At 45.7% G+C, this 501,760-nt stretch overlaps 2 long non-coding RNA genes and 1 other non-coding gene across 6 annotated transcripts; all 3 read left to right on the top strand.

The window, feature by feature from the left end:
- Nucleotides 1-37,957: 37,957 nt before the first annotated feature.
- Nucleotides 37,958-38,532, top strand: LOC146396418 (uncharacterized). Its single transcript, XR_014827755.1, has 2 exons — nucleotides 37,958-38,111; nucleotides 38,405-38,532. It is a non-coding gene; the product is annotated as an uncharacterized LOC146396418 (long non-coding RNA).
- A 55,531-nt stretch (nucleotides 38,533-94,063) lies between these two features.
- LOC102166756 (uncharacterized) lies at nucleotides 94,064-377,577 on the top strand. 4 transcript variants are annotated; one of them, XR_014826892.1, is made up of 5 exons: nucleotides 94,064-94,201; nucleotides 94,822-94,906; nucleotides 156,362-156,451; nucleotides 245,753-245,807; nucleotides 377,453-377,577. It is a non-coding gene; the product is annotated as an uncharacterized LOC102166756 (long non-coding RNA). The 4 variants fall into 4 exon arrangements; XR_014826893.1 differs by lacking the exon at nucleotides 377,453-377,577 and adding an exon at nucleotides 246,489-246,610; XR_299385.4 differs by lacking the exons at nucleotides 245,753-245,807; nucleotides 377,453-377,577 and adding an exon at nucleotides 160,020-160,171.
- On the top strand, nucleotides 329,152-329,280 carry LOC146396417 (small nucleolar RNA SNORA25). Its single transcript, XR_014828613.1, has one exon. It is a non-coding gene; the product is annotated as a small nucleolar RNA SNORA25 (small nucleolar RNA).
- Nucleotides 377,578-501,760: the final 124,183 nt, after the last annotated feature.

The raw sequence follows: 501,760 nt of genomic DNA, 5'->3' as shown, positions 1-501,760 counted from the left end.
TGCCTGGTTATTCCCCCCTCATCCCCTCCCTCCTTCCCCATCATCGCCAGTGCCTGGTGGTCCCAAACTGGGAGAGAATGAGAGCAGCCGTGGGGATGGAGGAGGGGAGGTGACCCGACATCCACAGCACTTCTCTCAGATGTTTTTGTTTTAAGGCTGCCTGTGTGGCCCTGTGAGGTGGCACTGTTGGTCTTATGTAGAGTAGTTAGTGTCTTCCAGCTGGGATGCCTTTTTTTTTTTTTTAAGGTATGTGGTTTCAAAGGCACGGACCTGGCCTCCTGGGTCCCAGCAGAGAAGGAAGACAATTGTGGTCCATCCCTCCTTCTCTTCATTTACCACCCAGGCTCTACAAGACACGAGGCCTGTCGTATTCTCTTGGAGAGGTTGTCCCCAGAGAAGGCTAGGGGGATGCCTGCCGGCCGAGTGTGTATGTGTGCGTGTGTGGAACGGGGGGCTTGCGACTGTTCAGGGGCATGAATGAGGATGCACACAGCTGGAGGGAGGTGGGAAGATTGCCGGGAGAAGGGGTGTTCCCACCGTGAGCTTGACCTTCAGGGTTGCATGGGATCCCATCCTGCTCCTGGGAGATGAGATGCTCCTGTCTCCTAATCCTGGGTTCCCCAGTGGCTACACATGCACTCAGAGCACTGGTCCGTGGTGGTGATCAGGGCAGTGTGCTGTGGTCCAGCCTTGAGAGGAGGGCAGTGAGCCAGCCTGCCCTCTTCCCCAGCCCCCACTGGCTTTACTGTGGGTAGAGCAGTACTGTGGCCATGGAGTTCACTTGAGCATCCATGTTCTTGGCACACAGCAAAGTCTGGTTAGCTTAGAAGCCTTGGGGGAAGATGGCCACAGAATCAACGGAAGGTGGGAGAACCAGGGAGGGTGAGGCAGGAACCAAATGACATTGGAAGGGACAGAAGGCAGAAGCTGCATGGTCAGCAGGCTGCTGCCTCTATGATGGACAATAACCAGCCACCATCTAACAGCACAGATGGGCCTTGTGCCTAGCTCCTGCCCTATTTGGGTGGGCAAGAAGGCTATCCCTAATGGAAGATGAGAAGTTAGCTTGCATTAAGAAGGGGAGATAACTTCCCCAAGGAAATGGAGGGGCCATTTTGAAGGAGGAATAGAGGTTGGGCAGCTTTACTCTGCCTTAAAACATCTCTCCATCCAGCTTATCTTATAGCTGACATTTTACCGTTAAACATTCATTCCTTTGGCTGAGATGATTTCTGTTCTCCATGGTCCTCTCAAAATCTGTAAATAAAAATAGGGAGAATAAAGTTTTGCTATCTTAAGGCCAATTAGCTTAATGATTTGTATACATCTTAGTAACCTGGAGATGTTTGGATCTTGACATTGGGATTAGGCTTAGGGGACAGATAAGGGAGAAGAAGCAGAGAAGGAATAAGATTGATGGGAGTTCCCGTCGTGGCGCAGTGGTTAGCGAATCCAACTAGGAACCATGAGGTTGCGGGTTCGGTCCCTGCCCTTGCTCAGTGGGTTAACGATCCAGCGTTGCCGTGAGCTGTGGTGTAGGTCGCAGACGCGGCTCGGATCCCGCGTTGCTGTGGCTCTGGCGTAGGCCGGTGGCTACAGCTCAGATTAGACCCCTAGCCTGGGAACCTCCATATGCCGCGGGAGCGGCCCAAGAAATAGCAACAACAACAAAAAGACAAAAAAGACCAAAAAAAAAAAAAAAAAAAAAAAAAAAAGAAGATTGATGGGCGCCACCAGGGATCTGCTAATTTTATTTTGGGGTGAGTCACATCAAGTATAGGCCCTCTGTGCCTTTACCCCAGAGTCAGCAAAGTCTGTAAAAAGAGCTTTTATTTTTTTGCTTTTTAGGGCCACCTCATGGTATAAGAGTCACATCAGAGCTGTAGCCACCGGCCCGCATCGCAACACCAGGTCTGAGCTGTGTCTGTGACCTACGCCACAGCTTACAGCAATGCCATATCCTTAACCCACTGAGCGAGGCCAGGGTTCAAACCACAACCTCATGGGTCCTAGTCAGATTGGTTTCCACTGTGCCATGATGGGAACTCGCATCCGCTGGACCTTCTTGATGCCAGGCAGCTCCAGGGCTAGACAAAGGATACATCTAGGGGGTAGGCAGACCTCGATTTGAATTCCAAAGCTGCCGCTTCCCAAGCAGGTGCAACCGGAGCCTCAGTTTCTCATCTGTAAAATGGGGACAGCAGTCCCTCCCTCTTAGGAATGGTGTTGGGATTAAGTGGGATCCCCCGCCAAGCACCTGGCCCTCAGCCACACCCTTCCCTTCGCCTGGAGACCATGTTAGCGTGGGCCTCCCTGGATCCTCAGCACCTGCCTGGCTGGCCAGGGCTTTTTCTCTTGGCAGCACTGAGGTCTGTCCTGGGAGTTTCTCCCTCCTCCTTTCTGTGTCCTGAGGACTGTTCACGATTCCCTGTGGCGGACATAAGAAATGACCACCATCAGGCCCTGAGACCGCACTCCTGAGATTGCCAAATGGAGTTAAGCGGGCAGGAAGGCTGGGAATGGGAAGAAAGGAAAACATCCTCCTGTTTGTAAAGCAGAGTTGATTTGATCTGTGGGTCTCCGGGGACAGTGGCTAAGGAATATCCAAATGTCAGACTCTCTGGAGTCTGTCTGAGAGGCCTTGCCCCATCCACACAGGAAGCAAAAGATGTGCTGTTACTGTCGGCGGGCTGCTCAAAGCCCAGAACAGGATGGGCTGGCCGTGGGAGCTGAGGGAGGTGGTCTGGCCAGGGGTCCCCAGTGGGGCCCAAGGCAGGACCAGAGCAGCTGAGCCCCCAGGGGTTCTTTAGAACTTCTTGCAGACAGGGAGCCCCAGACTCCTAACCTCAGCTTTTGGGAATGCGTTCAGAGTCACCTTGTCCTTTTGTGAGCAGAACCGGGTCCCCTGCGACTTCCCTCTAGGTAAAAGGGCTGGTGATGAGGAGAGAGCCTGACGACATCTTCAAGTACATATTTTCTCCTCCGGAAGTCTGGGGTGGACTGAAGAGAGTGTTGGGGGACCCGGCTTCAAACTCTGCCTTGAATACCCATCAGCTAGCCACCTGAAGTCACAGAATTTCCCTGAGCTTCAGAAATGTTGCTGTAGATCGGGAATCAGCAAATATTTTTCTGCAAAGGGCCAGGGAATAAATGTGATAGGCCTTGTGGGCCAGGCCATCTCGCTTGCAGCTACGCGCTCGGCCATTGTAGCTTGAGAACAGAGGGGGTTCTCAAATGTAAGTGATGGGGCCTGGTTGTGTTCCAATAAGACCAGTCTTACAAAAACAGGCTCAGGCTGGGGTTGACCCCCGAGCTTCTGTGTGCCACCCCCTGCCTTGGTTCCGGATGGTCTCTGAGACCTGACTCTCAATCTCAGCTCCCTGACCACAGGACCACAGAGCTTTGGTGGCAGGGAGTAAAGACAGGCTGAAATATTGCAGGTTGGAGGAAGAGAGAGGGCAGGTCACCACTGAGACAGGGAGGTGAAGGTGGACAAGCTGGTGGAAGGGAACGTGAGGAAGAGAGGCCCTACCCTGGGCAGGGGAGTCAAGGCTGGAAACCAGGTAACTATACAGTTGTGGTCTGGCGGCGGGGGCCGCACAGATGATTTTGAAGTTGTGTCTGTAGAGGAGCATCTGGCTGGGAGGCATATGGGGTTGAAGTGCAGCTGCTCTCACTTCATCCATGTGTGCATCCACCTGGGCCTTGGCCCTGAGGAGGGGGTGCCATTGCCTGGTTTATGGGAAGGTGCCTGTAGGAGCTGGAGCAGGACCTGTGGTGCTGAGCAAGGGAAGTTGCTGCTCCAGGGCTGGGAGGGGAGACGTTCATGCGAGAAAGCAGAGAAGACCCGGCATGGCTGCGGGGGGGCCCCCCTGAGAGCCCATGTGTGCCTATTGGCAAGTCACTTAACCCGGCTGGGTCCCCGCTCTCCTGGTCTATAAAGGGAATGGTCAGAGGCACTGCTTTTCCAGGTTCCCCGTCCACAATAGGATTCTGTGATTCCATGACTGCTGGCTATTTGTGAACTCACCAGCCCCATACAGAATAACTTGGAAGGGGACAGAATTCATCTCTCTTTCAAGAAACACTGCCAGCCCTCTTGGCTGCTCCACTTTTTCACCAAGCATCTTATGCAGAACTGTGGACTGCTGCCTTGGGGCTCAGCCTGGGTGTGGCTCACGGAGGCGTCCCTCATGCTTTCCCCCAGGCCTTCTCCTCCTGTGACAGTGTTTCCTGCCAAGTCCACACCCATCGGCCACCTGGAGCACCCACCGAGCCCTCCCGGGCCTCCCTCCCTGGGGAGGGCGCTCTTGAGTCATGACCTTGACCTGGGTCCTGCTGGGCAGTCAGAGGTCACAGGGTCTCCTCCCCTGGGACCACCCAGGCAGAAGTGACTAATTCCAACTAAGGTCCCCACAGGAGGGATACTGCCACAGCGAGTGTGATTCTGTTTGATTTTTCTCGAGCCCTCACAGTGCACTGACCTCTCTCCTCGCCTCCCCCACCTACCCGAGTGTGGGAGGTTAACTTACAATAAAGGCCGCCGCTCTCACTCTGTTTCAAAACCACAGTCCAGCCTGGTTGGCCAAACAAATCCTTGTGGGATGACACTGCTGGCCTGGTCCATCCTTCACTTTTATCCTCAGTGGAAGATGAAAGGCCTGCTTTTCAGGGGCCCTGGCCACCTGAAATCACTCTTCATTCTCACGGTATTCGAGAGCTGGGTGAGTGTGAGGCCACAGTGACACAAAGGACGAAAGGACCTGCCTCCCCGGAAGTGTCTTTGGAGAATTTCTCCCTGGGGGTGGGGGTGGGGGTGGGGGCAGGGTTGCTGAAATAACCTTCTCTCCCAGATGGAGGCGATTTGACTTTATTGATGGTTGGAACTGGTCCAGAGATGCTGTCACCCAGGGGTGGCGGTGACCTCTCACCAGCCCCTCAAATGCTCCCAGACCCAAGCATCTCTCTGTCCAGCCCCAGGGCAGCTGTGGAGGGGCCAGGCCTAGAGAAAGGACAGTCTGGGGAGCAGCCATACTGCTGGGTCCCTGCCAGAGGTGGGGATGTGGCTGGCTGAGCTGGTGCTGTGGGCCTCATTCCCCTCTGGGTGTCAGCTGGCCGTACTTCCTCTGCTGCACCCAACCACCTGCCCGGAGTCTGCCGGGGAAACGAGCTCCCCTCAGAGAGCAGGCTGGGCCTTCTTCCCCAAGCACCTGGGAGACACTGGCCTGGCCCCATCCTTGGCATCTCTGTGTGGACTCAGGAATTCACAGCCTCAGAATGAGATGCGACAGCTCAGAATAGTGGGAGGGCTCCGGGGTACTCCCTCGGTCTAAATGGTCGTCCCATTATTGATCACGGGACTGGTTTCCGGTGGGAGATGGGTCCTCTGGGGGATCCCCTAAGGTTCTGTTCATCGTCTGCAGGAACTCTGACTTCCTCCCCTGGGGGCTGCTCTCCCGGAGATTCTGCCACCCCCACCCCCACCGCCTTCTCCTCTCCTCCCTCCTCCCTCTTGGTTGGGCCAGGGCTGTGGCCTCAGCCACCGTTCCTCACTATTGAAGCCACTCCAGAGCCTCCACCTTGGGGCAGGTAGGTGTGAGGGCTTGGTGGCAGGTGTGGGCTCTGGGTACGGCTCTGGCCACGCCTTGAGGTGAGCCGGCTCTCGGTGGCCCTGTCCTCTTTGGCCTTCAGCTTGGTACACACTTGGAATCACGACTGTTCTCTTCCGGGTCCCCTGCCTTTTATGCTCCTCCTCTTGAGCCGTCTTCTGCCTGGCGGGCTTCCTTCGGGTGCAGGCGTTTTGCTGGGCGTTGGCAGGCCCTGGAGAAGTAAGACTTTCTCCCTCTGGGTCCTCTGTGTCGTGTCAGGCTGCTCTTGCTCTCTGTGGCCGGACCCATCCAAGCAGCATCTTGGGGGGCCGTCGGCCTAACGTCTCTGAGCTGGCCGCCCTTTGGCCCTGTCACGGTCCTCACATCTGTATTCTCCCCACTGTCCAGCCCAGCCCTTTGGCCGCATCCTCTCACCTCCAGGGGGAGCGGAGTTGAGAGCAGAAACTGTGAGGTTCACATCATTATGTGAGGCAGCTCCCTGTTTTGCCCCAATATTGCCATTTCCCCCCCAGCTTTAGCCTCTTCAATTTCAAGGTGCATTTTCTCACAACCCCCCATCAGCCCGGGACCAAATTCCTCTCATGTGAATGAATTGGGGACTTAAAGGAGACTCATCTACATGAATAAAAAGTCTAAACTATCGAAACTTGCTTCACGAAGGGAGTTTCATCTCTGAAGCAGGCGAGGGCCCTTGTACTGGCCTGTGAGGATGGCGGGTCTGGCCTCGCGGCCTTTCTCATCTCTTCTCTAACTGCTCGCTCCCACCCACTCTGCTCCAGCCACAGCGGCCTCCTACTGTTCTCTGAACACATCCGGCTCCCACCTGGGAGTCTCCGCAGCGGGGGTTCCCTCTGCCTAGGATGCTCCTCCAGGAGTCGCTAAGGCTGCCTCCCTCCCTCCCTTTCAGGGTCCCACTCAGATGTCTGCTAATTAATGAGACCCACCTGTCCAGGGCACCCCTCCCTGCCCCCTACTTCAGGACTTCCCATCTCAAACACCCTCTTTCCCAAAGCACTTATCACCTTTTCACAGATTAAAACACACACATGTTCGTGTGTGTGTGTGTGTGTGTGTGCAAGAGCGTGGGGTGTTTGTTGGGTACATGTATAAGCCCCAAGAGGGCAGGAATTCATCTGTTGTTTTTTCAGCACCTTGTGTCCTTAGCACCTAAAACAGTGCCTGACAGAAAGGCACTTCAGCAAGTGTTTGTTGATTGACAGAAAGAAAGTAGATTCAGAGTTTCAGCGGATTCCAGGAGAGTGTGCAGGTGTAACATTGCCAAAAAAAAAAAAATAGGGCACAGAAATCTCAAATTAGTGGGTCAAAGCAGAAGCCCAGAGAGTGCTGATCTGGGACACCTTTTCCCGACTGTTGAAACAAGTCCAAAGCCCACATTGTATGCCGGGCCACACACGTCTTCAGCAGGAAGTTCTGAGGCTAGAACTCTGGACATTACTTCCTAGACTGATCTTCCTTTGGTTTCTTCCCTTAGAAGGGTATATACATACCCTGAAATCTCATTTAAAAGAATAAATTTGCTCAGCAAACTCTCTTCTGGTGGGTAAAACAAAGGGAACTTTCGGTCGAGCCGTCAAAGCACCGTGGATTTTAGCTTGGTTGGAACTGACGAGGGTGTTGATGGGAACCCTGTGGGGGAGAGCGTCTTGGTAGCCGGTGGAGACCCGGACATCTGTTTAAATGAGTTCAGCCAAGTTCCTCCGTGGGAAACTTATCTTAGAATCAGGCCGACTGTCATCTGGATTTCTGCATCCTGTCCCTTTAAATAACTGCGTGTCCTGGTTTACCCAGCCTCACCCTTCTAGTTTAAAAAAAAGAAAAGAAAAAAAGACATTCCAGTGCAAAAAAGCCTGGCCTCTGCAAGTCCGTTTCTGATTTTGCACCAAGAGTGCATGCTTGCTCTGCACGGCGGCCAGATGTCTTGGTAAATAGGCTAAGAAGTCAGGAAGGAGAAATTCACTAGGGCATGAGCCTGAAGGTGGAAGGGTTAAGGAGAAGCCTGGGTAGAGAGGGAGGAAGGGGATCAGGGGGTTTATTTCCTAAACGGGAGCTCCTGATAATAAAAGGGGAACATCCAGTCTTGCTTGTGCGGGGATGTGATTGAGAAAGGCTGTTGGCGCAGGGACCAGGAGCTTGTTAGAAGTCACCAGGCCATTATAACTGAGATCAACAGCTGCCTCACAAAATGGGGAGGAATTAGACCTAATCTCAGGAGGCCGATAAAATCAAGAGATTCCAGTGTGCTTAGGTGAACAAACACAACTTCAGGAAAAGTCTATTCGGTGATTGGCCTCTGTAGGCTACCGGCCACCGGCGATGGAGAGTGAGGAGCACCAGGAGGGGGCCAGGGCCAGGAGTCAGAGGCCAAAGTTCCTCCACCTCCCTCTGGTCAGGGCTCACAAAGATGCTGACTTTTAGTTAGACAACCAACTACAGTCCTCCGCTCTACCAGCTGAGCTATCGAAGGGACGGCTAGATGCTGACTTTTAAAGACAAACGAAGAAGGTAATATGAGAAAAGAAAAAAAAAAAATATATATATATATATATGGTCACTTTGCTCTACAGTAGAAATTAACACAAAATTGTAAATCAGCTACACTTTAATTTTAAAAAATTAAAAAAAAAATAAAGACAAACAGAAAGGGAGGGACCAGAAATGGCCAGCCCTGCGTCTTAAGTTTGCTAAATTTTCTGACAATCTTGGACTTAAGAGAATGCTTAGTGGAGCTCAGTGGATCAGCCCCATCAGTTTCAGGACTGTGAGGTCACACGTGTTTTCTCTTTCTGATGCTCTCATTCTGCAGTGGGGGAGGCCCAAGGTACATGTACACGAGTGGATATATATACATACACACACACACACACAGACACACACACACATACACACATATATACACACACACATATATATTTGGGAATATATATGTGTGTGTGTATATATATGTGCACATGTGGAGGCTGCTTATTGGCAGAACGTAAGGGGTGGGTGTTTTATTGACTCATACAATTCTCTCAACCGAACCCTGAGCTCCTCAGTGGGAAGTGACTAACTAGCAAACCACAGGAAGTGGACAGAGAAATGACTGGACCATATGAGCACAGCCTCTTCAGCCTCATCCTGCATTCATCCTGCTGCTTGTGGTCTCAGGAGACCATGGGGACCACACTGGTCTTGGCAGTGGCTGGGGGGAAGCCCACGCAGCCAGTGGGTCCTGCTGTCTGTCCGCCTGTCTGCCTGTCTGCCTGTCTGCCTATCTTCCCGTCCAGAGCCATTTCCCTTAATGGCCCCTGCAAGGGCATTCTTCCTGCGATCCTTTGCAAATAAGTGAGGGATTTTGCTAAGTCCCTGATTTGTCTTTTAAGAACGTCATTAGCTCTTTGCACATGACCTCAGAGAGCAATCAGGAGCAGTGGGCCTGGGAACAGAGAAACAACTACCGAGGATGCTGGTGATGGATTTCTTCTCTCAGTTTTCCTGGCTTCCCTGTACTGGGTGAAGATTGCTCCTGATAAAAGATAGATGGGATTTGGGGGGCACTTCATCCCTTTGGACAGGGTCCAGGGTGTGTTCTTTCTTTGGGCAATTCTATGCCTGGCCCTCAGGGCTGCAAGAAGTGGCCATGTCCTTGAGACGGAGGGCAGGCAAAGGGCAGAGCCCTCTGAACAAGCTCCTCACGGGTCAGAAGTAGCCATCAGTGGGGGTGTTTGTCTGGCTGCTCGGCCAGGATGAGCAAGGCTGGGAGGAAAAGGTGGGAAGGAGAAGACATCAGGTGGCAGTCAGGAAAGCAAGGCTGCAGTCCCATTTCCGATCCAGGTCACTTGCATCTGTCAGCCTCAGTTTTCTCTTCTGTTGGGTGAGTGGTTTGGACCAGGTGATCAGGAAATCTAGAATGTGTGGAATGGATGAGAGCTGTGGGTGCCAGCTTGAGAAGACAGTTGTCTCTTTCATTCTTTTTTTTAAAAATTATAGTTGATTTGCAGTGTTCTGTCAATTTCTGCTGCATAGCACACTGACCCAGGCATACATACATATGCATACTTTTTCTCATATTATCTTCTATCATGTTTTATCACAAGTGGTTGGTTATAGTTCCCTGTGCTATACAGAGGGACCACATTGCTTATCCATTCAATGTTTTTTCTTTCTTTTTTTTTTGCTTTTTAGGGCTGCACCCACTGCATATGGAAGTTACCAGGCTAGGAGTCGAATCTGAGCTATAGCTGCCTGCCACAGCCACAGCCACAGCAATGCAGGATCCAAGCCGCATCTGTGACCTACACCACAGCTCACAGCAACGCCGGATCCTTAACCCACTGAGCAAGGGCAGGGAGTGAACCCTCATCCTCATGGATACTAGTTGGGTTCGTTTCCACTACACCACAACAGGAACTCCTGCTTACCCGTTCTAAATGCAAGAGTTTGCATCTACTAATCCCAAACTCCCGGTCCATCCTACTCCCTCTCCCTCCCCTCTCACCCTTGGCAACCACAAATCTGGAATCCAAGAGAGGACGGTTGGCTGTCTCAACCGGAGCCACTCAGTTTCCCAGCCTTCAACTCTAAGCTCCAGTGGTGTGACCTTGGGAAGCCTTAACCTCTAGGTGGCTCATTTCATACCCTGTAAAGGGGGTTATGTGACTCTGAAGGGTTATGCTACTTTGAAGAGTTGGGAGTACCGGATGAAATACCTAATGCAGGGCCCGCTACACAGCAGGCTCTTGAAAAACAGGTTCCCTTCTCAATTCCTTGAATGCCCTCTTCCACTTTCTTCTCGCTCCGTTGTTGCACCATGTCTGAGAACTGGAAAGCCATCCATGGCGACTGCCTTAATTGATTCCCCGTGTGTTCCCGGGGATCATTCTGGCATCCTACTCTCAGCTCTCTTGGTGCATCACTGTAAGTCACAGTCGCTTGATGGAGGTTTGTGTTGTCTAAAGACTCACTCTGGAAGACACTGCCCATTGTAGGCGACATCCTTGAAATATGGATCTACACGAGTTAGACTTGAATACGAGGAAATGAAGTCTCCCTTGATGTTAGGCTGCTGTGGAACAGAACCTATTTCCCCTTTTTAGCTTCAGTTGCCAGAAAACTCAATTAAATTGTGAGCTTAGGAGCTATAATGTCTGAAATATTACACTAGCCAACCTCTCTCACAGATCCTTCCAGAAAACCTTTGTCTGACTCTCCAAGTCCGGGAAAGGGACCTGCTTCAGCACTCCTGGTGTTCTTGCCTTTCCCCAGCAGAACACCAGCAGGCTGATTGTCTCATTCCCTTTTTTCAACACACACACACACACACAGGCATGCACGCACCCATGCATGTACACACGCATGCGTGTGCACGCCTTTAAGTTCCTTGAGGTCAAAGAGTGTGCCTTTCAGCTCAGCACATCTCACACAGGATATGGATCTGGAACGTACAAGATACCCAATACATAAATGCTTGAATGAATGAACAAATAATTAAAAAGAATGTTTTAGTTCAAATGTCATATCAAATCATCTTCCCTTTCTACTCTCTGGGGTTCAGTCTTTTACAATTATTACACACCCTTTTTATTTTTTAATTTTTAATTTTTTTTCTTTCTAGGGCTGCATCTGCAGCCTATGGAGGTTCCCAGGCTAGGGGCTGAATCGGAGATACAGCTGCCGGCCACAGCCACAGCCACAGCAACGCCAGATCCAAGCCACATCTTTGACCTACACCACAGCACATGGCAACACTGGATCCTTAACCCACTGAGCAAGGCCAGGGATGGAACCCGTGTCCTCATGGATGCTAGTTAGGTTTGTTAATTGCTGACAGGTACTACTACACCCTTTTAAAAAATAAACACAACTTTGGAATTATATGGGGAAGGGGGACAGAAATAAATGAACAAATAAATACATTTCTCTCTCTCTCTCTCTTTTTTTAGGGCCACACCCACGGCATATGGAAGTTCCCAGGCAAGGGGTCGAATCGAAGGTACAGCTGCCAGCCTACACCACAGCCACACCAGCAACCTACACCACAGCTCATGGCAAAGCCAGATCCCTGGCCCACTGAGCAAGGCTAGGGATCGAACCCGCATCCTCATGGATACTAGTCCAATTTGTTTCCGCTGAGCCATAGTAGGAACTCCACTACAGAGAAACTTCTACAAAGTGTTATTTGCCAGCCTCACCTTGTGCTCAGGAACACAGATCTTGGAGTGATGCAGAAGGTGCATTTTCTAGCTCTGTCACTTAACAGCTGTGTGAACTTGGGCAAGCTGCTTTGCCTCTAACCTTCCGTTGCCTTTTTGTGTTTGTTTTTGGCCACATCCATGGCATGTGGAAGTTCCCTGGCCAGGGATCAAACTCAAGCCAAGGCAGTGACAACAGTGGATCCTTAACCGCTAGGCAGGCCATCAGGGAACTGCCCAAACTTCCATTGTCTTATTTATTTAAATGGAGGTGATAGAATTTCCCTAGTGGAATAGAGGAAGATTCTATAAGACCACCTAAGTAAAGTGTGTAACAGAGCCCTTGGCCAGTAGAAGTACTCAGCACACTACCTTGGCCCATTGGAAGTACTCAGCACATTCTGATGATGAGTGGAGGAAAGTCTCCAGTACCATGATGTGATGTGCCCCAAATGTCCTGCCTACTAACTTGACCTTCAGCCCCTTCAGCCGGGAAACTTGCCTGATGCTCCTCTTGTGAAATCTTGACCACCTGGCTCAGGGCTGGGCTCAATGACTCTTGTAAATCCCCGAATACACTTCTGACACCACTGGAAAAACTGTCCAGGCAAATATCAGTCTGGTCCCATGTGTCCTGTAGCACAAAGTTTTGGGAGGGAACTTGGAGGCCAGGAGGCTTCTCATTTTATGGTGTGAGCAACTGGGGTCTAGGTGGGTGGTGGGTGGCCAGGGTGGCCAGGACCCTGGGCTCCTGCTATCAGGCAAGAATACCTTCCCTGTCATCATGTCACCTGATGTCACCTGACATCAGGCAAGAACACATTCCCCGTCACCATAGGTGGAGGTCCTTGCTGGGGATGGACTGAGCCTGGCCTGGGGGGCACATGGCTTGGGGTGCTGTCCTGAAGCTGCTGGAGTTTCCCGTGGTGCAGGCCTGGGGCTGTGTATTTCCAAAGTGCTGTATCACAGCCATGCTCTCATTTCGTCCTCACGGGAACGATGCGAAGTAGGCTGGCAGGGGTTTTCATCTGGATTCTTTGAGAAGAGCTTGAGGGCCAGAGAGGTTCAGTGACGGGGGGATCCCCTGGCCAGTGACTAGGAGGTGGAGTGTAGCCTGGGACCCTGGTCCTGAGCTCTTTGCCCAGTGCCTGGTGGAAACGCCACCCAAGGCGGTGTCCAGCAGTTGGCACCATCCCTGAAGGCTGCTCTGAAGAAGGTCAGAGCCTGAATCCCAACCAGTCCAGCCTGTGGGCACTCAGAGGGCCTGGCCTTTTGGCGAGGCCACTTTTGCCCGTGGCTTACGCGGGGTGATGACATAGAGAAAAACCGGGGGTGGGGGTGGGATAACTCTGAGGGCCTTGATTCATCTTGGGGGCTGGGTTCAAAGCCAAAGGTTCCGACGGCATGGCCAAAGACAGCATTAATACTGTGGTAGGGTGGGGGCAGGGCACGTGTGTCCTGAAGGCTCTGACGTTTGCCTCCGCATCTGTGTCATGTCTACACGCCTCCACTCAGGGCGGCCACCCGGACACACGCACAGACTGGCATTTTGCAACTTGCCAAACGCGAATCCCAGCATAAAATTAAATTCACATTTAAGGGTCTCTAAAGCATGGCCTATTCGTTCAGCAGCTTTTTACGAAGCCCTCACTGATTTATAATCTACGCGGGGACTCCCTCCTCGAGGCTGAGAGCTGGGTGTTAACCCTTAGGTAGAAGACACCCACCTCCTGGTCAAAGACAAAGGAATCCTGCGGTTTCGGTTGAGGCTGCGCTGAGGCGGCCTCAGGGAGGCAGGTGGGAGGTGATCTGCCTGCCACCCTCCCCTCTGCCCTGATGACCTAACTTCTTCCCCTGATCTGTGGAAACCCCTGAGGACCCAGAGCCTGAGATACAATACAAGAAAAAATGCATTCATTCAACACTGTTTATCCAGAGCTGGCTACATGCAGACCACGGGGAGCCCAAGGGGAAGCTGCCTGAAAAACTGCCCCATGGGTCAGCTAGCAGCATGGGCGTCCCCTCCTGATGCCCATAAACTCTTGTCCCCTGTCCCCTGCCCACCCCTTCTCAGGGGAGTGAAGAAAGACTTGGCAGCCCCTCTCCCACATGCCCTGGGAAGATGCCCAGCCTCGGCCTGGCTCTCTGGGCCTGGCAGGCTGTTTCCCCCAGGTTTTCAATTAAGCCCGTTCTAGGGAGGAAAATCCTTTCCCCCTCCTCGGGCAAGGCAAGCAACTTTCTCTGCGGTCTCCTTCTGGAGAATGACTTGGGCCTTCGGGGGTGTTTCTTCTGCTTCTGTTGGGGAGCATTTGTGCTAATTATTTGCCATCTCAGTTACATAACCAGGGCTTTGTCAGCGCTTTTCCAAAGGGACCGTCTGTGGAGTTGGGATTTGCTGTACAGTAAGCATTTCTGACGAATGCTGCGGAAAGCCCCCGGTGCTATAATTGTGCTTCTGTCCTGCTGGGCTCCGCGTGCCGCCGGGACAGCAACCCGGACTTCAGAGCCGTTGTGGTGAGCCCCAGGTTTCTCCGTCACTGCGGCAGCTGCTCCGAAGGACACTTCATCTGGGAAACTCTGAGTCCATCTGTGCTGGTGGGACCAGCACACCTAGCTGTGGCCTCAGCTGGAGCAGGAGCATTTATTGGAAGGGGTAAAAAGAGCATCGTCTATAGCAAATGTGAGCCCGAGCCCAGTCCTGGATCCTCTTGTTTGGTGTTAAGCTCAAGTTTCCAATTTCATTAACCCAAATCTCATGAATGTCCATAATAGTGGCCAACATGAAGTTCCTCTTTGGAATTTTACATGTGTTATCTTCCTAAAGCCTAATACTAGCCCTATGAGGAGAGGCTATTTGCTCCATTTTACAGGCATGGAAACTGAGACTAACAAGAGGGTTTTTTTGTTTGTTTGTTTTGTCTTTTGTCTATTTAGGGCTGCACCTGCAGCATATGGAGATTCTCAGGGTAGGGGTTGAATCAGAGCTGTAGCTGAGGATCCGAGCCTCGTCTGTCACCTACACCACAGCTCACAGCAATGCCGGATCCTTAACCCACTGAGCGAGGCCACGGATCGAACCCACATCCTCATGGATACTAGTCAGGCTCATTAACCATTGAGCCACGATGGGAACTCCTAACAAAGGTTTAGCACTTGTTTGTGGTTACTTGGTTGTGGTAAGTGGTGGTGGAGGAAGGCTGGGATTTGAACCCAGGGCCTCCTACGTATTGCTTTGTTAGCTGGACCATTTTTACAAACATGTAGTTTTCTATATGTCCAGCCCTGAAATGCAAAGGAAGTCCTTGCCCTGGAGAAGCTCAGAGTCTAATGGGGAGGCCTTATCTGAAGTGTACCACTGGGTGGAGCCTAGGGAAAGGGGCTCAAGTAGAGGGTGACCAGTGCACACAGCACAGGCGGGTGGGTAGCATGGGAGACTCTTGGCTCAAGTTCAGGGTGACTTCGTGAAGGCCGTGGCATGACTGAGCTGTCTGAAAAAAATGGACATGAGGTGCCGGGCAGCCAAGGGAAAAAGGGTAACCCAGGAGAGAAAATAGCATGTGCAAAGGCCCAGAGAGATGAGAGCTGTTGCTGCCTCTGGGCATCTTGTGTTGCCTGGTGTGGCTGGATAGGACCTGCCCAAGGCCAGCAGGAGGTTCGTATGCCTGCGGGAAGGCTCAGATGGATGGAGGGAAGGGTTTGCAGGAGAAGGGAAATTATGTGGGTCTCAACAACTTGCTGAGGGCCATCTCTATGACCCACAAATGCCCTTCTCTCTAACCGTTAAAACTTAAAACCCATTCTGCTTGTCGCTTTTGGTGTCAGTGTCATAGGATTCCACAAATCTAATCCTAAATTGGATACGCAGGAGATTATCGAGCTTAGATCACATGTTTTACGTGTCCTGCTGGCTTTCTTCAGTGTCTCTTAAGCCTGCTCATAAAACCTCAAGTAACAGAAGTGAACTAGGGACCCCTAGAATGAACTTTGGCCACAAACACTGTCACATCAGGAAGGGCTGGGGGAACATGGTAAATTCAGACTTCACACTTGCCACACCTGTCACCGCATCACACACCCGCCTCAAGACCCCGCCTCTGGACCGCTTTCTTCCTCCCCACCCAGCCCGCACCCATGGTCTTGGATGGAAAGATTTAGCCTCATGAAAAGGTCAATGGTCTCTAGGTTCTTTATATATTTAATATAATCTCAATAAGACACCAACAAATTCTGTTTTCCTCCTGGAACTAGACAAGGTAATCTAAAGTTTATATGGAAAAATAAATAGGCAAAAAAATCTGAGAAATAATTAAAAAAATAAGAGTAATAAGGGGAGACTAGCCCTACCAGGCAATTTGAAAATACCCTACAGCTTCAGTAATGAAAACCATGTGGCACTGGAAGAGATAAACAGATAAACGTTTATCTCTTCCCAAGATAACCCAAAGATAACCCAAAACATACACAAGAAATTAGTAAATGATACAGGTGGTGTCTCAAATCAATACGGTGAAGACGGGTTTTAAATAAAGGATAAGAATAGCCATTTTGGGAAAAAGACAAATTTGGCTCTGTACTTCACACCATGCATTGGGAACATCTCCAAATGGAGTAGAGATTTAAACATTAAGGACAAACAGAAAAAATGCTTTCAGGAAACACGGGGATGGGCGTGGCTTTCCTAACTAGGATTCAAAATCTAGATGCCAAAAAAAGATGGATACGTTTGCCTATGGAAAAATTTTAAAAAAGCTTATGCATGCCCCATGTCTCGAGACATATTTCTACAATATTTTCTTAGCCTCTTTGCTCACAACTCCATCTTGTCCTGCTTTACTTTACCCCATATTCCTGCTTGAAAAACAGTCGCAGTGCTGGTAAATGACTTAAGCTTAAGAACAAAAATCTAAAGGCATAAGTTATTCAGATGGTCAGCTGAATGAGGACATAATGCGTTGGTCTAGGCACGCTGGACCTGTGCAGATTGGCACACCGTTTGCACAGCATGATACGTCCTCTTAAGAATAAGAAAAAGAGGAACCTCATGGCCCCAGGTGGTTTATGAGGGGTTGTTAGCAGAATATGCATTAACAAAGAGAACCGGAGTTCCCCTCGTGGCACAGGGGTTAACGAATCCGACTAGGAACCATGAGGTTGCGGGTTCAGTCCCTGGCCTTGCTCAGTGGGTTAAGGATCCGGCGTTGCTGTGAGCTGTGGTGTAGGTTGCAGACGCGGCTCGGATCCCGCGTTGCTGTGGCTCTGGTGTAGGCCAGTGGCTACAGCTCCGATTCGACCCCTAGCCTTAAAAAAAAAAAAAAAAAAAAAAAAAAAAAAAAAAAAAAAAAAAAAACAAAGAGAACCAAGGTACATACCTAGGCATGACGGGTTGCTGCAGATAGGCATGCGGTTTGGGGAAGCACAGTGATGATTCTCTAGATGCTATGCATAGCTAACACCAAGCTTCCTCAAATGCTAATGATCGTTAAATGTCTAAAGGTCAGAGTAAAAGCTCAACTATCTACCGGCTATGTGACTTTTAAAATAATAAAAGAACTTTTAAAATAATAATAAAAAAACCCCCTACATCCTGCACCTATAGCCCCCTCCTCACTTGAAGTAATCCTCAAGAGCATAATAAAAGCAGTGTGGTTTCTTTAGGCGGTGCTCCTGGTCCCTGAGACCTTGAGTTGTCTCCCTGTCCCGTTTCCACCTTTACTTAAGATAAATGTCTCTGTGTCTTGTTTTATGTTAACTTTTTTCCTTAAGTTTCACAGCAGTCCTTCTTTAGCCCTCACCCGCTGAGCTAGTCTCGGCACCCCAAACACCATAAGCAGAGTCAAAAGGCAAATGACACACTGACAAAAAAGTGTTGGCAACACAAACAGCTAATCCCTCTGATATAAAAATAGTTAGAATTCGAGACGATCCACAGCCCAGCAGAAAATGGGCAAAGACACGAACATGGAGTTTACAAAAAAGAAACGCAAATGGTCCTTTACACTTTGATTAGACGGGCAACCTGTTCATAATGAGAGAGGTGCAAATTACAACTATACTGAGAGATGTCATTTCTTATGAATCAGATTTGGCAAAAATCCAAACTCTTGGCAACACACAGTGCTGACAAAGTTGTGGGACAGCGTGTGGTCATTGCAGTTGCTGGTGGAGTGTAACTTGGAATAAATTTATGGAAGGAGCACTGGGAATGCCTAACATCACAAAGGCATTTTCCACCCAGCATCCCACTTCTGGAAATCTATCCTACAGACACACCTGCAAAGGTATGGAATTATATATGCACCAAATCACTCACTGCAGCATTGTTTATAAGAGAAATGGACTGGACACGGGACAGGAGGAGGAAAACTATGATACATCTACCTAGTGGAAAGCTGTACAGGGGTAAGAACATGTAGAAGTCTCCAGGAAATTTCTGTTAAGTGAAAAAAACTAGGTACTGAAAGTATAAATAGTATCATGTCTTTTGTGAAAGAATGGGAAGAAAGAAGAACATAGGCATTCATTTGTGCTTATATTTGCAAAAGAAATATTGGAAAGATAAACAAGAAATGGATCAAAGGGCTCTCTGTGGTGGGAAATAGGGGAGGGATGGAGAGAAGCTTCTCTGGGTGTATCTTTTTTTTTTCCGCTTAGCTTTTAATTAAAACAGATGTGTTTACCTAACTTGTCCTGGAAGCCTGAATGTCCTAACCCAGCCTGATCATGGGAATCTTTTGGCTTACTTGTTAAAATTAAACCAGATCCCAGGTCCCGGGAACATGGGTTTCCCTATAAATGCCCAGGGTTATCCTTTGAAGGGGAGTTTTGGGAAAGTGCTGAAGCTCATCCTTGGCCACAAAGAGCCAATCAGACGAGACCATCCCCTTAAAGGTTCTGATGCAGTGCCACTTTTCTTTTCTTTCTTTTTTTTTTTTTTCTTTTTTGCATTTTCTAGGGCCACTCCCACAGCATATGGAGGTTCCCAGGCTAGAGGTCGAATCGGAGCTGTAGCCGCTGGCCTATGCCTCAGCCACAGCAATGCATGATCCAAACTGCTTCTGTGACCTACATACACCACAGCTCACGGCAACGCTGGATCCTTAACCCACTGACCGAGGCCAGGGATTGAACCAACAACCTCATGGTTCCTAGTCAGATTCGTTAACCGCTGAGCTACGACGGGAACTCCCAGTGCCACTTTTCTCGAATTTGAAAAGCCAGGTCCAAATCTGATGGGCTTGAAAACCTGGCTCCTTCCCCTGGGGATCCTGCTCTGTCTCCAGACAGGGGGGCCCCTCCCGTCCCGCAGAAAATCAGGGCTTGCTTTGATGCCCCATGTCCAGCTATCAGAAGCATGTTGTTGGATTTTATTTTCCAGTTTGCATTGTGAAAGTGACATCCATTTATTTTTGTTTAAAAAAATTGTTTTTCTTTTCATGGCTGCACCTGTGGCATACAGAAGTTCCCGGGTTAGGTGTGGAATTGGAGCTGCAGCTGCTGGCCTTCACCACAGCCACAGCAACGAGGGATCTGAGCTGCATCTGCAACCTACACCTCAGCTCACAGCAACGGTGGATCCTTAACCCACTGAGTGAGGCCAGAGTTCCATCCCACATCCTCATGGACAACATGTCAGGTTCTTAACTGGCTGAGCCACAATGGGAACACCTATTTTTGTTTTTAAATATGAAATTATATTATTATGCTCTTGGATAAACATTTTCAAACCACACCTCATCCTGCACAGTGCCCCAGAGAATACCACTCAGGGAATACCCCTAAGCCTTGTTCAAGAAAAATTGATGGGGAGTTCCCATTGTGGCTCAGCAGGTTACAAACCCGACTAGAATCCATGAGGACCCAGGTTCAATCCCTGGCTTCTCTCAGTGGGTTAAGGATCTGGCATTTCTCTGAGCTGCGTGTAGGATCCCGAGTTGCTGTAGCTGTGGTATAGGCTGGCAGCTGCAGCTCATTAGACTCCTGGCTGGGGAACTTCTATATGCCGGGGGTGTGGCCCCAAAAAGCAAAAAAAAAAAAAAAAAAAAAAAAAAAACAAGAAAAGAAAAAAGAAAAACTGATGGAAGATGCTTAAAAGAGATCCTGCTGGTCCTTTTTCTCCCTCCAGGAAGCACTCCTTCCACCTTTGTGGAGGAAATAAGGCAGAGGGTGACCCTAGTCCCAAGAGATGGCCTCGGGGGGACTTCTTGGCCCTGGGCCATCTCCCCCTCCTCCCCTTCTGGAGCTCTCCCCCCTCTCCCACAGGGAGGCCATCGTGGCTCTCTCACCTCCTTGCTGACTCTGCATCTACATGCCTGGGCCCTTTTCTTTCTGGTGGGAGGGTTACCGCTCATTTTCATCTTCCTAGAGGAGCAGAGAGGAGGGACCCAAATGTTGCCCATGAGGGAGGTACAGAATCTGGAGAAATGGTACCATGGTCTTGGTCCTCAGGTGACGGTTTTGAGGCTCTGAGATGCTCTCTGGAACTTAGGGAGATGTTTGTGGAGAACCTGTGCTGAGCGTGGGCCCCTGAAATCCCTCAGCTGCCAGGAGGACCCAGGAGGGCTCTGGCTGAGTCACCTTCCTACTGGGCCCTTTGTGGTCCCAGAGCCAAAGGAGCAAGACATTAAGAGCGGGGCTTTGAGCCCTGAGGCCACAGTCTACAAGGACACCATGGTCCTCTAAAGCCTGGCCCCTTATCCTGTCCCCTTTCTGGCCACTGCTTTCCAGCTTGCTTTTTTTGGCATCAGAAGGAAAAAAGTCTGTTTCCTTCCTGTTTCTCCCTGAAGTCCCCAAGGACTAATGAGAGCAAGTCTTGGAAAAACTTGGGGTTTTTGATACGCTGCTGACAGCGAGAAATTGCATGCCAGAGATTTGACTGGGCCTGTGGTCAGTTCTGGGTGGGAGGTGTTGGCAGGATCAGCAGCCCCCTACCCTGTCTCCCTAACACCCTGCTTGGCCTGGATCCACCTGTGACCCTCGCACCCTTCTTGGAGGCACGTCTCCTCTGTGTAGGAGGGAGAAGTGACAGTGAGATGGGGGCGCCCCTCTGTGAGCCTCAGCTTCCTCCCTAGTGAAACGGGCGGAGAGAAGGGGGCCTCTTGAATCACCTCCAGAATGCTTCCTAGCTGGAACTCACATTGCAGCCCGGCACCGCCCAGCGCTGGCACCTCTCAGTAGGAAATCGGGGTGAAGGGAAGCTCCCTTTGAGAGGCAGCATCTGTTGGCCCCTGGCCCTAGAGACAGAGCAGATTTGCTGGACTTGCTACCATGGTGGCTCCAGGCAGTTTAGTTTGCGCGGCCGGAGCGAAGGTGGGTGCCAGGGAGGCTCAGAGGAAGCCCGGCCATCCCCAGGCTGACATCGGAATGCATGTGGGAGACCCCCCATGTCTGTTCTCACTGCTCTGCTCCCTCCTCGCAGAGGGAGAATAAGCAACTCCATCTGGAAGCAGGCTTCTTCTTCCCCTCCTTAAACTGGGGTAGGAGTTCAGGCCCTGTTTCCTGCCACCCCCCACTCCCTCTTGGCTTGAGGTCCCAGATTCTGGAGCCAAAGCTTAGGGAGGGTCCAGGATGATGATCCCAGGCTGTGACTCTCCAGAGGGCCTCCCGCATACCCCAGTGGAGGTGGGGGGGGGGGGAATCCATCCCGTCCATTCCTTCTTCTCTTCCCTTCCTTTCCTCCAACTGGGCAAGCTCCGGGGGAGGGGAGGAGGGAGAGGGTGGGACTCTGGGGAGCCTCCGCAGACATGGGAGCTGTTGGGAAAAATTCTCACCTTTACAGGGCCCAGAGGGCTCTGAGATCAGAAATGGACCAGCATGTGCAAAAGATATTTGGAGGGAACTCTGATAGGGACAGTTGAGGCAGCCGAGGAAGAATGTCTTTGAGATATTCCTACTTTCCTTAGAGTCTCTCCCAACCTCTTAGGGGTCTCCTCTCTCTCTTTGACCCTGGCTTTTTTATTTTTAGGTCTGCACTCGCAGCATATGGAGATTCCCAGGCTAGGGGTCAAATCGGAGCTACAGCTGCCAGCCTACACCACAGCCACAGCAACACCAGATCTGAGCCGCATCTGCGACCTACACCACAGCTCACAGCAACGCCAGATCCTTGACCCACTGAGAGAGGCCAGGGATCGAACCCTCAACTTCGTGGTTCCTAGTCGGATTCGTTTCTGCTGCGCCACCACAGGAACTCCTCTCTCTGAGCCTGTCTTGACCTCTTACACTTGCGGACACAAGCCCCCACTTTCCTGAGGCTCCTCCCCACCCCCACCCAGAGCCCTTCTCCCAAATGTCATGTGCTCATTTATTCTTTCCAGGCACGTTGATTGAGGTCCTCCATGAGCTAAGCCTGGAAGATGCTGATGGTCAAGTGGAGGAAAAGATTGTTACCATAAAAAGAATGAAATAAAGCTATTTGCAGCCACATGGACGGACCTGCAGATGATCCGAATAAGGGAAGTCAGTCAGACAAAGACAAATATCATGTGATATCACTTATACTGGAATCTAAAAAAACGGATACAAAGGAACAAAACAGAAATAGACTCACAGAAAACAAAGGAGTGGTTACCAAAGGGGAAAGGCGGAGGGAGGATAGATTAGGCATTTGGGATTAACAGACCCATCCTACTATCATAGAAAATAGATAAAAAACAAGGACCTACTGTAAACACAGGGAATTATGTTCAATATCTTGAATTATGAATATGCATATGTATATTCAGCTTTATATGTAGTTATTTACATACACATATACATGTAGTTATATATGTGTGTGTATCTATAACTGAATCACTTTGCTGTGCATCAAAAACTAACACAACATTGTAAATCAACTATGCTTCTATAAAAGAAGATTGCTAATAAAGTGGTGAATGCCACAGGGTCATTACGCAGTCCACGGCCTCCAGCAGAGGCTACACATTCTCTTCCTTCCCACCGAGATCATCTTCCCACGTAGCCTGATGTTGGGAGGAGAGCAAACAAATGGATTCATTCTCTCCAGGATTAATTCCACCCCACTCAGAGAAGCTGGTTCACCTAACCCAAGAATTGCGTGTCCTGGTGGAAAGGACCTTTCCTGTGGCCCTGCACTACTCTAGCTTCTGTCCTTTTCGTCCTCAAGTCATCCACCTGCACCTTACTCTGAAAAGCGGCCCAAATCTCATACAGACGATCGACATATGCTGTGTGTGCGTGTGTGCGTGTGAATTCTATTTTTGGAAGGAGGCCAGTGCTGGGAGCGCAGAAGCCTGGATTTAGGTGGCTATTAATTAGCTCTGTGACCTGGGCTGATTCATCACGCATCCCTGGACCTCCCTTTCTTTGTTGAAGACAATGCTATCTGCCCTCTCGGCTTCACGGAAACGCTCCTGGGAGAGGATTAGAGCCTGCATATGTGGGTGTTTTACCAACCTTCGACAAGGTGCTCTATGAATGCTAGGGATCAGCCTTGCTCATCCTGAGATGCTCTGTAACACAGGTCTCAGGCCATCGGTAGGTTGGAACAAAGAAGGAGCCAGGGCTCTCTCTGCCCACATCTCCCGGGGTTCCCCTCTGGGAAGCGTTCTGTGAGGCTCGTCCTGGCTCCAGAGAGCTTTTTCTTCCAACATTTGCCCACGAAGAGGACACCCTGGGCTCCAGAAGCTGCTTGTCCAGGTGCCCGGGAAACCCCCCCCCCCCCCCCCGGTTCTGTCCATGGCTTGGGGACACAGGAGTGTAAGTTATGGCTCCCGGTGGTCTCACCATCAGGACAACTCAGATGCATTACAGGACTCAGGGGCATCTGCAGAGGTTACTTTCCCGGGACTTGGCCTGAAGCCCCCGGCGAGCTGGCCCCCTCTCCCTTGCAGCCTTCTCCCTGGAGCGCTTCCTCAGGAAGCCACGCCCATGGGAATCCTCGCTGCAAACATCAGGGGAGCTGTTTCTGGGGAGCTTAACCTTGGGGGGAATTTCAAGAGTTAATAAAAAGAGTGAAGGGGAAGGAGAAGCAGTTGAACAGTTATTAAGCATCTACTGTATGCCAGGCACTGGGCCAAATGTCTAATATTTCACCTAATCCTCAAAACAATCTATACGATTGCTGTATGTAACTTTGCATTTTAGAGTTGGGAAAACTGAAGCTCAGAGAGCTTAAATAACTCACCCAGGTAATGATGTTGACAAGTGACTTTGAACTCTGGCCCCAACTCCTTCTGCTTCATTCTGTGGCCTCCCTGGTATTCTATGGTTTGGGGGTGGCTGGGGCTGGCTTTGGGGGCACCCAGGAGCACGGCTTCTTTGTGGGCTAGTCTGGGCCCCATCATCCTATCCCTGAACATGGGGCAAGCTTGGGAGCTTTTGGTCTCTCCTCTGGAGAGCAGTGTGTGTGTGTGTGTGTGTGTGTGTGTGTGTGTGTGTGTCTGTGTGTGTGTCTGTGTGTGTGTGTGTGGGGGGCTGGGGAGGAGTGTGTCCTTTTACCCTCTTAATGAGGCATAATTACCAAAAGCTTGGAGAGAAGCTGGTTTCTAATCTTATCTGTCATAACCCAGTCTAACTCCAATTCGATGGCTTTCGTCTCTCCGTCTTCCCTGCTAATGACCAGTTCCCTCTCTCTCTCTTACATCTTTGACCAGCCACGGACACCCTGCTACAGCTCCTGCTCCCGGGATGGAGTGGAAGGAAAATAGCCGTTCCCTTCTTTACTTCTTCTCTCTCTCTCTTTTTTTTTATTTTGTTCTACCCTGTTATACCGAGGGTTTCTTGTCCTTTTTGGAGTTTTAAGTTCTTCTGCCAATGTTCAGTAGATGTTTTGTACGAATCGTTCTACATGTAGTTGTGTTTTTGATGTATTGGTGGGAGAAGGTGAGCGTGACATCTTACTCCTCTGCCTTCTTGATTCTTCCCGCCTTTCCTCCCTGCCTTGTCAAAAGGAAGGCGCTATGGCTAACCTCTCAGGGCCGGAGCAGATAAACAGGAAGCTATCTGACCCCGAGCCCCTCTCACTTTCTGCTTTCGGGGCCTCTGTTTCTCCATCTGTAAATAGACATGCCTGCCTGGCCTTCTTCATGGACCTGGTAGAGGAAAGGAGGACAGAGCCGGTGCAGAACCATCAGCAGAGAGACGGCCTGTGGGAAGGTCAGGTGTGCCCTCTGCTTCCGCCTTCCCACGCCAGCGCACAACGGCTGCGTGTCTTCCTGGAGGGACCCTTGGTTGGACAGCAGAGTCCCTGCTGCGGGGCGGATCCTCCACAGGCCCGGGCATCCCAGCTGCAGTGCAGTCGGGCCCGCAGCTTAAGTGTTCGCTGCCCGGCCCTCCCCGCCTAGCCCTGTAAATTGCCTGGGCAGAATTCTGCACACACCTCAGTGGAAGGGGAATTATTTGCCAGATATACAGTGTCTGCGAGAAGGACCTCTTATGAGTCAGTGTTCAAATACGTTACCGGCTCAATAAACAGAGGTTTGTTGTAAATTAAGGAAAGGAAGCGGGTGCTTGCAACAGCCCTTGTTCATCTACTGTTTTCTATTAGCAACACTTTCCCCTTAAGTAGCACATAATTCCCTGGTAGCTGCTGGGCAAGCAGCTCCGAAGCGGGGGATGTAATGACATCGCGATTGTTAGGTAGTTAAAACGGCGCAATAAGGTCCGGAGAGAGGCAGGGGCAGCCCCTGAAGGTCTTGGCCCCTGACGGGCTCCCGGTGCAGGATCATGGGTCGCGCGACATCATTTGGGTAAAATTAAAGCTGGGGTGGTGAGGGGCAGGAAGGGTGGGTGAAGGGAGGAGCAGGCAGATCTAGAAAACAAGGCTCAGACCCACGTCACTGGGACGTCGTGGGTGGCTAAGGCCGCGGCATCCATGGGAACCCGCAATGGCTGATTGGCTGGCTGTTGGTAAGGCATTGCCTTTGCCTGTGGAGACCGCAGGTTGGCGCTGAGGCTGCTAAGACATAGGGTTCAGCCTGGGTGAATAAGGCCTGGTGGGAGCGGCGAGGAGGCTAAGGTGATGAATGCTGTGGGGGTGGGGGAGGGTGTGCATAAAACCAGGGGCCAAAATCCAGGCAGGCTGCGCTTGTCTGGGAGGGAATTCCCTGGGGAGCTGACTGGCTTGTGAGCCTTACTGGGCCATTCTCTGGCATGTTCTACATCCCCAGCTCTTTTCTGGAAGACTCTATAGGGCTCCATCCCATCCACGGTCCCAAATTCTGAGGCTGGAAGGACTTAAGTGTCCCAGGCCACCTCTCCTTCCCTGACTGCCATTCATATGGACATAAGAATCCCCCCTCAGGTCAGGTGTCCCAAGCTCTGGAAATGTGCGTGTGGGGTTGGGGAGCGGTGGCGCATCTGGTTCTTGACTCAAATGCCCATGCAGGGGACACTGACCTGTCATCATTCCTTTTTGTCCTTAGCCGCCATCCTTGGGGTTGCTGCATGGATCTCAACACTCCCACCATCTGGCCCTTTTAGCTGTGTCCCTCTTCTTCCCCTTCAGCCCAGGGTGAGGTGAATATTATTTAGAAAGGAGGGAGGGGCAACATTAAGCCCCATTCAGGCAGACCCCAGACTACTCTCGCCTCATTAAAGGCATAAGTTTCTGACACTCTAGGGCCAGGAAGAAGCTCTGGGGCCATTCGTTTGTCCTTCCCCTGGGGCAATGGTCCAGGCAAAGCCTAGTAGCTTCAAGGAGGTGGGGAGGAAAGCAAAAACTGGATGGAGAAGAGGGTTGGTACTCCCTCCCTCCCATAATATCTTTCCACCATAATTGAGCATTTTAGAGTCAGTGGGGGTCTTGGCCAGCTCTGTTCTACGCCCCCCTGGTGTTTGGATAGAGATTCTGAGGCCCACAATTAGATTCTTAGTGGCAGAGGGTGCCCCTTCCTTGGCAGAAGAGTTTGCAGCTGACATCCTGGGATGTCATTTTAGTTGAATGGATGGATGGATGGATGGATGGATGGATGGATGGATGAGTGGATGAATGGATGAATGAACGGATGAATAGAGGGTAGGGTCAGCTCCAGTGGTGGGTGAGGAAGCAAGAGATTCAACCAGAGCCCCACAGCTTCCCCATGTTCCCCCTCCTTTCCACCCACCTTCTAGCAACATGGCGGGCACAGACAGTGAAAACATACTACAATAAATGAAGGAGGCTACTTGTAGCCAGAGGCTAGCCCCCCACCGAGGGCTTCAGGGATTAACGTTTTACCCATCTGTAACCCAACCTTCCCTACCACTGTGCTGTAGCAGGCTAGCTGGCAAGCTCTGGATGCCATTGGGCACACCAGGACTGTGGAGCTGGCTGGAAGCACGTGTAGGCCCGAGGGGTTTGGGGTCCTAGCCTGGATGAGCTAGAGAAGAGGCTGGTAGGTTTGACTCCATGTTTCCAAGGAGAAGAGAGCCCTGTTCAGGTAGACATAGACTCTCGCTCTGCCTCTGATGATGATCACAGCTAGTGATGCAGCCATTCAACCCCCAGCTGGTCCCTCATTAGAGCACTGATGTTGTGTGCTTCGGGGGCCCTTCTCATGCTGTCCCCCACTTCCCCCCAGCAGTGGAGCACCCACAGTTGGCTGAGCAGTTCCTCCTCTCCTGCTCTGAATGCAAAAGAGTCCTCGTTATGATAAGTGTGAAAGGGCTTGGAGGAGCACTTACCTCTGTTCACTTGGGGGTCAGGGAGGGCTTTTGGAGAACTTTCAATTCTGGGGCCTCTATCCAATGTCCAGTCTTATCTTCCCAGGTTTTACTGTAGGTCTGCACTCCCTCTGACTCTCTCTGTGTCCCCCCCCCCCCGCCTTTTTTTAGGGCCACACCCATGGCACATGGAAGTTCCCAGGCTAGGGGTCTTGAATCAGAGCTGCAGCTGCTGGCCTACATGACAGCCACAGCAACATCAGACCTGAGCCACATCATCAACCTACACCACAGCCATAGCAATGCCGGATCCTTAATCCACTGAGTGAGGCTAGGGATCGAACCACATCCTCATGGACACTGAGGAGCAAGCTGAGCCACAATGGGAACCCCAAGAGTTTTGGACTGAAGTGCAGTTCCAAGCATGGTTTGGCCTCCCTAGTTGCGAGTCCTTGAACCCACTCCTGAAATTTGGTGGCTTGGGCCTGTCTTGGTACCTGCTTTGCTTGGCCTCTGGCTGGGAGAAGCCCTGGGATGTGTGGCCTCAACATGAACATGGTGGTGGATCCCACAAGGCAGAGCTGACTGTGGGTCAATTACGCTTCTTGGCGGCAGCGATCTGAAGAGCATATGTTCATGGCCACAGCAGACAAAAGTTCTTATTCTTATGGAGTAAAGATAGACAATACTCAGTAAATGCAGGAAAAAGCCAAATGATCGAATAGAAGTTTGTAAGTACTATGCAAAAAATGGGGTGGTGTAAAAAAAAAAAATTGGGAGTGTTGGGTAGGGAAGGTTGCAACTTAAATAGGATGGGAAGGGCAGACGTCCCTAAGAAGATACCCAGGCCAAGTCCTGAAGGGGGTGAGAGAGTTAGCTTTGTGGATGGGTAGAGAAGAGTATTTTGTGAGGGAACAGCCAGTGCAAAGGCCCTGGGGCAGCAGCATGCCTGGCATGTTCAACGAACAGCAGGTTAACCTGTATATCTGGAGTAGAATGGACCAAGAGGAGATTGCTAGCAGAGAGTGCCTGAGGAGGGTGGGCCTGAAGGGCCTTGCAGAGACTTAGATTTTACCCTGAGTGACAGAGGAGGCTTTGGAGGGTTAGAGGAGAGGAGTCAGGTGCTCTTACATTTTAAAAGGGTCAGTCTGGCTCTGTGTTGAGAATAGAGTCTATGAAGCTAAGACGGAAGACTGGTGAACAGTTGGGAGAAATGGCATTGATTCATTGATTCAGAAATGGCATTGATTCAGATTCAGGGCAACCCAGGGTCAGGGTACGGATGTATTTTGAAGGTAGAACAAAAGGGTTTTCCAATGGACTGGTGAGGGCAAGAAGGGGCTCAGAGACGACGTCGACATTTTTGGCCTGAGTCACTGGAGGAAGTTAGTGCCAGAACCATAAAAATAGAATGTCACGCTTTCAGACCAGCAGAGGAAAATTTATCTATCCAGTGGGCAGGAGGAGAGAAGGAAGAAAAAGTATAGAAGATGGGAAATGTGAAATAAATGGCAAACATAATTTTTGATATAACATCAATTTACAATGATATAAGTGGATTAAACTCATAATTCAAAATAGAGAGACTCTCGAAGTGGATTAAAAACACAAGATTTAAGGATATACTTTTAGCAAGAGACACACCAAGAGGATGGGAAGAGAGTGGGAGAAGAAGATACAGCAAGCAAATATGAATAGAAGGAAATTTACAAGGAAAAGAAAAAGAGGAATCCTCCAATAAGCGGAATAAAAGATCAGATAATGGTAACAACCATGAAAAATATATACACATGTAACAATATACCATCAAATATATATGTGTGTGCTTATACACAAGCATATGTATAGAAATAACTGTAGCCACATAAGAAGTAGGTAAATCAAGCACTTTGCTTGAATATTTCAAACTTCTTTCTTTTATAGCTTGATAGAACAAGCAGGCAAGATTTATTTAGTAACACGTCTAATATGCTTAAATGTCTGTGTGTAGCTACATACACATTTATACCTTTATATTTAAAAAATGGAAAATATATACTCTTTTTATGATATGTAAAGAGTTCATAAAAATTACTATAAATCAGGAGACAAAGACAGCTTCAATAAATTTCAAAGAATTGATATCATTCAGATAATGTTCTCTGACTATGATATGATAGAACTTGAAATTAGTAAAACAAACAAACAAACAAACCAAACTCCAAACGTGTATGTCTAACAATTAAAAGAATAGCACTAACAAAAAGTTTTGGACTAAAGAAGGAATAATACAGGCAAAGGCAAAATATTAAAACTAAATGTATGAATAAACCACATGGCAAAATTTTGGGGACAAAGATAAGGCAGTACTTAGGACAACACTTAGAGCCTTAAATCTATTTATTAGAAGACAGAGAGGCAGAAAAAAAATGAGCTAAGCTCTTATCTTAAGAGGCTGAAAAAGTAGTGACAGAGTAACCCTAGAGAAAAAGAAGGAAATAATAAAGGCAGAAATTAATAGCAAAGTACAATTAAAAATCACAGAAGCTTAGCAAAGATGATTATAGGTCTTTCAAACAGATTAATAAGATAGACACACTTCTGGCAAGACTGAGGAGAAAAAAAGAGACGTAATAAAATAAAACTGAAAGAAAGGAAAACGACAGACACAACAGACTTTTTTAAAAAAGACAATGAAATTGTATTATGAACAAACTATTACAAAACACTCATAAATGTGAAAAATTAGATGTATTGGATAGCTTTCTGGGAAAATGAGAAATGCCAAAATTGGCAAAGAATAAAAAGAAAACTCAAACGGACCAGTTGTGAGTAAAGATCAACATTATAAATTGGGGAGTTCCCGTCGTGGCGCAGTGGTTAATGAATCCGACTAGGAACCATGAGGTTGCGGGTTCGATCCCTGGCCTTGCTCAGTGGGTTAAGGATCTGGCATTGCTGTGAGCTGCGGTGTAGGTTGCAGATGTTGCTCGGATCCCGTGTTGCTGTGGCTCTGGCGTAAGCCGGTGGCTACAGCTCCGATTTGACCCCTAGCCTGGGAACCTCCATATGCTGCAGGAGTGGCCCTAGAAAAGGCAAAAACAAACAAACAACAACAACAACAAAAGAAAAACGTTATAAATTGGTACAACATTGTAAATCAATTATATTTTAATCAAAATAAAATAAAATGAAATTATAGTCAACCCCTGCCTTGACAGTTCTAGGCCTATACTGCTTTGCAATTGAGCTCTACAAAGCGTTTATGGAAAAAAGAACCCCCGTTTTGTAGACGCTGTTCCAGAAGATAGAAAAAGGAAAAAAAAGAAAATATGATTCATTTAATGAGAGCAGGTTAATTGTTGTTCTCAAACTAGATTAGGGCAGGAGAAAAAAATAGGCATAAATCACTTGTAAAACAGGTGAAAACAATACTAAATAAAACATTAGCTAGCTGAATCCAGTAGCGTTTTAAGAACCCTCACAGCAGTCATGTCGGGTTTATGTGTAAAATGCAGGGATGGTTTAAAAGCAGAAACTCTAGCAATTCACCACCTTCATGGACCAAAGGAGAAAAAAAAAATCATATGATTAGCTCAAGAGATGCAAAAAGCATTCGATGAAATACAATACCTTTTTATAAGGATACTACTAATAAACAAGATGAAGTTCCACACTCATTTATAACAATAATCATCAATACAATAAACTTCCCAGGAAACTAGGAAGAGCGTAGATTTCACAGCCTCTGAAAAGGCTGCTTATCCCAAACCTACAGCAACACGCCACTGAATGTGTGAGCTTCCTCGTTTTATTTTTTAAGAAGCGGACATGTGCACCCAGGTCTGCCTGGCCCCGAATCTCATGCTGTTTCCTGCATGGGGGACAAATGCTGAGACATGGGCAGGTGCCAGGAGTTTTCTCTGGAGCAAGATCCTTTGGGTGGTTCATAGCAGAAACTCAGTTCTGCAAAAAGTGGAGACTTGGTCATAGATTCGATAGGGACCAAAGCATTAAATAATAAGTCTTCTTATGCCATAATGTGTCTCCTCTGTGAGCAGGAGCCTGACATCTTGTTTCTGGCTCCAAGTGGCACTCAGTGTACGTGGATTAATGAATGAGTGACTTCATTTGTACAGGGGCATTTGGTGTTGAGAGAAGAAGTGGTGTGACAGCCACAGAAGCCATCTGGAATGTTTGGTGAGGGCAGAAGAGCAAAGGGTGGAGACACCTGAGGGGGAACTCCGAGAAATCATTGAAAGAATTTTTTTGTTGTTGTTTTTTAGGGCCCCACTTGGGGCACATGGAGGTTCCCAGGTTATGGGCTGAATCAGAGTGGTAGCTGCTGGCCTACACCACAGCCACAGCAACTCAGGATCCTTAACCCACTGAGTGAGGCCAGGGATCAAATCTGCGTCTTTAAGGATACTAGTCAGATCCATTTCTGCTGCACCACAATGGGAACTCCCAAGAACTGTGTTTAACCTTTGGGTCTTTTGGTGTCTCATCTAAGCAAGGGGCAGAAGGCCTGGTTTCCAGAGGGCCCAGAACTTGACCCAGGTGTGGGGGAGGGTGGGAGGTGGGGTTGGGGATGCGGTGCAGGGTGAGGGAGGAGGGCAGGAGGGGGATTAGGGGTGGGGCTCGGGGTGGGGCTCAGCGGTGGGCGTGTCCTGCCCCACTTCCTGGCCCTCCCCTGTGGTACCTCCCGCTGGCTGGGTGTTCTCTTCCCTCTCTGTCTCCCTCTTGCTCTTTTTTCCCTCCAATCCCACCAGATCCAGGAACATTTGGAAGTTGGGAAATAACTACATGAAAGTAGTTGAAAAATACCTGAATGTACATGTGCATGAAAAATTCACATCCTTAATTTAAGGGGCCAACAGAGACTGGCTGGTGCCTCTTTGACCTAATTTCAAAGCACTTGTAAAAAGGACCTGGTCGCCCGGAGCCCGGCTCCGGTGTCCACTCTGTTCTCATCTGTGTGGTCAGCGATGGGACAGTGAGAAAAGGCAGAGCAGGGTCACTGGCACAAACATGGCTCCAGGGGCCCATCCCTGTGGGTGCGAGCGTGGACCTCAGAAAAGGGAGGTGTCAGCTGGCAGGATCCCCAAGTTCACCGTGTACCCATCTTAAAAGACGAAAAGAACGGAGGCTTCTTAAAAGCCAGAGTCTGGCTGAAGAGGGTGTCACGGGAGGTGGTTCCAGGATAGTTTTGAGAAACTCCTTATCTAGGAGCCACATCCTGCTGTCTGCCTGGTGAGGTCTGAGCACACAGAGCTGGTTCAGACAAGGAAGAGGCAACACGTGAAAGAGAAGCGCTCACAAACAGCTTGCCAGCCTCGGGGCTGAACCCAGCGATTTTATTTTTACTTTTTTGGGAGAATTGGGAAAAAGTCATCACTAATTTCACAATTCCTTCATTCCGGAGTACTTGTGAAAAATGACTTCCAGTGTAAAATCTTGTCTACTAAAGAATTAACGTAATAGATAATTTAGATTCAATTATTGGCTCAATACGAAAATTTGCTGGGAAAAGCGCAGGCAATATTTTAGGACTGTCACATGATGCGGCGATTGTGAAATTAGTTATTAATGACCTATGAGAGAGACACTTAAAAAAAGTCAACTGGCGGAAGAAAATACATCACTTGGGCTTTTATAGGGCAGGCTCCGAGGGGGCTTCTGGCGCCTCCATTTCTCAAGTGATTCCAATTTTGCTGACGGTGTCTCTTGTCTTGGTTTCTGTCTATTCTCTCCCCACGTGTGTGATTTGGGCTTGAATCATAGGTGAATTCTTTGGGAGCTGTTAGGAGCTGAAGGTTGCTGCCATCCATCATAGCAAGGGGAGAGCCGTATCCCCCTCCCCTGAGATCTGGGGGCGACCTCTCTCCTCCGCTCCACACCGTTGATTATCTCTGGTCCTCCTTGTGTGAGCACCAGCTGGACTTTTAAAACCAGAATGAACTGCAGGCAGTTTATGACCATTGCTTTCCACCTAGAGCCTGCCTTGCTGGTCGAAGGGGAAATTTTGTCGAAGTCCCCTGGGTTCTCTTTGGGGGTGAACATGATACACCTTCATTAGCCCTTTTCAAGTCACTGCAGAAACTGCCTTCTAAATTCACTTTAAATGACATTTGCTCTTCCTTCCCCAAAGTACTTACCGGGCTCCTGCTCTATGCCCGGCACAGACAGGGCCTGTGGGAGTAGGAGGGCTATTAAAATGTGCTCCGTGCTCGCCGAGAACCTTGAACGTGAGGGATGATCCTGGAAGCAATGTGGTGACTTCACTTTCCAGAGCGGGGAAGCTGTCGCACTGAATGGCTGACACAAGGGGGTGCCTGCTGTGGCCTGTGGCCCCGGGGGTGGGATGTGGGGACAGAGAAGGTCCCTGTCAGAGCAGCAGAGTGGGGCGGCCAGACACTGTACGTCGTCCCTAGAGCACCGAGTGGGGGAGGCTCATTCATTCTACAAGTACTGCATTAGGTCCCCCATGTGCCAGAGGCGCTCAACATGGATGCAGGTGCTGCTGGAGACGCAAAGTGGACCAGTGCCTTATGCAATTCATTTGTGTGTGTGTGTGTGTGTGTGTGTGTGTGTGTGTGTGTGTTAGGGGTGAGAGTAGATGCCTGTAATCAACAAATGCTTACTAAGTAAATGATGTAGTGTATTAAAAAATAAGTGCTGGGAGTTCCCTGGTGGCTCAGTGGTTAAGGACTCAGCATGGTCAATGCTATGGCTGGGGTTCGATCCCTGGCCTGTGAACCTCTGCATGCTGTGGGTGCTGCCAAAAAGAAAGAAAGAAAGATATATGCTATAGAAAAAGGAAATAGAGTGAGGTAAGGGGGACAGGAGGTGTGGACAGGAGTGGGTAGGGTAGCCAGGGTGGAGCTCTCTGAGACCTGATAGCTGAGTCAGGTCTTCCAGGGAGGAAGTGAGGGATTTCGTTCTGCAGATCTCTGGGGAGAGGACTTTTCAGGCCAAGGAACAGCCAGGCCCCAGGCCCCAAGGCAAGCGTGGGCTGGGTTCCAGGAGCAGCAGAGAGGCCCTGTGGCTGGAGCAGAGGACAGGGGTGGGTGGAGAGAAGAAGGAGAGGAGATTGGAGATGTTACAGACTGCATCACCTCATAGGGTCTTGTGTGATGTTGGAAGGACTTGCCTCCTTCCCTGAATAAAATGCAGAGTTATTGAGCGGTTTTCAGCAGAGGGGGGATGTGGCCTGAATTATGCATTTTTTAAATTTATTTTTATTTTATTTTTTATGATTTTTGCATTATAGTTGATTTACAGTATTCTGTCAATTTCTACTGTACCAGTGACCCAGTCATATATATATACATACATTCTTTTTCTCACGTCATCCTCCATCACGTTTCATCATGAGTGACTGGATATAGCTCCCAGTGCTATACAGCAGGATCTCATTGCTTATCCACTCCAAATCCAATAGTTTGCATCTACAAACCCTAGACTCCCTGTCCATCTGAATTATGTTTATTATTATTATTGTTGTTGTTGTTGTTATTATTATTTTGGCCATGCCTGGGGCATGTGGAAGTTCCCGGGCCAGGGACTGAACCTGAGCCACAGCAGTGACAATGCTAAGTCCTTAACTGCTAGGCCAACCCTAATTTATCGGGGAACCCCTCAGTTATGTTTTAAAGGCATCCTTCTACCTGGTGTATTGTGACCAACTGTAGGAGGCAAGGATGGAAGCCGGAAGCTCTGTGGGGAAGTGAAGGAAGGCAGTGATCCAGGCGGGGAGGCCCTAGGTGGACCAGTGGAGGTGGTGAGATGCGGTCAGTTTCCTGATCTACCTTGAATCACAAAAGTGTGGATGCCATGGGTGTGGCCAAAACCCCCCAACTTTGCCATCATGTGGAATGCAGTCCCTTCGTCTGATGTCCTCTCTTGAAATGGTGATATTTATCCGTGATGCAGGTACTGACATTTCTTCCTCCCTCTTTGTTGCCCTGCGTTGTGTGAATAAACCAGTTTCTTATCCATGGATGTTTTGGATTTTTTCCAGGTCTTCTTGATTACAAATAATGATGCTACGAATTTTCTTGTCTGTGACCTTTGCTGCACATAGATAGGCATTTTTGTTGGGTGTTTATGATAGTGGGGGATTTCTAGGTCATAGGGCAGGCAAATACACTTTGTTTTAATAGATGACCGCTAAGCAGTTTTACACAGAGTTCATGCTGATTCAATCCCGTTCCACATCATTATTTACATTTGGAATTGTCTATTTTTTCATTTTAGCAATTCTGCTGGGTATACAGTAATGTCTCATTGTGGTTTTAATCTGCGTTTCCCTGATGACTAATAAGATTGAGCAGGTTTTTATGTGTTTATTGGCCATTTGGATCTGTTTATTTTTGTAAAATGCCTGTTCATGTCTTTTGCCCATTAAATATAATGGGTAGCCTATCTGTCTCTTTTTCGCTTTGGGACTTCTTTATGGATTCTGGACTCAACTTCGTTGTTGATTATATAAAATGCAAATATTATTTCCCACTCTGGATTGCCTTGCACTTTCTTAACGATTTTTTTTTTTTTTCAGAATACGAGTTCTTATTTTAACGTTATCAGTATTTTCTTTCAGGCTCGTACATTTCGTATCCTGTTTAGCACATCTTTGCCTAACTCCCACTTGAAAACTCTTCCACTATATTCTCTTCGAGAGGGTGTTTGACCTAAGCAACAGGAAGGATGGATTTGCCAGCAGTTGAGGAGAAGCCTGGGGCAATGGGTTTCTGAGCGAGGTGGGGGAAAAGATGGAGAGGACAGCTGCATATGCTAAGTCTGAGATAAGTGTTAGACCCTCCGGTGAAAATACACGTGGGCCCTCGTGTATTTGGATATAGGAGTTAAGAGCTCAGGAGCTAGGGCATCAGGAAAATAGTATTTAAGCCTCCCCAGAGAGCTCAAGCACGGCACCCTAAGATGTGACCCTATTAAGTTCTGGATGGGGAGGCAGAAAAAGAGGTTGGGTGAGGGAATCTAGCAAGACAGGAGGAAACCTAAGGAGAGGGCGTCCGGAGGGCTAGTGAAGGACCGGGTCAGGGAGAAGGTCGTGGGCAGGGGCGTGGTGAGTGCTGCTGATGACTGGAAAGGGAGCCTTAGATTTAGTAATTGGTGACATGGTGGAGAACAGTTTTCGGAGGAGAGTGAAGATGAAAGCCTGACTGGAGAGGGCCCGGAAGAGGAATGGTCTAGATCAAGCAGGCAGAGGTTGCCGGGGAGCCCAGGCCCGACGTCAGTAAGCCAGAAGCAAGGGAGCTCCCTGCAAATAGGGAACCGGGGAACACTGCCAGACACTTGACGCCTGAGGGTTTTGTTTTGTTTTGTTTTGTTTTTCTTGAGCCAGCTGGGCCAGCCTGTCCTTAGATGCCTGCAGGCCCAAGAGCTGCTCTTGGGCAGACATGGGGACCAGAAAGGGGGAGAGAGCTTTGTGGAGGTCCTGGGCCATTCCAAGCTCTTTCGCAGGGCACACAATGCTTTTTACCGCTTGGTCTCTGTTTGCCTTTCCCACCTCACCCCTCTCCTTCCTGCTTTCCTCCCTCTTCTTGTTCCCTGAATGCCCACTTTCCAATCTGGGGGTTCCTGCTGCTTTAGCGGATTCACCCTCCATTTCTTCCCCTGGACTCTCTCCCACTATTTCCGTGTTGACTGATTCCCACATAGCCTTTTATTTTTTACTGTTTTGCTTTTTAAGGGCTGCACCTGTGGCATATGGAGGTTCCCGGGCTAGGGGTCCAATCAGAGCTACAGCTCCTGGCCTACACCACAGCCATAACCGCATGGGATCTGAGCCGCATCTGTGACCTACACCACAGCTTCCAGCAACGCCGGATCCTTAACCCACTGAGTGAGGCCAGGGATCAAACCAGCAACCTCACGGTTCCTAGTCAGGTTTATAACCCACTGAGCCACAAGAGAAACATACATAGCCTTTAAGACTTAGCTCAGGCACCACCTCTTCCAGGAAGCCCTCCATGATCATTTAACATTCAACATCTATCTCCTTCATAGCCCTCCCTTCATTGGGTTCAAATGAACTCATTACCTGTGTGTCTGCTACACAAGATGCCTAGCCCTTCATGGGCAGTGACTCACACACTGCCCTATCTGTTTCTGTGCCCGAGGCACAATGCTGATCCTGAGCAGGCCCTCACGTGGTTTTGGCTGGGAATGGCAGAGACGTTGGCATTCAGACAGGAATTCCACCGCAGGCAGAAGAACAGGGCAGCAGTTAACTCGGTCATGGGGATGAGCAGTAACTCTGTTATGCGGCGATGGGGTGTGTGGGGGAGCCTAGAGGAGGCTTGAAGGAGGGCTTGAGTTGGGAAAGTTAGGGAAGGTGACAGCTCAGTGGGTGCTGGCCACATCAGAGAAAGCAGCAGGTGTGTGGGTGTGCATGTGTGCGCACGCACATGCACATGTGCATGCATGTGGCAGTGGCAGTCAAGGAGAGCAATTATGAACATCAAATCAAGCGAATTTACATGGATAAGTGCAGCCAGCGAAGCTTGGCTCCAAGGTCTGATTTATTTAGGGCAGGGAGGGATCATTCAGCCTGGCCATTCCTCCAACTCCTCCTGCCGTCAGCCGCAGCTGAAGCCTGGTTACTCTGTTTAGTGCCGGGGAGGAAGCTTCAGGATGATTTCAGAAGTGTTTTCTGACCTCTTCCCTTCTTCTCCTTCTGGAACACTGGAGGATTAATCTTTTACAAGTAAGCTTGATTGCTTTAAATTTCTAATGACAAAGATGAAATATGTTCAACGTAGAACCTTTGAAAAATACAGAAAGATATAAAGCCGAAAATTAAAATAACCCCAATCCTACCACGGAAATGACCACTATTAATATTTTAAAGCACTCCTTTCAGTCTTTTTGTTTTCCTTTGCATAAGTACGTTTTGAAAAAAACAGAATTCCTTACTTAGGACTCTTTACGTCTGTGTTCTGCTTTTTAAAAATTTAAGATTGTATGTTTTGATCCTTTTCCTATGCTATTGATCTTCAGTGGCTGTAATCATCTACTTTGGGGACACACGACAGCCTTTTGAACCAGTCTCCAAGGAGCGCGCATGAGGATCACTTCCAATGTTTGGTTCTTATAAATACGTCTGCAATAAAAACCACCGTCCACAAGTCTTTCCCCGTATCTCGGATTATTTCGGACACATTCCTAGAAGTAAGATTCCGGTTACATACTGTCACGTTACCCTCCAGAACATTTCGGTGTATGTGTTTTGTTTTACTTTTTATCGTAATCAACGGATACTTTTAATCAGCGGGGATTGTGAATGATCATTTTATGGCACTAGATACCATTATTAAAAACACTTAATGGCCATCTGTATGTTCCTAGAGAAATCTATATCCTTCGCCTATTTTTAATTGATGTGCTTTTATTTTTAAACACAAGCACTCTATACAATGTAAAATGGATGGCTTAATTATCACCTTATTTTATTTTATTCCAGTGTGTCCTCTGCCTGTCTGTTTACCACGGGGATTTTGACACACACAAGCTTTCGTTTTTACACGTAGGACATTTTCTCTTTTTCTATTTAGGCTTCGTCTTTTCCACCCTAAGATAAATTTTCATTTACATTTTCTACTTCTTCGTGCTTTCCTTAGGATTTGTGAGTTCTAAAACTCATCCATCTGGAATTCATTTTGATGAAAACCTTTTTTTCAGTTATTAACTAAATAATTAACCACATGTTAATGGCGAATCTTTTCTGACCAATTAGTGGGGACATCTACTTTTAAAAGAACTTCATATATGTGTATTTCTTTACATGCTTGAATTTTCTGTGAGTGATGTGTTGGTTTTTTCCCTCGGTTCCAGGCCAGTTGGATCCCTGTTATTAGGGTCAGTTTTAATATCTGCCACTGCAAGTTCATCTTTCAATCTTTTGGGGAAATCATTGCATGTTGGTTTTTCCAGATGCCCACTGGAATCACTCAGTGAAGCTTAGAGCAAAAAAGTTCCCTTGGGATTTTGGGTGGCGTTGCACTAAGCTTAGGAATTCATTTGTGAAGAATAGGTTATTCTCTGCAAGGCTCAGCTTTCCCCTTCTTAGATGCACTCTCCCTATTCAGGTTTTCTTTCAATAGTTTGGTTTGTACCGGATGAGGGAGGCCTTCCTGGCACTCAGGGAAGATGGGAACAGGGGACTGAGGTGTAAGAGAGGCACAGAGAGGCTGCATGCCACCGACCCTCACCTTTGACCCCACACTTTCTACTGGGGGTTCCGTTAAGCGAGTTACACTGCCTAGAGGCCCAGGGCTGCTCACACCTGATCCAGAAACCTATAGCAGGCATCGCCTCTATTTCTAGATCATCTCTCTTGCTGTTTGCATCTTATTTCCACTCCTTTCTGGCTCTGGATTTTTTTTTTTTTTTTTTTTTGTCTTTTGTCTTTTGTCTTTTTAGAGCTGCACCCGAGGCATATGGAAGTTCCCAGGCTAGGGGTCCAATCAGAGCTGTTGCTGTCGGCTTACACCACAGCCACAGCAACGCCAGATCCAAGCCACGTCTGTGACCTACACCACAGCTCATGGCAACGCCGGATCGTTAACTCGCTAAACAAGGCCAGGGATCGAACCTGCAATGGTTCCTAGTTGGATTCGTTTCTGCTGTGCCATGACAGGAACTCCTGGTTCTGGATGTCTAGCTTTGCATAGCTCAGGGCAGACAGGCAGTTAGAAGATAATTGATCTGCTTTCGTGTGGGAGGACATTATTGCAGGTGCGAGGCTTGATTTGCTATGCATTCTATCAAAGCTGGCAAAATACAGGGGCTGTTTTCCCAATATGATGCCCGACTGTAATTTCCTGGCTCTCAGTGCCCCTGGTAAGTCACTGAACCCAGAGTTCAGCACATTCCCGGACCACTGCCTGTTGTCTAAACTTTTGGACTATCCCCTTAGTTTCTTTTTCAACCCCCGGATAAAGCCAGAGTTGTACCTCTCAACACCTGCATGTGTGTGAGCATAGCTGTGTGTGCTTAAGAAAATCCATCTTGGAGTTCTCGTCGTGGCACAGCGGAAATGAATCCGACAAGGAACCATGAGGTTACAGGTTTGACCCCTGGCCTCGCTCAGTGGGTTTAGGATCTGGAGTTGTTGTGAGCTGTGGTGTAGTTCGCAGACATGGCTCAGATCCGGCATTGCCGTGGCTGTGGCGTAGGCTGGCAGCTGTAGCTCTGACTTGATCCCTAGCTTGGGAACCTCCATATATGCCATAGGCGCAGCCTTAAAAGGCAAAAAAAAAAAAAAAAAGAAAATCCATCTAGGTAGCCTGCAACTCTGAGCCTGGATCGCCTCTGGTCCCCATTCTTTATCAGCCACACCCTTCAGCTCCCAGATTATTCTTTCTTTCTTTGAGTAAAGTGGTCAGTTTTGTGGAAGCCACGGGCTTGGGTTGGAATGGAGGCACAGTAAGTTGGATGGGAAAATCCTTCTGGACCTGACGATGGTCTTGAGCCAGAGGATGGTGCCAGGGAGCCTCTGGCATTCAAAAGTGTCCTGGAACTCCAAGGTGATGAGACTTTCTCAGATGAGACCTGAATAACCCAAATCTCATGCTCTGGACATCCTTGTTATCCTGCTCCAGGACCAGGAGTGATTTCCCGGGACTTGAAAGATGCACCCTTATTCCGATGCCAGCTCCATCCTCCATCCTGCCTCATCCATGCCAGCCCCATCCTCTCCATCCTGGATCTCCACTCCTCACCCTAACCCCAGATCACTGGGTGTTTAATCTCTTCATGGTTTCCTGGTCTTGGTAAGAAGCAGAGTTGGAGGAGGAGGACAAGAGCTGAAATCTCAGCATCTTGAGAGTTCTCATCTCTCATATTCTTAGTACAAGGTCCTGTGCCCCATGCACAGTGGGGCCAAACAAACTGAAATGACAGAGTTTGGAGCAGAGCAGAGTTTGGTTAACAGCATGCCAAGCAGGGAGATGGGTTGCTTACACCCCCCAAAATCCTGAAATTCCCAAACAAAATTGTAGAGCATTTTTAAAAGCCAGGTGAGGATAGAAGGTTTCAGGGTAAGTGATCAGCTCATGCACAATTCTTTTTTTTTCTTTTTTTTTCTTTTTTTTTTTTGTTTTTTTAGGGCTGTACCAGAAGCACAGGGAGGTTCCCAGGCTAGGGGTTGAATTGGACCTGCAGCATGGCAACACTGGATCCTTAACCCACTGGTCAAGGCCAGCGATTGAACCTGAGTCCTCATGGATCCTAGTCAGGTTTATTACCACTGAGCCACGATGGGAACTCCTATAATTTAAACTTCTGGTTTGGTGTGAATTTTTTCCGTGGAGAGGGACACGTTACTCACACCTTCTGTCTACCCGCTTCCACTCTTAAGAAGTGTTCCCGGCCTGTGGCTGGACAACCCTGCTCTCCTCCTCTGACTTCACCTTTCCTCTTCTTGCTCTTCTCCTGCCTTGTGTATCCCCCCAACACACACACCCGAGGTTCACCCCTCCCTCCTCTCCTCTTTCTCCAAAGAGTTGGTTTCCATGTCCAAGTCATATGGACTTGTCTAATTATAACAGATTAATCCATTAGGATTTATGCCTTTCTATTTACTGGCTGGAACTATCCATTTCACAGCTGTGGCTCCCGCATCTAACCAGCTAGCAGGCAATTTAAATATAGAAAGCAATTTAACCTAGTTGGATACCAGGCATCTCACTTAATGTCGTGCATAAATTTTGGAGCTCTTTGCTCCCAGCCCTCAAAAGGGCAGCCAACAGTTTCATGTCCTGGAAAGATCTGGCTTTTCAGGGAATTTACACCCCAAGAAGGGATCCTGGGTATTGGATTAAAAATAAAGGAGTCTTCAAATGAGGTCAGGGGTTGTTTTCAGGTCTATTCAGCTTTCCTTTTTCTCCCTCTTTGGGGGACAATAATCTTATGCTTAATCGAGCTTTCTGGGAGTCTGACATCCATTGGAGGCTACCTTTTTTTCTTCTCTCTTTAACTCTCATTTATTGCCTGTTTGAGTGCCATGTTCCATTTGTTTGGATAGTTGGGGTCACCCTGCTTGCTAAGAGTTTGCAGTCTGAATAACATCATCTCTTTTTTTCTTTTTAGGGCTGCACCTGCAGCATATGGAGGTTCCCAGGCTAGGGGTCAAATCAGAGCTGAAGCTGCCAGCCTACATCACAGCACAGCAAAGCCAGATTCAAGCCACATCTTCGACCTATACCGTAGCTCACAGCAATGCCCAGATCCTTAACTCACTGAGCGGAGCCAGGGATCAAACCTATGGCTAGTCAGGTCCTTAACCCTCTGAGCCATAATAGGAACTCCAACACCATATCTTAATCCCCTTTGTACTACTCCCAGCCCGTGGCCCAGCGCCCAGTGTGTAGCTATGCGTCACAGCCAGAATAAGAGCTGGGGGATGGTCATTTGACCTGACAAACCCAACTCTAAGCTGCAAACTGGGAGAAGCAGTGATCAAAACACATGGGCTAAATAAAAGATTCCCATTGTGTGAGAACATACAGTCCCCTGTCTTTAGGGAGGAGAGGAGTGGAAAGAGATATTCTGCTAAGAAAAGCACGGACTAGGAGGTCCATGGTCAAAATCTCCAAGAACCGGAAGAGCTGCCAAGATGATGTGGGATTGGATGGTTCTTTTTCTGTATCACCACAGAGCTTTGGTTAAGGGATGGAAGTTGTAAGAAGAGAGAGTTGGATTTAACTTATTTATAGAAAGAACTGTGCATTGCTCAGAGGGTTTTTTTTTTAATTTTTTCAGAAGTAAATGTTTACTTAGTAAGAGAAAGGAAGCTACAAAATTTTGCAAATTTTAAGTTGTTCATGACCACAAACATCACCCAAACCAAGAAAAATAGCATGTTGTAGTTTATTAACTTACCGACCTACCTTTGTAATATTTTTACCTACACTTTAATTTATTTAAAATTTAAAAAAATTTTTATTTTAAAAATTTTTTAGGGCTGTGCCTATGAAACCTCAAGTGAAAGGCCTTCTCCTATATTCTCCTCACTCCCCAGCTCGATTGGGATGCTTTGCAAATGCCCCTCACTGTTCTTTGCGGTAAAATGCTCAGATTTTGCTAGATGGTCCCTGAGCCCCCTTTTCGATTGAATACTCTATGAGGAATAACCCCCGCCTCTGACAGATGCATGGGTTGACTTTGAGTCAGGAGTTGAAATTATTCAGGGTTGGTACGTGATAGAGGGTAGTACCGATGTAGGAACTGGTCAGAGCTGCATGACTGCGTCCCGGGTGACCACGGGCAGTCCTGGTCCTCTGTTTTGAGGTCGGAAGCCCTGTGTCTTTATTTTTCCAGGGACATCAAGCCTCGGCAAATCAATTTCCACTCAACTCACAAAAGTCTATCAGATCAGCCAGACCACTGATTTATTAATACACAATGAGATACAGTTGCCAAGAGGATTGAATGATGGTGGCAGCTGGACAGCTCAGGCTCTTCTTACTCTTCAAGAAGCAATTCAGGCCTGAAAGTGAGTAAACATGGACAGAGACCAGCAGGATGGAGGCCATTCTGAAGGTTTTCCATCAAGCTGCGGTGACCTGACCTCATCCTTTTCTCTAAGTTCTGCCTACCGAGCAGCCAGCATCTGCAGGTCAGTTGGTCAGGATGCCTTTTCTGGGCATGCTCACACTCTCGCTTTTGCACTCAGCCCCGAGGGCATGCGGTGTTTGCTGCACTTCCATGTAGCAGATCTCATGGCATGGAGGCCATGTCTTCCCCTTAGGTGCCTGCCTCAGAAGACAGATGTTTACAGAGCCCTGATCACGAACTGGGTGCTGGGCTGTGTGTCATGGGCAGGGGGCACAGAGAGCGACAGTGCTCAAAGAGTGTACAAAGAGAAGTGAATACAATACAATGAGTGACGAGGGGAAGGGGTGGCTGCTGGATTGGATGGGTGCACGAGGAGGGGCTGGGGCTTCAGGAAGGCCTCCAAGAAGAGATGCTGGTGGACTTGGATCTCCAAGAGTGAGTAAGAGTTAGTCGGGACCAGACCAAAGGGAACAAGGCAAAGAAACAAGGAACTGCCAGGCAGGGGAAAAGTAGAAACAAAATTGTGGGCTCATAAAACAAGGTGAGTGTGTGTGTGTGTGTGTGTGTGTGTGCGTAAAAGGGGACTGGAATTAGAGGACAAAATGCTGGCAGATGAGGTGAAGCAGTTGACAAATCACGGCGCACTGTCTATACTTGTTACGGGGCACAGACCTTGTTAGTCCTGCAGACAGCAGGATCGCTGTCATGATTCCTGGAGCCTCCCTGCTCTCCTCTGCATGGGTTCCAGAGGAGTCCCTTGGAGGCGAGTCAGAGGGGTTGCTTCTCAGATTTGAGGACACAACTCTGCTGGCCTCCCAGTAACCGTGTGCATTTCCCAAGCCTGCATCTGAGTTTTCTTGTTCTGTTTCTTTGGGAGGATTGGAGTTTTCTGCTCCAGAGCACACTGTGGCCTGTTGACAGCTGCTTCAGATTGTGTGTGTGTGTGTGTGTGTGTGTGTGTGTGTGTGTGTGTGTGTGTGTGTGTGTGTGTTTGCACGTGCGCATGTGTGATTGTCCACAACTGTGAGCTTGGCACAAACCGATCAATACCTGAGGTATTCTCTTCTCTCTACTCACTTAACATCTATTCCAGAACTGATTACATTGTCTTTTGCCATCTTTTTCTGTCTCCTTTAGTTGACAGCAGCAGAGACTGTCTTCATTATTTCAGAGGTTACCCCTGAATGTAGTAGCTGTTCAGTGAATGTTTGTGGGACAAATGAGTGAAGGGACAAACAGGGGTTTGTGTGCTCCTGGGCAGGGGCCTGGCCGGGAGCCTGCAGAGAATGCTGAGGAAGGCAGCACCGCCTGCCCTGCCAGGTGGGACGCCAAGGGCATTCAGCTGTCATAAGTGGAAGGTAAGGCCTTTGACTGGTGTATTAACAGTTTGAGGGGGAGGCTGTGGTTTGAAAACTTGTGGATCCTACAGGAAAGTCATGTGTCCAGAGGGCAGCAAGATGGACCCCTGGTTGTCCCTGTTGGTTGGGCCTTGGATGTGGTCACCAGTTCCCTGAGTGCTGGACATTATAGAACAATTGCAAGGATGGAGCATGTTCTTACGTGACAGCTACTGGCTGGTCAGTCCAGAAAGACGGCTGGAGCAGAGCACTGTTATAAAAAATAGAAAGAAAAAAGACAAAGAAAATGAAAAGATATGTATGCATTGTAAGCACTTTGTTTTACCTTGAAATATATAAATGTGCATGTATTTGCCAATCTTTGATGAAAGGTCAGAGCCCAGTCTTTGAATATGGGTCTGCTAACAAGGGTTCCCCTTCAGCTTTCTTGCATTAACCATGTGATATGTGGTTAATGCAGGCACGAAGTCTAGTTTGAGTTTCTTGAAAATGGAGCAAGAACACCAAACCCCTGGCCAAACAACATAAGTGGAAAATTCTAGATTTTTGTGATTACCCCACCTCTTCCCTGCCTGCTCCCTCAACCCTAGTCTCTGTTAGGGGTCTCCCAGAACCTTATTTCACAACTTGCAGTGCTGTGCCTTATTGAGTCCCCCCAAAGTGTTCAGTGTACTTTGAATCACCGACTTCCTTCTCACACTTATAGTTTATTACTTTGTATCATCTTTAATCTAGTTGCATAATCAATAGTAGTAAATATGACCGGCAGTAGATTTGGGATCAAGATACAATGGACTGCTGCGAGAGGGGACCTGGATGTCCCCAGAGCAGCCCAATGATCCCTGGTGCTCAGTGGGCCCACATGTACCCATCAGTGGAGGAGTTAGGGAGCATCAGTGGGGGAATTAGGGAGCATCTGCCCCATGGCCTCTTGAACTGGGGACTTTAGGGCCGTTGCCTCTGCTGTCCCTGTCTCTGCTCTGTTTGCCCGTCACCAGTAGGGGAGTGGGGCCTCTGCTTTCCAATCTCCCCTCTGCCCTAGTGCAGAGTTTGGGCCCTCACAGGAAACGCTTCTAATCCAATCACCCCTTCTTTCCTGTACCGCCAGCCAGGCTCCTCCCTGAGGTTCCCATACACACAGTGCTCTCTTAAATGTCATGTAGATATGGGATGGATCCTCAGCTCTTTCACTTAATGGGGTGTCACCTTGACCAACATACAAGGCTTCTCTCAGCCTATCACACTGCATTATTGTGGGAGTAAATTAAATCAGGTATATGTGTTATAATAATAACTCACCTTAGGATGATTACTGTGAACTGGGTGGAGCTTTACCTCGATGGCTTTGTTTCATTTTTGCAAAACCCAGTGAGCTAGGTTAGGTGCTATGGTCCCGATTTACAGCAGAGGAAACTGAGACTCAGGGTATTTGAGCTTCCTAGTTAGTGAGCAGCTGAGCTGGGATTCAAACCCAGCACCCACGTTAGCTTTCAGAAAGTGCTACCCCCATCACAGGGTAGATGGGCTGTAAGTGCATGATAATGCATCCATGCATGCTGGATGCATCTGTCTCCTCTCAAATCCCTGCCTTACCTGCCTCCCAGAAGGCCAGGGCTGAGTGTTCTGCCTCTTTATATAAGGAAAAGCCAAGCGCAGTATGGCAGAGATGGTTGGATGTCTACCAAAACCCCACCTTCCCTTCCATAGTCTGGGGCTTTTGTGAGGTGGTGTCAGTAGCCAGGAAACACATTTCTCAGGACCTGTTCAGCCAGATGTGGTTACATGGTGGAGTCTTAACCATTCCCACACCTGACTCCCCAACACCTCCACCTCTTCTCCCACATGTGGCTGTGTGGCAGAGTCTTACCACTTGGGGCCTCCCAAAGTCTCCCATGTGGGCCACCCCCCCATCTCTCCCTTTCTCTCTCTGGCTACATCAGTGATCAGGGCCACACACTGAAGGTAAAGGCCCCTCTATCCTCCTGTATTGCTGTGCAAAGCAGAGCCCCCACCCCACCTGCCGACTGGACTTTAAGAGAAAAAGAATGAAGCCCTGAGACTTTGGGGCCTGCCTGTTACAGCAGCTAGCATGGCCTTAACTCAAACACAGATTGGAGGGCTCCTGGAACTTGCTGGAAAGAGACCACCTGCCAACTTCCTTTAAATGGCCTCTATGACTCCGCATGTTTTTAGGGTAGTAGGGTGTCTTCTAATGTGGCTGTCCTTAGACACCGCATCCCTAGTTTATGGAAGCCGAAATTGCCAGTTCAACTATATTTGCCACGACAGGATGCAATGAAAAAAGGGTATGGGAAAGGGCCCAGCTCAAATTCCAGCCCTGCTATTTTCCAGCTGTGGTACCTTGAACACATTAATTAGTTCCTCAGCTTCTTGGCTCCTTAGATAGGGCGTAATAATAAATTCCTAGAGGGGCACGAAAATAACTATCTTGTAGCGTTGTTGCGGGGAGTAATGAAAGTGAAATGGCCCGGTTTATCATGGGCCATCCATGAAGGGCATTTTGTTTGTCATTCACTATTTTTTTATTTTTTTATTTTTGTCTTTTTGTCTTTTCTAGGGCCACTCCCGTGGCATATGGAGGTTCCTAGGCTAGGGGTCCAATTGGAGCTGTAGCTGCTGGCCTATGCTTAAGGGTCCTTAACCCACTGAGCGAGGCCAGGTATTGAACCCACAACCTCATGGTTCCCAGTTGGATTCGTTAACCCCTGAGCCACGATGGGAACTCCTGTCATTCATTCATTTGATACAGGTTTAATGGAAACCTAGGCTGTGCCCCAAACTCTTGGAGGAACAGAAGATGCCAGAATGTGCCTACCCTTAGGAGATGGGCATCTAACTGGGAAATGGGTTAGCACATGGGGAGTGGTGGAGCGCCCTCTCTAGGTGTCATGGGACATGGGCAAGGGGTGTATTCAGAACAGTTGTGAGAAAGCTGCCCTTGGCCAGAGGGAGACTTCCTGTGGGAGATGCTGAGGAGGACTTTCGGGAGGGCCCTGGAGGAGAGGGAAGCCAGGCGACTGTGCAGCACTGGGCCCCTTAGGACTTCTGGTCCCCTTTGTGGCCTGTTGCTAGGAGATAAGAGTCGTGAAAAGACTGGAGGGGGCTGGTGGTACCAGACAGCCAGGCTGAAAGCTGTGCACTTGAAAGCAACCTGCGTGCCCATCCAAGAGCAGGTCACAGTGCCACAAGAGTCCCTGCCCCCCAGCTGGGGCAGGGGAGGGCGTTGGCTGTGAGGGGCTAAGGGATTGAGCTGTGTGCCCTTGGCAGCTGGCCCTTGCATCACCGGCATGTGGAGCATGGCCCTGTGTCTCTGGCCTTGGCCGAAGCACCAAGAACGATGCCGGATGCACAAAGCAATGCCAATTTCCAGGCGGGGCTCTGGTTCTGCTGCCGCCTCCGCAGGGTCCTTGATGTTGCAACCTCCACCTCAGGGACCCCCAAGGTGTTTTAGCCAGGAGGTGAAAACAGCTCCTCTAGGGACTGCCTGTTAGCGGCCTGTCGTCCCTGTCTGACAGCAAAGTGCACCTCAAAAAGGCTTCTTGCTGGTGACACGGGGCCAGCAGTGTCCCAGGCTCCCCGGGGCAGCTTCTTAGCTTCCACACATCTCTTTACGTTCAGAGCTTTCCAGGTTAATTAATCCTATTATTATCCTGACTGTAGTCTATAATTAGGCACATGGAGCAATTATATCATCCTTTCTGCATTATTGATGTGTGACCCGCCAGCCAAAGACAATGATGAATCATTACCCTATTGCATTGTGTTGCACACGTGCCTGATGCACACTTGGTCTCATTTCTAGGGGGTTGGCTGATATTTGGGGCTCCCTCTGGGGTCCAGGCCAGCTGTATTGTTGGGGGGCCGCCCAGGGTGCACAAGAGGGCCAGCCCGCTGGGGGCAGGTCTCCTTGGATGCTCCAGAGGTAGGAGCATCTTCAGGCAGACTGGGCAGCAGAATATGGTTCCCAGCCTTCCCATCTGGGCCTTTTCCCCATGGTCAGCCCTCGTTGCCCTCAGGGATTCAGCCACGCTCTCTCCAGACCCCAAAGGCGTTCAGCACCTGTGTTTCAGTGGGCTTAGGGACATAAGGGCTGCCATTACCTTCTTTTGAGGTGTGGGCTCCGTGCCAGGAAGTCACAGCCTGTTTTGTTTGCTTGTTAGCAATCCTATAAAGTAGATCTTACAGTTCCATCTTACACACGATGAAGCCGAGGCTTAGAGAGATGTAGTCATGTGCTAGCGAATTGTGGAGGTGAGATTTGAACCCCAGTTTGCTTTACTTGGAAGTGGATACCTTCCCAGCCTAAAGAAAGGAACCTCACTTCATCAGGGATTCAGGGAGATGGGTGTGTGAACAGAACCTGATGTGAAAGTAAAGAATCAAGGGAGCCTTTTTTGCCTTCACTGCCAGGGAGTGAGGAGACCAAGGCACGCAGGCAGCAGGGCCTCTGGGACCCCTGGAGCCACAGAGGGCGTGTGAATGGCTGCAGCTTTCCGGGAGGCCAGGCTGGCTGTCTCCTAGCGTGTGTGTGGCTGTCCCCTCCCTGCCCACCCAGGCAGCTGAGTAGGAGGTGCCGGATGGAGCGGGCCAGACCTGGGAGCTGGCTCGGCACCGGGTCTCCTGTCTGTGGGGGGGACAGTGATGTGCCCAGGCAGAGACAGCCCCACCACCCAGACTGTGTCCTCCGGCACACATGGTGTCTCAGAGTGGATGGGGAGGGGGTGACACTCTGTCCTGGGGACTTCTGGCTCTTGGAAGGTCCATGGCGGAAGGCAGGACTCATTGCATAATCTCCGCTTATCCTGCTCGGTGTGTCCCCTTTGGCCTCCCTAACAGCCCCATGAATCTGGGTGAAATCAAGGTAAAATGATAATAAAAGAGAAGATTGAAAATTGGCCTGGAAAGGGCTGCTTTTTGCTTAGAGGAGAGGGTGGAAGAGAGGGCTCCCTTGGCCTGATAGCTGGAACCCAGCATGGAGGTTTATTTTGGATGTCTGTGGAGGTTGTGGGCTTATGAGTGTCAGGCCTTTCCTGTACCCCACTCCTCTCCCACTGCTATATTAATCATGTTTTTAATTTTCTATATTTATGATGGTTTGGCATCTTGTGGGCTCTGTTTGCTGGGGGAGACCGCCCCTCTCCTAGGGCCATCTCCTTCCTGGAGATAATAAAACAATGTGCCTCAACTCACCTTTCATATACAAACCAACCAATCACAAGTCCATAACTCAAGCATCTCTTTTATCTAGCTTCCCTCTGCTGAGCCAATGTTCCTCTGCCCTCAGTTACCCCAGGGCTAGGTCTTAGACAATTGGAGACCACCCTACAGCTCTGAGCAGGCTGACATTATTCAAACCAGCCAGTCCTCAGCAGTTACCTGAGTTACATGTCTGCCTTGCCATGTCCATGAAATGCATAGCCAGGACGGGGTCCTGTGTGTCCCCATCACTCCTGCTTCCTGACCGACCCTGGTGCTTCCCCATGTGGCCCTGCCTGGTGTGCTGTGCCTCTCATTTCTAGGGGAACTAAGAGCAACAATGTAATCTTCCCATGGTATTAATCTCTCTATGTCATTACTGCCACCTCCATGAATTAAAAATCCCAGGAGACATTTATTTTTTATTTTATTTTTTAAAAGTTGTATTAAATCCACAGGTACATTTTAATACAACTATCACCAGAGAAAGTCCTGCTTCGTAACCTCCAAAAGTGCCCTGCCTAGGGCCCTGATGGTGCTTGTCACACTGGGGATGGCTGATTGTTATGTCCCTGTGGGTTAATGTCACGACTTCTGGGTAGGGATGGGATCATGGTTTGTAACCCTTTTTACTTTATTTGGAAACTCATGTTTGTACACCCAATTCTTTTTTTTTTTTTTTCTTTCTAGGGCTGCACCCACAGCATATGGAAGTTCCCAGGCTAGGAGTTGAATCGGAGCTGCATCTGCTGGCCTATGCCGCAGCCAGAGTAATGCCAGATCCAAGCTGCATCTGTGACCTACTCTGTGGCTCACGGCAATGCTGGATCCTTCACCCACTGAGTGAGGCCAGGATTGAACCTTCATCGTCATAGATACTAGTCTGGTTCTTAACCTTCTGAGACACAATGGGAACTCCTGCACACTCAATTCTGTGTGCAATTTTTAAGAGGTTTGGGGTCATGAGGTTAGGACCTCAGGACAGGAATGGAGGTCCCTGGGAGCCTCTTTGGGTAGGGAGAAAAGAGAGGAAGGTGGGTCAAAGCCTCCAGGAGTGCAGGAGGAGAGCTAGTACTTCCCTAGATCGGCTCCGGGAAGCAGAGGCCTCACTGGTGCCTCAGTTTCCTCACCTGTTAAAGGGGGCTCGGAGCATTTGCCTTCTTTACATCATGGGATTTGAGCAAGGCTGACTCTGAGAGTCAATGTGGAGACTCTTTAGAAAGTCCTGGAACATAATCCTGCTCCTGATGGGTGACCTTGTGACAGGACAACTGGGGAGGGTCAGGGACAGCCTTGGGGATATGGGAGGTGGCAGGAATCTGCCAATCGGGTTGAGGGATGACCCATCTTTGGGATGGTTTAGTGATTCCTTCTGGTTCTCCACAGACCCCGCCATCTGATTAAAGTGAAACTATTTCCCTGTGGCGTCATTTCCAAAGAGAAGATGAGGAAATTAAAGATTTCCCTAGTGATTGTAATGATAAACCCAACATAAACAAAGAAGAGAATAAACTGGAATAGAAGCTCCAGGCTCCTTCCAAGGTCCAGATGGGCCATGGCCACTGGCTGACCTGGGGGGATGGCGCTGGTGCAGGTGGGGACCCAGTACAGGAATTTCCTGTGGCTTCTGTGGGGACCCTGGTCTCTGCTCTCAGTCTGGAGACTTCCCAGGTTGGAGCAAGTATGAGGCTGGTTGCATGGCAGGGGGCCTCGATCTTGGGTCCCCCTTTGGTGAAAACAACCAAAGGGATCCAGCAATTTATTTATAACAGTTGGGGGCACTTGAAATCCTTCCTTCAGGGTCAGAAAACCCTACACAACCTTTGTCCTCCTTCCTTTATTCTCTTCCCATCTCCCTCCCTCCTTCCTTTCTTCCCTCCCTCCCCACTCCCCCCTTCCCTGCATCTTCCCCTCCCTCCCTTTGAACTCCTAATAATGCAGCACAGCACCAGGTTCTTTGTACACAGAGATGAATGAGGCCCAGTGTTTTGCCCTTGAGGGATTTTCTTGGGTGTCTAGGTCTGTGGAGAATTATTAAAAACCACTGACCTGCAGAAAAAAATGGAGCTTCCTTCTATCTGACTGGCAGCATCTCACTATCTTATGAAAACCCAAGGCTGCTGTAAATTCTTGCCCCTCCCACAGCTTCTGAGAAAGATGGAGAAGCAGACAGTGCCAGCACCTTGGAGCTATCCCACACCCACTGGCAGCACAAGCACTGAGAAGGGGCACTTAACCCACCTGGCTTCCTGGAGGAGGTGGCCCCTGAGCTGGGTCCCAGGAAGGTTCCTGGTGGCCCTGGCTCTCCCACTCTGCTGTCCTTGCTGTTCCCCATGGAGAGCACCTGGTGCTTCCCTAAGTCTCCTGTCTCTAGTCTAGACCCTTTCCTGTGCCCTGCTGTGAGTGGCTATCGAAAGTCTTCCTGGATAACCCTGCGTATGGTGGGTGTTTATCAATGTATGAGGTATGTGCTCTGGGATGACCAGGGTCATTACATTTCACCTTAATTATCCTATGAGGCAGGACTCCAAGGGCGAGGGAGCACAGCTCTGAGTAACCCACCCAAAGTGACCCTGCCGCACTGGTTGCCTGCTATTCCCTGAATTTCCCACTCAACATGTGGGAAATTCCACTTATTTTTTGCCTCCCCTTTGCCTATTGGCTCCTCCCCCAGCGCCTCCCAGCATTGTTCAGTCTGGCCACTCCCCACTTGTGTTTGGCTTCCTTTCCCCTCATCCCACCTGCTCCACTCAATCAGTCACCACCAACACCACCACTTACTATTCATTGGTCTCCTCGGGATAGTGAGTGTTGTCTTAGGATTGTATGTTTGCAGCATCTTCCTGGAAGCATCTCTGTGAGGCAGATCTTCCACCTCCCTATAAGAAAAGGGGAACCAACCTAGAGAGGGTGAGGAAACCACTCTCCACCTGCTGACTAATAGACTGTGGAGACAGGTTGTACACTCACAAGGCTGAGTCCCAAATGCCTGCTCCTTACCACCATGCTGGCCTCCACCCTCCTTACTAAAACTAGTTACTTGTACTTCCCTGCTCAGGCTTCCATCCCTGTAGTAGTAGAATAATGACCCACTGAAAATGTCCATGTCTGATTCACAGAACCTGTGAATACGTTGGTCACATGGCAGAGGGGGGCTAGGTTGCAGATGGAATTAAGGTTGCTAATCAGTTGAAATGGTGCCAGATTATGCAGATGTGCCTCATGTAACCCCAGGGGGGTTGAATGTGGAAGAGGGAGGCAGGAGAGACAGGGTCAGAGGCATATAGGAAGATGCTCGGCTGCTGGCTTTGAAGATGGAGGGGGCAGGAGCCAGGAATGTGGGCACCTTCTAAAGCTGGAAAGGACAAGGAAATGGTTTCTACCCTGCAGCTTCTAGAAGGAACCCAGCTCTACAGGCCCCTTGATTTCTGCCTAAGGAGACCCATTTTTGATGTCTGACCTCCAGAGCTGTAAGATCTGGCTTTGCCGTGGCTGTGGTATAGGCTGGCAGCTATAGCTCTGATATGACCCCTAGCCTGAGAACTTCCATATTCTGTGGGTGTGGCCCTGAAAAAGTATTAAAAACAATACAAGTTTTAGATTTAGCAAAAAGTTGCAAAGAAAACACAGAGATTTCCATACACCCCCACTCTGTTTTCCCCTATTGTCAACATCTTACCATGGCGGTTCATTGGTCGCAATTAAGGAGCCAGTTTTGGTACCTTGCTGTTAACTCAACTCCATACTTTGTTAAGATTTTGCTAGTTTCCCCTACTGGCCCAGTATCCCAAATTACATTTAGTTATCCTGTCTTCTTGGGTTCCTTCTGGCTGTGATAGTTTCTCAGACTTTTCTTGTTTTTGATGACTTGGATAGTTTTGAGGAGGGTTGCTCGGGTATTTTGCCAAGCACTCCTCAATTTGGACTTATCTGATGTTTTTCTCACGTGTAGACTGGGGTCATGGTTTTCGGGGAGGAGGACCACCGAGGTGAAGTGCCCTTCCTGTCATTCCATATCAGGGTACAATCTGGAAACCTGATGTGTTGCTGTCCATGTTGACCCCGATCACCTGGCTGGGGCAGGGTTGCTGGGTTTGTCCCCTGGAAAGTTACTTTCTTCTTCTCACTTTCTGGATCCTACTCTTTGGAAGTGAGTTACCAAGAGCAGCTCACATTCAAGGGGAGGAGGAAATTAAACTCCACCTGCTGGAGGAGAGTGTACCAACATAAATTACCTTTCTCCCTCATTCATTCCTTTATTAATTCATCATTTATGTATGTAGTATGGAATCGTAGGCATTTATTTCATACCTTGCACTATCATCCAATGTTAGCTATTTGTTTGGGGCTCTAAGGGTTCCAGTTTTGGCCTTTGGGCGCTCCCTCAGGTTGGTTCCTATGTCCATTGAACATGTCCTCATCTCTTTGTTTCTTGAGCACACTCTTTTTTTTTTTTTTTCTTTTTAGAGCCACACCCATAGCATATGGAGGTTCCCAGGCTAGGGGTTGAATCAGAGCTATTGCTGCAGTCTACACCAGAGCCACAGCAACGTGGAATCCAAGCCACATCTGTTACTTACACCACAGCTCACGGCAATGCAGGATCCTTAACCCAATGATCAAGGCCAGGGATTGAACCTGTATCCTCATGGATACTAGTTGGGGTTATTACTGCTGAGCCATGATGGGAACTCCTTGAGCACGCTTTTACTTCTTGTCTCAACAAGTTGCTGTGGGCTCATCTGGTATGTCCCCTGACCCTGCCTGAGGATCTGCCATTCCTCCAGGTGCCCTGGAGCCCTTTGACTGGAGAGTTGTATTAGAAACAAAGGCCTGGGTGCTGAGGGTGCTCACTGGCACTGGGCCAAGGGTCTTCAAATAAATGCAAAATGAGATATGTCTTTTTTCACTTGGAATAAAGTACACACTCTATCATGGTCAGCTGGCTTCTGGCCACCTTTTCAGTCTTGTTTTGAGCCTCTGCACAGCCCATTCTTGCTCCTTAGACAGAGCTTTGGACTCACTATGTCTTCTTGGGTCTTTGCCTGGGTGATAATAGGTCCCAGGGAAATACCCTTGGACTTTAACACTTACCTGTCTTGCTTGCTATGATCTTCTAGTCTCCAAGTAAGTCCCTGGTACCTGGCAGTGCTCAACAGTGAGGACGGAATGAGGGATGGCCTCCAAGCCTTTGTACTGCCATCTGCACATGGCAGTCTCTGATGGAAAGCCTCCTTAGGATGCTTTATTTTTCTTGAAGGCCTACCTCAAGGGTGCATGAAAAACTTATGATTCCCCTTGACCCATAAAACTGTTGTTCCTTCCTTTTCTCCCGGAGCTTTCTGCAAATATCTCCATGACAGCACCAGCATGTGGAGCTGTCTGTGGCTTGCAAACACCCTTTTCTAGCTCAATGGCAAACTCCCTGAAGCTGCCAACCATGACCTACCTATCTTAGTACCACCGTTCAAGACTCTCAGTAAGTAATTTATCGAGTTGATCTGGGACTCACCAATTGAGTTTCCCTGGCCATCTTCAACATAAGCCTCCCTAGGAAAGGATGAACAGTTCACCAGGGAAGCTATTTCCAGCCCTCAGAAAGGGCTTAGAAGACTCTGGCCAAGGTGGCCTCCCACCTGCTTTCATCTTCTTTCCCTTGTTTGGAAGAGAGAACTGGAGAGTGGAGAGGTCACTTCTAGCAAAGCTTGCTGATATTTCAGCAGTATAAAGGAGATCCCATCATCTCCAGTCTTATCTTAAAATCTCCTTGATGTTTGTGTCTTCTTTCTACCCTCCACCATCTCTAAAGATCAATAATATTGCAGAAGTAGGAGATCAAAGTTTTCCAAGTTGTGGGTGAGCAGGGGTGGGGGCTGGGAGTGGGGGCGGCAGGAAAGTTCCCACTAAACTCATCTCAGATGCACCAAGTTACATGCTCTTCTCTCTCTCTGCCCCCTTCCCTCCATCCCTCCCCCTCTCTCCCATAAACAGAGCCACAGCCTCCACAAATATCTTGTAAAGCACATTATAAAACACGTCTAATAAATCCCTAACAGCCTTGGCCATAACCAGCTGAAAGAAAGGTGATTATGACACGGAAGTGTCAGGTTAGAACAACAAATTGGGCTGTGCAAACAGGGATTTATTCATCTTTGTAAGTGTGCTATAAAAGTCCATATAATTTCACAAATAAATATGAACATTGCTTAGGAAATGGCTCCTGGATTTAGAGCCCCAGGACCACAGGAAGGAACACATTAGCACCCGTGGTGCAATTTCAGATATGGGGCAAATCAACCTGGGGGCCGCCACCCGGATGGCGTCAACATACCCCAGTCCCTTCTCAAATGTGTGGGGCACCCTGGGCTGAGGCAGGAGGAGGGCTGGGCATTTTCCAGGGTGCAGGGCCAGAACTGGAGGCCAAATGGGGACTGGTGGGCCCCAGGGTCCTCATGACTGTGTGTGGGGCTTTGGATGAGCAGGAAAGATCAAGGAGGAAGTAGTTCTCTGCTCCAGAGGGGTGAGTAGAAAGATGTCAGGGCCAGGTGAGCTGGTAACTTGGAAGAAGGATGACTGACCTCCGAATCTGCTGGCATTGAGGGCTTTCCTAGGATGCTGGACCTCCCGGCTTACAGCTGGGCCTGCTGGTCACCCTGCCACTCAAAGAGCAGCAATTCTGGGGCTGCTTTATCACATGCTGCCTCCTGCTGATGGGTGGCCACAGAAACTGGGGAGAAGGAGGAAGAAGGAGGCAGGGCTTCAGAAAGGGTGGAATTGGATGTACAGCAGTATTTTCCAATTCTGGCAGCACTTGTGTTCTTAAAAAGTATTAATTTCCAGGCACATGAGAAGATCAACATCACCAATCATCAGGGACATGCAAATCAAAACCACATGAGATATCACCTCACACCTGTCAGAATGGTCACCGTCAAAAAGAACACAAAGAGCAAATGTTGGTGAGGATGGGGCGGGGGGACTTGTATACTGTTGGTGGGAATATAAATTGGGGCAGTCACTGTGGAAAATAGTATAGAGGTTTCTTGAAAAACTAAAAATAGAACTATGATATGACCCAGCAGTTCCATTCCTGGGAATATATCCAAAAAACCAAAACCACTAGTTTGAAAAGATACATGCACCTAATGTTCTCAGCAGCATGATTTACAATTGCCAAGATATAGAAGCAACCTAAGTGTCCATCAACAGATGACTGGATAAAGAAGATATGGTGTATATCTCCATATCTATCTATCATCTATCTATCTATCTATCTATCTATCTATCTATCTATCTATCTATCTATCTATCTAATGGAGTACTACTCGGCCATAAAAAGAAATGAACATTTGCCATTTGCAATAACATGGATGGACTTGGAGGGTTTTGTGATAAATGAAATAAAAGTTAGACAGAGAAAGACAAACACTGTATGATATCACTTACATGTGAAATCTAAAAAATACTAACTAGTGAATATAATAAAAAAGAAAGAGACTCACAGAGATAGTGGTCACCAGTGAGAGTGAAGGGGAAAGAGACACGATAGAGGTAGGGGATTAAGAGGTGCAATCTCTTAGGTATAAAATAAGCACAGGGAATAGAGACAATATTTTATACTGACTATAAGTGGAGTATAACATTTAAAAATTGTCAACCACTATGTTGCATATCCTTAACTTGTATACTATTGTGCATCAACTATGCTTCAATTTAAAAAAGGGGAAAAATCCTATTCTTTTCTAGCTCCATCTCAGACCACTAAATTGGAATCTCCATGGGTGGGGTCCAGACATTGGACCAATTCAGAATACCCCAGGGATTCTAATGTGCACAGGGTGTGATCAGAGACTTGGACAGTGGCTTTTCCAGCCCATCAAATGCTGCAACTTTCCTGCTCTTCCTTCGTGCCTTGTAGAGGCTGTCCTTTGATCCATTTATTCTCTTTTCTCTTGTTGCCATCACTGACTCCCAACCCCATTTAAATACCAAATCACATTGGCTCCAACAAACCATATTTGCTAATTCAGTCATGAATTCATCAGGAACACTGGCTGACCCATTCCCATCTGGTGCTTTTCTCTTACAGACACAGCCCACATAAGAAATGATGACTGCATTTTCCAACCAAAGATGTTACGGACCAGAAAGGCTATCCTAACAAACATTATATTTGAATTTTGGTAGAACATGTATGTCCCTGCCCCTCTCCATACTCAATGGCTGGGGTAGTAACCCAGAGCTTACGCTTTATTTCATTCTGTTGGCTGATCAGACACACAGACTCTAAATTTAAGCCCAATATACCTCCCTGTACACTTGAAATTTCATTTTTGAACTGTCAGACTGCATAGGACAGAAATTTGGATTGTGAGCCTCAGGCTGGGCAGCAATGGGCTCTCGGTTGTGGCCTGTGGAAGAGAGTGGATCACAGCTCCCAGAAAAGGGAGTTTGGTCTCCATGGAAACCTGACTTGGGTGGGCAGCGATCTCAGCTCAAGTCCTGCATCTGCCCTGTGCATCCTCTCATCTGCTCTTTCAGGCTACCACCATTCTCTGAGCTCCGGTACTGATTGTCTACAGCCCAGATTCTGTCCTGATCCCTGTAATAATGGTGCCTTAATCACCCAGTGCTCTGAACTCTTGTAAAGCAATGAGGGTCCAGGGTCTCATTTAATGCTGGCTTGCATTGTCCTCACACTATTTTATGAGTGGGAAAAGTACACAGAGATATAGAATCAGAGATTGGGACCCAGTCCCATTCCATTTTATGGCTCTCCAACCTTGGACAAATCATTCAATTCCTTTGGTCCTTACTGTCCTTCTCTGTATAAAGGGGAGAATGGGATTGTGGACACACACAGTGTATGATGCTATATACAATCTCTGGCACGTATTTGGTACTCATTGTGCTCATTACCTCTCTCCCCAACTTCCTTCTGATCCTTTTTATCACTAAGATAATCAAACATGAAGACCTCATGTAAGATGCCATATGCATATTTGAGACTGTTCTAGTTATGACTCTGATGCTTATTGGACCTTTATTCTCTTGGGTTATATCTAGAGCCTGTAACCATACCCTTCGGTACTAGACCATGAAACCCATCTTTTGCTTTGCCATCTCTCAGGCCTCACTATAAAAGTATCAAGCATCAACTCTTATCCATTCTCCATGAAGACGTTGCCCTCTTTTAGGGGGCCACATTCAAGTCCACTGTCCCAGGAAGGAAGGCTTGGATTTTGTGATCTTGGAGCTGGTAAGGGAAGGACTTTAGGTCCCAGCAGAGGTTTATCATGTCCACTCCATCCCTGAGGGCCAACTCACATGCACCTGTTTGAGTTTGTTCAGGCCTTCTTCCCTTGACCCTGCTGTCCAAGCTGAAGGGTTCTCCTTCCTTATTTTCTGAAAGCCTACTCATCTGCCAGGACTCAGGTCTAGTCCTGCCTCCACTAGAACCTGCCCCCAGCCCCACATCTACCCTGATCTCCCTGCACTTACCACCTGTGATGCTCACATCCTGGTCCCTGGGCTGGATGTCTTCTCTTGGTGTCTCCACCTCTGGCCTTCCCTGTTCTGTGCTGGGAGGCTGACCTACCTTGGCTCCCTTCACTTTGCTTTAGGTTGGGTTTAGCCAATGGGATGAAGCAAAAGAAGATCTGAGGGGACAGGAGATTGAGCTGGGAGAACACATTCCCTGTGGGGTTTCTTCCGGTTGCTACAGCTCTTGCTAAGTGGACTTCCCCATGCAGATGTCCTCTTTGCCTTCTCAATGTCTCTTTTCCCAGCCTCTTCAGGCCTAGGGTAGTGGTGCATGTTATCTCTTGTGACTTTCTCCAAACCCTTCCCATGTATTTTAAAACAGTACTGTCATTAAACTCTCCTCAATTACCCAGCTTGAATGTGCCATCTGTTTCCTGCTGAGACCCTGACTAATATGGCTTCTGATGGTGCAGGATCCAGTTTAACACTTTAATGTGTATTGTTGCAGGTCATCCTTCCATTGTTTACTACGTGCATGTCAGGGTTAGGGTCTAAAGGGAAGACATGACTATCATCTTGCTTTTTTTGGTGTCCCCAAGTTTGGCACAGTGCTGGCCTCATGCTGGGCATGAAGCAAATGCCCACAGAATTGCCCGAGAAAAAGACTGCCACGTATGCGGGCTTCTAACTCCTGTTCTTCAGTGTCTGCTCTGGTTTGCAAGTCTAGGGGTTGCCTCAGAAGAGAAGTTTTGAGTTGGGCAGTGAGGAAGCCCAGACTTTGAAACCAAAGTTTTCATACTTTGGGCTGAGATGGACACTGGAGCAAGACCCTGTGTGGTTTGGAAGTCCAAGCTTTGCAAACATCATATCCAGAGAATATTGGGGTCACCCCTGGGTGATGAAGCACTGTCTGGAGAGCTTGGCTGGGCAGAATGTGGTGTTGCACCTCCTGGTGAGCAGGTAGGAACAGCCTAGTGATGGACAGTCTGGTGTCAGGTAAATACAGAGGCATTATCATGAGATCAGAAGTCATCTGAATGAGAAGGAATGTTCAGGTCATCCAGTTCTGTTTTGTCCAATATGATGGCCACTTGACACACGCATCTGTTGAGCAATTGAATGTAGCTGGTCTGAACTGACATGTGCCTCAGAAGTAAAACCCATACCAGGTTTCAAACTCAGTATGAAAATAAAGAATGTAAAGTGATCTCATTAAAATTTTCTATATTCACTACATGTTGAGATGATAGTATATTATATATATATGGCGTTCAATGATATAAATTCTTTTATTATTTATTTATTTATTTATTTTTGGATATAAATTCTTAAAATTAATTTCAGACATTTATTTTTACTTTTTCAATACAGCTACTAGAAAATTTTAAATTATGTATGTATCTCACGTTATATTTCTTTTGGGCAGCACTGGTTTGGTTCACTCCTCTCAATTTATAGATGAAGAGACAGAGGCTTGGAGAAGGGAAGAAAATTTCTGAGGCCACTTGCTCAGTGAGATCAAGCAGGGAAAACTGAGAGGATCACAAGATGGAGAATGGCCTGCCCCTAAAATTTGAGACCATTGGTCCAATTTTGGCCTGGGTTTAGGACCTTGCCTTCAGGGCATGGAGGCCAGGACCAGTCTCTGAAGCAGCTGTGTGTCCCTGCCTGTGAAACCCATCTCCCTGGAGGAATATCTCTGTTCTTGGTCTTGTAGGGCAGGGAGAGGACTTCTCCACACTTGGCCCAGGCAGCCCAGAGCAGACCTGATAAAAGAATTGAGAGGCAGTTTAGAGAGAGCTTTCTCCAGTAGCCCCTACTACCATCCCGTCACTGTTGATCAATGCTTCCCAGTCATCTGGAGAAGCCCCATAAAGCTATGTCTCAGGAACATTTGAGATGTTTCTGCATGTGTTTCTCATGTGTGTCCCCTGTATCTAGGCCAAGAAAAGGAGAAGACACAGTTCCTGGGCTCTGTGACTTTTAGTCTGCACAAGACAACCCATTATACATGAAACAACTCCAGAACAATGCCAGACAACAAAAGTTAAGTCCCAAGGGGATAGCCCAGACTACAGTTGAGGTGTGGCAGGGGCTGTGGTCATGAAGACCGCTTGCTATTTAGTGAAAACCCTGGCATAGGGCCCTCGTATAGTCTGAGCTCTGCTGCTAACCAGTCAGTGATTTGGGCAGATCCCTCTCTCTCCCCCATCTCATTGTCCTCATTTGCTCAACAGGATATCACTGGCCATCTGGTCCCCACTCTTCAGTCATGGTGGGTGTGATGGGACTGCCACTCATGGCCAGGAAGGGGTGACACCTAGGCCTTAGGTTTTGGGACCACTGTGGGCAGGAAGCGAGTGGGGACAGCTAAAGTGTGCCCAATAGGGAGGCTGGCCATATCATTTATCTTCCAAAACAGAGAGCTTTTAAGGGTGAAAGGGGATGCTATTAATATTAAAATTGGGACAAGGGATGGAGAGAAAGGTTGTTCTCTATAAATAGGATGTATGGCATTTTACTGGGAAGAGCCCAAAAGGCACAGCTAAGGCCAAGTCCAGTCTGGCCTGGGAGGCTAGCAGCTGGGGAATGGCTTTGCTCTAGAGATTAGAGGGCCAGGGTGGAGAGTGAGGGTGAGATAAGGGTCAAAGCAGGAAGGAATTTGGGGATAGCAGCAACACAGACAGAGGCAAGTTGCAAATAGCGATGGAGTACCCTGGGATCTGATGTGGGGCAGCCCTTGGCCCTGGACACATACTTCCTGGGGTTATAGGGAATCTCAGATGAGCACATGGCAGGGGACATAAAGTCAGGAACCCAGCAAGGATGTGCCTGTCTCATTGCTGGCACCACAGATGAGCATTTTGGTGGGTGTACTGTGGCTGATGGTGGAGGAAAGCCTGCTGCTTGGACCCCATGAAGGAATCTGAGAATCCTGCCCCAGCCACTCTGCAGTCACTGGCTATAGGGTGATGGCCATTGAACTGCTGGGCCCTTGAGAGTTGCCCTGGCCTCCAGCCCTACCCCCACCCCACCCTAACAATGGGCCCCGTTGAGCCAGTCGGTTCCTGGGCAGCAGGAAGTCCTGGTTCAAGCCCCACACATGAACAAAGCCTTGGAAGAAGAGCCCCCATGACCTCTAGCTGGGGAGCTCAAAGGGGCCCATTCTTCCTGGCTGTGGGGCTCGGGTGGGAGAGACTGGTACTGTGGCTTTGACCCCAGAGAAACATGACTGGCCCAGTGTTCTGGCCTTTGCCCTGAGGCCCTTTTGGTTCCCTCTGCTGACCTCATGGGATTGCCCTTCAGGTCTGTCTTGACCACTGTGCACAGCTGGGGAGACAGGGCCTTTCTTCCCCCCCTGCAACCCCTGTGGGTTGGGGCTGCAGAATCCCTCCTGTTGCTTCCTGGCACAGACCCAGTGCCCCATCCTCCCCACAGCCTCTCATGGGGGACCAGAGGGATTTCAGGAAAACCACAGCCAGGCCTCCTGCCAGGTAAAGTGGAAAAACCCTCTCTTCTTCGCAGGCCCCAGGGACCAGGTCTGTGTGCTTTTCTATTCTCCAGTGGCTACCACCAACCCTGTGTGCTGGGATTCCACCTCACATGCTTGGTTAACAACAGATGTTGTCACAGGCACTGAGGGACCCGTCTTCTCGCAGAGGAAATGATGGGTTTCCTTTGAGGAAGATTCCCAAGTAGAATTTTTCAGCTTTTCTTGGCTGTCTTTAAATAGACCCAGAAGGCTTGTTCTTTAGAGTTCTCTGATATAAAGGTTAATAAACTTGGTGAAGTCCCACAGCTTGTAGAGGTCTTTGGTAGATCTTGGGGGCACTAATCTGCTCTATCCTGAAACATAGGTGGGTCTAGGCTTGCCTTTCTGAAAGTGTCTTTTTCCCTCACTTATTTGGTCCCGAGAGAAAATCTCTGCATCTTTCCATCATTCCCAGATTCCTGGGAGTCAAGCTCAGCCACTCAGCCCTTCCTTCAGGGAGGCAAGCCCATATTTTAAGGAGGCCTGGGGTTTGTTTGAAACAGGCATGGTAAGACATACAGACAGAATGCCTGTCATGAAGAAAGAATCCCTAGAAAAAGGCAGGCCCTGCAGGGCCACATGGGGAAGCATCAGGGTTGGTTAGTAAGCAGAGAAAGAGAAGAAATCTGGGCCAGGGTCTTTATGAAGTTTCTTCAGGATGGCAAAGTAGGACAAGCAGGTTTAGGATCAGCTAGTGGACTTTGGGGCATAGGGACTGTCCCACGTCATCTAGTGCCTGGCCTTGGGGTGATTAGGGAAGGGGGATAGTGGTGTAGCTAAGTCTAAGAACAACATAAAGGAGGAGTTTGGAGTCGAGGTCCTGGATTGGGTAGTTTGCTATCTCTAGAAATTAGCTAACATGGAGGGACCATCCCTCCAGTGTCACAGAGGCCACAAGATATCAAAACATCAAACAGAGAAGTTAGAAATGTAAATATCACTCTTCATCTCTGCAAAATCCCATAGAAATTCTAGCTGTTCTGCTGTGTTACTTTCAATGATATATTTCCTCTGCCTTTTGGAATCAAGGCCTCTTCTGGGAAGTCTTCTCTCATCCCATCCCTGGGGCCCTGAGAGGCAATGATTCACTACTCCCATGGTCTCTGCCTGTCCCTCTACTAGACCCACCATTCTGTGCCAAGGCTTGGAGTTGGTTGTGTTCATGCTGGCCTTCTCCCCAGGAGGCAGGAAGTCCTTGAGGATTCGTCTATCCCATATTCCTTCAGTGACCGCACAGGCCTGGCATGTAAGAAAGGTGTCATGAATGGTGGTGGTCACTGAACGAACAAGGATGGTGGGGCATTGGATGTCCCCAAACTCAAGGGAGTCATTCCCATCCCAGGGAACTCTGGACACTGTCTGCCTTCTGGGTGTCCCTCTTAAGAAAATAGTAGGAGACATGATGTGTGGGGACCCAAACAGGCTCTTATATTCTCATCACTGACACCACAGGAGGGAATTTTTTGGGTGTCCCCTGGCTGCCAATGGAATGTACCTGGAGCAATTCTTTTTTGTTTGTTTTTGTTTTTGTCTTTGTCTTTTTGAGGGCCACACCCGTGGCATATGGAGGTTCCCTGGCTAGGGGTCCAATTGGAGCTGTAGCCGCCGGCCTACACCACAGCCACAGCAACGCCAGATCCAAGCTGCGTCTGCAACCTATAACACAGCTCACAGCAATGCTGGATCCTCAACCCACTGAGCAAGGCCAGGGATTGAACCTACAACCCCATGGTTCCCAGTCAGATTCATTTCCACTGCGCCACAATGGGAACTCCAACCTGGAGCAATTCTTATTCTGATGCTCTTGAGCTCACAGGAGTCCTTCAAACCCTGAACTTTCATGCTCCTCCAAAAGTTGGGGCCCCTCAGCCCCCTTGCTGGGCCATGTCTCTCCATCTCCCAGCCTGATCCTGATGATGGGGTGGGAGTGATTTAAGTCATTCCAGACTGTCATCCCCACAGCTGATGGGACTCGGATCTGGTCCCATGTTATTCCTCTGCCAAAGGTTCTGTTCATGTGATGTCCCTGGTGCTCCAAGTGTTTTGCAGCAGGGCGACTTGCCTATGCCCTCACTTGCCTCCTTCGATCCTGCCCAGGCTGTCCTGGCCTGTCGCAGCCAGCTAGCTGCTGGGAGACTTTGCAGATGTCAGTGGTTACAATGCCAGCAGAGACAATAGCAACAGCTGCCCTTCCTGTCATTATTGTCAGCAATACCAACAACATTACTATCAACAAGAGCAATGGTGAAAGCTGACATCACCAACAGCTGACTCAGCCTGGTGCTCCCCCCCCCGCTCCAGAGAATTTTCTCATTTGATTCTTGCAACAACCCTGTGAGACAGGAACTTTGATCTTTCACATCTCCATTTATTGAAGGAAACTGAGCCACAGAGAAGTTAAGTTACACGAGATCACACAGCTAGTAAACATAGAGCCAGTGTTTAGACCCAGGTGTGCCCCACTCCCAAGCTCACAACTATGGCCCCCACACCGTGTTGCCAGATGCCCCCTGGGTCTGGGGGCACTGTTGCCCTAGTTTTGTCCTCTGCCCTGTCCCCATGGGTACCCTAACACCCTGTTCTCCTGTAGCAAAGCAGAATCACCATCCCCTGTTTCTAAGGGCTGGGCCTGGGTCTCTCTTGTTCGCCACTGCAGCCCCAGATCCTGGTGCAGTGCCCGGCACACAGCTCCTGGGTTTCGTCTGATTCTGTTGTGAGGTGCAGCCTTGGAAGGGGCCCACGCCTCACTGCCCATGTGCAGCTGAGTGGCTGCCCTGCCCCAACGGCTTCAGGCACTCCCCTTGCCTGCTGCCGCCCCAGACAAGGCTTGAAGGGAAGGGAGGTGATGACGGCAAAGTTCAGAGTGTGTCTCCAGCAGCCCAGCTCCCTGCTCGCCGGGCCAGACCTCAATGGAAAGTGACATCCTCTCTTATGTCTTGACCTCTCCCTCCCCCGTACCCTGGGGACTCATGGCCCAGAAGCTGATTGGGAAGGACAGGCCTAGTTTTACTGGAACAAATCTGCCATTGAAAGGGCACATACAGCCCCTCCCTGCTAAGATGCAGGCAGGCCCGTGCCAGTCAAGCCTGTCCTGACAAAGCAGGCCAAGGCCAGTCGGCCTCGAGGTTACTTATTGGGGTCTGGGCTCCCGGGGTGTGGCCGCCTCTCCAGCTCCTGGATTCTGAGGAACCTTTGTCCTGGTGGACTTCTCTCTCTCCCCAGACCACAGGGGATAGAAGCACTGGGGCCCCAGGCTGCCTGAAGCCCAGGCTCCAGGATGAGGAGGCACTGATACTTTTGCCCCAGGTGTCAGCTTTTGGAGCCATGAGAGCACCCACTGGAGGCCTTGTCCCAGTGGATTCCCAGGTCTAAGCGAGGAGCACTGTCTGAAGCCAAAGATGGCTTTGTGAGAAGAGGTGTAGGGAGGAAGAGCCAGGCAGAGAGTGGAGGGAGAGGACAGACATACACGCAGAAGGTGAGTGCAGGGGACTCTCAGAGCTGAAGCATAAATAACTATGGGGTTTTTAAAATCAAACTGCTAATGTGGATGTGCCAAAGACTGTGTAAGGCATCAAATTGGAGCTGATACGCATTGCAGAACCAGAACCAGTGTTCCTAGCAGCTTGTCCTGGGCACTGACTCCTGTCCTCCAGAAAACCCCACTGCTGCTGTTGGTTCAGCTGTCAGTCCATCAACCCCTCAAGCATTTGTCGATGACCTGTGCACACAGCACCATCTCTGGCAACTGCTCACTCTCCAGAGGGACGAGGTGGACGGGTGTGCATGCACATCAACAGGAAGTGAAGGGGCATCATGTGGGGTAGGTGGGGTGATGCCCACAAGATGCCGACTGGCCAGGAAGATGAATGTGGGAGGAGTCAGAGAAGAGAGGGATCCCCATGGGCTGAGTGCTGGGGAGGGGCACACAGAGGGGTCTGGAAGGATGTGGTTCTGTGCATGAGAAAGAAAAGAGCCCCAGTTGGATAGAATCATCCCATGAGGCTCTGGTGCCACCAACACCAGCCTCTGGGCATGGCCTGTTATTGCCATGGCACCTGGCACTGTGCTGCTGCACCCTAATGCCCACCCTAATGAAGTTGGTTGGACAAGGGAGAGAAGCGAGGACAGGGAGACAGGACTCTTGATGTTTCCCTCCCTTCCAGATGAGCCAAGCACAGTGCATAACAGTGAATATAAGAGGCAAAACCTCTGCCCTCCTGGAGCTTGATTAATCTTTGTCACCAATCCCAGCCTTCAATTTTTCATCTGTAAAATGAGACTTACAGCTGTTACCAAACCTAGGTTTGACTGCTTGCCTCTCAAGAATCCAATACTGAGAGACAAGTGTTGGGTGAAAGGAAAAATAGCTTTATTGAGGAAGCCAGCAATCTTAGGGAGAAGGTGGACTCATGTCCCAAAGAACCAACTCATTTCTTATTGATTGGGGACGGGAGTTTTTAAAGAGCTTTTAAAGGGGAATTTCAGGGGTGCATAGGCAGGGCAGGGGGAACTACATGCAGAACAGCAGAGTTAGCTCTGACAATCAGTTTTTCTGGTTTTTTTTTTTTGGATTTTTTTTCTTTTTTTAAATGCCTGCATCTGCAGCATAGGGAAGTTCCCAGGCTAGGGGTTGAATTGGAGCTACAGCTGCCAACCTACACCACAGCTCACAGCAACACTGGATCCCTGATCCACTTAGTGAAGTCAGGGATTGAACCCACATCCTCATGGGTACTAGTCGGATTTGTCTCCACTGCATTGCAACAGGAACTCCTCTGACAATCATCTTGACATTGGTCATGCAGGGGTCTGATTGGTGTCATCTGAATTGTTTTAAGTACAGTTAATCTTCAATTCCAGGGTTGGTTTCTTCCCTTGGAGCCAGTTCTCTGAATTGTGGTAGCTATGTCATGGCAACAGCATGGTCATCATGTAGTTAACTTCTTCCACTTGGCGGGGGTTTCAGTCTATACAAAAAGGTCACACGATATGGCCCAGAATATTATCTACAGAGAACGTGGAGGAACTAAAGTTCTTTGACCTTGTTTAGTGGCTAAACTACTCTTATTTTGTCTTATTTGACTGCTTTCCCTTGCTTCTGCATTTTCTCACTTCTCTGATTAAATCAATTCTTTGATTTACCTTCTTCTACAGATAGGCAGAGGACATGGGGGCATGCTGTCTGTCCTGGGAAGGCCCCATAGGGTCCTTCTCCATTACATGTCTGCCTCCAAAGTTTTCAAATTCAGTGGAATAGTGTAGGCTGGGCTGGTCACAGCTGTGGAGGGAAATCAGAAGACCTGCCCTTTCCTGGGGATACACGCCACCAGCACCAGCACCACCACCATCACTGAGCACTGGAGCAGCCCTAGTTGCCTGTGGGGTGACCTGCATGTCCCCAGCCCCCAGCTGGACTCCCTGCATCAGATGGGGCCTCCTCTGATGCTCACCTTACACACATCTCTGCATCCTGGAGTCCTGGGCCCTCTCTTACTCTGCCCGAGGGCATAACAAGAAGACCTGCACTGTGTATTCAGGTAAGCTACTTCACGGCCAATTTCCAATCCATCGGCTCTAGGCTTTTGCTGGAGACTAAACACCAAAACAATTATTGTTTAATTTCAAGTGAAAGGAGCACTGAAGGAGACATGGTGTGACCTTTTCTGTGTATGTATCTATAGATAGAGATATATAGACATTGGAATTTATTTCCCCAGGGAGAGAAGTGCCACCGTGCTGCCAGCTGGGTTTGTGTTTGGAGTTGTGTTTGTGTACAGTGCTATGTGTAATTTATTTCCCCAGGGAAGAGCAGCTAAGATGGTGCATCTGATTCCTGTAGAGGTTTCTTTTTCTTTTTAAAAAATAAACCAATCCACCCTGCCCCCTACACACACAGAAAGGAAAAATTTCTCCTCCATCCAGTGGCCTTATTTGACTGGTGCCTTTGAGTTTCATGATGCATCCTTGGCAGAGGGCTTGGACTTTGGTCCCTGCAAATTCTCTGGGACCCCTCATCACCCAGCCTCTTTCTAGTCCTGGGTAGGGCTTGGGGGGAGGGGACTACAGAATTACTGAGGCCAAGGACACTGCATGCCAGGTGGCCCCAGCCTTTCCTTGTCTTTCTCCTAGGAGCTCTGAGTGAGAGTTCCCTGCTTTGTGTACCCTTTGCTGGAGTTAGGAAGGGGTGCCCTGCCTGCTCCCCTATGCCCCTCCCCTTCCTCAGCCTGAGCCACCTTAATGAGGCAGTTCTCAGACCCCCAGGTAAATAAATAAGAGCTCCAGCTCTCTGTGTTCCCAAACCTCTCCGTGCCCGATGGCTGGGAGATTAGAAATATTTAGAAGGCATTATTTAATTAGTTAGCAAATGCAAGGCTTACTTTAATTTTGTAATTCAGTAGGCACAAGTGCCCGCCCACCTGTGCCAGTTGCCATAACAACTTTAAATTTCATTTGTGGTTTCTGCGGCTGTTTCCTCTTTGATTGTGTGTATCTGAGTGTTTTGTTTGTCTGGGGGAGTGTCATTTCTTTCCCCATCCTCCTCTTCCTGGAGGCCCCTACCTTGATGCCTTCTATTTCATCTCATTCTCTTTGATGCCCCTCTTTTGTCCTCTGTTTCCTTCAGCATCTCCCTCCAGCCCCTTCCCTCACTGTTGGGGTTTGGGGTAGACTTCTCTTCCTCCATTGCTAGAACCTGTGAGCCAGGAGCTCTCAAAGTCTCTCCTGAGTGTTTAAAGGAACGTGTGGTTTCTCTTCTTGCTGTGATTTTAGGGACCCTCAAAGGCCCCGAGAGTGCAGAATATGAACCTTCCCAAGCAACCTGTCCCTTTGCCTGAAATGTCCCCATCGGAAACTTGTAACACTTGTCCCCCTCCCCTAAAGGAGCAGTGAGTGCTTCTGAAGAGATTAAGCTGTCAGGAGGCTCTTGTGAGGAAATCATGAATGGCCTGATGGGCACTGCTGGTTTTGGGGAGGAGTCGGAGAGCACCTGTTCCTGGAAGAGCATCAGAGATCAGAGATGAGGAGCTGTGGAGGAATCTCGAGGTCACACACCCCCTAGGCATGCTTTTGTCCAGGTAACATGTTCCTCTTTGGAAGTCTGCACCATCTCCCCGGAAATGCAGCAGAGAATCCCCAGACCTGGAACTCAAGCCACCTGTGGGCCTGGGTGCATGATGTTGGCCGCCCCAGGCCTCCTGGATAAGGTTGACCAGACACTTCGGTGACGCAGGAGGCTTTCGTGCTGAGCAGCAGGGGGACCCCATTGCAGTGGAGGCTGGAAGGAGACCTAAAAGCAGGGAGACCTCAGAAGTTGCCTCTATCAGGGACAGAAGAGGCGGTCCATGAGGGAGCCTAGAACTTGAGCTAAATATGCAGAGTCCCAAGAGGGACTCTGAGTCCCTCTGAGTCAGGAGGGAGACTGAAGTTGGAGTCACTGGGGGAAGGTCTTAGGTTGGGGTTCCCTCCAAGCAAACCCTGAGATGAGAATTTGGGTGCAAGTAGTTCATTTTGGAGTTGATCCCAAGTAGCGCTGATGGAGTAGGGAAGGGAGCAGGGCATGGAAGAAAGCCAATAAAAAAAAAGCTGTTGTGCAGGTGACATCCTGGGAAAACCGCGTCTCCATCCCTGGGGAAGTCTGGAAGACAGTATTAATCACGGTGGAGTCTCATCCCACCAGATAGGTGGGGACACCAAGTATGAATCCTTGAACACCTCCCACCCTCCAGCTTTGGCAGAGGCTGTTCTGGGTGCATTGATCTCCCAGGACTTCTGCAGAGTCTGCAGGAAGCCCTGCCAGGGCAGGGAGATGTTGGCTGCAGCTGTGGCAGCTGTGGGGACCAGAACAGCAGTTGGTAGGGGAGGCAGGCAGGGAGCTGACAGCATCTGCTCCAGTCCCCTGCTTGTACTTCCTCCTCAGACCCACTCCTGCCCCAGGGGTGTTTACTCTGTCCTCACTGCGGCTTCCCAGCAGTGGCTGGTCAGACTTCCTTAAAGACAAAGAGACAACCGGAGGGTTAATGAGACGAGCTGAAGGTTTGCTGCTGCAGCTGATGCTCAGGCTGCACTTGATTTTAATCATACTGCTCTCTACCACCGGGGCTAAATTCTCCTCACACAGAGTCAGCCTTTCTGCCTGCCTGGTGGGACAGACCAGGCCATTATCCCCGAGAGGCTGGGCCCCCGGACACTGGCACTTTGTCAGGCCATTGGTGGCCACAATTGCCCATTCATGGTTATCAAGGGGTGCCCCCAGTGAACTGGCTGAGTCCCAGACATAACACTTTGTGCCCCCTTATGTAGCAGAAACCCTAACTCCTCATGATAACCAGCATCAATTTCCCCTGCTGGTTTAATAACTTTTCTCTGTCTGCTAGTGCCCTAGCAGAAAGATGCTCCAGTGACCAGGCAGCAGCCCTTACTTTAGGGCTAAAGGAACCTCTGCTTGAGGTTTTACCCCATCTGGGAACCAGATGGGAGTTCCCTAGTGGCTCATTGGGTTAAGGATCTGGTGTTGTCACTACCGTGGCTCGGGTCACTGCTGTGGTGTAAGTTCAACCCCTGGCCTGGGAACTTCTGCATGCTGCAGGCGTGGCCAAAACAAACAAACGAACAAATAAAATAAAATAAAAGGGAATGGGATGGAAACCATTGCCTTGTATCATTTAAGTTTGAGGATGACACTAGTCTATTATTCCATCTAAGATGATGTATTGCTTCATTCTACTCTCTTAGCACAGTGTGTGTGTGTGTGTGTGTGTGTGTGTGTGTGTGTGTGGTGTCTGTTAAACTGTTAAGAAGCCCCACAATTGTCATAATTAACACCCCCTCCAAGTTTTTAAAATCTAGGTTAGCGCATCTCAGACTATCTATTTAAGGAATAGTTAAAAATCTTTTGTGGGAGTTCCCGTCGTGGCACAGTAGTTAACGAATCCTACAAAGAACCATGAGGTTGCGGGTTCGATCCCTGGCCTTGCTCAGTGGGTTAAAGATCTGGTGTTGCTGTGAGCTGTGGTGTAGGTTGCAGACACGGCTCAGATCCCGCGTTGCTGTAGCTGTTGTGTAGGCTGGCAGCTGTAGCTCTGATTAGACCCCTAGCCTGGGAACTCCCATATGCCGTGGGTGCGGCCCTAAAAAGAGAAAAACAATAATAATAATAATAATAATAATAATAATAATAATAATAATAATAATAATAAACCTTTTGTGGATTGATGAATTATTACAAAAATAAAATAAAAACCATACTTGATATAGGTCTAATTTTAAAAATTATTAGAGCCAACAGATAAAAAAATTGCTCGCCAAGCTGCTATAAAAGTTTCCAGATGCTTCCTCTCAATTTTGTACTTGTCCGGCCAGAGATGGGCACCAAGCAGTTCAGGGTCAGGGCCCATAGACCACACTTTGAGCAGTGCTGTGCTAGACCTTTTGTGTGAGTCAGTGCTTTCCCTTCTGCCTGTGTTCCATCCCAAGGGGTTTCATCATGGGTAAGAGTTTGCATGTTAAGGAGTTCCCCTTGTGGCTCAGTAGAAACGAATCCTACTAATATCCATGAAGTTGTGTGTTTGATCCCTGCCCTCCATTAGTGGGTAAAGGATCTGGCGTTGCCGTGAGCTGTGGTGTAGGCTGCAGATGTGGCTCAGATCCCAGATTGCTGTGGCTGTGGCATAGGCCAGTAGCTGTAGCTCCAATTCGACACCTAGCCTGGGAACTAGGGTGCAGGTGTGGCCCTAAAAAGAAAAAAAAAAGAGAGAAAGAAGAGTTTGCATGTTGGAGTTGTCATCTCCTTACTTATCGCCAGCAGTGGGATCCTCATTATCATTCAGTTGCCATGGGATCTTAACCCAGAAACTCATCCCAAAGGTAAGCATCTTTATTCTGGTACCAAATATCTTCAGTAGGTTTCTCCCAGGAGCATTACCTGAGCCAAAGATATCCTTGCAAGTAGTTTCTTTGAAAGTTGAGGGAAGTGGTATAAGGAAGAGAAGAAAACTGAAAAGGATATGATATAGGGCAAGTTCCTACTGTGGGACCTGGGGCTCAACTCTACCAGGAAACTTGGAAACAGATGAGGGCAGTCCTCAGAGTGGTCCTACCCAAGGGTTATTGGCTGATGGTTTCTCCTGGGCACTTTGACTCAGAACTTCTGGACTGCCCTGTGGATTTGCAGGATGAAGGAAAGCTCTCAGGCAGAGAGGTGTATGTGCTTGCTGCAGGATGCCACCAAAATAGGGATCTGGGTAGGTCATTGACAGCATCTTTTTTTTTTTAATTGTTATTTTTTTTAATGGCTGCACCCATGGCATATGGAAGTTTCAGGGCCAGGGATAGAATCTGAGACCCCAGCTGTGACCTATGCCGAGGTTACAGCAACACTGGATCCTTTAACCCACTGCTCTAGGCCAGGGATTGAACCCATGCCTCTGCAGCGACCCTAGTCACTACAGTAGATTCTTTTTTTTTTTGCCTCTTCTAGGGCCGCTCCCATGGCATATGGAGGTTCCCAGGCTAGGGGCTGAATCGGAGCTGTAGCTGCCTGCCTACACCAGAGCCACAGCAACGTGGTATCTAACAATCGTCTGTGACCTACACCACAGCTCATGGCAACGCCAGATCCTTAACCCACTGAGCAAGGCCAGGGATCGAACCTTTAACATCATGGTTCCTAGTCGGATTCATTAACCACCGAGCCACGACGGGAACTCCTACAGTAGATTCTTAACCCACTGCACCATGGCAGGAACTCTGACAGCCTCTTTTACAGAGAGGTATATTCCAAGTCCAGAAAGTCCATTCAGAGTCAGAAGCATGAGGTCATCCCCAGGCATATACTGGGGTGGTCTCCACACTATAGATGACAGCCGGCCCATGTTGGTCATTGAGAAGCTGCGATCAGGGTGCAAGAAAGAGCACAGTGTGATCAGAAAATGGGGTACAGTCCATGTCTGTCAGTAACCAAATATTTTTGCAACTGGGGCAGAGGTCTTGCTACCAAGGGTTTGGGGGTAGTGAATGAATCTCTGATTCATTAAAGACTGAGACCAGGCAAGGCTATGTGTCTGCCAAAGAGTGAAGTGGGGCAGAGGTCAGCAGACTTTTTGTGAGTTAACTTACTCCAGTGACTGTCAGCTCTTTTTCTGAACACCCTACAGTTCTACAGAGGTGGCTCCAGTCCTACCCTAAGCACAGTAGCTTTATGTTTGCTGTCTTCTGCATCAGATGGTGTCTGAAATATTTCTGCTTCTAAAAGAGGGCTTGAAAACCACTGCTCTAATCATAGTGGAGCTCTGATTTATCTACTTTAGGGTGAATCCATTTGCCAAGTCAGAAGGGAAGGTCTTGGGGTAACTGATGTCCTGTCCTAAAGGCCAGAACACCCAGGAAACTTCCCTGGGTCTCCTTGAGAGTAACAGCACCATTTAAAATTTTTGCTTCTTCCTTCCTCCCTCCCGCCCTCTTTTCCTTCATTTTTGTCTTTTTAGGGCTGCACCTATGGCATAGGGAAGTTCCCAGGCTAGGGGTTGAATTGGAGCTGCAGCTGCTGGTCTACACCACAGCCACAGCAATGCCAGATCTGAGCAGCCTCTTCAACCTAGGCTGAAGCTTGAGCAGCATCTTCAACCTAGGCTGAAGCTTGTGGCAATGCCAGCCCCTTAATCCACTGGGCGGGGCAAGGGATCAAACCCGCGTCCTCATGGATAGTAGTTGGGTTCTTAACCCACTGAACCACAACAGGAACTCCTAAAAATGTTGCTTCTTTCATTCTCACTCTAAACCCAGAGCAGGCAGGGGTGTTCAGCACTAGTCATCATACTTCTCCCACATGACATGGACTTGCCTTGGAACACAATTCCACTGGTGTCCTGGGGGAAGGTGTCAATTAATTTCCAAATCAGAGAGATTTCACGGGATCACTTTATCTTCCCCTACTCCAAACCCCATCCTCTCTCCCCGTCTTCTTTCACAAAGAGAATACATTTGGACCCGGCAGACACAATCTTCTTCCTCACAGCCGCTGATAGCCCAGCACCTTGGACAGGGACACACAAGGCGTTTCCAAGAGTATTTCTCTCAGGGGGACAATTTACTCTTTGCTCAGTGCGTGTCAGCAGAGCTCTTAAATTTCGAGGACAGTGGATGAAATTGAATGTAGCCAATTTGCATCTTCAAATCGATTTTGTACACATGGGCGTGTGCACTCACCTCTCTGGGGACAAGGGCTTTGACAGCTCATGGGCAATGCAATAACAGTTGGCTCTGCTTGTCTTTGACCGTGGGCTCTATAACCCTGGGCCTCAGTTTCCTTTTATGGAAATGGGAGTGGGCTGGATAATCTCTGAGACCTCTTTGAGTTTTACTTTAGGTTTTCTATCTCTATAAGAGAAGAAAACCAGTGGTCCAGGTTGCCCTGGGTAGCTGAACTGTACCTCAAATGGGGAGAGTAAAAGTGTGCTCTGCATAGTCTTTCCCTCGGACCCAGGCTCGCTGTTTGGATAAGCAGGTTGTGGGTGAGAGGGAGAAGAAGCAGTCTTCTTGTACACAGGGTAACCTGCTGCAGCCTCAAGGTAACTGTGATTTGCTGTGGGTGATACAGAAGGTCATCGCATCTCTCTGAGCCTCAGTTGCCACATCTGTAGAATGAGACTAAAAATAATCCCTCCTAGGCTGGCTGAGAAGAATAACCAGGAAGTGCCTGTGATAGCATAGGCACTCATCAATTTCAGGTCCTCTTCCTGGATCTGGAGTGGTAGATTTGGGCAAAAGCCTGCCACAGCCAGATTCTTCTCATCTCTTCTTCTTTATGCCCGAGTGCCCCCACAGCTCAAGGACTTTTGTCTGCAATTGTCCTCTCGCTCTCTCTCCTGCATCATTAATTTTTACCTCTCTACTCTCTACTAGAGTGTTCCCATCAGAATACAAATATGCTATAATATTTTTAATCTTCAAAAAAAAAAAAAAAAAACTCCCTTGACCCCTTCATCCCTTTTCAGCTACTATTCAATTTCTCTGCTTGCTTTGACAGTGAAACTTGTCAATAACTTGCTCTTTCCACTTTCTCACCTCTCATTCTCCCATGAGTCCATTCCAAGCCAGCTTTCATTCCTACCACCTCATCGAAACAGCTCTCGCCAAGGTTACCTCTTCTAAATTCAGTGGTCAATGAAAAGTTCTCCAGTTGATTTGGCAGCAGCATTGGTCACAGTCGATTCCTCTATTTCTTAAAACACTTTCTTCACTTGGTTCACACTTATTTTTTTTTTAACAGTTATCTTTGCTGGATTTTCCTCTTGCTGACATTTTACTGTTGGAGTTCCCCAGTGCTTAGTTCTTCCCCATGTTCCTTCTTAAATTTATATATTTGGCCCTAGCTCTGACCTCTCTCCCGAGCTTGCTCAATACCGCTGCTTGGTTGTCTCAGAGACATCTTGAATTTAACATACCCAAAGCTGAACACATCTTAGAAACTGGCAATGACTTCTTCCTTTCGATAAAGCGAAAATTAACTTCTCCAGATGTTTGGACCCAACACCTTAGAATTGTCTTTGATGTCTCTCCTCCTCTCATTCTCTACATCCAACCTATCAACAGAATGAGGCACCTTTCTCTCTTTGAAATAATCCTGCCTCAATACCTCCTCTCTTTCTTCTCTACAACCATCCTGGAGCAGGTCAACATGATCTCTTGCTTAACTATTGCAATGGTACTAACTCATCTCCTTGCTTCTGTTCTTTGCTTTTGTAGTTCAGAATGATAATTTTACTTTATTTTAATTTTTTAGGTTTGGGATTTAAGACCATTTTTAGTTTTTTTTTAAATGATTTTTATTTTTTCCATCATAGTTGATTTACAGTGTCCTGTCAATGTCTACAGTGCAGCAAATTGACCCAGTCATACATATATATATCTGTATCTATATATATATTACTTTCTCACATTATCTTCCATCATGTTCCATCACAAGTAACTAGATATAGTTCCCTCTGCTATACAGCAGGATCTCATTGCTTATCCACTCCAAATGCAACAGTTTGCATTATTTTATTTTATTCATTTATTTTTTTCTTTTTATGGCTGCACCCGAGACATATGGAAGTTCCCAGGCTAGGAGTCGAATCGGAGCTAGAGCTGCCAGCCTATGCCACAGCCACAGGAATGTGAGGTCTGAGCCAAGTCTGTGACCTACACCACAGCTCGGGGCAATGCCAGACCCTTAACCCACTGAGTGAGGTCAGGGATTGAACCTGCACCCTCACAGACCCTATGGTGGGTTCTTCACCCTCTGAGCCACAAGAGGAACTCCTAGAATGAGAATCTTAAAACATAAGTCAGATCATGTCACAATTCAGTGTAAAATAATCCAATACATTCCAATTTCTCTCAGGCTAAGTCCTACATGATTTGCGTCTTCTCGACCTCTCTGATCTCACCTTTGCCCTTTGCACACTCTGTTCTAGCCATGTTGCCCTCCGACGTGCTAAGCACAAGCCTTTGCACCTGCTGCTGTCTGATTGGGATATTCTTCTCCCCAGACAGTCATAAGGTTCACTCCCTTATCCTATTCAGTTCTCTACACAAATGGCACCTCTGCAGAGAGCCTTCTGCGAACATCCTATCCAAAACACACCTTTGTCATTCTCTATCTACAAATTCTTTTTATTTTAAAAATTTAACAGCTTTATTGAGGTGTAATTGGCACACTATAAACCACGCATATTTAAAGCACACCGTTTTTATAAGTTTTGACACACGTATCCATCAATGAAACCATCAGCACAATCAAGATAATGAACCCATCCATTACTCCCCAAATGTCTCCTTTTGCTGCTTTGTAATCTCTTCCTGCCTCTCATACAGAAGCAATCACTGATCTGCCTCCTGTTGCTATAGATTAGCTTGCATTTTCCAGAATTTATAAGAGGAGTCATGCTGCATCTGTTCTTTTCTAATCTGGCTTCTTTCACTAAACAGACTTATTCTGAGATTCACCCATGTTGTAGTGGTATCACTCCTTTTTATTGCCAAGTAGTGTTCCACTGTGTGTTGATCCACTCACATATTCCTGCATGGGGTGTTTCTAGTTTTTGCTTATTATAGATAAAGATATTAGGAACAGTCATGTAAAAAGCCATGGGTGAAACAAGCTTTCCTTTATTTGGGGTTAAATACCTTAAAAGTAATGACTGGGTTATATGGGAGGTATATGTTTAATTTTTAAGAAACTGTTGAACTGTTTTCTGAAGTGGCTGTACCATTTTAAATATCTGGTAAATTATTTTATCAACCAGTAGTGTATGTAAATATTAGTTCCTCCACATTCTTACCAACACTCAGTGATTCTACAAGGTGTGTTGTGGTAGCTCAGTGAGATTTTAATTTGGATTTTTCTAATTATTAATTATGTCTAACTTTAAAAAAATGTATTTATTTGCCATCTACACATCTTATCTGGTAAAGTATCTGTTCAAGACTTTTTTTCCATTGTATTGGCTTTCTGGTTCTGCACAATAAACTGCCATAAACTTAGTGGCTTAAAACAGCATTCATTTATTATCTTATCCAATAAGAAATAGATTGGCATTTATTATTATTATTATCGCGTATGGATACCTGCTTTTCTAGACATTGGTCTGTAGTTTTCTTGTAATATCTTTGGTTCTGGTATCAAGATAATGCTGACCTCCGAGAATGAGTTGGGGAGTATTTCCTCTTCTTTAATTTTCTGAGAGTGTTTACATAGAATTGCTGTTATTTCTTCTTTAAAATTTTAATGAGGTTTTCCAGTGAAACCATCCAGGCTTGAAATTTTCTTTGTGGGAAAATTAAAAAAAAATAGATATAAGATTATTCGAGTTTTCAGTTGCTTCTTGACTGAGCTTTTGAGTATTTTAAGAAATAAACCGGAGTTCCCGTCATGGCGCAGTGGTTAACGAATCCAACTAGGAACCATGAGGTTGCGGGTTTGGTCCCTGCCCTTGCTCAGTGGGTTAACGATCCGGCGTTGCCGTGAGCTGTGGTGTAGGTTGCAGACGCGGCTCGGATCCCACGTTGCTGTGGCTCTGGCGTAGGCCGGTGGCTACAGCTCCGATTCGACCCCTAGCCTGGGAACCTCCATATGCCGCGGGAGCGGCCCAAGAAATAGCAACAACAACAACAACAAAAGACAAAAGACAAAAAAAAAAAAAAAAAAAAAAAAAAAAGAAATAAACCCATTTCATTTACTTTCTCTAGTTTATTGCCATGAAGTTTTTTAATAGTGTTTTCTTATCTTTTTATTTTTTATTTATTTTTTGTCTTTTTGCCATTTCTTGGGCTGCTCCCGTGGCATATGGAGGTTCCCAGGCTAGGGGTCTAATCAGAGCTGTAGCTGCTGGCCACAGCCACAGCCACAGCAACACAGGATCTGAGCCGCATCTGCAACCTACACCACAGCTCACAGCAATGCCATATCCTTAACCCACTGATTGGGGCCAGGTATCAAACCTGCATCCTCATGGATACTAGTCTGGTTCGTTACCGCTGAGCCACAACAGGAACTCCTCCCGCCTTTTTTTTTCTATATTGCTTTCTTGTTTTTTATTTAATCGATTGTTTAATCTGATCTTTAGTATTATTTCCTTCTACTTATTTTGGGTTTAGTTTGCTTTTTTTTTTTTCTAGTTTCTTAATGTAGAAACTGAGGTTTTGAGACCTTTCTTTTTTTTTCAAAATTGTGTTCAGCACTATACATTTCCCTATAGTATGTTTTAACAGCATACTACAGATTTTGTTGTTATGTGTTCATTTCGTTCAAAATGCTTTCTGTTTTCCATCTTGATTTATTCCTTAGCTTGTGGGTTGTCTAGAAGTGTATTAACAATCATCTCAGGGATTTTCCAGAGATCTTTGTTATTGATTTTTTTTTTTTTAATCTTTTGTCCTTTCAGGGCTGCACCCGCGACATATGGAGGTTCCCAGGCTAGGGGTCAAATTGGAGCTGTGGCTGCCGGCCTACACCACAGCCACAGCAACACAGGATCTGAGCCGTGTCTGTGACCTATACCACAGCTCACAGCAACGCTGGATCCTTAACTCACTGGGCGAGGCCAGGGATCAAGCCTGAAACCTCATGGTTCCTAGTTGGATTCGTTTCTACTGCACCATGATGGGAACTCCTCTTTGTTATTGATTTCAAACTTAACCTCTTCGGGATCAGAGAATATGATTTGTATGACTTGAATCTTTTTAAATTTATGAAAACTTTACATTTGTGGCCTAGAGTATGTCTAGGAAATAGGAAGTCTATTTCCTAAACATAGGAAATGTTTCGTGCACACCTGAAAGGAATGCGTATTCTACTTCTGTTGTGTGGTGTTTTCTGGAAATATTAACTCTGTCAAGTTGGTTGATGGACACTGTTGCTCAAATAGCCTATGTCCTTATTTCTTTCCTGCCTACTTGCTCTATCAATTATTGAGAGAGGGGTATTGAAATTCTCGACTAAATTGTGTCCTTATAGTTTTATCAGTTTTTGTTTCATGTATTTTGAAATTTAATTATTAAGTGAATCATCTTTTGAGGACTGTTTTGTCCTTTGGATGAATTGACCATTTTATCATTTTGAAATGACTTTCTTTTATTGCTGATTATACTCTTTGCTCTGTCATCTGCTTTGTTTGGTATTACTATAGCCACTCTGGCTTTCTTTTGGTGTTAGCATTGTGTGTCCTTTTTTCATCCTTTTGCTTTTAACATATTTGTGCTTTTGTATTTAAAGTGTGTTTCTTTTTTTTTTTTTTTTTTTTTTTTTTTTTTGTCTTTTTGCTATTTCTTGGGCCGCTCCCTTGGCATATGGAGGTTCCCAGGCTAGGGGTCCAATCGGCGCTGTAGCCACCGGCCTACGCCAGAGCCACAGCAACGCGGGATCCGAGCCATGTCTGTGACCTACACCACAGCTCACGGCAACGCCAGATCGTTAACCCACTGAGCAAGCGCAGGAACCGAACCCGAAACCTCATGGTTCCTAGTTGGATTCGTTAACCACTGCGCCACGACGGGAACTCCTAAAGTGTGTTTCTTATAGGCAATATACAATTGAGTCTTGCTCTGTTCCCAATCTAACAACCTCTGACGTTTATTTGAAGTATTTAGGTCATTTACATTTTATATGCAAACTAATATAGCTACCTTTAAATTTATTACTTTGCTGGTTTGTTTTCTATTTCTCCCAGCAATTCTTTTTTCTCATTTTCCTTTTAAAAATTTCCTTTTGGATTATTTTTATTATTCCCTTTGTAAACTGATCATAAGTCTTTGCTTTATTATTTTAGTGGATGTTTTAGGGTTTGCAATATACATATTTAAGTTAGTCTACCATTAAGGGATATTATGGAACTTCATGTATAAGAACCTTATAATAGTATACACATTCCATTTCCTGTCCTTTGTGCTGTTGTTACATTTTACTTTTATAGATATTATAAACCCCACACTACGTTGTGATTATTTTCATGTAATGATCTTTTAAAGATACTTAAATAATAGGAAACACATCTTGCACATTTGCCTATGGTAAATGTAGCATATTTGAGTTTCTTCATTCCTTTGTATAGATCTATATTTCCATCTGGTATCATTTTCTTTCTCCCTCTAGGACTTTCTTTACCATTCCTTATAATCCAGGTGTGATGGGTGATAAATAATTTCAGTTTTTGTATATCTTGTAAGTTACTGTGTTGCCTTTGTTTTTGAAATACGTTTTTTTTCCTATGGAATTTTAGGTTGACGCATTTTTTTTTTTCAGTAGCTTAAAGATGTTACAGCACTGCTTTTTGTCTTGAGGTGTTGCTGATGAGATGTCTGCTGTCTTAGTATCCTTGTTCCTCTGTACACAGCATGTATTTTTTCCTCTAGATTCTTTTAAGATTTTCTATTTATCATGGATATTATGCAATTTGATTACAACGTGACTTGGTGTACTTTTCTTCATGTTTCTGAGGCTTGGGGTTTATTGAGCTCCTTGAACCTATAGATTTACAGCTTTCCTCAAATTTGGAAAAATTTTAGCCAATATTCAAATAGTTTTCTTCTTGTTTCCCCTCTTTTTTTTGGCTTTTTAGGGCTGCACCTGTGGCATATGGAGGTTCCCAGGCTAGGGGTCTAATCAGAGCTGTTGCCACTGGCCTACAGCAGAGCCACAGCAACTCGGGATCCAAGCCACATCTGTGACCTACACCACAGCTCATGGCAATGCTGGATCCTTGACCCACTGAGCGAGGCCAGGGATCAAACCCAAAACCTCATGGTTCCTAGTCGGATTCGTTTGTGCTGCTCCACGACGGGAACTCCTTTTCTTTCTTTCTTTCTTTCTTTTTTTTTTTTTGTCCTTCGTATGAGTGTAGGAATTTTTTCATTGTGGTTCACTACCAAGCTATCTTTAGCTAGAATAGTCCCTGTAACGTAACAGGTGCTCAAGAAATATGTAATTAATGAATGAAAGGATGAGTCAATGAATGAATGCATCCTAATATGCAGCCACCATTCTAGCCACATAGATCTATCTATTCATGCCCCCAACCGCTATCAAATATATGCTGATGTGCTTCTGCATGTTGGTTTCTCCCTGACCAAACTCTTCATGCTTCCTCTCTGAATCTATCTTTCAAATTCTCCTATGTCTTCCTCTGTAAATTCTTCTCTGATTGTCCTAGCTCAGCCAGGTCTCTCCCTTCTCCAAGCCCTTTCATCACTTACAGTCAGAGCCTCATAAGTCACAACTTCAGTGCTCACTATTAAGGTAATATGACCCCTCTAAGGACTCTCCTCATTGTGTCCCTCTGCATCTAGCACAGTGCTGCTCTCAAGATACATGTTGGTGATTGTTGGGTCTCTGCTATTTGCATATCTTGTGGGTGGAGAGTGTCTTTTGTTCTTCCTCAGTTTCCAATTTTTCCACAATAGTGCCTGAAAGATATTTCATGGACTGCTGACCTGTCCTTTTTTTTTTTTTGTCTTTTTAGGGCTGCACTCGCAGCATATGGAGGTTCCCAGGCTAGGGGCCCAATCGGAGCTACAGCTGACAGCCTACACCACAGCATTCTGTGCCCTTGAAGAATGAGGTTAGCTCTGAGGGTGAGCTATAGGCATCTTTAGCCTCACCAGTAGATGACAGTGTCCCTCGAAAGTAGTTGCTAATCCACACAGATTATGCTCCAAATCCCTATCAGTTCTCCATAAGATTCCCAACTGGGGCAAATCTCTCCTTGTGTGGTTTGCTTCCCTCCTTCAACCAGTGGGATCATTTCCCTGCTGCTGCCATCAAACACTACTACGTAACCCTTTCCCTAGCTGGCCCCTGATTGAGGGATGGTCTCACTACCACCCCTCAGCTCTCCTGGAAGAATATCTGATTCTGGAAGTTCCCGTCATGGCTCAGTAGAAATGAATCCAACTAGCACCCATGAGGACGCAGGTTCAATCCCTGGCTTTGCTCAGTAGGTTAAGGACGTATGTTGCAGACTCAGCTTGGATCTGGCATTGCTATGGCTGTGGTATAGGCCAGCAGCTACAACTCTGATTTGACCTCTAGCCTCTATTCTGGGAACCTCTATATGCCTTGGGAGTGGCCCTAAAAAGACAAAAAGGAAAAAAATCTGTTTCTTTCCCTCCTGCAAACAGCCTATGAGCATTGCCTCTTTCCACTTGCCCAGTTAATGCTTCCAGGGTGATCTCAGCCCCTCAGAAGCCCCTCTCCCCTTTGGCTGGGGTTGGTATTCCCTGCAAATAGGAGGTCCATTGGTACATAGAAAGAAGAAAACTCGGAAGGTGCCCAGTCAACCAGAAAAGCCAATGCCAGCATTTTTTTAGACCTGGTACACACCCTAGAGTCAGTTCTACAATGACTAGAGTTCCATTCTAGGATGTGAACATTTGGGGCCCCAAAGATAACAGCTTGGAGGTTTTTCCTGTTTTGAAGTTTCGTGTTGTTTTTTTAAAAATAACATTTTCTAGTTCAAGAGAACCTGGGTTTTTACAAATTCACCTGTTCATGTTTATGGTTTTAGGTCTTTTATCTTTCCAGCCATCAGGGAAAACAATAACTTTGGCCAAAGTAAAGGTGGACTGGCCACTCTTCTCTCTGTCAAACCCAGGCGAACTGCTGTCAGATCTCCTGGCTTCCACGACAGGGATATTTTTCTTTTTGAGTTGATCTTGTTCCCTGGCAAGCTGGATGTGATTTGTCTTAACACTCAGATTCCCCTGCCAGGGGGACATATGGTTTCGTAAAGACGATATTTTGAACTCTATTCATTTATACTCCTCTCAGAGATGGTTGTCTGGGGGCTTTTGAGTCACTGAATTAGCATCAGTTTAGCTGAGGCTCTGTTGGAAGCCACGGGAGAATGGGGAGATCGTGTTCCTGGGCAACACGTCTTTAAAGACAGTTGTTCTGATTGAAAGCAAAATTTCTCAACAAACACATTTGTGGGTAGAGCCCATCATAGGAAATGGTAGCTTGTGGGGGAGTATATGGGGGAGAATTTAGTGGTACCACTTCTCTATCGGGCCACGTCCAGCAGTACTGTCTCTCTGGAAGTCAGCCCACCTTGGGTTAACAGCATCCAAAGGAGGGATAATCTGGATGGGGTAGACAAGGCATATGTCCTTCTTGTTTAAGCCATGGGCATGGCTGTCCCTGTCCACTGGTCTACAACTTTTTCCTGGAAAAATTAGGAGGCTGAAATCGTTGGGCAAAAGAGCTTTCACACTCTTTGGGATCTCAACAGATTTTCTCTGCAGGTCTTTAAGGTAGAAGTCTCGAGTACAGAAAATTTAAAATTAAGTCTCGTTGCTCAGTGGTTGAAGAATCCGACTAGGAACTATGAGGTTGTGGGTTTAATCCCTGTTCCTGCAAAATTGGGCCTTAAACCCTCCCAGCTCCTGCTTTGACAAAACTACCTCATGGTCAAAAACCAAACCAGCCCCCCCCAAAGCCAAAAATGCACATGTACATAAGATTAACCGGATCCGTGAAGAACAGTGCAAACAAAAAATCAAGTTGTCCAACAGGGACCTTATCAACTTTAAAGTCTGTTATAAATTTTATATTGCTCGGGAAACACTAGTTGTAATAAAACTTAGTGAGATGACCTGAATGTGGCTAATAGACCTGGTAGTAAAAACAGACTTCATGACAATTACCTGAGGCACAACACGGGGATTAAGACTGTGGGGCTCAGATTCCTACTGAGTCTTAGAGGTTTGTTCTCCCAGCTCTAAAAGCCACTCACACTAGGGTTTGCTCTTGATGAAGCCCCTCACATCGTGTAAAATTGTAGAACACTCTGGATGGAGGGGTCCCTGTCCTAGTAACTTGCTTATCTTCACTGAGTCTATGAATACTGATTGACTGGCTAGACAAACATGATAGCTTATCTTAAAAAAAAAAAAAAGACATCTCTTTGCTTATCCCAAATACAAACTTACTTGTTTTTGGACATTCTCTAGAGACTATATGCTTGATGAACTAAACAATGCCTGGGTTTCCCAGACCAACGTTTTATGTGAGGAGCTGACAGGCTTTTAGATAAGGCTTTTTGACCACAGACCATGTTTTTAACCAATTACCACCTGGTGGTGAAGTCCACCAGGAACAATATTAGATCATGTGTGGTTTTTGTTGATTCTTCCCTAGCCTTTATATTGATTATGAACTAATACATGAGCTCATCAAAGACCCACAGCTATTGATACCTATATACTCGGTATCACAATTTTATATTAGTAGTCAGGGTCAGGAGATGGAGCAGTAAAATCTTGGAAGTGTTCTGAACCCCTATTATGTCAATTTGTTTCTTAGTGGTTTGATATCTCCTTCTGAATGAACAGGACACCAGTGCCCCAGGATGACGAGTGGAAAGGCACACATTGTTTTATATTCAGACTGTTTTATATTCTTCACTGCCTTGAACTAGGAGTGACCAGAAGAGACAAGGGCTCAGATACCTACTGCCAGAACGAGATCTCCAGAGCAATGATCACAGCAGTAACGTTACTACTTTTGGTAGAAGTTTCTAATCCTTTAACTGCTTTATAAACAAAAATTGTGCTTGGCTAGGAGTATAAACTTTGAATCCAACAGCCTGGGTTCAAATCCAGGTTTTTCCACTTCTTAGTTGTGTGACCTTGTGCCTATTTTCTTCATCTATGGACAGCAGTATGGTCTTCCTCCTTAAAACACTTAAAAAATTCCAGGAATTCTCCTTGTGACTCAGTGGGTTAAGAACCTGACTAGTATCCATGAGGATGCTGGTTTTATCCCTGGCCTCGCTCAGTGGATCAAGGATTGGACGTTGCCATGAGCTCTGGTGTAGTTTGTAGATGTGGCTTGGATTCCCCGTTGCTGTGGTTGTGGCGTAGGCTGGCAGCTGGAGCTCTGACTCAACCCCTAGCCTGGAAACTTCCATATGCCCTGGGCACAGACCTAAGGGGGAAAAAAAAAAATTCCAAGTGAAAATTCCTATGGCCATGCATGCACCCTGGGGTTGACCCAAGACTATTTACCAAGGAGGATCACAGTTTTGCCTGTCGCTTGGCTCCTCCAGTCAGAGAAGGAATGACTTCCCCAGAGCCATTCTCCTTGAAGGGCGCCTCAGCTCAGCTCCCACGAGAGGATGCCGCTCTCACCCTTGGCTTTGCTGCTGGTTAAAGTGCATGGGTTTAGGAGTTCCTGTCGTGGATCAGTGGTTAAAGAATCCGACTAGGAACTATGAGGATGTGGGTTTGATCCCTGGCTTCGCTCAGTGGATTAAGGATCCGGCATTACCGTGAGCTGTGGTGTAGGTTGCAGACACGGCTTGGATCTGGCATTGCTGCAGTTGTGGCGTAGATTGTAGCTGTAGCTCCAGTTCGACCCCTAGCCTGGGAACTTCCATGTGCTGCGGGTGTGGCCCTAAAAAGACAAAAACAAACAAACAAACAAATAAATAAAGTACATGGGTTTGAGAAGGCTGCTCAGCCTAGATGCACACCAGGTGCTATTCAGGATGGAAAACCCTGAGTTCACTGTCTTTCGATACTGACTTTCAAACACTTGGCTAAGAGAAACTCTCTTTAAGGAGACGGTTCAAGTGATGACCTGGAGTCTAACGTCTGGAGTCTGACATCTATCCTAGATCAAGTCCTATCACTAGCGTTGGGCGCTGAGATCTCGTCCCTCCGTCCTTCCATCATTCCCTTCCATGAATGCTATTGCATTCACTAGATGGGACTTTGGTGGGGTGCTCCCAGTCCATACTGGGAGAGGCTAAAAAGCTCGGTGGCATTTACTACACGGGTGTTGCTCATTGCATCACGTGAGGTCCGCCTTAAGAGGCTTCCACAGAGACCATCCTCTCCATCCTCAGTACCAAGTATGGCTATACCTCTGGTCATCTGGTGTTTCTCTTGGGAACCTTGCAAACGACATCAGTGACCACCTTCCCTTTCTGCATTGGCTTCTAAAGCATTTGGGACCACGTGTGTAGCCAGGTCCCAGATCTTTGCCATCTTCACTTTTCCAGCCTCATTTCTGGCTTCTGCTTTACCCCTACCTCAATTCTTTTCCTTTTCTGATATCAGTTTCCACTTTTATCTTCTTGTCCTAATGTGATCTCATAAGCCCTCTCCAAACTTATCGGGAGTGAAATGAGGATATATATGAATAAATAATGAACTCCACGGAGTAGATGCTGTCATGTCCCCTTTAGAGGTAAGGAGACAGAGGCCTGCAGGGTACATGAACTTGCCTGGTGTCATAAAGCTGGTGGTAAGTAGATGACCAACGTTGAGCTCAGCCTGGCTGACTCTAGAGCGTGGTTTCTTTCCACCTCCTGACCCCTCACGCTCAGAAATAGACTCAGAATGGAGTTCTTGATGTGGTTCAGTGGGTTAAGGACGCGACATAGTCTCCATGAAGATACAGGTTCAATCCCTGGCCTTGCTCAATGGGTTGAGGATCCGGTGTTGCTGTAAGCTGTGGCGTGGGTCACAGATGCAGCTTGTATCTGACGTTGCTCTGGCTGTGGCTTAGGTCACAGATGCAGCTCCGATTCGACCCCTATCCTGAGAACTTCCATATGCTGTCGGTGCAAATGTAAAAAGCAAAACAAAGCAAAACAAAAGAACAAAAGAAAAAGAAATATACTCAGAAAGAGGTGTACTGGGCAATGAGAGGAGTCGCTGATACAAGCAGGGGTGGGGTGAAGCTGATGAGAACTGAAAGCTATACATCTATTTTATATTTGGGAAGGACACATTTATGGAACATTTTGGTCATCAGGGTATAAGGAATGTGTAGAATCAATCCCAACAGCACTGGAACCTTGATGAACGGAGACTTGGTTAGCTTGGGTAATTGAATTGTCAGGGTAACTGAGAGTCGTCTCAGTTAGTCTGCACTTTTCCATTCTGACTATCAAAAGTTTTCTTGTTGTCTCTGGCTGTTCTCCTGTTTCATTACTATAACATCATGTACATGTGGGGAACATTGTTATAATTCTAGACTTTGTTCAATACCTAAGGTAGTGCTCTAAACAAAGTAGGACCTCATCAGGTCTCTTGATTCTGCTGAATGTTGGGAGTTTTCTCGGGCTTTGGCATCAAACTTGTATTGATCAATTCTCTCTAAGCAAGAGAGTCCATGGACACACAGACTGTGGGGCCAGGACACTGACCCTACTGCAGGCATGCATATGTCCCTTAATCCACCCCACTAGCAGTCTAGTCCACTGACCTCAGATGAGGGCCCATCTTCATGCTACCACAGTCGGAAACAAGGCTGTTTCCGCTGTGATTTACCTGATACACTTCAAATCAAAGCTCGAGGAGTTGTTTTAGTTACGTGAGAGTCCTATTGGGCAGGACTTTTATTATTCAGGATTTTGTTTGCCTGTGTGGCTCTCTCGTTAGCCATAACCATTTACTAAGTCCGTGTTTGTGCCCCGAAAAATGTGCTGGGCTTTGAGAACAGAAAGATGTATGGAGACTAGAAAAGTTTAATTTCACAGTGATGAGCAGCTGGCTGTGGCTTGCTGGTACATGGAAGGTGATAGGAAGCGCCTTCTGTGGTATATTGGCAAGATCGCCCTGGCTCTGACCTCAGACATACCTCTGGCCTTCTCTGGGGCTGGTGGCCAATTCCCTAATCTTGCTGAACCTGAGTTTCCTTATCTGTAAAGTCGGGAGACCAATGAATAGAAAAGGTCTTTCTATTCAGACCCTTTTTAGAAACATCAAAGATAATGTATGTGAAACTCCAGCACATGATAGATACTCAGTAAATGGATGCTCAATATATGGTGGATGGTAATATTGTGCCTTTGAGCACTCTCTGCTCAGAAAAACAGGGAAAACTCTCTTTCAGAACTATTTTGACAACAGGTGGTATAATTTCAGTGAGGTCCCCTTGGACCGCAGGTTGAAGGGCCAAGGCCTCTGGAAGCTACAGTCTATGGACACCCGTGTCTATTAATAGCCCCAGCCTGTGTAAATACCCAATTGAGTGCAACCCTCTGCATCATAGGGAAGATATGCATGTGCTGCTGTCAACCACTGTACAGCTGCCAGCGTCAGCTTTGCCCATTCATCGAGCTGCATGGTGGCCCAATAGAAAGAACATTGTGCGCCTTGCTTGTTCCACACGCTGTATGCACAGAGGGAGCAAATCAATAGGGGAAGATGTGGATTTGTTCTGCTGAGATGGAGGGTGGGGGCTGCAGGGGGGGGTGGGGAAGGGGGGCCTGAAAATGAGTGAGATGGAAAAAGGATATGGATAGAAGGCCAGGGATGCTAAGGGAAGGGGAGGTGATGGCAGACACAGAGGTGTCCCTTGTCTGGTGGTTTGCAACTTCTTGAAAGTCCAGAAAGGTGTTTTGCATTGACAGATTTCAAGGACAGCCACAAAACTGGGGTAAGGAGCCAAGGACTTTGCTTGCTCAGGGCGATGGGTCTGTGGTCCACACCAGGGACCACCTGACCTCTTCTGTTCGCCTTCACATCCCCTTCTTCGCCTCCTCCATCTCCTCTTTTCTTTCCTTTTCGGTGTGATTTTCTCCCCTGCTCCCCCTCTCCTCCTGCTGCCCAACACCGCCCCCGCCCCGCTCTCCTTTTCCAAACCCCAGGGCTGATGCGCAGGTATCTCTTTCACTCACTGAACTTTTTCACCGCCCCCATCCCCTAACCAAGCCATTAACACCCCGCTGCTCAGTAGGATCCAGGCTCAGCCTGTTATTAACCTAAGATCAGTTGCCAACCCAGCTGTGTGCAGACTAGTCCTGCAGGGAGAGGTGGGCCCAGACGTCCTGGGGAATGAAGGCGTCCGGATGCAGCCCAAGTCCAGGCAGCCTAGAGCTGCGGGGTGGGTCGAGGCAGGAGCAGGAGGCTTACAGGGATGGTGAGGGCAGGGAAGGCAGGATGGGGCGAGTGAGGCCGTCCCCAGCCTCCTCCCAAGGCCTAGAGAGGGCTGGAGATGGGGCCTGAGCCCTTGTGTTGCCCAGACTGACTGGGAGCCATGGGACCAGATTCTGGAGGGTATCCTCCCAGGTACTTATCCGCTTGGAGCCTCAATGATGTCAACTTTCAGATGGCAGCGATGGTTCCCCGCCTATATATCCTACTTACTCTATTCAGAGGGAGAGCAGACAGGTTATGGCCACTGCCCAGGTTATGGATCCCTTCCTGTGGGGTGAGGGGAGGATGGGGTGGGGCCTTCCCTTTTCTGGCTGACTCGGGCTTGTAAATTTCCCTTTCTCCAACGAAGCCTACCCCTTAATTCATGTGATGTTGTAACATTGTGCCCAGCCCCGTGACACCAAGTGGTGACCCGTAGGTGCACAGCTGGCATGAAATGGCTTCTGGAACCTGTGCGCTCAGGCAGAGGTTACCTGCAGCCCATGAATCCAGGCTGAGCAGAGAGACCTTAGTTGGCTTGGCTGCTCTAACAAGATACCACAGATGAGAGGAGCTTGAGTAATAAGACATTTATTCCTCTCGTTTCTGGAGGCTGGAAGTCCAGCCTTTGTGGTTCAGGCTTAGGCTGAGACCACTCAACTCCTGAGCTCACAGATGGGATGAAACACATACTGGCTGGAAATTGATACAGGATTACCAACTTTGTGTTTTGCCAAGAAAGGCTATGAAGAAACAAACCCTGCCATTGTTATCACCACCCTTTCTTGGGCCTCACCGGTGGCATATAGAGGTTCCTAGGCTAGGGGTCGAATCAGAGCCACAGCTGCCAGCCTATGCCACAGCCACAGCCACGACAGATCTGAGCTGCGTCTGCGACCCACACCACAGCTCAGGGCAATGAGTGAGACCAGGGATCGAAACCTCATCCTCATGGATCCTAGTCAGGTTCGTTAACTGCTGAGCCACGACGGGAACTTCACCCCCCTTATTTAAGAATCCACTGTCCTGTGCAAAAGAAGAGAGAAGGGACAGGATCTCAGAACACAGTGGAGTCCTTCAAATTGAATAAACACAGCATCAGGGAAAAGTTCTGTACATTGCCCTTTTAAAACTAATTTTGCTGAGGCAGATGAAAACTCTACTAATCTGAGTTGAAGCTTGGCTTGTGATGCTTGAGTGTGAGTGTGTAAAGTGAGCGTGAGTCCATGCGTGGGAAGGGAAGTGTGGGAATGTCCCCGAGAGTGAGTGTGAGGGTGTGAGGCTGTGAAGGAATGCAGCGTTGACTGTGTTTGCGGGTGTGTGGTTGTATGTTGGGTGGGAGAGGGAGAGGTGTGTGGGGTGTGATGGGAGGAAGGGGGCTGCCACGGCAGCAGGGGCTGCAGTTGGCACATTATCCCAGGACTTAGCTTGCTGAAAGCCCGCTGTTTAGAAGGGAATTTCTCCCTTCTGTGCCCTCTCCCTGTGTGTGCTTTCCTCCCCTCCCCTCCCCTGCTCTAACCACCATCACTGAGCTGCTCCCCAGACCCATCCTCTTGCCAGAGGAGAGGCCGGTCAGCAACCCCACCAGACTTCTCACATCCTGCCAAGAGGAATTGCTGTTCTGTAAAGGAGACTTTACATCCTCCCGACATACAGTCACTCCAGGGAGCAAAACTGGGCCAAGTCCTTATTCAGCAAAGGACTCAGCTCCCTTGAGGTCTGGCACGGCCTGAGCCTCTCACATGGTTTGTGACCTTGAGTTAGCAATGTTACCCTTTAGCCCCCGCCCCTGGCTGGGATAGAGCCACAGGTGAACGTGAAGCTTCCTGGGGGGATCCTCTGACCCTCTCTCCTTGTTTCATAGGGGCAGAGTCGCTTGGTCCGCACTACTGGACTGGGGCTTGAAGTTCTCCCTCACTGGTTCTAAACCAACTCTTTCCCTTTTGGCATCACCCCTCCCCTAGGCGAGGACTTGCTCCAGGCAGGTCTTCCAAAATTCAGCACCATCTTGTCTCCACGACTTTGTTTTTAATTTTTAATTAAAAATTTCTATTTTTTTTTTTTGCCATATCCATGGGCCATGTGGAAATTTCCCAAGTCAGGACTCAAAACCATGCCACAGCAGCTACCTGAGCCGCTGCAGGGACAATGCCTGATCCTTAACCTGCTGTGCCACAAGGGAACTCCTCCATGACTTTGTTTTTAAGGCTCTCCTCTCCTAAGAAGACTGCTCTCTCCAATGGTAGGCCAACTTCAAAGTTCAGCTAAATGCCATCTCCTCCAGGGGGCCTTCCTGCACTACTACAATGAATGCTGACTTGGCCAACCAGGGTAAGGGGGCTATGGAGACTGGAGTCCAACCTCCAAATCCTCCCCCATATTTTAAAGCTGGTGCTCCCTGCACTGGGCCTCTGGCTTGCCTCTTGGGCACAGTTTTATTTGAGACGCTAACATTCAGATTAATCTCCTCAGCCGGTGCCCCTTGCTGATTTTGCCCATTTTTTTGAGAAGCCATATTTTTACTGTTTTTAGGTCTTTTTCTGTTTTTACTATTTTTATCTTTTTATGGAGTCGTTTTTTAATGCTTATTATTTTTCATTGATTTTACTTCCTTGTTTAGTGTTTACTATAAAAGAAGGAATAGGAAGTGGCAGCGCGAGGGGGAGGGATGGGCATCCCGGGGTCTCTGGCTCAGCAGGCTGGGTAGGGGAGAAGGTAGCTGGGCTTTGAGCAGAACGGAGACAGGTCAGTCCCAGCTGTACCCCTCCATCACTCTCAACTCAGGGATCAGCTCTATCTCCCTGAGCCTCAGTTTTTCATCCATAAGCAGAGATCCGAGTACACCAGACTGTTGCAAGAATTAAATTAGATAATGCCTGTCCAGCTCCTAGCACAGTGCGTAAGCCCTACTAGGCATTCACAAAGTGAAATTGCTCCTCAGTTTCAGGCCACAAGCAGAGTCTCGAGCTGGTCTTAAGGAGGCCCTGGCTGCGATGCCCTTGCGGTGCCTTTTTGTGAATTAGAAAAGGCGCCCCCTCTGGGCAGACGGGGCACAGCGCTGGGAGGCGCCGGAGCTTGGCTGGGCGGGGCCTCCACTGCACATCCCGCACATGCGCGGGCAGCATCCTCAAAGCAATGGCGGAAGGCGGCCAACGTCGTCGTCGATACTCCCCATCTCCGCGGTGGAGTTTGATCAGCTCAGGATCTGCGAGGTCAGCCCCAAAGGCGACTCAGGGGAACTTTTAGGTAAAGGTGTTTGTGCTTAGAATCTTCCGGGGGTGGGGACTTACTCTCTTTTTTTCGTGTCTATGCCACAAGGAGAGGGACTTCCACTTACCAACTTTTGTATTTCTTAGCCCTTTGCTTCCTATCATATGGGAGGCGTGTAATAAATGCTTATCCTATGGGATACAAGTGTGGGGGGACTCAGGGAAGAGGCGGAAAAGTAAAAGGAAAATGGCCCCTGAACCCTCGTTGCCCCGCTCCCGCCCTTCCAGCTACACCCTTTGTAGGGCAGGGCCCCCTTCTTCAGTCTTAGTTCACAGGACTTGTTAACCAGACAAGTGCACTGCAACAGAATCTCTTTTTTTTTTTCGCTTTTTAGGGCGGCACCCACAACATATGGAGGTTCCCAGACTAGGGGTCGAATCAGAGCTGTAGCTGCGGGCCTATGCCACAGCCACAGCAACACCAGATCTGAGCCAGGTCTGTGACCTACACCACAGCTCACTGCAATGCAGGATCCTCCATCTCTTGAGTGAGGCAAGGGATTGAACCTGCATCCTCATGGATACTAGTCAGATTCGTTTCCCCTGAGCCATAACAGGAACTCCCCACTGCAACAGAATTTCTGTTCCATTTTCTAGGTGCTTTGCATGGGGACAGACCTGCAGGACCAGGATGAAGACCCTCTTCACTGTGCACATTTATGCCTGAGGGGCCCCCAGAAGGGTAAGTGCTCCTGGGAGAAACTCTTACTCAACCTCATTATTATTCCTTTCTGCAACACATCCTCACTGAGCACTTCCTCGGTGCCAGGTTCTCTTGTAGAACTGGGGATTGGTGGCCAGGGAGACAGTCGCAGGCCTGTTCTTGGGGAGCAGGCATCCAACCAAATTATCAGCTATCTGGATCCAGTTCATTGGGACTCAGGTCACATATATTGGGGAGCAGAGGCAGGGGGTGGTGTGTGTAGGTTTGATACCAAGGGGGAGCGAACCCAGTGCTGGAGAAGTGATGAGAGGAAGGCAGGGACGATTTCTCTTAGTAACTCCCAGGGCTGTGTCCAGCCTCTTCTCTGGCACCCGAGTGATTTTCTAAAATGTGCATCTGACTACCTCGGGCTCCTGTGTAAACAGCCACGCTCCTCTCTTCTGTGTGCGTTACAAGCCCTTAGCAGGGCCTGAACCATCCTATCCACCTCATGCCTCTAAAACCCCAGGCCTCACCCCGCACAGGCCAGCAGTTTAGTGTGCTTGTGGCTCCCCAGAGCATCCCCTGAGGTTGCATCCCTCATACCTTTGCTTGGGCTTTTCCTTGGTTTTGAAATGTTTTTATCCCCCTCCATGGTCCCTTGGCTGATGGTTTGTCATCACTTATTGCGTGTGTTGCTGCATCCAGGTAGATCTTCCTTGTTCCTGCAACCTGGGGTAGGGGTACAGCCTTCTCCTAGGGTCTTGCTAAGACCCAGATTCTTATTTAGTGTGTCTGAAATGGGGCCCAAGATTTGCATTTTTTCACAAGCTCCCAGGCAATGCTGATGTTCCTTGTCCTTGGACCGAAAAATAGTCTAGGCTTTTGGAACTGGTTCAGTGTAAAATGCCTAACCTTAACATTTTGGGGGTTGGGGACTCTTTTTGAGAATCAGGCCAAAGTTCCCTTGTGGTGCAGTGGGTTAAGGATCCAGTGTTGCCTCCACCTGCAGCTCAGGTTTGCTCCCTGGCCCAGGAACTTTATCCTGCTGCAGGTGTGGCCAAAAAAAAAAAAAAAAAAAAAAAAAAGAATCAGGTGACTGTTTTGGATACTTCTTTGCAAAATGCACATATACAAACATTTTTGTAATGTTTTCAGAGATTACACTGCCCCTGAAGCTCACCCATGCAGGTCCGGGTTTGAAATCCCCTCCCCAGGGCATCATGCAATGTTTAAATACACAGGCTCCAAAAGTAAATAAATACATTAAATAAATACACGGGCTCATGCTTTCAGAAGCCAGCTTTGCCTCTTAGCTGGCTGCCTTCTCTGAGACTTAGTTTCCTCATTAAAGAGTTGTTTAAACTTTTCAAAAAAGATGATACTGATAGTAACTTTCTCAGAGGGTTGTTGTGAAGATTAAAAGTGGTAATGCAAGAAAAGTGCTTAGCCCAGGGGTTGATAAGCTCTTGATAAACATTCTTTTTCCTTGTTATTATTATCATTAATAATTGGTGTGTATGGAGAAGAGCTGCAGTTGGAGGAACTGGGTCCCACAGAGAAAGATAAGCTGAGTGTTCCCTGCTCCCCACCCCGCCCACCCCCCACCCTGGTGAGCTGGGAACCTAGCCTGTGCTCCTTATTTTTCCATGAGGCTTCAGGAGAATGGATCTTGTGTCCAGAGTCACTCAGATTCTAAGCAGCAGAGAGAGTTTTGCAGTGGGCAGGTGTGCTCCATCGCAGGTATTTAATTCTGTATTTCCCTGCATGAAAGTAAATACATGGAGGCAGGGAGAGGTCTTTTTTCCCCCACTTATACACATATTTAAGTAATTTCCCCACATTTTAATAAAACCATATTAACTCTAATTTTCATCATTTTCGGCACTGTTACAAAGCTGCCTGTGAACTTTTCTCAACACATTAGTTGCTTGGGTGGTTAATTATTAGCCATTAATTTTGGTGAGGCATTCTGCAAAGTGACTGCTGCAAAGAGCCATTTACCTGTTTATTCATACTTTCCACCAAAGACCTATTTTTCTTTATAACAAACCCAATATTAAATACGCAGCTAGTTTTATTTATTTATTTTTGCAAAGAAACCCTGACCTGCAAAAGCCCCTTTCTTTTCATGTTGGTTTCAAACTAGTTCATTCAGATATTTTAGCAGTTATGCAAATGAGTTTCCCTTGATTTTAGAGGATTTCTCTAGAATTGATTTTGGGATTCTGTATTAATTACAACTACCCGGGCATAGGGGCTGTCACATAATAGATATATTTAGCAAGAATGACAAGGCTGATAATTATGCACAAGGAGCCTTAGAAAAGGGATTGTTTACTTTGATGTTTAATTTCAGCAGACTTCTTTAGTTTGTTAAACTTAATCAAAAGCAATCAAAATACACTGGTGTGAATTACAGCAAATTAATTTCAAACCAGTGGAAAACATCATGTCTTTCAAATGCGGATATTGAACTGGAACTTTTGAATGAACCACTCAGAGCGGAGAAGAGGCAGGTTTCTAAGTGTGAAACATTTCTCTAGAGTGTGAATTACGATCTGAGCTAGGGCTGGGCGAGATTCCAGAAGGAGCTATGCTCTCAAGAAAGGCTGAAGGCTTAGAAATGACCTTCACTTTGGAACTTAAGGCGAACGTACTCAGTGATTTGGGAAAGTCACTTAAACCCAGCTTTTCAGAACCTCAGTTTCCTGATCTGTTCAACAATCTAATTCTTGCCTTACTGCTATTATTAGTAAAGAACACTTCGCCTTTTTCATATTTATTAAGTGTTTACTCTGTACCAAGTTCTGTGTGTACCCTTATTTCCTTTAAACCTGATATGGCCCCATGAGGTTGGTGCCTCCATTGACTAGATAAGGATTCAGTCCCAAGTCTCTGTGAGCCCAGACACTCTCCCTCCCGCTTATGACTCTGGGGACATTGCCTTTAATTCTGGAGTCTTCTTTAGTTTGACAACTTAATCATGAGCAATCAAAACATGCTTATGAACATATAGAAAATTAATTTCAAGCCAGTGCAAAAGATTATCTTTCCCTGCCATGGAGAATCAAATGAGAAAAATGGATGTGAAAATATTTGGTAAAACGTTGACTGCGATGCAAATGAACAGCATTCACAGAAAGAGAGCCAGGCTAGCAGCCTGTGCAGAGGCTGGCCCTCCTCGGAGATGAAGACAGTCTACTCCGCCAGCTCATGACTCATTATGGGGCTAGGTTTTATCTGATGAGATTTGTAATTTCATGGGGGTCCATCGAGTCATTCAACATTGATTCGTCAAACACATTTTCTGAGTTTATTTACCAAGATCAAAGTACGTGGAGGGGAACACAGAGTTTGATAGATACGGTGTCGACCCCTCTGGAAGCCCACCTTGTAGAGACAAAGACAAACGCAGACATTGTTCATGGTAATCCAAGGGTTCCCGGAAGACGGTCAGATGATGATTACTTGTCTGGCACTGTCTTGACCATGGAACCTGAATCTGTCCCTTTTATCAGTGTTCTCTCTAGTGCTTGGCATGTAGATTGGCCGAAGAATTTGATACATTTGGTTGAATGAATTATAAAGCGGTCCTGGATATTGGGGTGGGCATCCAGACTGGATAGCAGGCGGTTGAACCTAGTAAAGATTAACCTGATATTTATGGATGGAGAGATTCTGAAGGACCCTCCCCCGCCCCGGGGTGGGGGTGAAGGGACAATGTAAAGTGTGGGAAGGGCATGACTATTGGGTATGGCAGCCACAGGGTGTGTAGATCATAGATTGTGGCCAGGTGTAGGGCTGGGGCTGGGCTTTGGTTCTCAGGCTGCAGAGAGTGAGGTTTATTCTGCAAGTTTTGGAGGAAGGGTGTGCCCTCACCCTGTGGGATGGTCTGTGGTAGTTACTTTGAGGATCAGACTGCCCAGGGCTTGAATCTCTGTTCATTCTTTGCCGGCTGGATTAACTTGAGTGGCATACTTAACTTCTTTCTACCTTGAGTTGTCTAGTGTAAAGTGGAGATGGACATCATCTTTTTTTTTTTTTTATGGAATTGTTGTGAATATTACAGGAACTGTTAGGTGTAAAGCATTTAGAACCATGCCAGAAATATAGCCCTGTGTTGGTGCCAGCTTTTATTATTAGTTGGTGTTTGATGGCCCTGTAGGACTCAGGGCTTTGGCACTTGTCGCCTGCATAACCTTGACATGATGGTCAAAGCTCTCCAACTCTCACTTTGCTCTTTTGTAAATGGGCACTAGAAGTGCATCTGCCTCTGGAGAGGCTGTGATGAGATAATGCATGTGGTTTCCCCATTGCCTACCTGAGAGCAGGTCCAATGAAACCTAGGCTAAGACCAAACAATGACAGGAAGGTTGGATGAGATGTGAGCCGTGTGGGGCGTGTTTGGAGGCTGCGGGAACTCTCAATATGAGAGGCAGTGAGCGATGCTTCTGTGAAGCTGGAACGGAAGCAGTGACTGGGGCAGTGGAGAGAAAAGTGGAGGGTGAATTTGAGAGACTTGCTGGTTGGAACCTCAAGGCTTATGGGAGGAGAGTGAAGAGGAGGACAGTGAGGTTTCTAAGCTGGTTTGTGTGGGAGTATATAGGCACATCGACTGAAATGAACTCTGGAGAAGCTGGTCATATGCAGAATGTGGTCGTTGAGGACTGTATGGGGGCCACCAGGGGGAAGAGACCTGGGTCCCTGAATGACTGCGTGGATCAAGGCTCTCCATTCACCCATACTTGTACTGTGATGTGAGTGAGAAGTAAACCTTTACTGTGTTACACTACTTAGATTTCGTGGTTGTTTGTTAACAGTGGTTAGCCTGTGCAAACTCATCCCCACCTCAGAAGTCCTGTCAAGACTGTCCTCATCGTCTCTCCCTGTCCCTTGCATTCCCTGTTTAGACTATTTTATTTTTTATATTTTTAGTAACGCACCAGTGGCATATGAAAGTTCTCAGGCTAGGGGTCAAATCAGAGCTGTAGCTGCCAGCCTACGCCACAGCCACAGCCATGACAGATCTGAGCTGCATCTATGACCTACACCACAGCTCACGGCAATGCCGGCTCCTTAGCCCACTGAGCGAGGCCGGGGATTGAACCTAAGAAATGTGAGCAGGCCCAGGGATTAAACCCACATCTTCACGGACACTATGTCAGGTTCTTTGTTTGTTTGTTTTTTGCTTTTTAGGGCCACACATGCGGCATATAGAGGTTCCCAGGCTAGGGGCTGAATCAGAGCTGCGTCTGCGACCTACACCACAGCTCACAGCAGGTGGATTGCGGCGTTGACCGGAATAAGCCAGAGCCCATCCAGCTTACTCTATGTGTGGTGAGTTTGCCTCCATCCCAAGCCTCCTTGCCCACCTCAGAGCTGCCCGGGGTGGAAGGCAGCTCCTGCCAAATGCTGGGCAGGAGAATAGCTCCTCTATTCTGGTCATTCCCCCAAAAGAATTTCACCCTGGCCAGAAGCCACGCCCCCCATCTCCTTGCTCCTAAGCTCCATCTTCTCACTGAGATGCCCTGATCCAGGCCTACTGGGCTCTGATGCTTGTTCTTTTTGCAGGAGTCTCGGCACAGCCCTGCTGGACCCTTCTCCTCTGTGAGTTTTCCTTTTTGCTCAGCACCCAATTCTGGCAGCCAGCAGAGCGCCTTGCTAGCTTTTTTCCTTTACTGCTCTTTGAATGTTTAATAAATTCTTAATTAAAAGCTGGGCACCTCATCTATTTCTGTCAGTTGCTTCTCTGTTGCGAAGAAGAGAGGCTTACTGGAGGGAAGTGTCAGTCCTGCACTCCGCCCTCCTTTAACACTCACAACCACACACGTGCACGCGCACTTGCACACACACATACACACATACAGACACAGAGCAATAGGCCTCGGTGCTGTATTTACATAATTCTATTGACATTTTGAGGCTAAAATTATGTATGCTACTTTAATTTGCTGTTAAATTAAATTATGAATGTTTGGATCGTGGTAATTTCTTTTGTTCTATGAACAGATTGTTTTATATATCTGCCTATATTACCAAGTTATTAATTTAATGATTTCATAATAGCAGCTCATTCCTCTGGGTAATATAAAGGCTGAAGTGCACGCTCCGTACAGCTCAGGCAGACGCTGCTTGCCCTACGTGAATGGAAGGTTTTAGGAATAAAGATATTAGTTTTGGCAGAATGTTTAAGTGTGCATAGGGAAACTGGAGGGATGTGTCAAGTCAGCTCCAGCTAGCCAATCTCGCTTTAAAAAGGCAGGACATAGTCCATTGCCCAGGAGACTGAATGAAAAATAATTTTCTTAAATAAAGTCAAGCACCTGGCTGAATGCTGGCAAGTCTGAGAGCTGCTGCCTCTCCATTTACTCTCATAGCTCTGGACTCAGTGTCAGTTCAGCTGGGGTCTTTCATTCTGGGGCGGGGGGGGGAGGGGGGGGAGGCGGTCTGTGGGCTGTGACCCTATCAGCATTCTGGGTATGTGCTGCCATGGCAACATGGCATTGGCTGCATCATCCCGCTCCTTGCTGGCATCCAGTCCTATTGTAGGGAAAGGGCAAAGGGCCAGATGCTGTGTGGTGAGAGGGAAATAGCATGGATTCTGGATACGGAGGAGCCTTCCTTCTTCCCCGGGACTTGTGGCTTGGGCTCTCTGAGCCTCAATCTCTTCATCAGTATAATGGGGCCATTGAGAGCACCCGCTCAACTAATTTTGTAGGCGTTGTATGGCTAAAATAAGAAATGAGATGAGGATGAGAAAATGCTTTGTACTGGTAACAGGACTCTTGGGGGCTGCTTTGTGTGGGATGTTGGCAGGCACCCTAATGACCACATACAATACTAGCATAACAATCATGGTGTTTCTCCTTCTAGCCCAGGGGAGTCCCTGCTTTCTGGGCTCAATTCCTTCAGTTGACACCAGAGACTTGAACTTAGTGACTTCCAAGTTCCTCTCCACCTCTGATAGATTTGGACTCTATTATTTTTCAGGAGAAACCACAAAATGCTTCATTTCAGTCAGGAAGCCAATGCAGAAGGTGGAGCCTTACTAAGGAGTCAGCATATCCAGCTGTTCAATAAATATCGAGCACCTCTAACTCAACAAGTACTGATTTAGGGTCGCAGATACGACAGTCTCAAACACAAGCACCATTTCTGCCTTCTCCAAGCGGAGAGTCTCATGGGAACAAGATGACTAGACAGGTGATCATGTTACCCTGTGATGATGGGGTGGGAGGGCATGTACCCACCCCAGATGGGGGCCAGGAAAGGGGATGGAACACCTAGTCTGAGGCCTCAAGGGTAACTGTGGATCAGCCATGCAGAGAGCAGTAGGAGGGTGGGAAGGACAGAGGCATTTCAGGAAGAGCTAAGAGCATGTGCGAGATGGAGGTAGGAGAGAACAATGCAGCATGCCTGGGGCATCAAGCCTGGGTGTGTGGGGAGGGTCGTGAAACCCCATGTTGGAAAGATCAGTGGGGGCCATGCGTGGCAGACGTGCAGAACTTCACTGGGCAAAGGGCAGTGGGAAGCTGCTGAAGAAGGGGGACATGATCTGTGCATCAGAAAGGACATCATGGCTGCATGGGGATAGTGGTTTGGAAGATGATCAGGATGGAGGCAGGGGGACCAGTTAGGAGACTACTGTTGGTAATTGTGGTGAGAGATGATGAGGATCTGATTTAGGAAGTGACAAAGCAGTGGGGAGAAATACACAGTTGCAGGAGGTGCTCAGAAAGAAGGATTGATGAGGTCTCCATTGGGCTGTTGGGTTGGTGGGGACAATAGAGAAGAGCCATGAAGATGGGTCTGCCCTTTGCCCTTCAAGCTCCTTCCTCTTCGGCTGTTCTGTAACTTCTTAAAAGGAAACTACTGCTGAGCCTTTGTCCCATGGCTGATGATGCTGGCGCTTGTGCACATGCATGTGCTTAGATGCCTGTTGACACACGTGTTTCAGCTGCTCTGTGTGCTCAGTAGGGTAGGCAGAAATTATTTCTCTGTGGAGTTGACAGATTGCCAAGTTAGAAACAGTGTCAGTGCTTACACTTTCTTTACTTGCTTTTTTTTTTTTTTTGACTCTGTGTGTCACCTCTATGAAATATTCCTGATCTCTCCAAGAAAAAAAAAAAATGTCTTTCTTCTGTACTTTGTCTGCGGCCTTTGTTCTCATTGTTTCTCTGGTTCCATGTTAGTTTCATGCACTGTGCTGCATCTTAATCATTTCTGGATGCCTGGTGACTAGCACCAGATCAAGTGTGGCTGCAGTTGTCATTGTTGCAGCTTTGACGAGCCAGTGGACCCCAACGGCACTGAGTCTGTTCCCTCATGAAGGGAGCTGTGGGGCATCCTTCCCACCTTCTCCCAGCAAAGTCCTAGCTCTCTTGCCTTGAGATGTGAGACACTAGGGCACCACGATCTGATGTCCAGCATCCTCCCCAGTTATAGAAGAGCCAAGGCCAAGACTCTTTGAGGGCCACAGAGGAGAATTACAGAGTTGTAGCTTTGTAAATGCAAATTAGTGTTGGCTGACTCCTTGGCTGGAGGTGGGCAGGATGGAGACAGAAAGGGAAAGAGAGAAGGAGGGTTGGTGGTGGCTCAAGTGGGAGGGGGAGGAGCTATAAGAGAGGGAAGGATGCCTGCTTAGGCCCAACCTGGAGTGATGGTAGAAAAGGGCAGGGACGGTGACAAAGAGGGTTTGGAAGAACTAAGGGTGAGCTGGGAGCTGGTCCTGGAACAGAAGATCAGCAGTGAAAGGGGAGCTTCCTAAGCACATAGGGGAAGAAGTCAGTGGAGGATTTGCCAACTAAAATCGGGGTGGTGAGTAGAGAACTATGGTTTTTAGGGGATTGGGGGTGGCAGTGAATAGGAGGAAGCCTGCATTGTAGGATCCACAGGACAAGATATGTTTGTTTCATTCATGACTGTGCACCAGTGCCCAAGGTTGGCATTTCACTGGTAGTGAATAAAGGTTGAATGAGTGCTGGGTGCTGTCTTCGAGCACCATGCAGGTGTGGAGGGGAGAGGGTGGCACCATGCAGGTGTGGAGGGAGAAATGTGTAGCCTCTGGCTTCTGGATCCCAGGACTGGCCTGCAGGCGAAGCAGGGTGAGTCAGATTTACAGTACTGGGTTGCATTCCAAGATATTTCTAGCTGGTGCCCCAAGAATCCTCCGCCAGTGGTAAATTATTGTTTCTACACTAAATACCATGAATGGAAAGAAGGATGACTCAAAGATTCTTAGAGGAAGGGTACCGGGTAGGAGTCAGGGTCAAGGCTGTGGGTCCAGGTTCTCCTACAGAATGCCACAGCGGGTAGAAGTGCAGGGCTCTTCAGGGAAGTGTAGGGACCTCAACTTTTTAAAAATGTTTTTATTTTATGGCTGCACCCTTGGCACAGGAAAATTCCTGGGCCCAGGGACTGAATCCGAGCTTTCAAGCTGGATCCTTTAACCCACTGCAGCAGGCTGGGGATCAAACCTGCACCTCTGCAGTGGCCTGAGCTACTGCAGGTGGATTCTTAACCCACTGCGCCACAGCAGGAACTCTGGACTTAATTTTTTTTTTTTTTTCCTCTTTAGGGTCACACCCACAACATATGGAGGTTCCCAGGCTAGGGGTTGAATTGGAGCTGCAGCTGCTGGCCTACACCACAGCCACAGCAACGCCAGATCCTTAACCAGCTGAGTGAGACCAGAGGTCGAACCTGCCTTTTCCTGGGGACTATGTCAGGTTCTTAACCCGCTGAACCACAGTGGGAACTCCCAGCCTTAATTTTTATTGCAAAATGTCTGGTGTCCCTTTGTGCCTCTGGGTGAGAATGAAGGTGGGCACTGATTTGGTTAAAATCTAAGAGCAGGAGAGTCTGCCTTTCTACTGTCTGTCTCTAAACAAAAAAACTTGGAGAGTGTGAGAGGCCATTTGGAGCAATTTGAAGCCTGGAGCCCTGGGCTATTTAATGTTTCCAGCAATGAACTACATGATGAAACAGAGAGCACGCTCATTAATTTCATAGATGACACCCAGCTGAGGCTGGAGGGGCACCTTGGAGGATTGGATTAGAATTCAAATTGACTCCAGTAGGTCTTAGAGATTGGTCAGGAACCAACCAAATGAGATTCCGGAAGGACAAGGGCAGAGTGAGGGAAAGGCAGCCACACAGATGACAGCAAGGGATGAGTTGCCGAATCCTAATCCTGCCTGAAACCTGAAAACTTCCCTGACCTCCCTGACTGATTCATCAAGGCTGACGTTTGCACACAGCTTACAATGAACTTGCACCGTTCTTTCCTTTGAGCCTTGTGACAACCCCCTGAGAGAGGAATTGTTATGAATAAGTTCATGGGGGTTTTGAGATGTTAAAAAATGTGCCCAAGGCCACAGAGCTGATGGGTGTCAAAGCCGGATGTAAACCCCGTGAGCACTTTCCAGCGCTCCTTTGAGGCCTCCCGTGAGTACGTGACTGTGCCATCTGATCTGAGCTACGAGTCCCTTGATCCTTCCACCTTCCCCCAGGCTAGCCCCCATCCCCTGCCTGGTGTCGTATTCTCCTCTGGGCAGCCAAGATCCTAGGGCTTATCTGTTCAATCCAGTTCTAACCAGCACCAGTTCTGATCAACAGCCTAGATGCCTGTTGGACTAGACCTGCCCTGATGACCTTGGCATCTTAAGTCAATCCAGCCATCCTCACCTGGCTTGCGGAGCGCTCTGGGAGGGGATTACATTGGGGGGCGGGGGGGCTCAGAGCCACTACAGATCCACCAGGCAGGCCCTCAGTTCTGCATGGCAGTGGCCTTTATGTGTCTGATCAGCTCAGCCTCCTCAAGGGCATCACCTCAATACCGGCCCATCTCTTCTTTTCCTCTTCCTCCTCCTTACCTTCCCCTCCCCCTCCCCCCTCCTCCCTGCACCCTCCTCCCTCTCCCCTCCTCTCTCCTCCTCCTCCAACCCTCTTTCTCCCTGGAAGATGAGGTTCATCTAGCATCTTCCAGCTCATCCAAGTCTCCATCAGCCCTCACCGCCTCTCCTCCAGGCGCAGAGGAGGCATGATGTTTCTGTCCACTCACCTCTCCTGTGCTGGTAGCCTTTCCAGTCCGCACTCCCCCGAGGCCCTTCCTCACTTCATTGGTTCCTTTCTCGTAGGCCTTAAACAGGGTCCAGCCTGTCCCAGCTTAGAGAACTCTCCCTGGAGGGGTGGGGAGAGCACAGTGGGGTGCTGCGTTGTCCCAGAGATGTTCAGGTTCTTAGGTTAGTGGAGGGCTCATGGGTACCTTACATGGAGTCTGTCATAGGTACCCACTGTTGCATAATTTTAAAAACATCAAATCAAATGAAAACACTCTTTTTCCACCATCTCCCAGGATCTTGCTCTTCCCATCTTAGTGAAGTTCCTTCAAAATCACCTAGCCTCTTACCTCCAACTCCATTTCCTGTTTCCTCTTCCAACTACCTTTCTGATGACAAAAGCCACCCAGGACCCTGATGTGTCCCCTTGCAGCCCACCCCTCACCTGACTTCCCTGTGACAGTAATTAATCCGCTGTCATCTTCTCCTAAAACCCTTTAGGCCTGAGCCGTTGTTCTGTCTTGGTGCTTTTGCCCCCAGCTCTCTTTGGCCAGTGTCTCCTAGTATCTTCGCTGCTTCCTTTTCTTCTGTGGAGCGTGTTCACATCTCTAATTTCCCAGAGACCTGTCACTGGGGGAGTTCCCGTCGTGGCGCAGTGGTTAACGAATCCGACTAGGAACCATGAGGTGGCGGGTTTGATCCCTGGCCTTGCTCAGTGGGTTAAGGATCCGGCGTTGCCATGAGCTGTGGTGTGGGTCACAGATGCGGCTCGGATCCCGCGTTGCTGTGGCTGTGGTGTAGGCAGGTGGCTACAGCTCCGATTAGACCCCTAGCCTGGGAACCTCCATATGCCTTGGGAAGTGGCCCTAGAAAAGGCAGAAAGACCAAAAAGGAAAAAAAAAAAAAAAAAAAGAATGTACCTGTGAGTGTTTAGGTTTGTCTTTCCAGGCTCACTGTCCGTTATTTGGGTTGTAGTCCCTAGGCTCTGACACCACGTTTGATGTGAGCTGAATCCCTCACTCATGCTTCCAAGAGCGAGCGCTATTGTGATTTTGGACAAATGTTCTGATACAGTTTGCTCTCTACAAACTGAGGCCATGTTGCATTCTGAAACGGGTTTCTGGAAGGTCCTGTGTGAACCCAAATCCCTCAGATGATGAGGAAGGACTAGCTAGAAATTAGGACTGGTCGGCAGGATGTACCTGGCCCACAGCAGCAGAGTGGGGAGCTGTATTCCCCGGTGGGGTGCGTGCGAGCCTATGCACCCTGGCTGTGCCACGTGCCCTGGGTCTGCTGAGGGTCACCTCACCACTTTCTGTGGCAGCACCTGGTCGTGGGCAGCTGCAGCTGGCCTGGCTGGCCTCGCTAAGGATGATCTCAGGGGGCAGAAGTCATGTTGTCCTGGCCAAGACTGAAGTCCAGGGCCCCACGCGCAGGCGTGGGAGAGGAGGCAGCCTCCGCGGCCTCCTGAACAAAGGGGTTGGCAGGCTGCCTGAAGGGCTGCCAGGACATTCCTGTGCCTGTGCTGGGCTGGACTGATGTCGATCCAGCTCCTGGCTCCCCAGGCTGGGTGGGCAGGCCTGCTGGCTGACACTTGGCGCTCCCTGGGTTGCAGGGGGAGCGGGTGGAAGGCCTGGCCCTTGCCCGCCGCTGGATTGGTGGGCCTGGCTGTGGTGGCTGCTGCCCCATCAGTTCTGTGAGTGCCTGTGGGTCTCCTCACCCGCATCCTTTAAAGGTTCAGAGTGTGTTTTCACCTAGAGTTGCAGAACCAGCTGGGGACTCACTTCTGCTCTTTTGTCCTCCAGGCCTGGCTTGGGGGGATTGCTGCAAACTGCCTCCTAGGTGGCTGCCTTCAGTCTCTGTGGGTTTGGCCCAGGCTCTTCCTTTACTGGCTCAGTTGGAATTTTGTGAGCTGCCTGTGGATGGCTCCTTTGGGACCACCGACCTGCAGAACGCCGTGTCCATCTGCCTGTCAGAGGCGCCTCCCCCTTACTCAGAGAAGCCCGGGGCCTGGAGCTCATGGCTACATGACAGGGCGGGTTTGGATACTCGGGCCTTGCCTGGCACTCATCTGACATCGCCTGCTGTTTCTCCAGTGCCGAACTGGCTCCCCGTTCCCTTTGGTTCAGGCACAGCCTACCTTCTGGCCTTTACGTGACCACTGGGCCTGTGCAGTGTGGATAGGACAGGCCCTGGGGAGGAGATGGGCCTGGAAGTGGATCGACAAGACCAGGCAGGATAGGACCAAGGCAAAAGGGAGTTTGGGGCTTCTGGTAATGGGACCTGTCCTGGGAAATGGCATCTCAGCAGCATTCCCATAGCTGCCAATTAGCCATGCCATCCAGGTGAAGGCTGCAGGCAGAGGAGGAGTGTGCCCCCAGGCCACCGAGAGGCCGCCGACACATTTGAAGCTGTGTCGTGTTCAGGCCCTGCTGACTTGTCATCCTCCATGTGTTCTGGCGGGATGAAGACATTGAAGCTTGCCTCCTGCTAATGATCTTCAGCGGAGAACCCAAGCTGGCTTGTGAGGCATACATGTCCCCACGTTGGCACCCAGGCAATTAACTGCTGCGATAATTCTGGGTCTCTGTCCCCAAGGCCCCCCCCCCCCCCCAACAAGCGTGTTAAACAAGAGTCTTTACAGGAGAAGGGGAAGTGATTGTCTGGTCTGGCAGGAGCAGTGGCCGGGCCAAGTGATGACAGGGGTCTGAATGAGGGCTGCGTGGTTTTAATCAGGACAGGTGCTGCTCTGGGAGTGGATGTGAGACAGCTCCCACCGAGCACCCCAGGAGCCACAGCACCCTGAGGATAAGTGAGGCTGACATCCAGAAGACAGGATGGTCTCCAGATCATTATCCCCCTGGGGCTTGCCCCAGGCCCTGCCAATTACCTCCCGGCTGGCTGGGCTCTGCTGTCTGCGAGGGGCTTGAACTAGCCTTGTCTGTGGGGTGTCCCATCAGTGAGTTCGAGGTGCTCTGGGCTGGGGGCACTGGGGGTGCTTGAGAGTGACCTCGGGAAGCACGGGTCCCTTGGGGTCCATGTTGCCCCCCCCCCCCGCCATGGCGAGCTGTTTTTTGTCCTGCCGCAGTGGAGCGGCATCCTTGGCTAATCAGAAGAAGCCATGGCTGACCCTGGGACGCTAGTCCCTGAGGAGAGAACCTATTTTGAGCTGGTGAAATGATTAGCAGTACTAATCACACATTCTCAGCCCAGACCCCGTGGCCTACTTCCCAGCAGCCTCCTGGGCCTGTGCACTCTCTTCTCTCCCATCCTCCTCCTCTCTGTCCAGCCAGTCGCCCTTTCTCCCTCCCTGCTCCCCCCCCCCTCCCCATCTTCCTGGGAAAGGAGACCCCACAAGCCTCGGAGGGCTCTAGTCTGCACCTCCGGGAACCCCCAAAGCTTTACCCTGACCCCAGGAACGTATAAAGCTGAATGATCCTGACCCCCTCGTATTTTCTTATAAAGACATTAAGTAGGTATGAAAAAAAGAGTGAGCCTGCCCTCGGCTTATGCCACCTTTCTCAAGGCAGCAGGGGCGGCACCTGCTGAGTGATCCAGGGTAGAGCTGGGCTCCTGGGGCATTTGGAGGAGGTGACCTGTGAGCCTAGGGCCTGACACCTTGGGAAGGTTGGAGCCGTGACTTGGTCCTCTGAGGGCTTGTCTGGCCGACCAGGTGAAGGCTCCATCCTCATTTGCTCACTCGACAAATAGGCAGCAGGCACCTGTTATCTCCCAGGCCCTGTGCCGGATGCCTGCGGAAGTAGAGAGCAAGCAGTGCTGTGAAGGGAAAGAAGATGGTGTTGGAATGAAAATCAATAGGGAACCTGTTCTAGATTGGGGGGTGGGGGCAAGCCTCTCAGAGGCTTGAAGAAAGAGTAAGGATGAGCAGAGCCAAGAGCGGGAGAAGGAGGCTCGGTGGGGGCATGCACAGGGCCTCTGGGGTCGGCAGGAGCTGGGCTCTTGGCAGCTGAAGGAAGGCCTGCATAGCCATGGAGTAGGGAGGCCAGGCTGGTTGGGGGAGGCCAGGCTGGGGAAATGTGGATTTGGTCCTTTGAATCCTGGAGAGGGGCGCCTAGCCTGAGTCTGCTGCCCTTGGATTCCTCCCCCTGGCCCTGCCCTGCCCTGCTCCTCATAGGCTGGGAGACGCTTGCAGGAGATTGCCGCCAGGAGGAAGAAGCTGCAGTGTTTCTCCCTCTCTGCCTAGGGCAGTGTTTCTGACCCCAGCGGCATCTCCTCCAGGTTTCCAGTCCCCAGTGAGTGGGTCCACCAGAAGTCCTGGCCTGCAGGTCACACTGCCCCTGGGCCCTTCAATTCAGCTTCCTCTTTTTCCCACCAGACCAGAATGCTAGTGGCTTCGTGTGGTTGCTAATCTCTGGGTTGTTCCGCTTAGCCTCTTTAAATTCCTCTGTTTCAAATACTCAGTTATTGAATATTTACTGTTCTGGGGCACTCAGATGGCTTTAAATACGTGACTTCTTTCTCTCTCTCCCTCTCTTTTTTTTTTAATGGCTGCACCTGTGGCATATGGAAATTCCTGGGCTAAAGGTTGAATCAGAGCTGCAGCTGCCGGCCTGCGCCACAGTCACAGCAACGCAGGATCTAAGCTGTGTCTGCGACCTACACTACAGCTCACAGCAGCTCTGGATCCCTAACCCCCTGAGCGGGGCCCAAACCTGCATCCTCAGGGACACTAGGTTGGGTTCTTAACCTGCTGAACCATGACAGGAACTCTCATATGAACCTCTCTTATAACTCTATGAAGAGAAGGTAATCTTTGGGTACCCATTTTGTAAATAGGAAAACTGGGCCACAGGGTAGAGTAGAGCTAATAATACCACTGGGTGTTGAATCAGGTAGTCTAGCCCTAGGACCTGAGTTTTTAAACTCTGACCTGTAGTTCTATGTTTTTCTTGGACCAGACCCTGAATGTTGGGCTGGACTGGCAAAATCCAATTATGTGCAAGATTCTAGAGTAAGACTCGAGATGGAATCAGGGGTGCCTCTGTACGGGTTCTGTGATCTTTCTCTAGTCACTCCAGGTGAGCTTCAGTCTGCCCATCTATCATCTGGGGGTAATAATGGAACTTGGGTCAGAGGGCTTTTGTAGGATCAAATGAAATGATGCACATAAAGCAGTTGCCTCAGAGCCTGGCATGTAGTAAGTGCTTGATAAAGCTCAGCTTTTATTCTTATTCTGAATTTTACACTCCTGTTCCATTCCAGGAGCCCAGCAGATGCAATGGGGCAGCTGGATCCTAGGCCAGGTGGGACAGAGGCACTATTAGGACCGGGGGTGGGTGACTGGGTCTGAGGCCTTGGCTCTACAGATATCCCTGGGGGGGAGTTCCCTTTGTGGCTCAGCAGTTAATGAACCCGACTAGGATCCATGAGGATGAGGGTTCAATCCCTGGCCTCGCTTAGTGGGTTAAGGATCAGGTAGGTGTTGCCGTGAGCTGTGGTGTAGGTTGCAGACATGGTTCAGATCCTATGTTGCTGTGGCTGTGGTGTAGGCCAGCAGCCTCAGCTCTGATTTGACCCCTCGCCTGGGAACCTCCATATGCCACAGTTGTGGCCCTAAAAAGCAAAAATAAATAAATACATAAATAAAAGATATCCTTGGGTTTCTAGGTTGCTCTGTCCTTGGCTCTAGCCTTTTTCTTGTTCTAGGGGAAATTTCCCAGAAGCCTTCTCTCTCCATAGACTTCTGTACCATGGGAGGCTTTCTGTGGCCCTGAAAGGCCTTTGCTAGACTAAATTAGGGTGGGAGCCCCCAGGCCCAGATCTTTGGGACAGTCTCAGCTTGCTAAATTTGAAGCGGTCTCTTTTTCTCTTCTGTTTTGAGTCTCAACCAAATATGGAGCACACACAGGTACATTCACACACTCACATTCTCACACACACACACACTCACCACTAAAATCAATGATCTGGTAACAAACTTCAGTGAATTGCTGAGCCTTGAACAATTTCGCCTGGCTGATGAAGATCCCAAATAATTTCCATTCTAATCTATGTTGCTTGACTTCTAAGGAGGTAATGGTCCCTTTGGTGACACGCCGTCCTTTCTGTACACAATTTATGACTATGACTTGCCTTCCTGAACTGCTACAAAGAGTGGAGGAAAAACATCCTTTGAATGACTGCTCACCCCTCCTCGCTAAGTTGGTGGGCATCAGGGCAGCCATGCTGGTGGCTGGGTCAGGGGAGGGCAGGGAGAGGTAGCAGGGAGAAGAGAGTCTGAACTCAACACCCAAAAGATGGTGATGATCCTCAAGAGTCCTATGAGCTAATATTCATACACTTACAAATCGCAAAGCACCTTGGCAAGCATAATTTTCATTTCATCTTGTTATGACCTGTCATTTTACAGGAGATGAGATTTCTGCTAGGTGACTGGTCTGGGGACACCCATTTAATTAGCAGAGGTACAGTCACAAGTTCACACCAGATCTTCTGACTGCTGTATGGTATTTCTGATGGTTACAAGAGGTGAGGAGGTTTGCAGGCCTTTATCAGGTATGTAGTAGTTGGCTCAGGTGGTTGGAGTCTTCTTGGCTGCGTAGAACATGACTTAAGGTCATACGGTTAGTCCTTGAGTCACATGATTGGCCTTGAACTGAGACCCAATCAGGTCTGGCCAATTAACTTGAAGGCTGTGATATCTCAGGAGAAGGGATGGGCTCCGAGTGAATTGATTCATGTAAGTTTGTGGTCTTTGCCAAGTGGCTCAGAGCAAACACATTGCCAAGCTTGGAAAGTCTTTTAACCTCTAAGTCTTAACTCCTTCCTCATCTATAGTTGGGATTACAGCAATCAAGTCCTGGTAAGAACTAAATGAAATAATCGTGGAAATGAAAGAGCTTCCTAAGTGGTAAAGAGCCAAAGAAATGTAAAGGAATCTTATTGTATCTTCCATCACCACCACCTCTACCACCACCATCACCACCTTCTCCTCCATCATCACCACCATCATCACCATCTCCTCTACCACCATCATCACCACCACCTTCTCCACCATCACCATCTTCTCCTCCACCATCATCACCACCACCTTTACCACCACCACCATCACCACCACTTCCACCACCACCTCCTTCACCATCATCACCACCACTGCCATCACCACCACCTCCTACACCACCATCATCACCACTTCCACCACCACTTCCTCCACCACCATCACCACCACCTCCTCCACACCATCACCACCACCTCCTCCATCATCACCACCATCACCACCTCCTCTACCACCATCATCACCACCACCTTCTCCACCATCACCACCTTCTCCTCCACCATCATTACCACCACCATCACCACTACCTCCTACACCACCATCATCACCACTTCCACCACCACCTCCTCCACCGTCATCACCACCTTCTCCACCGTCATCACCACCACCATCACCACCACCTCCTTCACCATCATCACCACCACCGCCATCACCACCACCTCCTACACCACCATCATCACCACTTCCACCACCACCTCCTCCACCGTCATCACCACCTCCTTCACCATCATCACCACCACCGCCATCACCACCACCTCCTACACCATCATCATCACCACTTCCACCACCACCTCCTCCACCACCATCACCACCACCATTACCACTATCACTATCATCTCATCATGATCTGGTAAGAAGGAGAGCATATATAAAAATTTACTAAAAGTATGAAGCAGCACAGAACTATCTAGGGAGCTTATTAAAAATGTGTCTTTCTGGAGTTCCCTGGCGGCTCAGAGGTTTAAAGATCCGGTGTTGTAACTGCTGTGGCTCTGCTTACAGCTGTGACGTGGGTTTGATTCTGGCCCGAGAACTTCCACATGCCTCCATTGTAGCTGAAAGTAAATAAATAAATAAAATGTGTCTTCCTGGCCACATTCCCAGAGATCCTGAGAGAGATCTCAGTGGAACCCAGAAATCTTCTTTAACAAACACCTTGGGGTGATTTTGTTGCAGGCTGTGTGTGGATCATACCTTAAGAACCATAGCTTTAGAGCTGTAGGGTAAAAAAAAAAAAAAAAAAAGAGATTTTCTGTCACACAGGGTTTATGATGTGATGCTTGTGAAGCCTATAAGCCCATGATGATATGTGTAAAGAGTCTAGAACCTTGGACAGGGGTCCATCAGTGTCAGTGCTGAGGTCACCAACAGTGTGGTCCACTCACCACCATTCAGAGGCAGGAACAGCCTCCCCACATTTTGTGGTCTTGCTCTGTCTCGTCTTAGCCACCTGTGGTGAGCCGGGTAGAACACACATATCTAACACACCCCTGTGGACTTGGGTCTTGGGATTGAGACAGCAGTGCTAAGACAAAAGAAGTATTTATTGATACTTATGTAGCACAAAGCAGTTAATGAGCTGAAATTATATCACTCAAAATGAAGTTGACAACTCTGGACTTCATGAGCTGGAGCAAATCTCTTTTATGGCTCCTGGGGAGCTCCCCCCGCCCCCACCAGCCCCCCCACCAGCTCTCCTCTGCCGGCTATCAGGGGCCAGTGCTGCTCTGTTCCAGACGATTCCAGATTGCTCCTCAAGTTGCCACTGGTTAATTGACTTTGGAAGTTGCCTTTTGTAAAGAGTCAGACCGATTTTGCTTCAGAAAACGCTTGGGTTATATATGAGAAAACACACCTAAGCAAAATGCCTAGCAGAGTCTAGGGCGGCCTGCAGGAGAAATTTGGATTTATTTGGGTCTGTGGAGTCGGAAACTATGCAGCAGATCAAATTGGTATCTGCTGATTTGCATGATAGCGAGAATCTTCTCGGGGATGGGGAAACACCCCAGCCATGTCTGAATTTGGGTGTCTGGTAAACTGAAAGTGGGTGCCAGGCAGCGAACAAATTACTGGGGCAAACGGATACCTCTTGAAAGAACCTGGCTGGTAGGATCACAGAAAGGGACTCAGAGGCAGACCTGAAGCTCAGGGACCACTGAGTGTTCTGGTAAGTGTCAGGCTGTTGTTTGAGAGCCTGCAGCCCTGTTATTGTGGGGGACATGTGCTTGTTCAGGGAGGAAGATGCTCCGGGGTATCCCCTCAAATTCTGCAGCCCGGGGTTCCTGCCAGAGTGTGTAACTCAGAAGAAAAAGAATGTTGATGATCTGGAATGGAACGGGGGAGGGCAGCCGCTGCAGGGTGCCCCAAGGGCTCAGAGGGGTAGCCGAGGCAGGTGGGGGTGAGCAGGTGCATGAGGCCAAAGCAGCAGAGTTGGCCTGGCTCTGATCTGAGAGGCATGTGAGGTGTGGGGTGCCCACAGGCAGCATGGTGGGCTGGGAGGGGGGTTGACCCCAGTGTTTCTGTGGGGTGGGAGGGTGGGTTCCTGGGGATAAGACAGCAGTTACTGAACTTATCTTGTGAGACGGGTATGGATCGGCCTTCCCAGGCTGTGCTGGTAGAGCCGCTGTGGGCAGATTGGGCCGCTGGGTGACGGTTCCCACTTGGCCTCTCCCTCCTAGTCCCTTCGCCAGAGAGAGCAGTCTTTCTTGTCTTTCTTTTCTTTTTATGGTCACACCTGCAGCATATGGACATGATCTAGGGGTCAAACTGGAGCCACAGCCGAGGCAATGCGTGATGAGCAAGGGCAGGGACCAAACCAGCATCCTCACAGAGACTGTCGGGTTCTCCATCTGCTGAGCCGCAAGGGGAACTCTGAGCCACAGCGAAAACTCCTCTTATCTTTCTTTTGAATTCTTTGACTGTACCTGGTGGTTCTGGGCTGTGGGCTCTTCAGTCCTCAGTCCGGCACCCATGGGGACATACAAATAAGACCCAGAGACCTTGCTGCCCTGTCATTCTTCAAGTCTTCATGTCCCAATCCGACCCTCTTCCACCATTGAGGGTAACTTTATGATTGCCTGTCAAATTATTTCCAGAGGTGTTTCTGTTGTGGCATAGCAGAAATGAATGTGACTGGGATCTGTGAGGTTTCGGGTTCAATTTCTGGCCTCACGCAGTGGGTTAAGGATCCAGCATTGCTGTGAGCTGTGGTGTAGGTCGCAGATGTGGCTCGGATCCAGCGTTGCTGAGGCTGTGGTGTAGGCAGCTGTAGCTCTGATTCAGTCCCTAGCCTGGGAACTTCCATGTGTTGCGGGTGCAGCCTTAAAAAACAAAAAAACCCAAAAAAGTATAAAATTATCTCCAGAGCGTCCCATCTTGAGGAGAGCAGGAAGGGGCAGGGGGCCCACAGCATCCTGTTTGGGAGCTGCCTCTCTGTCCTGGTACAGCCAGGTGAGGAGGTGGCAGGGGAGCTGGTGTTCAGTCTGAGGCAGGAATTGGGGCTGTTGGTGGCATCACAGGCAGAAGCCCGGTCACCTGGAAGGATACTCAGAATTGGTCTTTGTGCCTCTCTCGATGACACCTGCCCTGAGGCCATCGCTGGAGATGGTAGTGAGCCGGGTGCCCTGGGCCTGAGCCAGTGTGGCTGTCCTCAGGGCCTCAGTGCTGCTCAAGGAGGGTGGGCTTGTGTGAGGCGGTTTAGTAAAGCAACCCATCTGTCATCGGTGATACGGTCTTCAGGAATCATGTCCTATAACAGAGCCACAACCCAAGTACCTGCTGGGGTCCACGGGGATGTGGGCAGTAGGAGAGCTGGCCTCATTATCCCGCAGCTTTCCCATTAGCCAGGAAGGAAAATGCTCCTTCGATGTCTGTGATGTATTTGTCTCAAGGGAGCTTGTACCATGTACCTGGTGTGTTGTGGAGAGCGATGAATGAGATGGCACCTGTCTTTGGGGAGCTCAGCATCTAGTGACGTGGCATCAGCACTGATGACCAGATGTGCTGTGGCACCACTGAAGGGATCTAGGGGGCTTCATAGTGGTGGTGACCATGAGTTGGACATTGAGGATGCTAGCGGGAGATCTCCAGGAAGACACGTGAGAATGGCAGAAGGAACACATCTAACCACAGTCTTGAAAGTACAAGACATGTGGGGAAGTGTTTCCAAGTGGCGTTCAGGACAAAGAGGCCTTGCTTCCTAGCAGTTGCAACTGATAGGAGAGGGGGACCTAGACTTAACAAGAAGGGGTTACTTGCTCCTGGGCTCCGCCTTGTGAGAGATCTTCAGGCAGATGTTAACTCGCTCAAGGGGGTTTTTAGTTTGAACCTGCCCTTTCACATCACCATGGAAACGTTTCTCCTGGTCACTGGATTCCCAGGCATCACCAAGGAGGGACTGGGGTGAGTGGCAGCCTTGGAGTCCTCAGCAGGGGGCTGCAGGTCGGTCTCGGAGGAAAGGATGAGGGGTGACTGCCCTGATGTGAGTGTGTGTGGTGCGGTGAGGGTAAGGATGTGAGTGCGTGTGTGTAAAAATGCAAGCTGCCCTGAGATATTTTTCTCTGCATCTTCTCCACTCTTGGCTTCATGCCTGCACCTTGTAGATCTCAATGAATTGAACGATGGTGGCCACTAGGACCTGAATCACCAAGGAGGACGTGCCCTATGGGAAGGAGATGAAAGAAGCCAAGTCAGTCTGCGGGATTGATGAGCAGCTCCATTGGGAGTTTCCATACTCTTCAAGGGCTGTTCCCCATTCCCATTTGCACTTGTTTTGGTGCTGGGGTCAGGGGAGGTTCTGAAAAGACTTGGCTGTTTTGTGCCTTCATTATGTGTCTCTTAGGTTTGTCCTCTGCCACCCACTGTAGCTCTAGTTCCTCACAGAGCACTGTCATTCCTCGTGCCTCCACTCGTGTGGTTCTACCTGGAAGGGGTTTCCCCTCCCCCACTGGACAACTCCTACTCATCCTTCCCAGTTCCTGTCAGATGTCACCTCCTCCAGGAAGTCTTTCTTGATGATCTCCACTTGGGTCACATGACCCTCCTCTGTGCTCCCCAACTCTGCTGTGCCTCCCTCATAGTACAGATGTAGTTGTTGCTCACTGCTTTACTTTTCTCTCTTTCCCATGAGGTTGTGCATTCCTTGAGAGCTGAGGTTGCATTTGGTTCATCTCTGAATTTGCAGTGCCTAGAAAGTGCCTTAAGCTTTGAGTTATCACATCACTCAACGAGTATGTGTGGAGCCTTTTCTCCATAACAGGCAGTTTTCCTTCTGCTAAGTGGGGAGCTTGTGCAAGAAAAGAACATGGAGGCTCAGAGTTCCTGTCGTGGCTCAGTGGTTAACGAATCCGACTAGGAACCATGAGGTTGCGGGTTCGATCACTGGCCTTGCTCAGTGGGTTAAGGATCCGGCTTTGCCGTGAGCTGTGGTGTAGGTTGCAGACGAGGCTCGGATCCCGTGTTGCTGTGGCTCTGACGTAGGCCAGCGGCTACAGCTCCAATTCGACCCCTAGCCTGGGAACCTCCATATGCTGTGGGTGCGGCCCTAGAAAAGACAAATAAATAAATAAATAAATAAAAAGTAAAAAAGAACACGGAGGTTCAAAGAATCTTGATGCATCTGAAAGAACCCAGGCTACCCGGAGCTCTGTGAGTGAGGGGCAGAGTGGTGTGAGATGAGGCTGGCAGGAAGGCATGAGCAGGACTGCACAGGGCCCCTTAGACCTGTAAGCCTAGGAAGAGGATGTAGATTTTAAAATCATGGCTGGAGTTTCCATCGTGGCTCAGCAGAAACGGAATCTGACTAGTATCTTTGAGGACGCAGGTTCGATCTCTGATCGCTCAGTGGGTTAAGGATCCGGCATTGCTGTGAGCTGTGGTGTAGGACACAGATGTGCCTAGGATCTGGCGTTGCTGTGGCTGTGGCATAGGCCGGCATCTGTAGCTCTGATTTGACCACTGTCCTGGGAACCTCCATGTGCCATGGGTGTGGCCCTAAAAAAAATAATGAAAATAAAATAAAAAAATAAAATATAATCATGGCTGCATCTGATGGGCCAAGTATATAGTCGGTTTAGTAATGGTAGCTGCTGCTGCTTTGATGTCTCTTTCTAGTATTTCAGGAGATTCTAATCATTCTGTTTTGAGACCCCAGGTGGGGGGAGGGGGGCAAGCAGGTAAAAGCTGTAGAAAAGACAACTAAAATGATCAAGAGGAGGGCTGGGGGAGCAATTAGGATTCTTAAGTCTGGAAAGATCAAGTCTGAGATAGGCTGAGATGAAAGGTGAGCCGATCATGAAAGAGAGTGTATGTTGAAATCCTGACATCTTAGACCTAAATTCCTCCCTCCCAACCATCCCCATAAAACTTGACAGGAGATAATTTTAGGAGAACCAAAGGGAATTCTCCTCTGCCTGGTGAGTAGTATAATTTATGCAACTCTTTATCCCCAAGAGATGTTGCACAAGCTGAACATATAAATAACTTTGAGAAATGTTTGTAAATTTCAAAGATCGAAGTTCCCGAATGAGCCAAGGAACAGAGTTTAGACTTCAGGATACTCTCCTTAATGTCACCTTCATCCCCTGAGTGGGTCCCGTGCTCTCGTCAGAGTGGAAGGGAACGGAACACATCTTCTGGACATGACCCAGGGCGATTCCTGGTCTCCTTGGCAGAGGGGCTCTGCTGTTGGTTGTCTCTTCTCTCTGTGGCCGTGCCAGGGTGTTTGCCTGACTTTGTCTCTAAAAATGTTCTGGGAGTTCCCCTCGTTGTGCAGCGGAAACGAATCTGACTGGGAACCATGAAGCTGAGGGTTCGATCCCTGGCCTCACTCAGTGGCTTAAGGATCTGGCGTTGCCATGAGCTGAGGTGTAGGTTGCAGACGCAGCTTGGATTTGGCATTGCTGTGGCTGTGGTGTAGGCCAGTGACTACAACTCCAATTAGACCCCTAGCCTGGGAACCTCCGTATGCCATGGGCTTGGCCCTAAAAAAAGGCCAAAAAGGCAAAAATAAATAAATAAATAAATAAAAATGTTCTGAAGCCACGGAAAGACTCTCCACTGGGCTACGTGGAGCCTGGTTGATGGGAAAGGAGAGCTGGACTTGGTGAGAGGCTCTTGAATTTGAGTTCTAGCACTAATTTTTTTTACTGTGGTAAAATGCACATCACATAAAATTCATTTTAACCGTTATTAAAGTAGACAATTCAGTGGCAGTTAGTACACTCACAATGCGGTGTGACAGTCATCACCGCTTCATTCTGGAACATTTTTTTCTCACTCAAAAAGTAAAACTCATGCCTTCTGAGCAGTCATCCCCATTCTCCCCCCTCCCCTGGCAACTCTTCATCTGCTTTCCGTCTCTGTAGAATTTCTAGGGTTATTTTCACTTCCCAGGCCAACGGGGCTGACCAGGTCACGCCTCCTTCCCTAACCCCATCCTGTTCCACGTTCTCCTCTGATTGTGACAGTCCAGCCACTGTGGCCTCCCTTTGGCTCTTTACAAACATGACTGTTTGGTCTCATGGCCTATGTGTGAGCACTCACTTGCTGGCCTTTGCCTGCACACTGGGTAAAATATCCTGCTCGATTCTACCCTGGGCTCTGAGACCCCATCCTGGACTTGGCCTTGCAGGCTGAGGCCTGGCTGGCTGATCTGGTCCCGGGAGGGGAGGCTTGGAGGTGTGTATGAAAGTTCTTGGTGAACTCTAGAGTCGAGTCTAGAAGGCAATGCTGGGTATTATTACCTGCTCTAGGGAGGCGGTTTCTCTGGAGAACATCCATGAGTCTGGCTGCCTTTGGAATAAAACGAGGCAGGTGCCAATACCCAGGTGAGTAACAGGATATGGTGGCCCCTAAAATGCAGTCAATGGAGGTGAGTGGCTCCTGCCAAGGAGATCTGGAAAGAGAGAGCTTTGCCCGCACAGGGTTTCTTGTGGTGGTTCTGAGGCATTGTCTGTCTGTCCACAGTTGAGGAGTTGGCAGGCTGGGAGCGGGTCTGTCTGCCAGGCCTGGGATCCTGTGATTCCTGCAGATTCCTGCCACCTTCGAAGAGCTATCATGAGGACCACAGGGTGCATGTGAAAAAGCTCTGGACTGAGTGAATTGCTGTATGAGCCTAAGGCAGGAATATTCACGCTGGTAAAAATCTTGAGGTCTTTAGCTCTTGCCTACGCATCTCTGGCCAGCACGTGTGATGGACATGAGGGGCCAGCCAGTGGTCAGAGTCTTTCATTCCCTCACAGATTCATTCATTCATTCATCCAGTCATTTACGTATTCACTCATGGTTTAGATCTGTACCATCCGATGTGGTAGCCACTAGCCACCTGTAGCTCTTGAAATGTGCTGGTCCAAATTGAGATGTGCCATTAATGTGAAATACACACTAGACCCCAAAGACTTCGCATAAACATTATAAATCCCTTGTTAATAATTTTTTATTAGGGTATAGTTGATTTATAGAGTTGTGTCAATTTCTTCTGTCCAGTGTAGTGACCCAGTCATACTATATATATATATACACTATATACTATATATATACTATATACTATATATATACTATATACTATATATACACATATGTATACATATATATATATACACATTCTTTTTCTCATACCATCTTCCATCATGTTTACATGTTGAAATGATAGTATTTTAGGTATATTGGGTTAAATAAAGTGAATTTCATTTGTTTCTTTTTTTTTTTTTTTTTTTGTCTTTTGTCTTTTTGTCTTTTGTTGTTGTTGTTGTTGCTATTTCTTGGGCCGCTCCCGTGGCATATGGAGGTTCCCAGGCTAGGGGTTGAATCGGAGCTGTAGCCACCGGCCTACGCCAGAGCCACAGCAACGCGGGATCTGAGCCGCGTCTGCAACCTACACCACAGCTCACGGCAACGCCGGATCGTTAACCCACTGAGCAAGGGCAGGGACCGAACCCGCAACCTCATGGTTCCTAGTCGGATTCGTTAACCACTGTGCCACGACGGAAACTCCCCCTCATTTGTTTCTTTTTTGTAATGTGATTGCCAGAAAGTTGCTAATTGCCTGTGTGGTTTAGAATATATTTCTATTGTACAGCACTGATTTAATCTTATCTGTTCCTCTGAAGGACAGGGGTGTGTGAGGCAGACCAGTTCTGGTTAAAAAACCAGCCTGGACTGTGATTTGCTCCTTCCAGTAATATCCCAGAGGCGGGGAGGCTGGCCGCCAGGTCTCCCAAATGAGAACAGGGCACCCCAAACTACACATGGAGGATTCCATTACAAGCCTCTCCTGAGGGCCATAGCATAGTGTTTAGGATTGATTAAGGCATGAAAACTGTTCATTATTTATGTTTCCTGGTTGGTACTTCTGTGTCTCTCCATAGTGTGGGAATAGGAACTGAATAAATTACCCAGCGGGGTGGGAATTCACATAACCCACAACTCGAGTACACTGTGTGTTTGTGAGTGTGCATGCACATTTTAATGAGATGCCATTTTCTTTCAATTTGAGAAATCCCCAAAGCGCCCTGCTTTGTTCCCTCTGACTTTAACCTTGCTGCTTCAGAGGCAGCAGCCAATGGGGAGATGAGATGAAAACCTCAGGGCTCAATCCCTCCAAAGGCTTTCTGGTGTTTTCTTCACTGGGAATCTTCTGCCCAACGGTGTGCCCTCCTGATGCTTTAGAACAGGGGCCTTTGTTCTTTCCTTGACTCTGGTCTGTTTTCCACCCGCCACCCCACAGTGGGTCTTTATGACAGCAGACGGGGGAGTTCTCATTGTGGCTCAGTGGTAACGAATCTGACTAGTATCCATGAGGATGAAGGGTTGATCCCTCGCCTCGCTGAGTGGGCTAAGGATCTGGCGTTGCTGTGAACTGTGGTGCAGGTTGCAGATTCGGGTCGGAACGTGCATTGCTGTGGCTGTGGTGTAGGCCAGCAGCTACTGCTCCGATTTGATCCCTAGCCTGGGAACTGCTATATGCTTCAGGTGTGGCCCTAAAAAGACAAAAGCAAAAAAGAGCACATGGTCAAAGCAGAGTGTAAGCCCTTGGCACAGAATGAGGAATCTCAGGGTCCCAGCTGCATACATACGGGTAAGAACTTACCCTCACAGTCTCTACCTTTGAGAGGCTATAAGGCAGGATGGAAAGAGCTGGGCCCTGCAAAGCTTTCTTCCCAGGCCCGTAGACACAACATACATTCAGACATTCATTTACCAGTGGATATAGAACACAGGCTCTTGGCCGGGTGCAGAGGAAACCAGAATGAATCAGGTCTGCACTTTGTCCTCAAAGCATTGCACCGGATGAGAAAACAGCTGAATGCAGTTCAGCACTGCCACTTCCTGGAAGATGGAGCAGGTGTCCTTTCCCCTCTTCCTCCTGCTAAGGACAATGAAAAGCCCTGGATGTTACCTATGAAACCAGCATAAGGAGACAGTGAGAGATTGCAGAAAGAAGGCACATAATTGAAGGGCTCTTGAGACCCGAGGGTGAGTACCTTGGTTTTCTTAGGGTCTTGTATATCCCAGATGTGGTGCTGAAGAAATGGGCAACTCAGGCACGTTAACAGGTGCAGACAGGAACCCCTCTTGCCCCCCACCAAAGCCTGCTCTCTAGCCAAGGGACCAGGAAGGGGGTCTGGAGCAAGACAGAAAACTTTTTTTTTTTAAATGAATGATTTTTATTTCTTCCATCATAGCTGGTTTACAGTGTTCTGTCAGTTTTCTACTGTACAGCAAGGTGACCCAGTCACACGTACATGTATATATTCTTTTTTCTCACGTTATCATGCTCCATCACAAGTGACCAGACATAGTTTCCAGTGCTATACAGCAGGATCCCCTTGCTTATCCATTCCAAAGGCAATAGTTTGCATCTATTAACCCCAAATTCCCAGTCCCTCCCCCTTGACAATCACAGGTCTTGTTCTCCATGTCCATGGTTTTCTTTAAGACAGAAAACTTTTAGACTGTAAGTGCTGTGCTCCAAACGAACACCACGGAAAAGACTGTAGCCCAGCCCCACCCACTAAGGCCAAATGGGGAGCCTGGATTCTACTCTTGCTAGACTGTAATGAGGTGCCTGCGCCACGCCGAAGGGGGTAGGTGAAGGCCGGTGAACAGTGAGGAGTTTTAGCATTGCTCCATGGCCGTGACGTCACCCCTCTCAGGTGAGACAACCTAGAGAGAATGAAGGAGGTGTCTTTTCCACCTCCTTCTGGGTGGAATACTTGAAAATTGAAGGATTTTAAAATGTTTTCATCTATCTTCTCTATTTGTTTTATAGCTATACATCTCGGTATTTTTCTAAAAAGTCTTTTGTCTAGGGATTATAATAGCCATCCTTAATTTCATCACCGTCTTCCTGAAATTATAGTGTGTCATACTGTGTTTTGTTTAATGTAAGAATCTACAGAAAGTGTAATTCCCTTTATCCCTAGTGTCTTTTGTTCTATTGTTGTCATATGTTTAGTTCTACATTTTTTTTTTTTTTAATGGCTGCACCTGGGGCACACGGAGGTTCCCAGGCTAGGCGTCAAATCAGAGCTGCGGATTCCAGCCTACACAACAGCCACAGCAACACCAGATCCTAGATGCATCTGCAACCTAGGCCATAGCTCACGGCAGTGCCGGATCCTTAACCCACTGAGCGAGGCCAGGGATTGAACCCGCATCCTCACAGATGCTATGTCAGGTTCATAACCTGCTGAGCCATCATGGGAACTCTTAGTTCTATGTATTTTATCAACCCTACACTACATTATTATTACTTGCTGTGATCAATTTTCCTTTAAAAACTCTAAGAAAAAAATTGAGAAACTTACCCATATATTTACTATTTTCAGTGTTCTTCATTTTTTCCTGTAGGTCCACATTTCTGTCTGATGTCATTTCCCTTTGGGCTGAACAACCCCCTTTAGCATTTTTTGTGGTGTGGGTCTGCTGGTGATGAATTCTCTTTGCTTTCAATCATCTGAAATGATTTTACCTTCCGTTTTGAAGATGTTTTCACTGGGTATAGTAGAATCTTTGTTGAAGTGTTACATTTTTTAATGTTTATCCTTTTAGCACTTTAAAGATACCCTTGTGCTATTTTCTGTTCTCAGTTGTTTTCTGTTGAGAAGTCAGCCACTATTCTAGTTACTAGTCCCCTGTTTGCAATGTCTCTTTTTCTAGCTGCTTTTGAGTTTTTTTTTCCTTTATCTTTGTTTTTCAACAATTTGATTATGATACACCTCAGTGAGTTTTTCTTTGTATGTGTTTTGTGTGGATTTTTCTGGGCCTCTTAGCTCTTCAGTGTTAAGTCCCCCCTCCTCCCTACAGTGGCTGCATGTGGAAATTTCCAGGTCAGGGATCAAACCTGCACCTCAGCAGTGTCCTCCCTGAGCCACAATGCCAGATCCTTAACCTTGTGAGCCACCAGGGAACTCCCTTTTATGTTATGCTTCATTTACATTTGGAAAAAACTTGGCCTGATATTTTTTTCCTGACAAAAAATTTAAATAAAGACAGAATTGATATTTTTGATTTTTCTTTTTTTTCAGGTTCTAGTAAGGCTTAGTGGTTCTGTGTTATTTAAATTTTTGATATTTTACACACCTGGATTTCTTCTGTATTACTTTTGATTTGTTAAAATACTGCATTCTACTTTGATGACTGAGTTTTTTGGGGAAGTCCCCTGAATTTTATACCCAAATCAAGTGCCTCCACTCATCTCATCCTAATCACATCCCTTTCTTTGTCACATAAGAGCTCTTTCCACTATCTGTGCTGTCAGTGGATCTATTTTTATTGACTGTTTGTTGATTATTTGTCACATTTTCCTACCTTTTTATCTGTTCAGTAATATTTAGTTATCTACTAGACATTGTGGATGATATATTCTAGAGACCCTGAATTTTATTTTCTTACTTTGAAGAGTGTGACATTTTGTTCTACAAAGCAGTTAATCACTGGCAGATCCCCTCAGCTTGTGGAGACTTGATTTTAGGCTCTTATATGATGACTCTATTTCAGTGTTTCCCTAAGTTTGGGGCTCAGACTAATAACCCTTATGAAGTTTCAACAGAGAGGCTTCAGCAGTTTGCCAAAGACCTTTCTTCTGGGTGAGTTTGAACCCAGACTCTGTTTTTTCAACTTGAGGTAGCTGTTGAAATTTCTTTCCTCTGCAAAATCATACATTGAAGCCCTCAGCCTCAAGGTGGTAGCATTTAGCGATGGCATTTGGATTTAGATGTTATGAGGTGCAGTACCCACAGATGGGATTAGAGATGGTTGGGCTTCCTTTCTCCCCTACATGAGGATGTTGAGAAGGCAGCTGCCAGCAAACAAGGAAGTGAGCACTCACCATGAACTTCATCTGCTAACTTCCCAGCTATCAGAACTGTGAGCAATAAGTATCTGTTGTCTGAGCTACCCAGTCTGTGGTATTTTTGGTTTCAGATCCCAAACTAAGATAGTCTTCTTACTTCTTCTAGCCTGCTAATTATATCACAATTATCTGGATTTCTTACAGCCGCACTCAACACATGGGCAGTTCAGAAGTCAGCTAAGATTTTGAAGGGAAATCTTACACATCTTTTGTGCCTCATCCATTGGTAGCCCACTCTTTTCTGGAATTTCCCTCCACTATTTCTAGCCACTTGAACAACCCTACCCTTTGCAGCCCAATGAGATTGCTGCTTTCTGCTCGAAGTCTGTTTCTGATGTGCCCCTTGGACCCAGGCATGTCTTTGGAAAAGAAATGCCATCATCATCCAGTTTTCTTACTGCTGTGACTTGAATTGTGTCCCTCTAAATTCATATGTTGAACTTTTAACCCCCAGTACTTCAGAATGTGACGTCATTGGAGTTCCCGTCATGGCTCAGCAGAAACATATCTGACTAATATCCATGAAGACGCAGGTTTGATCCCTGGCCTCGCTCGTGGGTCAGGGATCTGGCATTTCCATGCGTTGTGGTGTAGGTCACAGATGCAGCTCGGATCTGGTGGTGTTGTGGCTGTGGCATAGGCAGGCGGCTGTGGCATAGGCAGGCAGCTGTAGCTCTGATTTGACCCCCAGCTTGGGAACTTCCGCATGTCGCGGGTACAGCCCTGCAAAGAAAAAAAGAGAAAGAGAATGTGACATTATTTGGAGATAAATTCTCTACAGAGGTAATCAAGTTGAAATGGGGTCATTAAGGTGGGGCCTAAGAAAAGGGAAGTTTGGACACAGATACACACATAGGGAGAGCTCCCTGTGAAGGCAGAGGCAGAGATTGGGTTGGTGTTTCTGCATGCCACAGGATGCCAAAGATTTCCAGCAAACCACCATAAGCTAGGAGAGAGAGGCATGGAACAGACTCTCCTTCACAGTCCTTAGAGGTATTTGAACTTGCTCCACACTTTAATCTTGGACTCCTAGCCTTCAGAACTGTGAGTCAATCCATTTCTGTTGTTTAAGCCTCCCAGTTTCTGGTACTTTGTTACAAAAGCCTTAGCAAGCCAATGTACCCCCTTTCATGAAGTCTTACCCCTCTATATTCTCTCTGCTTTAGAGTCACTCTGCAGTCCTTCAAATAGTTGTGTTACATTTAATATATTGTCCATTGTCAGTGAATGTCGTAATTGTCATTAACGCGGATGTTCAGTACCAACTACTCCATTATCATCAAAAGCTGGAAGTTCATGACCTAACTCTTTAATTTTCCTTATATCTGTGCTTGGCAGCCTGCAAGCCAATGCTGTTTACCCAAGAAGAATTAGGACAATGTTTGCGGTCTCCCATGGTCAGGTAGATTGGTTATGGCTGATCTTAAAATCATGTAGGCAAATCCCCCCCTTTCCCTTTCCTGGGAGGGCTGCTAGGACTTCACTTGAGCCATTATTCAAGTACTCATACAGATGGAAAGCAACTTTCTGTGGAAGTTTGACCCTACCTATGGGTGAGTCTGCAACCCACTTCCATGCAGGTGTGTGGGGATTCATGCATATATGCATATGCATGTAGGTGCGTGGGAGAGGAGTTGGGGACTCGCCGTTTGGGGAAGAACACAAATTGGGCGCTTTGTTTTTCATAACATCTCATTTTTTCTTAGAATAGATGGCTCCCTTTCAGTCAGCAGTTGAGCATATCTGTTAACTTGGAGTACGTACCTGCTAAATCTCTTGGAAGCAGCCTGACAAGGACCTTGGAGAGTTAGTCTAAAAGACATTAACCATCAATTCTTCTGGCTTCTCTAAGCTCACTCTCTCGCTAGTAAATTCTGTCACCAGGAAAGCACACACTGTCCTACAATTGCTTTCGCCTCCCGTAGAAATGTCTTTTCAGAAAACAGCGATCCAGTGTTCTGCCTTCAGTTTCCGTCCAGTGTTGAGAGAAATGGTGATACGAAGAACACTCTGCACATTTTGTGTAATCACTGTGGAGGATATTGTTCATTAGATTGTTCAATATCTTACATAAAGGCCCAGGAGAATGGCGCCTTTTTTTTCTTTTTAATCACAAAATCCTTTCTTCAAATACAACCTTATATGGAAACTTAATGCCTACGGTAGATCAGCATGGTGGAAATGGAAGCTGGAGGCCCTGGGCTTGCTTTTCTTTCTGTTTTTTTTCTTACCTGCCACCTCACATTCCCCTGCAGATCCCTTGTTAAAGGGCTCCATTTGCATGATGTGGAAATCATGAGTGCTCAAGTACATACTATGTTCAGAATTGTGTTTTTGCGCATGTAACCCGATTTGTAACACCCACCTTGCCTTGGATGACAAGAAACTCAGATAAATTAGGTGCTGAAATTTGGTACTTATTCTTGCCCTGGAATAAATACAATTTGCCCCAATTTTTCAACCAAAGTTGTAGAAGATTGAGTTTATTATGTAGCCAGTTCAAAGTTTGTCATCACAGGAGCCCTCTGTTGTACGTATACAAGTTTGTGTGTGTGTATGTGTTTATTATCATCATTCCTAAACCCTATTCTCATTACCTATCTCCCCTGCTCCAACCCCCTCTCCACCCCGAGACATCTCTACTCTAATGGGTTGAATGTATAACTTTACGTTAGATTTTGTTCCTACAAAAATGAGTATTTAATATAGATGTGTATTTGTGTGTGTTTCATGTATTATATATACCTATATATAACAGGATATATAGAATTTTATATTATATACATATGTAATATATATAATACAGAGAAGTTTATGTTACATATATAATACATGATGTATATAGAAATTTATTTCATATATTCTTCACCATTCATTATGTTTTTAATATATGTATATTATATACATCTATATGATATATATAGAAGCTTATTTCATATAGTCATGTTTTAAAGACACATCCAATTGCTCTGTTTTATTTTATTTTACTTCATTTTATTTTATTTCATTTTATTTTATTATTTTATTTTATTTTATTTTATTATTTTTTTATTTATTTTATTTTATTTTATTTTATTGTCTTTTTTAGGGTCACACTCACAGCATATGGAAGTTCCCAGGCTAGGGGTCAAATCAGCTATGGCAGCTGGCCTACACCACGGGCCACAGCAATACCAAATCGGAGCTGTGTTTGCGACCTATACCACAGCTTATGGCAACACTGGATCCTTAACCCACTGAGCGAGGCCAGGTATCGAACCCTCATCCTCATGAATGCTAGTCAACTCATTTCCGCTGAGCCACAATGGGAACTCCCAATTGCTCTGTTTAAGTGCAGTCTACTGCTTTCTCCTACTACCTAGTATATTTGTTATTCTCTTTCCCAGTGACGGAGACCCAGGTAGCCCGCAACTCCTGGTCACCACAGATAACAGATAACAACATTGCTGTGAGCATCCTTGTACATATGCCCTTTTATAGCTGTCTAAGAATTGATTTGGGCTATAGACATTGCAGTGGAATTTCTGGGTCATAGCATATGTATCTGTTTAATTTGATTAGGTATTGGTGGAGTGTTCCCTCGAAGAGGCACATCCGTCCACATTGCCACCAGCCTTGCAAAGGGTTACTACTTCTCCAAAGTCTTAACAACTCTTCACATTATTCATGTTTACATTTTAGTCTATATGTAAAGTATTTTTCATTGTGCTTTTAGTTTGCGTTTGTTTTATTCTTAATTATTTTGGGCAGATCTTCATATGTTTCTTTTGGATCATTTTGGATCTCTCCTCTATCTGTGGCCTGTTTCTGTCCTTTGCCCATTTTCTGTTGAGGTTACCATAGCTATTTTTTCCTTGCTGATTTTCATGAGCTCTTTGGATATTCTAGATCAACATTGTTTAATCTAAATATACTGTGAGCCACACAATCTTCCAGTAGCCACATTAAAAGAATAAAAATAAACCAATGAATTCATTCGTTTATTTATCATTTAATTCTTAGACAGTGAAACCATCGCGTTAAGACTATCTTTTTAGTTTTATGCGTAACAAATATTTTCTCCCATTTTGATATCTGGCTATTAACTTTTTTTTGGATAAGATACTTTTTTTGGTCTAATATATGGTCATTTTGTGGTAAATCTCTATATGTACTTGAAAAAATAGTTATTCTGTTGGGTGTAAGATTCTCCATAAGTATGTTTTACATTTCTATATCTTAATAAGTTTATCTGATTATCCTATCAATTTCGGAGCAGAGGAGACATAAAAATCTCTCATCCTAATCATGAATTTGTCAAGTTATCCTTATAATTCTGTTTCCTTTATCTATTCCAGGCTGTTTTTTTTATGATCTTCTTGGAAATTGCTCCTTTTATAAATATCGAATCATGTCTCTCTTTGCCTCATTAAATGTTTGATACTTAAAAATACAGTTACATCAGCTTCATTTATTATTTTTTGGTGTATGTTTTTTCCATACCTTTAATTCAAGCTTTTGGTATTCTTTTTTTCCTCCCTTCCTTTTTTTCTTTCTCTCTCTCCATTCCTCCCATCCCTTTTCTCCCTCTCTTCCTTCCTTCTTCCCTTCTTTTCTTTATCTTTAATTAACATCATGTAGCTTTTTTTTGTTTGTTTGTTTTTTTAGGGCCGCACATGCAGCATATGGAAGTTCCCAGGCTAGGGGTTGAATCAGAGCTGCACCTGCTGGTCTACACCACAGCCACAGCAATGCTAGATGTGAGCCAAGTCTGTAACCTGTATCACAGCTATTGGCAACATCAGATCCTTAACCCACTGAGTGAGACCAGGGATCCGGCCCGCTTCCTCATGGATACTAGTCAGGTTCTTAACCCACTGAGCCACATGGGAACTCCCAGAACTTTTTAATATTATAGCTGGAAGTCTGTACCTTTCAAACCCCTTTCCCCTGTCATCGTCCCATGCCTCCTGGCAACCACCAGTCTGTTCTTTGTATCTATGAGTTCAGATTTGTAAGGTTCCACATATAAGTGAGATCACATAGTATTTGTCTTTGTTAGACTTACTTCACTTAACTCAGTTTTTTTTAATGATATCCTTTACTACACAGACTTCGTTAATTTTTACATTTGATTTGTTCTCTTTTGTCTTAAGTTGCCCTAATCGATATACTAGGAAACATACTTTTTCACTCAGAATATCTCTCTTTCTGTGTTTATATCTCTTAGAGGTGATGTGAAATTGATTGGGCAAAAATTTCCTTAGAGCTGGCTTCTGAAGGGCTTGTGTCTCTTGAAGAATAAAATAAATGGTATCAATTGGGATCTCTTCTTCTGGCAAGATAGAGAATCAGGGCTCTGACTTAGCCTCTTTTGTGAAACAAATGAAATACACGTGTGTGTGTGTGTGTGTGTGTGTGTGTGTGTATACAAACGTACATAATGTGTGTATATGAAACCACAGTTTCAAGTCTTTTGATTTCAGGCAACAAAGGACAGTGAAGCCCGAGAGATGCGAACTAAGAGTACTGTGGTTTCTAGGGATTCCCCAGCTTCCTCCCTGGAGAGAGATGTCAGGCATCAGCACAGGAGAGGGGAAATCACGAGGAGCTCGGGGTCTCCTTGATTGAGAATGTGAACGAGGAGTTGGAGGAAGTTAAGGAAACTAAGCCAGGGAAACTTGCTGGAGGAAAGAGAGCAGCAGCAGCAGAGACGAAGAGAGGGAGAGGGAGAGGGAGGGAGGGAGAGAGCGAGCTAGCTCTGAAGGTCTTTAGTAGGTCACGTATGAGCCTTTAGCTGAATCCTGATGAGCGCATGTGATGAGGAAATTATTAAAGGTGGAGATGTAATAACCCCAAAGAGCAAAGTGAGCAAATATCGGAGCTCACCCAGGGCCAAGTTCAGTCTTGGTAACATGGTAAAAAAGCACTGTACTCAATTCATTGAGTGTTGGGTAGAGTACTTAGAAGATGCTGGCTTTATTAGTGGGGAAAATTTACAGCCTGACTAAACGCTGGCCTCGTCTTTCTTAACAGAGCTGAAAGGCAAGGCCCAGAAATAGGTATGAAGAAATGTCATGCTACTACTGTATTTCTGCCAGCTTTTCCTTGTCACTCGAATAGTTTTTATTTCATGAATTTTGATGCTGTGTTATTCAAAACAGAGACATTTTATATTATTTTATCTGCATTGTGGATTTTGCCCTTTATAAATAAATATCATCCTCTTTATCTTGTTTATTGCATATTGCTTAGAGTTCTGCTTTAGTATTAATCTTATGACCTCTGCTTGCTTTTATTTGCATTAACATGATATGTCTTTGTTCTTCTTTTTATTTTCAACCTTTTTGTGTCATTTTAAATATATGTTTTGGAGATAATTTATAATTGGATTCTTTTAAAAGTACAATCTGAGTGTCGGTTTGATTTCAATTGGTGAGTTTATCCTATTGTTATTTAATATTTTCACCGATAAGTTCTACTTTTGTCATTTTGTTTTTATTGGCCAATTTTACACTTAAATATAATCCTTTGTTCATTGATATAGCCCTCCTTTTCTTTTCTGGTGAATACTTTTAATTAAAGGAACGTAATTTTCTCCTAACATTCTTTAATTATCAATGTCAATCAAGTATCAGTTACTTAATATATCTAAATATATAATATTATCAATATTGCCTAATATTAGCTAATACCTTCTTATATGCTGCTTTGAAATTAACACATTTTACTTGCTACCATCAATCGTTCTCTTACCTGGAGTTCGTATCAATTTATTCTGTAATGTTTGGATGAATTATTGTATCATCCTATAATTATCCTATAATTATCTTTTGATAATTATTTTTGACATTTCCTTTTGTTTTATAGCTATATTGAAAGCAGGTATTTTCATTTGAATCTTAGTGTTAATGATATCAATATTTTCCACTCCTTTTATAGTATGCCTTCTTCATTGTTGAGTTCTTTCTTTTTTCTTTATTTTTTTTTACAGCCACACCCACAACATATGGAAGTTACTGGGCTAGGGGTCAAATTGGAGCTGCAGCTGCCAGCCTATGCCACAGCCACAGCAGTGCCAGATCTGAGCTGTGTCTGTGACCTACACCACAGCTCATGGCAATGCAGGATCCTTAACCCACTGAGCAGGGCCAGGGATTGAACTGGCGTCCTCAAGGATCCTACTCGTGTTCATTACCACTGAGCCACAAGGGGAACTCAAAGTTCTTTAATTTTTTTTCATTTTTTTTAATCAGCTGTTTTGTCTTTATCTGGTTTTAATTTCCTTCAAAAAGATTTTGTGAGTGGTATAATTTTTGTATTGTATATTTAAGAATATTTTCTGTTGCCATCACGTCTGAGTAACAATTTAACTAGCATAGAATTCTCAGGCATAACTCTTTTCTCTCAAAACTCTGTCACTATTATTCCATTGCCTTTGGCATTTAAATTTAAGAGATAAATTCTGAGGTCAGTTTGCTGTCTTTTTTTAGGAGAACTATTTTATTTTTCTTGACTAGATTTTTTTATATGTCTAAATGTTTTATTCTTGAAATTAAAAATTTTTTTACTAAAGTGTTTCTCTTTTTAATTTTTTTTTTTTTACTTCATTGTAAGTGACTTCTTTTAGTCTGGCAAATTCAGTTGTTTTTCACATCAGGAACATTTTCTTCAATGGTGTCTTTGCTTATTGCTTTTTAAATTTATTTTCTGATTATTCATTTTTTTCCCTTCAGAAACACCCATCATGTTTATTTCCATTCACTGTCTTCTGTATCCATAGTGTTCTTTCTTTGTATTTGTTCCTTTGGATTTTTCCATTTATTGGAAAAGCCTTCTGAGATGCAGATTTCATAGCACTGTTCTTGCTTTAGCAGAATCAGGACTGTTCTTTATTGCTTTTTGTCTTTGCTTAATTCTGATACTATATTTGAAAATTTCTTGCAATTTCTTTTCTGTTTCAAAATTTTATGTAGGGTATAAATGTCTCTCTCTCTGTATAAGTTATTTAAGTTAGGAATTATGGCAGTAAAACGAGAACTCACAACTGACCCACTCATCAAGTTTAAGAACTGGAATATTTACCATTGCGTTAAAAGCATCCCCCTGCTTGCCTCACCCCTGTAGGTAACCTCCATCATGAACTTGTATTTGTTATTCCTTTATTTTTTGAGAAATCATTTACCACAAGTGGGTATCTTTAAAAAAACACAGTATTTTAATGGCTTTGTAAAGTAGTATTGTGCAGTGTGATTTACTTTTTTTTCCCATTAAAGTTGTTTATTTTCTTATTGTTGCATTTTAAGGATTCTTTGTACAGTTTAGATAACAGTCTTTAAACAGATATGCTTGTGCTTTTTGCAAGTATTTTCTCCCAGTTTGTGGCTTGTCTGCTCATTCTCTTGGTATTGGTAATTTTGTTGTTGTTTTTGTTGTTATTTATTTATTTATTTTGCAAAGCAGAAGTTGTTCATTTTAATCAAGTTCTTACTTTCATGGATCATGCCTTTGGTGTTGTATCTAAAAGGGCATTGCCATATCCAAGGTCTTCTCATTTTTCTCCCATGTTGTCTTCTAGGAGTTTTATAGTTTTGCATTTTACGTTTAAGGCTATGATCTATTTTTGAGTTAATTTTTGTGAACAATGTAAGGTCTGTGTCTAGATTTTTTTTTCATGAGCAACTAGTTATTCTAGAAACATTTCTGTTGTTTCTCCATGTTGCCTTTGCTCCTTTGTCAAAATCAGTTGACTGTATTTGTGTGGGTCTATTTTTGTTCTCTCTCTCTCTCTTTTTTTTTTTTTTTTTTTTTTTTTTTGCATTGATCTATTTGTCTATTCTTTCACCAGTACCATACTTTTTTGATTACTGTAGGTTTTTTTGGTTTGTTTTTTAGAGCCGTACTCACAGCAAAATGAACTTCCCAGGCCAGGGGTCGAATCAGAGCTGTACCTGCCAGCCTACACCACAGCCACAGCAGTGTGGGATCTGAGCCGCGTCTGTGACCTACAGTGCAGCTCATAGCAACACTGGATCCTTAACCCACTGAGTGAGGCCAGGGATTGAACCTGTATCCTCATGGATACTAGTTGGGTTCGTTACTGCTACGCCATCATAGGAACTCCACTGTAGTTTTATGATAAGTCTTGAAGTCAAGTAGTATGAGTCTCCTTAGAATTAATTCATTAATATTCATAAAACTACTCTCTGGAATCTTGATTGGAATTGTATTGAATCTGTAGATCCCGTTGAAATGGATTGACCTCTTGACAATATCGAGGCTTCCAATTCTTTTTTTTTTTGTCCTTTTGCCATTTCTTGGGCTGCTCCTGCGGCATATGGAGGTTCCCAGGCTAGGCGTCGAATCAGATCCATAGCCGCCAGCCTATGCCAGAGCCACCGCAATTCGGGATCCGAGCTGCGTCTGCAACCTCAACCACAGCTCACAGCAACGCCGAATCCTTAACCCACTGAGCAAGGCCAGGGATTGAACCGGTAACCTCATGGTTCCTAGTCGGATCCGTTAACCACTGAGCCACGACAGGAACTCCAAGGCTTCCTATTCTTGAACATGAAATATTTCTCCATTTAGTTCTTTCTTGATTTCTTTCATCAGAGATTTTTAAGTTTTCCTCAAATAGAAAACATTGCGATGTGTTGTATTTTATTCTCGCTGATTCTTAATCATGGTGGCTTATTTCCTTGTGGGACTGGATAATCTTTTTTGTTGTGAGTTTATTGGTGGTTGACCTTAATGTGTGGGAATACTAAGAATCTCTAGTGGGGTTATTTTTGTTCAGAGAGGATCTGCGTTTACTTTTGCTGGGAAGCAGGCAGCTTCATTGACCAAGGAACACATCAGCCTCTTTGAAGGACCTCAGTTTAACAGAGGATCTTCATTTTTCCCAATTAGCCAAGGGTCACACGTTTAGTCTCTTGATCTTGATGTAGATGAAGAATTTGATTACGGGATTAGACCCCCTAGCCTGGGAACCTCCATATGCCATGGGTTTGGTCCTAAAAACAAAAAGAATTTAATTACACAACAATCCTGGCTTTATATGCCTCAGTGCTCCTTACCTCAAGGTTTTCTCTCTCTCCACCTCTCACTCTCTTGTATATTTCCTTTTCTTGAGAACTCAAAAATGCTTTAAAAGGTGATTATTGTAATCCATCCAGGTCTAATCTGTTAAAATGCTAGAAGAGTTGTAATTATTTCTATATTTTATCTATTTCTCCTTTCCATTCTTTTGTCTTTTAAACCTCAGCCTCTTTTCATTCTGTTCCATACAAGGTAAGGACTTGTTGCATTCTACTGAGAATACAAGTATCTGGAGTTTTTTTTTCTGATGCCTGGAGGTGATCATTTTTTCATGTTCTTCCTCTAAGTCTGAGATGATGTTGCATTTGTCTTGTTCAGCAATTTTCTTTCATTGAATTTTCCTTTATTCATCCTATAACAAATTAAAATCTGTGTTCTTCTTTCGTTGAAGGTTTTTGTATAGAGGTTTCCCTGTTCTTTGTTCACTTGAGGCAAAATCTCTAATCCTCCCTTTCCCAAACTTAAAGTTGTTGGCTGGGTTTGTGCATGCAGCGTCTAGTCTAAGCGCCACAGTCTAGTAATAATTTACCCAGAAGGCATCTGCTCCTACTGCCTTGTTCTCTGATAAGCTTGAAACCAAGCAGGGCCCTGTGGGGCTCCTGGGCACAAGTCTTTTTGTGTCCCTCATTTCTTTTTCTTTTTTTTTGGTCTTTTGTCTTTTTAGGGCCGCACCCATGGCACATGGAGGTTCCAAGGCTAGGGGTCTAATTGGAGCTATAGCCGCCGGCCTACACCACAGCCATAGCAATACCAGATCCGAGCTGCATCTGCAGCCTACACCACAGCTCACGGCAATGCTAGATCCTTAACCCACTGAGCGAGGCCAGGGATCGAACCCGCAACCTCATGGTTCCTAGTCAGATTCGTTTCCACTGAGCCACAGTGGGAACTCCTTGTGTGTGTGTGTGTGTGTGTGTGTGTGTGTGTGTGTGTGTGTGTCCCTCATTTCTTAAAGGGAATAAGCTTTAGTCTCCATGACCCTCCCAGAGTTCCAAAGGGCAGTTTCAAACAGTTGCCAATCAGGGAAAGGAAGGGATGCAGAAACAAGGAGGAGCAGCACAGAAACAATAGTGTAGGAGTTCCTATTGTGGCTGAGCAGTAATGAACCTGGCTAGTATCCATGAGGACTCAGGTTCAGTCCTTGGCCTCACTCAGTGGGTTAAGGATCTTGCTTTGCCATGGGCTGTGGTGTAGGCCAGCAGCTACAGTGCCAGTTTGACTCCTAGCCTTGGAACTTCCATATGCCACTGGTGCGGCCCTAAAAAGCCAGACCCCTGCCGCCTGCCCCCCAGACTTGGGCTTTGGCACAGACCTGAGTTTCTGAGTCTGGAGTCAAAGGGCAGATGGTAAGGTAAGCATGAAATGTCATCCTAAATTTTAAAAAGGCTCTTTGTTTCATGTGACATATAACTTTGGTATATCATAAGGCAAAACTTGACTAGGCTTTTTTCCCTAATATATGTCTACTTACTTTCCAGTTAAGTTCTCTTAGTTTCCATTGTTATAAATTTTCATTTTTTTTCAGCATCTTTGTGGGCATTTTAAAAGGGTATTGAGCTTGCATTGGGTACTGATAGGTTTGCTGAGGGAGGAACATGCAAGGCCAAGTTGGTAAAGCAAGAGAATTTTATTAAGGCATCCAAGCTGAGCTCAAAGTGGCAGCATCAGAGACTGCTGTTAGGCTTATAAAGGATCCATGGCTGGAGTCTGTGATGGGAGTTTATGGCAGGAACTTGTGGCGGGAACAGTGAAGAAGAAGGGGAAGGGGAGGGGGTGGAGTCCCAGGACGGAGGGCAGTTAATCCTTGTAGGAGATTAATCTATGCAGGCAGTTGTTTTCCGCAGGCCATTGTTTCTCGCTGCCCAACTTGAGCATCCACATTCTGGGAAAAGGTGTAAATTTTGTGCTGGGTCTGTCTCTGTGTCCTCAGCAGGTCTCTAAGGTGAACAGCCACATTCTAGGGTAAGGGTGGGGGGTTCTGTCACAGTCCCCCTGGGGACCTATGAGGTACCGTGTTAGCCGAAGTGCAATAGATGGTTTCGAAACAGTGATAGAGATAGAGTAGGATAGTTACACAGGGAGTTGTGTAAGTCCCAAGAGGGGACCACAGATAGAGAGGGAAACCTAGGGAACTTTGGGAGACCACTGTGAGTTAATAATTGCTCAAGAAAGCCATAAGAACATCTTGGAATGAAGCAGGCTTTCCTAACTATAAAACCATAATAAAAGCATGAGAGAGGCCTCAGATCATTAAGTGAAAGATAAAATGAGGCCTCCATTCAAGGTCAGCAAGATACTGATCCTTAGGACCAAGGACAGGAGCTTAAGGGAAAGAGGACCTTCCCAAGTAGGAGACCCTCGTTATACAGAAACCTGAGATAATTCGACATGTTTTAGCAAATGTTACCTCCCTTCTGCTGATTGGAATAAGCACCATGACAGTCCTAGTTTGACCTCATAGGATCGAATTCTCCCCTACTGGATATGAAGGAAGAGCTAGTGATATAAGCCTGACATCGACTTGAAAAGTGAGGAAGAAGGCGGTCTTTTCCCCTCCCCACTTTCCTTAGATGATAAAATTGTAGCCCACCTAATCCTCGGGGCAGAGCCTCCTTGCCTGCTCGCTTGCATCTCCTGCAAGCATCTTATCTTAATAAATCTCTTTCTTGCCTATCACTTTGTCTTTCACTGAATTCCTTCTACTCTGAGACACAAAGAACCTGAGCCTCAGTAAATCCAGAAACCAAGTCAGTGATTCTAAATTAAAAAAAAACCTGGGTTCAACTCTCAATCTGGTTTCTGGCTGGGTTTGAATCCTGGCATGTGGGTTCAAGTCCCAATCTGGGTTTAGGCAGAGTTTTTTTTTTTTTTTTTTAATTTAGGGTCTCACCTGTGGCATGTGGAAGTTCCCAGGCTAGGGGTCCAGTTGGAGCCATAGCTGCTGGCCTACACCACAGCCACAGCAATGCCAGCTCTGAGCCGTGTCTGCTACCTACACCGCTGCTCACTGCAACACTGGATTCTTAACCCAGTGAGTGGCGCCAGGGTTCTAGCCCGCGTCCTCATGGATACTAGTCGGGTTTGTTACCACTGAGCCCCAATAGGAACTCCTCAGGCTGGGTGCGAATCAGAGATGTTTTCAGTTTCAATGACACAAAATCAAAAGTACTTCGGTGTTTCAACTTAATCACTAGGATGAGTGCTCCGTTTCTACCCGTAATGCTCTTTGCAAAGAGGAGCTCCAGTGGGGTTTTCTAAGCATGCTCTTTACAGTGGGGACATGGAGGAAACTGAGCAGACAGGTTGGGTGGATGGGGAAAACCAGACCATCAAAACTTTTACTCCCTCCATATCTAAACTACCTGCTTTCAGTGGAAATGAGGTGGGATCTCCATGTCAATTGCTATTAACGATATCTTACTCTCTTTCCATTCTGCCTGAAGATAGTCACAAACACATAACCTGATAATGGATCCCTCATCCATTCATTCATCCACCCATCAGTTTATTGAGCTCTTGTCTAAGGGTTGACGCTAATTAAAGGAGTGAGAGCTGCTCAGGCCGCCCACAGTCAATTGGGAGTGAAAAGTATTTAAGTATCAAGGAATAATGTGATGTGATAAACATTACAATAGAAATGGGCTCAAGAACAGACAACAGAATGATTGATTCAGTCTCACCGAGAAATGATATTTGCGTTGATTCTTGAAGTCTGAATCATTCTCCAACAGAGGGCACATGCACAATGGGAAAGAGTTATTTAAAGACTGCTGTGTTGAGGGTGGTGGGGAAGCTGAAGTTAGGCATGTGGTTGTGGGAATGAAGGGGGGAGAGTGGTGAGCCTGGAAAGATAGACCCAGGCTAGCTTACAGAGGATCTTCTGTGCTAGGCTGGAGTGCGGTCTTTGCCTCTAGTGGGCATGGGTAACTAGTGAAAGTGCCTTAGTTCTGGCTGCCGTGACAAATGCCACGGTCTGGTGGCTTAAACAACAAACATTTATTTCTCACAGTGCTGGAGGCTGAAGTCCAAGATCAGGGTGCCAGCACAGTTGGGTTCTTTGTTGAGGATGCTCTCCCTGGTTGTGGCCTCACATGACCTTTCTTTGATATGTGCACTGGGGGAGGGGCGGGGGTGGTGGAGGAGAGAGAGATCTCAAGTCTCTTCCTTTTTCTGTAAGGGCGCTAATCCTATCATAGGGACTCTACCCTTTGGGGCTCATTTAAACCTAGTTGAAACCGAAACACTTCTGACTCAAACCCAGCCTAAACCGGGACTTGAATCCACGGTTTTTTAAATTAGAATCACTGACCTGGTGTCTGGACTTACTGAAACTCAGGTTCGTTGTGTCTCAGCGTGGAAAGAATTCAGAGAGACAAAGTGATAGGCAGGAAATAGATTTGTTAAGATAGAATGCTCGTGATAGGCAAGAAATAGATTTATTAAGATAGGATGCAGGCAGGAATTAGGTGGGCTACATTTTGATAATCCAAGGAAAGTGGGGAGTGGGAAAAGAACTCTTTCTTCCTCATTCTTTGAGTGGACATCAGGCTTATATCACTAGCTCCTCCTTCCTATCAGGTAAGAGAGTATTCCATCCTATGAGGTCAAACTAGGACTGTCATGGTGCTTATTCCAATCAGCAGAAGGGGATAACAGGTGCTAAAATACATCAAATCATCTCAGGTTTCTGTATAACGAGGGTCTCCTACGTGGGAAGGTCCTCTTTCCCTTAAACCCCTGTCCTTGGTCCTAAGGATCATTATCTTTGTGACCTTGAATGGAGGCCTCATTTTGTCTTTCACTTAATGATCTGAGGCCTCTCTCATGCTTTTATTACGGTGTTATAGTTAGGCAAGCCTGCTTCATTCTGCTGGCTTCTTGAGCAATTATTAACTCACAGTGGTCTCCCAAAGTTCCCTAGGTTTCCCTCTCTATCTGTGGTCCCCTCTTGGGACTTACACAACTCCCTGTGTAATTATCTTACTCCATCCCTATCACAATCAAAGCAAAAATACCTTTTTGGAGTGTTTTTTAAAATTCAAATTACCTTTCTCTACGTTAGTGGGAAGGTGGGTTTGTTCTTTGAAACTACCCTGTGATGGATTGTTAGCCCTATTTTAATGATTAGGAAGCAGATGCAGAAAGGTGATTCACCTGCCCAAGTTGGCCTAGATAGTAGGAGCCTGCCCAAGTTGGCCTAGCTAGTAGGAGCAGAAAGATAACTTAACTTGGGAGAACAATATAGATGAAGCATGTTCCCAGCACTTGACTCTGGGGAGTGCTTGGTGGTACTGATTTCTGTCTCCAGTGAGGTTTGCAGGGAAATTCAGGAAGCGGCAAAGTTATTGGAAAAGTAGTAAACGGTACACCCAGCAGGTGTCCATTGCTTCTTCACTCCACTAGGACATCACGTCGTGCAAATTTATGGCTGATGGGAGTGATGGCTTCTAAAGGGATTCAGTTTCCTTATAAAACTGTATATAAACAAAATTAGCCTTGAAAATTCCTGAGGAAGGCTCCATGTTGGAAACTTGAAGCCTTTTAAGAATTTCCTCCAGTGTTGGAACTGGACAGCAACGATGAAGTATTTGGTTTGCATTTGGGAATCTATTGTATGCAAATACCTGGTATTTCACTGGAATCCCACCTAGTGTTTTAAGATGTTCACACTGGGAACGCACAAGGGGGCTGAGATCTTCCCATCGCCTCCTCCCTGTGGGCATGTGCTCATTGAGAGTAAACATCAAGTGTAGAATCAGCCATACTTGTAAAATTCCTCTTTCTCTCTCTTTTCATTTGCATTTGAGTGAAGTAGCTGTGCTTATGATGTGACTACTGTATGTATAGAAGGTACTATATATTAACCCCTGGACTCTTTCCCACTGAACCTGGACTTGACCTCAGAACCCATCTCAGCTCAGAGCTCAACCCAGGCAGCTGTATCCAGTCAATGGGAATCAGAATCCTTGAACTATGTTAATGGTACCTATTCTCAAAAATATATTTAAAACATTAAAAAAAATCAATTGCTAGGAAAACTAAATAATTGTGAATTACAAGAGGCAGAATTAGCCTAATCTCCATACCCATGTGCTTAATCATCTGTTTATCCCTTGCTTTCTGTTCATTCCCTGCTCTCCCAGTGTCTGCTTCACCTATAACCCCACTCACACGATTGACCTTCTTGCTTAATCACACAGCCTGATCGGTAAATACCTACATACTTGTGCCCCACCTCCCTGCCAGCTAGTGGTGGTCTTAATCTGTAGATCAGAATGGCTCCCCTTTGATAGTCTTACAAAGGGAATGCCTCCACCCCCTGCAGCCACTTAGCCTGAGGGACTATGAAGGCTGTGCCCCTTTGCTGGTTTCCCTGGTAATCATGAGCCATCCTTATTAATTGCCCCATAATTGGCAGTCTCCACCCCTCCATCCCAACCTACCATTCCCTACCCCACCCCACTCCCAGCAAAGACTGCAGGTGCACTATCCACTATCTAGTCATCCACCATGTGGTGTTGTTCCAGGACCCTTTTGTTCCCTGTAAGGTCTCCCATGTATTAAATAATTGATGTCTCCATCACCGACATTGGGGCTCTTAACTGGGTCTTGAGGCTGGGCAAGGACAGGGATTGCAGACCCGCGGGGTGCAGCCAAGGACCCTGAATTTGGACCTCTGTGCCTGGAGGAAAGCTGGGCAAGGGCAGAGTGTGTCCGCAGAGGAGTTCTGTGGGCCCATGTGGAGTGAAAGCTTGGCTTAGGTCACCTGAGGGAAGAGGCAGGACACAGTGAAAGGGTCAAATAGTGAGGGGTCCTCAGGCTTTCAGCCCAAATGCCAGCTTTGGTCCTTGACATCTATATAATGTCTGCTTGCTGTGGGACTTCAAGGATTCTTCAAGGAGATAAAACTCAAAAAGCCTTTGGAAACGATAAGAATTACCAGACCCTTATCATTATCATTGTAATTCTTACAAAGTTCCTGAGCTCCCTTCTCCTGCTTGAGCAGCCTGGCCTACTCTTTCCTGCCCCCTACGAGGAAAGGCATTGTGGCCCACTCTTCACTCCGCCCCAATATGGGGCTCATATACCCCCAACCAACCAGCAAGTGTATCTGAATACCCCTCTTCCCCCAACCAATCAGCAGGTCAACAGGTGTATGGCAAGATCTCTCTCTCCTCTCTCTCCGTTTCTCTGGGCTATAAAAACAGACATGGCCATGCACTTGAAATCACTCTTCCTGATCATCAGGAAGCTGTTCTGCTGTGCTAGCAGTGTCTCTTATCTCAATAAACTTAGCTTTCTTTTCACCCCACTGTGATTCTGAAAATTCTTTTTCCAATCTGTGTGCAGATCACGCTTGCCTCAGTTTCTGTAAAGTGTGGGCATTGCTTCCTCTTTCCTGGTGTAGTTGTGAAGATTAAATGAGTGGCAATAGCAGGTCAGAAGGAGTTGCATACCGAGACCTGACGACCTGGAGCTGGGTGTGTTTCCTACCAGGGACCTCATCCTCCCTACCTTCAGCCCCTGTATCCTCACAGGGTCCTTCCTGCCATCTGATTCTCCACACCAGTCTGCCTTCAAATAAATCAATAAGTAGACAGATGAGCCAACTTGGGTATTAGAATATTTGCAAGGGGTGGCTCGCTAGACAATGGACAGTTGAAATAATCTGTTTCGGCACTGGGTGAATTTGTTCCAGCCAAAAGGCCATCACCATTGTCAAAGGCAGTTAGCATCATGCTGCTTCTGTATCTATTTCTTGTTAGCTTTCCCACATTGAACAGTAAACACATTTCACTGTTTTGTAAACCTCTCCAGAACCCATGTTCTGACAGCAGTGTTAACCATTTTTCCTCCCCTCCCATCAGCCCTTCCCAGAGCTTTTTCTTGCTCTCTCTCATTCCAAAACTTTTCAAGTTCCAGGCCCTGGGAACCTGCTGAGTTTAGGAGTAGGAGCTGAGAAAGTTCCGACAGAAAATTTTCCCTCCCATCTCCTTTCTCTTCACCATGGCTAAAAATACACCGTTCTCCACCCCGCCCTGTCAATTACCCTGTAATTAGAAGGTCTACCAGAGCCTCATCTGACAGGTCTCTAGCCTAGAGCCAAAGGTGGGGAACAGGTGGTGAAGGTGGGTGATGGGGGTGGGAGGGAGCTGGGGGGAGTCCAGGATTTGGGGCTAAGAGCCCATGGTCAGTGAGGGAGAGGATCTAGCAGGAGGGATGGGCTCGGTTCGCTGAGGGCAGGAGCTGGGGAGCCCCTTCCTTTCCCCAGCACAGCCAGGCATCCTGCAAGTGCTGGGACGCCGGTCAAGCTCCTGCCTCATGCCAGAGACAAACATGAAAATGACCACACGGCTCCATGCATACAAGATGTCCAAAGTGAGGTTTACATGTTACATTTGTTATTTCTGGGTAGTGGTGCGAGTTGGAGAAACTTGTTGAATTCCTTATATTTTTCTGTATGGCTTGCTTTTAAATTAATGAACATGTGTACTTTCCAAAAAGTGATTGCTTTATTACTTAATAAGAAATAACAGTACAACATGATGTATTTCATAGAAGTCCATTGCAGTCTGGGAGCCTTGAGGTTTTAAAGCAAGAGGAGTCCTCTGGTTGGAGACATTTTCTTCTTTTTTTTAAAAGAATTTTTTATTGTAGTTAATTTACAATGTTCTGTCTTTTTCTGCTGTACAGCGAGTAACCCAGTTACACACACACACACACACACACACACACACACACACACACATATATATTCATTCTCTTTTTCTCATTATCCTCCATCATGTTCCATCACAAGTGATCAGATGTAGTTCCTTGGACTATACAGCAAGCTCATTGCTTATCCACCTCAAATGCAATAGTTTGCATCTACTAACTCCAAACTCCCAGTCTATCCCACTCCCCACCACCTTAGCAACCATACCTCTGTTCTCCATGTCCATGAGTTTGTTTCTTTTCTATAAATATGTTCATTTGTGCCATATATTAGATTCCAGATATGTGATATCATATGGTATTTGTCTTTCTCCTTCTTACTTATTTCACTTAGTAGGAGAGTCTCTAATTCCATCCATGTTGCTGCAAATGGCATTATTTTGTTCTTTTTTATGCCTGAGTAGTATTCCATTGTGTATATGTACCACATTTTCTTGATTCATTCATCTGTTGTTGGACATTGAGGTTGTTTCCATGTCTTGGCTATACTGCGAATAGTGCTGCAATGAACATACGGGTGCATGTATCCTTTTCAGCGAATGCTTTGTCTGGATATATGCCAAGGAGTGGAATTGCTGGGTCATATGGTAGTTCTATATTTAGTTTTCTGAGGTACCTCCATACTGTACCATAGTGGGTGTACCAATTTACATTCCCACCAGCAGTGCAATGGGGTTCCCTTTTCCCTACATCTTCTCCAGCATTTGTTATTTGTAGACTTACTGATGATGGCCATTCTGATTGGTGTAAGGTAGTACCCCAATGTAGTTTTGATTTGCATTTCTCTAATAATTAGTGATGTCCAACATTTTTTCATGTGCCTGTTGTCTTTGGAGAAATGTCTGTTTAGGTCTTCAGTCCATTTTTCAATTGGGATGTTGGTTTCTTTGCTGTTGAGTTGTGTAAGTTGTTTGTTTATTTTGGAGATTAAGCTTTTGTCAGCTGCATCATTTGCAACTATTTTCTCCCATTCCGTAGGTTGTCTTTGCTGTGCAAAAGCTTATAAGTTTGATTAGGTACCATTGGTTTATTTTTGTTTTTATTTCTGTTGCTTTGAGAGAGCGTTTTCTGAACTGGAGTGTAGTGTTGGGCTTCAGGGCCCCTTCAAAGAGATTGAACTCAAAGCCTCTGGCCAAGACAAGAATTACCAGACCCTTATCATCGCCCACCCATCTCATTGTAATGCCCCTCCCTGACCTTGAGCAACTTGGCCTCCTCCTTCCTGCCTCCTACTAGGAAAGGTGTGTGGCCTACTCCTCACCCTGCCCCTATAAGAGCCTTATACACCCCCAGCCAACCAGCAAGTGTATTGTAAGATCCCTCTTTCCCCAGCCAATCAGCAGCTCAGCAGGTGTATCTTGAGACCTCTCTCTCCCTGGGCTGTAAAAACAGACATGATCACAGGGTCATGATTACCTGATAATCTCCCTGATTACCAGCAAGTTGTCCCGATGTGCTTGCAGCATCTCTCATCTCAAACTCTTCTTTCTCTTTGCCCTTGGCTCTCCCAGATTATCAGGAAGTCGGCCAGCTGTGTAAAAAGCATCTCTTGCTTCAGTAAACTTGTCTTTTCTTCACCTTGCTTTGAATCCGGAAACTTCTTTCTGACCCACATGCACAGACCACGGCATGTAGTTAGTTACATTTTTTTTCTACACAGGCCCTGTGCTGTTTCTGAGGATACACAGAGGTCATTTCCCAGATAGAAGGTGCGGTTGGGAGAGGTTAGAGATGGTCCTGGGGAGCCAGGCATCAGCCAGTCTGAGACAGGTGTACATGCCTGACTAGGGGGCTGGCATTTGCTCCTCAGTCAAGGGAAGGTATATAGATGGTGGCTCAAGGTTGGATAACTAAGGACAACTAAAGCTCCAAGAGAAATAAATACAGTGCAGTCTTCCTGAGACATTACTTTTCCTTGAACATCCTTAGGGAGGAAGTTGAGTAATTCAGTAGCTCGGTACTTTAAAGTATTATTAGAGCATTGGAAGAAATCTTTGGGCTGGGGCCTGGCTGGTCCCCTATGCTGGAGTGTGATTGCTCTGCTCTGTTTCTGGGAGATCTCTTGGAGAGTTTTAAGGAGGACTTCGGTGGTGACAGGAAGTCAGGGGATGGGTTGAACCCTGTCTGTTTTAGAAAGGTCCCCTAGTGGCCTGCATGAAGGAGAAGGATGAGCTTAGAGGCAAGGGGGCCAGTGAGGAGGCCCTCATAATAGCTCTTTGGAGAAACCCAGAGCCTGGCCAGGGCAGTGGCCATGGGAGTGGTGGAAGGCAGAGGGATGTGGGTATGGTATTGCTGGGACCCTGGTATTGCAGGGGGGAGGGGAAGACAGGTGGGAGTCAGGAATGACCCCCAGGGTTCCATCTTTGGTCCCTGGGGATGAGGACACTGTCACCCATAACAGGGGTATAGGAAGGAGGTGAGGTTTTATCTTGTGCAGATAGGTGGGATTAGACCTTGGACCACTTGGGGAGGATTCTGAGGGGGCAGAGGATGGGGACAAGGGAGTGACCAACCCTAAGGTGAGCTGGCGGAGGAAGAGGGCCTGGCGATGGTCAGCCCCAGCTCTTATCCATGAGCTGTGGGGGAGTGGCTGCAGGCTCACCGTAGGCCTCCAGCCTGAGCTAATTCAGCTCCTCCCCTGGTCTTTCTGGCAGATGCTCTGTCATCTCTCAGCTCCCCTTTGAAGACTTCTCTCCTAAGAATAAATGACAGGTCCCTTTTTTTTTGTGCCTCCTTTGACTCCTAAACGTGCAGCACGGCCCCTGTCGCACTTTACAGAGCACTCTGGTCTCCTCACCTGCCTTTCTCCACCTGACTGGGAGCTCTTGTGCCCAGCCATGTAGGGCACAAGTTTACAAAAACTCAGTTAATGTTTTTGGGTGAGTGAATGAATTGTCCAGGAGGCAGGAGAAAGAAAAAAGGAAGGGTGTGGTCACAGAGAGAGAGAGAAAGGGGAGAACTCTAGGTTGAGATTACCAAATGCTCTAAAGAGTAAAGTTATTTAGGAGTTTTCTTGTGGCGTAGCAGGTTAGGGACCTGGCCTTGTCACTGCAGTGGCTCTGGTTGCATGGGTTTGATCCCTGGCTTGGGAACTTCTGTGGGTGCAGGCAAAAAGAAAAAAAAAGTGAAAAAAGAAGTAAAAAAGAAAAGTAAAAAAAAAAAAACCACCAAAAAAACACACACTATCTTGGAAAAAAAGAATAAAGTTATTTAAGAATTTGTAGTTCCTGTCATGGCTCAGTGGGTAATGAACCTGACTAGTAACCATGAGGTTGCAGGTTCGATCCCTGGCCTCGCTCAGTGGGTTAAGGATCTGGCATTGCCGTGAGCTGTGGTGTAGGTCACAGACACAGCTCAGATCCTGCATTGTTGTGGCTGTGGCGTAAGCTGGCAGCTGTAGCTCCTGTTGGACCCCCTAGCCTGGGAATCTCTATGTGCCATGAATATGGCCCTCAAAAGAAAAAAGAAAAAAAAAAGTACTCATTTCATTTGGGAGGTGTCTGGCAAGAATAAGTTTTTTGGCATGAAGGGGGTGGAAACATTACAGTATATACATATTACATATTACATTAAAGAGTGAATATGAGATAGCAAAGTGGGGACACTGAGTACAGATTTTTTTCCCTCTAAAAAGCTCAGAATAGAATAGAAGGAGAGAAGTAAAGTAATAATTACAAGAGCAGGGATTATTAAGACTTTAATGAAGGGACAGGTGGAGGGGAGAAGCTGATGAGTGAATCAGTGAGTGCCATTGATTGATGGGAATGGATGGGACCAAGGGCACAGGTGAAGGGATTGGCCTTGAACCTGAAGGCAGATACCTCTTCCACCACGAAGAAGGAGAAGGGGTGAAGAGGAGGGAAGAGGCTTCAAGGTCAGGGAGGTCAGGGGAGACTGTGAATGGGAGAGGATGCTGACACAAATAAAAAGGCTCATGCGTGTGCTTTGGACCCACCTGAGACTGGAAAATATCAGTGGACCTCCAACCTCTATGGTTAGATGATTTTTCTAGCACTGCTCAGATGCCCAGGTGCAGTAGTAGTGAAAGGAGTTTGTAGGGCAAGTGTGACCAAAGAATGAAAATGTGAGAAAAAAATTATGGTGGGACAGTTGAAGCCCTTGATCTGAGTTCTAGAGTGTGTAGGAAAGGAAGAAAGAAGATTCCAGGAAAAGGCTCAGTTCCAAAGAAACAGCTATCACTGAGGTTGCAAAGCAGGTATAATGGAGCTAAGAGTGCAGGAAAGCTGCCTTTTAAAATACTCCTTCATGTATTTTTAAGTTGACATATAAGTTTTCATCAACTTACTAGTTTCAGAGGATATTTGCATCTTGTGAACATACACAGGTACGCACACATTTACCTATGGCTATATCTTCAATATAAGCTGCCACATCATTTTTAAAGCACATTCAGTGGACTTTGATTACAATAGCAATATTAGAGCACCATTATAAACTTAAAAAAGACATGAACAAGCTTAACTTTAACAATTGAACAAGTGTTGAGTAAACAATATAAATCATAGAATTAGTTGACCATTTGGAAAGTTATGGTCCGAGACAGAAACATTGGGGTTTCAGAGGTAGAGTTAAGTTATGCCCTGCCCATGAACTGTGAGTCTAGGGTGCTGGGTTCCCTTATCACATTGTAAGCTCCTGGGTTGGGAGAATCAGAGGGTGGTGGACAAAATCCTTCACTGATAATCTGTGGAACATTCGTCTTACAGGATGCCTGGCCACAGAGGTTTTCTGTAATTAGACATATTTGGAGGAATGATGCCTACTTGGCCCTCTCTTGGAGGTTAGGAATGTATATTCTTATTATGGGAAATGACACTTTAGCTTTCTCAGTATCATTTCTACCATCCTCACAATGCAGCTATATCACAAATTGTGTTGAAGCCAGCATTCAGTATTTATATGGTTATGGTACATGAGTCTTGTGTATTGCCGAGTCAAGTAGTGTACTAAAATTACATTTCCTTTCTCGTGTGCTCACATCAGGATTTACAACTGCTTGATTTAAAAAAAAAACGTCATTCTTCCTTGGAGGCAGTATCCCTTCTGTTCCCACCTGGATCAGCTGCTCTCTGGGCCTATTTCAAAGCCTCTATCTGGGACTCTCCTCTGTCTTCCTAGGATTTACCTCCCCATCCTCCTGTCTGCAGCCCCGTGTGGGATCCACGGTCTTCTCTTTGTTGGCTTTCTTCCTCATATCTTCTATTACATATTTAGTCACTTCTTGAAAAGGCTAAATGTGTCTTATAGGTCTAAAAATATCTTTATTCTGTCCTCATACTTGAATCATAGTTCAGTTGGGAATTTAATTCTAGGTTGAAAATAAATTTCCCCCAGAATTTTGACTTCTCACTTCCTATGTGGTTATTGAGAAGTCAATTGTTATTCATATTTCATGTCTCTGGATATGACACTTTTCCACTCTAGAAGCATTTAAGATGTTATCTTTACCCGTGTTGTTCTAAAATTTCATAACGAGGAGCTTAGATGTGAGGTCTTTATTCATTTGCTTTGTTGGGCAATCAGAGAGCCACTTCAATCAAGGGATTCATAAATTTCAGTTCATGGAAAACATTTCTGTAGCACATATTGAATGGTTTTCCTCTATATGTTTTTATCTGTTTGTTTTTTTTTCCTGAAATATCTGTTAGATAATTAAGTTGGATTGTCTTTTAAATTTATTTCCTATTTTTCATCTTTGTTTTTTATTTTCTTCATTTTGGGCCTGGGGATCTTACCCTCCCATTTTGTTTGTCTCCACTTTTTTTTTCTTCTTATGGACACACCCGTGGCATACGGAAGTTTCCAGGCTAGGGGTCAAATTGGAGCTACAGCTGCAGTCTGTATCACAGCCATGGCATCACCAGATCCAAGCCATATCTGCAGTGTACTCCAAAGCTTGTGGCAATACTGGATCCTTAACCCACGGGGTGAGGCCAGGATTGAATCCACATCCTAATGGAGACAGTGTCAGGTCCTTAACACACTGAGCCACAGTGGAACTCCTCCGTCTCTTGAGCTATGTCTTAAGTGGGGTTTATCATCCAGCTGTTTTGCGTTTACTTCCGTTATTTTGCCTCTGAGATAGAATAAGCTGCTATTAACCCCACTGTGAGGCACTAGCTCAGTACATTATTTGGCTATCTCTTGCAATGGAAAGCCTGGTTACTTTTTTTTTTTTTTTTTTTTTTTGCCTTTTAGGGTCACACCTGAAGCATATAGAGGAAGTTCCCAGGCTAGGGATTGAATTGGAGCTACAGCTGCTGGTCTACTCCACAGCCACAGCAACACAGCATCTGAGCTGAGTCTGCAAACTACACCACAGCTCACAGCAATGCTGGATCCTTAACCCACTGAGCGAGGCCAGGGATCAAACCTGCAACCTCATGGTTACTGGTCAGGTTTGTTTCTGCTGCACCACAATGGGAAGCGTGGTTACATTTAACCAGATTTTTCCAACCTTATTTGGCCATAGAACTCCTTCCCCTCTTAATGTTTACTAACACTGTATCAGTGTTAGTGAACAGCTGGCACACTCAGGAATAATGTGAAGAAGGCTAATTTAGAAAAGGACTAGGTAAAAAGGCATGGCAAGGTATGATGGACATTACATGAACTTGGGGCTAGGAGCGATGGTGTTGTTTCTATCCCATCCTGAAGAGCAAGGAAGGTTCAGGGGAAGCTGGGGGGTCAAAATTGTCAGCCTTGTCAGTATCTGTTCAAAGTTCCTCATTCTGAAGTTCCCATTGTGGCTCAGTGGTTAACGAACCAGACTAACATTCATGAGGATGCGGGTTTGATCCCTGGCCTTGCTCAGTGAGTTAAGGATCCCATGTTGCCGTGAGCTCTGGTGTAGGTCGCAGACATGGCTCGGATCTCGAGTTGCTGTGGCTGTGGTGTAGGCTGGCAGCTAAGCTCTGATTGGACCCCTAGCCGGGGAACCTCCATATGTCACAGATGGGGCCCTAAAAAGACAAAAAGGAAAGTTCCTCATTCTGTATTTCAGAGAGCTGCTACTTCTCCACCTGTGCCCTTACCTTACATCTGAGGTCTGGTGAGGTTAAGAACTAAGTGGCGCTGAGACTCTGCAGCTCTGACTGTCAGAGTGTGGGCTTGGTCCTCACCATACCTGCCCTGTGATAGCTGCAGAAGGTGAGAAACACAAATACTGCTGCAGGACCTCCAGTTCTCCAAGCACATTCTTAACGGCACATTGATACCCTCCAGGGATGGTAGAAAGAGGAGAGAGTGGGGTCTGACATCTCATGTCCACTTCCAGACAAATCGCATCCCAGGACTCATTGAGGGCTCAGCCTGAGGCACAGCATCTGAAAGCCTGGCCAGGGCACTGGAGTGGAAGTTACCTCTCTAGAAGCTCTGGTCGCTGGGGCCAAAGGTGATAACCAGGAGGCAACATGCTTGTCATCAACCTGGAGGATGAGACAGCGAGGGCAGCCCTGGATTTAGGCCGTGGGGCAGAATGGGGACAGCCACACCGTAAGTGGGTGGGAGGAAGTGGAACAGGAACAGTTCTCTGGGTTGGAGTTCCTGGCTGTAGTCAGTGCCTTTTGACGGGTTTTCTGACCAGCACGTGGGCAGAAGGAGAGCCACGCAGGCCCCTGGGATGGACAACTGCTGATGCTCATTTCACCAGCTCTACCGCCTTTTCTGCCAGCGCCTCCTTCTCTTTCCTCTCCTCTGCGGTCCTCTCTCTGCCCTTCTTGCTGTTCATTCTTCGTTTCTCCTGCTCTGCTCTGTGTACTTCCCCACCTCTGTCTTCTCCCCTCTCTTTTCATTTCTCTTTTCTTCTGGGTTTTAGTCTCGTCTCTCTTTTGTAATATTCTTTTTGTATTAGGCTGTGCTGTCTATATTTTTTAAATCCCAGAGGTGTATCTGCTAATTGTCCTTTTAGGGAAATAATTATGTAAGTTAAAATGATTAGATAATGAAAGCGTTCTCTGGGGCAGGCCTCTTTACCAAATGATGATGGGATGGTGATGGGAACGGGGATTGTTCCTACTTAAACTAGCACGATGATACAGCGCTTACTAGGATGCTTTGAGCATCTGGGATGTAATAATATCCCTCCCAGAGCTTGGCCAGAGGGCCAACTCTGGGAGCATCATCCTGGGAACAAGATTGGATATTCTGTAGCCTTCCAGGGAGGCAGTGAGCGGGGAACTCCACAATATGGTTTGGGGCTCAGGACCCCATGGAATTCCTTAGATCCATATGAAGATTTTGAAGATATTTGGAATTTCTCAGATATGTATACTTGTGCGCATGCACACACACACACACACATGCATGCATTCATGCTGGGCAAGATTATGGCTTCCCTCAGGCAGAAAGTTTTGTGGATACTAAATTGCTGGAACACATCAACTCTGGAATTGCTTCGTTGCGCACTAATGGTGGCCGTAAGCCTCCTGCTCACTCACTCTTGTCATATAAAAAGTGTTCATGAGATACATCCTTTCTTCCTCTGGGTTCTCTTTGTGATCCAGCACCGGCTGCATTGCAGGATCCCCCTGGCACTCCTGGGCCATAGCAAGTCCTGCCACTCCTTTACATCTAGCAGTGACCTCGCCTCCCCAGCAGGAAGGGGTCACATGCTCTCAGCCTAAGGCCAGTGGGCATAGGGAAAGGTGATGGGGGGTTGTGAGTGGGGAAGGGACAGAGAGAAAAGGTTCAAAGAATATCAGGTGATGGAGGAGCAGGAAAGTGGGACTGGGCAAATGTGATTCCTGTTTGGAAGGGAGGATCTGGAAGGAGTAATTGTTGGGAAGAATGAGAGGGAGGGGGAGACTAATTCTTCCTGAGAGCTTGTTGCTTTGCAGAAAGAGAATATGATGCCCAGAGAGGTTAAATTACACGCCCAAGTCATGGTCAGCATATGGGGAGAGGGATGTAAATTCAAGGCTTGTGGTCCCTGTACTGGCATACCTTGCCAGAAAATGGGATTGCAGTGGATGGCAGAGTTAAATTAATCTCCTTCACAAACCTCAACAAAGAAGACTCTTTAAAGACCCTTCAAGCAAGAAGTGCCCACTGAAATACATGCCATTACTAGGAATTTGTGATCCATCCAGGCTTAACCATAAGAGAGGAAGGAGTTCCTCTCCAGATTTACCAGTTCTTTCAGTAAACCTTAAGCCCTTTTGCATTGTCCACCTTTCCATAATCCATGTCACCCTCCCTCCCTTCATCATCCCACATGGGGAGCAAAGGAAGTGGTTTCAGACATAGTGTGATAGCAAAGAAATGTAGCCTAAAGGCACAGTAGAAGGAAAGAAGGTGGTTCAGATAAAGGTTTCCCAGTTTTCCAATTTATTTTGTCCCTCTGACTTATCTTTCAATTATCAAACATAAGCACAGAACAGCCCCAATTCAAGGTTGCTTCTGATTTCAGAATTTCCTCCTTTGTAGCCTCCAGTGAGGAAAACTATGGATCTGAGTTCTTCCATGAAGTCCTTCCCTGGATCCTGATGGCCCATCCACCCTTTTAGGCTTCATGGTTTCAGAGTCATTAACCACATTCAGTACAGGCAGTAGTGGCAGGTTTAGCAAATAAAAATATACGCAACACTCTATTAAATATGAATTTCAGATAAAACCCAAAGGCACTTTTGGTTTAAGTGTATCCCATGCAATATTTGGGACACACATACGGTGGAAGTGTTTGCTATTTATCCAAAGAGATCTGGAAAGATATGATTTGGAAGATTACAGCTGGGGATGCCACCAGCATGATTTTCCTGGAGTGAGTCCAGTCAGACCCGTTAGAAGTCAAGCACCCTAAGGCTCAGGGCAGAAATTACAGCACTACACTGTTCCCTTTGGGAGCCACCTCAGTCTCCTGCATTTCACCCTTCAGTCTAGACTGAACTGCTACGTCTGCAACATTACATTCACAATGAAACAATGGACAGATGGAGTTCCCATTGTGGTGCAGTAAAAACGAGTCTGACTAGTAACCATGAGGTTGCAGGTTCGATCCCTGGCCTCACTCAGTGGCCTCACAGTGTTGCTGTGAGCTGTGGTGTAGGTTGCAGATGCTGCTCGGATCCTGTGTTGCTGTGGCTGTGGCATAGGCTGGCAGCTACAACTCTGATCTGACCCCCAGGCTGGGAACCTCCATATGCCATGGATGCAGCCCTAAAAAGCAAATAAATACATAAATAAAATAAAATAGACAATGCACAGATGACTTTCCAGAACCATTTTCCTAGACTTCTCTCAATATCGGTGAGTATCTGTTTTTGTTACTTGTAAAATAATTCATGTTCATTGATTAATATTGGAAAGTACAGATCAATAAAGAAAAATAAAAACATTCACCTTAATTGCAGTGTATGTATTAGAGCTAGACTGCTTGCGTTCCAATTCCAGCTCCAGCACTGTGTGCTTTTAGGCAGTTTCCTTAAGCTCTCCGTGCCTCAGTTTTTCAGTCTGTAAAGTGAAAGTAATAATAGTGGCTTGAATGAGTTCTGAGGATTAAATGGGTTTATATGTGTCCTGAAGCTTTTAAAAGTGCCTGGTATATAGGAAGCACTGTGTAAGCACTTTTCAAATAAAATAAAATTTAAAATTCTTTCACCCAGAGATAAGTATTATTGATGTCTTTTCTATGCATTTCTATGCGTTCTATCATATAGGTTTACACCATAGATTTTCATACTGTGGCAGACTGCATTTTTCAAAGTTGAACATAACGATTTTCCTGCCTGGTTTGCTCTTCTGCAAGGTGGTCTGGACACTCCTCTATCAAGAGGTGGAATCAGTTTCTCTTGCCTTGAATCTAGGTTGTTTTCAGTTTTCTGGTCAATAGAATGCAGCAAAAGTGGTGCTCTGGGACTTGTGAGGCCAGGTCAGAGGAGGCTGGTGGATTTTGCTTCCCTCTCTGGCACCCTTGCTTCACCCATGGGTACCTCCTCTTGGAATCCACTGTCATGCTGGAGAAGCCCAAGGCACACGGGCGGACCTCATGTAGGTGCTCTGCACAGTGCCCCAGCTCAGCGGTCTGCTGGCAGCCAGCTTCCCCTGCTAACCACGAGTGGGTCAGCCCATCTGCCCACATCCGCACGTGAGACCCCCCAGAGCAAGAACCACTCAGGTGAGCCCAAGTGAACCACAGACCTGTGAGGAATAATCATCAGTTATTGTTTGGAGGCACTAAGTTATGAAATGGTTTTTAATGCAGGAATAGAGAAGTGGAAACCTATGTAAGGAAAGTACCCAAGATCTTGAATTTTATATATGGACCAAAGGAGCTTCTGTCCTCAGTTTCACTGTTACTTTCAGAGAAAAGGGACGTTTTCAAACAAGTCGCCCCAACGAAGCAAATATGTTCCTTTTTCTTTGGACAAGTTCGTGACCAGCCTGGCTTGAGTCCTAGGTCACTGGTGCTCAAAGGCGGCTTAATGATCATCTCATAATTGTTCATCTTTCTGTTTGCTTTACAGAGGAGGATCAGGAGGTGAAGTGACTTGCCCAAGGCCACCCAGATGCTAAATGAGGGAGCTTGTCTGGACTGCAGGTGTTCTGACCCAGAGGTCAGTGCTCTCTTTGTTACATTGTGCTACTTTAAGAAAAATGTTTTGTATTATAGTTGATTTATAATGCTGTGCCAGTTTGTGCTGTTTGGCACAGTGACTCAGCCATATATATATTCTTATTTAAACAAAATATTTTCCATTATGGTCTGTCCCAGGAGATTGAACGTAGTTCCCTGGGCTATAAGTAGAATCTTATCCATTTTAAATGTAATAGTTTGCATCTAAACCCTAAACTCCAGGTAAGTTTCCAAAGGCCTGATGGGAATGATGAAAGAGTCTGGGGTCCTGAAGTCATTCAGCCTCTTTCACAGCTATGTCCAGCCCATGCTTCTGGGGGCGAACACAACTTCTTTGAAAAGTACCTTTCATGCTCTATTTGGTAAGAAAAATGTGAAATGTGGTGTGTCAGGGTCAAGTCTGTGGAGAGAGGGCCTCTGTGGGGAAGTGGTTATGCTGAGGTCAGGAAAGGTGACAGACCTCAGGACACCCTGCTGTCTTGGGATCAGGAGGATCTGGTGAGGGCAGGGCCTGTGTTGACTATGGGGGGGTTAATGGGAGGGCTACTCCTAGGGCCTCATTCTTACCACCGTCCCAAATGAATGGTCCAAATTCAAAGAATGGTGGAGTCTGGATGATGTAGGAGGAGGTTATCATTATCTCAGGAGGGAGGAAGCAGCAGGAGAGGTGATCCGTGAGAAGAGGACATCCAGATGTTTGTTACGGGTTGAACTGTGTCCCACACAATTCATATATTTAAGTCCTACCTCCCAATGCCTCAGAATGGGACCTTCTTTGGAAACAGGACTGTTGCAGATATACTTAGTTCAGATGAGGTCGTACTAGAATAGGATGGGCCTCTAATACAGTAGGACTGGTGTCTGTGTATAAAGGGGAAGCTGGGACATGGTCACACAAACATAGGAGGAATGCCTTCTGGAGATAAAGGCAGAGATTGGGGTGATGCTTCTGCAAGGTGACGAATGCCAAAGATTACCAGCAAACCACTAGAAGCTAAGGGAGAGGCATGGGACAGATTCTGCCTCACAGCCGGCAGAAGGGACCAACCCTGCCCACACCTTGATCTTGGAATTCCAGCCTCCACAACTGAGATGATAAGCTAGGTTGTTTTTGGTACTTTGCTGTGGAAGCCTGGCAAACAAATAGAATGTTATGTAAGTCAATGCATAGAGTCTTGAGATAAATAAATAAGATGAAGGGGGCCAGAGGGTTGGTTGGAGGAGGGAAGTGTAGGTGGGGGTGACCTTGGCTTATGGTAAACTCTAGTGGCAGAGTCACAATGCAGGCCCCTGGGATTCTGGAACAAAGTCATGCCATCTGCCGTGGAGAATTATGCACCCTTTGAGAAATAGCTCTTGGCACGGTACTGTATCCTGGTAGAAACAGAGTACTTGGCCATAATCATCAAGTGACAATGCATCCGGAACTGCCTATTATGAGCTGGGTCCTGTCAGACCTCCAAGTCGTAAAGTCAGACAGGTCGAGCAAGCATCCACTGTGGTGTGAAAATAGTACATCTGAGGTTGAGTCCGAGTAGGACCAGAGGATACGACTAACTTGCAAGAACAGGTAGTCCAGACCTGCTTGTCACCCACCACAACTGGATCAGTGCCCTTCTCCAACTTGTGCCTGTGGTCATAGAGGAAAGTCATGTATGACCCAATTGGAAGAGGAGGAAAGAGCCTGAGCTTGGTTTACAGATGGATTAACTTGGTACATGGGTGCCAGTCCAAATGGACAGCAGCTGCATTTCCCCCACATTTCTGGGTGGCCCTAAACGATAGTAGAGAGGAAAATCTTTCCAGTGGGTAGAACTACAAACAGTGCACTGGATCGTCTTCTTTGTAGGAAATGAAAAGTAGCCCAGAGTGACTGGCCAATTGCTTGTTGGTCTGGGGTCAAAAAAGAAAAAGACTAGGATGTCTAGGGTGGACGCATGGGGCGGACATGTAGGGGTGGGCACAATGTGCAAATATTTTTATATTGCACGCACCAGGAAGTGTGTGTATATTAATGCTCACCACCAAGCATCCACCATCAACTGTACAACCAAGTAGACCAAGTGACTTGTTCTGTGAATATTAACCAGGCTTCGTCATCAGCCACCCCAGACTGGCACGATGGGCTCACAAGTGGAGTGGCCCCTGTGTCAGTGAGGAAGATATGTGTGGCCCCAATAGCATGAATGACCACTTACCAAGGCTGGTCTAGCTCCTGCTGCTTCTGAATGTCCAAATAGTTAGCAAAAGAAACCAGTTCATCCTGGCTCCATTCCTCGATAAAACCAATGGGCCGCTCGGTGGCAAGTTGACTACATTCTACCTTGGCTTGCTTCCATACTGAAAGTGATAGTGAGTCTTTCTCACAAGGATAAATATCTCTGCTGGGTGTGTGTTTGCCTTTCCTGCCTGTAAAAATCTCAGCCAGCATTACTCTCTAGGGGTTTATAGAAAGTCTGGTCCGTGGAGGGCTGGATGTGGAATCCCACACAGGGCAGCATCCAATCAGAAGATCCATTTCACATCGGAGGAAGGACTTTGATGAGGGGATATTTGTTTTATTACTTACTATACACGCAGACATCCTCTTGGAACCCTGGAACTGTCTTCTATTGGTACAGTGGAAGCCTTTGCTTAGAGGAAACATTCTGAAGGGATTGGATGCCATCATTCAGGATGCAGTATATTTATTAAATCAGTGACTCTTAAGTGTTGTTCAGTCTCCAGTAAGAATACAAGAGGAGTTCTTGTTGTGGCTCAGTGGGTTATGAACCTGACTAGTATCCATGAGGTTGCAGGTTCCATCCCTGGCCTTGCTTAGCGGCTCAAGGATCTGGCATTGCTGCAAGTTGCAGTGTAGGTCCCAGATGAGACTCAGATCATGCATTGCCATGGCTGTGGCGTAGGCCAGCAGCTGCAGCTCCGGTTTGACCCCTAGCCTGACAACTTCCACATGCCGCAGGTGTGGCTGTAAAAAGTGTAAAAAAAAGGAATGCAAGCATCCAGGAACCAAGGAGGAGGAGCAGCAGCAGTAGGGGTGGCCTCACTTATCATCATACCAGTGACCCCCCCCCCCCTCCGCCCCAGGGGCATTTTATATGACCTGTCTTTGTAACTTTGGGTTCTTCAGGGTAGGAGGTTCTGATTGCTGACCTCTTCAAGAGTCCCACCAAGTGTACCATTGAACTACAACTTTCAGATGCTGTCAGGACACATTAGACTCATTGCGCCCAGAGACCACGTGCAAGGAAAGGAGTCACCATACTTCCCAGGGCAAGTGACCTTGATCAGCAGGAAGATGCAGATCTGCTTTTACACAACAGTGGCAGGAAAATACACATGGAATCCAGATGTCACGAATGAAATGAGTCCCTCCAAAATCAAAGCCCTAGTCTCCAGTGTGGCTGTATCTGGACATGGGGGTCTCTAGAAAAGTAACTGATGTCAAATGAGGCCCCCTAAGGATGGGGCCTCATTTGACACTGATCTGCTGGCTTGAGTGTCCTTACAGGAAGAGACATCAGAGAGGTCTCTGTCTTCATGTGCAGGCATCGAGGAAGAGCCATGAGAGTCACCAGGGAGACTTTGGCTGTCTGCAACCCAAAGGAAGCGCTCTCATCAGACACCAACCCTGCTGGCACCTTGATCTTGGATTTCTGCTCTGAGGATCCGGGAGAAAATAAAAAATTCTATTGTTGAAGCCATGCAGTTTGTGCTATTTTGTTAAAACTGCCTGAGCTGATTAACAGTTGGGTCTCTCCTGGTGTTCTTTTTGCCTTACTATAAGTATGACTAGACACATGCCGTCACCCCAGCCTGAAAGGAATCATTATCATGGGTTCATAACCCTCAAGAATGAAGGTTTGGATTACACCAAAATTTCTTTTTCTTTTTTCTTTTCTTTTTCTTTTTTTCTTTTCTTTTTTTTTTTTTTTCTTGCTTTTTAGGGCTGCACCCATGACATATGGAAGTTCCCAGGCTAGGGGTTGAATCAGAACTGCACTTGCCGGCCTATGCCACAGCCACGGCAACACCAGATCAGAGCCATGTCTGTGACCTACACCACAGCTCATGTCAACGCCAGCTTCCTAAGCCACTGAGCGAGGCCTGGGATAGAACCCACAACCTCAGGATACTAGTCGGGTTCACAACCCACTGAGCCTTGATGGGAACTCCCCAGAATTTCTAAATCAGACATTTCTGGGCTCTCCATATTTCTCCTAAAATATTCTTGAATACAGAAGAGTTTTTCCTTCGGCTCATCTCCCTTTGGTGGCATCTGATCACACACAACCTGAAGCATCCAACTGATGTCTTCCACATCGTGTCTAGAAATCTCCTTAGCTAAATCCATGAGTTCATTAGTTACTTTGTATCTCTGAAGTTACTGTAGGCAACATTTTTGCCAATGATTCTGCCACTACATGACATAGATTGTCCTTTTCCACCTCCTGACAATTTCCTACCTTTTTAGCAGACACTAAAAGATTGTTCACCATTTCTCCAGCCTCTGCTAACAATCTATTCTCTGCTTTCCCAGCTCCTATCGGCTGGCTTGTCCCAAAGCCAACACCACATGTGTTAGATTTTCTGTTATGGCAGTACCTCTCTTCTAGATATGAATTTCTCTCGTCGTTATCTAATGCCGTGCAACAAATCACTTCACGTTTTTGTGGTCTCAAACAAGAACCATTTATTTGCTCACTTTTCTGTGGTTCAGTAACTTGGGCAGGCTTAGCTTGGATGGTTTATCTCTGTCCCACATGGTGTTGGCTGGGTTCAGTCATACGCCTACACTCAGTTGTCAGTTCATCTGGGAGCTGGCTGATGGAGATGGCTTCATACACATGGTCCAGTTGGCTGGGGCTGTCAACCCAGGCGCCTCTGTTGTTTTCTGTGTGGCCTCTCCAGCAGAAAGCTTGGACTTTCTTCAGGGGAGTGGCAGCATTCCAAGAGAGCCAGCCTCAGTGTGCAAGCACTTCGAAATCCCTGGCTTGCATTACATTTGCTGATGTCCTATTGGCCAAAAAAAGTAACAAAGCCAAGTTCAGAGTCAATGTGAGGGTGAACTAAGGAATGGAAGGAATGGAATAGCTCCTGGGAGTGTTATCCATGTAACAAGGTGCCACACGGGTTGTGTTCTGCGGACTCCAGACTCAGTGCGTGGTAGAGCGTCCTCATGCTTTACCCATATCTTGATCTCGTACTCCTTGTCTTCCAGGCACACAGGAGGAGTAGTTATCGCCCTGTCCCTCCTTACAGAGGGTCGTGATATCAGTGGGCCATGTGGGTTGTGGGTGATCTTACATTGTTTCCAGGTAGGGAATTTAATTTCTGGCATGAATACCTCTAGCTTCACCATTTCTCCTGTGCTGTGTGAACCCTGAAGTCTCTGCTGGAGTCTGATGATTTCTGTTGACCTGAGTAGGCACCTGAGTAGTGACTCCTTGAAGCAGAGCCCCTTCCCCTTCATCTCCTTACATCATACCTGTACAAAGGGCTACAATGAACTTGCACTGTTTTAAGCCATTGAGATTTTGGGTTTGTTGGCTACCATGGCATAGCCCAGCCTGTCCTGATGGATACAGACACCTCATTCCTTCTGTGCTCTGTGGTCAGTTCTGGCTCTCTCCCTGGTGTGTGTGTGTGTGTGTGTGTGTGTGTGTGTGTGTGTGTCCTAAAGCAACAAGAAACAGAGGATATGGGTAAATAAGGAGCATCTAATGCAGAAGCTAGGGGAAAAAAGGAACAAAAAAAAAAATCACTGTACTAATGAAGAGCCCACTGTTTATTCACCAAGTATTTATGAAGTGCCTCCTGTATACAGGGAGCTGTGCTATGCTTGAGCTCTGCTATGATGGATAAGGCACACAGGCTACTGGGGGAGGCTGACAGGAACAACAAACCACACTTGAGCCACTGAGGAGTGGGACTGATTTTGTGTTTTATTCTGTAATTGGTTAGTTGTCCCTGCGGGGCAGTTTCCATTGAGAAATTCCAGCCATGGTGCCTGGAGTGGCAGCCTCCTTGGAGTGTGTGGCCAGCTTCCCGAGGTGACATCATAGTTATAGGAGGCCAGCACACAGCTCGATTTGTAAGATCTGCCATTGGTTTAAAAGTCAGTCTCATTACTTTACAGTCACATATTCAGTTCTGTCCTTACAGATGACAACTACAGGGACAAAACAAAGCTGTTCTGGGGGCTGCAGTTTGTAATTTTGAGATAGGAACAGTGGCTAAAGTAGGAAGGTGCTTTTGAGTATTCAGTGCCAGCTTAGAGCTGAGGGCCTGGGGATGTTAGCGGACAGAATTCAGGACAAAGCTTTGAAACCCAGACGTTGTAAAGCACAGCACAGTAAGGCACTGACCCATAAAATATTAACTTTTAACCAGTGTTGTTTCATTAATTTAATTTAATTTTATTTTATTTCTAGGGCCGCACCTGCAGCATATGGAAATTCCTAGGCTAGGGGTTGAATTGGAGCTGCAGCTGCTGGCCTATTCCACAGCCACAGCAATGCCAGATCTGAGCCACATCTGGAACCTACACCACAGCTCACAGTAATGCCAAATCCTTAACCCACTGAGCAAGGCCAGGGATCAATCCAGGTTCATGCATTTTAAAGGCAGATCTGCCTCGGGATGTCTAAGATCAACCAGGCTGAACTGTTTGGGGCTGCTTGAGAAGGCAGCACAATGATGGACATTGCCTAAGGTCAAACCCAACCAGGACGCTGACAGGTGTAGTGCAGAGATTTCACCAAAGTGTAATCCACGTGTGGTTAGGGCAGAGTTCAACTCTATGTAGTGGGCAAGAATTTTACCCTACATACAACATGAGGTAGAAGGAAAGTTTTCTTCCCCAAACTCTAATTTAATTTATTCTGAGTCCACATCCTTCCAGGCCAACGGAAAATTCAGCCTTTGCTACAACTGGGGTTCCTTCCTTTCTGTGCTAGGCCTTCTTTGAGTTGTGAGTCATAGAATCTTAAAGAGTGCAGAATATTTGCTAGGCACCCTCTGGTCTTCAATTCAGATGACCTCCAATTTTCAAGCCCACACAGTCTTCTGAAGTGTAGCTGCCTCTGTGCAAGTTGGCACTTGGGGCCTTTGCTGAGGCCAGGAGCCCCATGCTTAGTTCTAATCACTCAGATGCTGCCCACAGAGGCACTGGCCTCTGAGTCCTGACACCTCCTACAGGCAAGCAAAGGAGTAGGAAATAGATCCTTCCTACTCCCAGAAGCCCTGGGGCCTCCTCCTCGTGCAATATTTCCAATCTTCTCTGAGGTCTGCCTGTGTCATGCTGCTGTCTCTCTGCTGTCCCAATTCCAAGCCCCAGTATTAGTCCTCTTTTCAGACAGCTCTTTGTTTGTTTGTTTGGTCTCCAAGATCACATGATTTTTAAAAACAGTGCTCTCTTAACCCTGTTTTGTGGGCCACAGAGGCATGGTTTCTGGAACTCAGAGCCCTCCATACCCCCTAGAGGAAGAAGAGTAGGTGGGTGGTACCTCTCATTCTTTCTGATGTTTCTACAGTAATAAGACCAAAATTCTACCTACCTATCTATGTATCTGTGTTTGTATATACGGAGTATGTATGTATGTGTGTATCTATGCATGTGCCTGTATATGTATGTGTATATGCAGTATGTATGTATCTGTACACCTATGTATGTATATATGTAGTATGTATGTATCTGTATATATCTGTATGTATATGTGTATGTATGTATCTATATATGTGTGTACATATCTGTGTATCTATGTATATATGTATGTATCTATGTATGTATCTGTATGTCTATGTATGTATATATATATAGTATGCATGCATGTATCTCTTTATGTGTGTATCTATATATGTATGTACATATATGTATAGCTATGTGTATATATGTATGTATGTATCTGTATATCTGTGTATGTATGTATGTATCTAGCTATGTATCTATATGTCTGTCTATCTATCTATGTCTTTCTCTTCCCCGATATAGGCACTGAACCTAGAACTGCAGCAAAGCAGGGGGTGCCACAGAAAAAGGCAGGGTTGTAGACAAGATGGCCAGAAAATAAGCAGTTTATGGAGTGGTCACCATGGAAGGTGAAGACCTACTTCTAAGAACATGGGATGTCCAGTGGGCCCTCCATGTCTGGCCCCCTTGGCAGTCTCCAACCAGCTGGGATAGGCTTATAAAGAATCCAGTTGGAGCCAGACATGCAGAGTGAGGGTCTAAGGAGAAAACTTCTGCTACTGTACAAGATGCGTAAAGGCAGGCCATTCTATTCTGTGGCCTTTGACAAACATTTCCCTAGGGCCTACCATGCACCAGGCAGTGTGCAAGTGCATCAAGGACGCTGGGGGTAAGCAGAAGGAACCTGCAGTGTGGTGAAGTCAAGGGCAAGAGGACACCAACAACACAGTATCTATCACTGTAGGCAGCTCTTGGTGCTGGCTCATGTCTGACTGGATACAGGGGACACTGCCGGGGGGAAAGAAGCAGCAAAACAGGCCTCCCTGGTCCATTTCTTAAAAAGCCCGGAAGAGCATTTCTCTAAAGACACTTCAAATATGATCATTAAATTGTCTTAAGGATAATTTTTCCTTTTATGGCTGCACCTGCGACATATGGAAGTTCCTGGGCTTGGGGTCGAATCAAAGCTGCAGCTGCTGACCTGCACTACCGCCACAGAAATGCTGGATTTGAGACGCGTCTGCAATCTGTGCTGCAGCTCATGGCAATGCTGGATACTTAGCCTACCGATCGAGGCTAGGGATTGAACCTGCATCCTCACAGACACTATGTCGGGTTCTTAGCCTGCTGAGCCACAACAGGAACTCCCAAAGGTAATTTTTCTAATCCATGTTTCTTCACCTTTTAATGTGATTGGATTAAAAAAGAAAATTACCTGCACTCTCCTCCTCTCCCCGCCACAAAGGAAAGGTCCTTGTGGCCCTGAGCTGGGGTTCTTCTCTCCTGGTCCTGCTGCAACTAGAGAATGGGGAGTGAGGGGATTTTGTGTCACCCCCCCAGACCCCTCAACCCCCTTGTCACATTCAAATGGAGGGGTCGGATGGGGGAGAACCTGTGCCTGCATCACACACCCAGGAAGCTCACTCTGCATGGTAGCCTTGTGGGTCCTCCACGCCTGGCTCCTGATTTCTTGATCCCTGCTTTTTAGGTCTGAGTGTGGGTTTGGCCTTTTACTTAAGGCTTTGACTTTAGGCAGGATCTCATTGCTGCTTCTTTACCCACCTTCTTCTGGGGTACCTATTGAACAGGGATCCCCTCCAGCAGGAACAGTTTTTGTTTTTGTTTTAAGTTTCAATATATATTTTTTTCATACTATCTTCATCATGTTCCAACCCAAGAGACTGGACATTGTTCCCTGTGCTGTGCAGTAGGACCCCATTGCTTATCCATTCTAAGTGGAACAGTTTGCAGGAACAGGTTTTCTTCTTTTTCTTCTCCTTCTCTAGCTCTTCCTCTTCCTCCTGTTTTTCTTCTTCTTTGTTATCCTGCTCCTCCTCCTCCTCATCTTCCTCTTTCCAGGATAGGTCTTCGGTTTCATAACATTCTTGATCACCGAGGAAGTCAGGTCCAGAGCCAGCCCAGAGTGGAGAAGTAAGAATTTGCCAGCACCACAGATTGCTGTGCAAGGCTATGCAAGGCTATATTTAACCCCACTTGATGTTACCATGATCAATTAACTGGTTTACATGACTTTAGAAAGGGTGAAAAGTAGAGACATGCCTGGATAATCAGACCCCACATCATTGACACTCTGAAAGTCAGATTCAGACTTCATTCATTTGACTCAAAATTCCTTTTATTTATTTATTTATTTATTTATTTTTGAGTTTGAGGAACTGGTTTATGATCACATTTGGATAGACTTCTGCTTGTTAATTTCTCTCAATGCCTCATTACTCCAAGCCATTTGGGGAGTTAAGCTAATCTCCATTTTTGAGTCTAAATACCATATAAGGGACCGCTAAGGTTTTGACCAGTGATGGCTGATGGCAGAGAGCGCGAGTGACCCACTGCCCTGTGTGGGATGGCTAGAGAGATCTCCTCCAGTGCAGCTTGTTAGCCCGCGTGGGGATACCCTCCAACAACAGTGAAATTAGGGCCCCCTTAATCAATGTTATCAGGGTTCTTAGCAGGGACAGAGCCTTTGGCCTTTTTCTTGGGGAAAGAAGATCTCAGGCTAGTTCCCAGGATAATTTCCGGTTTCCAAGATAGTTTCCAGGCTGCATGTCTTGGGTTCCTAGGAAAAGCTACCTAGAAGTGGGACCTGTGTCCCTGAAATCCAGATTCTAGGCACAGAGACTGGCCATACACCTGCCTTCTCTTCATCTTCCAGGGAAATGCTCGATTCTCATTTGATAGAGGTTTGCAAATGGTCATGTTTCAGGGGAAGCCTTGTAATGACCTGCCTCACTCACTGTTCTATATATATGTCATTTTCTTTGGGTTAATTTATTTCCAGTAAAGCCCAAGCTTCCTGATGCCAGCCTCAGAGCTGGTTCCCAATCATGTTGGTGGCTAGGATGAAGCAGGAAAGAAGGCTCCTAGGCTCCTGCTAAGATCATAGAGATTAAGATCAGAAACACTCATGCTAGGGCAGATCTAAAAATAAATAAACTGAAGTCTCTTTTGAAGCCTTAGACATGTTAGAGACTAGTCAGTGAGGAGAAGCTGAGGTAAGACTCTATTTGGGGTGTGGTGGGTCTGGTGACCCCACAGATCATCAAGCTATATCCAGTCTACCCCTGGGACTACCCCTGGGACTTCTTGCTTTTGTCACTCCTGCATTCATCAGTGCCAGGAAATCATAATTGGTTCAGATGTGTCTTTGTCTAACTTAATCTCATGTGCTGGAGTTGACTGGTTACACTGGAAAGTTGTCTTAGAAACATGAAATTGTACCTAATTCTAATATGTTTGGCTGACGGTAGAGGCTTCTCCATCATAGATCAAGGGAGCAGGCATATGGTTCTGGTGGTGATCTGACATCTGGCTTGTTGCTTATTTCTCCATGGTATTCATTGTGTAAGCCTTCCGTTACTTTTCTTTGTTGGGTGACTTTCCTCTGTAAGCTCTGAGACTAAAGTTTGGGGGTGCATGGCCCTTCTGGCAGTAATCTGTCATTTCATGATCTGGCACATTGTAGGTGTTCAATAATGTTCACAGCTCTAGGAACATCAGTTCAACAACAGAGCACCAAGTTTCTAGCTCCATCTGTCATTTCCTTGAGGATCTAGGTGCAAAAATAGAGATTGGCCCAATAGCTCGCCAAATAGAAATACAAAACTTTAAAGAAGTGTTGGATGAACTCTTTGGATTACTGTCTCTTTTCAAATTATCTGACTGACAAAAATATCTCATCTCCCCTCCAACAAGGCTGATACTGATCCAGAAAAACAGTGAGTGGTAAAGCAAGATCCAACCGGACCCATAACTTTGATTTGAGCACTTACTCCTCAAATCAAAATTTACTTACTTGAAATTTACTTACTTGGATCACTCCTTCCGTAAGTTACCTGTTACATGTTTGTTCTCCTGGAGTGCTGTTTCTATGCCATGTTAATGCAGATGTCTGATCGCCACAGTTCTGCCCAGTGCAAACCTTGTGAGTTTGGCCTCTCAGAAAACTAGGCTCTCCCCGTGGAAGCTCCAGCAGGAGAAATGATGGAAGAAGCAGGCTGAGACTCTTGACTCAAAGAAAGTGATTAATTGTGAATCTCGTTCAACTGCTCTATCCCTGTCTCTTGCTGTCACCAATAATTAAGAGCTGACAATACAGCTGTTTTCAATGAGAATTTTCACCTGGAAAATTCAAAGTTCTTCAGAAATACCATTTGAAGATCCATCTTAACACCCTGGTAGGGAAGTGTCATAAATCCACTGGATGCCTGAATGTAAAAATCACTTGAGGAAGTATTAGAAAGGGACAAATGTGTTACAGTGGAAAAGAGCATAGAGTTTAGAGGCAGAATTTTCCTCCTGGTCTCCCTGACAATGGCTGTATCATGTTGAACAAGTCACTTCAACTCCTGGATTCTTCATTTTCTCAGTTGTAAAAAATGGACCTAATAAGATACTCATGATTTAGTGAGCACCTACTGTTAATTATCTGTAAAATGGAGATAATTAATAGCTACCACTTAGTGAAACCCACCCCACCGTGATATGTACCATTTTATTTGTTTCTCATTTTAACCTACAAAAGATTTGAGCAAAATCTCTCACAAACACACATACGTACATATACATAAAATTCAAGAGAGGCACCTAAATAAGTCGGGGTAAAGGTAGGAAAGTATTGGAAGCCGGGGCAAACCTGCAGTCAGATGTGTACCCAGGTTGCATTCAGAAGCATCCATTAATCTGTGTCTCATCCCTCTAATCCCTCTGCCCCTCCCTCTAGGCCACCCCTGTTCATTGTCCTCTCCCCTCAGTCCAGCCACCATCCTCACAAGCAGAAATGCAGAAGCTGTCAGTGAATGCCTAGGTCAGGTTTAGCCTTGCAACACAGATCTTGGAAATATGTAACTGAGGTGATCATTTAAGAGAAAAAATATCGCAGAGTTCCTGTCGTGGCGCAGTGGTTAACAAATCTGACTAGGAACCATGAGGTTGCAAGTTTGATCCCTGGCCTTGCTCAGTGGGTTAAGGATCCGGCGTTGCCATGAGCTGTGGTATAGGTCACAGACATGGCTCCGATCCTGAGTTGCTGTGGCTCTGGCATAGGCCAGCAGCTACAGCTCTGATTAGACACCCCTAGCCTGGGAACCTCCATATGCCACGGGAGCAGCCTTAGAGAAGACAAAAAAGAAAAAAAGAAGAAGAAAGATTGCTTAGGATCAAAAGTCGAACCCTTGCCGGCTTCAGAGCACAGTTTCTGGAAAGAAGACACAGAGAAGCCAACTATTCCAGCTTCTAAGAGAGGGCTTCCACGGGCCAAGAAGCCATGGAGACAGGATGCCAGGAGGCCACTATGGAGGCCACTGGCCAGAGCAGAGTTCTGGGAGTGGTGATGAGAAAGCAGCAAGAATGAGGGTGCTTGAGGAGATGCTACCAGACAACTGGTGATCAAGGCCAGGGGCAACCTGGCCTGTCATGGACTGGAGGGGTGTCCCCCACAAAGTCACATGTTGAAGCCCCAACCCCCAATGCCAATGGCAGCTGGAGCTGGGGTCTTTGAGGGGTCATTAGGTTTCAATTGGATCACAAAGGCGGAGCCCCCAGGATGAGATTAGTGTCTTTATGCAAAGAAGAGAGACCCGAGCTCTCTTTCCCTTGTTTGTACAAAGAGGAGGTCACAGCAAGATGGTGTCTGTCTAGAAGCCAGGAGGAAGGTCCTCGCGTCCCCTTCAGGACTGAATCTGCCAGCACCGCCATCCTGGACTTCCCAGCCTCTAGAACTGTGAGAAATTGATGCCTGTGGTTTCAGCCCCCCTGTGATGTTTTGTTATAGCTGTTCTGAGCTGACCAAGGCAGGGCCCCTGGCACCGCTGAGCATCAGCAGCCCAGTGAAACAAGCAGAGGAAGGAAAGCACACCCCATGGGCTGGAAAACCGTGAATTGGCTAGAAACAAATTTTCGTTAGTGAGCAGAACAGAGACTTACTCTGGAAAACAAGATATGTCATGGAAATTTAAGCAAGTTCCATATTTGCGTACCTGCTTTTGTGGCCTAAGAAAGTAATCCCTGCTTTTTGTGACGAGTTCCCACTTGGTTTCTGATAGGGATCTGGGCTAGGATTAGCTGAGGCACCTGTTTTCTGCCTCTCTGGGGCTCCTGCCCTCTGTCAACTGTATTAAAGAGCAGAGAACAAGGAGTTCTCTTTGTGGCTCAGTGGGTTAAGAACCTGACATGATATCCACGAGGTTGCGGGTTTGATCCCTGGCCTTGCTCAGTGGGTTAAGGATCCAGTGTTGCGTTGAGCTGTGGTGTAGGTCGCAGACATGGCTCGGATCTGGCATTGCTGTGGCTGTGGTATAAGCCGGCGGCTGCAGCTCTGATTCAACCCCTAGCCTGGGAACCTCCATATGCCACAGGTACGGCCCTTAAAAGAAAAAAAAAAGAACTGGAGCATTTGGGGCCCAGCTCTGCATTGCTTCATCATTCTGTGCTGCACGGGCCTCAGGGGTTGTCCCAGATCATTTCTTCTGTGGGGCTTTCCCAGCCTGCTGGCGTGAGAGGACCATGCCTGAATAGCTCTTCCTGGGTGACATCCAGGTCTCTGCTTCTCTTCTTGGGTCTGCCATCCTGTTGGCTTGGGGCCAGGGCATGGGCGGGAAAGCAGGCTGTGGACCCAAGAGTCTGGGTATTCACCAACTCCATCCTCTCTGCCCCTGCCACCCACTCCCATCCTCCAGCCTCAGCTGGTCAAATTTACCAGTAATTTCCAAATTTGTTATTTAAAGCATAAAACCTTGTGCCATGATCCCTTTAGAGCTGTGGCGTTTGACACTGACATGCTAGTTGAAACTTAAAAATGTATCTTCTCCGTTCTCGCTGCTCTAAGTCTCAGCAGTCAATTCTGAAGCTCAAAAGCGGAGCCTCAGCACTTTTTGTTTCTCTTTGTATTTTTTTTCTGCCATAACAATGCTTCCCAGACATAACAAAGGAATGTTCTAGCCTGATTTGAATGGAGAATAGCTGAAGTCATCCAAAATAGTATTTGGACACAGATGCATATCAGACGTTTTCAATGATTTTTAGAGATAAGACGTAAAGTTGAGTTTAAGAGTCTCATGGCCAATGTGAAGAGGAAGATCATCTCAGGATCAGTCATGTTCAAAGGTTAAAAAATTTGCTTAGAAGAGGCACAACTTTCTTCTTATGTGAGAGACATAAAAATTCTGCTGGGGTCTTTGTAAAAATATACAGTGATGACACTGACAGCACTCGGGGAGCCCTGACAGTGAGACAGAATCAAATTTTGTACAGCCACTGCTTATAACATCTTTCCAGTGTGCCTATGACACAGTGGAGTGTAAACCCTGAAATAATTAGATAATATGTTTAAACAGTGTTACTCAAGGGCTTGACTCTGATGATCTTATTTGACCTGAAAATAAATTTAAGAATATCTAGAGCACTTTTTTCCCCCCTCAAAATGCAGTCCATGAACCATTTGTACGAGTATCTTACAGTATTCTTTTTTTTAAAATGTACATTTTGGGACATAAAATGGCCAATAGGCACCTAAAAAAATGCTCATCATTGCTAATTATTAGAGAAATGCAAATCAAAACTATAATAAGGTACTACCTCACACCGATCAGAATAGCCATCATTAAAAATTCTCTAGGTAACAAATGCCAGAGAGGGTATGGAGAAAAAGGGAACTCTCTACTGTTTGTGGGAATGTAAATTGGTGCAGTCACTGGGGAAAACAATATGGAAGTTCCTCAAAAGACCAAAAATAGAGTTACCATATGATCTAGCAATCCTACTCCTGGATATATCTGGAGAAAACTTAAATTTGAAAATACATAGGAACTCCAGTGTTCATCGCAGCACTGTTCTCAATAGCCAAGACATGGAAACAACCTAAAATGTCCATCAATAGATGACTGGATAAAGAAGATGTAATATATATATATATATATGAATATTATTCAACCATAAAAAAGCATGAAATAATGCCATTTACAGCAACATGGGTGGACCTAGAGATTATTGTACTAAGTGAGGTAAGTCAGAAAGAGGATGACAAATACCATATGATATCACTTCTATGTGGAATCTAAAATATAACACAAAGCGAACTTATCTACAAAACAAATTGACTCATAGATATAGAGAACAGACTTGTGGTTGCCAAGAGGGAGAGGGGGTGAGGCAGGAATGGATCGGGAGTTTGGAATTAGCAGATGCAAGCTCTTACATATAGAATGGTTAATCAACAAGGTCCTCCTGGATAGCACACGAGCTGTATAGTCAATATCCTGTAATAAACCATAATGGAAAAGAATATATATATGTATAACTTGATCACTTTACTGTACAGCAGAAGTTAACACAGCATTGCAAATCAGCTATATTTCAATATAAAAATTTTTTAAAAATGTAAATTTCTGGATCCCACCTCTGACCAGTTGAATCAGATTCTCTAAGGATAAGACTCAGGACTCTGTACTTTCAACAAGTCTCCTAGGTAATGCTTATGTGTGCTAGATAACCTGGAACTGGGGTGCCTCACCATTTTTATACCTTAGGTCCCTGGGCCATCTGGTGAAGGCTATAAACCAGAATGATGTTTTTATTTTTATTTTTTGTCTTTTTAGGGCCACACCCGTGGCATATAGAAGTTCTCGGGCTAGGGGTTGAATCAGAGCTATAGCTGCTGGCCTACACCACAGCCACAGCAATGCCAGCTCTGAGCCGTGTCTGCGACCTACACCACAGCTCACGGCAATGCCAGATCCTTAACCCACTGAGCAGGGCCAGGGAGCGAACCTGTGTCCTCATGGGTACTAGTTAGGTTTGTTACCACTGAACCACAAGGGGAACTCCCAGAACAATGTTTTAAAATACAGGGATTCAAATATACATGATTACCTATGAAACATTATAATGAAAAACAATGATCAAAATATTAATCAAAAATAATTTCGTGATTAGTAATGCCTCAATTTTGTCATTCATTCATTAAATAACAAGATCTAGCAGGAGATCTAATAACTACAATAGTTTTTAAGAAGTGATGAATACAAATGACATTTGGAGATCCATGCAACCCCTGAAATATAATATAATACATATATGTGTGTGGTCTCTCTGGCAGAGGTACTGCTATTCCTACATTTGTGGTTTGTTGCCTACATTCATAATATAAGGAAGGTAGTGAAAAACTATAAAGATACGTTTTTTTTCTCTCTTTATATTCATGGACCCCTCTCCATTCATAAACCACAGGTTAAGAATACCTGTGTAAGGCACATGAAAAGATGCTCAATATCACTAATTTTTAGAGAAATGCAAATAAAAACTACAATGAGGTATCACTTCACGCAGGTCAGAATGGCTATCATCAAATAATTCTGTAAATAAACCCTGGGAGTTCCTGTTGTGGCTTGGTGGTAACAAACCCGACTAGTGTCCATGAGGACACTGGTCTGATCCCTAGCCTCACTCAGTGGGTTAAGGATCCAGCATCACTGTGAACTGTGGTATAGGTCACAGATGCAGCTTGGATCCTGCATTGCTGTGACTGTGGTGTAGGCCGGCACCTACAGTTCTAATGTGACCCCTAGCCTGAGAACTTCATATGCTGAGGCTGCAGCCCTAAAAAGCAAATAAATAAATAAATAAGAATAAAAAAGAAAATAAGAAACACTGGAGCAAATGTGGAGAAAAGGGAACCCTCCTACACTGTTGGTAGGAATGGAAATTGGTGCAGCCACTGTAGAGAACAGTATGGAGGCTCCTTAAAAAACCAAAAATAGAGCTACCATATGATCCAGCACTCCTACTCCTGGGTTTATATCCAGAAAAATACCAAAAACTGTAATTTTAAAAGATGCATCATCTCAATATTCATAATAGCCGAGACATGAAAACAACCTAAATGTCCATCGACAGATGAATGAATCAAGATGTGATACGTATATCACATATATACATATATGCGCATGTGTGTGTATATATATACATATATGTGTATACACACAGTGGAGTACTACTCAGCCATAAAAAAGAATGAATGCCAGTTTCAGCAACAAGGATGGACCTAGACATTATCATACTAAGTGAAGAAAATCAGACAAAGAAAGACAAATACATGATATCATGTATATGTGGATATCTTATCTATAAAACAGAAACAGACTCACAGACACAGAAAGCAAACTTGTGGTTACCAAAAGGGAAAGGCGGGAGAGGGATATATTAGGAGTTTGGGAATAACAGATCCACATCACTCTATATAAAATAGATAAACAATAAAGGCCTACTATATAGCACAGGGAATGATATTCAAATCTTGCAGTAACTGTAGTGGAAAAGAACATGAAACAGATTATGTATGTGTGTATATATGTATATGTGTGTTTATGTAAAACCGAATCACTTTACTGTATGCCTGAAACTAATACAGCATTCTAAATCAACTCTACATCAGTAATAGAACAAAGAGTACCTGTTTAGTGGGATGATGGAATGTGTGAGCTTTGGGACATCTTGCATAAATAAATGTGGGTGTGTGTACACATACACACACACACACACACGATATTTTTGCAGCTATGCCTGACACAGACTGAACAAGGCTATTTAAAACCATAGTCTTGATTTTGAGCACAGCTAGCCAGTGTTAGCGTTTAAAGACAGAGCCATATGCTCTGGCAATCAGCTAGACAGAGGATAGTCTCAAGGTTTGCTAATGAAAATAAAAGAATCTGTTTAAGCAATGTGCCTGGCTGAATGGACCCAGGACTTTCACACTTCCTCTGTGAGAAGAACTGATCTATTCCAGAATATGAGCACATAGGTGAAAGAAGGCCAGGTTCTGTAATATAAAGCATCACAGCAATAATTTTGGCCTGGAAAGATTTCAAAGAAGGTGTTACCATTCACCCACTGAGACCATAAAAAACCCAATAAAAGAGATCCGTGTTTTCCAATCCTCTACACGTGTCTTGAAGAAGATGTTCGATTAAAAAAAAAAAATGTTTCTGTGGTTAAATAAGCTTGAGAAATTCTGTATCCTAAATATCTTCTCTTAGTAATAATTCACAGTGTATTAGCCATGTTGGGCAGGTTATAGGTAAGGAAACAATTTCAGTTTGTTTTGTGCATCAGAATCTCTTGGGAGCCTAAAGAAACATTTAAAAAATACTCACCCCTCAGAGATCATGACTTAACTGGTTTATGGTTGGGTACTTAACAAAAATGCCCTTAGGTTGAAAGGCACTGGTATACCCATCATTTTTAAAAGCTGATTTCCTCATAGACCTTGTATTGGTTTTCTGGGGTGGCTGCAACCTTGTACCATAAACTGAGTGGCTTAAAACCACAGTTCTCCCACATTCTGGAGGCCAGAGTCCAAAATCAAGGTGTCGGCAGGGCTGTGCTCTCTCCAAGGCTCTGGGAGAAAATTCATCCCACACCCTTCTCTGGGCATCTGCCCACAGTCCTCGTCATTCCTTGACTTCTGGCTGCATCACCAAGCTCTGCCGCCATCCTCAGCTGGTACTCTCCCTGCACACCTCGCTCCTCTTCGTATAAGGACACCAGGCATATTTGTTTAGGGCTCACGCTCCTCCATCCAGTATGACCTCCTCTTACCTTGGTCACATCTACAAAGACCCTGTTTTCAAATTGGTCGCATTCATAGGTACCAGGGTTAGCACTTCAACATATCATTTGAAGGGGACGCAAGTCAAGCCCTTTCAGATCTCCTTTGGGGTGGGGGGAATCCTTTGGAGCACACTTTGAGAAATGAGCCCACTAAGAATGTTCCATTTGGATCAGTGTAACTTCCTGGTAAAACTGCCAAGGTGCATTATTTACACCTTCCATCCCCTGGTAAGTGAACAGTTTGAACTGTGGTACAGAATTGTTGGGGCAATAGGATGCTGAAGGATATTTGCCTGGGAGGATGATTTTGGTTTTAGAGTGCTTGATCTAAAGCCATTATTTCTGACCTGAATGTGCTTGCCAGACAGATTGTCTGTTGTGACCACACCCACACTCTGGACAATAAACAGCTGTCGTCAGCGGAGAGAAGGGGGCCTTCCCTGTGTGTCCTCAGGAGTAGGCAGGCCTGCACATCCGAGAGTGGTGACAAGCCATTCAGGCACACGTTTAAAAGAACAAGCCCCCCAGTAACCTCTCTCTCAGGGTCCTAAAAATTGTCACCTAGGCAGAGAGGAGCCACACGCCTGATTCTCCTGATTCCCCAGGGGAGTATTTATTCAAGTGGAAGTTTTTACTACCTGGGGCAGAGTGGTCCAGTGGAAAGACAGCACGAGGATAGAAAGGTAGGCTCTGCAGTTCCCGTTGTGGCTTAGTGGCAGTGAGCGCAACTAGTATCGATGAGGATGCATGTTTGATCCCTGCCCCCACTCAGTGGGTTAAGGATCTGGTGTTGCTGTGAGCTGGTGTGTAGGTCGTACATGAGGCTTGGATCTGGGGCTGTGGCTGTGGCTCAGCTCCCATTCAACCCCTAGCCTGGGAACTTCAATATGCCGAGGGTGTGGCCCTAAAGAAGGAAGCAAGAAAGAAACTTCGGCTCTGCCTCTAAGGCCTGTGCTTTTTCCAGAGCTGCACTGCATTTTCTCTGACTATAATGATGACACTCGCCTTACAGGATTGCCGTGAGGATTAAATGAGATGCTGTGGGCGAAAGTGCTTGTAAATGATACATTCAGAAAAGAACAGAATCATTACAGAGGATGATAGAACCAACTTAAATGTTGGTATTATTATCAAGGAGCGTAAAACCAATCACCGGCACTGTCTTTGGACAACATTATGAAGTCAAGTTCATGGCTGAATGCCTCCCCACTCCCTATTCGAAGTCATTTCTCTCCTGAAAGCTTACCTGCCCTTGCTAAATGCAGCTCTGTGGTTGACCTGCTGATTTTAGTTTGTGTGGTTCTGCCTGTATAAATGGAATTGCTGATTTCAACAGCCCTGTTATTAGGGTCAGAGGAGGGTTCTGGTTAGGAAACAGGAGGAAGCAACTCCTTCCTGTAATCAGAAGACTGAGCTGTTGGCAGGGGCTGCAGAGAGGGGGAGGCACCTGGTAGATGTCCTGCCTGCCCTTGGAGAGAGCTTTTTTGGCAGCCCGGCCCCTGAGTTTCCTTCCAGATTCTGATAGGATAGACTTAGGGAATAAAGGAATAAAGACTGTGGAGGCCAGTCACTGTAGGGAGCAGTCCTTCTCCCATGCATGTGTGTTTGGAGGTCATAGCCAGTGGACAGTGACACAGAAAGAGAGGGAAAAGTATTACATTGAAAAACCTGAAGACAACGGAGCAGCAACTCTTGTCCCAAATGTGTCATCACCTGACCCCTACCAGAGTCCGCCTTGCCATCATTGGGAGTCCTTTCTTTAGGGTGAAGCTCCTCAGTGCCAAGATTTCTCTGCCAAGATGAAGATGTCCCTGGGGGTGGGTGGGTGGGTAGGTTATGTCTTCATATCCCTCAGTTCATAATATTTAGGAATAGATTGATTTATTGGCTGAAGAGTCTTGGGGACCTCACAACTGGGTTCTCAGCCCCATAATGCCCACCCACATGCAGTCCCTAAAACAGGTCCTTGGTACGTGTTTCTGGAATTACATTTGGCTTAAAAGAGACACAGACTCATGATGCTAAGAGGAGACAAAAGGGGAAAGATGGTGTCAGTGTTTGGAGTGCTACCTGGGGGCTTTATCATTTTTGGAGGAAAGAGAGATTCAAGAAGCTGCAAAGAGAAAGCAGTATGTTGGGAGTTCCCTTCGTGGCTCAGTGGAAATGAATCCATGAGGACTCGGGTTCGATCCCTGGCCTCGCTCAGTGGGTTAAGGGTCTGGTGTTGCTGTAAGCTGTGGTGTAGGTCACAGACGTGGCTCGGATCTGGCGTTGTGGCTGTGGCGTAGGCTGGCAACTGTAGCTCCAATTTGACCCCTAGCCTAGGAACTTCCATATGCTGTGGGTGCGGCCCTAAAAAGAGAGAGAGTGAGAGAGAGCAGTGTGCTATTAAGAATTTGAAGACCAGAAAGATTTGGGTTTGTATTCCTATTCTGCCACTTACTCTGCAGTCACCTGCAGATCACGCTAACCTGACTGACCTTGGTTTTGTCAACTGTAAAATGGGAGCACCGACACCTTAACGTCTCATAGAACTGTTGTGAGAATATGAAGATATACTGGCAGTGCGGTTCCCTTATAAATGGTGAAAGGACAGACACTCGTTACTACTGCTACTGCTGTTATTACTATTTAAGGCAGAACACGTTCATTGCTGCTATGACTAGTCTCACGTTTGCCTTCAAGTGACACACGGGGATGTTGACTAGCTCTGGTGTCTGGGGAGGCATGTAAATCTGTTACATGGCTGTGTTCTCATACTGTGCAGTGGGGAATCTATGTTAGCTTGGAACCCAAGGGGCGAGTTCCTTCCAAATCAGGTTAAAATTGCCCTCACAGTGCAGAGCCTGAAGAGAAACACAGAAATCTGCCGAGCGATGAGAGCTATAGCTTCCCATGACCATGCCCATTAAAGTGAAGCAGGCAGCCAGTCCTTTGCAGAAAATATTGAGGAAAGCCACGGTGGGGAGGGACTCAAATGGTGGAGACACAGCGGTACCAAGGAGAGTGCTTTGGCCAAACACTAATCTGGACAGGTTACAGCATTGATGGCCTGATGAAAGAGGCTCCCTGGCTCAGAGGGCAGCTGGCACAGGCAGAAGAGAATCTAAGCACACAGAGCTTGTCCTTGTCTACCACTGATCAGGGTCTCCTAGCTCCTCAGGGTGAGGGAGCTGGGAGCTGACATCAGGGCTGCCCTATGGTCTTATAATTCCTTCTGGACAGGTATGTGTTCTCCATGAACATAGTTTGCCCTCAGAGTTTGCATGAGTTCATTCTTGCCCAACCCATTTGTCGTTTTCATGAAATCCAAAGTGAAGGAAATGTATGTTGTTCTATGGGACCCAGATGGATGCCGTTAACTATCAGACTCAAGATTCCAGAGCCTCCATAGATGGTTAAGCCAGGTCTAGATGCCATCAGGGACAGACCCATTTCTGCTGGGGACAGCCACTTATCACTCATGATAATGGGCATGCAGAGGGTTAAAAACACCAGGAGAAAGGAAATATTTGCTCCAGTGGAGGAGCTAAGGAAGATTTCAGGGAGGATGTGACACTTGAGAAGGGTCTTGAAAATAGAGTGTGATCTTTGACGCATGGCGATGGGCTCGGGTGCAGAGAATGGGGTGAGATTTGAGGAAGGTTGGGGTAGGAGTGGTTTGGATGGGAGGTCCTCAGCAGCAGAGAGGCACGTGGCACAGGGGTGGGAGTAGGGTAGGGACCAAATGGTGGGAAGAAGAAATGGTAGTGGGGCTTGGGGAGACCTGCCTGGTTGATGATTTTTGTCCTCTTGGGGAAGAGCAGATTTTGTCCTCTGAGGTCAAATGATGCGACCCATTATCAGGTACAGGGCAGGTCGATAGAGCCCACTCCCTAAGGACAGGCACCCAGCGACTTCCTGCCTTGAACACAGGTCTTGCGAATGACAAGCGTATGTCTCTTACCTCATATGTATCCTCTGGGGCTCATCCTCATAGGACTTACTGCTCCCTGATCTGCTAGGAGAACAGAATTTGGCATTTTTCTGGATTTGCTGGGAGGAACCTCTCACACTTGGTCAGTGCTGGGGTTTAGTCTGTCTTCTAAGTTGATGGAGGAGAGGTTGGAGAAGCTAGAGCAATAGAGAGGAAGAGCTCCGTGTGGGTGTTCTTATCCTTCATCCACTGCTCACTACCTGTGTGACTAGTTCACCTCTCCGTGTCCTCACCTGACAGGAGAGAAGACTGGACAAGATGCTCAATCAAAGGCTTTCCAGTTCTGGAAGTCTGAGTTTCTGTGTCCTGCTGCTTGGTGGTGAGCGCAGCGTGACTGTCCCAAAGCAGGGCAGAGTCTGACTGCCTGCCACATGCCTGCTTGGGCGGGGTGTGCTTCTGGAGCTGGATCATTCTAAAAAACAAACTGACAAGCAGCTTTCTGGGAACAACCTGGGTTTTTTGATTAAAGCTGGCCCTGTGTCTGCAGTTTTTTGAAGGAACACCTCTCCAAGCCCCAGGCAGAGGAAGGAGCAGGTACGAAGCTGGGAAATACCAAGCAGGGAGAGAAGGTCTGTGTGGCCACCTTGGGACTTTGAGAATTAGAGGTCATCCAGCCATGTCAGTCTGACCTCTGGATCCACACATCCCCGGGGGAGTGGAGTCTTAATAGAGTGTGAGTCATCCTTTGTCCTCTGCATTTTCCCAATGCAAATTTCCCTCCAAGACATTCAAGTGGTGGAAATGATTGTATAATTGCGCCCCGGTTCTGTTGTTGCCATGCTCTCCAGCTGCTCTCATCATTTACACCCCCTCAGTACCTGTTCACTTTCCCAGGGGAACGGATGGGCCATAAAAACATTGCTGAAGAAAGGTCATGTCCAGGGAGGAGAGCAGCACAGTCTGCATGGAGATTGGCTGGCCCAGAAGCCAACCCCACTAATGAGCTCTCCCCTCGGCCCCTGGGGCGGACTAGCTGTGACCTTTGCCCCTTGCCCCCACCCCCACCCCCCTTCTCCCCACAGGCCAGGAGTGCTAACTGTAGATGGCCAAGCCAAATGTCTATGAGAAAGTCCCTTTCCTGGTACAGCGGCTGTGTGACGAATCAAGGTTACCTTGAAAGGAAGGCAGAGGGGGGAAATCTATCCATCTATCAAGATGTGAGTCACCAGCGTGATGTCATCTGAATCTCAACCTGATTCCATTAATTTCGACTGTGTAAGCTCATAAAACACCGAAGCAAACGGAACACATCCGGCTACAGAGCCACCAGCACTCACATCGACACCCACATGCACTCACATCCCTCCACACACACAAGTGCACACACATTCACTGCTCTGATATGCCTGGGCACAGGTCCTATCAGTGCAACAGCTGAATGTGGAAGGGGGTGGCTTTTGGGGGCAGTGTTAATGAGGGTGACCTTTGGGTAGGCATCTGTAGGCCACATGGAAGGGAAGGGAACACGAGACCTTGGTACCTCCTCTCTCGAAAGCAAGGCAATGGTTACCCAGTTAGGCTGAATTGGCCCCCTGCTCTGCCTTCCCTGGATGTGTTCCACGTGGTCCGGCTTTCTCCCTCCATGCCTTCCACAGGTTCTTTTCCTGATGCTCTGAACTTGCCTGGCCTCCTGCTACAGTTTTTTGGGAGCCAGCCATGGAGGCCATCATAATGGCTGAAGACCCACTTCCCCAGCATTATCTAGGTCTTCCCTAATCCTAGAGAAGGTTAGTCTCTGCCTACTGGACAGTGGGTCCTTATGGGGCATCTTTATGACTTCAAGTTCAGATCTGATGACAGAGGCCACTGGGGCAGCTGGTGATGTGGTCCAAAAGCGTGGAGCTGGAGCTAAGAGAGGTGGGCTTGAGAGCCACTGCTTCTCTTGGCCTCAGTTTCTTCTTCTAAAAATGGGCATAAGCAGACCTGCCCAGCCTATGGTGCTGCCACAGATGGCGGCACAATGGAAGACTCTAGGAGGCCTGTGACCAGGTATCAATGGAGGCCCTGGAGTTGTGCAGAGCAGTGGCCCTGCCTGCCTGCTTCCCAGTTGACGTGAAGGTCCCAGGAGAGAAGTGACGATTTACTGCCTACTGTTCCGGGTTTTTGCTGATTTTCCTGGAATGTCCCCCGCCCCCCGCCGAGCTGCCTGGCTTGGTTATAATCGCATCATCTGCCTCTCAGTCATATCCATTATCTTGCTCTTCCTGGTCAACCTTGCCTTCCTGATACCCGAGACCCACAATTTCCAAGAGGAAAAGAGGAGTGGAGAAGCCTCCAGCGTTGGTGGCTTTGCTGGGGCTGATCTGGGAAAAGCTCTCCCAATGGAAGTGCTTGCAAGAGGCACCTTACTGAGGGTGACATGGACTCAGTTCCAAGGTGGAAGGGACCAAACAGGTCACAGGAAAAGCGAGCACTTCCCATGCCCTGGCCCACTCAGGGGACCCACCAAAGCCTTGCATCCTGACCTGACCAGAATCTGTGGTTAACCGAGGCCCCAGAAAGTGGTAACAAATAAGAGATTCTTTTTTTTTAAATAAGAATTTCATTGAATTTTTATTTTTATCCTTTTAAAGTTTTTATTTTTTATTAAAGTATAGTTGATTTACAATGTTATGTCAATTTCTGCTGTATAGCATAGGGACCCAGTCACTCACACACTCTCTCTCTCACACACACACACACACACACACACACACACACATTATCATCGTGTGTGTGTTTGTGTATCTATTTTTTCCTCATGCGGTCTTCCATCATGTTCTATCCCAAGAGATTGATACAGTTCCCTGTGCTGTACGGTAGGCCCTCATTGTTTATCCATTCTAAAATTAAATTTTGCCTTGCCTTGTGTGCTGCTGGGTACAGCTTTTGGAGAAACAGGAAGTGGCCACCATCACAGCAGTTAATGACATGATGGCAAATGCAGTGACTATTTAGGTGACCTGGCACACTTGTTAGGAGGAAAACCTCTGCAGTCATAGGGCCTGAATGTTATACTGACTTCACTGCTTTCAAGGTACATGATGTTGGGTATGTTAAATAGCATTTTGGATCACAGTTTCCTCATCTGTGGAAGTAAGCTAATAATAAATAGTACCTACCTCACTAGGTTCCTATGGGACTCAAATGAGAGAATATCTTCAAAGTACTCAAAAGTCCCTGGCATATCCTGGATAATAGATGAGTATCAGTTTTTATTAATTACATATTTGAAGCTTTAAACATTCTAAATAATGATAATAATTCCTAAAATTTATGTACTAATTTATTCTTCACAAATGCTATTGCATCTATTATATAATTTTATCCTGAACAATAATCTTGTGTGTAGGTGTCAAAATCTCTGTTTTACAGATGAAAGAGGGAGGGAAAGAAGGAAAGAAAGAAGGAAGGATGGGTGGATTACATTGCTGTTCTATGCCAAGTATTAGGCTAAGGTCTGTCGTATAAGACAAGTACTGTTATAATATGACTTTACATGTAAGAAAAGTATGGCTTAGAGGGAATAAGAAATTTGCTCAAAGACTCAGAAGGGGTTAAGAAAAAGGGATAAAATCTTCGGTCTGCATTTTAATTATTCTCTTATGATATGTTATTTTATAATATGTACAAAAATCACCTGGGTTGTGTCTATTAATTCCTCCATTGATTTCACAGAAAGATTAAATGTATATCCTTGACATTAATGAAAGCACAAGCAATATAGTGCTTGGAGTGAAAAGTACAATTTTTGTTATGGTTTTAACAATATGTCATATGCAGTAAGTTTTCTGAGCAAACAAAATTTCTGAATTATAATGAAGTCACATAAAAGTAATTTCACATCATATGCATTTTTTTACTTTAGAAATTGTATTAGGTACCATGTATTAGAGAAAGAGATTCTGTTATTATGTCTGATTTTTAAAAATTTTATAAAAAATCAGATCACTTTTTGTCTCTTGTCTCTTCTTCTTCTTCTTTTTTTTTTTTTTTTGTCTTTTTGCCATTTCTTGGGCCGCTCCCACGGCATATGGAAGTTCCCAGGCTAGGGGTCCAATCGGAGCTGTAGCCACTGGCCTACACCAGAGCCACAGCAACAGCAACGTGGGATCCGAACCGCGTCTGTGACCTACACCACAGCTCACGGCAACGCCGGATCCTTGACCCACTGAGCAAGGCCAGGGATCGAACCCACAACCTCATGGTTCCTAGTTGGATTCATTAACCACTGAGCCATGAGGGGAACTCCTCTTGTCTCTTCTTCTAATGTATGACAACAAATTTATAGTGGTAATCAGCCTCGTTTCCTTTCTGGCTATAGAAGTGGTACAATAATGCATACGAGAAGAGTAGTATTGTCACAATGATGTTTAGAAACTTGCTGAAGATGAGGTAGGTGCATGACAATGCCATCGCTTGGATGGATCGATCTTTCTTTTGGTAATTTCTGGGCTCTTTAAAAAGAATCAGTAGTTGTTAAAAGAGACTAGATCCTAAGTGTTCTCATACAGGAGAAGTTTTTGTTCTTTTCTTTTTACTGTATCCACATGAGATGATGGGTGCAAACTAAACCTACTGTAGTAGTCATTTCACAGTAATGTAAATAAATCATCAATAGGTACATCCTAAACTCATAGGGTGATATTTGTCAACTCTTTCTCATAAAACTGGAAAAAGAAAGTGGAGCCCTGTCTTACACCACTCACAAATGTTAACTTGAAATGGTGAAAGTCTTAAATCTAAGACCTGAACCATGAAACTCCGAGGAAAAAAAAAATAGGAATAAAGTTCCTTGACATGAATCTTAGTAATAAATTTTTGGACATGACACCTAAAGCACAAGCAACAAAATAAAAAACAAACAAGTGGGACTACATCAAACTAAAAAGATTCTGTACAGCAAAAGAAACTATCAACAAAGTGAAAAGACAGTCTACAGAGTGGGAAAAATATTTGCAAGTCGTATGTTGGATAAGGCGTTGATATCTAAGATGTATAAATAACTCATACAATTCAATAGCAAAAAGCCAAATAACCCAATTAAAAAATGGGTGAAGAATATGAATAGACGTATCCTCAAAGAAGATATACAAAAGGCCAACAGATACATGAAAAGATGCTCAGCATCACTAGTCATTAGGGAAATGCAGGTTAAAACTGCAATGAGATACCACCTCATGAAAAAACAATAGATAACAACTGCTGGTGTGGATGTGGAGAAAAGGAACACTTGTGCATCACTGGTAAGAATATAAACTGGTGCAGTCACCACAGAAAACAATATGGAGCATCCTGAAAAAATTAAAAATGCTACCTTATTATCTAGGAATTCTACTTCTGGGAATATACCCCAAAGAAGTGAAAATACTAACTTGAAAAGATATCTCTACCCCAGTGTTCTTAGTATCAGTATTTACAATAGCTAAGACATGGCAACAACCTAAGTGCCCATACGAGATGAATGGATAAAGAAATGATATATATATATATGGTATATACATATACAATGGAGTATTACTCAGCCATAAAAAATGAGGAAATTCTACCATTTTTGACAACATGGATGAATCTTGAAGGCATTATGCTAGTGAAATAAGTCAAAGAGAGGATGATAAACCCTTTGTGATCTCACTTATATGTAGGATCTAAAACAAAACAAAACAAAACAAAACAAAACAAAACAAAAAACAAGCCAAGCCCATATATGTAAATCAAACCATCATGCCAGCCTTAAACTTATGCAGTGATATATGCCAACTCTTTCTCAATAAAACTGGGGGAAAAAAACCTCATGATGTCCAGTGCAACTTATCCAATAAAGAACAGAAGTAGGGGTAAGATATTTTAAAAGATTTTCCTTCTCTGAAGCAAATGTGCATTTTGTAAAAAAAAGTTAAAGTATTTCGTTTGTATCATTCAGCATCCACTTAAAGAGCAAACTGGCGAACTAGGTTTTTATTGTAAATGTAGTTCATTTATTTAAATGAAATTTTGTGTTTAACATTATAAATTGAAATGGCAAAATATTAGAGTGATTTAAGTAAGAAAATGTCATACATAAAATTTTTGATGCATTTACAGAATGATTTTAAAATATAGATGTTAGAAGTAGAATTTTTTATAGCTTTAGTATGAGACGTGAGCAGTTGGTTCTATAGCTTTATATTGGGGTTAGCAGTTGATTTGTGCCAGTAAAAATTAGTATATATGATGTAAAGACAAATAAATGTTGGCAGAGGGCAGGCATCAACACCAGAGAAGAATCTAGTAGGAGTTTAAGAGGTTGTACTATGTCTCATTTACTAATTCTTTTTTCTCCTCAGTTCCCCCCCCCCCACTTTTTAAAGTTTTAGTGACATATAGTTGATTTACAGTGTTGTGATAACTTCTGCTGTACAACAAAGTGATACTCACATCCGTACTTTTTTAGATTCTTTTCCCATATAGATTAGCACAGAACATCCCCCGGTTGTACTGAGATTGACACTCATTTCAGCCATTAGTGTTCAGCTCAGCCCTCAATCATCCTTTGTGCTTCTTTCCTCCATCCTTCTCCAGCATTCAACACAGTGGTGAACAGCCCGACTGGCACTGGCCTATGTGAACAAGGCAGCCACCGTCCCATGCTCTAGCCAGGCAGTTAGGTGAGTGATCAAACCACCACAGTAACTCCTAGGGGATCCCGGAGCTTTAGGGAGTGGAAACCAGAGCATCCTAGGAATGGAAGAAGATCCTAGGGACATTTAGCTCTGGGGAAAACTCTCAGTATAGAGGAGAAAGCTTTGCTTCCCCAGGCTATGCAATAGAATTTCCACAGGGCTTTTGAGAAATAGGGATTCCTAGACCCCTTTTCCGGAAACTCAACAAATCTGGAACGAGGCATTGAATCTGTATTTAAAAAAAAATTAAACATTTAATTTTTGGATAGTTTTAGATTTCTAGAAAAGTTGCGAAGATAATTTGGAGAAACACAGAGCACATGAAGAGAAGCATCCCAGGCAAAAAATATACCTTGATGATTTATCGCAAAGTAAGCACCTGTGTCATCACTCCGTGGTTAAGTAATAGGACGTGGCCAGTCTCCAGAAGCTTCCCCGGAGCCTTACCCTTTTCTTCCCACCCAAAGTTTGGCCACTTAAACACGCACCCCTAGACTTGTGGTTTAATTTCTCATCTCTAAACGTTTAGTCTCACTTTACCTAGTTTGAACTTTCCATAAAAGAATACAGTATGCATTCTTTGGGATCGGGTTTCTTTTACTGGACAAGATTCACCCATGTTACCATATACGGTTGGAATTGGCTCATTCTTCCTTGTTCTCTTCACCATACCGCACTATCCAATATAGTAGTCATTAGGAGCAGGTGGCTATTTCAATTTAAACTGATTACAATTAGATGAAATTAAAAATTTGGTTCCTCTTTGGCACTAGCCACACTCCAATAACCGCACGTGATAAGCGGCTACCCTATTGGACCCAGCAGAATAGAACATTTTCATCATCACAGAAAACGTTTTGGGGTAGCTGTGCTCTAGAATCTTCAGTCTTCTGAATACATCAGTATGTATCCATTCTTATGTGGATGGGCCTTTTTTTTTTTTTTTTCTTTTGGTATATTTGCAGTTTTTGGCTTTTGTGAGTAACGCCAAGGATGTTTTGGTCTCTGGGGCTCATGTGCAAATATTTCTGTTGGGTGTATACCCAGGAGTAGAACTGTAAGGCCATAGGTGTGACTATTTTGAGCTTTAGTAGATGTCACACTGGTTTCTTAGTATCTATAATGTTTGTAATTTATTAAAATTTATAGTAACACTAGAATTTTTTTTTCAAACTATTATCCCAGATAATTGTGAAGATCAGTTGGGTTGGGCGCATTCACTGCTTGATTTGTCTAAAGGGGTGGATTTCATTTTTATATAAGAAAGAGCCTTCTAATATCTCAAATTATGTTAGCAGGAGAATGGCCTCTCTGGAGAAATACCTCATCAGGTAGTGAGTACCCTGTCTTTAGAGGTATTCGAGGCGATGCTGCTCAACTCTTAGATACAGCAGCTCTGAAAAGAAGTCCTGGACCTAGTAGGAAGCCTTCCAAAGTGATGGAGAAAGTCCTTTCCAACTGTATTTCATGCCTTCTCATGGCCATGTTTGGTGAGATACAGACTGGACGGTGACATTCTTCATAGTTAGGCGGCAGGAGGGAGACAGGGCTGGTGCCAGAGGCTTGGATTAAACACAGATTGGATCGTTAGCCCCTGAATAATTGAGTTAGTTGTCCTGATGATCAATGAAACACCTCGTGCTCGCTCAAACCCGCTGTGCCTGCCTCAGCTCTTGGGGTAACGGGAATGATGGCCACCTCAGTGTCACCCTCCGCAGACATTTATAGGTCCTCCTCATTTGTACTTTAATGGCTTTATTGGACAGGTGCCTATTGTAACTGTCTCAAATCGTTTTTGGAAGCAAGTGTGGCCTAAGTCATAACACTGTGAAAATGCCCTCCCTCCAGCATCGCCTCGTACTCTTCTTTCATCCTTCTCCGCGCACTCTCTCTTCACCACCTCTTCTTCCTACTCCCCCTGGAATTCCCTTCTACCCTTGAGGGATTTAGAAATGAAGGGATTTATTCTAGGTCATCAGAGGAATAATCCTGCTGTGCTGGAACTCAAGAGGCTGCCCTTGGGGATCGAATGGCTTCCTAGTAACTCTCGAAGACTGATTGTTTCTTGTCAGAGTGCTGTTAGGAGATTTGGGAGAAAGGTCTTAGATCTCCCTGGGTATGTGTGAGTGCTGAGGTTTCAAAGGGAAAATGAGAAGTGGGCAGATCTGATAACCTGGGCCTCTGCTGGGCCCACGAGTGGCAGCCATTTGTGAGCCTCTAGTTAGCCAAGAGCAACCTTCTGCTCTGCATCTCCACCCAGCTCATAGGTCACCCTGTTGGTAATTTCCAGGTAAAGTCCAACCAGTCAGGATTCCAAATAACTTATAGGTGTAGCTACAACAGGGCCAACCTAGAGACAAGATCTTTCCGCTACTGGATGGGGGATTTTATCATTCTAGCTCCTCAAATTTTGAACCAAGGGATGGATCATACTGTCCACCTAAGTTTGGGGATGGAAAGGACCAATTGAGTCAAGGGAGAAAGACTTAGAGAAACAGCCTTGGAGCCTCTGGGGTGGCTTAGAACTCCTTCTTATTGCCATTGGTGTAAAAAAAAAAATTGCTTTGAAGTTCCTGTTGTGGCTCAGCTGGTTAAGAACCTGACTAGTATCCATGAGGATGTGGGTTCCATCCCTGGCCTCGATCAGTGGGTTAAGGATCTGGCGTTGCTGTGGCTGTGGTATAGGCTGGCAGCTGCAACTCCAAGTGGACCTCTAGCTGGGAACCTCCATATGCCATAGGTGTGGCCCTAAAAAGAAAAAAAAATTCCTTAGGCGGCTGCAGAGAAAAGCTGTGATAGGATGGAATTTGAGAAATGGGCAAAGTCAGACCAAGAGCCCCTGGTGTTTTTGTCCTGGGGCTTTTATCCTGCTCCGCACTTTTTGGGCCCTTGGAATCGCTGAAACTTCAGGAACAAAGACAATCAAAGGGGTATGTCTGAAGAACACCCTTGTCCCAGGAGACATACTAGCCTTAATTAGCTGGTACCCGCAGGATGTTCTGAAAATGAGAAATGCTTGGGATTATTATCTATCAAATGTCACGGACGACTCTGCTCATGTTCCCATTATGGATGTGTGTGTTCCAAACTTGCTCAACTGAGTGTGACCCGTGTGGTGGTTTTAATTACAAATATCAATAAAATTGGTTGATATTTATGGGCACAGACCCTTCCGTTCATGGGGCAGGAAGCTAATTGTATAAGACAGTGCAGTGATTGAACTCCGAGGGAGGCACAGGCGCCTGTTAGCTGGGTGCGATGCTGAGACAGCGCCAGTCTCCCCATGTTAATTAAATGTGATGAAGTGAATATTAACTTGTAAAAAGAGTCCGAGGCATGGGCTGGGTTTGCTTGGAAGTTGAGGCTGAGGCTGGGGATGGGCTTGTGGTGGATGGACTCAAGGGCTACCGTCTTCAAGAGAAGCAACTTCTGCTTGCTCAGTGTTTTCAACCCTGACTGCAAATCAGCTTGCTGGAGGGGCTTCTAAACTCTGCCAAAGCTTGGACTGCACTGCCAGAGATTTGCCTGGGGTTGGGTCTCCTGGGTTATTCTAATGACCAGCCAGGACTGAGGACCACTGGGGCAGTGAAAAAAATTCACGCTAGCAAATGTGGCTTTGAACCAGCTGTGTCCTTGGGTCTCATGCTCTCTGAGCCTCAGTTTTGTCTTGTGTGTAAAAATGAGACTAATCAGAGCTGTGTTGTAAGTCTGGGCAGATAAAATGAGATTAAAGGTGTGAAAGGACTTGGTACCTGGTAGGGCCTCAGACAGTTAGTGTTTGTGTGTTCTGGATCTCAGTGCTTTTTTCTTTCTCTCTTTCTCTCTTTTTCTTTCCTTCCTCCCTCCCTCTCTCTCTCCCTCCCCCTTCCTCCCTCCCTCTTCCTTTCTTTCTTCCTTTCTTCTCTTACCACAGTAGGGGCATGGTGTGGGATCTCAGTTTCTAGACCAGGGATGGAGCCTGGACAGCAGTGGTGAAAGTGCTGAATCATAACCACTACTTCACTGATCTATCATATCTTCCCTATATCTTCTCTTCCTCTTCTATTTTTTTTTTTTCCTTTGGCTGCATCCAGGGCATATGGAAGTTCCTTGGGCCAGAAGCAAATTCGAGCTGCAGCTGCAGCCTGAGCTACCACAGAGACAGTGCTGGATCCTTGACCCGCTGTGTTACAGTGAGAGCTCCGTATATCTTTTCTTCTTGAAACCCGAAGAGTGCAGCCAAACTGGGGTCCTCCAAACCCCCCCAACAGGCTTCATTTTTCTTCTGTGTACATTTGCTCACACTGCTCTTTCATCTGGAATGTTTCTTTCTACAACATCGTAACTCAACATCTCTAAACACCCAGCAAAAAAAGGCTGCCCTTGTTTTATTTTTATTTTTTGTTTTATTTTTTGTCTTTTCAGGGCTGCACCCTTGGCATAAGGAGGTTTCCAGGCTAGGGGTTGAATCAGAGCCGTAGCTGCTGGCCTACACCACAACCACAGCAATGCCAGATCCAAGCCTTATCTGTGACCTACAGCACAGCTCACTCGGCAACGCTGGATCCTTAACTCACTGAGTGAGACCAGGGATCGAACCCGAGTCCTGATAGATACTAGTCAGGTTCATTACTGCTGAGCCATGGCAGGAACTCCACAAATCCATTCTTGAAATGCCCTCCCTTGAAGAAACTACAGTGACAGTGTGTGTATCTTGTCTTGTTGCGGGTTTCATTCCCGTCACTAGACTGGAGGCCACAGAGGGCTGATTGTGCAGTGGGAGGAGCTGGACTCAAGCATCAGGTCCATGTGGGTCTGAGGTTCATCCCTGTCATTACTGGCTTTGTGATCCTGGGAGAATCATTCGGATTCTCTAAGCCTCTGTCTACTCATTAATTAAAATGAGAAAATAATTCCTACTTCTCGGGGCTGATGTGAGGATTAGTTTGATACATATTTATGGCAGAGTCTGGCAAAGAAAGGTTTTCATAGATGCCTGTGGAATGATTAAATAAATTGATATCTACTATCTGGCACGGGTATTAACTAACTTTCACTTACCCTGTAGTTAAAAATTGTCTTCTGTAGTGGTGGTGGCAGTGGTGAGGAATATATGGATTCTTTTGAGCTGTTCACATCCCAAGGCATGGGTCTAAGGCAGGGAAAGAAGTTAATTTCTGGGGCGGGGGGTGGGCGGTGAACCCAGAACCGTCATTAAATCATCGGCACAACCTCATGAAATGGGGATTATTTTCTCAAACAGACAGGGCTGTGATATTGGCTCTGTCACTTACCATGGGACTGTGGGAAATTGTTTGCCTACTCTGAACCTTGGTGTTCCAGCGTGTAATGTGGGCTAGCACTCCTCTCACATGTGACTTACATCCATAGGGTAATGTCTAGTGTGTGGTTGGCACCTTACCAAGGGCTGCTCTATGATTGTCATTGTGATGGTACTTGTATTAGGAATAGCAAGCTAGCATGACCGTGATTCCACAGGTAGTGATAACTGCATTGGTCTTTCAGCCCTGAGCATCTGTGTCAAGTCCAGCCATGTCCTGCTGGTGTCAGCCAGGCCTGGGAAGCCTGTCTTAGCCCCAGATTACAGCACTGCCAAGCAGGACTTGGCCATGGGTGTCCCATGTCGCATCTTTTCAGAGCCCTTTGAATTTGCCACCACGAAAGCCTCCTCCACCCTTGCGTTCTCCAGAATCGAGCCCGGCTCCCTTCTGGCAAATCCCACCTGACTCCATTTCCCTTATCAACCTGCGGATCACCTCTCATTTGTCATCTTTATTAGCTTTTAATCTCCCATCAGTTTAGTGCTGGGATTTAAGAGTAGGATTAGTCAGGGGAGTTTAATTGGATGATCCTCCATGGCCCCTTGAACATCGGATTCAATAAAAGTTTATGAAAAGATAAAATCGCAAAGGGTTTTATAGCCCCAGACAGAGCCAGAGACTGGGGCGAGAACAAGGTGACTGTTTTTCAACCTCATATAATCCGTGTTTCGACTTGATTAAATGAGGAAGTGTGTTTTCTGTCTCTCTCCCTTCCTCTCTCTCTTTCCTTGGGTACCGTTAGCCTTTTCCGCCCGGTGTAAGCAAGAAGCCCCTCGCTGCCAGACTCTTGTCCCCGCTCGCTTTGATTCTCTCTGACAGGAAGACTAATGAAACCTAGGTGCACCAGAAAATAACATTTATTTCATGCAGAAATATGCTGATCCACCACGGAAGGTGTGTGAGGTGATGCATTTGATGGGAAAGAGGCCAGGCTTCAGGAGGGAGACATGAGATCCGGAAGGAAGCGGCAGAAATGTGCTCCCCAGCTGTGAACTCCGTCCGTCACGAACCCACCTTCTTCAGCCTTCCACCTTCTGCGCCTACTGTCTCACTTCTTCCGAGGGGCAGGCCATCAGACGGGGAGGGTGGGATGGGCTGTGGAGTCATCTGTGAATTCCTTCATTTGGTAGCTCAGCAAATGTTTATTGCATGCACGCTCTGTGCCAGATGCCATGTGAAGCACAAGAGATATCAAGGTGAAAAAGGCCTGTTTTGCTGGCAGGAGGACCTAGCCTGTAGGACCTAATATTACAGTTTGTAAGGAAATTATTTTATGTTTTTGCAGCCAAACGACTGTCTGAGGAAGAGTTGGGGCTTTGGGGCTTTGGGGCATCAGTGTAATCCTGCAGCTGAGTTTGACCTAGACCTAAAGTGATTCAGTGTTTTGCACGATGAAGGGGAAGGAATTTGGAGATTCTGGTGGGAATCTGGTGGGAGAAGTGAGGGGAGGGGGCAGGAAGAGGGGCCAAGGAGTGGCTGTTAATCTATGGACTCCTTGCGGGTGAAGCTGTACTGGAAGCTTCCTGGTGCCAATGGCCTGAGGACATTTAGAGGAGTCAATACGCATTGATGCCTTGTGGGAGTATATATTTTTTCATCTGTTCATTCAATAAAGATAAAAGCCCATAACCATTGGTGACATGAGGCTCCCAGGAATTCACAGAAACCTGCAATTGGTCTTTGGATTTCCACTGGCCATGAATTGGGGCTTAAGCCCATCCTAAATACCAGGAGACCCCTAGCGATGTGTGATTTACACATGTCTTATTGTATACTACTTGCAATAATGGCAGTGGCGCAAAATAAAGCCAGAGCTCGGGGGAGGGAGTAAGCAGTCCACCCGGGAAGCGTTGGAATGAATGGAGTGGGATTAGAGGCCGGGCACAAGGCACCTCAAGATGAGGAAACAGCGAGGAGGCAAGAAATGGTAAGACAGCCATGGAGGTTGGGGAGCCTGAGGGAGATGTGAGGGCGGCAGTGGGTGGGTCTCAGCTGTGGGCTGCAATGGAGGATGACTCGGTGTTGTCATTGGCAGATGTGAGGGGCAGACGTGGGGTCTGGGTGCCTGGCTCTCAGCTGCTGGGTCTGGTGAGGTGCAGCCTTACCTCCTCACTCCTGAGCAGAGCCCTATGGGAACACAGAGCCTGTATGTGGCTCAGAGTGAGAATAATTGGGAGGTAGAGGTTTGACTGGAACTGCTAGAGTAGGGGTGGATTCAAAATTTGTGGTCTTTGAGGCTTATCTGAAAGAGTACAAGATCAGGCACGTGAATTTGGATAACGAACTTTGGAAGAGGTCATGCAATTAGGAAGCTCTGAAACTTAGCTGTATTAGCTTCATGGTAAATTTTCCTTTGCTTGGAAGACTTCCAGGAAGCCCAGGAGAAGCATATGGGTGTTGAGGGTGTGTGTGTGTGTGTGTGTGTGTGTGTGTGTGTGTGTGTGTGTGTGTGTGTGTGTGTACGTACTACATTAATTTGTGAGGATGAGCTAGGAAAAGTGGGAACTCAGGACTGGGCACTTTTTGGTCTTGTCCCACCCAGCAGGGGGCTCACTGAAGAGGAGTCCTGAGAATATGCATGGGGTCCATCTCCTGGAAGTCTACTGGGGCACCTACCCTTTAAGACCTAGATAAGATCGCCATGAACCCTTGTTCCATGTTTAGAGGGAGACCAATGTTTTCCTCAAGATTTCTGCAAATTCCCAATGGACTTAGATTCCTATGGTCACTTTTATTTCTGAGGCTGTGTGGCCACCAAATTAGTTATGGATCCTCTCAATGTCCATCTTGCTCCATCTTGTATTAACTAAGACATGAGCTCATCATCCTCTTTCTGTGATTCATACACACATGTCCACACTCACATCCACAGGTCTTTATGTATGAGGCAGACTTTACTGGTTAAAGGAATAAACAATTAAAAATTAACCATCATGACTTACCATTTTATTTGGTCTTCCGCTCTTCTGTCCTGCCCTTCTTTTTCTGCTCTGCTCATTCCTAACCCCTGTTCCTTGCAGTTTAATGATCTTTTTTGATCCTCATTAACCATTGTCCTCTGGGACTCACTTTCCAAGCCAAGTGTGTTAACCGATATTGGTGTGTAACAAACCACCCCCAAATGCTACGACTTTGACAACCACCGTTTATATTTCTGAAGAGTCTATGGATCAGCTGGGTGATCCTGCTGATCTTGGATGGGAATGTTCATGCATAGGCTGTCGGTTTGTGGCACCTCTTGGGGGATGGCCAGTCAAGGATGGCCTTGACTTTCTTCCATCCCCTCCCTGCCCAGCCCAGGCAGGAGTGAAGAGAGGAAGTGAAAATGTGTAGGCGTCTTTCAGTCCTCTGCTTTCATCATGTCTGCTGTCCTCCCATTCACAAGGCCCAGCCTGGAGTCACCATGGGAAGTATCAAAGAAAGTCATGGGTACCTGAAGCCTGGAAAGCTGGGGATGTGAGGGTAATCCAGCATGCACACTGTGTCTTTCAAGAAGTATTGTCCTGAGCAAAGACTGCTCCCTCTCTAGGAGGCATCTTGGTTCCAGCTGTTAAGACCATGGTTTGTTTCTCTCTGTTACATCTATCTTGTTCCTGCTTTGCATCTTATTACGCAACAAAATAGCCCAGTGTGTGACATTTTATGGGAGTTTAGGCATTTCCACAAGAAAGGCAAATATCAGGAGAGCATTGATTTACTTCCTTAAATCTCATGGGCAATCCAACCTCTTTTTATTTTTAAGCGTCCTCCTTAAATTCCCATAGATGGTTGCACAGAGGAAAGAGATAAAGCTGGAGTTACTTTGCCAGCTCTGCACACCCCTTGGCCAAAAGGAGAAACTGAGGCTATGAAGAAAATCCTGGTGATTCTGAATTCTAAAATTCGAATTCAAGTTAGTACTGGGGACGCACTGGACATCCATCATCAGTGCAGGGTCTCAGAAGGTCTCTCCAGGGAGGAACTTTTGGAGTTGGGAGGATAAAAGTCCAGGTTTCTTGGAGGTCCCTCGTAGTGCAGTGGGTTAAAGATCTGGGGTTGTCACTGCAGAGGGTTGGGTCGCTGCTGTGTGGGTTTGATTCCTGCTCCAGGAACTTTCACATGCTGTGGACGTGGCCAAAAAAGTCTTGGTTTCTTCCTCATTGTTCTTATTCTCTGGGGAAGGTGCGAGGTTGGATGGGGGTGATTCTATTCTGCATCCTGCTCTTCATCATGTCTTTCTTAATCAAGGTGTTTTTGTGTGTGTGTGTGTGTGTGTGTGTGTGTGTGTGTGTGTGTGTGTGAGAGAGAGAGAGAGAGAGAGACAGAGAGAGAAAGGAAGTTAGAGAGGGAGAGGAAAAGGCATGCGTATATTCATTTCTACACACACACATATCAACATACCTCAGGGCTTCTGCTGAGAGAGATTCAGCTTTGACACTGCTTTGCTCTGCTTTGTGTTAAGCCAGACAATAAAGGAAATGATTAGGGGCTTTCAGAGCAAGCACCTGACAATGGGAGAGGTGAATGTGGCTGATTGAAACTGTTTCCCCCCCTCCTGCTGTGCAGGGAAGGGCTGGCCAGAGATGGTCCGGCACCTGCATATTGCAGGACCGGTACCAGGATGAAAGCTGCCCCCCTCACCCTCCTCCCCGGTTCCCCCCGCAGGGCCCTCGGGGTTGGTTAAATTTAGTGTTCTGGCGTATCCAAATCCATGCGATTTCTTCCAGGACAGTGAATCTAAATGTCACCCTCGCAGCACAATTACTAACACATTGTGCGGATGGGGGTTGTTCAGAAGCTGTGTGGCAGGGAGCAGAAAGAAGGAGGAGGGGAGTCTGGGGAAGGTGAGGAAGGAGGAAAGAAAAGAGATTTGGTGGGGAGGATGAAGTGGCTTGCTTCTCCATGGGTGCCCCCCAACCCAGTCCCAATGAGTCAACTAGGTAATAGCTCCTCAGACCTTGTTGAGTGGCAGCACCTACCTAGGAACTCTGAGAAACAATCATGCAGTCAGAGAGCAGGGTGGCTCTTTGTTATAAAGCCCCCGCCACCATGTCCCAGAGCTCAGAAAGGGCCTCCCCTTGGACTTGAGTAGGATTGCCATTAGACTCTGCAGTTCTCCTGAGGTGTGTCCTCGGGCTCAGTGGGGTGGGGGACAGAGTGGGGGTGGTGTGAACAGCCATGAAGGGAAGCTGTCTAGACAGTCACTTGTGCTCAGCCACCTGTTAACTGTGTGACCAGGGACTCACACCTTCACCTTCCTTTTTTTTTTTTTTTGTCGTTTTCGAGCCGCACCTGTGGCACATGGAGGTTCCCAGGCTAGGGGTCAAATTGGAGCTACAGCTGCTGGCCTACACCACAGCCACAGCAATGCAGATCCAAGCCTCATCTGTGACCTACAGCACAGCTCACGGCAACGCTGGATCTTTAACTCACTGAGTGAGGCCAGGGATCAAACCCGTGTCCTCATGGATGCTAGTCAGATTCATTAACTGCTGAGCTATGACGGGAACTCCTTCACTTTTCTTATTTTGTTAAATGGGGACATGTGTCTTTGCTTTCATATGCTGTGGGTGCGGCCATTAAAAAAAAAAAAAAAAAAAAAGAAAGAAAAGAAAGAAAGAACTGATCTAGGCTGTGTCTGTGAAAGAAACTCTTGCCACTGCCCAGATTGAGGTGAGTGGACATTTCAAAAGCTAGGAAGGCAGGCAGGGCCACAACTCTGGGGCAAGACTTCAGGGATGAAATCCAGCCCTACTGCTGATGAGCTTTGTAACCTTAGGAAAGTCCCCATGTCCTTTTGTTGCCTTGGTTTTGTCATCTGGAAAATGAGAGAATCACCATCCTTATCTTGTAAGGTGGTTGTGAGATTTAATTGAGGTTAAAGCATTTAAATGCTTAGCACCTAGCAGATAATAAGCTTGCATTCAATATTGGCTCTCGATGTCTTTCCTGGGCCATCCTGCTTTGGAACCCCAGAGATCTTCCTAGAAAGATTTTCATGGGATAACCTTGGAAATTTGAATTAGTACATGCAATGTTCCCAGCCCCACACTGGGCCCAAGGTGTGCCGTTTTCTGCCCTCTTCTTTCACATTCTACCTGTCATTCTGCTGGGCCAGACCTTCTATTCTGTGGGTGAGAAAGAAGTGGCTCAAAAAGACCCTGATGAAAAACCGTATCAGTGATCTATTGATTTGACCTCATAACATGCCATCCCTTATTCCTAGGCCCTGTTCAGAATTCTTCCTCCTGCTTTCTGGCCTTGATGAGAAAGAAACCCACAAAAAGCCAGCAGCAGTCATCCTCGTCCACCTTGAGACCTTGGGCAAATTCACCTCTCAGGGCCTCAGTGTCCCCATTTGCTAGATGAGGTCATTGCCAAGGAATTTTCTCCCAAGCATGATGACTCTGAATTCATTGTTCCAGTACAGGACAGGTGCCGGCCCCCTTCCATACTTGTGTCTCTGGCTCCTTTACTTCCCTTTCTCTGTCTTTCTCCCTCATGAACACACCGAGGGTTTCTGCCATTTCCAAGAATCCAATAAACTGCATTATTGGGAGGAGATAGAGAATAACACACACAGGCAAAAATCTGCTGTTTTCACATGGATGCTCTAGGCAGTGAGCCATGATGGGGATGAAATGTGTAGAGAAGCACAGGGTGAATAAAGAGGCTTAGTGAAAGGATGAGTCTTTTAGTGCTTGTGCCTACACGTGACTCCATGTCGATCTGTTAGTCCAGCGGCTGCCGCATGTCCCTGCATGGAGGTCTGACTTTCAGGCCCCCTGCCCCCACCCCAGGTTGTGTTTTGATGCTGAGGAACCCATGGCATTTACCAAGGCTCCCCTAAGGACAGAGCAAGAAGAGGAGGGGACCAGCCTTGCGGCAGGAGGGATTCAGCTCAGGAATCATTTCCACGATTGAGAGGATGCTGAGAGATTTCCCCCCAGAATCTCCTCTGCTGACTGATGCCTTGGAAAGGACTCTTAAAGCAGCCCTGGCAACCTCGGGCTGTGGTTTCTCTGTTCAGTGTCAGGGTGGTGTAGTACCGCTTCCAGGATGTGAGAATCAAGAACTGCGTTCAAGTTGCAGTTCAGATACGGACGCGCCGTGTGGTTGGACCAGGTGGCAGAGATCAGTCAGCCAATCTGCTGCTCCCAGGGAGTGTCACTGACCCTGGTACTAAAGCTCATGCATTTTACCAAGAGTTCAGTGCCTATATATTTTCACTCTAGGCATAGTTTTTTTTTTTTTTTTAAGTTAAAAGCCTTTATTTTTTAGAACAGTGTTAGGTTAAAAAGAATTGAGCAGAAAGTACAGCCAGTGTCATATCTCCCCCCTCTGCCTCTGGTTTTCCTCATTTTCCATCAGAGTGGTACACTTGTTATAATTAATGAACCAATATGGAACCGTTATTTTTAATTAAAGTCCATAGCTTACATTAGCTTTACTCTTGGTGTTGTACATTCTCGGGGTTTGAGAAAACATGTAATGACGTGTATCCACCATTATAGCATCAAACAGAATAATAGTTTCCTTGCCATAAACATCCCCTGTGTTCCATCAATTCATCCATCTTTTCTCTCCCTGCAACCTTCTGGCAGCTACCAATCTTTTTATGTCTCTATAGTTTTACCTTTTTCAGAATGTCATATCATTGCAGTCATACAGGGGGTCACCTTTTCAGCTTGCCTTCTTTTTTTTCACTTAGTAGTATGCATTTAAGTCTCGTCCATGTCTTTTCATGGCTTGAGAACTTGTTTCTTTTTATTGCTGAATAACAGTCCATTGTCTGAATGTGCCACAGTTTGTTTATCCACTCCCCTGTTGAAGGATATCAGGTTTGCTTCCAAGTTTGGGCAATTATGGATAAAACTGCTGTAGACCTGTATGCAGGTTTTTATGTAGACATGACTTTTCGCCTCATTTGGGTAAATACCTTTTGCATTCCCATTAGCAATGAATGAGGGTTCCTTTGCTCCACATCCCTGCCAACTTTTGGTGTTGTCAGTGTTTTGGATTTTGGCCATTCTAATGGGTGTGTAGTGGTATCACATTATTTTAGTTTGCATTTCCCTGATGACATAAGATGTTGAACAAATATACATTTCACTCTAGGAATAGTTCTAATAAGCTCATTTATCTTCCTCTACTGCCTCCCTACCAGCCAATAAGAAATTAGGGTGTGTCTGTGAGGGAGACAGGAGAAGCAGGCACACAGCTGATAGGAATTCGAGCCCTGGGTTGGGAGTCAGAAGACCTGAGCACTGGTCTTATTTCTTCTTGACTTGAGGAATCACTTCACTTCACTTTCGGAGCACAGCTTCCTCACCTGCAAAAAGCGACTTTTGTATTGGATCAAGGGTACGCAGGGCTCCTCAGCCGGTACCCATCAGCTGGAATGAACGGGGAGGGGCATGCAAGGGTGATGGAAAGGTGCTGTCTGCCCTACACCTGCTCTTCTCCAGAACGATCTCAACTTCCCATTTTGTTTACAATTTCACACAATTTTAAGTGACAACTGACAGCCTAGCAGAGAGAGAGGCAAGACAGATTTTTAAAAAATTGACGCCGTGGCTCAAAAAGCTCCCTAGTGTGGGGCAGCCTGTGTTGTGAAGTCATTCTCATCCAGGATAAACATCACTGGCTGGACTGTGAGCTCTGCCCGGAGGAGAGAGATCCATCCATCTGTCTCCTGGTCCCCAGAGCCCTGCAGGGGAAGATGCTTTGGTTATGTTTTCTGAGCGTCTTGCAGATGCCAGGCATGGTTCTAGGCTCTGGGAGCACCACGGGGAGCAGACAGGCAGAAGTCCCCACCTTTTGGGGGCTTTTGTCATAATGATGTACATGAATAACAAAAAAGATTAATCTGTGTTCTGAGTATTCTGTTTCTGAAAGCAGGGGAGCATCATCTTATTTAGAAAAATGGCCACTCTAAATATCAAAAATAAAATGAATTTGGGGCCCTAAAGGATGAACTTGTGGTATTTGGAAGCATCTCATAAAACGAAGGTGCCCACACAGCGGCTGCGGAGGCTTGAATGCAGTTTCCTGGTTAAGCAGGTAAGTGGCAGCAGGCTGTAGCATCAGGTCCCGTCCAGCCCAGGCCAGGCCCCCAGCAGGGCTCCAGGAGCTTTTGCAGTCCCAGGGGCTCCTAGTTCTCAGTAGGTGGAGGGGGCATCTGGGCAAGACTCCTTCCCACTCTGAACCCGGTTTCCGAGAGAAGAGGGCCCCCCAGCAGCTCCCTCTGTGGACAGGTGTCCAATAGCAAGTGAACTTCAAATGCAGCCCATGGCCGCCTGGGGCCAGGGAGGCTACCATGAGCTCTGGCCCGTCGCCTTATCTCCCCACCATGTCCCAGGGAGAGCATTAAACTGACTCGAAGGCCGAGTTGCTTTCGTGGATTCAGAACTGTGTGTAAGGAGTGGAAAAAGTCTGGGAAAGCAAAGAGATGCTTATCTGGGTTTGTGTGCTGGTGAACTCTTCCTTCTTAGCTGAGTGGTTTGGTAATGGCTTTCTCTGCAGTAGAATGAGATAATTCCCGCCCTCCTTTTTTTTTTCATCTTGAAAACTTCCTATGAGTAGTGACCTTGGGCCTGTTGGGAGAGACGAGAGGAAAGTTTCAGATAACAAATGGTTGGTCCCACGAAGCCTGCAAGGCACGGGCAGATCCTGAGTTGCTGCAGGGTCTTTGGTATATCTCTGAGGACAGGACAAGAGGATGGAAAGTGGCATGTAGGTGAAGATTGTGTGATCGGTGAGAAGTGGTGGGGATGGGGCAAGGGACATTGTAAGAGCAGCAGGGTTGGAAGGCATTGAAGGCACTCCAGTTGGAAAAGCCAACAGCACTGGAAGAGCTGGAAGAAATACAACTTCAGCACGATGGCACAGGGCTATGTAGTGTAAGACAAATGGCTCCGTGGGCCCCCAGAATCCCCCAGGTCCTCTTGGTGAATACTTAGCACTTTCACAGACATTACATTCTTTATTTCTGACAGCAGCTGGGTCAGGTGAGCCAGAGAGGACCCAACTGCCAGCCTTTTGGCTTGGAGTTCAGTGCCATTTCCACTGTGCCTGAGTTGATGCCAGTAATTGAGTAATGCTGGGGGTGATGCTGGAGTGAAGCTGGAGTCATGTCATGTTGGACTGACGCTGGAGTAATGATGGAATAATGATGAAGTCAGCACACATGGAAAATGACATTTAATCAAATGATCAAAAAAAAAGAAATAGAAGTTTATGCTTAAAAATTTCAGTTATCTGGAAACTTTGCACTTTGCACACCCAGAATACTTCTTTGATTTTGGACAAGGAGGCATTGAGGAAGCATTATCGTGGTACAGTGTTTGCAGTCAGTTCCTGGCTAAATCATGAAGAGAAGCACAGAGCACACACCCAGCCATCACGCCAAGTGCAACAATGGGAGACAGTGTAACAAATGGTAAAGATGTGAGCCTGCTTCTTCCTGGCTTTACCTGGAGCAGGAATCTGTTCAGCAAGGGGAGGTTGCATCTTGCAACAAGGTGTGGGCCCTTGTATCCTGTGCAGCCTGGTCCTGTGATGACCAGAATGATAAAGACAGTGGCTAATGAGTGATTGTTTACTCTGTGACAGGTGCTGCTCCCAGAGCTGTGGGGCACAGGGAGTTATTTAAGCTTCACCATTGCCCTCTGTGGCAGGTACTGTTATTATCACTGTCCTTCACGATGAGGACACTGAGGTACAGAGACACTGAGAGAGTTTGACACTGCTGTTTGGCCAACGTCTGTCCTGGGCTGCGTAGAGAGATGGACTTCTCCCTGGAGTTTGGTCAAAATTTGAGTCCTCGGGACCTTGCTTCCTCTGTCCCTCCATTCCTTCCTTCCACCCATCCTTCTTTTCTCTCATCCTTCTTCAGTTCTTGACTGCCCACTCATTTCAATAACCATGCGTGCCACTGGGGCTACAGGAATCAAAAAGCAGTGGCTTCAGCCAGTGATGAAAGGGATTCAAACTCTGGGCGGGGTTTGGGGCTTGGCAGGAAGTTGCAGGCGTGGGCTTGTGTGGAAATGAGTTGGTCAAGCTCCTTTCATTCCAAGAGAGAATGGTGGTTATAGTGGAATGGGAGTGTGGGCTGCCTGGACCGTGTAGGCAAAGACAGAAAATGGATGGTGATAAGAAAATATCAGAAGATTTTAAGACCTTTGCAACTTAGCTTTGCTGTTACTGCTGCAGGCTCCTCTGTGACTCTGTTTGTTGGAGCCACTTTCTCACAAAGACACCAGGGGCCTGACACCTGCGAGGCCATGGATGGGTGGAGATGCTGCTCTGATGTGGAAGGCAGGCCTTAGGTGGGAGGATCGTGCTCAGAAAGGAATTGGATGAAACGGTAAACTTTTCATGTGAGAGAAGATTACGAAGGAAGAGCAATTCCCTCGGGAGTCCCAAGGGCAGTGGATAAAAGGCAGTCTTTCTGGGAAATATCAGCTCCTTTCATCAGCCAGTTAATTCACAGATTTCACAGATGTTTCTTAAACTTGGAGCAGAAGCAGAGCACTGCCTAAGGGCTGGTCAGGGGGGAGGGCACAGAGGAGCAGAGCTTGGGGCCCCACCCACAGGGCCCTATGGTCTGACGTGGGGAGGAAGCAGGTGTATTGCTAGAATTGAGCACCCCAGAGCCCCCACCACCCACCGTGTGGTGCCCCGGGTGGGAGAGGTGGGCTGGGCTGGGCTGGACTGGCAGGTGAGCAGGGGAGGATGCCTGAGGAGGTGGACCTTGCGGGAAGACTTAGGCCTGAGTTGGTGGTGGAGAGGATATTTGGGGCTGAGTTGCTGGGAAAGCAGTCCCTACACCATCCCACAGCTGGAGATGCAGAGAAGCCCAGGGAAACGCCAGATGGGCAGGGCTTGGGAGGAGGGTGCTTGTGGACCGGAACAGTTAGGAGGGCCCAGGACTCAATGACCTCCAGCTCAGGTGAAGGAGGGCCTCGTGGGGGATGTGGGGTTGGGAAATATTTGGGGCGGGGAAGTCTATTTTGGTGGTAAAAAGAGTTACTGTGGTGCAAGATTCAAAGGAGAGACTCTCTTTCCTTGGCCCTTTTTGGGAGTTCCCTTGTGGCACAGAGGGTTAAGAATCCAGCCAGTATTGTCACTGCAGTGGTTCAGGTCACTGCTGGGGCGCAGGTTCAATCCCTGCCCCTGAAAATTCCACATGCTGTGGATGCGGCCAAAAAAAGGGGAGTGATTACCTTCCCTTTGGCCCTTCTCAGAGAACAGAGTGTGGCAGATCCCTGGACCTTTCTGTGTTCTGCTCTTTTATTTTTTGGTCTTTTTAGGGCTGTACCCGTGACATACGGAGGTTCCCAGGTTAGGGGTTGAATCAGATCTGTAGCTGGTGGCCTACACCACAGCCACAGCAACGCCAGATCCTAGCTGCATCCATGACCTGTGCTGCAGCTTATGGCAATGCCAGATCCTTTAACCCCCTGAGCGAGGCCAGGGATTGAATCCACATCTTCATGGGTACTAGTCGGGTTCCTAAACCGCTCAGCCGCAACCGAAACTCCCGGCTCATTTTTATAACACTGTTTAGCGTGAACTGAAACCCTGCCGGGGTCGCCTGGAAGCAAACCCAGGAATCTGCGGGGCCTGCCACAAGCTGCTCTGGCCCCAGGGTCCTGGGCATCAGGAAGGGAGCCAGGCGGGGCTGGGGAACAGCTGTTGACTTCCCCCAGCAGGTGGGTGCTGCTTCCATGGCGACCAGGCAGATGCGGATGGATTCCTTAGGCAGGGTGTGGGGACTTGAGGGGGTGCACGCAAGGGCTGGAACGGAGAAAGGGAATTGGGGGTTGTCTCTCTCCTCTATATAATAGCCTCCTTCTGACAAGGAGCTTCTGTTCTTTTCCACTGGAAAGCTTTTAAGAACGCTGAAAAGGACAGGCAATTACAGGAAGGTTAGGTGCGCCTGATTGGATGTTGTTACAGATCACTCATTGTCATACACGGCGTTTGGAAAGGCGGCCATCGGGGACTGATTGCCGTTTAGGGTAAGTGATTTCTGTTTAGAGTGAACGAGCAGATGAAGGCTTGGCTGGCGCTTATTGCCCTCTCTCTCTGTTTGCTGTTGTGTTGATGGTTTTTCTTGGCAAGGGGGGGACGTTGGAGAGGCTCACAGGATGTACAAATGAGGAGGGGTTAGAGGTCAGCCTTGGAAGGGCACCCCTGCCTTACCCTGGCCCCTGGCCTCAGTCATACCGATGGGGAAACTGAGTCTGTGGAGTAAGGCAGAGGTGGTCCAGCTTCACATAGCAGGTTAGTGGAGGGGCTGGACCAGAGCCCACATCCAAATCTCAGGCCATGTTCTTGCTCACAGCAAGGCCCCAAAGCTGATGGCCCACCGGGACCAGGGGTTTCCATCCACCCGCCGTGTGTGTGGCTGTGCAGTTTGGACACGTCTCATGTCCTGCAGCTCCAGGCACCACCGTATCTGTCCCTCACAATCTGTTCCTCTGGATCTTCTCACGCACTGTCACTTGGGATTTCCCTTGACTTCATGATGTCCCCAGGAGGCAGGGAATGCAGCTGGACTGTCCTGGTATTCCCAATTCCACTCTCTCTCTGTTCCTGTCTGTCTGTCTTTCCCAACCTCTGTGCCCCCACCTCCAACCTATCCCCTCCATCACTGGGTCTGAAACACCATCATAATGGGGGACACTTCCTGGAGTCTTAAAATCAAATCCATCTTTAAGAGCCTGTGTTTGGGGGGAGGATGACACTGTAAGCCAGCAGCTGACAGTGAATTTAGTAGTAGAAGACCCCACAAAATGGGGCGAGTAGAGGTGGAAGGAAGGAAATCATAAGTACACTTTGGCAAATCCACAATTGGGTGGGCCTGTCAAAAATTCTTCCACAATTTTACCAAAGAGGAAAATATGACAGAATGGCCAAAGAACAGTGGTTGCCTGCCTTTGGTCAGCCAGTTTTGAGTATGGACTCTTATGGGTTGAAGGGTGTTTCCCCAAAAGGTAAGTTGAAGTTGTAACCCTCAGGTCGCAGAATGTGATCTTAATTGGAAATGAGGTCTTTGCAGAAGTAATCGAGTTAGGGCGTTCCCTTTGTGGCTCCTTGGTTAATGAACCCAACTAGTATCCATGCAGACATGGGTTCGATCCCTGGCCTTGCTCAGTGGGTTAAGGATCTGGCGTTGCCATGAGCTGTGGTGTAGGTTATAGACGGGGCTTGGATCCAGCACTCTTGTGGCTGTGGTACAGGATGGCAGCTACAGCTCCGATTTGACCCCTTGCATGGGAACCTCCATATGCCGATGGTGCGACCCTAAAAAGCAGAAAAAAAAAATTAAAAGAAAGAAATAGTTAAAGTGAGGTCATTAGCATAGATCCTAAAATAATACGATGGGTGTCCTTATAAAAAGGGGAAATTAGGACGTAGAGAGAGAGAGAGAGACGCACAGAGGGTAGACTGTGTGAAAGGACGCAAGTGACATGTGAAGGTACAGATCTGGGTGATAAATCTATAAGCCAAGAAACACCAAGATGGCCAGCAAACTGCCAGCAGCTACAGGAGAGGCATGGAACACATTCCCTCTGACAGCTCTCAAAATGAGCCAACCCTGGAATTCCACTGTGGCTCTGTTGGTTAAGAACTCAATATAGTGTCCATGAAGATGTGGGTTTGATCCCTGGCCTGCTCAGTGGGTTAAGGATACAGCGTTGCCATGAGCTGTGGAATGTAGGTCACAGACGTGGCTCGGATCTGGCATTGCCGTGGCTGTGGTGTAGGCCGGTAGCTGTAGCTCCAATTGGACCCCCAGCCTGGGAACGTCCGTATGCTGCAGGTTGGCTGTACAAACTAAAAAAAAAAAATGGAACCAATGCTGCTGACACCTTGATCGTGGACTTCTGGCTTCCAAGACTATGGGAAAATACATTTGTACTGTTTAAGTCCCCTGGTTTGTACTTGTTCAGGCAGCTCCAGGAAGTGAATATAGTGTCCTTCCTTCTCTATCATTTGTCTGTTTTACTTCCCTTTATTTAACTGGGTGAAACCCCCTGGTTGTGTGAAGGTGTTACTGTTATGGATTTGTAATAAAACATGTCACGGTATGTAATAGAGCTTGTGGGATGATCCCAGCATCTCCATGCTTGCCCCAAGCAGGGGACTCCATCCATTCAACCATTTAACAACTGTTTGCTGAAGGCCTACTAGATGCCTGGCACCCTGCTCTGTGAGGGAGACACAAGGACACACAAGACAATGCCCTGGCTCTTGGGGAGCTCACCAGTTGGTGGAGACAAGTAACTGATAGGGTGCTGGGGCCAGCTCCATCATGGGGGTGAGCACAGAGTATGACGGGCGCTCAGGGCAGGGGCAGGGATCCTAGGAAGAGGTGGAAGGAGCAGGGCAAGGTGCTTGGAGAAGAGGCCACAGAAGCTGAGCCTTCAAGAGGTTATCCAGGCCACCAAGTGGAAAAGGCTGTTCCAAGCAGAGGGAGCTTCATGAGCAATGGAACGGGGCATGTGAGCGTGAGTGTGAGCATGTGTGTGCACGTGTGTTTGTGTGTGTGTGTGTGTGTGTGTGAGAGAGAGAGAGAGAGAGATACCTCATATAGCCATGGACCATCCATGTACATCACAACAGCTTCCATAGGGCATGGTGAGCAGTCTTGCCCAGGAGCTGAGTGACGCCAGTTCCTAGAATGGATCTCAAATCTGATTTTGTGCCCCTCTACCAGTGTGGGCTAAGTCTGGACCCGTATCTCCAGCCACCTGAGCCAGTCTTTCCCTGGGCTGTGTCGGTTGCTTGTATTTTCAGAGGAAAGTCTCTGACATTCTCTTTCCGATCATCTTTCTCTTTTAGGGAACTTTCCTTTTAGCTTCTAATTCTTTAACCCAGGATACCCATGTCTGTTCAAAGATTCCTGTTGCACCTCTAGACCAGGGTCTTCCCAGCGTGCTTGTTATGCAGATGTATGTGTACAGTTGTCATCTTTTAAACTTTTTACTGGAGAAAGAACCTTGACCAGTTGGGAAGTTGGGCACAGCTATTGACAATGCTTGGGAGCAATGCCTTGCTCCTCACTGGGTAAATGTGAGAGCCCAAGTTGGGAGAATGAGAAAAAGAAGTCAGTTTGAAGCAATAGCCTAACATAAACATTTAGTAATTTGTGAAGACCTCTAAAGCCCAACATCACATGTGAAATGTTCTCACAGAATCAGAGCTGGCTTTCCCAAACACACTGTTCTGGGATCAAGCTTTGAAAAATCAGATGAAGAAAGCCATCAGCATTAATGATTAGTGATTAGAGGACGCCTAAGGCATAGTTTATTATAGTGTTCACTGTGATTGATTTCATGGAATGAGCACTGGACCAAAAATGAGGAGACCTGGGTTCTATACGTGACCTTAGGCAAATCGCTTACATTCAGTGGAGCCTCCGTTTCCCTATATGCAAATATCCCTTCCAGTTCTAATGTTCTGTCATCTTTCCTTTGTATGTTCCCATCCTCAAGGCCCTGGAAATGCTGAGTGTTCTAAACATGGTCATTAGTAAGTCAGACACATGTGAATTCAGCATGTATGCTAGAGTGAGATTCACCCCTTGGTCCTTTGTAGCTAACAAGCTGTGGGATGGGGTTAGATCAAAGGTGTGTGTGTGCGTGCGTGTGTGCACTCGTGTGTGTGTGTGTGTGTGTGTGTGTGTGTGTGTGTTTGTGCGCGTGCGTGAGAAACTCTCCTTCCTTTTCTTCAGACTGGGAGCTACAGTGGAGTTCAAAGGAAAATTCGTAGCACAGGGGATGGTTAGCTGAAAGAACATGATGTAAAAAGGGCACAGAATATGATTCGAATGCTGACTCTGCTTCTTACAAGCTATTGGCCATTTTCAAGTCAGCTAACCTCTACGAACGTCAGTTTCCTCATCTTTGAAATGGCTGTCACTACAGAAATGTGAAAACCACGTTGATTTATGCCACAAATATTTCTTGAGTGCTGATTGTATGCTGGGTCTTGTGTTGGGTGCTGGTGATCCACAATGAATAAAACAGATTGGATTCCTTCCTTTCGAGGCATTTATAATTCAATGGGAGAGACAGGTAATTAAGAGGTAAATAAATATACAAAAATTTAATTAAGCGCTATAAAAACAAATAGAGTGTTTAGATGGAGAATGATGAGGGGAGAGGTTCCTAGTTTAGATAGGGCTGTCAGAGGAGATTTCTCTGGGAAGGAGGAGAATTTGGCTATGCTGGGGTGAGGGGCGGGCAGGTGCACAGAAGGGGGCAGTCCTAGGAGAAGCAACAGTGTGTGCCCTCTAGGTGTGAGAGATCAAAAGATAAGGCATGTCCATTAATGCCTTGTCAATGACCTGGCATTGTAAGAATACAGGCGCTACATATTAAATCTCCTGATGCCCTGTCTCTGGCTGTCCTTAAGCTCTCTAGTATTTCTTCTCTCTGCCCCTTACAAAAAGTGTTCCCATTCCAGTGTTTTCCCATGACTATTGCACTAAAAGCATTTTCTTGTATGTGGGGGTGTGTGTGTGTGATGAGGACAGTGTGTGAGTGCATGTAGCTCATTCCCATGTGTGCCTGGGAGAGCAAGGAGGTTGGCTGGCCTGTCACCAGCTCGCATGAGAACATGACCTGGATCACTCATCCTGATGATTAATTTAAGCCCCTTTCACAAATAAAATCAGTTTGCACCTCCCAGCCGGGGACCAAGTGATCTGGCCTGCTTTCCTTGCTCTGCTTTTCCCAAAGATAAAAAGGCTTGCAAATTGTGACATCCATATCAAATGCTAATGGCATGGTGGGGACTCTCCAGGAGAACTGATAAACTTCTCAGATGGAGGGCAGACCCTTAAGAGAAAGCAGCTCCAGATGTAATTGCTGGTGCTCACATCCAAGGAACACTAACATGTTGGAGTGCTCAGAAGTGAGACTCCAGGAAGTAAAAGCCAGGGAGGCATTTGATCCAGCAGAAGAAGACAAAAGCCAGTCAGTCACCTTCAGCTTTCACTGAGGACCTGAGCTCCAATGTGACAGCGCTAGTAACAAAACAAGAGAAGAATATTTGAAACGCTGGTCTTAAAAAAAAACAGCAACAGGAGTTACCGTTGTGGTGCAGTGAAAATGAATCTGACTAATATCTGAGGACGCAGGTTCAATCCCTGGCCTTGCTTAGTGGGGTAAGGATCCTGTATTGCTGTGGCTGTGGAGCAGGCCAGCAGCTGCAGCTCTCATTGGACCCCTAGCCTGGGAACTTCCGTGTGCTATGGGTGCGGCCCTAAAAAGCAAATAAATAAATATATACATACATAAATAAATAAAGTAAAAATAAAAAAACAACAACAAACCAAAACGTACAAAAAGAAAAAAAAAACCACCAACAACACAAATATTTCTAATCTATGAGAGCTTAACTTCAGCCCTTTAATGCTTGGAGGAGGAAATTAAGCCCTAGAGGTGGAAAGTCATGTGAAATACCCCACCATGGTTTAGCCACATCAGGACCCAGGACAGCAGCGTTTAGGCCTCCTTGTCCTTCTTTGCCCTGCACTGTGTTCCCAATGCACATTCAGGGCACATGAGGTTGAGGGGTGCTTGTGTGTCTCCTCCATGTCCTGGAGTGGGGCCAGCACTATGCAGCGTTAGAAAGCCTGGGAACCAAGATGTGAAACCTCAGGTGTGCATCACGTCCAGTTCTCTTGTTGGCTTATGCCTGAGCTCTTATTAAGCGCGGGCAGGTGTGGGCCTGTGCACTGTGGGAAAGGCCCTGGGCACTGGTGTGGTGCTTCCGAGAGCTGCATCCCAAAGCAGGAGGGCTCTCGACTTGGCCTGACAGCCACAAAGAAGTGCATTAGAGTAACCATCTTAATGGGGAATAAATTGGAGGGTTAGGTTAAAGAAGTCAGTGAGAGCAGTTTGCTGTGTGTTCCTTTTAGGGAGACTTGGCAGAGGAAGCAGGGGCCCTCATTTCCAATTAAGGTCATTTCTAATTGTGGCTCTTTAGAATGTAGGCGATAAGGGTGGAGGTTACACACCAGCTTTCCTTCGAGCCTTTGCCCCTGATGAAGGACCAGCACTGCCCAGCTCAGGGGCTGCTTTGTCTCACATGCTGTCGGGCTGAATTCTGCTACAGGTGTTACTTGGTTTTGCTCTGACTGTGTCAGATGGACAGCATGCCTCAGGTCGAAGAAAGCTAAACCCCAGTTGTTTGCCAAGGGAGGAACATGCGAGGCAGAGTTGGTAAAGCGAGGGAAGTTTATTAAGGCATCCAAAATGGATGGGCTGAGCTCAGATGGCACCAGCGCTGACTGCTAGCAGATGCTAGGCTTACAAAGGATCCACGGCGGGAATCTGTGGCTGGAGTTCATGGTGGGAACTATGAAGAAGGAGGAGAGGGGAAGGTCAAGGGAGGGGTAGGGTGGGTCGAGTCCCATAGCAGAGGGCAGTTAATCCTTGTGGGTGGTTAATTTATGCAGACAGTTGTTTCCCACAGGTTATTGTTTCTTGCTGTCCAACTTGAGCCTCCACATTCCGGGAAAGGGTATAAATCTTGCACCTGCCCATACCCATGTCCACAGCAGGTCTCCAAGGCGAACAGCTACATTCAGGGGTTGAGGGGGGGTCTGTCTCCATCCTCTTGGGAGCCTCTTACCAGTTGGTTGGTGGTCCCCTCCCCCTCCCCCTAAGTTCTGAGGAGTTTACACAGAGCTGAGTCTTAGGGCCCTGCAGGCATCTATCCCCATGGTTACTACCCTGACCTGGTGCTGGGCTGTTGGAAGGCGGGCACCCGCTGGAACATCCCTGCTTCCCGCTGTGGTCTCTTCAGGCCTGGGGCTCCTCTGCTCTTTTTGGGCCATTCTTTGGAGGAGTGGGAATCATCCAGCTGCTTCCTTGTCATGCTGGAACATGGAAATTGCTGTGGGATAAATGGGGTTCAGACACACTATCGTTTTCCCTCTGGGTTTATCCACATCCATTAGAAACTGAATTGCCTCCCCTCCGATTCATATATCGACACCCTAACTCCCCATGAGACTGTATTTGGAGATAGGGCTTTAAGGAGCTAACTAAGGTTAACTGAGGTCGTAAGGGTGCGCCCTGATTGGATAGGGCTGCTGTCCTTAGGAGAAGAGAAAAGAGAGGCACGGGGACCTCTCTTTGTCTCCATGTAAGCACAGTGGAAAGGACTTGTGAGAACACAGTGAGAAGGTGGCTGTCTGCAAGCCAGGAAAAAAGGCTTCACCAGAAACCAACCCTCTGGCACCTTGATCTCCATTTTCCAGGATCCAGGACTGTGAGAACATAAATTTCTGTTGTTTAATCCTACAGTCCATGGTGCTTTGTTGTGTCAGCCTGAGCCAGCCAATCGACCGTCCCCAGAGGGCATCCAGAGCATGGGGTTCCTCTGCTCTCTCTACCCTGCAAATCTCTCATTCTTATCCCACCCCCCTTGCCAAACAGTGTGCTGCAATTTGGTTGTAAAAATAAAAATGGGGTCCAACAATAGGTTTAGAAAAAAATGCTCATTGTTAAGAGAGTCATAGCTGTAATATGGAAAAAGCTCTTAAAAATAAACAAAAATAACCAAATAGAAACATAGGCAAAGGATATGAAGAGACAGCTCACAGAAGAGCAAATCTAAATGTCCATTAAGCACATAAAGAAATGCTCGAACTTCCTTGCGTAATTTTGAAAATGCAAATTAAAGTCGAATTTTGAATTATTACTTTACACTCAGATTGGCAAACAAGGAGACCAATAATGTCTGTTGGAGGAGATGCAGGTCAGAGGGAATTTATACACACTGCCGGAGGAAATGTAAACTGTTCTAGTCTTGTTGGAGAACAATCTGTCAAAAGCTAGTAAAATTAAAAAATGCATATCTCCTTCTACCCAGCGCTCCCACTTCTGGGAATTTATCTCATAGAAATCAAAGCACTGGTGAGTAAGAGTGTGTATGCAAAGCCATTTCAAAGGAAGTGCCCATCAGTGGGGATAATTGACTAAATTACAGTACACCCATACTGCAAATATTATGCAGACATTAAACATGAATGAATTCTCGATCCAGTGATTTAGATAAATTTATATATAAAGTGTGAAATAAGCAGAATGCAGAGAAGTGTGTAAAATGATCCTTTTTGTAAGATAATGACAACCTTCCCTATATGAGTATATGGGTCAGAGGAAGAAGGAAAAGGAGTAAGTCTCCCCAAATTCCCCCAAAATACTCATCTAAAATAAACACACACACAGTGTCTATGAGAAAATGAGCTTGTGTGATAGGATTCTATTAAACATTGCAGGGTGCATAAAAGCACGTGCAAAAGAATGCTCACCACATCATTATTTCAGGGTTGAGAAATTGTAGGTAATTTCTGTCTTTATTACACTTTTATGTACAGTTTGAACAAATTATAATGGGCATTTATTTTTATAATAATACTGTATTTTACTTTTTGAAAGATGGTTGATTAGCCTACCTCTGATAGGTACCCTCTTTCTCCAGCCCAGCCCCCTGCAGTCCTGCACAGGTGACATTGAATCGCAGCTTCCAGGAGGGGGAATATGGGAATCATTTTGATGCATCTTCTGAGGAAATTCAGACTTACAGCATCAAATCCCATCTTTCCCTTTCAGCTCTGTCTCCTCCTTTGAACTATGATGATTAAGGAAGGTCTCAGGGAGTTCCCGTTTTGACAAAGTGGAAACGAATCAGACTAGGAACCATGAGGTTGCGGGTTTGATCCCTGGCCTCACTTAGTGGGTTAAGGACCTGGCGTTGCCGTGAGCTGTGGTGTAGGTCGCAGACATAGCTCGGATCCCGCATTGCTGTGGCTGTGGTGTAGGCTGGCAGCTGTAGCTCTGATTGGACCCCTAGCCTGGAACCTCCATATGCCACGGGTGCAGCCCTAAAAAGAAAGAAAAAAAAAAAAAGGAAGGTCTGGGGCCTCGGTGATGACCTACCATCACCCACCCTGGGCTGTTGTACCAGCTGCCTCTGGGCTCTGCAGGCTCCAGATCCCTGTCTTCCCTGGTCCCCAGCCTGCTCAATCCCCAACTCTCTCCCACAACTCACAACCAGTGATCCTCCTTGGTTAGCCCCCAGAATCCTGTTGTATCTCCTCTTCAAAAATGTCTTCTCAAAAACTATCCTTAATCCCCAAATTCCTTGATTTCCTCAGTTCCCTTAATTAGGAATTTTCCGGGTCACCTTTCAGAGTAAGTGTTTTTTTCTCAACCCCCGGCCCACTTAGGCTTTGTCCTCATGCACCTGCGTCACTCCTGATGTACCTCCTCTTCTGAGAGGTGCTGCTTTTTTGTGCAGGGCTGGGAGGAGGCTTCCTGAGGGACCCATAAGGTATCTGAGAACAAGGGAGGTGGAGAAAATCCAAGCCAAGGCCTCCAGGAGAAGCACAGGGCAGGTGCCAGAAAGAACAGAGACACACAGCAAAGTGAGAGGCAGGAGCAGAATCAATAATGAGAGATGAAGGCCAGAATGAGCAAGGGGCAGCAGCAGCCTGGGGATAGCTCAGTTACTCCTGTGAATTAGCCCTCTGAAAAGTTCAAGGCCAGGGGCCAGACTCAGTGGGTAAAAGGGATGCTGCATGTTCAGAATGGCATGAGCTGAGGGTGGTGTGGATTAGAGGAATCAGGAGACATTTTAAGGAACTCTCATTGGATCCTGGAGAACAGGGAGGGTTGTTGTTTGTTTGTTTGCTGATTGTGCTTTTTAAGCCTCATGTATTTTATTTTATTTTATTTTTTGGTTTGAATTTTATTTTCAAGATCTGTGAATATAGAAAATTTTGAAAAAGTTGTAGAAGTTTTAAATTATTTTCATATTGAATAATATCTATGATTTCCTTAAAAAGTATGTTATTCCCTTGAGCAGGGGGTAAGGAGTCATTAAGCCTCACGTATTTTAGACTCTCTAATCAAGTTAAAGCTGCAAAGGACCTTAGAGTTAATCTGACTCTGTGCTCTCCGGCATAGTGGCCACTGACCTCACGTAGCCACTGAGTACTTGGAATGTAGCTTGCTGAACTGGGATGAGCTGGAAGAACAAAATATACATCCGGTTTTAGAGACTTAGTATGAAAACAATCATGTAAAATATCTCACCAAAAATTCTTTGTGTTGATTACACATTACATTTGGGGGCTATATTGGGTTAAATGCAATATATCTAGCAATTGGAATTGGTTTCACCTCTTTTTCTTTCTTTTTTTTTTTGGTCTTTTTAGGGCCACATCCATGGCATATGGAGGTTCCCAGGCTAGGGGTCTAAGCGGAGCTACAGCTGCCAGCCTACACCACAGCTCACGGCAACACCAGATCCTTTAACCCACTGAGCGAAGCCAGGGATTGAACCCATAACCTCATGGTTCCTAGTCAGATTTGTTTCTGCTGCGCCATGATGGGAACTCCTTGTTTCTTTAATGCGGCTACTAGGAAATTTAAAATTTCATATCTGGCTGGTATTGTGTTTTTTCTTTTTGGCAATGTGGCTGTAGACCAGGGGTAGGCAAAACTTTTTTGGAAAAGGCTAGACAATAAATACCAGCTAAAGTCTCTGTCCCACCCACCCAACTCTGCCAGTATAGTGTAGAAGCAGTCATAGACAATTCATAAATGAATAAGCCTGGCTGTGTTCCAATAAAACTGTACTATGGGAAGTTCCCATTGTGGCTCATCAGCTTAAGAACCCAGCTAGGATCTGTGAGAGTGCAGGTTTGATCCCTGGCCTCACTCATTGGGTTAAGGATCCAGTGTTGCCGCAAGCAGACATGGTCACAGACATGGACTGACGGATCTGGCATTGCTTCGGCTGTGGCATAGACCACGGCTGTAGCTCTGATTTGATGCCTAGCCTGGGAACTTCCATATGCTGATGCGGCCCTAAAAAGAAAAAAACAAAAAACTGTATTAATGGATATTAACATTTGAATATACTTTTCATGTTCATGTGTCACAAAGTATTCTTCTCCCTTTGGTTTTTTTTTTTTTTTCAATGACTTAAAAATATACAAAAGTATTCTTCACTTACAAGCTATACAAAAATAGCCTATAGGTTAAATTTGGCTGACCTTTGTTTTAGGTAAGTCTCCGAGTTACAGAATTGGGGTTATTAATGCTTGGAGAGAGAGCAGGCTTTCCAGGGTCAAGGTCAGCTACTACCAGAGTTTAACCAGGTTGTTTGCCTGATGTCTTTACTTCCTTTTTCAGTAAATAAACAAGATAGTAGGTGGTCCTCTACAGATAAAAACACTACCCCGTGAATGTTTAAAGTCCAGTTAAAGATGTGTTCATCGTGGCTACCCTTTACCAAAATTGTATAAATTTATTGCAATTCCTCCCAGAGACTTTTGCAAGTTAAATCCAGCTAACAGGTTCAGATATTTCTGTTGGCAGTTTTTGTGTCTGCAGCACCTCTTCTGGCCGGTGGTAAGAATCTCCACGATGAATATTTGCTAGGAATTGTCAAGCTCTACCAAGAAAACGAGGCCTCCGTGGACTCTCAGAAAACACTGACGTCCTCTGGGCAGCTGACTCTGGAGTTGTCTGTTAAATACAGACTAGAGAGAGGGGTTAGAGTTTAGCCTCTGTTCATTTGGCAAGAAATACCCAGTTGGGCGCTCCCATCATGACTCATTGGTAATGAACCCAACTAGTATCCATGAGGTGGTGGGTTTGGTCCCTGGCCCTGCTCAGTGGGTTAAGGATCTGGCGTTGCTGTGAGCTGCAATGTAGGTTGCAGATGTTGCTTGGATCCCAAGTTGCTGTGGCTGTGGTGTAGGCCGGCAGCTATAGCTCCGATTCGACCCCTAGCCTGGGGATTTCCATATGCCACAGGTGTAGCCCTAAAAAAAAGCAAAAAACAAAATAAAACAACCTAATTGTCCTTCTTGGGCTAAGGGTTCCATCTCTCCGTGTCAAGTCCTTTGCACAGCAGGCTGAGCGACCCCCAGGCTGGCTCTCCTAGTGGGCTCTGTGACTGCTCCAGGATTGGGTGGAGCTCAGAACCATGGTGGATATCGGTCTGCTTGAAGTTCAGGTACCCTCTGGAGGTTTTAGCAAGAACGTTTCATGGTTCTCAAATCCCTCACCTGGATCGTGTCCCAAATTTGTCTTGTATTTTAGCCCCTAATCATACCTGGTCTTCTGCTCTTTTGATTTTTCAAGTCTCTGCTCTGAAAAGCTTAGGATCTTATTGAGGCATGTTTAAAAATATGATCATTGCCAATTTAAAATATATACTGTGAAATACTGAAGACATGAGAAAGCCTTATACCTTTTTTTCTTTTTTCTTTTCTTTTTTTTTTTTTTTAAGGGCTGCACCTGCAGCATATGGAAGTTCCTAGGCTAGGGGTAGAATCAGAGCTGCAGCTATGGTCTATGCCATAGCCGCAGCAATGCCAGATCTGAATCCATGTCTGCGACCATGTCTGCTTGTGGCGACGCTGGATCCTTAACCCACAGAGTGAGGCTGGGGATCAAACCTACATCCTCACAGACACTGTGTTGGGTTCTTAACCCGCTGGGCCACAATGGGAATTCCAAGGCTTATAGATTAATACAACGCCTGCCCATGTACCCAGTGCTCACAATTAAATGTTCCTGTACTTGCCATTCCCCACTGCATCTCCCTGCCCTCAGCCCCAGGTAATCCTGCCTGGACGTCAGTGTTTATCACTCTCATGTATCTCATTTCTAACACATGTGTATGTGTCTCTATGGATAATGCTTTATGCTCTATGGATTTTAAAATTTTACATAAAATTATGCCATAATGTGTATATTCTTCTGCTACTTTTGAAACCTTTGTTTTGGTTTTGATTTTTACTTAAAATTATGTGTAAGAGATCTATCCATATCATATATTTTCCTTTTACTGCTCGTTTTTCATTGTATGAATATTCCTCAGTTGATATGCCCATTCTTTTGTTGATGAACATTTGTTGGTTTCCAGTTTTTGCTGTATAAATAATGCTGCATTTTATATTTTGGTACACCTTTCCAAGAATCTTGGGTACATACACTGTAATCAGTTTATTGGGTTCTAGGTATGTACATCTTAAGCTTCTCTGTGTGGTGCCAGATTTCTCTCCAATGTCACTGTGTCAGTGTGCATTGAATAAACAGTCCTGTGCCTCCTGATTCTCACCCTTTAGTGTTATTAGACGCTAATTCTCTGTTGTTGTCATTAATCTGGTGGGTATAATGGGGTACCGTATTAGATTGTACATTTTTCTGATGTGTAGTGAGCTTGATTTTTTTGCTTTTTTTAGGGCCGCACCCATGGCACATGGAAGTTCCCAGGTTAGGGGTCTAACCAGAACTGCAGCTGCCGACCTACACCACAGCCACAGCAATGCAGGATCTGAGGCTCGTCTGTGATCCATTCCACAGCTCAGGGCAATGCCAGATTCTTTAATCCCCTGAGCGAGGCCAGGGATTGAATCCTTGTCCTCACGGATACTAGTTGGATTCATTTCTGCTGAGCCATGGCGGGAACTCTCTTGTGTTATATTTCAATGAGATCTTTTTTCGCTTGTGAATTGCCTATTCACATCCTTTGCCCATGTTTCTGTTGGGCCATTTGTCTCTTTAAGTAAGTAGACTTTTTTGAACGTCAATCCTTGGTGACATGGCTTGCATATATCCAAGTTTTGGCTTAACCTTTTTCATTTTTGATGGAATCGTTTGACAAATAGCGATTTTCAACTGTATTGTGGTGGTAAGCTTCTGGGCCAAGTGGTGCCGTGGAAGCTGTGAAGGTGGGCAGAAGTGGGGGGCGGGGTGGGGATGCAGGTATTACCTTGACTTCCTTTAGTGTTCAGTCCGTGGAACCTCTGTGCAGATAAAACAGAGCCATGGGCTAGAGGGTGGAAGGCAGCTTGTGTTCCCTATTTAGTGATTTTTCTGGGCACTTAATGTACTACTTTGAATCCCATGGTAATATTTGCAAAAAGCCTCAATCGTAGAGTAACTTAATTAAACATTACTTAGAAGCATTTAATATTCATTATTTGGCTTCAGTGACTGAATTTGCCCCCTCCCCTTCCTCTCCCCCACTGGAAAGCTCTTGCCTCCCTCTTATTCCAAGGGTCTAATTAGGCTAGTGACTGCTGCTGACAGTGACCTTAATGTCTGTTGAAAAACAAAACAAAACTGAATGAAACAAAAATAAAGGCTTTCTTTGGTTTGCCTTCCCCGATGGTCTTTGCATGTGGCAGCCCAGCTCCTTTTCTATATGTCTTTTCTTTCTCAAATGCCTGATCCCACTTGTGCTGCAGAGCGGAATTAATGATGAGTCTTTGAAAAAGGCTTGGCAGCCAAAGTGCAACCAACACAAGAGGGCTGGGGTGCTGGAGAGAGGGAGGAGTTGGAGAAAAACTCTGAACCTCCCAGCACCAACTGGGCAGCAAAGACTACTGCTCTGCTGGCTGCTGGCAGGGAAAAGCGTTCAAAGGAGGGGGCCCATGCACAGGGCAGAGCGAGTATTTCTTATTCTTCCTTTCCCTGTCTTGGAGTGGAGGAGCATCTGGGGTTCCCCTCTAAGCAAGTATCTTCAATGGCTTTGGTGGGTCTTCCAGGGCCCTGCTGCCAGCTGCATCTGCTGCCTTTGGTTCCAATTCCTCAGAAGGGCCATGTCGCTGCCGGGGCTCAGGCCCATCAGGAAGGAGGTGGGGCCAGGTGTGACGTTGGTCTTTGCTCTGGCTTAAAGATCAAATCTATACAAGTGGACAGACCCCCTGTACAGGTGCTACTCATGGGGATGGACATCATGGGGGGTGCCAGTGTGGAAACGCCCCCAACTCTGGGGAGACAGATAAGCACTGTGGGAATGGCATTATCAGTCAGTTTGGGAGGGCAGTGAAACAAGCTTTATCAGAGAGCACTGGGATCCTCTGGGAGCCAAGGACTGGTTCTGATGGAGGCTAAGTGCAAGGCGGACTATTCATCTGTGATATCTAAGATGTGCCCAAGGGGCGACAAGGAGTCTGAGTTAATCAGAGGGAAGAAAGGCATTCTCAGTGGTGGAAAGGAGAGGCGTAGAATGCATGTTGTGTTTGGGGTGCAGGGCCTGGCCCCAACATACCTGAAACACCAGGGGTACTTTGGGGAAGCAAAAGGGTGGTGTGCCTAGGAAGGTGTGAAAAGATGAAGCTCAAAAGCAGACTGGATCTAAGTGTTGCAAGCCTTGAATGCCATGCTAGGGAGGTTGGTCTTTATGCTGGAATATTCTGGTGGTTCACACACAGAAGATGATGGATCCATATGTTTAGATTCATGGTCTTGAAATGATGAGAAGGAGGAATTCATGAAGAAAAAAAAGGAAAAGAGATAAAGCACAGAGGAGATTGGAGCCAGGAGACCGGTTGAGAAGTATAGCTCACATGAGTGGAAGATGGGAAATATGGTCTCAAGGTTACTTGGAAAGTAAATTGAGCAGGACATAACCAAGGGGATGTGACGGTGGTTATAGCTTTTGGTCATAGCCCTAACCATGAGCCGCACTGCAAACTCCCTTAGGGAGGAGGGACCGACTGAGGCCATCTGTAGGTCAAGACCAAGCAGAGCTACTTCTCAGATCGAGGGATAAAGTTAGGGTGAGGGTGTGGTTAAAACCACAGTGGTCCAAGTGCCAGATCTAAGGAGACTGAGCCAACTCAAGCTTGTTCCAGACTATCCAAGGGGTCAGACCTGAGGAGGCAGGGAAAGTACAAGTTCCTAGGGCTTGTAGGTGGTCCCAGGCAGAAGGTCAGGGCCCCAGGACCTCAGTCTGATTCAGGGCCTGTCCTCAGACCTACCGAGGTAGGAGCCCAGAATGTAGCTATAGTTCAGAGGATCCCCTCTATGCTGGTCAAAAAGGGAAATTGTCCCTTTTATTTTATTTTTATTTTTATTTTTGAGGGCTGCACCTGAGGTGTGTGGAAGTCCCCAGGCTAGGGGTCAAATCAGAGTTGTAGCTGCTGACCTACATCATGGTCACAGCAATGCTAGATCCAAGCTGCATCTGCAACCCGAACCACAGCTTGTGGCAACACCAGATCCTTAACCCACTGAGCGAGGCCAGGAATCAAACTGGCATCCTCATGGACACTAGTCGGGTTTGTTACCACTGAGCCACAACAGGAACTCCCTGCCTGTGGCTTCTAAACACACCTATAGGACAGGTTTATCCCCAGAGCACCTAAACCACCTAGATTAGGAGCCACAGATGGACTCTAGAGCCCATCCATGGACAGGAGAAGATTCTTCTCCTATCACTTTTTTTTTTTTGCAACTGCCTGTCAATAGTTGAGATCCTGAGCAAATGAGCCTTTGGATGGCTGGTCAATGATGGGCTCGTGTGGGCAGTGCTGCAGGTGGGATGGCCTCCCAGCAGACTCAAAGAGGTCAAGTATAAAGTGAAGGGAAATGACTTGTCTCCAGGACATGGAAACTGAATGACAGAATTGGAACAACAATCTAGATCTTTTAATTTCTATTCCTGTGGCTCTGTATAACAGGACCAGAGAGGATCTTCTTGATTCCATTTAGGGCTTGGATACCTGGGCCTGCCTATGCTAATGGCAGACCTGTGGCTGAAGCATCCATTTTAGGTGGCTCTTTGTTCTTGTGTCTAGTCCCAAGAAAGTTTGGTAAATTCAGTATGGTATAGTGTGGTGGTTGCAGGCAAATACAATGGCTTCCCATTTTGTCTGCCATGTACTTCAGTTTCCTCATCTGTGATATAAGTCGAGTGACCATACATCCCCGAGAGTCTTGACTAACACTTGTTGTTCTAGTGTAATTATTAATAGTGTCTCCTTTCACTGTCAAAGTATCTTTGGATGATAAATCATGTGGTTACACTAAAAATGGGATAGTAGTAGTGTCTTCCTCATAAAATTATAAAAAAATAAATATATGAAAGCTCTTAGATTAGTGGCTGATGATATATAGGCATCTGCTATTAACTACATATTAAGTAATGTTTTTGTTTCCTAAGGCTGTTGAGGGACATTACTACAAACTAGGTGGCCTAACCCGACAGGAATTTATTCTCTTACAATTATGGAAGCTACAAGACTGAAATCAGGGCGTCCGTGGGAGGAGGAATTCAAACTCTCTGGGGAGGAATTCCCTGACTCTTTCTTGCTTCTGCTGGTGGCCAGCAATCCTTGACATTCTTGGCTTAAGGCAGCGGCTCTTCAATCTGCTTCTGTCTTCACCTGGCCATTTTCCCTCTGCATGTGTGTGTGTCTAAATTTCCCTCTTGTTATAAACATTTTGTTATTGGGGGTAGGGCCACCCTAATCCTATATGGCCTCATCTTAACTTGATTACATCTACAAAACCCTTGTTTCCAGATAAGGTCATATTCATGGGTTCTAGGTGGACATACATTTTATGGACATATTTTTCAACCCAGTACCATAACATATTTATATACATTTATTTCTCAATTACACTTTAAGCTACTTGACTTTTATACCTAGCACAACACTTGATGTACCAACAAGGTCATAGTAGCTCGTTGATTGATTGTGGAGAGATACAGTGTTCCTAAAAGGTAGTTTTTGTTGGTTTATTGTGGAGGCAATTGTTGGCACAATGGAATTAGGGAAAACAGGAAGAATAAAAAAGATAATTCTTGTTACCTATCCCTGGATTCATTGGAGAATTCTAGTTTCTAGGAGCTGACAATCTCATTGCTTGCTCATCCTTTGGCTAGTCTTTTAAAAAAATGAAATAAAAAGAACCGAAGTCTTCAAGTCATTCTTAAAAAAAAAAAAAAATTCAACAACTCAAATCAACAACCACCACACAAAACCCAACCAAAAGACCCCTCGGCACATCAAGAAGTTGCTGATACCAAAAGCTGAAATAGCTTTTCCATAATGCAATGAAATATATTAAATTCAATAGACATCAAAGGAACTTCGGGAGCAATTGCTGAATTTCCGAAGTAAACAGGGCTTTCAAAAGAAACAAAAACAGCACTGGGATCTTGGGGGTGGGAACACATTTTGAGGGGGCAAAGCATGGAATCCCCAGGCTCTTGATCAAAGGGTGAATTCTTTAAAGAGTGGTAATAAATGAAGCCTTGGAAACTGTTTTTGATCCACACTGCCCCAGGTACGGGTACTGACTGTAAATGACAAATCCATTTCCAAATAAGAGAGACTGACAATTCTCTGTCCCCAGCCTTACATTTTGCAGGTTATTCAAAACGAGGAAATAATTCCAGACAAAAGGGATCTAGATAAGTAAAATACAGCCTCACATGGGCTGCAAAGCAGCAGAGGGCCTTTGTGTCTAGAAGACTTTAATGACAACTCTGACACCCTCGATCTCAGAGACACTAACTTTTTAAATTTAAAAAGGTGTGTGTGTGTGTGCATGTGTGCACGCTCGCGTGCACGTGCTCACATGCATAGGCATACCTACTCGTGCAGCAGGGTACCTGCCCAGAGAACACATGGATGCTCCTTACAGGGAAAAACTATGGCCCATCAGCTGGTCTATAGGATTAACTCCACCCTTTCAAGGAGGGTGAGAGGTGCCATGTGGAAGTCTGAGATGACAGATGTACAGACTCAGAGGCTGAGAGTCATTAACACTGCCTCTTGTGGTTTTTATGAATACAACAGAGAGTTAAATAAATTAACCGACTTGCCCAACATCTCACAGGCCCATTCAACGGCATTCCTTCACTAACTAGTTAACTTCTTAATTCAACCATTTCTTCCATTTAGATAGTTATTTGAGGAGTTTCCGTCGTGGTGCAGTGGAAGCGAATCCAACTGGGAATCATGAGGTTGCGAGTTTGATCCCTGGCCTCGTTCAGTGGGTTAAGGATCTGGTGTTGTCGTGAACTGTGGTGTAGGTCGCAAACACGGCTCAGATCCTGCATTGCTGTGGCTGTAGCTCCGATTTGACCCCTAGCCTGGGAACCTCCTTATGCCATGGGTGCAGCCCTAAAAAGACATAAAGACAAAAAAAAAAAAAAAGATAGTTATTTGAAGAATAAGAGGGTTTTCTAGAGCAATCATACATAACCAAATCCTGCAGCTCAGTGGTTTCCAAACCTGACTTACGCTCAGAATCAGCTGGAGGGCTTTTACAAACACAGATTCTTATTACGGTAAATAAAACATCTCTGAACATTCATTGAACAGGTGTGTGTGTAGACGTATGCTTTTTTCCCTCTTACCTATGAGTGAAGTGGCTGGATCATATGGTAGGTGTTTTTAATTCTTTAAAAAGATGCCAACTTGCTTTCCAAAGTGGCTGTATCAGTTTATATTACCATCAGCATAGCAGTGTATGAGTATTCTGGTCACTCCACATCCTCACCAACACGTGGAATAATTGGCCTTTTCTAAAAAAATTGAGGTAAGTTGATTCACAATGTTGTGTTAGTTTCAGGTGTACAGTAAAGAGATTCAGTACATATATATATTTTTTTTTCAGATTCTTTTCCCTTATAGGTTATTACAGAATATTAAGTTTCGTTCCAAGTGCTATACAATAAGTCTTTGGTGGTTATCTATTTTATATATGGTATTGAGTATATGTTAATTCCATCCCCCTAATTTATCTCTCTCCCCCCCTTCCCCTTTGGTAACCATAAATTTGTTTTATATTTCTGTGGGTCTATTTCTGTTCTATAAATAAGTTCATTTGTATCTTTTTTTTCAGATTCCACATGTAAGTGATATCATATATTTGTCTTTGTCTAGCTTATTTCACTTAGTATGATAACAACAGATGAATGAATAAAGAAGATACACACACACACATATACATCCAATGGAATATTACTTAGTCATAAAAAGGAATTAAATAATGCCATTTGCAGCAACATGGATGGACCTAGAGACTATCATGTTAAGTGATTGGCCTTCTTAATTTTTGACATTCCAATAGGTATGTAGTGATATCTCATTGTGGTTTTAATTTGAATTTCCCTAATCACTAAGGGTGTTCAGCATCTTTTCGTTTGATTATTTGCCATCTGTATGTCTTTTTGGTTAAGTGACTATTCAAATTTTTTCCCAATTTTTAAATTGGATTGTTCATTTTCTTATTATTAAGGTTTGAGACTTTGAATGCTAATGCTCATAGAAGCTTTATTTGTAAGAGCTTCAAACTGGAAACAACCTAAATGTTCCCTAACAGGTGAATGGGTAAACAAATTGTGACATAGCCTTAGGATAGAATTTACTCAGCAATAAAAAGGATGCATTGATACACACAACGTGGATGAATCTCAAGATAATTATGCTAAGTGACAGAAGCCAGATAAAAAAGAGCCCATTTTGTATGATTCTAAAAATATGAAACTCCCCAAAATGCAAACGAATCTATAGTGACAAAAGGTATGTCTGTGATGACCTGGAGATGGGTGGGGAAGGTGGGAGAGAAGGATTACAAAGAGGAAACAGTTGGAGTTCCCGTCATGGCTCAGTGGTTAATGAACCCGACTAGTATCCATGAGGACTCGGGTTTGAGCCCTGGCCTCGTTCAGTGGGTTAAGGATCCAGCTTTGCCGTGAGAGGTGTTGTAGATCCCAGACGAGGCTTGGATCCTGAGTTGCTGTGGCTGTGGTGTAGGCCAGCAGCTACAGCTCTGATTTGACCTCTAGTCTGGAAACCTCCATATGCCGAGAGTGTGGCCCTAAAAAAAGAAAAAAGACAAAAACGAACAAAGAAAACAACCCTGAAAACCCAAAAAACAAAAAGGAAACTGTTACGGGCTAGATATCATGATTGTGGTGATGTATGTCAAAACTTATCTAATTGTTCATTGTAAACATATGCAGTTTATCATAGTTCAGTTACCCCTCAATACAGCTGTTAAAGCAAGAGAAAGAAAAAAAACCTGCAGTAAAATGCAGGTTCCTAGGCCTTCCCCAGAACTCCTGTATCATAGAGGATCCTGGAATCTGTGGCAGAAAGGGGATGCCAGCTGTGCTGTAAAAGGAAAACATACTACTTTGGGTGTCACCCCCAAAATTGTAGATTTGAATTCTCCCTTCACCACTTAGCCAGCTGTGTGTGTGCCTGGAAACCAAAACCAAAACCACATAACTGCTCTGCTTCTTAGTTTTCAGCATCTGTACGAATGGAGTAATGACCAGAAAAATATTTGCACAGTATTCTTGTGAGGCTTAAACTAAGTAACCTAATGGAAGTGCCTGGTACAAAGTACATCTCCACAAATGTGGATTCATGGAACTCCCATTTTCCCAAGAAACCTTCCTAAAGGGAGGGGTTGGGTCTGGGAGTGGAAACCTAAGTTGGGCTGGAGAGTGTGCGTGGTGTGTGTGCCCACATGTGTGCCTGGCGAGACTGGCTCTGACCAGCTGGGGTTAGCAGGGTCCCGGAGGATTTGGAGAAGGGGGCTTAGCATTCCCAGCCACCTCTGCGGACTTCATGAATCCCTCACTACAACACATTAGGGCACAACCCCAGCTCCCTCGGGGATTGCTATGATGAATGTTTGTTTCCTTCTGCATCAGGGCCAGAAGCTGGAAGCTTCTCTCCTCTGCCATCCTTTATCATATTGTTAACTGGTTAACTGACTGGGATGGAGCAGCCCAAACCAAAGGGAGGCAGCCAGAGCGGGTGCTTTTCTTCACTTCCCTGCCTCTTCCTTCCCCTTTGTAAGCTCTGTGCCTTCACTCCCTTTTCGATAGAGCTACAAAGGCCCTCGGGGGTGGGCGTGCATGCGGGAGTGTGACACTTGTGCACGCACACACGCTCGCATGCACACACACACACTCTCCTTCCATCCGGGGCCAGGGTGATGAATTGCGGCGTTTGAAAGCCTCCTTATCGCAGTGGCGCACATGTTCTCTGAAGCGTGTGCCTGTGTGAGTGCTGGAGAGGTGCAGGGCGAACCCTTGGGGTGGGAAAATAGAGCTCCTGGCTTCCCTTGTCCCTCCCCTCTTTGTCTAGATGAAATTTCAGATGCTGCTGGGTGTCTTGTCAGCAAGTCTTTTGCAAAATAAATGGAGGTGGTATTTTTTTTTTTTTTTAAGCTGATTTGTTTAGTATTTAGCCCACAGAGAGGCTGTGGACAAATGTTGATGAAAATGCCCGCTCCCATGTGCAGGCGGGACACTCAGTCTGATGGGTGAAAGACAGCCAGGAAGGAACTAAACAAACCTTTATTGAGTGCCTACTGTTTACTGCATCCTTTCCTGCTCATAAGCTTTTTTTAATTATCATTTATTTATATATATATATATTTTTTTCCTACTGTACAGCATGGTGACCCAGTTAACACTTACATGTGTATATTCTTTTTTCTCACATTACATGTTCCATCATTAAGTGACTAGACAGAGTTCCCAGTGCTACACAGCAGGATCCCATTGCTAATGCATCCCAAAGGCAACATTCTGCATCTTTTTACCCCAAGCTCCCAGTCCCTCCCACTTCCTCCTCTTCCCTCTTGGCAACCACAAGTCTATTCTCCAAGTCCATGATTTTCTTTTCTGTGGAAAGTTTCCTTTGTGCCATATATTATGTTCCAGATATAAGTGATATCATATGGTATTTGTCTTTCTCTTTCTGACTTACTTCACTCAGGATGAGAATCTCTAGTTCCATCATGTTGCTGCAAATGCATTATTTTGTTCTTTCTTATGGCCGAGTAATATTCCATTGTGTATATATTCCACATCTTCCTAATCCAATCATCTATCAATGGACATTTGGGTTGTTTCCATGTCTTGGCTATTGTGAATAGTGCTGCAATGAACATATTTTTTTTTTAAAGGAAAGTTTTGTCTGGATATATGCCCAAGAGTGGGATTGCTGGGTCATATGGTAGTTCTATGTGTAGATTTCTAAGGCACCTCCATACTTTTATCCATAGTGTTGTACCAGCTTACATTCCCACCAAGAGTGCAGGAGGGTTCCCTTTTGTCCACACCCCATCCAGCATCTGTTAATTTGTGGACTGACTAATGATGGCCATTCTGACCGGTGTGAAGTGGTATCTCATGGTAGGCATAAGTTTCATTAATCCTGAGTTACCCATTTATTTCAAGTGCAAAATAAACACCACCGGGCCTGAACTGAGTTAAAAGTTGGGGTGTCACCTCCACCCTCCTGTTAATCACTAATGGCCTGATGTACAGAAATGATGCTTTACCAAGGAAGTGTGGGCCACAGCGGGCAGGTGACGATAAAGCGACATCTTGAATTTCTAGAGCATTATAATTTCCCAGTAATCAGACACTTCTTTATATATATATGTATATATTTACTGGCTTCATTAAAGACACACTGTACTTATTATTAGGCTGCAGGCTACACTAACAGAATTAAAAGGAGAAAAAAGTGCAGGCAATTAAATAAGTTCTTTTGTCCTGGAAACAGCCCTGTAAAACAAGATGCATCATTTCTCCAAAGACAAGAGCAGGGGAGGTGACAGAGAATTCCCTTGCCAGAATCTTCTCTTTGGGGGCAGTGAAGGTGGGACATTAGCTCTTCTGGAACTTTCCATCCTTGTTTAACATGCTGCCAAGCTGTCTTCCTAACTCATTCCAGCGATGGTTGTCCTGGGAGGGTTCAATGCATGTACATCTTGTCAAGACTGTTATTATGGGAGTTTCCATCATGGCTCAGTGGAAACGAATCTGACTAGAATCTATGGGGATGCAGGTTCAATCCCTGGCCTTGCTCAGTGGGTTAAGGATCTGGTGTTGCCCTGAGCTGTGGTGTAGGTTTCAGACACAGCTTGGATCCTGCATTGTTGTGGCTGTGGTGCAGGCCAGTGGCTGTAGCTCCGATTTGACCCCTAGCCTGGGAGCCCCCATGTGCCACATGTGCGGCCCTAAAAAATAAAGCAAAAAAAAAAAAAAAAAAAAAGACTGCTGTTATTAGAGGAAGTAACTTTATGGGGAGCTTGAAGGGGTTAGGTATGAACAGTCACTGGGAGAGTTAGTAATAAACATACATTGCTTTATCCCATATCTCTCCCCCCATTTAATTCCTATAGCCCTCCTGTAGCCCATGTAGGTGGTGGTAGCCCCATTTTGTAGGTGAGGGAATCAAGGCTCAGTTTAGAACATGTTTAAAATGTGCCGAAGGTCAGACAGGAGTGAGACCAGAAGGCTGGCGTCAGTACTTCTGACTCCCCAGAGTCTTTCCTAGTGCCTGGGGCAGTGTATTTGCTGAGTCAGAACCCCAGGCACTGGGTTTGAGAAGACTGAGCATTACAATATTTGCATGAAAATGATCCTGGCTAGTTAAGGTGTTCCATCCTTATAAAGACACCGCATGGCTGGACTCGAACCCACCAAATCTGAGCCGCGGAAGCCCCGCAGTTGGGAGGTTGGGCAGGCTCTATGTTGATGTGTAGGGAGGTCAAAGGGAGCCAGAGTCTTGGTAGTTCTGCCTCCTTAGTCCCTGGCACCATCCAAGCAAATGCCACTTCTTTTTCTTAGTCACCAGATGGTCCTCCGGTGTAGAAGCCTTAAGATACAACAGCTTTGAATCTAGTTGCTTATTTAGGTGTACCATGGGCTTTTGTTTACTTATTTGAAGATTGTTGGTTACCCATTTTGTCTTGAGCAGCCCTGTCCTGAATGCCTGGCCATCCTCCATGAGACCAGCAGCCAAAGCAAAAGAAGGAGAAGAGCATTAAGTTTGAATCCGCACTTACTCCTCTCTTGACAAAGGCAACGCTTGGTTCCCACTTCATTGGAGCTCTGTCTTTGGTTCTTCAAGGAAGGCAGTTTCATTAATATTTAATAAGGGTGATAACATCAATCGTATTAATAGAATTCCTTCCAAATGCATCGAGCTTTGGAGTTTGAAGAATGGCCTCTGAATAGCGCAGAGCCATCTCACATTTAGCTTGTCCAAACTGAGCTGTTTGCTCGGCTGCTCCCTTCTCATGGTGTTCCCTGCCTCAGGAATTGCCGCCTTCCTTGATCTGTGATGATCTTTACTACTCTCCACATCCAAGCAATCCCCAGGGGTGTCGATTCTTTCTCGGATTTTTTTTTCCCCAATTTATCCATTTTACCCCTCATGGGTGATACCAACTCTCTACTCCAAGTCAGCATGGTGGCAGGATAGGTCCAACATTCTCCCATGGAAGCTGGAGAACATTTTTGATAAGAGGTACGTGCATCGAACCCTCCTAGCACAAAGTCTAGACTTGGGTGTCCAGGCTTGGGCAGCTGGGCTGTGGACACCGGCTTCTGAGCAATTGGATGCTTCCATCTGGGACTTGTAATTTGGAGTAAAGGCTGCAGAGAAGCAGGGGGTGTTTGGAATTGATGGCTGTCATCACAGGCACTGCAGCAACAGTGCAGCAGAGGCGGGGGTGCCTGTGGGTTATGTGATGCTCTGGCCGGCAGTGGTGTGGGCAGCATCCTAGCCTCTTGGTCCCCTGAGCAGTTGCATCTGGCTCCTGGCCTCCCTACTTACTTGGTTCTCACTTATTTTTGTGTGTCTCAATTCTGTGAGCTACTCAGGAACATTACAATAATCATTCAAATTAACTGGGTTAGTTTCTGTGGCTGGCAACCCAGGACCCTGACTACAACATGTCCTGCCTAGTAAGCCCCTACTGTGTGTAAGACATTGCCCAGAATATGATGAGGACAAAAGTGAGGAGTATGCCAGCCTCGTTGGCCCTGTGAGCGCGCAGGTGACCACTACTGTCTGGGACCTGTTCAGGCAATGTTGGCATGAATGCTCCACTAACCCAACCTCACCCTATACCAGCTCGTCAGAATTGAAGGAAGACTCATAGCATTGAAAGTGTTGGAAGAAGAGAGGAATTTTGCTGGCAGAGAAAATTTTCAAAGGACCAGCTTGTCAATACAAATTATGACACCTATTTAGAGGCAAGAAAAGCATAAAATTTCCAAAGTTACCAAGTTTTTTGCTTTGTTTGTTTTTGGTTTTTATTGCATCCACACTGGTGACACACGGAAGTTCCCAGGCTAGGGGTCAAATTGGTGCTGTAGCTTCGGTCTATACGACAGCCACAGCAACACTGGATCCGAGCTTCTGTGGTCTATGCTGCAGCTTGCAGCAATGCCAGACCTTAACCCACTGAGAGAGGCCAGGGATTGAACCCAAATCCTTGTGGCTATCTGTTGTGTTCTTAACCCGCTGAGCCACAGTGGGAACTCTCAAAGTTACCAAGTTTATAGTTTGTCTGTTCTTGGTGGAAAAACAATTGTTTTCTTACATTGTTATCCTTTTTCCTAAGGTCATAACACATCTTCCATTGTTGGCTTTGAAAAATTAGGTAGATATGGAGTTCCCCTCGTGGCTCAGTGGTTGATGAATCCGACTGGGAACCATGGGGTTTCGGGTTTCATCCCTGGCCTCGCTCAGTGGGTTGAGGATCCGGCGTTGCTGTGAGCTGTGGTGTAGGTTGCAGATGTGGCTTGCATCCCTCGTTGCTGTGGCTGTGGTGTAGGCCAGCGGCTGTGGCTCCGATTAAACCCCTAGCCTGGGAACCTCCATATGCCTCAGGTGCGGCCCTGCGAAAGACAAAAAAGGCAAAAAAAAAAAAAAAAAAAAAAAAGAAAAGAAAGAAAAACCAGGTATGAAACTGTTAGGGAATCAGTAACTTACAGGAAAGTTGAAGGCATCCTTTATTTTTGAAACCAGAACTGGACAGGGTAACTCTGGTTTCTGTTTTGTGTTTTTTTTATGTATGCATGTACAGTTGGTTTCTGCTATAGAATGTAGTTAGCTTTTATCAAGTCACTGTGAACACTGAGTTAGTGAAGACAGAATCATGATGGCTCCCACGGGAGATATAGGACTAGGCTCCTGCCAACCTCTGCTCACAACTTTTTTTGTGTGTGTGGTCTTTTTTTAGGGTCGCACCATGACATATGAAAGTTCCTGGACGCGGGTGAATGGGAGCTGTGCTGCAGTCTACACCACCACCACAGCAACGCCAGATCTGAGCTGCATCTGTGATCTATACCACAGATCATGGGCAATGCCAGATCCTTAACCCACTAAAGGAGGCCAGGGATTGAACCTGCATCCTCATGGATACTAGTCAGGTTCGTTACCCCTGAGCCACAAAGGGAATTCCTGGTCACAGCATTTTTGTCAGCTGATCAACACCTAATAGGTGTGTTTCTGTTCAAAGATACCATATATGTATGTATGTGTGTGTATATATATGTAGTGGACTCATTAACATTGAACTCACAGCCAACAGCACTAAAACTCATGCCTGAACGAAGCTTACCAGGCACACATAATTTCTCCATGGGGCGCATCACAGCCTTCTTGTACTTGGGAACACTAACCAACACTTTGGCACTAGGCTTGGGGGCCATTTTAGACAGAAAAATGCCACCAAAAAGCACAAAAATGATCAAAATGTGGCTCTAGATAGCCTGCCAAAAGGGCCCCCTCCACCAGGAACAGCCATTCTGGATGCCTTCTGACCCCCTGCATTGTGGCCCCTTTGTGCCCCCTTGACCCCAGTTTGGACACGTCCCCAGTTGACTCACTGCCTTTGCTTCTCTTCCCCACCAGGCCGGCCAGGCTCTGGGGCAGGGCTGGCCTTCCTTCCTCGCCCTCTTCTCTGGAGGTGCCTCTGAAACGCACCTCTGTTGGGGCATCCTTGCCAGGCAGGGCTGCTGTCCAGGAGATTTAAGGAACCGAACACAGAGAGGTGGAGCCCCTGTGTGGGAGGGCTGGGCTAAGGCCCAGGGCTGCCTCTGTGTTCTGCTGCTCAGCCAACCTGTCACCGGCAGTGAGATGTTCCTTTCCTTCTTCCTTCTCCCATCCCTCCGCTTCCTCTCCCCAGCTCCCCACCACCCCCGCCCCCTGTCTCTCCTTGTTCTCACTTGGCTTTATCCAAATAGGCAGCCCAGTGGATTTGTATCAATAAGAAGCAATCAGGAGCAGCCATAATACTTGCAATCAATATATAATTGCATCAGGGTTATTCCATTACCCTGGGCTGTGCGTGCTCATTACCGCTGAGGCCTCGTGATTCCATCAGTCATTTCTCTCCGCTTTGGGGTCTGGTGGACAAGCAGGTGGATGGGCAGCCAGGCTGAGCCCCAGAGAACACCCTGGGGCTGCTCCCTTAGGCCCTGGCGGTTGCAGGGCCTGTCAGGGTCCAGGGGCAGGTCAGCAACCAAGAAATCAGACCCTGGCTGAGAGACTCTTGGACTAAGAGGAGGTTGGCATGGAGTCAGGCAGCAGGGGTCAGCAGGACGAAAACACACAGAGTGACAGTTTGGAGTGACTTCCTTGGATAGCAGGCCTTGCCCCCCAAAGGACTGCACACCACTTTAACTGAGGTTTAATTTTTTTTTCTTTTTTTTAGGGCTGCACCTGAGGTATGTGGAAGTTTCCAGGCTAGGGGTTGAATCAGAGCTGCAGCTGCTGGCCTGCTCCACAGCCACAGCAATGCCAGATCCGAGCTGTGTCTTCAACCTACACCACAGCTCAGGGCAACACCAGATCCTTAACCCCCTGAGCATGGCAGGGATTCCAACTGAGGTTTAATTTGTATCATTTTTCAGTACTGACCTCACGGCAGCACTGGGGGTTGATTACGGCCATGCCCATTTCACAGATGAGGAAGCCGCAGCCCGGAGAAGAGACAGGGCTCACTTCTCTTGCACTCAGCACCGCTCAGCGTGAAAGCAGAGAAGCTGTGACTCAAATTCAAGACTGGCTTTAAGGTTCGAATTCAAAATTGAATTTGAGGCTTCGTGGATTTCTAATACCCCGGAAGCAAGTCATCAATCAGACAAGCAGAAAATTCCATTAGCTTTGTAGAGAACTTCCAAAGACATTGCATTTGGCTTTTCCAGCAATTGTATGAAAAGGGCAATGTGGTGTATTATGCCCATTTAACAGATAGGAAGAGTGAGGGTCAGATTAGGGTGACCAACTATCCCAGTTTACCTGAGACTGCGGCCATGTTCCTGGGATTTTCAGGGCTAACCAGGCAAGTTCCAGAACCAGCTGGTCACCTTAGCTTAGGTAGAGCTCTATTGATTTATTATAGTGGCTGAGGGTCTCAGGTGTCATTTTCCACAGCACTAAATTACCCCCGGTAATTGCTAGTGTACCCATTTTCTTGCTTGTCTATGGAGACTAAAATAATAGCAATAAAACCCACTGCTATGGTTTAGTGAGTGAACACTGTGCTTGGTAGTCTGTTACATATTTGGTAATAATAGCAAACGCTTACGTAATGGCACACTTATTGTGTGCCAGGCAGTTCAAGAATTTCATGAACAGTAGCTCTGGGTTTGGTAATCCTCAGTTAATCCTTTTATGGAGAACTGAAACACAGAGAGGTTAATTACTTTGTCCCAGATCACACAGCGAGTGAGGGCTGAAACCAGGATTGAAATGTGTAAGTCATTAGGCTCCTGAGTCATATGTATCTACTGTCTCTCTAATTTTGGTTGAATGCTTAGCTTACAGCAGGTATTATCAGTACAATCACAGAGAAGATAAAACTAAGGCAGAGGGTAGATTCATGAATGAATGGATGACTGGGAGAGTCGTGTAACTTTCCCAAGATTACAAAGCAAATGATGCCTGATTTCTCCATATGTAAGGGAATACTAGTCAGTAATAAAAAAGAAATGACTTACAGGCAGAAATGGACAGAACATTGTAAATCAACCATAATAGAAAAAATAAAAATCTGAAAAAAAGAAACAACAAAGATGAAAATTAAAAAAAAAAAATAAACAACCCAATATGTTGAGGGAAAGAAGTCTGACACAAAAGAGTCCATTCTCTTTTATAGGAGGCAAGTTCCCGTAAAATTTAAAAGGTCATGGAGTCCAAGGAGAGCTAAATCTGCAGTGATGCATTGCAGAATTGTAGTCACCAATGGGAAGAGGACACAGGGAAATGTTGGGGGTAATAGAGATGTTCTGTGTCTTGATTGGACATTGGTCACTTGGCTTTATTTATTTGGCAGTCCTCATTGGATCGTAGATGCAAGACCTATGCATCCCATATGTAAATCTTAACCTCCAAAAAACCAAAAGCACTGGAGATCCTGTTGTGGCTTAGCAGGTTAAGAACCTGACTAGTGTCCATGAAGATGCAGGTTCAATCCCTGGCCTTCTGGCATTGCTGCAAGCTGTGGCATAGGTTGTATATTTGGGTTGGATCTTGTGTTGCTGTGGCTGTGGTATAGGTTCCAGCTGTAGCTCTGATTTGACCCCTAGCCTGGGAACTTCCATATGGTGCAGGTACAGCCTTAAACAGAAAAGAAAATAGAAAAAGCAGCAAAGAACAGATGAAATGAAAGAGACTAGGCATGTCTGACCCTGAGGCCATGCTCTGTCTGCTGTTTGGCTATAATAGTTCTGTATATAGTCAGTCACAGGTAGGGGTCCAGGTGGGCTACCAGCATTAAGGGGATGCTCACAGGTGGAGGAGCCATTGAGGGGGAAGCCAGTTGAGCTGCCTCAACTAAGTGCCTTCTCTGAGTCCTGCTGAACCAGCCCTTGCAAGTGGAAATGTATTAGACTCAGCTCCTGCCTGGTGTAGCTTCTAGTTGGTGAGGCATCAGGACAAAAAAGGTTGATCACCGGCAGCAATCCTAGTAATAGTCCTGGGAAGGATTCTAGTCCTGTTTATAAGATCAGGGATCCTGAGCATGTTACTAAGACAGAGTCCCAGCAATAGGGAATAAGGATGAAATTCACCTACTCTATGTGGAGTGTAACAAAGGAATGTGGTATGTGGAAGAAGCAAAAGCTCAGGAACTGCAATCGTGTCCCTGTTTGGGGGCTGGGTTATCAGAAAATATGACATCAGTTGAGTTTGGGAGCACCAAGTCATCATGGTCTGTCCTGGCTCCATTCCTTCCAGTGAATGACCTTGGCTGGTTACCTATGTCCTCTGTACCCGGGTTTCCTCATCTGAAAAAAGAATGGTGGCAATAATGATAGTACTTCTCTCTGAGGACTGAATTCTTCAATATATCTGTGGCATTTAGACATCAGAGTTGTCATCACAAGTCTTGTTCCTTTAGAGCTCTTAAAACGATGCTTATGGACGGCACATTGGGCTGCGCCTTCTAGGCAGGCTTTACCTGGGGACTCTGGGTAAGTGGCTCCAGGGATGGGTATAGGGACAGGCAGGTGGGTCTTAATGAAAGAAAGAGAACAGATATTATCCCATTTCACAGGACCACATATGACGGCCCAGGGAGGTATATGCCTGTCTCAGATTGCACAGCTAGTTAGTGCACACCTGGGGCTATATGTGTGTTTGTCTTCTGTTCCCTTGTCAGAGCTTCCCACACCCACTCAGAAACCCACGACCTCCCCAGCTCTCTGGACTCATTACCTGGCCCTGTGCAGGGGTGACCTTGATCAGGAGCCACAGCTGCCTGTCTGATCTTCGGTTTGTATCCTACAGGGCATCCTGCCTGGGACTTTGCTGATGGTTAGACAACATCCTCATTACATTCTGGTTTGTATTTATGTCAGAGACACCTGTCATCACGTCACCTTGTCACCTTGATCACATATTTAGCTGTCAGATGTGGAAGCTCAGTGGCTGATAATCTGCCGTGTTTACAGAATGCACTGTTCTTCGCTGTGCGTCTCTGATCCTGACCCTGACTTTTCCTCTGGTTTTCATGTCTGTACACCTGGGGGTGTCTGCATCCACAGCAAGCCTCACCCCTCCCTTTCCCCTACAGAAAGAAAGAGATATAGGGCCAAGAGGAAGGTCTTTAGCTATAACCAGGGTAGGGAGGGGCAAGGAGCCTGCTCCCTAGGAAGCCGGACAGGACAGTTATGAGGAGTGGGGGTGGCTGCAGATGCAGACATCAGCAGACACTGAGCCGGGGAGGCAGCCGTGGCTGGTGATGGCGCATGGAGGGGCTGGGGCAGTAGGCTGGCAGCAGCCGGCCCTGCTCCCTGCATGCTCTAGTTTGGTGGGACTCAGGACCTATGAGTAGCCATCCTAACATTTGCAACAAGAGAAATTTCAGAGTACTCGAATCTTCCCAAGAAAGAGAGGTAAATAAGGGGAGTCAGTGCTCATTGTTACAATCGGGCAGATTTGTTTAGTTGTTAGTTTGTTTCCTAAACTCATTCATTCATTTACTTATCCAGCCATCCATCCATCCATTCCTTCACTCAGCAATGCCTGACTAGTGATTAATAAAGCACCTGTTTTATATCCAGAAATTAAAAACAAATGATTCAGGCTAAAAATGGAGATTAGAAATTTTTTTCCTCCCTGTACCCACAGCATATGGGAGTTCCCAGGCCAGGGATTGAATCCAAGCGGTAGTTATGACCTACCCCATAGCCATGGCAATGCTGGATCCTTAACCTGCTGTGCCACAGTGGGAACTCCTAGAAAATCTTAACTGGGGGTGTTATCTCGGATTTTTATAACATTTGTCTCTTTGTGAGATTAAGAAATTCCTTAGAATGTTGTTGTCAATAAAATGCACGAAAACCATGTGTGGTGCTACAGGAGCAGCATGTTTAAGACCCAGCTAAGGTTGACCTTGATAACAGATGTGTATTGTTAGCCAGAAGAAATGCCCTGCCCCTTTCTGCTGAATTTGCAAGAGGTGCTTATTGGGTGAAATCCTCTCGGACCCTGAGGAACGTGCCGTGGTTTTCTGCTGAGACTCAAGGGAACTCTGGCCTCTCTGGTCTTGGGACCCTGGAAATGGGACCAGTTGCTGCCGTGTGTCCAGTAGCTCTATATCTAAGAAGAGGCATCCACACATGTCCCAGTCTTGACGGGCTGGCACGTAGCCTTTCATCAGTGGAGAATTAGTGTTTCTGTACAGGGTGTCAGTGCGTGCCACGATGTGACATGTGTCAGAGGTTCTTTATCTCCCTCGAAACTCAGGCTCTGTGCTGCTCTGTTCAGTACTGCTAGGATGTGAAAGGGTGAGCCGACCATGTGGTGTTTGTGTTGAAACTCTACCACCCTATTCAGCTAAAGCATATGCGAGGCCAAGGGCAAACCGCATGCCCTGCCCGGTGGCAACCCCTGGTCTGCCATGGTTTATGCCACTTTTAGGAATGAATAAGCAGAAGGAAAAGTGCTATGAAAAATCTAAGAAGAAAAGACAATAGAAATAAAAGTGAGTAAGAAGGAAAACACGTTGAGATAAAAGCAGGTTGCGAAGAAGATGACTAAAATCTAGACGAAATTGAAGGGTTCCTAAATCCAACAGAATAAATAAAATGTATATACAGGTGGTAACGGCAGGGTTAACACAGCTAAAACTCAAATCGTTGATGAGAAGAATAAATTCTCCTTGTGTTAAGAGAGCAAAAAATAAGGAGATGAAAGTGATAGGTATGGAGAAGAGAGGGGATCCAATCTAGGAGTTACAGGTATTGCTGAGGGATATACCAGAACGATTTATTCCGAAACCACAATCAAAGTCATAGTTGAAGAAAATGCGTCTTGCAAAATGGCCTAAATATGCAGGCAAAATAAATTTAAAGGGAACTGCCTCTTCACACAACCTGGCTAAATTTTTTAAATTTAAAAGATAAAGTGTTACAGGGAGCTCCTGTCACAGCTCAGCCATAACCCAGCTAGTATCCATGAGGACGTGGGTTCAATTCCTGGCCTCACTCAGTGGGTTAAGAATCTGGCATTGCCATGAGCTGAGGTGTAGGTCACAGAGCTGGCTAAGATTTGGCGTTGCTGTGGCTGTGGCACAGGCCGGCAGCTGCAGCTCTGAATCGACCCCTAGCTTGGGAACGTCCATGTGCCACGGGTGAGGCCCTACAAAGACAACAACAATAACAAAGATAAAGTGTTACAAGCACCCTGGAAAGAAAAATAACAAAACAAAAGTCAAAAAGACGTAGGTTGAATATATTCGTTACAAAAATGAAAATTAAAACATCCTCCAAGGTCTCTGCAAATGTCCAAGGATGGTGGGAAAACTATATGGTGCAGGCTCTGTGCATCGCATCCTTTCACTTTCTTCCTGGAAACACAGGAGGACAAGGTTTCGCCGCTCCTCCCATAGAGTGGGCAACGGACTAGTCTGGCTGATGGACTGTGGGCAAAAGAGCTACTTCTGGTCTGGCTCTTAAAATCTGCTACAAGGTCTGTTTTTCTCTTCTTTTTTCTTCCGAAATCTGCCAGATGCAGAAAGTACAGTCTAGGACTCCAGGTAGGGAGCCTGGGTTCCTGAATCATCTCGTGGATGGTTCCTCTCTGACCCCTAAAATGGGCTGTGTAAGTGTTGACCTCAGAATTTCAATGACTTGGCACAGCTTTTAACTACAGGGTTTTGAGGAACACAGTCGTGACTCAAGTTTTTTTTTTCCCTTTGTTCAGTCAAGGTGTCATTTAGGTATGAACAGAAGAGAAACGCAATTTCCAAAATATAAAAGTTCAGAACATGTAAAGGTATATTTCCCTCCTGAAAAGTATTTAAGAATATATTCCAGTTGACAGATGTATCAAAATATAAGATTGACGCATAAGGAGATTATTGAGTAAAAGCCAGGTGGAAGCACTGAATCGGGTAACTGTGTAGTAAAGTCTAAGTAATTCTTGCTAACACCACTATAAGGAAGAATGGAAGATAAAAAGTCATTCTCAAAAGTGGAAAAAAAAAAAACCTCAACAGAATTTATCTTTAATACCCCATTTTATTACAGGAAAAACAACGGAATTGGTTAGTAAAAAGTATCCTGGTTTCCTCATCTTAAAGGGAGAGGTGGATAGAGACATATTTTTATATTGATTATTAGAAAAAAAAATTATTTTCTGAATCCTAAAAGAGCCACTAAAAGATTTTAGAAAAGACTTTTTTTTCTATTATTAGTACTTGAGAATAAAAAAACCCTCAAAGAAAATATTGTCTCTTTAATAAATAGAAATGTAAAAGGAAGAAAATTACAAGGCAAAAAACAAAATTTGAGAAAGCAAGGATGTCTCATGGGAATAAATAATGAAATGAATGACAGTGACAAATCCAGACATAATTTATGTCAGTAAATGAAAGGGTCAACCCTCCCATGAAAATACAGAGATCCTCAGAGTAGGTCAAATAATGAATGTCAACTATATGCTGTTTACAAGATATAAATCTAATACAACATGATTGACAGGGAAAGATTAAAAATACAAGGCTTGGTAAAAGATCAGGAAGACACATACAAAATGTGAGAATGGCAATATTAGCAACTGAACTAGAAGCACAATGAGAATTATGTAACATAGATGGAACATAAAATCTAGAATAAAAATGTAGCAGTCCTAAACCAAATTGTGGATGGTGCCAAATAATTTAGTATCAAATTATTTAAAGTAAGGACATTAGAAACACAAAGAGAAAATAACAAAAAGTGTTTGTAGAGTAATGTCAATGTATTTTTCTCAGAACATGGCAGATGAAACAAATAAAAAATACATGAGGATGTTTGGTACATGGGAAGTGGAACTACTAACTTTTACTTAATAAAAATGTCTAACAAATTTTAACCCTGTGAACAGATAGTAAACCTTTCTTTCAACCATTCTTAGAGCAGTGACAAAAAATTTTTAAAAATCTCTTTAAATACTGAAAATATGTGTTAATGTAGAACAAAGTCACTGACCAACCACATAATAACAAATGGATTAAAAGGTTTTTAAAAAGACACATCTGAGAACCTGGAAGCTAGAAACTGTTCATTTTAATAATTGTTGGGTCAGAGAAGAAAGAGATGATTTATAAAGTATTAAAAATTAAAACATGTTATGTAAAGACTTATGGGGTAAAGCCAAAGCTGGGAAAAGGGGGAAATTCATAGGCTAAATGCTTTTATTAAAAAATTAGAAAAAACAAAATATTTAATTAAGCAACACAAAGAAATTAAACATAAAACGGAAAAAAGAGGGGCTTTCTCAAATTAGACTAATAGTATGTAGAACTGGAAGGTTCTAAAAGGAAAAAGGAGAAAAGAAATGTGAAAATTACTATTAGCAAGTGGATAGAACTATAATACAGATACTGAAATTATAACACGTTGCATGAGATTAATTGTACTGTATACTATTTTTTTTTTCTTTGTCTTTTTAGGGCTGTACTCGCGGCATATGGAAGTTCCTAGGCTAGGGTTTGAATTGGAGCTGCAGCTGCTGGCCTACACCACAGCCACAGCAACACTGGATCTAAGCCGTGTCTGTGACCTACACCTCAGCTCATGGCAACATCAGATCCCTAACCCACTGAGTAAGGCCGGGGATTGAACCTGAGTCCTCATGGATGCTAGTCAAATTCATTTCCGCTAAGCCACGACGGAAACTCCTATATACTATTTTATAAAATTTTGATTAAAAGTCATGATTTTTAGCAAGATATTAATCAACAAAATTGACTCAAAAATAGAGAACTTGAAGAAATTATTTTTAAAAATTGCTATAGCCTTATCACCCCTAAAGGCTTTTGACTTTGTGTTGTTGATCAGTTTCGTTGATGTAATTCAAGAAATGTGTAATTTGTAGGGGAAAACAAACCATTTTCAATCATATAAAATGATAGAAAATTTCAAGATTATTTTATGAAACCATCATAACCCTAACAATGAAACAAAAGTAAAGAAACACTATTCATTTTCTTTTATAGAACTGAAATAACAATCTTTAAATAAAATACCATCAACTCACACTTATTGCTATATTAAAAAATGAATACCATAACATGTTCACTTCTGTATTATCTCAAGAAGGCAAGAATGATTTAATGTTACAAATTCTATTAATACAATCCAGGGATCAGTGAGGCAGAGAAAATTTCAGTTGGTGTCTTAAAGACATTTGATAAAAATAATAACTATTTAACAAAAATCTCTTGGAAAATTTAATAAAAATTAATGTCAGATCATTTACCTCAAATAATAGTTCAGTATTACATGGGATGTGAAAATGCAAAAGGGATTCCTATGAAAACTGTAACAGTGTGAGGATACTTCAATACTGCTATCACCTTCCAATGTTGTGTGCATTTTAGCTGTGCGACAATAACGAACAGTATAGCTATGACATGAAATGCCGTACCCTGGTGATTCTCAGCTAGCAGGGTGGGGGTGTTGTCGCCCTGGGAACATTTGGCAATGTCTGGAGACAGTTTTGGTTGTACAACCTGGTAGGATGATGAGTGCTACTGACACAGGAGCAGCCGGGGGTGCTGCTCCACCTCCTATAAGGCACAGGACAGACTCCCACCAAGAATGCCCACTGGTTGGCTCTCTTGAACAGCCGTGGTATCTCAAACCCAACTTGTCCCAAACTGAGCTCTTACTACATGACTCTTTGCCAGATACCACACATGAAATCTCATGAAATCTCTATAAGTCATATGCTATCAATATACCCTTTTCACATATAAAGTCATTGAGACATGCCAGGACTGGTACCAGTTGTTCAAGATCACGTCCATATTAATGATAGAGGTAGGACTTGAACCCAGGTAATCTGGCTACTTATTTTCCCCCTTAACTGAGGAAACCTGATGTCATTGAGTGACTGAGGTAGGAATTTTGAATTCATAGACAACCTGATGATCCATCCCAACTTCATAAAACATACATTTTTAAGTAAAAGTGAGTACATTTTGGTTGTTAGTAGTGTATGAATTTCTCTAATGGATTATTTTGTACTAGGAAAGAACAAAATTCCACTAAGTCATAAGAAGGATCAATGGAGCTAAAATTTTTGTATTTATTTATTTATTTATTTATTTATTTATTTATTTATTGTCTTTTTGCCATTTCTTGGGCCGCTCCCACAGCATATGGAGGTTCCCAGGCCAGGGGTCCAGTCGCAGCTGTAGCCACCAGCCTACACCAGAGCCACAGCAACGTGGGATCCGAGCCGCGTCTGCAACCTACACCACAGCTCACGGCAACGCCGGATCCTTAACCCACTGAGCAAGGCCAGGGATCGAACCCACAACCTCATGGTTCCTAGTCGTATTCGTCAACCACTGAGCCACGACGAGAACTCCAAAATTGTGTTTTTAATATTCTCTTTTTATGATGAAGAAGTCTGAATAAAGGGTTATGCTGCCTCTAGGTTGATTGGCATTATTATGGAACAGACATCACTATTCAGGTATTTACCTTAGAACCCTCTGGAGCTCGTAAGCCTGACTGAAATTAGTTTACACAAAAAGAAATGAGTTGATTCTTGTCACCGAAGAGTCAGGAGAAAAGCTTTGTTAGCTTTAGGCAAGGCTTGATCTTGCAGCTCAACATGTCTGACCTAGACTCTAGTTTTTGACTGCTTCTTCCATGTTGACCCTACTGTCAGCAGGAGATCTCTCCTTTCTTTCACACCCAGCAGGAAGAGCCAGTCTCTCTACAGTCTATATGATCCTTCCGTTTGGACCACTGAGGCTATATAGATGTACTGATAGACCTGGCTTTGATCTTGGGTCCCACTCCCAGAACCAAGGCTGAACTCAACATCCCTGGTGTGTCTTATGGCTCCTCAGCTAGAGGACGGTGTTGCCAAAACTTGGCCTCTGTCCACTGGTGCTGAATAGAAAGGTGGACGCAGAGTTTTGGGTGAAGGAGAAAAAATAGCTTTATTGCTTTGCCAGGCAAAGGAGGGTCACGGTAGGCTAATGCCTTAAAGACTGTGCCCGCCTTGGAAGAGATTGGGAGGTGGTTTTATAGTTTTGAGAGTGGAAAATAGGGCTGTAGTTACGGACCAGGGTGGAGGCAAGCTTGCATTGTCTCTCAAAGGTGGTGTTTAGTGGCCCCAGAACTGGCTCTGATGTTTCCAGAGTGAAGAATGCTCAATCAAGTAGTTAACATCTTCCATTTGTTGAGGGTTTTAGTTCTGCAGAAGGGCTCAAAGATACTGCTACGTATATTCCTTCAAGAGGAACCAGGACCCTGCCCCAGGGCTGCACTCTTGTCTCTCAACTGCTCCTCCCTGGTCTCTGCATCCCTCCCTTCCCTGATTAGCATCGGCTTGAACCTGTCCTTTGGAACTCAGGGAAGGTCATGGATCCTGAAGTTTAGTCCCTAAAAACGAGAATAGGGGGACACAGAAAGGCATGTGCCCCGGAGCCCCACAGGGCCCTGCCAGGTTACAACGGTGACTGTTGGGAAAATGGAACATTGACATCCACTGGGAACCCAGCTACACTGCATTAAGGGACTTCCAAGATTAGAACACCTTTATGAAATGTTTACTTATATACATTATATATATAATATATAATCTTATAGACAACATATCTACTACATTCAAGGTAAAGAGTGTCATGAAAGGTAGATTTATAAGGGAAGATATTCTGGTAGAGGAGGGAACAGAGGAGGGATTCTCACCATCAGGGGCAGCTGTGAGCTGGATCAGCAGAAAGCAGAGGGTTGTAAAAATAGCCTGGCCAAGACCCGGCTGCATGAGGGGGAACTGTGTTTGTGGACCTGAGAAAGAGCAGCAAGGAACCAGCAGTGTAGAAGAAAGCGCTTGGCGTGAGAAGGCTAATTGTCTAAATCTTGGCTCTGCAACTCTGCATCTCCAAATGGAGGAGAAATGACTGCGGGAAGCCTTTTCGTGAAGAATGTCCATATGCTTGCTGTTACCTTTTTTTTTGTTTTGTTTTGTTTTTGTTTGTTTGTTTGTTTTTTAGGGCCACACTTGTGGCATGTGGAAGTTCCCAGGCTAGGGGTCGAATTGGAGCTGCAACTGCCCACCGGTCTACACCACAGCCACGGCAACACCAGATCTGAGCCGTGTCTGCAGCCTACATTGGAGCTGGCGGCAGTACTGGCCGGATCCTTAACTCGCTGAGTGAGTTACTAGTCGGGCTCATGACCCACTAAGCCACAACAGGAACTCCCTTCCTGTTAACATTTTGTATTATCAAGCTGCTTTACTTTTCCAGCCTTAATTTCCACATCTGTAAAGTGGGTGCAATAACACAGTCATGGGATCTATAGGCAGATTAGATAAGATTATGTTTCTTGAAAGACTCTGCGAGCTGTAAATTATTTGATGCCTGTAGGGAAGGGAAACTTCAGTGGGCCCAGGAATGTATTCAAAATGTAAGAGCAGATCCGGGTTTAAAAATTAGAGAAATAATTGGGGTCCATCTCTGCCCCCTCCATGCGCTGCCCTGGCTTCTTGGAACCTCAGACACCTTGATGTTTCCCCAAGACATGGCCAGCCAACCCATGAGGCCATTGGAATGGGGCTACAAGGAAAAGACAGGGGCTCTGGATTGCAGGCAGCCCAGCAGGGCTTCACCGAAGGACGGACTGAGAGAAGCAGTGTTCTGAGAAGGGGCGGGAGGGCCCTAGGAGGAGACACAGTGACTTCTGGGTTGAGTCTGCCAGAGCCCATAAAAACCTCAATGTATGAAATTAGCTTGATTCTGTAAAATAGTTACATCAGGGCGGCTGTCAGGAAATCAATAGCACACTGTAATTATGTCCATAAACATGCTGAAGAAGCCGGAGAGGTCAGAGGCGGTGGGGGGGTGCTGTAAGGCCTTTGAAGACATGACTCATGAAGCCGGTGGGCACCGGAGCCACCCAGGGGGCCCCACTCCTCGAGTCTGCCAGCGATTAATCCAAGGAGAAGGAAATTCGATGTGGCAAACGTTTATTGAGCATTGACTGCAGGCCAGGCTGAGGGCAGTGACAGTGGGCCAGGCACTGGGTTGGTGGACTGAACCTCTCTGTCCAAGCCCTACTGTGGAAACATGCAGAGAAGTTTCTGGAATTGACCCAGGCTTGGTGGATAGGAATAGCCCCTTTAGGGAGCCGAAAGAGAGGCATGTGCAGACACTTCATCACGTTTGGATTTGCGAATACAGCAGCTTCTGCTCCTGGGGGCTAAGCCTGCCATTCCAGTAGCTGCCACAAGATCCACCTGCACCCCAAAGCTCTGTAGTTAAAATTCAAAGAAAACTCTCTTTGAAGAAAAGAAAGAGAACTACTCACAGTTTCCTAGCATTTAATAATTCTATGCTTTACCAATATTGTTTCATTTCCTCAAACATACTATGAGCCGGAAATTTTTCTCTCCATTTTATAGATGAAAGAACTGAGGCTCAGGAGGATGAAGGAAGCTAGTGAGCATCACACCGAAGGTAAGTGGACACTGATGGATGATTCACACCTTCGCCTGCATTTGCTTTGATTAAATTGTCCCGATGACAATTAGACCAAGCTCGTGGCTGATGCTGATTTTTGCTCAGAACATTAGGATTTGAGAGAGGAGGTGCTTGTGTGGGGGCTGGGCTTGCAGAGAGCAGCAAAGGGGTATATGTGAGCAGAAGACATGGAGGAGAAGGCAGGTAGGTTTGCGTGAGCTTTGGGATGAACAGACAAGGCAGGCAGGGGGCAGGAGTTCCAGGGCGGAGGATTTTCATGTATGAGAAGGGGCTGTGCTGGGTGCTCTGGCTCTCATGCCTGGATGTGGGAAATTGTCTCATGACATCATCCTTCAGGATCTGACTTGAACACACCAGCCTGTGCCTTATGACTGCCTTTTTTTTTTTAGGGCCATACCCACAGTATACGTAGGTTCCCAGGCTAGGGGTTGAATCAGAGCTACAGCTGCCAGCCTACACCACAGCCACAGCAACGCCAGATCTGAGCTGCGTCTGTGACCAACACCACAGCTCATGGCAATGCCAGATCTTTAACCCACTGAGCGAGGCCAGGGATCGAACCCACAACCTCATGGTTCCTAGTCGGATTTGTTTCCACTGCGCCACGATGGGAACTCTTGTTATGACCATCTTCTAAGCAGGAGTTATGTTCCACAGGAAATGTGCGTGTTTTTCCAAATCCTGAGAACAATCAGTTGAAAAACTGGGAAGATGGTTGAAAGTATGGTAAGTCTCTTGTGAGAATGAGAGCTTAATAACCAACATAGAGATGTTACTGCTTTGAAAGAACCTGCTGACAAAGTCAAAAATGAGAGCAGGAAATTTTCTTAATTTTTAAATTTTTTATAATTAGGGTATAGTTGATTTATAGTGTGTCAATTTCTGCTGCGCAGCATAGTGACCCAGTCATATTCATATATATATATATATATACACACATTTATATATATATATGTAAAAACATATATGTATATACATATATATATACACATACAGACACATCCTTTTTCTCATATTATCTTCCATCATGGTCTATCCCAAGAGATTGGATATAGTTCTCTGTGCCATACAGCAGGACCTCATTGCTGGATGCATTCTAAATGTACGTGTTTGGGAGTTCCTATGGTGGTGCTGTGGTAACAAACCTGACTAGTATCCATGAGGATGCAGGTTCGATCCCTGGCCTCGCTCAGCGGGTTAAGGGTCTGGAGTTGCCGTGAGCTGTGGTGTAGATTGCAGACATGGCTTGGATCTGGCATTGCTGTGGCTGTGGTGTAGGCCGGCAGCTACAGCTCCGATTTGACCCCTAGCCTGGAAACTTCCATATACTGTGGGTGCAGTCCTCACATAAAAACGAATAGTTTGCATCTCCCAAGCCCAAACTCCCTGTGAGAGCAGGAAATGTTGACCCAAATTGTGGAAGGTGAAGGTCAGCATTTTGAGGCGTCGGGACAGAGGCAGGTAGGGGAGCAGCTTTGAAGTCCCATGAGTCAGCCTTGCTTCTAGTTTTTGCCCTGAGAGAAGAGTTATTCGGCACCCTGTCTGCTGCTAATGGTAAGTCATTGCTGCCAATAAAATAAATATTAGTCAGCTTATACCCACGGACTACTTTATGGATGGCATTCCAAGAAATAATAAGTTTGGGGAGTGAAATATATCCCTAAGTCGGCAATTTCGGCACATGATTCTGTGTGGCGCTGTTAGGAGCTCTTGCTAGGAGAGCTGGATGTTATTTTATTTCATTACTACCCCAAAATGTTTATGGCTCAGATATTTACTGTAAGTTACTGTTCTTTGCAAATACTTGAACGGAGAAATGGAAAGAGAAGATGGTATTGGGGGAATTGGGCAACATTAAATCAGAAACGGATTTAAAGATCTGCATTGGTGGAAGCAATAACGAATTTGAAGACCCACCCAAAATCAGATCTAGTAGTCAAAATATTTCTGTGGTTAAAAAAGGAAAGGAGCTTGTATAAAGCAATCCTAACACTCAACCTGAAGTTACTACTGGACGTCCTCTTACCAGTGTGACAGAGGTCGATGCAAGATGGGAGAAATTGTCCCATCTGGAATATCTGTCACACAAAAAAGAGATCAAGATGTTTGGCTAGGGCAGTTAACGCTTGGTGTGTTTTAAAATTTCATTTTAGGAATGATAGCTTTTAAATATTAAAAATTACATATTGTGGTATTATCTCTAAGAGATTTTTACTGGCATTTATTTCTGTTACTACGCCCTTCTTTTAATGTTTTCGATTATCAAATGTCAGCATTGGGGAGAGATCATTTTTACATATTACTGACGTATATAATCTTGTTATAATGTTTTGACTCGTAATAGAAATCAACCATGCATTTATTATAGATTTTAACAGAAAACCTCTGTAATAATCATACAACCCCCCCACAACTCACTGTGTATTATCAGAGTCACTCATTCTTATCTTAAAACAAAGTGTGACGAAAAATGCAGAATAACATGATCGGAGGGGTTTCCAAGAATTACTGGGAGTTCCGATTTCATGGCTCAAATCTTGAAGGTTACCCTCTGCTGGGAATTAGGAAACCTCACGCCATGAGAATGGGAGCATGGACACCTGAATGTTCTCTCTTGCTGCTGGCCCTGACTCAAACCAGCAAGAGCAAATGCAACAGCAGGAAAGCAGGCAGGTGAGGGAGTGGATAAAAACAAGACCTGCAATTTGGTGCTACCAGTGGAAATATTTGCGATTAAGAAGAAGTACCCTGCCAGGGGAATTGCGGGTTGGCTAAGCCCCTGACGTCTGACTTCATCTGGTCTGGGAGCCGCTTATTGTCTGCAGTCATCGTGAATCCACTAAACATTCTCTCTTAACGTCACAGCCCACCTGGGGCATCGGGTCAGCAGTGGGTGTCTGTGGTCCCTCCCATCACTTCTGTACCACTCTCACCACTGGGACCTCCTCAGGCCCTGTTTCTGTCTGAGTTCCTGTTGTGTGGACGCCCAGCCTCCCTTTGTGCTTTATTTGTGTTGTGGTCATGTAGAAACATAGTTCAGAATTTAGGATTAAGTACAGCAGTCCTTTTCGGAATGAGATACCTGAAAGGGTTAGTAACAGGTGGTACAGGAGCAGAGGCATTAATAGCTGACAGTATCATAAAGCTTACCTGTTGTATTTCTATAAGCTGACACCAGGTTCAGTGGCGCTACTGAGAAGTGTCCGTGCTTCCTGGGGGCCTGGGGGGAAGGTTCTGAATCTTTGCTTTCCCTTCTGGAAATTGGGGATAGGTAGCAGACCCAATTAGTTGCCCATTTAGGCTTCATTCCACCTTCTTCAGGTTAATAGAGCTCAGATTTTATTCAACTGCTGGGTCAAGGGATGCTTCATGGACCTTCCTTCTTCTCTAGGGGAAGAATGATGAACAGATAAAGCCAATCAAGGAAATTCTATTTTTTCAGCCAGGTCTGATTAGGCCTGGGCTTGTAAACCCCCCCCACCACCATGGTTAATGAGATGTAAGAGGAGGTTTCCTGGGAGGTGTCTACAACCCTTTGCTTCGAAAATCATAAAATGGAGAGACACTTTTCCCCCTTTTGATTGTGGCTATGTGAGGACATACCTAGACCAGCTGACTGCAGCCATTTTGTGACTAAGAGGAGAGCTGCCAGCTGGCTGAGGATGCAGATCAGAAAGATGGGAAGAACTTGAGGCCTTGGTGCCCTCTCAGTATGACTTTATTTTTTGAAAGCCCTGGAGCTGCTCCGCCTCTATTTTGAGATGTCTTTGAACGAGAGTGTTAAGTACCACTCCCTGTGTCAGCTGCACTTGGCAGTGAGAAGCATCTCAAACATGACTAGCCCTTGCCCTCTTGCAAGATGAATTTTGTAATAAAACATGTAGAAGGGCTTTTGAAAAGTTACAAACTCTATAGCTTGAAGCCACTTCTCTCTCTCTCTCTCTCTTTTTATTTTATTTTTTTTAGGGCCACACCTGCAGCATATAGAAGTTCCCAGGCTAGGGGTCGAATCAGAGCTGCAGCTGCTGGCCGACGCCACAGCCACAGCAACATGGGAGATGAGCCATGTCTGCGACCAACACCACAACTCACGGCTATGCCGGATCCTTAACACACTGAGTGAGGCCAGGGATTGAACCCTCATCCTCATGGACCCTTGTCGGGTTTGTTTCTGCTGAGCCACAATGGGAACTCCCAAACCAGTTATTTTTAACACACACACACACACACAAAGTATTGAATGGTGCAATGTTGTGTGTTGTGACTCCCATGGAAAAACTGGGAGGTGGAAAGTCTTCCTAAGGTCTCTGGATTCAGACCCTATTGCCAGCCCTCTGCTTGGCTCATGAATGAGGCTGAGTCCACCTTCTCTGGAGGTGGTGTGCTGTATTTGGGGGTACCTTGCATGGGTTGCCAAGAGACCTGATGTTAGGTTTGTCTCTGCAATTACTTAGCTGTGTGACCCTGGACAAGTTAAATAACGTCTGTAACTGACGCCTCTTTTGGAATTTGGGGATAATGGCCCGCCTTCCTCTTAGGATGCTGGTGGCATCAAATAAGAGAGTGTATACTTCTCAAACTGTATGACAAGACAGCGATGGTGATTGCTATAGACTGAATAATTTGTTTAGCCACCAAATTCATATCTGGAAGCCCTAACCCTCCATGTGTTGGTATTAGAAGGTGGAGCCTTTGGGAAACGGTTAGGTGGTGAGGCGTTTGTCCTCGTGAATGGGATTCTTGCCTTTATGAAGAAGACTCTAAAGACTCCTCGTCCTTTCCACCCTGTGAGGACACAGAGAAAAAGATGGACATCTATGAACCAGGAAGCCTTAATCTTGGACCTCCCTGCCTCCAGAACTATGAGAAATAAATGCTGTTTATAAGTTTTCCACATCCCTAACATTTTTGTTATAACAGCCCAAACAGACTAAGACAGTGATGATGAGTAAGAAGAAGATGATGATGATAAAGATGAATTTGCTCCATCTGTCCATCATTACATAAACAACACAACAAAACTCGGAATTCTAAATTCTAATCATAAAACTTGGACAGGGTGGCAGAGGAACAGAAGAGGGTCACAGAAGAGGTGAGAAATCTGAAATCTACAAGGGGGCAGCCAAAGTAGCTGGAGGAGCATTCAGAGAAACAGAGATGGCCGTCTCCTTAATGCAGCACCGTGAGCCTCCCTGGAGTGGCCCAGGGGCCTCCTTCCTATATTATGTTCTGGCACATTCATAAGTTTCAGTTCAAGTGGATTTTTTCCTCCTAACCCACATCCAATCTAACTCTGTAGGCATTCAATTCAGATCTTCCCTTTCCTGGAGCTGCTGGTATAGCCTGGGGCAGCAGAACGCTGGACTCCAGCGAGCATCTTCCTTTTCTTTATTCTGTATAAACACCTGGATTTGACAATTCTCTCCTTACAGATGTACCTCTCGCCACAGAATCAATGAGTTTCTCTAAGTACATAAATCAAATTTTTTTGTAAATTGAGTCATTTGTCAACGTGGTAGGAAAGTTTGCTAGCTATACAAATCCCGCGGTGACTGACCTCTTAGGTTCAACAGCTGAGTGGGAGGGAATAAAAATTTGAATCTGGCTGAATCAGGTCCTTCAGTGTAGAGCATCCTATTTGTCCAGAACATTTCTTTCCATTTCTCCTTCATGATCTTTCCCTCACCACCCTGTGTGTTTTAGATATAAGCACATTGATTCCTCATCATGCTAGGCATGGCCACATTCCAGCCTGGTGAACTCCTACTCAAACTTCAAGGCCCACTCCATTTGTCCCCTCCTTCCTGCAACTTTTCCTTTTTATTCCATTATAAATGGATTGTTTGGTTTATCTTGATCCCCAGAGAATTTTCACATCTTCACTGTAGCACCTATTGCATTGGTAGAAGTACTTGTTTACCTGTCTGTCTCCCTCTGTTGGGATATGAGTTTCCTAAGGGCAGGGAATCCCCTCTTAAATATCTTTTTTATCACTTGCACTGGCATGATGCCCTGCATACAGAAAAAGTAATCAATAAACATTTGTTGAATTAAATTGAATTTGTAAATTCGATTTGCTTAAGGGAGAACACACCTGTATTCATTTCACAAAAGGATTCTTGGCTATATAAATCATTTTGCCAAAGGATCTCTTCAAAGGGTAAGCCCTGGGGTAGTTGCAGTGGGATGTAGTTTCAAAGAAGCCACATTCCCCATCACTCTTTGCAGGAGTACGTTTCTGGCTTAAAGTGGAACGAGACAACATACCCATCTGGAGCTGCAGTCCACACCTCACTCACGCACAGTAATGGCCTCCATGAGACATAGTTCATAGATGGATAATTTCCTCCTTCTGCCCTTCAGCCTCTGAAGAGAAGCCCTGGGTCTGCACCTTTGGTGGGCACAGGCATCCAAGGCACAGCCTGAGCTTCTGAAACAACCTGTGGTCTGCTAAGGACATGGGGAGGCGGCAGAAGACGGATCCTGTTAAAGAAAAGCATACGTATGGCTCCCCCATCTCTCAGCCATCATAACAGCCCATTTCAATTTCACCCTGAAATCACCCATCTGTCATCACCCATTAAAGGTGTTTGTAAGGAACTGCAAAAGATTGAGGCTGATGCTTTTTGGCACTAATATTGCTATTAATATTGATATCCCTTGTAATGCCAGCATCATATTATTAGTGCTTCTTGCAGCCTCCTTGCACGTCGTCCTGTTCTCCACTCTTATGATCCTTAGCCTTGCCCTGCAGCTTATTTTTAAGGACTTTCAGAAGTTATCGATTACTCAGTAAAAGGGAGCAAGAAATCAAACCTTGCCTTTACTCATGTGTTATATAGTATGTGTTGGACTCGTCCTTCTCTAAACTAAGCTAGAGGATAACTTTCCTCTCTCACCAAGACAGAGCCTGGCACATCTTTAATCACTCATTAATCCCCTGAATATTTATTGAACACCACTGTTTTTTGAGGTACTGTGCAAGCTGTGGGGACCCAGAGATGAAGAGTCAGGGTCCTGCCCTTCTGATGGCCGATGGTGGGTGGGCCCCAGGGGTGAGAGCAGTGCTGCCATGAGATGCGAAGCAGCACAGAGGAGGGCCCCTCTGCGTGATGCAGAGGTTGCAGTCAGAAAAGACTTCTGGACTTGCTGATAGCAGAGCCCAGCTTTGTGGGCTGAATTGTGTTTCCTGTCCCTGTTCAAACCCCCACTTCCTCAGAATGGGAATGGGGAGTTCCCATTGTGGCTCCTTGGAAATGAATCCGACTAGTATCCATGAGGATGCATGTTTGATCCTTGGCCTCGCTCTGTGGGTTAAAGGATCCAGCATTGCCATGAGCATAGGTTACAGACTCGGCTTGGATGTGGCATAGCTGGCAGCTACAGCTCTGATTTGACACCTAGTCCAGGAACTTCTGTATGCCATGTGTGTGCCCCCCCCCCAAAAAAAGAGAGAGAGAATATGATTATATTTGAAGATAGAGTCTTCAAGGAGATGATTAAGGTACAGTGAGGTCACCGTTTGGGCTCTTATCCAAATGAGTGGTGTCCTTATAGGAACAGGAGATTAGGACTCAGACAGCCACAGGAGGAAGACCATGTGAAGACACAGGGAGAAGGCGGCCATCTACAAGCCTCAGAGAAGAGGCCTCAGCAAAAACGACCCCACAGAACCTTGATCTTGGACTTCCAGTCTCTAGGACTGTGAGACGATAAACGTCTGTTGTTGACATTGCCTACCTGTGGTCCTTTGTGAAGGCAGCCCAAGCTGCCTAATACAGGCCTGAAGGTAGCCTGTGTCCATCCCTCGATGCTTTGGGAGTCAGAACACGTGGAAGGCGTCTGGATGAGCTACTGCAGGGAGAGGGTGTTCGTGGAGAGCTGGAGGGGCACCAGCATGGCTGGAGGTCGAGTCTTCTCAGACTTCTTTCTCTGTAAAACCTCGAGAAGAACGCAGCAGTGAAGTCAAGGCCACTTGGAGAAGACGTTCTCCATCGCCTGTGCTAAGCAGGGGCTACGGTCACAGTGGAGAAAGGCGAAAACATTGTGGTCTTTCCAGGTATTTGTTGGTGGCTTTATATCCATACAGTTCTTCCGTCCTACTTTATCACGTGGACCCCACACTTGATGTGCGTGGAGATGTGGCATGGATTATGAATGAGGACATCTAAGTTCAGAGAAGGCCTTAGAGGACCCTAAGGACCCTTAGCTGGAGGGACTGTTCGTAGGAACACCTTCTGCTGATGATCAGCAGTGGGACGAGCCTGTATCCATCAAGGTCCCTGGAGCAGGTTCCTTTTGTTCAAATTCTGCCCCACCTGACCTCCCCTGCAGCATGCACCTTGGCCTCCCATGGAAACCTCAGCAGTTATAGGATTGGAGGAGGGTTTGTTTAAGAATGAACTTGATCCCTTATTTCACACAAAGGTGAGATTTTCTTACAAAAACATCCTTGCTCCAGCAAGCACCTCTTTTCCGCAGCCACTCCTGTTTCAATGTCTTATGTGTCTCAAATGCCCTCTCTTTTTTAAAATTTATGCCTAGTTGGCTTACAGTATTGTGTTTGTTTCAGGCATGCAGCAAAGTGATTTGGTTTTATATATACTCTCATACTAAGTGAAGTAAGTCAGAAAGAGAAAGACAAATACCATATGATATCACTAATATATGGAATCTAATATACGGCACAAAGGAACCTTTCCACAGAAAAGAAAATCATGGACTTGGAGAACAGACTCCTGGTTGCCAAGGGGGAGGGGAGAGGGAGCAGGATGGATTGGGAACTTGGGGTTCGTAGATGCAGACTATCGCCTTCAGAATGGATAAGCAATGAGATCCTGCTGTGTAGCACTGGGAACTATGTCTAGTCACTTATGATGGAGCAGGATAATGTGAGAAAAAAGAATCTATACATGTAGATTCACCATGCTGGGTCACCCTGCTGTACAGTAGAAAATTGACAGAACACTGTAAACCAGCTATAATGAAAAAAATAAAATAAAAATCATTATATAAAAAATTGTATTTGGTTATATATATTATATATAATTTTTAAGATTAGTTTCCATTATAGGTTATTACAAGATATTGAATATAGTTCCCTGTTTTATGCAGTAAATCCTTGTTGCTCATCTATTTTATGTATCACACTGTGTATCTGTTAATCCCCTACTAATTTATTCCCCCTCTTCTCCCCTTGGGTAACTACAAGTTTGTTTCTATGTCTCTGAGACTCTTTAAGCCCCCAGGTCTTGGCTTTCTACCCCTGGACCACCCCACCTTTACCACCCACCAGCAAAACAGGTCCTAGCCCCAACCCTAGAGTCTTTTTTTTTTTTTTTTCCTTTTGGTATGATGGAGGTAGGACTGAATTTTTTTTTTTACTTTATTTTTTTATTGTTATTTCCCCCAACACACTTTTTTTTTCCCCCACTGTACAGCATGGGGACCCAGTTACACATACATGTATACATAATTTTTTCTCCCATTGTCGTGCTGCATTGTAAGCATCTAGACATAGTTTTCAGTGCTACACAGCAGGATCTCATTGTAAATCCATTCCATGAGCAATAGTTTGCATCCATTGACCCCAAGCTCCCAATCCCTCCCACTCCCTCCCCCTCGCCCCAGGCAACCACAAGTCTATTCTCCTGGAATATGCTGCTACCCCAGGCTGCAGGCAGATGCCTGTGGGGTCTTCCAAGGCTCAGCTGTTGCTATAGAAGGGGAGGCGTGGCAGAAGCTGGAGAAAAGCCTGGGCAGCTTCAGAGCCCTGGCTGGTATCCCTCCTGAGATTTCTGAAGGCAAATGGAACTCACCTCCTTGAAAATAAATTCTCCTAATAGACTCCCCAGTCTAGGCTACATGTGGAATTCTCCCAGCAGTCTAGGGAAAACCGGCCAATGTGTCCCTCGTCCTTAAGAAATAATAACCTTGACCTTATTTTGCTCAAGGCACTTCTCCATTTATCTTGGCCTGGTTTTCATGACAAAATGTTCTTGCATTAACTCTGGACCATCTGGGGGGAATGGCATGTATAGAGCTTTTCTCCGACCCCTAGATTTCTCTCTTGAGAGTAGGGGATTTCAGTGCACCCCACATGTATGCCTTTTCTAAAATAGAGCCGAGGAGTTCCCATTGTGGCTCAGCAGTAACAAACCTGACTAGTATCCTCGACGATGCTGGTTTGATCTCTGGTCCTGCTCATTGTGTTAAGGATTCAGTGTTGCTGTGAGCTGTGGTGTAGGTTGCAGACACGGCTTGGATCTGGTGTTGCTGTGGCTGTGGTGTGGACTGGCAGCTGCAGCTCCAATTTGACCCCTAGCCTGGGAACTTCCATATGCTGCAGGTGTGACCATAAAAAGACAAAAAAATAAAAAAGTATAAAATAAAGCTGATACCATGCTAGGCTTAAAACCAGGTTTGGGTGTTCGAATCTCACACTTTCCTTCCCATGTATTTTGAAAGGATGTCTAGTCATGGACTCTGAATCTGGGTGGGTTTGGACTTGGTGACTAGCTTTCTAAAGCCTCCGTGGCGCACTTGTTCATAAATTCAGGCTGCGGCACTTTGGTATTAATGCCAGACCCCGATCTAAGGGTTGGCAGCATGAAGACAAGAGAAACAAGATTCCTGCCTTCGGAGAAGTTATATTAGGGCTGGGAAACATGTCAATTAAGAATGGCAACAGAGGAGTTCCCACTGTGGCACAGTGGGTTAAGAACCCAACTGCAGCAGCTCAGGTTGCTGTGGGGGCAGGAAGGTTCAATCCCTGGCCCGGCGTAGTGAGTTAAAGGATTTGGTGTTGCTGCAGCTGCAGCATAGGTCACAGCTGTGGCTCAGATTTGATCCCTGGCCCCTGAACTTCCACATGCCATGGGTGCAGCTTTAAAAAAAAAAAAAAAAAAAAAAGGAATGGCAATAAAAAGTCACAACAATTCCCTGAAAGTCCCTCCCCAAGCACTGACATTCTGAGGGCCTCGGACAGCATTGGCAGGTACAGTCCCTTCACTTTGCAGGTGTGGGATCGGAGACCCAGAGAGGGGAGGCAAAAAGAAAAGGCACATCTGACAGCTAGTGTGGTTGGCACTCTCTGGGCAAATGCGGGGGCCTCCATGTCTCTCACAGTGCCAGGGTCCAGTGCGGTGCTTGGACCGAAGGAGCTGTTCTCTTGAACCCAGAAGCTGTATCCCCTGGCTTCTCCCCCTGGTCCCTCTGGGGGCTGCGCAGCCAGGCCAGCCCAGCCGGAGCCCTTCTCAGGGTGAGCACATCACCACTGTCTCTACTTTCCTACTCCTCCACGTCCAGAAGGCAGGGCTGGAATTGCTCTCTCCGTCAGTCAGGGGGGGAGACAGCCAACAGGGTCAGCATGGGCACCTCCCCTCATTCTGGCCCCTCCCTGAGCGCTCTCTCTCTCTCTCTCTCTCTCTCTCTCTCTCTCTCTCTCTCTCTCTCTCTCGCTCTCTCTCTCTCTCTCTCTCTCTCTCTCGCATCCCCAGTTCTCTTTTCTAAGAACCCCTGCCTCCCAGCACCTGTTAACCTATGCGTCCCCCAGCTGCATGGCTGGGCAGCCGCTCCTAGGTGGCCAAGGGCAGTTGTGAGCAGATGGTAGCCAATAACTCCACTTTCTCTACCCGTCTCTGCAGCTGTACCTGCAGTTCTCCCTCCGGCCCGCAAGCTCAGCTCTTTGCCTTCCCCGTGTGGGGGCCCAAGGACCAGCGTGGAAGTCATTTCCCTGTAGGTACAGTTGGTGCTGATGCTGAGCAGGCAGCTGCAGGCTTGATCGGTGGCCCCCTCCACAGGCTGGGTGAGAGGCCCTCTCCCCTCTCCTGCCCCCCAGCAAGGCTTCAGTCCACGTGTCATGACATCTTGGGGCCTTTGTACGTGGCCGGACTCTTCGCTTTGATCCCGTGTCAGACCCCGGCTTTATTATTTTTCCAAGCACAGTGATTATCCCCTAATCATGCCAGGAAATGAAAAACCGCAGACGCTTTCCACTCGGTGGCCCTGTAGATCTCTGTTGTATTATGAATGTGAAAGTTGATTGAACCAGGGAAACAATTTGAAGGCAGTTTCCAAAGCGACCTTGATAAGAGGAAGCCTCTCCCAAGGTCTAGGGCAGCTCAGGCTGGCTTGGAGTGCAGAGCCATGATGGGGGTGGGACAGGGCAGGGACTGGAGTGTCCTGCCCTTGGCCCCCTCCCCGTAGGTCTGAGTAGCAGGGAAAGCCACAGCCCAGAGCCTCAGGACTCACCTGTGTGAGCCCAGCTGCGGTGTCACAGAGCGATAAGAGACTGGTCCTGTCCCCAAAGCCCAGCTCACGTGTTCTGGCCTCATGACTGAGGGACTCCTGATGGGTGCTACTTCCCTCCTAACTGCCTAGGAATTCCTGTCTCCACAGCCGTCCTCCTCCCTTATCAAGGTGGGGACTTTCTCTGTTCACCTGTGTATCTCCTATACCTGGTCTCCAGGGTGAATGGATGCCAGCACTGCAAGTACAGTAATAATGATGACCACGAGAATGCATAGGTGACGCTATGTGCCCTGGGTGTTGTAAATTTTGCCACTAATCTAATCTTCATGACCAGTCTCAGAGGACCTGCTTGCCAGTGCTTCCCAGTTTGTCATCTTTCCACCGTCTAGTTTCCCACCTCAGGTGATACTGTGACTGCCTTATCACCATCCAATTGCAGGGAAAGCAAAGGAGGAGAAAGGTTCTTCTTCTGCTCTTTAATCTGAAGCCACTTCTCTGCTGAGAAAGACTCCTTTCTCCTTTCGTTTCCTGTCTCTCCTTCCTTGCCTTCTTCCCTTGCCTCAGGTCTTCTGGGCATCTGCCGGCCTCCCTGGTTTGCCTCAGTTCCTGATCCCCTACAATGTGCACCTGCTCAGAGCCCCGCCAGATCCTGTCCCGCTAGCCACACCAGCCCGCCAGCTCCGCCAGGTCCAGAGGGCACTGCTCCTGCTTCCTCTGCATGGAAAGATCTTTAATATCATCACTTGCCTCCTGCCTTCCTTTTTGAATGTTGTGGATATTGTCTCTGTTGACAGCCTGCTCATTTTTAAAAGGATATTCGCTATTCTTTGGCTTTGGGATGGGACAGCCCAGGTACACATAAAGAAAACCATTTATAAAATAAATATCACCAGGACCGGTCTTGCTCCCTGAGGCGGTGGGGCCAGCAGGCAGAAAGGAAGGCGCACACCCCCTCAAAGGGGAGGGGGACCAGGACGCTCCATCTGGAGCTGGGTTTGCAGGGACCCTCGAACCACAGCCCCACAGCAAGTCTACATCCCCCAGCTGTTTTCATAGGTGTATAGCCGATGCTTGATCAATGTACTCTGTGGAGCATGCATTGTGTGCAAGGCTCTTCGGCGCCAACAGAAGAGTCCTAGCCCTTATGGAGCCCAGGGTCTAGCTGGGAGAAGGCGGGCATGCTAACTGGTGCTTTTCCGAGTACCTGACAGGCACTCACTCTCTGAATCCTTAAACCACCCTGAGCAGCTGGGTAAGGACAGTATCATCCTCAGCATTTTACAGAAGAGAGAACTGAAGAGAGAACTGAGGCACAGGGAGGTTAAGTACATAGCTCAAAGGCGAAAAGCTATGAAAGGGCAGGGCCAGGATTCCGACCCTGACAGTGTTGGCTCTCCTGCCTCTTATGTGTCTTGGTGTGGACTTGGAAGAGCCAACACGGGGAGGCATGTGTGAGTGGTACACACCTGTAGCCAGAGTGCCAAGACTGGAGCCACATCTGCGACCTATGCAGCAGCTTGCAGCAATGCCCAATCCTTAAGCCACTTAAACTTGAGTGAGGCCAAGGATCGAACCCTCATCGTCACAGATGCTGTCTTAACCCCTGAGCCACAGTGGGAACTCCCTCATCCATGAATTTTGGTTCACACAGCCTGGCCCCTCATAGCCGCCTCAGCTCTGGTGGGAGAGTGTTCCCCTCTGAGGTCTGAGGTGTATGGGGGCTGGTGGCCCAGAGCAGAGAGACAGCACACTCGCCATAGGAAGAGCCTTTGATGGCCTGACAGCCCCAGGTGACTGGGGTCAGGGAGTGGGGAGGGAGTCAGGCAGAGAGGGTTCAAGCTAGTTGCATTGGATTCTGAATCCTGCATGGATGAAACTCAGATGATTTCAAATGGTCACATACAAGAGCTGTGGGGTTCTGGACTTTGATCTGCAGCAAGAATAGTGCATGTGTGTGTACACATTTGTAATCTCCTTGCTCAAAAAGTTATTCACTCCTTCTAAAAGTGGAGGCCGAGTCTGATAAATTGCTGACTGCTTCAACATGAATATTGTTCAATTATTCACAGATGTGTTTGGTCTGACAAAAGCCTTTGCTTCAGCACATTTCCCCTGTTAACCAAAGGTATTCATGTTAATATAGAATCAGCTGTCATTAGCACAGACTTTCAGCCGCTTTCAACAACTCGGTGTCTTCTTTCTTCACGTGATTTAATTAGTGTGAGGCTGGACTCCTGGGCTCTTAATTCATCCAGGAAGTTGAACAAACTGGATTTTGACACCTGCTGAATTCCCCAAGCCAGGCTGTCTGCCCCGTTCTTCACCCACTGAACTAGACGGTGGGACGCTGGTTTTGCATCTCTCCCACACCAACCTTGGGGAGACCAGTTGACCCGGGCTAGAAGTCAAGATTCCAGACAAAGGTGTGGTTTCACACCCTCTACTTCAGATTCGATTGAGCCAAAGGCTCGCTCTTCTACCAGCTGGGTGACTTTCATCCCCCTCCCTTTAGTGACTGGGTGGTCCACGTGATCTTCTGATGGCCAGGGAGGGCCAGGTCCCTTAGAGACCACCAAGGGCAATGATGTTCAAGTTTTTGTTTTCATCCATGTGACACTTTTCAAAGGACATCTTGTGCCAAATGCTAAATGTCCATGAGGGAAGAGCAAAGCTATCCTGGAGGAAGCAGAAGTGGAGTCACATGGTTTTTCTTTGTCCCCAGATCCAGAAATCCATGTCAGAAACTCCAGGGCTCTGCAAATCCCAGCCTAAAGTCCACGGTCAATCAAAGCCCAACCAAGGGATACAAGGGGGGAGAGGGAAGGGGGAGGAGAAGGACAGCAGTAGGAGATTAAGAAGGACAAACTATTATGTAAAAATAAGCTACAAGGATACATTATACAACACAGGGAATACAGCCAATATTTTATAATAGCAGGAAATGGAGTATAGCCTGCAAAAATTGTGAATCACTATGTTGGATACCTGTATACCTTATATAATATTGTACATTAACTATACTTCAATGAAAAAAGGCTTAAGAGAAAACTAACAATTTCATTATTACTAACAGTTGCAACCAGTCGGTTTTTTTTTTTTTTTTGGTAAATTTACAATCAAAATTTGATTAAGTTGCTTCTGTTAAGTCAGAAAAATAGCCTTATTTCACTGAAAATGCTTATTTGGATGTCAGCTGTTTTTTCAGACTTTTAAAAGTGGAGTCATTCAATTCAGAGAAAATTGAAGGGAAAAAAAAAACAAACTAACCCAACCAAGGGAGGGTCTGGCTGGACCAAGGTCAGATCCCAGTTACTGGCAGAGATGTACTGGGTTGCATTTGCTCTGAGGGCTTCTGTCAATACTCTAGTCACTCAATCCCTTCTTCCAAGGCTCTTCCTAAATGCCTCCTTCATTAAGGCTCTCTCAACATTTACAATACGCTTGTTCATTTTCCTCTCAACAAATATTTGTTGAGCTTCTCCTACATGTAAGGCTCTGTTTTTAAGTTCTGGGGAAGCAGCAGGAGACAACAGATATGAAAACCTTTGCTCCCTTGCAGCTTGTATTATAGTGGAGAGAGAGAAATAATAAACAAATGAATAAGTAGATAAGTATTTAGAGGAAAACAGAGCAAGGGAGGGAATGACAGGGATGGGATGGGGATTTTAGTAAGTGTTCTCCAACTGGAGGATGACACTGAAGCCCTGATGTGGAGGGGCTGGAAAGAGAGAACATATGAGTGTCTGGTCTAAAAGAGTCCAGAACGAGGAAATAGGAAATGTGACTGACAGGGCAGAGGTAGGAATGTACTTAGAGAGTTGACGGACGTGAAGAAGTCAGTGTAGCTAGAATAAAGGAAGCCAAAGGGGTAATGGGGCCAGATCATTCAGGACCTTACAGGGCACTGACGGGGCTTATGTTCACTCTTGGCTGAATAGAAGGGCACTGCACGGGGTTGAGCCAAGAGAGCCCGTGAGCTGACCTGGGTTTTGAAGGGATTACACCTGTCACAGCATCGAGGAAAGATAGAGAGGCACCAAGGCAGGAAGTTAGTACACAGGAGACTTCACTATGGAGGGACTCTGGGATAGAGATGATAATGACTTACATCCAGTGGTGGTGAGGGTGGAGACAGGTGTTTGCATTCTGGATGTATTCTGAAGGTAGAGCCAGCAAAATTTGCTGAAGGACTTGTTGTGAGGTGACAGCAAAAGAGCGGTCAGGGATGGTTATGCAGTTTTTAGCGTGAGCCAACAGAACGTTGTCATTAACCCAGATGAGGAGAACTGGAAAAAACAGGTTTTCAGCATGCAGCCGTGGGTGGATATCAGAGGCTCGGTTTTGGGAAAGTTAACTTTAGGTACCTGTCCCACGTCCACCTGGCAAAGTGATGTGAAGATTCTGTCCAGTTGTGAAGCTTCCAGCCTTTCGGTCCTGAGTACACAGTTGTGATTTTCAAAAGCCACATGTTCCTATTCTGTGCAGGGTAGTAATGATCTGTGCACGTGCCTGAGTGTTGTTAGGGCATGTCAGCATCTTGGTGCTGATAGCCTTCTTCATCCTGGTTTCCTCCACTGCTTCGGCACCATGCTGGGCAGATAGACTCTGTTCAAGAGCTGCTTGTCATCGGTGGTGAATTCCACAAACATTTTGGAAGAGTTTGAGAACTGAAAGGGCAGCAGGACAGAGCTTAGTATATTTCAGATTGTTTTCTGCTAAACATTAATCCCTTGAGATATTGATTAAAAAATCAGATTCCATCGTCAGTTGTTTGGGAAGTTCTATATTCTGTACCCCTCCCTTTGAGCATCACAAAGCACAGTTACACATTCAAAGTGTATGTATGTGTGTATTTTTAAAAACTCTCCAAATGTATCTAACTCTATTCATCTCAGTGTCTCCCAGTCATATCTGGCTACTGACCTCTTTTTTATAACCCTTATGATAACAGTATTATCTGGAACTAGTGTTGTATAAAACACACCATGCGATATATTGGGAGACAAAATAATGCTGAAATTAGGAATCTGAAGGCTTGGGTTTGACTTGCCACAGTGTGATCTTAGACCAATACTGTTAACCTATCTGGATTCTGTTTCCTTATCTGAGGTAATCAGACTAGTAGATTCTGTGGCTCAAATGGGCAACATGCAAATTTTATTCATTCTTTTCATTTGCATTTCTCCCTGGAGTAGGATTTGATTTTAGCAAGTTAGCAAAGGCACTGTAGTTTACATTGAGTATCCAGTTGATCTCTTCTTGCTTCTTACCCCAGTTCCTTCTTAGATGCCCTAGGAAAACTCATGCTATGCCCTTGCTTTAAATTCCCAGCCTCAATACTCCAAGAAACAAGTTTTTTTAAAAAAAATTTAAAATAAGCTGATAGAAATGGACCTGCAAAAAGAAAGAAAAAAAAGAGAAATGAACCCAAGTAAATGAGAAATTATAATCAACATAAATGGGCTAAATGCTAAAGCATAACAAAACAAAGCCAAGTCCAGACATATACCAGTTAAATGTCAAAAATCAAGGATACAGAAAAGCTGAAAATAGGGATGGAAAAAAACATACATTAGGCAAATGCTAAAGGAAATTTGGCTATATATATCTCAGATATAATAGCCTTTAAGGCCAAAAGACACTTTTAGAGATTAAAAAAAAGAGCTCATTACACATTGATAAAATGTTCAGTGTGCTATAAATATGTAACAATTCTACATCTGAATGTATCTAACAGTGTAGCTTCAAAATACATAAAACGAAAATTGATCTATCTGTAAGGACAAATTGACAAAACTACCATCTGTGTGGGAGATTTTAACATCTTGCTCTCAGAGACTGGTAGGTCAAGCAGATCAAAATCAATAATGACAGAGAAGATCTGAACTACGCATTTAACAAGCATGATTTAAGGGATGTGTATAGAACACTGCACCAATAATAGGAGAATACACATTCTTTTCAAGCACACATAGAACACATATAAAAATTGATCAAGTCCTAGCCTGGCCTGTATGTCTTTCAAAGAATCTAATCTAACAGACCACATGCTCAGGCAACAATGGAATTCCCATTTGAAATAAAAAGGAAGAAACCATATTAGAAGTTAAAGAAATTCTGTAATAAATATATAAATATTTGTTGGAAAAAAATGGTGGAACTAGTCTAAATCAAACCTTGTGTGATGCAGCTAAATTGGTGCCTACAGATGAAAATTATGGCCTCAAATGTTTTTATTATAGAGGAAGAGAGGGTGAAGAGAAACAAACAGCTAAACATTGAACTTTAAAAGATAGAAAATAATAATAGGAAAAAACTCAATTAAGGAAACAGTAAAGGGAAGGTCAGAAAATGAGGAAACGGAAAACAAAGACTCAGTAGAAAGGGGCAACAAGGGTATGCATTACTTCTTTGAAAATCCTAATAAAACTGACACGCCTCCTCAAGACAGATCAAGAATTAAAGTGAGTAAAAACAAGCAAACAACTTTGGGAATGAAAATGGCCATAACTCTGTACTGAAGCAGCAGAGATCGAAAAGTAATAAGAGAATACCATTTAAAAAATTCATGCCAATAATGAAAAACACTCATACAAAATACATAAATTCCTTGGAAAATAAATAAAATTGACCAAAAGGAAATGAGTCTATGGCCAGGAAGGGCATGGATTCAATATTTTAAAACTTCTCTTCAAAGAAGACACCAGTCACAGACAGTTCTGTAAATTAGGTGAGCTCTACAAAGCTTTCACGGAACAAATAATTCTAAACTTACATAATGTTTCAGAGAGTCAAAAAGAGGCCAGCATATTCTGAATATGAAATCCTGACAAAGCCAGTACACAAAAGGAAAGTTATAGGCCAATTTAACTCCATGGCTATTGCTCTTAACATTCTACTCAATATATTAGAAAATTGAATCTAAAATCAAAAATAATACTTTATGACCAAACTAATATTATGCCAGGAATACAAGGAAAGTTCAACATTAGAAAAATATATAAATGTTATTTACTGCATTAGCAAGTTAGAATATCTGGTATTCAGTTACCAACAATTACCATTAATTATTTGTGGTAAAAAGTATTAGTAAATTTAGAATTGAAGAAACTTTCCTTAGCCTGATAAATGATATCGATCTGAATTTTTTTTTTCTTTTTATGGCCACACCTGCAGGATACGGAAGTTCCCAGGTTAGGGGTCAAATCGCAGCTACAGCTGCCAGCTTATGCCAGACCCACAGCAACAGGGTATCTGAGCCACATTCTTGACCTACTTACACTTCAGCTCTGGGCAACGCCGGATCCTTAACCCACTGAGCAAGGCCAGGGATTGAATCTGCATCCTCATGGATACCAGTCAGTTTTGTAATCCGCTAAGCCACAGCGGGACTTCTCTCGATGTGAAATTTATAGCCAACATTTTACTCTGTGGTAAAACATTAAAAGTGTTCTTTTGTGTGTGTGTGTGTGTGTGTGTGTCTTTTTGCCTTTTCTAGAGCCGCACCCACGGCACATGGAGGTTCCCAGGCTAGGGGTCGAATTGGAGCCATAGCCCGGGTCTACGCCAGAGCCACAGCAATGCCAGATCCGAGCTGCCTCTGCAGCCTACACCACAGCTCACGGCAACGCCAGATCCTTAACCCACTGAGCAAGGCCAGGGGTCGAACCTGCAACCTCATGGTTCCTAGTCGGATTCGTTAACCACTGCTCCACGACGGGAACTCCTAAAAGTGTTCTCTTTAAATTTTGGAATAAGAAAGGATTCTTGGCACTACTACTTCAAATGCCATAGTGGAAGTCCTAGACAATGTAATAAATCAAGAAAAAAATGCATAAGGATTAGAAAGGAATAAGTAGTATTATTAGCAGATAATATGGTGAACCTCAGAATAATTTACAAAAAATGATTATAATGCAAAAGAAAATTTAGCAAGTTGACAGATCTTACTTAATACAAATGTCAGTTGTATCTATATGGTTGGGAAAGAAACGAAAATTTAATTAAAATGCCATTTGTGATAGAAAAACAAAATATAGTGTACCTAAAGATAATAAAACAGATACATATATCACTTATCATGGACCATGCACTATTTTAAACACTCTTTTTGTGTTAACCCATATAATTCTTATACAAACTCTATGGGGTAGGTACTATAAATTAATATCATTTTCTTTTCTTTTCTTTTCTTTATTTTTTGTCTTTTGTCCTTTTAGGGCCACACCCGTGGCTTATGGAGGTTCCCAGGCTAGGGGTCCAATCAGAGCTGTTGCCCCGGCCTATACCATAGCCATAGCAATGCCAGATCTGAGCTGCATCTGTGACCTATACCACAGCCCACACAAATGCCGGATCCTTAACCCACTGATCACACCCAAGGTTAGAACCCACAACCTCATGTTTCCTAGTCAGATTCGTTTCTGCTGCGCCACAATGGGAACTCTAATATCATTTTAAAGCTGTGGAAACTGATAGCCAAAGAGATTATATAAGTTGCCTTAATTGTAATGCTACAATTTACAAACTTTATATTGCAAAGTTTGTAAATTGTAGCATGAGAATTCAAATGCAACATCTGTTTCTGGAGTGTGTGTTTTTAACTACTATTCTACAATTTCCTTTTTGGAGAAAATCGTAAAACTTTATTGAAAGACATCAAAAAAGATCTAAATAAATAGAAGAGCATACCATACTTATGGATAGGATGACTTAATATCATAAAGATAATAATTCTTCCCCAATTGCTCCATGTATTCAGTGCAATTCCAGTCAAAATCCCAAAAGGATTTTCATGGAACTTGCCCAGTTAATTCCAAAATTTATACGGATGAACAGAGAGTCCAGAGGAGTCAGTAAATTCCTAAAAAATAGGAACAGACAGAAGAGAGGTGTTTGTCCTATCCAATAACAACATAAAATATTAACAACATATAAATGGAAAATGTGGTTTGGGCACAGGGAGAGAAAAATAGACCAATGGAATATAACAAAGGAGCCTATAAATTGATCCATGCGTATGTGGAAACTAATGGGTGACAGAGTGGATCATTGGGGAAAAGATGAGCTTTTCAATGTGTGGTACTGGTTATCCAGATGAAAAACAATGAAATGTATTCCTACTTCACACCATATACAAAAATTAACTCCAGATGGATTAAAAGCTTAAATGTGAAAGGCAACAGAGTTTAAGACAAAAAAATATTTTTATGACCTCAAGGAAGTTATTTCTTAAACACAACAACAACAAAAAAACCCTAGTGATAAATAAAAAGATTGCCAAAGAAGCATGCATTAAAATTAATAACTTCTAGTTTTTTAAGGACAACAGAGTCTAGAAAGACAAGGTACAAATTAAGAGGAGAAATTTGCCACACACCTCACTGATACTGGTTCAGTGTCCAGAATATAATAAAGAACTTCTGTGAATAAGTAAAGACTAATAGCTCAAAAGAAAGGGCAGCAGAATAATGAGCAGGAATTTCACAATAGAGAGCATGAATGGCCGATAAGCATATAAAAGGATGCTCAACTTCTATAGGAATCAGAGAATGCACATAAAAATCATATTGTGATATACTTTATTTCTGTCTGGTTAAACAATCATCAGTAATTCTGAAAATAGCAAATGAAGTTAGCAAGGATGTGGAGCCAAGAGAACTTTGCTACAGTGTTGCACTGGTGGGAGTATAATCATTGCACCCACTTTGGGAAACAACTTAGCATTATCTAGTAAAGTTGAAAATGTGAATTCCCTAAGATCTGACTTTTTTTTTTTTTTTTGCTTTTTAGGGCAGCACCTGTGGCATATGGAGGTTCCCAGGCTGGGGGTTGACTCGGAGCTGCAGCTGCTGCTTTATGTCATAGCCGCAGCAATATGGGATCTGAGCAATGTCAGCAACGTACACCACAGCTCACAGCAACACTGGATGCTCAACCCACTGAGGAAGGCCAGAACCAAACCCGTGTCCTCATGGATGCTAATCGGGTTCATTACCGCTGAGCCACAATGGGAACCCCAAGATCTGGCAATTTTACTCACACATATATGTCCTAAAGAAATTCCTGCCAATGTGCATCAGGACAGAGTTTGAAGAATGTTAGCAGCAGCACTCCTCTTAATACTAGAAAATGAAAAACAACCCAAGTGTGTCTCTCAACCACAGGATGAATAAGTAAATTTCTGACACAGTCCTACAAAGGAATACCACACAGTGATGGAAACGAGTGAAGTGTGGTTCAGTGCTTCCTATGCAAGAATCTCCAAACAATAACCTTGACCGTAAGGAGCAATCGGCAGAAGAAGGAACAGGATGAAAACAGGAAAAACTAAGCATTATTTTGTTTAGGCATTATAGACATATCTAGTTTAAAATTGTAAGCAAAGTAAGGTAATGATAAACATAATTCAAAATAGTATTTTCTTCTGGGGAGGGGCTGGGAGAATGTGACTTGGGGAGGGGCACACCAGGGGTTTCATTGCTGTTCGTTATGTTTCATTTCTTAACCTGAGTAATGGGTACAGGTTATCTGTTTTGCTGTTTTATTATTTTTATATTTTAAACTATATATTTTATATATAATGCTTTGTGTAAGATGTGGTTCTCAGTGAAAAAAGAGAGAAAAAGGTCTATGGAGAGACTTTCTATTTCAGCTTGTAGAGTGTTGTCACATCACAAAAATGAGAAAAGAAAAAACACATCACAGAAAGTTCTCATCATGTCTCAGCGGTAACAAGCCTGACTAGTATCCATGAGGATGCAGGTTCGATCCTTGGCCTTGCTCAGTGGGTTAAGAATCCTGCTTTGCCATGAGCTGTGGTATAGTTCTCAGATGCGGCTTGGATCCTGAGTTGCTGTGGCTGTGGTATAGGCCGGCAGCTATAGCTCCAATTCGACCCCTAGCCTGGGAACTCCGTATGCCGTGAGTATGACCCTAAAAAGCAAACAAAAGCACCCCCCCAAAAACAAAAAACAACTCATCACATTCGATGAAGCAAGGAAACTGTCCAGCCCCTCACAACAAAGTATGAAGGGTCACTGTAAAAAAATGGACATAGGACTAAACAGAAGACATGTTACTGAAGCAAATGTGGGTCAGCTTGCATTACTGCAGTCAAGCTCATCTATCTACTGACGCTGGGCTGTGGTGAAGGAAAGTGCAGTGCTTCTTGTAGGGAACCAAGCAAGGAGTCCAGGTGTTAGTGCTCAAAAGTCCTAAACTCCGCAGTGACTTTCAGGGAAAGTTTTAATAATTGGGTGAGGGAGGGGGGTTCTGGGGTGTCTGATCCCCTCGTGGACATTCTTCCGATTTGTCGAGGGTGAAGTAATCAGGAATCAACATCATCCAGCTTCTAGTTCCAGCTGGTCTGGAGTCTCCATGCTTCCTGGCAGCATATAGGTAACTTCTTCCCCCTGGTAGGTGTTTCTGCATCTGCCAAACAGCTCATAGGCTATGGCTCAGATTATGACCTATAGCCCATGAGGAGGAACAAGAAGTCCTAAACTTTGTTTAATGGCTAAACTATTATTATTTTGTCTTGCTTGACTCTTTTCCCTTTTTTCTGCATTTTCTCACTTCTCTGATTAAATGTACTCTTTGGAACTTGGGGAAGGCCTAGGAGGCTCAAGTTTTTCTATAGACAAAAGGGCAGGGGGCAGAGGACATGGGGGGTAGTGTCTGTTCCCAGAAGGCCTCATAGGATCCTGAAGGCCGACATTTGCAGTCCTGGGCTACGAGATGAGTGCAGCCTACCCCAAAGCTGTGTCTTCATCTTGAAAGACAAAGATCCTTTGTCTAAAACGCGGAGACCCCGGGGCATGACCCAGCTCCAGGAGAGGAGGACGTGTCCCTGTGGGGCAGACTGTGCCTCTGCAGAAAGGGAAGGCGAGAGGGGCAGAAGAGGAAAGAGATGGAAGTCTATGACCAAGTTATTGATGACCTGGCCTCTTGGCCTGCATAAATTCTTGAGATACAGTGGAAGGAGGGAGAAAGGGACAATGCAGAGAGCCCAGATTCCTGTTGCTAGGCCAGCGCTTCCATTCTGTAGCCCTGCTGTCCTTCTCCAGAGAACTTCTCACAACATAAGATCTTCTTCTTCTTCTTCGTCTTCGTCGTTGTCGTCGTCGTCGTCGTCGTCGTCGTCGTCGTCTTCGTCTTCGTCTTCGTCTTCGTCTTTTTAGGGCTGCGCCCATGGCACATGGCGATTCCCAGGCTAGGGGTGGCATTGGAGCTGTAGCTGCCAGCCTACTCCACAGCAATGCTGGATCACAGCCACATCTGCAACCTACACCACAGCTCACAACACCAGATCCTTAACCCTCTGAATGAAGCCAGGGATCGAACCTGAGTCCTCATGGATACTAGTTGGGTTTGTTAACCACTGAGCCACTATGGGAATTCCTGTTGCCGCTTCTTGAGATGCCTGGTAGGTTACACCTTATCCCTGGGGTGGGATGGGACTCCAGCTCCTGACTGAATGATAAGAGGAAAACCCTTTGCTGGACTGTTCTGTGATGCTATTCATGCTCCAAAGCCACCCAGAAATTCAGGCTGAGACTTGATTTCAACTGATATCTCTTTGCTGAGCTTCATTCTCTGCCCTGTCCGGCTTCGCTCACTCTCTTACGGGTCCCTTGCACATGAATTTCTTTCCCAGGCTCTGCTTTTAGGGAATCTAATGCATGGAAGCTATACTGACCTACTAAGTACCTAAAAGTGAGAGTGAAGAGATGTGTGAGAAAATAAATCATTCACAATAAGCTCAAAGGCATGTAGAGGGGGTCTAAACTCTTTTCTTCACCTCCTCTTCCATAATTCTTCAGTAGGAAATTAACCTTATTCACAGACCTTTATTTTTATAGCCACACCTGGAGCATATCGAAGTTTTCGCTGGCCAGGGATTGAATCTGAGCTGCAGCCATGACATACACGAATCCTTTAATCCACTATGTCAGGCCGGGGACCAAACCTGCACCTCCACAGAGACCCGAGCTGCTGCAGTTGGATTCTTAACTTGCTGTGCCATGGTGGGAACTCCCACGGATGTTTTATTATTTTCTGAAAGGAAACGAATAGAATATCTTTGCACAGGAAACGTGAATAAAGAGGGGGTAGAATAGAAAGGGATAAAAAAGCTCAAAGTAGATGAAAAACATACAATTCAGGAAGAATGAACCCCCCCCCAAAAAAAAGAAAAGAAAACTTCAGGTAAACATTAGGTTGAACCATATGAAATTGTTGATGTTTAACCACTGTGATTCACAAAAATGCAATTTCATATGGTTCCATTTGAACATTTTTCCAAGTTCTTGAAGACATTGTAGACAATATAATATCTTTTAGAGCTCAAAAAGAAATGGATGGTTTGAAGAAAAAAATAAGACAACACAAAGAAAAGGCATATAACTTAGCAGAGCTGCTGAAGAAAAATGGAAGATAAAAAAAACATTACAGAGATGAAAGCCATATTAAAAGCAAAAAAGAAATACAATGAAACTAACTGAAAACAATGGCCTGATGCCTTGAAGAAATAGCTTTAAACAAAATGGGAAATTGCAATGATATGATCATGATTATGGAGGTGATGGATATCGCTGTTTTTCATAGGGTTCCCTATAAGCTCTGAGGTGGAGAGTTGCATGCAGAAGAGTGATTGGAGAGTGTGCTCAGGGACACAGCTCTAAGGAAATGAGTAAGGCAGCTTTGGGCAAAGAGAAAGCCAACCTGTGATGTGATTGCACCTGAGGTTTTTTTTTTTTTTTTATTTTCCCACTGTACAGCAAGGGGGTCAGGTTATCCTTACATGTATACATTGCAATTACAGTTTTTCCCCCACCCTTTCTTCTGTTGCAACATGAGTATCTAGACATAGTTCTCAATGCTATTCAGCAGGATCTCCTTGTAAATCTATTCTAGGTTGTGTCTGATAAGCCCAAGCTCCCGATCCCTCCCACTCCCTCCCCCTCCCATCAGGCAGCCACAAGTCTCTTCTCCAAGTCCATGATTTTCTTTTCTGAGGAGATGTTCATTTGTGCACCTGAGGTTTTAGCAGATTCCGCCTAGAGCTCTGAAATGGGATGGCTTTCAAAGTTGTCCTGAATTGGCCCACCACTGTGAATCAACTATACCCTAGAAAAAAAATAAATTTAATTTTTAAAAAGTTGTCCTGAATTGAGAAAAGAGGTATAAGCTCTATTCTCTATTCTCCCTCATTGTTCCAATCTGGTTTTGGCCATGGACTGGTCTCTGGATGAGTTGCTGTCTATGGCTGAAGGCTCGTCCCAATGAGGGATGCAACTGATCCATCCAGCAGCTGTGAAACAGGTGCCTTGACCTAAAGAAGGAAGCTGGTGGAGCACCACCATATCTACTAGAGCCCTCCTCTTGCACTGCTCAGATCCCCTCTTGCTTCTCATGATCAGTTTACACCTTCTGGGGCAAACTTTCTTTAGGATTCTCAATGGTCTTGCCTCCCTAGGCCTTGCTTCTGTTGAGTCATATGACCAGCCTTGACCTGCTGCAGAGCTCTGGGCAGGAGGGGATTCAGAGCTGGCAGCCTCTGTGTCACCAGCTTGGGTTGAATGTGCGACTGCTAACTCATCTCTGAACTCAAAGATGTCTATGTAAGTGCTATACTTCTTTCTTACTTAGAGACATTTTGTAACATCATCTGTCCCGTGCTTTTGAGGGAGTCAAGCATGCCCCAAACCCCTGGACCTTAAAATCTTTACTCAATCTTTGGTGGGTTTATCTTTCTAGAGAAGGCATATATCTTATGAATGTCTCTGAGGTACTTACCTCTTCCTGCTTTCACTCCAGTGAATAGAATGAATGTCTTTGGTGTCCTGATCTCTGTTACTGGCCTGGTTGGTAGGACGGAGGTGGGGCTAGATCTTCAGAGGAATAAACAGTGTCTTATAAGGCGTTTGTTTCAGGGAGGCTCCTGCATGATCTTCAAGCAAAGGGGACTCACCATCTTCTAACAGAGTGAGCCACATGTGCACATCCAGCAAGTTCTAGGGAACCTGGGAGTTCAAGATTCTTAAATGTAAATATTCAGATACCCCTATCTCAATCTTAAGGTCCTGTGCCTTCCCTATCAGAGCCCTGACTTTTGCATAGAAGACCTGCCAGGACTGGGAATCCAACTTCCTCTGAATCTCCACTGAGATCCTGAGTCTGGTTCTCCACTCTGTTTGCTCAGCAGCTGTAGTACATTAAGGTTTTCTTAAATGCTGTCAAGGAAACCCTCTGGCTTTCACATTTTTTTTTTTTGAATTGATAATGAGTCACACTGAGCCTATCACTGTGACATCAGTGACACTCACAACCGCTACCCCATCCTGTCATCCTTACAGGTACCACTTACTTCATCCCCTCAAGCATCTCCTACAATGATTGTTTTCCCATGTAACTCATTAAACCAGGTCCTTGACAGGTTGCCCTGTGTAACTTATCTTCTAAACTTCAAGAAAGGCTGTTCATTTTATCCTGGTGGTTTTGGCCCATTCTTCCAACTTAACAAGATCTTGAATCTTAATTTCTTATTCACTGCATTATCCTCCCAGGTTTATATCATCTTTATTCAATTTGTTGATAAAAACATTGAATAAAGGACTGGGTCAGTGTTGATAAAATTGTCGAACAGGACGAGGGTAGAGACAGGTTCCTGAGGCAGGCCATGAGAAGACATGCCTCATTAGTCTCTCTAATTCAACAAATTTTTATTGAATACCTAATATTTGCTGCCAACCTGTCTTACAATGGGGCTATAACGATGAACAAGCAATGTCTCCTCACCATAAGCTCCTTATGCCTCTTCATAAAGGTTGACATCAATCCATTTATTTGCTATTTTGGCTAAAACATTATAAATACACCAAAATGTACTACTGTCTAGCTTTGTAGGTCTCAGAAATTTTAATGTAATGGATAAGTAAAAATATTTTTTTTTTTGTCTTTTTTTGTCGTTGTTGTTGTTGCTATTTCTTGGGCCGCTCCCGCGGCATATGGAGGTTCCCAGTCTAGGGGTCGAATCGGAGCTGTAGCCACCGGCCTACACCAGAGCCACAGCAACGCGGGATCTGAGCCGCGTCTGCAACCTACACCACAGCTCACGGCAACGCCGGATCCTTAACCCACTGAGCAAGGGCAGGGACCTAACCCGCAACCTCATGGTTCCTAGTCGGATTCGTTAACCACTGCGCCACGACGGGAACTCCGGATCAGTAAAAATCTTAATACAGGCAATAAGAATAAGGAGGTGATTCAAAGAGCTTTTTTTTTTTTTTTTTTCAAACTGGTAATTTTGAAAAATAAGGATACTATCTTTAAAAATTCTCTCTAAAAACACTGTCATTTCAAAATATAAAGGGCCGAGCCTTTGCCTTCATGGAGTTTACAATCTAGTGAGAGTGAGGCCAAGAGTAGAGAGTGATGGAAGTAGCTGGGAAAGGCCTCTCAAAGAAGTGGCAATTTAGCTTATATATGAAGGAACACGGAGGAGCCGGCCACTGGGAAAGTCTGAGAGAGAGTGGAGGAGTGTTGTGTGTTTGAAAAGCTGAGAGGAGACTAGTCAAGCTAAAGTTCCAACACGAGGAGAAGCCACAGATGCTAAAGGTTGAAGAGGGTGGAGAGGCAGGAGTATTAACTCTGAGTGACCACTAGGACACCCCCCATGTCACCTGCAACCATCTAGTGGGTACTGGTGACTTTGCCCTGTTCAGTGGGAAAGCCTCAGATTCCCACAGGACCTCTGGGTAGAATCCACACTCAATGCTGGCTTTCTCAGGAGTAGCGTGCAACTCCCGTAAGCACCCCTACATCTGAGCATCCTCAAGGCTACTTTCATAAGAGCCTAAAAAAGGGAGTACAGCTTAGGATGAGAGTACTGCCTGGGAGTGCTGGTTTGCACTGTGTGGTTAGCCCAAGTCCTTTCCTTGACCAAGAGGTTGTCTGAAGACAGAACATGTGGGGCTTGCTAAGGCACAATAAGGAGTTTGGATTTTATTTAAGGTGCAAAAGGAAATTATTGAAAGGTTTTGAACAAGGAAGTAAAGCGATCTGATTTATGCTGTAAAAACCTCATTCTGCTTGCTGTGGGGGTGGGTGGGATGGATTATATAAGGATAGGAATCAAAGCAGGGGAACCAGTGGAAAGCTATCGAATTAACCCTGATGAAAGAAAGTGGCTTAGCAGGAGAGTTCACACTGGGAATGGAGAGAAGTAAATAGACTCAAAATATATTGAGGAAGTTGAATGGTGAGACTTAGAAATAGATTTGATCTTGGGTATTATGTGTCGGAGGACCTCAAACACAATGCCTAGATATCTTGATTGAGCCACTGGGTATATGCGGGTTCCATTTACATAGATGGGGGAGAAGGAAGAAGAAATAATTTTAAGAGAGAAATAGGTTCCCCTTCAGAAATGTGAAGTTTGAGATGTCTGTGAGACATTCACATGGAGGGATCAACTGGGCTTCTGGATATATTAATCTGGAGTCCAGAGAGGGGTTTGGGCTCGAGATGGAAATTTTGGAATATTTATTGTATGCATGGATTGAGTTTTGGGATTGAGGAGGATATAGAGAGATAAAAGTAGAGATCAGTAGAGAATCCTAGAGAATGTCAGTAGAGGATATCGGGTAGAAGAAAGGGAAATGGATGGAAGGAGAAAAAGAGGAGACAAGGAGAGAGGGGAAGAGAGAGGACAGAAGAGAGGAGAGAAGATAGACTTCGTGGAGGAAGAGGAAATCCCCAAAGTGAGATTTGTGGAAATCAAGGAGGGGTGGGTGTTAAAGAAGGAAGTGCTGGTCAACCACGAGTAACACCAGGGACACACAAGAGAAGATGAGAGAGGAGTTTTGGAAACGCAAATGGTAGTGACCTTGATGGCTACAGTTTGTGTTGGGAAGCAGACCCAACTTTAAATATTTACATGTATTTAAAGCTAAATATTTATTTGAACGCTCACATGTGTGTTTCCAATCCCACTACACAGGCTGTTGGTTACCCAGGTAACTTATGTTGCTAGATCACTACGGCTTCATGCCTTCTCTACCTACTTTGGGGCTCTGGGATACACCAAAGACCAACCAATATATAGGAGAACAACAACAGAAAGTATTGGTAAACCTGAAGGTGGTATGTGGAGAAATATCTTGTGAGGAGTTTGCCCTTGAGATGTGCATAGACGTGAACAGGGAAGAGGGACTGGATGAATGTTTTTAAGGAACAGGAGCAACCAGGGCATTTTTGTAAGCTATTGGGGAAGATGCAGGGGAGAGGGAGCACTGAATGGTGAAGGCGAGCATTAGCTGGAACGGTGAAGTTGGTGGTCCATGTCAAAAGGTCTCATCTCTAGTGAACTCTTTCAGAAAATTAGATCATGGGTCTCTCTATTCTTTGAATCTTTAAGTACATCTTTAGAGGCCCTGAACTGCCAATGGCAAGTTGTTTGAACACTCTGTGATGAAACTCCAACCCAAACTTCACCGAGCATGGCCAGCTGCCTTCGTCCTCTCCAACCCTCTTCCCACCAGCTTCTTCTGGCTGAGGGTTGTTCTGCATTTCCGATGCAGACCAGAGGCACAGCAGTGCCTGAAGGGCACCGTCTGTTCTGTGTCCTCATCTGAGGCTGCACTGTTTGCCCCAAGCAGGGTACTTCCTTGTGCTATTAATCCCAACGTATCTGGGAGAGCATTTGTGTTGTCCTTTCTAGCGTCACCCAGCTCATTATTAACTGTGACCTCTAGATGCTGCTTTTATCAGTATATACCACTCTGGCATTTCTCCCTGGCCATGTGCCCATCTGGAGCAATTATTCTGGCTGATGCCTCGACATCCATTATATATATCCTAGATAATGATGCTCCTATGATTTTATGAAATAGTTCTCACCAGAGACTGGTTTAGGGATGGCCATGGTATCCAGTTTCATCCAGCCTGAGGGTGAAGAGAACCCCTCGAGGAGGTTAGATTAAGGACGTCAAAGGCAGTTGCCCGTTTATACCATCTCTGCCCCTCCCCTTACCTCGTGAACTTCTGTGATACGCTTTCTTCCTCTGGGTAAATCTGAGTTGGTGTTTTTTTCTGTTTCTAAGTCAAGGTCATCCTTTCTTTCACATCTTCCTTTTGACTCACTCCCACCCCGACATCCTTTTGAAATCTGTATTCACCAAAGGGTTCCCTGTGCCGATTTATTGATTTCTTTGGATGTCTTTATAACTGAGATCAACTGTGATTGCATCCTGAGAATTTCTCATTTTAGGTCCTCCCAATATCTCTTGCAGAATTCTCATATTATAAAATTTGAGACGTTCACTATTTTAGATACTTGGTCCAGTTATTCCCACAGATTATTGAAATGTATGCTAAAATCATTGCTCTGGCCTCTAAACTTCTTTTCCTTGGAGTTCCCATAGCACCAGCTGCAATATAAAATCTGTTGGCCTCTGTCATATCCCGATTTTTGCTTTGGAAATATGGTCACTGTTCTTTTCGAGTTTGTCTGTGGCACCAGTCTGATCAGAATGTTTTGAAACCTGCTTCTCCAAAGTTGACACGTCTGACTCTATCCAGTGTTTCTTTCATTCACAATAACAACCTCCAACATGACACAGTCGCTTTCTCCCAAGGTTCCCGTCACTTCTGCTTTACCAATTTGTTCTTCCGTGTTGGTTGGAATTAAGTCCAGACTAGCGGCTCTGTTCTCACGTCCTTTTCTTTCCGAGAGACAAAGTTGTCAGCCCCGTGAGTCAGGTAGCTCAAATGGGATGGACCCAAGGGACATATTTGTAGTAATTCACATGCCTGGAAGGAAGGAGTTTGATGTGAGTTTCAGATCAGCAGAGAAATTGGATTTATTTTGGACAGTGTATCAGAGGGAAAAGGACCAGAGCCACTGGGAGAAATTGAGATGATTGAATAGATCAGACCAAAGCTAAAGGCTGTGTTCATTCTCTTCAAGAAATGAAACACTGGCTGTAGGAGACACTGTGTCTGCATTAGCAAGCCACCGAACAGATTTGACAGGTCTGAGAAAAGATGTAGATCACTTGGGGTTTGAACTGGAGAATGGCAGGGTAGGTTGGAACTATGGCAGGAGTGAGTCTTGCTAGCTACTCATGATGTTCTCATCACAAGTCAGGTAGATCTTGCTGGCAGAGCAGATAGCAACATATGGTCAGCGGGGCAGAGAGAGTTGGGGGCCACAGCAAGCTTTCTGTGCAAATGGTGAGAAGCCAAAGAGTGGGGTGGATTTTTGGGTACATCAGCCTTGAGGTGGCTATGCCCTGGGTTGATAAATTTCATAACCCCTTTTTCTGCCAATATCTTCTTCTGTAAAATATGGATAATAACACCTGCATGCAGGTTGACGAGGACTTAATTTTAAGGTATGGAAAGCACTTAATACAGAACTGGCCTAGAGGAAGGACTCAAGAAATGAGTGGGTCACAGGGCAACGAGGAAGGAGACTTCCAGTTGGAAAGAAGAATCCTACAAGTGGGGACGTGCAACGAGAGGGCAGACAGGCAGGGGCAGGAAGAAAGCATTCAAAGGCAACTGAGAACAAGTGATGGTGTCCAGAAATAGAGCCTGAGGGATGCCTACTGTAGAGACAGGCAGTGAAGAGGACCACAATGCAGAACTGATGATTCCGTGTGCAGGCACCAAGTTGGGTATAAACATAAAGAAGATAGCGCCTGCTGTCAAAGAGCCTACTCTCCAAGGAACTAGCTCTGGGGGTCTTATTGCAAAGAAAAAAATGTAAAAACAAGAGAAAGGAGAGTAAAGGATATTTGACTTTATTATGCATATAGGTATCAAGGGATTAAGTGGCAGTCCCCTTTATTGGATGAAAGAGCTCACTGAGGGGTCTTGAGTCTGTGCCCAGCCAGCAACACCTGTGGACCTTGGGCATTGGGACATGTAGGTGACTAGATGAACAGCTATGAGGACCCTATCATTGGGGGGTTTTCTCAGATGCACGTTGAACTTACAGGAATCTTGCTAAAGGCTTTCTGGAGAAAACCATTTAAATAATGCTACTCATTTCAGCAGCCATCCCACACAAGGAGCCCATCCATGCCCCAGAGAAAGCCAGAGATGGGAGACATGAAGTACTGTTTTCTTGGTTGTTCTCAAGTCTCCTTCCTTGTACATCCCAGAGTTAAGCCTTTCCTTGGTTGCCAGTGACTGTAGTATAAAGAGGTACAGTCCTGTAGATTGTAGTTTGCATGGCAACATTGATGGAAGTATGTGGTGAAATGTTTTCCATGTAAACTACAATGTATGGGAGTGTGTCTGTTACATTGTAAAATAGGTCAAAGAGTATAGAGGCCACGTGTGTGTGCACGTGTGTGCACACACACGCACACACACAATTTAAAGAAGTCATGCAATTTAAAGATGAAGAAAATGACCTCGGAGGCCTCCAGCCAGGTTAAGAAACAGATCGGAGCCTGTGACTTAAAGCCTCCTGCATCCCTTCCCCATCACAGCCCCTTTCTTTCCATAGGCAAACATTACCCTGACTTGTATGATATCATTCCTTTGGCTTTCTTTATCGTTTTCCCACCTATTCACTTATCTCTAAATACTAGATTGTGGGGTTTTGTGGGCTTGAATGTTACAGAAATGAATTCTTACTGTGCGTATTTTTATGACTTTCCTCTTTGGCTTCCTGTTGGGTTGGGAGCTTCAGTCAATGCACTTAGCTGCTACACACTATTCCCCTGCACCACTACCCCGCATTTACCTACAGACACTCTACTGTCCACAGACATTCGTGTGCTTCACAGTTTCTTACCTCCCTGAGCAATGCTGGTGTGAGCTTTCTTCCATGGCTCCTGGTGTACCAGTACAAGGATTTATCTAGGGTTTGTACTTGGGAATGGTGTATCTGGCTTGTTCAAATTTATTAGGCAGTGCCAGACTCTCAGAGGGGTTGTTCTTATTTGCAGTCTCATCAACAAGCTACAAGGAATTTTTTTCTCCTGCTTTTTAGAGCTGCACCCGCAGCATATGGAAATTCCCAGGCTATGGGTTGAATCAGAGCTACAGCTGCTGGCCTACACCACAGCCACAACAACGTGGGATCTGAGCCACATCTGTAAACTACACTATAGCTCAAGGCAATGACAGATCCTTAACCACTGAGCTGGACCAGAGATTGAACCTGAATCCTCATGGATACTAGTTGGGTTTGTTACTGCTGAGCCTCAGTGGGAATTCCAACAAGCTATTAGAATTTTCATTGCTCCGTATCTTCCTCACCATCACTTTGTACTATATATAACCATTTTATATATGTATATCATACATAAAAATGTATAAATGTGTGTATGTTAAAGGTATATATACACATATACATTGTGTGTATATGTATATATTGTATCCATTTGTACTTATATAATAATATGCAGAACTACATTCACTAAACTTAGTATACTTTATGGAAAATGTAAGGAATTCGCAAGAGTAATATTGTCCATATTCAATTTTCTCCCTCTTATTTAATTTAATTACTATTATTTTTTTATTTTTTTATTTTTTATTTTTGGCTTTTCAGGGCTGCACCCGTAGCATATGGAAATTCCCAGGCTGGGGGTCGAATCAGAGCTACAGCTGCCAGCCTACACCACAGCCACAGCAGCACTGGATCCGAGCCTCGTCTGTGACCTACACCACAGCTCACGGCAATGCCGGACCCTTAACCCACTGAGTGAGGCCAGGGAGCAAATCTGTGTCCTCATGAATTCTGGTTGGGTTCGTTACTACTGAGACACAAAGGGAACTGTTCTTTTGTTTTATTGTAGAACACACCTCTGATATGAAAAAAAAAAAAAAGGCAGCTCTTCTATTTGGGAAATTAAATTTTTGTGGTTCACAGGAGAATTTATGAGAGACGAGGAGATCGCAAGAGTTCGGTTGACGTGTGCTTCAACCCACTTTTGACCCTTGATCAATGTATCCCAAATACACTAAATGAATAATACTCACACAGGCTTTCCCAGCGAGGAGAGCTCAATCTGTCCTGTGGACAAGTTCTGGAACCTTGGGACCTAGTAGCTGCTCTCATTGAGGCCTTGAAGGGACTCCTGAGGTTGTGAATGACTGGTATTGAATGACTTAATAAAGGAGCCCAGGCCACAAGAATGGTACAAACTGATTGAGATTCCAGGGACCTTCTGGAGCATTTGCCATCCGTGTTCTATAATTGAATTACATGGCGAGGTTGTTTGCATACATATAGAAGTGTTTTTATTTGGTTGAAGGTGGATCAGAGATTACAAGCATGAAGAGAATGAATACATTTCTCATGGGAAACCAGAGTGGATTAAATGACACAGTAACTTAGGCATACCTATATTTCTTTTGTACTTCTTTAACATTGTTTTCTTTGTTTTAATAGCTGAAGCGTTCATGTAAATGAAGTTTAATAGGACATGCTGATATATAAAAAGTTAAAGGTGTTACTTTATTGGAAAACTGTTTAATGTTTACTTATTATAAAGTCAGTAAATGAGAATAGTTATAAAATCTATATTTATATGAATATGTGGTTGTAAATGGTAATACTTTCCTTTATATTTTTTTACCTAGATTTTACTTTTAGAACAGTCTTAGTTTCACAGCAAAATTGAGCTGAAAGAATAGAGATTTCCTCTGTACCCCTTGGCCTCCTCCTGCCACTCCCCCCACTACCAACATCCCCCACCAGAGTGGTGCATTTGTTACAATGCATGAATCGACATTGACACCTCATTATCATCCAGAGTCCAAGTTTATAGTCAGGTTCACTACTGGTGTTGTACATCCTATGAGTTTTGGCAAATGTATAATGACATGTATCCACTATTATCGTATCATACAGAGTCGTTTCACTGTCTTAAAAATCCTCTGTGTTTAGCCTATTCATCCCTTCCTCTCCATCAGTCCCTGACTTTACCTAAAAAGAAAAGAAAAAAAAATCTCCAGAGGTTTAGAAGGTGAAGAATAGGAATTTGTTATATCAAAGCAAAATACTAAAATATATATAAAACCGTTCACAGTTTAAAAAATCAAAACACGAAAAATTCCTTTAAGAAATTAAAAAGGCAAGCCACAGGCTGGGAGGTAAGATGCATAGCACATGTATTCGACAAAGAACTTGTATCCAGAATATAAAAAAGAACTAGTTTATCAAGCGTAAAAAGAAAAACAAGTCTCCAAGAAATGGGAAAAAGACTTGAACAAGACACCTCACCAAAGGAGATGTGGAATGGCCAATAAGCTAGGAAAAGATGTTTGACAAGCAAAACGCACACTTCCCTAGTAGCCTCTTTGTAGCTAGTAGAACAGATAAAAGAAATGAGATTGACAGCTCCCAATACTGGTAAGTATGCGAGCTGACTTGAATTCTACTACTCTGTCAGTAGGAGTGTCCCAAGTGTATCGGAAAACTGTTTAGGATGTTATTATGAGGAGCTTCTTATAAGGTTAAACATTCACCTCATCTGTGACTCAGAAACTCCATTTCTAGGTATTTACCCCAAATAAATGAAAACCTGTGTCTGCAAAAAGACTTGTATAATAACTTTATTCATAATAAGCCCGCAAACCGGAGGCTACCCTTAAGTCAGTCAAGATAAGCCAAATGTGACATGGTCATATAATGGAGTATTACTCAGCCATGAAAAGGAACGAACATGGGATCTCTGAAGCAACATAGATGGATCTCAAAAACATTATGTTGAGTGAAAAAAAGGCAAATGCAAATGAATACATAGAGGTGGTTCCATCTCTATGAAAAGTTCAAGAACAGAGAAAAACAAATCTATGGTAATAGAAATTGCCCTATGGAGGTGGGAATTGACTGGAAGAGGACATGAGGGAACTTGACTGGATGACAGATGTTTTATGCTTAAATTGGGCATTGTTTCCACAGGTGTGTATACTTGTCAAAACTATCAATTAAAGCTGTTACGATCTGTGCATTTCATTGTATGCAAATTTCACCTCAATAAAAACTGATCCAATTAAGAATCACCCATAAATTATCATGAGCTCTTACTGTCACCGTATGATATTCCTGCGATGCTGGGAGTCACTCCTCGTTTACGAGTGCATGAAAGTGATGCCTTGAAAGAAGAGCCTGATCCCAGCAGTGGCCTCTGAGCCTTGCCCTGCGTTGGACTGGTCACCACACCTGTGTAGCCATGTTGTTTTCTCAAACAACCTCACACAAGGAGTCACGTGATGATCTAAATTAAAAAACAGCAAAACACCAACAACATGGAAAACAGCCGCAAAGCAAAACCGCATTCCTAATCCTTGACACATCTACCAGAAGTTTAAATATTTGTCACAGCTGGCAGAAATTTATTCTGAGGTCTAAACAAAGATGATTGAACCTGGCATCACAAATTCACATGGTGGAGGTCTTCTGTGAGCTAAAATGTATTATGTTGCTCATTTTCATGCTGTTGCTATTTTACATTATGTTTTTTTAAAGCATTAATATGTATGTTCCTAATAAGAATCAAATGCTTGCAAAGCCTCTGAGGTTGGAAACCACTGGTCTAGCTACACTAACTCTGTTTTGGAGGCCAGGAAGCTGCCTTCTGTTTATGCTAAACAGCTTCTTTAATGGCCAGACTGAAGTGTTAACAGTTTAGTGGTAATGAGTAAGCAGGCAGTCTGGGAGACTAAACGACTCCTGCTAAAAAATTGATAACGGCTCCTCCTAGGCAGACGCAAAGGACAGATAAATAAAGGAAGGCTGTAAGCTGTCCAGTGAATCTAAATCAGATGATGTGGGTTAAACCACTATTTCAAGCCATTCTTGGCTGTGTGAACATTTTCTGGGCTGGAGTTTCCTCATGAGTCCTGCCTAACTCAGTGGGCTGGAGTGGTGCCTCTCAAACTTTAATATGTACACAACTCACTTGGGGTTCTTGTTAAAATGCAGATGATAATCCAGTAGGTCTGAGATGGGTTCTGAGATTCTGCACGTCTAATAAACTTCTAGGGAATGCTGATGTTTCTGCATGTCCCAGCACCATGCCTGGGGTAGCTAGGGGCTAGGGGTTGTCTGCCTTGGGAATCAAGAATGGGGACACCCTCAAACTGCTGTTTTCTTTTATTAGTATCATCATTATTATTTAATTAAAATATGGTTGAGTTACAATGTCGTGCTACTTTCTGCTGTACAGCAAAGTGACTCAGTTATACACACACACACACACACACACACACACACACACACATATACACACACATTCTTTTTTATATTCTTTTCCATCCAAACTACTGCTTTTGGAGTGGGGCTCCCTGTGATATTTTAGCTTTGATGAAGGGTAGAGAGAAGGTGGGACTGGAAAGAAAATTCAAACTCTTCGGGGCTGTGCTGCTCCATGTGGTAATTTACATTTAAAGAAGATGGAATAGGAGTTCCTGTAGTGGCGTGGTGGCTCATCGGAAATGAATCTAACTAGTGTCCATGAAGACACAGGTTTGATCCGTGGCTTCTCTCAGTGGGTTAAGAATCCGGCGTTGCTGTGAGCTGTGGTGTAGGTTGCAGACATGGCTTGGATCCCTCATCACTGTGGCTGTGGTGTAGGCTGGCGGCTACAGCTTGGATTCGACCCCTAGCCTGGGAACCTGCATGTGCCATGGGTGCAGCCCTAAAAAGACATAAATAAATAAATTTTAAAAAATGGAAAGAAAGAAAAAATGGAATAAAAACTTCAGTGCTGGAGTTGTCATTGTTGCTCAATGGTAAAGAACCTGACTTGTATCCATGAAGACCAGGGTTCGATCCCTGGCCTTGTTCAGTGGATTAAGGATCTGGTATTGCCATGAGCTCTGGCGTAGGTCGCAGATGCAGCTCGGATTCTGTGTTGCTGTAGCTCTAGTGTAGGTTGCAGATGTGGCTTGGATCCTTCGTTGCTGTGGCTGTGGTGTAGGCTGGCAGCTACATCTGTGATTTGATCCCTAGCCTGGGAAATTCCATATGCCGTGGTTGTGGCCCTAAAAAGACCAAAAAACAAAACAAAATAAACAAACAAAAAACAATTCCGTGCCTTAGTGGACAAAACAGCATTTCATGTGCTCGAGAGTCACGTAGGGTGTATCCTATTACTCAACACAGAATCAGAACATTTCCTTCGTCGCAGGAAGTCTCAGTGGGCATCACTGCTTTGGGTTATTAGAAGAGAGAACTTGACCCAGGAACAGGCTAGGACCTGGGAACCAGACAGTTTTCTCGAATTCAGAAGCTTCCACACACAGATTTATCATCAAAGCCAGGTGAATCTGGATGTTGCCTCTATTGGTTATGGATTAGTTATTTTAATCTTTGGACCTGGAGCACAATACCGTTCTGCTCAGCTTGTCTGATGGTTGGGTTTCTGAGCTCACATGACCTCGTCTGTCTACTCCCTTCCCTTTGCACATGTGTTTTGCAATAGAGCAAGGTGGGTGGACCTCCAGACCCTTCAGATCTGGTAGGATCCCTACGGCAGTGTTTACTCACCTCATCCTGGGAAGGCTGTGGCATCAGGCCTCAGGGCCCCTTCTGCTGCTTCCAACAGATCAGGTTCACTTTTATTTGTTTCATATATTGGTTTCCTTGCAATCTGCCCTCTGGGAGTGAAAAAAAAATCGGTCCCACTTTAAACAAAGTTTCCAAACCACTGATTCTAGTTCAGCCATCTCTCACTTTTATAAATGATGAAACTGAGGTCCAGGAAGTTGGAGGATCTGACCTTTCCAAGTTCATATGGCCAATTAGCAAGAGAGCTGAGATGAAAAGTCTTGTCTTTTGACCTGGGCAGCTCCCCTTCCACAGGCTCACTGTTAATTATCTTTGAGCACCGCGTGTCTACCCGCTCCAGCTGGACCACAGCCTCCCGGAGGGAAGGATGGGGCCGGATACATTTCTGGTGCCGCTGCTGGTCCATTGCCTGGCTCCCTGCTGGGGAATTAGTACCATCTAGTTGATGGCAGGTTGTGGCAGCTTCCAGGGAGCTGAGGTGCTGGGGGAAGAACTGCAAGTTCATAATTGGAGAGTGATGCTCTCCACACAACCGGGCTTTCCAGGTGACTGTGACTTGGCAAACCCAAGGATCAGGAAAGGGTCTTCAGAAGGCATTCATGGTTTTTTTCTTCCCGTGGACCTAAGCCTCTGCCCCAGAACTGGCCTCCAAGTCAGACTCGAGCTCCCTGGGCTGGAACGCGGCTAATTTCTAGCCGACATCCAGAGCTCTATGCTTTTCCATTGTTGGCCTCATTAACTGTACAATGATGATTGCTGGCTCCCCAGCTGGCTGTCTTCTTCCTTTTTTGTTTTTATAGTAGATCTTTCTTGAGCTTCTATATGTCCCTTCGGTAACACTTTATCTCTATATTCACACATGTTAGCCATATGCCAAGGAACAGAAGTTTCTGAGCATCTCCTAAGTGGTGCTGATGAGGGATTGGATCCAGTTAGGCCACTGGATGCTGGGTGGGGATTGTTTGAGACTGATGGGAGAGACAGAGCTCTGACGATGGTGTGTTCCTCTTAAATTATATTCTGCCCCAGAGACCCAAGGCTGAATGTGCCAGATAGACAGGGCTTCTTGCTTCACAAAAAGTTCCCATTTACCAGGCATGTATAATTTAGGTTAATTTGAAATTTATTTTAAACTGAGCCGTCTCTTTGCTTACTCCCAACCTAATGATGATTTACTGGCATATGCATAATGCATGGAATTCCATGAATCCACAAGGGCTTTAATACTGTACATCCTGGAGGCCTTTCTTGGAAGAGCTCTGTGCCTCTGGATATTTCTACATGCTCCCTACTGCATGCATGCATACACACACACACACACACACACACACACTCTGTTTTGGAGGCAGATCGAGTTATCTCCAGCCACAGGTGGGTTCCAGAATTAGAAATGAGGATTTAAAGGGCCAGAGTGGCAGTGTCAGACCTTCTCTTCTCCCTGGTTTGTTGGTTTGTTTTCACTCTTTTGAAAGATGTATGACAGATACTCCTGGTTGCTTCACTAAAATCCAGTTCACTCCCCCCACCCCCACCCCCGCCCCCACTGCCTTGTCCTTCTGTCAGATAGACTCTGGAAAGCAAAATACCTAAATTTCTAACCTTGCTTGTTATCCTCCCCAAGTCTAGGGTGACCACGTGGTATCCTTCTGGACAACCAGATATTGGTAGAAGTCCCATGGGAGCCTGCATTTGTGCATACAAGCCCTGTAAGACGAGAGATTTTGTCATATATATATGACAAAAGTATATATATATCTATATATATATATATATTTGCATTTTAGGGCCGCACCTGTGGCATCTGGAGGTTCCCAGGCTAAGGGTCAAATCGGTGCTGTAGCTGCTGGCCTACACTACAGCCACAGCAATGTAGGATCCAAGCTGTGTCGGTGACCTACACCACATAGCTCATGGCAACACCAGATCCTTAACCCACTGAGCAAGGCCAGGAATTGAACCTGTGTCTTCACGGATGCTAGTCAGATTTGTTAACTACTGAGCCACAATGGGAACTCCGAATATATACTTTTTCAAAAATTAAAGTGCAGTTGATTTACAGTGTTGTGCCAATATCTGCTTTACAGCCAAGTGACCCAGTCATACATATACATACATTCCCTTGCTTATATTATCTTCCACCATGGTCTATCCTAGGAGTCTGGTTATAGTTCCCTGTGCTGTACAGCAGGACCTCATTTCTTATCCATTCTTAGTGCAATAGTTCGCATCTCCTAACCCCAAACTCCCCGTCCATCTCACTCCCTCCGCCTCCCCCTTGGCAACCACAGATCTGTTCTCTACGTCTGTGAGTCTTTTTGGTTTTGTATTTTAACCTCTCTGTCTTCTTCCTGACTGTGTTATAGAAACAAGGGCAGAAGGTGAAGCAGAGTTTTTGCAGCCGTGGGGATGAGAATGGAGGCTCCACAGTAAAGATGGTGGAGCAAGAAAACAGGAGCAGCCTGGCTCCCTGATGACCTTTTTGAGCAGCTGAACTGCCCCAAACTGCTGCCTCTGAACATCTTACTACCTAAAGAGACAAACTCTACTTTTAAACTATTGTTCATTGGGTTTTAGAGGACAGTCAAATATATGGGCACAAGATATATGGGAACTTTTTCAACATCCCCCCTTTGCCCACAAGGGAATTTCTTGGCTGAGAAGCCATGTGGTTACCAATAAGAGCCCTAGATTAGAAGTCTGAATCTGAGGTTCTAGCTCTGAATTTGCCATAAACTTGGACCCATAAGGCTACTAGACTTATGCATGTGGCAGGCCTTTCTTGGACAAATCATTTTCTCTGTTTGTACCCTCATCTGTTAAATGACAGTATTGAACCATTTCTGACTTCTTTAGGATTCCATGAAGATTTCCCAGTCCATGGGGAAGGGATGAGTTAAAAATCCCCCCCCTTTTTTTTTTAGTCCCACTGAAGCCCTTCTATCAATGGCATTCTCTGGCTACCATTTCTCCATCGAATCTGGCAGAGGTAGAATACAAAAGGGGCAGGAGAATATGTCAGTAATATCATCCTGTGTCTGTATAACAACCCACTCCCCAAAACCTAGTGGTTTAAATTGAAACAACGACTATTTATTCTTTCTTTCTTTTTTGCTTTTTAGGTCCACCCTTGCAGCATATGGAAGTTCCCAGGCTAGGGGTCAAATCAGAACTGCAGCTGCTGACTTTTGCCACAGCCATGGCAACACCGGATCCAAGCCACGTCTGTGACCTGCACCACAGCTAACAGTAACGACAGATCCTTAACCCACTGAGTGAGGCAAGAGATTGAACCTGCATCCTCATGGATACTGGTTGGGTTTGTTACCGCTGAGACACAAAGGGAACTCCCTATTTATTATTTCTTAAGATTCTCTGTATTGGCTGGCAGGTCTACTGGTCTTGCCTGCACTCACTCAGATGGTTACATTCAAGCTCCAAGGGGCAGTCTCAAGGAAAGCAGGTGTATGGGTTCTTGGTTGTATGTATGGGTTGGGTGGGGTGTCTTGATTCTCTCTGCTTGGCTTCTCCAGCAGGATAGCTTGGACTTCTTTATGTGATGCCTCTGGTTCCTAAGGGAGTAAAATAGAAGCTGCAAAATATTTTAAGGCCTAGGCCCAGAAGTTCCAAAATATCACTTCCATTCCATGTTATTCACAAGACCCCGAAGCCTTACGTAATCATAATGTTAGGGCTGATGTCCTTGATCTTATCTTCCGCATCAAGTCCAGATGTAGATAAAGTCCCTTGCATGTTGCTGCTCCCATAGGGCTGCTAGTGATTAAGAGAATTGTGAGTTAAAAAGACAAGTTATCAGCCACCCACATACCCAATACTCAATGTACCAATATACAGGGGAGTAGCAAAGAAAGGATAGTCGTAGTAGCCAGACATTCCCAAATAGAAGGTGGATGAAGAAGAGACACACACTGGTCCAGAGAAACTCTGAAATCCAGCCAAGCACATGTTTCCAGTTTCCCCAATTCCAAGGGCACAGGGTTTCCCTTAACTAGAGTCTAGTTCTCCATCCTTGAGGGGTTTCTTCATCTGGTGATCTCCTAGATCCTGTCTCTGTCCTCTGCTCTCTTGGTCCTGTCCCTTGGACTATTGGCTCTTCACTCTGAAGTGTCTTTCCTTTTCTGTAAGAAGTGGCCTATGCTTTTAGTTGAGAAGATCTGTCAGTTTGCTTCCTGTCTGTAGAAAGTTGGGATGGGGCAGAGGTCCTCTTCACTAAGAACTGTCACTCTCTTTTCAGTAAGCACTGATACAGTTCCTTTAAAAAGCCTTGTGAGTTTTCTATGTATGAGATTGTTGTCCACTTCATTTGATAAAGCTACTCCCAACATTTCTTCTGAGGCAGGACTGTCTTTATTTGGGTTCTATTGTGACTGTGCGATTCTGAGAAGCCTTTTTGTCGTACTGAAAGGGCTTATGATGCATTGTCTGAAATCTCCCTGAGTTCTTAATCAAGGTCTTAGAGCCATGCTCTTGATTTGGTCTTTACTCTGAGGCCATTTCTTACTTTGAGAATCTTTTACTGGCTGGAGAGGCTACTTTGGGCTCTGTATATTTTCCTCTGAATTTTTCTTGAAAACTGAAAACAGTTTCTTATGTAATTCATCTTTCTTCCTCTATGTACTTTAGGCAATTAAATGAAGTCAAACGGCACTTTCTCCTTTCTGCCTGGAAATCTCTTTAGCCAGATCCACAAATTCATTTGTGTGCTGATTAATTTTATGTGTCAACTTTCCTGAGCCAAGTGGTGCCCCGATTAAACATTATTTATGGTTATGTTTGCAAAGATGTTTTGGATGTGATTAGCATTGGAACTGGTGGACTCAGAAAAGTAGATCAACCTCCTCCATGTGGGCGGGCTTCACCCAATCCATGGTGGAAATAAATAGTAAATAAAGGTGGAAGACAGGATTTCATCTTTTTTTTTTTTTTTCTCTTTGCCTGCCTACATGATATATCACTCCTGCCCTTGGAATGGGATTCACACCCCTGGTTCCCCTCAGTCTTGGACTGGAATTACACCAAGGGCTTTCCCGGGTTTTCATCTTGCAGATAGTAGATTGTGGGACTTTTCAGCCTTTCTGATCACATGAGCTGATTTCTCTTAATAAATCTCTCCAAATATGGAGCTACATCTCCCATTGGTTCTCTGGAGAACCCTGCCTAAGACAATTAGGGGAGTTCCCCTCGTGGCTCAGTGGTAACTGAACCAGACTAGTATCCATGAGGACTTGGGTTCGATCCCTGGCCTCGCTCAGTGGGTTAAGAATCTGGCGTTAGCATGAGCTGAGGTGTAGGTTGCAGATGCTATTTGGATCCTGTATTGCTGTGGCTGTGGCTGTGGTATAGCCCAGCAGCTGCAGCTCCAATTCTACCCCTAGCCTGGGAACTTCCATATGCCAAGGGTGCAGCCCTAAAAAGACAAAAAAAAGAAAAAAGAAAAAAAGAAAACAATTAGGTGTCATTTCTACCTTGCACAGTTCCACAGTCCACACTGTGCCAAACAGTCCCCCTCCCCACTTTTTTAGGGCCACACCCATAGCATATGGAGGTTCCCAAGCTAGGGGCCAAATCACAGCTACAGCTGCTGGCCTACACCACAGCCACTGCAATGCCAGATCCAAGCTGAATCTGCGACCTACACCACAGCTCACGGCAATGCTGGATCCTTAACCCACTGATGGAGGCCGGGGTCGAGCCTGTGTCCTCATGGATGCTAGTCAGATTCATTTCTCCTGCGCCAAGACGGGAACTCCCAAACAGTCCACTTCTATACAACACAAGTTACCCTTTTCCAGCTTCCAGAAATTGGTACCTGAAAGTGGAGTATTGCCACGACAGAAGTTAAAGCATTTGACTGACGGAGGCTGATAAGAACAGCAGGGAGATGGTTGGTAGAGACTGGAAGAGAGTGAGGAATTTGGTATTAGAGGCTGCCATTCTCGGTCACATTATATGTTGGCAATAGAGGGGCAGGTAACTGGTCTTTTTTGGTTCACACGTTTCTGGATGAGCTGCACGTGTGCGCTTGCATCCTCTACATCTGGATCTGACTCAAATGATGAGGTTCTGAACTTCAAGCAGATACTGTAATGAGATCAGGTGTGGAGGGCGGCCAGAAGTTCATGTGTTTTGCACATTTTAGGGACGTGAATCATGTAGCCAAAGGATAGATAGTGGTAGATTATTCCCAAAGATGGCTGCAGAAATCCTTCCACTGGGTATGTTTTCTTGCCTTCTTGAAATGTGACTTTGCCATTTCTTCCATCAAAGGGTGGAGTCTATCTCCTGCCGCCCCCTCCCTTGAATCTAGGCTAGCCTCGTGTCTTGCATTGACCAACAGAGTCAAGGGGAAGAGAACTTGCAGTCTTACTTATCGGCCCCTCTCTTGTGGCTTTAAGCCACCTTGCAGAGAAGCACGGCTATCCTTCTTGAGAAATACTGTGGAGAGAGAGGCCCTCTCTGGCAGCCATGCTCACCAGACAGGTGTGTGAGGCCGCCTTGGATCATCCAGCCCCGGTTGAGCTTTACTGTGACTGCAGCTACCTGAATGCCTCCAGGAAGCATCACAGGGCACGGGATGCCCAGCTGAGCCCCGGCCAGCCTACAGCATCATAAGAGATGGCACGCTGTTGTTGTAATCCATTAGGTTTTGGAATAGTTTGTTATGCAGCATTAGATCACTGATACAGGGATGTTGGCTTTGTTTTCTGGATCTCAGACTCTGGGGCCTACAAGTGCTTGTGAAAGCAGCAGTTTTCTTTGCAAGGCCCTGATTACCTGGAAACCCAGACATTATCTTCCTAAACCTTTCCATTGAGGCCCAGCAGGTGTTTAATAGCTCTCCCTGGAGTCCATCAGCCCTCCTTACCCAGCAGCCTATTCCCCCTGGACTTGAGTGGATGCAGTGAGAACAGTCACAACAGCTGGCGGGAACAGCTGCAAGAAAGAAAGTTACCAGGGCTGTAATTACTTAGAAGCAAACAGCGGGGGTACTGGGGATGAGGCTGTACCCTTAAGCAGGGACTGGGAGAGACTGGGAGGGACTGGCTGGCCCTGGGAGGGCCCCTCCCCCACCCCCAGGTAATTTATCTATATTCCTCAATACTGTCCGTTCCTTGAATGAACCATTCCTTGCCTTGCCTGATGCTGTTCCCCTACTTGGAATGTTCCAACTCTCTGGTCTACCTGGGGAAATTCTACTTCCTTTTAAAGACTCATTCATACATATTCTCTGTGATGCTTTTTTTCACCTGCCTGGGCAGAGTCGATTGATTCTCTTCTGCTCTGACTGTGCTCTCCTTAGAATGCTATTAGCTCTTACTACAGTCTGGCTTGTCTGTTTGGTGCTTTACTGGTTAGGATTATATTTAACTGAATGTAATATAAAGCTCTAAAATAATAGCATCTTAAGCAAGATACAGTTCTCTCATATACATAAAAAGCCTAGAGGTGGTGAGTCCCTAGCTGGTAGGTACCCCCCAGTGTCAGGGTCCAGGGACTTTCTGTTCTATCTTCTACTGTGCATAGGTTCCATTCTGAAAGTCACCTCAAGGTCAAAAGTGGCTGCTGGAAGACCAGCCTTCATGCCCACATTCCAGCCAGATCGAAGGAAGAAAGGTTTAAAGGGGCACACTCTTTCCTTTTAAACATATTCTTTAGAAATTGCATGCATCTCCTCTGTTTATGTCTTCAACCTGAGCATCAGGTGAAACTGAGAAACAAGGTCTTTAATTTTAGCTAAAAAAAAAAGTTGTATTTCTGGGAATGTGGGAGATGATTCACATAAGGAGGCCAGTTATTGGTTTTTGTCAAAGTACTATCTTCCTCATTAGAATGAATTTCTTGAGACCAGAAAACACACCCCATTCATCCATGTTCTCCCCGTAATGACCAGCGCTGATACACTGCAGATATTCAGTGAACAATGATATAGCAGATCTTCTTCCTGACCTGAGGCCAATACCTCTAGGAGGGTAGCACATTCCATTATTTTATTTTATTTATTTTATTTTATTATTGTCTTTTTGCCATTTCTTGGGCTGCTCCTGCAGCATATGGAGGTTCCCAGGCTAGGGGTCAAATTGGAGCTGTAGCTGCCAGCCTCAGCCACAGCCACAGCAACGCCAGATCGGAACCGTGTCTGCGACCCACACCACAACTCACAGCAATGCCAGATCCTTAGCCCACTGAGCAAGGCCAGGGATTGAACCTGCAACCTCATGGTTCCTAGTTGGATTCGTTAACCACTGAGCCACGACGGAAACTCTGCACATTCCATTATTAATAACTCAATAAAAAATGTCTCTGGTCTACAAGTCCTGGCTCCCAACTTTTCTTTCCTTTCGCTTCCTTCCTTGATTCCTTCCTTCCTTTTTGCTTTTTAGGGCCAAACTCACGGCATATGAAAAGTCCCAGTTTAGGGGTCGAATCGGAGCTGAAGCTGCTGGCCTACCACAGCCACAGCAACGTGGGATCTGAGCTGCATCTGCAACCTACACCACAGCTCATGGCAACGCCGGATCCTTGATCCGCTGAGCGAGGCCAGGGATCGAACCTGCAACCTCATGGATACTAGTGGGGTATGTTGCCACTGAACCACTACAGGAACTTCCAGTAACCCATGGTTATTATCTTCACCTTGATTTCTTCTATAAAATAATAGATGTATACTATCATCTTCCTAGAGGTTCAGAATGAACAACAGAATTTTAAAGACCGTGTCTATTTTACATGTATGTATGTATGTGTATATATCTGTATGTAAAATACAGTGGCAAGGTGTTATTATCAGAGGTAGGTCATAACAAGCAAACAACAAATAAAAGTGTATGCTCCCCCACTGCAACCGGTTTCCAAAGTGTATATTAAACGGAAACGGGGAGGAGGATCCTTGACCTCTGCCTTCTTCCTCTTCCCTCAGTGTTCTTTTCCGAGCTGCCTGCGCTGCAGCTCAGAACCTAGAAGCCCTTCTTGATCCAGAGGCATTTCTTCTGGTCCTTTCCACTGATGGGCCTGGAATGACAGGGTGATGGATGTTGCTGTCGCTGCACCGAGATGGGGAAATGTTTTCTCCAGCTGGCCCTGGCAGCCTCCCTGCCATAGATTTTCTTGGGGCTCAGCAGCTTGACAGATGTGAACCAAAGGTGGCCTGCAGGGCCCCAGGGGTGGACTGGCCCAGTTATCCATCCATTGGGTGTTTTAGGCACGGCTTGACTTTTGAAGAATTGACTGTGTCATTGAAGAGGGGAAGGAAATCAGTGGAAGACGAAGGGCCAGAGCCCATGCAGGCAGATGGTCTGGGCAGGCGCTCAGCGACCTCTTTGCTCGCTGCTGTCTTCTGCCCAGGGGATGTGGCAGAGTGAAAGAGAAAGGGATCCTTCCAGAAAGCCAGTGAGTGTCAGGAATGATCTCGTGAGCTGCCATTCCAGGCTTTCCTGCAGGCGTGGCTGCCTTGACTGGCACGCTCTCCATCACTGCGGCTGTGGAGAAGTGAGTGGGAACAAGGCGGAAACCAGGATCTGGTGGTGAGATGAAGGCAGGGTAAAGTTGATACGCAGCATCCTGGATGTTGCTGGAGGTGTGCGGCAGGCTTAGCTATGAGTGTGTCAGCACTGAACACAAAGAGGAAAACATCACCACACATGCTGAGACTTGTCATGTCCACATGAAAAATCAAAATCCCACCCCCATCCGACTTGTTTAGGAGAGCGTAGCTTTCTCTACCATGAAATGGGTCCTTCTAAAGGGTTAATGATGACCTCCTTGGAGTCACTGCCATTATGCAAGGACACGCTCTGCTCTGTTTTGTCCCTCTAAGGGTAGGATGCCAAAGTCCACTTCCAATAAAAAGCAATACAGGGAACAAAGCCAGCATGACTTCAATGGACCAGTTCCCCTCTGTGGCTCTTCCTCTTGCCCTAACCCCTTTGCCGAGACATTTACCTCTTTTTTGTACCCACAAATCCATATTGGGTCCTTATGACTAAACAGAACCAAGAAATACAACTGATCTGGAAAGTGAGGCCAAAAGGAGGGATTTGGTTTTCTTGGGAGCCCTGCAAGGGGAAATACTGAACTCCAAAGATTTCCATTTCTGTGGTGTGAGGGGTTGCACTGGGTAAGAGGGACCTGTGTGAGCTTGAAGTCTATCCGCTCCCCACCCCATCCCTGGGGCCCTCCCCCCTCCTGTGCTGCTTCTAGTTGCCTCCTCTGGGTCTTGACTCAGGCTAAGAGCTGGGTAGAGGTCCTGGATGTAGGCTAGGGAGAAGTTAATCTGCTCAGGAGGACTAAACCCTGGGGCAGGAAGCTCTGGGCTGCAAAGAAGCAGTTGCGAATTCCAAATCCTGGTTCCGTGGAGAGGTAGCAAGAAACGTAGGCTGAACATGCTGCTGGAGCAGATGCGGGCTCTGCAATGTCCTTGAAATGTAACATGGTGAACATAAAGGGAGCTCAGGGACCAGCAGGCTCCCATCGAGAGGAGTTAATTACGTGGCCAGTTCCAGTAGATGAAACAAAGAGATCACGCCGCATGACCTGGCAACACAGCCTGCTAACCGCCCCCTTCCTCTCTGATCTTCTTGATTCCGAGTTAGAAGGTGGTGGCCGTGGGGACAGCAAGGTCGTAGCCAGGATTGTGGGGAAGCCAAGGTCTAGCAGGCAGATCCGTGAGGGGCAGACAAATGCTGAGGCGGAGCCAGGAGGTTTGGGGAAATGGGGTTTGCAGGATGGGGTATTTGCCCTCAGGAGGATGGAGAGAGAAAAGGGGAGTGAGAAAGAGGACAAAAAAGGAAGGAGAAAAAGGAGCAGAAAGATTGGGGACACAGGCAGGTGTTGTCAATGGAGAAGGAAAAAAGCAATTTGGGATGCAGGAGGAAGCCTTGGATAAATTTGGCCTCCAACTTACCTGTTTTGGAAAGGGAACCCAAATATGTGATTGTGAAAAATCCTGGAAAAGCACGTAATGCTTTTGGAATGTTCATGGCTCTGCCATCTAACCCCTAAAGAAGAAGTGGAGCTGGGCGACACAGAGGCCCCCTCTTTCCTAGAATAGTTTGGTGACTGTGGATCTTGCAGCTCTAGTGGGAGAATCTGGCTGGGGACCAGCCTAGGGCTGGCACGCCCTCTGTATTTTTCCTGCAGAGAGGCAAGCACATCTTCTGAGGAGGGATCCTGGGCAAAGAGTCACAACAGAAACATGCAGGAGGCTTAGCAAAGCATTTAACACCCTGTGCCTCTCTTACTCCTTTTCTTACATTTCTGTAAAGACCAAGTGAGACAGTTTTCTTGGTCCGTCCAGCCATCTGTGCATGCATCCATGCATGCATCCATGTATCCATGCATGCATCCATCCATCCATCCATTGCAAAAAACATGATTGAAAATACATTTGTACCAGGTGCTGAGTTGAGTGGTAAGTCTACAGGGCCACTAAGACAAGGTCCTTATTCTCGAGAAGCTCAGTCTCAAGGAAGAGTCAACATATATGGACATATCTTAAAGTGCAGTGGTTAAATGTTCAAACAGAAACACATATGAGGCCTTGCCCTTATATGTGCTGGGATAAAGGCAAGCCTTCTCTTCATGGTGTGTGAGTGTTTCTGACCTAGGTCTGGCAGCTACATCTTCCCCAAGAATCTCTTCCCCTTCGTCTCATATTTTTGCTACACCAGACTGTTTGGGCTTCTCCATAGACAGGTGAGCTCACGTCTCAGCACCTTGGCTTGCATTACTTTCCAAGCTTGAATTGCTGGTCTTCTTCTTTGTCACGGTCCAAACTCTTACTTCCTGACTCCACTCATCAATCGGTTCCTATTCTTCCAGAGAGACCCCTGCTTCTCTCTCCAGGCTAGGTTAGATGTCTCTCATCTTGTTCAGAAATTGTCTGTTTTTGTGACTTTTTCTCCCACGGCTATAGGTGTCCCACAGTGGACAACACATGGTAATAGCAAGTGTTTGATGGAAGCTCATAGAACTGAACTGAGCGGCTCTGACATCACAGGGGAAAACGGACTGAGGAGTCAGTGAAGCCACCTGGGAATTGGGTCTTGAGTTATGAATAGGAGTTTAAGGGTGAGAGAAGGGAGGGAAATATTAGGTCAAGGCCAGGGGTTTGAGACCAAGTGGCTTGGTCAAGGAATGTGAGTTGTGGGAGACAGAAGAAAGGCAGCTGTCAAGTTGGAGAGTGTGGTGGTTGATTATATGTGTCAACTGGGCTGGAACACAGGGTCCCCAGATATTTAGTCAAACTTTATTTTGAGTGTGTCTGTGAGGGTGTTTGGGGATGAGATTGATATTTGAATCAGGAAATTGAATAAAGTAGATTGCGCTCCTTAGAGTGGGTGGGCCTCGTCTAATCAGTTGAAGGTCTGCTTAGAACAAAAAGGCTGGCCTCCTGTGAGTATTGAGGGGTGAGGGGCTCCTTCCGCCTGACTGCTTTGAGATAGGACATCTATCTTTTTCTGCCTTTGCACTTGAACTGAAACATTGGCTCTTCTTGAATCTTAAGCCAGCTGGCTTTTAGACTGGAACTTACACTTGAGTTCTCCTGGTTGTCAGGCCTTTGAACTTGGACTGGGGTGACACTCTTGGCTCTCCTGGGTCTCCAGCTTCATGACTGGAGATCATGGGACTTCTCAGGCTCCATAATTGGATCAACTGATTCCTTATAATAATGAATCACCCTTTCTCTATCTACACACACACACACACACACACACACACACACACACACACACACACACACATCCTGTTGGTTCTGGTTCTCTGGAGAACTCCGTCTAATACACACATACACACACACACACATCCTGTTGGTTCTGGTTCTCTGGAGAACTCCGTCTAATACACACACACACACACACACACATCCTGTTGGTTCTGGTTCTCTGGAGAACTCCGTCTAATACACACACACACACACACACACACACACACACACACACACACACACACACACACATCCTGTTGGTTCTGGTTCTCTGGAGAACTCCGTCTAATAAAAGGGAAGATCCCAGAAGGCTTGTGGGTACCCTAAAGTAATGGCGCAGGGCAGCACAAACAGTGCTAAGTCGGGAAGGGCGTGGTGAGGCCTGTGTTTCTGCCTCATTGCCACCAGTGGCAGGACATCTTGAGGGCCACATCAGCTGCTCTGACCCCCAGAGCTTTCTCTCTGTCTCAGAGACTACTGCCTTTTGCCGGCCTCATAGGTGAGCCTGAGATGCTGCCTCTCGTGGCCTGGGGCAGCCAGTCCATACCTTTCTTCCTGGGGCATCCTGGCCTCTACTCGGCTAGAGATTGGCTGCAGGTGGACCCTGGGGACCCCTTAAAGGGATGGAACTTATAAGCTGGGAGATGGACTTACCTTGGCCAGGTTAGAAGCTGTTCCCTGGACTTAAGCATTTTTATGCTTCCTTTGTCCTCCTTGGCTGTTTTTCTGCAACATTTGGTATATTCTTTTTGGATATTTGAACAATTTCAGTCGTTTCAACTAGAGTTTGAAAGCCAGGTCATGGTCTTTTGGGGCCAGTGAGGTGGCAGCCCCAGGCCAAGAAGTGCAGGAACCCCAAGGTGGGGGGACAAGAAAACGGTGCCAGACCTGCCTGCTCCAGCTCGTTTTACCCCCCAGGGGCTGTGCTAGATGAGATCAGACCTGGAAAAGTGCTGTTTTCTCTTAACGAGGGGGTCCCTTTACAGCCTGTCACTTGGCAAAGCCATATTCTTGGCAGAAAGAAACATGAATTTCCCTTCCACCGGGGAGTTAGCCCTAAGTTGGAATGTTGGCGCCCCTGGTGCGTGGCTGTGCGCCCAGGAGCATCTGAAGCAGGTCTCTCGGCCTCCACGCCCGCATCTGTGGGAGAGAATTGTGCTGAGCTCACAGGCCGGTGGTGAGGACCGTTGAAGGAGGTAGGCATGGGAGCGCACTGGCCAGCCCCATGGCCTCACACTCTCTTTCCCTTCTCCATCCAGATCTGGAGCCAAGCTCTCCTCTTAAGGAACTCTTTTAAGAATTCTTTCATTTCTCTGCTTCATTTAGTCTGAAAATGTTTTTGCTTCCTTCTCCACCATGGATTCTGCGCTAATGGCTGCAGCGTTGCTGGCCTGGGGATCCTGGGCAAAGCCTGCAGCCGGTGAGGGCCAGTGGGAATGCACTGAGCAATCAGACTTGTTTTTAGGATACAGTTAAGTACGTACTTGGATGTTCAGGACCAGACGGCTGCTGCGGCAGAACGATGACTCTCTAAACCCTTCTCCGCAAATGTAAGGGCCCCAGAGAGAGGCCAGACAATGGCAAAAGGGGAGGGGAGAAATAGTCCAATCCAGACCTTGCCAGGCAAGGTTTGCCCTCTCTCATAGGAGGTGTGATTGAGGAGCCTCCTTGACTCTTCAGTCCAACTTATGCTTATCATTCATTAGTTCATTTGTTCATTCATTCATTCATTCATCCATCTGTCATGGTGCTCATTCAGAGATGAACACTGTGCCTCCAGCTCTAGTACTCAATCTAGGATGTGGAGGAAGAATAGATCAGAGCATCCCCGCTTGTCGAGCTCGCTGATAAATCGTGTATTAGAGGCACATGCTAAACAAGGGTCACAGAGCAGAGCACAGAGGCAGATTCCCAGGGATCTAGGATTACCCGATCCGTTATGGATTGCATAGGGGTAGAGAGGGGGTTCCTGAAACAGAGAGATGATCTCGTGCAAAGCTTGGAGGCATGAGAAATTGTGGCAAGTTCAAGGGGTGGAACTAGGGGCTGGAGGGTAGGGGCAGAGAGGGGATGTATGTGGGAGGTGTGGGGGGGTGTAGGGATGCAAGCACTTTTGGGCGGGGGCGGGGGCAGGGCAGGGCTGGCAGTTGGGTGCAGAATGCCCAAGAGAGTGGGATTTGAGGCTACAGAGGTAAAGAGCCCAGAGGATCACAGGGTCATTCGTCTTTGCTCTGTGGTTTAACAAAGAGCTTCCGGGGGATTTTAGGTAGAGAAACTATGAGGTGATGTTTCTCTATTGATTATATTGTGTGTCCAGTAATATTTTGTATCCAGGAATTTGAAGAGTTAGGGGAAAGAGATGTTTCTTGCTTTTGTGGATATTAAGATTAGATTGCAATGACAAGTACACGCAGTGTCCTTCTGCCACCTCTTCCGGGTCTGTCTGCATGTTTGCAATCTGTCCTCCTAGCCAGCTTGCTCCAGGCTGTGAACCTCGGGCCCGAGGCCATGATGCCCTGCTGGATTTGTCCCAGGCCTCCCCAGAGCATGGACGTTGTCCCCTACCCCTTGTCACTGGTGGGACTTCTGTTGCGAAGGGCCAGACCCCTCCCCGCACCCCAACCTAAGTGCCCGTGGCTCCTGCTGTGTCCACCTATCAGGGAACAGGAAACAATGGCTGCCTGAACTACCTCAAGCCAGGTGGGCAGGGGCACCTCGGAGGCCCCAGTAGGTCCCCTTGTCCCCCGTCTCTTCCAGGATCAACCCTGGCCTCCTTCCCTTTGAGGAGCTTCCTGGAGTTCACCATATTTCCTGCTGGAACCGTCCTTTCTCCCCCAGCATATAATTTGTCACAGATGGAGCTAGGTGGTTTCCAGCATTGCAGGGAACCTCTGGGCAAAGCTGAACGAGAGCAAACAAAGGTATAAGGATTGTCACAAACCATTAGGCGGAGACAATTAGCGATGTGGGAGAGTGTGGTCTAAATAAGGAGACGGGCCAGTTCCTTTAAACATTCAGCTAGAGAGAGGGCAGTGTGTGCATTCTTCCTGCCACTCCCCCCCACTCCACCCGCCCTGCTGTAACTGGCTCCTCCTGCCCTGGCTTCCTACCTCCCCTGGGCTGGGCTGCCTACCTCCTAGCAAGGACAGGGACCTGGTGGCTTCCCCAGCCACTGAGGACTCGCCTGCTCCGCGTCTGAGAGTCTTTCAGAGCGCGCGCACATGCACACACACACTTCTTGTTCACGGTGGCCCCTCTAGGGCCCCCCAGGCAAAGTGAGTGTTTTCTGAGTGTGGGGATGAAGCAATGGCAAAGTAGTTTGTCTTCTGAGAGTTGAGGGTATCTCAGCTGTCTTGAGTTGCCTCCTTTGTGAAGGGGAGAGAGAATGGAATCCTCCTGAATCAAAGATGGTTAATATATATACTTTGTCTTCAGCGATGGCCCTGGACCCTTGTGTTGTGGGGATTAACTTTTCCTTCATCCATCCTTGCTTCCATGTGTGGCTTTTAGGACTGGCCCCCACCTGTCAAATTAACCTCTCGGATGTTGTAATTGATAAACTCTCTCACGGGCCAGGGGGTGAGTTGTGAGTCATGGGTCTTGAGGATTTAGGAGATTATTTCATAGCACCTTCCTCTGCCGGGAGCAGGCTGGCTCAGGGCAGACAGTGGACACTGCCTGTGCGCTCTAATGGACCAGCTCTGCTGTATCCTAGCACCTGCCACAGGGATAAACATAGGCTGGACAAGTGCAAGGTGGGCCGGGAAGGTTTTTGAATGATTAAATGGAGATTCCATTTTTATGATAAACAAACGAAGAGTCTTCTCCTCCCATCTGTGTTTTGACTGGAGCCAAAATGGAGTTCTTCTTCTTTTTTTTTTTTTTTTCCCTCTCAAAAAATGTAGACTCCTGAGATTCTCAGCCTTCTTGAATGGCATTTTCCTTCTCCTGGTACTGGGAAAAAGGGGATCCATTCAGATCCTTACAGAGGTACTCACTGTTCTTCTTGGAAACCCCACATGGGATAAAGGATGCTAATTTATGCATATTTACAGGCAACTAACTCCATACCCTGGTGAGCTACATAGCCTTGTGAGTTCAAAGTTAACCTTCCAACAATAGGAGTGGAATTTTAATTGAGAAAGGTAAGGCAGGCATCTGGCAGATGTGCTGTGTTTGCGGGGGGGCATTCTATTAAGGAGTCACTGAAATGGCTCTGTAGCTGTTGTAATAGATTCTTATTTAAATGAGATTTCACTTTTCTTTCTTTTTTCAATAAAGAGAGAGTCGCCCACCTTTGCAATGTTTTTCAACAAGCTGAGATTTCTTTCTCTTTTTAAAAAATCATAATTGATTTATTTTGTAATACAGCATTGTCTAACGTTCCCAGGCTCATTTGAATAAATTATTCATCAGCATTTTCTTAAAGTGATGCTCCAGCTTCTGCCTGCTGGAGCTCCCTTGGTCCCTTCTTGTCACGGAGGTGCCGGAAACATGTGCAGTCACAGCGAACAACATGAATCAAAAGCCAGAGCAAGTTGCTCTTATCTAAAGCCACCCAGGACTGGGTTATTTATAAGGACACTTGATGGGTCCCATTTCTAATGGGAGAGGGGTGTGGGAAGGGTGGAGTCAAGAGGTAGATCCGCTAACATACCTGTCCTGTGTTATTATCCTAAAGTCCTTAGCTGCACTGTCAAGGCAGGCCCATCAAGTGGATACACAGAGGTTAGCATATTTATTGATTTCTTTAGGTGGGTGAACTTATTTCTCAGGCTGCTATAACAAGATACCATAGACTAGGTGGCTTAATGGAAAGCAGTATGGAGGTTCCTCAGAAAACTAAATATAGAACTATATATGGTCCAGCAAACCCACTCTTGGGCATATATCTGGAGAAAACTATAATTCAAAAAGATACATGCATCCCTATGTTCATTGCAGCACTATTCACAATAACGAAGATACGGAAACAACTTAAATGTCCATGGACAGATGAATGGATTAAGATGTGGTACCCGTGTACAGTGGAATACTACCCAGCCATAAAGAAGAACAAAATAATGCCTTTTGCAGCAACATAGGTGTAACTAGAGGGTCTCATACTAAGTGAAGTCAGAAAGAGAAAGACAAATACCATATGATATCACTTGCATGTGGAATCTAAAATATGGCACAAATGAACCTATCTGCAAAACAGGAACAGCCTTACAGACATGGAGAACAGACTTGTGGTTGCCAAGGGGGAGGCAAGAGGGATTGGGATGGACAGGGAGTTTGGGGTTGGTAGGTGCCAGCTATTGCATTTAGAATAGTTAGACAATAAGGTCCTGCTGTATAGCACAGGGAACTATCTCTTGTGATAGAACATGATGGAAGATAGTATGAGAAAAAGAATGTGTATATGTGTGTGTGTGTATATATATGACTGTGTCACTATGCTATACAGCAGAAATTGGAAAACATTGTAAATTGACTATGCTTAAAATAAAATTAAAAATGTGTGGCTTAAATGGCACACATTTATTGCTTGCAGTTCTGAAGGCTGGGAGTCCAAGATCAAGGCACTGGCAGATTCAGTAGCAAGTGAGGGTCTGCTTCATGATCAGATAACTATCTTCTTGCTATGTGCTCCCATGGTGGAGAGAGAGAGCCTTCCGTGGCCACTCTTTTATAAGGGCACTAATCTCACTCATGAACGCACCACCCTTGTGACTCAGTAACCTCCCAAAAGTTCCACCTCCTAATCCCAAGGACACGGAGATTCAGACCAAAGCCCCGGGGCCCTACTTATATGATTCAGGAGGTGGATTCAGAGCTGGTTATAGATTTGAAAGGCCTGTGAAAAAGTGCAAAGGTCTGACAAATATTAGTCTGAGCGTGAAAGTGGCGATAAACACTATCCCTCCCCCACACCCCAAGGCTGAGGTCAAGAAGGGCTCTGTGGGGCCATGTTCCAGTCCTCTCATCAAGGTCAACAGGTAAGTCTGGGGCAAAAGAAACCCCTCATCTTAGGAGTGAGCCCCTGCCCGTGTTGGCCTGGCATTTCCAGGGACCGCATTGGCTGGTGGGTTCTGGTGGGTGGAGACCTTCCTCCAGAGCCAGGAGCTCTGAGAGTCAGCCTGGGGACGGGCTTGGGGGACTGTGGGTCTTGCCCTTGTACCAATGGGTGCTTCAAGGAAACTGTGACTTCTCTCCTTCCCACCAAAAAAAAAAAAAAAGTTCAGAAATTCCTGCTGTGGCTCAGGAGATTATAAACCATCCATGAGGATGCAGGTTCAATCCCTGGCCTAGCTCAGTGGGTTAAGGATCCGGTGTTGCCATGACTGTGGTGTATGTTGCAGACATGGCTAAGATCCAGCGTGGTTATGGCTGTGGCTGTGGATGGCAGTTGTAGCTCTGATTCAAGCCCTAGCCTGGGAACCTCCATATGCCGCAAGTGCAGCCCAGAAAAAAGAAAAAAGAAAAAAAAATTTTTTTTCAAAAGCCCTGAAGGACTCTGGCAAAGTCCCTGCTCCAGAACAGCTGTCAGTCGCTAGAACAACCTCAAGATCAGGATATTCCCCACAGGACTCTTTTATTATTTTTTTAAAATATTAATAGAACTTATTAAATATAGAGGTGTACTCTGGCCCTAATCTGTGTCTTCTCATCTTTCCTCGCCTCCCTCCTTCTCCTGCTGGGCCCCAGGGTGTATTGTCAAAGTGTCAAGTGAGGCGGGAAGGAGAAAACCAGGGGAGATAACGCAGAATTGGTATGCCGGGCCGAGGCTGCGGACACAGGGGACTTCTTTTAATCCAGTCCATTAATCAATTTCTCCGTAGAAATTGAATTAACTGTCTTTCATCAACATCACATCCCAGGACTTGAAAACACGGCGCCCACACCGGAATGTAAATGCAGCGGGGGGTGTGTCCTCCGTCCCTGTAGGTGAACGTGTGGGGCTCTGGTCCTCAGTCCAGTGCATGGAGATGAAGAGGTCTGAGTGTCAGAGGGGCTGGCCTTGGTTGTGTGGCCTTGAACTTGGGTCAGCAAAGCAATCTGCTGTTTGGGTTTTCTTACTCACACCCTCTGGGAAGACTTCCTACTGTCATTCTTCCTTTAATCTAAACACACTCACCATTGAATTTCATTCTCGCTGTAATATTTTTCTTTAGACTTGAGTTACACAAAACACAGCCGACCCATGTTCGGTTGCACCCCAGTTGCAACCTTTATCCCTGGTAAAATAAAGCTCTCTTTTTTTGGATCATCAGGCTTTGGCTTGCACTGAGGACCTCTCAAGGCAGGTGTGAAAGGATCTCTCTCAGCCTCTGAGAGGAAAATGCCGACATTACTATTTGTGTGCAGAGACACAGCTCCAGAGAGAGGTCAAGCACAGGAGGTGTTCCAGAGAGATTTGGCTGTTTCACTCATTTCATCAGCCAACAAACAGATATATATTGGCTGTCTGCAGGGTTGTGAGATCTCAAGGGCACAAAGATTAAAACAACAACAGCAGCAACAAATAGCAGAAAGCCCCCAATGCCATCCCTAGGGGGAGACTGGGAGAAGAATTCACAATAGTGTGCAATGCATATTGAGATAGATGGTTGGAGTTCCCATTATGGTGCAATGGAAATGAATTCGACTAGTATCCATGAGGATATGGTTTGATCCCTGGCCTCGCTCAGTGGGTCGGAGATCCAGTTTTGCTGTGAGTTGTGGTGTAGGTCACAGGTATGGCGTGGATCCCGAGTTGCTATGGCTGTGATGTAGGCTGGCAGCTTTAGCTCCGATTCAACGCCTAGCCTGGGAACCTCCATATGCCACAGGTGTGGTCCTAAAAAAAAAAAAAGGAAAGAATGTTGGAGTCTATGGGGTGAGGATGAGGCACAAACTTGGCGTGCGGGAGCCAGGAGAGATCCTCAAAAAGAGGTAGGTTCTGGAAAGAGGAACCAAACCTTTGCTATAGGGAGAGAGGGCTTGGAAGAAGATGCTTAAAGGGAGAACTTTATTCTCCCTCATAGTCCATCCTCCATGTAACAATTAGATAAAAATAGGATCGTGCCATGCCCATGCTTACAACCCCAGGGGTATTCCACTGCCTCAGAGCTCTAAGCCACATGACAACGTGCCCCCCAATGTTCACTCCAGGGAAGGCTGGTGTGGCTTGGCCGACCCTGGTCCAGCCTTGAGGCTTCACACCTGCCATTCCCCCTGACTGTTCATATCCCTATGCCTGCCCCTTCCATTGCCTGGCTGAGTCTACTCATTCTTTAGACATCTTTAGGGAAGATATCCCTAGCCTCGTAGAATGGCTTTAGGCGCCCCAGTTATATCTCAGAGCCCACAAAGCCTGTGCTTCTTGTCCCAGGAGGCTTACAGTTTTAATTATTGTTTAAAACCCATCCCCCTCCCCAGGGTGTGGAGAAAAGGGAACCCTCATTCGCTGTTGGTGGGAATGTAAATTGGTATAACCACTACGGAAAATAGAATGGAGGTTCCTCAGAAAACAAAATATAGAACTACCGTATGACCCAGTAATCCCACTCCCAGGCATATATCTGGACAAATCCTTCATTCAAAAAGATATATGTACCCCGATGTTCTTTGCAGCACTATTCACAATAACCAAGACATGGAAGCAACCTAAATGTCCAATGACAGATGAATGGATTAAAAAGATGTGAAATACTACTCAGCCATAAAAAAGAATGAAATAATGCCATTTACAGCAACATGGATGCAACTAGAGATTCTTATTCTGAGTAAAGTCAGAAAGAGAAAGACAAATGCCATATGATATCACTTACATGTGGAATCTAAAATATGACACAAATGGACCTATCTAGAGAACAGAAACAGATCAAGGATGTGGAGAACAGACTTGTGCTAGCCCAGGGAGAGGGAGTGGGATGGATGTGGAGTTTGGGGTTGGTAGATGTAAACTATTACATTCAAAATGGATAAGCAGGAGTTCTTGTGGCACAGTGGAAACAAATCTGCTTGGAATGATGATGTTGCATTCCCTGGCCTTGCTCAGTGGGTTAAGGCTCCAGCATTGCCATGAGCCATGGGTGTAAGTTGCAGACAGGGCTTGGATCCTGAGATGCTGTGGCTGTGGTGTCGGCCGGTAGCTGTAGCTCCGATTAGACCCCTAGCCTGGGAACCTCCATGTGCTGCTGCAAGTGTGGCCCTAAAAAGCAAATTAATTAATTAATTTAATTAAATTAAATGGATAAGCAATGAGGTCCTACAACATAGGTAACTATATCCAATCTCTTGGGATAGAGCTTGATGGCAGATTCTATGAGAAAAAAATTTATATACATGTATGACTGGCTCATTATGCTGTACAGCAGAAATTGACACAAAACTGTAAATCAACTATACTCTAATAACAACAAAACAAAACAAAACAAAAAACCCACCCTCTCCTCCATATTTTAGTGCCAAGAAAAATATCTGTCCTGACCGCTTGGTCATGCCAGGGCCTGGCCCATCAGAGATGGCTAATAAATGCTGCATTATATCTTTGCATAAATCGTGCTTTAAGAGGCTTGTGTCAGGGAATTGTTGGCTGTGGCTAGCAGTAAGTGCCTTGCTTAGAGCCGGCATTAGCAGTCTTGCCATGTGGAACCACGTGAGATTGCATGTCAGGCTAAGGAGTTTGGACTTTGTCCTGTAGGCAGAAGGAACCACGGAAGGCTTATGAGCGAGAGAGTGACTTAATCTGATTTGTGTTTTCGAAACGTAACTCTAGGGCAACTGAGTCCCCTGTTAACTCTCCAGAGTTGGTTCTGATTTGATTTCCCGGGTTTTCGCTCTCCCACTTAAGCAAAGTGAAGGAAAACAAGTTTTGGGTTTCAGTGGTGGGCAGGTTCATAGCTCAACGGGGGCATATCATCTTCTGTTTGTCACCTCCCTCCACCGACACTTTAGAGGCCCTCCATTACCCAGCTGGATTTTAAAGCACGCTTGGAGTCGAGCCCCTGCTGCTCCACCGCCTTGGGGGCCCGGCACCCTCCTGCCTCCGTGCTGTTGCATGCTGTTCCCTCTGCCTCGAGAGCCCCTCCCAATACTGCCTGTCCTTCTTAGCCTGGTCCAAGGCCCACTCCCTCTCTGGAGCTGCCCTGACCATGGCAGGCCATCTTGCTCCATGGGCCTCACAAAATACCACATTCTCTGCCTTTCAAAGACTCGGGACTGGAGAACCAGGAAGTGGAGGTCATTTGCACAACCTCCTCTTCTAACAGGAGGATAAACTGGAAGAAATGAATGGTTAGGCTCATACAGGTGGGGAGGGGGGAGCACAGCAAGACCAGACCATGCTCCTGCTGACCTGACCCAAGCTCGTTGCCTACCCCAAGTCCTTGAGCACAAGGTCTTTACCCCAACTTGACTTGGCAGCACATGAACAGTTCCTCCAATAAAAACATAAGCCCAGGAGTTCCCATTGTGGCACAACAGTAATGAATCCGACCAGTATCCATGAGGACGTGGGTTTGATCCCTGGCCTTGCTCAGTGGGTTAAGGATCCGGCATTGCTGTGAGCTATGGTTCAGGTCGCAAACGTGGTTCGGATTCCGTGTTGCTGTGGCTGTGCCGTAGGCTGATGGCTGCAGCTCTGATTCAACCCCTAGCCTGGGAACTTCCATATGCCATGGGTGTGTCCCTTAAAAAGGAAAAAAAAAAAAAATCCAGAAAACCAAAAACAAACAAAACATAAGCCCCTGGGAGAGTTGGACCAGAGAACACCTCATTTATCTGAGTATAAATGTCCAGCCCATAGTAGTTATTCCAAAGCGAGTCATTGACATGAGACATTCCAAATGGGAAATAGTTCTTTGCTCTGCATCAGCTTCTGCTCTGTCCTTTAGGGGGGACAGGAACACAGCTATTGAAGCATGAGGTGAGAGCCTGGCTGTTGAGGGTGTGCCTTTAGTCTCTGGATCGACAGGTCTGGAGCATCCTTTGGGAACGTCTCAGTGTCCTTGCAAGGGGTCTGCGCTGGTTACTCTCCACGTGCCACTCCCCCCACCTCCCTGTGTCCACTCTCTGTCTTCCTCTGTCTGCTCTCCATCCTGGAGGCTGACTTCACTGGGAGGCCGTCCCCTGGACTCTCCTGGTGTCTGGCTTCCGGTAGACTCAGCCAGTGCAGAAAGGAGTGGGAGGTCAAGAAATCGATGCCCCTGGCTCCAGCCCTCCATGCTGGCCCACATTTCCTGCGGTGTCTGCTTCCTTGGGCATGCCCCTGTATCAAATTCTACTTTGAACATCCTATCTGTTCTGCTGGGATGGGGTCAGATATAAGGTCTTAAGGAAATTCACAGAGCCTGACAGTTAAGGAGGAAGAGTGTGTGGGACCGAGTATTTTTGACAGTGATGCTGGATGTTGAGGAACACCTGGGGGTACATGGTCTCATTGAGCCTACCCTTGGGGTTGAACATGGGGGACAGGGCGAGGCAGAAGAGTACCTTCCCACCTCCCTATTCTTAGCTGGCCACCTGGCATTTTTTGGATTTGACTTATTTAAAGACACACTCATTCAAAAGTTGAAGAAGATCTCACTACACTCCAAGGAGCGCCCAGCGTAGTGAGATGAGGGACACATAAATGAATTCCACTGGCAGGTAGATGGAAAGGACAAGGTGGGTGTGACAGGTGTAGCTGGATGTGGAAACCACCAGCCACATGCCTCTAGACTGGAATGGACCCTGATGTGGAAAGGACGCTGTCATCAGAGGAGGAAGAGGTACTTGGGCACCTGGGGTCCTTAACTACCCTGTGAGCTTTGTTGATGAACTGGGGAAAATAACACCTTCCTGGCAGCCTTGCTTCAAGACCTAAGTGAGATGCTATGTGCAAAGTACTAGGGCCTGGAGGCTCCAAGTCAATCCCAGGTGATTAAGGTAGAAGCACCTGACATAATGGAGTTGATGTATAAACATGTGATGAATGAACCAATGAATGAATGAATGAATGAATGAATGAAGGGAGAGAAGGGAGAAGCAGCTGCCTTCATGGGTGGGAGTGGGCTCCATGGGAAGCAGCCCAGAGCTCTGACCTCAGCAGGCAAGGGAACAGTCACCCCCGCACACCGCCTGGCCAACTCTCTACAGACTGCTCTCTCGCAGGAATTAGAGGAACAGGGTGTGGGAAGTGACTGAGAAGTGAGTTTGCTGCTGATTCTTGGGTACTCAGACGTGCACCTTTGATAATAAACACAAATGTTACTAATGCATTTATTTCACTTGGTTAGGAACCAAAACAATGGAGGATGGAAGATACCAATTTCATTAAAAATATAACTCCCTTCCCCCCTTCCTTTTCTCTGCCTTAAAAACCCTGGGCAACTGACCTAGTTTTTCATTCTCTTTGAACTCAACTAAGGCAGGGTTGTAACACCGAGGTTCTCTGCTTTATGTGGGTCAGGGCGTCTATTCCAGTTACTGAAAAAAGATGAGCTTCGAGCACTGTCTTTTTAAGCTGCCTTGGTGCTCAGAACTCTTTTGGAATTGTCGTTTTTGGCTTCCTCACTACCCGAAGTGATTAAGTCATGGTAGTTAGTAGGAAAACTGTGACAGAGGAAGTGTTTACTATTTGATTTTTCTACTAAATGACTTTTAGAAGGGGCTGGGTGGAACCTGCTAAAAGGCCTCTTTACATTTTCCGTGGCCCCTGGTGGAGGTGGGGAGGTGCTGTTATCTACAGAGTGGAAAGAACACTTCACTAGGAGTCAAGGAAGCGGTTTACCAGCAGTGTGATCTTGGATAAGTCACAAAATTACCTGTGATTCTTCATCTGAAAAGCTTCCTTTTGCCCTGTGCGTCTCTCCTGGCTCTGCGATTTTGATGTGGGTTGGGAGGTGGAGGGGCATCTTGCAAGAAACTCTAAAAATAGAAACATCCTCCTTTGCCCCAAATAGGCCTAATGGTCCCTTGCTGCGCCAGCCCTGCAGGAATCAGGGCTGGGTGAAAAGACAGATGAGCAGTCTTCGCCTAGTGTGATCTGAGCTATTCTTGATGCCTAATCTGTTCCCAAATCTCTCCTGGACCAGTGAGCTTCTAGCTGGAAATTTCATCATAGAAAGGCATTCCTTTGAGTGAGGCATTACTGAATTCAGGAGTTTCTAGTTAAAATGAATTTCGGTGCTAGTTATTCCAGGACTTTAGCTTATCAGATGACTTGCCAGAGAAGCAGCTAGCCCAGGACTCCACAAGTCAGGTAAATCCATTCTAAAGTAGTTGGGGATTGGGCAAGTCTGGAGCGCTGGTGGGGCAAGAAGACCTCTATTCTTGCAAATGAGCAACTAGGGTCAACATCCCGATCGTGCTGAGGCCTGGAGGGCCCTGCTTGCCTCCCTCCTGCTTGCATAACTCAATATTCAACTTCATGTCTCCCTTTCTCAATCCCCACTTTCCACCCCTCATTGCCAGGACTCTGTAAACATATGAACAGAACCTTGGGGGTCCCATCTCAGCCTAAGTGCTTCTCACTCTTCTCACATGTGGCCATATGCAAGCCTGTCCCCAGCTCCTTTCCTGAGCTCAGAAAGCCTTCAATTACAGCTGGCAGCCAGGGGCCCAGGTATGTGGCCTCCATCCTCTAATGCAAGGTTCTTAGAGATGCTATTACATGTTTTTACAAATAACAGGATCACTGAGGCAAGGACTTTTATCACAATATGAACACTGCTAATTCAAACTTTGAGGGCAATCAATCTATGGGATCAAATTCTGCAGAGGGGATGCAGGGTTAAGGTGCAGCCCTGAACTGCTGTTGCCTGGATGGAGGAATGTTCTGTAAAGTCTTGGACTGAGAGTGAGAACAGGACCCTCCTAGAGCTCCGTGCTGTTACAAACACAAACGGCAGTTCCACACATGGGTATTCACTGCACTGGGGCGTGCGAAGTGTTGAGGAAACCTCAGCTCCCACCAGCATGAGTACCATCTCTGAAACTATTAATGCTGGCTGCTATCTAGATTGTGTATTAGGCACAATGCTAAATGCTTTACACAGATCGTTTCAATGCTCGGAACAACTCTATTATGTAGTGTTTTCATTAGTCCATTTGTATGTGTGTGTGTATGTATTATTGAAGTACACCTGATTTACAATCTGATATTAGTTTCAGGTGTACAATGTAGTGATTCAGCATTTGTATGGATTATGCTTCATTAAAAGTTATTACCAGATAATGGCTATATATTTCATGTGCTTTGCAATAGATCCTTGTTGCTTATGTTTTTTATACACAATAGTTGTATCTATGACATTTAAAAAGAACTGAGGCTTCAAGAGGTTACGCTTCCTAAGGGTAAGTGTCTCAAACTCAGGGAACCTGAGTCCAGAGCCAATGTGGCAACCATACCTCTCCACTGCCTCTTGCAAAGACACCTGGCACCTCCTGTTGCATTTAGTTTCCAGGAAGTTTCCTGGGGAGATGACCAGAAATAGTTATAGCATAGGCAGTAGGTACTATCACAGAAGCTGCTCCAAGGCCTGTGAGTTTTTTCATCCCTTCGTCCAACAAATGTTTCTCAAGAGGGATGGGCTGCGTGCTGCAGGTGTGGTAGTTATGGGAGTAAGCAGGAAGAATTTAAACTCTTGGTCAGTCCCGATGACATGGAGATTCTAGCGCAGGCACAGAAGGCAGATATTAATGAAAGAATCACACACATCAATGTGGATTTACCACTAGTGGCAAATCTCCTGATGGGCCCAAATAAGGCTTCAAAGAGGAGGAAACCTTTGGTCTGTTTTCAAGAATGGCGTGAGTGTGGAATTCCCGTCATGGTGCAGCAGAAACCAATCGGACTAGGAACCATGAGGTTGCAGGTTTGATCCCTGGCCTCACTCAGTGGGTTGGGGATCCTGCATTACTGTGAGCTGTGTGCAGGTTGCAGATGCTGCTCAGATCCCGAGTTGCTGCGGCTGGGGCGTAGGCCAGCAGCCGTGGCTCTGATTGGACCCCTAGTCTGGGAACCTCCATATGCTGTGGGTGTGGCCCTAAAAAGAAAAAAAAGAATGGAGTGAATTTGCTGGGTGGAGAGAATCAGCTCTCCAGGGCTTTGAGGTATTGCTGAGCAGGTGTTTATGAATGAGGACAGTGCCAGGAGTCTGACTGGAGCACGGGGCATGTGGAGGTTACAGGCTGGACAGCTGGGTTTGGATGAACTTGTAAAGGGCCAGTCTGCCAGGTAAAGAGCCATGCAGCTTTATCATACAGGGTGGGGTGAGGATGTGGTGGGCTAAGGAAGAGGCACCACATATTCGAAGTTTGTGGGGGAGAAAGTTCCAAATGACTCTTCTACTTGAACTTGGGCTCAGTTGAGAAGGACTCTTGTGCTCAATTCAAAGACAAGAGACAACTAGAAATAAGGGTGGGGATTATGGTTGGGGGGAGCTTGGACATCAAGTAGTGTAGTGCAACTCTCCTACTTTACAGAGGAGAATGTTGCAATCTCAAGAGGGAGAGTGATGTAATTGAGAACCAGGGGCAACAATAAGGCTTTGCACATGTTCCTTGAGGTCCATCCACTCTCTCTTCTAATTCATACACTCATTCGCTCATTTGTTCATTCGTCAAACAATTCTTGAACACCCATATGTGCCTTGCACATTTGAGTATGGGTTAACCGGGAGGTAGGGATTTCTGAATGACTGGGGAAGGTCCTAAGCCAGAAGGAAGCTTTTTATTGGTTATGCTCCAGCCTTGTATTTCCCATTTGTTGTGTGTGTGTGTAGGGAAGGTGCTTCTACACTTGTGTGTCCTGCTAGTACCTCCAAAGTCGGCATCGCCAGGTCAGATATCCTGACCCTTGGACTTAGATTCCTCTTTCTCTATTTCTATGAAAGGAGCCACCATCTTTTCAGTTCCCCAGTATAAAACCTCAAGAGATGGCACATAGGACATGACACCAGATACTCATTTATGGATGGATAAAGAAGATGTGGTCTATAGACACAATGGAATACTACTCAGCCATAAAAGAATGACATTTTGCCATTTGCAACAACATGAATGGACTTGTAAGATGCTAAGTGAAATAAGTTAGAGAAGGAAAAATGCTGCATGATGTCACTTAAATGTGGAATCTAAAAAATACAACAAATTAGTGAATGTAGCAGAAAAGAAGCAGACTCACAGATTTAGAGAACAAACTAATGGTTACCAGTGTGGAGAGGGAAGGGGGAGGGGCAATATAGAGGTAGGGGATTAAAAGGGACAGCCTATTATGATTAAAACAAGCTACAGGAGTTCCCGTCATGGTACAGTGGTTAACGTGGTTAACGAATCCGACTAGGAACCATGAGGTTGCGGGTTCGGTCCCTGCCCTTTCTCAGTGGGTTAGGGATCTGGCGTTGCCATGAGCTGTGGTGTAGGTTGCAGACTCAGCTCGGATCCCGCGTTGCTGTGGCTCTGGCGTAGGTCGGCAGCTGTAGCTCCGATTAGACCCCTAGCCTGGGAACCTCCATATGCCCTAGAAAAGGCAAAAAAAACAAATAAAAAATTGTTTTAATTAAAAAAAAACAAGCTACAAGGATATATTGTACAACATGGGGAATGTAGCCGATATTTTATAATAGATATAAATGCAGTATAATCTTTTAAAATTGTGAATCAGGAGTTCCCGTTGTGGCGCAGTGGTTAACGAATCCAACTAGGAACCATAAGGTTTCGGGTTCGGTCCCTGCCCTTGCTCAGTGGGTTAACGATCCGGCGTTGCCGTGAGCTGTGGTGTAGGTTGCAGACGCGGCTCGGATCCCACGTTGATGTGGCTCTGGTGTAGGCTGGTGGCTACAGCTCCGATTGGACCCCTAGCCTGGGAATCTCCATATGCCGCAGGAGCGGCCCAAGAAATAGCAAAAAGACAAAAAGACAAAAAAAAAAAAAATTGTGAATCACTATATTGTACACCTGTAATTTATATAATACTATGCATCTATTATACTCCAATAAAAATAGAATAATTTTAAAAAGAATAGATGATTGTTCTAAGGATGTACATCTTGGATATGATATAGTAACTACTGTGTGACCCCTGGAGGAAATGAGAAGTAGGCTTGGAACAAAGAGTTTATTATTCTCCCAAGTCCCAGAGGGGTCATCACACGCCACACAGGGTCACAGGCTCTGGTGAGGAGGGAGAGGAAGGCCAGAGCCAGAGACTTTATGGTGGTTTCCATGGCAGTGGAGAAGGTGGACAGAGTAAACGGTTGGGGGTGATCTAGTATGAGTAATTCTAGGTGGCTCTAGGCCAGAGAGGTGGTCTCTGCTTGCCTGGCACTTAGTCTTGGGATGGTTTAGGGCAGGGGTCTTGGGATGGTTTAGGGCAGGGGAAATATTGGTTTGGTGTGTCTGATAAGGAAGAATTGGTGGGGGGGTTTAGACTCATGTGAAGACATGCTCCCAAAGAGGTCTTAACAATCTCTCAAAATTTCCTACCTGTTGTCATGGCTGTGATGTAAGGTGTAGCTGCAACTCGGATTCTATCCCTGGCCTGGGAACTTCCATATGTCATGGGTGTAGTCATTTAAAAAAATTGCCAGTTCCCACTGAGGCTCAGTGGGTTAAGAACCCAACTAGTATCCAGAGGATGTGGGTTGGATCCCTGGCCTTGCTCAGTGGGTTAAGGATCCAGCGCTGCTGCAAGCTGGGGTGTAGTTCGAAGACACAGCTCGGATCTGGCGTTGCTGTGGCTGTGGCGTAGGCCGGCAGCTGCAGCTCTGATTTGACCCCTAGCCCGGGAACTTCCATCTGCCACAGGCATGGCCCTAAAAAAAAAAAAAAAAAAAAAAAAAAAAAAAAAAAAAGGGAGAGGCAGTGCCAGCAAGCATTTTAAGATGGCAAAACGTCATAAAATACACGGGAAAAAAATAACCATGATTAATACAGTGGTTCTTCCTTTCCCCTTCCTGCTGACTAATTGACTATCTGGTCAGTTATTATCCTCTGCTCTCCCATGGTTTGCTGTTGACAGTCCTTTTAGAACTCACCTCCTTCCCTGCACAGTGCATGGTGTTGTCTGAAAGAGATCTGGCCAGATGGAGAAGGCTCGGGTGCATTTGCTCCCCAACCGGTGGGCAAAGGCGCTACCTTTCTCCTTTCCTCCAGCCCTCCTGCTCTCAGATGGTGCTCCTCTTTCAGCGCTTCTCAGCCATCCTGAGAATCCAAGGCAGAGACCTTCCTGGAAGGTGCTAGCATATGGGATCCTCTACACCCTTACTGCCCGTCTAGGCTCATCTCCCAAACCGCCTTTTCTCAAACAGTCCTTTTTGCGAAGCCTGTCTTCTGCTGATTGTATTCAGCGCTTCTACAGCATTCAAGGGTGATGGGGGTGGAGGCAGGTGTCTCTCACGCTGTGCCCCACTCCCACTGCTGGCACTGCTTAGCGGCCCTCCATGCCCTCTGTGTCACGTGTCAGCCCGTCCTCTGGGGGTGGCTGTGCCTGTCTTCTCAGAGGGCTGTTGAAACCTATACGTCTCAGTGCTAGTGGCCCTTCTCATGATGTTCTGTCTTGGCCTGATTGGTGTGCTGTCACTGTGCTCTGTCTCCTTGCTCTTGAGCCATCCCTGGCAAGCAAGGGGCATTCCTGGTATGGAGGAGGCCTCTTTTCTCACTGCTGCCATGGCCTTATACCCCTGTCCTTATCTCAGAAGGTCATGTAGGAGGGCAGGTGTGCCGTAACACTCAAAGAGGTCGAGGTCATGTAAGAGGAAGTCAATCATTATGGCTTCAAAAGGTCAAGAGAAGATATAGTTGGAAGTGCTGTTTTGCATTGATGCTATACAACTCAAAATGGTAAATGTCACATGGTAATATAAAGAGAACAAACATACGCATCTTCCTGTAGACTCTGGGTATATGTGCCTTTGTGATCACCTCCAAGGAGGCCCTGCAGCAGCCACGAGAGTTACTGGAAGCCAGGATTCAGTGCAGCCTGTGGAGGATGCAAGGCCATATGCAATGATGTAAGCAGGATTAAACACATGATTTTAGGGACCTGCAGAGGCAAAAAATAATCTCAATTCTTTCAGTGCGACCAGGCTGCAAAGAAGCACAGCTTTCTGGGTAAAATCACAACATTTCTATCTTTTTCTTAGGGTGGGAGATATAAATTAGCCAGTGATAGCACATTTCATCATGGAGAGCCTGAGGAGCTGGTTTCTCAACCTGAAAAGAAAGAGCTGCTGCCTGGACTTGATGAAGAATCTTTGTGGATTTTAACTTTATTTTTCTAGAGCAGTTTTAGGTTTGCAATAAAATTAAGAGGAAGGTACTGAGATTTCCTATACACCTCCTGCCCCATACATGCATAGCTCCCCCACTATGGAGAGCTGCCCTCCCCTCCCTCACCCCAGCCCAATGGACCATTTGTTACAACATTGAACCTGCATTCATACATCATAATCACCCAAAGTCCCAAGTTTCCATGAAGGTCACCCCTTGGTGTTGTACCTTCTACGGGTTTGAACAAATGTATAATGACGTATCTCCACCATTATAATATCGTACAAAGCATTTCTTTATTTTATTTTGTTGTCTTTTTTTTTAGGGCCACACTCACTGCATATGGAGGTTCCCAGGCTAGGGGTCAAATCGGAGCTGTAGCTGCCAGCCTACCCCACAGCCACAGCAACACAGGATCTGAGCCATGTCTGCGACCTACACCATAGTTCACGGCAATGCCAGATCCTTAACCCACTGAGCGAGGCCAGAAATCGAACCCACATCTTCATGGATACTAGTTGGATTCGTTAACTGCTGAGCTATGACAAGAACTTCTACAAAGTATTTCTTGATGAAGCATCTTCACACTCACTAACTGGGCAATAAAGTCACCCCCATTGTTCAAAATCAGGAGTTGGCAAGTTGCAGTTTCAGCCCACCCCGAGGCAGACCTGGCCCCCCTGGCTTGTTTGCATATTTTCTCCAGCTGCTTTCCTGCTCTGTAACAACAGAGCTGAGTGGTAGCAGCAGAGACCATATGGTCCACAGAGCCGAAAAAAAATATTTTATTATCTGGCCCCTGTCCTAAATATTCATTGATAAATTACTCTAACTCACTTGGATCCATGGATTATTTTTTAACTCTCTATTTTGGGGCAATTTTAAGCTTATAGGAAAAAAAGCACAGGTATAGTATTGGCAGATCTCATATATTCATTGCACAGAAACTCCTTTCAAGTTCCTCCACTCATCCCAAAATGTGCTTTGCAGCAAAAGGATCCAATCCAGGGTCACAAGTCCAGGGCCTCATCTTGCTTCTTTCCTTCTGTCCGGAACAGTTCCTCCATCCTTCACTTTCATGACTCTGGCCTTTTTTCTTTTTTGTTTTTAGGCTTTTATTTTGAATGCATTAGAGTCTAAGGGGGCTTCAAAAACAGTGCAAAGAAGCCCATGTACCCTTTGCCCATGTTCCTTCTGTCAGTCAGGGCCCTCAAGAGAAACAGAACCAATAGTGTGTGTGTGTGTGTGTGTGTGTGTGTGTGTGTGTGTGTGTGTGTGTGTGTGTGAAGAGATTTATTAAGAAGAATTGTCTTATGTGATTATGGAAGCTGGTGAATCCACAGTCTGCCCTATGGGCAGGGGTGAGGTGGGGTGAGTGGGGGTTGAAGCCCTGGAGAGCTGACGGTGCATGTAACCTCCAGAGACAGTCTGCTGGAGGACTCCCTCTTGCTCCAAGGAGGCTTGACCTCTGTATTCTATTCAGGCCTTCAGCTGATTGGCTGGGGCTCACCCACATCATAGGACCTTGATGGAGGACCATGGGCTTACTCAGAGTTCACCCGTTTAAATGTTAATCTGATCCAAACGTACTCTCTAAATTGGCACATAAAATGAACCAGCACACCTTCCAGGGTAACCACTTACATAGGTGCAGTAAAATATCATACCAGGAAACTTCCTGGTTCATGGATTTATAGCAATTTTTTTTTTTTTGGTCTGTTTGTTTTTTCTACGGCTGCACCCATGGCACATGGAGGTCCCCAGGCTAGGGGTCTAATCGGAGCTGTAGCCACCGGCCTACACCAGAGCCACAGCAATGCGGGATCCGAGTCGCGTCTGCAACCTACATACACCACAGCTCACGGCAACACCGGATCCTTGACCCACTGAGCAAGGCCAGGGATCGAACCCACATCCTCATTATTCCTAGTCGGATTCGTTGACCGCTGCACCACGACAAGAACTCCCTAGCATATTTTTAAAATCAAAAAAAAAATTTAAACATAGACAAGACTTGGAGTTCCTGTTGTGGTGCAGTGGTCAACAAATCCGACTAGGAACCATGAGGATGCTGGTTTGATCCCTGGCCTTGCTCAGTGGGTTAAGGATCCAGCGTTGCCATTAGCCATGGAGTAGGTCACAGATGCAGCTCTGATCCCGAGCTGCTGTGGCTGTGGCGTAGGCCGGTGGCTACAGCTCCTATTAGACCCCTAGCCTGGGAATCTCCATGTGCCACGGTGGGAGTGGTGCTAGATTAGGCAAAAAGATAAAAAAAAGAAAGAAAAAATGTAGGCAAGACTCCATACAAAAATGCAGGATAACCCTGCTTGCCATTTTCAGATTTGTCTGCAGGAGCAGTAAAGGTTCCATGACAGTAATTTCCTGGCTGCCCCTGGTTCGGGAGAGATCTAGAAGGTGAATTCCAGGTCCCCACCCACTCTCTATAGCTTGTTGCTCTTTAATCTGTGTTACTCTCACCTTTCACTTGGAGGAAAGGCTCACTGCTAAAACTGTTTTTATTTCATTGCTCGAGGCCTTTTTTAGGCCATCCCTGCTTACACACCTTGCCAAAATGTGCTCCCACCTGCTTCTTATCCCTGCCTCTTGCCTCAAGCGCTTCTTCAGCATCTTGACTTCAACACGGCCTTTGTCTCTGATCTCTCACCAGGTTGGATCTTTCTCACATGCTTTTAGCATCTCAGGCCTTGACAACCTGGAATCCCCCCAGCCCTCCTTTCTGACCTCTTCTGACTGCCCAGCGTCCTGTTAATTTTAGACAAGAACTTTCTGTTCTATTCCTTACCCAGAGAGTCCCACTCCCTCCTCTGACACTGATCACCCTTCTTGAGAAGCAGGTGGTAGGTCAAATGCCCTCCCTTCTTTATCAAAAACTACTTCACAAAAATATGTTCCAGAGACATCAGATTTGCTTACCTGTGATAGGACCACAACCATAGTGGGTCAGTTTAATGAACCATGTTCAGGCTTTGATCAAGTAGATCAAATAAAAGAATTTAAAGGTTTAAATGATGTATAACTTTGTTTTAATAAGCATTATAAAACTTTGTACTCAAAAGGTTTTTTAAATCATGCCTTTGTTAAATAGATTATTATTTGCTTTTAGCATCTATAAAGATTTGATAGAGTTAACATCCAGCTTTTAATTAAAGTATTGGGTACTTTAAAGCTTAAAAGCCTTCACATTTCTAATTGTTGAAAGTCAAAGGCAAAATAAAAACTCTGACCTCCCTAAACAGCATGAGGATTTTGTTTCCTTTGCCTTCCCTTTCCTTCTCCTCTTGGTGATTTTAATCTTGGTTTGTCTTTTTTCATCAATTTTGTAACCACACTTAAGGCAAATTACTTAGACCTGTTTCTGCTTAGTTTTGACATTTGTTGTCAGGCTTTTTGAGTACCTCCCACCCTGTACAACCTCCCTACTATTGATTCTAGTAATCTGGGATATGTTTTAAATAAATATTTTTGAGAAGGAGACTCTAGTATATTTTCTAAACAGGCCATTTAAAGAGCAAAGCCTTTGTGTTTAAAATAATTGGGTCACATCTTTTTCTTCTTATCGATTTGGTTCTTTCTGATTACATATTGTTATCAATTCTACCCTTTAAACACTGATTGATTTTCTATAGTTGTGAATCAAATTTGAAATATAATTTAATTATGTTTCTTCATCATTTTCTGATTACTTGTCTAAAATTGGCAAAGCCCTCCCCAAATGTTATTTCCAACATGAAAAAACTATTTTCTATAATTGTCTTCTGTTTCCTATAGTTAATCTACGTCATAAAAAGGATTCTTCTCTGACCACTGAGCCCTTTGCCATCTTGGGCTGAAGAATGTTTTTGAAGGTTTCATACTCATTCAATGACTCACCTTAACAAATATCTCTTGAGTATTACATGTCAGGCACTGTTCTGGGCTTTAGAGACACATTAGTTCACAAAACAAACAAAAATCTTTGCCCTCAGGGAGCTTACATTCCCTTCATCAGAAATTGACATAAAACAAAATTAAATAAAATACAGTGTGTCTTAAATACTGATAAATGCTGAGGAGAAAAATAAAGCAGAGATTTGGAATTTTTTTTCCAAATGACCCAATAGGAGGTAGCAATACAGATGAATCAGCAGTGATTATGAGTTTATAATGTTTGGAGCTGGGTGACAGACAAGCAGATTTACTGTACTATTCTCCCTACTTTTGTGTATGTGTGAAATTTTCCTGAATAAAATGTAAAACAAAACAAAAATAAAGCAAGAAGAGTACTTAGGAAATGTTGGAAGACGTTGAATTTTTTTTTTTTTTTTTTTTTGTCTTTTGTCTTTTCAGGGCCACACCCACAGCATATGGAGGTTCCCAGGCTAGGGGTCGAATCAGAGCTACAGCTGCTAGCCTATACCACAGCAACAGCAATGCCAGATCCAAGCTGCATCTGTGACCCACTCCACAGCTCACGGCAATGCCAGATCCTTAACCCACTGAGCGAGGCCAGAGATTGAACCAACAACCCCATGGTTCCTAGTCAGATTTATTTCCACTGCACCATGACAGGAACTCCAGATGTTGAAATTTTAAATCTAGGGAGCAGAGAAGCAGGCGAGATTTATTTATTTAATTTTTTTGTCTTTCTGTCTTTTCCAGGGCCACACCTGAGGCATGTGGAGATTCCCAGGCTAGGGGTTGAATTGGAGCTGTAGCCTCCAGGTTATGCCAGAGGCACAGCAATGCCAGATCTGAGCCGCATCTGTGGCCTACACCACAGCTCACAGCAACGCTGGATCGCTGGATTGTTAACCACTGAGTGAGGCCAGGGATTGAACCTGCAATCTCAGGGTTCCTAGTTGGATTCGTTAACCACTGAGCTATGATAGGAACTCTGCAGGGGAGATTTAAATAAGGATATGAAGGAACAGAAGGAGGGAACCATTAGCCATCTAGGGAACAAAGGCTGAAAGACAGGCAACAACATCCAGTGCAAAGGCCCTGAGGCAGGAAATTTCCCAGCAAGTACTAAAGACAACAAGGAGGCCAATGAGGTTGCAGCAGAGACAGCTAAGGGGCAAGTGGGAGGAACCAAGTTTAGTGGCAGAGCCTGGACAGATCATTGGAGGGGCTTGCGTGCCGTGGAAGGGCATCAAAATGTAATGTCATATCTCTGCTCCAAGTCTGAGCATGATGGATCACCATGGGAGGAGTTGGAGCAGAGATAGGACATGGTATTTTGATAGTTCATTCTGGCTGGCATGTTGAGAATAGACTAGACTACGGTGGGGGAAGCGCAGAAGGAACTGTGTAGAAACACATTGTAAGAATCTGGGAAATATTATAGTGGCTTAGCAAGAAGGGGTAGTGAGAGATGGTATGAAAACTGGTCAGATTTTAGTTATAATTTGAAGCAGAAAGGATTTTCTGGCAGGTTGGATATGGTGTGTGAGGTTAAGATGGACTCCAGGACCTTGAACTAAGCAGCTAAAAGGATGGAATTGCTGTGAACTGAAAGGGAGGAGGGATGTGGCAGGTTTGGGAAGCAGGATTCTGGAGCACCATTAAAAAAACAAACAAACAAACAAAACACTTGGAGTTCCAGTTGTGGCTCAGCGGAAATGAATCTGACTAGTATCCATGAGGATGCAGGTTCAATCCCTGGCCTCACTCAGTGGGTTAAGTTAGATCTGGTGTTGCCATGAGCTGTGATGTAGGTTGCAGATGAGGCTCAGATCTGGCATTGCTGTGGCTGTGGCGTAGGCCAGTGATTACAGCTCCAATTTGACCCCTAGCCTGGGAACCTCCAGTGTGGCCCTAAAAAAGACAAAACAAAACAAAACAACCTAAAAACTCTATTTATTTTTGGCCGCCCCCTTGGCATGCAGAAGTTCCCAGGCCAGTCACCTGAGCCACAGTGATGACAATGCCAGATCCTTAACCATTAGACCACCAGGGAACTCCCTGGAGCTCCGGTTTTGACGTATGGCTGTGAGATGCCTCTTAGATCCCCAAGTGGGAGGATGAAAAAGCAGTCAGATATGTGCATCGGAAGTTCAAGGGAAAGGTTTAAGCTGAGATGGACCTCAGGAGTCAACTCATCAGTGATGTTGGAAGCCACGAGACTGAATGGGATCAGTGTAGACAGTGCAAGGTAGTGACTAAAGACAGGGCATCTTAATGCTCCCAGGACAGGGAACGTGTAAAGGAGACTGATGAGTGGCTGAAAGTGGAGGAGAACCAGGCAATCGCGGGGTCACAGATGCTGAACAAAAAGGAAGCGACCCCAGGAGAGAGTGATCACCTGGACCAAACGCTGCTGACGGGGAGGGGATGGAGAACTGAGAGATTACCACTGGATTTGGCAACAGAGAGGTCACTGGTGTCTTAGGCAAGAGCCATTTCTCAGAAGGGATGGGAGTAGAAGCCTGACTGGAGTCAGAGGAGAATGGGAAGACATCTGAGAAGAGTCAGCCCACTCTCTTTAGGTCTTCTGCGTGCAAAGAGGTGGTACCTGGAGTGGAAGTGACATCAGGGGAGGGTAGTCTCAGTGGAAGAAAAACCATGTTGTAGACCGCACGCGTCTTCTGTCGCTGTATCACAAAGGATGTACACTTAGCAGCACACACGTATCATCTTACAGTTCCCGGGGGTCAGCAGTGCAGGCACGACCATGCTCAGGTGGCTCTGGCTCAGGGTTTCTCAGGGCTGTCATCAAAGCATCCCTGGGCTTATTCCCTTTGGGAGCGCTTGGTCCCCTCCAGCTCATGTGCTCGTCGTCTGAATTCAGTTCCCTGCAGTTGTAGGACTGAGGTCCCTGATCCCTTGCTGGCTGTCAGCTGGGGCCACTCTCAGAAGCCACGTGCCCCCTGTGGTTCTTTGCCTGTGACCCCTCAGATTTCCCTCTCCCAACATGACAGCCCACTTCAAGGCCGGCAGAACCTTCCAGCTCTGCAAACACCTAAGTCCTTTTTAAAGGGCTTCCTCTGTGAGGTCAGGCCCACTCAGGACAACCTCCCTTTTGACTGACTCCAAGTCAACAGGAGTAGGGAACTCAGTTACATCTGCAAGATCCTTTCGTCTTTGCCAGATAGCATAATATGATCCAGGGAGCTACCCCCCACCCCTGACCTCTGTCCTATCCAACGGACTGGAATCAAATCACAGATTTTTGGGAGTTCCTGTCATGGCTCAGCAGTTAACGAACCCAACTAGGATCCATGAGGATGCAGGTTCCCTGGCCTCACTCAGAGGGTTAAGGACTGGCGATGCTGTGAGCTGCGGTGTAGACTGCAGATGTGGCTCGGATTTGACATTGCTGTGGCTGTGGCATAGGCCTGCAGCTGCAGCTCCGATTCAACCCCTAGTCTGGGAACTTCTATATGCTGCAGATGCGGCCCTAAAAAGACAAAAAAAAAAAAAAAAATCACAGATTTTGCCTGTGCTTAAGGGGTAGGGATTACCCAAGAAAGTAACTCACTGGATGAGTCACCTGAGGATGTGTCTAACATATATGCCTTATGGGAATAGAATTGATAGTAGAGAGGAAGCAATTTTTGATGGCATAAGAGAGAAAGGAGGAGAATGCTGAAACAATGCCAAATCTGTGAGAAAGGATGAGCGTTGTGCTCAAGTAGAGCCATTAGGCATAGCTTGGAGTCCATCCAGCCATAGACAGAGTGTAGGCAGGAAGGCCAAATGATTTGATGCCTGTAGTTTTGTATGTGTGATGGTGGAGCTTGAAGAAGGCCTCTTCTGTCTGCTTTAGTGAGATCAGGAGCAAGGGCATCGGGTTAGCATGCGGCTGCAGGAGGATGTGTTTAGGTTTATTTCAATATGTGTTCATATGTCTCTTCTTATGGCTAATAGATAATTTCTTTTGTCTTTTTGCCATTTCTTGGGCCGCTTCCACAGCATATGGAGGTTCCCAGGCTAGGGGTCGAATCAGAGCTGTAGCCGCTGACCTTCACCAGAGCCACAGCAACGCAGGATCTGAGCTGCGTCTGCAACCTATACCACAGCTCACGGCAACACTGGATCCCCAACCCACTGAGCAAGGCCAGGGATGAAACCTGAAACCTCATGGTTTCAGGCCTTGAAGTGGGCTGTCATGTCGGGAGAGGGAAATCTGAGGGGTCACAGGCAAAGAACCACAGGGGGCACGTGGCTTCTGAGAGTGGCCCCAGCTGACAGCCAGCAAGGGATCAGGGACCTCAGTCTAACAACTGCAGGGAACTGAATTCAGACGACGAGCACATGAGCTGGAGGGGACCAAGCGCTCCCAAAGGGAATAAGCCCAGGGATGCTTTGATGACAGCCCTCTGAGAAACCCTGAGGTTTCATTAACCCATGGATTCATTAACCACTGAGTTATGATGGGAACTCCCTAGATGTTTATGTTTAGTATCTAGCGTTTATCTCATCCCTTCTGGGTAATATATACTTACGTTTATTATAAGGCATTTATATCATTGCTTTAATTGATTCTATGGGCCCATCTTCACGGAGAGGGAGGAGAGAATTTATAGAGTCCATGCTGGAGAACCTGGTCAGCCTGGAATTCTATTATAGAGTGGCCAGAAGCCAGACTGGAACGTGGCAGGTGAGGTCCAGCTCTGGACCCAAATCAGAATACCCCATGAAAGGAGTTCCCATTGCAGCTCAGCTGGTTAAGAATCTGACTAGAATCCAAGAGGATGAAGGTTCAATCCCTTGCCTTGCTCAGTGGGTTAAGGACCCGGTGTTGCCCCAAGCTGCAGTGTAGGTCACAGACGCAGCTCAGATCTGACATTGTTGTGGCTGTGGTGTAGGCAGGCAGCTGCAGCTCCGATTCGACCCCTAGCTTGGAAACTTCCATAGGCTGTAGTTGCGGCCCTAAAAAGAAAGAAAAAAAATGCACCCTGAAAGGAGAGCAGTGCCCCAGCACTGAGCAGAGGTGGGGCTGGCGGTCTAATCACCGTGGCTGGCGGCACTCATGCGTTGAGCGTACATTTAACAAGTGATGCAGACGGCGTGGCTGCAGCCTAATAGACATTGCATATTCCATATTTTCATTTATGGCTCATCAGCGCAGGGCTTGTCCTGACTTATAAATGGCATGGAACACCTGTATCACAATGCATTTTCCACACAAAAATTTCCCAGGTAATTAGTTTTATGGAGTTTTGCCATTTGGCACGTTTCCTTTCCATTCCAAGCCCTCCTGGGGATACGCAAACTACCGAAAAAGAAAAAGAAATCTCTCCACATAGCTCTATTTAGAAGTTAAATGAACAGAAAACACTCCATCGTGGGACTAGCAGGCATGGAGAGTCTGTTACAGAGAGAAAAACCAATTCCTGGCCAGCCCCAAGCTCAAGCTTTCATCTCATCCTCAGCCAGTGGAATTTTCTTTACTCCATCCCCAGGACGATCCGAAAGACCTTGGGAGAGGCTTGCTTCTCTAGCCAGGTCCTTCATCTTCCCAGGTGTTCTAGAATTCCATTGACCCACTGATTTTTATCCCTCCTGCCTCTGGACCCGCTCTGGGCACATGGCCACCAGACCTGCCCTGCCCGCCGTCTCCAAGGTGGCAGGAAAACCCTCTCAGCACTGTCATCTCTTCTCTCTGCAAAGTCAGCCAAGTCTTTACTTTCCACCTTGATAAACCCTTGGGATTGAGAAGATCATGGGGCTGCAGTCCAGCCTGCCCGGTGCCTGCACCTGGCTTGTCATTGCACTTATTTCCTGATGGCAGAGGAGTCTTTAACTTGTTCTCCTGGTGGCTGCTGTTCTGTTTGTGTCTTTATACCTTTCTGCTTCTCTCAAAAGCCACTTTGGGATCTGCTAGGGAGCCTCAGAGCTAAGAAGGCCTCATGTCTCCCCCATTGAGGACAAGTGCATCTGTGGACTGACCCAGCGGAATGACACCCTTCAGGACACTGTCTGCACAGGACTGGCCAGTCACATGGGTCTGACAGCTGTTTCCCCTAAGGATCTGCACCCCCATCCCAACCCCTGGGGGCTGAGTTCAGCTTTAAAGTATCAGGATAAAGTGTCCTCCAAGGAAAACTGATGTTTTGGAGTTCCCATCATGGCTCAGTGGAAATGAACCTGACTAGTATCCATGAAGACGCGGGTTCAACCCTTGGCCTCGCTCAGTGGGTTAATGATCCAGCATTGCATGAGATGTGGTGCTGGTTGCAAATGCAGATCCCATGTTGCTGTGACTGTGGTGTAGGTTGGCAGCTGCGGCTTTGATTCAACCCCTAGCCTGCGAACTTCCATACGCTGCAGGTGTGGCGCTAAAATTTAAAAAAATATATCTATTAAAAAAATAAAATAACTGATGTTTAGACAGCTGAGAGTTACTTACATGGCTCTATTGATTTTGCAAAGGCTAGTCGACCTCCACTGCTCTGGAATTATAACCTATAATTAAGGAAAAAGGTGCCAAGTTTGGGGGCCCGCACCTGTTGCAGGGGGAAGGATGTTTTGACAAAGCACATGGATGATGATCAAAGCCCTTCTGGACCCAACTTCTTCACGAAGGGATTGATTTATTCAACAAATATTGAGTGAACATTTTTTTGGCTATGCCAGGCACTATGCTGGGCTTTATGTTGATAGATAAAACCTCTAAGGTTCTATCGTTGGAGTGTTGACAGCGTGGCTGTGTTCAGAAAACCATGGCTCAGCGTGGGACCGAGGCTAGGATCCCCACCTAGGGTCCCTCCATCACTTTGGTAGGGTCCAGAGCCTCAGTGCACCACGGATTCACACTTTTTTGGGTTTTTTGCAATTTTTTTAGGGCCACACCCACGGCATATGGAGGTTCCCAGGCTAGGGGTCTAATTGGAGCTACAGCTGCAGGCCTACGCCACAGCCACAGCAATGTGGGATCTGAGCCACATCTGTGACTTATACCACAGCTCATGACAACGCCAGATTCTTAACCCACTGAGGGAGGCCAGGGATTGAACCTGTATCCTCATGGATACCAGTCGGGTTTGTTAACCTTAACCACTGAGCCACGAAGGGAACTCCAGATTCACACCTTTTGTGCTGTGCTGTACCCCATAAAGGCAGCACCATGTGGCAGCTGGGTGTGGACGGTAGTAGTGAAGCAAGAATCCTTTCCAGATCTCTTTCATCAGACAGGGAGGGAGGAGCATTCCAGGCAGAGGGAACAGCATGTGTAAAGGCCCTGCTAACTTAATGGAAGGGAAGTGACCCAGAGCGGGAGTAGAGACGAGGCATTAGCTGTGGGTCTTCCACATTTGAACAGATGAGTTGGGCTGTGGGATGGAGCGTGGATTGGAGTGGTGCAAGGGTGGGGGTGGGGAGACCTAGGAGGTTACATAACAGCTTGGATCACAATACCGTCTCCAGAGTGTAAGATTCTGGGCTCCAGCAGTAAGAAAACCCTGAACAGGTGTCCCCGCAGTGTGATTTGTTTCTTTGTGTGATTTTGAAAAAGCATAAGAACATGTAATGTGCCTTATCAAATATATGCATGTATATAATAGACACTAATCATCTTGATGTAATGATGAAATAACACTTAAAATATTTGCTGTCAATTTTGTTAATGGTTCAAAAACAGGTCATTTCAAAAGAGGGCCAATGGGACCAAATCCAGGAGCTCTTAATGCTGTGGCTAAAGATTGAGTTCTCCGTAGGATGTTAAGAGTCACTCAGTGGTACTATGTTTTCCTGATGGAGATACAAGATGTAGCCACTCCTATCCATGATTGGTGATGTGGGAAAATAAAAATAAGCATAAACACCTTCCAGGTTTAAAAAGAACAACAGAAAAATGCTTGAACAAGCTTCATAATGTTTTTTTTTTAAATCTTAAGGCGTCATTCTGCAATATAGAAATTCAGTTTTTAAATACAGTTTATTTCAATCTTTAGTTTTATGGTCTGTCATTGCTGGGGGGAAAAAAAAGATCATGGGCTGCTTTTGCTAAAATATGATGTTCATTATTTTTGTACTATCCATGAAATGTATGAAAGGTTTTTGTTGAGATTTGGCTAATATATTTCTATTTTCTTTGATGTCAAGTCAATTGTTCTTTAAAACAAATCTGAAGGGTTTTTTTTGGAGTTTTAACAAATGGATTAAAAACTTAAATGCTTAATTTTAAAGACTTCAGACATATGAGAATAGTCCATTTTCAATTTTGGGAAATGTGTCTACATGATAAATTTTAGAAGTGAATCATTTATATCATTTTTGGCAACAAAATCATATAATAATACGAATACTTCAAATACTCATTTCAAGATGCTCTCTCTTGCTTTAGCATAAGTTTCTTTGGAAAGAACCCTTCTCGCTCATTCCTAAAGTATTAACAATTGAAAGAAGTTGATTCAGTGTGTTTGTGTTTTGAAACTATCTGCCAAGAATTACGCTAATATTAGCCACACGCCATCATAGAAGATCAGGTCATTGGGAGCCCAGGCCTTTTGGTAAAGGAAAAATTAGTAACTACTAAGTTAGATGACACGAGGCACATGGGCAGGTGTTAATCTCTAATGGTTAAAAAAAAAAAAAAAAAAGAGTACAAAAGACTCTCGTGGTCACTTCCCATCTTGTTAAGAATTGGGAGGATTCTAGGAGTTCCCATCGTGGCACAGTGGAAATGAATCTGACAAGGAACCGTGAGGTTGCAGGTTTGATACCTGGCCTCACTCAGTGGGTTAAGGATCCAGCATTGCCGTGAGCTATGGTGTAGGTCGTAGAAGCAGCTCAGATCTGGCATTGCTGTGGCTGTGGTGTAGGCCAGCAGCTACAGCACCGATTTGACCCCTAGCCTGGGAACCTCCACATGCCACAGTTGCGACCCTAAAAAGACAAAAAGACCAAAAAAAAAAAAAAAAAAAAAAGAATTGGGAAGATTCTAGTACCAAATAAGAAAATACCATCATAAGCCAAACACATCAAGACCACAATCAGGAGTTCCTGTTGTGGCTCAGTGGGTTAAGAACCTGACATAGTGTCTGTGAGGATGCGGGTTCCATCCCTGGCCTCACTCAGTGGGTTAAGGATCCAGCGTTGCCATGAGCTGCAGCATGGGTTGCAGACGTGGCTTGGATGTCGCGTTGCTGTGGCTGTGGTGTGGGTTGGAAGCTGCATCTCAGATTCGACCCCTAGCCTGGGAACTTCTATATGCCACAGGAGCAGCTGTAAAAAGAAACAAAAAGTGGGGGGGACAGCATTGTGTCAGGAGAGTAAGGGCAGGGGCATTGCCCTCCCTATCAAGTTGTGCCCCCTGCTTCTAGTGGGACACTGAATCCTAAAGTGACACATTGTGTTGGTTTGGGAGAGCCCCAAAGGTGATGCGATGGGATTGTAGCTGAGATAATAGCAATGGAGAGGGACAGAATAAGTAAATTCAAGCACTGTTGGTGGGTAACATTGACCTAACTAGGTGATGGGTAGGATCTGGGGTGTGGGGGAAAGGTGGCTGTCAGGAGGGTTCCCACATCTCTGGTTTGAACAATTCATGGGGCAGTGGTTCCATTTCCTCAAAGAGGGAGCATAGGAGAGGCAGTGTGCAGAGGAGGTCCTACATTTGAGTTGAGACATGTTTAATATGAGCTGCCTCTGGACTCACCAGGTGGGGTCTGTCAAGCACACAGTTGCACATGCACGTCTGGTCTGGTGCAGAGACCTCAGCATTCAGCTCTGTCCCCGATGTCTGTGTTGCAGACCTTGCCAGTGGGGCAAGAATATCTCCAGCTCTGGCTTCTCCCTGAATGACTCTTCCTAAATATTTTTCAGCCTTGGGGAGACAAAACATGAAAGAGAAGGGCAAAGGACAGCTTGGGGTGTAGGCAGAAAGAGTCCATCATGTGTCCAGCCTAAGTCACGAGGGGCTAGGGAGGACCTCAATGCTCACAGTTAGAAAGGAGAGCTTGTGAGTTCTCTTTGTGGCTCAGTGGTTAACAAAACCAACTAGGATCCATTGGGATGTGGGTTTGATCCCTGGCCTCACTCAGTGGGTTAAGGATCTGGCGTTGTCATGAGCTGTGGTGGTGGTCACAGACACGGCTTGGATTCTATGTTGCTGTGGCTGTGGTGTAGGCTGGCAGCTGCCGCTCCAATTCAACCCCGAGTCTGGAAACTTCCATGTGCTGCAGATGCGGCCCCAAAAAGACAGAAGAAAAAAAAAAAGCACAGATTTTGCCTGTACTCAAGGGGTGGGGATTACCCAAGAAAGTAACTCACTGGATGAGTCACCCCAGGGTGTGTCTAACATATATGTCTACGGGAATAAAATACATATGGGTCAACTCGTACCTTTTGCTCATAGGAAACATCCTGACCAGGTCTACCTGTGAATGCAGGAAGGGAGAAATTAATACATCCTTTCTGGAGGCCGATTGGAACCAGGAAAAAGTTTGACTTTACTCCCTCCCCTTTGAGTATAAAAAAATGTCTGAATTCTAACTCAGGCCAGATTGTTCTTTGGGATTGTTCTCAGTCTGCGGGTGCTCTGAGTAAAGAGCTATTCCTTGCCTCAACAACTCATCCCTCAATTTATTGGCTTGTTGTGCAGCCAGCAGTACAAACTTGGACTTCGTAACTTTACATCCATCTGCATAAGATGATCATGATGGGCCTTCATATCCCCCATGTCTCTACAGAGAGCTATGTCTCTCTGTGGTCCTCTGCCTAGGTCTGTCACCCTACTGAAATGAAGCGCATTTGGGACAAGTGAGGCCATTTCTCAGTTGTGTGTGCACGCACACGTGTGTAAAACACAAGCGTTGTAGCCAGGGGGTAGGGATTACAGGTTCTGGAGTCTGGCAGCTGGATTGCTCTCCTCCTTTCCACCTGTGCTTTTTGTTCAATTTACTTACTTCTCTGTGCCTTGGTTTCCTCATAGGCAACATGGTGAAAATAGCACGTCTACTACAGGAATCTCTGTACATTGCAAAACACTTAGCATCATGCTTGAAGAAGATCACCACTCACTAAATGTCTATGTGTCCAGCCACCCCAAGGTACATGATGTAAATAATCTTTTTCTTCACAGTCAACCCTTCAAGGGCCTTTCTTTGCCATAGGCTCTCATGCCCTGCTTCTTTTATGGCCTGTCTCCACAATGGATTTTTATACACTTATAAGCAAGAATATAGTTTCTCACCCAATGACATATGGGCTAAAATTTACACCACAATTCTCTCACATTGCTGGGGAGAGTTTTCCTTTATTGGTTTGTTCCTTCGTGAATTGGTTTTTTCCTTTTGTTATTCATCTGAACCCCATGGCCAGCCAGATATTGCATCTGGCGGAGGCTGTCAAGGACCTCATAGTCTGACAGGACAAGTGGACTTGTTCAAACTAATTCCAGTTCAAGGGACAGGGCAGAGGAGGTCCTGAGGCTTCACAGCTATTGGGATTAGACAGTGGCCCTGCTCCTGGATTGTCACTCACACCAAACCTAAACACTCTGTCTGCCAGGAAAGCAAGGGGGAAACGGACAGCTAGTTAGGAAGTCAAAAGGTAATGAGAGGGAGTTCCCATTGTGGCTTAGCATGTTATGAACCTGACTAGTATCCATGAGGATGCGGGTTCGACCCCTGGCGTCACTCAGCAGTTTAAGGATCTGGTGTTGCCATAAACTGTGGTGTAGGTTGCAGAGGTGGCTCTGATCCAGTGTTGCTGTGGCTGTGGCTGGCAGCTACATGTCCAATTTGACCCTTACTCTGGGAACTTCCATATGCCATAGGTGTAGCCCTAAAAAGAGAAAAAAAAAAAAAAAAAGAGGATTGGAAGTATGGGATCCTTCTATGGGAAATGGACAGGGGACAGAGGAGGTCAGGGGAGCAAGATGCCTTCTAAATCCCATTTTCCTCTGATATAGAAATCTCTGCCCTAGCTGTGGGCACAGACCCTATTTGATGCTTTTCCAGTGGTGGAGGTTATGCTTTGTGGACAGGCCACTGTTTGCCTTTCCTGTCTTATTTCTCATCTGACCCACACAGCTTTCATCCTGGCATAGAGATTTACCTGGAGTTCACGAATGTCTCCACTTGCTTGCATTGTTCTCTTTTCCGAACTGTTCTGCAGCCCCTCCCTCAACAGGGCAGTATTCCCTGACTGGCCCGTCCATCCTGCTCTGGCCAAGGGCTTCTTCTCCAGCCTCCCACAGTACCGGAAACAGGTCTGCATCACGACACTTCTCAACCTGAGTTGAAATTTTTTTTGGTGTTTTTAGGGCTGCACCTGTGGCATATGCAAGTTCCCAGGCCGGTGGTCCAATGAGAGCTGTAGCCGCCGGCCTACACCACAGCCACAGCAACACCAGATCTGAGGCGCATCTGCGACCTACACCACAGCTCACCGCAATGCTGGATCCTTAATCCACTGAGTGAAGCCAGGGATCGAACCCTCATCCTCATGGATACCAGTCGGGATCATTACCACTGAGCCATAATGGGAACTCCCCAAGTTGAAATGTTGATCTTCCCATCTGTCTGCTTGAAGAGCCACTGAGCTTCTCGAAGGAAAAGACTCTTATTCTCAAAGCCCCTGAGTAAAGGTTAGAATGTGCCGGGTGCCAGGCAGGCTTCTGTTCTTGTTGACACTGAGGAAAACAACAGGTTTGAACAGGGCTGCGTGGTCCTTGGAGGAGATACAGGGGCATTGCTACCAGGGCATGCCTGCACTTCGCCGACCAAGTCCCTTTAAGGCATATGTGTTGTGGAACCAATCATAAGAAGAGGAAACATCCTCTCCATCCTTAAGCCCTCTCTTGTCTTTGGATGGCAGACACAGGCAGGTACTGTGCTTCAGACACTGTCCCCTTGACCTTTCCCCCTGACTCCATCCCAGCTACATTAAGTCATCTCACTGCATTCAGCTTGACTTGATTGACTTAAGCTTTCACAGGCAATTGGTTTTATCTAAAATTTGAAGAACCCACTTTGGTAACAATTTTTATTCCGGCCGTGTGTTTTCAAAGATGTTATTTGTACCTTGTCCTCAGAATGGGGTTGAGCCCTTACTCAGGTGTCAAATGCTTCTTGCGGGTAGGTCCAGCTCTACGGGGTGCTGATAGGTCCCTCCCGCTCCTGCCTGAGCTTGGAGTTCACTGGGTGCAGGCTCCCAGCCCCTCTGCTGGCCTACCCATGCCTTGGCCTCCTGGGGGTGGATGCTGGCCCTGCTCACTAAAGAATGCTCTGTAGGCAGCTGGGCCCCTCATAGTCTGGTCAAGTGCCAGTGTATGGGACTGATCCTTGGAGGTGCCCATATCTGATGGAAGATATCTGATTTCTATCCCAGACGGCTTGCAAATCAGCTGTGTCAATAGGTGGCTCCTGTGCTGGGGGAGGATGGAAAACTATGAGGTTGATAGATAAAGAACAAGTATTCAGAGGAGCATAGAGGGAATGGCACAAGTAGACCCATTTGTAATGGACTGAATTATTGTTTCTGCTTCTTTCACCCCAGCCCATCTATACTCTTTGCCATGTAGCTGAAGGCTGCTCGCTTCATTAGTTGTGCAGTGAATTTCCTACCTCTTAATGTTGGGCTAGGCTCATGACCTGCTTTGGCAAAGGAATCTGGTCAAGGTGCCAGTGGGACAGTTCTGAGCTTAGCCCTTATGAGAGTTGCATGTTTCTGCTTCCTCCCGGTGGCTGCACTGGCTCAGCTGGAGTCCTAGGACAGAGCTGAGTGGAGCAGACCTGAGTCTAAACCACAGCAGGAGCCAAGTTTGACCAGATCCACAGTTTAAAGCACAGATGTCTGGTTTACATCAGCCAATCCACAGATACCTGAGCAGGGGGGAAAAGATTGCTGTACTAAGTTTTAGGGTATTTGTTACGCAGCAGTAACTAGCTGATAAAACATCCCAATGTAAGATTTGAGGTGGGTAGAGTATGTCCTTATTGCTGTTCAAGATACTTTACCCAAATTCTCTTCTCTCCTTAGGTAGGAACATACCTTTTCTGTAATATTAATACAAATTAAATTAACAACAATATCACTTATGAAACCCTTGCAATGTGCCAAGTTCTGTTACTTATATGTATCATTCCATTTAATCCTCACAACAAAAACTCTGAGTAAGGCATTATTATCAACCCCATTTTACCGATGAGGAGACTGGGGCCCAGAGAGGTTAATAATTTGCCTGAATTTGCATAGCTCAGAGGTGGTACAGTAATTTGCCTGAATTTGCATAGCTCTAGGCAGTCTGGCTCCAGAGCCCATATTCTTTGCTGCCATTAAACTTGACTTTGGTGCTTTTCTCCCTTTCTCTTATCAGGGATCAAAAAAGAATGTGCGCTCAATCCTGTCATTTAGTATGACTGTACTGTAACATCTGTGACACGTTTGGAAGAGCTTACTTTATAACCCTGAGCTCTTGGGATGGATTAGGAGGGCTTTCTCCTGCAAGGGCACTTGAAGCAGGTAAAGGATGTGGATGTCTCCTCTCTGCTCCTGAAACCATGCTGCCAAGGCCAAAGCTGACTTGGCATCCCAGTGTGCCGAAGCCCTGACCACATCTGTCTTCTGGCTGGCGGGCTTTTTGGGCCTCCTTGGAAGTCCAGAACATTATATGGGTGTTCCCTCTCTGCCTGAGGCTCGGTGGTACAGGGGAACGGGCATCTGAGTCCCAAAGAGCCATGTTCCAGCTCTGGGTAACCATAGCTATTTAGTCTTGAAAAGATCAGATGAGGGTTAACTAGTGTTCTTTTAAGCACTGGAGAAAGTGGCTTGGAAGCTATATAGATGCTAATGATACTAATTATGATTGCTGGGACTCATAAATTGAAGATTAGCGATGCAGCTCTTTAACTCAGGCTAGACTCTTCTTGGCTGATTCCCTGGGCAGCTAAGAAAGGGCTAGAGGCTTATTTTCAACATCTCATAAAGCTGACTTTTATCCCTTCCTCCCGTCTCTTCCCTTCCTTCTCCTCTCTTTCATTTATTCAACAGCATTTGCAAATCTAGAGGTAACCATTTCTAAGATAGAAGGATGCAAAACCCAGTGCCTTGCAGCTGAAACTATCTCGGGGCTATTCTCTATCCCTCTCTCATCCCCAATTACTGGTTGTCTGGTGCCCATGGCTTTCGTTTCTGTTCCCCTGTGGAGGGCCAAATTCAATAACATACACAGTTTCCACATCAGAAACACGGGGCCCCTCGTCCTCCCATTCCACCAAAGCTGAGTAATAGAGCCTGACTGGTGGCGATATTCATATCAAACTCAAATCCCAGCCTGGGAAAAAAACGGAATGCCAGAGAAGGACAGAAAGCATGTGACATGCTGAAGAAGATGAAGACTAAATTGCCCGAGACATGGAAGGAAGGGAATCGCATATATCGTAACCTAATCATATATAAATAAGGCAGACGTGGCTGGTTTAATAGGCTCTGGAAAACTGAAGGGACCCAAAGGGAGAAAGGAGTGGTAACAAATGAGATGCAGATTTGGGAAGTGAAGCTGATAGTAGCTTATTCCTAGCGAAAGCTAGAGGATGGGGTGTTTTTTAATCAGGCTTAAATTGGAGAGGCCCCGCCCAGGGTTGAGCAGAGGGGGCAACGGTGGGGCCATTCAAGCTCTGGGCACCTGAGGGAGAGGAACAAGACTGCAAATGTGAATGGGGCAAATCAGACCCCGGCAGGGTCTAGCTAAGCCCCCACAGCTCACGCCAAGGTCAGATCCTGATATGGTCAGCCTCTAGCTGCTGAGTCTGAAGAGCTGCTGGAAGTAGAGATGGCTGGGAGGTTGAGATGGGAGGGTTGGAGTTTGGGCTGGAGGACTGTCTAAGAACAGAATGTCAGCAGAGTGAATTGGGAAATGTGTGCACATGGGGTGTAGACAGATCCTCAGGGGCAGACTCTGCTGGTAGCTAGATCTGAGAGATGGGTTTTCAGCAGGTCTGGAGGCTAAAGGTGAGGCAGGCGCCACCTTGTCCCTGCAGGTCTGAAGCCCTTGGTATTAAGCACATCCAGGTGTAATCATCGTAGTTCATCACAAGGCGGGGTGGGTGGGGACGGCTTTATACGATCATAACAACTGGTCAGCAATGACAAGGTAAGGCTGGGACGTGTGCAAGCTGGTGGTTTTCACTCTTCATTTCAGAGCCAGGACATCCAGGAAAAATCAGCAGGAGGAATTGGATCTTGGGACAGAGCATAAGGGCAGCCACTATGGTGGACTGGGGGTGGGGAGAGAGGAGGCAGGGAGGTTGGTGTGACGACACTTAAGTCCCGGATGGAAGGACTCTGGCCACAGCAAGAGAGGAGCATCAGAGGCTCCTGGATGAGGGCACCGATTTGGGGGACAGCTTTGCCTGAGAATTCCAGCTCTGCTGCTTGTGGCACTATGACCCTGGCAAGTTACTGAAGCTCCTGCTGCCTCAGTTTCCGTCTCTGCAAAACGAGGGTTGGCATGAAAATGAAATCAGTCAATCTTTACAAAATGCTGGGGATACTGCCTGGAACATAGTAAGCCCCCCACATGTATTTGTTAAGTAAAAGATAAAATGAAAGTGGAAAAGAAAAAAAGAAGATGCAGGAGCTTATCCCCTGGAAGATGGTGCAGAGGAAGTGAGAAGATGAGGCATAGGGTATGGGTCCTGATGGATTGGTGGGGGCAGAGTCTCACCCCAAAGCTTCTGCTTCCCAGGAAGGACTGTGGAAAACCCCGAATGACACAGTAAAGCCTGGGATGCAGTGAGTGAGCTGTGATGTTTTGAAGCATTTTATTTACTTGGTGTCAAATTTTGAGCAGAAAGCAGAGGATGGAAGAGCAAAGGCCATGGAGTAACCTCTCTGTGACCTTGTAAGTTTACAGATAAGTCTTGGCCTAAAACCAACCAATGCACCCACACATCAGCCGACTAACCTACCAGGCTAGCCAACCAATCAACAAATGAGATGTCTATTTTAATAGCAGGCCACTGGAAATGAGAGCTTGGATTAAGAAAGAAGGGGCGAGGAATTCCTGTCGTGACTCAGCAGTAATGAACCTGACTAGTATCCAAGGGGCCTTGCTCAGTGGGATAAGGATGTGGCACTGCTGCAAACTGTGGCATAGGTTGTAGATGTTGCTCAGATCTGGTGTGGCTGTGGCTGTGGCTGGCACCTGTAGCTCTGATTTGACCCCTAGCCTGAGAATTTCCATATACCACACCAGCAGCCCTTAAAAAAAAAAAAAATAGAGGAGCCCTTATAGAGTGGAATATTACTCAGCCATTAAAAAGAATGAAATAATGCTATTTGCAGCAACATGGATGGACCTAGAAATCATACTAAGTGAAGCTGGATAGTGAAAAACATCATATGATATACCACTTCTACCTGGAATCTAAAAAAGGATACAAATAAACTTAGTTGTAGAGCAGAAACAGACTCACAGACTGAAAAATTTAGGATTACCAAAGGGGATGGGTTAGGGGAGGGGAAGATGGACTGGGGGTTTGGTATTGACCTTTGCACACTGACGTATATGGAATGATTGGCCAACAAGGACCTGCTGTATACCACGGAGAACTCTACCCAATATTCTGTGATCATCTATGTGGGAAAAGAATCTGAGAGTGGATGTGTGTATATGTATGACTGAATCACTTTGTTGTATAGCAGAAATTAGCACAATCTTGTAAATCAACTATACTTCAAAAAAAGAAAGAAAGAAAGAGAGAAAGAAAGAAAGAGAGAAAGAAAGAAAGAGAGAAAGAAAGAAAGAAAGAAAGAAAAAAGAAAGAAAGAAAGAAAGAAAAAGAAAGAAAGAAAAAGGACTCCAACATGCACCTGCAGCCATTCTTAGCTATTTCTCTGGGATCTGGAATGCAGGCCTTGGCACTCCTGCTCCCCCAGGCATGCATTCCCCAGGCCAGAGCCTCCCAGCCTCTCTGCTGGTGCCTCCCCTGCTCAGACTGCTGGCCAGCAGAGAACAGAAGCCCACAACCACTGGGAGCTGGGAGCCCTGCCTCTTCTTCCTAATGACTTCCTCTTGCTGCGCTGCTGTTAGGAGTAGCTGTGAGACTGCAGGGAACTGGCCTTCGAAAGCAAAAGCTCCCGACAGTGGGTTTTGTTTTCTGGAAGTAAATTAATTGAGCAGCTGCGTGAAGGGTGATGGGGGGAGAGAGAGAGAGAGAGGAAAGAGTGGGCAGAGGAAGGAGCCGCGGCAGGGGTTGGGCCTGGCTGGCAGAAAGCATGTGAAACTTTCCAGTGTAATCACTGATCAAGATTTACAGTGAGAATGAAATTAACAACTGCCCCAAGACCGGGGCTATATCCTTGCGCATGGCCTTGTGGACATCAGCCTACTGTTGAGGGGTTTGCAGAAGCTCGTGCTGAGCCAGGGCCCGTGGCATGACGATGGGAATGTCCCTCTGGACCTCATGTCACTGGGTCCCGCTACGGCTGTGGACTCCCTCATGGTGACATCACCTGGCATCCCCTCCCCACAACCCTCCGCCCTTGTGGGGAGGTGGGGGTGCCACCCAGCTACTCCCATTCCAGCTTTCCCTGCCACGCCTTAGACTTCCTTTGGGTAAAGGGCCAGCTTCCCCCTCTCTCCCTGATGGGCTCCAGGTGTATGGAAAACATCCGTGCTTGGAGCCACAGAAACGGATGAAACGGGTTTCAAATCCAGACTGGTGCCACCTCTGGGGCAATTGCTTTGGCCAATTGTTCCTACCTTTTCTGTCTCTACCTAAGGACTCAGGAAACCTCTATTAGCTTCAGGGAAGCAGCTCAGCTTGCCCTGAGTCCTAAGATGCCTCCATGGTGAAGAATCACACCGGACACCCACACCCAGGTGGCAGGCGCAGCAGGAGACCTTCCGGTATGGACAGCAAGGTTGAAACCTGTTGTAGGATGTCTACAGGGAGTATGACGGAGACAGACTCTGGCCTTGAGGACAGGAATTTCTGGCAGCTTCCCTCCACAGGCCTAGTTCTGATCTAGACAGGAAACCTAAGAGAGCCTCTGATTCTACCGTCCACCATCTCGCTGCTCTTGGAGAAGTCAACCTGCCTTTATGGTCTTAGTTTCCATCTTTTAGAAACGGGGTTTGGGGGAGTTCCCGTCGTGGCGCAGTGGTTAATGAATCCGGCTAGGAACCATGAGGTTGCGGGTTCGGTCCCTTCCCTTGCTCAGTGGGTTAACGATCCGGCATTGCCGTGAGCTGTGGTGTAGGTTGCAGACGTGGCTCGGATCCCGCGTTGCTGTGGCTCTGGTATAGGCGAGTGGCTACAGCTCTGATACGACCCCTAGCCTGGGAACCTCCATATGCCATGGGAGCGGCCCAAAGAAATAGCAAAAAGACAAAAAATAAATAAAAAAATAAAAAAAAAAAAGGGGTTTGGGAAGTTCCCTTTGTGACTCAATGGTAATGATCCCAACTAGTATCCATGAGGACGTGGTTTGATCCCTGGCCTTGCTCAGTGGGTTAAGGATCCAGTGTTGCCATGAGCTGTGGTATAGGTTGCAGACACGGCTCTGATCTGGTGTTGCTGTGGCTGTGGTGTAGGCTGCAGCTGCAGCTCCAATTTGACCCCTAGCCTGGGAGCTTCCATATACTGTGGGTATGGCCCTAAAAAGCAAAAAAAAAAAAAAAAAACAAAATAAAGCAAAAATAAAAATCCTCTCCTCTCAGAGTCCATAGCTCAAGCAGGTGCCCTCCCAGACATAGAAATAGTCTTGAGTCTAGAAATGACCCTTCTGGTGGGTTTTTCACTCACCTCTTCTGCTCCTATTATTAGCTTGATTTTTGTTGGTTTTTGGTTTTTGTTGTTTTTCTTGCCATCTGGACCAAGGCTTATCTAGATTTTCAGTGGTTAGAGTCCTATCTCCACATTCAAATAGGATCTGACATAGCTTTTCATACCATTTCAGATGTGTGAACAGTCTGGGCAACACAGGTTAAATGTCCACATTGCTACACGTCCAGTACATTCTCTGGCTGATGGGAGTAGAGTTCTGGAAATGGGTTCTTCAGGCATTATTCATAACAATCCCTTGGTTTAGAGAAAGTTTGTAATTGTTCAGGGCACTTCCTGGATCACACGAAAACCCTGTCAGGTAGTTATCAGATGAGATGCGACATATGAAAGCACTTGCTCTGGGACAGGCTTAAGGTGGGACATGAAAGAGCATCATTTTACAAGCAATGACCTGAAAGTAGAGAGCAATTAGTTGCCAGCTAGGGTAATATACCAGGAGCTTCAGAAATGGGCTGACTGGGGGCTGAAGGCTAGTCTTTTGCGAACTAGCTATGTTAGCTTGGGCCTGGTGCTCAAATTCTCTGAGCCTCTATTTCCCCATGTATGTAAATAAAATGATGACAGTAATGCTTCGATCCCAGGGACGTCATGAGAATTAAAGGAAATTGTGAAAACACAACACATAACACAGTGCCTGGCACAATGTGGCTCTCAGTGCTTAGTAGATGTTATTATTAGGGAAAGGTCATTTGTTGTTGTTGTTATTTTGTCTTATTTTGTTTTTGCTTTTTAGGGCCACACCCATGGCATATGGGGGTTCCCAGGCTAGGGATTTAATCGGAGCTGTTGCTGCTGGCCTACACCACAGCCACAGCAACAGGGGATCTGAGCCTCATCTGTGATCTACACCACAGCTCACAACAATGTTGGATCCTTAACCCACTGAATGAGGCCAGGGATCGAACCTGCATCCTCATGGAAGCTAGTTGGATTCATTACCACTGAGCCACGACAGGAACTCCATTTTTTTTTGTTTTCGTTTTTGTTTTTTAGGGAAAGTTTAACACAGAGATGGGCACACACCCTCCTCCATCATAGCATTTTTGCATCTGCCTCTTGACTGTAAGTTCCTAAAAGATCCTAGAACAATGATATGGGCAGGTATGGAGGGAAAAGTCAAGATCTGCTATCCTACTCTCAACTCAATTTATAGATGTGGTGTTTTTATGGCCCAGAGTAGGAAAGTAGTTTTGCCATGATGCACAGCTCTTCAGAGGCAGCAGGAGGGTAAACAATCACCTTCTCTCACTGAGGGGTTTTCCAGCAGGCAGGACTTTTGGAACTAAAACTTAGACCATCCCAGGCAAACCAAAATAAGCTGATCACCCAAAGCAATGTTGTGACAACGTCTTAGAGTCTTGACCCCCAGTCAGATCAGTAGTTTGTTCATTTATGGAGCAAATGTTCTGTATAAGTGGGTCTGTTGTCTTATGTTTACAGTTCTGAAAATGTCCTCCCACTGATAGACCTGGTCCTCCGTGCTGTTCTCAGGCTTCGGACAGTTGGATATTTTCAGGAGAATATTTTATGAGCCCAATTTCTTGCATCTTCTCATGTCTAGAAAAAAAACACTAAAATCATGGATGAAGACATCTGCTTCTCGGGATTAGCAGCAACCTCTGCCAAAAGATATGCATGCATCCCCTTTCCCCAAATTCGCATATATACCGACCCTTACCTCTTCAGAGCAGCTCCTTAGAGCTATCCGAGAACCTGTCTCTCGGGCTATCATCCTCATTTTGCCCCCAAATAAACCTTAAATCACAACTCACATTGTGTGTGTGTGTGTGTGTGTGTGTGTGTGTTTCTCCAGTCAACAAGGGAAGTGACATGGAGCTAAAACAACACTGGGAGATGGATGGGGGAAAGAGTGGGGAGATGAGGTGGTTGGCATGAAACTCTGTCTGTAAGTGACATGTCACATTTTCTGTTTGGATACATATAACCAACAAGGAACCTGCCTCCAGAATGTACAAAGAATTCCTATAAATCAATGAGAAAAGGACAGAGAATCCATTAGGAAAAATAGGTAGAAGCCTTAAGATATCCAGTCAGTAACAGGTGAAAAGGTGCAAACCTTTAGGAATTCAAGAAATACAAGTGAAAACCAAGTCCACTCACGAAAGGGCTAAAATGAAACACCAAATGCTGGTGAGACTACAGAGCAACTGGAACTCTCATCCTCTGCTGGAAGGGTCAGGAAGTGCTACAGACCCTTTGAGAACTTACTAAAGTCCACTATGCAGATAACCCCTGAACAGGCAGTTCTCTTCCCAGGTACGCACCAAAACAAAAGTGAATACTCTTTATGCCAAGACATAAAGAGTGTTCATTGCAGCATTATTTACGGGAGTCCCAACCTGGAAATAAGCCAAATGCCTAACAAAAGTTTGATGAAAATCAACAACATTTTAATAAAAAAATTAAAAAATTAAACCCACTCTTGCCTGAAAACTGAAAAAAAGTTTGATAAATAAGTCAATTGTAGCATAATTCCACAACAAAATGCAATATTATAATGAAATGACTTACTCCCATATCTAACAACATGGATCAGACAAAGAAAAGCACACATGATGTATATAATTCCACTTACATAAAGCACAAAAATAGGCAAAATTAATCCATAGTTTTAGAAATCAGAATAATACCTTTTGGAGACTTTTAGTCTTTTTTAGTGACTAAGAGGGAATGTAAGCAAAGCTTCTTGAAAAACTTTTTTCCCCTCAATTTGGGTCATGGTTGCATGAGTGAGTTTATCTTGCAAAGATTTATTGAGAGGAGCCCTATAATTTGACTGTGTTTCTGTGTGTGTGTGTGTGTGTGTGTGTGCGCGCGGGCACACATGCGTATACATATATATATATATGCTTTTTAGGCCCGTACCTGCAGCATATGGTCAAATCAGAGTTACAGCTGCCGGCCTCCACCACAGCCACAGCAATGACAGCTCTGAGCCACATCTGCGACCCACGCCACAACTTGCTGCAATGCCGGATCCTTAGCCTATTGAACAAAGCCAGGGATTGAACCTGTGTCTTCATGGATATCAGTTGGTTTCATTACCATTGAGCCATGACGGGATCCCCTGTATATAATTTTTCAATAAGTACATTTATTTAAAAAGATAGATGCAATGTTCTGTCTAGCAGCCTTCCTCCCTCCTCTGAGTCATTATGCAACTATGAGCAAATCAGCTGGGCCTTGGTTTCCCTAGGATGCTGATCTTTCCATCGAGAGTTACAAGAAAAGCAAGGTCTGCTCCTTTCCCCTTTCATTTCTATTCTGTAGGCTGGAGGGCTGCCTGCCTTTCTGGAATGAAAGCTCCTGGGCACAGTGGGGTGACTGGCCCCTTTCACCCCCAGCACCTTCTTACTTCCTCACTAGACAAATAAACACATTTTTCTGTTTTCTCTGAGCCCCAAACAGTGCCGAGCCACCTGTTCTGGAACCTTAACCAACTGACTCATGCCAATCTCCTCTCTTCCTCCAGCCTTCCCCACTTCATTTTCAGGCCACTTAGTCCATTTTTTCCCTTTTGTCCTTGGTTTTCGAGACAGTGCATTTGGGCTGAGCCCTTCGTGGTGACAAGTTGTCAGAACAGCTCCGGCCTTAGTTTTGTTGTGTGATTTAAGCCAAAAAAAAATTTTTTTTTTTCACTAAGGAAATTAGATGGAGGTGATTGCAGCTAAAGTGCCTCTTATTGAAGCTTTTGGAAAACGTAAATGTCATCAGACTTGTCAAAGCCAGACACACGAGGAAATAACAGGACTGCAGGCGGACGGGGATACACGCTGGGACTGCACAAACTTAGAATTAGCCTTCCTATTTGTTATTATTTTTTCCTTGTAAGTAGTGGGGTGGAAGGGGGAGGAGAGGAGAGGGAAAATAGGAGGGAAGAGTGGGGTGCAGTGGGAACATGGGCGAAAAATGCAGAACCTGAGCAGTGTCACTTATTTTCTATTCCTCTGGAACATAGACGGCCTCTCGGTGACTCCCAAGAAACTGACGAGCACAGCTGGGGGTGGACAGCATGACATTTGCCTGGGGATTGGAGCGGACCAGGCGGGACTGGCACAGAAGACCTGGGCGCTCTGGCCCCTGGGCCATCACTGCAGCAGGTGGAGCTTGGTGGGGTCATTCAATGTGCCCTTGCTTGGGTGACCTCTTGGCAAGTGCACCCACATGAGAAGGACCAGCCCCTCACTCAAAGAGCCCCTGAGAATTCTCTATATGTGAGACTGGAAGTGGAATACAAAGCATCGCATGATGCAGCCTTGTCCTGGAGGGGCAGGTTGCTAAGATTCTAGAACTGAGACTCTGAGGAAGAGGTGGTGTTAGCTACAGACCTGTAACGAGAGGGAATTATATATGAGGGAATGATGTGAAACTTTTTTTCTTTTTATAGCCACACCTGTGGCATATGGAAGTTCCTGGGCTAGAGGTCAAATCAGAGCTGAGGCTGCAGCCTATGCCACAGCCACAGCAATGCCAGATCCGAGGCATGTATGCATACTATGCTGCAGCTTGTGGCAACACCAGATCCTTAACCCACTGGGTAAGGCCAGGGGTCAAACCTGAATTCTCATGGACACTATGTCAAGTTCTTAACCTGCTGAGCTACAAGAGGAACTCCTGATGTGATAATTGAAACCTACAAGTCAAAGGATGGAAGGAAAAGGACAAGTGACATGTTACTTAACCAGAAATCCAATGGACACTGAGGTGGAAGCATCTTTCCAGACAAGGCTCAGAGAGCTGACTATGGCAGCTTAGGTCCTGACTGGTTATGGTCAGCTCTGGTGAGGGCAAGCAGGAGGCAGCAATCAGCCATTCTGGGGGAGGTGGGAGTTCTGGGAAGGGAAGTCTAGCCATCCGGTCCAGGTCCAAGGAAATCGAGGAGCCATTGGTCCTGGGTTATAGGGAACAAGGTGTGAGTTTAAAGAGCAAAATCTGGAGCCCAGTTTCTGAAGGGGAGAGGTCCAAGCTTAGAGTGGGGGGGGGCTCCCAAGGTCTCTGTCACAAAGATCTCTGGGACAATGCTCTACAGGTCCTCATAGCTCATCTCCATGAAGATAATATTAATTCCCTCTTTTGTAGGAAAGTGAGGCTCTATTGGGGGGTTGAGTAACTATCGCTCCTAAGGTGAATCAAATGTTGGGAGCCAAACCACTCATTATGTGAGGCATCTAGTCAGTCCACTCTGGTTGAAATATGATGCATTAGAGCTGAGTAGGACGACAATCAGAAGGCAGCAGACGGACTGCAGAGAACAAGGAGGGACTGTTTAAGGCTAAGGTCACCGGTGATCATTGTGTGGAAGAGCTAGGACTCAGACTCAGAAGTTTCCAGTTCCTCCAATTCTCCAGGATCGGGACCAGCCAGATAATAACGACTAGAGGCGCCTTTGTTATTTCCCATCAGTATTGAATGATACGAGTTGCGCTTTTGAGGACTGGCTTTCCTTACTAGAGAAAGCTGAGTTTGAACCGAATAAGTGGTGGGATGGCTCCCCAGTCCTTCCTCTTGCCGCCTGCCATCCTCCCCAGCCCTGATACCGCTGGAACATGCTACTCGCCACCTTCCATAATTCCTGCTTTAAGATCTGCTTTCTGAGATCTCAGAGGACAGGAAACTCATCTCTCTTATTCATAGCATATATATGTCAGGAAGGAGGCCCCCGATACAGACGTATCAAATGAATGTAGCAAGTCTAGCCAATAGTCTTTGATATCGACCCATAGATTTGACACACGGGGCAATCAAGGGTCAGCTCCCTCCCCTCCCCCGCCCTGTGTGTCTTTCTCTGACCCTCGTGGTATCTGAACCCTGTTTCCTGAGGCAGATGATTTTTGAAGGCATTGATTCCCCATTTCAAACATGTAAATCCAGAGGCAGATAACCTAAGCCTGAGTTAGGTGCCCACAGAGGGCGATGTGATGTCAGTGAGATAGGCTGTGTGAACTACATCCTCTTCCAGCGGCAGCGAAGACCACTGGAATGTGCTAGACAGTGTCCTTTATCCCAGCCTCAGGCAGAGCATCTCTGGCAGCAAAAGCAACCACACCCCACGGTCACTCTGCACTTTCCTGGCCTAACGCATGGCCTTCTCCAGAGCGGCATCCCATACGCGACTGACTCCCAGCCTCTGGACCAGATTCCAGTGTTGCCCAGAACTGAAGTCAAATCAAACTCCCAGAACCTCCCCTTCTGTGGCCCACATTTCTCCCTTCTTTCTTTATTCCCTCCTTCCTTTCTTTTTGCTGCACCAATGTCATGTGGAATTTCCTGGGCCAGGAATCAAACCTGTACCACACCAGTGACAACACCAGATCCTTAACCCATGGAGCCACCAGGGAGTTCCCTGTGGCCCATATTTTTCACTGGGGCAAATGAGTCTGCGCTGGGGACCTGATATTCCCCCTCTACTTTGGCAAGTGTTCCAAGCCCCTGCCCTCCCCTGGAGAAATGCATTCAGGTCCTTTTCTTTTCTTTCTTTTTTAAACCCCAGCCCCCAGGGCAGTGCTGTCTCACAGTGAATGGTCTGGGCTGCAGGTCTCCAGAGCTGCCCCCCTGGCTAAGGGTCTCAACTGTTTTTGAGAGCTAGCTGCTGACATTTCCCCACAGAAGCAGTCACAAAAGAAGGTGGGCCAGGGGGCTGATCCTGTCAGGCCCTTTTTTTGCCAAAAAGGAGAAATCTTTTCTCAAAAAAAAAAAAAAAAAAAAAAAAAAAAAAAAAAAAAAAAAAAAGGGAAGGGAAGGAAATGAAAAGAGAAAAGAAAAAAGAAAAAAAAAGAGGAAAGAAAAAGCCCTTGAGGCTCTAAATAGGCTTGGGAGACTTCTGTAGCTCCTCTTCCCATCCAGCACCTGCTGTCACTGTACTTTGGGAATTCGTGATCTACAGGTGGCTGGGAGGCGGGGGAAGGAGGGACACGGAGAGACCTTGATGTCGCTTCTGTGCTTCCTCTGCTCTTCCTTTCCTACAACTTCTTCTCCAGCCCCGGCTGTGCATTTCCCTCAACGAGGACTCAACTCCCCTGGCCAGGAACCCCTCCATCTTCCATTTCCAGTAATTTCCTGCCATATGATTCCTTCCTCCCCAGCTCAGACTCCACCCCATTTGTTATACTTTGCACATTTGCCACTGTGCTCCCCTGACGGCACCATCCCCTGACCCCACAGCCCAGGCCCAGACTGACCATGACTCTCGGTATAGAACCTGACGGTGCCATGATATCCTATCACCTTCATTTATTCATCGCTCAGACCCCAAGGTCAAGTCTGTTAATTTAATTTTCTAGATGAGCAAATTGAGAGAGAGGTGCTAACTTTCCAAAGCCAACCCGCTTCTGGACAAGAGTCTGTGCGCTTTATTAAGAAATTCCCAGCTCAAGTTCAATGTCCTTACTGTTACATAACAGCCACCACGGGCCAGGGAGCTAATATGGCTGGGTCCTGTACTGAGCTTTCACTTAGAAGCAAAAATCAAAGGTTGTGTCCCAAGAAGCAGTTCCCGTCTCTGACTTAGTGTTTGCCCTTCTCTTCCAGGCAGCTCCTTTTCCTGTCCACTGGACATTCCCCTTAGCCAGGGATGCCAGTGGGGGGCAGAGGGGCAGCTGTTATGCCATTTGACCTTGGTGTAGCTGGGGGAGTTTGTGGTCCGATTGGGAAGGGGAGGTGACCTGGCCAGCAAGCGCCTCAATTAGCAAATGCGTTTTAGTTGTTAAATTCATTACCGCAGATTAATTGAAAACCAAGACCGAGAATGGATAGCACAGCTTAATTGGGCCATTGGAAGAGGCAACCTCCTGGCCTGAGAGATGCAGGAATCTCCCGAGGCTGCAGACAAAAACCCTGTTTTCTCCTCTTTAATCTGCTCTTGAATTCATGAACCTGAAGTTTTGCAAGCCTAGCAGAAAGGTGCTTCCTTTAAATGCCTTTCTTCTCTAGCCGTTGGCCATTTAAACCAGGCCCCCTTGAAAGTGGGCTCTGTTTGAGCCCAGCTTTCATTTCAGAGAACCCATTTTCAATGGCCTCTGTGTTGGCACCGCGCTGATCGCGGTCGTTAATGACTTGCTTCGTCACAGGCACCCTGTCCCGCAAGGGGGTGGTTGGCCAGCCTTCAGCGTAGAATGGGAGGTGTTGAAAGGTTAAGTGCTTACATCAGAAAGAGCAAGGACATTAGAACCAGGCCAAGTCAGGTTTGAATCCAGCTCTGCCGAGGACAAACCGTGAGATCTTGCTTCTCAGAGCATCACTTCTTAATTGGAAATGGAGAAAAGAGTATGTGCCATTAGGATTATTCCAAAGAAGAAATGAGACAACCACTGTGAATTGCTTCTTCCTCCAACTGGCGTCCAAAGGATTTCAGCAAAACTCACCTCTCTTTCTCTTACCCTTTGGAGCCCCAACTAGGTTTGCAAATACGTTCCACTATTATTTTCCAACTCCATTTACCTTCTCCGCCTCTCCTCTCTTGAGTCCTTCCTGCCTTTTCCCCCAGTCAATACACACACTTCACATGCTTCAGGAACGTGGAGACCAATTTGTGACAGCTTGATTCCGAGACTTTGTTATTTGTGGTTAACTTTACCCTGCAATTTAAGAAATAGATTGATAAGAGGTGACAGCCTAGGTCCAGGGTCCCATGGCCTCAAATTGACAGGAGTGCACATTCCTTGATACTGGAAGTGTTAATTAACTCCTGTGAATTATCTCACTCTTTGCCAGTTTTCCGGAGGTACCTGTTTGTTTAAGAAATGCCTAATCCCTTATATAAGAGATACACTCTGGTGTCTCCACGGCTTCAGACAATGGACCTTTATTTCTTGCAAAGGAAAAAGCCTGTGGGTGGAACCAGGGTTAAGAGGTTCTTTGCCCCCAGGGAACTGGGCAGATGAGGGTTTTTGCATCTTCAAGCCAGGCTTTCCAGGTGGCCCTGGATGTGGAAGGAGCCTGTAGAAAAGGGAAGGGAGGGAAAGAGGGATCACACTCCTAGGGAGGATTTTTTTTTTTTTTTTGCCAGACAGAGTGGCATCATTTCCCACATTCCTATTTTATGGGCCAGAACTCAGTCACGTGGCCACGCCCACCTGCCTGGGGAGCTGGGGGAGAGAGTCTAGCCATTTTCCCAGAAAGAAGGGCCTTGCCTAGCCCAGGGGACGCTACCCAATAGTCTGTGATAGTCTATAGGGGAAAGGATCTGAAAAAGAATCGAGGTGTGTGTATATGGGAAACTGTTGTAGAGCAGAAATGATCACCATTGTAAATCAACTCCACTTCAATAAAACTTTAAAAAATGAAAAAAAAAGAAAGAAAGAAAAAAGGGTCAAGACACTGCCACAGGGAGGAAGGAATGTCCCCTTTTCACAAATGAGGAAACAAGTGAGCACACGAGTAATCAGGAGAGCTTGTTTCTGGATTTGCGCAGTAGTTTCACTTCTCTTCAGCATCCTGAGAACCATGTCTTTGACTTGCCAAGTATATAGCAGAAATACATATTGTTACTAAATCAAAATCAAACATGGGCCAAACTTGAACCCCAGAAGGATAAGTGTAGGGATTCTTCTCAAAATGGAGAATGTGTTAAATGAAGAGCCAGGCAGGGAGTTCCTATGGTGGTGCAGTGGAAACAGACCCGACTAGTATCCATGAGGATGTGGGTTCAATCCCTGGCCTCGCTCAGTGGGTTAAGGATCCAGCATTGCCATGAGCTGTGGGTAATTTGCAGTTAAGGCTTGGATCCCTGTTGCTGTGGTTGTGGCGTAGGCTGGTAGCTATAGCTCTGATTTGATCTCTAGCCTGGGAACTTCCATATGCCATGGGTGTGGCCCTAAAAAGACAAAAAAAAAAAAAAAAAAAAAAAAAAAACGCAGGCAATGCAAGAACTTAGGATAAGCTCAGCCCACCTGAAGCATTAATTTTTGGTTAATAGTAAGGCATTTAGAACTTTTCCATTGAAACAATCTGGATAAATATATAGTAGAATGCAAATTTTATTTTATTTCTTTATTTTTTTTAAGGCTGCACCTGTGGCTTATGGAAGTTCCTGGGCTAGGGCTCAGATCAGAGCTGCAGCTACAGGCCTATACCACAGCCACAGCAACAGTGGATCTGAACAACACCAGATCTGAGCCTCATTGGCTCACGGCAATGCCGGATCCTTAAGCAAGGCCAGGGATGGAACCTGCATCCTCACAGATATTAGTTAGGTTCTTAACCCTTTTAGCCATGTCGGGAACTCCTGAGAATGCAAATTTTATATGAATTTTATGATTAAAAATGGAACTTCAAATAAAAAAACTCTTGCAATGGGCCACTGTAATGTCCTTGGACACCTAGAGGTTCAAGGTCACTCCTTTTGGTTTAATGGTGGGAAAGTTTAGAATTTTTTTAATGGAAGACATTATGTGTTACATTTAAGTGTAATTTCTTACTAACTTTTATTGTAATTCTTCTAAATAACAGTCTGTATTATATTTTGGAATTTGCCTCAAATTTTATTTTGGTGGTTCATATTTTACAAATTTCTGGAGCCCAGCATTACAAGTGTGGGCCTCTGTAGTCTTTTTTTTCTTTAATTGAAGTATAATTGATTTACAATGTTGTGTTAGTTTCAGGTGTACAGCAAAGTGATTCAATCTCACACACACATTCTTTTTCAGATTCTTTTCACTTATAGATTATTACAAAATATTGACTATATGGAGTTCCTGTTGTGGTGCAGCGGAAACAAATCTGACTAGGTTGCGGGTTCAATCCCTGGCCTCACTCAGTGGGTTAAGGATCCGGCATTGCCATGAGCTGTGGTGTAGGTCACAGATTTGGCTCAGATCCTGTGTTGCTGTGGCTGTGCTGTAGGCTGGTACCTGTAGCTCCAATTCGACCCCTAGCCTGGGAACCTTCATGTGCCGCCGGTGTGGCCCTAAAAAGACCAAATATATATATGTATGTGTGTGTGTGTGTATATATATATATATACACACACACACACAATAAGGACCTACACAAGGAATTATACTATATAGGACCTACACAAGGAATTATACTATATAATTATATTATATATATATTAGGACCTACACAAGGAATTATACTATATAATTATATTATTATAATTATATAATATATACTATATATATTATATATATAGTATAATTCCTTGTGTAGGTCCTTATTTGCCATCTATTTGATGTATACCAGTGTGTATCAACCCCAAACTCTTAATTTATCCCTTCCCTCCCCTTTTCACAATCTTTTAATCGTATCTCTCAGTTGATAATTTGCCTTTTTCTTCAAGGGTAATCTTGCTGTTTCTTCCCCAAGCCAAGAAATATCCTAATTTCCCTAGTCAGGAGCTACTTTGAGCTCTCTCTTTGCTAAAAACCTCTTTCTGGTCCACTGGGAACAATAAAAACCTTGTATGCTTTTCTTACCATATCAGGCGAACATCACTCCAACCCTTCTTATCTGCTTTCTATAGTGAGTTAACCAATTTAATCTGCATATAATGACTGGGGCTAATTAATAGTTTTCCCACAGCTGGTTCCCTCTAGAAACATTTAGCAACTGTCTTCTCATAGAAGCTGCCCCAGAAACAAGAGTTCAACTTAGCAATATCTCTTTATGATAGAACAGAGCAGTTTTGTGTTAACTGGCTTTATCCAGCATCGTGGATCAAACACATATCTGGTACAAAACATCATGTAACTGATGAGATGAAAGGGAAGGTCCTGTCCGAGCTATTATTTATTTATTTACTTTCTACTTCATTTATTTATCGTAGTCCATTTTACTTTTTCTTTCTTAAATTTTCCCTCATTCTCCACAAGTGACCTCACACCTGATACTATCTCTACCGAATTGCCTGCCTCTCCTTTTTTTTTTTTTCTTGCCTATTTTTAAACTCTCTGTGGACCTTCTGTGCGCAGAACCGGATTAATCATGCCCTCAGTATATCACTCACTGGCATCCCTGGAACAAGCAATTTTACTTAGTTATTTTAATAATGAAACGAGCATTCACAAAACCACCAAGGCAAATGAAAGCTGGGCCATGGACAATAACCTATACTGAACCTCATATTTCCCCAACCTGTGGTGTGTCTGGCTTCTATCAACTGAGACAGACTTTATCCTGAATCCTGCATTCGCCATCATTTCCTTGCTTCTCTTTTTAGATTGTCGTATTTCCCCTCTATGTAGTCTTTAAAAGCCTCTTTGGACTTTGGTTGTTTTAGATGCACAAAAATACCAAGATTAATGTAATTTGGGGGGTTTACTATTCCGCTTAATGTCAGAATGCTAAGATTTATGCATATTCATTCTACTGCTCATCCTCTGTCTTGTGACCATTTCAACTTTGGTTCATTTATTCTCTCATTGAGGAACATGAGGGAAGTTTCAAGGTTTTGTTTTGTTTTTTTTTAATTGCTGTGATGCACTATGATAATTAGAATGTTTTTGTACACATCTCCTTTTGTACATGCTCAAAAATTTCTTTCGCATGTACGTTAAGAGTGAAATTGCTGGGCCATATGATGTATAAATGGTCAAATTTAGGAAATATTACCAAATGTTATCCAAAATAGTTGCATCAATTTATGGCATCAATCCCAACATATGTTTATCTATACTCAGTTTTGTCGGATTTTAAATGTTCTTGCCAGTTAAATAACTATAACATGTGGTCTTAGTTTTCATTTCTATGATGAAAGATATCTCCTTATGTTTTTTGTCATGTATTTCTTCTGTGAGATGTTTGTTTGTATGTGTGTTTGTATATTTTTCTAATAGGTCGTTTGTACTTTTCTTTTTTTTTGTCTTTTTGCTATTTCTTTGGGCCGCTCCCACGGCATATGGAGGTTCCCAGGCTAGGGGTTGGATCGGAGCTGTAGCCGCCAGCCTACACCAGAGCCACAGCAATGCGGGATCCGAGCCGCGTCTGCAACCTACACCACAGCTCACGGCAACGCCAGATCGTTAACCCACTGAGCAAGGGCAGGGACCGAACCCGCAACCTCATGGTTCCTAGTCGGATTCGCTAACCACTGCGCCACGACGGGAACTCCTGTACTTTTCTTATTGATTTGAAAGTCTTCATATATTTTATAAGTTAATTACTTGTTGGATCTGTGTAATACAAATATACTCTCTCAATTTCAACTTAATTTTCACTATCCTTAAAAAAAATTTTGAAGAATAAGTGTTCTTTCTTTTAACATGTTCAACTCTATCAATCTTGTAAGTTATTTAATTCTTTTTAAATATCTCTTGCTAAAGTTTTAAAATTTTCCCTATGGGGTCTTGCATGTTTATTGTTAGAGACCTTCTTAGACATTCTTTGATATTATTGTAAATGACATCTTTTGATTTTTTTTGTTGTTTCTTAATGCATTATAAATAGATCTTATATCCAGATACTTTGCTAAATTCTTATATTCTAGTAATTTATCTGTAGTTCTTCTTTTTTTTTTTTTTTTTTTTTTAAGGGCAATGCCTATGACATGTGGAGGTTTTCAGGCTAGGAGTCTAATTGGAGCTGCTAGCCTACACCACAGCCGGAGAAACGCAGGATCCAGCTGCAACCTAGGCTGCAGCTCATGGCAATGCCAGATCCTTAACCCACTGAGCGAGGCCAGGGATCGAACCTGCATCCTCATGGATACTAGTTGGGTTCTTAACCCACTGAGCCACAACGGGAACACCACCCCCCGTCCCCCCCTCCACATGTTAAAATGGATGTTCTCCATGAGATAAGGAAGTTTCTGTTTATTTCTAACTTAGTGACAATTAAGAATGGTTGTTGAGATCAAGAGGGTGGAGTTAAGAGGATGTGGAGCTCACTTCCCCTACAAACTTATCCAAAATACATCTACATGTGGGACAGTTCTCACTGAAAACGGGGTACTGGCAGAAGGGCCTAAAATTGGGATAGTCTGTTACTTAAAGCTTGGGAAAATATCACCTGTAAAATCAGATCTGTTATTTTATTTCCGGGAAGATGTTAAAGCATAGCTTCAGCTTCTTTATCCACTTAATTGAAGTTTTCAAAATTAGTGATTCATTTAGTTACTTACAGTATTATTTTATTTTCACAGTTTTTAGTCTGAAGGTTTTTTTTTTAGATTGTCTATTTTTTTCATTCACAGTATTTTTCATTTATCTTTTCCTCTTCTCTTTTTGTTGGTGTCAGGGGCTTTTCAAGTTTTCTGCTCCCCTCCTCCACAAAGGATCAACTTTTGATTTCATCGAAATACTCTTATCTATTTATCTTTATTTCCTATTTTGCTAATTACGTCTCATAATTTCACTGTTTTTTTCTTATTTATTACCTTTGGTTCTTGTTTTGTTAATTTCTTCTCATACTTTTACTGTTTTTCTTTTATTTATTACTTTTGCTTTATTCTTTTTTTTTTTTTTTGGTCTTTTTAGGGTCACACCCGTGGCATATGGAGGTTCCCAGGCTAGGGGTCCAGTCGGAGCTACAGCTGCTGGCCTACCCCAAAGCCACAGCAGCACAGGATCCAAGTACTTTTGCTTTGTTCTTTAGTTCATTAAGATGAAAGAAAATTAACTCAGTAATTGAAGTTTCATTTTTTCCAATATAGGTGTTTACAATAATAAATTTCCCTTGTAGCACTGATTTAACTTATTATCAAGTTTTCATTATCATTCAGTTCTGAATATTATGATTTCTCCTTTAACTCACAATGCAGTTTTAGATTTTCAAATTGTGGGAATTTATATTTATTTTTTATTATAATATTAAACTTAGAACTGTGGCCAGAAATTATGGTCTATGTGATATACAGTTTGAAATTTGTTGGGAGTTTTCTCTCATGCTTAGTACATGATTAAGTTTTGTATATATTTCATATAAGTTTGAAAAATGTATATTATATAGTTGTTGGAAACCAAAACCTATATATGTCCATGAACTCAAGTTGATTAATGGTGTTGCTCATATTATCTTAATCCTTGATAGTTTTTCTCTACTTGACCTATCAATAACATAGAGAGGAGTGTTGTATTTTCCTACTATATTGGTGATTTATCAAATTTTCTCAGCAGTTTTATCACTTTTCTTTTATGCATATTAAGGTAATTTTATTAGATGCATATATATTTTTTGAATTGCTATGTATTTTTTAATCAAAATTTTTATCATCATGAAGTGGTCCTTTTTATTCCTAATAACATTTTTTTTCTACGAGTCTAGCTTAGGTTATTTTTTTTTCCTGCTTTTTAGGACTTCACCTGTGGCATATGGAAATTCCCAGATCAGGGGTCGAATCAGAGCTACAGCTGCCAGCCTACGCCACAGTCACAACAAAGCAGGATCTGAGCTGCATCTTCGAACTACACTACAGCTCACGGCAACACAGGATCCTTAGCCCACTGAGCGAGGCCAGGGATCGAACCCACATCCTCCTGGATACTAGTCAGATTCATTTCCGCTGCGCCACAACAGGAACTCTGAGCTTAGGTCATTTTAAAATATCTACATCATCTTTCTTTGGTTAGAATTTGCCTGATACATTTTTCCATCCTTTTATTTTCAACTGATTTTTCTGTAGGATTTAGCTTTTCTCTTTTAGGACAGTATATACCAGAATTTAAAAAATTCAAAATGTCAATTTTTATCTGGTAACTGTCTAAAATATATTGTAATTACTCATATATTTGGGCCACTTTTTAATATATTTTTTCAATTTTTCTGGTATTTTCTGCTTATGAAATTTTGATCACCTTGCCTCATGAATCTTTTCAAACATCTCCTGGATTTGTGTCTTCTTTATTTAGATGCTTTATTTTAAACTATTTTCAGTGTAAATATTTCTATGGCAATTTATCTGAGACTGTACACCTAGAATTTTTTTATGTCCTCATATTTGAAAGACAGTTTGGTTCACTATACCATTCTAAATTTTATGTCCATCTCCTTAATACTTTGAAATCTCTACTCCATTCTCATCTTGCATTCAGTGTTATTTTAAGACAATCTGATATCAGTCAGATTCTTATTTCTTGGTTGTTACATGCGCTTAGTAAGTTTTTATGATTTTCTCCTTTTTAAAAATATATTCTTAAATTTATCTGTAGTGTGTTTGCATGTGGTTTTTCTTTACATCCTCTCTTTGGTACTTACAGGATTTTTTTTTTCTATTTGAGATATTTGTGCTTTTTCAATTCTAGAAAGTATACATGAAAATATTTAAATATTTTCTCCTTTCTATTCATGTTATCACTCTTTCTGGGATTTCTTTTTAATCTAAATCTCGGGAGTTTAATTTCTATCCCCCATTTCTCTTCACTTTTCTCTTGTATTTTCTGTTAGTCATTCTTTATCTTGAAAGATTTCCTCAGTCTGGTTTCCCAAATCAAAAATTCTTCTTAGCCATTGCTTTTGTGTTTAACAACATTTACATATTTTATGCCAAATATTTCTGTTTTATTATTTTGTATTTTCTTATTTCTGTTTAATGTGATTAGCATCTTCTCTAATCTCTCTTAAGAAAAGTTGTACAGGGAGTTCCCATGGTGGCTCAGCTGGTTGAGAGCCCAACTAGTATCCATGAGGATGGGTTGGATCCCTGGCCTTGCTCAGTGGGTTAAGAATCTGGTGTTGCCAATGAGCTGTAGTGTAGGTTGTACACTTGGCTCAGATCTGGTGTTGCTGTGGCTGTGGCGTAGGTTGGCAGCTACAGCTCCACTTCCACCCCTAGCCTGGGAACCTCCATATGTCGCAGGTGTGGCCTTCAAAAGAAAAAAAATATTCATATGAAACTTGGAACTAAAGTAATGGATGATAGCAAGCCCTTTTAATGTCATACTGAAGCCTGGTCTAATCCCATTCAAGGATTACTTAACTCTCTAGGAGAAGGTAATTTTGATTTATTGTTTATAACTGGTTAGGGCTCATACTGTGTGAAGCTTCAGGTTAAACTGAATGACAAGCTAACCTCTCTCTGGTAGAAAAAGATAACATGAAAACTTATCTGCATTTTTTCTTTTGCTCTATACAACATGAACAAGTTTTGTATCTGATTTAACCGTCATATTCCAGTCATTGTTCTTCTATCCAGTACAATAGCCAATCTCTCAATTCCCCTTTGAACAAACTTTACCATTCTGTTGGTTTTACTAAGTTAAGAAATCAGAGTTAAAATATGTGTTCACTTTAATTTGTATGAGAGCTATAGATTCAATTTTTTTAAAAAAAATTACTCTTTGTAACCTCGTTTAATGTTTTTAAAACTGATTTTGAATAATTTTTTTCTACTTATTCCACTTTTAGTGAATGCAATAACTCAGCATATTGGGTTTTCTTTGGTGAAGTGGTGGTGCTTCTCAAATGTTTTCTTGGAGTTCCTGTTGTGGCTCAGGCTTCACAAACCTGACTAATAGCCATGAGGATGGGGGTTCAATCCCTGGCCTCTCTCAGTAGGTGGGGGATCTTGTGGTGCCATAAGCTGTGGTGTAGGTTGCAGACAGATGTGGCTCAGATCCCAGGCTGCTTGTACCTGTGGTGTGGGCTGGCATCTGCAGCTCTGATTCCACCCCTCGCCTGGGAATGTGGGTGCAGCCCTAAAAAGAAAAAAAAAAAAAAAAATTGAGAAAAATTCTTATTTTGTCATGTGTACCTCCCCTGACCCAAGATATTGGTTATATTTTCAGCAATGAGTAGGGGAGGAGTCTAGACCAGAGTCCCTTGGTGGTCTCTTGGGAGAGACCCAGCCTTGGGTCATCTTGGAAGGAACCAGAACCAGCCCTAGGCCATCAAGGTGGTTTTTTGCTGCCCCACTGCCTTCATAGGCAGAAACCCTTGAGAAATCACCAATTCCCTGTTTCCTGGGAGCTGGTCTCTTTGTCAGGGTTCTGGGTTGCTTCTGTTGATCCTTTTAACTTTGGTGCCCTTATGCAACCTCAGCTGTGCTCAGCTGTCCCCTGCAGGGGCTGCAGTCCCATAACTCTGGCTGTGGAAGCAGGGGGTGGGGAGTACTGCTCTTCCCATACGTACTTTGTCCCAAAGTGGTAAGATCTCTGGCTTAATTCCCTACATCACCTAGCAGGTTGAATGGTCCCGCTCCCCCTCAACTCCAAAAAGAAAAAAAACCTCTGGAACTTGGCAGGGGTGGGGGTGGGGGAAGGTCTTTGCAAATGTAATTAGGTTGAGAATCTGAAGATGAGCTCATCTTAGATTACCCAATGACTCGTGTTCTTATACGAAGAGAAGATAGGGACAGAGGAGAAGACTGTGGAAGATGGAAACAGATTGGAGTGTTGCAGCCACAACCCAGGGAACTGCAGTCAAACTGGAAGCTATAAGGAAAGATTCTCCCTGAGCCTTTGAAAGAAGCACAGCCCTGCCAACACATTGATCTCAGATTACTGTCCCCCGATGAAGTCAAAGAAAAAATTTTTGTGCTTTTAAGGCACCAAGTCGGCAGTAATTTGTTTGCACAGTCCTGGGAAAGGCATTCAGATGTCCAAGATCCTCCTGTAAGTTTAAATGTCGTTTCTAAGACTTGCAGAGAACAGAAGGGAAGACTAACAGGGAGAGAAATTACAATGACACGCAGGTCCAGAGGCACTGGGAACCTCACCAGGGCCTCTTCCTGCCTCCTTGTGGCCAGGAGCTGCATTTTGAAGGTGTCAGGCTGTTCAAGAACATTGGGACTGGAGTTCCCATCGTGGCTCAGCAGTTAATGAACCCAACTAGAAACCCATGAGGATGTGGGTTTGATCCCTGGCCTTGCTCAGTGCGTCAGGGATCTAGCATTGCCATGAGCTGTGGCGTAGGTCGCAGATGAAGCTTAGATCCAGCGTTGCTGTGGGCTGTGGCTGTGGCTGTGGCCAGCAGCTGGAGCTCCAGTAACGACCCCTAGGCTGGGAACCTCCTTATGCCATGCGTGCTGCTCTCAAAAAACAAAGACCAAAAAAAAAAAAAAAAGAAAGAAAAAGAACACTGGGACTGGCCCTATCCCCACTCCCCAACCCCCAGCCTGGGGAGGAGGCAGTTCTTCCCCTCACAGGCTGTCTAGGGCTGGCAGCTTCAATCTTTCTTCCCAGCTCCAGGATTAACTTTTCTCTCTCCAGGAGAAGCCACTCTCATCTGCAGGCTCTGTGCTCCAACGCCATCAATCATCAAATTCTCCAACAGTGCCTTTCCCAAAGGCTGGGTTTTCAGTACTGTCCAGGCCACTGTTTTGTTTAATTTGTGTGTGTATATGTGTGTTTCCAGGTCTGAAAAACAAACAAACAAGCAATCTCAGAAGCCATGTCACTCAGGGTCATCTTGTTACATTAAGTTTATTTTCTTTTATTTTTTTGTCTTTTTAGGGCAGCTCCTGAGGTATATGGAGGTTCCCAGGCCAGGGGTCTAATGGAGCTACAGCTGCCAGCCTACGCCAAAGCCACAGCAACGTGGGATCTGAGCTGCGTCTGCGACCTACACCACAGCTCACGGCAACGCCAGATTCTTAACCCACTGAGCGAGGCCAGGGATTGAATCTGCAACCTCATGGTTCCTACTCAGATTCGTTTCCACTGTGCTACGATGGGAACTCCCCATTATGTTTATTTTAAATGCCTTCGGCTTGGGTTGCTTGTAGGCGTAGAAGCTTTTCACAACATTTGTTTTGGTAACAAACACAACTATGTGAAATCAGTGAATATGGATAGAGACTGGGAGGGGATCTAAAAATTGCGAACGGTGTGGTTAGGGTGGTGAGATTATATTAAAACGACAGGTGGGATTATGGGTGAGAGTTTTGCTCTTGAAAATAGGTCTTTGCTATGAGGGAAGATCATAAAAGAAAGGGAGGGGGTGTGTGTCTGTGACTGGGTCGCTTTGCTGTACAGCAGAACTTGGTACCACGCTGTACATCAACTTTAATAATAAAATAAAATAAACGGGTCTTTGAACATGTCTTTCCGAGTCCTTAATGCTACTTTTTTTTTTTGCAGTAAATAAGGCTACTCATAAAGTTTTGATGCAACAAAAAAGAAATATGTTCCTTCACCTACTTCCTCATCACTCTGGGAGGAAAAGGCTATCAGTTGGCTAGGAACAAATGGCTCTGGCGAGAGGCACTCTTACAGCTTATGTTCCTTTCAGATAGAAATGGGAGGAGAGGAGTTCCCGTCGTGGCGCAGTGGTTAACGAATCCGACTAGGAACCATGAGGTTGCGGGTTCGGTCCCTGCCCTTGCTCAGTGGGGTAACGATCCGGCGTTGCCGTGAGCTGTGGTGTAGGTTGCAGACGCGGCTCGGATCCCGCGTTGCTGTGGCTCTGGCGTAGGCTGGCAGCTGTAGCTCCATTAGACCCCTGGCCTGGGAACCTCCATATGCCGCAGGAGCGGCTCAAGAAATAGCAACAACAACAACAACAACAAAATCTCAAAAAAAAAAAAAAAAAAAAAAAAAAGAAATGGGAGGAGAAATGCCTCTTCTTACTAGGAGGAAGGAGACATTCTCCCTTATCTTATTAAGGAGTATCAGGAGTTCCCGTTGTAGCTCAGTGGATTACAAACCTGACTAGTATCCATGAGGATGCAGCCCCGCTAGGGTGGGTTAAGGATCCAGTATTGCTGCTGCTGTGGCGTAGTTCTCAGCTGCAGCTCGGATTTGACCCCTAGCCCGGGAACTTCCATAGGTCTCCATGAAAAGACAAAAAAAGAAAAAAAGGATTGTCAATCAGGAGGTATCACCCAGGCTGAGGAAGCTGAGTGAGGGAATGAGAATGAGGCAGAGAGAAACAGCGAGCCAGATCTAGGAAGGGAGGTTACTGACTTAAAAAAGAAGAGAGCAGGGGAGCCAGAAGGAACATCTAGGCAACCCCAGCTGAGTGGGAAACATTTGCCCAACCTGCTCTCTGCATCCAGAGTGCCCCTGTGGGCATCCAGGGGGTCCTTTCAAGCTCACCCCAAATGCCAGCTTTTCTAAAAAATCTTTATGGATCACCCCATCCCTCCACCAGGCACTCAGTTTGCAAGTTGCTTAAAACATTTATTACAGTCAACTCTCCCCTCGCCTTACCACTTGCCTTAGCTTCCTTTCCAACCCTGCCCCACATTGCGTTACAGGATTCTTCAAATGTGTGCATTTTTGTTGCCTATAGTGTGCCTTCCACAGTGTCAAGAAAAATAGGTTTATGTAAACTACTTTGAAGTCCGGGGACAAAACGGATGGTAAATTGTGTTGTGATAGAAACAGAGATCAGGGAGTGCCCATTGTGGCAGAGCGGGAACAAATCCGACGAGTATCCATGAGGATGCGGGTTTGATCCCTGGGCTTGCTCAGTGGATTGGGGGTCCAGCGTGGCCGTGAGCTGTGGTGTAGGACACAGATGTGGCTTGGATACTCTGTGGCTGTGGCTGTGGTGTAGGACGGCAGCTGTAGCTCTGATTTGGCCCCTAGTCTGGGAACCTCCATATGCCACCATGTGACCCTAAAAAGCAAAAAGAAAAAGAAAACAGAGATCTGTGAAAATAATATCAGATAATAATTCTCTCCTCAGTTTTCAAACATTACTTTTAAAGTATATATTTTTTAAAAATTAGTTATAATGTACACCAAACTGTATTTTATTAAACAAACAAACAAAAAAAAACGCTAAAATTGAAAAATCACACTACTCTCTATTTGCCACATCTCTTGTCAAAATCTGACTGTTTATAGCACACAGCCACACTCTAATCACCATGCGGATGGATTGTATGGTAACAACAAGCAAAACAAGGGTGGGTTGAATGGTTACCAAAAGTTTAAACACTCTCACATGGTGTTGGACATGGGTATTGCCTAAACTTCCTTTGAACTCAAAGGGCTCATCAGTCTCTGATGAATATTATTTAGATAACAGTAATAACCCATATTTATTGTTGCTATCTCAGTGCCAGACTCTCTTTGAAATATTTTATGTGTTTTCACTAGTTTAATAACCCTATGAGGAAACTCAGGCATAAGGAGTTAAATACACTGTGTCTTCAGGAGCCCAGATCCCAACCTGTGAAATTCCTTCCAGAATCTATGCTCTTCTATGCAATGCCCTGTCTTTCACACCTGGCCTCTTTCCCCAAAAAAATTTTTTAATGATTTTTTTTCCCCATTATAGCTGGTTTACAGTGTTCTGTCAATTTTCTACTGTACAGCATGGTGACCCAGTTACACATACATGTATACATTCTTTTTTCTCCATTATCATGCTCCATCATAAGTGGCTAGACAGAGTTCCCAGGGCTACACAGCAGGATCTCATTGCCAATCCATTCCAAAAAAAAAAAAAAAAAAAAAACCAAAAATGTTTTGTGGTATGTGATGTTTAATGATAAAAGGTGATGATGAAAATGGCAATAGGCTATATTAAAACCAGGAAACATGATCTTTTCTTCTCAAGGGCTGTATGAGGATAGCATAGGAGAAAACAATGTGAGGGTGGTGGACTCTGTACTAGTTGTGTGACCTCAAGCAAGGCACCTGCCCCCTCTGAGCTTTATTATCTGTTTGCTCATGGGTGGGTTATAAGGATTAAATGAGTTAATAGGTGTGGAGCATCCAGCAGAGTGCTGAGTGCATAGAGTGCCGTGGAGAGTTTGTTGATGTTCCTGGAGCTCACTCCACTCCACTGTGGTCACTCCAGCCTCTGGAGACAGAGAGGGGGACAAGTCAGTCTTTGCCCTTAAGGGAGCACTTGACCTAGTGGAGGAGAAAGGCGTGCGATCAAAGCATTCTAACAGAATGTAATAGACAGCAGCTGGGAAGAACTGAAGAAAGGATACCTAACTTGGTCAGCAGAAAAAGTCCTCCTTATTCTTAGATTGGAGGAGGTTTTTATCTGCGTGGTGTAACTATCTTTCTCATGTCTGTTTTCTCCATTCCTAAGCCACTGTGCCTGAGATTTCAAAATTAGAGATTTATTTCTTTGGGTTAAGCATTGCCCTTTTCCCATGGGCTTCTGTAAAACTGCACATTAACTTAGGATTTGAATCAGTGTCCTAATGATGTTTTGGTGGCATCTTGCCTGACCAATTGCAGGAATTCATACCTGTGATTCAATTCAGTGAGTCTGGATGGAGCCTGGAGCCATGTCTACTGGTGCTGAGGTTCCTGCACTGCAGTGCTTCACCCTGGGAAGCGCTAGACTGAGGCCCCGTGACAAACTGGTGCCCATTTCATTTGAAGGGCAAAAAGCACACGAGGGAGGTAGGGTTAGGAGCAAGTAAAGGGGCCCTGGGGAAAGGCTGGTCCTTTGTGCTGCTCCACCCACTGTCGCTGAGTCTTTTTTTTTCTGTCTTCTGTCTTTTTAGGGCCACACCCATGACATATGGAGGTTCCCAGGCTAGGGGTCTAATCGGAGCTGCAGCTGCCAGCCTACACCATAGCCACAGCCACAGCCACAGCCATAACCACGCGGGAACTGAGCCACATCTAGGACCCACAGCACATTTCACAGAAACGCCAGATCCTTAACTCACTGAGCGAGGCCAGGGATCAAACCTGAGTCCTCATGGATACTAACAGCATTCATTAACCACTGAGCCACGATGGGAACTCCATTTTTTTTTCTTTTTAGGGCCACACCTGCAGCATATGGAAGTTCCCAGGATAGGAGTGGAATTGGAGCAGCAGCTGCTGGCTTATGCCACAGCCACAGCGACTTGGGATCCAAGCCCCATCTGTGACCTACATCTCAGCTTGTGGCACGCCAGATCCGGATCCTTAACCCACTGAAGCTAGGGATTGAACTTGCATCCTCATGGATACTATAGTTGGGTTCTTAGCCCGCTGAACCACAAGAGGAACTCCCAAGTCTTCTTTTCTTGAGGCCACTTCTTGCTTCCTGTTGGGACAATGCTCCCACAAAGGATCCAGGACTTGGGCACCTGGGTCCCCATCTGCCTGCCAGCCTGTTCATCTTCTCTGTGTTTTCCCTGAGCTCCAGTCCCCAGCCATGTGGCTAATGAGAGGCCTATTCAGACCTCATTAGGAGATCAACTTGGTTTCTTCCGCTCTCCGAAGCTAATTATGTCTCTTTCATTAGTTCAATTTCGCCAATTAATGTATCTCCGTATACATAAATGGCTGTTTGTTTTTCATCTAAGTGACATGTGAGCGGCTGTCCTTTCCTGGCACACATTCCCCTCTTTGTCTTGTCTCCTTATAAACAGAACGTCGTGCTCAGGGTGCCTGTTTTAAGTGACAGCAATCCATTTGGCAAACTCCAAAGCCCAAAGGGATTTACAGTGGGGAAACCAGGCAGCTCATGGAATAAAAGAAAGTATTAAATAATTGACACTCAGAAACAAAAGGAACCATGGAAATCCTGGGGGCCTGAAGTCCTCTTAAACAATGAGGGCATTTTAATCTCACATTCAAAAACCAGGCAGAGTGGCTCCAGAATTGCTTAATTCGGTGACTCAGTGATGTCATCAGAGAATTTACCTTTTACCTGCTCTCCCCCTCCTCCTGCTCAGGTCTAAGATGGCTAAGGCAGGCCCCCAGGTGATGGGCAGACAATCACCCCCTGAATCTGCAAAGGAAGTACCTCTCTCTTGCATATCTTTCTCCTCTTCCTCCTTCTTCTTCTCCTACTTCTCCTTCTTTTTCTCCTTGTCCTTCTTCCTCTTCTTCTTCTGCTTCCTCTTCTCTTCCTCCTTCCTCATCTTCCTCTTCTTCCCCTTCTTCTTCTTCTTTTAAATGACCTGGCAGAACTCTTCCCAGGAGTCACTGAGCAGGCATCCTCTTGTGTTTCATTCACCAGGATTGCACCAGGGCCCATTGCTGAACAACTGTAGGCTGGGAGGGCTGGCTGGGCCCAGGGCCCACTCCTGTACGTCAGTGTGAAATGGGTCTCTTGGATGAATGTTATTCTGCATGGGACCCTATGCCCTGTGGGTCGGATAGGGTGGTGAGGCTGCTGCTCTGTGAGCAGCAAAGGCAAACCCATAGCTATAACAGGTGCTTATCTTTAGGAAGATGAGCAGATGGCCTTTCCAGGATGGATGGGGCCCAAAGTCATTAACTTGCCACCAAGTGGCCCATTGGTCTCCTTGAGCAGGACCTCATGCTGTAAAAGAGGTTCCCTATCCTCACCGATACGTGTCTTTTTAAAAAATTGTTTTAATAATAGTCATCCTAATAAGTGTAAGGTGATAATACCATTGTGGTTTTGGTTTGCATTCCCCTTGATGAATGAAATTGAGTGCCTTCTCATACTCTTTTCCCTGATTTCCATCTCTTCTTTTGAAAAAAAATGTATATTTAGGTCCTTTGCCCATTTTTTCCTTGGCTTTTTTTAAACTCTGTTATTGAGTTATAAGACTTCTTTATACATTTTGGAAACTAAGCCCTTATCAAATATATGATTTGCAAATACTTTCTCCCATGCTGCAGGCTGCTTTTTCACTTCATTGATTATTTCCTTTGCTGTGTAGAATCTTTCTAGTTTGATGTAGTCCCACTTGTCTAATTTTGCTTTTGTTGCCTGTGCTTTTGTTGTCACATCTACTAAATCATTGCAAAGACTAAGTCATGAAGATTTTTTCCATTCCTTTCAAGGAGTTTAACAATTCACTTAAGTCTAAATTCCATGCCAGTTGCTTTTTGTGTATGGGGTAAATAAGGATCCAAGTTCATTATTTTGTATGTGGAGACCAGTTTTTCCAACACCATTTGTTGAAGAGGCTATCCGTTCCCTGTTTTTGGTGTTCTTGGCATCCTTATTGAAGATCAGGTCACCATACATGTGTGAGTTTATTTCTGGGCTCTCTATTCTAGGCCATCTTTCTTTACAACACCACCATACTGTTTTAATTACTATCGCTTTGTAATATATTTTCAAATCAGGATGTGAAACCTCCCACTTTGTTCTTATTTTTCATGCAGTATTGTCTTTTAAATTTACTATTATGCTCAATGGTGGGACATTTTCTGAAGTTTCCGCCTAGCTTTCCCCACTGTGATAATGACTCAGTATGCAGGTTGGTTCAAGTGCTAAGTATATCAATTATACTTACACACTCATGGTCAGTAGATGACTAGTGAGTAAGTCCATGTTTTCAGGGGATCCTCCTCTAGTCAGAGGTCAACTAGGGCTTTATTACTGGCCCTTCCAAGCTCTCACTCTAACAAAAGAAATGGGTTAGTAACTTGAGTCTTTGAATATCAGTGTTATCTCAGACCTGTGACTGATAATTCTCAAAATATCTTGGTTTTCCCCTTCCCCCAGTATAAAGTCACCCAGATAAAAGGCTATAGGTCCCTTTGGGAAGGGACCCAGGAATTGTAAGCATACTCCTGGGTGTTTCCTCCTCAGTCAATGGGTTTTGGATTTGAATATTGGCTCAGGCTTGGAAAGAGGTTGTGACTTCTTCTTAAGAGGACCACCTTCAGTTTCTCTTCCTCCATTCTTGCCATTTTTTGTGGTTATTAAATGCTAAACAGTGTCCTTGTTGGCTGCCTGTCTCTTTTGCTCTTAGGGTCACAGTGCTCCATTGACCACCCCCGTTGGTCCCTTTGGGCAACTTCCTTGGGTGCCCTTTAGGCCCTTCCATGGACCACAGTTCTCTGGTGGGTCTTCTGGCCTTACGACATATCCATTTCCGCCAGTGCACTTACTCCAGCCTTTTCATTTCTTCCTCTGTCTTCTGCTAGGGTAACTCAGGCATTTCTACTTTACCGGTGTTGAGTCTCCTCTTCCAAGATTCTGAGAGCTTGTCTCTACACAGCAGGAAGTTTGCCCCATCCTACGGTGGCCTTTCTAAGGTGTTAAATCCCATCTCTCAAGGAAACACCCCAAGTCAATTATTTCTTCCCCATGTAATTTTACAGCCTGGTCCCATGGATAAAGCACCCTCAAAACCCAATCCTTATTGCATTCCCCTGGTTCCTTCTGGTACCTGCCAGCTAACTCATAAAACATCTTTGGTATATACTTTTCCCTCCATTATTAGGATCAGCATGCCTGCCGCCAGATTATTATGCTGAGATTAATCTTACTTATCAATTTAGAAGCTGGAAGAGGATGTGAGGGTACTTCCTGAGGGAGGCATCACAAGCTATCTTGTGGAAGGGAGGCTGCTACAGCATCTTCCATCTAGCTAGTGATAGTGCTAGCTTTTGCTGGGTAAGAGTGGGTCCTGTTGCCATCTCTGAAGGTTTGAGAGAACCCAGGGAGCTAATGACCTTAGGAATATCTATCTAGATGTTTTAAGGTCCCAGCTTTTCTTCACCAATATCTTGATCTCAATGTAACAGACCTGCCTTGTCTGAAATTCCAATGTTCCTGGAGCCTGATGCTCAGCAGTATCTGCTCTTCCACTACAGAAGGGTGTTTTGGTAAACTTGCACACATAGCCACTGACTGCTTGTTTCTCATTATCCCCTTGCAGGGCATCAACACAACTCATCAGTAACCAGCCAACTCCACTTTCTTGTAGGTACAGTTTCCTTGTATTTTCAAATGCCAGAGTCATTATGCAATGTGGCTCCCTTCTACCACCTGCAGGATTAGTCCCCTGTGTTCAGATGTTTTCCTAGCTCAGCACCAGGAGAATCTTTAGCAGTTGGGCCCCCCTTTTACAACAGCTTATCTTTGAACCACTTACTACTTATGATGAAGGAATGAGCAGGTCCCAAATCCCCTCTTACTGCCTGTTCTCAAGCCCCACTCTCAGTACCACTTGTGTTCTTTTGGATGCTCCTAAAAGCAGATGCCAAGGCAAGATTAGATGTGCAAAAGATTTACTGAGGGGATACATCTGTAGAAAGAAAGAAAATAGAGGACGTTGGAAGAGCCCGGAAGTGTCCTCAGACTATAAACAGGTCTATGTCAGCTCCTATTGCTACTGTAAGAAATTACTACAAACTTAGTAGCTAGAAACAACACAAGGTGATTACATTACAGTTCTGGAGGTCAGAAGTCTCTGACTAAAATCAAAGTGTTGATGGTTCCTTCTTGAGACTTCAGGGGAGAATCTGTCTCTTGCCCTCCCTAGCTTCTAGAGGTAGCCTGCATTCCTTAGTTCATGATCCTCTTCCATCTTCAAAGTCACAGTTGCATCACTCTGGCTTCTGCTTACATCATAACATCACTTCCTCTGATCCTTCTGCCTCTCTTTTCTATGGGTGCTGACCTGGGACCATTGAGATAATCTAGGATAATCTCTCATCTCAAAATCCCTAACTTTGGAGTTCCTGTTGTGACTCATTGGGTTACAAACCTAACTAGTATCCATGAGGATGAGGGTTCGATCCCTGGCCTCGCTCAGTGGATTAAGGATCCAGTGTTGCAATGAGCTGTGGGGTAGGTCACAGTTTGGATCCCTCCTTGCTGTGGCTGTGGGGTAGGCTGGCAGCCGCTGCTCTGATTCAAACCCTAGCCTGGGAACTTCCATATGCCGAAAGCAGGCCCTCCGCTCAAAAAAATCCTAAACTTCATCACACAGGCCAAGTTCCTTTTACCACATGAGATAACATACTCACAGGGTCTGGAATTAGGAAGTGGGCATTCTCAGGGGGTATTATTCAGCTTACAACTAGATCTTTCCCCTGTAAAGGAGAGAGAGAAGGAGACCTGTATAGTAAGAGGCTCACTTTTCTATGAAAGTTCTGGCTGGACAAAGCAGATGTCTTTCAGCTAAAGTTGCCTATGAGAAGAGTCTTTATCTCCCAAGAATGGACCTAGTTTAGTGTCTCTGTCTCTGTCAGTCACTGTCTGGGGAGTGGGCACTGGGGTCCTCTGTCTGTTAGGCACTGCCCTGCAGGAGACCTGAGAGCATGTGTTCATGGCTTCCATGACCTTAGCCTCCTAAATGCAACGGCCTGGGTTTGCATTCTAGCTCCACAACCTAGTTAACTCCAAGAACTCGGGCAAATCACTTTCCTTTTTTTGTGCCTCACTTTCCTCATCTGCAAAATGGGGATGGATTATAATGAATTAACCAACTGATAGCAATAAGGTTGCTGTGAGGAAGAAATGAGAATCGCAGCTTAATGACATCAGCTCTACTCATCCTCTGCTAAGAAGTGTGACTTTGACTCTGTACCTGTGGTTCCATGTGGGTACCTTTTTTGCTCCATCACATTCTTCTGCAGAGAAGACTTCCTGGTAGGGGGATTAGGTCCCTGTCTCTGTTGTGGACCACCTGGCGGATGTATTGAAGGGGAGGGATATTCCTACATCAGGTGGAGGCAAGACAAAGTGACTCTCCAGTTTTTCTCATGCTCAGATTCTGTAAATGCATGATCTTTGCCAAGAGAGAAGCCTGCGTGTTACAGGTGGGAGGGGTGGAGCAGGAATACAGTCTCTAATGAATAATCCTGCTTTTGTCATGCCATTTAGGAGCTGTCATTTGACTTCTCTAAACATCAGTTTCAGGCAAGTGAGATAATATCTTACCTGTTTGCTTCCCTTATTGCGCTGTGTTGCCAAGCAAGGGAGTGATACATGACCCATTTCCCAAATTTTAGCAATAAATATAAGCCTTTTAAAAGAAAAAAACCCATTTATACTCCATCCCCTCTATGTTGTTGACCTAGAGGTTTTTTTATGTTTTTTTTTCATTTATTTATATATATATATTTTTTTTTTCTACTGTACAGCATGGTGACCCAGTTACATATACATGTATAAATTCTTTTTTTCTCACATTACGTGTTCCATCGTAAGTGACTAGACAGAGTTCCCAGTGCTACACAGCAGGATCCCATTACTAATCCATCCCGAATGCAACATTCTATATCTATTTACCCCAAGCTCCCAGTTCCCCCCACTCCCTCCCCTTCCCCCTTGGTTTTTTAAATTATAGTGTATTAATACTTAAATATTTACAAACATGAAGTTAGACATAAACTCCTTAGGCTTATACTTTTCACATCACTATAATGGCAAAAGAAATGAATTAAATACAAACAAACCCATAAAACTAATAAAGCCCAAATAAACAAAATCAACTAAATAGAAGAGGTTGTGTGTGTGTGTTTGCCATTTCTGGGACCGCTCCCTCGGCATATGGAGGTTCCCAGGCTAGGGGTCGAATCAGATCCATAGCCACCAGCCTACGCCAGGGCCACAGCAACATGGGATCCGAGCCTCGTCTGCAACCTACACCACAGCTCATGGCAGTGCTGGATCCTTAACCCACTGAGCGAGGCCAGGGATCGAACCTGCAACCTCATGGTTCCTAGTCGGATTTGTTAACCACTGAGCCACGACGGGAACATTTTTTTTTTTTGATGAAAATTAATCATTGCTTACCATGGAACTGGCTGCCTTAATGTTAGTTCTTTTGAGTGGCAGGGTTTGGCCTCTATTTGGCAATTAAGCATTCTTTTCTGCAACCTCATGGTTCCTAGTTGGATTCGTTAAACACTGCGCCATGACGAGAACTCTGCACATTATTTCTTATTTGTGATTATTGACACAAATTTTGGCTTGGGCATCACAACAGCGTGCCAGGCTTGTTTATAAGTGGTTATCCAGCTATATGAATTATATTTTTTCATATAATTTATTTTAGTGTATAAAGACAAACACAAATATTCAAAATGAAATTATTGGAGAAAACCTGGGGATCTTTGGGAATGCTCTCCATGGTCAGACGCTGAGATAACAGATGTCAGTGTGCTCTCCAAAATTGAAAAAGAGCTAATAATTGCAAGAAGCCATTACTGAGATAAGATTGCAAGTAAGGAGTTTCCCTTGTGGCTCAGTGGTTTAAGAACCTGACTAGTATCCATGAGGATGAGGGTTCGATTCAGTAGGTCAAGGGTGCAGCTAGGATCTGGTGTTGCTGTGGCTGTGGTGTGGTGTAGGCTGGCGGCTGCAGCTCCAATTTGACCCCTGGCATGGGAACTTCTATGTGTCCCAGGTTTGGCAGTTAAAAAAAAAAAGATTGCAAGTAAAATCCCAAATCAGGTAGAGTACCCATTTCTTGTCCTGCCTCCATCTCCTGACAGTGACCCCATCGTGCAGCATCTTAATTGGTTGGGAGGCTGCTACTTCTCTTTCATCTTGGATCTCCTTTGATCCCTGGTCAGACTACTGCTACCCGTAGCCCCCTACAAGGATGCCAGCGCCTGGCAAGGATGAGGCAAAGCAAAGCAGTGAGGTAGCATCTCTGTAAGGGAGGAAGAGCAGAGTGGGAAAAGGAATGACATGTACCAAATAAACCAATTTTCTGGACATGACTCCACCTTTCCTGTTACTCAGTAGGGAGGACAACTGGCCTCTTGGGGATGTCTAATTTATAGAGCTAGAATAAATAAATTACAGGGCTCTGCAGGATATTTAAAACTTTTACTACAAGATTAACAACATTAATAATTACTTTGGGGCTATGTTTCTGGAGAGATGAAGAGAAGAAGCATGAAGGGTGTTTTTTTTTTCTTTTTTCTCTCTTTCCTTTTAGTTTCCTTTGGTCCCTTGGTTTTTTGGGGGTTTGTTTGTTTGTTTTTTGTTTTTGTCTTTTTGCCATTTCTTGAGCCGCTCCCACGGCATATGGAGGTTCCCAGGCTAGGGGTCTAATCAGAGCTGTAGCCACTGGCCTACGCCACAGCCACAGCAACGCGGGATCCGAGCCTTGTCCTTGACCCGTGCCACAGCTCATGGCAATACCGGATCCCCAATCCACTGAGCAAGGCCAGGGATCAAACCCACAACCTCATGGTTCCTAGTCGGATTTGCTAACCACTGAGCCACAATGGGAACTCCTGGTCCCTCTGTTTTTCAAATTTTCTTTTTATCTCTTCCTGTGATTTTTCTCTTTGTCAAATACCTGGTCCTTGTAGGTGTTTGCTCCTGATTATTTTTCTCATCCCTGATTTTTTTTCCATACGTCACACTGGAGGTTAATTATCCGACTACAGAAGAAAGAAAATAATGATAAGACAATAGTAACACCAATATTATTCTCTCATGTTGGTATAATGTTTTTATGTTTTTATTATTATGTTTTCTTTTTACAGCTGCACCTGTGGCATATGGAAGTTTCCCAGCCAGGAGTCGAATCAGAGCTGCAGGCCTACACCACGGCCGTGGTAACACTGGATCTAAGCTGTATCTGCAAACTGTACCACAGCTTGTGGTAACACCAGATCCTTAACCCACTGAGCAAGGCTAGGGATCAAACCAGCACCCTCACAGGGACAACATTGGGTCCTTCACCTACTATGCCACAATGGGAACTCCTCATTTTTAAAAAATTCATTAAATATCATCATTTATAGTATCTCGTTCAATCCACAAAACAACCTAACAGAGTTATTATTTTTCTTTTTTACAAATAGGACACTGAAGCTCAAAGAAATAAAAGGTTTTTTCTCCTTCCTCTTCTCCTTTCCTGTTTCTTCTCACTTCATCCCTTCTTGAAAAACTCAGTCTTAAATCTATAGGCAGAGCTGAGTCAGATAAGGGTCTGGGCCGGGCTTGTGGGGGAGCTACAGTACCCCAGTGGGAGGGGGTGTTTGTGTCTCAAAACCTGACCAGAGTTGCTACAATATATTCACTAAATAGAATCAGTATTTGACAGACAGTGCTACCCACACTAAGGAAAACAGAACAAAACAAAACACAGGAGAAACGAACTCTAAGTAGATAAGACATTTAACAGAGATTTCAAAGCACCTTTTATAAATGTTTTAAAAATTCAAGAAAAAAATAACGACTCAACAAAGGATCTCAGAAAAGAAAAAAATTTTAAAAGAACTAATGGAAGTTCTGGTGTTGATGAGCATAATAACTGATATGAAAAATGTGCTCCATGGACTCCACAGTAGATTTGAAAGATCAGAAGAAGGAATCAGTGGGCATAATCTTTACCCAATCTAAAGATTAAAGATAAAAAAAGAGAAAAAAATGAGCACAGCCTTAGACACCTGTGAGATAGCATCAAACATAGCAAGATATATGTAATGGAGTCCCAGAAGGAGAGAAGAGGGAGATAAAAGGACAGAAAAATATTTGAAGAAATAATGTTTTTCCATTATTTCTCCCCAAATTTGGGGAAAGGCATTTAACATAATGATCAAGGAAAGTCAATGAACTCCATGTAGGGTAAGCCCTAAGGGATAAACATTTAAACATACAGTCAAACTGTTGAAAGCCAAAGCCAAAAAGAAAAATCTTGAAAGCGACAGGGGAAAAATGTCGTCACATGCAGAGTACAGAAAAATAACTAGCTTCTAACTTCTCAATAGAAACAAGAAAGCAGTGGAACGGAATTTTCTAAGTGTTGGAGAAAACCTATTAATATTCTTATTCTTCTTCTTCTTTTTTTTTTTTTTTTTTTTGCTTTTTGGGGTGCCGTACCCATGGCATATGCAAGTTCCCAGGCCAGGGGTCAAACTGGAGCTAAAGCTGCCGGCCTACACCACAACCACAGCAACACTGGATCCAATCCGCATCTGCAACCTACACCACAGATCACGGCAATGCCGGATCCTTAACTCACTGAGCAAGGCCAGGGATCGAACCAGCAACCTCATGGTTCCTAGTCGGGTTCGGTAACCACCAAGCCATGAAGGGAACTCCGGGAAACCTATTTTAGATCAAGAGTTCTATGCCCAGCAAAAGTATACTTTACAAGTGAATGTAAACTAAAAACATTGCCAGAAAGCAAAGACTGAGTAGAAGAGCTACTTCATAAGAAATATTTTTAAAAGTCCTTCAGTCAGTAAGAAAATGATACTGATGGTAACTAAAATCCCCAGGAAGAAATGAAGAGCATCAGAAATGACAAATATGTGGATAAATATAAAAGAAAATACAAATATATTTCCTTTACTTTTCTTCTGTCAATTTCCTTAAAAGACAGGGGGTTTTCTAAAGCAATACTTTGTTTTATTTTGTTTTGGCTGTGCCCGCAGCATGTGGAAATTCCAGGCCAGGGATGGAACCTATGCCATAGTAGTGACCCAAAGGCCGCTGCAGGGACAAAGCCGGATCCTTAACCTGCTGCACCACAAGACAACTCCTATAAAGCAATACTTATAACTATATTTTGGGTTTTATAATATGTAGATATAATGTACATGAAAATAATAACACAGAAGGGGAGGAGGAAATGGCACTATACTAGAGCAAAGATATTATATTTCATGAGAATTAAGTCAACAGTAACCTGAGGTATGTTGTGAAAAGATGCATGTTATAATTCATAGAACAACCACTGAGAAAATAACTGAAAAATACATCACTAAAAAGCTCAACATAGGAATTAAAGCAAATGCATTAAAAGCAAAAGCATAATTAGGCAGAAACAATGGCTTACAACAAAAGAAGGATATAAAGGGGAAATAGAAGAAAAAATATGAGATATATAGAAAACAAAAAGGAAGATGATAGATGTAAATCTAAATGTAATAATTACATTAGATTTCAATGGAGTGTACAGGCTGCTGAAAAGGCAAAAATTGTGAGATTGGATTTAAAAAAACAAGATTCAACTATATGCTATTCATAAGGGATACACTATAGATAAAAAAGTACAATTAGTGGAGTTCCCTGATGGCTCAGTGGGTTAAGGATTTGGCACTGTCACAAGATAGAGCATGCAAATAATAACCACATGAGAGCTAGAGTTGCTGTATTATTATTGGACAAAATGTATTTTAAATATTATTAGAGAACAAAATAGACATTTCACAATAATAAAAGGGTGTAAGTATCAGGAAGCTGTAATAGTTAAAATGTATATATCCCTAACGTAAATGCTTGAAATATGTTAATATGTAACTGAAAAAATTGATAGAAGTAGACAATTTAAAAATTATAGTTAAAAAAAAATTATAGGAGTTCCCATCGTGGCGCAGTGGTTAACGAATCTGACTAGGAACCATGAGGTTGCAGGTTTGGTCCCTGCCCTTGCTCAGTGGGTTAACGATCCGGCGTTGCCGTGAGCTGTGGTGTAGGTTGCAGACGCGGCTCGGATCCCGCGCTGCTGTGGCTCTGGCGTAGGCCGGTGGCTACAGCTCCGATTCAACCCCTAGCCTGGGAACCTCCATATGCCGCGGGAGCGGCCCAAGAAATAGCAGCAACAACAACAACAATAACAAAAAGACAAAAGACAAAAAAAAAAAAAAATTATAGTTGAAGATTTCAATACCACACTTGTAGGCTGGCAGCTGCAGCTCCAATTCAGCCCCTAGCCTGGGAACTTCCATATGCCTCAGGTGCAGCCCTGAAAACCAAAAAAAAAAAAAAAAAAAAAAAAGCAGTTGTACATCTGAAACTAACACAACAATTGTCAATCAACTACACTTCAATAAAAACAAATTAAAAATTTTTTTAAAAATGATACTACAACCTTGTTTATTTGTTTTTAACCTATAAAATGTTATATTTTTTACATATGGATTTATGACGGATTGCTAGGTTTCATTTGTATAAGAGAAATAAATACAAGTGAGTCATGATGAGTATAATTTTGAAATAAAAGAAATACTTAAAAAAAAAATATCTCCATGTACTACTGCTTGTTGATCGTTTCCCCTAAATGAATCTCTGAAGTTTTCTGAGAACTAATGTTTCACTAGGATGTTATGAGGAACAAGCCATGGCAGGAGCGGAGGGTCAGGTTTGGGCATCTGGCTGGATGAGAGAGTGGCTGATGGTTGCATAAATCAGAAAGGCTAGTAGGGAGTTCCATTGTGGCGCAGTGGAGATGAATCCTACTAGTATCCATGAGGACGCAGGTTCGGTCCCTGGCCTCACTCAGTGAGTTGGGGATCTGGTGTTGCTGTGAGCTGTGTTGTAGGTCATAGACCGGCTCCGGTCCCTAGTTGCTGTGGCTGTGGCATAGGCTGGCAGCTATAGCTCTGATTAGACCCCTAGAAAAAAAAGAAAAAAAGACGGCAGAGGGGGGTAGTAGCCAAATCCAGAAATCCAGAAAAGAGTATAAGAAAAGGAGGGAAGTAACTGGCCCCCACCAGCCTCCCAGCAAATGAGGGCTAAGTATCCTAGAAAGAGGTTTTGAGACATGAAAGATTCCCTAGTATGTTTGGGGAATTTAGAGTCATTCAGCAAATTATGGGGCCAGAGCAAAGGACAGGGCGAGGGGTGGGAAGGGAGGGGGAGTTCATCCAGATTAGGAAAAAGTGTGATATGCCAGGGCAGGGCACTTGCGTTTATCTTACAGGAAGCAAAGTCAATGAAGGACTTTCGGCACGGAAAAAGATATGATGGAATATACAGATCAACGCTTTGGCGCTGGCGAGGCAGATGGATTGGAGGTGTCGAGAGACGGAAAGGCCAGTTAGGAGACTATTGACACATCCAGGTGAGAGATTTGCTTGAACTAAGGTGGTGACAGTGGGTATGGATTGGGGAGAGTATTGATGAATGAAATATTTTGAAAGCAAAACCGGCAGGGCTTGGAGATGGTGGGGGATAAGGTGGCTGGAGGGGTCGTGAGTGACGCACGATTCTCAGGCTTGGGGATGATGTAGATGCTGGAGACAATCCATCAAATTCTGGGAACGAAGGGGGAAGAGGAAGCTGAGGGTAAAGCTGGGGAAGATAATATGAGATGGTTTCCTAGAATCGATTGAATTTGAGAGAAATCTATAGGAAATTCATAGAAAGACATGGAGCATGAGGCTTATAACTTATTTTTATCCTTTGCAGTTTTATATCTATGAGAAAAGTCTTGGATAGCACTAAAGATTTGGAAACCATACATAGCTGGGTGTTAATTAAAACCATGGGAGTGGATATTATATTGTTAGAAAAGAACAAATGAAGACTGTAGAAAAAAAGAAGGTGGATGATGGACAGTAAGAGACACTGAGATGCGGGTGCAGGGGGAGGGTCCTGCAATCACAGAGGAGCAGAGAAAGAGTTCCTGCTGCAGCTCAGCAGGCTGAGAACCCAACTGGTATCCATGAGGATGCAAGTTCGATCCCTGGCCTCGCTCAGTGGCTCAAGGATCCGGCATTGCCATGAGCTGTGGTGTAGGTCGCAGATGTGGTTCAGATCCCAAGATGCTGTGGCTGTGGTGTAGGCCAGCTGCTACAGCTCTGATTGGACCCCTAGCCTGGGAACCTCCATATGCCGCAGGTGTGGCCCTAAAAGGAAAAAATAAAACAAAACAAAGGAGCAGAGAAGTGGAAGAGCCAGGAAGGACTTGCACCACACAAAGCCAAAAAAGTAAGTTGTAAAAATGGTGGGAGTGGCCGACATATGAACTCCAGCTGAGTGTCAAGATAGGATGTGGTTAGAGTGGTTTCCATGGAAGGCAGGTGACTAAAGCCTGAGCAATGGTTCTGTTAGTGATGGGGAAGTGAGAAATGGAGACAGTCAGTGCCAATTATTTTTCAAGATGCTCACCTGCCAGGGGGAGGAGAGAGATCCGGCAGAAGCCAGGGGTTGAGAGGCAAAACCAAGGAATGTTTCTCATGTTTCTCTCTTTATCTGTTTCTGGATAACACAGACTTGAACATGCCGAAAAGCTGAAGGGAAGGAGCCAGCGAGAGCGTCTGGTACTATAGAAGTGAGAAAATGAAATGAATAGCGAAAAGGTCCAAATTGGTTTGGGACCATATGGGCCCCTGGGTGGAGCTCAGGAAAGGCAGAGTTTGGGAATGTGGCTTCTTTTCTAGGACTTTTTGGGAGGGCAGGTCAGGAGCAGGGTGGAGGTTGAGTCCATGTCTGGGTAACGTGGCAGTGCGTGGACTGCCAAGGGGATGTCTGTGTCCCGGATCCAGAGGTTCTCCTGGGAGGACATACAAATTATTATTATTATTATTATTATTATTATTATTATTATTATTATTATTATTGTTATTTTGTCTTTATGCCTTTCCTAGGGATGCTCCCACAGCACATGGAGGTTCCCCAGCTAGGGATCGAATCGCAGCTGTAGCCACCGGCCTACACCACAGCCACAGCAGTGCAGGATCCGAGCCGTGTCTGCGACCTACACCACAGCTCATGGCAACGCCGGATCCTTAACCCACTGAGCAAGGCCAGGGACCGAACCCGCAACCTCAAGGCTCCTTGTGGGATTCGTTAACCACTGCGCCACGACGGGAACTCCCCGACATACAAATTATTGATGTACAATCTCTGCCTGCCCTGGCTTAGTCCCCTGAATGTACCTAACTTGTGTACTCTTCTCCTTTTTAACCGTAGATTTTTTTTTTTCTTAAGTTAGACAATTGGGGCCCTTAGAAACGATCTGATACGTTCGTTTTCAGATGAGGAAGTTCTGATCTAAGCAGCACTTAGCTCAAAGCCATGCAGCTAGAAGAGGAGGGTTGGGATTGAAGCCAGGCTTCCGGCTCCCTGTCCTCTGTTCCTCCAGTTTTACAGTTCGGCCTTACACTGCTTGCTGGTCACTGGCCTAGGATATGCGATAACTGTTTCCCTGATTATTATTATTCTTTTTGTCATTGAATGTCATTCATGTGCTAAGGCGGACATAAGCTATTTCTGCTCTGCCCTTCCCTCTTTTGTCACAAGACACTTGGTCTCACGCAGCTGGTTGGGCAAAGAGCTTAGCAAGGAGTTTCCACAGAATTTCTCTTTGTTTCCATGCTGCCACCATCATTCTTGCACACATAGAGGTGAAATCTGCCAGTGATAATAAAAACAATTTTTTGAGCTCCTGCTGTGGTGCAACAGGACCAGCAGAGTCTCTGGAGCCCTGGCCCAAGGCAGAGTGGGTTAAAGGAAGCTGGCTGTGCTGCAGCTGCAGCTAAGGTCACAACTATGGCTCGGATCTATCCGATCCCTAGCCACGGAACTCCATATGCCGTGGGATGGCCAAAAAATAAAAATAAAAACAAAAACAAAATAGAAAAATGATTTCTTTAGCCCTTACCAGGTGCCAGGCACTGAGCTAAAGCGCTTTACTTAATTCCGTGAGTAGGAATGAGTGGACTGAGGTACAGAGACAGACCTCACACACCTTGACCAAGGTCACCTAACAAAGGGGAGGGGCCTGGATATGAACAAGGCCAAGGCCATCTGGCTGACAGACTACACACGCATCTCTGAGATGACAGTGCGGAGGTAGAGGGCTCAGGCCTGGCAAGAAGGAAGTTACCTTCTCCTCAGTGTCCCCGGGGCCCATGTGGCTTCCTCAGCTCTGCTCCTGCCCGCTGCCAGTGCCCTGTCCCCTGGGAACCCATCGTCACCGTGTCCTCCTCCTCTACTTCCTGCTCTCCCTGAACCCTCCTCCAGAGGAAAAACCATTCTGGCAAATCAAGCCTGACTCTAGTGAATTATGTTTCTCCAAATTGCTACATTAATAAGGGCCGTGTGTTCCTAGAGGATCATTAATTACAGACACATTTTTATTTCCCACTGAAATATGGCCTGTGTTTCTGCTCCATGCAGCTCAGGCGCGATCTTGCCAATGAGCCCGTGTGTTGCTTTTGACATCTGTCTCTGACTGTCCCAGGAAACAACCCTTGCAGTTCCCTGCTCTCCACATCTTTCTTCCTCCTGCTATGCATGGCTTTCCCAAGTGCCCCCTGTGCCAGCCTGGAAGGATGGGAAGTCACCCTTTTTTACTCGTTGAAACTGGTTGTCATTGCTGCTGGGGACAGTGCGGGACAGCAGGGGTGAGGGGGTCGGTCAGATGATGCCCTGAGGATGTCCCCTCCCTATCTATCCAGAGACCTCCCGGGGAATAGTTTCATCAGGTTTGAGGTGATTCCAGCAATTGGGACATTCTGAGCCAGGTAGGAGGCGCTGAGTCCCTGCCACCACCCACACAGCTTCTTTGAACTGGCTCTATGGATGGATCCCACTTTCAGGCCCAGCCCCGGAGCATGCAGGACCGAGGAGGGAAACTGGCAGGAGCACTCTGCTTCCCCCCTCTGCTGGACTTGGAGCGAGTCATTCCCATCTCGAGGTCACTCTCCTTTGCTCCAGGGCTGAGACAAAGGACCTCCTATGTGTATAACCCAGAAACTGAAGCAGTTCCTACTCCCCCTGCCTTGTTCCTATCCATAGAAACCCCCTGAATGTCCACTCCCTAATCTCCCTGGACACCTGCTTAGAACCTCAGTCTCCCTCTGCATCAGTGATGTGCAACCACAGCTGCCTGTCAGGTTGCAGAGGGGAGAAAGGTTGTAAAAAGCTCCATGCCTCGGCCACCCCCCACCCCCAGACCCATTCAGCATCTCAGAGAGTGAGACCCAGGCCCCAGGAGTTTATAAAGCTTCTCCAGGGATTGCAATATGCAGGGACTGGAAGAAATGGTTCCAGTCTTTGCTCCTCGAAGTGGAATCCATCAACCACACCATGAACATGGCCTGAGAGCTTATTAGAAATGCAGACTCTCAGGCCCCACCCTAGACAGACGGCATCAGATTCGTCTACATTTTAATAAGCTCTCCAGGCAATTTGTAGGCCCTTTAGAGTTGGAAAAGTACTCCAGCTCAAAATGTTTTTCAAACTTGAGTGTGCGAAAGAATTACCCAGAGAGCTTGTTAAAAATAAAAATCCAGTTCAGTCAGTCTGGGGTGGGGCTGGGGGTCTGCTTTTTTAACAAGACCCCCAGTTAGTTCAGCCGCAGAGGGTCCTGGGATCACGCCTGGGGATGTGCAGCATCTAGAGTGTGGGCCTGGTAACCCTGACCAGGCTCTCCATCCCGGAGGGGCCTTGCTTGGAGAGGAGAGACCTCCTGGGTTGGAAGGTTGGAGCCCTTGTCCTTGCCTTCACTGGCTGAGCTCCTTGGGCCCCTCTGAGACAGGGCCTCTGCCCACAGTGCTCGGCCAACTCCTTTACCTTGCCAAGATCTGTTTTTTTTTTTTTTTAAGAGCTCACTATTTTTTTAATTGAGGTATATTGTGCATAACATAAAATTCATCATTGCAAAGTATACAGTTCAGTGATTTTTCAGGACATTCACTCTGCTTGGCAACTATTACCACTATCTCATTGCAAAACATTTCCATCACTCCCCAAAGAAACCCTGTGCGCATTAGCCGTTAGTCCCCTTTTCCCCTCCTCCCCTGCCCTGGCACCCATCCATCTACTTTCTGTCTCTATGGATTTGCCTCTTCTGGGCATTTCATATCAATGGCATCTTACAGTGTGTGATCTTTTGGCTCTGCCTTCTTTTGCTCAGCATAAGGTTTCAGAGTTCATCCATGTTGTCATGTGTAGCCGGTCTGCATTTCTGGGTTCCCTGTCTACTGCCTGAGGGCATACTTGGCCTTGAGTTGTCCTTAGAAGAGCTGACATGTCTTTCTATGGCCTTTATTTCCTCGCCCCTTAGCTGCCTCCCAACAAGCCTCCAAAGACCGTAGCCCTGGCTTCAGGCTGGTTACCACCAGAGGTCATTGGAACAAGAAGATTGCTTCTGGGTCATGTGGTCCAACTTTCTCATTTCCCTGATGAGGAAACTGGAACCCAGGGAGGCTTTCCTGCACCTGATCTCCAGGACACTCCAGGGCTCCCAGGGTGGAGAGAAGCAGAGGCTGTGGGAATGGGGAGGACAGAGTCAGGGAGGAAGGATGAGACCCTGGGAACAGAGAGGGACCCCAGGAGGCATCGTGCCCAAGTCTGGTACACATCCTCCTGAGGAGAGAAACATGAAGCCTAACACTGAGATTTATATCTGGGATTTTCAAGTTTTCAGAAGATAGTGCTGAAGAGACACATTTATTGAGAGATGATAAATTCCCTCTTTGCAGATTTATTAGAACTGGTATAGAGCTGGATCATAGATTTTTTTGGCAAAAGCCCTTAAACTTTTATGTCCCATCATAATGGTAAATGAAGTCCAGCAAACAGTTTAAATAATTCTTGATTACATGATCCTCCCCAGCTGCTCGTTCCAAGCCTCTTCCCCTCCACTTGGGCCAGGCCCGTGGGAGGAGGCATTTCCAGGCCCCCTTGGAGACTAAGCATAAGGGAATAAAGTCTTTAAAATGGTAAAGGGTTGCTTCAGGCCAGAATCCAGGAACTAAGCTTACCAAGAATATAGTATGGGTGTTGTCTCATATGTAAATAGATTAAACTGATTTTTCAAATTGAATATCTACTATGTCAGAGGTCCTTGAAGATTTGATGTCTCATCGTAATGCTATGAAGGAGATTGTTTTATATGAATGTTCTTCATCTCCTCCTCCTCCTCCTGTTCCTCTTTTCTCTGTTTTGGCTTCACTGAGCTCCTTGGAACACCAAGCCAACAGCACACCAACTATGTGTGCTTCCTGCATCCTTGCTGGGAAGTCTCTTCTCCCAGATATACTTAACGACTTACTTCTCCACTTCCTTCAGTCTTCTGCTTCAATATCATTTACCTAGAGAGACCTTCTCTAGTCATCCCACCATCCAGTAGACTTCTCTATTATTTTTTTCTCTCTTCTGCTTTACAACTCCATATATCACAAAGAATCTAATGGCAAAAGCATCAAAAAGCACTTCACAAAAGTAGACAGATAGATGGCAAATAAGCCCATGAAAAGATGCTCAGCATCGTTCGTTGTTAAGGAAGTACCACTTCGAAGCACAGTCAAAACCATTATGGCCACCAGAGAAGGATAAAAATGGTTTCTCCACTGCCTGTTGGCTTCTCCTTCCATAGCCCTCACCTGGGCTTCTCGTTGACTTGGATTAGAGTTTTCTTGATTTTCAGCCCCTTTCTTTATTGTCCCCAGAGCCTCTGATCTCATAGCTGGGATATGATAGGCTTTACCTGTGCTTCCACCTCTGCCCAGCTGATTGAGTTGAAGTCTCCAACTACAACCATGAATTTATCTATTTCTTCTTGCAGTTTCATCAGGTTTTGCTTCATACATTTGAAGCTCTGTTTTAGGTGTAAAAGCATGTCTTACTTATGAATTGACTGTTCCATCAATATGAACTAACAGTCTGTATGCCTGGTGATATTATTTACTCTGAAATCAGCTGTGTCAGATATTAATGTAGCCACTCCACTCCAGCTTTCTTTTGATATGTAGTAGCATGGTGTTTCTTTTCCACCCATCTTTTACTTTTAAACTATTTGAATCTTTATATTTAAAATGAATCTCTCTCAGGCAGTGGTGTATACTTCTCTTGCTTGTTAATGAAATCTGGTAACCTGCCTTTTAACTGAGATATTTGTTTCATTTACATTTAATGTATGATTATTGATATGGTTAGGTTTAAATATCTCCTAAATTTTTTTTTTCAATTTGTCCCATCCCTTCCTTTTCCCCACTTTCTTTTTCTGCCTTCTTTTGGATTGAGGGATTTTTAATATTTTACCTTACCTCCTTTGTTGGTTTGTTAGCTATATTCTCCCTTTTTAAGTGATTATGTTAGTATTATAGTGTACAGTTTTAATATTTCATAGTTAAATTTCAAGCCATATTATACCACTTCACATGTAGTGCATGAATTTTATGACAATAAGCTCCAATTTTTCTCCTCCTGAACTTTCTACAATCATTCTATATTTACTTTTACATATATCATAAAACTTATATCATGTTATTATGCTTGATTTACAGTCAGTTATGTTTTTTTGAGTTGTATTGAAATATAGTTGATTTACAATGTTGTGATAATTTCTGCTGTATGACAGAGTGATTCAGTTATACATATACACATCTGTTCTTTTTCAGATTCTTTTCCCATCCGGGTTATCACAGAATATTGAGTAGAGTTCCCTGTGCTATATACCAGGTCCCCATTGACCATCTACTCCATACACAGTAGTGTGCATATGGCAATCCCAAACCCTCAATAAAGTCCGTTATCTTTAAAAGAGATTTTTAAGATAAAAGATGAAAACAGCTCATATTTACTGCTACATATTTCTGATGTCCCTCCTTCATCTGTGTAGATTTTGGATGACATCATTAAAACAAGAAATGTGGTTTCCGTGGGTTAGTAATTGGGAGACGCTTAGCTGGGTGGTTCTGACTCAGGGTCTATCATGAGGTTGCAGTCACGCTGTGACTGGCTACAGTTATCTGAAGGTGCTGGAAAATCTGATCCCAAGAAGCCTCCATTCCTTACCTTGTGGGGCTTTCCTCAGGGCTGCTCAAATGTCATGGCATCTAACCTCCCCTGAACAAGCAATGATAGATAGATAGATAGATAGATAGATAGATAGAGAAATAAAGAGATAGAGGAGAGAGCTAGAGAGATAGAGAGACAGACAGGTAGATAGCACCAGCTTCCAAGATGAAAGCTAGTCTTTTTTTTATCACCTGCCATCCTCATACACCATCCCTTGTGTCTCATGATATTGGTGATACAGACCTGGCCTTGTCTAAGGGACAGCACAAGGGTGTGAACACCCGGAGGTGAGGATGACTGGGAATCATCCTTGAAAGGCTGACTGCCCACCTTGGTCTTGCTGGACTCCCAGTGTTGTTTCTTCAGCTCAGATGCTGGTCTTCTCCTGTGTTTCCCCTCCCTGCTCTGCTGCCTGGAAACTTTCCCCGGGCAGGAAGGTGGACAGTCATAGGGCTCCTCTTTTTTGTCTTTTCTCTTTCATGCATCATTGTCCTGTGCTACTGGATCTCAAATAGTCTGAGAACCATTGTTTTATATATGTCATCTGTTTCTTATTTATTTCAGGAGGGGTGGTAAATCTGGTGCCTTTTATTCCATCTTGGCTGGAAGTGAAAGTCTCAATTTTTATAGACATTCCAGTCATTGGCTAAGCTTTAAATCTGAGAACAGATGTTTTCTGAGAGAGAGAGAGAGATGAAATGGGTGGGTAGTCTGGGGGGGCCTGGAAAGTTGTGGTGAAGCTGTGGTTTCTTGAGCACATGGGAGTGGAAGGCAGGCTGAGGAGCACATTGACACAAACGGCAAATGGGATGGAAATTGACCTTGTTTTATCAAGGGCCCGTCTCGATGATTTCCATCTCCACCCCTTTTGGCATTATTCCTTTCCCCACGGTGTCCCTTTGAGAGAGCTTTGTCCCAGATTTGTCCCCTTGTGGATTTCTTGCTTCGGATCAAGATAATACAAGACCCTGAGTGAGACAGAAGACTCAGGAAGCCCTGCCCTGGAAGGGGTGCTGGGGCATCGGGAAGAGAGAACAGGGCCAGGAGCTGTTTGTGGATGATGGCACAGACCTGCCCACTAAGGAGAATGCTGATCACTGTCTCCAGCATCTAGCTGTCTTCACTGACTCCAACACTGTTAATTTATTCATCCATTTATTTCTTTCTTTCCCTCTCTTCCTTCCTTCCTTCTTTTTTTTTTTTTTTGTTTTGCTTTTTGGGGCCGTACCCACAGCATATGGAGATTCCCCAGCTAGGGGTCCAATCAGAGCTACAGCTGCCGGCCTATGCCACAGCAGCAGCAACGCAGAATCCGAGCCACATCTGCAACCTATACCACAGCTCACGGCAATGCCGGATCCTTAAACCACTGAGTGAGGCCAGGGATCAAACCTGCAACCTCATGGCTCCTAGTCGGATTCGTTTCTGCTGTGCCACAATGGGAAATCCTTTCTTTCTTTCGTTCTTTCGTTTGTTCTCTCGTTCTCTCTTTCTCTCTTCTTTCTTTTATATGGGAGCACCCATGGCATATGGAAGTTGCCGGGCTTCCATGCTGGTTCCTTTAACCCACTATTCTGGGCCAGGATTGAACCCCTGTCTCTGAAGCAACCCAAGTCCCTACAGTCAGATTCTTAACCCACTGTGCCACAGCAGGAATGCCTATTTATCCATTCTAATTTTTCATCTTTCCTGAGCATCTACTAATCTGCCAGGCAGTTGGAGCACAGCCGTGAGCAATACATGCACATTCCACGTGCCCCTGGAGTCTACATCCTAGCAGGAGAGGAGTAGTAAAGCAATCTTGATACATTGCCAGGGAGAGGCCCTGGTGCCAGGCAAGTGTCCATCAAAGGGACCCAAGGAAAGGAGGAGGTCTGGGAAGAGGTGAGTGTCTTGTTGCCTTCTGGCAGTCACCCATACCTCCTCCCTTCCCTCCAGTGGCCTGGGCCTTTCTGGGGGCGGCTTTTACATCAAGGCATTAACGTAAGTCAATACCGTCCCAGACTCGGTTCGTGTGCCCAGGTGCTGCCAAGGTGGATCCAGCTACTCTGCAGAGTCAGTTCTTCATGACAGAGTCAATATGCATAGGATTAAAGCACACATGGATTTTTGTTTTATGCCTTTTTGGGAGTCTCAGAGTCCCCTGGCTTTCTGTGTGAATTTAAAGTGGTTGATTTTTCCTGATCCCTGATTTTATCAATGGAACAGTGAGATTTCTTATCCCTCTTCCTTATGTGCAGACAGCCATGCCATGGAAAGCACACAGGCCAAATGGGGGTGGGATGCTGCGCTAAAACATGGGTGTATGTATGTCTGTGTGTGTATCTGTCTGTGTGTTCCTGGGTGAGTGTGCTTGTGTGCCTGTGTGTGCGTGCATGCCTGTATCTGTGTGTGCATGTCTGTGTCTCTGTGTATATGTTTGTGTGTGTGTGTGTGTGTGTGTGTGTGTGTGTGTGTGTGTGCATGCGTGTATGTAGAACGCTCCAGCTGGGGCCATTTGGATGCAGTTGTTTGGATGTGGTTAGGGATCTTATTTTCACTCCTTGTTGATCTCTGATCCTCACCATCCCTGATAATGTATGTCCCCAATGTCCCCCATGGTGTGCCACCCCCTTCTAATGCCTGCTCCCAGCCACCTGTCTTTCCCGGGTCAGCTCCGTCTTGCTCCATGTCCTCATTCCCTTGCTGACCCACTGACTCTGTGACCTTCCTCTTTCTCCTTCTTAGTGGAATGCAGGCCCTGCCCACTTCTTCTGCAGACCAGCCCTTCTCCGGCCACACCCACACCCTCTGACCTCAGCAGTCCAAATTTGCTGACCCAGAGGGATGTGTGTCCACACGTGTGATGGGAGTGTGTAGTGTCTTAACTCTCTTGGGACTGGAAACCTAAGAGGGGAACGATGCTAGTGCCCAGTCCTAGTTTATCTTCCAAATTAGACGACTTAGACGCCTCTGGTACATGACCACTCTGCACACAGTCAGCCAGCCTGTGACGGCTGATGATGCCCAGGAGGACAGAGAGAATAGGGACTTTTTAAATTTTATTTTATTTTATTTTGTTTGTTTATTTATTTATTTATCTTTTTAGGGCTGCACTCATGACACATGGAGGTTCCCAGGCTATGGGGTCAAATTGGAGCTACAGCTGCTGGCCTACACCGTAGCCACAGCAATGCGGGATCCAAGCCGCATCTGCGACCCACACCACAGCTCACGGCAACGCCGGATCCTTAATCCACTGAGTGAGGCCAGGAATTGAACCTGTGTCCTCATGGATGCTAGTCAGATTCCCTTCCACTGAGCCACGATGGGAGCTCCGAGGGACACTTTTGAATGTGCTAAGTATGAGCTTTGCACACATTAACTGGTATAAATCAGACGTTCTGTGGGCTAAGGATTTGCAGATAAAGACGAAAGCTAAGAGAGGGTCAGTAACTTGCTTAACGTCACACAGCGACAAAAAGGCAGAGCTGAACCTTGAACCTCAGTAATCTGGCTCCTGAGACCAAAACAGCCATGTGCTTTGTTGGTCAAAGGAAAAAGTGGCTTCTTGAAAAGAAAATCATCAGCTCCTGGTAAGGGAGGTCAAAGGAAAAGGAAAGCAGTGCTTGTGAAAGTACTCTTTAGGGGGAATTCGGTGGTTTGGGCCTGGTGCAAGGTGCATGGCAAGGAAGGTGCCTGAGATTCTAGAAAGAGTACAGCTGGACTGATCTGCCGCACAAGCTCACCCTCTCCAGAATGGGGCCTGCCTACAGGACCATCAGCTCAGGTAACCGAGACAACAGCTGCCAAGCATCTGGTACGTCCTGGGCACTTGAGAAGTGAGAGCTCTGATTCTATTTATGGATCTGGGAAGATATATCCAGTGTGGTCAGGTCAGGTGGCACAGGTCCCATACTGGTAACATTTAAATTGCACAGTTTTTGATTTTATTTTTTTTTCTGGCTTTCATGTCATTCATTGAGCTTTAACTAAAGAGATACCACTGTATTCAGATACAGGAAAACCCGATTCACCTGAGCCGTGACAGGGGCCAGAGAGGTGGGTGATCTGTGGGTTTGGATGCATTTGGGGTGGGCTCTTGTATAAAGTATAGAAGTTCCTGCTGTGTTGCAGTAGGTTAAGAATCTGACTGATTGCAGCAGCTTGGGTCGCCGGGGAGGTGTGGGTTCAATCGCCAGCTCACTGCAGTGGATTAAAGGACCCAGCATTGCCATAGCTGTGGTGTAAGCTGTAGCTGCAGCTCAGATTCATTCAGTCCCTGCCCTGGGAATTTCCATATGCTGTGGGTGTGGCCATTAAAGAAAAATAAATAAATGAGGGGAGTTCCTGTTGTGGTTCAGTGGGTCAAGAACCGACCTAGCGTCTGTGAGGATGTGGGTTCAATCCCTGGGCTTGCTCAGTGGGTTAAGCCAAGGTGTAGGTTGCAGACGAGGCTTGGATCCAGCCAGGGTTGCCATGGCTATGGCATAGGCTGGCAGCTGCACCTCTGATTCGACCCCTAACTCGGGAATTTCCGGATGCCGTGGGTATGACTGTAAAAAGAAAAAACGCAGAGTCCTAGGCCCGACACAGACCTACTGAATCACACGGTGTGGTGGGGGTGGTGCCTGAGAATATGCATTTGACAGTGACACCCAGGAGCTATCATGTCTACTGAGGTTTGAGGACCACGACCGCCTTTCCCCTCAGGGGGTCTCAGTGGACCTGCAGGTACCCTGGCTAATTCTGGAAGCCGTGCCCTATTTCAGGGCAGCAGGGCAAGAGGGGACAGCGTTGACAGCCTCATTTCCTGACCTGAGACTATCTGGAGTGGTTGGATCACCACCTCTCTCCAAACTGCTTAGGATGGGGAACTCGCCTTAACCACAGAAGGAACGTCATTGTTGCCCTCAGGCCCCTTGGTTGTCTGCAGCCCACAGACCCAGCAGGTGAGCATGATGTGACCTGCAGCCTCCCTCTCCCTGGTCCTACAATGCTCTTCTCTCCCCCGCAACTGGGACAGCGGGAGCCAGGAGCTTCGTGCCCAAGGCTGCAGCTGCCCTCCTGGGGTGCTCTGCCTTCTGAGAGCTGGGAGGCTTTTCAGTATTCTAAATGGTTTTTCCTGTGTTGGGGTGGAACCAGCCCACTCCATGAGCAAAATCTATAGCTCCGAGAAGAGGCAGAAAATTGGCAAGGCTTAATAAACCTCATGCCTGACGTGCTCCTGTGGCTATATATCAAAGGGAAAACAAATATATTGACTAATTCCTCTCGGAAGAACATCCATAAATTACAGTTGTTTGAAACCAGCCCGTTGTGCAAAAAGGTTACGGATGATGTAATTTGCACCATTATATTACTATGCTGTGCCCAGGTTTTAACTTCTCCCGAGCCTCTTAGCTCTGAGTGTGGGAAGGGCCCAGCATCCTGGAAGACAGGTGGTTTTGGGGAAGAAAGCTAATAATACCTTGCTTTTGTCTTCTCTGGGGTCCCTCCCACCAAGGGCTCTGTGTGACCCCCACTGTGAAGGGTTTGGCTTTCTAGCAGCAGGATTAAGACTCTGTCTGTGGGCTGGGGAAGAGGGAATGTGTCACAAGTTAATTGATACTTTCTAAGACCCCATGCTCTGGACTAGGGGCCATGGACATGTCTGAGTCCGGATCTGAGCCAGGACAACTTCCACTGTCAAATCCTCATGTGGGAATTTACACCGCCAGACCCTATTCCTCCCCTCACAGCCCCATGACCCTCTTTGGACGGGACTGTATCTCCTAAGCTTATCTTAGGTGTTAGGGGTATTTCCTTTGCTTGGATGCCTGAAAGTGCCCATCTGCAGAGCCAAGGGGATATTCCAGCAGTGCTCTACGCAGGTCAAGTATAAACCTTCACGTATAGCCAGAGGATACCCTCAAAACCGGCCCGAGGCTCCTGAGGTTCTGGTGACTGTTATTGTTCCCATTGACCAGATGAGAAAACTGAGCCCAGCAGGTTCGAGCTGCCCTCACAGCCAATGACAAGCGGACCTAGTGGGACCACCTGTGTCCTGGCTCCTTGGCCCACATCCCTTCCTAATAGATTGTTGGCTTCCAAGCTTAGATGCAGGTCAGAAATCACTGGCGTTGCTTGAAATGCAGATTACAGGGTTCCAAACCCAGAGGCGTAGACTCTGCGTCTGCATTTTTCTTTTTAACGTGACTCAAGTGGTCATGATGTACCCAGATCCAGAACTCCTGGAATTGGACAAAAGGCCTTTTGGTGGAAGCTGGATGGCCATGTCTTTCCCTGGCATCCCTTGCTGATCTGGGACCCAGGAAGACAGTGGTTCTGTGGCTGGTCCTGTTCCACTGTGACCTCCTGACTCCCCAGACTGTGCTGAATGAACCCCTTTCTCCAGAGCTTGCTTCTAACACAGGAGCAGGGTAAACGGGGAAACTAGGAGCCCCTCCACTGGCCAGACATTTTGGGAAAGTGAGGGATCATGGAAGGGAGTGAAGAGGACAGTCAACTGGCAGAAGGACAGAGCCCGTGTCGGAAAACTGGAGCTTGAATCGAGCATCACTAGTTGGCTCAATTTGCTTATTGGACAAATCAGTCGATCGAGTTTCCGGGTGTTACGTTCCTACTGTGTCAGGAGGGCTGTCACCCCCACTCCCCCAAGGCACCTTCAGTCCCCTCCTGACCCAGCCCCAAGCCTGAGCCCCTCACTTCCAGATCCAGAGCGCCTGGGCAGCATGTCTGGGGAAGCAGAAGGAGCTCGGCTGACGCAGGCGGACACCCCGGGTGCCTGATTGCAATAATTGCTTGATGTTTTGTATTTGTCTACATATCCTCTGTCAGTGGCAGCCACCCACTCGGTTTCTCTCAGAAAGCCTCTCACGCTCTCTCTCTCAGACACACATATTCACACGTACACACAAATACACATGGCTGCAGGCCCAGCTTGGCCGGCTCCCTGCCGTCTATTCACAAGGCAAAAATAACCACAGACACGCTCACGGAGGAGGCTGGTTGGACTGCTGGTTGCTCTCCTCCTCTGATGACAGCCCTGGAAGCCACCCGTCCTCTCTACGTGCCCTTAGATGGTCCAGCTGAGAGGCTGTGTGGGGGTGGAGGGAAGACAGAATGGGGTCCTGCTCGCCCTCTCTCCCTGCGGTATTTTCGTGCTTGCCCTCTGGACACTTCAGGGCTCAGAGGACCGGGGTCAGGAAGAGGACTGTTTATGAATGAAGTATTGCAGAGGAGCCCAGATTTGTTTGCTGGGTGCCTATAACCCAGATCTGTGGCCACGGCAGACGTCGAGTCTGGGGACCGCTCTGACCACATGATTCGGCCTTGAACTTGGATCCAGAATATCAGGAGCTGTCTTAGCTGCATCCCTGTCTGGTCCAGAGGGTTTGACGCCTCCCTTCCTAGTTACTATGTGCTTGTCATTGTTTGGCTTTAGTTTTGATTTTATTTTTATTTTTAATTATCATACCGTAACCTTGAGCGTTTTAGGGGTGTTCGGGGGTCTGTGAATTTGAACACATGTATATGTTCATGTAGCCATTACCACAGGACACAGAACAGCTCCACCCCCACTCCCACTCCCTCAGGCTTTCCCACATCCCCAGCTGGTTCTCCATCACGGTAGTTTTCTTTTCCATCAAGTCATGCAAATGGAATATACAGTATATAGCCTTTTGAGACTAGTTTCTTTCACCCAGCATGTCCTTGAGATTCATCCAAGCTGTCCCTTGTATTGAGTGTTTGCTCGTTCTTATTGCTGAGGACTACTCCATTGTGCAGAGGCACCATAGTTCATTTATCCATCCATCCATGGAAAGGCATGGGGTTAGTTCTGCTTTTAGATGATTCTGAAGAGAGCTTCTATAAAATTCACGTTTAGACTTTGTGTGAACCTAAATTTGTATTTCCCTAGGGTGAATGCCCAGGAGTGGGATCTTGGCTCATATGGAGATATATGTATAACTTTATAAGAAACTGCCAAATCACTTTCTAGAGAGATCCTGTCATTTTGCGTTCCCATTAGCAAGGTATGAGAGGTCTAGTTAGTCTGGATTCTCACTAGCACTTGGTATTGTCGGTATTTTTAATTTTAGAGATTCTAGTAAGTATGTAGTGGTATCTCATCGTGTCTTTAATTTGCATTTCTCAAATGGCTAATGATGTTGAACAATTTTTTATGTGCTTATTTGCCATCTGTTTTGTTAAGAATCTGTTGTTTTTTGCCCATTTTTTAATTGGGATTTTTGCTTTCTTACTCTTGTGTTTTGAGAGTTCTTTCTATATTTTGGGAGAAGTACTTTGCTGGATATGTGATGTGCAAATATTTTCTCCCAATCTGTAGCTTGTCTTTTCATCCTTTTAACATTGTCTTTTTAAAAAAATTTTATATATATATATATTTTTTCTACTGTATAGCATGGTGACCCAGTTACACATACATGTATATATTCCTTTTTCTCACATTACGTGTTCCATCATAAGTAGAGTTATGGTAGAGGCTAGATAGAGTTCCCAGTGCTACACAGCAGGATCCCATTGCTAATCCATCTCAAAGGCAACATTCTGCCTCTGTTTACCCTAAGCTCCCAGTCCCTCCCACTCCTTCCCCTTCCCCTTGGCAACCACAAGTCTATTCTCCAAGTCCATGATTTTTTTTTCCTGTGGAAAGTTTCCTTTGTGCCAAATATTAGATTCCAGATATAAGTGATATCATATGGTATTTGGCTTTCTCTTTCTGATTTACTTCACTCAGGATGAGAGTCTCTAGTTCCATCCATGTTGCTGCATTAACAGTGTCTTTTAAGGGCTTTCATTTTTGATGCTCTAAAACTTACAATTTTTCTTTTAGGGATCATGCTTCTGGTGTCATGTCTAGGAACTCTTTGGAAACTCCCAGGTCACAACAATTTTCTCTTATTTTTTTTCTAAAGTCTTTATAATTTAGGGGAGGGAGTGGGAGGGACTGGGAGTTTGGGGTTAATAGATGCAAACTATTGCATTTGGAATGGATAAACAATGAGATTCTGCTCTATAGTCCAGGGAACTATATCCAATCACTTATGACGGAACATGATGGAGGATAATGTGCAAAAAAAGAATGTGTGTGTATATATATATACTGGGTCACTTTACTGTACAGCAGAAATCGACAGAACATTGTAAATCAAGTATAATAATAAATTTTGAAAAATAAAAAAATTTAAAAATCTTTGTAATTTCATTTTTTACATTTTGATTTATGATGTATTTGAGGTAATCTTATATACAGAATGGTGTGATGTTGGAGTTCCTGTCATGGCTCAGTGGAAATGAATCTGACTGACATCCATGAGGACTCAGGTTTGATCCCTGACCTCGCTCAGTGGGTTAAGGATGCGGCGTTGCCGTGAGCTGTGGTGTAGGCCTTAGATGTGGCTCGCGTCCTGCATTGCTGTGGCTGTGGCTGATCGGACCCCTAGCCTGGGAACTTGCATATGCTGTGGTGTGATGTTAGGTTGAGGTTTATTATTATTTGTAGAAGGGTATCTAATTGTTCCAACCGCATTTGTTGAAAAGACTATAGCGTCTCCATTGGATATCTTTTGCACCCTTATAAAAAAATCAATTGTTGTATTTGTGTAGTCTGTTTCTGGGCTCTCTATTCTGCTTCATTGATCTCTATATGCCTTTATCAATACTAGGTTGATTGATAACTGTGGCTGTATGGTAAGTCATAAAATTGGGTGGGTTGATTCTTCTAATTTTATTTTTCTCTTTCAATATAATTTTAGCTACTCTAGTTCCTTTTAACTTTAAAATAAGCTAGTTCATTCTACAAAAATCTTCAAAAATCCTTATGAAGATTTTAATAGAATATCATTAAAATTCTAGATCAATTTGGACAGAACCAGCATCTTTACAATATTGAGTCTTTCAATCCATGAATAGAATATGTCTTACCATTTATTTAGATCATCTCTGATTTTATTCATCAGCATTTTATAATTTCCAACCTATAAGTTCTCTATATGTTATATTACATTTATACCAAAGAGTTTCATTCTTTCGGAACTACTCTATCTGGCATCATTTTGGTTTCAAATTGTTTATTGTTAATAGATTAAAAAATAAATTTTTCTGTGGTGACTTTGTAGTCTGTAATCTTGCTAAATTCTAATTTTAGTTCTAGAATTATTATTACTAGAGTCTTTGGATTTTTCCACATAAACAATCATTTTCTGCAAATAGAGACACTTTTATTTCTTCATTTCTGATCTTTATGCTTAACATTTACTTTTCTTCCCTTATTACACTTGCTAGGACTTCTACTACAATATTGAATGGGATTGGTTTCAGTGTGCATCGTTGCCTTGTTCCTGATCTTAGGTACAGGGTTTAATCTTTCATCAGTACACATTGCATCATTTGTACAATTTCGATGTTTTATCGGGTTGATGAAATTTTCTTCTCTTATTCATTGGTTGAGACTTATCATGAATGCATGTTAAAAATTTCAAATTCTTTTATTGCATCAATGGATATGATCACATAGTTTTTCTTCAGATGGTTCATATGGTGGATTAGATTGATTTTCAACTACAGGTTTCCCCCACTCTCTGAAAGTATAGCTTTCCTATGAACTCTTTCATAAGCTGAAATGGCATGCAGTGAAGAAGCAATTACCTTAGGACATGTCATACTAACAGATGAACAAAATAAATAGAGATAAAGTATAGATTCTCATAGACACAGTTCAAAGCTATGGTGGCTGGAAAAGATGCTGCATGTTGTTGCTGGGGAAGGAGCTTGGCAGTGCCACTCTTGCTGCTCAGAGTGCATGCTGTCTTTACAAAGGCACACGGCAAAACAAACACTGAACATTATTTTCGCTTTTTGCCTGTCTCTTTGAAAGTGAAAATCATCTTCAAATTTCTTTTGGTTACCCAAAACAATCCTAAATGTGCCTACACCCACCAAGAGAGCTTCAAAATACTTCAAAAACTGGCAGAACTAAAAGGAAAAATAAACAAACTCACAATTTTTGTAGGAGACCTCAATACTCCATTCTCATTAATAAATAGAATCAGTAAACAGAGTATCAGCAAAGATCAGAAGAACTAAACAGACCACCAACCAACTGAATCATGACATTTGTAGAGCATTCAATCCAGCAATATCAGAACATACATTCCTTTTTTTTCCTTTTTTTGGGGAGCCACACCTGTGGCAATGGAAGTTCCCAGGCTGGGGTTGAATCGGAGCTTCAGCTTCTGACCTACACCACAGCCACAGCAACAACCAGATCTAAGCTGCATCTGAGACCTACACCACAGCTCACCTTTAACCCACTGAGTGGGGCCAGGGATCAAACCCACGGCCTCATGGATACTAGTTAGATTTGCTTCCACTGAGCCACAGCAGAAACTCCCAGAATATACATTCTTTTTAATACACATGAAAAATTCATCAAGATAGACTCTATCCTGGATCATAAAACAAATCTTAATAACATAAAATAATTGAAATCACATAAAGTTAGTTCTCTAACCACAATGAAATGGTTTATCCAAATGTGTGGGATACATCTACTTTCACCTCTTTCTGAAGCTCCATTGAATTCATAGTAAAAAGAATTTTTCATAAAGACATAAACCCAAAAGAAAAGTGAGATAGGGTAAGGAGATAATAGCAACAAAGCTTTAAAGATGGAAAGTGTTTGGCTGAGCAGTAAGTTAGCAGGTCCCAGAAAACAGAACCCTATGGAGCTGTGAGAAAAATAGAGAAGGGAACAGATTTGCATTTCTGATTGGCTGCAGTAGACATGCCTAGAACAAGGGATGCAGAGAGGGCCTAATATTAGGAGGATTGGTTTCAAGTCCCTTTGTAATAATAGGTTCCAATGCCTCTTTCCTACTCTGTCCAGCTAAATGACTCCTCCACCCTCTATAAGACCAGAGGTTTATTTCTAGAAGGATAACACAGAAGTTCTTTGGATTTGGTGATCCCAGGCATAACTGATGATGTGAACCTCTCTGAAAACAGAAGGATCAAGTGGGAGTCCTACCCCCAGCCTGCTTGGCCCCTTGGCTCCCTGTACACTGGGAGCTGTAACTATGTTTCAAGCCAGACACTGGCAGAGCCTTCTCCAGGGATCCAATCAGCCCAGGAGTGATATAAAGTTACTGAATTGGAAGTTTCCCAATGAATCAGGCCAGCTGCGTTATCCCAGTGTGGCAGGGCTCGTCAACAAGTCCCATCCATACACTCAGTGTTCTTAGACTCCTGGTATTAAAGATGATCAGACATGGGGGTTCCCATTGTAAGGAACCTGACTAGGATCCATGAGGATGTGGGTTTGATCTCTGGCCTTGCTGAATGGGTTAAGGATCTAGCCGTGAGCTGTGGTGTAGGTCACAGACACGGCTTGAATCCTGTGTTGCTGTGGCTGTGGTGTAGACCAGCAGCTGAACCTCCAATGTGACCCCTCACCTTGGAACCTCCATATGCCACAGGTGTGGCCCTAAAAAGCAAAAAAAAAAAGAGAGAGGAATGAGATATATAAAGAGAATCGGAGGCAGAGCTTCCGTGCCTGCCTGTTTGCATCTTTCACAAGCATCCTATCTTAATAAATCTATTTCTTGCCAAAAAATAAAAACAAAATAAAGAGAATCAGAGATGAGGAAAATCCCCCCCCAAAAAAAGAGACACCAGGATAAAGAAAGAGAAAAAGGCAACTTGATGGAACAGAGACCACACAGGGAGCACAAAAATGAAATTAAAACCATTGGTGGAGTTCCTGTCATGGCTCAGTGGTTAACGAATCCAACTAGGAACCATGAGGTTGCGGTTTTGATCCCTGGCCTCGCTCAGTGGGTTAAGGATCCAGCATTGCTGTGAGTTCTGGTGTAGGCTGCAGACTTTGCTTGGATCCCGAGTTGCTGTGGCTGTGGCTGTGGTGTAGGCCGGCAGCTACAGTTCCGATTGGACCCCTAGCCTTGGAACCTCCATATGTTGCAGGTGTGGCCCTAGAAAAGACAAAAAAGACAACAACAACAAAAAAAAACAACAACAAAACCACCAAACCACCTATCAGTAATACCTTTAGACAAATAGAATACATTGCAACCCTGAAATAAGAACAAGATATTTTATTTTATTTTATTTTTGCTTTTTGAGGCCGCACCTGTGGCATATGGAGGTTCCCAGGCTAGGGGTCCAATCAGAGTTACATCTGCCAGCCTAAACCACAGCCACAGCAATGCTGGATCCTTAACCCACTTGAGCGAGGCCGGGGATCGAACCCGAAACCTCATGGTTCTTAATCGGGTTCATGTCTGCTGTGCCACAATGGGAACTCCCAAGAACAAGATATTTTATAAGGAAACATTCAGAGAACAAGACCATTCAGAAATTAAAGCTATGATGGCAGAAAATAGAAATCTAACAGAAGGGTTGGGAGATAAAGTTAAGAACTTCTCAGAGAATGGAGAGCTAAAAGTAAAAAAAGATGGGAAATGGGAGTGAAGAGATTAGAAAGTTAGAGAACATGTGCTGGAAGAATAATATTTGAATAATAGTTCCAGAAAGAGCAAGTAGAGGAGTGAGAAGGGATAAAATCATCCAAGAACTAATTTAAGGAAATGTTCCATGGTTGAAAGAGTTTCTAGGTGCAAAGAGCCAGTGCATGCTGGAACAATGAGTAGCGGATCACCCCATGGCTCACCTCTGAGAAATTTTAGAACACTGTCGACTGAAGGAAGATCCCACCCACTTCCAGAGAGGAAAGAGAGGTAGATCACACAAAAAGGGACACACAATCAGAATGACTGACTTCCCGAGAGCAACCTCAGACGGCAGATCAATCGAACTTGATGCAAAATGATTCACCACCTGAAAGGCTCTGTCTATTCAAAAGCACAATTACGCATATTGAGTTGAATAAAGACATTTGCAGATATGAAAATATCTCAAGATGTTTACCTCCAAGGGACCCTTTCTTGGGATGCTTTTGGAAGCTACTCTCTACCAAAATGAGGCTACAAACCAAGGGAGGAAAGAGGTGAGTTACAGGAAACACGAGTTTGTACACAGGAGGCAGGCAAAGGGAGTCCTAGGGCGATGGTGAAGTAAGACCTGCTCTGGGGGCAAATAATCCAGATTGAAGTAACTCACAAGGCTCTGAGAGACATTAAGCAAAGGATACAGGACTTCGTGGGTCCAACAGTATGGAGAGGAAATTTATTTATTTATTTATTTATTTTCATTTAAATTGATTCTTTGTTTAAATATAATAACCATGGAGTGTACAACATATAACATTTTTTAAAAGACAGTAATAGCACAGAAATCTGGGTGGGAGAAAAAAAGTACTATTTTAAGATACTCATAATATAGATTACGTCGGCCGTTCAAAAGGAGACTAAGTTACATGTGTCTACTAAATCTGTACAGCAATATCTAACATAATAAAGAGGGCTGATTTGCTACTGAAAGAGATAAAAAGGAAAGTTTCCTTAAAAATTCAGTTAGGGAGTTCCCATTGTGGTGCAGCAGAAATGAATCTGACTAGGAACCATGAGGCTATAGGTTCGATCCCTGGCCACGCTCAGTGGGTTAAGGATCCGACATTGCCGTGAGCTGTGGTGTAGGTCGCAGACACAGCTCAGATCCCAAGTTGCTGTGGCCGTGGTGTAGGCCGGCAGCCGCAGCTCCAGTTAGACCCTTAGCCTGGGAACTGGAGAGGAAATTTAGACCACGGGCAGAGAGTCTGTGTTTGAGACATGACAGATACACAGAAATAACAAATGAAAACATAAAACCAAACCAGAGTCAAGACAAAACAGGCACTGTGCTGAGAAGGATAAGTAAACACAATGTGCCCTGAGGCTCATCAATGCGGAGAGTCGACATAGTGGTGATAATTATAGATACTCGGTGAATCTGACAACCCCAGGCACAGTGTGTTCCCATTGGGAGGAAGTGGGGATTGGACAGAAACGTGTGTGTGATGAGTAAGGGGATGAAAGCAAGCCCGTGCCTCGTCAGGTCTTGCACAGCACAAGTCAGGAGACAGGTTGGAGTTCCCACTGTGGCTCAGCAGGTTTAAGACCCCACCTAGCCTCCGTGAGGATGCAGGTTTGATCCTTGGCCCTGCTCAGTGGGTTGAGGATCCAGCGTTGCCATGAGCTGCGATGTAGATCACAGACACAGCTCAGATCTGGCATTGCCATGGCTGTGGTGCAGGAGGGTGGCTGCGGCTCCGATTGGACCCCTAGCCTGGGAACTTCCATATGCCATGGGTGCAGCCCTAAAAATAAATAAATAAATAAATAAATAAATAAATAAAAATAAAGAAGTCAGACGACAGGCCTAAAGTTGATAAAATTTAAGAAGTAGCTACACATGCAGGCAACTTAGAGAAATGAAGATTAAATATTGCCTAAGTCAACTACACATATGAAAAAGGTTTGGATCTAGGATGGAGCCATAGAGGAAACGGAGGGAAGGGAAGAGTGCCTGCATGTCCTTTTCAGGCATATGTGAAACGATGGGCAAATGCATGTCTGATAATAATAAAAACTTTTTTTAAAAAGATGAAAAAATAAAAAGGAACGAAAGTAAATTTTCGGTTCATATCTGGCTTTCAGCAAAGATAAATATGCCTATGTGGTCAAATAAATAAAAATAAAGGCATTGCATGGCCATTCTAGAAAAGCTGGAAATGCTCATAAATATGGTAGACGGCACGCTGTTTTCACTATCCATTGCCCTTTCCTTCGTGTCCATCGCCATGTGAATTGCAGTCCCTTTTCTGCAGGAGGCAAAGGATTCTTTCCCCAGCTGAGGACACAGGCTTGGCTGTGTGAGGTTTTTTTTGTTTTTTTTTTTACAAATAAAATGTGATAGGAAGTGACATGCAACTTCCAGTAAAAGCTTTTAGAAATATTCTGATCTCTGCCACTTAAAAAAAATTTATTTTTAGGGCTGCACCCTTGGCATATGAAAGTTCCCAGGCTAGGAGTTAAATTGGAGGGGCAGCTGCTGCCTACACCACAGCCACCGCAACACTGGATCCTTAATCTACTGAGAGAGGCCAGGGATCAAACCCGCATCTTCATGGATACTAGTCAGGTTCATAACCATGGAGCCACAACTGGAAATCTATCTGCTGTTGTTCTTTTTCCACTGCTTATCTCAGATAGGAGAGGTTTCTTTATTGAGCATAAAAGACACGTGAAGCAGAACTGCTGCTGATCCACAGATACATGTAACACAAGGAGGAACTAAATCTAGAAAATCTGAATAATACAATCAGTGGAAGTAAATAGACAAAACCTACAGTCCTACCACTCTGAAATAATCATGTTTATATTTCTGATATTTTGTAAATATTCCCACTTCTTCCCCTCTCCCCATGATTTGCAGTGTCTCCCCGTACAGGCAAAGGGGGCCTCTCTGTCCTTTGACTGTCTGGTTCTGTGACTTGCTTTTTGGCCAGTGGAATGTGAGCTGAAGTGACACCAGCTTGTGCAGTTGGGCTGCCTTTTTGTGTTTCAGCCATGAGAAGAAATGCCCTGGATAGCACAAGAGCTTGAGAGAAATGTGAATCAGACACTCCCTAGCAGTCCCATGGCCTTGCATCCTGAAAACACCCCAGCAATGCACCAAAAAATGAGGGTTTGCTATTTTATGATTTGGGGTAATTTGTTACACAGCATTTCATAATAATAGATGACTGATACAGATGCTCATCCTTCAAGCCATTTTCAATATAAACATATATTATTTCCCCAAAGTTGGATCATACTATACAGTTTTATAAATTTTTAACTTAAATTTATCACTACTCCATGTATTCTCCCACAGCATCATCTTAGACACGATGGTATGCATATTTAAACAATTGTCTACCACTCAACTTTGACCTTTTCCCATGCTTTTCACCTTTATAAGTAGTTCTGTGATAAAATTCTCATTCATAAGTCTTTTTACACACTATTATTTTCCTATATTAAATTCCAGGGTATGTGACAAAGTAACATGGCTTGACACTTATTGCCAAATTGATCAGAATTTTACACAAATGCCCATTTCCCAACATTTTACCAGGACTAAGTGTTGTTATTCCTTAAATTGTTTGCAAATTTGAAATGTAAAGAAATGACATTAATGACAAATTAACTTACATTTGTTTCATTGCTAGAGAGAGTGAATAATTTAAAAATAGCTTTATTGAAATATCCTTTACATTCCATAAAATGTACACATTTTTAAATTCAATGATTTCTCACAAAATTTATAGAGTTGTTCAACCATCCCAACAATCCGATTTTAGAACATTTCTATCACACCCCCCCCAACATCCCTTGTGCCCTTTGCAGTCAATTTCAGTTCCCTCATCCCTAGTCAACCACTTCCCTACCTTCTGTCTCTATATATTCCTTTCTATTTCCTCTTTGGTGACCTGCCTTCTTTGCCCCTTCATCTATTGGAGTTGCGGTGCTTGTCTTACTGATTGACAAGAACCATCCAAAGACTAACTCTGTGATTGCATTAAAGATACAAATTTCTTAAGTCAGCCTACGTATCTTACCTGTTCAATTAGTCCTCTTGCAATTTCTTTCCTCAACCGTGTGCTCCAGACACTTTGTCCTTCTTGCTGCTTCTGACACCTGTCTCTTCCCTTTGCCCGAATCCTTAGCCTCTCTACTTTCCATCTCACTCACTCAAGCTCTTCGTATAAATAACATCTTTTTTTTTGGGGGGGGGGCATATGGAAGTACCCAGAGTAGGGGTCCAATTGGAGCTGCAGCTGCTGGCCTGTGCCACAGCCACAGCCACTTGGGATCTAAGATCTAAGCCACATCTGTGACCTACACCAAAGCTCGCGGCAATGCCAGATCCTTAACTCACTGAATGGGGAGAGGGATGGAAGCTTCATCCCCATGGAAACTAGTTGGGTTCATTACCACTGAGCCACAATGGGAAGGAACCCTGAGAAATAATGCTATCAAAGAGACCTTCCTTGGCTATCCCATCTGTCTTGGGTCTCTCCAGGATGATTTCCCATTCTTTGGCTTCAGAGGGACTTGTCATTATTTATAATATTCATTAGTGGGTAGTCCTGACTTTAATATCTATATTGCCCACTGGGTTGAAAGCTCTGTGAAGATAGCAAATCCCATATGTTCTGTTCATGACTGTGTCCCTAGCCCCAGCTGCTTTCCTGGTTTTTTTTTCCCCCGGTTTGTTGTTTCCTCTTAATTTTTGTGGGATCTTTACATCTTTAGAAATATTTAAGTGTTTATATCGTCAGGCTTATGATTTTGTCCCCTTAAACTTTCTTCTGTTATTTTTATACTTGGAAGTGCTTTTCCTGCATGAGAGCAGATAAACATTCACTTATATTTTCTTCTAATTCTTTTATGTTTTTTCATAAAACAATTTTAGTTTTTTTTGTTTGGAGTTTATATTGGTTTATAGTGTATAATATAGACCACTCATTTTTCACAAAGTTAACACATTACCTTAACTTCATTTATGAAATAAATCCATCATCTGCCTACTGGTTGGAGATGCCAACTTTATTGGATACTAAATCCCAATGTGTGCTAAGTTCTATGTTTGGGCTTTCTAGCATGTACCATTTATATGTCTATTTAGTGCCACTACCATATAGACCAATGAACTTCTAACTGTAGTGGTGCTTTGCATGTAGCATGTTGTCATTGCTGAGATCGGGACAAGAGTGTTTCACTCTTCTGGACCATTTTCTTTGTCATTGCAGATTCATAAGTGGCCACTGTGACTTTTTACACCACTGTTAGCAGCCTAGTGTATCTGAAGTTGCCCTGATTAAAAGACTCTTTCTCGATATGTTTACCAAGCCATATTTCTGGATCTAGCAGGCCACCAATCAGCATGGATGCCAGTTCTGTCTTCCTCCATGAGGTTTGCTTTTATTTTTTAATTTTTTGGCTACACCTGCGACATGTGGAAGTTCCCGGGCCAGGGATCAAACACATGCTACAGTAGTGACCCAAGCTGCTGCAGTGACAATGCAGGATCTGCAACCCACTGTACCACCTCTGAGGCTTACTTTTAAAGTTCCACATCAGGGCTCTCAAATTCAAACTTTCCAGACAAAGCTGGGAGCAAAAGTGTGTGAAGTAGGTTGGGCATGAGATAACACTATAGATAGTGGGGTCTGTGGGCACCTGTTAAAGATGTCCAAATGGCTTAAAAGCAAGAGATGGAGCAGACTGGATTTGGAGGAACACCACACACGTTGACCTCTGACCTGTAGAGCAACTGTGCGGCAATGTACAGTGTATTTACAGATTGCTTCATTTGACTCCAACCACGGCATTTGGAGGTAGGTATTACCAGTGTGCCCATCTTACAGTACACTCGCTCTGTCTTCAAGACATCGAGTGACTTGCATAAGGTCTTAGAGCCAATGTATCCTTTAATGAACCCAGGCCTTGGCCCTGACCCCGATTCTATTCTCTCTTCCACACCACATCATGGCGGCATCCACAGTGAGTGCAGGGAGAAAAAGGTGAGAAGTTTTTCTGAGCAAAGGATGAGCTATTTTTGTTACTGAATCTAAAAATACCAGAATCCAAGCGACCTACAAAAAACACCAAGAAGCCCGCCTCTGGCCAAGTTCCAAATGTCAGGGCATAGAACAGGGAGGAAGTGACACCAGGCAGCGAGGGCTCCTGCTGTCAGGGCAGCCCTGGTGCACATCTGTCTGAAACTTCTGGAGTGAGCCTAGCCAGAGAGGCTGCAGACTGAAGAGCTCAAATGCTTTTCAGTCTCTCATTGTTACAGCTGTTTAGGAAACTCCCAGAGAGAGGCTGATGGAGGGGACATGGAGACTTTGAAATTACCAGGTCATTTCCAAAGCTGATGGCCAGCCACCTCTCTCTCTCCTTCCTCCTCTCTCCTTCTTTCCTTTTCTCCCTGTCTCCCCCATGGCCACTCTTTCTGCCTGTATCACCCCGTACTCAAGCACTCTAAGGATGGACCACTTCTGGATGTCACTATGCAAAGCACAAGGAAAACTCTTCAGTCTGGAATGCCAGGATTGAGCAGCTCCAAGTCTTTCTGCTTAGGTAGATATGGAGGTTAATGAAAGGAATATTGTTCTTTCTTAAGCCTGCTCCCCGCCTCTCTGCCCACCATTAAGGCTGTGGCAGTGGCTCACAGTTTGGAGGACTCTTCAATTCCATTTGAAAGGGAAGGTTAAAAGCAACTGGTGAACGAGAAATTCTCTCTAGAGACCCCCTGCCTTGGGCTGAACTGGAGTTCAGGAGGAGGAAGCTGATGAGCTTGACTCTGGAGTAAGACTGTGCCATTTTGTGGGGCACTAACTTCCAGGGAGTTTGTCTGAACTGATGACCTCATGGGAGTTCTGGGGGACCTCGTAATCAAAGGTCCCTTACAGACAAAAGGAACAAGGCCTTCAGGTAAACCAGAGGGACGCATCCGGCCTTCTGGGCTCTGCAGTAATGTATTGACACTGGAGAGGTCCTCTTCATTTAGCTTCTAGTTTCTGACTTGTGCATTGAAGAAGCTTCAAGCCAGCACTTTGATAGAAAAAGCAAGAAAGCTGCATCCACCAGGGGACATCCATCTATATGGGGATGAGCTATCTAAACTGAAGAGCCAAGATAGGCTTTAGACTGAGCAGTGTTAAATCACCTTACTTGTGCAAAAATAGCAGCAGCCTGAAGATAGAGAATAGATTTTTTAAAAATATTACAGTAAAATCTATGTAATATAAACTTTATCAACTGAACTTTTTTTTTTTTTTTTTTTTTTTGCTTTTTCGGGCCGCACCCAAGGCATATGGAGGTTCCCAGGCTAGGAGCTGAATCGGAGCTATAGCTGTCGGCCTACACCACAGCCACAGCAATGCTGGATCCCCAACCCACTGAGCGAGGCCAGGGATTGAACCCACAGCCTCATGGTTATTAGATTCCTTTCCGCTGCACCACAACGGGAACTCCAACTTAACCATTCTTAAGTCTACAGTTCAGTAATGTTAAGTAAATTCACATGTCTGTGCAGCCAATCTCTAGGACTCTTTGCATGCTTCAAAACTGAAACTCTGTACCCATTAAACCAGAGCTTCCCATCGCTCCTTCTCCAGCCCCTGGCAACTACCCTCTGTATTCTGTCTCTGTGATTTTGACTCCTCTAGAAACCTCATATAAATGGAATCATAGTATTTGTCTTTTTGTGATTTGCTTATTTCACTTAGTTCACCCATGTGTCATTCAAAGATTGTAGCATGTGTCACAATTTCCTTCATTTTTTAAGGCTGAATAATACTTTATTTTGCAGATATATTACATATATAAACAATTATGTATTGTTTATGCACTCGTTTGCTGATTGATCCTTGGGTTGCTTCCATCTTTTGGCTATTGTGAGTAATGCTCCTGTGAAACATATGTGTACAGTATCTCTTCAAGCCCCTGCTTTCGATTATTTTGAGAATACATCCAGCAGTGTAATTGCTGGTAAGTATATTTTTAGTTTTTTAAGGAACCATCATATTGTTTTCCATAGTGGCTGCATCATTTTACATTCTCACCAATAGTGCACAAGGGTTCCCTTTTCTCCACCTCCTTGCTGACATTTGTTATTTTCTTTCTTTCTTTTTTCTTTTTTTGATAGTTGTCATTCTAATGGGTGTGAGGTGGTATCTCACTGTGATTTTCCTTCGCATTTCTCTGTGGATGAGTGATCCTGACCATCGTGTGCTTGTTGGCCATGCTCTTTCATGCACTGGTATTTCTTCTTTGGAGAAATGTCTATTCGAGTGCTTTGCCTATTTTAAAATCCAATTGTTTGTTGGTTGGTAGTTGGTACTGTTGTTCTTGAGTTGTAGGAGGAGAAGAGGTCTTATTATGCTCATATCTCTAGGACTTCAAATAACACTTGCCATGAAAAAATATTTGTTGAATAAATATGTTCCGAATCTCTCTGATTCAGTAATCTTATTCCAAGATTTGGTATAAGTCATGACCAACAGCTGGAGTTGGAAATTTACAATGATGGAATACAATATAACAATATATTAAAAATGAAATTGTTTAAAATACAAAGAAATACATTTTGGACTCTATCACTTTGTTGAGCGAATGTGCTGCAGGCCGATCCAGTCCCCTTAGCTTTCCTGGTATGTAAATTAGACTTTGTGTTCATTCGTCATGAGGAGGGGAGAGGAGAAAAGAGTGGTTAGTTACACACATTAACACTTCTTAGTAAAACACATAAGTAATAAAGGTGGTAGGTTTCCTAGGAGATTAAAAAAAGTCAGCCCATCTCTCCTGGCCACCATCTTTCATTTACATTGACTCATTTTATCTTCCTATGCAAGGCCCTCAAATCTTCTCAGCCAGGGCTTTAGAAGGAGGAAATGAAAAACAGCAGAGCTGCACTTCCCATCTTGCCACTGGAGGGCAGTACACCCCTGTTTGCCTTCCCTGAACAAAGCTGCCTCTCTATCACTGCAGAATCTTGATTTGCCCCATTGAACAAGCCCCTGGACGAGAGATTTTAGCAGAACCACTTGTTTTTTGTTTTGTTTTTTAAATATCTCCATGAGTTTCTGTAGTAGGATGGCAAACATCCTTCTTCATGTTTACTTTACAATCCAAAGAACCTTGGTTCCAGCATCTTCTATTTCTTCCCTTCCATCATTGTGCTTGTCCTCGCTGTGCTAACTACTGCTTAATGATACCACCCTGTAACCTGTGACTTACAGCATCCATTCTGCACTGTACTGAGGGGAAGGAGAGCGTCTTATTTGACTTTGCATCCTGGGTACTTACCACAATACCTGTCCATAAGGGGCAGTCAGTCAAGACTTGTAGGTGAACCCATCAAGTAAAAGATACCTAGAACAAAAAATGACCACTTCTTTACAGTATGTCCAGACAACACACACACTAAACATGAAACTTATAAATAACCTTTTTCCCCCCCAAATGTAAACTTAACACATACAATTTGATAGGTGATAAATTAAATTTCTTTTATTTTGCATTTCTCTAATTATAGTTAATACTGAATATTTCTCTTATGTCTGTTTTCATGCTCCCATCTCTATTTTTTTCCCAAACTGTCTCTTTCTGACCTTTGCCATTTTTGATTATTGTCCTACTCGTGTTCTGAGAGCTTTCAGATTTCTGAGTGTCATCTTTGACAAACTGCTGCCACTCATTTTCAATGTTCAATCCATCACATGTGTTTATCCTCCTTCCTAAACATCCCTCCAATCTGTCTACATCCCTGTGTCATCCTCACGGCCTCTGTCCTGGGTCAGCCTCGCGGTCTCTCCCCGGCAATTCGTGCCCCTAATGGGACCCTCCACCTCTGACCTCTTTCCTACGCACTCTCCATGCTGCAACTAGAGGGATCATTTCAGAATATAAATCTGTGTGTGCTCCACCCCTACTTAAAACCCTTTCAGGGCTTCTTGTCACCCTCAGTGTGAGAGTCCAAACTTCCTAACCCAGCCCCCAAGCCCCGCTCACTCTTCAGGCTTCCTCTTTCTCCAGCTCCACCTTAAGTTTTGCCCTTCTGCAGGGGGGACCATTTCTGTGGTCCAAGATTCACTTCTGCACCGTGTCATCTCCCAGCATTCCCGCATGTTGTTCCCTCTCCTTCGACAGCTCTTCTACTCCCTTTGCCTGCCACACATTTGATTCTTTAGAATTCTGCTCGAAACCACCACCTCTTTGGAGCCCTCTCTGCCCTTTGGAGACTAGGATCAATGAAATTCCCTGTTCCTTGTCATCCCGCCCCTACCCCGTTGTAAAATGTAACATTCTGTGATCCTCTCTGGTTTGTGTGTTAATTCCTTTGTCTTATGCATCTTTTTATCCCTAGTGCCACTCGTAGTAGATACCAGATAGTGTTTGTTGAATGAATAGAAGTCCTTCCTGTTGACATTTATTGAAAGCTGAAAGCAGTTTCTATCTTTTATCTCACTTAATCCTCAAAACAGCTCTCTTGGATGGTTATGCTCAGTCTGACAAGTGAGGAAACCGAGGGCTGGAGAGATTACCCAGGAGGGACGTGGTGGACTCACTCACATCTGCTGCCTCTAAGAGTCCACCATGCAGATACTGTTTCCCTTATCAGAGGCATCTGCAGGTGTCCTTCATATGTAAAGAGCATGAAACCTTTGTGGGTTCTATTTATTACAAATATTTCCCTCAGGTTTTGATGCTTTCTAATTTTCTATTTGATCATCTTGAAATTTAGAATCTTTAAATTTTTAAAAGTAAAATCAGTCACTTTTTTATTTGATGATTTATGCCATGGATTGTGCTTTAAAAGCTTTATCTTTTCTAAGTTCAGTTTACCACCTAAATTGCTATTCTATATTTTAATAGTCTCATTGTTTTCAATTTAACACTTTAAGCCTTTAAAAATTTATTTTATCAGTGTAATGTGTTTCCTCCTTCAAATGGTAAAATTTCCTAAATCCATTTATTGAATAGTGCATCCTATTAAATTATGATACTATTGTCATTTGTCAAATCCTTATATATTTATAGACTGTTTGGGGCACTTTTGCTCATTGGATGTCAACCCTTGACCTGTGGTATGTTACCGCAGTATTTTATAATTTGTTTTGTATTTAGTAGGATAAGTTCTCCCTGTTGTGAACACCCACCTCCCCACCCCAATATATATATATATTTTTTTTTTTGCAACATTACCTTGGCTGATCTCATCTATTGTTTTTAAAGATCTTTAAACTTTTTTTCATCATTTAAACATTTACTGGAATATTTTTTTAAAAATATAAATATACTACATGTTTATTACATTAAAATTAGGAAATAGAGAAAATGAAAAATTAAATCCTGAAATACTAACATTTTGTTTCATTTCTTCATGGTTTTCATTTTATGTGGACGTGGATAATCCAGGTGGAATCATATTGCAATACATCTTAGTATCCTACTTCCTCCCTGAACAGTTTACTTTGTATGCATTTTCATATCTGATTAGACTTTGAAATCATGGGTTTTAATCCTACATAATCTTCACTAATGTAAAAGCCTGAAAATCTATTTAGTGATTCCCCTGCTGTTGGATATCTAGGTTATTGCCAATTTTTTTGTTTTCTTTCAAAAGTATTGCAATGAACAATTGTGCAAATACATTTTTGTTCACATTTGATCATTTCCTTAGGGTGTCTTTCCAGATCTGGGTCAATAGTTATGAGCAATTTTAAGGCTCTAAATTGCTTCTTTAAAAGATTGTACCAATTTAAATTCCTCCCAGCATATGAAATGTCTGTTTCCACTGTATTTTGGCCAACACTTAGGTATTATTATTTCATTAAGATTTTCATTGGGGTTATGTTAAATCTATAAATCAACTTAGAATGAATTCCCTTCTTTACAATATTGATTTTTTTTTCTTTCAGGAAGATGGTGTGTCTCCATTTAATTAAATCTTTATTCTATATCTCTCAGTAAAGTTTTGTTGCTTTCTTAATATAAATCCTGCACATTTGTTATTGAAATTATTTCTGTGGTATGGTGGTTTTTTAGTTTATTTTTTGTTTTTGTTTTGCTAAGTGAATGCCACTTTAAAAATTTATATCTTTTTCTTTTCCCAAAGTGTACCCTATAAGCACTTGATCTACCAGCTGCTCTGTGGGAAAAAAAAAGAAGAAGAAGAAGAAGAAGAAGAAAGAAAAAGAAAGAAAGGGGGTTCTATGCTCAAGTTGGTTTGGAAAAGGGTAAGACCTTCACTTGGAAATTCTCATGACACGTTGATGAAACTTGAAAAGTCCTGTTGTAAAGAAACCTGTTTAGGAGTTGCTGCTCTGGTGCAGCATGTTAAGGATTCAGTGTTTATGCAGCTGTGGCACAGATTTGATCCCTGGCCCGGAAACTTCCATATGCCATGGGGGAAAAAAAAAAAACAAAAAAACCTGTTTAACATTATTTATTGTTATACCCAGCACATCTCAAACTTGTGTGATCATGGAATATTTTTTAATGTAAAAATAAAATTTTAAGTATAAACTCTATTATCACTCAGTAGAGCTGATCTGAGAAGCCTGTTATGGTAGAATGACAAGTGGCCCCAGTTCTTCATTTCTCCTTGTAACCATGCCTTTTGCCATGGAACTCTGGAATGCACTTCTATCCTGACCCTGAACTTGGCAGTGTGGTTTGGCCAATGGGATGTGAGCAAACATAGAGCCCACAGAAGCTTTAGAGGTGGTCCCTGTTGCATCTTCCATATCCTTGAAAAAGATATGCTAGGCGTACCCAGGTGGAAGATGAGACACCTGTAGCACATCTGAGTTACACCGGTTATCAGAGTTGAGACCACAGTAGATCACTCAAAAACCAGCCAACTCTCACTTAGGGAAGTGAGCCCGTTAAAGACTAGAAGAACCACTCAGCTGGACTTCAGACTTATGAGTTAAGTACATTCTGGTTGTTTTAAACCACTGAGATTTGGGATGGCTTGTTCCATAGCATTATTATGGCGATAGATAACTGATACACCCATCTTAAAGCAGTTAGTTTAAGCTTGATAGTCTTTATTATGTTAAGGAAATTCCTTTTCATTTCTGTTTTTCTAATTATTTATAATCAAAAATGTTATCAAGTAACTTTTGGGCAGCCACTAAGATTATTTTAAGATTTTCCAATTGAATCTACTGATGTGATATTTCCCATTAATATGCTTCCTATTAATAACCTGTCCTGGCCTTCCTAGGATGAGTCATTCTTGGTAACAGGTAATCATTCTTTTAATGTACTATTGAATTCCATTTACTAATATTCTCCTTGAGGATTTAGCATCTGTATTCATAAATAAAATTAGTTTGGAGTTTCCTATTTTGGTCCATCCTTTTCATTTTTGGTATAAGGCGTAAACCAACTTTCTAAAATGACTCAGCTGGCTTTTAGTCTTTGCCTATGCTCTGGATCAATTTCTGGATAACATGGATGTTATTTAGTTTTTAAAAGGCTAATTGAATTTACCACTAAAATTATCTGGTCATTGAACCTGTTTGATAGGTTGTTACTTCGTGATAATTTTTTTTTAATTTTTATTTTTTCCTTCTGATTATTGGTCATAAGATTCCCTACTTATTTTTAGTTACATTTTATGAAATCCAAGTTACTTTTATAATGACCAATAATATACATCCTGTACTGGGTATATTTTTGGAAGCTGCCTTTCAGTCATTTTGGAACAAAATTAACTAACTAAACAGATGCAGGTCAGACCATTTATTTCAGTAGCTACAATTTAATGTCAGACCTAACACGAGTTCATATTGTTTCTCTCCTCACCCCCCCCCCTTTTTTTTAAATTTTTATGGCTTTACTTGTAGCACGCAGAAGTTCCTGGTCCAGGGACTAAATCTGAGCCACAGCTGAGACCTATGCTATAGCTATGGCAAACACCAGATCTTTAACCCACTGTGCCAGGGATGGAACCTGCACCTCCACAGCGATCCAAGTCCCTGTAGTTGGATCCTTAACCCACTGCACCAGAATGGGAACTCCACATGAGTTTATATCTTATTATTTCTAGATTTAATGATGTGATTACATACAAGTGTGGCCACTATATCTTCCAATGTTTTTGGTCGTCAGCTCATGGGGAGAACTGTCTGACAACAGTTTGATGTACTTTTTCTGGTTGGGGATGAAAAGCTGGAAGATGTAATCTAGATATTCACATGTTGGCATTTTGAGTCCTTTTACATGATTTATGTTCATAATGTAAGAAAATACGTAAAAATAGAACTACTTTAAAAATTCTAGAACTTTTTTTTTTTTTTTTTTTTTTTTGCTATTTTAGGGCCACACCCACAGCATATGGAGGTTCTCAGGCTGGGGGTTGAATTGGAGATGTAGCTGCCTGCCTCTGGCACAGCCGCAGCAACGCAGGATCCAAGCGCGTCTGCAACCTACACCACAGCTCATGGCAATGTGGGATCCTTAACCCCTGAGCGAGGCTAGGGATCAAACCCGCATCCTCATAGATCCTAGTCAGGTTCGTTAACTGGTGTGCCACGAAGGAACTTCTGAAAATTCTAGAACTTAATTGTCATACTCATTGGCCTAATTTATGCATGAAATTTAAGGTTTAATAGACAGCATGTGAAAATATTTCTTGCTGACTTGGCTCATTTCTTCAATGGCCTCAAGAGAAGCAGAGGAAGGGTAGGCACTTAATGCCCCCAGAGCATGACTTAACTCTAAGTTCTGGCTCTGTGGGCTGGGTTATCTCTGCGGCTTGCTCAATTCTCAGGTTTCGGACACATTGTTTTACTAGCAGTAAGAATAAATATGTATACACTGGGCTCACTTGGGAGCAGGCACTACTCCCTGAGTACTCACTACTACTGAGAAGCACTTACCATCCGCATTTTACTGATTAGGAAAGGAAGCCACAGAAATGTTACAAATTTGCCCATGCTTTCTGGTGGACAAGGGCTCATGTTAAGATTCACATCCAGGCAGTGGATGTCCCTGGTCTGTTCTGTCAGCCCCTATGCAGCATCCCCCTTATTCTTTCTCATTTCAACTTATTCTCCACCTGTCCACCAGAGTGCTTGGCTATCTTGGGCTTTAGTAAATGTTTAACCCTAAAGATTTCTTTCCAGATGAGGCTAGAAGAAGCAAAGAGAGAAAAAAAAGTTGGTCAAAGGGGAAAGAGTAAAAGGGTGTCAGGGAGAGAATTCATGGACCCTGAGTTGAGACTGTGATTCCATCTCTAAAGACTGTTGCTGAAACTCTGTATGTACACCTGCACTGAACTGAATCATGGAGACAGAGCTTTGGGTGAAGTAGAAAAGAATAGCTCTATTGCTTTGCCAGGCAAAGGGGGTCACAGCAGGCCAGTGCCCTCAAAACTGTGTCCCACCCTGGAGGGGGCAGCGAGGAGTCTCATAGTGTTTGAGGAGCAGGATGAGGTCAACTCGCGGACTTTCTTCTGATTGGTGGGTGGTGAGGTAACAGGGAGTCAGCGTCATCAACCTTCTGGTTCCAACCAGTCTGGGGTCTATGTGCTCATGGGCAGCATACACTTGACTTCTTTCATCTGGTGGGGGGGTTTCATGTATGTAAAACTGCTCAAGGGATATGGCTCAAAATATTATCTATAGACCTTGAGGAAGGACTAAAGGTTCCTGACTTTGTTTAATGGCTAAATTATGATTATTTTGTCTTGCTTGATGGTTTTCCTTTCTTTCTGCTTTGATGAAATTTATCCTTTGACGAAAGTTTTTCTACAGAGGAAAGGCAGATGAAGGACACGGGTGGGAGTCTATTCTGGGAGGGCTTCATAAGGTCCTGCTGGGTTATAAGACTAGACGTAACAAAATACCTTTTTTCATGGAGCCATTGTGAGGATTTTCTAAGCAAAGGGTCGATATATAACCAACACTCAGTGGATACTCATTAATCATAAAAAATAGTGATGAGGATGATGGTGGTGGTGGTGGTGATGAGAAAGAATGAGAACCATAAAAAACCACCTTCTGCCATCAGCTGGCTCTGCGACCTTGCTTAAGTCACTTTGCTGCCTTGGGCTTCTGTTTTCTCATTTGTCCTTAGGAAACAGCCTCATGGATCCATGACCCTTTTATCTGTGACCCGCAGTAGAGACTGAACAGGAGAGAGCTCGAGAGAACACGGTAGAGACCACTGCTGAGCAGGACCTCTGTTTAGGGGAGCTGGGGGACTCCCACACCTGGGCTCATGTCACTCACCTCAAGCATTTCACAGATGCAGAACCTGAGGAAGGGTGAGGGCCGTGTCCATGGCGACTTTTCAGGTCATTCAGTGAAATCCTGGACCATCAGAATCTGGACCATCAGATTCTGCGTCAACAGATTGCGCATTGAGAGAACATAACAAAACAACAAAAACAAGAAAACCTAATAAAATCTGGATGTTAGATAAACCATGAATGCTTGTTTAACGTAAGTATATCCCAAACATTGCATGGGACACTCTTACACGAAACAATTATTTGTTACTAGAACTCAGTTCTCTGGTCTTCCCTGCCTAGTCCATTGCCCAGATCTTCCAGATGGGAAAGCTGCGGTGAATCTGCGTGAGGCCAAGTTGTTCCCTTAAGTCAAAGATCTGATGAGTTCTAGAACCTCTATCTTCCCTGCTCTATGTTCTTTCTTCTTTGGGCGAAAAGGACAGAGTAACTAAATGGAGAAATTTACAAGAGAAGAGCTTCTCCAGATTCAATCAGGCAATTATTATATCTTGAGTAAAGAATAATTGATTATTCCAAACAAATGCATGAGCCTGCGGTTCCACGGGAATCTGTAGCTATAACATGCTGTATTTGTTAAATCACAAGTAAATATGTTCTTAATAACGCACTGGTATTTATTGAACGTACAATAACTTGCCTGCTAAGCTTAAATGAAACGCACAGTTAATTACAACTATCTCAGGACCAAGTCCTCTAGGGAAAATATGCTACAAACATTCTGGCTTGGGGATTTTTTTTCACCTTCACTTCCTAACCGAGCCCCTATTGGTAGATTTTAATATGATCTCTTTGGAGGTCTGGTAGATATTTTTGCTGGGCAATTTTCAGCCTGCTCAGGGATAAGGAAACTCCTCTTATTTATCCAGAGTTGAGAAATCTTCAGAGAGACCCCCAAGCTGAGGCTGCATGGTTGGTGCCCCAAAGCCTATGGAAGTGGGGTTTACCTCTGAGTTTGCCCAGGGATTCGCTGCTCAAACTGAGCTTGGCACTTTACCTCTTAGAACTAGAGTTTTTCCAGTCCCTGAGACCAAGGTAACCTCTTGCATCTTTGGTGAAAGGTCAGAAAAGAGAGCAGGCGGGATTCTGAAGCGCCAGCTAACCTTGGCTTATTAAATGAGTCTCAACACATGCCAGTCCTCCTGCTGTGAGAACCCCAATTTTGGTGCTGTTTAGACACAGCTTTGAGGTGTTTATGTATTTACCCACTTTTTGTGTTTTCATTATTCAACAAGTATTTAATGTGTCAACAGGATCTGATGTCTCGTGGATACCATGGGGGAGACCAAGTGTCACCCCCAGCTGTGTCTCTCATGGATATACAAGCTCAGCTTACTTTTTTTTGGGGGGGGGCACACCCGCAGCACATGGAGGTTCCCAGGCTAGGGGTCAAACTGAAGCTGTAGCCGCTGGCCTACACCACAGCCACAGCAATGTGGGATCGAAGCTGCATCTGCAACTTACACCACAGCTCACGGCAACACTGGATCCTTAACCCAATGAGCAAGGCCAGGGATCGAACCCGAAACCTCATGGTTACCAGTCGGGCTCATTAACCACTGAGCCATGATGGGAACTCCTCTTGTTTGCATTTATGAGATTCAAGCAGTCATCGAGCTCCTCCGGGTTTGTTTCCTTTTCACAAAGTGAGGGTAATGCCTTCCCTACAAATCAATGACCGGTTGTGAACCTCAAATGAGACAATGTGGAAAGAATTATCATGTAAGTATCTCTTTTGCCCAGTAGCAGTGGCTCCTGTGAATTCCCCCGGACCTGGCAGATTTGCAAAGGGCCAGGGTGCTGAGGATCAGCGTGTGATAGCCTGTGAGTGTCCCGGTGAGGTGGGTGGGCCGTGGGAATGGGCAGCTCAGCCTCCCCACATCCCATGAGGGTCAGAGCCAGCCAAATAATTAACAAAGCCGGACGGGATGGAGAGACTAGAAAGCACTTGCAAAGATTTGACCTCATTTGACTTGTACCGCGTCCCAATGAGGATGGCAGAGCAGATATTCTGCTTCATTTTATGGCTAAAGAAACTGAACTCCAGAGACAGAAAATGACTGGTCTAAGCTGACTCTATGCACAACTGCTGAAACCAGGACTAGCTGCAGGTCTTCCCTTGACATCACAGTCACGTTCAAGGCAACAGTCTGTTTCCCATCAAGCTGAGAGCCCGAGGGTCTGGCCACACCCAGACTTTGGGGGCTGTGTGCACTGGGAGCCCCGTGCCTGTGAATGAATCAGATGGACCTGTTTGGGAGGCAGAGCTCGGTCAGGGAGCCTGGGCTGCATTTCAGCATCCTCAGTTCTTAGTGGGCTACTCTTGTGCAGAATGCAACAGAAACAAGTGTATAGTGGTCCTGGGTGGGTGGGGGTTGACCCGGCTGGGTTGTCCCTGAGGCTGGTCACTGGGGTCGCTGACCTTCTTGGGACAACCTTGGGTTTCCCTGAGACTATGGTTGTCTCTCCACGCTGCTCTCAGAGGGTGCAATAAAAAGTTAATATCCAATTGCTGTGGGAAGCCTTAAGCCAGCTATAATTACTTGCGTATGTAGATATTAAGGGCTGATGTAATTGTAATTCCAAGGTAATGGGGGGAGCGCACTCAGCAAGGTTTTGTGCTAATGTTGCTGGTTTTTCCTTTGTCTCTCAAATTCCCTGCATTAATCAGTAGGCTCATCCTTGCCGACTTCAAGGATGCAGCTTCTTCCACATCCCTCTGCAGCAGTGGGTATTCGGAGCTGGGGCTTGGGGCCCAGGGGGACATCTAGAGCTGCCCAGAATGTGCTGGGGACCAGGAAGCTTTGCCTTCTCTGGCCTTGGCCCTTCTGCCCAGGATTGGCTCTGTCCCTAACAATACCAAGGGGAGTTCCCATTGGGGCTCAATAGGTTAAGGACCTGATGTAGCGTCAGTGAAGATGTGGGTTCTATCCTGGCCTTGATCAACGGGTTAAGGATCTGGCATTGTTGAAGGCTGCAACATAGGTTGCAGATGCAGCTCAGATCTGGCATTGCTGTGGCTGTAGAATAGGCCTCAGCTGCAGCTCAAAATCAACCCCCAGTCCAGGAATTTCCATATGCTGCAGGTGGGGCCCTAAAAAGAAAAAGAAAGTTAATGTGACTTTGGGCAAACCACTTAACTTTTCTGAACCTCTGTAAAATGGAAATCAGAATATCATTTTGAGGAGTATTTTGAGTATGAAATGACTTGAATGTCAATATGTTGAATATTAAAATAAAGCAAATAGGAGTTCCTGTTGTGGCTCAGTGGAAACAAATCTGACTAGTATCCATGAGGACGCAGGTTCAATCCCTGGCTTCACTTGTTGGGTTAAGGATCCGATGTTGCCGTGAGCTGTGGTATAGGTTGTAGACGTGGCTCAGATCTGGCCGTTGCTGTTGCTGTAGTTAGGCCGGCAGCTACGGCTCTGATTCGAGCCAAGCCCCAGCCTGGGAACCTCCATATGCCACGGGTTCGGCCCTAAACACACACACACACACACAAAATAAAAAAATAAATAAAACAAATATATAAAGGAGAGGTTGATGGGGGTGCTTTTTAGCAGTGCCCGCCCCAAGAGGGTGTCCCACTGAATCATCACGGGAGCCATGGAAACCACCTTCCCAAATCCTACCTGGCTTGTCCATCTTTACATTTTAGCAAAACCCCGAAGCGTTTGTCTAAGTTACTCTTTATTCTTTTTCACAAATGGAGCTATGGAAGGCCTGTTTCTCCCAGCTCTCCCCTCCCTCCACCCCTCAGCCCAGCCCGTCCCCCACCCCTGCACCTATCATCCTCCTCAGGTTACCAGGTTCAGCAAATACAAATGTAGGATTTCCCCTTAACTTGGAATTCCAGATAAGCAATGAATCCTTTTTACTTTGATTTTTAGTATAAGTATACCCCGCGTACTATTTAGGGCCTCCTTATACTAAAAATTGATTTGCTGCCTATCTGAAATTTGAATTTAACTGGTTGTCCCCCTGTGTTTAACTGGCAATCCTGCCCTCATCACGTCCCATGGGTGGCCTCCTGGGATATCCTGCCCAGGATCAGAGGGGGCTCGCTAAGCCTGTGAGGCCTGGGGCCGGGCGGTGGGGGTCCTCTCACATTTTGCCCCAGCTTTGGTGCTTGTCTGATCAGGCGGCAGAGGTGGGGGTGAGCAGGTGGAACTGAGAGATCTGTGGGCCTGAAAGCTCCAGTCTGGGCAGGTTGTGTGGGCAGGGCCGTGGCGCCGCCTTTGTGGCTCTACTCCTGGTGCTCCTTCCGGGGACCCCGTGTCTCAGTATCTCCGATTTCCCGATAATGATCCTCCCAGAGGGAGCAGAGGAAGTTTACTGAAGATTTGACTGGAGTGCTTTCCCTCACGAATGTACCCGGCTGGCAAGGCCACCACTACGGAGCGCACATGGCAGGGGCGGGGCTCCCCACTCAGCAAGCTCCGCCTCTGTGGGGCCCCTCCTCCTCCTCCTCCGAGTCCCTGAGTCCCTGAGTCCCTGATCCGCCTCCCGATCCGACCTCAGACCTCAGGCTGTGTTTACTGGGCAGGGCTGGAGGAAGGAAACCATAGACCAGACTCGGATGCCTTCTGCTGCCATGCCTGCTCTGGTCCTGACCCGCTCCTTCGCTTTCTCCCTGATTCCCTTCTCTTCTCTTCACCCCAGGCTGACGCTGGTGAAGAATTTGGGAACAGTGCAACCCGGCCTTGGTCACTTATCCGGGTCACAGCTGTCCTGCTTTCAGGTTCCCATGTCCCCATGCATCTCTGAATGGACCTTGAAAATGATTCGTCCCCTGTCCGGTTCCCCTCCCCCGCCCCTTTATTCCTTTACAGGCCCCTGTGCCTGCCTGCTGCATCTCTGGTACTTGAACTCCGTCTTAGCCCCACATTCTGTCCTACACATCATCCCTTCCTGCCATTACTTTTCTGCTCAATTTTCCTTCTTGTGGAAGTTCCGGAGCCAGGGATCAAACTCTCACCACAGTGGGACAATGCTAGATCCTTAAGCCGCTGAGCCACCGGGGAACTCTGCTCGACTCTCCACTTCTCTGATTACTCCCTGTCTGGTAGTTTCTGCTCCAGCCCCACAACCTCTAGGAAGCCTATGTTGGCCAAACAGCTGTTGGGTCCCTCCTTCCTCTAGACACCTGGAGAGGCACAGGGGCGGGGGCTGTGTCCATGCAGTCAGCATTGACTACTGCAGCCTCAGTTTGTGCTGTAAGTATGCCCCCTCTTCAGCCACCTCATGGACCTTACAAGTGAGAGGGATAGAATCGGTAGTTGCAGAAGTGCCAATAAGGGACCATAGATAGAGAAGGAAACCCAGGGGACTTTGGGAGATCGCTGTAAGTTAATAAGTGCTCAAGAAAGCCAGCAGAACAAGGAAGGCTTGCTTGACTAGTGAAGGTGAGAGATACACCTCAGGTCATTGGGTGGTGGGTGGGGTGAGGCCTGCATCAGGTTCAGACCAAGGGCAGGAGTTTAAGGACCGCCCTTCTGCTGATGTCAATAAGCATTGTGACAGTCCTAGTTTGACCTTATAGGGTCAAATACTTTCTTACTGGACCTTGAAAATGATTCGTCCCCTGTCCCGTTCGCCTCCCCCGCCCCTTTATTCCTTTACAGGCCCCTGTGCCTGCTGCATCTCGAGGAGCTACTACTCCAAGAAAGAGGAAGAGGCGGGCTTTTCCGACCCCCACTCCCCTTGGAGGATAAAACTGTAGCTCACCGGCTCTGGGGGCAGAGCCTCCTTGTCTGCTCGCTTGCATCTCTCACAAGCATCCTAGCTTAATAAATCTATTCCTTGCCTATCACTTTGTCTCTCGATGAATTCCTTCTCCGTGGAGGCATAAAGAACCTGCTTCTCAGTCTCCAGATTCTAATTTAAAACTGTGGGATCAAAGCCCAGGGAGTCCCGTGGAGGGTGTCCTAGTTGTGCAGGACAGATGCGCTCCCTTCCTCAATGGGCCATCTTGGGAAAAACGCTGCCACTCTGGAAGGTCTCAGAGATGTGGTTTTATTTTCAATGTATATACTTGTAGCTAAAAAATGTCATTTCCAAGTGAAACATGATGCAGATCCTTAACCCACTGACCCAGCACCACTGTCACAGAGATGAGAGGGGAGGGCTGAGAGCCTGTCCACCTGGTCCCTTGACCCCCAGGGGGTCTTGCAGAACAGAGATAAAGGCACCTCCTGAGGAATTCCCACCATGGCTCAGTGGGTTAAGAACCTGACTAGTATCCATGAGGATATGGGTTCGATCCCTGGCCTCACTCAGTGGGTTAAGGATCTGGTGTTGCTCTGAGCTGCAGCATAGGCGTTGCTGTGGCTGTGGCGTTGGCCAGCAGCTTTAGCTCTGATTTATTTCCTGGCCTGGGAACTTCCATATGCCCAAGGTGAGGCTGTAAAAAGAAGAAGAAGAAGAAGAAAAAAAAGCCACCTCCTGAGAGGGCACATGTCCCTTCAGGGTGTCATGTAGGGAATTCAGTCCACTGCCATCCTGGAAGGCTCTCTATGTGTGCTTGAAAGTTTGGTTAAAATGTGACATTGTGTTCTGTGCTCTGTTTCCCTTTCAGTGTCTTTTCCTAAAAAATACCATGGTGGGAATTTATGACAACACAAGGGGGGCCCGCCCTCCCTGCGTTCACTCTCTCAGAGCCTCAGCTCGTGCCTCAGTGGAAGCTTCGGGCATCACCGCGGCTGTCTTGTTTCTCGTCAGCCCTGTGCCTCATCCTGGACCGTAAACATCAAACTGATCCTTGACAGGTTGTGACATACTCCAAGGCCGGAGAAATGTTTTAGCTGTCAGGGAGGACTGGCTGATGGGTCTGCTTTGCAGGATGTTTGCTGGGCTCTGGTGCATCTTTCCGTGGTCCAGGGAGATACCCCGCCCACTCCGGGCTGCTGTTACCTGTGAACCTCTGCTCCACTGTTCACTGGAGGTCGGGCTGGTCCTAGAGGGAGCTGGAGGTTTTGGAGGCCTGTGGGAAAAGTGTGGCTGATAGCTTCCTTTCTGATGTGGCTCAATATATGCTTGTCCTCTGCAGCAAGTCTGAGAGCAGGAGTTCCCACTGTCACTCAGTGGGTTAAGGATTCAGTGTTGCCTCAGCTGCAGCATAGGTAGAAGCTTTAGCTTGGATTTAATTGGTCCCTGACCTGGGAACTTCCATATGCCATGGGCATGGTCAAATAAGAGAAAAAAAAAAAAAAAAGAAAGAAAGAAAGAAAATTTGAGAGCAGGATCTGGCCAGGGTGACCATATCAGATCCATCCCTCTTGCAGCGGGTGGGGGGCAGGGGGCATAGAAAGAATACTGTTCCTTGCAGTGCATAGCGCTTTGCAGTGTGTAAATCTTTTCCTGAGCTTTGTTCTTTCAGGGTTTGCTAAAAGGTCTAGTATCTTGCTAGACCCAAGATGTGTGTAAAAAGCAGGACCAATTATATTAAAAGATTTTTTTTTTCAGTTCTTTCTATCAAACAGGCTTACAACAGTTTCGCACATGTCGTTTATACCTTACAATAAGCCAACAGTGCGGGTCCTATGGTATGTTTGCATTTTAGAGGAGGAAGTAGAGGCACAGAGAAGTTAACCCCTTGGTCACTGCTGGGAAGAGGCAGCACTGGGCTTCGAACTCAGGCAGTCTGGCTCCAGGATCCTCTACAGCCTCACCAGCAATTCTTGCCCTGCCTACTTTGCAGAGTTGTCATTAAGTTCAGATGAGCCAATGGATGATAAAGCACTTGGAAAAGCATAAAATCATTATGCAAACGCAAGGTGTTTTGTGAACAGCTTGCTCCTTCACCAGATACTGGGATGACAGTTGGATTTGACTTTTTAATTAATTTGAAGGCAAATCTGTCAGGGGGAGACAGAGAATACAGGCCCAATCAGACCTGAAGAACCTCCCTGTCTCTCCACATGTCTTCGGAGAGTTTTGATTTTCTTCCCGCTGAATTCCTGAGCCCTGGGTCTGCTGAGAATTCCCACTGGGTGTACCTTCCTCCCTTAGACAGTGAGGTGGATTCGTAGAATCACAGAAGGAAGTAGCCTTTGAGACCATTGGTCCATTCAGCCTCGCAAATACCGAACTTGGATCTTCCTTATCTTTGCTTTAATAACTCGCAATGGATCTGTCCTTCATGGCTTCTTCTAAACCCTTGCAAAATCTGCTTTATATGTACTAGTTACCTATTATATATTCTCTTTTTCCAGCATAGCCTGTGTACCCAGAAGATCTCAGAAAGAACCAACATTGAACTTCAGAGTCAAAGCAGATGAACTGGGGGATAAAATTGGTCTTCTAACTTTCTCAACAGTCCCATAATTTTCCTGAATGCCTCCTGTATTCTGCTCCCAGTAGGAAAGGTGAAATAGCCAGCGGTAGGCACAATTTTTTCTTTTTTTCTTTTCAGGGCAGCACCCGAGGCATATGGAAGTTCCCAGGCTCGGGGTTGAATCGAAGCTGCAGCTGTCAGTCTACACCGTAGCTCACGGTAGCACTAGATCCTTAACCCGCTGAGTGAGGCCAGGGATCGAACCCACATCCTTATGGATACGAGTCAGGTTCATTACCACCGAGCCACTGCGGGAACTCCCTGTGCACACACATTTTATCTTAGAACCACATCTTTCTTTCGAGGGGAGGGAGGGTCTGTCTGGCTGTCTAGACCTGGGCTTCCTTTGACTTCTCAGTTATCTTGCCTTGTCTCTGATCTGTTCTCACTGACTGGGTTTCAACACTCTCGTCTATACTTCCTGGGGACATCCATTACATTTTACCTTAAGGTTGTTCCAAGATCCAGCTCTTAAGGGGCTTCTCTTTGGATTTATCGTGGCTGCTTGTCAAGTTTTTCCTCGCTGTCTGAAAGTTGGTATCACAATGCTTTGCAAGAGATAGCAACAGCTGAGTGAGTGAATCAGCCAGCGTGACCTTAAAGACAATACATTTAGTTCTGTCTGTGATCATTCTCATCACTCACCTGCTTTAAAATCCAAACACCTAGCCAGAAATCTCTGAGGTCAGAGCCATGTTTCATCTATTCTATAAGAAGTATCTGTCCTTTTCCTTTTCAGCCCTGGAAACCCAAGCTAAAGGCCACAAGGAAATAAAAAATCTTATACTACAACAAATAAAAAGGCTTTTAATGCTTATAATGAAAAGATATTGAAATAATTAAAGAATAGAGTAATGACTACACATGGAGCATTTATCATGTGCCAAGCGATGCTGGACATGTTACAGATTTCATCTAGTTTAATAACCCAAAATTGATCAACATCTAAGGATTATGCACGAGGGAAGCTTAAGAGTCAAGCGTCCGTATTCTAGGTACAATGTCTATTCTGCGTTTGACTGAGGACTTCTTGGTTCCTTCTGATAAAATAGGGAATGCAAAGACTTGTCACCATGCTGAAATGGGGGCAGAGTCAGTCAGGGCGTTGGTGTGTGTTACGCAGCACCTGCCATAGATCAGAAATGTTCTGATTTCTCAGTGGTAAAAGAGGACCCATGGCCTTGGAGAAGTACGTTCAGCCCTAAACATCGATTCAGGTCAGCCAGCGTGAGTGGAGAACCTGTGATTTTCTTGGTGCTGATTAGCTGCTCGGGACATAGATGTGGGAGAAACAAAAGAAAATACACACAAATGCTTGAAAGTAGATGAGGATATGGGATAGATAAGTAGGACATACAAAATCCTCCAGAACACAGAACATTTAGGACTCTAAATAAAACTCAATGAATTGGAGTTCCCTTTGTGGCTCAGCTTAACAAACCCGACTAGGATCCATGAGGATGTGGGTTCGATCCCTCGCCTCGCTCAGTGGGTTAAGGAGCCTATGTTGCCATGAGCTGTGGTGTAGGTAGCAGATGTGGCTCGGATCCCACGTTGCTGAGGCTGTGGTGTAGGCTGGCAGCTGTAGCTCCAATTTGACCCCTAGCCTGGGAACTTCCATATGCTGCAGATGCGGCCCTAAAAAGCAAAAAAGCAAAAAAAAAAAAGCAAAAGAAAACTCAGTGGATCAAGCTGGCCATATCTCAATGAAACATTCATCGATGTTTCTAGCACTGTGCTAAGTGCTATGGGAATCACCAAAACTGTAACAGGAGGCTTTCTCCTAAAAGAATTTGCATCTGGGAAGAGAAGCAAAATACACAATAGGCAGCAAGTTGCACTCACCAGTAGACGTGTTGGACTTGAAGACACAGGCTGTAAGAGTCAAGAGGCTGTTGTTTCCGGCGGTGATGTCCCTTTAAATTCCTCCTCTGTTCCATTTCTGTTCACGGCTCCTTGGCTGGTGTGGTAAGCCCCTCTTGAGTACAACTGGGAAGTCGTGCTAGGAGGGGGGCTCTCAGAGCCACCTGCCACATCTAGCAGGGACTTAGGGTGGCTGATGAGCTCCACAGCTCATCCTTAATTAGGAAAGCCGCTAAAAACACCACCAGAGAGCCCTGCCCCAGAGACGCGAAGTGCCTGTTTGCTCATGCGAGTTGCTTGGGTTGATTGATACTTGTTTTACGATTCCTTCCGTCAGCTTTCTCTGGTCGGGCCATCTGTTTTCTACCCAACAAGAGGCATGCTGGCTCTGATCCCTGCCTGGTTTGCAATGAAGATGACTTAATGGTGAGTTGGGGGCTTCCAAGTGATATGCTTCTGGCTTGGAGTCAACCTCAGGAACATGCAGCCATTATGGGCTGGGAAGACTTCTTAGGCTTTGAATTATATTATCCATGATTCAGGGCCAAGGTTAAAAGAAGGTGATCCAGAACTTCTGGTGATGCTCTTAAAGCTTCTTTGAGGCTCATCTGCTTTCCTTAGATCTATCCATCAGCCCTATCCACCCCATCTCCCAATGACCTGGACATTTAGATGTCTGCCCACTGAAAAAAGTTCACACCTAATTTTCCTTAGTTAAAGCCCGTCTTTCTTGGGTGATAATCATATAGAGAATTTTTTTGTTTGTTTGTTTGTTTGTTTTTTTTTGTTGCTTTCTTCAGGGCTGTACCCATGGCAAATGGAAGTTTTCAGGCTAGGGGCCAAATCAAATCTACCCAGTTGTTGGCCTACACTACAGCCACAGCAGCTAGGGAACTGAGCCGTGTCTGTGACCTACACCAGAGCTCACAGCAATGCCAGATCCTTAACCCACTGAGCAAGGCCAGGGATCAAACCTGCATCGTCATGGATCCTAGTTGGATTCATTAACCACTAAGCCACAATGGGAACTCCTCATATAGAGAATATTATACAGGTGAAACTGACAGTATTAACGGCCTGAACCTAGCCAAAACAGAGACTGAGACTTGAACCCATGTGCTGGGATTTGAACCCAGCCTAAACACAGATTGGGACTTAAACCCAAGGTTTTAAATTACAATCACTCACCCTGTGTCTGGGCTCACTGAGATTCGGGTTCTTGGTATATCCACACAGAAGGAACTCAGTAAGAGACAAAGTGTGAGACAAGAAATAGATTTATTAGGATAGGACGCTTGTGAGAGGTGCAAACAGGCGGGCAAGGAGACTCTGCCCCGGGGAGCCGGTGGGCTACAGTTTTATCATCCAAGGAGTGTGGAGATGGGAAAAGCCCACCTCCTCCTTTCTGGGAGTAGAGCTCCTCCTTGGTGTCTGGTGAGGAGTGTATTCAAATCCGCAGAAGGGAGGCCCTCGCCCTCCTGCCCTGGGTCTGATCTGAATGCAGGCCTCACCCACCCCCACCCAAGGACCTGAGGCAATTCCTGCACTTCCACTAGTCAAGCAAGTCTACCTTGCTCTGCTGGCTTTCTTGAGCAATTTATTAACTTACGGTGATCTCCCAACATCCCCTAGGTTTCCCTCTCTACCTATGATCCTTTATTGGGACTTCTACAACTACCTGTGCCTACTCCATCCCTATCACTGGGAAAAATGTTGCTAAAACTCAGCCTCTGTCCACTGGTGCTGAATAGAAACATGGAGACAGAATTTCGGATGAAGGAGACAAAAAAGTCTTTTTTTGCTTGGTCAGGCAAAGGAGGCCACAGCTGGCTAATGCCCTAAAGACTGTGCCCTCCTTTGGGAGAGAATAGGAGATGGTTTTATAGTTTTGGGAATAGAAAGTGGGGCCTCAGATAATGGTCAGAATCGATAGAAGCTTGCATTCTTCTTCAATGTTGGTGTTTCGTGGCCCCAAAACTGGTTCTGGTGGTCTTAGCATGAAGAATGCTTCCTAATATCTTTCATTTGTTGGGGGTTTTAGTTCTGCAGAAGATCTCAAAGATACTGTTACGCATATTCCTTGAGGAGGACCCAGGACCCTGCCCCAAGGCTGCACCATTGTTTCTGGACTGTTCCTCCCTTGTCTCTCTATCCTCTCCCTTCCCTGATTAGCAAGTGTTTGAACCTGCCCTTTGGAACTCAGGGAAGGTCAGGGAGGCTGAAGCTTAGTCCCTAAAAACAAGAAATGGGGGACACAGAAATGCTTGTGCCCAGAAGCCCCAAAGGGCCCTGCTCAGTTTCAAGAGGAAATAAGACAGTAAGGCATAGCTCTGCAGAGAGATTATAGTCTTGGATGGAAACACACACACACACACACACACACACACACACACACACACACACACACACACACACACACACAGATCTAAGAAAAATGCAGGAGAGTTTATGGTGAAATTAAGGTTTAAATTGTGCTACCAATAGTAGCCCCAAGAAATGAAGAGTTTAAAATGGGTGATAGAGTTTGAAATCGTCAGAAAAGTCTTTAGAAGGGAAATAACTCGTGATGTGAGCATTAAGGCCTGGGTAATATTTAGATTAAGGAAGTAACAAGGAATGGGTGGAGAATAAGTCTATTTGACACATATATACACAGGTAAACTCTGTGTATGGACAAAACTCTGCTTTTGAATAACAGCCTGGGTGTAAAAGAAAGTCAGGCTAGAAAAATGCTAAGTTGCTAAATTGTGTTTGCTAAATTTTCTCCCTAGTCTCAGTCTGAGGATGTTGCTGGAAATGGGGAGGGGTTGGGGGGGCTCCCAGTCCCAGAGGGAAAATGCAGGCAGAGCTCATCCATCCCAGGCACGGTCTGTAGGGCCGGCTGCAGTGGAGGAGCTGAGCTGGCTACTGAGCCTGGAGCCCTGGGTGAAACCAGGCAGAGCCTTGGGGGGCTGCTGGGCACAAAAACCTTTCTGTGTCCCCCCACTTCTGGTCTGTAGGAAAAAGGCTTCATTCAACCTCCTTTCCTGAGGGCAGGTTCAAACCTCCAAAGGGCAGGTTCAAACAGTGGCTAATCAGGGAAGGGAGGGGATGCAGAGACCAGGGAGGTGCAGTCAAGAGACAATAGTGCAGCCTTGGGACAGGGTTCTGGTTCCTCTTCAAGGAATATACATAACAATATCTTTGAGCTCTTCTGCCAAACTAAAACTCCTAATGAATGGAAGATGTTAACTACTTTATGAAGCAGTCTTCATTTCAGAAAGAAGGTCATGGTAAAATAATCTCAAGGACCAGTATAGAACCAGCCCTGGGGCAACTAAATATTAGCTTTGAAGAAGAATGCAAGCTTGCATCTACCCTGATCCTTATCTGAGGCTCCATTTTCCACTCCCAAACTATAAAACCACCTCCTATTCTCCCCAGTCTTTAGGGCATCAACCTGCTGTGGCTTCCTTTGCCTGGCAAAGCAATAAAACTTTTTTTTTCCTCTTTTTTCTCTTTTGCCCAATACTCTGTCTCTGTGTTCCTACTCAGCACCAGTGGACAGAGGCCGAGTTTCTGCAACATGAGTGGAGGGCAGCTGGGCAAGGGGAGGCCCAGTGGCTTCCATCACCAGCACGCTGAGCTCTGGCTCTGTTCAGTGGGATCCGATGTACACAGAGAGTCTGGCTCATCCAGTGTCTGGGATTCCCAGAAATGGTGTATGTCCAGCCATCAGCAGGGAACAAAGGAAGCCACAAACAACTCCGGGGCTCTCAAAAATTGAGGGCACCAGGATCCCAGGTAAGCAAGTTGGGGATATGGCATCTTACTGGTGATGGTGGGAAGTAATATCGCTAACTAGGGAAAGATAGGCAGAAGCACAACATACACAATGAAAGGGCTGGGAATGAGGTGCATTTGAGGAATCTTTGGTTTGAGGAACAGAGTGTCCTTCCTGGTGCCTGGCATGTGGGGTTGTGGCTGTAGGACTGGTTGGAGGGCATCAGCCTGGGGCTCGGGCCCCAGGTACCCCACCTCTGTTCAGTAAGGTGCTACTGACTTGGATTACAAGTGCTTCTGAAACCAAAACACCTCTGACTCAAACCCAAACAGAACCCAGATTAGGACTTGAACCCACAGTTTTTTGAAATTAGAATCACCCCCTCCTCCCTGGTGTCTGGACTTACTGAGGCTCAGGTTCTTTGTGTCTCAGAGCAGAAGGAATTCAGTGAGAGACGAAGTGATAGGTAAGAAACTGATTTATTAGGATAGGATGCTTGAGAGGGATACAGAAGGCAGGAGAGGAGACTCTGCCCCAAGGATTAAATGGGCTACACTTTTATAATCCAAGGATAGTGGGGAGGGGAAAAGACCGCCTTCTTCCTCACTGTTAGAGTAGATGTCAGGCTTACATTCGTAGCTCCTCCTTCGTACTGGGGAAGAGAGTAGTTGACTCTATGATGTTAAACTAGGCCTGCAGGGCTCTTATTCCAATCAGTAGAAGGGTGATAACGCATGCTAAAATATGTCAAATCATCTCAGGTTTCTGTACAATGAGTGTCTCCTATTTGGAAAGGTCCTCTTTCCCTTAAACTCCTGTCCTTGGTCCTAAGGACCATTATCTTGCTGACCTTGAATGGAGGCCTCATTTTATCTTTCACTTAATGACCTGAGACATTTTTCATGCTTTCAGGGATGGGTGTTACAGTTGAGCAAGCTTGCTTCATATCAAGATGTTCTGATGGCTTTCTTAAGTGATTATTAATTTACAGTGGTCTCCCAAATTTCCCTAGGTTTTCTTGTCTATCTATGGTCCCTTACCGGGACTTCCACAACTACCTATATAACTATCCTTCACCATCCCTATCTGTTTCAGGGCATCAGCCTTGGGCCAAGGCCTGTGGTCCTCACTTCTGTTCAGTAAATTCCTGCTGACTTGGATTGCAAGTGCTTCCTGACCCCAGGAAGGACTGGGCAGAAAAGGGATGCAGGCAGAGACAGGCATCAGCTCTTCCTTCAGGGCTGTGACAGGTAGAAGGAAGAAAACCAAACCAAGGAAGAAGAGAGGTGGCTGAGCAGAATATTTCTGCAAGATTTTCCGGAAAGAACACACACACACAGACACAGACACAGACACAGTTCACTCCACAAGCCAAGTAAGGAGAAGTGAAACCTTGTGACTTTGCAGGAGTGAGATGCAGGGGGAACTGGCAGGAATTAGCACCCTGAATTTAACTGCTTAAAAAAGCTGACAATGGTTAAAAAAAAAGAAAATCTAAGTGACAAGCTAAGCTCAGTACTTACCAGCCAAGAAAGAAAAGTGCACTACTCTTGGTGTGCTATTGAATGATCTTTTTTTGCTAAAGATTTAACATTTCACTTCCTGGTGAAAACGTATATTAACTGCTTAAAACAAATTTAGAAGTAGTTAATTGGTGTATGTGATATACATATCATTTGTGTATTTAAATATGCGGCCCAAGTATTCCCAAATCCTCTAGTGTTGGGTCCCCTTTTCCTGTGTTACATAAATAAAATGATTTGAGGCTCCCATCCCTTGCATGGGTGGATATTTTGCATCAAACTGTTACAGCTAAACAAGTAAAGAAAATAAAACTAGTTCAAATGCCTCCATTGTATTATGCCCTGCCCTGGCCCACTAACTTATTATTAATATTTGCTCTCTAGTTAGAGTTATACTGCACCTAGTATCTTATTGCATCTAGTATTTTTTTTTTTTTTCCTAATTGGAATACTCCCTGATACGCATTTCCTGTAAGCAATCTTCTTTCTGGAGAGAAGGTCAAAGAATGATAACTCTGAAGACAATCAGAAAGCCATCACCGGACCGTCTGATGCTGGCCTCAATGAGTCTGAAATGATCTACCGATCTACAGAAGGAGAAAATTCTAGATACCTTACGAATAACCCCGTCTTTCAATCTAAACCTGTAAGACCCCTTGCTACCCCCTCCCAAGGCAGGGCACAGTTTGGGGGCATTAGCCTGCTGTGGCCTCCTTTGCCTGGCAGAGCATAAAGCTGTTCTTTCTGCTTCACCCAAAACTCTGTCTCCGAGACTTAACAGGTACCCGTGTACAGAGGCCGAGTTTCTGCGATGAAACCCAGTATTTCATGTTAGAGGGATGGAGATCATTTCCCTGGGGAGCCTTCACTCCCAAATTCCGCTCCTGCTGTGTTCTCAGTCTCTGCTGGGGTCAGGCCCCATGTGACAGCTCTGCCCACCTTAATTCACCCAGCGAGGGGTTGCCAGCCTCCATCCTTCAGGGCCCCAAGGAGCAGCGCTGATAGAAACACTTGTGGGTGAGGCTTATGCTAAGGCCCTTGGAGTTTTCTCTTTTTTCTGTTTCTTTTTTTGGCCACCCTGCAGCATATGGAGTTCCTGGGCCAGGGATCAAATCTGAGCCCCGTTGCAACCTATGCCGTATCTGCGGCAATGCGGCAACGCCATGCTGGGGGTTGAACCTGCATCCCAGCGCTCCAGAGATGCTGCCAATCTCATTGGGCCACAGCCGGAGCTCCAGGCCTTGGAGTTGATTCCAAGAGACTGACTGTGGACCAGCCTAGCAGAGGAAATGCCCCCAAATTGAACATTGCACATCCTTTCTCTAAAGTCCTTTGGCTCTTGCTGCCACTTTTCTATGACCTTAAACTAATCCACTCTTTCTCAGGATATGTGCATTGTTGACAAGGCAGTCAGCCCCAAGCACAAACTCCTCCATTTAAGCAGAATTAAGTTAGGAACACACAAGGCTAAGTCAGTAAAGCAAGAGGAAATTATTGGAGCTTTTGAAATAGATGGGCCAAGCTCAAGATGCATCGGCCCTGACTGTGAGGAGGCATTAGGCTTATAAAGGGTCCGTGTCTGCAGTAGGAACTTATGGCAGGAACTTGTGCAGGAACGATAGAAAAAGGAGGGGAGGATTACACAATTCAGGGGAGGTGTAGGTGGTTGAATCCCATGACCGAGAGATTTTTGCACCAGAAATTGATGTACAGAGGGCAGTTAATCTTTGTAGGTGGTTAATCTATGCAGGCAGTGGTTTTCTGCCATTCATTTTTTCTTGCTGCCCAACTGGAAGGGCCACGTGGGGTAGCGGGGAGGATCCCAGGCCAGGGATTAAATCCGTGCCGCAATTGCCACCTGTGCCACTGTAATGCAGGGATCCTTAACCCACTGTGCCACAAGCAATCATCCAAGTTATTTTTGTTTCAACGTTTTTCTACCCAGCTTAGCCTGGTCTTTATTTGTTAAATATTAATTTTTAAAAAATGAAAAAAAGAATATGTGTGTGTGTGTGAGAGAGAGAGAGAGAGAGAGAGAAAGAAAGACTGAGTCCCTTTGCTGTACAGCAGAAATTGAAGGAACATTGCAAATAAACTATGCTATTTTTTTTTGGTCTTTTTAGGGCTGAGCCTGCAACATATGGAAGTTCCCAGGCTAGGGGTCAAATCAGAGCTATAGCTGCTGGCCTATGCCACAGCCACAGGAATGCCAGATCCAAGCCATGTCTGTGATCTATACCACAGCTCACTGCAACACTGGATTCTTAACCCACTAGGGGGGGCCAGGGATAGAACCTGTGTCCTCATAGATGTTTGTCAGATTTGTTTCCACTGAGCCACGATGGGAACTCCCACAAATGATCCATAGTTTCATAAAAATTTTTAAAAATTAATAGAATCATTTATCCCATCTCCAATATTTGGATCACGAAGAACTGGTATAAGTTTTGAGATAACACCTTTCATTTGACTTGTCCTACCTCAAATTCTTAGGCTAGGGTTCTTTTTGCCAATAATCTGTGTGTACAGACAGAGGCAGGGAAGGATGGAGTTGCCTTATCCACTCATTGCTCAGAGGGCATGTCTTGTTTTATTTTGTTTTGTTTCTTCACATTTAAGTATTTGTGTGCACTCGATAAATGTGAAATGCAAATCAGTTCAGTCTCTACTTATTGAGGACCTGCTGTGCTCCAGGTACTATGGCAGGTTCTAGGTGTGCAGAAATGAAGAGTAACAGTTCCTGCCCTATGAAAGGAGCTTAAAAAATCTGGTGGGGTAGATGAATGCAAACAGAACTTTTTTGGGGTCTTCTTTTTTTTAGGGCCACGCATATGGAGGTTCCCAGGCTGGGGGTCCAATCAGAGCCGCAGCTGCCAGCCTACACCATAGCTCCAGCAATGCTAGATCCAAGCCACATCTGTGACCTACAGTACAGCTCACCGTAATGCTGGATCCTTAACCCACTGAGCGAGGCTAGGGATCAAACTTGCATCCTCATGGATACCAGTCGTGCTCGTTACCCCTGAGCTACAAGGGGATCCCTAGAAATGTTTAATATTACCTGGTAAATGTCATGCTCTAGATGTTTGCAGTGTGCCATGGAAGCTGAGAAGAGGTTTAGGATATCCTGGAGATTCAGGGAAGTCTTCTAGGAGGAAATGAGGCCTGAGCTGAAGAGGGAAGAGTTCTTAGCATCAGCATTCTAGGTACAGGAATGGGACAGAGTTTGGAGGCCTGGGACGGCCAAAGGGTACAGGTCAAGTTTGCTGTTATTAGAGCTTAGAGGGCAAGGCAGAGTCTTGTGGGAGATGAGGCAGGACAATGAGGCCTGGGACTCGTCCTGGTGATGCTCTTTAGCCTGCAAAGAACTTGAACTTTATGCCCCATACAGTGGTGAGCTATTAAGCAGAAGATGGGCCATGGTGAGTCATGGACCTCAGTTCATTCTCGCGGCAATGAAATCAACAAAGCCAAGCTGGGCCAAGAGTAGTAGGAGGAGAATTAGTTAGATGGAGAGTTGAAAGAGTCCAAGCAAGAGGAGCTGGACTAGGAGGGGAAGCGATTGAAAACAACCTGAAGAGGCTACACTGGCTTTGGCAATCCCTGGAATGTTGGATCTTGCCTGCAAAGCTGTGCCCCCTCCTCGACCCAGCAGCACTGGCCCATCTATGGCAGCCCATCTGATGTGGTGTCAGTAAACTCCTGCCCCAGACTGAAGAGCCCACCACCAGGGATGGAGGATCCTTCCTGTGGAAAATGGTGGGAGTTGGTGGGTGTGTTGGCCACCTCAGGCTGCAAGCAAGAGGATATTCCAAAGCCAATGGACTTAAACCACGATTACATTGTCTCAGGGAGTCACTCAGGCAGGGTGGCTCATAGACAGGCTAATCCAGCAGCCCAGTGGTGTCAATGGCTGTGCACACTTTGTCTTTCTTCTCTGCCATCTGTCCTCAAAACCAGAGATAGTCCTTATCTAGCCGCCTCATTGCTGGACATTATATTCATACCCGCAGACCTCCAAGGGCAGCAAATGACTTCTTTCCTTCTACCTCTTTTTAAAAATGAGGAAACTTTTCCCAGAATCCCTCAAAACAGCCTTCCATCTCTTGCTCACCAGAATTGATAAGTCCATGGCTCAACTCTTGGAAAACTATTGGCAAAGGGAATAGGACCACCGTGATTGGCTTAGACCAATCAAAACAAATCCTTTGATCCTGGGGAAGGGGACAGGCTCTTCTCCCCTGAAGCAGCTGGCTGAATGGAGGAGAGAACGAAAGCTGAGTTCTGTTAGGAGGGAGAGGGGAAGACATTGATTGATGGATAGACATCTAATATGGTGGGAAAGGTAAGTAGGGATTTAGCACCTGAAGAAGCAGGTCCATCAGTTCCAGAAAGTGGAATCCAAAGTTTCATAATCCTTGGAGTTCGCATCGTGGCTCAGTGGTTAACGAATCCAACCAGGAACCATGAGGTTGCGGGTTCGATCCCTGACCTTGCTCAGTGGTTTAAGGATCCGGCATTGCCGTGAGCTGTGGTGTAGGTTGCAGATGCGGCTTGGATCCCGAGTTGCTGTGGCTCTGGTGTAGGCAGGTGGCTATAGCTCCGATTAGACCCCTAGCCTGGGAACCTCCATATGCCACAGGAGCAGCCCCAGAAAAGGCAAAAAAGACAAAAAACAAACCAAAGTTTCATAATTCTTGATGTTTGGAGGTCCAAACTCGGGGAGGAGATGGGAGATGGGAGAAATACAGTTCTAGGGACCCATGGCACGTCTTCCTGGGATTTAAGGGAACTTAGAGGCAAGCAGCTGGTGAGTGGGCTTGGGAGAGTATCTCGAGTTTGCCAAAGTGGGAGTAAAAGGAAACTGGATATGCTTTGCGGGTCTGTATCACAGTGACAGTGACAAGCAAGGCAAATGCATTTCCTTATTATTCTAAAAACAGAACCGCAACAGGAAGGATGTCAGGTACTAGTCCAGGGCTTTTCCAAGTCCCTGGATCCCATCACCACCAGGGCTTCACCAATCAAATGTGATTCGAGTAAATGTGAAATATGGAGAATTTTTAGGGCTTCTGGAACTCTCTGGCAATCCTTTATGCGTGGTGTGATTCACTTCCAATATCTCACTTGGGCTTCTTGAGGAAGAGACGCCACAGCCCTTTTCCCTCTCCTTCAGGTGACTTAGCTGAAGTCACACCACTGATAGATGAGGGGACAAGAGCTGGCCTCAGGATTTTTGGTGCATTTCTCTCTTTCTTCTGCTCATAATGTGACCATCTGTCTAAGAGTTCAGAGAAGTGCCAGAACCGGGTTTAATTCACAAGGGATTTAAAAGAGAAGGAAGCCTAGAACTGGAGAGAGAGAAGGGTAGCTGATCCATCATTCCTCTGAGGGTTTCCTCCTGGCCCCTCTGGCCACTCTGCCTGCCTTGACCCCGGTGTTCTGAGTGTTGAACCCTGTTGACTATGGAAGAAAGAATTGGTCTGCACCCAAGTGGAGGGGCGAATACCTAGCTGTCCCCATCTTTGCTGTCCCTTCTAAGACATTTTTACATTTCCTTTTGTTCCCCCTTGTCTCCTAAGAAGAATAAACATACAGCCTTGGCGCATCTCTTTCCCCTGGGCTGGTTCCCCCACCGTGTAGCCTCTTTCTTTATCCCTTCACACCAAACACTTTCAAAGTTAATTTCAAAAAGCTGGGAACACTTGATAGTTTTAATTAATCCTCTGCCTGGGGAAATATGATTTTGTGCATTCGAGGCCCCTCAGCTTCTCTGGATAGATAGCTTGTTCTGGGGAGTGCTGGTGTTTCCAATTTAGCTGTGATTATATCGAAGCCTCGTTTGTTTGTTTGTTTGTTTATTACCTAAAAGAGAAGCTAATGCTGATGTGTGTGTCCTCAGGAAGAGATTTCCAGTTTTCCTAAAAATGCTACCTAGTTAAGCAGCAGTTTAGGCTCTGCCGGGTGCTCTCATGTGAGCATCACATGTCAGCATCACACATCAGTGCTGCATTTATGGGGAGTGAGAGGCAAGCCAAAGTGAGCTAACTAGTAGATCAGAGTTTATCCATGACAACTCGTTTTTTTCCTTTCTGTGAGAATTCCCCAGGAGGGCCAGTTGGAAAGGTGGCTTGGGGTCGCTGTGATGCTGAAGGGTCTTGCTTTGTGGAAAACGTTCACTGCTGTCATGCTGGGCCTGTGAAGTTCAAACTGACAAGGTGCTAGACCCAAGTCGCAATTCTCTAAGCACTTAACCTGTCCTCTCCAGCCCTTGCACAGCAAGAAGGCATATGGCATTTTATTAAAGTCTAAGTGTTCTTGGAGTGTTATAAACACTAGTAGATAAGTCTTAGATACATATTTCTGTATTCTTGGCAAGGGTTTCAATTTTAGTTAGCTTTTGCTGTTCAATTATTGTATGTATGCATTGTTGGTCTCATTTGGTTTAAAGTGGTGGAAATCCAACCCAAACTGGCTTCATTATAACTGAAAAGTCCAGGTTTTTTTTTTTTTTTTTTTGGTCTTTTTGGGACCTCTCCTGAGGCACATGAAACTTCCCAGGCTGGGGTCAAATAGGAGCTGCAGCTGCTGGCCCACACCACAGGCACAACAATGCCACATCTGAGCTGCGTCTGCAACCCACACCACAAGCTCAGGGCAACACCAGATCCTTAGCCCACTGAGCAAGGCCAGGGATCAAACTTGCATCCTTACGGATACTAGTCAGATTCGTTTCCACTGAATCACGATGGGAACTCCTCCGAAAAGTCCAGTTTTAAGTCTGGCATCAGATGTGGCTTGAGGCAGGAAATCAATGCCACCATGATTCAGTTTCTCTCTGTTACTTGACTCTCTTTGGCTTTGCCTCCATTCCCAGGCAAGCTCTTCCCTTGTGGTTAAATGATGAAGGGGCTCCGGTCAACTTCAATGTTTTGAGAATGAAGAAAAGCTTTTCCTGGTGGTTCCCAAAGAAGGCCTGAGAATGCCTCTGATTGGCTTAGTGGTGAAGTCATGTGTCTCTTCTGTATCAGTCTGTGGTGACTGATTGGTCAGGCCAAGGTCATGTGCTTCATGTCTGGTACGGGGGATGGATTTGACCCCACGCAACAGCTCATAGACCACAAATGAAAAAGGGATACCCCCGGGGGAGGGAATCAGAATAAAATTCTCAATGGAGGGGGAATAGACACTTGGAAGAATTCCCCCCCCATACACTAAAAAAAAAAAGTACATCTCAATTTCTTTTCTCATTATGGCTTTTAAGCTAAAGTGACTATAATAATTACACTTATCTCCATTAATAAGAGGGAGAAAAATCTTTTCTGATTCAATCCTCATCCACAGCTGAGTGGATGTGAATGTCCTTCTTTGTTTCTTGCCACAGAAATTTTCCAAACTGAACTTCCACTTTGTCTAGATCTAGGGCTAGGAATTCTAAATTCTTCAGTTAAAAATAACATTTTTAATGATTTTTATTTTTTCCAAAAATAACATGCTTCCTACCTCTAAAAACCCGATTTAATTTAGATTCTCCCCCCCACCCCCCACCCCATTTACCCTATTCCAAGCATCCTGAGCTGCAGTGTTGAGACTTTCAACTGACTTTCAACCTGCCCCAACTTGCCCCGAGCTCCTGCTTTCTTGGAAAGACCATTACATTAGGTGAACATATTTTGGCTTCTTTTTTTCCCCTCCAGAGTCAATGTTTCCTTCCTTTCTCCATTGCTCCATACATGCGTGCTGTCTTGGAAATAGAGACGCATCCTGGGGCAAGCAGGGCAGGTCCTTTTTAGCTTTTCTATATGCCTCTTTCTGCTGGGATGGGAAATGAGCACAGGACTTCACCCACTGAGCCAATGCAAACATCAGTGCAGGCAATTATTAGGGGGCTGTGCCAACTACTTCAAATAAAATAAGGATGAGTCTCAATTTTCTCTTTTTGCGGAATCAGAAATTCCTAACCAAGTTTAAGACTTTATGGGAGAAGATGCCACTTTCCTTGCCTGTCCATTTTTCTTTGTTCATTTATTTTTGCTTTTTTAGGGCTGTACGTGCAGCATGTGGAAGTTCCCGGACTAGGGGTCAAATCAGAGCTGCCGCTGCCAGCCTACACCACAGCCACAGCAATGCAGGATCTGAGCCGCATCTTAGACCTACACCATAGCTCAATGGCAATGCCAGATCCCTAACCCACTGAGCGAGACCAGGGATCGAACCTGAAGCCTCATGGATACTAGTCAGGTTCCTTACCACTGAACCACAGTGGGAACTCCCTTGCCTGTCCATTTTGTTTGTTTGACCAGTGGCTGGACTACTGGGGCACCAGAATCCCAAGAGGCATACTCTGCTGAGGACAGCCTTCTGCAGCTTATCCTGTAGCTTGTTAACAAGCCAGGAGAAAACCCCCTCACTTATTTACTCAAACATTCAATTCAAATGTCTAAAATGTATTCATTGAGGACAAACGTATGATACCACTTATATGTGGAATTTTAAAAAAAGGATAAAAATCAACTTATTTGCGAGTAAAAGACTTTTTTCAAAGACTTGCAGACTTTGAAAAAGTTATGGTTACCAAAGGGGACAGGTGGAGGGGGATGGACTAAGGGTTTGGGACTGGCACATGCACGCTGAGCTGTGTGCAATGATTGGCCAATGGGGACCTGCTGTACAGCACAGGGAACTCTACCCAGTATTCTGTGATGGGCTATGTGGGAAAAGAATCTCAAAGAGAATGGATATGTGTATATGTATAACTGCATCATTTTTTTGTGTGTGTGTAGCAGAAATTGTCACAACATAGTACATCAACTATATTTCAATAAAACTTAAAAAAATGAGAAAATATATATTCATCGAACATGATTTTTTTTTTCATGATTTTGATCATTTTCTCCCTGAATTAGGAGATCCTCTGATAGCAGCGGGGGGCATAGTTGTGCATGGGTTTGGAGAATTTTTTTTTTTTGCTTTTAGGCCTGCACTCACGGCATATGGAGGTTCCCAGGCTAGGCGTCAAATTGGAGCTACAGCTGCCAGCCTACGCCACAGCCACAGCCACACCAGAATCCAAGCCATATCTGCGACCTACACCACAGCTCACAGCAACGCCAGACCCTTAACCCACTGAGCGAGGCCAGGGATCAAACCTGCAGCCTCATGGTTCCTAGTCAGATTCATTTCCCCTGCGCCACAACCAGAATTCCTGGAGAATGTTAAAAAATGAAAGTAGATGGGCAAAGGCTGAGAGTGAAGGCAAGACAGTAATGAGCCCTCTTCTAATCGAGGCAGATTTTCTGCAGAGCCCTGGAGTCTTGAGGTCAGCAGCTGCCCTGAATTCTGATTGGCTAAAACCAGAATGCTCTGGCCCTTGCGTTATGTCCTTGGTAAATGGACTGTAAATTTCTTGATGGCAGGAAGAGCCTCTTGTCCATCTTATTCTCCCAAAGGAGTGCGTATGCATTGTGAGTTCAGTTTGTATTGATTCATGAATGGATGACTTACTGAAGGCAGGAAAGTACAAATAAACAAGTGAATGAATGAGTCAATGAGTCGCTGTAGAGGTCTGGTCAGTGTGATAATTCCCCGAGACCAGTCCTATTTCTGTTTTATTGATTACTTGTAAGTTAGGGACCTAAGGATACTATAAACCTTAATAGTTTCATGACACTGAAAAACAGTCCAAAGTGACCACTTTTGCTGAGGTAAGATATGCCTTGGTCCAACTTCACTTTCTTTCCCCCTTAAGTCATTCCTTTCTCTTAGGGACCCTTTCCTGTGACTCTGCCAGCCTCCCAAGAGGCCACGATAGCGGCACCTGATGCTAGGACTCTTTATATAGTGACTCTGATGGGATTCAGAGGCAAAGGTGATGTGATGGATGGTTTTGTCAGCCAGGGGCTGATTTGGGGGAACTCTCTTGTACCCACTCATGAGCTGCCTGGTGCAAAACCGAGGACACGGTTCTGCCTCATGGCACATTCAGGAGCCCGTTGCATTAGTCACTGAGTTCACAACAGCTGAACTACTTTCAGCTGGGGTCACACTGGGATCTGGCCTGGGGGTCTCACTTCCCAGGCCCAGTGCTATCCTTCAACTCTCCAGCGTCTTCCCTTTTATGACCCCTGCAGGACATTCCCCGGGCCCCTTGCAGCGCTGGGTCTTCGGCCTCCCCATTCTGGGAGAGCAAGAGGTAAAGTGCAGCATCCCCAGAGTGCTCAGCGATCCTAGCCTAGCAGGAGGAGGTCTCCTGAGGGAGGGTCTCCCCCTCGCTCCTGCCTCCTGCTCTTCCTGCAGGCGATTCACTCTGCGGAACACATGGAAGCGGGGTAATGGCAAATGGAAGCTTCGGGCAGTAGAACAGGAGGATGCTAATCGATAAATAAATAATTGTTGAATGAAACCAGCGGCTCAGGAAAACCATTAGGGGCCATGGGCCGATTGAAAGCTCCAGACCTTTGCCTGATGATGGGAGAGAGAAGGAGTGAGGTTAGGAGGGCAGGATGGACCCCTGGAAATTGTTTTAGGGTCGGGCAAACCTAGATTTGAATTCTGGCTTCACTTCTGATTAGCTTGTGACTTTAGACAACTCAATCATTTTCATGGAGTGCGTGTTGCTTTATCTTAATATGAGGAAGGTGCCTGCCTTACAGGGTAGAATTGGCTGTGAGACTTCACTAAAATTCATTCACTCAGTAAAAAGCATATATCAGGGTGAGACAAGTGCCTCACCTCTGCCAGCAGAGTTCCTGGCAGACATTAGGTCCTCAGAATTATGTATTTGACCTCTTTCTTCTTTTTCTTTTTGAAGAATTTGACCTCTTCTTTTTCTCTCCCCCGGCTGCAGCCATGCCATAGCAGTGATCCAAACCACTGCAGTGACAATGCTGGCTCCTTAACCAGCTGAGCCACACGGGAACTCCTTGACCTCTTCCTTGAGACCTTGATTTTTGTCCCAGAACCATGAAGGGCAATAGTCTCTAAGGACCCTTCCAGCTCTAACATTTAATAATACAGATATCATGCCCCTCCCCCCGCCTCAACCCAGTGCAGTGAGAGATTGGCCCTGGGAACCCAGGATGTCTGGCTGAGGGCAGGCCATGTGCCCACTCTGGATGCAGACTTGTCCCTGGCAGCCAGCCTCCCTACTCCTGTGCCCTGAGCTCTGCCATCCGGCTGGCTTTTGGGAAAACCACGCCTATGCAGAGGCTTGGAGCCGGTTAGCATCAGCTGGAATTTACAAGCGACATTTAAAGGTCACCTCAATCCTCCTGCCGGGGAATCGGGGAGGGAAGGTACAGCAGAGAGTGTGGACTTGGGTTGAATCTAATGAGCCTGGGCAAGAAGCTGGGAGGCTGCAAGCAGAGGGGCAGGTCACGGGGAGGGCTTTCCAGCAGGAGTCATCAGAGAAGTTCAGGGGGTAAGCGAAGCCCAGCAGGGGTGGGGGAATCTATTCGGCTTGGAGGAGAGAGGGGTCCTTGAACTGGCCGGCTTCATCCCCACCAGGGCGAGCATATTCAGGTCCTGGGCTGGTGTCCTCTGAGAAGTGAGGTTGGAGAGGAAAAAGCTGGTGAAAAATGCATGGAGAAAAATACCGCTAGGTCATTCCTGAGAAATGCTGTACCCTGCCCAAGGGACAAATCCGCCATATGGTTAGAGAGGTTCATTAAGCATATTTTCTGAACCAACAATTAGGACATATTATCATATAATCTGACCGGCTGATACTCTATCCTGTAATGGAGAGTTAATAGATATCCTATTGGAAAATCAAGGCTGCCTTGGAAAATAGGAGCCACTTGGAACCTGTGTAAACAGGTTATAGAAGAGAGTGTTCTGAGTCAAAGGAGACAAAGCGAATGATGGAAGCCCAAAGGCTCATGCGTGGCGCAAGCTCTTTGGTGAATAGCATGGGAGGGGATGCGATGCTCGCCCTATTGTCACCCCTGCCAGCGGCTAACTGCCTGTCAGTGTCTCCTCTCCTCCCTGTGAGCCATCCTCCAATGCAATCCAGCTGCGTGCCCTGCCCCTGCCTTCCTTCTAAGCCCTGAAGACAACCCTGGTGGCTGCTTTGGACACACCATGCTTCATGAGGTCAGCCTGACCAGTGCTGGGCGGGCTGGGCGCTTAGGAGGGGCAGCCTGCTCCAAGTCCGTGCTGAATGCATAGGGTGGGGCGTGGGAGTGATGGGGAGGTATTTGTCACGTGGTTCTCTGCACTAGGGTGTGGCTGTGCAGTACAGCAGAAGAGGGTCGTGGAACTGGGCTTGCCTCCATCGCGTATACATAGGCGACCCATTGTCAATCTCTGTATAAACCTAGATGAATGTTGCATATTAAATCAAAGACTACTAACATTCCCCAGTGTTCCCTCTCTTCCCCATACTCCGGCGCTCGCAGAGTGCCCAGTGGAGAGTAATCTCTCATGACCTCTTTGAGATGGGCTCGGCCATGGGTAGGTAGCCAGCTGGGTGGTCAGACCCCTGGGCCAGCTCTGCTTCCCTCACGCTTTCCCCTTGCGGTCCCCACGGCCCCCAGGGCTGCATCATTTCCATCTTGGAGGAACCTTCCGCTGTGTCTGAAGGAATCCCCTGATAAAATTCCACCCCCGCTTCCCCGGGGGTGGGGGGGGGGCTCAAATGCATTAAAGCTAAAAGCACATTAAGCTGCTGTCAGTTTTAGCCGGGACATTTTAGCAGGGATTAATTTATCAGGCCTTTTTCAGACGTGACACCTAGTTGAGAGGGATTTGGATTTAGGAGAGGAGTTTGACGGCAGGAAACAGAAGGCGAGACAGACAGGAGAGCCCTAAATGGAGAAGCGGGCTGCCTTGGGAAGCCAGCCTGCCTGGAGGGCTGACAGGGTGATGGTGATGTGACCGTGGGGCTGGGTTGGGTCACTTAGGCGGGAAAGTGAGTGAAATGCCCACCTGGCAGGACACAGAATGGAGGGAAGGGCATTGGGCCCCAGAGGCGAGGCTCTGTGGAGGACAGGTGACCAGAATCACCAGAGTGTCCATGACACCTGCTTTGTGGCATCCTAAGGCCTCTTGGGGACTTGGCTGGCTGACATTGATGGCAGTGGCAGGGGATCCCCAGAGGCGGCAGGTTGCTTTGTGCACCATTATTTTTACGGGCTGATCTCTAGAGGAATCGGAGCATCGCTTCCCTTTCACCTCCTTAATGCATCTCCCAGGCCTCAGGCTGTTCCCTCAGGGGAAGAGAGTTTTCAAAAGCAGAAACAAAGAGGCTAGAGCCTGTCTCTAGTCTCGGCAGCTCCTTGGGGCATTAGCAAAAATCTGCGGCTTTGGCCTCTGTTGTTCTACATGGAGCATCTGAGACTGGAAACAGGCAGATCTGTGGTTCAAAGAAGAGCCCTGTTTTGGGGTGGTTTTTTTTTTTTTGTTTTGGTTTTTGGTTTTTGGTCACTTCCACGGCATGCAGAAGTCCCCAGTCCAGGGACCGAACCCCAGCTGTAGCAACGGCCTGAGCTGCTGTAATAACATCACCAGATCCTTCACCTGCTGTGCCACAGAAGAACTCTGAAAAGCTCTATTTTTAAAAAAATTGTAGGAGAGGGAGACCAGAGATGGAAGTTGAGGGAACATTGGGGAATGGAGGGAAGTGGGTTTAAAGGACCATCTGTGAGGTGCCAAGCCCTGTACCCTCCACACACATCATTCTCCCCTGCCACACACATGATAACACGAGTGTTATCACTAATAAGACAGGTGACCTTCAGAGAGGTTACATGATGGGTCTAGCTGAGAATGATGGGCAACTGATTCAAAGCCACATGTCTGTCTCCAGAGGGAAGGGACTGCATGGGAGGACAGAAGGGGAGGTGACGAGGAAGAGAAGGGTTTCCTCTTCCAGAGTCCAGTCCCTCTGTCATGGCTCTGGCTGTGTTTACAGGATAGGGCGGGCAGGATGGCGTGGACAGTGCGGGCAGCCTCCCAAGGAAAGAATGGTCCCTCCAGCCTGCAGTTATGGACCTGGGCGTGGGCTGTCGGTGGCCCTGCACTGATATTGACCACAAATCTAATCACAGGGCCAGGACGGTGTCTTCCTGTAGGAAGCCTGAAGGTGGACCTGCAGCATGGAGAGGGGGGCTGGAGATAATGGGAACCTCGGAGAGGTCCAGAGAGGGGTCTGGATTTGCCGATTGGCTGATCATGACACTTGCTCCCTCCCTGGGCCCGTCCCAGCTCCAACTCAGGCTTTTATCACATTTCTTACTGAAAAGCAAGATGAAGACCTGTCAGGAGGTCTCCTTGGAAAGGTCTTTCTCTCTGTCTGGGTGGAGAAGCAGGGACCCCCTTTCCCTGGCCATCAGGCTCTGCAGAATGGACATCCTGCTGCCTGGACCAGAAACTGAAACGGGTGTCCCCAGACGTCACCTACCTCCAGGATCACGGTCCTCCATACAACCCTCCCTTCTCCTGTTTCACTGTGGCCCAGTGGATTAAGAACCTGTCAGGAGTCTCTGTGAGGACTGGGGTTTGATCCCTGGCCTCGCTCTGTAGGTTAAGGATCTGGCATTGCTGCGGCTGTGGTGTAGGCTGGCAGCTGCAGCTTCGACTGGATCCCTAGCCTGGAAACTTCCGTGTGCTGTGGGTGTAGCCATTAAAAACAAACAAACAAACACACAAACAAAAACAAAACAAAAACAAAAAAGAAAGGCAATTCGTTGAATCAAATTTAGTAATTCTTAAATTCAATCGAATATCTCAAGCATCTATGCCATTTGAAGCATTAACATGCAAGTTAATACAATGTACAGTTCCTCCCCTGCTGGATATATTAAACAACGAAAACATGGAGGGGAGTTCAGGTCGTGGCGCAGCGGAAATGAATCTGACTAGAATCCATGGGGACGCAGGTTCGATCCCTGGCCTTGCCCAGTGGGTTAAGGATCCGATGTTGCTGTGAGCTGTGGTGTAGGTCGCAGACTCTGCTCGGATCTTGAGTTGCTGTGGCTCTGGCGTAGGCCGGCAGCTACAGCTCCAATTGGACTCCTAGCCTGGGAATCTCTATATGCCGCAAGAGCGGCCCAAGAAATGGCAAAAAGACAAAAAAAAAAAAAAACAACAACAACAAGAAAACACGGAGGAATAATGATGACGAAACTACCATTTTGACAATATGTAGGATGATGACAGTGTTTTTCTTCCTTGTATAAAATGCACCTCCTTGTATAAAATGCACTCTGACTTCGCTTTTACCGTGAGCTGGGGACAGCTATTGGCGCAACTATCCCCACTTGACAGATGAGGAAAAATGTCCAGAGGCATTATATCCTCTCCCCCAATCAGAATGAGTGGTCATTGGTGGTATTAGACTCAGAACCACCATCCCCTTTGTCTTAACCCAGGACAGTGTCCTTCAAAATGTCCTATTTCTCTTGAATATGTCAGCCTTGTCTGTGGCCCCTCCCTCACAGACTGTCCCCAGTGGGGGTTGCTACTGCTCCTAATTTCTAGGCTCGGCCCCAGAAACTGAAACATCTCTGACTCAAACACAGCCTAAATCCCAATGAGGACTCGAACCCACGTTTTTTTTTTAGTTAGAATCTCTCTCCTGCTATCTGGACTTACAGAGGCTCAGGTTCTTTGTGTCTCTGTGCAGAAGGAATTCAGTGAGAGAAAAAGTGATAGGCATGAAACAGATTTAATAAGATAGGATGCTTGTGAGAGATGTAAGCAGGCAGGCGAGGAGGCTCTGCCCCGAGGATTAGGTGGGCTACAATTTTATCATCTAAGGAAAGTGGGGAGGGGAAAAGACCACCTTCTTCCTCACTTTTCAAGTCGATGTCAGGCTTATATCCCTAGCTCCTCCCTTATATCCAGTAGGGGAGAATTCGATCCTATGAGGTCAAACTAGGACTGTCATGGTGCTTATTCCAATCAGCAGAAGGGGGGTAACATTTGCTAAAATATGTCGAATCATCTCAGGTTTCTGTATAATGAGGGTCTCCTGCTTTGGAAGGTCATCTTTCCTGAAATTCCCGTCCTTGGTCCTAAGGATCATTATCTTGCTGAACTTGAACACAGGCTTCATTTTATCTTTCACTTAATGACCTGAGGCATCTCTCATGCTTTGATTTATGGTTTGATAGTTACGCAAGCCTACTTCGTTCCATGGCATCCTGATGGCTTTCTTGAGCCATTATTAACATACGGGAACCTCCCAAATTTCCCTAGGTTTCCCTCTCTCTCTGTGGTCCCCAACTGGGACTTCTACAATCACCTGTGTAACTCTCCTTCTCCATCCCTATTAGCTCCACTTGATCTCCGAGCCAATCTGGACCAGAAAGGAAATATGTCTGCAGCCTCAGCCCATCAGTCTATGGGGAGACGAGTCTTCCCAGTGTCAGCAGTGACGGGTGAGACCCCAGAGCACCTTCCTACCTAAGCCACAGCTTCCCCAGATGACTTGTTTCAAAACAGAGGTGTTATTATTACTCAGGTACAGTTGAGGCCAACAGATCAATAGCAACCATCACTGAAAAATAGTTTGTCATACTCACAGATTCCAAGAGAAGGCACCACACCATGCCATGGTTGGCTGGAGGGGGCGGGGGGGGGTGGCGAGTGGGAAGAGGGTTGTTCAGGGGGCAGAGGCAGCAGGAGGGAAACTGTAGCCTTTATTGCTATTTCTGCAGAAGGCTTGGGTGAGGCAGCCTCAGCAGCTTTAGGATCGGCTACTTGGAGTCATTTCAGCAGGCTCTGGGCACAGGGGCTGTCCCTTCTTGTCTTACGCCTGGTCCTAGGTGACTGGGATGGATGGATGCACGGCTGAACTTGAGAACCTGCTAAAGGAGGTGGTTGAGAGGATGGGACTAGATTGGCTGGTGTGCATTTGAAAGGCACGTACCCTGGCCAGTTACTTATTGGCTCGAGGAATTAGCTGAGCCTGGGAGGGGCAGCCCATCTGGGGTCAGCAAGGGCCCAGATGCCAAAGATACAGAAGATAACCGACGTGGCTTGCCTGTCCCAAGACCATGCGTTGTGACTGGGCAGCTTTTCTTTTGCTCAGCACTCCTGCACCCCTAGGAGAATCAGGTCCCAATTCTAGCTTCCACTAGGTCCTCTTTTGGTAAACCCATCTTTTCTCGGGTTTTCTCTCATAGACCAGAGTTCTGGGGTGAGACCGTATCTAAAACTATGATTCCATCAGCCCCACATCTTCAGGCATGCCTCACTCAAGGCACCTAAATCTCTTTTGTATGAGCTGGGGTCCTGGGACATTTTCGTATGAAAAAGAAGTTCTTTTGGAGGTGATGCCACAGTAGAGGGAACGAAGGTGCGAGGAAGATAAAGCCGTGCTGGAGAAACATGTCAACTGAGTCCTAAGAACGAGCATCACCTTCCCTCCACTGGGCTGATTATTAACACTCAGATCCTTATCCTTTCATTAGCGTGGCAAGCACTGTCTAGTGACAGGTTAATTACATGGTTCTGGGTAATTAGAAAGTAAATACACGTTAAGAGGACTCCACTGTCAAGATAAAAACTGTCTATTAGAAAGCCCTCTCGCAAGGCAAACTCCACCTCCATCTTTTCAACCTGAAGAGCATTTATTTTCCCCCCTTGTTGTTGCTTTGAGAAAAATCTCCTCCGCTCTTCCCTCCAGCTAAGATGTACTTAGTTCCAGCTCTTACCCACCTCTTTGCCCTCCGCCTGGGTCAGGCACCTTGCTGGCCCAATTTGGAGCTCTGCTTCTATTCTGGGCAAATGTCTCTAGCTTCACACTTCTTGCATTGGAAGGTTTATACAGAATGTTTTGGGAGAGATTCTTGTTTTCTGGGATCGTGTAAGGTGGAGGGCAAAAATTCCACCTTTTGTGTAGCTGCACGACTGTGTGCAAAGGTAGGGCCCTGCTCTCCTGGCAAATGTGAATGCTGCTGGACCCGAGTGACCCCCTGGAGGGCCAGGGACCCTGAGGTCGCTCCCTCTAGCCCTCAGGTCTGTACAGAATTGATCTCCGCAGGACTTTTCCTGTGCTTCTCAAAACATGCCTGCACAGAATGAGGGTGAGGTGGGTGCAGGACTAGGATGGAAATGGAGTTGGCACACGGTGTTGGCTGACCCTGGGTGCAAACGGGGCCCCCCAGGAGGGACCCCACTGCTCACTGCCACTATGGAGAAGACAGCCCCCCTGCCTCCTTTTCCTTGTACCTAGTTTCTCCTGTCAGCAGCCCCATTGTTTACTCGCAGCAATGCTCTCCCGGTGGGACCCTCCTCCCCAGCCTCACCTGCCTGCGTGCTGTCAGGGCCCTTTCCACATGGGAACAGATGCTCTCCTCAGCCTGGCTTCCTGGTGACACCTCTGGACATGGCATTAACGGAGAAAACAGCAAAATGGGCCCCCCGGGCCAGGCAGCATTGATTTCTAGCTCGGGGCCTTTAGCCCTGCAGCAGTAACCGACATGGCAGCTTTGATGAGCTTTCTCCATGAGGGGCTCAGGCTGGGGAGGAACGAGTGAGTGTCCAGACTCAGAGGAATTAGGGCAGACAGAGTAGAGAGGTTTTAATTCCTCAAGTCATGGTTTTGAAGTGGAAGTAGGGGGTGAATGAAAAGAGGGGATGAGGGGGTGGAGGGGAGAAGCCACTTCTTTATATTCCATTGGAAAAGAACGAGGATTAAGGATTCCTTCTGAAAGTAAATACCTGTCAAATCTTTGGAGATGCTCAGGACTTAGAGGACCAGCACCCCTCCTCCCAAAAAAAAAGGAGACCACAAACTATTTTTAGGGGGTGACCATTAAAAGGTATCTCTCTGAAATTGCTCCCCGAACCCTATTGGTCTCATATATCCTTAGGGGGTGGGGAAGGGTTATCCAGATTCTACTGAACTCCCACCTCAGGGTCAATCATTTATAACAAGCCAGGCTGAGTTTTTCTTTAACACCACCAACAAAATATTCCCTCTAAAAAAAGAAAATATGATGACTAGGAAATACCCATTGGAGCCTTCCACCCAATTAAAACTTTTTCTGCAGTTGGGCAGAGCTCAACTTGCTTTCCATCAAACAAAACAAAACAGAACAAAAAAACCTCCCTCAATTACCATGAAATGCATTCCTTGCTCTGGCACCGTAAATAAAGCATTTTCACAAAAGAATAATATTTATGTTATCACCAGAAATAGAAAAAGAAACACACCAAATGAAGGATGCTGGTGGTAATGAGCAATGCCATTTTCATTGTAGTTCTTGGGACCTCTTAATGCAGCAACGTACCAGCCCCAGCCCCCAAGCTTGACTCTATTTAAATATATATACATTTCCATGTATGCATATATTTCACTTCCTGAATATATAGAGGTAGATATATATTATCTCTTTAAAATATTAAAATAAATTACATCTTTGCACAGAATACAGACATTAATTCTGTTTCCAGGAGATTTGTCAAATCAGTGGCCTGTGTTTGCATAACAAGCTCTTTGGTTACGCTGTGCAGAATATAAATTACCATGTTGTCAGCTCCAGATGAAAATCGCCAGATTTTCAGCAATGTCACTTCCATTGATTAAGATGAGCTTTATGTTATGTGTTCAGGTAATGTCTGTAGGTAGCTGGTTCTTCCTGGAAGTGGTTGCAATTGTGTTCCTCCCACCCCCATATTTTTAGAGAATATGATTCCTTTTCTTCACCTATTTCATTGTGTTACACACACACACAAACACACACACACACACACGCAAACACAGAGCTTTGGCTATGGATTTTGAATTATTTGATGGAACTGTGGACTATTTCCTGCCAGACTGGGGACAACACATTTTAATTCGCCTGAATTGTCTTTGGTTTTGTTTATTTTATTTTTTTGCTTTTTAGGGTCACACCCATGGAGTCTGAGATTCCCAGGCTAGGGTCGAATCGGAGCTATAGCTGCCGGCCTATGCCACAGCCACAGCCACAGCAAGGCGGGATCTGAGACAAGTCTGGCACCTACGCCACAGCCCATAGGAACGCCGGATCCTTAACCCACTGAGCAAGGCCAGTGATCGAACCCTCATCCTCATGGTTCCTAGTTGGGTTTGTTAACCACTGAGCCACGAAGGGAACTCCTGAATAGTCTTTTAAAAAAATAATTAGGAGTTCCCATCGTGGCACAGTGGTTAACGAATCCGACTAGGAACCATGAGGTTGCGGGTTCGATCCCTGCCCTTGCTCAGTGGGTTAACGATCCGGCATTGCTGTGAGCTGTGGTGTAGGTCGCAGACGCAGCTCGGATCCCGAGTTGCTGTGGCTCCGGCGTAGGCCGGCGGCTACACCTCTGGTTAGACCCCTAGCCTGGGAACCTCCATATGCTGCGGGAGCGGCCCAAGAAATGGCAAAAAGACAAAAAAAAAAAAAAAAAAAAAAAAAAAAATTAGAAGAATTGTATTATATTGGTAGTTGTACAACCATCATCACAACCTAATTTTAGATCATTTCCATCCCCAACACCCGGTCCACCCCTCCCTTCCCACCCTCTGTCCCCTTTGGTAACCATAACATCTGGATTGTCTTGAGGTTTAAGGTACAGAAGTCTCAAAGCAAACTCACAGATGCCAGACACCAGGGAGCAGGATACTAAGATAAAGGTTAAGAAAGTTGCCAAGGGATCAAAGACAGGAAGTTGCTGATCTGGGACTTGAACTCAGGTCTGAGTCAAGAGTCCAGGCTTTCAGCAAGCTCCCAACACTGGGCTGTCTTGATCCTCTGGGGATCTCTGGAGACAGAAAAAGCCTCCTCCGGGCAGAGGACTCAGACAACAGCTGGTGCCTGGCTTTTCTTGTGGTATTGAATGGGGCATTGGGATTGAATGGAGTTCTCAAACAGGTTCACCTAGGTAGTGTGGGAATTTTCAAAAGATCTAGAAAGGTGGAGTCACTTTTTGGTTCCCCTCATTAGACTACATTATGACCTGTTTCACTGTTCATAAAATTGGTTGCTAAAAAGACCTCCGATCAATTGGTCTACTTGCTCGTTTTATACACAAGGACTTTTAGGTCCAAACAGGGGAAGGAACATTCCCAGGATGAGATGACTCATTTGGGATGGTTGGAGCCTTCCTTAGTTTTCTGGCTCCTTGTCTAAAGTCCAGAAAGAGCTCATCTAGGCTGGCTTTGGAACGAAGCAGAACAGAACCAGGAGGAAATTCTAGAGCCCCGCCGAAGGATCCTGTGGGGTCTGGGCTGGATATAGGACCACAGACCCAGACCCAGCTGGATGTGACAGCTCTGTAAATGATGCAATAAGAGAACACAGCAGGCACTCTTTTTTTGCAGCCTGGTTTCCAGAATGCCGGCCCCATTTGTGATTTGTGGCAATCGTGCTATTTCTTCATGATCATTTATATGTGCAAAATACATCTAGGTCTCTTTTTGCAAAGTGATAAAATTTGTCTGCCCTGTTTCCTTTTTGAAATGTTCAGTTCAGCAAGCTCAAAGGCCAGCAGATGGAACGCAATTTAACTTAGATTTTAGCCATTCTCTCTCCAGTCTTGGTATTTCTCCCTCGAAATTACATTTATATTGGAAGCATTTCTGACCATAATTTTCAGGACCAGATGTAAACGTGGTATCTTGGTTGAGCAGGCACAAGATAACTTCCTGGTTTTCTCTTCAACGTCCAATGCACTCTTTGTTCCACTGAGGCCAACTGTCCCCTAAATAATAGCAATAGTAATAGTAATCAAAATATGCCTGCTTTTATTTTCCCACCTAGTAGTAAAACTAGATTGAGCTGAGGGCCTGGGAAATCCTCACATAGATGCATTTTAGGGCTCTCTGCTCCTACCATAGGCTTTGGAACTAGTAAACTGAATGTGACAGAGACTCCTAGTTGTCTCTGGGTATTCATACTTCCCTTTGCATAGTAGCAGAACTATTTTTTAATTGGACATATTGGTTCCCAGATAAAAGACTACATTTCCCAGAATCCCCTGTGACCAAGTAAGGCTAAGTGGCTAAATTCTAGCCAATGAGATGCAAGAGGAATCTAGTGTGGGGTTTTCAAGAAGACATTTAGAAAAGAGAGGTGAGGCGTTCCTACTGTGGCACAGTGGGTTAAGGATCCAGTGTTGTTTCTGTGGGGAAGAGGTGAGTGTCTTTCTTCCTTTTTTCCATTTTGCTCCTTGGATCATGGAGGTGATGGCTGGAGCTCTAGCAACCTTTTAGGAGCATAAAGATGAGGACCATGCTTTAGAGCTAGTGGAACAGAGAGCTAGGAAGAGCCTGATCCTTGATGACTAAGGATCTGCCACGATACTTCCTGACTGCTGTTTGATTTCTTTAACGTAAGAAAGAAATGAACCTCCATCACCAAGAAATGGTGAGACATCACCATTTCCCAAGTTTTGTTAGTCTAAGTTAGCCCTAATTCTGTGTTTAATTATAGTTTTTTTATGGAGCTATTAACTGCTGAGCTTCAGTCTCCTTAATTATAAGACTTACAGGTTTCTAGTTTTATAATTTTCTAAGTTGTTCTGAGAACCCAACATTTAATAGATGTCCAGTGGATGCAAAGTACATAGGACAAAGTACAAAGTTTTTACTACTTTCTCCCTCTATATTTCTCCCTCTCTATATTTTCAGGGAGCCACATATACATGTAGTTCGGTGTAAAAACCATGTAGACTATTTCAAGCAATCAAGGAATGAACTATATGGATAGGTGACCAAATTACAAATACAGTCCTGTTGTTCAATTCAGTTTGACAAAGGTAAAATAATTAATCAGACTTTTAGGTTGTGTCTCACTCCAAGGTTTCTAACTTCTCTTCCCCGTGTGAATTGTATCTGTTTTTCACAGTTGCCCTGTTTACAGAGGAAATATGGGCCTGAATGTTTTATTCAGGTATTATACCTAAAAAAAAATCTTAGCCTTGCTCCAGTCAACACCTCCAACATTCTAATTCTTAAAAGTCACAGTCTTTACCTGTAGCTGTCTGGCTGATTTTACATTTTCTCTCTTGGTTGGTCTACTTCTGCTCATCTAGGTAGATGCCAGCTTCCAAGTCCTTTCTAGTATCCTCTAACTGACTTGCTGGTCAGAGTACCTTGTGGCTAAACTTGTAGTTTCTCCAACTGGTATCTTCCTGATCTTCAATTGCTCCCCTAACACCCCCTGCTTCTGTCCCACTCAATCTATTAAAATGTTATTCTTATAAATTCAGGTGTATGTGTATATAATACATATATATATACATATATACACACACATATATACATACACATATATACATATACATACATACATATATATGTATATATATGCAAAATCTTATTGGATTTGACCTTGTTTGGAAGACAAGGTGCTTATTAGTGTCATGTTAGACATGAGAGACATAGCTGTGGAGAATTAGCAGCTCACATGAAATCACACACATTGCTGCTGGTGGGGATTTCCAGTCCCAATTCTTTTTTCATTATACACCACAGTTCCCTCCCCAAATGTGAAAGCCACTCATGTAGGCTGCCCATCAATCAGGCCTCACATTTCTATTATGATTGCTGCTGCCTTCTCCAGACAGAGATTCATTCTGATCCACCTATATTCTTGAGGATGAAGGATTTGTCACATTTCATATTTGAATAACATTTTTATACTTTTCTGAGTGCTTTCCTGTACATTATCTTATTTGATATTCCCTGTATGTCTGTAAGGTAGGTAAGCCAGGCATTTCTTCCCCCCATCCCCATTCTCCATATGATAAAATGAATGCCTGAATAATCTGAGGATGGATTCAAGATCACAGAGAAAATTAGTGACAGAATTGGGACTGTGCCCTCTGATTGAGGAATTGCATTTTCAAGGGATGACTAAGGAGAGTAGCCCTTTTTGAATACTTAGACCCAATTCCACCGTGAACACGAGGGCAGAACCCACCTACGTGATTCAGTGGCTCTAGCGCTCCTTTTAGAAGTCTTGTGAGTCTTGTTAGGGTCACAGAATGAGCCCTGGAGTGTATGTCAGTACACCTAGGTTTGCGCCTCAGCCCATTGCTAAGTGGTTCAGTGGTCTTGGGTAAGTCAACTGACCTCCCTGGACCTCAGTCTCCACATCGTTACCAGAATGTTGGACCAACTTGGAAGTGCCTGTATTCCTTTCCTAGAGCTGCCGTAACAAAGGGCCACAGGCATTTGTTTCCTCACAGTGCTGAAGACTGGAGGTCCATGATGAAGGGTCGGCTGGTTGGCTTCTTTGGAGTCCTCTCCCCTTGACTGGCAGATGGCCATTTCTTCTTCCTTTGTCTTCCTATGCTCTTCCCTGCATGTGTCTGTGTCCTGATCTCTTCCTCATATAAGAACATCAGTTATATCTGATTAGGGCCGATTCAATGACCTCATTTTAATTCAATTACCTATTTATAGACACTATTTATAAATATAACCACATTCTTAGGTGCTGAGGGTTAAATTCAACATATCAATTGGCAGCGGCATGGGGGACATTATTCGCCCATAACAGTGTCCAAATTGGGTCAATCAGCAGCACTACCCATTAGGCGTTAAAAAATAAAAGTTTCTGAGCTCTGAATCTATACTAAGGACCATGAGAGATGGAGCCCAGGAAATGACCCATTTTAAGAGCTTCCTGGGTGATAGGCATGATGTGCAGGGCCCTCTGGACTGGATGACATCCCAGAGCCTCTCATCTTGAATACTCTCTGTCCTTAAGAATCAGGCAGCCACCAGGGGCAGGCATTTTTGTATGGAAGCTGTCTTGGAGAAGGGAGAGGGCTCAGGTTGGAAAGGGAGATTTCCAAGGGGTGCCCTAAAGGTCTTCCAATTTCTTTTTTCTTTTTTTGGCTTTTTTTTAGGGCCATACCTGTGGCATATGGAAGTTCCCAGGCTAGGGGTTGAATCCAAGCTTCAGCTACTGGTCTACCCACAGCCACAGCAACACCAGATCCAAGCCACATCGTTGACCCACACCACAGCTCACGGATTCTTAACCCACTGAGCGAGGCCAGGAATCAAACCCATGCCCACATGGATAGCAGTTGGATGCATAACCCACTGAGCCACATCGGGAACTCCCTCCCAATTGTCTTTTGATGCACAGAGAGACCAAGGCAGGGGTGGTAGGTTGTGAGATTGGAAGGAGAGCCAGTGTTCTTTGCCAGTTGCTCTCAGGACCACTACAGCCTAAATCTGATGTACCTCTGTGTGTGGATAGCCAATGCTCCTAAATATTATTTGGATAAAAAATTTTGAGCTTATAACTGAAACAGGGGTTCCTGAAAAGGAGAAGAGACACCAGAGCGCAAGAGCCAGAGATCCTCCCTCAGTGAGTTCAGGCTTCTGACAAACCAGGGGCTCCAAGGGTAAAGTGGTGCATGTTAGAAAGAGCTTGGGCTTCCAAGGCAGACTGAATTGGCTCAGATCTGTTTTCTGTGACACTCAGCATCTGTGGGATGCAGGTCAGGGCACTTGGTGTTTCAGAGCTTATTTCTTCTGGGGAGAATACACTGGGGAGACTAAGGTCAGAGGAGCAGTGTGATTATGAGAATTCAGATGGTAGTTGTAAAAAGCTTCCATTCATGTCTGGTAGTTAGTGAGCCCAATAATCACCCACTCTCTGCACTTTTTTTGGTCTATTTTTTTCTAGAGCCATGCCCATGGCATATGGAGGTTCCCAGGCTAGGGGTCCAACTGGAGCTACAGCTGATGGCCTACACCACAGCCGGAGCCATGCAGGATCCAAGCCGCATCTGCGATGAACACCACAGCTCATGGCAATGCTGGATCTTCAACCCACTGAGCAAGGCCAGGGATCGAACCTGCATCCTCATGGATGCTAGTCAGGTTTCTTTCTGCTGAGCCATGACGGGAACTCCTCTTTGCACTTCTGATACTGAGTTTCATCCTCTTTTTCTAGTCTGTGTGTCCCTCTTGATCACACAGTTACACAGAGAGAGAGAGAGAGTCAGAGACAGAGAGAGACAAAGAGGGAAAGAAAGAGATGGAGAGAGAGAGAGAAAGGATGAAGAAAGAATGAGAAGGAGGAGGAGCGAAGGAAAGCACCTGTTATGACATTGCCTTCTGCTGCTGGAAGAGCCAACACTGTTTAAGAGGGAGGAATAAAGCCGAGCTGCCAAGGGCTCAGAGTCAGCGTCTCATTATTAAGCCAAAGGTTTCTCCCTCAAAGAATACACTTCACTTGGTATTAAGCACCAATATCAGGGATGGCCCAGGAGTCCAATTTCTGTTCCACTTTTGATATCACCTTTGACCCATCCATGAGAACAGTTAATGTTTGCATTTTTGAAATCACCTTTTAAAGCAAATGAATGATTTATTTGCAGGGTTAACTTGCAAAGTAAAGAGCTAGGTTTCATCGTCATCTCCACTTTGTACAACAAGCCTAATATCCAGCCAGGAAACCCAAAGCTCAGAGGTGGCCACAGTACCTTGCAAATATGGGCATCTCAGGAAGGAACCCAGGAAGTTGGAAGGAGATGGGGAGGGGAGTGAAGCAGGTTGTCATGTTGGGGAAGGGTCCACAGAAGGAATCTCACAATTGTTCTTGGGTTGGTCCCCATATCTGCCTTTTCTCTGCAGTTGGGTCATGGGTTCCTTAATGGCAGGCACCCAGCTAGGGACATCTGCCTGCCCGATGGCTCTTTTTGTGCCATGGCCCAGAGCAAATGGCTGTGTGTGTGTATCCTTGACAGGCTGAGAAGGAGGGACACAGCCATGGAGGGAAGGGAAGAGCCGCCCTCAGCTTGGAGGCTGTGCCTGGGGTCCAGGTGAGTGGTTCTGAGGGAGAGGTTTTGGAGCCCTGCCTCTGGAGATGCTGACTCGTGCTGATCCTGTAGCTCAGTCATCAGTGGTACTTACAGAAGCAAACAACGTTATGAAGGAGCCCGACGTGCTTCCTCTCCCCGGTCCCCTCCCTGCCACGTGAGCACTTCTGAGGAGCCCCGGGGAGCTGGTTACAGCTGAATTTTATTTCTTTTAATTTTATGAGCAAGAACCCCTGGGTTGATCAACATGAGAGAAAATGATAATTTGCAAAGTTTCTTTTCCTCCCTGTGCTCTCTTCCCAGTTGTTTACCTGAGGAGAAAGCATCTTCCTGGCAAGGTGCATTTTCCACTTGGCACATATTCTTCTGTTATTAATTTTGCTTTATTTATTTATTAAGCTCTCTCCTTTAGGGTGTTGTGCTCTGTTCTGAGATTGTTCTCTTCCTCGTCTATCTATAGATTTAATCTCACCGTGGATCATTGATTTGAGACAGCAGTTTCTTAAGGATTGGGGCTGTATCCACCTGGCTGATAGTTGTTGTGTCTTTGTTCTGGCTCTGGCTAGAGTTGCAAGCCTGACTCGAAAGGCTTCATTTGTTGTTGATGGTTGTCTGTGCATTTCTCTTTCCCTCTCCCAGCCCAAAGCCTCCTGAGTGCCTTGCTCTGGTTGGCAATCACATGTCCTGAAAAGGAGATGCCCCTGACACCTGGCAGGGGGTGTGGCCTCCTTGGCATCTCCTTAGAAAGAGTGCTTCTCTTTTCCTTCTGTCCACCTCGCCTCCTAAGGAAGAGAGAACAATGGAAATGGGCTTTCAGGTCAGGTAGCCCAACTCTGGCCCCATCCTGGAAACGTTGGCCATGTTGCCATTCCATCCAGCCTGGGTGCTTTCCTTACAATGTAGAAATGCCTTTTGTAGGTTGTGAGGCAGAGCAAGGGACCTTGGCAGACTTGCCTAGAATGTTGCACAGAAGGTCTCAGAAATGGTGCTTTGCTCCTCCCAGGCTTAGCAGTCTCATCCTTGCATCTTCTTTCTTCTCTTTCAGTTCTTGGCCACACGGTCTCCTTCTCCTTTCCTCCTTTTCATTGGTGACTTAAAAATACAGACAAACTCGAGTTCCCATCCTGGCGCAGTGGAAACGAATCTGGCTAAAATCCATGGGGACGCAGGTTCGATCCCTGGCCTTGCTCAGTGGGTTAAGGATCCGGCATTGCTGTGAGCTGTGGTGTAGGTTGAAGACGCAGCTCGGATCCCGTTTTGTTGTGGCTGTGGTGTAGGCCGGCAGCTACAGCTCCAATTGGACTGCTAGCCTGGGACGCTCCATATACTATGGATGCGGCTCTAAAAAAGCAAAAAAAATAGACCAACTCATAGCAAAGGGCAGATGCTGAGGATGCAGCACCGAGAAAGAGACACTCTGACATGTGACAGGATACGGGGTCACCAACTCAATACTGGAGCATCTTAAAGCTGTGATGGACAGACGCCTTTGGAGCTCCACAACACGTTACTCCCATCCCCTTCTTTTCTAATTAAACCCACTTTTGTTCAAGCACCATCATTCAACGCGAATCAGAAACTCTGTTCCGTACTCCATGGTAATTTTTTTGTTTTAATTACTAGCATTGCGACAGTATTTTTCCTGCTGTTTTTCTTTGCATATATATGCTATTTCAGTTACATGGTGGTTTAAATGGGCTTTTGAGTGGGAGCCAGGGAACTCAACCATCATTTTCAATATGGTTTCTTTGGGAAAATGTAATACCCACTTCCAAACACCCTCTAAACCATGACCGTGTGGGACACAGGCTGTTTACGACTTGAAGGTGGCTTGTTTGGCTTTTATTTTCCCAAAGCAATTTCATATTATTTACTCTGTTCCCTTCAGCTTGTGTATTAGCCTGGCAAAGCAGGCTTCTGTGCCCCAGAGAAGTCAGGGCAATTGAAATAGGTCAGACAAAAGAGCCAGGACTGGGTCTCCAGGCTTTTGACTCTTAAGCGGCTGTTCCTTCCTTGACCCAGGAACTTTCTAGATTAGTGTCCTTTGGGGAAGGACTGTGCACTCTGCCTGCAAGTACCTGCCTGGATTCAGGGGAATATGACCACTTGTGTCTAACTTCTAAGTATGTCCCCTCAGGCTCCCTAGAGGGGACCACAGGGGCCAGAGGCTGTGTCTAAAAGAGGTGATTAGTCCTGACTCTCCAGGAGTTCCCACTGTGGTGCAGCAGAACAAATACCAGTAGGAACCATGAGGTTGTGGATTTGAGCCCTGGTCTCAAACTCAGTGGGTTAAGGATCCGGCGATGCCGTGAGCTGTGATGTAGCTCGCAGACTTGGCTTGGATCCTGTGTTGCTGTGGCTGTGGTGTAGGGTGGCAGGTGTAGTTCCAATTCGACCCCTAGCCTGAGAACCTCCATATTCCGTGGGTGCGGCCCTAAAAAGCAAAAAAAAAAAAAAAATCCTGACTCTCCAGACAGGCTGCATTGCTGGATACTGCAAATGCCAACTGTGTTGGCTCATTTGTTCCACAAATATTTGCCAAGGGCCTATTACATTACTGTGCTAGGTGCTGAATGGACACGACAATGAGTCAACACAAGGGAGATCCCTGCTTTCACACAGTTTTCGGTCCCATGGGGAAGACATTTACACAAAACGGCCCCAGAGGATGTGATATGTATTATAATGAGGAGAACGTGGCTGGTGGTAGCATGTTAGCGGATATGGCATGGGGTAAGGGAAAGTCGGAACCACTCCTCCTGAGATTCAGGGTTTCCATTTAAATTTTTTTTTTTCTTTTTAGGGCCTCACCTGCATATATGGAGGTTCCCAGGCTAGGGGTCAAATTGAAGCTGCAGCTGCTGGTCCACACCACAGCCACAGCAGCACCAGATCCGAGCTGCCTCTACAACCTACACCAGAGCTCTTGGCAACACTGGATCCTTAACCCACTGAGCGGGGCCAGGGATTAAACCCACATCCTCATGGATACTAGTCAGATTCATTATTGCTGAGCCATGTTGGGAACTCCTCTATTTAAAAAATATTAATCAGACAGGCTTCATGTGCACAGCAAGGGGCTAGACCCTCTGTATTGAGTGAATAAGGCAACATTCTGACATTCAATGTGTTCTCAATGGGGTAAGAGGGCACGTAACTTTTTCTGTGTAACAAACCAGCCCAAAACTTTGTGGCTTTAATACAACAACATTTGCTAGTGCTCATAGTTCTGTGAGTCAGCTAGGTGATTCTTCTGCTCTGGCTTGGCTTGGCTGATCTCTGTGGGGACTGGCAGTTTGGATAGGCCTGGATGGTGTAGGGGCCTCAGGCAGACGGCTTGTCTCTGATCTCCATGGTCTTAATCTCCAGTAAGTTGGACTCCTCTCAGGGTCCTAAAGAATAGGGGACACCGCGAACCTCAATGCACAAGCACTGTTTAAGCCTCTGCTTTTATAACATCTGTGATTGATACATTGGCCAAGTCACGTCCCAGGGCCAAGTCCAGAATCAACAAGGTGTGGACGACAGTAGGGTGTGGATGCAGGGTGTTTTGAACACATCGGGGAATGTATCTGTGTAATCTACCCCAGATATATAAATAAAGGTATTAGTACATTGGATGAGTGCAAAGAGACACAAACAGAGCCCATCAGTACCAAGGAAGTAAGAGCAAATAACACAAGGGAAATCAGAGAAGTTTCCAAGCAGAGGCATCTTTCTGTCTGGTGGATACAAAAGAGTTTGCTGAAGAGAGAAGAAGGGAGGCAGAGTATTGAGCTTATTGATGATGTGTCTCGGAGGTTACAGGGAGTGAGGTTCGCTACAGACAGTCTAGGGAAACTAACTTCTGTCTTTACCAGTCATTTCCCAGAAAATGATCCCATACTCTCCTTGTTTTCATAGAAGTTGTGCTTTTTGCAACAACCAGTTAGCCACTCTCTAATTCTTACTTTTTCAGTATTTTTAACACAGTGCCATGAAAAATCTGTGTAATCAGTTTAATGAACTGTCTGACCTTATCGGGGCTCCAAATTACTTCTTTCAATTACTGCCTTTAAGAATGTTTGGTGAAATTCCCCTTCTTGTCTCTAAATAGCAAGGTGGGAAAATCCAAAAGATTTCTGGCCATTTTCTCCCCCCCTCTTCTTTCTTTTTTTAAATGGCTGTACCCACCCATGGCATGTGGAAGTTCCCAGGGCCAGGGATTGAATCTGAGCTGCAGCTGTGGCAACACCAGACCTTTTAATCCACTGAGCTGAATTGGGAATCAAACACACACCTCCACAGCTGCCCAAGATGCCACAATCAGGTTCTTAACCCACTGCATTACAGCAGGAACTCCCTATCCACTTTCAATCATAAAAATTTAGTCCATACAGGAATGCAAGCATAATGCAATATTAAGCGTCTATTACTATAATAGCACTGACATAATATCTGATGGCATGTTTCACAACCCTTTGTTTATTTGCTCATTGACAGAATTTCTGTTTCCAATGTGAACTCTTCGAGGGTGCGGGCCAATTTTACAAGTTTTTTTCTTGAATTCCTAGCCTTATATACACTAGGCACTCAATACTTAGTTGCTGAATGGAATAATGAATATAACTCACAATATCTATAGATGAAAATAAAAATAGGACTTCCTGTTGTGGCTCTGTAGTTAACAAACCCAACTAGCATCTGTGAGGATGCAGGTTCCATCCCTGGCCTCCCTCAGTGGGTTAAGGATCCAGCATTGCTGTGAGCTGTGGTGTAGGTTGCAGATTCGGCTCCGATCCCAAGATGCCATGGCTGTGGCGTAGGCTGGCAGCTACAACTCTGATTAGACCCCTAGCCTGGGAACCTCCATGTACGTGGGTGTGGCCCTAAAAAGACAAATAAATAAATAAATAAATGGTAAAAAATAAAAATACTATGAAAAATGACATTTAGGAGAGGGTTCAAGCTTCATTCAGGATAAAAGTGTTAACATCGTAGCATAGACAGATATTTCCTTAATTTGCTATTTATTCTTTATCCTCAAGACAGGATTACGCATAATAGTAATTCTTTAAAAGTCACTTTGAAGTCAGAAACAAGGTAAGAATGTTCACTACTGGAGGTACTTGCCAATGTAATTAAAGAAGGGAAAGAAATAAGTGGTGTAAATATTGGAAAGGAGGAGGCAAAATTATTAGTAAGTACAGACTATACGCACATATACCTGGAAGGGGAAGTGAATCAACATAAACCAGTTTTAAACTATAAGAATCGGAAGAGAATTTGGTAGGGAAAATATTTGGGTATCAGCAAAAGTTACATTAGTAACTTTTGTTAGAAATCACTGATTATAACAGTAAGTGAAATGATAACACACAAGTATTAAAAATACTGAAAAAGGGAGTTCCCACCAGGGCTCAGCAGAAATGAATCCGACTAGGAACCATGAGGTTGCGGGTTTGATCCTTGGCCTTGCTCAGTGGGTTAAGGATCCAGCGTTGCTGTGAGCTGTGGTATAGGTCACAGACGCGACTCAGATCTGGCATTGCTGTGGCTGTGGTGTAGGCCTGAAGCTGTAGCTCAGATTCGACCCCTAGCCTGGGAACCTCCATATGCCATGGGCGCAGCCCTAAAAAGACAAAAGACAAATATATATATATATATAGAAAAATTCCAATAATTTGAAGGATGTGTGTACATGACTAGAAACATCAATGGACTAAAGTAGAAGGCCCAGCACTAGCAAAATGCATAGGGTAAAATAATGCACAGTAACAACAATAATAACAATGGCTGAGGCATAGGAAATGACTATATATTCCAATCTGATATTTGAACCCTTGCAGTCAGGCTCCAGTGTTTATGCTTCTAGCCACAGGGCTATACTGCCTTTCTTTTTTTGCTAGGGCGCATTTGAAATAAATGGCATAAAGTAAATTCTTCAACAAATAATGTAATTATTCAGAAAACAATGAAATCTGCTTTCCAAATCACGCTTTACTCCAAAATAAATTCCCATGGACCAATATTTTACATAAAGAAGATACCAGCAGAATTTATGAGAATGTTCTTTTGTTGTTACTGATAATCTCAGGGTGGTAAAAGTCTTTTAGTTTAGAATTTGATATAAAACTCAGTATCCTTAAAAAAAATACTGAAAATTAGATTATTCAAATATAATAGTATTTTTTATGGAAAATACAGTAAGTACAATTAAAAAGGAAATGACAGAGAAGAAAATATTTCTAACACCCTTGAATAGAAAGTTATAAGATACCTATCAGATTGACAAAAATGGCAAAGCTTAATGACACAATATATTGGGCAGGTTTTGAGTAAAAGGAATTTCTAATCATTACTGGGGGGAAATAAATTCATATACTCTCTACCCAAATTACCTGTGTATACCTTCTGATTCTTTAACTCCACTTCCAGGAATTTATCTTGCAATTGAATTTGCACACATGCATAATATTGGTATTTAATGAATCATTGCACATGTTAAGGAAGAATATTTGGCTAACTTGAATGTCCATTAATAAGGGGCTAGTTAATAATGATCCTTACCATAGATTGGAATGAACTGTATGTGTTCAGGGGGTATGTAGAAACTCTCAGATACTGACTGGGGAGCATCTCCAAGAAATATTATAATATAGAAGGTATGTATGCAACCATTTATGTGAGAAAACATGAACCATTTCTTTCTATCTATCGATCTATGCGTCTATGTATCTATGTATTTTATCTATCCATCTATCTATCTACCTCTACCTACCTACTTATCATCTATCTTTGTATCTGTTTGATATCTCTCTATCCATCTATCTATCTGTTATCTATCTAGCCATCCATCCATATGCTTGTAAATGCATAGACTATCTCTAGAAAGACACAAAGGAAACATAGCATTATTGGCTTTTGGAGAGGGAAACTGGGGGACCGAAATAGGAGAGATCTCACTTTCTTATTTCCTACCCTTGGAATTGTAAAATCTGATATAAAATGATATTTATTTATTATTTTTTGCTTTTTAGGCCCACACCTGCGGCATATGGACGTTCTCAGGCTAGGGATTGAATTGGAGCTGCTGGCCTATGCCACAGCTACAACATCTTGGGATTCGAGCCACGTCTGTGACCTACACCACAGCTCACGGCAACCCCGGATCCTTAACCTGCTGAACGAGGCCAGAGATTGAACCCGCATCTGCAAGGACACTAGTCAGGTTTGTAACCTGCTGAGCCACAGTGGGAACTCTCAAATGATATTTATTTCCACATATGAATACTTGGCAGTGTCCACACCATAAATCCTCATGAAGTAGTCAGATGCTTACTCTATTGATAATGAATACATTTGGATTTAAGAACTGATCAGAGGGAATTCTGTACAAAAAGGAAAGGAAAAAGAAAAAGCAGAGATAAGGGTTGATCCTAAAATGAAAATCACTATTAGAACAAAAATTAACATGAAGGAGTTCCTATTGTGTCTCAGCAGGTTACACAACCGACTAGTATCCATGAGGTTGTGGGTTCAATCCCTGGCCTCACTCAGCATTGCCATGAGCTGTGGTGTATGTTGCAGACGTGGCTCAGATCCTGCACTTCTATGGCTGTGGAGTAGGCAGGTGGGCTACAGCTCCAATTCGACCTCTAGCCTGGGATTTCCATGTACTGCAGGTGTAGCCCTAAAAAAACAAAACAAACAAACAAGAAGAATTAACATGAAGGTTAAGGTATCTTTTAGAGATCCTCATTTCAATTCGTTCACTATCTACCCAGAAGTGGGATTGCTAGATTGTATGATAGTTCTATTCTTCTGCACCCCCAGTGTACTGCAGCATAATTAACAATAGAAAATATTTGGAAATGACCCCAAATGTTCATCAACAGATGAATGGATGAAAAAAAAAAAAGTGGTATGCAAATACAGTGGAATATTATTCAGCCTTAAAAAAGAAAGGAAATCCTGCCAGTTGTAACAACATGTTTGAACCGAAAGGATATTATTCAAAGTAAAATAAACTGGTCACAGAAGAAAAAAATACTGCATGAATCCACTTATATGAGGACTCTAACCCAGTCAAACTCACAGAAGCAGAGAAGAGAATGGTAGTTTCTGAGTGCTGGCAGATGGAGGAAATGGGGAATTATTTTTCAAATCACATAAAGTTTTTGTTACACCAGATGAATAAGTTCTAGATATCTGTATACCACTTTGTACCTACAACTGACAATATGGAATTGCACACCTTAAAATAAGTGAAAAGGTTTCATGTTAACTGTTCTTACAAAAAATACACAAAATCATACAGGTGAATTTTTGGAGGTGATGGATGCTCTTTAGTGCCTTGGTTATGGTGTGACTGGTGAAGTGGTTTCTTGGGCTCATCTGGTCTGCATGTGGCCAGGCTGTTGTCAGGGCTCAGTCTCCAGATCCTGGGCTCTTTCTCTTCACCTCTGGAGGAGTGGCAGGGGGAGTGGCAGGATCAGCTCATGGTCAGTTCTGTGAATGTCTTGCTTGGTTACTCATGGTTCCTTGGATCTCTAGGTTGGGCAGCTTTTATTTCTACTGATTCACATGGTGAGAAGAAAATGGGAGGCTGAGGGGCAAGGGTCTCTTAGGTGCACCATCCATGAAGGATAAAAGCTTGTCAGACACTTCATCACTGTTTCTCAACAGTTTTCAAACTCCTACACCCTTAGAGCAGGTTTCCTCAGGCCTAAGAAGCACAAAAAGAGCAAACATTCCTTGGACTAATCACTTTACATAGATTAGTTCAATTCATCCTCGAGACAACCCTATGAGGCAGGTGTTCATCTTAGCTGCACTTTACTGAAGGAGAAAAGCTCTATCTTTTTATCCTTGTCACCATCCTTTAATTGCTCAGGGTCTACCTTGGTGAAAATAAAGCTGGTTATGCATATCTACTCAAAGTCAACTTGGGATGAGGAGTAATGCCAAGATCGCTTCTGTTTAGCTTTGGAATGTGGTCCTTGGCCTTAGATTGGAAAGTAGCTGAATATGACATTTGGAGAATACCAAGAATAGTCCCTGAAAACCAGACAAAGAAGCTACCTTGTGATGCTCCAATGCCAGTAAGATAAGGGCTCACCAGCCTTCCTCCACTGATGCTTCTCTCCTGAGGATGGTCCTAATTACCTCCCAGTGCACACTTCCTCCTTCTCCTCCCTCCCCTTCCCCTTATTCTTATTAATGTGGACAACTATCCCTAAATTAGATGCCTCTGTGCCAGCCTTTGGTTGCACATGGGTAGTGACTTAGGCGTCAAGACCGTGCTCTGTGGGACTTGGGGTGAACTAAGGTCAGTGCCTTCCTACCAGCTCCTGAGAGCTGATTGTTCCATTTTCAGAAACCCAGGGAGCCCGTTCTTAAACAAAGCTCATCCTAAAAATAAAACAATATACGGAATTCCTATCCAGGTACAGTGGGAATGAATCTGACTAGGAACCATGAGGTTTCAGGTTCGACCCCTGGTCTCGCTCAGTGGGTTAAAGATCCGGCATTGCCGAGAGCTGTGATGTAGATCACAGATGAAGCTTGGCTCCTGCATTGCTGTGGCTGTGGTGGAGGCCGGCAGCTGCAGCTCCAGTTGGATCCCTATCCCGGGACCCTCCATGTGTCACGGGTGCGGCCCTAAAAAGCAAAATAAACAAACAAAAAACAAAAACAAAACCCCCACCAATATAAACCTACAATTAAATAACTTACATTAAAAACAAAGGTAATACTCACTAAAGGTATTAAGTACTCACCAAGACATCCCTGGAAGTACCTTTCTCCCTGACAATAGTGCTGAAGCTGACTGAGGTTTTTGAAGGAAGTGGCAAAGCCAAGAGACAGACCCAGGTGGAGCGCCGCAAAGATGCTGGTCCAAGTTGAGCTGCTCTTTCCTCAAAATGAGGCTACATATAGCTCATGGGTTGGAGGTGGGGGGAGTAGGAATGGTGATGGAGAGACTGAGTCTGTAGGAACCACTGTCTGGTGGGATAAAACCACAGCAATGATGACAGGGCACCATGGCAACAGAGAATCTATCTGCTGTACCCGATGGTATAAAAAAATGTGTCTAGAGCCAGACTCAAGAGAGGGGCCAGGGGCTGGCTCTGCTACTTAGAACAAGCATCTGTGCATTTCCTCTGGTGCCTCTGCCTCTCCCTGGGTAATAAAATCCCAGAAAGCTTTGGGGCCACGGAGCTCCCTTCCCAGGGAGGAAACTCATCCATGAGGATGAAGGCCCCACACTCCAGCTCTCCTATGAAGAACAGGAAGGCGTGACGACCATCTCCAGAGGCCACAGATATGTCGCGAGATGGGAAAGAAGGAGCGCTTGGTGCTTCTTCACAGAAAGGCTCCGGATCCATAAATATACCTCCTGGAATGCAGGACAAAACATAATGTATAAAAGATTGAATAGAAGATATATTATGCTCTTGCATGGCAATCCTGTCTGCAGGAATTTATAGCTTCGATATATTCCCCATTAAAAGTGGTTCAGCTAGCTGGTAGAGAAGCTCAATTTATCTTGTATCTGTTGCCAACCATCAATATTATGGTTTACCCATTTAAACTGGAAATGGGACCAAATATTTGGGCTATTTATAATAAGAAATTTGAAAATATTCGTCTTGGTGTTTATCACCTAACTCGTCCAGTTTAATCAGGAGTCTGTTTACATAGGGCTCAGAGAACATTTCTCACCTGAGAAGTCGCTAGGATCTGAGAAGCAGGAAGGAGCAGGAAAATGACCCCAAGTTCCGTTCTCAGACAGCCAGGAAGTTGCCCCTAGCTTGCCTTCCGTCCACAGGAAAGGCAAAGGGGCATTTGCACCTGCAAGAGCTGGTGCGCTGGTGCGTGGAAGGTAAGGGGGGAGGGGAAAGCTGGAAACAGGTAGCAACAGAGCCAACGCGCATCCAAGCGCAACTAGCAGATGCGGCAGAGGCGGGCTTGTGTTCCTGCGGAGATGCTAGCTGCAGCCTCTGGGTCAGTGGGGTTGACCTCCTAGAGGAGGGGCGTGGTGATGGTACGGCCAGAATTGATCCCCAGATCCTCCGTGGAGGCTCTACTCTGCCCTAGGTATTATTTTGTGAATTTGGTGGTTTGGGTTATCGCAAAGTGGGGCCTGGGAATAGTACCTGAGAGAGCCCTGCACTCCAACCACCCACCTGAGCGCTTTCCCCACAGCGCCCCTCCCCCTTGTTCATTACCACTTGCCGGTCCCTGGCTCCCCCACCCCCAGAATTAGTCTGGGTCTCCTGTGTCTTAGACCCCCCTCCTTGTTTTGGAGGCCGTTTGATTCATCCCCCTTGGCCCCTGTCCTCACCTTGAGGGTCCTGACTCGGGCCCTGGATTCCCGGGCCCCCCCAACTCCCACAGAGACCCTTACTTGGCTTGTCTGGGCTCCACAATGGCTCCCCCTCCCCCCCCAGAGCCCTAGTCCAGGGAGGGGGTGGAAATAAAGGCTAATCCCTTTACTCACTTGTGCCTTGGCTTCGTCTCGCCCATGGAAACTGTTCCTCCTTGCTCTTTCATCATTCTCTAAGCTCTCCAGTGACAAGTCAGTGGGACTGCCTCCATGGACCTTGGTCCCTTACAGAGCCAGGACCCTCACTCTGGATTCATCCAGGCAGCACCCTCACACCGCCCCAAGGGCCTCTTGGCAGACAAACATTGGCAGAGGACCCCTTAGAAGCCTTGAGCTCCACACTGAGGCCCCAGGTACTCCTGCAGCCCTGAGCTCAGGGAGGGGGAGGGGAGGGTCACCTTGGCTCACACACTCGGCTTCCCTGGGTCTGTCTCCCTGTCCGAGACACGCAGAGGGTCATTCTGCCCTTTCCACGTGTGCCCGGGGCTTTCTGGGCTATTTTTAAAAACCTATTGCACTTCCTGTCCAGACCACTCATTTGTGTGGTTAATCATGAGAGTCCGAAAATGTCATCTCTGGACAGTGTGGTGTGTGCAGAGGCGTTGCGGTCAAGCGAAGAGGCGGGACCAGCAGAGGGCCTGGGTGGAGGGACCCGGACCATAGAACCAGTGCCTGGGACCATTGGAAAGAGCTCAGACCAGCGCATAGATCCAAGGCTGTGACCTGGGATGTGTGGCTCTGGCGACCAGGGGCTGTGCTGCAGGTTTTAGCAGTGGCTTCGCCAGCATCGGCCTTGGACAAGTGCCTTCCCTGCTCTAAGAATCACTCCTCACACCTTCACCACAGGGTAGCCAAGCTCTCAGGGCAGAAGGTGGACGTCTGCCCTCATGTTTCTCTGCAAGGGCACAGGACTAGAAACACACCTTTGATTTTTCTGTTTACTATCTGTCCCCTGGCTGCTGGGATGAGGATAAAGATTCCTGCTCCACCTTCCTCTTCTGACTTCAGCTTGCTCAGAACAGGAGCCCATTTTCTTTTTCTTTTCTTTTCTTTCTTTCTTTTTTTTTTTTTTTTTTTTTTTTTTTTTTTTTTTTTTTTTTTTTTTTTTTGTCTTTTTGTCTTTTAGGGCCGCACCTACGGCATATGGAGGTTCCCAGGCTAGGGGTTGAATCAGAGCTGTAGCCGCCGGCCTACACCACAGCCACAGCAATGCCAGATCGGATCTGTGTCTGCAACTTACTCAACAGCTCACGGCAACGCTGGATCCTTGACCCACTGAGCAAGGCTAGGTATTGAACCCGGATTCTCATGGATGCTAGTCGGGTTTGTTAACTACTGAGCCGTGATGGGAACACCCCATTTTCATTTTTGACCCCTGCTCCCATGCCATGAGCTGCTGGGTCCCCAGTCCAGGGTTTGCCCACGGGAGCAGCCCTGGGTACACTGTCCCTGAGGTTCTCTCTTCCACGGTAACCACATCGTGCAGAGAGCCAGGGCCAGGGCACTCGGGAGCGTGGCTAAGGAAGATGTGCTGTGCAGACTGACTCACCTGGTGTCGGGAGAACCAGGAGGCCCCATTGTGGGCACAGGTCCAAGTCCAATGCAGCCTGACCTTCAATGAGGCTGACACTTTGATCTGCCATGACTCCCCTCCTCGGCCCGTTCAGAGCCCAGAAACTGGGGGTCAGTATCCCCCAGAGCTCAGTACAAACCAACCTGGCAGGGCAGTGGGGAGGTTAAAGCAAGTATATGGATTAATTCCTTCAGAAGTGGTCCTGTTTAGACTCTATTTCCAAGAGGCAGTTGATCCCTGGAGTACCCATGATTTGAGTTTAAATACTTACCTCTTTTTTTTTTTTTTGTGCCTAAAGCTGACTTCCTTGCAGGATATACAATTCATTATTTTATACATAATAGATAGCATATATTAAGCAATTAGTATGTGCCAGGAATTTTCTGGATGGTAAAACTGAAGCCCAGAAAAGGTGTGCCAATTTCCCAAAGCCACCAAGCTGGAAAGAGGCAAGCTTTTTCTTTTTTTTTCTTTTTAGGACCACACCTGCAACATATGGAGGTTCCCAGGCTAGGGGTCAAATCAGAGCTACAGCTGCCAGCCTACACCGCAGGCATGGCAACTCAGGATCTGAGCGGCGTCTGCGACCTATATACCACAGCTTATGGCAACACTGGATCCCTAACCCACTGAGCACGCCAGGGATTGAACCTGTATCCTCATGAATACTAGTCAGGTTCATAACCCGCTGAGCCACAATGGGAACTCCCAAGGTGAGCTTTTTCTAAACCCAGGCAGGTAAACCTCAGTGCTGTGCTCTTAACCTTCCTGCCAGCCTACTAGCCATGTCCTGAAGGCTCTGAGGTTCAGAGAGATAATTTTAGATGCCCAAGATCTTCAAAGTGACATGTGGTAGGAACAGGCTTTGAACTCCAAAGCTTGCTGGTGCCCAGCTGCAGCCTGCCACTTCCATCTCAGGCTGTGTCCATCCTGGCCCACGGTATGAAGCCGCCAGTGCTGGGCTCTCACTTCCACCTGCCCAGCATGCACGCAAGGGCCCCCCTCTCCTTGGAGAATATATGGCTTTGCCTTTCTAATACACCAGGACAAAGGAAAGAGGAATGGGTTTCATTTTTAAAAATCCACATCTCCCACCCTCCAGCAGTCCCCATGTCCCCCTCCCATACAGATGGAAATGAACTAGAAACTCAGTTCCCGCAGACTGCGAGCTGCACATTTCTCCCCATAAACTCGTTATCAGCATTTTCAGCCAGTCAGAGATTAAGTATTTACTGGCTTTCTCTTCTGCAACTTCCCTCAAGAAAGCTTGCACCGTAGTCCAATCCCTGAGCTTGGCCCATCCGGGGGCAGCCAAGCAGCTGATGGAGGTGCAGATGCAGGAAACGAAGATGAATAGACTCTCCTGCTCCAGCAGCGAGGGCTGAGCTGGCAAGGAAGAGTGGGGGCCAAGGGCCCCCATGGAGGCTTGCAGGGGTCTTCAGGGTTGGGTTATCAGCTTTAATAGCCTGCAGCTTGTGCAACGAGCATGGACTGGTGTGCATGTGCTCACGTGCATCTCTGTACTGACATGTCTGTAAACCCAAGGGCATACTGGACGTGGACCTATGTCATTGCAATCGTGCAAACAGGAGGTATGTGGTTGGGTGCACTTGGACTTGATCTCTTCGCCTGTCTTTGCTACAAGATCTTTGTACACTGAGTCTCCTGCTGCCTGGTGGTAGGAGCTGGGGCGGAATCTCCTGGTGGTGGGGGAGCCGCATGTAGGGAGAGGCTCAGCTCTGAGGCTTCCTTTGTTCTGCTTATTAATCTGTTATCAGCTGTTCTCTCTTGTGGATCATAAGGCCCAAAGAATATTTTGGAGGATGCTCTTACCATTCTTCAGAGCATACAGTAGCGCATTTATCCCTGCCCTGGTCATGCTTTGTCCACTGCAGTTGGTTGCTGCTGTGTTCTGACCACAGATGCACAGGCTCGGTCATGCTCCCTGCCTTGCTTCTGCCATGCCCCACTCCTGGAACACTTTCCCCATTCCTATCTTCCAGTGCAAACACTGGTCACCTTGTCTCAGAAGCTCCAGCTTACAGCTGTCCTTGCCAAGGAGATTTGTGTGACCCCCACCCTGCCCCCACCCTCAGCTCCAGCAATTTTTTAATATTTTTTTTATTAAAAAAATTTTTTTTGTCTTTTTGCCATTTCTTGGGCTGCTCCCGCAGCATATGGAGATTCCCAGGCTAGGGGTTGAATCGGAGCTGTAGCCACCAGCCTACGCCACAGCCACAGCAACGGAGGATCCGAGCCTTGTCTGCAACCTACACCACAGCTCATGGCAACGCCAGATCCCTAACCCACTGAGCAAGGCCAGGGAGCAAACCCACAACCTCATGGTTCCTAGTCGGATTCGTTAACCACTGAGCCAGGGCAGGAACTCCATTGCAATTTTTTCCTCCTTGAATGTAATGGCGCCTTCTCCTCCTCAATGTTTAAACTTCCAAAAGTGTCTTCTTAGAGTGATTTGAGTTTTTATTTCATTTGGAAAGTCAAATGCAAATGGAGATTACTCTAAAGAAGATCCTTTTTAACAAGAGCTAGTGAGAAGGTGAGTGGAGGAGGGGAGGAAATTTCCAGTGAAGAAACTTGACTGACTCTATTTTATCCAGTTGGTCAAGGTCAACATCCCTACTGGCAAGTCAAGTTGATGGTATGTGTCCTGATGTGATGTGATGAGAAAGGTACTTTTCCTCTGTGGTCTTCCTCCCCAAAACCCACGATCCTAGTCTAGTCATAAGAAAGATGTCAGACAGGAGTTCCCATTGTGGGTCAGTGGATTAAGAAACTGACTAGTATCCCTGAGGTTGTGGGTTTGATCCCTGGCCTTGCTCATTGGGTTAAGGAACCAGTGTTGTCGTGAGTTGGGGTATAGGTTGCAGATGTGGCTCGGATCCCACACTGCAGCTCTGATTTGCCCCCCTAGCCTGAGAACTTCCATATGCTGCAGGTGCAGCCCTAAAAAGAAAAAAAAAAAATTCAGACGAATCCTAGTGGGAGAGCATTCCACAAAATATTAGCTGGTATGCTTCAAGGCTATCAAAAACAGGGAAAAATCTGGGAAATGGTCACACACAGGAGCCCAAGTAGACAGGGAATATCATCCCCAGATGGGATCCTGGGGCAGAAGAAGGTCATTAGGGAAAAAACTAGGGAAATCTGAATGCAGATGGAGACGTGCTATTGGCTGCTGGATGAGTGCCAGCCCCAGGTTAGCTGAGGTTATTGGAGTGCCAGGGAGCTGGGATTGAGAGGGGTCTGAGAGAGCCACGCCCACCTTCACTTTGTAAGACAGGATGCAATGGCAAAGCAATTTGGGGACAGGAAAATAGCACTGTTTTGAAAGTCAGGCAGGCACAGCTGGAGTTCCCTTTGTGAAATACTGGATAGCTCCCCAAGATCCAGTGCTAACTTGTCATCAATTGTAACCTAGACCATTGATTTAATTAATAACCTGGTTTCCTCACTAAATGGTAGAGTGGAGAGGAGAAATATTAAAAAGCGCATAAAGTGTGCCTTCCGAATCCAAATGATATGTATGCTACTTGAATTGAACACGTCTCAGTTTCCTTGCCGGTGAAACTTGGCAACAATATCTCAAAGGGATGTGATGAGAGTGAACCGAGAGAGAGTACAAATGTGCCTACACCTATAATGGAGGTGAAAAGCCCACAGCACGGTGGGTCGGTTGTGCATGATGGGGTGGGGTCCACAGCCCCCTCATGGCACCAGGAGTCCTGCCTCCCCTTCCAAGGCCAGCCCTCTGCTCTCCACAGGGCTCACTCCTCCTTCCCCACTTTCCTCACTGCTCAAGAGAAGGTGATTTGAGACAAGGACAACAGCAGTCTCCTAGCAGAGGAGAGCAGGTGCTGTGAAGTCGAGATACTACCTCTTACTCATTTTTTTTTTTTTTGGGTCTTTTTGCCATTTATTGGTCTGCTCCTGCGCATATGGAGGTTCCCAGGCTAGGGGTCAAATTGGAACTGTAGCCGCCAGCCTACGCCACAGCCACAGCAACTCGGGATCTGAGCTGTGTCTGTGACCTACACCACAGCTCACAGCAACGCCGGATCCTTAACCCACTGAGCAAGGGCAGGGATCGAACCCGCAACCTCATGGTTCCTAGTCAGATTCGTTAACCACTGAGCCATGATGGGAACGCCTCATTTTTTTTTTAACTTACATAATCAATTTAATTTTTTAATTAAAGTATGGTTGATTTACCATGTTGTGCCAATTTCTGCTGTATAGCCAAGTGGCCAAGTCATAGATATCTATACATTCTTCATCTCATATTATCTTCCATCATGGTCTATCCCAGAAGACTTGACATCATTCCCTGTGCTATACAGCAGGACCTCATTGCCAATCCATTCTAAATGTCAGAGTTGACATCGAGCCCCAAATCCCCATTCACCTCACTCTTAAAACTCCACATCCTGACTTCCCAGGTCCCCCCGGCCATATTCCCCTGTCCCAGAGGGTGTCTGCAATGGCAGTAACCCTACAAGTTCCCAAAGAGACAATGTGAGCAAACCCCTCATCTAACAGAAGGTGGCAATGGGACCAGGTGGGAGAGCGTCCTGCTCATGGTCAGACAGCCGTGTCCAGGCTGCAGGCCCTGCAGGCTCTCAGACTTCCCATCCAGGTCCTTCTCCACTGAGCTGGACCTCTGTCCTCCTCCAGCTTGGGACCCGTATCTAACCTATTGTAACAAGATGTCAAGCAGGTTCTCCTGTTGTCTGGGAGCCATGGCACAGGCCCAGAGCTGAGTACTAAAAGCACAAGGCCCCCCTTTCTAAGCACAGGGAATCCCTGCAGAGGGCCAGCAGAATCCCTGCAATGTTGGAATTGCCACCACTGCCATCTCCACTGTGAACATAAGGGAAGGATGAGCAGAGAGGACAGGTCCCTGGGTGCCTGTGAACAGCCTGTGAACCGGGGACAGGTGCCAACAAGACAGATCCAGCAAGCTTGGTGGAACAAAGAGGACATAGGTGATAATCAGACGGGGATGGATGCTGCAGTGATGATGGCAGTGGGCGGGGAGAGGAAGTGCAGAGCCAGCTGGAGAGCTGGACCAGGTGGAAAATAGAGGCTGATGCCAAAAAGCAAAGGAGAGAGGGCGGAGCAGAGAAGGAGGAGCCTTGGCTGAGTTCTCTGGTCCAGGGTCAGGAAATGCACCTGTGAGTTTCCTATTTTTACTATTTAAGTCTTGAATGAGGTTTATTATGTGCCTTTAGCAACTTCCAGTCCTTCTTCTGCAGCATCAGCCCCTGCTTAAAGGTAGAACATGTCAGCTGTGGGTGGGGTGGGGGGAAGCACGGGGAACTTGGGGGGCCAGTCCTGGGCACCACACGGTGGCTCTCGGGGCACTGCCTGGTGCTCCTCCTGCCGGCGTCCTTGGCTCAAATCACCAGGCCCTTGGCTGTGCTCAGGGAAGAATGTTCTGCCAGGGGCAATTTTGCCTTTTTCCCAGTTGGCCTCGTGTGAGCCTTCCTGCCCAGCCAGCACCACCGTTAGGGGCCCCGGTCCTTCAGGGGGACAGAGCTGACTTTAGGAAGAGGGGCCTGCTGGACCGCAGAGAGATGAGGCCCCAGATTTGAGGAGGGGAAGGAAGCCTCTCCGTGGGGAGAGGAGTGGCAGTGATTGAGGGTAACTAGGTGTAGTAAATGACCCCAGCTGAACTCTCTCAGAGCTACAAGGTTCCTCACAGGGCAGCTACTTCCTGAACGACCCCTTGGCCCAATTCTCTAACGTGCCAGCCACTTTCATTTATTAGAACAGTTTCATACTGGTCCTTAAGTCTCAGTCCTGTTCGTTTTAAAACTTCAGTCTCCAGGAATTCCCGCTGTGGCTCAGCAGAAATGAACCTGACTGGTATCAATGAGAATGTGGATTTGACACCTGGCATCACTCAGTGGGTTAAGGATCTGGTGTTGCTGCGACTGTGGTGTAGACCGGAGGCTATAGCTCCAATTCGACCTCTAGCCTGGGAACTTCCACATGCCTCAGGTGTGGCCCTAAAAAGACAAAAACAAACAAACAAACAAATAAAAACCTTGTCTCCCACTCAGATCAAAGTTCTCTCCTGGGGCTATAAAAATCTGGTATGCGGTGTGTGTGTGTGTGTGTGTGTGTGTGTGTGTGGAATAAAAAGGGTTGTGTTGCCAGATTTAACAAATAAAAATGCAAGGTTAAATGTGAATTTCAGGTGAATATTCATATTGAATATCGAATGAAAGTATTCAAATGCATATAAAATATAGGTATGTTCCATACAATCTTTGGGACACAGCCATCCTGGAAAAATTGCTGCAATGTATCTGATATTTGGACTGAACTGAGAGTCCTGCACTTTATCTGGCAGCCCTGGAGTACATGATGTGGCTCATCGTACCTGTCCCCTCCTTAGCACCACGGCTGCCAGGGGAGGCCAGGGAGAAGGCGTAGCTGCATAGAGACACATGCTCACCTGGTCCCCTGCCCAGGAGCGGACCTTATTGCTTCTCTGGCAATCACCTCCTGGCTTTGCCACCCTCCACATGCTGGCTCCCAGGGGGTGCTTGTGCGGGTGCTTTGGGACCTGTCCCACTGCCCAGTGCCCTGAGATAGGATGTGTTGGGTGCATGCAGCACCATCCTATCAAACCAGCACACGTGGCTGACTTTCACATCCAGGACCATTGCAGGGGGTGAGCACTGTCTGCCCCAAACCCATCCAGAGGGCAGCACGTGAACTGCCTGATGTTCCGGGTGAGGAAGCACAGAGAGAATCCTGCTCATCCAGCTCCGCTCTTCCCCTTTGTTAGTTTTCCAGGGCCAGCCCTGGAGCTTGAGGCTGTCTCTTCCCCTAGTGTTCCTAATGTTGATTCAGGGCAGGACAGACCACAGGGCTAGGCAGCCTGGACCTCGGAATCAGCATGGGCAAAGCTGAGCAATGGCGGGGCAAGAAGGGGGAATGGGAGGCAGTTTTGAAGGTCATGAAGGTGTAACTGCCTGTGCATGCATGTGGTGAGGGCACTTGCAGGGGCTGGGCTGGGGCTGGTGATGACGATGCTAATTATCACCTGCCCATTGCCTCCTTTTACCACGGCTCCTGCTGAGCCTATAAAGTGCAAGGCTCCAAGGAATTACCGAGTGTCTCATGCTCTGGGGGTGTTTCTTCTCCGTCCAGTTGAGCTTCTGCAAAATTGCATCCATCCCCTCTATTCCGAGCTGTTCAGTCGCCTCCCGGTGCTGGGGATTGAAACCTACCTACAGGGAGTCTGCCCCTTCTCGGCCCTTGTGTAGAAATCTCGGGATCAGGAGGTTGTGTTGATGATATACTTGCATATAGTTTTTTTGGTTTTTGTTTTTTTGCCGCCCAGCAGCTTATTGAAGTTTCCTGGCCAGCAATCATATCCGAGTCTCAGCTGCGACCTATACCAGATCCTTCTTAACCCACTGTGGAACAGTGGAAACTCCAAGTTATGTATAATCTTATGCATATGTATGCATACATATATATATAATACATATACATACATATACATATGTAAACGTACAAGGATGATGATGGGCGCTGACCATTTTATGTGTTATCCAAATGGTCCTCACCTACTCCTATGAGGCTGTACAATTACATAACATAATTATATGTGTTACAAATTAAATACACACACACTCACCCTTCTATTACATATGCGTAAGGAAATTAAGGCACTGGAGAGATTATCTTGCCCAAGGCCACATGGCTAGAGAGGGGAAGTGTTCTGGCAAAGCCTCTGTCTTTTCTGCACGTAGAAAACTTCAATTGCCAGGGTTCTCTTCACCCTGTGCCCTCATGCACAGCCCCCAGCCTGGCTGCCTGTGCACCCCACATGATGAGATGCTTCCTCCAGGGGACACTAAGGTGCAGGGACCCCGGCACCATCCTGCTGGTCCTGGACAGCAGCAACCCTCTCCCTCCAGCTGGAGTTCAGGCTCACAATCTCACTCACTGCCTGGGAAAAAGAGGCCTTAGACTTCAATTAGGATTTGAGCCCAAGGCTGGTGGGGTAACAAAGCACAAGGTGAGTGGCTGGTGGAGAGTCCAGTAGATAAATACCACTTAGTAGCAGAGCCTGGCGCATCCCAAAGCCCCCAGTCCTAAGGGTGGGAGCCCCCCCCGCCACCCCATCTCTTTAGCCATCTTTGCTGGTCAGCTACACAAGGGTCCCGCCTCCCCCTCCTGGTGGAAGCTGCACTGTGTTCTACACTCAGTTACAGAGTTCAAGGGAGAACAGCCCCACTCCCTCCAGGGGGGTTTGAAGAGGACCAGCACACACGTGTGTATCATCCTCAGCCCATGAGAGGGGGTGCTGGCAAGAGAACCCCTTGGGGAGTTTCCTTTTTCTTCTTCAAGATGGCAAGAATGAGTGACTCCATTTATGCCTCTATAAGTGATGCCTGGAGGAATGGTAGCCCTTTGGTGACCATGAGGGGAGGCAGCTAAAGAAAATGTTCAAGTCTTGAATACCCTGGATGTGGCGGAGCATCAAAGACAAACACAAGGAGTTGCCTTTGTGGCTCGGTGGTTAACGAATCCGACTAGGAACCATGAGGATGCAGGTTTGATCCCTTGCCTTGCTCAGTGGGTTAAGGAGCTGGTGTTGCTGTGAGCTGTGGTGTAGATCGGATACGCGGATTGGATCCTGTGTTGCTGTGGCGTAGGCCAGTGGCTACAGCTCCAGTTCGACCCCTAGCCTGGGAACCTTCATGTGCCTCAAGTGTGGCCCTAAAAAGCCAAGAAAATTAATAAAAAAAAGACAAACACAAGACATGTGGGTCCTTGTGAGGTTGTAGAGCTGATAGATTTCTTTTAAGCAAGATCGTAACATTTCTGCTTGTTTAAATGAGGCGAGGTGTATGATTGCGCTTCGTTCTTGGATGTGAGTTCTCTATCCCTAGCTGCTCTCTCACTTTCAAAGGGTCCTCGCCCAAACCCTGGGGAATCCTCAGTGCCCTTTCAGCGTCCTCTTTGGAGGACAGAGCTCCCTGCCTGTGGCCCACTGCACGGTGTCCCCACACGGTGCCCCTCCCCATGTCACAGTGTAAAGGATCCCAGTGGTGCTCAAACAAAGAAGCAGCTTGAAAACCAGTGCAGCCAAAACACAACACAATCTGTGGTTTTCTGCGTGCAGGTGCTTGTGCTTTCTTGAAAGTGGAAGGGCAAATATGTTTTCTCCTGGGAAGATGCACAGGAGGACTGCAGGTTCTCCCAGGCCGGAAGAAATGCTCTCCATTTTTCTCTGTGACTTGTCTCATAAGCCCACTCCCTGAGTTGCCTTCTCCCCCACCCCACGCCCCCACACCTTGAGCAGGCAGCCTGAGCAAGTCCTCAAGGATGCTTACACACTGCATCTCTTACCTGTAAGTCAGTAATGAGGTTATGGGTTCTGCACGGCCAGGGCTTTTTCTTTTTCTTTTTATGGCTGCACCCACGGCATATGGAAGTCCCCAGGGCTAGGGGTCGAATCAGAGCTGCAGCTGCCAGCCTACATCACAGCCACAGCAATGCCAGATCCAGACCACCTCTGTGACCTACACCATAGCTTGCAGCAACGCCGGATCCTTAACCCACTGAGCGAGGCCAGGGATCAAACCCACATCCTCATGGACATTATGTTGGGTTCTTAACTCACTGAGCCTCAGTGGGAATGCCTCGCTTTCCTCTTTAATCATCTCTTACTTCTTCTCCAGATGTACCATTTTTTTCAGCCATGTAGAAGTCCATGTGATTGGAGAAATTTGCCTTGTGGCTTTTTAAAAATTGAAGTTGATTTATGATGTTATATTAAATTCAGGTGTACAGCAAAGTGATCCAGTTGTGTGCATATATATATATATAAAATCTTCAGCATACACATACATATATATTTTTTCAAATTCTTTTCCATTGCAGTTTACTACAAGACATTGAATATAGTTCTCTGTGCTATATAGTAGGTCCTTGTTGTTTATCTATTTTATATACAGTAGAGTGCATCTATTAATTCCAAACTCCTGATTTATCCCACCCCCACTTTCCCCTTTGGTAACTGTAAGGTTGTTTTCTATGTCTGTGAGTATGTTTGCTTTGTGATTATAAGTTTCCTAACCACTAACCTATGTATATTTTTCCTTCTGCTTTTCCCTACCTACCATAATTCTTAACTTTTTTTTTTTTTTATGGGCTGCACTCACAGCATATGGAAGTTCCCAGGCTAGGGGTTGAATTGGAGCTGTAGCAGCCAGCCTCCACCACAGCCACAGCAATGCCATATCTGAGCTGTCTCTACGACCTACACCACAGCTCATGGCAACACTGGATTCTGAACACACTGAGCGAGGCCAGGGATCCAACCTGCGTCATCATGGATGCTAGTCAGATTCATTAACTGCTGAGCCACAGTGGGAACTCCCCATAATTCTTAACTTTCAAGGTCCATCCAGGCATCACTTCTGGTGGTAAGCCTTCCTCATACCTCCCAGCAGAGTCTGACACCCTTTGAGCTCTCCACTATCAGAGCACTAACAGCACAGGATTTCACTGTCCTTTGTTTCCTTCCCCATCTAGCCTTGCTTTTTTTTTTTTTTTTTTTTTTTTTTCTTTTTAGAGACACACCTGCAGCATATGGAAGTTCTGAGACTAGGGGTCGAATTGGAGCTGTAGCTGCCAGCCTACGCCACAGCCAGAGCAATGCTGGATATTTAACACACTGAGTAAGTCCAGGGATTGAACCCTCATCCTCATGGATACTAGTCAGGTTTGTAACCCTCTGAGCCACCATGGGAACTCCCTTGCTGTGCTCTTATCCCTGCACCCTGGGCCTGGCACAGTGCCCAGAACTGGAAGGCATTAACATCCAAGGGTCTTAGACACTTTGCGGGGTGGGGTGATGTGCTTGGGCTGTGGAATGGAAATCCTGTGAAATCAGATTGTTATGATCATTATACAACTACAAATGTGATAAATTCATTTGAGTAATAAAAGAAAAAAAAAAATCCAAGGGTCTTGAGTAGAGCTCCTGGGACCATAGTGCCAGCCTTCACGTTAGCAAAGGAAGCTAGCTTTTGTTTAAGAAAATAAGACGTGGGGCTGATTTCACTCTGGGGGCTTGTCATCAACATGGTTTGTGAGCAGCAGTCCCCAGATCCCAGCTACAGAGCCACGCCCAGCTGTGGGGACCTCACGCATCTAGGCTGGACCTCAAGGCGTCTGCCACCACATCACCCTTTGGGATTTCTTTATCAACTATTTAATAATGCTGCACATTTGTACATGGTTAGACTGTTTGAAACCTCTGCTGACATTTCACAGTCCCATAAAATCATAGTGGTATTGGTAAAAAAAAAAAAAAATGAACCAACAAACAAAAAACACCAACAAAAATAAACGAATACATAAAAACCTGAAGGTTTGCCCTTTGGCAAAAGCAGGTGATTGAATACATGAGTTTTATTCTGATGGCTTTGTTTGTCTTTGGGGAGCAGATTAGCGAGAAAGATTTCCAGGTGACTCCCCACCCAGGGGAGTCCTCCATGCCAGCCGGGCCCTCCTTGCTTTCTTTTCCATCTGCTGCTGCCCTTGGGGAAAAAGGTCTGGAGAATCTCAGGCAGGCTCCCCAGCCAGCTCACTCAGAGCTCACGCCTTCATCCAGGCTCTGCTTGGGAAAAGGAACGGCTTCTGGTGGCCTCCACGACAGCCGGGGAGAGAGGGAGTGGGTTCTACAAGTCCACAAAGAAAAAAGGCTGGTTCATTGCTTCCAGATAAGAATTAATAGGTGTGGCCCATAATCCTGTCTTGAAGGAGATAAAGGGGAAAAGGAGTGAAAAAGACTTGAATGGCCAAATCCCTCCCCGTCTTGCTGCCTGAGTGCCTCTCTCCAGTGTCTGAAGTTCACTGCCTAGAGAATGGGCAGGGCCAGGCATTCAGGAGTTGGCACTCTGGGGAGGCCTGGGTCCAGGCTGGCTGGCATGTGGGGGGCCTGCGGGCGAAGGACCAGCACACCCCAGTCAGCCAATCCTGGCCCAGAGGAGTCCTCAGCCTCTCTCTAATCTTGCTCACTGGGCAGGCAGCCACTTGGGATATTTTGCACGTTCTGGTAGCTTTGACTAGAAAAAGCAGAAAGGCAGCATTTCAGAGCTGGTGGAAAATGCTTGGAATTTTATTGTATTTTATTTAATTTATTTTTTTGTCTCTTTAGGGCTGCACCTGTGGCATATGGAATTTCCTTGAGTGAGGCTAGGGGTCAAACCTGCATCCTCATGGATACTAGTCAGGTCTGCACAGATTTGCTTGGAATTTTATTTTGTTTTATTTTATGTATTTAGAGCTGGTGGAAAATGCTAGAAGCCTGTAATGCATCCGCATTTTCAGATTTTACAGATGAGGAGCCGGAGGCTGAGAGAGGGGATGTGCTGGTCCTTGGGGGGTCACACAAAGAGGGACAGTTGAGGGATGGGAGTGGGGTGAGGGAAGTGGGCTGGGCACACAACTGAAACACAATCCCCCCCTCCTATTTCCATAGACACTTGGAAGGGATTCCTCTGCCCAGTATGCCCCTGCCAGTGAGTTTGCCTCTCACACTGGGAATTTAGCCTAAAGCCTCACCCAGCCTGGTGCACAGCACCTGTGAGCACTGAGGCAGGTGGGCTGTGCTTCTCACTTAGTCAGAGGCTGATTCTGTGGCCCTTTGCGGCGAGGCCTCCCTTCTCCATCCAGCCCAGCCATCAGCCGTCTCATGCCTGGCATAGGGCTGGCCTCGGGGGAAGTGCTCATTAAGTGAGTGTAGATTACCTGGTTGCTGTCAGTAATAATAGTCACTGTCAGCATTTATTGGTTGTTTACTATGAGCATTTCCTTTGCATGTATCATCTCATTTCTTCTTCCAGGCTCCTGCTCTTATATCACAGGGATCACAGCAGTATCTACCACATAGACGCAGGGTGACGATCAGAGGAATTAATTTCTACAAAGTGCTCACACAGTGCCTCATACCTGGCAAATAGCACTCGTTTATTCCTTCATTCCACAAAGGTTTTGGAGTTCCCTTGGGGCTCAGGAGGTTAAGGATCTGGTGTTGTCACTGCTGTGGCGCGGGTTTGATCCCTTGCCTGGGAACTTCTGCATGCCATGGGCATGGCCAAACAAAACTTGAAAAAAAAAAAAAAAGTTAAGTGGTAATAAGGACCACAGACAGAAACAAAGTTAAAAAAGCAGAGAGGGGTGGCAGAGCCTAGGGTTTAGGAAGGGTCTGGCTGAAGAGGTGACTCTTGGACAAATTCTTGAAGCAGATGGGAACTGTGTTTCTTGTGGAAAGATTTCCAGGGAGAAGGTACAACAAATACAAAGGCCTTGAGGCTGGAGAGTTCCAGGAAGAGCAAAAAGGCTGGCATGACTAGGGTAGCAAGGGCCGAGGAGAAAGCTCTAGGAAATCAAGTCTAAATGGGGGTCTGGAGGCAGCAGGGCGTGCGGGGACTTGTCAGTCATGGTGAAGGTTTTGGTGTTGACTCTGAATGACATGGAGACTCTTTGTAGGATTTGAGGGACATAAAAAACTTAATTTTACTAAGATTGCTCCATGACTTTCCCTGCAGCCATATCATGAGGAGCTTGGAAGCTTGGAGACCAGGGAGGTGCCACTGCAGGAGAGGATGGTGGCTTGGAAGGTGGTGGAGATTCAAGCGGGGAGCTGTGTGGTTTCCTGGGTTCTTTGAAGATATACCTGGAAGGTTGGACTACATGGTGCAGAAGATAATTCTGAGAGTTCTGGCTTGATCAAGTGGGAGGATGGAGCTGCTGTTCCCTGAGATGAGGAGACAAGAATTAATTTGGGACTGAAGACCAGAAGTTTAGCTTCTGAGCTGCTAGTTTTGAGATTCCCTCCTACACATCCAAGTAGAGATGTTATGTACCATTTTGCTTGATATACTGTTGGGGGGTTGCTGGAGTTTTAAGTTTGAATGTCATGAACTCCACTTTCCTAGCCACAAAACCAAGAGCCGGAGCAGTAGAACAACCTGCTGAGAACTAGTAAGTGGTAGGGCTGGATGAAGCTGTGCCCTGATGCACTCTGCTCTAATTCCCTCCCTGGACACCACCTGAGTCCTCCTACAAAGGTTGGAGAGGAAGGGGAAATGTGATTTTCATAGACTGTAGATGCAGGGCAAGAGAGGGACCCAGAACTTGACCTAAGATGGTACTGCCCCCTAAAAACCTTCGGTATGGGGAACTGAGCCTGTTGATTTAAGTATGGCCAAGGGAGTGAGATAGTGTTTTTCATGTCACTCAAGTCCTATTTTCTGAGCACATGTATGACTTATCCAACACTGTCCTTGACCTGTGAGAATATCCCAATTAGTCTCTGTGACTGCCTTTGCCCTGAACCATCATCATCTTAAGAACCACTTGTTCTATGGAAAGAGTGCCTTTCTTTTCTTTCTTTCTTTTTTTTTTTTTGAATAAAGTATACTTTATTTACAGTGTTGTACCATTTTCTGCTGCACAGCAAAGTGACCCGGCCACACCATTTGGCTTTTTCTCATCCTTCCTCATTATGTTCTATCCTACGAGATTTGACATAGTTTCCTGTGCTGTACAGTAGGACCTCATTGTCCACCCATTCTAAATGTAATAGTTTGCACCTACTAACCCCAAACTCCCCATCCATCCCACTCCCTCCCCTTCCCTTTGGCAACCACAAGTCTTTTCTCCATGTCTGTGAGTCTGCTTCTGTTTTGCAGATAGGTTCATTTGTGCCATATTTTATTTATTTATTTATTTATTTTTGTCTTTTTGCCATTTCTTGGGCCGCTCCTGCAGCATATGGAGGTTCCCAGGCTAGGGGTCGAATCGGAGCTGTAGCCGCCGGCCTATGCCAGAGCCACAGCAACGCGGGATCCGAGCCGCGTCTGCAACCTACACCACAGCTCACAGCAACGCCGGATCGTTAATCCACTGAGCAAGGGCAGGGATCGAACCCGCAACCTCATGGTTCCTAGTCGGATTCGTTAACCACTGCGCCACGACGGGAACTCCTGTGCCATATTTTAGATTCCACATATAAGTGATACCATATGGTATTTGTCTTTCTCTTTCTGACTGACTTCACTTAATATGAAAATCTCTAATTGCATTTGTGTTGCTGCAAATGGCAATGTTTCATTCTTTTTTTATGGCTGAGTAGTATTCCGCTATATAGATATACTGCATCCTCTTAATCCATCCACCTGTCAATGGACATTTAGGTGGTTTCCATGTCTTGGCTATTGTGAATAGTGAATACTACTTTATGAACATATGAGTGCATGTATTTTTTTGAATTGTAATTTTGTCTGGATATCTGTCCAGAGAGTACCTTTCTGATGCCTGGACTCTCTGGAGGTGGGAGGCCTTCTGAGCTCACCAGGGAGCCTGCTCTGATGGACCCAGCATGGATAGGTCCACCCTCCTAGGCCTGGTGCTTCCCTCTTCCAGGAAAACACTCCAAAGGGATGTCCAGTGGAGTCACCCCCACAAGTGTTCAGATCATGTTCCTTGGGATCTTTGGTATGATTTGAGAGAGGGAGACTCACCTCCATCCACTTTTCCCAACAAACTCTGCACCAGCCTGCTGCTGAAGCCTGGAAGTCCACCAATGCCGCTGTAGCCTGACTTGCACTAAATTCACATCACACCAACATCCACTGCATAATGAGCTGTTATAAGTCATTACTGCCTCCGCTTAAAGGGATTAGTTTAGGCAGCTGAGGGCAGGTGCTGTGAGGAGAGGAGGGGAGAATTTCCAGAGCAAGGGCAGTGGGCAAGAAACTTGACCTAAATTGGAGCCTTAGGGCTTTCAGGTAACAGGGGTGGGCTGGCCCAGGTGCTGGGGGCGGTCTTTGGAGGTTGAGAGGAAAGAAGTGTCATAGGCTGGGTGCTGGAATATCGTAGCGGATGCCTGCTGTTGATCACATTTGCACAGATCTTGTCAGGTCTGCCTCCCTGTGAGTGTGTGTGTGTGTGTGTGTGTGTGTGTGTGTGTGTGACTCTGTGTGTATAAATTTGAGTGTGGGTGGGAATGTGTGAGTGTGCACAGGGAAGTGTGCCTGTGTTTGGAGGATGTGGGTGGGAAGGAGCCTGTCTCTCCACCAGCCCCTTATGAGTGACTCCAGACAATGACTTTTGGGGATGGTAGGAGAGGTCACCGGCATCTGCTCTATCATTTTAAAGGCTTGCAGCCTCACCTCCCTTCTTCAACCACTTCCCTCCACATCCTGGCAGAGAACTCCCCTCACCCCAACAATGAAATAAAGAAACCACAAAAGGAAAAAGCCTGTGCAGAGAGATCAAAGCTGCCCTCATAGCCCAGAGACCCCCCCTTCTCCACCTTGCCTCCTGCCAGCCCCTCCCTCCCAGGTCCCTCTCTTTATTCTGATCATTCGCTGTTTCTTCAAAGGCCTCCTTTCTGGAAGAGGGATTGCACACACTTTGTCTCAAACATGCTGTATTTTTTTGTTAACAGCAGCACTGCACCAAAAGAGATCAGAAGAGGGGCAGGAAGAAAAGGAGAAAGAATCCACCCCCCAAATGAAAAATTGAACCCTCCCTGCCTAGGAAAGGGGGTCTTGGCAGAGACGAGGGCATGGGGTTCCTCTTTGGACCTGTTCTCCCAGGGCACTGGCTGGATGAACTGCCGAAGCTCCCTCCCAATCCTGAAGCCCAGCCTTGTCCCACTTTTATTTCATTGACATTTTCTCATCCTCTCTGTCATCTAATTCTTGCAGGTTTTTGTGTAGGTCTGTTTGGCGGGGCGGGGGGGGGGGCGGTGGCGGTCAGTGAATAAGGAAGGAAAAAGCACCCCACCCAACCAGGCTGCCAGGCCTGGGTCCTCAGCCCTCAAACCCTGCCATCTTCACACTCTCTGATCCAGTCAGAATTGCATTTTGCTGTTTAAACTAACCTGTCAGATTTAGTTATACTGCTGGGCGTGCATTGCTTCCCTCCATCTCGCTTCTGAATTCCCTTTCGTCCCGGAGGCTGAAAGTGGTATATCTGGGATACAAAGTGTATTCAGCAGAAAGAGTTATTTGCAGCTCTTCTTGGATGTAGAGCCTGGGTTTCCAGAGTTGATGGGTTTCCCGGCTGAGGGAGGACAGGTGAGATGGGCTGTGGAGTGTGTCTTTGGGGTCAAGGGAGGGGGCAGGCTTGAAGGCACTGGAGCCCCACAAGCCAGCCCTCTGGTCAAGTAAGTACAAGTGGGTCTTTCGGTCCCTGTAGGTTCTGGATCCCACCAGATTCCAAGAACCGCTGGCAGAGTGAGATGATCAGGGAGGGCAGTAGGAGCAAGTCATCAGTCTTCCCTCTTTGGTTGCGCACCTACTGCCCTTAAGGCACCGTGGAGTTGGAGAGACAAGTAGGACAGGTCTGTGATCTCAGGGCACTATGTTGAAGTCTGCAGGTATAATTGGCATCAGGAAACTTACCAGGAAGGGGCCGTGGATTCAGAGGAGGGAGGAGTCCTGGGGGTGTGACAGCATCTCATGTTGATGGCTTGGCTGGATTTGAAGGAGTGTGTTGGAGGGGAGATGTTTGAGTCAAGTTTGGTTGAAATCACCAGAGAAGGGGCAGGATGGGGAAGAGACAAGTTATGCAAGAAGCAGTGAATAGAGAGCTCTGCCTGGCATGGGGTCTATGGAGAGGAGCCATGGAACTGCAAGACTGATTCTGGCACAGATGACACAGATGAGCATCACATAAATGTGTGTCTGTCTGAGGGAATCTATGAACATTTAGGACTTTGAATAAAAGGTATGTACATAGTATGACATTCAAAAAGTAGAAAATGGTAAGTGGGTAGTAGTCTCATATGCACCCTATCTGCCCATTTCCCAGTTCCCCTCCCTGGTAGTAATCTCTTTACATTTCTTATATGTCTTGGAGCAATTTTGTGTGTATGTAAGACCTTATAGACATTTATTCTTTTTTTGTTTGGGGGGTAAATAAGTCAGTACTACATTAAACATCTTGCTCTGTATATTATTTTTGAAAACTAAAACTGTGTTTTGAGCTTACTTTTTTATATAAGGATCTATATAGCTGCTTTATTCTTTTTAATGGCTGCATAATATTCCATTGTAAGTATATATCATAATTTATTTAACTGGGGCCGCTCTGATGAACATTTAGATTTATTTTCCAGTATTTTCCTATTGCAAAAGATGTTGTAATGAATAACCCCTGCATACACATTGATTTCACATAAGCAAGTAAATAAATCATTGGTTTAAAAGATACATACATTTTAACTTTGATAGATATTATAAAATTGCCTTTCAAAATGCAGCAAGTTACACAATGACTTACAGTGAAAATAGCCAATTTCTAATAGTCTTGCCAAATAGTGCTATTAAGTGTTCTATTTATTGGCAATACGATAAATAAAACAAGATTTTTTGAGATTCCATCATATTGACATGTAAAGCTGACACCTTTTAATTTAATTTTATTTTTTGTCTTCTGTCTTTTTAGGGCCACACCCACGGAATATGGAGGTTCCCAGGCTAGGGGTCCAATCGAAGCTGTAGCTGCTGGCCTACGCCACAGCCACAGCAACACCAGATCTGAGCCTCGTCTTCGACCTACACCACAGCTCACAGCAATGCTGGATCCTTAACCCACTGAGCAAGGCCAAGGGTTGAACCCACAACCTCATGGTTCCTAGTCGGATTTATTTCCACTGTGCCACAACAGAAACTCCAAAAGCTGACATCTTTTTAAATGTTTAGAAGCCATTTGTAATTTTTTTTCTGTGAATTGATTGCTCATGAATTTTATCCATTTTTTAATTGAGTTTTGGCTTTTTCTTTTTTTTTTACTGATTTATGAGTTCTTTATATATTTCTTAGAATAAACATTGAAAATGTTTTGTGTTTTTCACTTTTATTTGGATTTTTGTCACTTTTATCACTGAGAAAAAATAGAAAAATACATAGCAAAATTTATCTTGATAAATTATAATTATAGTTAAATCATTTAAAAATAGATTTTTTTCCCCCAGCCGCACCTGCAGTATATGGAAGTTCCTGGGTTAGCAGTTTAAATCAGAACTGCAGCTGAGGCCTACACCACAGCATGGAACACAGGATTCAAGCTTTATCTGTGACCTATGTGGAAGCTTATGGCAACACCAGATCCTTAACCCACTGAGCGAAGCCAGGGATCGAACCTGCATCCTCACAGAGACAGCATAGGGTCCTTAACCCACTGAAGACACAATAGGAACTCCCTAAAAAGAGATTCTTGAAATTGAGATTATTAAAACAAAAACAAAACAAAAAACTTCTCATGTTTTCTTCTGATGCATTGGTGCATCCGTGTTTTATATTTAAGGAGTGGATTAATCTGTATAGTATAAGACTGGCATTCTCACTTCAATGTTTGTTGATTGGTTATCCTATCAGCACAATTTATTGAATGACTCATCTTTTTCCCACTAATATGCAAAACCATGTTTATCACCTACTACATTTTTATGTAGTAAATTTTTATGTACTATGTTTTGGTGTAGGATTTGGTTGTTTTTCTGGATTCTCCACTTGGTTTCATTGGTATATTTACTCTTGACTTAGTGTCATACTGTATAATTACTATAGCCTTGTAATATGTTTTAATATCGCCTAAAATCAGTCCCCTCTTATTCCTTTGTGTGGGTTTTTTTTTTTTAAGAGTTTTCCCACTGTTTCTGGCTAGCTTATTAACTTTATCTTCTGGTAACTTCAGTTTGTCTAAAATTTGCTATATTTGGTGGAAAAACCTTAAGGTTATAGGATAATTTAGAGAGAATTGATGTCTTCATCAGACCAAATCTCCCTAAGAGAAAATAAGTCTTTCCGTTTGTTTCTGTCTCCTTTCAGTTCATACTTGTTTAAAGTTTTTTTTAATTCCTCTTCATATAAATCCTATACACTTGTTAGAGTTATTACTAGATACATTATATTTGGGTGCCTGTTGTAAATGTCATATTTCCATTCTTTATAGCTTCCAATTATATTAAAAGACTTTATTTTTTGCTTTTTCCCCAAGACATCTCATTGGATTCTTTTATAAGAGATTTTCAAGAACTTTAGGTTATTCAATTATATAATCTAAAATAATTAAAAACCTCTTTCTTTTCCATCTATATTCTTTCATGTTGCATTAAATAAAACCTTAAAACAATATTAAGTTAGAGTAGCATCACTGAACATCATTATTTAGTTACTGACATTAATATAAACACTTCTGATACAGTTTTCCATTAAGCATGAAACTTTTGTTTTGAAGTATGTGGTTTTATGTAATAAGGAAGTGTGTCTGTAGAAAACCCTTTTTTAAGTGAAGAAAAGATATTCAATTTTGTCTGAAACCCTTTCTGCATTTATAGAGATTATCCTTTGATTTAGTAATATGACCAGTTATATTAATGGAGTCAAACTATCCTTGCATCCTTGGAATAAACACCCCTGAGTCATGATTATTCTTTTCATGTTGTGTCTGACTCTTTATGCTGATATTTCATTCAGTGTACATGCATTGATATTCATCACGTGAAACTGGTCTACATGTTTATTTGGTGATTTGACAAAATTTTATTATCAATGCTAGTCCAACTTTATAAAAAATAATTTGGAAATAATCTTTTGTATCTGTGTTTTGGAGCAGTTTAAAATAGCACTGGAGGCGTATATTACTTAAATGTTACACATAATTATTCAGTGAAAAGTTTTAGCTTTTTTTCCTTGCAGAAGACTATATATATGTATACATATATATAGTCTTTTTTTTTTTGGTCTTTTGTCATTTTAGGGCCGCACCCGCAGCATATGGAGGTTCCCAGGCTAGGGGTCTAATTGGAGCTGTTGCTGCCAGCTGACACCAGAGCCACAACAATGTCAGATCCGAGCCACGTCTGCAACCTACACCACAGCTCACGGCAATGCCAGATCCTGAACCCACTGGGCGAGGCCAGGGATTGAAACCTGCCAGCTCATGGTTCCTAGTCGGGTTCATTTCCGCTGCACCACAACGGGAACTCCAATATTTTTAATCACATTTTTCTCTGGTGATTCATTTGTTCAAGTTGTCTGTCTCTACTGGGGTCAACTTTGGAAGTTTATATTTTCCTAGGAAATTAGCTATTTCCCCCCCCAGATTTTCAAATACATACAATTGAGCAAAACCGTATAATTCTTTTCATTTCCTCTGTACCTGTTTTTCACAAAGTATCTTTATAGCATCATTCTAACATGATTAATTAGGACATGGGGTAGGTCAGTACTACCTCATGTACCGATCTATAGGTTTTCTGGGATTCCCACCCGATTAAGGATTAAGGGTCAATGGCTGTGTCTTGTTTTGCCATTTCAGGAAAATCCTCATCTACCTGCAGTTTTCCTTATTCCCATTCTGTCAATGGTCGGGGAACAGAGTAAGAGATTATCGCTCAGTCTCTCCCTCTCAGATTCTCTCTTTGAGAGCTACTTACCCCAATGGCCAATCTAGGTTCTCATACGTCCTTTACAGCCTTGGGCTAGTCTTGTTTGTTTCTGCAAATCCACCCCTCAGTGATGGGTATGAGAGATTCTACTCATAGGCTCTTTGTCTCTCCCCACTGTTGCCCAGTGAATCCAAGATGAATTAGTATATTTATATCAAAGAGCTTCCATTCTGCCTCCATCAAGGGAAGAAAAATGTGAAATGTCAGAGAATTCTCTTGTTCTCAGAATATGCTGGGACCTTCTGGAAAACACAGCTGGATCTTGCTCTGAATTTTCTGAGTGAAGAGGCTTTTCCTTCCCTGGCAGATTCATCTTCTCACTCCATCAGAACGGTGTCCTGAATTCAAGCAGAATTTTTGCCTTTGAGCATCCAGCCAGAGAAAGGGCCAGGCTTTCCAGCTCTGTGGCTTGGTATAGAGAATTGAATGTAAGTGAAATGTGTGAATTAGACATTAGAATATATATAAAATGTATGTGTTCTAATGTCTATGTATAGATAATACATACCTAATATATATATATATATATGTATATATATGTGTGTGTATATATGTATATATCTAATGTCTGGATAGTCCTATATGTAAATATTATAATTTGTGTGTGGTGGTGAATCCACACTAAAGACAGAAGGTGATGGTTTCCAAGAAAATGCCACCCTCTCTTACCGGTAGATGGTGAGCACATGATTGCAATAAATAACAATGACAATTGAGCCCCTATTGTATGTGAGACATTATACAAGGTGTTTTACCACTTGTCCCCGACCTGAAAAGATATGAAGAGTTTTGAGAGACCATTCATTTAGGAAGAGATGCCAATTAGAGATCAGAAGATTTTCAGGAAACTGGGGGTGGTTCCCAGACCGAAGCACTCTGGAGAAGGGTGCGGGATGCTGGAAAGACATCATCCCCAAGACTAAGCTCTGCATCCATTCAGGATCCTCAGGTTGCCTCGTCCTAATTGACTTTGAAAATAGTGTTTCTAAAGCACCCATAGAGGCCTGGGTGGATAGAGTCTAAGATTGGCAAATAACACAGTGGATATGGGTATAATACTCTTCCAGACTCAGCTGGTGGCTGGAAAATAAAAGTGAGATACCACTACACTTTTATTATACTGTGTACTAAAAATACATAGGGGAAGATCTATTTCAAGCCTGGCTTTCCCCTCAGATTTCATAACAGTTCCCCAAATTCTATCTTTCCAGATGGCTCCCCCGTGGAGACTTTTTGCTTCCTTAACCTTTCTCTCCTTGAATGGAGATGGTCATGCCCTCTCTATATTCTTATAGCGATTGACAAATAACCTCTGTTGTAGTACCTATCACGGTGTGAAGCCGTTACTCTCTGCTTGATTGACTTTATCTTCCCTCACTAGACAGTGAGCATCCTCTGTGCTAGGCACAGGGTAGACACTCAGCAGAAGTTTGCTCAAGAAAGGAATGCAACAATTTCAGAATTAATTTTACCTCTGGACCCAACTTGATCTGCAGGACTGAGATGCTGGGACCACGTCTTAAACATTGAGCCTATTCATGGAAATATGACGAGTATACTGGGGGCTAGCCTAGCCTCTCTCTGTCCTATTTTCCTAGGATATATTGGAGATAAAAACAGCTGTGCCCGGGCAGCTTCACCTCATGCTTTATTAGGGAAGCTGTTGTATGAATCGGCTTGCAGATCAGGGAGTTTATGCATGTCCAGGAGCTCCAGTCAGGTGCCTGGAATCCTCAATCAGGCTGCTGGGAGGGGGATGGAGTAAGTTAGGCACACCCTGAGCAGATGATTCCAACTTGTAAGTTAGATGAGCAACAGTGGATTTAATTGTTCCAACATACTCTGTCAGATTTTTCCCTTTCCTCCAAGCTCTGGACACGCCTCCTTGGCTCTTGTGTTACAGCTGATGAAAACTGCTCTTTTAAACGAAAATAAGTCACACCAAAAAGATAACAGCTGAGTTGTTTCTGTCATGGCTCAGCAGAAATGAACCCGACTAGTATCCATGAGGATGTGGGTTCGATCCCTGGCCTCGCTCAGTGGGTTAAGGATCTGGCATTGCTGTGCCCTGTGGTGTAGGCCAGTGGGTGCAGCTCTGATTCCATCTCTAGCCTGGTAACTTCCATATATTGCATGTGTGGCCCTTAAAAGAAAAAAAAATGAAAAGGAGAAAAGCTGAGATGCTCAAAGTATTAGAATTTATGACCTCTCTATTAGGCACTGGACTCATGGAGATCACCAAGTAGATATACTTTTTTTAAAAAATTCTGTTGGATTTTTATGCTGAGACTGTATCTGTGTGGGGAGGAGGTGTGTCATCTTGGGGTCTGTGTGGCTTCCTGAGGCTCCTCACGTGGTTCACAGAGAGCTCTAACCTTCTGTAATCACTGACCCAGGTGTCCCCTCACTGGAGGAGAGGAGGAAGACATCTCAATCATGACTTTCTCTAGCACCACCAACCAATGACAGACAATCCTTGGGAAGATGGATAGAGCCGAAGCAGCCTGGCTCTGGCGTACACTGATTACAAGAGCTGTTCAGATAGGGGATTCGAGGGGCAGGGTGCTTTTCGAAATCAGTGCAGAGAGCTAGAGTGATGCGGACATTTCAAGAGCAGTGGGTGCACCGGGGGATCGTGAACACAACACACTGAGCAGCGGTACACAGGCATAGGCTTCAGGGTATAAATCATTTTTAATTAGTAACTTAATTGTGGAAGAAAGCTTCCAAGATGGGAACACAAGCAATGACCTTCCTTACTATGAGGGGAGGCTGGGAGGATGCAGGAGGCTTGAAAAGCAAAGACCCATCTCTGCCGAAATGAACAGGAGATCTCTCAGAAAAGGATCCTCTGAGTCTGAGAAATCTGAAAAAGAATGTTAATCGGTCTTTGTGTCTACTCTTCTGTCTCTAAGCAGTTGATTGGCAAAGCCCAACAGAAGTCAATAAAGAAAAGCTTCAAAAGTGGGTACCGACGACCCAGCTCTCAAGGCCATTACTCATACTGGTAAAAGGAGTGAGTAACCCATTCCGGGAATCTCTGCCCACTCAGTAGTGGTAGCTGGCCTTGCCTGGGGTTGTACTTTCTCCTTCTCCTCCTCTTCCTCTCAAGGTCACAGCGCCTCCAGGAAAGCACCTGGACAAATCCTCACAAGGTCAGGTGGCCAACCAAAGTCCAGATGTAGAAAGCACAGATATCAGCCTCTCCCGAACTTAGAAACTCTCTAAAACAGTGAAAATGCCATCCATCATTACCAGGTAAAGGGCTTCTTATTCTCTAGGATAGCATCCTTGATTAGTTTGTGATAAATTTATATTCAGTAGGCCCATCTCTTCATCTAAACATCCACTCTTTCTTTCATTTATATAAAAAAATATATATGCATAATGTATACATACATGTTTATATGTATATGTTTACTAGAATATATATAATATGGTAGAGTGTATAATACAAAATATATATTTTACATATATTATACAATACATACATTTTATATACGCCCATATGTGTATAATATATACACACACACACATATACCTATACCAGACAAGTCTAACTGTGACACCGCTCTGTACTCCTGGTATGCTAAAGCTGTACTCAAGGATAAAGGATCAGGTGCCTGGATGAGTCACATGACACGGGAAATCATAAGGCCCTCTATTCCCAACAGTGAGAACAACAAAGATCTGAAGAGGTGGCCCCAGTGCCTGAGTGACTCGGGGTGGCATCTCAGAGGAGGAGGGAGTGCACTGGGCTGTGAAGGATGGGCAGAATCAGTCCATTTGGAGGGCAGGGTAGTGGCATCTGTAGGAGTGTCTGGTCTTTTGGGAACTTTCTCTCTGTTCAGAACAATCATTCTCCCCTGCTTTTCCTCCTCACACCATCTCTGAAATAGACTTCTTTGTTTCCTTCCTTCCTGAGAGGACATTTATGCAGATGAAAAGCTGGTTCCTTGGGAAGTTTATCTCTTCTGTTTTCTCTTCATTTGGAAGCAAACTCTCCTGTGATTGCATTGGGGGCATGAGGAGGCTCTCTACCATCAAGCTGGGGGTAGTGGGTGTTCAACTGAAGGGCCAGGAAAAAACAGGGTTAAATATGATGTGTTCTTAGTTGGTGGGCCATATGTCTGTCTTATCTAGATGGTCCCCACCCCCCATTTTATGCCCGTTGGCCTGGCATTTTGTCCAAGGTAGGACCTCCTTTCACTCTTAAAAGTATTGCCATTTAGATGATATATGGTCCCCTTACCCGCAGAGAGATGAAGGGGGAAGAGAGGGTGAGTGATGTAGGTCTTTGACAAAAACTCTCCGGAAAAAGGATTCATCCTTGGGTCAGCAGTGATGGCCAATAATCACTCTAAGCTGAAGTTGTAGCAACAACATCCTCTTAAAAGTAAGGATGATTGACTCAGAACCCAGAGGGTCTCAAAGCCAACCTCCTGTCCTTGGGCCAACTCCACCCACCCCGGAGGTGGCTGGTATGGGTTGGGGAGCACTAGCTGAGGACACTGGGCACATGATATTCCAACAGTGCTCACCAGCAGGCTCTGCCTGCCCAGGCCACGGCCGGCCCTCCCAGAGGTCTTCCCCTGGTTGCACATGGCAGTGATGGAACTTCACACCCCTGTTCACCTCCATCTCCTGCTAGGACACCTCAAGAATGAGATGGAAGACAAAGAGAGATGAGACCAAGAGTTAGATGGTCTGTCCACCTGCTATTAGGGAAAGTTGCTTGCCTCCTAAGAACCTCAGTTTCCTCCTTATAAATAAAAAAGGATAACGCTACATTTGATAATTGTTGGTCATGTGTGTGATATTTTTTTTCCCCAGCAGTCAATTGCTTTTCAGGGTTAAGGGCTCATTGTGGCTGGATTTCTACAGGGAAGCTTGGCAAATCTTGCCCTGGCCTTGGGCAGGTTCCCTTTTGCCTTCCTCCCTGCTTCGGGTCTGCTTGCAGAAAGTCTTTTCTATCAATAGCTTCCACTGAGCAAGAGGGAAAACTTTCCAAGGGGCTGTGACAGTCCCCTCTTTAGAAGTCAGGCTTGCAGGAGTTCCCGTCGTGGCGCAGTGGTTAATGAATCCGACTAGGAACCATGAGGTTGCGGGTTCGGTCCCTGGCCTTCTCAGTGGGTTAAGGATCCGGCGTTGCTGTGAGCTGTGGTGTAGGTTGCAGATGCGGCTTGGATCCCGAATTGCTGCAGCTCTGGCTGAGGCCAGCGGCTATAGCTCCGATTAGACCCCTAGCCTGGAAACCTCCATGTGCCCCGGGAAGCAGCCCTAGAAAAGGCAAAAAGACAAAAAAAAAAAAAAAGTCAGGCTGACACCTGGTAGATCCCTAAGAGCCTGAGGCCCAAGCTTCTAGTCCCCATCTTCAAAGCAGACCTGAACCACATCAGCATTTTAAGTGACTTCACTTGCTTTCATTTATTTTTTGTTGTATGTTTTAGGCTAATGTTTATTGTGGATGTCTAAGTGCCAGACTATGTGCTGAGAACCTGGCATGTGACATCTCATTGCATCCTCCTGCTATTATTCTTGGTTTGTAGATGAAGGGCTCCATCTCTAATGAGTGAAGTCAGGGTTCCAACCCTGGTCCATCTGCTCAACAACCTGGCCTGCTTTTGAAGCCAGAGAGCATCGTTAGGGGCATTCCTAGGGCATGGGGCTCCCTTCCTGGTCCTTTGGTAACTTTGCGGCCCTCTCAAGCCCTGTAAGCCCTGTGTCTCATCATGATGGGCAATTTTTTTCAAGCATCTCACGTGCAGGGCAGATGGCGGCAGGTCATCAGAGACACAAAGAACTGGAAGATTCAGTTGCTGGATCCAGGGTCTAAATTCAGCTTCGAAAACCAGAAATGTGAGTAGCCTAAAGCAGTGACTGCTGCCCTGTATGGGTCGTGATTGTTCTGTGAGCCCCTTTCTCCCCCATCTGTCTGTCAAATCTTCCTCATCCTTCAGCTACGAGTGACTGAATGGCCACCTCTCTGTGAAGCCGGTCGAAAATGTGCCCTCACCTCACTTGGCATGATGACTTTTCTTGGTGGTACAGTCATGCGTGTCACTATGCAGACTGAAAACCCTGATTGAGAGATCTGTGTCTTGTTTTTATAGAACTTCTTAATATTTTCACTATTTCAAAAGTTTATTCTGTGCCAGGCAGTGGGCTGAAGGTTTTACATGTGTATCTCATTTAACCTGCCTGGTAAGTCTGAAACCCGGGTTTTTAGACTCTTCTTCCCACTAGAGAAGAAATGGAGGCACAGAGGTTAAAGTAACAGCTGGGGGTCACAGAGCTGGGTGGGGGTGGGGACGTCTGTGTGACTCCTCAATTCACTACAGTGGGCGGTTAGACTAACCTGGATTGAACTGCCAGTCAGCCTTCAGGGATGCAGGCAGGAGAGGGAGGGCCCATCACCATCACTGAGACCTCCAGCATCTTCCTCACTACAGGCCCTCAAAATATCCAGGGAGTCACTAGCCACCTTCAGGTGAATTGCCCAGAGGTGATCTCAGAGGTTATCTCAACCCTGAAGAAAACCCTCCAAGAGAGCAAGGCTCTGATCCATTAAGTGGCCCAAGACTGAAGAGCAGGGCCGGGTTTGAGATTCTAAGGGATTCTAGAGAAAGGGGAACACAGAAATGATCCTAGACTGAGGAAGACCTTTTCTTGTACCCTGAAAATTCAGTCATCGAGTCAGACTGAGTCATGATCTGTCTCAACCTCTCCCACCATAAGTCTTGCTCCTTCTCTAGAAGTCAGTTCCAGTCCTGCCACTCACAGTTCCAGGCGGGACTTCCCAGCAGATCTGCATCTCATGGCCCCCTTACTTTTGGAGATGTTCTTTGTCCTCTCTCCTTCACTTCACCAAATCTTACCTTTCCTTCAAGACTTGACATGAGAGGAATGGATAAAGAAGCTGTGGTGCATATATCCATGGAATATTACTTGGCCATGAAAAAGAATGAAATAATGCCTTTTGCAGTAACATGGATGGACCTAGAGATCATCATACTTAGTGAAATAAGCCAGTCAGAGAAAGAAAAAATCATATGCTATCACTTGTATGTGGAATGTAATAATGATACAAAAGAACTTTTTTATAAAACAGAAACAACGTACAGATTTCTAAGTCAAATTTATGGTTGCTGAAGGGGAAACCATGGTGGGGGAGGGTGGAATAAATTAGGAGATTTGGATTAGCACATACAAACTAGTACATATAAAATAGATTACAAGGACCTATCGTATAACACAGGGAAGTCTACCCAATATTGTGTAATAACTTACATTGGAAAAATAATGTGTGTATATATATATGTATATACACATATAGATGAAAAAAGAATGGATATATATATAACTGATTCACTTTGCTGTATACCTGAAACTATTGCAGTCATGTAAGTCAAACTTTATTTGCCAATAGAGTTTGTTTAAGAAAAAGACTTAGGATGGAGCTCCACCTTCTCTAAGTGGTGAGGTCGACTCTGCCTCCTCCCTCAGTGCTTAGCACCTGGACTGTAATCCTCTTCTTTGTGAAACAGTTAAACTGAGGGTTGTGCAAGGATGCATTGTGTCCACAAGTTTGCTCAGTGTCTGGCACTTGCTGGGTGCTGAGTCCATATCTGAAGATGCATGTTTTCCCCCAGGGAACCCCTAGGAGTACCTGCACTACTAGGGCATTAAAAGTCACTTCTCAGAGTTCCTCCTGTGGTGCCGTAGAAATGAACCTGACTAGCATCCATGAGGACACGGATTTGATCCCTGACCTCACTCAGTGGGTTAAGGATCCAGCATTGTTGTAAGCTGTGGTGTAGGCTGCAGACACAGCTTGGATCCCGCATTGCTGTGCCTGTAGCATAGGCCAGCAGCTGCAGCCTCGATTCAACCTCTAGCCTGGGAACTTCCATATGCCGAGGGTGCGGTTCTAAAAAGCAAAAAAAAAAAAAAAAAAGTTGTTTTTCTTGGGAGTATTAGATATATTAGGTTTTTAAAGAAGAGAGCCTGATGTGACACAAAATCGTATTAGAAAGACAGACTTAACGCAGCATTTTGGAAAGTGATAGGTGGAGTAGAGCAGGGAAATGTGTTGGGGTTAAAGGGCTCTGGGATGACCCAGGCCGCCCCGCTGGATGGAGGATTCCTGCGCTGAACCTCAGCTTCTTCAGAGATCAGCCCTCTGTCTGACATCCATCCCTGCCTCCTTTCCAGCAAATGAGGATATGGAGCTTTGCACTGCTAATAGCTGAGGCTGGCTTTGTAGACATGGCTTGGGTCTGAGACTAGCTTACCTCCCACCATGCACCCTTCCTGGGAGCCCATTCTCCCACAGCTGGAACCCTGCATGCTCCCTGCATCCAGCTCTCCAGCCTCCTGCCTGCCTGCCCCCTCTTTATTTAGGCTTTCTCTTCCTCTGTGCCCATCTTCGGAGCTTTGATTTCCATTTTAGGGGGATAAGGAAGAAGTGGGAGAAGGAAGAGGGCCTGAATAAAGTGTGTCCGAGTGAGTCCACCTTCTCCCTCTGCAACTCCGACTGCCACTGTCTCACCCCTGTGCTTTCACGGCTGTCTGCTCACCTGGGAGCCAGCATGTCTCCTGCTGTCGCCTGATTAGGTGGCATGATGCAGCCCTGTACTGCCGAGCCACTTCCTAAATCAGATGCTCACTTAGCACCATCACCTCATTATGGGGAGTTTAGTGCTATTGTAGTTTTACATACACTTTTACAATTGATTTGGGGCAGAGAAGAATTCAATTGTTGTGGGTTGAGCTTGCGTGCATATTACATTTTTTAGAAAATCAATTGCCGGCCATGGAGACATTTATTAAACTGAAGCTTTAACAAGAAACCCACAGCGGTTTACCAAGGCAGGAGGTACTCAAGGAGGAGCAGAAGAGAGCACGGGTTCAAGAAAGCCCTAGAAGGGAATTCCCCCTCTGTTTCTGTCCCTTAGGTCCTCTGCAGGGTTCCTATGTTTGGGAGAGGACTTCAGAGGTCTCGGATGTCCCCACTTTACAGATGAGCCCAGCGAGGTTAAACCAGCGGGGCTCAACCCAGCCAGAGCTCTTTCCTCGATATGCCCTAAAGCTAGCTCTCCCTGGATGAGTCTCTTGGTTGCTATTACTAGGATTTCCCTGGCAGGGATCTGCCTGGTTACAGGGCCATGTTGATCCACTACAATAGCAAATTTTAGGACCAAGAACTAAGCCCCACTCCTCATGGTCCTTCCTCTCAGCCTCCACCGAGGTTAAAGGGAACTAAGTCGTGTCCCAGCTAGCTAGGCTCCGGATGCACAAACTGGTGATATTTCTCCTTCTTTTCCACATGGGCATCACAGCACGCCAGCCCAGGCCCTATACAGCAGGTGTTGTTGACTCTCCTGTCTTATTTTTTTCCGTATCAGCCCGAGAATTGTTTCCCACTGATGCTATTTCATTCTTCACAGGATTCCTCCTCCTCCTGTTTCCATGCCCCCCTCCTCCACCTTCCTGGGGCTTCTTCCCCTTCTTTCTTTCTCTCTCTCTCTCTCTCTTTTTTTTTTTTTTTTGTCTTTTTAGGGCCGCACCTGCAGCATATGGAGGTTCCCAGGCTAGGGGTCAAATCGGAGCTGTTGCCACCAGCATATGCCACAGCCACCGCAATGCCAGATGCAAGCTGCATCTGTGACCTACACCACAGCTCAGGGCAACAGCAGTACCAGATCCTTAATACACTGAATGAGGCCAGGGATCAAACCTATAACCTCATGGTTCCTAGTCAGATTCGTTTCTGCTGCACCACAACAGGAACACCCCCTTCCCATTCTTTCCCCACCATTTACCTACTGCCCTCTTTAGGGCAGTTAGAAATTTTATATAATATCCTAACTTTTATATTTTATGTAATATCCTAAGTGGGCATGAGGTTTCTGGAAGGTTAAGGACATGCTAACAACAGTACCTTGTGATGCCAGAACAAGGGTTGCAACTTCTTGCAGGACTTTTGTCATC

This window comes from Sus scrofa, chromosome 14, assembly GCF_054392235.1.
Source record: "Sus scrofa isolate SSC_HxYL_T2T_F1_AM1 chromosome 14, Sscrofa_HxYL_maternal_Yorkshire_Landrace_v2.0, whole genome shotgun sequence".
Classification (NCBI taxonomy): domain Eukaryota; kingdom Metazoa; phylum Chordata; class Mammalia; order Artiodactyla; family Suidae; genus Sus; species Sus scrofa.
Note: the sequence above shows the minus strand (reverse complement) of the source record. Positions and strands in the feature narration are given on the sequence as shown.